General features: G+C 40.9%; 5 protein-coding genes across 7 annotated transcripts; 3 read left to right on the plus strand and 2 right to left on the minus strand.

Annotated features, from left to right (window-relative positions):
* Positions 1-12,707: 12,707 nt before the first annotated feature.
* On the plus strand, positions 12,708-87,653 carry DEPTOR (DEP domain containing MTOR interacting protein). Its single transcript, XM_084282195.1, has 9 exons — positions 12,708-12,915; positions 40,515-40,693; positions 42,739-42,862; positions 49,336-49,514; positions 62,986-63,171; positions 63,780-63,914; positions 67,218-67,288; positions 67,939-68,043; positions 86,235-87,653. Exons 1-9 carry the CDS (start codon positions 12,830-12,832, stop codon positions 86,361-86,363), a joined length of 1,194 nt encoding a protein of 397 aa, XP_084138321.1. The 5' UTR covers positions 12,708-12,829; the 3' UTR covers positions 86,364-87,653.
* Positions 87,654-110,078: 22,425 nt separating this feature from the next.
* COL14A1 (collagen type XIV alpha 1 chain) lies at positions 110,079-230,245 on the plus strand (the record flags this gene model as incomplete). Of its 2 annotated transcripts, none has more annotated exons than XM_084281298.1 (47): positions 110,079-110,160; positions 115,739-115,855; positions 119,148-119,291; positions 122,399-122,485; positions 144,068-144,223; positions 144,945-145,064; positions 146,082-146,246; positions 146,636-146,797; positions 148,278-148,429; positions 149,463-149,592; positions 153,325-153,470; positions 154,764-154,893; positions 158,231-158,370; positions 160,132-160,258; positions 160,629-160,768; positions 164,284-164,416; positions 166,189-166,260; positions 167,038-167,189; positions 170,567-170,696; positions 171,774-171,896; positions 173,274-173,423; positions 174,381-174,497; positions 176,395-176,541; positions 178,432-178,506; positions 179,823-179,962; positions 180,882-181,005; positions 182,150-182,293; positions 184,290-184,454; positions 185,918-185,956; positions 186,173-186,311; positions 188,745-188,887; positions 190,285-190,394; positions 192,019-192,177; positions 198,477-198,554; positions 198,855-198,941; positions 202,548-202,601; positions 203,027-203,122; positions 204,340-204,393; positions 205,625-205,678; positions 213,482-213,535; positions 216,274-216,345; positions 218,061-218,096; positions 218,522-218,588; positions 219,101-219,289; positions 227,161-227,238; positions 228,138-228,293; positions 229,616-230,245. In XM_084281298.1, the coding sequence occupies 47 exons, from the start codon at positions 110,079-110,081 to the stop codon at positions 229,939-229,941; spliced, it is 5,661 nt and encodes a 1,886-aa protein (XP_084137424.1). In that variant the 3' UTR covers positions 229,942-230,245. The 2 variants fall into 2 exon arrangements, with proteins under 2 accessions (XP_084137424.1, XP_084137425.1); XM_084281299.1 differs by having other exon boundaries at positions 167,038-167,180.
* A 3,174-nt stretch (positions 230,246-233,419) lies between these two features.
* On the minus strand, positions 233,420-267,351 carry MRPL13 (mitochondrial ribosomal protein L13; the record flags this gene model as incomplete). Of its 2 annotated transcripts, XM_084283114.1 has the most annotated exons (7): positions 267,280-267,351; positions 264,700-264,823; positions 260,784-260,877; positions 259,503-259,563; positions 250,333-250,419; positions 249,881-250,002; positions 233,420-233,705 (listed from the first exon to the last, which is right to left on the minus strand). In XM_084283114.1, the coding sequence occupies exons 1-7, from the start codon at positions 267,304-267,306 to the stop codon at positions 233,681-233,683; spliced, it is 540 nt and encodes a 179-aa protein (XP_084139240.1). In that variant the 5' UTR covers positions 267,307-267,351. The 2 variants fall into 2 exon arrangements, with proteins under 2 accessions (XP_084139240.1, XP_084139241.1); XM_084283115.1 differs by lacking the exon at positions 233,420-233,705 and having other exon boundaries at positions 249,877-250,002.
* A 59-nt stretch (positions 267,352-267,410) lies between these two features.
* On the plus strand, positions 267,411-297,964 carry MTBP (MDM2 binding protein). Its single transcript, XM_084281439.1, has 22 exons — positions 267,411-267,541; positions 268,898-268,978; positions 269,482-269,555; positions 269,649-269,794; positions 270,272-270,330; positions 271,241-271,385; positions 272,838-272,952; positions 273,531-273,665; positions 274,421-274,515; positions 275,748-275,820; positions 276,657-276,774; positions 279,193-279,366; positions 280,511-280,624; positions 281,964-282,128; positions 282,773-282,866; positions 284,098-284,253; positions 286,818-286,913; positions 290,715-290,981; positions 292,270-292,516; positions 293,764-293,877; positions 296,418-296,483; positions 297,785-297,964. Exons 1-22 carry the CDS (start codon positions 267,472-267,474, stop codon positions 297,818-297,820), a joined length of 2,640 nt encoding a protein of 879 aa, XP_084137565.1. The 5' UTR covers positions 267,411-267,471; the 3' UTR covers positions 297,821-297,964.
* Positions 297,965-302,681: 4,717 nt separating this feature from the next.
* Positions 302,682-418,351, minus strand: SNTB1 (syntrophin beta 1). The gene is made up of 7 exons (XM_084307005.1): positions 417,782-418,351; positions 359,972-360,188; positions 343,510-343,717; positions 316,346-316,485; positions 308,525-308,721; positions 306,897-307,087; positions 302,682-305,556 (listed from the first exon to the last, which is right to left on the minus strand). The coding sequence occupies exons 1-7, from the start codon at positions 418,341-418,343 to the stop codon at positions 305,464-305,466; spliced, it is 1,608 nt and encodes a 535-aa protein (XP_084163131.1). The 5' UTR covers positions 418,344-418,351; the 3' UTR covers positions 302,682-305,463.
* Between the last annotated feature and the right edge of the window lie 158,365 nt (positions 418,352-576,716).

Here is a 576,716-nt window from a genome sequence, read left to right on the forward strand (position 1 = left end):
AGGACCACCTGGTTCTTCTGTGCTGAGTGAGGTGTTACTGCAGGGCATGTTAATGCTGGGCCTGGCAGTGTGCCTCCGCCCTCTGGCACTGTGTCCATTAGCTAACTGACTGCTTTACGGAACCACAGAATGGCCGAGGTTGGCAGGGACCTCTGAAGATCTTCTGGTCCAACCCCCCTGCTGAGCAGGGTCACCTGGAGCATGTTGTGCAGGATGGCATCCAGGTGGGTTTGGGATATCTCCAGAGAAGGAGACTCCCCAGCCTCACTGGGCAGCCTGTTCCAGTGCTTTGTCACCCTCCCAGTGAAGAAGTGCCCCCTCATATCCAGCTGGAAATTGTACTCCTTTGTACTCCTTTGTACTCATGCTTCTGTCTGTGTAGCCTCACTGTACTCAGAATAAGCCTGAACCAAATGACCCGGACAATGGGACAGAGCCAATGGGTTGGGAACCCAGCTGACACATAGTGATGACTGTTACACATGGCAGAGTTGGACGCTGTCTGCCTTCAGAAGGTCCCGTGCTTGAGTGATGATAGGTGCAAGCTGGTATGTGTACAGTCTTAATTCAGTTTCATAGAATCACAGAATCACAGCATGGCTTGGGTTGGAAGGGACCTCAAAGACCGGTTTCAACCCCCCTGCCATGGGCAGGGACGCCACCCACTAGATCAGGTTGCTCAGGGTCTCATCCAACCTGGCCTTGAGCACCTCCAGGGATGGGGCATCCACAACCTCTCTGGGCAGCCTGCTCTGGTGCCTCTCCACCCTCAGAGTGAAGAATTTCCTCCAAACCTCTAATCTAAATCTCCCCTATTATATCTTGCTTCAATATAAGTCTGTTCTTACACACCTCTAAGCTAAACCAGAAAATCACTGTTCTATGAAGTAAATGCTCACACAGTTATTGCTTAAATAGCTGCTCAGTTAAGTTGGTTTTAATTTTTACCTTAATTTGTGTAACTTTTTTCAATTAACTTGCATGCTCATTTCTTCTTCTTTTTACTTTTCACTCTGTGGAATAAAATAATAATAATAATAATAATAATAATAATAATAATAATAATAATAATAATAATAATAATAATAATAATAATAATAATAATAATAATAATAATAATAATAATAATAAAAGATTCAAGAGAAATCAAGGAACTGAATCTAACATACAAATTTATGGAGTTTTCATATTTGAATTACAAACTTTTTTTTTTTTTTATGTTTGAACTCCTGAAGTTAATTTCTTGAAACAAAGACGAATCAGTTAATGAATGTGGATTGCAGAGAGAATGAGGAGACACTGAATAGTCAATGTTGCTGTCAATTTATAAGAAAATGCATGTTATGCTAAGGGAGTTTGGTAGGATCCTGAAATTATTTTATAACAGTCCTGTGGGATTATTTACTTGCTCTGGAGTTGCTGCAGCTTCAATGAGTGCTGTTTTCAGTTTGAGGTGCTATGGTGAGCTGAAATTGTCAAGGTTCAGGAGCATGTAAAATATGACCAGATGATCTTGAAGGTCTTTCCCAACCTTAATGATTTTATGATTCTATGATATTACAAGCAGAGGTGAGACTCACCTGTAGCAGAATGGAAGAGTTGAAGAAGCTATTAATTCACCTATCATCACTACCTTTACTTTACTGATCACCAGTTCGCACCAGTCCTCCACAGTGCACAGTTGAGGCTTTAAGTAACTGCTGTGTGTCTACAGCCAAGAGGTACACCTCTTGTGACAGGTCTCAGTGTAAGAGAGAAGTAGAACTGAAAAGCTGAACATCCTGCATCCTCAGCTGGGCTGGGGAGGGGAGGCAGGAATGTGTCCTGCCTGTAAGTCAAGTACCAAGCAACATTAGCTTTGGTGTACTTTTTCAACAGACTAATGTTAATGGAAATTAGTGTTAACAGAATCTGGTTGACTGGCATTGACTGAAGTTAGCAAAACATTAAATGGATTGTTGAAGATTATTACAGTCTTGCCTTTGAAGTTCTTGGCACTGTATAATGTTTCCCAGGGCTGAAACGTCAAGGATGTGAACAGCAAAATAAATCAAGGACAGCTGTGACAAAGCAAAGAAAATAAGTTCAAATAACTCCAAAGCTCCACAACTAAGATATAAAACAATGAACTGTGAGACAACATGACATCTGCTATAACACTACACATCACCAGTGTCAGACTATCAGGCACTGCATCGGGAGGATGGCATCCCAGGTGTGATTTCTTGGGAACTTGGAAACTACAATAAAATGTGTGAGAAAATTGGGCAACATATTAATGTGGTGTTTAAATGTCAAAGAAAGATGCACACAGTAGAAACTTCTGAGTGACCTTCAAAGTACAACATAGGTAGCTGTGATGATAGGATAACAGCCAGCACTGGAAAAGCTGGCACAGTGCTGAAGTTGAATACCATAACAAATTATCAGCCTGATGATAATTACACAATTCAGAATTACAGTTGCTAGGAATTACTCCACGAGAGGCACTGCTTTATTCAAGCCTCACAAAACTTAAATCAAGGATTTGTTTCTTCGGTTGAAATGCCATCTGCAATATTTTAAATTAGTGTGCATGTTACATTTTTGCCCATTAAGCAACAGTTTCTCATTGTTTGAAATATCTGTCAGTGGATGTGTCCATCATGTTTCAACACAGAAGGTGGTCGTGGGTGCTGGATCTGTAGGTGTGACTGGAGACCCCTGAATGCCATTTCAGCATCTGTCATAAACTTCCTTGAGACACTGGGAGAATAACCATTTACAGTGAGTGCACGAGATCTCCTTCTTAGGAAAATAAGAAAAGCAAGCAAACAAACAAAACCACACAAAATATAATTGTGCCATTGTATAAATCCATGGTGCACACCTATCTTGAATAAAGCATGTCTTCTGTAAGCCACTGCAGGAGATAAAGAAAAGAGCCTCCTAGTACATCAGAGGTACAGACAGGTTTTCGCAGAAAAAGAGATTAAATTGATTAGATCAGTTCAGCTTGACAAATATAGAGAAAGGAGATACAAGACATGTATAAGCAATTAAGAATGCAAATGAGAATGAATGAAAAAAATAATCTATCTATTCTGTCTCAAATGTAAGAACTGGGGAATACCACTGAAATGAACAAGTTATGGATAATAGGCAAAAAGACCTTTCTATAGAACACATCGTGGAACTTGTGGGATGTTATGAAGGTCAAAATGAGTGTGATCCACAAAAGAGTTGGACAAATTCACAAGGGCTGATTTTTGTGATGCTTGTCCCTACTAACCACAAGATTCTGTTTTTAGCTATAACTTGGGACCCTAAATAAACTCAGACCCCTTGAACCACTCTTCTCTCTCCGTTGTAGTTGGTTATTGAGTTACTTTTACTCCTTTTTTTTTTTTTTTTCATTTTTTTCCTTTTTAATTAATAAATAGCTAAAATTGCAGTGACTTGCATGTACTATGTTGTAGCATTGATTAATGTCTATTATCAACTCCCACTAAAACAGTCATAGATGGTGTCAGCCAGCAAAGCATCATGAAGCAAGAGAGAAGTCCAAGACTCTAGCGGAAAATTTCAGCCAATGAGTAGAGAAACCAGGTAGCTCATTGCTAACTCAGAGAAGCACTTTCTCATCCATCTTAACAAGCCACCAGGGAGATGCAAAACAGTTACATTCAAATTAGGAGAGAACAAACAGATGTAATCAAACCTAAATATTTGTGTAAACTACACCATGGCCTGGAGTATCTCACTGCCATAAAATTGATTCTGTGCTGGAAACACTGCAGAATAAACAGCCAAGCAGAAAGCCAGAGAGCACATGCGGAAATACCTGGGGAGTGAACACCATTGATACATTTAGAAAATCAGTTTGAGAGGTTCACTGTGCATAGCTGCAACAAGCATAAAACCCACATACCCCATGCTTACAAGACAGCTAGCGCTCACACACCTCTTTCCTTGCTATCCTATTTCTTCACCAGGCCAGCATAGCCCTATATAATTGCAAACAAAGAGGGTCAGTCATGCCACACTGATGTCATTCATGGTAAGGTGGGGTAAACCTGGGCAGGTTGGTACCCAACCAGCATTCACAGCTTCTCCTCAGTCTCAGCCAGCTAGCAAGGACATTCATAGTTACAGAGAGCATCCTCACAGTGTAAACACCGGTGCAAGGGGTGGCAAGGTGCTGTGATTTCTGCTAACATCGGCATGAAAGAACAGGATGGATTTTTTCATGAACATATTAATTATAGAGACAGAGTTTAAATCAAGAGTACATGTCATTTACTGTGTAAGTACACCATGAAAGCCTTTTGCTTCATCTATATTTTCTGGCTAGATCTTCAGAGAACATCTGCCACTGCAAAAATTGTTGTTCAGGGTCAACTGCTTGTTGGCAAAATTAAGAGCAATCCTTTTATCGTGTACCCTTTGAATTTAATCACATAATGAACTCACCTCTAGAATTATTTGGAACAGTGTTATCACTGGTATCTAGGAGGTCAGTATACCTCTTTATTTGGCATTCATAAACAGAAAAGTTGCTGCAAGCAATAACACTTAAAGTATAATGGATAAATGGAATTAAATGTTTTTTGTTTGTTAGTTTTTTGTTTTGTTTTGTTTTAAATACTGTATAGAGTGTTTTATGGCTAAATTTCAGTCTGGAGACCCTAGTAATTGTGACATAATAAACATAATTCTCTGTCATCTGGCAAGTTATTATATTGCTTTGCTTCTTGATTAACTGCTATCTGCATAGTAGTAATCTCAGAAAGTGGCTTTTTGCACTTAACGTGTTATTAGTTTTTGTGACGCTGCTAGGGCTGAGCATTACAGGTATATCCCAGCAAAATTTCTGCAGACAACAGGTCCGCTACATCTGTATGAGTCTAAAATTAAAAAGGAATATCAAATAATGTAAAAACCATAGTCAGGTGAAATACAGTGTATTATGCAAACTAATAATAAATAAATAAATCAGGAAGATGCATCCAATATTCCATTCATGGAAGAGTATGCAAGAGAAGCACATCGACACAGGAAAATAGCAGTGAAAAACAGCAGGATGGAAATTCAAAAATCAAAGGCTGAGAAGTTTGTTAACATCTTGTTTCATTACTTGGAAGCATTCTTGGAATTTAATCCAATGTAACCTTGGTTCTCATCTACCTTACAACGTTGTACGCAACATGTGGCTGTTTGATACGATAATCCCAACTCTCTAACATCACCGTCCGTGTGGTCTATCTGCTTCTGATGGTCCACTGAATATGTTGGCAGTGAGCTGCAGCACCTGCTGGAGCACTCCTCATCCTCAGTGGCCTCAAGGACCATAATGGTATTTTAGCATCACCCTCATACATGTTGAATAATTAAACTTCAGGGAGTAGCCTTCCAAAAACTACCAATTCTGTCATTTTCAGCTTTCTTCCTGGATCAGGCTATTCTCTTCCCATCCTGTGCCCCAAAATATTTAGGAGACCATCTAGTCCCTAGTCCTTGTTAGTCCCAAACCATCTGCTTGACTGCTTGACAAGAAACTGCAAAAACAAACAAACAAGCAAACAAAAAACCCTGCGGATATCTCTGCAATAAATATTTTATTCACAAAATTTGAACCATCTGCATTTTTTTTCTTCTGCTGCAAAATGCTAGAGATTGTCATGGGGCTATTTTTTTTTTCCATTTTAATCACTGTGCCAATGAGTAACTGGAATTTTCTTACAGCTCTGTGAGTAACGATTAGCACTGAATGTATCACAAGGGATGCCAGTGTCTTGAGATACTGAACAATTTGGCATCATGGGGTAAGCTGTAACTGTGCCAACAGAAGTAACTCTGTTTTTGTTCATCAGATGTGTTGGCCTCCCAGATCTGCAATAACTCTTGACTCAGAAAATAATTTCAGGGCCTATAGAGTGAGGAGGGATCCTTGTCATCACATCTTCTCCCATCTAGGTGTCGGAAGCTGTGTGACCACTTTTGGCATGGACCTTGCCTAACACGACTGCATTTCCTCAGGAAATTGGTAAGTGGATAATGAGGCTGCTCTCCTCTTGAACTGCTTGAGATGAGATGCTGTGTGAGGCTTGAGCTGAGATACTGACCTTCAAGCCCTCTTTGGAGGGCTAGAATCTTCCCCCCAGATTGAATGATTTGAATGACAGAAGTATCAAAGGAAATAAAGAAATTTGTTTCTCACCTCCCATCTCAGCCTGGCTCTGTTGCTACTTCCAGGTTCTTCTCCTCCCTGCCTGATTCTCTCCCCCTCTTTTCTTCAAGTCCCACTTATGCTTTTACTATCCCTCCTCCCCATTCCTTTCCACATCTATTTCCTATCTTTTTTTTTTCTTGTTTCACACCACTTTCCTAGTTGAACATAGCTTGGTGAAGTTTTTGTTCCAGACATAACAACTACAGACTGATTTTCTGATGCTTTGTGCCTTTTTTTTTTATTTTATTTTTCCTCCTGAGATGTTGAGAGCAGGACAATGCTCCTACTACAGCTCAGCTTTAGCAATATTGTCAACAGGTCCTGTATTTCAATAGGCCCAAAATTTGTTCTTATGAGAAAACCTTGGCATAGTTCTGCTTCACCACAGCTGTGTCTGTTTGTTCTCCTTCCACCAGTTCCTTTGGTACTGTTTCCCTGATGCAGAGCTGCAGCAAAACTATTTCTTTGTAAACGTTTCTGGTGCTCTGTAGCACCTTAAGTGCCTTCTTTTTAATGCAATAAAGGACTGGTCATATCTGGTCATTTTGAAATATCTCAGTACAATGCAGTATCTGATTTATTTTAGAGGCATGCTCTAGTGAGTTTATCTCATTGCTTCAGCACTCCAAGAGATCAGTAAATACTTTGAGAACACAGGACAAACACTTACTTGCAAGGCACAATTGTAAAAGAATATTAACTTATCTAGTATTTTACTGGCTTTAGTTTTTTTATTTTGACTACATTGGGTAGTTATTTCTCTCCAGTTCACTCTGGAAAGAAATAAATGATGGAGTCAAGGGCTTTTGTGTTTGCAATCCTATGCAAATATTGTATTGTCTAAAGATTTTTCCCTTTTACAATTGCTATTAGCTTCATGTAACAGTCCTTTTCCTTTGCCGAGCATCAATTCACGATTACTTGGGTGGCATTTTCGCAGTTAATTTCCTGAAAGGACCACTGGGTGGCAGAGTGATTATACACATACATGTACCTACTGGAAACGGTTTATTTCGCAGACATCGAGAGAACAGATTTACGCCTGCCAGAATAGCTGCTGGTGGTGACCAGCCCACAAAAGGCGAGGGCCACCACGGTTTTGTAGCGTTTTGGACATCTCGTGGTGGTGGTGGCATGAGGGCAGTGTGCTGTGCCTGTGCCTGAGGCCCACCAACCCGAGGAAGAGCTTCACTGGCGGACGCTCCCCAGCACCAGGCTGTCTGCGTGCTGCACGGCCTTACCTAACGGCAGGATGTGATGTGGTTAACGATGGAAACGGCGCTGAAACCTCTGCTGTGTGGAGTACTGCTCGACAAAGAGTGCTTGTCTTTATCAAATGCCTCACCACTCCGAGGGAGGTAGGAGCCTACCTCGTAGCAGCAGCTGTTTGGCAGCCCATCGGCCTGTCTGCATCTGTCCCAGCCACCAGAAAAATACCTCTACAGATGGGTGCACGCCGCCTGCTTGCAGCCACCACCTCCCCTAATCCCTGCAGTGCTCTCCCTCAGGCAGGGAGGAGCCAGGCTGCCTACAGAAGCGTGTGCTCCATCATGGGCACCCCGGGGATGGCAACAGTTAGCCAACAGCAACTGGGGCTGAGAAACAGAAAAAGGTAGAAAAGGTCTAGTAAGGAGCAATGTCGTAGACTGGATCTCAGCCCTTAGGTGTTGCCTCTCAAGGGAGAAAAAAACAAAGTGCCTGGGTTCAAGGGTGGTTACAGTGCAGAGTCAAACTGTCAGTTCAGGCCACGGTGGTTTAGGCAAACCTTATTGATCTTGCAGCCAGATATCAGAGCACACCAGCACAGATATAGCTGGGAGACAGCTTAAGAAGGTGTCTCTTACCATTTAGCTAGTAGGTGTTGTCTTCATGCCTGGGATGTGGTTTAGAAACAAGCTTCTTCTCAGCTGTTAGGCGCACTTGCCAGCTGAGTCACACCCCCAGCCCGTGCAATAACCTGGATACTGAAAAAGTTTTGTACTACAGCCTGGGCTACACATGTGATGTAGGCAAAGTGCAGGCTGAATGAGTTCACAATTACTGTCAGTTAAATGCAGAATAAAATAAGAGAGAGCAAAACAAAAACAATACAAGAACTAAAGGAAATGCATATGAAATCTTCAAAGATTTTAGATTTCCACCAGTTTTACGGGTGCTTTTTGACAGGGGAATATTCTGAAAATTAGAAAATTAGCTGAAAATTAGAAATTGTTACAAAACTACTAAACATGCAAAATAAGAGAAAATGGAAACAATTTCAGGTCTAACAGATACATAGAAGGACTCTAGTGTAAAAAAAAAAAAAACAAAAACAAACAAACAAACAAACAAATGGCATCACTGAGAGTGTAGAAAACAACTACACATTGGGTAACAAAAAAAAAAGCTAGTTTAGCAAAGTGTATTATCAACAGAGTTATCGAGTCTGCAGGTCTGACATAGATTTCTCTCTTTCTTTCTTTCCTTTTCTCAAAGCTGTTCATTTGCATAAAATATTTCTCTGTTGACAGGAGCAAGCACTAGAATGTGCATCCATCTCATGGCAGTGCTTTAGCCATCAGCCTGCACTGGGGTCTCACTGTCTTTGGCCCAGTCAGTACTTGCACATTTAACACAAAATTAAAAAACTGAGCAAGGGCAGGCTTGGAAAGCCCCTTACAGATCATCTCTGCATATCTCAGGATCAGAATGCCTTTTTCTGTGCACTTCAGCTTGTTATTATAACAATTGCACAGTCAGTGACACATGAAATGTAAGAATCTGAACAGATACAAGCCTCACTCTAGTGCGGAAATGTTAGATGGATTGTGATACAACCCTCCTGTTATCTCACCATGGTGGATTTTGCAGGAACTTGGATGTTATATTAGAAAAAGAGAAGTTTACAACATGCCTTTTTTTTTTTTTTTTTTTTTTCCTGAAAACTTACTAACTTTTCCTGTGGTTTATCACAAGACTAAAATTAGCTTGGACAGATGCATTCAGCCCTTTGAATCACACAAGCACTGATTCTTCTGACCAGTTTCTAGCAGACAAGTTAAATTGTTCGAACTTGGAGCAGCAAATGAACAGCACTGAATGTAATCTATGCACTGCCAAGAATGGGAAATACTATTGTACGTACCATGAAAAGAGGAGGGCAGGCTGGACAATACCTGGTAGTTCCTCTGGTTTCCCTTGCCAGGCCCCTGGTACTAAGGAAGTTAACCAATTGAAACACAAAGACAAGTGACTTCTCTTTGCAAATAAGCATGGGAATATAGAAAAAAGCCCCCACACTCATTTTCCAGGAGTGTTGCAAGAGCTACTTAATTAAAAGGTCTACTTAAAGGGCAAAACCCGATTTTGTACGTCTTCCTCAGTAAGAGAAGAACCAAGTATTTTTCAATTTGAGGTTTACATAATGCTGGCTCTTACACAAAAGATGTCAGGAAGAAAAAAACAACAAACTGTAAACCAATCGAACAGCTCACCTGCTAATGCCTTTTCTCCTTGAAATGGTTTAGTATCTTTTGCATGAGATAATCAATGCCTTAATGATTTGTCTGTTATTTTCCTGTTTCAAAAGCTCTACTCATCCCAGCAAGGAAAAGACAAACAATCTTATGCAAACAATGCTAGAGCAGGCATGAGAAGTGTGTATATGAATATTGGTAAATTTTTAATGTGAAGGTCTCGCTTTAAATTAAACTTGCAGAAAAATAATTAGTGGGACTAAAGAATTAGTTTATCGAATCTCAGATTAATTTATCAGGTCAAAAGTTAGGTCACAGATGCAATATTCTTTAAACAGTGTTCTGTATGCAATATTCTTATTTCGCTCTGTAAACATTTATGTTTCACCATTTGTACATTTACTCAATGAGATAAGAAAGTTGATACAAATGACTAGGATACTTTCTAAAATCAGGACTCGGATACAAAGTCCCTGTTCTACATCGTGTCCTGCAGAAAGCCATCATCTCCTTGTGCAGCCTAGGACCGTGCTGCCTTCCAGAGAGCCTCATGTCACTGGAAGACACCTGAGTTTCCCCTGATGTGTGTGGTGCCTACTCTCCACCAGACCTATGCAGGTCTTGTTACCCTTGATATTGTGGAGGGTGACTTTTAAAATGTCCCAGGGCTCCAGCTCAAAGCTTTGCCATGCTCCTGGGTGAGGAATGCCTCAGTGTTAGCTTGCTACCTTAACATCACTTAATTCCAGCTGTGCTGAGGTAAAATTCAAGTACGCGTTCATATCTAAAATAAACAGCGACTCCTGAAATTGTTCCCATGTTTATTAAGAAAATAAAACATAAAAATCAACCTGCTTCCCCGAGGTTCCCTCAGAGGGATGTCGCTTTCCCCTGCTCAGCACCTTTGCTGCCAGGATGTCAGACTCAGTGCATGCTGTTGTTTGGTGGCCATTCTGTCCTGGGAGGGAGGCTCGAGACAGTTTAATCTTTTGCTAATCTTATGTTTCTATAGCAGTCTGTACACTAAGAACATACAAGCTACAAACACCCAAACGGGTTATTTTATGTAGTTTATTACTGGGCCTTGACTGAACCACGACCCTTTGGGTTTATGTTAGTCAGCCATTTTGGAGTGACATCAGATTTGGGGTGACTGATTCTTAAGCACACTGTAGCTGCAAGAAATTTCAGTGTGAATGTGGAACAAATTACGAAGGGGACATCAGCGCGCAAAGGCAAACGTGGTAGTGTATAACCGTTAAATAATTCAGTACAGGAAATTGCACTGACCTGCAAGAATAATCCGAAATGCAAGGAGAGATACACATTTCAGGCTGCAGTTCCACACGCACCCTGAATCAAGCTGGTAGCTTGTCACTGCCTAAGGTCAGATCCTTCCCCTTCTTCCTCTCCTTCTTTCTCCTCTTTTGTTCCTGCTCCCAGCAGCCCAGGCCTACCCTGTCCCTGTGTCACCTCCAGCGCTCTTGGGATCCCACAGCACAGCTCTGCTCGCTAGCTCAGAAGGAGCAATCCACTTTCTGTGACTTTGCTGCCTGTTTAGTGAATTGAACTGCAGCAGAGGTCCTAAAAGTGTGAAAATTAGCCAAAGGCACCAGGCAAGGATGAGCAGGCAGAGCAGAGCAGGTGGCATTTCCCCCTTTTAGAGGTGGAGAGCGGCTCAATCAGCCAAACCCAGCTGATGGAGCCGAGGGCATACGTAGAAATGGTCTGCAATGTACAATACCATTCTCTTGAAATTTCTTCGCCTCAGTCATGTGATCAAGCGCTTGATAAAAATTACTCTGCAAATTCTTTTTCTTAAAGATAAGGTCAGATGAGATGGTTGTTTCAATTCCCTTTTGTCTCCAGCTCTGTGAATGTGTACTTTATATGTTTTAGATTGAGTGGAGTTAGGGGGAATTTGCAAGTATTCAGATTAAACTGATGTCTTCTGAATTCGCAGGAGGCAAGTTCAAGCTGTAGTGCTTACAACCCCAAGGTGTCCTCCCTCCCTGGCCCATCCCACAGATAGCACAAAGGCAGATTCAGGTTTGCTCCCTTTGCCATCCACAGATCACTGGGGTCTTTCAGAGATGATAAGACGTTCACTGAAATGACGACACGGGGTTGAACCAAAGGTCCATCTGGTCCAGTGCTCATCTCACAAGTGGCTTTAGCAGTTGTTAGGGAACAGCAGAAAAAGCATACATGAAACTTTGCCTAGCTTTCAATTATTTTTAGCACAGACAATTTCCTGAGCTGGATGTGGCTGCTGTCTGCTTACTAACCCTCTGTACATTTCTTTTCCAAGTACTTGTCCATTTTTTCCTTGACTCCAAGTCTGTTCTTGTATACCCAGAGCCTCCTTTGCTAATAAATGCTCCCAGTCTCCTGCGGGCTGTGCATAGAGCCACCTCCTCCTCTTTGTTTCCAGCCTGATTTGTACCAGGTCCATTTGGTTCCCTCCTAATTTTTGGTTCTGAAACTGTAGTCATGGTCTTGAAATGATGACAGTAATACGAACACATGCAAATTTTCCATTCACACGCAGTGTGTGAAGGCGTGCAGGCAGTGAGCGATCCAGGACTTTGGTCCATCCCGGCGTGCTTCATTTATTTATTTTTCTCTCAGAAATGTTGACCGGCGGTGCTCATGACCTGCCACTTGCCTTCCCACAGCCGGGACTGAATTCTGACAGCAAATTCTCCTCAGCCCCCTCAGGGCTTTTCCCCCTCCGCCGCCCGAGGGACAAAGAGGTGAGGCGAGCAGGAGGGGGGGGAGTCCTGTCAGCAACCCACATGGGGCTAATCCTGGGGGGCTGCATCGCCCCCTGAGGGGCCAAACCGGGCTCGGGGGCTCCCCGTGGGTGTGCTGGCAGCCCCCCGGTCCCGTCCCCTTTGCCGTGGGGACGAAGCCGCGGCTCCCCCGCCGTGTGACAGCCGGGGGGGGACGCTGCTGCCTTTGCGTTTTCTCTCCCCGCCCGTGACACAATAACACGGAAAGCGGGGCGGGCTGTATGTGTGTGTGTGTGTGTATAGGGACTGCCGGGGGGGGAGCCAGGCGAGACGGCGACCTGCCAGTCCCCTGCAGGTGGGGACAGGGGGCTGGGGGCTGTGGGGACCCGGCGCTGAAGCCCGGGTGCTGTGCCCTTAGGCCGGCGGCGATGGAGGAGGGCATGAGCAGCATGCAGCAGAAAGCGGCGGAGCTGGAGCACATGGCCGAGGTCCTGCTCACCGGCGAGCAGCTGCGGTAAGAGGCGCCCTGTCCCCTTCCCCGGTGCCGGGGGGGGCGTCCCCAAAAGGGGGGAGACGGGGGAGGTCCGGCAGCCCAGCACCTGTCCTGCTGCCTGCAGGATCCCGGGGGCCGCCCTGTCAGCGGAGGGGCTCGGGGGGCTGCTGCTGGACGCCCCCACCTCGGGGTCACCTTCTGCCGGCAGCCCAGCCTGGGAGAAATGGGGAGTGGGGAGGGGGGAAAACCCAAATCACGAGTCAAGTGCTGCCGCTGCACTTCTGCGGTGGTTCCGCATCACCCCTGTGTTTCTCCGGTGGTCCCGCACCGTCCCTATCCCTCTGCGGTGGTCCCGCACCATCCCTGCATTTCTCCGGTGGTCCCACACCACCCCTGCTTTTCTCTGGTGGTCCCATAACACCCATGCCCCACAGGGCTGCTCCCTGCTCCCCTGCTGCCCTGCACCCCAGAGGGTGCAAGGGGATCCCCGCCGGCACCGCCGGCAGCAGCGCTCGGTGCTGCACGCCCGGAGCTGTGCGCAGCACGGAAACTGTTAACAGAAATGCCTGACTCAGTTAATTTGTAATTTCTGTGGTGTGTTTAGTGTGCCATCTGTACCCATGCACTACGGAGGGGAAAAGAGATGTTCAGCCGTTAGGTTCGCTGGTGCAGCGTCTTGTGATTCAGGAGGAAAAAGCCCGTTGTTATCGTGTGCTGTGTGTGTCACTAGAAAGAGACTGTAAACATATTTTATCAGTAGCTTTTGCTTTACTTTCCTTTAAATGTTTTGCTCGGGTGCCAGACAAACACTGCAAAACGATAGAAACGCTGCGTGATTTGGAAGATGCCATCCTTGCTCCTAGTACAGACACTGATGTTGTTACTGGTGGCATCTCCATGGAAAGCACCACAGGCACCTTGTGGTGCACACCAGTGATACCCGTGGTCAGGCAGTAAGCATCTTTGTGGTCTGGCTCCAGTACACACCAGAGCCTCCTCCAAGCTTCAGATTTTTCATCAAAGTAGCTTGAAATGAAACCTTGGGTGAAAGGATGTATCGGCATGCTGGCTCTGCAGGGTGGACTTAGTGCTGAGTTGTTTGTCAAAGTGCCTGGTAAGAATCCCACTGTTTCTAGTTTATCTCATTAAATGCTGACTGTTCAGTTTTAATACAAAAAACCTGCTAGTAAGGTCAGTTTAAGTCTTTCTGTGTTTCTTGTAGTTAAATATAAAAGCAGAAGCTTTGCAATCTTCCCCTAAGGAGCAGACTGAGGAACTGCAACAAATCTGGCTCCTACAATCAGCTCATTAGCATCACAATCAGGGATGTCATTTGTCACTGTATTTATTAAAGTAATAAAACATGGGGCTATTTTTGGGCAGGATAATCGACAGACACAATTATTCCCCGACCCATGAAGTTACCTGTGGCCATTCCTTCAAAAATACGTAGGAAGTCTCCTTGGACTGTGGTTTCGTGAGCAGCTCATCCCACGCACTGCTGCCAAAAGGGGAGATCTGCTCTCCCCCTTTCCCTCTTCCTGCTGCCCACTCCTGGCTCTGCAGTGCCACCTCCCACACACCGCCAGCTTGCATACTTCTCACACCTTTCCAGGGGAGGATCTGATGTGGCCACCTGGCAGGCAGGCTAGTTTGCTGATCTGATGGCTGCCAACATCCACAGAAGATAGGTGGTGGGCATGTGGAGCCAGGAGGAAGGAGAGGAGGTGGTGGAGAAGGAGCAGGATCTCCCATTCTGGAAGGACCAAGCTGTAGGATGCACCCTACATCATCTCTCTTCCCCTAATTCTGGTTCTGTTCCTCTGTTGGGATGCTCTGTACAAAGGGTTGGTTTTCTTCAGTTTTCCAGACAATAAAAGCTGCAAAATATAAGAGAAAACTGGCTACTATGCAAGTCTTAGCTGACCATGTCTTAAAATTCCCCTTTTTCTGTCCAAAATAAGGCTGTAATTGTTAATGGCAAATGAAACCATGGGAGGTTTTCAGGATCAAAGACCAGCTATCTCAGAAGCCTCTGGGGCAGACGAACAGATGCTAGAAAACCAACACGCCCATGCACTCAAGGAAACGTACTGTGCTCTATTCTTAGTGATGCTTGCACGTGCTCGCTAAGCCCTGAGCGGGAGTGATGCGGGTGGACAGGTGATTGCGTGTGCATTTGGGTGAAAGTGCACACGGGCAAGTGTCCGTGCTGCAAGATGAACACAGCTTGGGAGGAAAAGTGTAAGATGAGACTGCGAGCACGGTGTTGCTTACACAAAACCAAGAAAATATCGGTATTGAAAGCTCTCTTGTAGTAGACCAAACAGCATGTGTCTAAACCCGGATGCTTAGGGTGGCTGCTTGATTAAAATTCCCTACAACGTTCCTATTGCCCCGGCCTCGTGTGCTGCCCCATTCCCGTGGCCTGTTTGCTGTGTGTCTGTGCCCCCCTGGCTGGGATCTCTTCATGCAGCATGGGCTGGAGGCATCGTAGCAGTGCCTGGTGCTGGCATGAGGCTTTCATGCACCAGCTTTGGTCATTAGCTGTTTGTGGGAGATGAGGCTGTGGTGTAAATCCTGGTGGCATTTTTTATGGGAAAATAAGCTGGACTCGGAGCTCTGTGTTAGCTAATACAATAAATTCTAATATCTAGCAGGGTCCTCTGCCTCTAAAGGCAGTATCTGGCTAAGCAAATACCTAACCAGCTCTTCCTTTTCGTTAATGGGAACATATTTTTAAAAGCAAGGACTTCTGAAGCTTGGCTCTTGGCAGGCCTTTTAATTGTTGGACAGATGGCTGTGAAACAAAGCTGAAGACTCCCTGATCTCAGCAGTGTGGCACTTCAGAAGGGATCCTCTGGGAGCTTCCACAGACCCAAATAAGTTTTTGTCCCTATTCTGCTGTGCTATTGTGTCCATATTATGCTGTGTTTTCGAAAACCCTTCAGCTATTCAGTGGTGATCTCGTCCTTTAGAGGATGGCTGTGATGCAGGTGTCCTCCAGAGGTTACAAGTGACCCGTAAGGACCTCTACACTGCAGAAACTTGTGCTCAGGAGGAGCATGGGGCTTGGAAGCCTCCACCCCACTGAGTCCTTGCCTTCAGACACCTGCCCAAGTGCAACCCCAGGGAGTGAACGCCCTGGAGATTCCCGATGGGTGTGCACTAAGGGAAGTGTCACAGCCCTGGTACTTTGACTGGTCACAGGTGTGTAACAGCTGGGACGTACAGCGGCACTACTGAAGTCAGGAGGAATTTTATCTGAAGCAGGGCAATTCCCCGTTCATTTCCCTCCCAGCAGAAGGCAACACGCTGTGCCCACTCCGGCACTGGTCGGCGGAAGGATTGAAGTCTCACTGTTGGAGTTTGAGCATAAACTTGGTTACAGCTGGCAACCAAGAGCAGTTTCAACAGGCATGTTTTGATATACTTGCTGGCTGCCTGTCTTACAAGTCATGGTTGTCTGATATCTCACTCATCTGCTAATTGCTTCTCGATGCCAGATTGTCACTGAAATCTGTTATGTCTTCCAAGAGTCCCTCGTTTCTCACAGAAAATGTGCGTAGTCATCCAGGGCGTCTTCAGGCTTCGGTTGACCAAACAGCACTATTAAAAGGGCACTTGTTTTTTATTTCTATTTATTTATTTAATTATTTATGTATACCAGAAATTGCCATTGGATGTATGATGCAGGTCTCAGAAGTAGGTTTATCTTCAATGACATTTAATGTTTCTTCTCTGCAGATTTTTGGATACCAGCCTGTATGAGAAGCAACACCTTTCCCAATTCACACTTCTGTTAAGTGCTTTAGTAAATAATTAGGAAACTTTTAAAAAGAGCCAATGACTTCCTGCAAGTAAGACTTATAGTTTCTCATCTCCTTTGCTTTTGGTTAGGGAAGTGTACAGTATACTCAGTATGCTTTAAAATCTTTTCTTCTTACATTCTTCCTGGAAAGACAAAATGTAAGATAAGGGTTTAACAGAAACTTGTTTGCCTTATTATCAGAATTTGTACAGGACTTCCATTTTACAAAAGAGGTTTTATGTGGTGAAGAGCTGTAGGTTTTGAAGCTGAGAAAAGCCAGAACCAGTTTTCACTGGTGTTCCAAGGGTCCCACTTCAGGAATATTATCGCTTTAAGAAAACTTCTTAATAAATCGGAGTGCATGACTTTCACAGTCATTAACTTCTCCAGTATGATAGCGCCTACAGGTCCATAATTTTTTTTCTTATTCTGAGCAGTAAATAGTCAACCTTTTTCACTGCAGAAGGGTTCAAAAGTTCATTGGCATTCCAAGATGCAAAACAGCCATGGTGCATAGCAGTAAGAGAAATGCAGTCAAGAGAACCATGCCTTTAATGTATTGCTATAACACAGAAGTTAATCATATCAGTATTAATCATATAGCTACACAATTTGTTTAATGCTGTCACTGTGCTTGAAACTACATGTATATCAACATCGTAGTGATGCACATCTGCAACTGTGTGGTCTTGTGCACTAAAAGGAACGTGAGGATTTAAGATGCAGAATTGCCTAGAGGTCACTTCCTCTGCAGTCAGGTCCAGACCAGTCTTCAGATATTAAACAAACTTATACGGTATTTTTAGACAGAATTCATTAAGATTAGATTCTGTGATCTGCCTAAGCCAATCCAATGTTGTATGTGCTTTTCTCCCACCTGCACCATGTTCCTGCAGCTACCTTAGCTCTCCACCAGTAGCTGCATTTCCATTAGCAAAGAGCTTAATGATTGGCCTCAAAACTAACCCTAACAAAATATTTCTCATTTGTCTCACTCGAGAAGGCTCATGTCTGCTGACTTGAGGGCAGATAGGACACAGGAGGTTATATCATCAGATCTTTGTGGAATGAAGTGCTTCAAAGCTTTCTGCCCAAATAATTTCACCTTCGTTAATTTGTTTTCCAAAAATCAAGCAAGCAAAAAATTGGCAGTCTTCTCTGTGAAATTCCACCAGAGCAATACGCTGAAAGAAAAGGTTTCAAAGCGAAGGTCAGGAAGGTCGTGAAATTAAGTGCTTTGACACCAAGAAGTTTCCTGCTATCTCTGTGCTATCACAACACTTTTAATTATGCGTTTTGCCTAATGTAAATTAATTGTAATTTTTTAAACAGCATGATATTTTTCAAATGGATATATATATATTTTTTTTTCTAGAATCTTTGATACCTGAAGCACCTTCTCATGTCTTTGAAATGTTGCCCATTTGTGCTAATTTTGATGATATCAGGCCCCATATTTATATATATCCCCATATATTCCTTATATTCCTTATATATATACATATATATTCCCATATATATATATATATATGTTTATATATATATATATATATATATATATAGTTTATATATTATATGGGAATATATATGTATATATATAAGGAATATAAGATATAATATAATATATACATAATATATATATAAGGAATATAAGGAATTTTAATCAAGCATGTGTGCATGCTTATATATGTATGTATATATATCTACATATGATATATATATATATGCATATGGTTCAAGTGCCAGGAATCTCCATTTCTCGTATTCTCCAGTAAAATTTTTGGTTATTCAGCATTTCTGGAAATCCAGGCATAAGGCTTCCGTTTGCTCAGGTCTTTCCCTTAAGCTCTGTTGCTAATTGAGCCACTCCAGTCAGCAGCTCTCCTGGAGCACAGCTCAGAGTTAAAGCAGTTAACGATGCATGTGCAAACAGCGATCTCTTGCTCTATGTCCACAGTAAGGCGGATGTTGTAAGAGTGGCTGCTGCTGTATATTTGATGTATTCCATTCCAGGGGGAGTGAATCATTAACTTTTGTCTTAGGTTAGCAGAGATCAGCAGGCAAGCCAAGGGTACTGTATTTGAACCATGTGCAAGAGCGGGTTTTATTTATTTTAGATTAGAGGAGCTGCCTATGAACAGGTGAAGGAAACTGCTCTGATATTGATGCAGCGAGGGCAGAATTAATATGCCCCAGGCAACCTGGCTTTGCCGTATCCTGCACTTACTACACAACCCCTGCTCCTGTGGGGGCAGTGGCCATAGGCTGGCAACGTGACAGAGAAATGCTCCTATCGCTTGGTGTTATTATTTACTATTTGTGTAGTGATAGCGCCTAGGAATTCAAGCTATTTATCAAGTCCCTGCAGGGGCAGGCACTGTGTGCTCAGAGGAAAGATAAAGCCCTTGCGACACAAATCTTGGCCACAGCTGGTTGGCAGTTTCTTGCAGCAGACATGGAACCCACGAGTGACATTCCCAAAGTGCAGAGAAAAATAATCTCTGGAGATGCAGAGGTTACACAGTGTGTGCTGGGATGGGATGGCAGGGAGCTCTGGGCATGGTGTTCAGGAAAACACATACTCTTTTCCCCCTCCAAAGTCCCACTGCTGGGTGAGAGCCCAGGCTGAAGCCAGGAGGGAGGTCAGCCGGCTTTCCCTCATGGAGAATTGGACAAGGAGCAGGCAGCAACCTGTGCATCTCGAGTTAACTGAGAGGTATTTCTTTTATCTGTAGCTGCCAGTACTTCCTGAATTGTAAGCATTTTTGAATTTCCGTGCCTTCTTTGATGTAAAATTAAAGAACTTGAAGGGTGCTGTCACAGCAGCACAAGTTACCTTCTTCACAGTCCAGCTGAGATCCTGGCATTGGCTTCTGTATCCCCATAGCCAAGCATCCAGGCACTGGCCTGGGTGGTACCAAAAGGTTAGGGTCTGCTCTGAGAAATGGATAGTCCCTTCTAAAAAGCTAGACCCTTCTTGCCACTTTTTTTTTTTTTTTTTTAATATTTGTAACCCTTGTATTGTGGTTAGCTCTTTTTGCCTCCTTCTTCCTGGCATCACATGTTTGCGTGAGCACTTCTGCTGACTAGAAGATAATTTTTTTTGTGTTGAAGGCAAGGCTTGAATACAGGGCTTGAATACTCAAACTTTTGTGGGGAGAGGTTAAACTGATGAAGAACTGGCAAAGGGAATGAAACTTGTCATAAGAAAAAAATGAGAAATAAGCAGGTTTGGTATTTGTACCTGGGCTTGAAAGAAGAATACTCTCCATAAAAATGCCACAGAAAACAAAGTACAGAAACAATCTCAAGAGAAACTGCACTGAGGTGCTAAAATAATGACAGGAGCTACAAAGCTGGAGATCTCAGCAGAACCATGGGCATTCACTGGGTGAAGCACACACTTCATGGTAGCCACGGCCTATTGTTTTTCTTCTTTAACCAAGAGCAGGACATGTAAACCACATATTTTAAATAATTTTGATGTGTAAACCATTGGATTTAAATACAGCTTAAACCTGTTCAGGCAAAATGTCACAAGGATCCTTACTTACAATGGTTTGACTAAGACTATTAGTACCGCAAAGATAATGGTGAGACAGTTTTATGAAGGCAGTTTGCCTCAGCCAGCCAGAAGAAGGACAGCTGAGAAGGAATTCTTAATCAGTTTTGTAAATATCAACATGTTTTTTTTTTTTTTTTTTTTTTGTAATGGTTTGGGGATTTGACCTTTGCCTTACATTTTTCTTGTGGCCTTAAGGAGAAATGACTGCATTGTGAATATGCCTTTGTTCCTTGCAGCAGGAAGAATAACAATGAGTTTTGGGTTAAAGAAAGCTAGAATATTTAAACCTGCACTGCCAGGAGAGTGCTCTACACTGGGAGTGGAAGTATAATATAACATATAGTGGAAGTGTATTTAGGGGCAATGGCCACAAAATGGATCACAGGAAGCTCCACACCAACATGCGAAAGAGCTTCTTCACGGTGAGGGTGACAGAGCACTGGGACAGGCTGCCCAGGGAGGTTGTGGAGTCTCCTTCTCTGGAGATATTCAAGGCCCATCTGGATGCCTACCTGGGCAGCCTTCTCTAGGGAACCTGCTCTGGCAGGGGGGTTGGACCCGATGATCTCTGGAGGTCCCTTCCAACCCCTACAGTTCTGTGATTCTGTGATAACAATGTACAGCTATGCTCCTTCATTTTTGGAAAATGCTGATGCGTAGAGAGAATAAGTTGCATGGGAGCTGAAAGAAAGGGACAAGATAACCCACAGGCTCACTCGGGCTCTGGCGAAACCTGTGAGGTCAGAGGAGCCTCCTCAGGCAGCAGTAATCTCATCTCTCCTACTGCTGACATCTATTTTTTCATTCCTTAGCTAGGCCCTGCTTCATGGTACAGCTCTGCAGCTACAGATGTGGAGAGAGGCAAATAATGAAGGCTAAAATTTCAAGCTGGTATTGCCAACGAAAGCAGGGGTCCCCACTATCTTATTTCTTTCTGCCTGCTGGTTCCCTGCTTGGTGCTTCCCTTCCTTTGGCTTAAGCATCTCTGAACCAACACCACAGGGTGGCCTGCACCAAGGCAGTGATCAGCAGGGCTTTCTGATGGGTGATATTTCAGTTGGGTCAGTTTTACAAACCGATTTACCACATGACCACAAAAAAGCCCTTTCTGGAGAAGTACGGGCGGAGGAACAGACTTACACCGTTTCACCCTGCTACGGTTTAAGGCTGTGGTTTTCTGATACAGCAGATCCAACTGCAGGCCGCTGCTGCCCTGCTCTTATCGCTTCCCTTGCACTTCTTGCTGGTGTTCACGGGATCAGAAGTTCAGGGAACTGCATCAGCTGAAGGCAGGGGAGAAAAGTTTAACTCTCTTAACAGACCCAGCCTGTGGTCAGGCCGGTGCCCGTGAGGGAGCCAGACAGAAATGCCTGGTCAGGGACGTGTGGCACAGGGCAGCAGCTGCTGCTGGTTTGCTTGGCCACCCTCTCAGTGCCTAATTTTCCTACACACAATGTGGGTCAGATATTTGCTTGATTCCCACCTCAAACTCCCAACTCCAATAGAAGACTGTAAAAATAAGGTTGGGTTTAAAGCCTGATGCATGTGTTACAGGGTAGGCCCAGCAACTACCTGTTTATTTCTTGTTCAAGGTTTTTACTTTTCCTTCTGTGTTCCTGTCAGTGTGTAGTGCACGAATAGGGGCAAACACTGATATGTGCATTTCATACGTTTTGAAATTTGGGCAGTGCAGTTTATATGGCCAGCACACCACAGTGCTACCTCTGACAGTGCTGCTGCAGAGTGCAACCTCCATCTTAATTACCAGCCCTGTAATTTTACAGTCTTCATCGTTTGTTTCTTATGAGTGCCTCAATCCAGTAAGTGCATTCAGATCTCAAAGGTGCATTTACAAATAATTAAAAAATATGCCTGATTGTGCTTGCTAATTCAGAGTAAACGTGGAAGCTGGTTTTTGCATAGTGAGGCTGTAATTCTTCATTTCCTTGCAGCAGTGTGGGTGATTACATGGGGTATCACAGCTATGGCACAGGGATTTGCAGGCAGAGGAGAGCTTTATGGCTTACATAGAGCACCAGGGGCTATCAGTCATGCTGTGGATCCTACAACAGCATTTGCTGGTGTGTCTGGCTGCTGCAGCAGAAAAGGGCAGGGGAGCTGTGCTTCTGCTTTGCTGGTGGACCTGCTTTAGTGCTTATCTCACCCCATGGTGAGCAGTCTGGGGAGCTCAGCCAGGTTACAGTGGTGTCACGCTAATGCCAATGACAGTGCAAAGAGAAAGCTGGCCTGTGGCCAGGGGTGAGGAGCTCCAAAGACCCCACAGTCCAATAGACTTCTCATGGGGTTGCACCATGATACAGCTGTGTCAGACCAGGGGACCCTTTTCACCCTTTTTGTCTTTTGTTCCCCAGCTATCTGTCTTCTATTTACCTTGTGCCATCTCCAGAACTCATCAAACCTCTCCCTGAGTGCATTTAACTTAATGGCTTGGCAGAAAAGTGACTGAACAAGGAGCAAAGATTGTTTCCTGCCTGGTTAGTGAGTTGAAATGATTTACAGAGAGGGCCAGAGCCAGCACAAGGGGGAGATTGGGACTGTACAATGGTGATAAATGGAGGAGAAAGAAAGAGCAAAGAGGAAGAAAAAAGGGGATTAAGGCCTTCTCCTTCTGGTGGTGGAGATGTTGGATGGATCCATCTGCCTGTTAGAGTATAGCTTCAGTTCTGTGCCCAGAGCTGGGATGCTGCTCTGGTAGGACTGGGAGCCCATGGGACACTCCTGTGGGTTATGGGGCAGGGTGAGCTTGCATCCCACCAACCTGAGAGGCTGCACAGAGCTTTCATTTCCAAAAGAACCTGGAGATGTACCTGAAATCACAGTGGGACTGTATTTTCCTATCTTTATACTGACAAAAGAAAAACAACAACTGTGCAGTCCCTGGTAGTAGCCCCCTCTTACAATTAAAACTTAATATACTTCAAGACTGTGTAGTCTCAGGTTCTCTAGCTGTTTTGTCATAACTTTTGTTGGACATGAGAGATTTCATACCTGATCCACATACTTTATACATAAGCCTGCAGCTGACAGACATCCCCTGGGCATGATATGCTGCTGGTTGGATGGACAATGTACCTTTTGGCCTGTCTCATCAGTGGGCTGCCCAAAGTCATGCTGCTGGTTTTCAGTAGTACAAAGAATAAAGAAGCCTTTTATAGCGGGGATCCCCAAGATCACATCCCAGAGCATTGCAAGGCACTATGCAGCAGATGGAAAGATGGCCTTGCTCCCAAATTCTCTATAGTCCAAGTGTAAAACAAAGAGATAGCAAATGAATACAGGCCCAGAAGACAACATGATTGTTTTGAATCAGTGCTGGTCATTGTGACAGAACTGCAGCTTCGGCACACCACCTGCTTAGTTGTCAAGGTTTTTGGTGGAGATGACAGCAATGCTGGGCAGGATTTGTGGGACTACATCCAGATAGCTCTGTGGATGGTTGGGTGAGAGTGTATTGAGGCAACAGGCACAAAGCTGCTTGGTTGAAGGTTTAAAACGTAGTGGCAAAGCTGGAGCTAGATGGCCAGTGAGAGCAAAAGCCAACAGTGCCTGAGAGATGGTGATAGCAAAGGTGGAAGCTTGAAAGTGAAGATAAGCACAGTAATATAATGTCTGATGTGACAGAAGAGGAGGAGGAGGCAGTGCAAGGAATCAGGGAAATGGGCAATGTGATTGAGATGAAGAGCTGAGGAAATTATCTTTCCAAGGGCATTCCAGCCAGATAAGAGCCAGACAAGACAATGTTTGTCGAGGGCAGAGCACAGAACAAGCCTTGAGGTATAAGATAATAGGGAAGGAGAACTCGGAAGAGAATTTGAACTTTCTGGGGGAGAGTTGTAGCTGTCCTAGAGATGCATTGCAGGAGAAATCTGCAGAGACCAAAGTTCTGCTTGTAAGCAGGACTAACACTATCATATTTATCTTTTATGGATCTTATAAAATCTACTTGATTCTCCCATCCTCGGTAGCACAGCTGCCATCTAGCACAGAGGTCTTTCACCTTGAGTCGTTGGGTTTTCTGTGTGTTTATTTCACCACTTCTCTTGCTACGAGCTACTGCCAAAACTGGTATATTGCCATAATGTTCCCATTATTTTTCAGCTGAATTGTTGTACAATCTGCTGGCTCTGTGTTTGCACCACTTTCTTGCATATTGGGCCAAATGCGTTTATTGGCAGCAGTTAAAAGAAGCCTTCCTCTGTCAGATCTGTTGGTCTTCACATTGTTACCCGTGTCTTCAAAGCACTGGGGCTGCTTACAGCAGGCCTGCGTATTCCTTTGTGTTTTCACAAACCGTTCTCAGCTCTGATGTAGCAGGCAAACCAAACTTGAGGCATAATTACAACATGGTTCATAAAAACAATGATTTTTAATTTAATTCAAATGAGTGCTGCGAGAATATTCACAGGAAGCTGACGTTGTGAGAGCTTGTCTGAGGAAAGAGAGTCCAACAATTACGCAGATCCACTTTGAGAAGAGAATCTGACAGCACGTGGCCAACACATCACTCAACGTTAGGATCGCAAATAAAGGAAATGACTTCTGAAAAGATACTAGCAAAGCATTATTTATAGTGTTGATTGTCTGCAGGAGAACAATTTCCTTTCCTTTCTTGCAGAAAAGATCCTTCTCTTGATAATCACACATCCTTTTCTGCAGAAGTGTAAAATTGTATAGCTTAGAAATCACAGTGATATAATAGAAAGCTGTTGATTGTTTCCTGATGCTCAGGAGGTAATTAACTTATACTTTCCTCTAGTTGAAATTAATCTATTTTTAGTAGGATGTGGAATGTGTAATTCCTTGCTTAAATTGCTATTTTGGTGCTCGGTCAGCGGAAACAGAGCAAGATTGTTGTGAAGAAGCTAAAAGTACTGTTATGATGCACAAATTCCAAAAGAAATTGTACAATTTGGAGAATTATTATATATTTACCTATATAAATGAATGAATGTAGGAAAGACAGGGAGAGTCCACCTCAAGGTGCACAGGGATAGGACAAGAGGCAGTGAGCCCAGTTTGCATGGGAATGTCTAATTAGACAACTGGAAAAAAATAATCACCATGAGGATAAGTCAAAAAATGGAATAGGGGCCTGGAGAAGCTCTGGAGTCTCCATTTTTAGAGATATTCAAGTCTTGACTCAACTTATTACTTGACCTAAGATTTACACATATGTAACTTACATACTAACCTGACTTGCTTTGAATGAAGGTTGGACCAGATGACCTCCAGACCTCCCTTCCAACCTGAATTATTCTCTATTTTGTGAAGGCATGGTGTCATGTCATACGATTTTAGCTGTGGTGACTGATACTATCAAGGTTTTGTTACTGGCTGATAACCAGCGGTCATTATCCACTCAGTTGTGCTGGTGGGAGGGCTTGTGAGAATAATTCCTAACCTTCTTCAGTGCAACATCAGCTAGGTTGGTTTGTACAACAGCTGTGGTGGTTGACAGTACCAATTCTTTCCCTGTGTCCAGCTTTTCAGGCAAATTTAAGGACTAGAAATATACCTATTTCCAAATGAATTGCCAAGAACCTTTGAAATCTGTTGATTTCCAAAACTGGATTTTAATGATGAATGTGAAGGTGAGAACGTGGTTCCATTGACCACGCTGTCTTAAGTCAGACCAGAACTTTTTCCTCAGATCACGTGAGATTAATGAGGGGCCAACATTGCAACTCACGCCACTGCCAAGAGAGCTTTCTGAAGTGAATACGAAAAATTTAGGAAGAACTCGGGGTTAGAAACTAGGATTAGAAACAAAATACATGTACTTAGGCTGTACTCAGGTTTTATATCAGTGCTCAAAGGATGAGAATAGAGAAAAGAATGGGGGTTGTGTACAGAGTAATACATGCTGGAAGGCTGGTCGATCACTTCAGTGCCAGAAATCACTCTGGCTATGTCATGTTGGCATTACGAGTGGAACAGTAATGCCAGGGCAAACCACCTGCTCCTCCTTTCTCACTGCCTGCATGGTGATGAGACAAGTAGATAGAGTGCTCTCAGGTCATCTCACATAGACGTGGTGCAAAGTGCCCAATTCGGCTGTTTATTTGTGTGCATAAATAGATCCCAATCTTTCCACAGTCCCATGGCTCCAGCTTTGCATGTGGAAAATAGAATTACAATCACTGTAAGGGAAGGAGGGAGGGTACTAGAGCTATTAACACTTTCTTCCCTTGGAGAGGCATGTCTCATCTGATAATCTGTTTGGAAGGTGAAGAGATGTATTCCTTTGCCCTTACAGATGTGGTGAAGGGTATACTAATAGATCAGTCATGTGCACTATCATTATCCTGATTTTTTTTTTTTTAATAATTACATTAAACATGCACAAAGCAATGAGATGTGATGCTTTCTCTTTGTACTGTTTTACTGTTTTGCTTTATCACAATGCTGCAAGGCCTGGATCCTTCAAAATATTTCATAATGGGGGGAAATCCAGTTATTTTGGCTTTCTATAAAGTAGTGGTTTTTCCAAATGCTATCCTGTGGACCTACTCTAATGAATCAGACAGTGGTGTTTGCAAGATAATTGCTTGCATTCACTCTGTTTGGCTGCAGAGGGGCTAGAGCTGCTCCAAACTAATATATTAAGAACTGCATATGATTTTTTTTCTCTTTTGTTAAATCTGTAAATCAACACCAGCTGAAACAGTGTATTCTACATAATTTCTCATGAAATATGTTTGTGCTTCATGTTGCTTCCTTTTCTGATGAATATGGAACATCTGAGTTTGTACGAGGCCAGGAACAGCAGTACTCTGGGGAAACACATTGCTGGAGCAAAGGAGGAAGAAAAGGGGATTGCGTAAACTGTTCAGGAGAAACACAATAAATATGGAAAGAAAAATTTCCTTAAACATATAGTGGCTGGGGAAGACATCCAGTGGACTGGTATTGTGACATTTCGTTGCAGTCTGAAGGCTGTACACAGCACATCTTTCCAGGCAAAAAATCATTATTTCACCTCAGAAAATGATAGACCTGTGGAACCCCCACCCAGAGGGGTGTTGGCCACCTGATCAGTGATTTCATGTTTTCAGTGCCCACAAACCTTCTGCAGTTTCAGCAGTTCATATATGCTCATATATGAGTCTACGTTCATATATAGTCTACGTACATGTGGACCAAAATCCTGTATTATTCTGCATTCAGAAAGCCCATTGTAATTACAGTCAAATGAAGACCTAATTGGCAGTGTTTGTGGTGTGCTTTAATAGCTGGGATGAGGAAAGGACTAAACCATGACAGGCTTGTTGGCATGCCTCCTTGTGTTGGGGTGGCTGTGGTGAGAGGTGCCCGTGGCCTACCTGCCCTGCTGTGGTTGTGCCTACAATCTGAGTAGGTACCATACTCTGGCTCCCCGCAGATCCGGCCTTTCTTCAGGACAGGAGATGCCAGTGCTTTTCATGAATAAACAAACTGGTTTTAGGAGTAACACACAGCACTGGACCATTTATGCTGATGAGAGGCGAATACCTAAGTCTGCATGAAGGCACAGTGCAGGCCTTGGCCTCTTGCCTGCTCTTCTCATGTTGCCCATGTGAAGCCTGTCCCGAACGATCAGCATGTCTTCTGGATTCACATTCAGGCCTGACCCAGAGTCTTGAAAATGAGGAGACATTTCTGCTCAAAAAGAGCAGTCAGGCACTGGGACGGGTTTCCCAGGGAGGTGGTGGAGTCCCCGTCCCTGGGGGTGTTCAAGAAGAGGCTGGACGTGGTGCTTGGGGACATGGGTTAGTGGGTGACATTGGTGGTAGGGAGATGGTTGGACCAGGTGATATTGGAGGGCTTTTCCAACCCTAACGATGCTGTGATTCTATAAACATGACCATATTGTTGTAATCTAATCCTACCAGCATTCGGCTATGGCTGATCTCGTATGTAAAGCCAGTGCTGTGATGTGGTGAATAAGGATCAGGATGCACATTCTGAGCTATTAAAGCAATAATAAGTCACGGCTTGAATTTACTGTCAGAGCGCATAAATACCTGTTCACTGAGCTTTCTGCATGTGTGAAGAGATAATTTTGCCTAGAATGAGAAGTGGTAAACACATGGTCCAGCAATGGGAGCAGGACGTTCAGTGGAGCAAGCAGGACTTCTCTGGGCTCCTTATTTATTTATTATTTTAAAGGAAAAATTTTCATTTCATTTTAAGAACAGGGGAAAAATGCTTCTGTAATATTTATCTTTTCAAAGCTCGTCTACTTGTGAACATTTAAGAAGGCTTAATCAAACATGACAAGTTCCTTGATAGCAGACTGACAGAAGGAACTGTTCGTGGAATGGTTATGCAGCAGCTGTGTATCTTTTCATATCATATATCAGATGTAGAAAACCGCTGAGCTCAACCAAAGAAACCATTCCCGGGATTTTTGTAAAAGTGAAATCCTTTGAATATAATTAGTCTTTAAATGTGTTTTTATTGATACATTTTCCTTAGCGATGAAGTTCTTCATTAGCGTGCCAGAATTTAAGGATGAGTAACTGCACGCCATTGACTAATCCACTTAAATTCCTGTAACATAATTGTTCACGTTACATGTCTGTATGGCCTATACAATGTAATGGATTTAAAGCAAATAGGATCTTTTTTTATAATTAAAACATTTGTGGCAGAGGGTGATCATTTCTCTGTTTAAAAAAATAGATGCAGTAATGTTATATTGCTGAATTGTTGAGTAAAACCATTGTTGCCATTTGGCAGAGATGCATTTGGAACTAATTTAATGTACTCTGGAGCAATTGATAGTTTTCCGAAACATTTTTCATTTTTCTCTGGAGAAGGAGATTAATTTCTTCTTCTTCATTTGTCACTTCCTGTTGAGCCTTAGTGGATGTTACAGGTTTCTCTTTAAGAAGAGCATATATAAATGAGCAGAATGTTAGTTAGGATTATACTGCTTTGTTGCCTCCAGCTGGCAGTGAAGGTCATACTGGCTTATATTTTACACTTAAAGCAATGTTTTTCTTAAGCAAACATGACAACTTAAGGGAACTGAAAAAGGCTGTAACATGAGTCTACTTAGGCTTCTGTCACGTTTTGATTTATTTATGTTAATAATTGCATACTTTATATTATTTCAGTAAATAAATTAAAATAAAAAATCATATGCCACTATATAAAATGAGACAAATTCCAGACTTAAATAGAGCCGGGTGAGAATGACTGTACAGGCAGGCAGTTTGTGGTAGCTTCTCGAGATCTCAGATGAGGGCTGGGAAGTTCCTGCAAACTAGAAAAGATTTGGGTCTCAGTGGGACGAGTGGGTGTTGTATGTGGAGACAGGAAAGCCAACAGTGTACAGACATGTAGAGACTTTATCCAAATGTAGGTTTGGGCTGGCAGAGTGATCCTCTGCCGTGGCTGTTCCTCCTGGCTTCTGTGCTTTGATTGAGCAAGGGTGCAGACCTGACCCCTGGCCTGTATATGTGCTGCTGGCCAACTGATGGGATTTTCTCACAGCAGACACCATTTTTTGAGACAGCTGTTTGTCACTAAGCTTGTAGGATTTCCCTCAGATGTTGTTGGAAAACATGCAATGAGTTTGGTGCTGACTATAAACTAGCGATGGGCCAGTTTAATAGCTGCCCTCCAGTCAGCCACATAAGGACCGGTGTATATTTGCACAGTAAAAATGAAAACCAAGTAGTATTGTGCTCCAAAAACAAGAAAACATGTTCACAGATGTGGACGCTTCTTGTCATACCGACAGCTCGTGTGCTTTGGCAAGCGGATGAAGAACGGCAGGTGTCACAGATTTATGGGGAAGCTCCCAAGCAAAACCCTCAAACATAACCTGTTTATTCTTTAAGAACAATAAAGAACATTTTTTGTGAGTCAAGTGTGATTACATACCTCAAAATATGCATTTCACAGAATCACAGAATGGCCAAGGTTGGCAGGGACCTCTGAAGATCATCTGGTCTGACCCCCCTGCCGAGCAGGGTCACCTAGAGCACATTGTGCAGGATGGCATCCAGGCCGGTTTGGGATATCTCCAGAGAAGAAGACCCCACACGTTCTCTGGACAGCCTGTCCCAGTGCTCTGTCACCTCTCAGTAAAGAAGTGCCCCCTCATATTGAGCCAGAACTTCCTGTGCTTTACATTCACGTATATGGATTCCTTAGTCTATTGAATAACGCTGCATTCACATCATTGTGCATCACCAAGAATGGAATTAAGATGACGTGATGCCTTATTAACATCTGACTTTGCAGTTACCTTACAGGGCTTGGTGTCGATAGAGCCTGTCTCCCCCACTGTCTCACAGATACTTCCCTGATGCACAAATACTCTTGGACCCTCCTGCATACACACTTCACATTACACACTTCGAAATTAATGTGCTACAAGGCTAATTGCATCTATCAGCCCATTAAGCAAAACCACATGCCCTTTCTTATGTGAAAGCCAGACCTCTATGATGGTATACCCTTGTCTCTCCTGGAAACTAATAAAAATGTTAGAGAGCCCTTTTAAGATGGTTTCTGTCTGCATAATCACTTCTGCTTAATTTAAACAAGGCAAGATTTTATTTGTATTTTTATTTTTTTCAGTTGAAAGAGGGCTTTGAAAAGTCGGTGAACCCTGGTATAGTGCATTTGAAAGCCAGCCTCTGATATTCTTTCTACCCATAGTGTTCCTAAGGTTGTTTACAGAAATCAGGGTAAGTCCTGTAATTATAAAATGCAGGAAGGTCTTCTGCAGACTGCTACAATACAGGAGCCTGTAATGTATTTATCACACTTCTCTAAAAGTTAGGTGAGTTCTTGCGTCAAGTAACAAACTGAAAATCTTGCTCAAAAACTTTGTCTAGTTTTAATCTTAGCATCCCTCAACATCAGTTAAGCCCTTGGCTTTTAACTGACCTGAAAGATTATAGGCACAGTTATATTCCTCTTACTCTTTGTTTAGGTAAGGCTAGACTCCCAGGCCAGTGTGGTGTTTTTTTTTCCAGCTTCTGAGACTTGTTCATCTTTTCTCATACCAGCACAGCACTGCTTCACTGTCTCTCTGGACTTATCATTCTTAAATGAGGATGACACAAATGATACACAGTGCTTAGATGGTTTCTTGCAGTATCACGTACATGTACGGTGACAGGAACAGCTTCCCATTATTCCTGGAAACGTCTCAGTTACTACAACCTATGAATGCCTTTGTTTTTTGCATGGTCTTAGGGCATCGATAGCTTGTATTTGGTGGTAGTTCATCCACTGCATACTCAACTGATTCTTATTCTGTCTTGCCTTCAGCTTCCAAGTTGACAGTTTTAGCTGAACTTTTTGCTGTTAGTTCATGACCTTGCATTTTATAGTCTTACCTGTACCTGCAACTTAATTTCTTGCACCATGAAGGTCATCCAGTTGCATTTTTAACCACTTTTGGGTGATCCACTCAAATGAATGTAAACACTTCTTGTGTTTAAAAATTTGCACCATTTGCAGCTTTATTTTATAATTTAGTGGTCAACCACCGGATTTCAACAGACTTCTGGGTGACAGTGGAAGAAAATCACCCAAATCATGTCTTGTGTCAGGGCTGCAACCTATATATTGCAGTATTTCAGAATTGCCAGACATAGGAGGTAAAAAAAGCATGAATCAGTAGCAAAATACGGTAAGATTATTTTTATTTAAAGCATTTTGGTATAGAGTGCCTCTTCTATTCAGTATTTTTTCAGTTAGTGCTTTCACAGCTTCCTTCAAAATAAAAATAAAGACTTGTTACACCAAACATGAAAAAGGAGGCTATTCATTTAGAACACGAAGAGACAAAGTGGGAAGTTTTTCATACAACATAGTGAAAGAGTATTGCTTCTATAATAATTTTAAGATGAACCTACTTCATATTTCTTGGAAGTGAATAAAAAGTCTTGAATCATAGCCCGAATATAACATTCTGATTGCTATCAGTGATACACAGCACTAAGTAGTTTATTACTCATTTTATTACCTGTCAGGTACTGGCTATTTATGCTTACTGACGTTCATGCTTACACAGCCCAGTAATTGGATACCTCGCCAGCTGCTAGTTGCAGTTTTGTGTAGAGAGGGAAGAAAAATTGCTAAAAGCAATTGAGATCTCACTGCAGCATTATTAATGATGAAGGCAAAAAATCTTTTATTTGCTTTCGGGGGGTTGCTGGTAACTGCTGGGAGGGGTGCAAACAGATGGTGCCCCTCTGAGGAGGGTAAAATTTAGGGGAGCCATCGCTGTGCCACTGTACCACCTGCAGATGTGTGGTGCTCAGGCTGAGAGCAGCCAGGCCTGCAAGGACTTTGGGATCGTGGGTACCCAAAGCAGTAAAACATCTTGGCAAAACTATTTGTCACTCTGACAGGGTGGGAGAAGTACCACAGCTGCACCTGAGATAAACCTAATTTCAGTTCTCCTGTGGATTTCTTGGGTTAAGTTTTCAGATAGCAATATGTCTGGCTGCAGTGCAGGCCTGTGCAGTGCTGCTGGGCTTTGAGGGTGTTACAGGTCTGCTGTTCCCTAGGGCAGTGGGAGATGGGTGGTGGGAAGGCCTAGTTTGTTCCTAAGGAGCTCTGAAACCTCCTGCACGCAGTCACACTCAGCTTTGCCCTGTGGTAAATGTAAAAGAGACCTCAGCCTTGGTGCTTAAGGGATGTCAGCCTGTTGTTTTTTTTTGGTTCCTTAGCCCTTAGGACACAACGTGCTTCCAAGAGAGAGGTTATGGCCCAGCCACGCTTTCTGGCACCCAGATCCCTTGTGTCCCTGCTGCAGCCTCTCCTACTGACTCCAGTGCCACAGCCCTGCAGTCCCACATCCTGATCCTCATTCTCCTGTCAGTCTCTCCAGGCTTCCAAGTGGCAGTGACAGCAGTAATAGCTGTAGGGCTTAGGCTTTTTAAACCATATTTGCCCTAGTCAGCATTTCAGAGGAACATTTGCTTCTGCTGGCCATGCTACTGAGATAACAAGTCCACATTCTCTGACAGATTTCAGTATTATTATTTTTTTTTTTAACTGACCTTCCAGGAGTCCTACACTGTTTCTTCCTCTGTTCTGCCTGTGAAATACTTCATTGAGAGTGATTTTTGGCAAAAGTCCAGGAGAGTTGTTAGGCTTTTGGTTACCGTGTTAATCCAGTGAAGGGATGTCTGTAACAAAACAGCTGTCCTGGGGTTCCTGGTCTGCACTTTGAAACTGCAGTGGGCTGGTTCTTTGGGGATCCACATAGCACTGACACACAGATTAGGGACATGGCTTAGTGGTGGGATTGGTGGTGTTAGGTGGTGGTTGGACTTGATCTTAAAGTCCTTTCCAACCTAAGCAATTCTGTGATTCTGTGATTCACACAACTATATTTGACCTGCTTGTGGAGGAGGAGAAGTGTGAGCTCCTGAGTTTTGAGAGCTTCCACCCCAGCTGGGGTGGAGTGGGCAGACTTTCACTTTCCTTATGACTGGGGCAGGTGAAATAAGAACTTGCCTGCAGTTCATGTTTTCTTCTTTGCAAAGCCCAGATTTATGCTTTCCAGTGAGGCAGAAGCACTGGAGGTTAAAGTGCATGGGCAGTTAGAAGTATTAGTCATGTTTGTATGTACATTTTAATTAAAAGTGAAATGAAAGTGGCTGACTTGGCAGGCAGGGAGATTAGCAGCTTTACAGCTTCATGTGGACAGAGGGGATAGTGTCATGTACTGTAGTCTTGTGAAATGCTGACTTTCCCGGCTTCTCTGAAGAGAGGAGACGAAATCTTGTTCAGATCTGGTGATACTGTTGGACTACCGTCAGGCATGGGTATATCACAGCATGAAGACAAGAGTGGAGGGCATCAGCAGTCCTCTGCACACATTCCTTTCCCTTACAGAGTCAAACCGTAGAAAAATGCCTACGTAGACATTCCAAAACTTGACGTAAATGTTGTCTAAAGATCCTGTTTGCATTCACTGTTTAAACAGATCGACAATGTTATGATGTGCTGTTTTTAAATGAAGACCAGATACAAGCTCAGATAATTGCACCTTTGAGTCTTAAGAATGCAACTTTGGTTTTGTAAGCAGTCTGTACTTTTGTGACAGATCAATGCAAACACACGGATCACATTTCCTCAACACACAGTCTGGAGTAATCACCACAGAGGCTATGGGTCTGAATTTCTGGATTGAATTTGTGAGTGGAAAGAGTCTCTCCAAGAGATGTCATTTTGATTTCATCCTAGACCCTACGCCATGCTTGGGTCTGCTCTCCAGAGCTTGCTTTGACCCCTGGCCAAGTCAGTAGGGCATTGTGAGTATTCAGGACTTCCCTGGGCACGCTCAGTGACCTCATTACCCTCCAAATTTATAAACAAGGACATAAAAGAGGCATCCCCGCTATCTTATTGGAAGTCACAGAAGCACTGTGGGATCGTCATTTCTTTGGAAGCTTTGGGCTTTCCTCCATGTGCCAAGAGGCGGTTTGACTGCAATCTCTCCATCTGGCTCAGTGCTCTGGCATCTCCTCATGTTGACGGCATGGCTGTGGGCAAAAAGAAACAGAGATAGACACAGTGATGAGAACTGATAACCGGAGATGCTGTGAAGACACCCTTTCGAGCCCTATTTCAGATGGTAGAGTTTCTTCTCCACCACAGACACCAAATCAGAAATATCTCCATCCTATTTCCAGTATGACCCTGTGTTGTAAAGGGTGTTTTAGCTCCTGTGAATATCAAGTAACAGAACTCAGCGATTGCAGAGCTGAAGCATAAATAGAAAGAGGAACAAGCAGCAGTGAACTGCTGACACTTCAGCTGAGACTTGGCAAGCCCATCTGGAAATGCTTGTCCCAGCAACACACTTCACATTTGCACAGTACCTTCGTGATTGCCTCTGTGTACAAAGTTTATATCATCACTGACCTACTTTTTTTTTTTTTTTTTTTAATGCTGGCAGTGAAAAGGCAGAAGTTTAACGTGAAGGGAATTACAATTCTTAAGTATTTCACGTCGTTCTATATTTTCCTATGTGTGTATATGTGCGCAAACATTGCCATATGCTCACTTAGTCTGTAATGAACTGAGCCTGCAGCTGACCTGTGTGTTAACTTCCAGAGGGAATTTGGCTCCTAATGCCATCTTTTGGTAAGGACCTACCTCGTGCTGTAGACAGGTCATGCAAACACATGGAGAAAACTCCTTTAGAAAAAAAACAACAAAGGTTGTGACCTCTGTGAGGATATAAAACTGCTCTGTTTTCAATAGAAAAGAGATATTCGACTTACTGGTGCAGCACTTCTGATGTCATCTGAGAAGAGGTGTGGAAACATCGTGAACTGTCATCAAATATCCTCATCTTTGGCAAGATGTTTTTTTTCTATCCACTTAGTCCAGAGGATGCTGTGACTTGCTTTGCTTGGAAATAAGTAAATCTCCTTTGACAGAAATTCCAGACATATGAAACCGGTGAATGAGCTTGAAGATGGCAGAAACCACCTTCCGTGCTTTTCCCTTCTGTGCATCACCATTAATTTCCAAGGGATCTGATGTGGCTCAGCTCAGAGTTCGCCTGGAGGTGGTAAAGCTGCAGAAGTGGAACACGTCCTGGCTGCCAGGGCCGGGGCTGGGCTGTACGGACACGGTCACTGCAGCCAACTGCCTGGGCTGGAGCAGGGTGTCCTGCAGCCGCACTGTGCCAGCGTGCTGGGACTCATCAGCTGTGGCTGCGGCAGGACGTGCCTCATGCCATGGCTAATTAGAGCATCAGCGTACATTGTTCGGTAATTAGTAAATTCTGCGAAGAATAGCCATTTTAAGTGGTCTCTTCACTGGTATTCTTTCATTAAAAAAAGAGTAGTTCTACAATTATGTGTTCTGTGATACGTATGAGGTATATATACACACAAATATATGTGCAAACATATATATATGATGTATGTATGCATATAGGTGTGCATGATTGAATGTGTGTGCATATGTATGTGTGTGATTGCTTCTTACTGATTAAAAGTAAATGAGCAGAGCACAATGTCAAAGCCGTATAGAATCATAGACTCATAGTGTCATTAAGGTTGGAAAAGCCCTCCAAGGTCACCTGGTCCAACCATCCCCTACCACCAATGTCACCACTAAACCATGTCCCCAAGCACCACGTCCAACCTCTCCTTGAACACCCCCAGGGACGGTGACTCCACCACCTCCCTGGGCAACCCGTCCCAGTGCCTGACTGCTCTTTCTGAGCAGAAATGTCTCCTCATTTCCAACCTGAACCTCCCCTGGCACAACTTGGGGCCATTCCCTCTAGTGCTATCACTGGTTACCTGTGAGAAGAGGCCGACCCCCAGCTCCCCACACCTTCCTTTCAGGCAGTTGTAGAGAGCAATGAGGTCTACCCTGAGCCTCCTCTTCATACCATGCTTCCCATTAAGTGTCAGGATCCAAACTACTCCCTACCCATTTTTACTGAGCTTTGCTACAATAAATATAGGGGCAGTATAGGATGTACCAGGGAATGGCAGATGAATTATTCAGAAAACCACCAAGAAGAGCAGTAGGCTTTTTGTCTGTTCATGTGTAGAAATCAGGACTGGATGGTGTTCTGCAAGGCAGATGTTAGCCAAGCACACACTACTAGACTGAACAGAGGGAAGTAGCTGGGTGAAAGATCTGAGCTGTGGTCCAGTCGGTGACATCAGTGCTGTCTTTAGCCAGCACATTGGCCTTCTGTGGGTTTTAAAAGCAAATTCAGACTCTTGTGCAGTCACTGCCTTTGCGAAATCCTTACCCATTGGTTCGGAGAAAGATGCAACAGACTTTAAAAAGCATTATTTTCCCTAGAGGAAAACAAAACACAAATTCCATATAGCTGTGAGAGCAGTTTCTTCCCAAATGAGGTCCTGATTCTTTGTTCCTTAAGCAAAAAATTTGATTTTTCCATTTTCATGATTTTCTGACAGTCGGTAAAGAAAATGCCTAATGGCTTCTCACCAAGTAACGTTGTTCCTGACTAGCCCTGAGCACATTCACTGCGAAACAGGGGCACAGTGCTCTGGGTTAGCCCTTTCCACACTCCACAGGAGGAAGGCACTTTTATCTGGGGCAAGAGTCCCCGCATATTATTCATTAGCACCAACTCCTGTTTAGACAAGGCCCCAAGAAAACTGTTCTGGCATGCACACATGCAAATACAGACTGCCTCTGTTTGTTGTAAGAACAAATATGAGCCAGAGATATCAAGGTGGAAATATTAAAGGGTTGTGTGTGCCTGTTCCAGTTCACAGAGAATGGCTCAGGTGCTTTAGTTCTCACATCGTATCCCGCAGGTAGCAGAGACCATGGTCCCAAGTGCAAAATTCAGCATTTTACCTTGAATAATGTAGGGAATGACATATGGATGATGTGCTGGTGTACACAAGATTGCTTTCTAGAGTTCAACTCCAGTCCAAGGGGTTGCTGAATCAAGGTTTCCCCCATGGCCCTTTGTCGTTCACCCTTTTTCTTCTGCCTCTTCTCCCCTCCGACTGCTCAGGTTTGGTAAGGGAGCTGATTTTCCTGAGCAGCTCTTGTGAGAAACATCTTGTAGCGAGAGAAATGTGCCTAGTGTCAAGGGATATCTATTCCAGTCGTAACGCGGACTAGCTGATGGAAAGTGAGTAACATTACTTTCAGGGAAAACATTGAGGTCTTTTGATGAAAAGCCCATTCCCAGATGCCAAGGGATAAAGAATTTACCACTTCACTTGATCCTTGGTTCCAGTGTATAATCGCATTCTGTTACATTTTCTCCCCTTTTTATCCCATTTGATTTGGCTCCTGATAAATATGGCTGAACACCGACACGTTTTTAGAGTTCTGGCCTAAACTTTTGATTTATGTACTGCATAAATTGTAGGCACAATTTCAGTTTATTAAGCTACTTTGCCTCCATAAAATCTGATTTTTAGCAGATTCGTAGAGGTGAGGGAGCCTGACGGAGAGGAGAGCATACACCACAGGGGAGAAAAAGCAAATTCTCTTTTTGTTCTTTATTTCAAATAAATTAGCTGGAAATAATTCAGTATGCACACGATGGCTATACACTGCAGAGTAAGTTCCCACTTTCATTTGGAAATTGTACTTAAAGATTTTTTTCTTTTTTTTTTTTTGAAGCTTTTATGTGATAATGTTCTGTTTGACTTGATGACTTTGTAACCTCTTAGCAAATTTGGATCCACTTTAGCCAGTGGGTGGAGACAGTTAAGATAATGAAATTTCTACGAGTTACATGAATATAAGCAAAAGGTTATTGAGAGAAACCCTATAATGCTCTGAGTAAGAAAGAAGGCTGTAGAAGGACCCCATATCTTTTGACAGGACAAATAACTTAAAATACGTGAGACTACCAAGTGCAGGGAAGCCTTCAGCCAGAATTTAAGACACAAGTACTCGGTTTTGGTGCTCTTGGCTCCTGGCCTGTTTACAGAATACCGTACCCCTCTTGGCACACCCCAGCATGGAGCTTGTACAAAGGATTTCATAGAACCGGGGTTCCCTTTTGTATCAGATGAACACCATTCAGTAAGACTTGACTGAGAGGTGGGTTGAGCTGTCTACCTATGTATTATATGCCCTTTCCATATCTTTGTTCTTCTAGAGCATTGTGCAGCATAAGACTTGATGAACATTAGCAAAACCCGAAATATGTTTTGAAAGTAAAGCACAGTCAGAAATACTGATAATTGCATGTTCTATAATTAGAGCTGTGTGGGCTTTTCTTTCGAAGTATGGCAACAGCTGCTAGAGCACATCTGGAAAATATGCTTTAAGCAAAGATATTTTAGCTCAGAGATTTTCACAATGCATGTGATATTTACCAGTATTTCTTTCCAGAATACTAATCTGATTTATTAATGTTTTTAATAAAAAAAGTATTCGTTTTTTAATGCTTCCAGAAGCTGGCTTTGAATTCGTATCACGGATTGGACATTCCAGTGTAGTTCAAGGCTGAACACTGCAAAACGAAAACATTGCTTTGCTGCTATTTTTAGGCAGAAGTTTGTCTACTGCCCTAATAACACTGTCTTCACCAGTTTCAGCCAACTCTTCTCCCTTTCTTTGATTCTAAAGAGAAATAATTGTTTCACACTGGAGTCACATTGAGAGGCCAATTGGTCTCATGGCTGGACTCCTACTCTGTGTTTCCCGTGGCCCTGGTTAACACCCTGCTGTGCCATAAAGAAAATAGAGTTGTTGCTCCTACAGTTATTGCAGCATCACTCAGAACTTCATTGAAGTCAGTGAGAGTATTTACATGGTAGGACCCAGGGCACTTGGAAATGAACGGCAATATTTTTGCTTGTGGTAGGAGCCCAAGAGTTGTGGCTTCAATGTTTTCTTCCTAGCTGCTGTGTACATACCTGGCACTGCAAAAATGGGATGAATGAATTTATTAATGAAAACCAAAAAGAAATAAACAAGAAAGCAGAAAGCTAAACAACTTCAAAAAAAAACAACTATCCATTAATTTATTGACACAGATGTTACTCATTATATTTGTTTGGAAAAAAATGACTGAAAACAAAGATGCGAAACCCAAAGGCCTTTACTAACCTAGCCAGGATTTTGCATTCTGACCTAAGTGTCTCAAAATCAGCTAGCCTCCTTGCTTGCATTATGATGAGAGAATTTTGCAGATTACATTTACCAAGAGTTTGCAGAGTGAGGAATAGGTTTCCTTTTCTTTAGAGTAGGGGGCAACTTTTTTGTGCTAGATAACATTACGTTGAAACAGCTGTGCGACTGAATTTTAAATCATAAATGCTGTACTTTTGCAGCTGGAGGCAAAATGGAGTTACCCAATTGATGAAGATACTGCATCTAAAAAAATGCATGAGGTTTAAAAAAGTCTATGGCGGTGGTAGTGAAAAACAAAAGAGTGACATGGAACAAATTAGCAGCAACATGGGAAAATTAATTCCAAATTATTGACAGTTTAATTGACAGACAGGAAGCCTTTTAATGTGCTTCATATGCTCTGCAGTTCTTCTTTTTTTGGTCTTTTCCACTGGACAGAAAGCCAGTTTTCCCAAGGGTGGGGTTTGAAATGGTACCAATCGGTTTGTGGGGGTTGCCAGCATGGGTGGAAGGCTCTTTGCCCCTTGTGTCCAACAGCTGCAGGGTGAGCCAGGCTTGGGCGCACTGGCTCAGCTCTTTTCCCAGTTTTGCTGGTAGCAGAGGTTCTTTGAGCAGCGGATTCATAGGGTGATTTTTGACCCACAGGCTCCGACTGCACGAGGAGAAGGTCATTAAGGACCGGCGGCACCACCTCAAGACGTATCCCAACTGCTTTGTTGCCAAAGAGCTGATTGACTGGCTGATTGACCATAAGGAGGCCTCAGACCGAGAGACAGCAATTAAACTTGTCCAGAAGTTACTGGATCACAGCATTATCCATCATGGTAAGTGCAATATCACTTCTAAGCTAAAGCTGTTGTAAGTCAAAGAAAAATCCCACTCCTGTTTCTCCACTCAGGAATAGGACAGGTAGGGTCCTTTCCTTGCCAGAAATGGGGTATTTGGCTTGAAGGGTGCTGCTCCACAAGTCCCTCTGTTTCCCCAGGGACATGGAGAGGCAGTCAGGATGTAGAGTTGTGTTCCCCATTTTGGCACCGGAGGGAAGTCCCTGCAGACCATGCTGATGCTTCCCTGCCTCCCTGGCATCCTCAGCTGGATCCTGCCCCCTCTGCTGCTACCATCAGGCGCTGTCTGCTGCTCCCCCTTCCCTGCTCTCCTCTTCATAGCCCTGTCCTCCTCTTTCAGCTGAAAATCCCATTTGAAAAATAAGCCAGCAAAAAAAAAAAAAAAAAAAAAAAAGGTTGTCTTTCTTGCAGGGATTTGTTCTCCAGCTCTGTTCCTCGCACCAGCTGCACAAACATTTGTGCTGCTACAGCTGCAAGAAAGTTAGATGTCCGACTGTGCCCTGATTAATTTTCTCCTAAACTCATTGTCTGTTTGAGACCTGTTCCATTTAGCGTCTTGAATAACAATTCACACTTATGAAAAGGAGGCTACCAAATCAGTGGTAGCATTTAGTTGCCTTTTAGTGTACAAAGAGGCTGGAAAGCACAAAAACAAAGAAGATTCAAGTCCTTTATTTGAAGTATCATTGCCTATTTCAAAAGCACTAAATGTACAATTTGTTTCTTTTTTAATAGGAAATAAAGCAGCTGCTAACAGATGACTGTTGACTTTATGCAAGGGTCATTGTGTGTGCAGGGATACTGCTGCTATCAGCAGTGCATTCACAACACCTTAATTAACGGAAGAAATGCACATTCTGAACGGGTGCCTCTTCTACAGCTTCTGCTTGGGTATTAAATTAAAATTCTGGGTTGTTATGGAAACTGGGACTCACGGTAGATAGTTAAAGAATAAAGTAATTACAGGGTATTCAAATCTGACTACTTAATCCTCTATTGAGAAAATGTCAGTGAAGAGTTGCATGGATGCCTGAGTGACTTAATTTAATTGAGCAATAGATATTTTATTTCTGAGTGCTTGTTTAAAACTTTAACAACCTTTAAATGTTTTCTACCTCAGAATCCAACAGCACACTGTAACTTTCATACAAATTATATACGTGTGTGTGCGTATCTATTACACATAAAGCAGGTGTCTATTGAAAATTTTCATGCATTATGCTTGAAGTTAATGAAATCGTTAGTGAAGTGAGAGAGGGCAAAGTCAGGTAGGTTTAATCGGGTTCTGCAGGGAGCCCAGAGCATCCATTCAATACCAGCATCAAGTGCAAGCAGTACTAGCTCCTGCTGTACGTGAGCCCATGTGGGTGGGCTGACAGCTCTGCTACAGCCCATTGTTTGGGGTTGCTTTCCCATTAATTTATGCCCTTGCTGCAGCTCTCTTCTGCCATTTGTAGGAACCTGTCATCAGCTGGTCTCTTATAAATTCTTATTTATTTTTTTTCAGTGTGCTCCTGTTGTACCTCCTATTTGCTAGCTGGCATGGCAGAGAGATTGAGACAATTTTAAGTGGGCAGAAGCCTTTGATTTTGACTGTTCCTGCAGTGAGACTCAGCTTTCCTACAGCATTGTTTAAATGATACAAGTAACATTAGGTTTGCCAATTGAAAGTTTGCCAATCCTTAAATCACTGGTTGCTCTGCACTGGTATCTTTTTAAACAAACTGTTTACATCAAAAGGTTTTCCAGGTATCTAACAGAAGGATGCTTTTTTTGCTATTCCTAGAAATAGTCATGAAACTGATGAACACCAGTCCCTCTCAGCTAGAAATTTTGTTACCTGTCTGAAAGTTTTCTACAGTCTTTTATCATTTATTAGAACTGTGTGTGGCTGTATGCTAAGAAATACAGGAGGCTAGGCTCCACTCATGCTTGCTTTGTAGTTCACCGGTGATACCTGCTAAATGGATTCTCAGCCCTTTAGCATCCCTATGAAGATTTTTTTTTTTCACTTTACATTTCAGTTTGTGACGAGCATAAAGAATTCAAGGATGTCAAACTCTTCTACCGCTTCAGAAAAGATGATGGGACATTTCCGCTGGATAATGAGGTGAAGGTGTTCATGAGAGGACAAAGGCTCTATGAAAAGTACGTTGCATTCAGCATCCATCATCTGTCAATAATAGTACCATGGGAGGCAAATGATACTTGTTCATCCATTTGAATAGTCAGAGACTTTCAAATCAAGCAGTAATGGGCCTGCATAATCCTGTGTCTTGACTTTGTAACCCTTCTCTCTTTCCCATTTCCCTTGTTCTTTCCTACCATGTTGACTTGTAGCATTTTGGGCTGAGGCCAACTGTAGGAGGTTCAACGAGGGTAAGTGCTGGTCCTGAACTTGGGGTACAACAACCCCAAGCAGTGCTACAGGGTGGAAAGCTGCCCAGCAGAAAGAAACCTGGGGGTATTGGTCGATAGCCAGCTGAATATGAGCCAGCAGTGTGCTCAGGTGGCCAGGAAGGCCAACAGCATCCTGACTTATATCAGAAATACTTTGGCCAACAGGACCAGGGAAGTGATTGTCCTCTTGTACTCGGCTCTGGTGAGGCCGCACTTCGAGTACTGTGTTCAGTTTTGGGTCCCTCACTACAGGAAGGACATCGAGGTGCTCAAGAGAGTCCAGAGAAGGGCAATGAAGATGGTGAAGGTTCTAGACAACAAATCTTATGAGGAACATCTCGGGAAGCTGGGGTCTTTTAGCTTAGAGAAAGAGAGGTTCAGGGGAGACCTTATTACACTCGACAATGACCTTTAGGGAGGCTATAGGGAGATGGGGATCAGTCTCTTCTCCCAAGCACTAAGTGATAGGATGAGGAAATGGCCTTAAGTTGCACCAGGGGAGGTTTAGGTTGGATATTAGGATTTTTTTTTTCACTGAAATGGTTGTGGAGCATTGGAACGGGCTGCCCAGGGAAATAGTTGAGTCACCATTCCTGGAGGTGTTCAAATGTAGATGTAGTGGTTAGTGACATGGTTTAATGGTGGACTTGGCAGTGCTAGGTTTAAAGGTAGGTAAAGATGATCTTAGAGGTCTTTTCCAACCTAAATGATTCTGTGTTTCTATGATTCTATGGCTTTGTTTAAAACAAAATTGCATTTGTTATGTTACGTTGTCTGTGGTTTGTAAACACATCCTGTGTGAGAACCCAATGTAAATTTTAGTCCTTTCACTCTATTTTATAAAAAAGAGCCACAGCCGGATGATTGGTCATCTAAAATTGTAATCTCAAGACCCAAAACCTTAGTACATCAAAATGTACTGAACAAGTGGCTACATATTTCTTGTAACTCCATCTCTACAGCTTCACCAGGACTTATGATTTTAAATAATGAGTGAAATTAATCTTCACTGTTCCAGTCTGCAAAGCTTCTGCATCAGAGAGCTTATACTAAAAGCAGTTGCAAAAATAAACCCCAGCCAAGAACATCTAATTAAGATTTGAAATTAATGATTGTGCTGAGATACTGAATATCCCACTGGATTACTTCCGTCAAATAACTAGGCAGCTTAACCGTACTTCCCGATCTATAATTAATGACATTTTATTCAGGATGTAGGGATTGTAACGTGGCACTTTCAAGCAGAGTGAACAAAATGCATGTTGGCTTGTGCTGCAAAGTAACACAAAAGTTGTGGTGTGTTATTTACCAAAAAGCTTCAAGTATTGCTCTGGGCTCAATCCTGCCCACACTCCCTCTTGGTGAGAGACGTTGAGTCCTCTGGCTGGAGTCATTTAGTTTCCCTCCTGTGATAAATCAGCAACTGCACAGAGGAAGATGTTAAGCTGAAGGCTAAAAACACAGTCATGACCCCCCGTTGAACAGCCCCTTATTGCTGGTGTGTCCCAGGGTTTTCCCGAAATGCTGTGCCATTGCCTATCCCTTTTGCTTCCCCTGCACAAGAGGGCAGATGCAAAAGATCAGCAAAACAAGGGAAGGCTGCCAACTGCTCTGCTCAGTGCTGCCAGGGGACGGGGTGTGTTGTTGGAAGCGCCTTTGGAACAACTCGCCAGCTCTACAGCTTTCCCCAAACCAGGGTTGTGGTGTCTTCACTTGAACTCTGTACCAGGTGTCAGGACAAAGCCAGGTTAAAAAGCTGGTGATAAATGCAGTCTTCAAGGTTAGGAGGCTTCAAAGGGCAATTTGCTGAAGCAGCAGTTAATCTGAAATATAAAAAATACAACTGTAAATGCCACTCCTTTTGTTGCACCTGCCGTGTAAAATTTAGGGTCACAGAATCACAGCATGGTTCGGGTTGGAAGGGACCTTAAAGATCACCCAGTTCCACCCCCCTGCCATGGGCAGGGACACCTCCCACTAAATCAGGTTGCTCATTTCTGTGGCTGTGACTAATTAAAGTAAAAATAAATCGGGTAAAACACGAGAAAATATGCCACTGGGCAAAATCCTTCACTGGATACACTGGGAAAGATAGTTGGACTGCCCATCTCTGAAATCTCCTGTGCTTTATGAAGCAGAGCATTTGCTCCTTTAGTCTCTAACACAGACTGCCCTCAGGCATAGCCCATGCTATAGGAAGTTGATTGGTGTGTCTAGACTGCAAACTTGTTTTCAGTTTTTAGCTTCTGTGAGCAAAATCATTTTTTTTTTTTTCTTGGTGAGGCTGATAACAGTCTCCTGCGTGAAATGAGCCATGGTAGGAAGAGCTCTGTCTGCCAGCGTGTCTGCTTCCATCCCCATTTCTCTGCTCGGAGAACCGTCCCCAAACCAAGCTCTAGTGTCCAGTTCGCCCTACACTACACCAGCAGAATGGTGTTTATAAAGGGAAAGGAGTTAATACCCAAAGCAGCACCTATATCTAAATATAACTCATCCTCATGAGGTGGTTGCTCCTAGGCAACGTATCTAACGGGTTCAGAAACTTTTAGAACCAGCCCCAAGTGCTAAATATAGTGTAGCTTAAAAATACATGGCATTTCAAAACCGGTCTGTGACAGTCAAAGCTAGTAAAAATTCTCCATGCATCATTGGAAATATTTTGTATTCACAGGAGATAAGACTGCATACCTTGGCTGTTTGGGTTTACTTGTTTTCAGTCTTAAGCTTTTTAGGTGTAGCTGGTCTTCACTAGGATTTGCTTGTTTAAGACATGCATTGTAATACTATTTCCTGCCCTTCCCCGCCCATCACATCAGGGCTGCAGTACGGTTACATTCAGGAGCTGGAGTAGTTTGTCCTTGCCAAACACTGCAGACATTATCCAACACCTTTCATGCAGATTTTTACCCTTGATGGGTAAAAGGAGCAAAATGATTCAGGAGGCTCAGCAGCCTGCTACATGGACAGAGGAGGGGATGCAGTAGGCAAGTTTCCAGCATTCAGACAGCAGAGAGGGGTAGGTGCCCATGGGCCATCAGGACTGTCCCCAAGCTGAGGAGCAACCTTTCCCTGTCCCCCTTCTGCATGACCACAGGGCTCCTTGTACCCTGTACTCTCCTCCCTGTGGCACTACCTCCCTCACCTATCATGAATGTCTTTGGTGGTTGAACATGCCTGATTAGCAGATTTAAAATCAGTCTCTGTCTCCTCCCTTTATTTGCACTGAAAATCATCAATCAGCTCAGATACCCTGCACATCAGTGCAAACTTTGGTAATCCTTCCTGTGAACGTGCTTTGAGTTTCAGGTTTATAACTAGAGATGAAACCTGATGGATTCCCTACTTCTTTAATTCATCCTGAAAGTTCTGGAACAGTTCACTAGACCCAGGGATGGTATCAGTTTTCATACTCTGCAGGACTGACCAAAGAGATTGGATAAGATAAGCATGTTTCCTGTTCAACAAAACCCTCCCTGCAAGTCTGACATAAATCCAACACAGACCTTTCATAGTTGGGTTTCTTTTTTTCTTTTCTTTTTTTTTTTTTTTTTTTTTTTTTTAAATTCAAGTTGTGCAGGCACCATATTTTTATTATGTTTGCAGTTCTCATAGGTTTAGGTCAGGTGTGCAGGATTGTTGTGTTTCTGGTGCAGTCAGTTTTAGGAGCTACGAGTCATCTCATGACATTGACTTCAACTTCAACTTTCAATTAGATTTCACAGTGAAAAGTGTGATTTTCTGGTTTTAATTTCAGGAAATCATTCAGATAATTTTGAGACTGCTTCCTTTGAACCACTTTCATTTTACCTCAGCAGTGGTTAATTTCAATTAATCCTTTGGTGCAGTTATTTAGATAAAACAAAGTAAAAAAAAAAAATCTTCTGAAATGTTTTGTGTTTGGCTAAATACGTTCCTTTGATGTGGGATAACACAAGTTGTAGCAAATAACAGGTTTTGACATTAATGGTCTCGTGTTTTTTGAAACACACAGAAAATGGAAGAGTGAGAGGCAGTTTCCAATTTTGGCTAATGACAGGCCAGGTTTTGGCTGGTGGAAATTGGTACACTTTTGTTGACAGCAGCGGCGTTACAGTGATTTACTTCAGTTAGCAGTGGATTGCTGTTTCTGGGTTTGTAAAACTGTCAATTTGCTGTGTGTGTTTGTTCACAAGTCCAAATCCTTTGCAGTGCTATTCTGGGCACATGCAGAAGGGTGTGAAATGTCAAGCTGAGTGTTTTTCCACTTGATATTTTTCCAGATTTCTTTTGTGGCTGTAGAAATGTAATGATTAGCATCACTTTTTCAAGGACCTCTCTATCTGGTGCTTCAGTGAGCTGGTCAACTAATTATAAGCTCATCAAAGAACAATTAACACAATCCTCAGGATTTTTTATTTGGTGCCCGCAGAGCCTGGGTAACCAGTTCTGGGTAACCATGCAGCAGATGGTATAAAAGACACGAGTTCTTGGTTTGCTTTTTATTTCTTAAGGGGAAAAAGCTTGGTGAACGAGAGACATATAAAGGTGGTCTCTTGGAGCTCTCTCCAAATCAGATGCGGTTAATGTGGGACAGAGAGCTAAACCTTCATGCACACGTAGGGAAATCAAAATATGAAAAAGCATAAAACCTTTGCAAGAGTTCTGGAGCCAGTATCTTGTCCCCCATGATACACGTTCTTGCTTTTGGCCCCATCCCTGAATTCAGCTAATTTTGACTTTCTTCATCCTTACTCAGCTCAGAGGTGTTGGTAATGGCACACCAACATGGACAGGAGCAGTTCGTTATAGCTGCCACTCAGCTGCAGCCGTGGCAGAGCAGCCTTTGACTGGTTTGATGATCTGCTGCCTGGAGTCAGATCCAGTCAGCCCTGGCTTCTGGTTAGCTCTCATTAAAGTCACTGGAATAAATCCTTCAGGTGAAATAACAAGGAGCAGGTCCCGTCAAACCTCTTCACTGGAATTTCAAATGAAACTTCTGTGTTCTCTATTGCTGATGCCCGACTTCAGAATTCAGAAGCCCCCAAAGGAGGTGATGTTATATATTTATTGCACTTTCCATGATCTCCATCAATTCTGGACATACTGGCAGTTTAAGAAAGAGATCACCTTTGTATGGGTTTATTTGAAATTCAATTTTCTGACAAGAAGGGGAAAGATTCAGAGCTTTTGGAATTTTTATGTTGTGGTCCAGTTGTGCCTTTAATTTCCCAATAGCTGCTGAGGCAGGAGACTTACAGTCTTAAAGGGAAAAAACTCAAACAAGCCATTCTTCAACTGTTATTCTGAAAATCTTACCTTTAGCCTATAGTAAATAATTATGAATAATAATGAAATTAATGAATAAAGAGGCTGTGTTTCTCAGTCTCCCAACAAAAAAGTGCAGTTCTGTATTAAAAAAGAGTGGTTCTCATTTCTTCTCCTCCAAAATGTCAACGTCATTCTTGCATTAACAAAATACTGAGGCTTTTTTTGTTTCCTTTTGTTTTTATATTGCATCATTTGTTTAGGCTCCTTGAATGGAGAAGAATTTTCCTAGTGTTTTTAAGTTGCACATCTGCCAATTGTGCAGAGATTTGGAGACACCTCCGAATGTTCTTAACTCTTGTGTCAGGGCAAACTGAGATAGAGATGATCTCCAATGTCAAAATGTGTCCAGGTGTACGATTTCACTGGCTGCAGCTGCATCACGGAGTGGTGGGAGCCAAATATTTACCCACCATCCAGACCACAGAACTGCCTTTTTTTCCTTCCCCTTGAATTTTTCTGCAGCTGTTTTAAACCTTACAGGGAGAGTTTTCAAAACCATCTAAATGACTTGGGGGCATAGTCCTGCTGACTGTAAAAATTAATTAGGAATTTTTGAACACACTAACTATAACCTGGCGCTTTTAGGCTGATTTTATTTTAAGGTCAATTATACATTAACTTTTAGGGAAGCTAAATAACTAAATATGGGAAATGCAAAGCTAAAAAACCTTGTTTTCTTTTAGGGAACAGGAGAAAGCTTTAACTTCATACAGGTATATAAAGCTTACATTTATTGACTGAGCTGCTGTAATTCCCATAGTAAGTTTAGATTGATAGCTTGAGAGAAGATTTAATAAGTTAGGTTCACATCTGTTTGCTTGGTATCAGTGAGACTTGCCAGAACAGATGTAGAGTTGTTTTTTTGAAGCATCATTTTCCCTATATATATATATTTTTTTTTTTTTCCCTACCAGGTTGATGAGTTCTGAAAATACTCTTCTGCAAGCCAGGGAAGAGGAAGGAGTCAAGTATGAGCGGACCTTTGTGGCATCAGAGTTCATTGACTGGCTCATCCAGGAAGGAGAGGCCACGACAAGGACCGAAGCTGAGCAGCTTGGCCGCAGACTTTTGGAGCATGGGATTATACAGCATGGTGAGACACTTACTGCTGGGTAGCAACAGATATGCTTTTTGTGGTGCCTTCTTCAGGTAAAGTTATGTTGTCTTTCTAGGCATTGTATGTCCACATTCTTGATAACTTTAGGTAGGAGTTGTTTGACAAAAGGGTGGCTTTTTCAAAACTTGTCTGAGTTCTGAAAATTCTGCCTCACATAGAGACAAAAACTAGAATTTGGGATTGTATAATGACTGTGTAAGGATATGGATGAAAAACAACGTTCTTATGTTTGGGGTAATTAACTTGTAGAACTTTTTATCAGCAGTAATTATAATTGAGGTAAATAGCTTTGTAAGGATCAGATAGGGCTTAGAAGCACAAATAAGCTACATTCTCTGAGGAAAAATGGCACCTTCTGTGTATCTTCCTACTCGTATCTCAAGAAGATACAGTATTTGAGGACAGGAGCAGAGCACAATCTGATGTCAGAAAACAAGCTTCCCTCCTGGTCCTGTTGTGTAATCACTCTGGTATGTTTGGGTAAGAAGGAGGGTATTGCTTTCAGCTCAAGTGTTGTGGTGTTGCTCCTGGAGGTTTGACTCCTCTGAGGCAGGAATCTGACACTTTGTCATGGCCCAGCTCTCTGTGGCTGCACCTTCACTAAGAAGATCCCTGTATTAAGGGTGGAGGAGACAGTTTTTTCTCTCTGTGGCCCCAAGAGTGCCAAAATGAACACCCCTGCATTAAAACCCACATTAAAACATAAAAATTCATGTGCTGACATCATCTATTCTCAGTGCAGGTTGAACTTCTTTGGCTGGGCGTTTTCCATCACAAAGGCAGCAGCAGCACCTGTAAGCGTGACAAACGAGGTGCTTGAAGGTGGCAGAACCTACTGGCAGAAGCTGCTGGCAGTGTTGCTCAATGCAAGCAGGAAAGTAATCAGATCCTTGTGATCAGAGTGTTGTCAAATCAACACTAATTCTGACAGAGAACAACATTCACAGTATTAACAGGCTGTTAATCTACAAGGTGCTAGATTGACTCTCTTGCTTGTTGCTTTGTGAGATAACCCAGTCTTTAGGAATAGAGAAAAAATTGGGGGCATAGTGACCTGCATGGTTCCTCCATGGTTGTGATCATGCTCGCATTATGTTTAGTTTCCACTCACTAGGAGCTACTTCTGAATGTTTGCAGTAATCAGCTTCCAGTTCTATAATTACCCCTGTGCTTCCTATGATTTATAGGGTGCCAACTGCTTGGGGCTTGACGAAGGGAAGATATTCCACTCCTCCTCTTTATAGCAGCAGTGATCTAATTCCTATTTTTACCTGAGCATCTTTTGTGTACTATACACATGGTAAATTTCCCTTTAAAAAAAAAAAAGAAAAAAAAAAAGACAGGTTTATGCTGATGTTGGCATTTTTGCAGAGAAGATAGTCACAACTTAATACATGGTGTGAAGCTGGATTTACTTTTCTATTGAAATCTCTGCAAAGCTAAGAAAGTCAGGTTTGATCATTGCAGATCAAACATTGTTCTCATTAAACTATGGCAAATGATCAGCAGTGCCATTGTCAGGGAAGTCGTTTTGCCCCTGTCAAGCAGGGTTTCTGGAAGTGTTCCTGAGCAATGCTGTCCCTGCTTACCATTTGGGGTTGCTCTGGCCAGTTTTATCCCCTGCCCATCCTCTTTGGATGTCAGCATCACATGCAAAACACTCTGTTAGATCTGAAACTCATGAAGTGACCACAAAAAGGGATTCTGAGAACTGACTGCTGAGTGAAGTGGCCTTTTCTCTGAGGTACCATCATCTTCCTCATTCTGCTTTTATATGGGCAGAGGCAGATCAGTGGGACCCGCTGGGGAAGCTGGAAGTACAATAAAACTGAATAATGTCCCTGACATTTATCTCTGCCAGTGAACATGCTTCGTGCACGCTTCTGAACAGATTTCATTCTCCTCTGGATTGCACAGAAGCAATTTGTCTAGGTGGCATTAGGAATACTGGAGACGGAGCAAGCTGAATTAACACAGCTGGTGAGGGATTCACCTGAGCATCTGGCTACGATCTGTGCGTTTTGAAGGTTTATACAATGTCACCTTCCTCTAACAGGCGACCTTGAAATGAGACTTTCCAGTACCAAACTGGGGATGTAAGCCATAAAATAGCAGGAGTAGCGTTCTCTTGTTCTCCCTCTCACTGAATCCTAGGTCCAATTACCAGAATAAAAGTGGTATTTTTGATCTCTTAGTACAGCAAGTCCATTTCCCCATACTATGTTCCCTTTGTTGTGCATTGCATCAGCAGTACCAAAATGTTACTTGACACTAATTGGCATCCTTGTTGGCAGAACCAGCAGAAAGGCTCTCGACCGAACAGGCATGGAGAATGAAACATTTCATTCTCCATGAAAGGCAATCTTTTGCTAGCAGTATTGTTTGATATGCACAATGTGGAATAAAATAAACCTTGCTCTACTATTCTTATTAAGTATTTATTGCCTTACCTAATGCAATAGAAAGTAATAGAAATAGTTGTATCAAGTTGCCAGTCTCAGTAGTAATTTTCCAGCCACAACCGAATTGCGCGATTTATTTTTACTGATACTGACTTTCATTTCAATTACTCAGAAAAGTTATATTTTGCAGCTGAGGTACTGTATTCAAAACAGTTTCCTGTCACATTTGTCTTCACTTTAATTGGTCAGACACAAACCAGGTTTCACACAGGAAACAAACACTGATGCTAATTTTAAAAAGGAAAACATTGGTTTAAGAGGAATTGTGTAAATGCTGTAAAAACATCAAAGGTTTCAGTTTAAAAATAATCCTCCTGATCTCTTCGGGCATGTATAACTATGCATATTTCCCCTGCCATAAATGAAAATGATGAAATGTGCTTAAGTTCTGAATTGCTTCCTTCAGAAATTCCACGGGCGCATACAAACCATAACCCACAAACCGCTGTTCTCACAAACAGGAGCCAGATGTCCTTTCCTAGGGGCTGGTGCCCCCAGGTACCGTGGAATAAAACCATTATAGGTAGCAGTGTATTGTGCACTGCGCATTTCTTCATGGCTTGCATTGGCAGGGTAATTGCCAGTAGTTATTATTCTACATTGTGAACGCTGATGGGCTTTGCCAGAATATAGGAATGATGACTGTGGGAGGAATTATAAACAGGGCTATGTGCATTCAAGAACAGCAAGGACAAAAGGGGCACGGAACACGTTTCTCAGCTGTGTGAAAGCCCATTTCTAGTACAGTGAGGTACACAGAGCTTTGTAGAATTAACAGGTAAGAATTTCCTCCATGGAGACCGGATCTTTCCTAGTTTTTCTTCCTAGGGAAAGAGTGGGACAGATTAACTACTGTGGTCAAAATTCACATGCAGCAAGAGGTGAAGAAAGCTGTCTGCCAGCACTGGGGTAGATCAGACCAAAGTGAGGGTGGGCTAGGGGTAGACAGAGGACAGCATGAGCAGCCACACACAGGCACAGCCCTTGCTCAGTCTGGAAATCAGAGATACCGAGATATCCAAGGAGGAATGAGAGTATGCACAGGGCTCTTTCTGGCATCGTTTTTGGCACATGCTAGTTGGTTATGGCATCTCCTGCAGCACCTACCCTGCACCTACAGCCCCAGCAGCAGAGAACCACTGACACATTAAGTCCTCTCATCCTCCTTCCAGGACTGTCTGGGTACAGAATCTGGGGGATGAAAACACATCTGCACGTCTTGCAGAAAAGTTTAAGGTCTGGAAAATCGAGGGATAAACACTTCCCATTTTAAAAATCTGGTTAATACCAGTAAGAGTAACTTATCCATTCTCAGCATCTTCTCAAGATGAGCATTTGCATTTCCTCTGTGGCAGCCACCACACATTTTGAAATCCTTTTCAGCATTTTGTGGTGTGCAGATACAGAGTGCTTGTCCTGCAGGGCACGCAGCGCAGTGTGTGCCTGCGAGAGGTGCGTGGCGGAGCAGCAGCAGTCGTCCTCTTGTGCCAAGTCACATTCTGTCTCTTTCACTGTTGCTATTTTCCAAGCTACTTCTTGCTCTTGAGCACATGTGCTTTGTGTTATTTCCTCTCCGACATGCTGGATCTGACATCTGCCCAGCACCTTCCCCAGACAGAGATTGCAGCACGATTCAGCGAGGGGTGCTTCACATCGCTGCCCGCTGCTCCCCACCTGCTGCATGAGTCAACAGCGGCTCCAGATGAAGCTTCCTAGCCCTAGACCAGCAGAGGAACATCTGTGATGGGTGTCGAAAATGACATGGACTTTGTTTTCCTGAATGACTGAGGGGTGGGAAAATCTCTCTGGCAAGTGACTGGCTAGCAGATACCTTGCTTGAAACATCTGATTAGTGCTAGGATTTTATAATGATAGAAAACATGTGTTAGGATGTCCCTGACATGATCTGTGTCCTTCCTCCTTCCCCTCTACCCAAACCTCCAGTTACAATATCTTTCAGCTTAAAAAAGTTTAATTGAGCTAATTGCTCTTGGCTAGACCTGGTGAGCCCAAGGCATGCGCATGTTCTGCTCAGCACAGAAGCAGGTGCTTGCCACCTCTCAAGCATCAATCCTTTATCAGCACAACTCCACTGTGCAAATTACTTCCAGAGATGAAAACAAACATTTTGTAGTGACTTAATGAGAACAGTAAATATTGACACATGCTATCTCCCTGTCTCTGCAGAGAAGTCTTAAAACATGTACTTAACTTTCCCTCTTCTCTGCAAAGACTGCATACCTGTATGAAGCAGAATTGCCCTGAACAGGATGATCACTGCATTTAATTTTAAACGAGACATACGATGCAGTTGAAAGTTCTTTAGATTGTGGAATTAGATTAGATATCTAACGATGTATTTATTTCTTTTGCTTTTATTGAAAAGTGTTCCTTTCTCACCTAAAATTTCTGTAAATTGTAATGAGGTGTTAAATTTACTTTATATACTCAATTCCTTATGATTAGTTGACATTTCTTCTTTCACGAGTGAAAATTTGCCATTTATGTGAAATATTGACTTCTTCCTTAATTTGAGATATCTCTTTGGAAACCCTTTTCTTGGAAACACTAACTTTGGTGAGCAATTTACAAGGGCCATTGAAGCATCCCCCTAAATCCTTGACTGAAGTGGTCATAGATTTCCTCCTCCAAAGTTAACACACAGATTTTTATATCATTTATATTGTTAATATAAAAATAACCTGGAGCATATCAGCTGTTGGAGATATTGAAGTATTCATTCTGTATAGTCCAAAAAGCATTCAGTCTATATAGTCCTATAGGCCATTCTATAGTACTAAAAACTGTAAAAGATTTTACTTTTACAGGTGGTGCCTTGATTTATGTCAGTAAAACACAAGCCTCTAGTTAGTCTTCAAAGTCCTCCAGCATAACTTTGTTTCTATTATTAACCAGGTTCCTCCTGCGATGATGCCAGGCAGTGTCACTGAGGTTTTTTTGTGTGTGGCAGTCTTTCCATGGTAGTCCCCATGAATATGGACAGCAACCTCACCTACAGTAATTCAGCTGCTTATGCTAAACCTGCAGACAACTTTGCATGTTTTTCATGATTTCACCTCAGTAGAAAAGTAAGAGAGCAAGAAATTTACACAAGACTGTATAATATTTCAGCTTCCTATTCTGTCAGCTCTTCATCGTGCTCTCCTTGTAATTGTCTTTGTCTAAAGCAGGAATTTATTTATTTTATTTATTTACTTATTTTGGAAAGAGCCACACATGTCTATACATTAGGGAAATAACACATGAACATGCCTTTTCATATTAACTACCGAATTCTATTTTTCTGTCAGAGAATGGGTTTCAGTTTTTAACAGCTGCAACATAAAAAAGATACCCAGATGGGCCTTTTCATCTTCTGCTTCCCTTGCCACAGACTGTACTTTCCATACTTTATTTGGAAGCAGAGAAAAGCAGTTGGCTGTGTTCTGTAAACTTGCTAAATTAAAGATGATAAATCCTCATATACAAACTGAAAAGGCTGCTGAAATGAGTGTGATTCAACACTGGCTTTTCATTCTAGAATAAGGAGTGTGTATTTGAAAATAGACTGCAAATAGATTGCAAACCTACTGGAAAGACAAAGTGTATTTAGAAACATTTTTCTGCATACCTATTTTAAGGCAGTGAAAATGAAATGCTAATGCACTGAGCAGAACACACTGCTTTAATAGGAGCAGGAGACTCGGTGTATTTCATTTCCCGAGGAACTTTTGACACCTGTGTATTGTGATCTTTATGCTTTGAAGGCAGAATAAAAGTTGTCTAGACTGTTTTTTCACTACACGAATATACTGCATTTCATTGCAATAGCTCAGGAGGCACGGTTCTCTCTATCCCAGTGTTTTCCTGGACACTTGTCACTTGTAGGACATGCTGACTGGCTTTGCCCTTTGCTGGGATGAGCTGGAACAGCTCTCTGGATTTCGTATTTCAGTGTCAGGATCTGCCTTACAGTTTTATACAAGAAGCTCAGTGGAAACTGGAGCAGTTCAAACTTAAATCCATTGTCTGCTCCGAGCAAACTCCTCGTAATCCAAATGTGAAAACAATCCCACATAGTACAGCTGCTGTGCCAAGAGTTTAAAATGCAGGGTGAGTGCATTCACAGGTGGGCTTATCTGCGGTCTACGCAGCACATACACATTCATAAAAGGTGGAAATGCAAGTGTCATGTTTATATGGTGCAAGGAGGCAGAGATGGAAGGCTCTCTGCTCACTGGGCATTGTAGTCCCTCTGCCTTGAAGGGAGGGAGCCCCAAGCAGGTGGAATTCATCAATGTGTAAAAGGAAACTAATTTGAATAGGTGCCATTATGAAAATGCATTTGCAGAAGCCAGATTAGCTTTAGAAAAACAGGAAGCCTTTGAGAGGAGTGGGAAAAGCATTGTCCAGTGCAGATTAAAGTGTCATTTATTCTTCCTAGGCTGCACGTGTGCTGGTGAAGGGCAGGAGAGCAGGAGTGGTGGGGCAGGAGTGGTAGTGCTGTGTGACCGGGGTGGCAGCGCTGAGCGGGGGCGAGGACATGCTGAAAGCGAGAAGCTCTGCAGGACGAGCAGCTCACCTTCTCCTCCAAGCCCACAGGCTTGTCCAAGCCCCACGTGAGCCAAAGTGGCCGCGCACTTCCACTGCTTTTCTGGCAAGAGGCAGAAACCAAGCTGGCAAACGGCCCGAGGTGCTGATCTCCTCAGTGCAGCAAGCTGTGTGCTATCCATGCAGAGAAGTTCTTTTTTTTTTTTTTTTTTTTTTTTTTTTTTTTTTTTTTAAGGAACTGTTGTTTTGCAGTGTTTTTTTTTTTTATTATTATTTTTTATTTTTTATTGTTTTTATTTCCTTCCCTTCTAAACACCAGTTCTGCTTAGGAGAGGGGAGTGAGGTAGCAAAGGCCGCGGGGCTGGAGCTGAGGCCATGCCAGGAGGAGCGGCAGAGCCCTACCGGCCTGGCCATGCCCTCCCTCAGGGCAACCAGCAGCCCCCGTCCCTCCCCACAGCTGGTCTGAGGGCTTCACATAGCACTGAAGGTGTTTCTCATCACCCTCCACTTGTTTTCAGTACAATGTCAACTCTTTTGAGGTAAATTTCTGTCACTTCAGAGGTCAAAACTGGTATGGTCTTCTGAGACGTGCTATGGGAAGGGGCAGACCTCTGCAGCCAGTAGTGGGGAAGGTCCAGAAGGGACCCGCAGCTTCGGGCTGGGCTTAACTCTATTTTGACAGAGCAAAGTACCTCAGTATGAAGATATAGTCTACTTAAGGATAAACTGGGATCGCTGTCTTACACTGAAGGGCTTGGAAATGTGCTGTGTGCTGCTGGGAAGGGTTCAGTGCTGCTTGGGTCTTCAAGTAGGAAAAGACCTGACAGCAGCACTGAGAATTCTGTGTACTTTGCTAATGCTTTTCTAACCTCACCTCTTAACCCCAGCACACGCACACACTTACCCAAACAAACAAGCACACACTTGATCTTGTCTTCTGCTGTCTTCAGGAGAACTGCTCATCGGCTCCTCAGGGAACTTCTGTCTCCTTCGCACCGCTCCCTGACACAAAGCAGCCATGCCATAGATAACCACGGGCTCGGCGAATGCTGGCTTCATGTTTCTGGGGACATGCAGATCAGCTGGGGTACATCACTGCCCAGTGTCTGCGGGGATCTGTAGCATTCGGCTGGTAGAAAACACTAATTACCACGCTGGAGATGTGCACAGATTATCAGCCCTAAAAATCACGGGGAACTGAGGTTGTGGGAGGGATTTGGGGAAAGAGCCAGTTATGAAAATGGCTCGATTTTTAAGGCATGAGTCACACCATTTATTAAAATAGGCTTTTGTACTTTCTAAAGCCTCCTCAGTTGCATGAAATCAATGTAAAGCTAATATTTTTATCTCTGCTGTGCATCAGTCTCCTTGCAGAAGAAAAGGCTGTTTGAGCCCTGTGCAGTTCCCAGGATTTTATGGCAGAATCGGAAGCTGAAAGAAGATTTGCGTGGACATTGCAGTTTATATTTCATACATTTGGACAGAAACTGTGAAGCAGCCAGGCGCAAGAACTGCCAAAGCTGCAACATTAGGTGTTCACAGTCTGGGAAATGCCAAAATAAATAGACCGAGTTTTCTCTTCTTAACAGTAAAGCAAATATGGAATGATCATCTAAAAGCTTTGCTGACGAAAAAGCTTTGCTGACGAAGTTTTCAAACTCTATGGATAAATGAGACAGTAAACAAATAATTGGACTGTATAAATTAACCTGTTGTTGTCGGTCGGTATCCAAAAAGAGGTATGTTTTCGTATAACTGAATAGACTGTAGCACACCTAGGAAATGGGAATACCAGCCCTGTTGGTTGGTATGATGCAATGCTGTGCAGGGGAAGAAGGACACCCAAGGCACCTACACAAATGGTTCCCAGCTGATGGTGTTAGCACAGTATGGTTGTAGTAACTATTACTGTAGGCTGAGGTGTACAAAAGGACAACTGTAAGTAAGAGAAGGGGAGTGAGGCTATAACGATGAGCATGTTCTGAGATCCAGATTTTAGGAAGGATAAAGAAGCTCTGAGGAGAACTGGAGGAAGTGTGAAGAATAAGCCTGAATTTATGGGGTATTATTTATTCAGCTGATCAAAGATATGTTTGAGAGTCGGCTCCATAACTTCACAGACTTCTATACAAAGGTTTCTGACAAGACCTTATGTAACTTTCCAACAAAGGTGTTATAAAGTCCACAGATTAGAAGCTAAACACATTCAACCTTAAGTTAAGCCTTTATTGCCTGGTAGGGAAAGTAATTGGGACAACTCGTGAGGGGAAGAGTAAAGCGGACATTACAGGCTGCTTCAGAGTAAAAGCAAACTGTATTTTTGTGAGATTAGAAGGTAATTTTTTAGTTCTGCTTCTGGGGGAAATTTTGTGCCCTGTGTATGTGGGAGATCAGACCGGTGGGTTGTGACTGTACCTGCAAACTTGACATCCATGACCTGGAGTTAATGTTCATGCCTTTCCCTCTTGGACCAGAACTTTCCTTGTGCATTTTTATGATTTTGGAGGTTGCCAGCCACCGTGTGCTCTTTGGTACAGTTTCTCCCTGTTTCATAAAGTGCACATCGTAACATGAACATGTTGCCACATGAGCACTGGTGAATTAAACTGGAATGAAAAACCCATAAAATCACCCCACCTTCCTCTTTACAACATCACCCTCATCATGTATAGAAACAGGTCCTGATACTTGCCAGCTGCAGCCTGACACTTTAAGACAAACCAAAATGGGTGCGGGTTTGCTTTTCTGTGCTGCATTGCGAAGGGCAGTGAGGTAACTGAGGAGTAAGTAGTTCAGTCAGTCCCCATCTGGAGAGAGCAGCTTCCACGAGGGGCACAGGAACCTGGAGCACGAGCCTTGTCAGCCACGACAAGTTTATCTGCTGCAGCTCTGAGTCAACACTCGAGGTAACAACCTCTCAATTACCTTTAAAGAAATCCCTCCTGAGCAAGTCTGTGCAGCCCTCTGAGCTTTCTGCTGTCAGCTTTGGAAATGTTTTCACTCCCACTTTTCTCTGCTGATTTCAGCAAAATGCTGGCTGTCGAAGCAGGTAAATGAACACCACTGCCTGCTCTGCTGCCTCTCGGCTGTCGTGCACAGAGTGTGACAACACCAACTTCTGTGTGTGCTTGATGTCCAGTAGTCACATACTTGTGCCTTGTGTCAGTTGCTTTCCTCAGGGACATCTCCATCTGAGGAGTGTGTCAGAGACAGACTGCACTGGTGCCTGTCTCCCCCTCCTCAACCGCTTCTCATCTGTAGTCTGGATATCCCTTTTTCCACAACATGCCAGATGCACTCCCAGAGTCCCAGCATGGACATTTTGACATTTCATCCTACATCATGAATAAGTCAGAAAGCTGATGATTCAAACAAACAAACAAAAAAAAAGACCATGGGTCACACCAATAAGTTTGGTGAGATATTTCATTTGATGATGTACGTACAATGAGGCAGTTTGAGCTACGTATGCCTGTTTGTTTTTTAAGCCTCTCCTTAAGTGCACATAAGTATTACCTTTTAATTAAGGAATATGCATAAACTTACATGATGCTACCAATACATTATTTGCTCAAACTGTGAATGTTGTTCTAACATTCCCACATAAAATGTGAACTATCAGGAGAAATGAAGAACTATGAAAATCATTGAACACTCCGAATTCTGCATTAATGCTACTTCTTATAAGCATTGGGGCTACAAGCCATTCATCACGCAAACCACGTACAAATACTCTACAACATACAGTAATTGTTCTTATCTTTTACACTTGTCTTCATTTATTGCATAAAAATTCACCCTTCCATGGAGTAAAATAGTTACTTCAATATAAGACCTAAGTTTCACTATTGTAAGCATGTAATGTTACAATATTTAGTCAAAACAAATATTATTATTCTAAAATGCTCCAGTATCATGGTATAAAGAGGTTATATTCTGTGGTTTCATGATCAATAATTAGTCCAGAATTTGAGTGCTTTATGGTGTCTGAAAATCAAGCATGTGTTGATCTCTGATTATCATAATTTCTGAAGGCTGTCAGGGCACTACAGTTAACGGCACAAACACAACAGAATTGTTTTTCTTAAGAGCTGCGGTGTCACAATATTTAAATTGAATCAGAAACCATGCTGATATTTCTTATATGGCAAACATTTAGTAATTCTGCTTCCGGGTGAGTATTTGTGGGGTCCCCTTTCATTTAAGATTATGAACCCCAATAGCATGCTGACTAAGTGGTGCTTTTCTTTTTAAGTTTCAGTGAACTCTTTTAAGATGTCATCACAAAAAAAAAAAAAAAAAAAAAAAAAAAAAGTATATTTATTTATTCATTTAAAATTAGTTTTTATTTGTATCGGGTTATTCTATAATCCTGTGGTATTCTATTATTAGAATACTTTTACTTGTGGCAGTGGTCTGAAAACGAGAGTGATGGCTGGGAACACCAACGTATTAATTCTGTCTCAGACAGCAAATCCTTTTGTGGATGTAGGCAAGGCTCCAGATCTCTCCTCCTCGATTTCCGTTCTTCAAAAATAGTGATCGTTAGCGAGTGCTGCTTAATAGCACCGCATGCTACATATGTCCGAAGCGATGAGCGCAGCAGCAGCGTGTGCCTCCAGTAATGAAGGTGTCAGGACACAGGGATGAATTGCTTGCGGTGCTAAATGGGACTTAGCAAAGCCATGTGGCTCGTGGAGGGTGCACAGGCACATGCAGTTCATGAAGCTCCTGTGCCCTGATTATTCCCTGTGTCCCAAAGGCAGAAGGTCCATCTGTGCAGTGTCCCATCTCTGGCAGTGGCCCAGGCAAGCAAGAGACAGGCTTCTCTAGGCTCCTCTGCAAGAGGGACTCACAGTCTGACCCCATATGGCAGCTTCTGTGCCCGTGTGGAGGGCTGAGCCCTGAGCGTCACGGCTAGGCTGGCCTCTTCTAAGGAAGTAAGTGTAAGTCACTTCACCTCCCTGGCATGAACATGGTCTCTGAGACCAGAAGCTGCTGCAGGAGATGACTGGGCTCTTTGAGGTTATTCCTTCCTCACTGGTGTCAAAAGACAGAGGAAGTGCATGCTTAAATCCAGCCTTTTTTGCAAGGCTATCACACAAGGCTCCTGCTACAAACTCCTAAGGTATTCAGAAGGGGTGAGAGGAAGAAGGAGCGTGTTGAGGGGTTTGAAAGAAGGGATGAGATCAAAGAGCATGTTGAGGGCTGCAGATTGGGCACAGCACCCTGGGTTCTGCTGCTTTTGGACCGCAGGTGCTGGGCAGAGCTGAGAGCGAGGCCCTGGTGCAGCGCCTGCAGCAGAGGCTGAGGCCGAGTGCCTGTCATGTTTGCCAAGCGTCAGGCTTGGCTGCTGTCTGAGCGCGTATCCGTGGTGTTGTTTATGCATTACTTGTAAATACATCCAGCCCGCCAGCCTTCGTGAGCCAATCTGGGAAGAAATGCAATTTCTAAACGGGGTAAATCCAGGAGGTAGATCCTTCACGGGAACGATCAGCTGCGGGAAGTCATTTCTGTGGAACATGATCAGAGCTGAGTGAGGACGGGGAGACCGCAGCCAAAACGTCTCCTGCAGCTATTTAGGATCCTGCAGTGCTGACGCAGGGGCTGCTCAGGAGAGCTTTCTGCAGTCCAGCCCTGCAGGAGTCAGAGCTCTTCAGGGACCTGGCACAGAGCTCGGGCCAACTGCTGCATTTTACATCACCACTGAGAAGCAGCAACAGCGGCCACGCAGATCCTGCGGCCAGGCTGCGGTCGGTGGGCATGCTCAGTCCCCCAGCAACCTGGGATCTGCTCTCAGCGTCCAAACAGGTTGTAATTAAGACTTCTGCTGGTTACGTTAGAAACGATTTTTGGCCAGGTGCCTGTTCCCAAACCTTGCGTATATGCGTGCAAAGGAGAGGAAGCGGGATGCAGGAAGTGGCTGGGACACCGTGTCTGTGGTGGATAAGACAGAGGAAACGCACAGGTCTCCCTTTTCTGCTGCCCCGTGGCTCTGACGGAGGCAGGCAGGGTGGCCAGCTTCTCGGGGCTGCCTGAGATCGAGGCACAAGGCTCAGGGAAGGGAGGGACATAAGTCTGGTGAGCACAGCTCCACGTGGCACCCAGCGTGCACCCAGAGGGGCGTCACGCAGCCTGTCGCACAGTGCTGGAGTGCTTCCACTTCCACTCGACAAAAAGGAGTGCTTGCCATTAATCAAGGTGCTCTGAAAGATGCCTTGCAGCTGTGGCTGCTGAGGTTCCTCCTGTGTTACCGACCCTATAAAAGCATTCATGCTGAAGCCACCCGTGCGAAGCCACCTTGCCCCATTTCTGAGTCTGCATCTGGGAGGAAAGAGGTGCAAGTGTTCCTGGTGGGAGGGCACATGTGGCAGATAGGTACACTCAGATTTCAGTCCCACCAAGCAATCACATCTATCTGTTTCTTTCTCCAGTGTCCAACAAGCACCATTTTATGGACAGCAACTTGCTCTACCAGTGCAGAATGAATTTCCGCCGGCGGCGGCGGCTGATGGAGCTGCTCACTGAGAAGTCTCGCCTGATGCCAGAAAGCCACGACAGCCCCTTTTGCCTGCGCAAGCAGAACCATGACAACAGAAAACACACCAGTTTTCTCTCAGGTGACTCATCAACTCTACTGCTGTCTGTAGAGTGACTCCATGGGATGCTAAATATCCTTAGCATCCTTTTTGTGAGAGGGATTTCAGTGTTTATCTGAAAAAAAACAGAGCATATCCCTGTTCACAGGGATTGTGCTTTCACTCAGTTTACCAAATCTTTAGCTCTCTGTGGTAGTTTTTGCTCCTGTATAAATAACAGCTCGCTTGCTGGTCAAAAATTAGTGTCCACGATCCAAAAGAATGGATTTAAATCCCCCTAAACCCAGAGTAATTTGCCATATACTCTATGCTGGTTTTGAGAAAAACGAGGGGAAGGGATCCTGCAGTGTTTGCTATACAGTGCTATCAAGCAGGAAATGAAAGAATAAATGGGAAGTAGGAAAGCTTATTTCTCTGTACTGAAATGCCTCCTAGAAAATCCTGCTATGGGAGCAGTTCAGCTGTTGTGTTAGCTGTGGTGTTATACTCACGCAGTGACCCTTCTGTGTACAACACGCTTACCCCTTAGGAAGGTGAAAGCATGGCTTCGTGTCTTAAAGAACCTGGAGAAATGCATTTAATAATGGACACCGGTTCCCTTTCTCCCTGTGTTTTCTCGGGGCGTGCAGTGAGTCCCACCAAGGAGATAAAGATCGTGTCGGCGGTGCGGAGGAGCAGCATGAGCAGCTGTGGCAGCAGCGGGTACTTCAGCAGCAGCCCAACGCTCAGCAGCAGCCCCCCCGTGCTCTGCAACCCCAAATCTGGTAAGCACCAGCGTCACTTCTGATGCACAGGCGACAGGAGCAGGCATTTGTCTGGGGACAAGGAGATATGAGGAATGCCTAACGTCACGTCTAGGTTTATCTTTTCAAGGATAGATTAAAAATTCACAGCACCGTGGTTTTTTAAGGCCGGGGGGGAACTTTTAGCATCACCCAGCCTGAAGTCCTGCTGAATGCAAGCCAGACGTCTGCCTCCCATAATCTCTGCACCAAGCCTATAATTGTGGTTGGAGCTGCAATTTATCTCTGAGGAGGACATGCAGTCAGAGACTCAGCTTTGCCTCTGCACTGCCAAGCCCTGGGCCGATACAAGCCTCCTCCTCGAGACATTCCTTCAGCGTAAGTCATGGGAGGGTTTAACTGTCCAGTGGCCACTGTGAAATAGCACAGCTCAGAAAACAGCAGCATCCAAAACCAGAGGAAGCATTGTTTGAGCCTCTCAAAGACCATTTCAATGTTTTCGTTTGTTTAGGTCTTGCACTGGTTTGTTTGGGAAGGTAAAAGCAGTGGTGAAGCTTATTTTCCTTTTGAAAGGATTTCCTATCCCATGCCGGAAGGTTAAACACACCCATTCTTCCACAGCTTGGTTAAAATTGTTTCTTATTGTACATCTGTGGAGGGGAAAACAGACTGGGATGGATGTTGTTTCAGCCTCTCTATTTCCCTCAGAAAAATCCCTGAAGTTCAAAGTCCATGTTGCCCTTTGTGCTCCTTATTATTTTGGATTTAGTACAAATTCCCAGTTCTGCTCTGGGTAGAGGGGTGTGTACAACTGATGGGCAGGAGGTCATTTTTGGGATTCTTGCTCGTTTGGAGGAGGGGAAACCTATAGCATTGTGCAAGGTATGCGAGGGGGTTGCTTTGCCCTGCACCAGCCTGCTAAAGGGAGGTGGGAAAGCAGTGATCTTGCACAGACATCAGCACACTGCAAGGAGCTCGCTGCTGCGTCCCTGCTGATGGTGTGGGCAGCATTGTACATCTGCGGAAGGCTTCAGTGGATGACTGTCAGCTTCTCCTTCAAAGGGATGCTGGCATTTCAAGTGACTGCTAGAAAGTGCGTCAAGCACTATGTGAGACTTGTTCAAAACGCTGACAATTCTCTCTGGAGATGAGTAAGTGCATTTCATCCCCGTTGTGCAGAGTGGCCATCAGAAACACAGGTGTAGTTACAGGGACATGCTCTTTCTGCTGTTAGCACATTTCCTTCCCTTTCTTTAGGCTCTGCTGGGAACTGAGGACGAGGGTCTAAATTAAAATCATCTGAAGGACTGAGGGTGGTTGCATGACCAGAAGCATAACCCCATACACCGGACCTGCTGTTCATTTTTTGGGAGTGCTCTCAGTGCTCTTGGTCATTGCACACTCAGAGTAAGCTGCTGCTGGGTGCTCAATGTCACCTTCCCGTGTTTGCCCCTCTATAAAAAGTGCCACAGCATCGTATCTTGGCAAAATATGTCTTAGGTATACTACCTAGAGACACTCTGATAGGTTTGGTGTGGTGAGCCCCTGGCCCCAGTACACCATAATTGCATCCTGGAAAATTTTCTGGGACAGATAAACCAGCATTCATGTGCTGTCCATAAATGTGTGCATTATCTGAAGTATGCCAGGTATTCCATTCATTTATGATTCTGATTATATATGAAGTGTCAACCCATGAGTAGTGAGAACAAGTTTATTTTAATGCAGCTGATTACACAACACTGGAAGAAAAAGGATAGGCTGATGTTGCCCTCCCATAAATTATTGTTGTTTTTTTTAAACACAACTTCCCCTAGGGTAATTTCTCCCGTAGCACAGCTACAGATCCACACACCACCTTGCAGAGATTAACATAAGGCGGTCAGATGTAAATGTTATGGAGGAATTCTTAAACCTCTGCTGGACTATAAAGCGATTTTTTCACCAACGGTTTCCTGCTATCCAGAACCAGAGCATGTTGCCGAATTTTGTGGTTATAAACAGGAGACAGGCATCTTGTCAGCTGAGTTCTGTTACAGGCAAGGACTTTTAAAACAAACAGGTCATGACTTGACCAGTCATGTAGGAAAAAAGTCATCAAACAAAATTTCTGAGGGTATAATGAAGGGTGGCATGCAACGGAGTCCTGTGTACATGGTTTATCTGATTCTCATTTGTTGACTGAGCATAATGATCCAGGTTTTTTAAGTTGAATGGGCATGCTCTGAAAAGTGTAACTCTGGCTAAATGACTGCTTGTCAAAATCCAAGGGAAAGAAAAAAAATACTTATTGGTTTGTGTGCTAGAATTCTTTCCGCTCCCAGGAGTGTCATTAAGAAATTCATGAATGTTTCAGAATACCATCTGGGAGAAATTTTGTATTCCACCTGTGACTTAAAAGGCAGACATCATGAAAATCATTTATCACTAAAGGAAAAGCAGTCATAATTTGAAAGGTGAAGCAGGGAAAAGTAGTGAAGAACATACAGCTTTACATTGCCCTCTGTATTGTAAAGCATTGACAGACAGAAAAACACAGTATGCAGAATGGTATCAATCTGATTTGACAGAACATTGCATTTACTTTGTTCAGGGGAAAATTAATTCATAATACAGAAAAGTAGCGGGGAACCTCTGGATATGAGGGCATTAGATATCTGTGCTTACAATTGCAGAAACCTCTTTGTTGGGATAATACCTGAACCAAACAGCAGCAATGTTGCATGACTACGCCAACATTCCCTGCCTTCTTGCAGGGAAAATCAGCTCCCATCTCCAAGCAAAAAAAAATAAAATAAAATAAATGGTGGAAGAGGTGGGGATTCAGAAATGACAAAGGCTCACTTCTTGGGTTGGGAAATGGAGGAAAGGTTACCAAGCTTTCCTGTACGTAATATAACCTTTCTTCAGAATTTTCTTCTTACTGAATTCTGGGATTCCAAACTAAGTCAGATGAAATAGCTGAAAGCACACAATGTACAGAGGGAACCTGCAAGAAAAGCTGCTTCCTGCCAGGGAGGTTGGCCACTTGCATTGGACACAGGAACAGCCATTTCTGAAGTTCGTGGTAGTGTTTAGGGGATGCCAATTGCAGACACTGAAGTCTGTTAGCTTAACACCCCATTTTTCTGAAGGTCTCATCGTTGGTGCTCAGAGTTACTCTGCAGTCTTTTCTTTGGCTCTTCTGCTACTTTCAAGCAAGACTTGAAAGACTATATGGGATTTGGGACCAAAAAGATACCGTATTCCAACATTTTGTCTCATTTATTAGGAAAAACTCCAGAGGAATGCTTATATTGAATATTCCTTTATGTACCCCTACAGTATTAAAGAGACCGGTGACTGCCGATGAGCTTTTGATGCCTGGAGCCCCATATGTCAGAAAAACTTTTACGGTATGTCTCTGGTATTTTTCTCTATTTCTGTGTGTTGCATGCATAAGGTAATCCAAACAGACATTTTCTGAAGGGATAATTAGAGCTTATTTGCATTTGTTAAGGGTTGTACTTTAAAATCCTGAAGTCCGTTATCAGTACTTCCACACATTTCAGGTCTGATTCTGCACTTGTTTATCCTGTCTTTCTGCCAGCGTAGTACTGCTGACTGAAATAGGGTGTGAAATTACATAAAGCCAGTAATATTTTTATTATACAAACTCATCTAAACTTTGTGCTCCTGGTACTGTGTTTGCTGTAGACATGGATTATATACCCAGACTTAAGTTTTCTACTCAGGCATACTTTTTCTTAGACTATGATGGGACAGAAATTTTGATTCAGTATTAGAGGAAGCCTTTCTAAAAAGAGTTTTGAACCTAGTCATTGAAAGCCTTGCTTTTTGCAACCTCCTAGTTCAACAAAAAATTAATTGAAACCAAAATACATAGCGCCTTTCCCACATGTGATACAGCAGCCTGTACACAGGCTTTGATAAAATATTATCACACAGAGTTCATTACTTCGTGTTGAAATTAAAAAAATAGTTTTCCTGAACCATTTAGATGTGTCTTGGTGCCAGTGCTCACCTCCTTCTTTTCTCCTTCAAGATCGTCGGTGACGCGGTTGGCTGGGGCTTCGTGGTGCGGGGCAGCAAGCCCTGCCACATCCAGGCTGTGGATCCCAGTGGGCCAGCAGCTGCAGCTGGCATGAAGGTGCGTGGTCAAACTGGGAAGCTATACTGGGATGTCTGGGCTTCTAATTGAAGGTCTTGGGCTGCCTGTAGTTGGGTAGTGAGAGGTGCTCTTCTTTCCTGGGCTGAATGTCTTTCAGTTTCAGGCATTTCTAATCACTGATTTCAGTTGCCTTTTGTCCTCTTTATGTTTCTTGTCTTCTGTCCTAGAGGTTCTCCATAGAATCAAAGAGTGGTTTGGGTTGGAAGGGACCTTAAAAATCACCCAGTTCCAACCCTATGCCATGGGCAGGGACACCTCCCACCGGACCAGGTTGCCCAAAGCCCCATCCAGCCTGGCCTTGAACAATTCCAGGGATGGGAAGTCTTCGAGTCCCTTTCCCATGCAAAACTAAGCTCTTCTTTCCAAGTTACTTTCATGATTATTTTGTCGTTGTTGTTATTTCCACTTCTTTCCAAGTCTGCACACATTCTAGCCTTCCACCTTCAGTTTATTCTGCAATTTATTTGTAATTTATTGCAGAATGGTCTGTATGCAGGTTCTGCACTTTGCCTATATATGAAGATGAAGCCAGGCATACCTATTCACAATGAAATTAGTGTAACCCATTGGTCACTGTAAAACAGTTAAAATTCAAGATGTTTTGGAAAGAAGAATGTGTGACACTCATATTTCATAAAGAGTTGAAATGCCTTCATACACGATTTAAAAATAAATAAATACAATTTCCACCTGAAGGCTCTTGTACTGCTAATGCAGGGCCCATTGACTTACCTGCTGTTTTGGATCATGTCCTGTATATATCTGTGAATTAGTCACTCTCTTTTAGAGTAAGAAAAATAAAAGCAAAGCATTATGCTAAGAGCGTATAAAAGCAAGAAAAGGAAACTAGCTGCTGCACCTATTCCAGTGTCCAGATTGAGCCAGATGCAAATGAGCAGCTTATGTCCTGTTTTCTTGTACCATAACAACACAAGTGAAGGTTTCAGGTTTATTCCATGAGCAGCCCAGTTTCCCATTAATATATTAATTCATTCATTTATTAATTTTATCCTGCTTTCTATAATCTGTCTGCCATTCCCAGTATGCTCACCGATGGATTCTCACCCACCCAGCATATGCCACCTGTCCCGCCCATTGCACGGTGCTGGTGGATATGCCATGGCTCTGTCTTTAATGAATATACAATAGGAGTTTCTCCCCTGTGGCTGCTGATTTTTTATGAAACTAGCAAGTACATTCTGTCTTTGAAACATTTACTTCCCTTGAGGAAGGGCAGCCAAAGCCCTAGAAGGCTGCAGAGCCTGTTGGTACAGGCAGCACCTGACACATCCTGCTGGCAAACAGCTCCATTCCAGAGGGAACTGGATTTCTTTCTATGTTTTATACAATACATCAATATAATATAATATAATATGCATTTATAATTTTTATAGGAAGAATATTGTTTCTGTAAAGTAATCCTGCCTAAAATATACAGGACTGAAATTTAAAAATAGTGAATTTATGCATGTGTACATTCTAGATTCTGAAACTGGGAGTTTAGTACCTTGCACTATCTTCTTCTCTCAGAATTTAGCAGCCAGCAGTAGAGTAGATCTATTCTGAAACTTGACTTGTAAAAATAACACTGTAGCGTCATACATAATCTTAGAGTTTTCACTTCTGAACTTCGAAGCTTAGAGCTGAATATAGTGGGCTTTGGTTTTGTTTTTACTTTTGCCTTTGTGTTGACAACTATGCAGTAAGACATTTGAGTTAAGCCTGTTTATTTTGTTTTTGTATTGCACCTCTGAAACTGGTTTTGTGTACCAAACCGTGTCCTTGTGTCTTCCATTCCTGCTCTTGGTACACTCACGTCCTCTGATGGGGTTACGCGAGTTTATCTGATCCACTCACAACATAAGAATGTCAGACTCCCTTGTCCTAGTGGGAGTAAATGGTATTTCAGCCAGTAAAACTGGGATATATTGCCCTGAATTTGCACAAAGGATGGATTTGATTGTTTGCAAGGGTCCTATCCTTACACAAAACCCCTTTTCAGAACAGAATTGTACATGAAACATTATGGCCATGTGTTACACCAAAGATGTGTTGACACCAAAATCAGTGCCCCGTTTTCAGAAATGCTGAGCACGTTTAGCCCCTGGTGAAGATATGCCACTTTCCTTTGAAAATAAGTTTTTTTTGTGTGTGTGTTGAGGTGTTCCCATGGCAATAGGTATGTAAATTCTAGTGCAGTATTTGAATTTTTTAAAAATCTATGTCACTTAATCCATCTGTTTACAGCACTCTTCAATCTGGCAGATTTCAAGGAATCGTATGACAGGCTTTGCCATGACAGCTCCTTGAAAATAAGCCTTCCCCCCTGTAGAAGCTGCAGGTGGAGCATTTTGAAAGTAGACCGTGGTGCGGTAACTTCTGGTGGCCTGGTGTAGGAGGCTTTTGTCTGCCAGTGCTGCTCGGAGTGCTACACCAAAGGAGCGCTAACAAGGAAAGTTGGCTATGATGAAAGGGCAAGAATTTGAAGAAGAGCCAAGGCTTGGCGTTGCAGTTTGTAGAAAAGTTCTTGGCAGTATCAGCAGGGTTTTTCCTCCCAAGGAGATGTATCCAGTGTAATCAGTTCTGGAAGTGTCTGTATTTGTAAAGCTTGTGATTTTGCACTTATCTCTCTTTGAGAGCATTATATTCCCGTCTTTGCATTATGCTGGACAAAGTGTTGCAAGAGGACTGCTTCCTACCGTCTCACTGTAGGATCTCACTTTGTGTAGTTAAAACCCCACTGCATATTACATAAAGCAGTAAATGTTACAGAATCAGTCTACCTGAAGGACTCTGTGGTGTCTCGTTTTCAGTTTGAACTTGGCTGGGTTCCCGGCCTTCTTCAAAGCTCCGTGAATGGAAAGCCTCAGGAGAAACTTCAATGAGCTTGCCATGGAGCACTTGACCACATTCAGTGGTTGTGTGGTCACCACAGCGTGGAGTGACTGGGATGCCCAGGTCTCCAAAATGCATACCCACCTCTGGCATGGCAGCACGCCCCACCTCATTACAGTAGCATCTTCCTCTGGGGTAATTTGAAGACAATTTAATTCTATTAAAATTATTAGCTCAGTCTGCTGAAGAGGTGCAAGAGAGTATTGTCTTTGTGGTTTTAAGTCTCGATTCCTCCTCTGGGCCTGGTAAATGGGATTACCCTTTACAGCTTGGGGTTCCAGGTTCGTAGCTGAACAAATAATTTAATAAGTATGTTGTCAATTAGCTTTATTAAAGTATTTTTAGACCTGGTTCGCTGAAGCGCAGTCGCCTGTGGCAGCGTTGGAGGATCGTTACGGCTGTAAGCGCATTAACAAGCAGAAGCTGGAGGCGACGCAGGGCTATGAAAGGAGCCAGTGTTGTGATGCGTACGTCCAAGTTATTTGTAGCTCTGTTTTGCTGTCTGCTGTCGTCAGCAGACTGAGAAGGGAAGACAGGAACAGCAGGGTTTAGAAGTTCTGAGGGTGCTTTAATATTCCAGACTGACTGGCTGCAAAATTCAGGCCTCTGCAAATGGCACCACTAAATACTGCCAGTTGTTGTCAGGAAAGATCTTGTCCCCCTTCTTCAGTGTTTTATTCTGTACATTGATTTCTGCTTTTAAGGTAAAAGTGTTTTTGCAAAGTTCCACAACTTGACTTTAAACTAGTTAGACCTTACACGTTATTATTTAGTGTGACATCACTGCAGCAGAGCGTGACAAATGTCGCAGACCAAGCTTGGTGTGAGGCCTAGGGAGGAGATAAATTAATAACTAATTTTGCTGATTATCTGTTCTTCCTTTTGGCTGGAGAAATCAGTGACCAGCTCTAACCTTTGCAGAAGTGAATTCAAGTGAACTCACTAGCAGGGTAAGAGCCAAATCTCATCCACTATTGAGTAGCCACTGTTTCGTGGTAAATAATTGTTGTCAGGGTCTGTCGAGGCCATCAATTCCAGTACACACTCAGATAGGCACTATCTGATCAGTCCACAGAGTCCAAATACAGCCACAATCACAAGATATTATAAGCCTGTGACATAAAGAACTAAAAGCTGCATGTAGTAAGGTGCCAGCCTTTGGGGAGGGAGGAGGGAGTCAAAACTATGTGGTATCAGAGGGATTGCCACTGTTTTCAATTCCTGCAATAGCAAGAAATTTGAACTGTGAAATTCTTGGGAGGTTGAATGTAGTACCCCATGCTGCAGAGAAATGCAAAACCCCTGGTCCTTGCCAATCTGACCTCAAACCTGGTGACTGCTGTTTAAGATAACCAGTCTGAAAACCCTCAAAGAACATTTATTCCCCCTGGAAAAAAAAAAAAAAAAAAAAAAAAAAAAAAAAAAAAAAAAAAAAAACATTTATGGCTGTGGCCAATGTCCAGTGTTCTACAGAATAGTGGGAAAAGTGGATCGTGGACATCACAAGTGAGAAAATTATAATTCCTGATGGCAGCCTAGTGGGAGCTTGAAGATAGGGACTTATACAAATAAGGTGCAATGAACATGCTGCCGTTTAAACCTCTCGATGAAGTGTAGGAAAGGGAAGATACTTTGGTGTTTGGTGCTGGGACTCTAACCCGTTAAAGCACTGGGCAGATGCTTCGGTGCTAGTTGAAGGTATTCAAAGGGTACTTTTATTATCTCATCTGACTGAGCTTTAAATGAGAAGATGAAGTAGGCCTGGATAAATATTTATACTGTGCACTAGCATATGGTGTTGTTGAAGCAGATGCAATTCAGTCTTAGAATTCTTATCTTATCCCAACATGTTACTGATTGTAGAAAAGCATAAATTACATGAGTTGCCATCTGTTTTCAATTACAGCATGAAAACACTGAGGCAGGTTGGTATTTTCCTTTAGCCATGTTATCAGCTAGCTGCTGAATTTGATAATTACATTAGAGTGAATTCAGAATGAGTGTATTTAGTAATGTGAACACTCAAAAAAAGTTGCTGACAAACTGCTTTCATAGCTTGTCCATAAATAGAGAAGCAGCAGAGCTAAATGTGCATGTGATGAATGCCACTAGTGTGGTGCTTGAAAATAGATGTATATATGTTTCAAACATGTCTCCCTAAGTGAGTGCCTATATTTTTGATCGTATTTAGTTATAAACTATAAAATAAAGGTCCATTCTCCTCCATGGAAATGTGGTAGCTGTATTCAAGCACCTAACTTTGACTCCAGAGAAATCTAATTTTAAAGAATCCGATTTATATTTTACTTTAAAATCTACTACCGTTTTGTGAAACCAAAGAAAATTTGAACAGGCTGTAGGTGTTCACTTTATGCAGCTGTAAACCTCAGATTTTATATGCCAATATTGAACACAGAGAGGGAGAGAGGATGGTACCCAGTAGCCTCGTATATCTCAGGAGTCATGCTCAAGAGGAGTGGTTTGTCCCATTAGTTGGGACATGGTAAGAACAAGGTAAGAACATAACGGTCAACATTTTAGGTGCTTTTCTTTCCTCCTAGTCTTTGGCAAAAACCTATTCTAAAAGACTAAAGAAAAGTATATTGAGACAGCTGTGTTAGTAATGTGATGATTCAACAGAAGTTGGAAGAGATCAAATATTTGAATACTCAACTCTGCCATTGATGTGAAAAATGGGTTGGTGGCTGGTTGTCCTTGACAACTGTTTAACAGCATGCTTTCCTGATCAAAGCATGAATCTGTGCTTGGATTTGCCTCCTCTGTGCCTTCCTTCTCATTTTGGTCTGCGGTCATCATTTATTTGCTCAAGGAGTTAGCTGCTTAGCTGAGGTGATGCATCTGTAGTTGTCCTAAAGTTCCCATCTCCTGTGGGTGCATTTCATGAACCTAAATGAGCAGTTCCTGAGTTTTTTATGACCTCTTTTAAGTAGGTTGGACGTACCCTAAAACCTTGGTAATTGAACTATACCATGATTATTGCCTTGCAAAAATATGATAGTAACACAGTTCTCTTCCTGAGGAGTACATCTGAGCACTGCAGTGTGTGTTCATGGAAATGGCGTGGGACTCAAGAGGTCTAATTGAGCCATCGTGGATCTTGGGATTCATTTGCACAAAGTGAATGCCTTTGAGTACCATTAATTGCAGTTAAATGCTGGACAGAGCATTTCAGGAGCAGCAAAATCTTTTTTTAAAATGAGTACTGGGCAGCAGGCTGTATCTCGCACATCTCCTTCTGTCTGAGAGTTTTGTGAATTCAGCCCTCTCACCAAGCTCAGGGCTTCTCTTAATGAAGGAAAATGTGATTTGGGGAGCTGCACTGTGTGTCACTGCCAGAACTTTGTCTGGTTGCCAAAAGGAGACAGGGTTTGGCAAATCTTTCCTTTGCTTTCACTGCAGAATGCTACAAGTGCAACAACGGAGTCCTTATGGCCTTGATCATCCTTTGCGTTAGCACAATGTTTTTAGGTTGATTGAAATCATGAGAGGTTTTCTCAGCAATCCCCCTTTTCCCTTGTCATTGGGAATCTCAGTGCAGGATTTGGTGAGCTGCTAATCAGTCTCTCTTCTGCCCCTTCACTGCACCAGCTATTTGGTGTTTTATTCCTCTTCTGTGGTGGGAGCCGTGTAACTTGTATACTTCTCAGAGAGGCAGGAGACTATTTTAGAGACACCCTGACACTGTCCTGCAGGTTGAACCTGCCCCATGGTGGCCACATTGAAGACAAACTGGGTTTGGATTCTCTTCTTTATGCTGTCACAAATCCTCTGTACAACTGCATCAACCATCTTCCTGCCAGAATCCAGAGATATTCTTGTACATGGGATCAGACACATGGACAATGCCAGCAAATCTGCAACAGTAGAAAAATCTGATGATTAGATCCATTATGGTACCAGTACAAATGAAAAACCCTCCAGGTCTGTTAAAGTCTCCTTTTGTTCCCTGGGGCTGTGATTAAGAGCGTATGGTCTAGGTTTCCCAGTCTCAGGGCCAAAATTTACAGATGAGATAGGGAGACTTCTGTGCAGCAGTGGTGAACCTGCACAGCTCCATGAGTTTCAAAATTCAGTTCCTCCAATTGCTCTCTTTCTAAGCCATCCTCCTCCTTTTGGTGATGAATTTGTGTTTGCATTAATACTTTCTTTAAGATACACAATCCTGCCATTGCTGCACATGTCATAACTGTTCTGGGGCTAGCTAAAGGCTTTCATTTTGCTCTGCTACCGCATTCTAGCCTCTTATAGTCTTTACCAAAATTCTCCTCTGCTTTACTTTGATTTCTGCTAATATATCATTAGACTTCAGATACAACATTCAGGTTCTTTTAAAGCCATGATAAAGCTCCTGCAGTCTTCAGACATGTCAAAATTGCAACCTGCACTCCTACTTGTCTTGGTGGAACTCCATTTTTTCTGCTCATTTCCTTGGTTTGCTTTGCTTCTTTCCCCCCTGCAGTTGTTTAAGGTTTTGAAGAACAGGAACCATGTTAGTCATTATGGAGAAACTGTTAATCTACTGAAAGAATTAAGGTGGTGGGAATTCCTGTGTAAAATACAAAAGAAGGAGTTGGTTTAGCTTTTTGAGTACAAAATTCACCTTTAACAGCGAATTACCTTTTCTTTCCGTAAACTTTTAGAATACAGTTTTAGCACTGGCTTACCCTAGATCTGAATTTTGGCCTACAGATGTCGTGAAATGGTATTATATTTCCAGTAACTCTGTGTGGTTTTTTTTCTAAAGACTCTTTTAAGACAGTGGGAGAGTTTTACTGGGCAATAAAATACGATTCTTTTTCTTTCCAACAGCTGAAATCTTATGCAAATGTGGCAAGTTTCGTGATATCTCAGAGCTCTTCCTTCTGCCCTCCCAAGGGTGGAATTACCATGAGAATTGACCTTGTCTGTAGGTTGGCCACTTAAAACGCTGTTGGGCAACAAGTGGCCTACTGTACTTGTGTTTGTGCATTGGCTCCTTTTCATCAACAGCAGAAACAATGCAGAAAAAAAAAAGCCTGCATGTTCATAATTGGAGGTCAGTGGATTTTTTAAAATTAGCCAAATTATTTTAATAAAAAGTACGTTGAAAACCCCTTTTTGAGTAAGTAGGGTTTTATGGAAGGATGAACCAGATATCTGAACGCCCTGTGCTTACGAAAGGGCTTTCTCGATTGTTTCTGAAGTCTTACAGCTGTACGCATTCAGAAGGAGAGAAAGCAGCCTTGGTTTCAGCTGCGCTGTGAAACAGTGCTGGGCTTGTGTTTTGATACAGCTTCCAAATTCCAGCAGGGTCTATAGCCTCTTTAATGGCGAGACTTAGTGCCAGCCAGAACAGCTGTGATCTTACCCTTGCTTGAGCTTTCTTAGGCTCTTGCAGGTCACTCCTAGGTAGCCAAAGCTCTCCGAAGGGTAGTCCCATCCAAAAAACTTAACCCACTACTGGATTTATGCAGCGGCTAAAATATGAAAAAAAAATCACAAATTTTGAAGTGCTCTTGCTATGGACTGAAAATGAAAACACACTTTGTTTTATGAGCTTTAGTGGCAATACCCGTTTCCCTTGAAGCCTTGAAGTCCTCAGGTGGTGCTTCAATGACAGCACTTTGGCCATGGCCCTGAGTGCTCTGGGGGACGCAGGCGCCTTCCCCACACTCCTAGCCACGCTTTCTTGTTGCTCTTCGGGACGTAAGTTGGCTTCCTTTCCTGCTCCAAGCGACTGATCGGGGAAACATGTTGCGTTGAAGCCAGAGCTCTGTTTAGCTAGTCAAACACATGGCGAAACAATCGCACTGTTGTCTGTGAAAACAGAGAGCAGCTGTTTGTCTCCAGCGGCGCAGACCGCTTGTGCTCCTTGCGCTCCTGATAGTGCAGGGTGCTCAGGAAGCCCTGCACAGCTCTGGCTGCCCTTACCTCTCCCTGGTCCAGGCTGGAATAGGGATTATTGCTGTTTAAGTAATTAAGGGACCTGAACTAATGACACGCAGCTAGTTTAGCCTAACTACATCTGACCTTGCAACTAAATTGACAAAATTTTAAAGTTCTTAATTCATGATGTGTGTTTGTCTTCTAGCTCTATAGTTCACCTCTGCTATACCTCTAGGATAGGTGTAGAGATATTGTGAAGAAAAAAAAAGGACACGGAAAGGTCAAGCAAAGCATAAAAAGAAGCTATGTCTCAGCTAAGACCTCCCATCCTGCTACCAGTGCAGCGTTTCACCCAGAGCCGCCTTCAGCAGTCTGAGTTATTTCACATTTCTATGGTTGTTCCGTGGTAGGTATCAGCTTACACCGTATAATAAAAATAATTGTAAAGTTAAGCATGCAGCCACTGGTCTGTTTTGCTGCTGTGGCTCAGGCCAGCTCGGCTTCACCCATGGGCATCTCCTGCTCGGGCTCAGGTGGGGTCAGTCACGTAACGCCACTGCCCAGGTAGGGCTACCAGAAGTAGAGACCTGTATCTCCCTGTTCCCTTGTACCTGATTTGTGGAATATTTACTTTTCAGGGTGTCAGGCCTTTCCTTTTATTGCCCTGCAGGTGTCTACAGGTAGCTTTAATTTACCTGCGTGGGCAATTCCCTTGGCGAGACCTTGCCCTGTTGGGGCACACACTGCCTCAGCTAGCAAAACTTGGCTCTGCGGGGCTGAGACTTGCATGGAGATTGAAAGCTGCCTGCTCTCAAACAAGAGTTGTTCTCCTGAGCTGTTTTCACCCTCTATTTTCTGTGCTGTATCTGAGAAATTTGTCCAGCAGTGGTTTCATTCTATTCCCAGTGAAAAAAAAAAGATTAAAATTCCTCTTGTTTCCATCGGTGGAGATGGAGGGAGGGAAAGGCCACCTGAACCAGTGATGAGACTCATTGACATCTAATGATGTCAATGAAAAACTAATTAATATATGTCTGAATTAGTCTTTATATTAATGTTGTTTAATTTCTGATTTTTTTGTGTGAGTTGGGAATACTATAAAAAATGCAGACCCTTAAAAAATATATTAAAAAGTTGTGCTTTCTGTAAACTTCTCACTAGAGAAATTCCTACTTAGGTACCCTGTAGTGAAGCTTTGCTCAAACCATCCATACCAGACTGCAGCCACAGATCAAGACGCAGAGCCAGAATTACATGAAATGACATGGTTATGTTTGCAGAGCTATAAATGTGGTCGGTTTTCTTTGCCGTGCACCATACCACACTCTGCTAGTAGCTGGTTTCTCACCCAGTGCTGGGACAGAAAGCCAGCTTAACACTGGTGTAAAGATTGAACAAGAAATGCATCCCTCTGGAGAGAAAATCCTGTGTTTATGCAAGACCTGGAGACTTGCCTACTCCCACCCCACCCCACTCCACAGCCAATTACACATTCGCCAGAGATATTTACAGAGCTGAACACGCAGCTGCAATTTATTCTGTTCCGTGCTGTAACCTCAGCTCTGCTGAAAAGGACCCTGCCTGATTCTTTAACCTTCCAGTGCCATGCAGTTAAAAAAAAAAAAAAAAAAAAAAAAGAAAGAAAAAATAAAAGAAAAGAAATTTAGGACCTCTGATTTCCATCTCTTTTCCTCATTCAAATGTGACAGTGGAAAGATCACACGAGTGGGAGCAAATACTTCAGTGCCGCCTGTGTTTGCTTTTATTCAGGATGTTAGTCGTATTCCCGGGCTCTTCTGTGGCAGCAAGTTCAGCATCTCTGTGGCCTGGGCTGTTTGCTGAGCACGGCGATTCCTGGGCTTTGTGGCTGTGGGTTGCTTATTCAAAAAGCAGAGCCCGTGTAGCAGCACAAACGCAGGCTGTGCGTGTGAGGCTGTAAGAAAAGTTCATCCCCACACCCTATCTCCTCCACCTTCTGCTCCACTTTCCTCCTTCTCCTCCACTTCTGCACCCTCAGATTTGCCTGGGGCTGTTCCTCCTGACCCAATATCCATCTTGCCATTGATTTCACTGGCACTTTCAGCTATCTGGAAACCCACTCTGCAGTGTGCACTTTGATCTAAATGCAGATCTAAGTGCACCCACAGAGGATCCCGTCTTCATCTTGGTGTCACCCCCCTCCTTCCGTCTGCCTCCAGCCAGATATGCATCTATTGCCTCCTTCCTCCAGCCATGTCAGGCATATCAGGGAACTTATTTTGCCTGGAGACAAGTCCTTTTGCTTATTTATTTTTGCTGGCACCAGCTTAAAACATAGCGGTGCCTTGTTTTGGCTCAGTGCTTTCAAGGCAGCACGAAGGATGGGCTGCAGCAGGGATGGGAGCGCCCTGGGGAGCACAGGCTTCACGCCGTGTCCTCCTCCCCTTGCTCTGGAGGAGGTTTGGTGTATCGGGATGTGGAGTCTTTGGACAGTACAGCCTCTAATAAACAACCCTTTTTTCCCCCCCATGTTTCTTCTAAAAGTAAGATTAGGTCTCTAATCCCTAAGGAAAGGAAACCTTTTCCTCTGGTAGTGTTACCAAATGTTTTGTGTACTAAACCCTGGCTCCTGGCATGTGAGCCAGGAGGTGATAATGTGGTAATTAGCTCAGGGGGGTTATTTCGGCCGTGTAACAACCGACAGGGCAAGCCTTCATGGTTGCTGCTTCTAAGTAGCTGCTTTTTTTAATGGCAACTGCAGTAAGAAGTGGAAGAGTTCTCGTTCCTCTATGACAAAAAAAAATTATGGCCTTAGATGGGAGTGTTTACTTTCCCTCATTTCGCAACTCCTTCATATTTCATACTAAAATCTGATTTTGAAAAGCACGTCTCGATTTCCATCTTTTCCATCTGTTTGCTCGGGAGCTCCGGCGTGCGCAGGAGGCAGGGATGGGAGCACAAGTTCCTGGAGTCCCGGAGGAGCAGGGGCAGTGTGAGGGAGGGAAACCGCATTTCAAGCATAGCTCTTCCTTTAAAATGTTGGAAGCCTGGAGGTCCCCTTCCTCCTTGCTGAAGGCTGGAAAGCTGAATTTCAGATGTTTGTAGCGCTGAAGTCCTCTTCCGCTGAAATCTGCCAGCAAAACAAGAAAAGCCAAAGCAGATGCATTGCTTTTTTAAACAAGTGACGGGAAAGAATATATATATATATATGTTTATATACATATATATATTTTTTTTTTTTTTTGCTTTGCTTTTTCCTTCTTAGCTTCAGCAGATTAATAATATTCACAGGCTGTAGCTGTGGACATACCACAGGAATAAACCAGGAAGGTTTCTGTCTTAGAATTGGGCCCAGAGCTTTTAAAAGCGGTTGACAAGTGTGAAGAGCCTGGCTTGGTGGGCCTGGCGCACTCAGGTCAGTGCTAATTGCAAAACCTTTGTGCTTCAGCCACAGTTTGCACAGGTGCCTGTAATGAGGGCTACATACTGACAGCATGGCCTGAGGTTTAAATGAAGCGAGGATCTTGCAGGTCTCTCCTGCAGATTACACATAGGAAATGCATGGTTTTCCAAATTACACCTGAAGAATTTTTCTTCTGGAAGATCACAGCGAGCTGCAGAACACCATCATGAAACAATCAGAAGCTTGAGCTACTCTAACGAGCCAGCTGATCCTTGCCCCTGTAGGATTAGCAGCACATGAAAAAGAACATTTAGTTGTAATTATTGAGGATATCTCTATAAAAGAAATTGAAGCTGGCTGTTTCTTTAATGGATATGATTTTAATTTTCTTTAGCAAGAAGAAAAGCAAAACCACCTACATTGGAATATTTTTTTTAATAGTTACATTGTAAATTTTATTCTGTAAAATTGTCAAAATACACTTTTCTTTCGGCAGGTCTGAAAGGAGTTATACTTAGAAGCTTTTATTTTAGTTCTTAGGAAAATTGCTTGAGAATTTTGCAGGCTTGAAAATGACTCCCATCTTTGCCTGAATTCAGAATTTCTATTTGACGCTGGTAAGGTTTCAAAAAAAATATATATATACAAAAATAAATTATATATATATACAAAAATAAATTATATATATATAAATATATTTATAAATATATTTATATATATAAATATATATATGTATTTATATATATAAATATATATATATATAAAAATAACACCAAGCAACAACAACAACAAAAACCCAACAATTTTCCATGTGTTTTGGGAATGGTTCATTTCAAAGGAAAAATGATCTGTGTAGCTTTGGTGTCACCTCGGATCACAAAAAAAAAATCAAGTGAACATGTCCTAAGCTATCCGATATGGAAATCCATGTGCTTGTGAGCAGAGCAGAGGGCCAGAGCTGTCCCTGACTAGCACACAGCTTGCCCAGGAGCTTCAGGTTTCTGTGCAAGGCGCTGATCCCTTCTGGAGCACCTTGGTCCTGAAGGGATCTGCGAGGGGTCTGTGCCAGGCCTGGGCAGGGCCCAGGGCAAAATCCTGGCTGCTCTGGAGCCTGAGATCAGAGCCAGGTTTCCCTCTTCTCTCTGTATGAAGAGTTTCAGCCGTGTGAAGGTTTCTGTTTGTGTGGTTGCCACACGTACAGGCCCAGTCACACCTGCGATGAAAATGAGCAGGCCGCCTGGTGCCAGGGCAGCTGTCGGTGTATGGCAGCCCTTAGACATTGCCCCTTGCTTCCCAAGGAAATGGGGAAACACGTGTGCTTGAAGGGCTTTCCTAAAATGCAGTCTTAGACCCTGCATTGTCCCCTCACTGCTTGGATGAGGGGGTAAATACCAGTGCTGCTGAAAAACAGCAGCTTTGCCACCACCTTTAAGGCGTCACTGCAAAATCTGGTGTTCATGGGGCAGCACCCAAGAGTGTGGATCCTCTGAGCCAAACCCTTTGTGCTGTGCTTTCCTTTTAGACTGATGTCCAGTTAATGTGACTGTGTAATCACAGTCTTATCTGACTGCTGTGAGATATGCTATCTGTGGGCTTCGTGTGGTTGCTGCCTGCAGCCCCACCAGTGATTTGCAGTCACACTCACTGCGTCTCTACATTTAAATGTTCTTTTTAGGACTTTTCACAAGAACTTTGCAATTTTCACTTAAGCCAAACACAGCAGTGGGAATTTCTAGTTCCTGGTTATCTTTCACAGTGCCCTCTAAAAAGGGTACCTCGAACAGTAAATCATTTCTGTAAGGATTTTTAAAAATATTCAATTGTAAAAGGCCCAGAAGTCAAGGCCTGGCTCCACAAGGACTGAAGCCTATACCACAGCCTCTAAATATCTGGGATCTAGCCTAACAGCCTATCCTAACATAATATTCCAGTAACATTTATAAATATAAATTCAATATAAATTAAAAATTAAATGTTTGTTAAATAAATATTAACCCTAAGGCAGGCAGCTAGGTAAGAATTACTGACGGCTATGCAATGTTTTTATTGCAAAATTTGTTTATTAAATATTTTAATTTAATAATTTATTTATTAAATAATTTGTCTTAACTTGTGTAATTCCATGCTCATGCCTGTTACTATTGTCCAAGCTGTGCTGTCAGGTCTCCGATATCCCCCTGGAGCATCTCACAGTCCTTCTCACCTTGCCTTGGCAAGACCAAGCATGAGCTGGCCGCCCAGGCTTGTCATGGAGCTAACCAGCCATGGGGGAAGGATTGTGCAGCCTCCAGTTGAGCAGACTCCTCATTCTGGCCATGAAACACTGTGGTAACAATAATTATAATTCCTCTTCTCACCACCTTCAGTTTGATGTGGAATGGCATGACACATCTTTGCTGACTTCTTTAAGCAGAAGGTTTCCAGATCCTTTCTGGTCAAATTGAAGTTCAATGCTGAAGTTTTTCTTTTCCTGGGAACACCTGGATTTGGTTAAATCTTCTGTACAAGCCAGTGAAAACCCACAGAAATATGGAGGCACACATACCTTTCCTCCTATCCATACTTCTGTGGGCTGTTGTCTGTCAGGGTGGGAAGGAGAAATAGTTAACAACAATGTAAAGCAGAAATAGTTAACAATAAATGTTTATTAACATAATTTTTTAAAAGTATTTAAGTATTTTCATTTCAGAGTTACTTAATTTAACTGTTACTGTTTACGTGTTTTTTTATATCACTACATCCTGCCCAACAAAATGGTTGGAATTTCTTCTGGGCTTTGTCATTTCTTGAAGTTTGAGGGATAAAAATGGATGGTTATCTCCTGTCAGGCTCCTTGGAGAGCTATGAGGAAATGAGCAATAAAAGGCTCTTTGAGACTCTTTTAACTTTGGTTTATTATCTATTATAGTTACTGATGTGTGGAAAGCTACAGAGAAATTGTGCATGTTTATAGTTACAAAGCCCTTAGCAGCTGTAGTTATAAGCCGAACACTTAGAGCTTTTTGAAATGTGTTTTTATAAATGCAGCATTAAATCATTGACATTTTGTAAACCAGCTGCCTTAAGAAAATTCCTGAGATAATAAGAGGGTTGACATACTCAGCTGGGCTGGTTTGTGGGTTCTGTCTCTCTCACACTCCTTTTGTGGCACCATCAAGAGAGCAGTGCACTGTTCTGGCTTCTTTGGGGCAGGATTCGTGGTAGCCGAAGTGCTGGCATGTTGTTGTCATCTCTCTCCTGTTCCTTACAGCTCTTTTCATGTAGTTTTAGAGCAGATGTTCTTTCTTCTATGCCTTGGCTGCCTCTCTCCATTTCTCACCTGGCTTGGGTGGAGTTTTTTTCATCTCATCCTATCCATTGAAAATGGTGAAACTAAAGTGCCAGTTGAATCCAGTGCAGAGGATGGTATGAAGAGGACCGTTCTCAGCCCCTACACACTGCTGCCATTCTACTGTCAGGAGCATACACTGAAACAAACACCTTGGGAATGCAGATGTGTCAGCTCTGGTCTTTGGCATGAGATGCTTGCTCTTTGGCATCTGGCTTGCTGTTGGCTGCTGTGGTGCCCATCCACATATACAGTTGTACCCTTGGTGCAAGTGGCTGGCCAGTCTGGAAGGTCTGTTCTTCTGCCAGGGACATTCCTTGGGGTCCCCGAGAGCCCCTCACACGATCCAGCATGCAGATTTCTCCATCACACGCCTGCGTGCCTGTCCCTGGCCAAAGACGAGTCCCATGCATCGGGATTCCAGTAACTCGAGAAGTCTGAGAACAGGCAGCAGCAAAACAAACGTCAGCCATTCAACTTCCAAAAATTGCATTAAGCCAGAAGAGACAATGCTATTTCTGCAGGTCTGTTTTAAATCAACTCAAATATTCTTCTGGAGCCAAAGCTATAATTCAGTAAAACTTGATACAATCTTGGAAAGCCCTAGAAAGCATTAGGAAATACCACTGGGAGTTGAGAGACCTATAGATACTGCAAAAATTTGCATTTTAAACTAAACATATCTCTTAAATGCTAATTGGGGCACTCTGAAGAGGATGATGGGCTACCTCTTCAATCAAAAGCCTTAACATTCAGGAAGCTTTGTCTGCATGCAAAAGCTGTACGGTGCTGTGTGCAGTTGAAATAGCGTATGAAGGCACAGGAAAGATAGAGCTGTGCTGCTATGGACATGGCCAAGAGCTGATTGCCATACTTGAGACCACCAACCACTAAGGCAGACTTCCAGGACCTCAAGCCCTGCACAGCAGTTCTTGAAGGGGTAAGGTACAAGAGAAGTTTGCCATCCCCTTAGGGGCTGCTGCTGTTCCTGTGCGTAGGCCCAAAGGAGCAGAGATTAAAAACATCAGTAGCATTTCTGATGAAATGTTTTATTTTTGGATTGGCTTTGCTTCCTCTGTAATTTTCCTTAAATGGAACATTGATAGCTGCATTCTGTACATTTTGCACAAGTACGAGTTGGGTTTCACCACACTGAATCCCTCTTTTACTTGGGAGGGAAGGTCGCTGACACACAGAAGTTGAATGGTTGGGCTTGTGAGAAAACCCGATCTAGGGGCAGCAATGTAAGACAGCAGAGCTGTTTCCCACCTCTGCTGCAAACATCTCTGTGTTGTGTTTCTGCATAAAGATAAAAGGTAAAAACATAAAGTTAGAGAATTTCTATAGTGATATTCTCTTCAGAGCTTCGTTTATACAGACTCAAGATCAGTTATGAGGAAGATAACCTTCTAGGGAATGCATTCTTTTCATTGAAACATCAGAAACACATTGAAACTGTTGCTTTAGGCTCCATATTTTTATCATTAAAAACAGATCTACACACAACACATTTCTGACATTTTTAACAAATACTATAATATGATTACAGCCAGAGAAGGCTTAATGTTTTCGAGGAATAAATGTTGATATCTTTTTTTCCTTGTCAGGTCTTTACAATGCTGATGTGACATTTTGCTCTGACTTTTCCTAACTTTTTTAAGATGCAGAATCACAGAATGGCTGAGGTAGGAAGGGCCTTCTTGAGACCATCTGGTCCCACCCCAGCTCAAGCAGGGACACCCAGAGCAGGGTGCCCAGGACCACGTCCAGGTGGCTTTTGAAGATCTCCTAGAAGGAGACCCCACAGCCTCTCTGGGCAACCTGTGTCAGGGCTCTGTCACCCACACAGCACAGAAATGCTTCTGGTGTTCAGGGGGGGCCTCCTGTGTGCCAGTTTGTGCCCATTGCCTCTTGTCCCAGCACTGGGCACCACTAAAATGCACGATGGAGTTGGTCTGAATATTTCTATCAAGACTTTTTGGACAGAGAATAACCTCTGATGATATAAAACTTTCAACATTAGAATTTTTTATGATATTTAGAAACAAAATATTAGCATATTTGAAATTAATTAATGATCCATACTTTCCAAAGAAAACCAAAAACCATTCATTCACAGAAGAAGTATAATGAGCTAAGTTTACATTGGAATATCTCCTGAAAATGACAGTGGCATTTTATTTTCCATGGTATTATTTCCTAGAATTTGGATCCTTTGGGTTCATTGTGTACTGGTGGAGGTTCTGGCACTGAATCTAGTGAGATCATCATCCAGGCTCTGCCTGGAAACATGATGCACATTTTTACTGTGGCTATCAAGAACTGTCTAAACCATTTCAGATGGAACAACGACCTGTTTGCAATGGCCAGAGCTGTCTTGTCCCATAGTGTTTGCAAGGCACACTATGATATGGTGTTGTAAGAAAAAATATTGATGTAGAACTTCAAAATGCCACAGGTTTCAAAGCTGTAGTGATATTTAAAAGTTAAAAAAAAAGAAAAAAAATTATTTATTATTATTGCCAAGTTAATTCTAAGGACTGTATCTTTCTTAAGAGCGCCGAATGAGATAACATGAAGAGTTCTGGAGGTTTTGCATGCCTGGGAGTTGATGCCTTTGTAGGTAACCTGACACAAAAAGTCTACTGCATAACTTTTGCTGCTTGTCTTTCTCCCCAGGTTTGCCAATTCGTCGTTTCTGTCAATGGCCTCAACGTTCTCCACGTGGATTACAGGACAGTGAGCAATCTCATCCTGACCGGCCCACGAACGATTGTCATGGAAGTGATGGAAGAAATAGAGTCCTGAGAAGAAAAGATCTCTTCCTGGACATTTCTGTGAGAGAAACAGTGGCAACCAAGAAGCAGCATGACACGAGGAGACAAAACTTGCTGTGTTGAAAGAAATGATTTTGCTTTTGGGGGAGGGGGGTTCTCTTTCATTTAACAATAATAGCACTGGTTATTATGCTGAGAAGTGAGTAATAGATACCAGCATATTTTCACTGAGGACTTTGCTTTGCTTGATGAAGACGAGGTAAAGGCCCTTAGGTCGTCTCTCCAGCCATGGCTGCATCCGTTAGAGCGGCTTCCCACCTAAGCGGCCGTGCAGATTTCCTCGCAGTCCACCACTGGATCAAAACACTTCAGGAGATGAAAGAACCACACACACTGTGGGGTCAGGATGTCACAGGCGGTTTGCGTGACTTATTTACGTGGGTAAACATCCTCCAGTCAGGGAAAGGGGACTAGACGCTGGCTTTATTGCAGTCAGACACAAAGGAACTGTGAATGCATCTCTGTGAAACAAATAAGTTAATTTTCTGTAGAGGATACCGTGCCGTGGATGTTCAGGCCTGATAGAGCACAATGAGTATTCTAAAAGAAAAATACAAAACCGTGCAAGTGCAAAAAGCATGTGCTACTTTGACAAAGTAAAACAATCTGCCCTTTGAAAATCAGGCGATTTGTTTAAATGCCTAAGCACAGATGTAGGTACTGAAGTATAAAGTGTTGATTTCTTTCTTTCTTTGTTTGTTTTCTTACGTGTGAAGGAAAGGTGTCTCGGTCTCATTGTTTGTCACTTTGGAGAATTTCTGGACACCTTTATTCCTAGAAGGAGAATAATATTTAGCGGGTTGAGGTGGGAAATTCGCAGTGTTAGCATTAGCAATGATACATCCAAGCGCTCCAGTAGAGGAAGTACACTTCAAATTGAAGCAATGTACTCGAATGTGCATTAAGCTCATTAGCACTTTCAAATCATCAAATGTTTTGCAAACTACAGACTTGCCACATAAGTTGCATTTGACACTATTACTAATAAAAAAATGTATTTAACTGACTCCTTACTCTTTTTCAAATGGTAAGATTTCTTTGTTGATGAATTTATGAAACAAATCTTTAAAAAAAAATATATATATAAAATACTATATTATTCTGAGCTGGTAACTTCTTAATCCTATGGTGATTGGACTTCATGGACATTCTTTGATCTTTGAACTGAATATATACATCCTTGTCCATAGAATTATAAGTATACCTTGCAGTCTTTCTCTGCTGTCTAAATTTTACAATTAAAGCTTGACCTTCTCTATGAGCATACCAAAAATCCTTTGTCTTTGGGGTGGGGAAAATATTTTTCCCTCAAATAATTTTGAAAAATATTTTATATTAAAAGCTGTTCTCACTAAATATATTGCTCTTGCAGTATGTTTTTCAGTCGCTTAAACACTTATACAGATTTCGTCAGAGATACAATAAACATTCATAATTATATATGCCTGCAGATTTGTAGGTAGAAGTCCAGGTATTCCTTCATTCTGATACATATAGCCATGGTTGACATTTAACCAAGAAAACTTCTATTCCTCTAATATGTACCCTTGCAGGAAGGTATAAGACTGAAACCACTAACTCGATACTAACATCCTCTAGGCACAAACATGTTTGGAAGATTGTTTCAAGCTGTCATGTAGTACAACAGTTGTTTTTCCTTGTTGTACCCCCCAAACTGCACACATTGAATAAGCCTCATCAGATGATTTTATACAGTTCATCTAAAATAAATAGTGCAGCACATAACGTTACATGAGATGGTAACAACTGTCGAGGGTATCCACTAAGAATAGATGGGGGAAATCCTGCTGTCCCAGAAATGTGTCAGTATGCTACAGGTTTTTGGTTTTGTGGATCCAGGAATGCTTCCCCAACTACTGCTTTATTTTCTTATTTGCCAGGGTTGTTTTGGTGGGCTGGCCGGTATAAATTCTTTAAAATATAAATTCTACATGTTAGATTAGGTTAAATATTAAAATGTGAAGGATTTTCTTAGCAAAATGTTAATGATTCTCTCTAATACCATTGTGGATTCTCCTGTCTTACATCTCTTGCCTTAGTTAATATTCTGCTACAAGTTCCCTGTAGCTTACAGATAATTAAGAAACTGGGTCAGAATTTAGCTTAATAATGCATTACAGAGTGCACTTTAGACTTGAGTAAAAAGAGTGGGAATGGGGGCAGGGAGAAATCTGTGCACATCATTATATTACAGATTGGATATGGCATTTTCATTTGCAAGACCCATTAGTCTCTATCACAATTTGAGCGCCATTACTTGCCTATTGTTTTATGGGGATTTCCATCTTGTCTTCTCAACTTGATTGGCAATCCAGGATTTAATTAATTCTTTCCCCCTTCAATATGACAAAGGTGTTCAAATGATCTGTGCAATGAAATTTCGTATTTTGTAAAAAAGGATGCGAATTTAACAAGTTGTGAAATGTATCATTTCCAATTAAATTGCAATTTGTCTGCACACAGTGATTACACGCCCTGTGAGACATCCCCCAGGAGCCAGTGTCAAACTCTCATGCACTTCAGAGGGCACAGGATTTTGAATATAATAGAGAAGCAGACTCCCTGCGAGGGACCAGGGGAAATGTAAGTCTGTTCGCAAAAGTAAGGAATTTCAAGGCATGATCAAGAATATCAAGCGTGGACTGAAGCAAGAAACCAGAAAGTCTTGTGAGATCCTTTCATAAATCTTTTAATAACATAGATTAGTGCCACTCCTCTGCATATGTACATTTGCAATTCATTTATGGAACATCTTCAAGCAATATAATAGTTAATTAAGTTCAAGTAGCATTTAAACTAATTGGAGCATTAACTCAATGCCATATTTCTCCTATTTTTCTTCTGTCTTATTTGCTACAAGATGCATAATTTTGGTTATCTAGATTAAATGCCATGTGTATACTATTGAACTCTACATCCCACTGCCAGTGCCCTTGAAGGCATCGGACTCCTGAAGTCATGCATCAACCCACTTCAGCTGTACCTGACTGCAATTGTCTGCTGTTTAGGTCTCGAGAGAAGCAGAGAATAAAATAGTCAGCATTGAAAAAATATAGTGGTGTCATAGCAGCATCTGCAATACCGGTGGATCTGTCATTCTACTGTCTCTTGTGAGATGACATTCATAAGGTTTGGGAGGAAGAAGTCATCTAGTAGGAGTGTTTCTCTTGGTATTTTCTTCATTTTGTGGTTAAATCCTCACTAATAGCTGCAGAGTGCTAGGGATGTGTCAAAGGCAGTCCCACAACTACTGATTTAATGGTTAGCACCTCTGAGAAAGTTGCTGGTGTGTAGGCAGAGAATAACAGAGCTCCAGATCAGAATTCATGCATGGAGGCTGGCTGTGTTGTGCCCTTTGGCCTTAGGACCAGAGAAGGATCCCTGTACCAACCTAATGGTGGTCCCTGTACCAATCTTCCATGGTTTAATAGTGGACTTGGCAGTGCTAGGTTAAAGGTTGGACTGGATGATCCTAAAGGTCTTTTCCAACCTAAATGATTCTAAGATTTTCTATGATTCTATGATTCATGGATACAGATGTAGCCAGAGAGAGTAAATGGAGGATTAGGAAAGAGGAATGAGTGACTGACTGCTTTCTTCAGCTGCACTGACAGCTACGTGCGCATGGAGGTTTCCTTTTCCCTGTGGATGAAGACAGGATGATCAGCTTGCGGGGTAATGCTCTAGTAATTTCAGATAAAACTAATTTCTAAAGATAATTGTGCTAAATTAGTATTCTTCTAAATTTAGAGAGAGGAAAAACTGAGGTAATATGGTTTGCCAAAATATTTGCCTAATCAAAGACAGAGTGAGAAATCAATTGTTGCCATTACAATTATTTTCTTCTCAGTGTATAATTAAAGCTAAACCACTTGTGTAAGTGAAAAAGCATGTGTATGTCACATGAATAAGTAACGCTAGACCACAGCACTCTTCGAACAGTGAGAGAACTTCTAACCTTTTACTATAAAACAGCCATTAAAATTTACATAAATCACCTCTTTTCTTTCTTTCTTTCTTTCTTTCTTTCTTTCTTTCTTTCTTTCTTTCTTTCTTTCTTTATCTGGTGAGTGAGGTGGTATTTTGTACTTGTCACTTGTGAAAAAGTAACTGTCAATGGAATAATTCCTTTTGTGTACACACAGAGCAGATAAAAATATCATTGATGTTACAGGGAAGCTGAGTGATTTTAAACCATTAGATTTCTCTAGGAACTTGTACAGAAATAAACATTTACATACACGTCTTTCAACTGAGCCATTAACACAAGAAACTATCTATGAACACCAATGTTCATAGGACTCGATACAATGAACTTACCACAGATGTGGTTTCATGTGTACTTAGTCTTTATATTCATAATTCCTAGTAAAATTTGAAAACATTCAGAAGGGAATAGCTATAGCTGTCAAACTGAATGTCCTCTAGAAGAATGTTCTTTGCAGTTAGATACCTGTACACTCGTCCATGGGGGCCGTGCATTTCCAGTAGTGCTGGAAGTCAAGTTGCCTTAGCACAGACTTACAGAATTAAACACTTGGCTTCAGGAGCATTTATTTGAAACAGACAAACGTGAGATAGAACAAATTGTTGTATTGCCTCCTACAGAGAAATGATGTCCTGAACACCGAGGGCTCCCATCCCACACCACTGTAGCTCTTGCTGAAGTTACAGAGCTGCCTCTGGCCTTTTGAATTGCCTTGTCAGACAGCAATTGCCACTTCTTTTCTGAATTTACACGTCTTCAAATTCAAACGTGCCAGCGGTGTGAAGGACAATCTGCGTCCACCCAGCTGCTTTGCTGCTACCGCTGCTGGATGGACACGTTTAATTTTCTTTCCTTTTCCTCCAGTCCTTTTGCCACATGGTTCAAATGGTGCTGCTTCCTGTCCCAGCTTAAAAAGTTGGTTCTTGATGGTGCTGTTGGCGCTAATAGTGCTGATGGTCCTGCTTTCTTTCTCACTCTTACTCATCCCCTGGACGAGCTAACACAGCCCCTTTGCTACCTTCCTCTGAGAAGCTCCTTTGCAGCTGAGCTATGGGTGGTTACCACATCCCAGCTAGAGAACGGCCTCACAGCCAGAACTGGGCTTCCAGCCACATAAACTCCTGTCCTAATCGCAAACAGTGGATGACTGAAGAATTTAATTGTTAGAACTTACGTTTTCCTATTCAGGTTTCACAATATCTTGCATTAAACAGTAAAATACATTTTTCTCCATATTTTCCATGCTTTTCCAATTAGTAAATGCTTCTTTTTCCTCCTTACTTTTCCAGTGGAATTTGCAATTAGCAGAAATGAGACTTCCCCAATTGTACCCATGAATAACTCATAGGATAATAGTTCTTACATACACGTTGTTGGGAAACCTTTATTGAGTCTACCTCAGAAAATTTTAACTGAGCAAAAGCTGTAATATGGTGCCCATTACTAGATTGTAGCTGGAAAATATGTAGTGCATATAAGCCGTGTCTTTTGCATAGCATCAAGTTAGCGTGTTTTAAAATTATTGTTGCTGGTTTTAAATTAAAAGCAAAGGGAACATCTTACTCAGAAGAGCAGTCATCAGACAGGTGTGGTGCCACTGCCCTGTCATGTACCTTAACAGCATCACAGGGCAGAAAAATACAGTATTTTATGGCTAAATTTACAATTTACATTCTTAACCCTATTTTTTTTTCAATAAAGTTGTAATTAATGCATTTGCATTTAAGAACATTCAGGCCTAAAAAAAAAGCTACCCGACACAAAATATCTCCTTATAAAAGCAATTTTCATTTATACTGTGAAGTAAGTAAAGTTTTTTTTATTTTCCTAAAGCTTAGATTTCTTTAAAAAATACATACACATAGTTATATATGTGCAAACACTGCATATATCAACTGAAAATAAATACACAAGCAGATAAGTGGGCTTGACTGAACAACGGCTCTGTCAATGGAGTCTAGCTATGGAGCCAAATTGAGCCCTTCATGTTTATTAGCAAAAGTTTAATTAAGCATGATGTTGAGCAAAGCCTGGGAAAGATTAAGTGATTCCATTGGAAGAAGTGCTCGGCAGTTTGTGGGATCAGGAATCCATTTAACTTGTGTTCTCAAAATCCTTGCTTTACCGGCAAAGTATTTCTGGAAACAAGATAAGATTTTCTTGAAACTCTTTTAAATATTGCACATGGAACCTATTGGATTCTGTGGGCTAACTTGGAAAGGAAGAAACATGAAAGTATTTAAGATCTTGATGTTACATTTTCCTGTTGCCTGTTTTGTTTTATAGGCATTGTTAGCTCAGCTGCTTTTTGAAGATAACTTAACACACACTTTTGTTACCGGGGACTGGGATGTGTGTGTGCTTTGTTTGTTTTTTCCAGAATCCACAAGATCCTCTTGAATATTTAAAAAATTCAATAATTCATTTTCCATTACAGTCCAGCAGACAAATCACCCACTGCAAAATACACTTAAAGGAAGCCTTTATAAAAGCATACTGAGTTACCCTCTTAAATATTCAATTTTGATTATGAAATCTGCATTACACTTTCTAAAAATGTTTCATTACCTGCTGTGCATGTATCCGAATGATTGTATTATTGTTCATTCTCCTAAGAGGTTATTTTCCAAGGGTTATTGATTTGCCTTTCTATAGCAGCATCAGTATTCCCTTCCAGAGACCATTTAGATACAAATCCTCTTGACCTCATAGTTACAGAAAAAATTGTTCTCTTCTGGTTCAGTCAAAAATTGTATCTGGGAGATGAAGGCACAGAAAACATCTTAACTCTCACTGATTGCTATTTCTTTTGAAAACAAAACCAAAAACAAGCCACACACAAAACCAAGCAATGAAGCATATAAACCAAAAAACAGGCAATGTTGTCTTAATGTGCAGAGCTTCAGGAAGCAACATAATACAGGAACAAAAATCATATAATTAGGGGCAAATTGTCCACATTTTAAAGGCTACTTGATGATACCTCTTTTCCAGCAGCTATCATGATTAACTCCTAACAATAGACTTGTAATTGCAAAGATGACCTTTGGCATGTGGTTTAATGCAGGGCTCTTTCCCTCCATCTGCAGATAATCTAAAAAAAGCATTGCAGTGGAGTGATGGCATCTACTAATCTCATTGGAATTAGAATCTAGGGGCTCAGTGCAGTTGCATACATTTAAATATTGAGTGACACTGAAGATGCTTTCGGGTATATAAGATGCTCTTATGGGGCAGAGAGGACCTATGGGGAAAGCCATGCCCCTCCAAATCACATCTGGAGATTAAGTCCATAAGGATGACTTAAATACAGTGCAAGACAACGAGGTGTGGACAACTGAATCACAGCCCTAAAAACCACCTCATAATATCAGCTAATTCAACCATCTTATTGTTGGTCATTTTGCTGGAGTTATCCAGCTGCATATTCAATTAGTGTTGCTTATGGGAAAGGACTTCCTGGCCATCTAGCCAGTTCTCTGAGAAATCATTGCATAACTGTATCATACAGAACTGACTGTAATGATGTACTATTATTAAATCTCCTGTGTAATGGGCCTTCTTTTCCTCTCCTCATGCCTTTTGTCAAGCTGCAAAGTGGCCTCTCACCCAAGAACAGTTTTCTCTCTGAATTGCCTATCAAGGAGACCAGAGCCATTTGTCAGCCGAGCTGTAATCTGTATACACAAATGATCGTACATAATCACTCCCTGCATGCTCCAGCAGACTCTTCCTGCTTTTTGGGTGGTACTGTTTTTAATCTGTCCTGAAAAGTGCTCGTTTCACCCACTGAGTCCCAGCAGGGCGGCAACCTACTGCCATCAGGGAACCGAGACTTATCAAAGAAAGTGGCAGCTACTGCGGCTGCAGCAGAGGAGAGCAGAGGAAGCACAGGTGGATACAAGCAGTTAAACCTGAGTTTTGTTCCACTGCTTGCAATTATGGCAGGTGTTGTGGCTCCCACATGTCCTGAAGCATTTATACTTGTCCCATATGTGCCGGTGATGGATCTCCCTGACATGTCCCATGCGACACCAGTAGTCAAATATCTCAGGGTTTAGCACCTCAGTCCTTGGTACATGGGGGGCTTCTGCTCCCCCTCTGTAACACAAGGAGGACAGAGACAGTGACCAAAAACAAATGAAGAAGTCAAAGTGAAATTTATGGAAAATTTAAGTGCTGACATTAAAAAAATAAATAAATAAAATAAAAATAAATCCATTAAAAGTACTTGATAACCCACATAGGTGTTAAGAGGGCCACCAGCATTTAAGGTTTCATCTGTAGCTACCTAAAGGCCCTGTGTATGTCCCACTAGATCACTCAGACATCTTCACGGTCAGTGGGTTTTACAACCAGCAGCCGGCCCGCAGGTCCCTCACTCCCACATCTGCCGCTCTCTGAGTGTCTCTGGGCGAGCTCCCAAACCCCTGGAAGGTTAAATCCCATGTGGGCAGCCTGGATACCAAAAGCCAGGAGGCCTGCAGAGGAGCAGAGCTGGAATTTACTCTGCCAAGTCCACATCCAGCCCCTAGCCCACTGGAGCACCCTTTATCCCACGGACTCCAGGCGGGAGCAAGGCCTCAAGCCTCCTGTCATGCAGAGGGACAGCAGGTCCCCCCATCAGCTGCAACCCATGGCTGTGGAAAAATATTACTCTTTATGAGTTTTGAATCTTCTCTAGCCATAAAGTTGTTCTTTGCAAGCCCATATGTTCAGTTTTGGCAGGCTCTGGTCCCGCTTTGCCAGATACCTGTCAGGCGGATCAACCTGCAGCCTCTGCAGCTTTGCAGCCCTCAGAGCTCCTCTCCCTCCCCTGCCTCCCATCTTCTCAAGCCAGAGGCTCCCTCTAGAGCAAGTGGCAGAGCCGAGCCCTGCTTGGAAGAAAATCAGGGGCAGTTTAACAAACAGCGTTGAAAACTCTTTGAGAATGCAGTTAGGCAAATGACAATAGCAAATATAAATATTTGTGGTGAGGTTCTCCTTTATTTACCCAGCTGAAAATCAGAGAGAATTGCATGAACTGTACAAAAATGGCACAAATATAAAAGCAGAAGCAAAATTATAATCTGACCAGTTACTGGCAGAAAGATAAGAGGCAAATACTTAGGAAATTGCTTTGTACATCTGAACTGGACTTGCCCACTGAATGCAGACTTACTAAGAAATATTATTCAATGTGGGAAGCACAGGTTTGACTACGGTGGTTCTCTAAATCACTCTAGCAGAAAGGATGACGAAAAAGAAAATGAGTGCTCATTGCACCTATTACCAATACAGAATTTTGCTGTTCCACTGATACACAAAAGCATCATTAAATCACCATCCTCGTTCAAACCCTTATTTTCAAATATTACCTTAAATGTGGCACACGAGGCTACAACCTGATATTGTGAACCCAAACATGAAGCACTGCACTGCACACTTGTGGTGTTCGTTTGCCCCTTAATTCAGAAAATTGTATATACCATGAAATATTTCATAAGTTTTATGAGGAAAGCTTTTGAAAAAGAACAGCATGTACTTGGTAATCTGAACTTATCTGCCCTGCCTTATGGTTGTGATACTTTCTGCACATGGCAAAAGGCCACAGGTGGATTTTTTTTTTTTTTTAAGATAAAGTATAGGAAAAATGTGGGACACTGGAGAAACAAAGAAACAAAGCTGTCCTTCACTTTTTTTTTTTTTTTTTTTTTTTTTTTTTGTCCTCTTCTGAAGGGGGGGATGCAGGTACTAACTACCCAAGTTTTTAAACTATCATCAGATACAATGAAAAAAATGTGAAGAAAATGAGCTTTAGACCACATGGAAGGGCAGAACATGATTCTGTGAAATGCACCTTTATGATTCACAGTTGATTTCAGTAACAAAATGCCTCTTTTTCCAACACAGTACAGAAACAGCTAATTGACAGACATGCAGACAGCTCTGTATGAACCAGTGGGGAAGTGCTGGAGAGAGCTGCTGTCTGTAGGAGCCGAGCCTGAAGCTTACTGAATTTCAAAGGTGCTTATGGCTCCCTTTGAAATGATCTGATCCTATCCTCCCTCTTCCTTACCAATGAGTTTTGCTCTTGAATTTAGCAGAATACTGTCAAATTCTAACTGAATTGCTTTTATCATTACACAGGTTCAAGTCCCATTTGTAGGCTCTGATGGTTTGCGGAGCTTAGGTGGATCTCTGCAGAATTATTTCACTGGGGAAGGCTCAGAGGTGAAAGACACAAAACTGTCCTCCTGTTGAGCTTCCCAGCCAGGCTTTCCAGGCTGTCAGTAGAGGAGGGCAGTGAGGATGAGAGGGAGAACTATCAAAAGACCGATGTCAGTCAAAGACCAGGCTGACTCTCGCAGAGGTTGGGACTGGTCATTTTTAAACATTACCTGTCTGGGATGGGAGACGAGGAGGGAAGTTATTCACCTGCCTGGCATCGGGAAAAAGAATTGAACAGGATAGAGTAAGATCGTGATGAATCTTGATTTAATTAAGCTGCTGACTCCTCAGTCTCTTACACACACTAATATTAGCTCTAACAAACCAGCATGTGCAGAAGCAATACAAACACATGGTTTGTTACTACAAGGACTGAAATGCTTGCTGTCGTTGCAGACATTGTATGCTCAAAACATTCAGAGCACATTTAAGAACTGATTGTCCGAGCCAAACCTTTCAAATATTTAACACGGCAGATGTTCCAAACAGCAGTAACTCCTTATGTGTGCGGAACTATTATTATTATCATCATCAACACTCTGAAGTTCACAGTGGCCTGAAGCAGGGCTTAGGCTCCAGGTACAACAGCTAGGACATTAAGAAGCATTTTTTTCCCCAAAATTCTTCCTCAAAGACAGCAGAACAACATAGCCTGTTCTTTCTCCTCCTGTTTCTGCGTTGGGTGGCAGAGATGAGTTGGAGATTTGTTCCAGCACCATCGCCCTGTGTTGTATCTCGCACCATGTTGCATGGAACAGCAGCAGCCAAACTGCACGCAGCAGTCCTGCAGAGCATCCTGTGTGTGTGTTATGGGGTACAGTGCGAACAGGGCAAGGAGAAATCTGTGATCCTGCCAGAGCTGTAGGAGACGGCCTGGGCTGATTTGAAGGCAAAGAATTATTTTAAAAAGCAAATCTGCTCTAAGTTAAAGCTCTGTTTTTTTCTCTGTTCATATTTCTGTGATACACAGAAATATGTTGCAACCTTGAGACATGATAAATTCTACAAAATGCTTGACTGTTGTAGAAAGGACTGAATTTTGCCTGAATGAGGGAAAATACTTGATTAGTGGCCAATGTTCCAAGTCTGCAAGCCTTGGGACAGAGGTTTTGTTTGTGCTTGTGAAGAACTTTTGCTATTCAAATAGTGCCTCTGACAATCACACTGTAAGAAACCTTGTGCTCTTCATGGCTTTATTTTCCTGCTAGCCCTGTTGCAAACTGTCTTACCTTAAGCACAGTGTTAATTTAAACAGGACAGGGACAAGCTTTTTTTCTGTGAACTCTAAGATAAAGAATATTACTGTGAGCAGCGCCAATATTACAAGAATGGTTAAACCAGTATTTATGAAGGATGCCATCAGTAAATTAAAGGTTGCAACCAGACCCCAATGGATGATCTAAAGAAAACAGGAAAGAAAAAAGAAAAAAGAAAAAAGAAAAAAGAAAAAAGAAAAAAGAAAAAAGAAAAAAGAAAAACAAACCACCAAGATCACATGCTGATTACAGTACTTTGTCAAAAAGCCTGACATGAAACGTCAGTCACTGCAGTTAAATGAGTGAATGAGCGAGTAGTGAAAAATGAAGTTGCAAGATTTGTGGAGTGTGGCTGAATGTCCTATTTACACCTTGTTTTTGTGTAGTACGTGGACTGAGGTGATGTTCAGCTTATCTAGTGAAAGATCCAGATGCTGCAAAACTTGCACGAGTGCACAAAATATGACCTCTGAGCATTCAAAGTGAGGGAAAAAAAAAAAAAAAAAAAAAAAAAAAAGGTTAACCCCAAATCTTTCAAGATGTTATCTGCTTTTTTGTGGTAGGAAACTACTGCCGCTCCTTTTTTTTTTTTTTTTTTTTTTTTTTCAGCTTTTACAATCTTTGTCACAATACCCTGTGATTCTTTAAGTCATCAGATCAATTGCTTTGGAGCACAATTACTCCTGGCTATTTGTTTAAGGCAAGTAACAGAAGCTTGCGTTCCTCCTGTGTAGTTTCCTCTTATTTTTGGTTTCATATTTAAGGCCCTTAGATCGTGTTCAATGGGCAGTGTCCAAACACTTCCTGAGTGCACACACAACACAGAGAATTAGTTCTGCTAGCACGTGCAGGGCAGAACCCAAACTGTGCCTAATTCTTGTCTTTATCCGAGCAATTCTCCACAAATCTTGAGACAACAAATGGTTACGGCAGCCTTAGGAGAGCTCACTGACAGCAGCTGCAGGGTGCAGGCACCTCTCAGCGATGCTGGCAGTAACCCTGAGCCTGTCGCGTGGTGCCACCTTCCAGACGGGGAGGAATCTGTCCTGCATCTTCCTTCTTAGATCTTGTCAAGAGTGTGGAAATCTCTGCTGCTTCCAGAGGGAGCTGAGGGTTGGGTTCAGCAGCTGCTGTTAGACAGGGCTCTGTGTACACAGGACTAAATTTTCAGTGATCAGATGATGCTTAGGCCTGAAAAGTTGTGCAATGGTTTTATTTTTTAATTTTTTTTTTTTTTTTTAATAGAAACCTTTTCCTGTGAGGGGAAGCATTCTACGAATTGCCTTCGGCTGAGTGGAGCCCTTTTGCTCTGAAGCTGAGTGATACAGGTCTTCACCACTAAATAAAGATCAAAAACGGAGGCTGTTGAAGTGGTCTCTTTTAACAGACACAGTGCCTGAATTTGGATGCTCAGAAGCTAGCAAGATAGAGGTTTGTAAATGCACAAAAGAGATTTTTGTCCAAGACTGCCCCCATCTGTTACTGCTTCATGACTGGAAAAAAAAAAAAAAAAAAAAAAAATGTTGAAACTGTCACCTCTTCATACCTGCTAAAGTGAGATTTCCAGTATACAGATATTGAGTGTTGACATTTATTGGACTAATTAACCGACAGTTATTTCAGCTGCTTAAATGCCCCTGACATATAAAAGTGGAAGGCATACTGAATCTCTTCAGTGAGTATTTGAGTGGGGGCAATTTCACTGAGCTGTTTTCAACAAGTTAAACTACTAAACAAGTTAAACTATTAATATTTCTCTTGGTTTCCTCCATTTTCTATAAAATTAATCTGAAACACAGGCTACATTTTTTTTTTTTTAAGTCTAATGGCTTTTTCTTCAGCAACTACAGAACAGTAGCACTGTGCTTTCATAAAATTTCTGTTAAGGTCAATTCAATATTTTATTTGTGGAAAGCTAACTTTTTATGTTTAGCATTCGCTTAAATAAATATGGGAAAACCAAGTTTGTTCTTGAATATTCCAGTTGTAATTCTTAAATATGTGTAGAGGAACAAAGCACTCAATTCTGATTCTTTTTTCATACACTTTAAATCCCTCAAAACAGAAGCAGCAGAAAAAAACAGAGACAATGGTTTACAATGGAACAAAATTTTTGGTGAATAAAATTTGTGAGCAACATAAACTTCTGCCTTAAAGGAGAGTTTTGTTCGGGTGTTTGCTTAGCTGCAAAACATAACAGTGTGCTATCACGTGATATTATTCTAGGAGACAACTCAGTAATTATTTTTTGGAGTCTTATGAACAGAGGTTTTTGTTTTTGTTTTTGTTTTTGTTTTTTCTAAAAATTGCAAATTAAAAAAAGAGAAAACTCGTAGTTTCAAATGAATTAAAATTATTAATGTTAATAATAACCAATTATACTAATATATCAACTAATCATCGTTAATAAATTAATTAATAAGCAAGATGGAAAACCAAAATCAGCAGCATTTAACAAATCTGTCTCTTGTTAAGAATTTTACTCTTGTGGATGCGTGTACCAGAGAAGTGCTTACAGCAGACGGAACCAGCCTGCAGAGGTGTAATTGTAGCATTCGGCAGTACACCGGGTAGGAGCTCAGGCAAGAGCTCAGCAGGGCATAGACGAGAAGCTCTGCTTCTTTCAGGTAATAGCTTATGATGCATGCCATTTGGAAAGGAATTCTTGTTGCAGACATCTCCTGTATTCATAACTCAAGGTATATATTACAGAGACCACAATGGTATTGCTTCCAGCTCCTACTGGGCTTAAATATCCATTCCAGCCTGGATTTCATTCCAAAGAAAATTACTTTTGGCACAGACAGCCAGAATCTGTAGGTCTTCTGCTTATTCATTAAGACACGGTGAACCCCTTGCTCACTGTGCCAGATTGTGCTGCTGGTGGGCTGCAACTTAATCTGCACCGCAGCATTGCCCAGTGGAAAGAAATCCATGCTTGCCTTTGCCAGCCATACTTGTGCTTTATTTCCAGCTGGTGGTAGATCCAAGGACCACAAAGTCTGCTCTGTCTTCTTCCCTCTTCATGCCCCTGCCTCGGTGCTGGCAGCATCCCAGGATCTGCCCATCTCAGGCTGGTTGATGATCAAGTCTCAGCATGCAGCCCAGGAGCAGATGGGAGCAGTGATTATGGATCTTGCATTTTGGCTGCAATGATGGTTACTTTTACTTTAGCTGTGCTTCTGACACATCTCCTGTAATGTCCTTGTAGACACATTGATGAAGTATGGGCTAGATATGTGGACAGGGATGTGAATTGAAACTGGCTGGACTGCTGGGCTCAGAGGGTTGTGAACAGCAGCATGAAGTCCAGGTGGAGGCCAGCCAGTAGTGATGTACCCCAGGGGCTGGTATTGGAGCTAATCTGTTTAAAATCTTTATTAATGAACTGGTTGACTGTGGAGAGCGCATCTTGAAGTTTGCAGAAGATACACAACAGGGAGAAATAGTTGGCATACCAGAGGGCTGTGTTGCCATTCAGAGGGACCTTGACAGGCTGGAGAAATGGCCAAACAGGAACTTCATGAAATTCAGCAAAGGGAGGCACAAAGTCCTGCCTCTGGGGAGGAATAAACTCAGGCACCAGCTTGTGCTGGTGGTCAAGTGTGTGGAAAGTAGCTTTGCCAGGGGTCCTGTTAGGCACCAAGCTGACCATGAGCCAGCAAATTCTACCTCAACACAAGTAAACACTTAAAAAAAAAAAAAAAAAAAACAAAAAAAAAAACAACCTATTTCAGTGATTAAACACTGAAATAGGTTGCTCAGAGATGCTATAAAGTCTCCATTCTTAGAGGTACTCAAAACTCAACTTGCTATAGCCCTGGTCAACCTGCTCTAGCTGACCGTGGTTGGACTAGATGATCTCAGGATCTTCCAGCTGCAAGGATTGTGTGATCCTGTGTAATGTTCACGGGTCCAGAGCATTGCTCAGCAGGACACTGGGAAACTCTTCCTTCAAACATCCTTCTCCTTGTGCTCTGAAGGAGAACAAACACACATGAACCCTCCCTATTCAGTGAGGTACAGCGGACTGCCGTTGTGTGAGCACATTCGTACGTCAGAGAGGATAATGTCACTTCTCCTGTTCTCTGTTGCTGTGAGGAAGCTATGGGTGCGGGAATTAGCAGGTGGGACTCTAGTTTCTCAACAGGCAGAACTCAGCCCCTCTGTTGCTCAGAGACTGTAATGTGTGGCTGAGCTCCTTTCCAGAATGGATCTGCACAAGCTGCACTTTTCAGGAAGCTTAGCTCCTGGCCGCATCTCCAGGCTAATACAGGTAATGTGGCTGTTCCTCAGCACTGGCCAGGCAACCTGGCTCAGATGTTGAAGTGTAACCCAGGACAGATGAATCTCACTGTATAAAACAAAAAAGATCTGATTTGATGCAGAATAAAAAACTAACATAACCAAACACTAAACTCTTCATGCTTCCCATTACTTTCTGGAATCCTCATACTGAGAGACAGACAGAAAAATGTATGACTGAAAAATATTTTTATTTTTCTGTACCTCTGTACTCATTTCTTCCCAGCTTTGCTCCCTTTCTTGCAGATTTGGAGGAACAGGACCACCATACACTTGAAAAGTTACACTTTAATGGCCATGTCATCAATCAGACTTCCTACATATCCCTTTCACTTACCTCATTATGTGTAATAAACTTCAGATGAATAAACCTAGAAGCTCACCAAAGTGCTGACAGCACTGAAATCTTCTAAAAAATATCAAGGAAATGAAAATGACTCATCAGATGTGCCAACCAATAATGAAGGAAAGCTGGACTTCTGTGACAGTTTCTGCCTGAAAACAGAGCTGTAAAATGCCACATTTGTGAGGTTGATAGCAGAGAAACAGCTGTTGTGTAAAAACAGTCAATGGAAAAAATATTTCACAAAACAGAGCTAGCCTTTTCAGAAGTCATTTCACTGCATATTTATATCACAAAATAGTGATGAAATTGTCTCAGCTACTAAAGACAAGAAACTTGAGGAAGCAAGCATGGCTAATATGGTAAGATAGTGTATCACAATTACATTTTTTATTACTTTTTTTTTTTTTTTTTTTTTTTTAATTTGGGAAGAATACAGTCCTGAGTCCTTTTCAGATCTCTCAGCATATGATTCCATAAATCACTTAATTATTTCAAGTGTTGACAGACTGATCTTGGCAAAAGCACCTTCCAAAGGGCATTGTATGTACCACCGTATTTAGTTAGAACTGCCAAAATTTAAAGGAAAATTCAACTGTGCTTTACTTCCAGTATTACCTCTGTCTTTGTGTTCTTTCGTCCTATTAACAGAAAAACAAAACTCTAGGAATTTTTGTTAGACCTAGAGAATGGCTCTAGTCACAAAAATACATGTTCTATAGTCAACACTGAGTGTGATGAGTTTTTGGTTAATGGAGGGGAGAGGACATCTAAGAATGAACATTTCTTTGTAAAATAGATGAGTTTAGGAGGTAAAAACACTACTCACCTTTTACAATGTCATTGTAATAAAAGAATACAAGACCTAATCAGGCTTCAATTATTTGCAATTTTAAAATGTCCTTGAAACTTGACATTCTCATTTTCTGAAAGTCTTCTGGAAAAAAAAAAAAAAAAGAAAAAAAAGAAAAAAAGAAAGCACTGCAATGAATATTGCATTCATTGCTATACTGGAAAAAAATCAGAGAAACATTCTAAGTAAATCCTAAAAAGCAGAATATATTCTAAAAAACAGAGGATCATTAATTAAAGTAATTCTTCCCTGCAGCCACCAAAGATATCTATTATATTGGTTTCTGTTTAGATCCCACAAATTCTGCTGACAGTGGTTCATTACTTGGTTCACTTGTACAATTACTCAGTCCAGTTCACTCTGAGCTCACCAGTCTGTGTTAATTATGATCTTTTTTACACTTGAGTTGGATTAGTGGAATTGTTTCCAGCTGTGTTTTCAATATAATTCCCAAGTAATCCTACTGATATAAATTTTGTGGAATCTATACTAGCCTAGCAAAGGATGGTCATTCTCTTGTTGGTTTGTATACTTTTAAAACACAGCAGCTATTAATTCTTGTTGCTCTTTTTGAAATCACAAAGGCTTGGCCAAGTCAAAACAGTGAAAAGTAAATCCATGGCACCGAGCCACGGGTAGTAAATTTCTTCTGAATTTTTTTTTTTTTTTTTTTCCAAAAAGAAGACAAGAAGGAAATATAGGTAAATCATTTGCACATTAATATTGTGCAAATGTCACCACTGTGATCTTACTGTATTTCTTAATATATTTCCAGATGTGCAGCATATATGAGCTCTTTCAAAGAAGCATTATACTTTAATGTTTAGCTTTAACTTTTGAAAAACATGAGCTCTTCCTTATAATTGTGCAAGGAGTTCTATGGTGCTTTCCAGAGCAAGCTGAGTAAAGCTCAATGGTAACAAGCAGGATATACTCTACAAGGTGAACAAGTGGTGTAAAAAATAATATTGTAAATCAGGAAAATTAAACTGATACAAGAAAAATCAGCAGAGTTACCCTTGAAAGCACATACTTTGCAAAAATGTAAAATATTAATTTAGTTCCTGATGCAAATTGCTGAGTCAAAATTAGATTATTAATTCATGTGAAGGCTGCAGTGTGTTCAGAATCTACTTGCTGGTCAGTGAAATCTAGGACTTTTCAGTGTAGCTCCCTGGCTAGATTGAGCCACAGGATGGTGCTCATGCACTTTGCATACTACAGTACAAATACATGGAAGGAAAAAAAAAAAAAAAAAAAAAGACAGAGAGGGAGCCAGACTCTCCCTTTGGCAGGCTGTTCCTTGTCATGCCCTGAAATACACGAGCCAGCACGCAGTCATGGATTAGGCTGATTTATCTGCCTGCTTTTACAAAGTCTTCAAGGGTATTGCAAACAGACTTATCCATCTACGTCCTTGTCTTCTGATGACTATTATTTAGCTAAGTACATAAATTAGGGACTGAAAAGGTATAAAATGTGTCACACTTAGCATCAATGAGCTGAACATTTTATGGCTTCAGAAGAATCATTGCCCTGTAAGCTACTCTCTTCTTGGCTGGTACAAAGCATTAGCCATTGCACACACCTGGCAGTACTGCAGAACAACATCTATGAATGCTTTTTAACATTTGCTATATGAAACAACAGGACTTAAAGTATCTTTAAAGCTTACACACTTCTGTAGTTTCCATAGAAAGATGCCTATGCAAGGTGACTTTGGACAAGAGTCTGCAGGACTGGGAACCCTACCCAGCCACAGATGGTCCTGCTTTATGGAGTTTAGACACAGTCGTCTCCCTGAGACTTACAGTGTTCCCCTTACTTCAAAAGGAGTCCTACTTATGTGAACAAAGCAATGCACGTCTCTCTTTTCACTTCTGCCTCTTGTTTCTTAGCTGCAGTCCTTCAGTGATTTCATTTGTAATTTTATACAGATGATCAGGCACATTGAAATGAGTATTTTCACTCTCCTCTTAAATTCTAGGGACTTACAAACTTCATGAGTAGTAGCCTTAATTGTAAATTCAGTAGGGTATACTGTGAGGTAAACCAAATTTGTGTATGAATACAGGTTCTGCAGTTCCTCTTCCCCATTGCTGTGTCTACATACATGGCAAAAATGCGCACGTGTACTACAGCGCTTTTAATCAAGGTTTATGCCAAGCCAGACAAGCACTGGAACACTTTATTATAAATATTTCCCCGATTAATCATCCATCAGCGCAATAACCAGCACTGGAGGAATAGCATTCCTAGCCACACTGTGGGGCAGGCACCTTCTAAATCATTGATAACGAAGCGAATGAGCAACTGTGGGAGGAGGAGAGGGAGTTAAGAGGGAGCAGGACCAGGAGAAGGGGGGTGCACCAGAGAAGTGGGGTGCACCAGGGTGCTGTCAGGAGAGTGGGGGTGCAGCAGAGAAGTAGGGTGCTGACAGGAGAAAGGGGGTGCTGACAGGAGAAGCGGGGTGCTTACAGGAGAAAGGGGGTGCTGACAGGAGAAGTGGGGTGCTGGTAGGTGAACTGGGGTGCCCCAGAAGAACCAAAGTGCACCAGAAAAATAGGGTGCAGCAGGAGAACTGGGGTGCTGACAGAAGTGGGGTGCACCAGGAGAACCAGGATGCTGAGGGGAGAACCGTGGTGCACCAGAGAGCTGGAGTGCTGATAGGAGAAGCGGGGTGCTGACAGGAGAAGTGGGGTGCACTAGAGGGTCATGATGCTGACAGGAGAAGTGGGGTACACCAGAGAACCGTGGCACTGAGGGGAGAAGCGGGGTGCTGTGAGGGGAGAAGCGGGGTGCCGTGAGGCGAGGCGAGGCGCAGCCCAGCCCAGCCCCTCCCGCACCTGGCCGCACCCTCCCGCCGCAGCGCAGGGGCCCGGGGGCGGGGGCTGGCCGGCGGGCCCGGTGCTCGCCTCTTTTCCCCCCTTCTTTCCACCTTCAGCTCTATAACTGCCCGCCTCCTCTCCCTGCCCTCCCTCCTCGTCGGATGCGGCGCTGCGAGGGGAAGAGCAGCCGGAGGGGAGCGGCGCGGCGCAGCAGCACCCCCAGCCCCGGCCGCCCGCCGCTGCCCGCCCAGGTCGGTGCTGCCCCGGGAGGGATGGGGAGAGGCGGGCAGGGGCTGGCTCCGAGGCCCCGGGGGGCTCTGAGCCCAGAACAGCTTCACCGGGCACAGGGTGGGGGTGTCCCACAGCCACCTGTGGGGACAGCCCCGGGGAAGGGTGGTGGGGACCGGAGTGGAGTCGCAGGGAGCGGGCGACGCTGTTGGGTGAAGGGGACAGAAGTGTCGAGCCTGAAGGGAAGCCCCTTAAAAACTGCAGAAGCCGTATTTTTAAGGATAATTAGAATTTATTAAAAGAAAACGCACTTAAAGTTGAGGGACCGGCTGGGCACATCCTCCCTCAGCGGCCCCAGGGAGGTCTCTCCCCCCGGTTCCCCCGTCCCGGTGGGCGCTGAAGGGACTTCGCCCGGGTCCCCTGGGGGTTCCCCCCCAAATCGGTGGGGATAACAGACATCCCCTGCTGCCCCCCTTTTTGAACCAAAAAGGGGAAATGTCGCCTTAAAACGGGGCGCTGGGTGGCACCACTGAGGGTGCTGTGAGAAGCGGGGTGTCCCCCGAGAGCCCTCTGCTGCCCTGGGTCTGCTCCCACTCCTCCTTGTGGGACGTCGATCCGAGAAACTTGGGTCACACTGCACCCTAATAAGCCACCACGATATGGGTTATAAATCCTTTGGTGCCTCACCGAGGCTGTGGTGTGGCAGGGTGGCTCTAAGCACTGCAGTGGGAGATGTTACAGCTGGCCAGGTGTGTGAAGGCGCTGCAGCTTTGGGCAGGTTTCCTCAGGGCTGAGCTCCTTGGTCCTCGAGATCTGTTCCTTGGCTGAGCCTCTTGGGCTCTGCTCCTTGGTTGAGTTTAACTGGCACCCAGAAACACGGCGCTCCTCTGGAGGGTCTTGCCTCGAGCAGGGTGGCCATATAACAAGTTTGGGGTGCCTCAAAGGCAGGTCCTTCCCCCAGGAGAAGGTGGCTTGTGTGGATGCTGCGGGCAGCCTACGGTGTGTAAATCTTCCCCTTCCTGGGACAGGAGACGAGGCCACCACAGCAGCGAGTGCCTGTGGAGCAGCAGGGGTCGGCTCATCGGCTGGGCTCTTGGTGTGGAAGGGGAGCCTGGAGTTGGGTCTCTGCTGCCAGAGATATTCAGTTGGAGAGCTGTTCCACCAGATAGTGGAGAAATACATAAAAAGCAGGGGGAATGGGATGGCTTTTCTGATTCCCTGATGGTGTCAGCCACAAGGTGGCTGCAGACTCGTGGTTGCCTCTGTGTGCCTTTCCTCCTGGAGCAAACCCTGAGGTGCTGGTCTTTGCAGAAGTCAGCTTGTGCCTAGGCTGTGTTTTATCCTGTATCAGTTATGTTTCTATCAATAAATCATACCTTCTTCGTGTGATTGCTGTTCTCTAAAATGAGTGGGAGAGAGTGTTCCTACACAGCATTGCGTGTCAGTATTTATAGCCCTTATCTGGGAGGAGGGTTTATATCAAAACTAGCAAATGGGGAGCTGAGCGACCACTGTGAGTGGCTATTTTAATATCTGGGTTATTATATGGAAAGAAACTCACACGTAGTGGTGACTGAATTGAAGAATGAGTCGTGTATTGTCCTTTGAAGAGTCAACATTTACATGCTTCAGGTTGTATTCCTGAGGTGAGGAGAAGCTTTGATACACGAAGTAAGTTGCACAAGGGGCGCTGTTCAGGACTTAGCTCTCTGTTTTCCCTGTTGCCTGTCACTAGGCAACTGCCTGCTGATGCTGGTTCATCTGGATCCAGTCCTTGGATGCTCGACTCCTTATGTTTGTGTATTAGAAAGCCTGGGCACTTGGCTTGGGTTTTTGAATTCTATCTGGAGGATGCACCCTAAGATCTGGGCATAGCTATACCTCAGTTTTGGATGCATGGTTTTGTTGTTAGATATTTCTCTCTGTCTTGAGAGATTCATGCTGTAAGAGGTGGATTCAAAATGTGTATCTGAGTAGAGTGAAACTTGTTGATAATTTGACTGAAACTTAGGTAACTTTCTGTGGGGATAGAACCTCAAATGATGAAGCCATCTGTATATTTTGAGGTGGAATACCAAATATCCATGACTGGGATTTGTGACATTAGAAACACCAAGGACTGGGATAACTATGGCAAATTGTAAATATCTTTTACAAAAAGAGAAGGAGATGTAGGGTTATCCTCTCATCTGTTCAATGAGGTACTTCAGTCTGCCTTTTCTATTATTAGATAGTGGCTGGACCATTCACGTTACGCCTTCCTCAGAAGACACTGAAAACAGGGAAGGTAAATTAAGTGTTGTTATCCTGTGTTTATTAGAGAAAATGACGTGGAAGGTAAAGGGGAGGGACTTGCAAAGCAGAAATGTGTAAACCAAAGTTGACCAAAGTAAACCTTCAAATGCTGTCTTTGACAAAATTAATTCTCCAGTAAAATACTAACAGGAGAGGGCAGCAAAAATTCTTCTTCCTAGCCCAGAAAATTGACCAAAACTAGTGCAGTAAAGTTGAGTGATAGGTAAACATTTAAAAGCATGATGTCATGAAGATGATGAGTCTTGAGAGGTGCTTCTATGTACGTTGAGTAACTCTACTGGCCAATATTAATAGCCAAGTCCAGATAAAGAATTTTGTACTGTTTTTAACCTAGTTTCTTGGGCAGATAAACTACCCCACCTGGAACTTGAACTTTGGCACCTGAGTTGCTTCTGGTAACCCTGTCAGCTCACCTAGAACTGCCTTCAGTGTTCATACAGTGCTGCACTCCGAAGTTCTGATGCTTCTAATGGATTAAGTTAGATGTTTTTGACCATGGAATTGCCCACAGATAAAATTAGTACTTAGCTGACACCCTGTATGCCTCTGACTTGTTTGCTTCGGTCACTGTGCCAGATAGTACAACAGAGAGCTCAGAATAAGCTCAATAAGATAAAAATAGGAAACAGAGGATGTTGATAGGAGGACTTGCATTTCCTCAGAACAAATTTTGCCTTTTTTGACAGCTGATGTGCAAAATTGCTCAGTTGAACTGACCAGTGAATGAGTTCACTGGGGAGATGAAGTATGCATATTTGATGTTTTATGGTAGGCTTGCAGGACACTTCTCATTTAATTTTAATTGCAGAGTCATGAAATAAATGACTTAATATCCCTTTTTGGATTCTTTCTAGATATAAAGTAGATAGCGGTTAAAGTCCTACTTTATCTAGAGATTCAGAATTCTCTACCACAGGTGCCTTGGTAAGGTGTTTGCAATGCTGGATTCTGTAGAGATACCCATTTTGCCTTGTTATGCATAGAAAACTCTACTTCCAATGCTAATGTATGCTATGCAATGATTAATACTCTTCTGGTTACATGGGACCAATTTCTAGAACTGTTCAGAGCCTTGAACGTGTTTCTTTGTCCTTCTCAACTAAAATATGGTTTGTTTATAAACTGCTTCCAGGATGAAATCTTAGCTCCACTGATGTCCATGGCAAACTCCTAGTAGTTTTTTTTTTTTTTTTTTTTTTTTTTTTTTTTTCCCAATGGAATCCAGATTTTGCTCACACTTTAATGAAAAGTGTTTACTTTAGATTTACAAATTTAATAAATATTTCTGTTCTGTGTGTTTTCAGGCTCACTGATACTGTGTTCATCAAGGGGAAAAAGATGCCTTGTTGGTATGAGGTACAGAGCTGCATCCTCTTGGCATTTTTAGCAGCTTACTCCATCAGTGACGCCCAGGGCCAAGGTAAGTGCTAAGTAAGAAGATGGAGTTTTTCACTAGATCACTCTGATGTGCAGAAATAGACTTATTCCAAATGCAAGTGTTACTTTCCTCGTACTAGGTTGCTGACCCAGTATTACTGAAATGATGCAGTTTTGTTGTTGATTTCTGGGAGCGAAGAACTACATGCTCATGTGTGCTTTTTGAACCATGTATTTCAAATAGCATAAATCATTCTTTTTGCAAGTTCAGGTGTCTCAAAATGAATTTTACAGGACATTTTTTACTTTTATTTACCTGAAAGTACTGATTAGAAATTGCTGTGATTGCCCCCTATGTAATCAAGGAAGTTTGAAGTACCAGCCTTGGTATTAACCTTGTAAGGAATATACTGTTTTTTCTTTGTTGGAACAGTAGCTCATGTAACACTTAGATCATACAGTATTACACAGTACTGGTAAATGTCACAGACTACTTCTGCAGGTTTTTTTTTTTCTTTTAATCTCCTTTGTGGATATTAAAAAATCCTGCTGAGATTGTTAAGCTTACATACTTGCTGGATCAGATGCACAGTGGTATGATTCTCGAGGAAATTTATCATACTGCTTGGGGAAGGAGGGAGGAAAAATGCCAGCAAGTTTTTATGATTCCTGAAGAAGGACATTTTTCTCAAAATTATGTTTATTTAATCCCTTTGATATGAGGTTGCCTAGGCATAACTGGGAGCAGAATGTGATCCTGGGGCTCTTCTAAAGGCTCTTGTGTAATGCATTATTCATGAGCACACTCAGACTGGTGTCAACGTGAGGCTTTCTGACTTGTAAAAGCGAGCAGCCGCGCTGTCCAGTCCGCGTGGCACTCAAGTGCTGGGGAAGCATCTTGGCTTGGACGTTTGGGCATCTGCAAGTGTTTCACAAGGCTCTCCCAGAACTTAGGGACACAAGTTAGCAGCAATACTTACTGTGGGTGATGTGAGGTGAACGAAGAAATACGTGTTCCCAATGTTCAACACATCAGTTCTGGTCAGAAACGAGGGCCAGAATGTTTGTGACTTAATGAGCCAATAAAGCAAAGCATATGGTCAGTCCCCTGTCTGTGCAGTTCAGTCCTACTACATATGGTTAAGATTTGCACAGCAGGACTGGGGAGAGAGGTTCATCCACAGTTGTATGCAATTCCATGCACTTGGAAAAGCGTACTCTTCCCCCCTACTTTTTTTTTTTTTTTAGCTTTGATTTAATCTGTCATTTGTAAGGGAGAAAACTCTCAAACTATTAATACAATGAGAAGAAGGTCAGAGAGAGTTTTTCCACAATACACCAGCAACAAGCTAGAGTTGGTGTACTTGCTGAATAAAGAACAATACTTCCCTTGTTCTTACACTCTTTCAGCAAGCATCAGCTACTGCATGCTGTCAGCAGCTAGATACTAAGCTAAGTGGACTGTTGCCTTGGCCTAACGTGACTGTGCTGTTACTGAAAGAGGTGATGTGAAGTCTAATCTCTTTTCACAGAATAAAAATATCTCTTGCTACACTTGAATTAGTAAGATGCTTCTCAAATACTTTCATAAGGTTGCCACCCCTTGCAGTAAACTCTTCATGCGGCTGGCCAACTGTCTACAATTTTATACAGCACTAACAAAATTTGTCTGTTTTACAAAGTTGTACACTCTGTCGAGGTGTAGGAAGAGCTGGATTTAGTTCCAGCTTGTGTTTCCTTCCTTTGGCAAAGATGCTCAGTTAAAGGTGTGCAATGTGACTTCTTGGAAAGGAGAAAATGTTTGGGAGACTGAAGTGAACATGCCTGAAGTTACAACTGATTTCTTTCAACCGAGGAGTTATCTGCGCCGAGCTACGTGGTTTTACCTTGTTTATTGCTCGAATGTCTTATAGACCAAAACACCATTCAGTTTTTACTCAACAACAGTTATTCTTTCCTCACTGCTGCTTATTCCTTATCCAACATAATGTCACTTAAACAACAGCAACAAAAAAATCCGGTTTTCATCTACTTCAGTTCCTACATAGCACACAAAAAAGTGCTGGGCAAGAAAACTACTGTAGAAATTTCCATTTGTTCATAAAGTGACTTATTTTTAAGTATTTTTCTTCTATATTTAAAGATGGAAACTTGTCCTCGTGTAGCAATACTTTCCATGTGTTACTAATGTAATTGCAATGCATATTAACTTGTTCAGTTCTTTTCTTAAGACAAAAGTACATTGGAAGCCACAAGGTTTAGTTAATATCCAATTTTAGAGTATTGGATGCCTTTGAGACAGCTGCAGGTATACAGTTTATCAGTATTTTTCCTTTCCATTAAAACACCAAACAGTTCAAAACACTCTTTCCCCATTTGTCCATGAGAATAATGTATTTGGAGTGCTGATCTATCTGGTTCCACAAACCGAAGCCTTGAAGTTGTCTTTACTGTTCTTTTGGGTGACTGCTCTAATGTTGCTGATGGCCATTCACTTTTGCATTCCTGTAGAACCACTTAACAAGCTTTAGCTACTGATTTTTATCAGTTAACTGACTCAGCTTGGATTAATTTTTTTCCCTTTCTGCAAGAAGTGAGATTTTGTTCCACAGCCAAAAAAGGTCCAAAGAAATAAAGATACCCTCTTCAGGTTGGTGAATGTGTAGTAATTCCCATCAATACTTTGTCTGTTCAAGTGTTAGATTTTTAACTTCCTTAGTTATTATATGTACTTTTCTATGCCAGAGCATTAGTCTTTGCACAACTAAGACACAGTTGAGTATCTGTCTGATGAAAAATTCTTTTTTTCCTTATGGTTAATTGCTGTGTAGGAATGTCCATTCCCCTGTGCTGTCACTTTTGATGCAAAAAGTACCCAGTGAAGATTGACTAGTTATGTAAAGACTATTCTGGCACAACTTTTCTAGTTTTTCACATTATAACTGTAGTAAAGAGAACAACTTCTGGTGACTGTGTCCTTCTTTGCTTGTAAGATCTGTGATTGTTTTTTAGGGGCTCCTGAAATTTACCTAGTTGGTGATGGTGATTAGGCCAGGACTATGCTTCTTTGTTAGAAAATGCTTTCATAAATTAAGTTTGAAGTCAGATGGAGTGACAGGGGAAGGAGGAAGATGGCAGAGAAAAACTCTGAAATTCTAAGATGTGATATTTTTTTTTTTTGTCAGTCCATGTTTTTTTGGTTACGATAGCTCTCAGTTCTGCCTCTTAATCCCTGTACAAATTTACCACTTAATCCCAGTGAAATGTGTAGCATTTTGAACAAGGACAGTATGCAAGCGTAAAAAGCTCATTTGCTCATTCTTAGGCAAAATAAATAACGATAGGAAGTGCATATTTTGCAAACCTCTAGGTATGATTTGTCACTCTTGTTCATTCAGCACCAAGTCATGATGATTTATGTGTAGCTCAAAGACAGATTGAATCTTGAGAATGAATTAAAAGCTGTAATCCATAACTACAGTCTGCTTGGCTTTCAAAACTTTTTGCCATAGTCTCTGTCATTTTATTACAATTATAGCATGCTGAATGCTCTTGCAGAAGCCTGCCCAGGGAAATATTTTTGCAGTACAGGGGCCAAATTTTCAAAGAACTGATCTTGGATTTGCAACGATTCCTGCACATGCTCTTACTTACAGCCTCTCATCTTCTGAACTTGAGGGAGGTGACAGGCAGGGTGAAGGCTCGATCTGACAGGATTGTGCCCAGCAAATGGGGAGATGCACTGTTTGGATGTGTGCCCAGTGCTGCAAACCAGAACCATGCTGAGTATGTGAAATTGGTGTGCCACCTGCTCTCTTCACCCCTTTGCCTCTCTCCTGAGCTTGTTCTCTCAAGTCTTTGAGAGCATAGAGGTGTTGCTAAGCTTTCTTGGTGCTTGTATCCTCTCTTTTTCTGTCCCTTGGGGATTGATAGGCTGCATACAGGGAAAAAATCTCTTCTATTAAACTTTACTTCTAAGCCTCAAAATATTTTTAATGTTAGATGGCATTAAAAACACCTTCAAATGTCAAAAAAAAAGAAAATACAGCTTGCCTCTTTCCTTCTTTCTTCAGCAAAGTCTCGGAAAAAGAAACAAGTAGGAAAAAGTAATCAATCGAGGACAGGTCTTTGGCTGCTGCTGTTGCCAGAGCTGCATTGACTGCAGCAGGGCAAATGGAGAGGCCAGAGACTCCTGGATAGCACGTTCTGCCTCTAGGCTCAGATGCTCCATATGCTGTAATCCTTAAATCTCAGAAATGCCATGAGTGCTATTGACTTATAATATGTAGTAGACCAAGAAAACATGGGCACGGGCCTAATCAACTACATTGGGCCCTGGAGCAAAGAAATTGCCACTCCTCCCACCCTCTTCAGATAACTTCCCTTCTTTCTTGGACATACCAAGAGAAACCTTAAGGCTGGTAGTGGCAGAGGCATCAAGGGACTTAAAAATTAAGGAAGTTCAGTGGGCTGTGAAGGTAGTGGGAAAAGGAGGGTTTAAGGTCAATGGAGGACTGTGCTAAGTTTTTTTTTTGTTGTTGTTGTTGTTTTTTTTTAACTCTCTTTATTTCTCAGCCTCTGGATAACTTCCTTGGCTGCCTTTCTCTCTAGGTCAGTTAGTTCTGTGTGGGCCAAAACCTACTGAAATGTATAAAGATTCCCCTTATTTGACAGCCTTGGATCCCACAGGCTGCACAACCAGCAGCAGTGCTTCAGTTGTTTGCTGTGAAGGGGGATGTGACTCCCTGGGGCAGAAGAAAAATGCCATCTAGGGTATAGTCTAGGGGAATTTGCCAGTTAATGTACATGGGCACAGCATTGCTGAGCTTGCAGTAACAACCTAGGGTTGTTATCTTTTGTTCCTCTGTGTGTTACTTCCCTGAAAAGTCACATCTTTCTTCATTTCATGCTTTTATTCATCTCACCTGCTGCTTCTGTTTGAAACCTAGTTGATGGCACAAGATAAGTAGAGGTCAAACTTACTGACTGCCTCCAGATTGCCCCCTGCCTAAATCTTGCCCAGCCTGTGCACATGTCCTGGTCTTGATGAGACCAAAGCAGTGCTTGCAGCTGGGAAAGTGGGCATCCCTGAGGCTAGGTTTGCAAATTGGGCAGCTGATGTTCCCTCTGCTCTGTGCATGTCTATTTTTCCTCTTGGTTACTGCATCTTCACAAGGCTTTGAAAATTTGGCCCCAAGTTACTTTAAATGTGGGGAAACACCCACTGTAATGAGAAGTAAGGGAGGCTAGGTAACACACATTGTCAGCATAAGCAAGGAGAGCAATTTTAATTCCCCTGTATTAACAAAGAGCATTTGTATTTCCAGCTTTGCCTGCTAAACTAGAATCTTAACATCTAACACTGTTTGTCTTTGTCCTCTGCTGTTAGGTTGTTAGTATCTTTTTGTAAAGAGATAAAAGGTATGTCTAAGGGAAGTAGTGCACCTGGGGTTGTCATTTTACAAACTAATAAACTGATATATGTGACATTTTGAATAACTTGCATCCTTTATCATTAAAAATGTGTGTTGTCTTCCTATATGTTTATTTTAATGTTTGTTTAAAATTGATGATTGCCTTTTATTTGAGTTTAAAATGTTGTTTTCTCTCCCCACTTGCAGTGTCCCCACCAACAAGACTAAGATATAATGTAGTCACTCCTGACAGTGTACAGATCTCTTGGAAAGCCCCCAAAGGGCAATTCACTGGATATAAGCTGCTTGTCACTCCAAGTTCAGGTAAACCAAAAGCCTGTATGTTCTCTTGGAAGGTGAAATGACTGTTGTCTTCTAGACCTGGGGCCAGGAAGCTTTCCTGAGGCTAAAGTCACCCTTCAGAACCAAGGAATTGTGAGCAGCCTGTGGATAAGAGTGTTGACTGGTCAACAAAAGAGAGAAATTGGACTTGCCACAGGATTGTCCTAGGCATGGGGCTTAAAGTAGAAGGAGGTGGATATTGGATAAGCTTCATACGTCGTCCTTGGGAATTGTCACTGACCATCTGTCTTGACCTTTCTTCCAGTTGGATGTAAGGAGGCCTAGGAAAGTATTCAAGGGAGAACACAGGAACACTGTTCCAGTCAAAGGTGGATCTCCTTGTGTCTTCTCTCATAGTGAGCTCTCCAGAAAAGATCAATAAGGTTTCAGAAAATAAATAAATAAATAAACAAAACAAACAATTTTGAATGATGAGGCCAGAACTGGCAGCCAACGACAGAGCAGTGTGCAAGTCCATGGGGTATGATGTACCACACTTGACAGCTCCCTGCCTTAAGAGGCCAGTCAAAACAGAACAGTGGCCCTGTGTGTTTAGTGGGAGGTACCTGCAGTACTTTTGGGCAAACCAGAAGGGTGGCTTGCCCTCCTAACCAGTCACAGGGTGTCAAGGAGCACGTGAGGGATGATGCTTTACAAAAAGGCAGCCCTCAGAAGTGAAAAGAAGCAGACTGAGAAACTGGGAACAGGAGAGGGACTTCTGGGGCACTTGTCTGCCCATGGTGGGGGGGGCTTCCACAAGGAACTGGGACACAGCACCTCTCACCTTGTACTCAGACTGCTGGCACTAACTTCTAATGGGTTGAGCAGCAGGCAACATGGATGGGCAGGAGAGAAAAGTATTTTCAGCAGTTTCAAGAGCTTGAAAGTAGATCTGTGGGAACAGGCAGCTCATGACATGAAGCTCAGGTAAATCCTTGTCAGTTGAAGCATGGGGCTTTTCAACAGCTGGTTAAGTACTTTCCTGGGGCCTAGAGTAGCAGTGGTGTGCAAGGAGGTACGCAATGAAATGCTGCGTGGCATTTATACTGCTGGGAGCTCTTTGGATCCATCTTGTTACTTCAGACCTTACACTTGTGCAGTCCATACACTCGTACAGTTTCCATACACTTGTCTTGTATATAGATAATTAAATGTATGGGGTATGGCAAATGTGCAATTGACTTAGTTTTCAATATATGTCTTTGGTACATTGCATACTGTAAAGGAAGTTGGCTAACACTACTTATGGTTTACTTACCTGGAAAAGTTTTGGGTTTCGGTTTGGGTGTCTAAAGATTTTTTCTTGCCCCAAACTTCATTCCTCTCTATTATGAAATACTGCCTCCATATTTAATCTGTTTCAGTTCATGTTTCTTGTTTCATCTCATAGATCAAAAGCTCTTAGGTCTGTGTGTTATGCTCCCTTTGCCTGTTGAATTAATTCTGCCTTTCATTTAAGGGACTGATCAGCCTTTCTGTCTCTTTTGTAACAAGCCTATAATTCCACTGTACAGTGAGTTCTCCATCTCCTGACTTTCTTGCTTAAATGATGTCTTCTGATGCTTCTTAAGCTGCTCTGTCAGCATGGTTGCCATGCTTTCTCTTTCCTTCATCCATGTTGTTGATCACCTACTTGATGTTGTGAGTTGCTCAAGTCAGGAGGAAAAACTATCAACACTATCAAATATTCTCTTGTAAATAAAAGAGTTATAAAGTTCTTTTGTCACATTGGGAAATATGGGCTGGAAACAGCAAGCATAACCGTGTTTCTGCTCAGAGTAGTAAGCCATCTTCTGTAGAAAGGATCTGGGGTCCCAGCAGGCAAGGATGCTCATGCAGTAAAGAAGTACAATGATAAAACAAGTTATACCAACAAAAACATAGCCACCTGATTCAGAGTTTTTCATTCCCTGTGTTTGGTGCCTGCTCGACTTGCACTTGTTTGTACTATGTCCTAATTCAGGTTCTGCATTGCCAGAAAGACACTGAGGTAGCAGAGCAGGCCAGTGGAGGACAGCCAAGGTAGAAGCTTGGAGCACACGGTTATACAAAGAGAATTGGGTTTGTTAGGTTTTAAGAAGAGAAATCTCAGGGTAGGTCTTACTGCTGTCTAAAGGGACAACGTAGAAAAGAAGATGACATACTCTTCTCAGATGTGTGTAGCAACAGCGACAGACAATAGACACAAACTGGAGCATGTGAATTCCAGTCACGTATTGAGAAAAGTTGGTGTTTTCCTCTACCATGAGGCTTGTCAGATATCAGGACAGGCAACCATGAGAAAGTTGGGGAATCTCCACCCTTGGGGATATTCAGAACTCTTTTGGACGTGGTCTTGAGTGACCTGTTCAAACTAGACCTGCTTTGAGAAGGAAGGTAGACTGGAGATACAGAGCTGCTGGAGAGAGTCAGCCAAGGGCTGCAAGGATGATGAAGGGACTGGAGCCTGAGGACAGGCTGAGAGAGCTGGGACTGTTCAGCATAGAAAGCTCAGGGAAGATCTTATCCATGTGTATAAATACCTGCAGGGAGGGAGGAAAAGGCAAAGCCAAGGCTCTGTTCAGTGGTGCCCAGTGCCAGGACAAGAGACAAAAGGCACAAACCGTAACACAGGAGGTGTTCCATTAGGAAACACTTTTTGTGAGGGTGACCAAACACTGCCACGGATTGTCCAGAAGGGTTATGGAGTCTCATCTCTTTAGACATTTAAAAGCTGTCTGGACATGGTCCTTGGCAAATGGCTGTAGGTGGCCCTGCCTGAGCAGGTGGGTTGAATAAAAAAAACACCCAGAGGTCCCTTCCAACCTTGACCATTTGGTGATTCTGAGAGACATTGAGCGGTTCCTTTCAACGTGGCTTGTTATTTTATCACTAATCTTTAGTCTGTACTTTTTGTTATAAGCAGTATTTCTCTGCTTTATGAGTTGGTTTTGTGCTTTCCATAAGCTGTTTCCTCTTATTGATAAATATTGATTTCCATCTGAATAGTTATGCTGGGTATGTTGAATATTCTGTGGGACCCAGGTACAAGGTCAGATTGATTCATTTTAGAGTGTTTATATCCAAAAATCTGGCCTCTGTCTTTGGTCGGGCTGCCTGACTTCTTGCTTTTCTGGGATGTTCTCTGGCCTGGCTGTCTGGATATTTCCAAAAGTGGTAATGGAAGACACTTGGGTCTTTGTAGAGCTCGAGGTAGTTCTAAGTCATTCCATTTACCTTACTGCAATAAAAGCAAAATTATGTATGTGTCTTTTTTTTGTCTTTTCTGTTACAGGTGGAAAAACCAATCAACTAATTCTTCAAAACACTGCTACCAAAGCGATTATTCAAGGTCTTATTCCAGACCAAAGCTATGCCCTGCAGATCATTGCATTCAGTGATGACAAGGAGAGTAAACCAGCCCAAGGCCAGTTCAGAAGTAGGTATCTTTTATACTTGATGTGCAGAGTATATCAGCTATTCAGTGTAACTTATGAAACCATAGCAAGCTCTGATATAAAGGCAGATAATAGAAAACCAGTTTCTTCTGTGATGTAAGGCTGATCAGAGTCACAGATTTTTACCTGATGCAGCTGGAAGTCTTGATTAATCCAGTTGCAATTGCACAGGAGATTCTTACTTTGGGCTATTTTTGTTTTTATTGGTTTGGGATTCCTGTGTTTCCTATTCCTCTATGAAATTTGCCAGTATCTCATGGAAGAGAAACTTCAGTGAGCAGAAATAAGAAGGGAAGTGCTATGTTCTGACGCATTAAAAAGTTTCCTTCCTTTCATTCAACTGTTTTTATTCAAAGATTCTTATAGCTGTGTCAAGTGGCTGTTAGTTGCTTGTTCCATGATACTATGAAAGGCCAAATCCTTACTGGTCTTCAGCTGTCAAATATGTTTACAGATTATGCCTAAGACTCTTATCTGACCTATATGTATTTTTAGTATGTGTATCATAGTGAAAAGGTGGTATTACAAGAAATTCACAGGTAAAACACTTGAGTTTCCATGATTTGCATTTTAAACAGCTCTATTAAGTATGGTGTCAACTTGGCCAATGAAGACAGATGTCTTCCCAGCTTTTTGTCACTGCAACTGTGTGTTGACGATTTTAAGTACCATCCCAGTTAGGAAACCCACAAAACCACAGATTACTTTAGCATTAAAGAGCAGCCCACAGAAAGTCGTACCAAGTTCTATAATATTAGGTGTGGTTGCTTTTTAAACTAGCTCTATTCCTAGAAAAAGGAAAAGCAGAGCTGGCAGCTTGAATTAACAACGTGGGGGTTGTGTTCTACTCAGTACTCTCTTCCCTTGCTGCCAAAGAAAACATGTAGCATCCAGTGAGACTGGAGTTTCTTTGACCATCTGATGCCTTGCATGAATAAAACCAGGTACAACATGTGTACAAAGACTTATTTCTCTGATCCTCTATTCCATGTTTTCTCTCCCCTTTCTCTGACAAGTAGTCACTGATTGTTGAGATGATAAAAGGTCAAACAAGTCCAAAGCTTGGAGAAAATGCTGCGTTCTAGTGCACTGGAAGTGTGTTTTTTAATGCTGTTGTGTTGTAATTGATACACAAAGCATTCTTCTCAAGTCTACCATAAGATTTTATTTTTAAAAGAGTATTCCTTTTATATAGTCAGGGGTTCTCTTTTATTCTGTCACTGCTTGTAAGCTATTATATATAGTACATAATTAACAAAGGGCACTGGGGAATTTCTTCCTTTAGGATCCAGCCATGAAGATGTAGTTAAGCTCACTGTGTAAATGAGTGGGTAAAACCGGTGTCTTCCTGTTTGTTTTTCTTATGTGGTTAGGATTTTGACAATTAGAAAGGGCTTTCCCCAAACCAAAACTCTCTATCAGCATGTGACTGGCCTGTCTCCTGTGAGCATTTTCAAACTTTTGAACCATTTCTCTGGAGATTTGCCCCTCCCCAGCACTAGCATTAGAGGAGGCCACTGGCATCTCCTTAGTGGTGGCTGCTCTTAGCCTTTATTCAAAGGAATGCTCTTAGTTGCTAAGCAATGGCATCCTTTCTGGCCTAGTAGTACTCTGCCAAATTTACTTCTTTTTTTATTTTAGTTGGAGACTTGTTTATGTAAGGATTAAACTCAGGCCTCTGAGTAAGACCTGATGTCGTCATGGCTTTTTCTGTAGCACAACTGATATCCAAGATGTGCTGTGGTAAAAGCTGATTCCTCAATAAGCTTGCAGACTTAACTTACTTCTGAATCAGTTTCACAACCATTCCCAAAAGACAGAGGTGAGGTACAGCTACACACAGTATGTTAGTTTGGAAAGGAGTAAAAACCTCAGTTACTTTTTTTCACCAGTATCCTTATTTCTATACCTGGAGTGTGAAGGCTGTAAATTCTGCAAGAGGCTTTCCACAGGGAGAGGTTTGGTGATGGTTTGTTGTCTTCATAAGACCTTAAGATGGTCAAGTAATTATATTTTGGGTTGGGACTTGAGAGAATGCTGTTCCAGATACTCCATGTACAGTAGGGTAAATCAATGAAATTCATTTGGCTTCGGTTTCACTTACGCAAAACAGAATATGTGTATTGTCCTTTTGATGTTGTATGTTTCAAGAGACAGATAACCTTTCACCCTCTCACAGTGTTTTGTGAGGGATGTAGCATGGAGAGACTCTCATCTGGGCTAGGATTCAGTGTCTACTTGAAAGAATGTTGGTCACAAGTCTGGGCTACATAAACTAAAGATTTTAATTGGAGTATAATTCTATCTTCTATGAAATATATTATTTTATTATTATTTTTTCAAGTTCTTCTTGGCCATTGTAGATAGGTGGGGTGTTGAAACCAATTACCATTCTAAAGAAATTCTGATATTTTTTTTTCTAGTATGTGACTTTAGCAGTGGTTCTGCCAGAATCTTTCAGACCATCATGGAGTAGATACTGGCTACTATTATAATATCAGGAATTGCTAATCAAGCTGGGTTCTGCTAGGCTGTTATGAGAAACCTGGGACATAATAAGTGAGGCATTCCACCCACTTGCAGGAGAAGGAACTGTTGAAGTCTGAGCTTTGGAGCAACTTTGCTTTCATGGGAATATTTGGTGCCCTGAGCACAGATTTGGGCATGGGATTTAAGCGGGTTCTTTAAAGAGGATAATGTAACAGCTGGCTTATGTGCTTTTGTGCTGGACGACTTGCAGTGGAACTCTGCAGTACTGGACTTTCCCCAGCTAGCTTTGCCAGCTTTCTGGGCTGTATTTCCAGTACTGGCTCTTGTCTTTGTGGGTTTAGATGCTGATGTCACTGTAGTTGGAGTCTCCTGAGTGAGGAGAGTCACTTTTCAGAACTTTAATGATGATGGGGATGGGGGCAGACTTGTAAAAATAATAAACCCAAAGGGAGGGAAAGAAAACCCAGTAACACTCACTTGTCACCTAAGCATATTGCAAGATATGCATGAAACGTCTCTATCTGGAAGAGCAAAATTACACGCTTCTGTCTGCACTGTTTCTGGTTTGACTGATTTATTTTTCCCCTTACTTTTCTAGTTAAAGATATAGAGAGAAGAAAAGAAACAAGTAAATCCAAGGTGAAGGATCCAGAAAAAACAAACGCGAGTAAACCAGCTCCAGAAGGTCAGATCATACCACATAGGACTTGTGTGATATTCTGATAGATATCAGTTTCTTTATTTAACTTGGCCACTGTATAGATTTTATTTAAATGATTACTTTAAATCTGTTTCCCAGGATTAAGTTAAACAGAAGGGAAGAATCAGTATTTTCAGGAATATTGGAGAGTTGCTACAACAGAGGGGTTGCTTTTAGTTCTGTGTTCTGTTTTATCACTTTATACAGTAAGCACTAAATACCACTATGAATAACATAAAAGCAGGTTCTGAACCTGCATTTAAAAAAAAAAAAAAAAAGGCAAAAAACACCATACTGCCTGTAGTTCTCCACTGGGTGCACTTTGAGTAGTAAAAAAAAAAAATCCTAGTGTGTGTAAGCATATTTATATGTATCTGTGTGTGTGGGGGTGTATATTTAAATACGGTTAAATAATCATAATGTATGAAAATCTTATATAAATCATGTTATTTATATATATATATATATATGTATGTATTCAGATGTATACAGGAAAAAAAAAAATGATTTCATGTTGTCTTGCCTGCAAGACAGACTTGCAGTATTAACTCTCACCTAAAGTCAAAGTGGTATAGTTTTACAATTACGCATGTGATAACTTGATACCTCTGTCCTAATATGGGTTTTTATATATGATGAAAGCATTTGGAATATTTTGAAAGGGAAAAAAAGAGTCTGCTTTGTACAGTTGCAAGGAGCCAATCTTCTGGTGAAATGCAATATTGCTTGTCAGAAGAAGCTCATCTGAAATGGGCAATAGTATTTTGAGCTTAATATGTTTGTTTCCCATTTCTCTAAAATTCAAATAGCATCTTCTTTATGAAGTAAACCCAACAGTAATTATTCCCTTCAGCAGTTATTTATGATGTACAGAACAAGCACAGAGAAAAGCTTGATATGACCTTATTCTCTCTGAATAAATTGGATGGTTTTGAGGCTCCCATTTCTCCAGTCCCTTTTTGTTCTGTGTCCTGGTAACAAAGTATCAGAGACCTCATCCAAAACTTCATGAAGTCCATGCAATTTTTTTTTCACTTGAGTGATTATTGTCTTCTTACCACATGTATTTGTGCCATGTTGAATTTATTTACAATATACAAGTTTGTTTCCATGCAGCATTTTTTCAAGCCAAAGTACCCTTAAGTTTATGACATTGGGTGCATTGGATAAAATGTTAATTGGCATTTAGTATAGAAGAAGAAAGTTATACCTGCAAGTGTATGATAGGGTAGCGATCTTTTTTTCATGTCTAGAACAAGATCGAGATGGAAGAAATGAGAGAAGCAAAGAAGGAAAATATGATTGTTTTCTTACCAAAGGACAAGTGATAAAAGTTGAAGGAGGGAAAAATGGGCCTGTAATAGGAAAATCTTGATTAAATGCAGACAGAGGAAAGTGTCTGCCAGACTGTGGGAGAGGATTTATGATTTTTTCATGCAGTAGGGGCAAAAATGCAGTTGGCAAGAGGAGACTGGATCTGCAGCCTCTTCCTCTTCAGGATTCTTGTTTACTTGCAAAGTCTTTAACTCTCCTCCACCCCCTCCAACTTCTTACTCATCTAAACCTCTTTAATTGTATCAGAGCAAAATAGACTTTCATCTATCACTTGTGAAAATTTATATTTACTGTAACATCTTTTACTAGAAAAATGGGCTATATGTTTGAAAGAAATGCAACATTTAAAAATTTCTCAATAAGCAAAATAGACGAGGAAAAACCCCAAGCCTATGCTAATTTGTATGAACTCTTGCTTTTGTTTAAACCCATTCCCAATCCAGCTATACTGAAATGTAAAGTAATAAGACTTCTTAGACTTCTTTTTTTTCCTACTGTCTAGCTATTGCATATTTCTTCCCTTTGCACAGTATAATGATTATTCAAAGTGATGGAGATTCCAACTGAGTGACTTCAGTGGGAGTAGAGTGAAAGTCCAAGCGAAAAAAAAAGTTGTGCAGAAATAACAGCATCAGCAAAAAATGCATAGCTGGAATAGAAGTGGATTCAAAATTGATACATAAAGAGAAATGGTATCAAAACTTTACTAGTTTAATTTGTAAAGACTGTTTTACCTCAAACTGAAATTGGATCAATGAATGAAAAAAGTTAATCAGGAAGAGTCTGTGAAATAAATGGAGTAAAGAAGTAAGAGCAAAATTTTATGGTAAAACCATGAAAAATAACTTGATCCTCTGCAGATGTTTGACAGGAAATGATCTGAGTATGACCAAATGAATTCAGGCCAGCAGTTAATTGGTTTCATAACAATTTAGTGTTATGGCTAAATTTGATGGATTTAATAGCAACTCTGATACACTCTATGGCTGTACTATATCCTTGATCAAGTTGGTGAGACTTTAGGAGTTAACACACAATGAAATAAATGGGTAGTATAATATATTATCTGAAAATGGAGCAATCTTTACCCACAAATTAATTTGAAAGCAATCATTGTCTGGACTGGTATTGTCAGGAAATGGCTATGGCTTCTATTTTTGCTTGACTGAACGGATGGCAAAAGCTTATTTAACCATTTCTGCAAGTATTTGTGCCAAGTTTTGAAGTAAGAAGGTGTCTTCTGTGAACATCTGCCCCAAATCTTACAGAGGGATCATTATATAAGAGGCTGGAGTGTCTTTGCAAGCCTTACAAAGGCGAAGGTCATCAGTCTGTCTTCTCCATGTGGAGAACTGTCTGGCAAAATTCTCCAGTGTGAATATTAGACCAATCTGGCATTTTAGTAGGCTAGATAATTTCATCTGCATGTTTTGGGGACAAAGCTATTAAGACACAGTAATAAACTTGTTAAAATTTATGGAAAAAGCATGTGGACTCTGTCAATAATACTGCAACTATTAAGGTGCAGTAATAAATTTATTAAAATATATGGAAAAAGCATGTGGATGCTGCCAATAATGGCAGGTCCAGGGTATGCGTTACAATAGCTCTTACTGTCTGATCTCTACGTATCCTGTTAATTTTCCTGAAAGGCATGAAAGGCACATCATCATTGAAATTTGTCATTTAGAAATACTTAGCTAATAACTCTCTTCATGATCACACAATATAAAACAGATCTCACTTTCAATTTCAGTGGAACAAAGATTTCACCGTAAGCCTTCTACTCACAGAAACCAGTTCTTCACTCAAAAATGCAAGATGGATATCTGTATTAACGATTCCAGATGGTTTCTCATTCTTCTTTTCTTCTGTGGTTTGGAGGACTGGTTCTGCAGTGCTGTCCCCTATTTGATTAGCAACTGCTTGAGGCTCTAGTTAGCTCTGGGAGGTGTGGGCATCTTCTCCTAACCTCCCAAATCTACCTTTTTTGTGCGTTTCTAAACGAGCTTGTATTCAGTTTATGAAATTGTCAGTGTCTTGTGTGGCTCATTATTAATTTTTCCAGCAGCTTTAGTAACCCAGATTAAATTTTCCATCTGTTGTGTACTGCCCGTTCAAGTAGTTTGAAAAGATTGACTCCTTTTTTTCCTGCTCTAAGTACTGTGCTCTTATCTCAAATAAACCTCCCATGTATATTCAGTAATGTCATTGTGCCAAATTAATTCACCTTTAATGTCTAGCACTCATACATCAAATGTTAACTTCATATTTGATTTCCAGAAACCTCCTCTAGCTCTTCTGAACAACCACTTTCAAGTGTTGAATCTTCTTTCTATATTTTTCAGAACCTGTCAGTTTTCAGCAAAGTGATTTATCGCTGCTCTACACTCAATCATGTCAGAAGCCTTTTCTCTTTCTCTCTGAGATAAAGTTCACAGATTCAGCTTCATTCAGCATGCACTGATATTTGGAGAGGTGCCAAGGTTCAAGTACTCAATTCCCTCAAGTACAAAGCTCCTTTCTGTACAGTGAAAGGAGTTAATACATTCTTTGCCTTCTCAGATGTTTTACAGTTTCTCAAAGAGCTTCTGCGAGTGATTCTCTAATCAAATCCCTTTCGGGAAGGGAGAATCAGAGTTTTGACTATACCCTGTGGCAAGTCTACGACTATATCCTTTCTTTTTAGATTGTTTCAGTGTGTCTGAAATGTTTTTAGCCAACCATTTCAATGAAAACAACAGAACAGTGAGGGCCAATTTTATTTTTTGTTTGCAAACTTCATTTGGGGGGGTTATTTGTGAGTTGCCATGGGTTAGCCTAGGCTAGCATCCAAACTCCAACCTACGTGCCTGATCGCTCCCCTCTCCACGAAGATGGGGAGAAAATAGGAAGAACAGGAATGAAAAAGCTCATGGGTTGAGATAAAGACAGGGAGATTGTTTACCAAGTACTATTGCAGACAAAATACACTTGACTTGTGAAAAAAATACTTAATTTATTGCCAATCAAAATAATAATAGTAAAAAACTTAGTGGGAAACACAACCCCAAATATTAAAACAACCACTTGCCTCAACCCTTTCCCTGTTTTCTCCATAATATTTTTTTTCCTTCTTCCACTGCTGTGCACATTATCAGACAATGCAAAAGGCATATCATTCCTCAAAATATCACGGCATATGTATCTGATGTTTGTCTTATAATAGCTTTTGCAGTGGGGTCACGCTGGTCTTTGGATAGTGATAGAAATAAGAGGAGCAGTAAACTTGAAAAATACTCTGATTTGCTTTCTTCTTCCAGTACCTCTATCACCTCTGATGCAGGTGAGCCTTGACATTCACTCTGTAGCTATTGAGTGTTAAAGAGTGTTGGAAAAAGTCCACAGAGAAGTATATTAACATGCTTCTTGGTAGAAAAGACTCATCATCTAATTTATTAACTTGTCTTAGTTAATGTCGGATGCTTCAGTAAGTATTACTAGACAGTGTGAAATTAGTGCCATGAGGTATTTGACGAAGCCACAGGAATGAATACCTTCTGAACTTCCGCTGCTCCATTGGCTGTTTCCAAGTTTTACTCACTTCATCTTGGCTAGCGTTGCTGCAAATGTTGGGTTTAGTTATGACACTTTTCTATTTTTTTTTTTTTATTGCTTACTGAACTCTGAGGCTACAGAACTCATTAACTGTCTTTGTGTAACCTGTAATTAATTGGCCATGTTAACAGTGTTTCCCTGAGCTTTTACAGAGGGCACTTCAGCTTTTGCATTATGACAAGCCAGAAGAAAGAGATCGTAACTGTTTTGTGTGGGTATATTTCCCCAGTGCCATTCTGTTCCTCTTATATAGTCTTTAGCAGCTTCTCAGTCTTGCACGCTAATCTGCTTCTGCAATCTGAGGCTAAAAGTAAGGTTTACTGGAAAGTACTTCTCTCTCCCACTTTCAATGTGAGATATTCTTGTGTCCTGTTAGGGCTCACGGGATCCAGCAGCCCAATATAGCCAAGCAGGGTTGCTGTAGCTCCATGTCCCCACATCCAACCAGCAGCAAAGCTGAGCAAGTAGTCCTGATAAGTACAGTAAAATGCATAAATACATGTTCGGCCACACAGGTCAGCATGAGCAAAAGCAGACAGGGTTCACACTGACAGAAACATCAGTGGCTTCTTCACCTCTCTGGCTGATCAGGATGAAAGCCTGTTAGTGGGAAATGTGATCCCTCTGGTAACTGACCCCTGGATCTCCATTTGTGTCAGCAGACAGACACACGCCCAGGCAGCTGGGTCTCAGTTGACCTTCAGGCCAAAATATCTCTAGACCTGGACTTCCTAGTCCCTCTGGTAGCCAGCTCCTCCAGTTGTCTCATACGGACACACAGATATCTGGCCCAGGCTTAGGGCTGCTTTGGTGCATGGCTTCTGAGCCACTTAGCCTGCTGACAGCTAGAAGAAGCACCCTTGCTTCTTCTGTTACTGGCACCATGGATGCACGAGAGCTTGTGGCCTGCCATGCCCGCTGCATTTGCTGGCATCTAGACCTCACTTGTTCCACTTGTTGGCATCACAGACCATAAGTCACCCAATTTCGTGTGCCTGACTTTGGTTGCTGGCATTTACACCTACAGCCGTGCACACAGAATAGAGCGTTCCTCACCTAGAACATTAATTACAAAAGGAGTTTAATGAGAAGATGGGACAGCCTGTGGCACAGGGCTTGGCTAGGCAAGAGTACTAACCAGCCACCTGCATAGGTAGAAGGGACCCCTTTTATTACTTTATCTTTTTATCTTTATCTTTTTTTTCCCATGGTAGTTACTTCCCAAATTACCTTGATCCCTCTCTTTCCCTCTTTGTTTTCTCCCCTACGTATATCAAACTAAGACTTGGACAATCCCCAAATACTATTTCCTGAATCTCATTACCACCTAGGCAGTAACCCCATCAGTCTGAACAGTGCTCTGAAAAGCCTTTCCTTCGGTCAACATTATGGGTTTCACCCCAGGACCATGGGCTGATGGCTCTTCTGTGATGGACTTGGGAATAATCCTGTAAGGGTGTTATTCAGGTTCTTCCAACTGGCATTGTACCTCTGCTCTCCTTCATGTGTGAAGGCAAGCACATAACCTCATACGCTGTAGGTTCACTTGTATTTTAGTGAATGCATTATATTTCTTTCCCTGGAACTGGATGAGAAGCCTGAACCAAGATGGCAAAAAATACGGATTTATTGTATAAGGGTAAATTAATACTCCAGAATGACCACAGCAGATGGAAGAAAGGGAATTCCATTTCTTCATTGCACAATAAAACTATTGTTCGTGGGCTGTGTTTCTTGTCTGTGGCTTTTAATGTGGATGACTTCTTTTCTGTCTTCTCTTTCCTGCCCCTTTACTCCTCTTTTTTTTTTTTTTTTTTTCCTCTCTTCTCTGCAGTCTTACAGCCTGTGAGAGGTTTGTCTTTCTCTGTGATTCCAGGATTAATGCTCTAATGGAATTTTCTTTAAATGTAAAATACAACCTCTCATCCTAGTTTAACCTGTTTTGACCTATTTACTGGTTCATTTTCAGTTTTTATTTCCAGGTCCCAAAATATATTCATCCAATTTTAAGACATGTGGCCAACTGCAATCAGAGCAATAGAGAAAAATATGATTTTTTAGAGTTTTTTTTTTTTTTTTTTAACCTATACCATGTGGGTGGTGTCCTCCTTTTTATGTGAGAGGTGTTAGCAGACCCAGAACTATGCTGGGAGACCATGTTTTCCTGTTTTTGAATGCCTACTCCAATATCTAGACCATGCTATGATGTAAGCACGAGTTATAAAAATATGTTGCTGATCATGGAAGGTACCAGCAAGATACCCCTGCAATTAATGTTTAGTTTCTGAGGCTGTGTTGGAATTGTACAAGAGGCAAATGCTGAACTACTTTGGCCTGAGCTTGCACAGTAGGTAAAGCCCAAGATCGCCAGAGAGGTATCTTGTAGCTTTTCATAGTTCTGTGATTAGTATTTCATAAGCCATGAGTTTTTGATCAAAGTTTCTACTTAACTATTATTATTATTGTTGTTCCAGTGGAGTGCAGTATAATATTGAAGGATTGCTTGAACTAGATGCAGCCAAATTTACAACAAAGCTGACAGCTGTGCAGTTGTATCATCCACAACACTGGTATATGTGCTAGCCTGCTCAAAACTAGCTAGCTCAACGATGTCTGCTATGTCCCCCAATACAAAGTGTATACATGGCCCTGGCTGTTAGTCTTTAGCATTAGTTTCTTAGATACTGCAGCATGTAGATGGATGCATTTCCTACGTGGGAGATGTGAAAAGTTCTTTAAACACTGTGTAGTACTTCAGCATGATAGGGTTCATTTTTGGCCATGTGTAAATTAAAGTTTGCATTGAAGAATAAAGTAAAGTTTAGAATTAGTGATTGCATTTGTCTAAATATTAGGCTACAGCCTGCATGTCCCTAAAGGATGTGTATACATCATACTGAGACTTGAACATTTCACCTTTGCAGCATCTGTAGGGGGAATGTGGATGCATCACCTTGTTGTGTATGAAGCAGGGTGCGTGTATGCTGCCATTTAGCTGCCTACAAACTGGGTACATGTTTTGTGTAGGCTGTTATAGTTACTTCAGGACTGCCTTTTTTTTTTTTTTTTTTTTTTTTTTTTCAGTTTACTTTTGAGTTTTGTGGTTAGCAACTAGTGGAATATTTTAGTAATTTAGTAGAAAAATTACTTTTCAGCACCGTCTTGCATGCAGTCAGATGAAGTCCCTTGGCTGACCTGATTGTGAATAGGTTTTGTGTGTGTGGTGTACACCTGCTTGTAACATTTGCTGCTCAATTAAAGGTAATATCAACATAAAAATGAATCTATTATCCATGTGCCTTTAGGGGGATGACCTCAGATCCCCATGCATCCCTTGAGAAGACTGGGAAGTGCTTGGATCATGCTGCCATACTCTTAGAACATTTTGGAGCACCACAAAACGTTGACAGGCATTTTTAATTGTGCTTCCCTCACCACACTCTTCTCAGTACTCCGAGACTGCTCAGCCACAGGAACAATATTATAATCCCATTTTGATCTTTCTCACTTTTACATTTGGATAATATCTAAGGCTTTTTTCTACTGAACCTTAGCTCAAGTGGAGGATCCATGATGCATTCATCTCAGCTCCTGCTAATGGAAACAGCACCTGCCCATCTGGTCTTTGCCAATAAGACTCTTGCTTGAACCTTGGTGTGTGAGTGACTTCACTGCTGGTCAGATCACCATCCTGAAGTAGTGCTAAAAGATCTCTGCTCCAGACTCCACTTAGAACCTGCCCAGCAGCTCTATCTGCAGTCCCCATCCTTGCTAGGTGGGCAAAGCATGGTGGCTGCTTTAGACAGTGATTGTGTTCTACTTCTACTATGCAAGAGATGGCTTCTTCCTCAACTTGATGATGCAAATACCTGGTTAAAAACAGGAGTTGAAGACTTACCAGAATATAACGCTGCTTTCTTTGACCTTTGAATTTAGGATATCCCATCCAAGCCAGGTGGAATTTGATGAGAGGCATCCTTTCAGTTTCCATGATAGTCTGTAAACCTATGAGCCACCATGAAGAGCTTTGTACACTTGGAACTCCTTCTGAGTCACTGGAGGACATCCAGAAGGACTCTCTTGCAGGGAAACTCTTGAATAAACTCCCTTTTACCTTCTGGAAAGTTTAGCTCACTGTGCTTTGGATGATCAGTGTTTATTCCAAGAGTTCATCCTATGAATATCTCTGGAGGACATAGCTAAGCCTTTTTATCCTTTGACTACTTGCAACTTGGATTTCCTTTTTCAATAGCAATGCTTTTATAGACCTGGCCACAATCCTTCAGCAGACTCTTGCTTCCTGCCTCCCACTACTGGAAAACCTGATAGGAAATATCAGTACTGAGATGGACATTGAGAGCAGCCCTGAGGAGAAGGACCTGGGGGTGTTGGTTGATGAGAAGCTCAACATGAGCCAGCAATGTGCGCTTGCAGCTCAGAAATCCAACTGTATCCTGGGATGCATCAAAAGCAACATTGCCAGCAGGGCGAAGGAGGGGATTCTCCTCCTTTGCTCTGCTCTCTTGAGACCCCACCTGGAGTGCTGTGTTCAGCTCTGGAGCCCCCAGCACAAGAAGGACATGGGAATGTTAGATTGAGTCCAGAGGAGGGCCACAAGGATGATCGAGGAGCTGGAGCACCTCTCCTATGAAGACAGGCTGAGGGAGTTGGGATTTTTCAGCCTGGAGAAGAGAAGGCTCCACGGAGACCTTACAGAGGCCTTCCAGTACCTAAAGGGGGCCTACAGAAAAGCTGGGGAGGAACTCTTTGTCAGGGAGTGTAGGGATAGGACAAGGGGAAATGGCTTTAAATGAAAGAACATAGGTTTAGATTAGATATTAGGAAGAAATTCTTTACTCTGAGAGCGGTGAGGCATTGGACCAGGTTGCCCAGAGAAGCTGTGGATGCCCCATCCCTGGAGGTGTTCAAGGCCAGGCTGGATGGGGCTTTGGGAAACCTGGGCTGGTGGGAGGTGTCCCTGCCCACGGCAGGGGGCTGGAACTGGGTTCAATCAAGCTAGGTGAACTCTGTTATTTCTGCATCTTAGATGTCTGCATGAATTATATTTCTTATAGTGTAGGCTTCTGCTGGCCACTTGAGAAGCAAGGTTATGGAAGAGGGCAGTTTTTGTTGTTCGTTGTGTCAAGGAGGAAAAATATGCAGATGAGTTTGAGAGATGACACCTTGCAGCATTTGTTTCTATGAGGGGTAAATGGCCATTAGTTTACTTGTAAATGTGTTGCAATCATCTGCATAAGAGAATTATGTTCTTGAGGGAAAGAAAGATGGAAAGTGAAGACCCAAAAGTAGCTGTAAAGGCTGGAACTGGGAAAGGGTTCGCTCTGAGAAATGCACTTTGACCATGGCAGAAGGAATCCCTGATTGAAGTGAGATAAGGAAAGAGAGGATCAGAGAGAAAGAGAAATATGTGTGTGTGTGTGTGTGTGTGTGTGTGTGTGTGTGTGTGTGTGTGAGGGGGGTTGATTTAACAGGGTCTCTCATATTTTGTAACTGCTTTGTCTATTTACACAACATCTGTAAAATTGTAAATTATTTCATTTATTTACCTTAGCCTGCTTTGAATTTGTGTATTAATACAGAGATTGCTGGATATATTCCTTAATTTGTGTATGTCAGGCAAATTCTTGCATTGTTCAGGAAAGTAAAAGCTTGGTGTTAACGGGTAAGGTCAGCCTCCATTCGTATGCAGGGATCCCACTTACCTCCTGGCTCCTCATCTTAGCTCTGCTGCTCTTCTTCTGTCAGTGCATTAAGTTCATATACACGGTCATAAACAAAAAACCAACACACCTTATAATTCTCTTTCCATTCTGTCGGAGTAGAAAAAGAGACACATCCTATCTTGGACCTAAAGTAAGTTTTGTTTTTGTCGTAAAATGATCTAGTTCGTAGTATCAGGGTGTTCAGGTTCATAACCCTTGAATTACAAGACGTGTATCCTCATATCTCAGCACAGGAAATCACATATTTCTAGGTAAGTCTGAATCATTACCAACCGAACACCCTCCCATCTGGGCTCTTTCTTTCTTTGGTAGCTTTCCTCAGGGCATTGGCTTCTTTGTGCAATCAATTCTTACCTGAAGCAGGAGACTGCAATTCCCATGCTTGAGTGACTGATAATTGAAGCTTTGGCTTTCCTTCTCTTCTCAGGCTGCTTTTCATCTCTTCAGGTCATTAGCTGTTGAGCATCCCTCCAATCCACAGAGTGTGCTGGCACGGTTGGATTGTGCTGGCAGCAAGAGACTGCTACCTTCAGCCAGGTTCGGGGCTGTGTTGACATGTTTCATTACTGAAATACTTGTGTTACTACTAAGCTGAGACACTCCTTAACAGTTCATCCTGTGGCAGCATGAATTCTCATAATGCCACAATTTGAAGTCTGTAGGCTTGCTCATGACTCTGTATATACTAGGTAAATATCTCTGTATATCATGAGTGATGATCGTCTTTGATGAAAGACACTACCTGGTCTTTGAAACTGAAGCTACATAGTAACGTGTTGAAACTCCGGATGTTTTTTTTTAATGTTGTGTGGCAATCTTGGAAGGGAGAGCCAAAAAAAATAAAAATAAAGGTTTGGAGAGGCAGTAGCAGACTGCACCAGCACCTTCTGCTTCTTTAACAAGTGCTGAAGTGCAAGATGAAGACTTGTAAGAAAGCTGCAATCCTAAGAGACTGAGGCATTCACCAACAGATTCCTGTATCGTGGATTTACGTTCCAGTTGCATTGAGTACCCTAATGAACAAGCTGCATCGCTCCCTGCTCTGGACAACAAGACAGGAGATTAAGGATAACATTTCGGTATCTGTTTTCAGGGACTATGATCCTTGAAATGGCCTTATCTTGAATACAATGAGGAGGTGCCAAGTCTTTTTCTTTTGAGCTGTTTGCTGTACAAGTTCCCTTTCAAGGCTGTTCCTTACCACTTTGAGAGGGGAGTCTTGTTTCACAGCCTGTCTCATTCATCTGATACCAATGCTGGTGATCAACGTGAAGCAGGAGAGATGAGTTCAGGGTCACTGCCACCCTCACTGTGTAATCAGAGGGTCTCCGTGTTCCTTCTCGATCCGGTGATGCAGGACTCTGATTCTGGCCTGTCTGTGTGTCAGCACCCTTTGCCTGGTGCCCTGTGCTCAGTGAGCCTTGGTGTTACAGCAGAGCCGTGCCCCTTGGTTTTAAAGGTGCTGGTTAGGAGCTGAAACAGAATTTATTAGTCCTTGTTTTCCCCGTCAAAGATGTTCTCACCCATCTCACCTGTCTGGTTATCTGTGCTGATTGTACTCGTCTGCCTGCTAAAATGAGGGAGTCCTTTTTCCTCATCCAGCTGCTGGGCTTTGTGTGTGTGTTTGGCTCATTATTCCCCAGTGAACAGAGCCGTGGTATTCTCACCTCACTCTCCTGGAGTCCTCCAGGGACCAGTGCTTGAGCATATTCTGCTTCCTTGCATCCAAGAAGTCAGCAGGTCTACACAGTGGTGCAAACAGCTGTTTTAGGCATAAATGTTAGCCTCAGGAGGGTTTTTGTTTGTTTATGTAGCACTGAAAATACACGTTAAACTTGCTTGTCTTTTGCACTGATCTAAAAAGAATGATGAAGGGAGGAAAGCTGCAAATTGTGAGCACAGGGATGGTAACTCCTTCAGAAAGACTGGCTGCGGCCTGTGAAATATCACCCGTATCTCGTCTCTTCTCTCCCTGCCCCCAACACCTTTCGCACTCGGCATGGAAATTTAGCTCCATACCTTGGGGGCAGGCAGGTGGTGTCAAACTGTGGCAGATGTTTCTGCCTTGAGAGTTTCGTAATGTTTAGTGTTTCTTTGTTCTCTTCAGAAGTAGTAATAACACATCACTTGGAAGCAATAATAATGTATCTGTTAGAGGTTGGTTGAGATATTTTTATGACTTTGGTGGGGCAGTTATGCTTGACGATATCTTAAAAAAAAAAAGGAGAATGACACTCAGAAGCTCATGTTTTGTCTCAGCTAAATCACAGGTCCTTTGCCAGCCTTGCAACTGTTACTGTTTTATTAATCTGGGAATGGAAAACAGATGGGGGGAGGGAAACCCTAAAGCTGACCTAATAGCTTGTAATTATATCTCTGTGATGCAATGATTATTATTTATTGGGAAAAAAACTGAGCAAGAACAACTGACCAATTATTTATTGAATATTGAACAATTATTGCTTGGAAACATTGGAAAAGATCCTCTATTGAGCTCCACTGAACTATTTAAATAAATAATATGCATTTTATACGGTTGCCCTCAGCCTGCTCTTCAGGCACCAGGGTGATGTAAGTGTGTGTGTGTGTACTTAAGTACGTGGTTTTAGGTTAGGGTCAGCAGTTTCATTTTGATTATGACTAAGTTACTAACAAGCTAATAGCCAAACCAAAAACAAACCCAGATGTCTAAGCATAATCTGTACCTTGTGATAGTTCAGACACTCTGGTTTTTATAGCTCTCATAGCAGTTGCATACTTTGGGTATCAACCACTGATTTGACTGAATGAATTAAAATAATTGTCTCTTTTTTTTTTTAGCATAAATTTTAAATTCACTCTTACAGTTTTTGATCGTTTAGGTTGTTTCTGGACAATGTTTTCAAAAAATACCATATGCAATGTAATCATTAGAGTCTGGAGTGAGAACAACTTATCTTTGGTGGAGGAGAATCAAGTTTGGGAACATTTAAACAACACTGACAGACAGAAGTTCATGGGATATGATGAGATGCCCCCAGGAGTAAAGGAGCTGGCCGATCTCATTGCAAATCCACTTTCAATTATCTCTGAAGGATTGTGGCAACTGGGAGAAGGTTTCTGACACCTGGAAGAGAGTAAATGTCACTCCTGTCCTCCAGAAGGACAAGGGAACTACTGGCCAGGCAGCATCACCCTGATCCATGGAAAAGTGATGATGCAAATTCTCCTGGGCACCATTTCCAAAGTAAAAAGGACAAGAAGGTGATTAAGAGTAATCAGCGTGGATTTATGAAGGTGAAATCATGCCTTACCAAGCTGATAGCCTTCTTCAATGACATGACTAATTTGGTGAATGAAGGGGAGGAGTGGATGCTGTTTACTTTGACTTCAGCAAGGTCTGCCTTCCATAACATCTTCACAGACAAACTGATGAGGTGTGAGGGAGGTGTGTGGATAGTGGGGTGGATGGAAAACTGGCTGAACTGCCAAGCCCTGCAAGTTGTGATCTCTGCCTGCATGATGGCCAGGTGGAGGCCAGTCACTAGTGATGTACCCCAGGGTACCTCCACAAGTATGTAGATGATGAAAAATGGGAGGAGTACTTGATCTACCAGCATGGTTGGGCTCCATCCTGAGTGCCCTCAGGCCATAGAAATAAGCCAGCAGGAACCTCACGCAGCTCAGTAAAAGGCACTACAAAATCCTGCCCTGGGTAGGACTGTTGGGTCCAGTGCTGGGATGGACAAGAAAGGCATGGATTTATGGGTGGGAATCCTGCAAAGGGAACCAAAATTCATTTTTTAATTGAAACAATTAAAAAGTGCTTGGAGCATGTTTCTGGTGAGAAGAGGCTGAGAGAGCTGGGACTTTTCAGGCTGGAGAGAAGGCAGTTCAGGGGGATGTAAAAATGTGTAAAAATACTCATTGTGTAAAAATACTCATTGGAAAGACAAAAAACGGTGCACAGAAACTGAAATAACTCTAAATTAAAATCTAAGAAAGCACATTTATACTGTGATGGTGGTCAAACTCTGGTTGCTCAAGAGGGATTGTGGGGTCTCCATCTTTGGAGACACCAAACCTGACCTCACAGGAGATCTCTTCCCACCTCCCCACACTGTGGTTCTGGGTGCCTGTGGTTTCTTTGCATAGGGTGTTCGCTCAGACACATTTGTAAAATAGGCAAAGGAGGAATTGTTACATTTGACAGGGCAGGAATTTCATCCAAGGCTTTTGTAGGTTGGCACATGACCTCCAAAATTACTGACACTTCTGAAGATCCCATGTATTTATTTATACAAACATAGACATGGGTTACGTTAATACCATTTCAAGAAATGCTTGAGGGTAATACAATGACTTGAATTTGAAAGTCTTCTGTACTGTAACTCTACTTCACCATCCCTTTTTTTTTTTCTCCTGGAACAAGCTGGCCACAACACACTGTGCACCTGGCTTTACAGAACTGGGCTGTAAAGTGAGTTCTGGGTTAATGACCTTCGTAGAGCTGCGGTTTGTTCTCTCAGGCAGGCTCTTTTCTGTCATTTTACCTGATACGTTAAAGCTGTATCTTAGTTACAAGCTCAGATACAGACCAGCTCTTTATCATGGTTTAGAGGGATTTGGACTTACAGCTTAATTAACCTTCAGGATTTCTGAGTGCCGGTTTTGTCCGCAGTCCCCTGATTCACTGCCTTCTAGATATAGCCAGAGAAAATGGTCTCAAGGATTTCACCCTTCACTAAATCAAAGGGAAAAATAACTCAAATGATGGAGTATTTAGACACAGGAGTGGTGGATACGTATGACCACAGTAATAAAAATATGTAGTTCTCTGCCTTGAAAAGTCATTTAGACTTTGAGACAGCTGTTTCATTTAAAACATTAATGCTCACAGATGCAGGACTGAGAGCAAAGAGAAGTGGGGAATTATCACTGTAATCTGCAGACGAGTGTCTTTAGCTTCATGTGTTTCATAGGAAGGCCTGTGGAACATCTCCATTGTAAATCATTATGGCTTAATGGTCATAATGTCTTGCCACGTTTACCTTCAGTTTCAGGAAAGATTTCAGCACTGTGTTTTGTTCTCTGTTGTCATGTTGCCTATTGGAAGAGAAATACAAATGTATTGCACTCTCAGTTAAAAGACAGGGTGATTTCTTAACTCATTTTTCTATCAAGATACACAAATAGAGTTTGGTTGGCAAGCTGCTGGAAACATAGGTACATCAGTGCTATCAGTCAGAAGTGGCACTTTGTTTCATAGTTATCTGCCTCTCTCCACATTTATTCTGCCTCTCAAGTAAATTAAAACATTGGGGTATAGGAAGAAAGTTCTACAATGCTGTGTAGGGAGAAAGCTCTGGTAATTTCTGTAAGATAGGGCTTGCTGCTGCAGACGTCCAGCTGTCATGCAGTGGGCACGGAAAGGTGCATAGAAAAGGGCTTTATGCTTCCTTTTCTCACAGTTGAGATTTTTTGCTATTTAATGTAGACAAATTAATTTTTATTTTTATTTTTTTATCAGCTACTGCTAATTAGCTTTGTCACTTTATTTTCAAAAGGTATACTTGAAATAATGACATGTATTTATGGCTGCATACTTCTTGAAAGAAGCAAATTGCTGTTAATCAGGTATTGAACTGCAGCATTAACAGACAAATGAAAAGAAAATATTCCAAACATGATTAGACACAACAGACCTTAAGATTCAAGCTCTCCAAAATAAGAAATTTGTAGGGCTGCCAATTGGGCAAGAGTCATTTTCTGGAACAGAGCAAGGTGCATGGGAAAGGGCTGGCTGCTTTTTTTTGTTGTTGTTTTGTGCGTTGATTTTTATTTTATTTTTAAGGGAGCAGGGATGAGCTTCTGACCTCATTGGGCTGCTCTTTCAACCTAACGATGTTCCAGCATTTGAGCTCTTCAGATTCAAGCTATGTTTGGATCCAGTTCAAAGAGAAGCATTTGTGCTGTATGCATTTGTCTGGTCCTTAGCCTGACATATGGGATGTGTTAAACTGAGGTCTAAGTGCAATGATGATATCACCAGCACAGTGCAATAATATCAGTGTCAGAAGCGTGAACTGGTGAGTTGCTGCATTTTGGAGCTGAACACTGCTCCACGTCCCTCTATGTTTTAACCCTTTTTAAAAATAGAAGTAACATTTTGCTGCTGTGGAATTATATTGCCCTTGTCCTCAGTGGTGCTGCTGCTCAGCTATGGTGCTGTCGGACACTACTGAGCTATTTTCCATTCACTTTTGTCAAGTGTCTTGCCTTTTGTGCTTTGTTACTCCGTGAAGGAGTCTCCCATTCGTTTTGTATTATTACTGACCTCCACTTGAACCATCTTCCTTAACATTATTTGCCTTTTCCACTGTGACAGGGAGCGAGAAAGGAAACGACTTATTGCAGACTCAGTAAGAATTATAGTCTTCACTTGTCCTAGCCGAAGTGTGTGTTTTGGCTCTTGAAAATGCGAACGGAGTTTCGGACCAAAGGGAGGAAAAATATCAAATGTATTTCTGCAAAATGTATCATAGCTGGATGCAAACTGAACAGGTTCTTCTAAGGCATGGAGTCCTCCTGTGTAGCAGTGCCTATATTTGCTGCTTCTTCCTTTGCCTTTCAAAGAACTTTCAAGGATTAATAGTATTAAGAGTCAAAGAGCCACTACTCCAGTCTAAAAATCATACTTTTTCTATCTGTTTCTTAGTAAGGCTTGTATTATTTTTTATTTAGGCTTCTTTTTTTGACATTGCTATCTCACTCACTGAGTGCATGTGTGAAGAAGGGAATAACAGTAGGTTGAAAACAGAGCCTCAGAGAGGCAGTGCCAGTGTTTTCAGAAGCTTGCAGACCCTGCTTTGTTCCGTGCATCCTCACTGCTGCCAGAGCCCCTCCCAGCCCTGACTCTGTTCTCCATTTCCTTCAACGGGTTGTCTCAGGGGTCACATTTTGCATGCTCCAGTAACTCTCCCTCTATCTCAGGAGGATCAAGCTGGATCATTTTCTCAGCATTGCTATCATTGGCTTTGCTGGCAGCCAAATTCTGACATAAGTCTTGGTAGTTCAATAGGCACTTGCACGTTGGAGATGCAGGCAAATGAATCATCTCCAACGTCTGGAGCCTGGAGAGATCAAAGGCAGGAAACTTCATTTGGTAGATGCAAAATTCCTTTACTGCTGGTTATTCTTTGAAAGATTGCCTTGAAATAAAGGCAGCAAGATCCATGTTTTCTGATGAAGGTAAGGCTGTTGGCATTACTGAAGCAGGTTTTGTGTGAATACCTTCTCCTAATACATTGCTGTGAGCCTCATAGTTGGTGTCTTCAGGGGAGAAATTCTAAGTACATTAAAGGTCTTCCCTTCATTCATGAGGAAATGAGCAGACCGAGCTCCTTCCTCCTCAGTGAACTGCCTGACAGAATGGCAAATTCCTTTTGCCAAGTGACACTAGGAAGACTGTAAATTTGTTATGGAAGGATCATGAATTTATTATTTTCTCCCCGAGAAACTCCTCCACCCATGGCAGGCAGATGCAGTGAAGACAGTTGCTGCTGTAAAATATGGAGCTTGCTTGACTTTACAATGTTTGTGTTTCTGTCATTTTCTCTAATCCAAAAATCACAGCCTCTGTTACTGTTTGTTGTGGAATGCAGCACTTGAATTAGAAGTAGAATGATGCTGAATCATAGGAAACATTTTACAAAATCAGGCAACAGGTTACCTCCCTGCTGCCCTACTCTTGGAGCTGGTGAGTATTCTGTACATCAGAGGAAAGCGGTGCCTTCTCTCTCACCACTATTTTCTTAATAAATGAGTGAAAGGAAAATATGCACAACCTGCTCACAGTGTTGAAGTTTGTAGTGGGCTAAAGTTCTGGAAGCATTTTCATATGAAATTATATGTTGTCATCCTCGTCCAAGAAATGTCTTTGAGAAAACTAACCATTAAAGTTTTGTTTAGATATTTGAAAAGTTCATAATTATCCTCCAGCACCATAGGAATCCATGACTCTGTATGGTGGTCTGAAGAGATTATTGAAAAAGACTTTTGCTGGAGCTGTTAATGGAAACCGGCTCTTCTCAGTGGGGTGTGTAAATTAGCTGCTACACACTGTGTCTTTTAGAATAACTTTATAAACCAGGATGATATATGGTGTTTGTGTTCCTAGCAGGTTTTAAAGATTTCTATACAGCATGTTATTCTATTTAATATCTCACTGTTGTTTATTCCATTTTAGGGACCTTTCTACAATTCTATTAAGTACAACAAGGAGAAAACATAAGCAAATAGTGGGTGTACAGAAGTAACAAAACCTAAAAGTTTTATGCAGAAAAGATTCAACAAGTATCTGCTATCTACGAAGAAAGAATCATATTCTCACATTCTGTGGCATTGCAGTACAGTCTTGGATTAAACCACACACGCTATTTTAACCAAAATAATTGAATGATGCTATTTGCACTGATCTGATGACGTGGAAATAAAGTATTGAAAGGAATGCTGTTACTGTTTTTTTTATTCTTCGGCCTTTGCTGCACTGAATGGGTTTACTAAAACCAATAAAAACGTTTATTCACAAAGATTTAAAAGTATTAAAACAGTATTAAAGAAGCCCTACAGTATTAAAGAAGCCCTATAGGCAAAACCTGTTGGTATGAAAAGAGTATGACCTAGGGTACTAACCGGGTTTCGTAGTAAGCCTAAGACTTTATTAGTTTTGAAGGGAAATACAGCCATGCAAATCCTGTTTTCCTCATTGGGCTATATGATTAAACTACCAGGATCATACTGAAAAGGTACATCTGTGCTACAGCGCAGCTGCTTGGATGTGACTCAGGGGTCCAGTTCTGTCATCCTTGCTGGTGTTGAGCAGCGCTTAACTTTGCCAATAGCTATTTTGAAGCTTAAGAAGCTAGTCGTGGCCAGTGTGAGAATGGCATGATTGAACTTTATGCTTAATAAAGACAAATGCTGCAAGTGATGAGGGCTGATTAGCAGGAAGTTCATTTGGCAAAGATAATTAAAACATGGATTTTGCCATGACCAGTAAGTTCCTATTAAATCACAAAAAGGCAGATCTCATTCCTGTTGAAATCAATGGATTTTTTCCTATTAAGTTCAATGATAGAAAGATTTGGACCTCCTTTGGATTTATCCTCCAATTTAAGATTTTTGTGATGCTTACTAAATGTTCCCCAGTGTTTACATTTTACAATGTGTTGCCAATTCAAATAGCGTTGTCTTGTACTGTAAAAACTAAAATAAAATATTTGTTTTGGCATCTCTGTAAGTGGAATTTTTGTCATGTGTTTAGAACTCATTCTACACTGCTAACTGCACGTAGGAAATGTTCCTGTCTCTTTTCAAGACATTTTTAGCACATGTGTAAGATATTAACTGTAAATTTATGGATTGGGTTTCCTGGTCAGTGGATTTACACTACAGTAAGAATCTAATAATTTTTAAGTCCTTCTGCACATCAGATTGTTTTTGTCTGTGAGATTATCATTTCATTTTTAATTATAAGATTGTCACTATAATTTGATGTTAAAGTTTTGAGTTGCTAACCATGTGGTTTATTCCCTCAAAGGAGCAAACAACTGGACACCTTATTGATAATTCTCAACAAATCTATTTGTTGAGCATCTGTGCTCAAGATCAGTTTGTTTCTAAGAATTCTTTACTCTGTTGGTCATTGCTGTCAGTATATCACCCTTGATGTTAATAGCCTTAGTCAGCTAATTTATGTAGTGGACCCTGAAGAGACTGATGATGGAAGTTGAGATGCAGCTTACCTCACTAATCAGCCTTGGTTTCTTTTTCTGTGTTCAGGGACATGTTTTTCCTGCCTAAACGGTTTGTCATGCACGAGACCTTTTCCACTAACATGCTTTGTTTTGACTTTTCTGCTTCCATCCTTATTCTGTAGTCAGTCTTGCAGGTGGTTTGCTATTTTTAGAGTTCAAACACAGGTTCTTGCTTGGTGTACCTGCATAACATCATTCATTTTCCCTCCATACACTACCTTACTGTTACAGTCACTCCTCTGGGTGGTGGCTATTCTATTTGAGGTTATGGAAACCTTTCCTTACACTCTTTCATGGTATACCTTCCACTTCCCTGCCTTCCAGTCATTTTCCCTAACTGAACATGGAACATTTTCTTAGACTTCTCAATTTATTAGGAATTTGTTTCCCTGAAAGCCTTCTTGTTGGCTTATATTGCAATTTGTGTCTGAACTCTACACCCATTTCCTCTGATTTCTTCATTGGTAAGCTAAACCCTGAAGCATCTCCGGTGATTCTCATCAGATCTTTTCTGTTAATTTCTTATTGTTCCTTTATTTTTGTTTGCTTCTTTTTCATACATTTAGAAGAGAGGCACTTGACTCAGTCTTTATATGGTGCTAGTTAACATAGAGATTGTGAATTTGAATCTCTATATTTTACCTTTGCTCTAGTGAGTGCATCCTACTTAGGTTTAATACAGCATATTTAATCGACTTTCAGTTTTACTCTTTGTGTTGTCTACACCTAAAGGTCATGAATTCTATACCATGTATAGAATTATTCATCTTGATAATGAAAATGAACTACTGGTTTGGTTGCATTATATGATGGTTAACTTATTCTTTCTGAAGAATCATATTTTTAGATTTTTTTTGTGGGTCTCCCAAAAGTAATTTTGAATAACCTAAAAAAAAAATCAAAGTAGATAATGGCCAAAGTGTTCTATTACCAGATTTGGGACAAATATATTCAGGGATTTTGTTTATTTTTCACTTTGCCCTTGGAAGAAAGCTTTAGGTATTAAGCTTACTGGGAGGAAGAAGTTTTAAATTTATTTAGTTGCAATTTTATTGTTGAATTAAAGATTATGTTTTCATTTTAATGATTTACAGGAAGCCTGTTTACATGCAAAACTCCAGCTATTGCAGATATTGTGATTCTAGTAGATGGTTCCTGGAGTATCGGCCGATTCAATTTCAGACTTGTTCGACTGTTCCTGGAAAATCTGGTTTCTGCTTTCAATGTGGGATCTGAGAAAACAAGAGTAGGTAAGGTATCATGGTTTTTCTTAGTACTTCCACAGCAATGTAAAAAACATTATGGTTTCAAGATCATTAACAGCTTAATGCTGCTTGTTTGTGCAAGATTTGTCCTAATTTTTCTCACTAATAGCAAACAACTAGAACTCCCACTTGTATCAATAGGAGTTATACTGCTAGAATATTTCCAACATTAATGAAGGTATTCTTCACAGTTTACTGTAGTACTCTGCTTAAGCAAACTCTAATGTGATGTCAGTGGAAAAAAAAAAAAAAAAGTGGAAAAAGCCATACTGACTTCAATCAGCATTAGATCAATTCCTTACAGTTTAATTTTGAAAGGAAGAACATGCCAGTGGATGACTTCTGGTGGTTTTAACTGGCTCAAATGTTACATTTCTGTTCTGCTACTTACATTTTAGTCTGTTCTAAAACATATTAAATAAAAATGTTCTTTTTCAAAAAAACATTTTTTTTCTGGAATCTTACTAACCTCTGAAAACGTTGCGTGATCCTTCTCAGTTACTTAGTTTAGCACTTGAAAGGAAGGCTTTGAAAATAAATGGAGGAGCTGCCACTAAGAACAACGTAATGCAGGTTTTTTGGCATCAAGCAGGACAGTTTTCCTGTTACAGTAGGAAGCTGTTAGTAACCAAGTATGTAAAGTACAGACACTCAGAAAAAAAATTCTTTGTTGTCTAATGGAGTACTTTATTTTCTGGTATATTAGGTCTTGCCCAGTACAGTGGTGATCCTCGCATTGAATGGCATTTGAATGCCTACGGCACAAAAGATGCGGTGTTGGATGCGGTCCGCAATCTACCATATAAAGGAGGGAATACGTTAACAGGTACAGTATAGCACAGTATATGTTTAAATTTTAGCCTTCTGTTAAAAAACACATCTTGCTGCACAAACTAAGAAGTTTTCTATCTTCTTGTGAAGGCTAAAAGGCATGTTTATTTTGCAGCTTGCTAATGGCTTTGTCTGATGTCTGTGAAGTCTTTCTGAAGTGTTTGTCTCATTGGCTTCACTGGGAATCTTTCTAGTCAGGACAGTCTAAACATAAAGCAAAGTGTACGTGGACTCTGTGTGCTTGAAGTAAAATCTTTAACCTGTTAGGAAAACATGCAAAATCCATTCGTATTGTTCTTGCACAAAGCTTTATTCTGGGGAAGGAAAGAATGCTGTTCTAATATCTGACAACTGGCAATAGTAACTGTTCAAATGATCACCTGGGGCTTTTAGATTTCCATTGACCTTTTGGTAGTTAGAGCATTAAAACCCAAGAAGATACTCAGTGATAGATAAATGGAGGATGCCCGTCACCCTGGGAAAAATACAGCCTCAGTGCAACTCCACTATCATCAAAGTAGTTATTAGTAACACTGGCTGTCTTGCCAGGAGAATGACATATTCAAATACCCAAGCATGCCCTTAAGTAAATTTTTGCCTTTTTTATTTGGTAGGGAAGAAAAGGGGAGAAAGGATCTGAAAGATTATCCTTCTCTTCTTCAACAGCCCTTATTTTGGTAGAAGTGATTGCAGTGGGACAAAGGACAGAGAGACTCTCGTATGATTGGAGGAATGCAAAAAGAAAAAATGACAAATTCATTGGAAGGTCAATTTAGGCTTCCATTGCCCATTTAAAATACATTGATTGATCAAAAGGCTGCTAAAAATGAAATGTCACCACGGCTGTTTAGTTTGCTTGTTGGAATATATTCTTTATTAAATAAGCTCTCTTTCCATAATCATTCTTTATTAAAAGGTTTCTCAGGGTTTTTAAATTGAGTGGAAATATAAACACTGTGATATCCAAAAAAATAATGGATGTTTTTCCCTTTTAAAATGTTTCCATTTTTAGGTCTTGCATTAACTTACATTTTGGAAAACAGCTTTAAGCCTGAAGCAGGTGCGAGGCCTGGTGTATCTAAAATTGGCATATTGATCACTGATGGGAAGTCCCAGGATGATGTTATCCCTCCTGCTAAAAACCTACGAGATGCTGGCATTGAGCTGTTCGCTATTGGTGGGTATTCTGCCATATCCACATACAGTGTCCCATTAAACTCTGGTATATTTGTATCTGTTACCCGGTGCATTAATTGTTATTTTTTTTTTATCTGCATGCCGTAAGTATAATCATTATTTTAAACCTTTAATATGTTTACCAATACATGAAACTATAACATGAATTTAGCATGATACATGCATGCTACATTATCAAGAGACAGCTGAAAAAATAGTGTACACTGGCAGAAATTTACTTCTTGAAGTAATATCTTAATGACAGAGCTGTATTTATAGTTGGTCATTAAAGAAATTGGAAAAAAAAATCACTTTTTATGAGTGCCTGTGCATGCGAGCATTTCTGTTGTTATTGTTGCAAATATTTTATTTTATTTTTTCTAATGAAAGGTGTGAAGAATGCAGACATAAATGAACTCAAAGAGATTGCCTCTGAACCTGACAGCACACATGTCTACAACGTTGCCGACTTCAACTTCATGCACACTATTGTTGAAGGTCTTACTAGAACAGTGTGCTCACGAGTAGAGGAACAGGAAAAGGAAATCAAAGGTGAATAAGAAATGAAATCTAACATAATTTAGTATGAATTTATAGCTCAAAATCCTATTCTGAATACCTGCAGTTCCAAGCTGGCTTCTGGCATTTATGTCAAGCTGTATATTATTTTACTTACAAGAAGGTATATTGTTAGGAAGTTATGCTTTGTTCTTGCTTTGATAGCTTTGAACTTTTGCTCTTTGTCTTTGATAGTGGTAAATATTATGATTTTTTGTAATACAAATATATATATACACACATATATATATTTACACATGTTCATTCTGCTATATCTATTTCCAAGTAGTGGGTAAGGGGAAAAAAATCATAACACACAGATTTGGGGATGAATTACTTTAACAGCTGCACATGGAATTGTTATGTCTGTGCTGTGCTTTCCATCTCCTAACTCACTGTTTTTATTGTCTCATAAGTTTTCAAAATTTTCAACTTTTAAGATTGCTTTGTCCCTTCCTGATGATATATATTTTTTCCTCTTTATTCTTTAACACATTTCTAAAATATATTTCAGAGCATAAGAAAAGTTGGTGGTGGAGAACACTGTTCTTATATATAAAAAAGTCTTCTCTGACTACAATAATTTTTTGTTTTTCTGAACTAAAGAAATATCTATGATAAAATACTGCAATTTGTCAGAGAAAGAGTCATACCAGAGGAAATTCTTTCTGAATGGCTTCACTGAAGTTTGTTCATATTGCTTCGTTTGTGATTCTGTAATATCACAGAAATGCTGAGTGACTTTTCAATATGCTTGTAATATATACCAGTAAGGAAAGTTGTCTTTCACACATATTCCTACCTGTGCAGTGAAAAATGTGTATTAGTCAGGTTTCACTGCATTTTTCACTCTTTAATTTACCTGAAAACTGGAATAAATACAAAATATTAACAGTGTCTTGCGGGGAGAATAAAAACTAAATGGGGAAATTGAGAGGGAAAGGATGGAAAAAACATACAGAGATGAGGCATCTTTGTGGAAGGGAATGATTGCCAGAGAAGATGGCTATTTAGTACATCTCTTCAATCTGCTGACAGGCAGCATATCAGTTTCCAACTTGCAAAGGTGCAAAGGAACACAAGAGATTAAAACTTGCATGTTTTTCATGACTGGCAAGAAGACAACCTTAAAAAAAAAAAAAAAAAAAAAAGGAAGAGAATGGGCTTGAAAGAGTGATGGGAGGAAGGGAAGGAAGGTTTAGTTTTGTATTTTTGTCTCTTTGATATAAGGTTTATGCAAGACCAGGGAGGCTTAGTCCCAGTGAAAACTCTATGTGCAGTATTCATTCATATTGTTAGTTCTTTGTTTCCACTGAGAATTAATAATATGAACGGGCAGTAGATTTTCTGATTGGCATTAGATTTGCTGATGAGGAGAGATCTTTGGAGCTTCAACAAATACAAGAGAACAAAAAAATATATATTTTGCAGAGAGGAATAAAAAAAAAAATAAACTATGTTGTTTCTAACCTAGGAACAATTGTTGCTTCGCTTGGGGCTCCTACGGATTTGGTCACATCTGAGGTAACAGCCAGAGGATTCCGTGTTAGCTGGACCCATGCACCAGGCAAAGTGGAAAAATACAGAGTTGTGTACTATCCCACTCGAGGAGGGCAACCAGAAGAGGTAATATGAGTAAAAGCTTCCCAGAAATTTATAATACAGCAGGAAGAACTAACCAGACAGAAAATCCCTGGTCTTACTTAAATCTACCACAAAATAGCCTGTGTGAACATGAAGCACACTGTAAAAAAGAGATATGGACGCATAAGATGCAGTGGAATGTTAGGTAGTGGCCAGGCTGCTTATCTGTCGTGCAATTTAAAGTAAATGTGCTATAAACATGGGAGTACTTTTGGGGAATGGTGTGAGTTGTACCTTCAGTTAAGTGCCTGCATTTTTGCTTACACATATGGTTACTTGAAACAAATCTATCAACTTCCCCTGTGCCGTTCTGTTTACAAGAACAGAAGAGGTAGGAACTGATGGTAAAACAAATTTTTGGTTCTAAGAAGAGAGATACATAAAAGGAAGAAAATATGGATGTATATTTTGGGATGTCTACAACTGATCGCTTAAAATGTCAAGGTATTTATTTGCATAGGACTTACAGGCATTTTGGAGATGTGCAAAAAATGCAGTAGAACAAGCTTTTGGCTTTGGCTGGTGAATGGAAAGTGAATGGAAATGCAAAAGAGCAAAAGGATTTTATTAAAGATATATTTTATTTCTTTTTGCACTAGAAACATTGCATTTAGCATGGATATGCAGTAATGTCAATTTGTAGTACAGTGTTTACATATATAGTCCCAAAGGAATACTTATGAGGGTGTAGTAATAATATTAAAAAGTGACCAATACACAGAGTTAAACTGCATTGCAAGCACTTTATTTGAATGGTTCCTGTATTCTGAATAGCTACTTATATATCAGCTAAACATTTGAATTATGTACATACTTGCTTTTTTTTTTTTTTTTTCCAGTTGCCTTACTGTTACATAAAGGTAGCAGAAGCAAATCCAAATGTGCTATAATTGAAATCTAGCACACTGATTCTTAGATTCTAGTTTAAAAACCACTTGAAAGAGAGATTTAATGATTAGATATCAATATTGTTAGTTTGCCATATGCATATTTAGCTGAACTTTCTTCTAAACAGGTTGTGGTGGATGGAACTGTGTCAACAACAGTTCTGAAAAACCTGATGTCTTTAACTGAATACCAGATAGCTGTATTTGCTATATACTCAAATGCTGCTAGCGAGGGCCTTCGTGGAACTGAAACTACACGTGAGTATCCTAACCATGTTTCTTAGGAAATTTATTTTCTGCATTTAATCACACTGTTTAAACATCAGCTTCTTTTAATGCATTTGTCTTAAATTATTCCTGTTTGAATTAATTCTGGGCCAAATTCCTAAGCCCAAATGCTCTGCAGATTTTTAAATGCCGAGATAAGTTTTATTTATCTCTGGGCTGAACTTTGAAGTCAGTTGTATTGAATGCTAAATTAGAACACTCCTCAGTTTTGGCTGGAGAGCCAAGCTTTATAAATAAGGTTTGTGGTTGAAGATGATCTAATAAGTAGAGTATTAGGTGGGACCAGAAATTACCTGCATGTGATTCCCACCAGTGCCAAGTATTTCAAAGTAACTTCTGTAAGTTGCTTTTTCAATGATTCAGTTGATTTTCTACCTGTCAGATGATGACGTGGGATATTTTTAGAATGAATGCATTTGCAGTTTGGGGTTCTGTAAGGAAAACCATGTTAGTACCTCAAACTAAGTGCTGTTATAGATCATAGGAATAGAAACTATATATTTGTATACAAAATACAGTTATTTTCTGTAGTAAACATTACACATATTAGGAAGGGAAATAAAGAATAAGGCTGATGTTAAAATTAGGAGCCAGAAAGTCAATATGAAATATATCAATAGCTGACATCTGTTGGCAGAAAAACAGCAGGGCTCAAGCAATCTAAAAGATTTGTAGAGTGCATTGACCTTCTGACTCAGATGATTGAGGAGCCAACAGAAGGTGTTCTGTTGAAGCTGATATTTGCAAACTAGGAAGAACTGATCAGGGATATTAAAGTCACAGGCAGCCTTGGCTGCAGTGACTGTGAAATGGTGGAGTTCAGGATTCTAAGAAGAGTTGGGAGAGCAAAAAGCAGGGTCACTGCTCTGGATTTCAGGAGTGCAGTGTTCAACTTCTTCAGAGATCTGCTGGGAAGAATCCAAATATTATGGCCCTGGTGAGAAGAGGGGTCTAGAAAAGCTGCTTGATACTCAAGGATCACCTCCTCCAAGCTCAAGAACAGTCCATCCTGACAAGTAGGAAATCAAACAAAGGTGGCAGGATACCTGCATGGGTAAGCAAGGAACTCCTAACTGAACTCTGACATAAAAAGGAAGTGGTAGAAGCAGGGGCAGGTGACCCAGGAAAAGTACAGAGTTGCTGTCTGATCTTGTAGGATAGGTTTAGGAAAGCCAAGGCCAATTTGGATCTTAATCTGACAAAGGATGTGAAGAGCAACAGCAAAGGACTCTGCAGGTGCATGAACAACAAAAGAAACACTGAGGAAAACATCATCTAACTCCTGAAGGGGACAGGGAACCTGGTGACAAACGACATGGTAAAAGCAAAGGCATTTGATACCTTCTCTGATGCAGTCTTTATCAGTAAAAATGGCCTTCATGAGTCCCAGGCTCTTGAGATCAGTGAGAAAGTCTGGAGCAAAGAATACCTACCCTCACCAGAGGAGGACCAGGATTAGGTAGCACTTAAGCAAACTAGACACAAGACCTGATGGGTTGCACCCGTAAGTGCTAAGGGAGCTGGTTTATGTCATTGTGAAGACTCTTTTGATTATCTTTGAAAGGTCATGGTGACTGGGAGAGGTTCCTGAAGACTGGAAGAAAGTGAATGTTATTTCTTTGTGAAGGGGATCCATGGAACTACAGGCTGGTCATCCTCATCTCAATGCCTGAGAAAATAATGGAGTAACTAATTCTTGAAACCCTGTTCAAATGCATGAAGGACAGGAAGGTAGTAGTCAGCATGGAATTATGAAAGGAGATTCAATTTTGACCTCAGAAAGTTCAAGAAAGGAAGTGCAAAGTCCTGCCCCTGGGGAAGCATAAACCCAGCCACTGGTACATGCTAGTGGCCAGCTGCCTGGAAAACAGCTCAGCAGTGAAGGACCTGAGGACCTTGGTAAACAACAATGTGAACATGAACCAGCAACACACCCTCACAGCAAAGAAGGTCAGCCACCTCTGAAGCTACAGTAGGCAAAGCATTGCCAGCCAGGTGATCCTTTCCCTCAGCTCAACACTGGTGAGGCCACATGTGAAATGCTACATCCACTGCTGGACTCCCCAGTACATGAGAGACATGGATTTACTGGAGTCCAGTGAAGTACCACAAAGGTAATTAGTGATTGGAGCATCTTTCATAAGAGGAGAGACAGCTATGGCTGTTCAGCTTGGAGAATAGAAGGCTCCGGTGGATCTTATAAATGTGCTAAAATCCCTGATGGGAAGGAATGAAGAAGAGGAAGCCAGATTCTTTTCAGTAGTGCCCACTGACAAGACAAAAGTAAATGGGCACAAATTAAAAATAAAATAAAATCTAAACAAAAGAAAGCACTTTTTTACTGTCATGGTCAAACACTGGAGTGAGTTGTCCTAAGAGACTGGAGTCTGCATCTGTAGAGATATCTAAAACCCTACTGGACGTGATCCTCATCAACTTGCTGTAGCTGATCCTAACTGAACAGCAAAAATAATACTCGGTGATCTCAAGGTGCCTTCCATCCTCAACAATTCTTTGATTCTCTGTCAAGCTAATCTTTCCAATACGAAAATAAAATAGGATCATATAAAATTATTTGAGCCTGTATTTTTGTCTTAGCCTCCCAAAATGTCATCTCCAGCTGTGTTTTAGCCCATGACACAGTGCTGGGAATGGTTTAATTTATTGAGGCAGAGAGAAGAGAGACGCGTACTGCGCCAACGGGATCATTTCCTATTGCACCTGGTGTTCCTTTGAAGTCACCTAGTCAAGTTCTGACTGAGCCCAGCCCTGATGACTTTGTGAGATCTGCTCAGATCACACCCCAAGGTCATGCAGCACAGAGTACTGATCTGATTGTGTGTTAGAAGTGACAGCCTGACATGTGCAAGTATCAATCACTCCAGATGATAAAATATGGGCAGTTTAAAAGTTTTTGTTTGTTTGTTTGTTTGTTTTACCATCCTAGTGGAGAACTATGGAAAAATGTAGCTTAAATTCTTGCCTTTATGTGAGATACTGACAGATTAAAATTTGCCACCACAATGAAGAAGGGCACATTTGCTTATATAGTCACATTAGCATCCACTGTGATTTGCGATAGGTGATCTTGCTTGTATTTGCATAATCCCACTGACACAGGCCCAGGAGTCAGTTTGGACACTCAAGGTTCTAAACACAACAGCTTGTAGTCAAAATATTTTGCTGTGTGTAATCTACTTATTCAGGGTTTCCTCCATGATGTCCTACATCAAGGCCGTCCTTCCCACACACAGGCTTGGCAATTATTGCTGTAAAAAAGCTACCTCTGGGGACTTGTTCTGTGTAGCAACCTTGCCCATTCTTCAATAGCAAGTGGTTATCTTTGTGCAGATCAGGGAGAAGGGAGGGTGGGATTGAACAGAGCGATTTGCTGCTTAAAGAACTGAAATCCTCCCACCTGAAAAGTTCAAAGCTATTAAGACAAAGAGCTGCAATGCTTTGTAGGGACAAACTTTGCCCTGGCATAACCTGGCATGGTTAGATCATAATTTCCTCGTTTCTGTAATTCTGCAGTCTTTTGTGTATTAACCAGCTCTTCATAGTTGTGTCACACAAACAGCACTTCCATGCCTGGAGATAGCTATTTTCCTTTGTGTTTCCTGCAGTAAAATAAACGGCTTGTAAAATAGCTGGTTATTCATGTGAGACGACTGAAGTGCCTGTCTCTTTTTTCTACTGTAGTTGCCTTGCCAATGGCATCAGATCTGCAGTTGTACGATGTGTCGCACAGCAGCATGAGAGCTAAGTGGAATGGAGTAGCGGGTGCCACAGGTTACATGATCCTGTACGCTCCTCTGACAGAAGGATTGGCTGCAGATGAAAAGGAGGTGATGTACTGAGCTTTCATTTGCAAAACAAGTATTAAAGAAATAATTATTTAAAGAATAAAATAGTAGTTGGCCTTTAACATTCAACTTTATCAACAAATACTTTTTTTTTTTTCCATGACTGTCTTAAGTATTTCATGTTAGACTTTAAGAACAGAGGGCAAGTACCAGTTGATTATTTTTATATGTCATTGTCAAAAAATGCAACAATTTCAGCTGAGTTAAAGTGACTCTTTTGAAATGGTAAGAGGTGATACTGTGTCATCATATAAAGCAAACACTCATAAAAAGCCCAAAACATCTAAATTACTTCCTAAGTGTGATATCACAAGAACTTTAAGTTAAGCTTTTGTACTCCCCAGGACCTTTGAAAGTAAATCAAATTAGGAAATATTCTAATTCTGTTCTAATTCTGTTCAACTTTTACTTTTTTTTTTTTTTAATTTAAAAATAATGCCTTCCATCAAAAGTGTTTTTAATAAATATCTTTAGAAAAAAAAATGGGACTAGGTAAACTGCAGTCTTCTACTGTAAGTAAAATACTAAAAGCAGTAGACTAAAAATAGTTTCTAGCATGGTTCCAGTGAAACTTTTGGGGCAGGATTTAAAAAGTTTTTAAGTTCAAGTTTCTATATGTATAATTCAGATTATGTATAGCATCTCTGTTCAAGCAAGAACATTTAAAAGCATGCTAGGGCATGCACACTTGTGTGTGAAAGAGTGTAGGAAGCTACCAAAAGCTCGCATAGACTTGTGTTCTCTGCTAAATAAGTCTCTCCCTGAAACCTAGCTGAATCTGTAGATCTGAGCTGAACCCTGAAGAAGGACTTTTTTTTTCCAGTAAATAAGTCAGTTCCTGTTGCTGTGGCTCTCATTGAAGAGGTGGAAATGAAAAGTGATACACGCCTGAATTAGCAAGCAGAAAAACTGAGCCTTGCTGTGCATAGAAATGAATTTCTCCTGTAAAAGACTGAAGATGAAAGAAGATGTAGCTGGGAATGGAAAGGGCACAGGAGATGCACCTTCTAGAGAGGTCTCTTATGTCATTGCTAATGTGACTAGTTACCTTCAAAGTTTTCTTACCTGCGAGCTGGCTTTTGGCCTTTTGACAATTTTGTTCTTTTCATAATTGTGCAAAATCCCCAAATCTTGGGACAAGATCAGGCACAATATCAGAAAAATGCTCAGCAAAGTATTTGATCACAAGTTTAATTCCAAGTGTGTAATTAGTATTCTTCCCCATCATGAGCTAATTGAGAAATAATGTGTCTTTTTTATTCTTGGTGTTTCTAGATAAAAATTGGGGAGGCTTCCACAGAACTTGAACTGGATGGACTATTGCCAAATACAGAATATACAGTCACAGTTTATGCCATGTTTGGAGAAGAAGCTAGTGATCCCCTTACAGGACAAGAAACTACACGTGGGTAGCATGTACCTATATTCACTTCAGTATTAACAGAACTTCACAACAGTCTTTGCACATATTAGAAAAGACATCTCCTTTTAAAATCTGATTTGAACTCTTTTCTCTTGTCAGTAGCAATACTATGGGTATCCCTGTTGATTTCAGTGGAACTAGTGGTAGTTTTTTGAACGTGCTGAAGGTGAATGAAGGTCACAATGTAGAACTAAACTGAGACTGCTGTTTAGTCTCCTATAGCCAGCGTACCAGGTGTGTGTGGGGGAAAGTCTGCTCAGCTGGAGAAGTTCGTTCCTCTGGCTCAGTAGGAGTCAGGACAGATGGAAAAGAAGCAAGGGAAGATTTCTGTCCAACCCCCACTGCTTAACATCTGGTAAACGAGGGGTTGGAAAGCGCCTGTGCATTCATGATAGATGATGTGTTTTTAATAAGCAGCAAGAGTTTGGCCAGCTAAATTCTGTCCTTTACTAACTGTACACAGCACTGTATGTCGGCTCTCTAAATAGCCTCAGCAATTTGGAAGACAAAGGAATTGAAAATAAGCAATTGTGCTGCAGGGATATTTCTGGCACTGCATTCAGTGATACCTCTACTGCTTCCAGCAGCGGAGTGAATGCTTCCCCTTGTTTTGTGCTCCTGGCTTGAGTGGGCCAGTGTGAAAGTGGCTTACATTTAATAGGTGAGAAAAGTTCAGGCATGTGAGTGCTAAGAAATAGAAGGGCCAGAGCAATGACCTGTAAAGTGAGTACTGGTAGGAGAAGTTGTACAAGTGCTATTGAACAGTTCAAGACAGACAAGCACAGACAGGCAATTAATGCAACTTGGGAATGTTTGTGGACTTTAAAAGTGTGGAAGATTCTTAACACTTGGAGAATCAAGTCTTTGACTTTTCTCTCTGTGTCATTCTCTCTCCTATTGTGTGTCTCTCATTCCTTTTTTTATTTTTTTTCCCCCTCCTTTTGGTCAATATCTGTTTTTCATTTTTCCTAGTAGTTTATGTAGTTTATGACTGTGCCAGCCTGAATTCACTTCATGTCATATGATCTTGGAGGTTGCACAGCTCTAAACCTTGCTAACACATTGGATGGAAGATCACATGCAAATTCCAGATACATTGGCACAAGCTGAGGAATCATGACCTCAGTGTTTGATTGCAGAAGCTAGTAACATATGTTAGTCAGACCAGCATCATTGCTATTACCAGACCAGAATAATAAAAAGAAAACTAACCCTGCAACCTTCATCTATTTTTAAGGTGACAGTGCAGCCAACTCTGACTAGTCTTTAGCATTGTAATTAGAAAGAGGATTAATTCTAACCTTCCGTATCCAGCTATTCAAATAAGCCTCTTCTAAGAGGCTTTGATTGATCAGGCATTGGGGCAGTCTGGGAGGAGAGAAAGCTCTTGGTGAGCATACCCGTCACACACAGTCAGTGTTCAGTAATGTCTTCCCTGTCTGGATTCAGATTTAATTTTTTTTAATTATTTTTATTTTTCTTTCAATGTGATTATTTCTATCTCTCAACTAAAGAACAGGCTGCCTAGTATTTCTTCCTGTACCATGCATCTGCCTGGAGAGGGATCTGCCTAATTTGCAGTAGCATTACATGTAGCATCAGATAGTCTGTATTTATTAAAAATTATGCTACACACACAGTCATCTTAATCACTCTAGCAAAATCTGTCTTGTACCACGACGTGACATGATCAATGAGCCCATTCTGAGTTAGCATTTGGGGGGGAGGGAGGGGGAGGGGGCAGGATTTACCCAAGTCTCACTGTAAATATCATATAACTTTGGCAGCAAGGCTGCCTGTCTGGTCATGAGCAATGTTGTCAGGAGATTATGTTCCAAAAGGAAAGAGCTGAGACTGAAGCATTTTGTGGTATGGCCAGGTTGGTGAAATGAAGTGAATTCCACGACTGACAGAAAGTAGAAAGGAAAGCCAGCACGTGATACTCCCTTTACTTGACTCAGAGGAATATATCGCATGCCAGAAAGTGTGGCAAAGCCATTTAGTATAATTCCAATCTGTTCTCATCTTCTCTTTCCTCATAGCCAAATTGACTTGACTGTTCCTAATCTGGTTAGGCATTTGCTTGCAGATTCTGAGTCACTATATGACCTGAATAAAGAACCCATATATCGTTTTTATCTTTCTTTCTTTCTTTCTTTCTTTCTTTCTTTCTTTCTTTCTTTCTTTCTTTCTTTCTTTCTTTCTTTCTTTCTTTCTTTCTTTCTTTCTTTCTTTCTTTCTTTCTTTCCTTCTTTCCTTCTTTCCTTCTTTCCTTCTTTCCTTCTTTCCTTCTTTCCTTCTTTCCTTCTTTCTTTCTTTCTTTCTTTCTTTCTTTCTTTCTTTCTTTCTTTCTTTCTTTCTTTCTTTCTTTCTTTCTTTCTTTCTTTCTTTCTTTCTTTCTTTCTTTTCTCCCATATGCTCTTGTGTGAGGGAAACAACTTCTAAAGTGTTGATATTTTTCTGTCCATGTGGATTGGTGAGGAGTGTGTGCATGAAGGCAAGATGGAGAGAGAGAAGTTTCACAACTTGGAGAAAATAAGCAGATGTTGGGGTAACACAGAACCTACTGCTCAGAGTAACAGAGATAGCACAAATTGCTTCCTCTTGGGTGATAGAAAAGTGGAAGCAATCTGCAACTTTTGCATGACCTAACTTTCCTCCAGCTCATGGCAGTCAAGGATTGTATAGTATATAAATATGTCTTTAACTGGGGTTGCTGTTAGGAAGCAGCTTCAGTCAAATGTGGCCTTTACACAGAGAATAATTCCTTTCTGTAAGAAAAGGGAAAGGTTAAGCAGAGATAAAACAGTAAAAATAAAAAATTCAACTTCTGAAATAGTTATACTTTTGGACAAACTTTCCCTTATGTCAGGGACTTTTATATTCAGAAAATGTTTTGCCAAAATATTCCTGTCAGGAAATCTTTTTGATAGAATACTTATGGAAAAAAAAACAAATCAAAAACAAGTATGAGGTACAGATCTAGTTGAATTACATTAATTTACAAATACAAACACTAATTTATAATTTATTATAACTATTGTGTAAGTTAGCTCCTTCTATAATATCTAGTATGAGCAGGAGCATTATTTCTTTTTCAGTATTAGGTGAGACACACTGACCAAGACTGAAAGTTCTGCTTCAGCAAGGAGCTAAACCTTATTACCCGTCTTTAAGTACATGTGTAGCCCCGTTGATGAAGGGTTTTTTAAATATAAATATCAGTCATTTGGGTTTTTAAATGGAAATGCGCTGCTTATTTTCAAGGCATGAAAAGATTCACAGCTAAACCCATGATTGTATCTCTTTCCTTTTCAAGTGCCTCTGAGTCCCCCAGCGAATTTGAGATTTTCAGATGTAGGACACAATAGTGCTAAACTAACATGGGATCCTGCTTCCAAAAATGTGAAAGGCTATCGCATCATGTATGTTAAAACAGATGGAACGGAAACCAATGAGGTAAATCATTAGCTCCTTCTTTCCCTTAACCAATCTCAGACCTCCACAGACTTCTATAATTATCAAATGTAACCTTTGTAAATAAATCTACCTTGCAAGCTACAACAAAAGCTTTGCTGACATACAGAAATCCAAACAAATATAGAAAAAAATCTTTTATAAAATCATGGTAAGTTGGTGTGATTATTAAAATAGTCCAGGTTCCATAAAAAATAAGTTGTCATATGCAACATAAACCTCAAAAAAAATGTTTATATATAATTATATGTGATCATGTGATTTTGTTTTTTTTTTTTTAAGTTTTATTATTATTATTATTATTTATTTTCTGGGGCATATCTGTCCTATTTTACATATTAGATGAAATATTTATATTCCTGAGTTTAGAAGATAGCATTCCTGTGCAATGTGTTACATCTTTTCCTTCTGCCAGGTCCCTTAAGATTTCAGTCAGAAATTGCTTGACCTCTTCCTATTGATTGCGTTTAATATAGATAAGGTGGCTGTCTGTTAGACACTACAAGTATGTCAGCACAGGAGCTTGCCTGTTGCGGGAAGTGACTGTTCCACTGTGTGCTGATGTGGCCTCACCTAGAGTGCTGTGTGCAGTCTTGGGTGCCACAATAGAAGAAGGAAGTAAAACCATTAGAGCATGTTCAAACGTGGGCTATGAAGTTGGTGAAGGGTCTAGAGGGCAATATGTATGAGGAGTGGCTGAAGTCACCTGGATTGTTCAGCCTCGAGCAGAGCAGGCTGAGGGAGAGGCCTCATGGCGGCCTGCGGCTCCCTCACGAGGGGAGCGGAGGGGCAGGCGCTGAGCTCTGCTCTCTGGGGACAGCGACAGGACCCGAGGGAACGGCATGGAGCTGGGACAGGGGAGGGTCAGGCTGGGGGTTAGGGAAAGGTTCTGCACCCAGAGGTGGTCGGGCACTGGGATGGGCTCCCCAGGGCAGTGGTCACAGCACTGCGTCTGCCAGAGTTCAAGAAGCGTTTGGACAATGCTCTCTCTCAGAAATATGGTTTGATTTTGTGGGTGGTCCTGTGTGCAGCCAGAAGCTAGACTGGATGATCCTTGTGGGTCCTTTCCAAGTCAGGATATTCTGTGATTCTGTGAGAATGGTTTTGAACATCTCAGGCTTGTGGTAATATAATTTATAATGTGAGTGAATGTTCAGTAGGTTTTTACCTACCTCTTAACTATTCCTTTGTGTCTGTTCAAAGAGCGGGCGGCATTTTTTCTGTTAGCTTCGCACTGGTAACATTTCCCCTGTGGTGCTGAGCTACCATGACACTGAATAGTTGGACTGACAAACTGTCAGCTTATACAGCTTTGAGTGATCCATTCACTGCAAAGTCGCGTTAACTGCTTCCTCAACAGAGACCATATAAAACTGTCATCTTTTCTCATGACAAAAGTTGTACATGCTGGTTTATGCAAAAATTACCCAAAATACTAAAAGACTGGATTCAATAGCCCAAAATTTCCTTACAGTTCTGTATTCCTGTGTTCCCGAGTTGGGTTTACTATGGCTGAATTCTGCTTTCCTCTAGTTTGTCACAAGCTAGGATATTTAATTAATTTTGTCAGCTTTGGTGCCTTGAAATTATCATTCTTCATAGTTCAACATAATTTATTTGCTAATTATATGACATTCTCTTTCTGTGTCATTATTACCCAGAAAATTTTCAGAATATAAAGCAACTTTGCTTCTTTATTTCTAGTGTTTGTTCAATATCGCCTGCAAATTATGCTTTCTCTAGGTGGAAGTTGATCGTGTTTCAACACATACCTTAACAAGTCTGACATCCCTTACGGAATATACAGTTGCTATTTTCTCCCTGTATGATGAAGGACAATCTGAACCACTTACTGGCAGCTTTACCACAAGTATGTATGTCTTAACTTTTGAAGGCTTTCCAAGAAAGACTTTCTAAACTTTTTTACTTCACTGGAAAGTAAGACCAGTGATAGAAACTGTTTCTGATGGTGGATGCATGGAGGTCCTTCAGTGGAGAGAGGATTACAAGGCCTGTACAGTTAGAGTAGATAAATAGCTCGTACTGTGTGTATGTCCCTCCTCAATCACAAAAACACTTTCCCAAATACGTGTGCAAAGAATCTCATGTGCCTTTTTTATCCACCTTCCATGTTATACTCCTTATAACAAGCTGCAGGTAAAGTGGTGTCTCCTTGCTGTTGCCATCTAAGTTTTAGAGAATAATTGAATTTCACATTTCTTTTGCATAATATTTTGCAGAAAAAGTTCCACCTCCCCAGCATTTGGAAGTTGATGAAGCATCAACAGATAGTTTTAGGGTCAGCTGGAAACCCACATCCTCAGATATTGCGTTTTACAGATTGGCATGGATTCCTTTGGATGGGGGAGAGTCTGAAGAGGTGAGTTGCCTTGATTCTCTGAGGGTGTGAAATAGAGGAGGGAATTCTATTCTGAGGTCACCTTTGCTTCAACTTTTGCCAATCAATTATGGCCAGTTGACTATGAGAAAGATCTGCCCTGCTGCAAAGCTCTCTAAACCTTAATCAAACCAATATTCTGGTTTCTTTTTGAAGAGGAAGTGAAAACAGAAGACATATTTTGTGAAAAATCAGTCTAGTCTGTAATGTGCCAACTGCATAGAACTAGCTTTGCTGTTTGATGCTACTTTGGTTTTCAAATGTTCATATTCTTCATTTTGCTTTGAAGATGGTAACTGAGCCAGAGCTGTGATATCCTCACATAAGGCTCCACATTTGTCTAATAATCTGGCCTCATTAAAATTGCCCATGAATCCTTAGTTATGAAATGTTTGAAAGTTAAAAGTTTACATATAGTTAATTTATTAGACTGTCCCCCTTTTTTCCCTCATAATGGCTCTTTCTCTTTTTCTTCCCCACGCTCTATTTTTTTTCTCTAATCCCTTGTGCATCTTCTCCATAATGCCATTTTCATCAGTTCGAATTTTCAAATTATTTTTGCTGCCATTGGGCTTTTTCTGTTTTATCCAATTTTTCCAAGTATTTCTCAACAGACACTTTATCTTCCTTTCCCAAATCTTTCTTGTTCATAGTCTCTCATTTCCTCTCCTCCATTATTTATTCACTCACAGTTTTTGCTTCTTTTGTATTCCTCAGTCTTTTATACTTTCTCATACATCTTGCTCAGTTGGTATCAGCATTGCAAAGAGAGGACATGTCTGCAAACTGTTGATCGGGGTAGAAAACATGATGGGGAAAGATGACCTTTCCTACCTCTGCCTAGATTTCTTGCATTGTTTTTTTCATGCATTAAGGCAGAAAGCAGTCTTTTCAGATTAGGTTATATGGCATTTTCTGTAAATTTAGTTGATTCTTTCACCTGACAAGAGGTAGTCCTTCAAACTGTTGGAAGAAATTACAGGAATGAGCAAGGAAAAGAAGGAACTGACAGGTGAGTGAGTGGGCACAGGTCATCCCCTAGCATTCTCCTGCAGTAGGTGAACTGCTTCATTTCTCTTTTAAGTTCCAGTGAGTAGCTGTCACTGAACCCCTTTAAGCAATATGATTTTTATTTTTGTGAGATGGTATCCGCAGTGTCCTTAGAGCGTGAGAATTAGTGATCAAGAAATATTTGAACTTCTAAGGTTCTTCTTGTTTGTTGCCTTCATTAAGAACTGCTGGAGGCCCTAATATTTTCTGTATGTTGAAATATTAAAAATACCCAAGCTGCTTTCTTGTTCTCCTTGCATGACCTCTCTAATGGGGTCAGGCCTAGGATGGCACAATACCTCCAGGCTGTTGCCTCTTTAAGCTTCTTTCCCAGCTAAGTGATCAGTCATGCAGAGAAACAACATGCCCTCCCTCTCTTTCTCCCAAGACCCAACTTGCCAATTAGCTGAGTGGGGTCACAGAGTGGTGTTGAGAATTACACACCTCTCAGCTCACTTCACTCACACTACTAACGTGCGAGGAGAGTTCAGGGAGGTGTTAATACGAAAAAGCCAGAATAAATTTAAGAGTGTGCTTTTATTTGTAGGCAGAAGTAGGAAATGCGTGCTGTTATACTCCTGTGTTTGTTGCTATTTTTGCTTCTTTTATTTCTCCTCTCCACTTGAAAGTTCAGGGCTTTTTGTTGTTTTTGTGTGTGTGTTGTTCTTTGTGGGCCAAATTAGCAGGGGGTGGTGGGTGGTAGAAGTTATGCTTCAGAAAGTTTGCCAAATTTACATGTAGGATGGTAACTATAGAAATTTCATGATGGCACACATGACTAGAGACTCCGGAGAATTGGAAAGGAAGATATTAATTGTACCTGCTTAGAGTAAAGCTAGATTCTCTCAAGCTCATTTCTGAATTTTTCCCAAAAAAGTCTGTGCCAGAGTACACAGTGTGGGCTGCCTATTTCATTATTCGATAATTGTAGAGTACATGGGCCCAACTAATTTTTCTCCTTTTGTTTTCTTTATCTTAATTCAAAAAGTCTGTGGTTATTTGATGGGTCCCTCTTCCCCACGGTATTCTTTTTTTTTTTCTTTTTTTTTTTCTTTTTTTTTCTTTTTTTTTTTTCTTTTTTTTTTCTTTTTTTTTTTCCTGGACCGTGCCTATCTGTCAACTCAGGAAATCTGTGGCCATGAAAAGAATAAAGTGTGGTTCACTATTAATAGCTGTTGTAGTAGACTTTATGCTGCAAATGTATATTATTTGATTTCCATTTTAAGTCTTATTTGTATTCCAGTTATACAGTGGCCACCTTTAAAAACTTGCCAGCGTTACTTCAAAGACAGATTATTTTATGATAATATTGATCTGCATAAACTAATAACTATTCCCCAGACCAGTCTGTCCATTTCACTGAAATTACTGCTCGGGCTCCTGCCCATCTTTTGACCCCTTCCAAAAAAATCAATGAAACACAAAAAAAAGTCCAAAGTAATACCTTCTGCTTACAGTTAACATTGTAAAAGTTAATTTACAATGTTGTGAATCTTCTGCTATTGTCGTAGATAGAAAGAAGAAAAATAAAGAAAATTACTGTTTAAAATACCATGACATATAGCCAACTTCTCAGTGAGACATCTTCTACCACCCCCAGGGTCTGCTGCAAATGGTTTTTTTGTTACAGCATACAATCTATTTGATTTCTTTGTCTGTGGACACCCTTTTTTGGATCCGGCTTTGTTAGCAGGATAAATTATGCTTTCCAGTTTTTTGCCACCCATATCCTGCCCAGATCAGCATTTCATGCGTACAGTCATCAAATCTGCCAGTGACAATGATTGTATGAGTGCTCCCTGACCATGTTCAATCACAATGAAACAGACCTAGCAAAAATGGCAAAGAACCTCTGTTTGAACTCTCAGAGGTAAACATGTTTGTTCTTATGAGTGGTTACCCCAGATGAGCTGATGTGGCAGAAGGTGTGTAGTAACTTATGGTAACTAGGGCTTGGTGGAGTTAGTAGTAACCTTTTACATTTATTGCAATTGTTTGTAGAGTGCGTTTATCTGTATACCTCACGTTGCATTCAAAAGTGTGTGATCATAACTCAGATTATAAATACAGTATAGAAACAGTGTTATTGGATGGTAGAAATATGAATGGAAGTTCATCTACATTGTTACATAGCCTTCACTGATGTTTTGAATTGTAGTGATTTTTAAAGGTAATGCTTATGTTCAGCTTTAGGAATTTATTAATTCTGGGTGAAAGTATAAGATTGCACATGAGAATAATCAAACCTGCCATGAAATAAAAAATATTTTTTTAATTTTCTTAACAGTGTTTTTATTTCCACATACCTAATAAATGATTTGCGCATATCTGAATGTAGATTTCTTTTATTTTAAAGGAAAATCTAATTTCTTTCCTTGACTGCAGTCACTTCATATAGATTAATCAAATGTAGAACTGATTGTCTTTATTCTTGCTTTGTTATTTAGGTTGTCTTAAATGGAGATGCAGACAGTTATGTTATTGAAGGTTTGTTGCCCAACACGGAATATGAAGTTTCTTTGCTGGCAGTTTTTGATGATGAAAGTGAGAGCGAAGTTGTTGCTGTTCTTGGAGCTACATGTAAGGCAAAGTCTTGATTACAATTTTTAGAGATGTTTAAGTGGTTTAAATTTAAAGTATAAATCTAATATTTAAAATATAGTCCGTCTTTGGATAGCTCTAATACTGAAGAATGTGGTGGTTTAGCAGCAGGGCTTTGCTGACTGTGTTTTGTGCTATTCTTATTTAATATTATGTTGTAGATGGCATTGAATCAAAATGATGGTTTGGCTCCCTCTCTGAGCAGTGGTATTAATAACCAATTGATCTGGAAAGACATTCTTCATTTCATTATTTAGTCTCAGAATAGTGTTCCCCATTAGAAGATATATTAGACTGTGGGCAGGAGGATGGCAATAAGTGTTTTAAAGTAATTATTTTACAGGAATTTCATTGAAGATGTTTGCAATTTACAGTATGTCTTTTTCTTTCTTATTTGTGTAATTTATACTCACTCACAGGAGTTGTGTTCACTTTTGGCTAAAATATTGGTCCAGAAAGTTTACACACGTAGCCTGTGAAATTAATATAACAAAGATAAAACTTGTAAATCATATACAGTGTAATTTATAGTCATAACTGAAACAGTGGCAAGCAGTTTCAGTTAGATTGCTCAGTAATATTATTGTGACACACTGAATGACATGGGCGTATAGATGCATCATTTGTATTTGATAAATCTGTTATGTGATTTTTGTCTCTCTCATTCTCTGTCAAGTAACTCATGCTTCCCATGCCCATCTCTAAAACTAAAACTTGAATCTAAAAGTGTATTAATTTTTCAAGTCTATTTCTGGAGTACTGTACTATTTGTGGAAATTAGCATTAATCAAGCTCATGCATAAATGTTTTCAACTTAATAAAAAAAGAAGAATGTCTTTTCTCTTTACATTAAGCACTGTCAGACATGAAAGATAACTTGCCCTTGGCTGCTGACATTATTTTTCTCTAAAAAATTAAATTTTTGGAGTTTACTGGAAGCATATCTTTTTGTGTGTGTATGTAAAAGAATGCTTTTTGTAAGATTATGTGAAAGCACCAATTCAAAATTATTTTTTTTTTTAGTTTCTGGCATACAAAGGGAGCTTTAATGGGGAAAGAAGTTTGTTTTTCTTATCTAGTCTATTAAAGTACCAGTAAATTGCTGTTGAAGTGCAGGTTAGGATACTTGTTGGCATGATGTAAACTCATATGGATCATTTCTGTTTTCCTTTTCAATGAGGAAGAAACGTTTCTTCAAAATTTCATGTGCACATTCGCTTTTGGTGGATAGTTAACATCTATATTTAAGGTGTAAATTCAAAAATACATGTATATTTGATTCTTATAAATCACAAGCTTAATTTTCAATATTCTCTTAAGACGAGAACTTACTGTCCATCCAAGTGATGCTGGCGTAGTGCTGAGTGTACTGTCAGTTTTTCCTTGGACACTAGTGTAGCATCCTCACAAAGTCCTTGTTTCAGTTAATATGACAACCTTAACAAATGGTCTAAGTGGAAGTCATGGAAGTCATGGAAGCTCAGCCAGAAATGTAGACTATGTATATTCTTATTTAATGGTACAGTTTATAATTATGCCTTATCTGCAGATCTATGTGCTAATCCTGCAAATATATGTGCCTAAAGTAAGTTAAATGAATAGTTCCCTTGTAATCTCTGAAAGGCCTGAAGTGTGTGGGATGCTCGTAGGTGTGAGCACATAGTTTTCGTTGTCATGGTTAGAAATCCAAGATAAATACTGTGACTTCCATATCTTGTTGAATTGTTTGTGAGCTGAATACTGTTTTTCAGTTGCAGGGACTACCACGATACCTACCACTGTGACTACTCCCAGTACCACGACTCCTAAGCCCACCATAGCAGGTAAATGGAATAAATATCAACGGTTCAAATGCTGAAGGCAAAGAGCTGAGGCTTCCTGCAGCCTAGCACACCCAGATATAGGGGCAGAGAGCTGTGATAATACTGAGGGGCTGGTAACCCCAGTTCCTTGTGGTTTGTGTGGTTGGCACACTGCTATGGAAGATCTTGTTGAGGTATAGACCCCAGGTGAGGAAAATCACCATGGAAAGGTGCACGCTGTTGCTTTCCTCCACCACCCTGCTGTGTGTAGCCAGCTTCCAGCATCTGCCACATGTGGGTGAGGAGCCAACATGGTGTAGGGACTCTGAATGCTTCCAGAAATATTACATTGCAATGCTGAGACCGAGACTAATTTGGAAAATCCAGTTCTCTTTTCACTGTTCCCTCATAAATATGAGCATGAATGCTCTTTAGAATTTTGCTTAGCTTTGAAGATTATATTTGTCTTCTTGGGAGTTTAGAAAACTTAATTTTCATGGATCAAAAGTTCTACATTTCTCTTCTGTAACATTCTGTCTGCAGTGAGCTTTTGATTCTTAGAAAGCTTCATAAGCAGAGTAATATAAATAAAGCAAATGGGGTCATATGCATTGATGGCAGTATAGGATAACTGGTATTTTATTAAATTGTTAGAGTTTTTATGTGGTTCAGCTGAAGTAGGACTGAACTGAGTGGGTCTGCCCTAGGATGGACTTGGTGATAACTAGGACAATTTTAAATCTAAAACTAGAATTGATAAAATATTAATTAAATTATTATTATTATTATTTCAAACAGTTTTTCGTACAGGAGTCAGAAACCTTGTTATAGATGATGAAACAACCTCAAGTCTGAGAGTGGTATGGGACATTTCAGATTACAATGTTCAGCAGTTCAGAGTGACCTATCTCACTGCGGATGGTGACCGTGCCGAGGAAGCGGTAAGAACGGTCTGTATGGCTTTTTATGAATTGACTTCATAAGCTTGAAAAGTTTGTTTAATGATTGCTTAATAATTGCTAAGGCATGGTCTCTCCTTACATGACATTCCAGGTGCAACTAGTAAATGATTCATGCTTGGCATTACTGTAAGATAGAACTTCAAAGTTTCAGTCCCAACAGCACCTGATGCACAGCAGCCATAGGCAGTCCAAGGCATGATCTAGGCCCAGTCACGCACATTTGAAGGACTCAGTTAAATGACTTGCTGCCTGCCCCTTCTTCCTGTATTTTTTAAATTTGTGTAAGGTTTTTGACTGTTTTGTTTGTATTTTTAACTCGTAGGCCTTTTTGCTATCCTCAGATTGTGTTTTAACAATCCTTAAAGTTTTGCTCAGGGCAATCTTAAGTAATTCTTTTGACTTCAACAATTTTGTTCCTTTCTTAACATTCTCATTTTATTCCAAATCAGTGAAATTTAAGTTCAAATACAGACCTTCCGTACTGCTTACATACTCTGAATATGCCAAAACAGCAACAGCAGTTTTTAATCTAAGTGCCTAAGAATATTTGTTACTTTTCTAATACTATGTGATGATCAAAATTAACATTGTCTTACTGAAAAAAATGTTTGTGGTGATCAAGATTTTGGAAAATATCTGAAAGATTGAAGAATATTACGTGTACTCTTTTGTGCATATATCAAATAATAAAAAATGAAGCCCTAAGCTATAGCTGTATTATTTTAGGATTTTAGACTTGTTGAGATAATCTCCGAATGCTGGGAGGCCATATGCTTTTTTTTTTCCCCTTGGGGAAATCTTAATATTTCAGCTCTTGGCTTCCACAAACACCAGGTTATAGAATTTTGAGATAGCTGTGTGTAGATGTATTAAACAGATTAAATTGTACAGTTCAGGGTTATTTTCTAAGTCAATAGCTCAGAATGCAAAAATATTCCCTATATCAGCCTCCTTCATTAGAGTTCCAGTAGTGTCTGTTGTGTGACTCACTTCTGTTTGTAGTACAGTAGTAATGAAATGATGTGATATTATTTTTGAAGTCTATCAGACTGTATCAATTAAAAATATTAAAAGAATGAGTTAATTGAATATCTTTTTTATTTTTTCTAGAAAAATGTGTCAGTCTTTTTTCAATTTGCTTTCATTTACCTTTTATGCGAACTTGGTAGAAAAATACTTCTAGCCATCTTTCATCTATAATCTGAAAATGAACTCAATGCAGTGGTTTCCTTTTGGACTGGAAAAAATGCTTAGTATATAATACAGTGGCAAAGTTGCAATGTTCATCTAAAATTTCTGAAATTTAGATCCTAGAAATACGATTTCAGCTTTGGAAAGCCAAATCAAATTCATTATATAAATAGCTCTGTTTTAATCATAGAATCATAATATGCACTTACTACGATTTTAAAAGGAAATTAAAACCACAAGAATGAAGTTTAAATTCTGGTTATTGAAACTGTGAATTGACTCAAAACCTCATTGAAGAAAATCATAAAATCTTAAGATTAGGTAGGTATCTTAGCTCTAATTCTGCAAACGATTTAATTTTAAGTACACACTCAAGTGATAGCTTTGGTCACAAGCAAACAGATTAACCATGGGTTTCATCTCTGAAATCTATCGTGTGTACAAATACTGTATGGAATAAGGAACTATTTAAGATCATGCTTAAAAGTAAGAATATTTTAAACTGAAGGAAGGTAATTTGTCATTTGGCTTCAAGTACCTGAGAGGTGCAACACGGATGTTAAAAAAGTACTGTTCATAAGTTTAACTGTATTTCTCAGACAGAACCCAAAAGTTTTGTGGAGTTTGGTCTTAAATATACTGTAGCGTGTAGTAGATGTGTAGGTTTTTTGGCTCAGGTTTCTGTCATTTAAATTTCAGTTACTCCTCCCTTTCCATAAAAGTATTAACAAGCTTTTTAATTCTTTACACAATTTGCTGAAAATCAAAGACTAAAAAATGAATACTTTTCACTGTAAAAGGGTTAAGCCCTAAATTACATGTTCTTTAATGGGTGTGCTGTACATGCTGGAAGGACCACTTTTTTTTTTCTTCCTTAAAGCCAAGAATGTTTCTCATTGTTGAAAACCGTATTGTGCTTTGGAAGACCACTGATGTGCAGATGTGGAAAGAGAGACTTCTTAATGGTTGCATCCCCTCTTTTAAAAACCTGAACACTTGGTGGTTTTCAGAAACGTGTGTTTTGAGTATGTGTATAGAGGAGTTTAGCACAGGAATCTGTCATGCGCTAATCATCCTGTCCTAATATAATTTCCATTTTTGAAAAACAAATGAAATATTTCTTTGACAAGTCTCAACACCTGGGTGTACTAGATTAATGTCTTTCTGTGCATCACTTGACAAACTTAGAAGTAGTTTGAATGTGTCCTGGAGCATTAGATCTGGTGAGAGCTTTCTTCTTTTCTAGAAAATTTTGTTGTGCCATCATCACATGCATCCTCTTTTAACCACCAAAACTCCTTGAGGCTCACTGACTGCTTTTCCCCCTTGAGTTAAAACGGCTCATTAGAGGTCTTTCAATTTCTTGCCAAATGTATGAGGTTCCTAGCTCAGGTGAAAGGTTCACACGGTGGACATGGGACAGGGAGGGTCCAAAATAAGAGTTTCAACTTTGGGACTGCTGCCTCCAATAATACTAATTCAGAAAACAGGTTTGGTGCAGGAAATAGAGGGTGGTATTTTCCCTTTTACTGTGTCCTCTTCCTGTGGCAGGTAGCTCCCGTTCAGGTTTCTGAGGCTCACTGAGATTAAAATTTTACTGACAAATTAAAAGATTTCCAGGCTTTTCTTGGGCACTTCTACTATTCTAGTTGTTGTGGCTCCCGTCAATATACAGTCATTCATTGTAGATTTTCAGGATTAGCTGCTTTGAGGAAACCTTGCACTGTGTTAAAATGCTTAATTTGCTCTAGAACAGGGAAGGAAGATTTTCTGTCCCCAAAGAAAGAAAGTAACAATCAGCCTTTGTTAATGGCTTTAGCTTTGGGCAATCACTTTCATGTCAAGAAGAAATAAAATAAGAGGCTTTATTTTGTCTGTACAATTGTTTAAGTACTAATCATGAATATGACACCAGTGGTCTATGGAGCTTTTAATGCAAAGCTGTGGTGGGTGTTTCATAGGCACATTCTTTTTTATTCTGCTCAGGTATAATCAGTAGATCTGCTAAAAGAGGTGACGATTTCATTGTTTTATTTTACCATACAGTGCCAGAAATATTTGAAAATGCAAGCTCCACAGCTGTAGCAGTGAAAAATAGTGTCACATGTATGATATTAAAAGGTTTTGGCTCTAAACATTAACCTTGGTTTGTTTCTGGTATTCTGACAATGCAGGTAATGGTGCCTGGGAGACAAAACACTCTTCTACTTCAGCCTCTGCTGTCTGATACAGAATACAAAGTCACAATTACTCCCATCTATGCAGATGGAGAAGGAGTCAGCGTCTCAGCTCCTGGCAAAACATGTAAGTACAAACTTTCTGCTGATCTTTGGCCAGGATGTGTATGAAGAAAGGCTTATTCTTTTGGCCTTTCATTCTTGACTGCAGCAATATATTTTAATATAAATGTGGGCTTACTTTGCGTGATATATGTGACACAAGAGCTTTATATTAACCTCAGTTCATCGGTTTATAAGCAATGGATTGCTTCTAATTGACAGATTGTATTTTATGTTCAAATACAGTGAATACGCAGAAACTTATTGAGTAATAAAACTGGTAAGTCTTTTATAGATAACCCACCAAGGATAACCCAGCTAATACAGAAAATAATGTAAATTGTGCCTGCTGGGATAGTATCAAGCCAGCCATTGTACTGTTAGATGTTCTTTTGTGTGACCAAAAGGTCATTAGAAATACTGCTGAGCTTTTTATAAAAGTAGTTGCATTATCTCCAGAGTTCTGAACAAGTACCAAAAGATTACTCAGCTCTAACTTAAGTTGCCTCTCTAAGTATATTGGTAGAAAAACATCTCATTGCTTACTGCTAGTCATGGTAGTATAATTTCATTGAATTATTCTCCTAATTTACATAGTTTATGCCTAAATTGAAATGATGTTTGTGCAGATACGTAAATCACTTGTAAATCATTCAATTTGAAAGTGTAAGTGTTCATTTATACTTCAAAAACTTCAAGCACTTGGCTTTAAAGAAACTATATAAATGAAAATTAATTATCTCTGATATTAAAAAAAGCAAACAACAAAACAAACAAAAACTAACCAAACAAAAAACTAGGGACAAAGTTGGAAACTAATCTGGAAATTCATTGTTTGTTGAATTTGTTTCAAAGATTGAAATTAGCCCTTAGAGTAAATTGATATAATTTTCTTAAATACATCATCATTAATCCACTGGCATAATTCCAAGGATAAATTTGATTCAAAGGTTGATTCAAATGTTGATTTGATTCTTCCTGGTAATTTTGCCCATAAATTTGAGAGTACTGGGTATCTCGTGATTTTCATGTACACGTCTGAGTTCTGTGCATGTGCTTGTATGTGTTACACTTGTAAAGGCTCACTGTGGTTTCTTTTTAGTACCCTTGTCTGCTCCCAGAAATTTACGTGTCTCAGATGAATGGTACAACAGATTACGTATTAGTTGGGATGCCCCACCATCACCAACAATGGGTTACAGAATTGTCTACAAACCTATAAACAGTGAGTTTTTAAACTGATTTTATGTTGTTTGTCTTTGACTGTACAATGTTTTATGTTATAACATCATCTTTTGCTGAGTTATGTACTTAAATCTAACAGTTGCAGTTACAACTTTAAAAGTGCTATTAACTTAGATGTCTCAGTTTTTGAATATGAGAGTTTTGCAGAGTTAGAGAATGATACAGGTTGGAAGGGATCTCTGGGGATCATCTTTTCCAGCTCCCAGATCAAAACAGGGCTAGCTTGGAACAGTTTTCACTGGACCTTGGACAATCAAGTTTGTAACATCTCCAAAAATGGAGATTTCAAAACCTCCCTAGGCATCTGTTCCATTTTTGACTGCCCTTACTGTAAAATTTTTTCCTAATATCTAATCAAAATTTCCCACATTACAAATTTTGCTTATTTCTTCTTGTCATCTTCCTGTTTGCCTCAGAGTCTGGCTCTGTTTTCTCTTCTCCCTCTCATTACGTAGTTGTAGGCAGCAGTAAAATTCCCCCTAAGATTTCCCTTCCTAAGGCTGATCAAACTCAACTCTCTCAGTCCGTCCTTGTATGTCATTTTACCCTGACTCCTATTTATTTCAGAGGCCACCTTTCCTTTTCCTGTACCTCTCTTCTGTGGTCCTCCTTTCCTTCGAGTTCCTTCTCCTTACAACACAAATAAAGCTTTTGTTTCTTGACTTTTACTTCTGCCCTACTCCTGCCTTACAGACAATTGCCTTTTTATTCATGGACCATTTTGTCTATGCTGCATCTACTCACCAGCACCTTGCAGCTAGACAAAATACCACCCAAAGACAATGCTATTGTTTCTTAAGTCTATCCAGAACAGCTAGGAGAGGTGAGAAGGGAACTGTTTGTACTTCTGTTTTGGTACAATCTTATGCTTTTCTATTTTCATTATCATTTTTGCACAGTGTTAAAAGATGTTTTTGTATAAGAACCCCTTAGGGACTGTTCTGCTGGCTGGCATCTGCTGTCCCCTGTTGGTCCTGGCACACCATCAAACTGAGGAGATCTTTGGCATCCTATTTAGGGCAGTAGTAAGTCACTGAAGCAGAACAAAAGAGTTTTAACAGATGCCAGTGTCTAGCCCTGCCCTAATGAATCCCACTGCTGAATTTCCCAAGTGGTTTGGGTCTTCTGTCCATACAAGGACTGTACACTGTTCTGAGCAGAGTGTCTGTCTTTGTGCATGTTAAAAAGAAAAAAGAGAAAAGAAAAAAGAAAAAAAAAAAAAAGAAAAAAGAAAAAAGAAAAAGCAGTAACTTTAGGATTGAATGTAATGTTGGATAAGTCTTAAGATTTATTTTTATTCCTGCTAATTTGGTGGATGGGCAAATTCTTTTCTAATTTTTTATTTCATTTTTTGCAGTCCCTGGTCCTGCGTTGGAGACCTTTGTAGGGGATGATATAAATACCATTCTTATTCTAAATCTCTTCAGTGGAACAGAGTACAGTGTGAAAGTATTTGCTTCATACTCAACAGGCTTCAGTGATGCCCTAACAGGCGTAGCCAAAACCTGTAAGAATGATTTCATGCTGTTCAGATCTCTACAGGCTGCTTTTCACTGTAACTGTAGCTTTGTGCAGCTCCCTGAATAAAATTTCTCATGGAATTGTTTTTCAGTTATGTGCAAATTGTTTTCCTGAAATGGAAGTCTCTTTTTAATCAAAGTTTGTCATGCTTTACAATCTACTGGATATTAGCAAAACAGGGATCATAAACCAGATGACACTATTTACCAGCCAAACATTTCATAAAATCATAGAATGGCTCGTGTTGGAAGGGACCTTGAAGATCATCCAGTTCCAACCCTCCTGTCATGGGCAGGGACACCTCCCACCAGCCCAGGTTGCCCAAAGCCCCATCCAGCCTGGCCTTGAGCACCTCCAGGGTTGGGGCATCCAGAGCTTCTCTGGGCAGCCTGTGTCAGGGCCTCACCACCCTCTGAGCAAAGAAGAACATTTGCTTAACAATAGATACAAACCTCTGTAATGGAAAATCTGTTCACTCTTTTTTTTTTATTCTCTAACTCCATATATAAAAATATAATTAATATTTATATTAATTATACCAATATTTATATTGGGATATATATTGGTATATATTTCTGCCAATATTTATAGTGGTTTATAGTACAGAAGTAGTGCTTTTATAATATTTTTATACTGATTTGTAGTGACTGACTTTTTAGCAACGTTTGTTATTTAGTCTTAACTACATTGACTGAAGTTCCAAAATTCAGATCTGAAAATTCACATTTTCCCCCCCCTTTTTTTTTTTCCTCCTTTTTTTTTCCTCCCTTTTTTGGTTTTATTGATGACTTTTTTTTGTAAGCAGTTATTTTTTTTAAAGTTATTTTAAAGTTATATTAATTAAAGTTATTTGTTAAAAATGACTTTTCTAATTCTGTTGTCACTTTTTCTTGTGTGTCATATTAGACGAATAAATCTATTTTTTTTAATACTTAATTTTCAGTGTACCTGGGTGTGACAGATCTGGATGCATATCAAGTCCGCATGACTAGTCTCTGTGCTCAGTGGCAGCTTCACAGACATGCTACTGCATACAGAGTAGTTTTAGAATCACTTGTGGGTAAGTTACTAAATCGTTTCATGTACATTTTCAGCCCAACCCAGAGAACTGAATTGCATGAGTTAAGAAATTGTACTTGGTTGGACCTGTAGACTAGCTCTGGGAAGACTGGAAATGATGGACAGAAGGAAGAGTTATCTACACATTGAAAGTTTCAGGACATCTCTGTCCTTTTATATCAAATAGATGTGAACTTGACCTTTTTATTAGTTTGAGTTTTATCTGTCAGTAGAAGATAGGTGCTTATGTGAGCTCTTCACTGGTGTAAGGGACAGAAGATGGATAAAAATTGAAGTGAATGCATTTAAAATTGTAAATAAGCCCATCAGGGATCGCTATGTAGGATTAGGGGAGGGCAGAAGGGAAGGGAAAACTCTGATTGAATCCAGACCATGCTCACAGACAGAAGAGGGTCCAGTTGTCTGTTCTCCTGCAGTTGATTGTTAACTGCAGATTGCAGTAATGTTAATCTAGATAAGCACGAGATGTTTTTTATGTGGCAACACGTGGTGTCTTGATGCTTTTAGCAAAGGCTATATGGAAAGTGAAATACACTTTCTTCTGTTTCACTGTGATTCTAAGGTATAGCCAGAAGAAGTTATGGAGACGTCACTGTTTGTGCAGAGTAATTTTCTTAGCCCCAGTAGACATGAATGATCTTTTGAATGGTGACAAATCAGAAGCTTGGATAACTTGAGAGAAGTGTAGTTAATAACATTTAATGGCATCTATCAAAGTTATCAGGAAAAGTACTACTAATTTGATTACAAAAGAATAATGACATTGCTGTGCTATGGCAAAGAGGTGGTGATATGGTTTATTTGAAGGCCTGAAATACAGACAAGCTGTTCTGAAAGCAGAGGTCTTTGCTGACTCAAGAGAGCACAGATTTTCTTCTCAGCTGGGAGCTAGACAGTATTCTGTTTTCTTGGTACCTCATTCCTCATCTATATAACTGCCAGAACTGTTTCAACTGAGCCAGAATTGTTTTAACGGAGCCAAGAGAGCCTAAATATGAGCAAAATGAGCTGAAGTGTGAACAATTGCCTCTTAATAACATCTATCATGAAGAATTTTGATTGTCAGATAGGGTATGTGTCTCATCCAGGCAGTGATCATTTATTTTTATACTAATCTAATGCATCCTGATAAGCATCAGATGTTTTTTTTTTCACTTGGCAGTGAATGACTGGCATTTTGTGTTTATATTCTGTAGAAAGTGAGAGTGGTTGCTTGTATATTTCACTGTAATACTTCTTGCTGCTACGAGATTATGAATTGTGCTGAAGGTTTTCTTATTATTATTAAAATATGCCTGAAGCTATTTCCAGCATCTAGGCATTTTCCATTGTCAACATGTTTTCCAGTTCAGAATGTAACGGAATTGATCTGAAAACCCTATAAAACCCTATTCCTTAACCAACATATTTAATGGTTACTAGTGGAAACTTGAGTACAATATGTAGTTCAGTCTCTTTTGCAATTACTAAGCAGATTACAGACTCTGAGAACCAGAGGCATAGACAAAAGATGCTGTGGAATTGCATAATGCAACAATTCCTCATTAGACTCTGATAATTTAGGACCAGATCCAAAGGCCATTGATGACAGCGTTAGTGTTTTTATTAGCTTCAGTGCAAGGGGTGAAATTCATCTCTTTTCCTGCAGATATCTGACACATCCCTCAGCTCCTACTTAATATGAAGGATGGAATGTCACAGGGACCTCTGCACAGAGATGAATTTCAAGAAATAAGGCAACATGTGGTTTATAGATTTATGTCAACCACTTGTCCTTCATCTGCTGTCATGTTCCCTTCTAATTTCAGACTTACATTGCACTATTCAATAAAACAGCAAAGGAAACTATGTTTTAATGATTTCTTTTTTGATTCCAGATGGGAAAAAGCAAGAAGTAAATCTTGGTGGAGGGACGCCTAGACATTGTTTCTTTGAGCTAATGCCTGGAACTGAATATAGAATCAGTGTCCACACACAGCTTCAGGAGATAGAGGGCCCTGCTGTAAGCATCATGGAGACAACATGTGAGTAAAGCAGATCAGAGTTCAGCTAGCAACAATAATGATTGATTGCTTCTGCTTTTTTTTCCGCTTCTTGCCTACAAATGTGCTGTTCCTACACAGTTTCATTTAGCTGAGATTTTAATTTTTTGGCTACAATGTGACTCCTCTGCAGAAGTGCACAAAAGGCTGCTTTCTCCAGAGGATTCTTACTCCGCTGCTTTGTATTATTTGTGAAGTCACATTCAGCAACTGCACTGCACTTCTTAATGAGAATGAAACAGGGACAGTGGATTAGATCCTTTCATAAAATGGCCTTCTGGGGGATACTCAGAAAGTCTGTGACTTTATAAAAAGAAAAAGAAAAATACAGAAAAACAAAGCAAACAGAAACAGAAGTAGAGATTGTTTTATATGCTGCAGTTCTTGTCATTTAGAAAAAAAATCATGTGTGTTGTCTGAGTAACACACAGTTAAATGGGACTTTGAAACCCAGTCTACTCATATATATCAAAAGAAGAAAAAGCAATCTTTTTAGTATTATTCTCAGTACCATGAGACAGGCAAAAAAACAACCAAACAAAATCAACCAAACAAACAAACAAACACAACCCTTTCAGCTGTTTATGAAGGCAGGACCCTGCTGTCATGAGTTCAGAATATTGTAAAAGAAAATATGGGATGAACAGAATGAAATAAACATACTCAAATGTTATCATCGTCAAGCCTGCTTTCAGTCTAGGTGATCCACTTCTCATACTTCATTACTGTGTACCACAGTGCTGTTACCCTTCTCTCAGGGTAGAAAACATTTATCACTTTACTCTCCAACTTCACCTCTCCATACTTACAGAGTTGGAGAGTAAAGTGATAAATGTTTTCTTACAGGACTTATATAAGGACTTATATACAAATATAGCAAACACCAAGTAGTTGTACTAGAAGCAATGAAGTTATGTCACCTGTTGCTTCTTATGACAATTGCATTGACAAAACTTGAAAAAAATGCTGTTGAACCAAAGTGGAAACTTTTCCTTAGCTATAGACGTGGAAGTCAACATGTGTGCATGTTATCTCTGAGAATTCAGCCAAGGCTGAATTAAAAAAGACTGAACAGAACTTTTGCATGCAGCAAAGCTGTCAGTCAGTGGTCATGTAGTCAATGAGGTTTCTGGGGAGTCGTCATTCCAAAGCTTATTTTTAGGAGAAGGAAGAGACAGATTAACCACTCTTCAGAAACTCTCTATGGCAGTCTTCGTAAAAGTTGCATCAAACAAGGAAGCTACAGTCTTGTGGAGTTGTGCTAGGAGCTGCATTTCTAGCTGGAAGCGTAACTAGACATGTATAAGCAAAACATAACATGACTTTCACAGAATTCAGGAAAATTTTAATCAGGACAGGCTGTGGTTTGCTCTGGATTGCAGGCACTGGCTTGCACTTGCCCTATCTCTCCAAGTTTTGGATTGCAGGACTAATCTCTTCTTCCTCCCAGTGTGGGTAGAGACTTACTTTCTGTAATGAAGGATTGGTTGTGGTCAGAAAGGAAAAGGATTCTGACCTTTTATAAGATGAATTAAGAATACCGTGTCAAGAATGGTGCCACCACATGGTCTGCTACACTGGGAAACACAGAAACGGACAATTCCTGTAGTAGTTCAGCAACACATCGTATCATTCAGAATGAAATGCACCCACTAATTGCTTTATAATAGTACCATCCTTTTTCAGGTGCTCATTAGATGAAGACATTGCATGCATGCACTCATCTGCCTTTTTCTCCAGTTGCATAACTAGTTAGTTAGAGATCATGAATTTAAAATGTGGGGATGAGTAGAAAATACTGTGTTCAATATAGATAAAACATATTGGGATTTTCTTTCAAGCATTTTTATATTTCTTCCTTTTATTCTCAAGTACCATTTCCAACTCAGCCACCAACTTCTCCTTCAACAACATCTCCACCACCTACAATCCCTCCTGCAAAAGAGGGTAAGTGCTGCCTGTGGGGGTTTATAATAATTTTAAGGTGTTGATGCAATATTAGCTGCTTCTGACACTATTTTTAGAGCTTTGGGGATCAGTTTTCAAAATGCATTTGCTGCGACTACACTGTTAAGGCAGCTGGCTTAAACTTAATGAGCCAGAAGTCTGCAATGGTTATTGTATTGTTGAAATTTGCAGAAAAGAGGGTTAATGTCTGTGGGATTTTCTTTTTACACAACTCCTAAACCATACATGTTTTGCAACTGAAGCAGATATCCTAGGGGTAATTAAACTTCTGAAACAGCTTGATTTTAAAAAATATGTCTACTTTAGTTAATGACAAAATTGTTGGCTGTGTTCAGGCTCTCCTCTTTAAATGTAGACTTCCTTTTATTTATCAACTGAACGTGTAGTGTTTTGTACAGTCTCATAAATATTTCTGTGAGGGAAGCATTATTGTTGGAGACTGAGGGCCAAATCCATCAGCTTGAAGTGGCTTGCAGCACTTGAGAATTTAATCCCTGAGTACAGGAAAAAAAAAGACCTTGTGTGTGTGTGTTTTAGAACTGCATAGCATCATTTTTCTTTTTTTTTAATCCAAGTAGTAATCAGCAGAAAACTAGAAATGCAGGTATGTATCTTCCTGTCCCAGTCTCTGGATGTAGATGAATGTTTTTCTTCAAGATGAAATATGTTTTAAAACCAACCCTGCTTTGAGACTGTTTGATTCTGACCCTAAGCAATAGACTTGGATTCTGTAGTGTGTCGGAGTTTCCCAGTTTCCAGGAAAGAGTGAGCAACTTGTGTGGGCATGTGTACAGCTCTGCAGACTATTTTGCACAAGAGCATGCTGAAATAAAACTATATGGGGGATGCCTGCATGGCTCCTTAATATTGCAGTTATAAAGGGGTGAGCACTAGGCCCTACAGAGGAATTTCCACAGGGAGCCTCTATAGTGGAGTACAGATTCTCTCCTATTGCTTACTGTGTCATGGAAAGAATCTGGGACTGTATAAGTGCATGTGTGACTTTATTTAACAACCTAAATTAAAATGGTCACCCAGATTTTAAATAACTGTTAGGGCCTGAAAGTGTATTCTGTGATAGGATCTGTCAGTGCACATCATTCACCCCTTGTGGAGCTCAGCTGGTTCTACACCTGCACTGAAATCAGTGCCAGCAGGTCTGTGTGCTAAAGCATCATTAACTAACATTTAAAAAGGGCTTTTCATCACCGTAATATTTTCTTAAGTAATTTATGAGATTTCCCGAGGAGTTGAGGTGTTGCTCTAATTCTAGAACACTTGCTTTTCCTTCCCAGTGTGCAAAGCAGCCAAAGCTGACCTCGCGTTCCTGGTGGATGGGTCATGGAGTATTGGAGATGACAATTTCAATAAAATAATTAGCTTTCTCTATAGCACTGTTGGAGCCTTGGATAAGATTGGCCCTGATGGAACACAGGTAATCGATGTAGAGGGACAGGGAGAGCATGTACACTAGACAGGGCAGTTTACATTAGCACCAGAAAAAAGTTATTGACATAATTTCACAATTCTTTTGAAAACATAAACTGCCTTATGATGGTATTCGTTTAGTATCTTATTTATACATCCCATATGGTAAAATTCATGACATGAATTTTGCTAGCATGAAGACTAAGTATCACTTTAGTCACCTCTGAATTGGTCATGTTTATGCCTAAATAAGCTAAAAATGGCATGGATAACAAAAACTAAAGGTTAATTTAGTTCATTTATCACTCACAGTGCTTCAGAAGCTTATGTGCATCATGCATGCTTAGTTTAAGCATGTGAGTATCTCCTTTCAACTTGTGAACACAACTTACAGACTACGAACTTTAATAAATTTTGTGCATTGTAGAGATTCAGTATATAATATTGAAGTGCACTGTCTGGACTCAAATAGCACCGTGTTTGGGAGAGGCAGTATTTCAGAATACGTTCTTGCATATTTCTATTACTTGCTTCAGTGTTGCTCCCTAACTGTAAGTTGCTATTCATTCATGGAGACTGAATAAAGTCCCTGCAGTTGTGTGTGTGAGTAACTGTACACATGTACTGTAACTAGGATTTTGGTTTTTGGCTGGATTGGGAGTATTTTTGCCAAAGTGGGTATTACTTTTCTCATCCTGCTTGCTGCAAAAATGAAACCAGAAAGTATCAGGTGGCTGCCAAAGCTGCAGAGAGTAAAACTAAGTTTTATTTAGTGAAAGCTTTTTAAACAGAAAAAAGTTCTGCCTTCAATTTAAGGATAAAGCAAAGTTATGAGATAAATCCTTGTTTTAAACGCTCTGATCTCTTACTTTTTGCTGATGCACTGGGTGGTGCTCTAATAATGAACACATCTTCTGTATGCACAGGTGGCAATAATTCAATTCAGTGATGATCCCAGGACAGAATTTAAATTGAATGCATACCAAACAAAAGAGACTCTTCTTGAGGCGATTCAGAAAATAGCCTACAAAGGAGGAAATACAAAAACAGGTGAGAAAGGTCATGGTTATGATGCAGATTTTCTTCCTGCTGCTCTCTGTACAGCATTTTGATTCCATTTGTGAAGTAGTTCAAGCTATCAGTGAAAAACCGGTGAGAATGTCGTATCTCCAGCCTGGAGATGAAAAGTGGTGCTTTGGCATTAGAAAGTCTTTGGAATTTGTGGCTTACATCCCTCCCCACCTACTGCTGGGCACTCACCCCTCTGACCAACAGTGAGTTCAAGAATGAGGGAGGGAGGACGGGAGAGCGAGTTAGGCAGAAGTGAGTGACTTTGGGGATTGTGGAAGTTGAAATGGGGAGTAATCTGAAATCAACTTGGCAAGAGCAAAAGTGAGAGGAGGGAGAAGATGGGAGGGAGCTTGCAAAGTGTGTAGGAAAATAGTGGACAGAGTGGAGGGTCTGTTGGTTAAATGCCAGGACAGTTAAACCTCAGTGGTATGTTTAAGACTGGGCTGGGTGAAGAGGTCTGTTAACTGAAGGTAGTTACATTTTAATTAATCCCTTAGGATAGCACTCTGATGTGAGGAAATTAAAGATGAGAACTGAAAGAGTTAAAGTCTGAGTTGGAAACCATATGTTTTATTATTCTGAGGCTGCACAGAAATTTCTAGCAGCTGTTGCATTGCATCAAATCTCAGTAGTATCAAAATGACATGTTTTCGATTTTCTCAAGAAAATGCTATGATGGCACTTTCAGTTGCTACCTGGACGTGCCCTACAATGCAGAAAGAGACTATTTTGTTGTCTCTAACCTGCAGAGTACCCTTTTCCAACCGTGTCATGTTCTTGAACTTCATCTTCTGGATTAAAGAAACTGATGGCTGAAGCCATTATATTTTCAAAGGTTAAGGTCAAAATTAAGCTTCTGAATCTCTGACACACACTGAATGCACTAACTTATAGATTGCTGAGGACACAACAGCTCCTCATGAAAACCATTTATAGCTAGGTCCTCAGCTTTCTTCAGTCCCATGATAAATACTTCAGGTCTTAAATCATACTTCTGGGTAGATATTTTTGAGACAGTATGTGGAGATTTCTCCTTTTATTGATATCTGACATCGTATGAAAAGCCAACAGAAATCAAATAGATGTCACAGTGAAAGTACATTGTCATTTTTTTCTTTTTCAGGCAAAGCCATTAAACATGCGAGAGAAATCTTGTTCACTGGAGAGGCAGGCATGAGAAGGGGCATTCCAAAGGTTTTGGTTGTCATTACTGATGGGCGATCACAGGACGATGTGAACAAAGTCTCCAGAGAAATGCAACTAGATGGTAAAATGTGTAGATTTAAGAACTATTCTCATTTTCATTTTTTTCCCATTACACATAACTACGGAAGTTTAGACAAAATAAAAGGCTAATTTTTGCTTCCAAATAATTTCCAAGTTTAAATAAAACAGCAAATGTTGAGATTCTCAGAATATCATAAGGATATGGTTAGATTCTGGATATATTTTTGTGATTAATATTACTGTTTTTCATTTTGGAAGCAGTTCTAAAATCATATAGCAGTTAATGGAATTGTTCCCATAATGAAGTATTTAGAGGGCATGATCCTAAGAAACTGTGCTGTTGTCTATGAAATGTAGTCTCATGGTTCCAGCAAATTGAACTGTTTTGTTTTCTATACAAAAGGTCCTTTGAAGTTCTTCTGCATGTTCTTTTGCTGGTTCTAATCTGATCTCATCTTACAATAATTGCCTGTAGGATTTTTTTATTTTTTATTTTTATATGAATTTGATTGGTTATGTAAAGTTGGTTAAGTAGAAATGACTGATACTAAGGTTTGTATCAAAACCCTAAGGACACAGTGCACCACACAGAATGAAACTTAAGGACAGGGAAAAAAAAAGCCACAATCATTCTTTTTGGAGGAGATCTAAGAAGAAATTAGATTTGTGCTTTTTAAGTTGCTTTTAGATGTGGGCAGCTATGAAGGTACCAGGGCATATTACTGATTACTGAAATCCAACGTAGTTGTTGAGCTTCATTGCCTGCTTGTATCATTGTTAGATGTTGAGTTCAGTGCCTTTGCAAATAACATGTTGCAAAATAGTAGAGCATGGAAAACTTGTTTTAAACAGCAATCAAGAAAACAACCTCCGCATTTGTCATTAAACTGGAATCTGTCCCTAAACAAATAAACATGAAAACATGTTTAACTGTCAGGTAAGTTTTGCGGTTGCCTTAGTATCTGTTAGACTTGGAATGACCTTGAGAGGAGAAGGCGTATCATGGGGATTCAGTTGCTGACTGGGACATGTCATCCTAGTTACCCTAGACAAATAACTTTCTGCCTCCCATTTCCTTTTGTGCATGTTGCCCGCTCAGGCTGCAGCTAGGTTGGAGCAGGTACTGACTTGTGTCTGTGATAGAGACTAGCATGAAGAGATGCTGATGTTGGATGAGACATGAAGTTGTTGTTATAATACATTAAATCAAAGTTTTGTTATGCTAAAAGCTCTGCAGAAGGTAATAAAGGCCCCTGGGCCTCATTCGAACTTAAAGAAAATACTCTTTGACTCTAGTAAATTTGGGTCTGGGCCATACATGTCCATTAACAATATTCAGGCTGAGGCAGACAGGGTTTTTCTTTACGTTTTATGGGAAGGAAAATGTAGAAAAAACTTTTGGTTAGTTTGCTGATCATCAAACATACAGGATATGATTCCCATTTCCTTTCATTTCATTCATTTAAGTCTTTTAAGTCAGGCTCAAATTTGAAAATACGTTCATGTCGAATACATAGAACAGATTTGACCAGTGCAGTTAAATTGTTGATGAAATGAGAACGCATTTCAGTGTTCACTCATGAGACAGCAGTAGCTTCAATATTCTGATTAATATATGGCACAGAACAGAATTTGTGAAAAACCTACAGGAAATTAATGTCTGTGCTTTGTATTTATGATATACTCAATGCATGGAGATTTTTACTTGTAATACAGCACAACATTAAATTAGAAAAGCATTTAAACATATGCTGAAACTTTAAACAACTGAGTAATCTTATATGTCTTCAAAAAAAAACACTTGAATATTAATTTTAATTAACTGATTAAGCACAAGTAGCCAAAAGAAATACCTCACAGATAATATGTTACCTTTCTTTTTGATCGCATGCGTGCATTTTCTTGTGTGATAGGGTAATAATAAAATTTCCATCATTGTATTTAATCAGGAAAAGAGCCAATGCAAATACAGTTGTGTTCATATTTTATTTCCACTCCTCAAATGACTCACTAGAGTGTTCTTTTTTGCTTTACAGGCTTTACCTTTTTTGCTATTGGAGTAGCCGATGCTGACTATTCAGAGCTAGTTAATATTGGCAGCAAGCCCAGCGGAAGACATGTCTTCTTTGTGGATGACTTTGATGCCTTCACAAAGATCGAAGATGAGCTGATCACTTTTGTTTGTGAAACTGCATCAGCAAGTTAGCCATTTGATTTATACTTGCTTCTAAAATAAATGCTAAATACTGTGGGGGAGTTTGTAACTATTTCTTATTAAGAGGCATTCTTGAAGATAGATCTTTAGAGCATAAGTTAATACAGATATTGTAACTCTAATGCTATTTCCATAGAAGATTAATGAGATGAAATTGTTATGACTTCAAAATAATTAATGGTTGTTTGCCATAAATCTAGAATAGATCCACTGGCTGTAAGAAAGTTTCTTCACATTCAAAACATTGTTAATGGTTCAGAATTTAGTCATAAAAAGTTAATTGCATTTGTATTTTGTGTGCTTTAACCATCTGTAGGAGCAGAGTTAGCTACATTCATATTTATTCCTATCACAAAGTTAATTTATTACTGGAGACCCAAAAGTTAATATTATCATGGAAACTAGGAGTTGTGGCCTATGGAAAAGAGTGGAAGAGGCCCAAACTCTGAAATCTGTGAAAATGCCACAATTCAGACTTTGTATGAAAAGGAAGGGGAAGACATTCTGGAAAAACACCTAATGGTTAGGGGTCAATAATTCACATGGTTTTAGCTGTATGCCCCCAAAATGTGTAAGCCAGGAAGTAGGCAGTGTATAGCTGATGTTAATCACTTGTGATTGTACAGAGTCCTTGTGCATGGGACTGGGAATTGTCAGAGCCGGTGAACACAAGACTGTTGCTTGTATCCCAGCAATTCTTTGTTTATGACCATAGTCTCTACTTTCAATTGTAGGGATAACTTTGAATGTTGCAAATATTCAATGGTAGCATTTATTTGTCTTTTAAGCTTGTATTCCAAAAGTGATCTCCAAAGATAAGTGCCCTAGGGTGCCGTATTTGACACCCTGCATCTAGGCTTATTGATTTCCCAAGCTGCCTTTCCTGGAAGAGATTAGTGTGCTTTCTTACCTGCCAGAAGAGAGATAAAAACCAGACTTACAGCTAAATGAGTGCACACATCTTAAGGACTGTGTTCACCACTGGTCTGTCTCTCATGAAGGAGTTCAAAAAAGTACAGAGGATTCCAGCTGAAGGAATTGAGCTGGAGCTGAAGTTAGGTTGAAATGCACAGATAAAGAACAGGGGGCATTTGGTTAAAACCTAATATAAGAAATACTTTTTTACACAGTGGGCAGTGAATTTGTTGCCACAAGAGGTTTTGAAGACAGGTTTGTAGAATCATTAAACTTTCATGGACAACAGATAGGGATGTTATATGGAACATGCAGAGATATGCCCTTTGACAACTTTGATACCACCATTGTGGATCCTGAGGAGCAAAACTGAATGGAGTGGAAAGTGGCCAGACTTGCATGTATTTCCTTAGCAGCATCTCCTTTTGCCACGGTTGGGGATAGTGTATTGAGCTGAGTAGAATATTGTTTTGACTTAGTAGAACATCGTTTATATCCTGAAATGTCTCTCCTCTTTTTTTTTTTTTTTTTCAGCCTGTCCACTGGTAACTAAAGATGGCAACAATTTTGCAGGTACACTATTTTTGTGTTTGTTTTTGTTCTGGATTTATGGATTTTTTATTACGTTATTTTCTCAGTATTAGGCAATAAAATTCCCTTTATGTTAACAGCTGTTACACAGATGGTGATAAGAAACTGATGCAATCGATTTTGTCCTTTTTTTTCTTTCCTGTAATGCGGTATTAATTTAATTTAAATTAATAGAATGTATATTTTGGTGCCTTCCAGGATTTAAAATGATGGAAATGTTTGGCTTGGTTGAAAAGGAGTTTTCAGGTGTTGAAGGGGTTTCAATGGAACCTGGCACATTTAACGTTTACCCATGCTACAGACTGCACAAGGATGCCCTGGTGTCCCAACCTACCAAGTATGTCTTTATATGTAAATATTTGTAAAATACACAAAGATGCTTGTCCAGTGTAGGCAATTACTCATTTTAAGGGTTGGTATTTTCACATTAGAAGAGCAGAGAGGATGGTTCATATCTACCTTATAAATAGAAAGAGCATTTGGTGTCCCAAGTCCTCAACCAGTTTTCTTCAAAAATAACAGTTCTGGGTAAAAGTAGGTAAACTCACTAGCTCTTTGGAGTTTCCTCTATGAGCCAATTTCAGGCATGTGCAAGTTTGGCACCTAGCAATTCGACACATGCATATATCAGTAGTGCTTTGTGAAAGACTTAAAAGAAAGACATAACTTATGGAAACTGGGTTGAGGTCTCAGAGTGCAGAATGGCCTATTTTTAGGAAGGGTATCACTATAAATTATCCTGGAAGCTGTTGGTAGTCTATTAAGGTTTACCTTCACCTGAAGTGAGTAGAAAGGGAGAGAAAGAGAAAGAATGGAAGTCTGAGTTGGAGTAGGAAGCTGCTTTAGGTCCCCAACTGAATCAATCTATATCCATCCTTGAATACAGAAGAAGGTTATGCTCTTAATGCTAAAGTGAGTGTGTGTGAACATTTCCCAGTACCTTCCTGAGAGCCAGGATGTAGTTCAGTATCAAGGACTATGTACTGGCAGAGATGTGGAGAAGGCAGTGAGGGAACCTCCTAGGGAACTTGTACATTTGTTCCTCAGAGGGGAAGTGATGGGAAAATCTCTATTTCTTCTCTGAGCAGTGTGCACGTTATGTTTGATTCCACCTTGTCCAGTCTCCCCAGTTTGTGTTAAGTGGCACCAGAGAAAAGTAGTGGCCCTACTGGATTAAACATGGGAAGTGGTAACAGGATTAAGGATTTCTTAGCTGAGGTAAATAAGAAAGAACAACAGTGGGAAATGTTTTTTTAATTTTGTATTTGAAGGCATGTTAGTCTTTGTGTGTGATTATCCTGTTATGTCACAGTTGCATCCATGCTTCTTGGAGCTGTGTCGTATTCTCCCTGTTTAGTTTCCTTTTGAGTCTAGATGGAGTGGAATTTCTAGGGATTAGCATTTCTCACCTCTTTTTCCTTTTCTGCTTCTTCCTGATCGGATCTGCTGCATTTATATACTCTTACCTAGCTGCCACCTCAGCCCAATACTGCTTCATTAGGCATTCAGTCTCTTTCGTGGTTCAGAATACCTTTTTCTTGACAATCTACAGGTACGTCTGAATAATACCACTTCTTTTTTCTCATCTCATCTGTGCACTCAATGCCATTAATGCTCTTTGTTAATTCATTAATTTTCCTATTCTGTATTCCCAAACATCGTGCTTTCCCCACCCTGCTTTTTGAATTTTGTTTTGTTATCTCTTTTTAGAATGGGCATACTTTAAGGCTTTGTTCTCACAACTGTTGAATTCCATCTCTCTTTTCTCTCTGAGAAGTGTACAGTGCAATATTGCCTTTGGTCATCTATAGACCATTGTGTGGAATAGAATGATCATATATCACATCTTTTCCCAGCATGACACATATCTCTACATATTAAAAGTGCCAGAAGACTTTTTGTGAAAAGGATCATATTTTGGGAAAAGAAATGTATTATATAAACTTTTCAGGCTTCTTTCAAATCCCTTTACCATGATTTAAGGAATTAGGCTAATGAACATTTTCAATATACAGACAGTCATTTCAGACTGTCTGTATATTGAATATGTATATTGAATATATGTATATTGTCATAGTCCCATCTTGGGATTTGACAATGAAAGGAAAAATTAAATTGGAAGTACTAAATAACAAGCTTCAGGAAATGAAACAACATGCTTCTTTTATATCATAAACTTCCTATATCTTCCACAATAATTCTAGGAGACTGGGTTGTATATTGGTATTTATGGTCTGTTTTGACTGCACAGTGTTATATTTTGGTTTTGAAATGTATAAACTGTATTCCCTATAATTTATAAAGCATCCTGAAATATTGTCTGTTGTTCCTAATTTCTATCCATTATTTAATGACAAAGGACACTTCTATTGATACAGGTCTTCCAAGCAACTTCTGTTTTCATTGTCTGTTAATTCCAAAAATGGTGAAGGTCTTGCACATGGCTACTATGTTTTAAAAGCCTTTAATATAATAAATTTCAACTTTATTTCAAACTGACCTCTGATTTGATCTCCAAATTTACTAAAAAAAACTTCAGGGCAACTTTTTAAACTTCAAGATAAAGAAAAGATAAATTCCTCATTTTCCCTGAGTATTCTTTTGATAGTTATCTAGTTGGTTAGATTTTGCAAACACTCATATTGCTTCTCATTCTTGATTTCCAAACACAAATGTAGAGTGATACAAAATGCACTAAGTGAACATCTGATGAGTTAAATCACCAGATTTAATGCTTGTTTCAGTTTAAAAAACATTACTTCTTTTACAGGTATTTGCATCCTGAAGGTCTCCCTTCTGATTACACCATTACATTTCTCTTTCGCATACTTCCTGATACGCCTCAAGAACCATTTGCTCTTTGGGAGATTTTAAATGAACAATATGAACCACTGGTTGGAGTTATTTTAGACAGTATGTATTTTAGACAGCATCTTATCTGTGATTTTTTTCTTTAACTATATGAATGGTTCATTCTGTGTCTAGAATTATTACTGCCAATGTTTTAATCTGCTGTTAGAACAACTACCTGAATTTTGAAGGTCATGGTCATGGTGGATGTTTTTTGTGTTGAATGTAACTGAGCTTAATTTGGAGTTGAAGTCAAATTTTGAGTACACTGCTGTAAATTGTAAGTAATGATACTGAAAACCATAGAGTTGCACCTATTGAAAATGGATGTAAATGAGATCTGATTCCTACTCATTTGCTTTAAAGTTTCCACTGCTCCTAATCTAACAGAATCTGTCTTGATATATAACAGTGGTACTGATGGCAGGGTGTATGTACAGGCAATATAATCTGGTCTAGAGCTAGAGAAATGAACTCCTGATGACTCTTCATTTCTTCTTGATTGGAATTGCATGGCTATAAACAGCTATATATAATTTATAATTTAGAATGATTCAATATTTACTTTTGAAAAGATGCAGGTACTGTGATAGCTGTGCTTTATAGCTGCTAATTTTTCTTTAAAGCATGATTTATTAGTACTGATCCTTCCATCTTTCCTAGAATTTTTTGGTTATGTCGTATTGACATAGGTGAGAATTAGGCATTTATCTAGGTTGAGGATCTGTGCCTCAGTTTCTTGTGCAAATCCTACAGAGAGCTAGTGGGAGCGTAGGATCAGGTAGACATATGAGGTGGACTCCCAAATATTGACCTATCCTTCCTGTCAAACCAGGAAAGAGCATTTTGACAACTCATTACTTTTGAATCACTATATCACTTAAGAACATGTTTTACTAACATTTGATTGATCGTGAACCAATCAATTGTCAAGTCTAACAGCTTATAGTTACACGTTTATATTCAGCAAACAATCCAACTCTTAGATTTAACTAGATAATTAAATATTTTTGCAGTCACTTAGAACACATGACAATTTAGGTAAATGTCCTTGGCCCACAAAGTTGTACTTCTGGCCTTTCTCTTAAGCTAGGGACATTTGAGTTTGAATTATTAAAGTGCTATTAAGACATTTTGGGTTATGTTTATCTCTAAATTTGAATTAAAATAGTGAATTCAACCAAAACATAACCCATTGCTATTAACATGATTATTTTTCCACACAAAATTTTGATTTTCTTATTCATTCATAAGATAATCAAAATTCAAAATGTTAAGCAAAATGGAATTCCTTTTCTTAAATAGTTCTACAACATATGTTTTATTTTTTGATATCTTTTCTTAGAAAAGACAACTGACAACTCTGGTTTTCTTTGTTAAACATAAATTTGACCTTTTCAAATAATTTATCAGGCCTTTTCTTCCTCTAACGCAGAGCCCTTATTTTTATTTTCTCACAGATGGTGGTAAAACACTGACTTTCTTTAACTATGACTACAAAGGAGACTTTCAAACTGTGACTTTTGAAGGTCCTGAAATAAGGAAGATATTTTATGGGAGTTTTCATAAGGTTAGTAATGGTAATAGGAAAAAAAAGGCAGTCTAAATGAGAGCTTTTTGTGTTTTGAATTCTTCTTTCATATGATCATACACTGCAAAAAGAAATATATTTTGTATGTTCAGAATCATCTACTAAACTTAAGTCTCTTTGCAATATTGAATTAACGTTAAACTAATACTTGTTTTCATGATGAAGCTGATGTGACCAATTTTCATCTCATGCTTTATGCCTCTATTTTAGAGTTGATTAAAAATACTGCCTTGAAAAGTAATTTAGAACGAAATTGGCTTTTCCTTTTTAAGTTTGCATTGGAAATGTTACCTAAAATGCATAGAAAAACTCCTGCAAAGAAGTTATCCTTCAGAGTTGTTATTTTTAAACACATTTTAAGGGAGTATGACAGGAGTATGACATGTTGAACTTATCTTGGCTATAAGAGATCCTTTAACATTCTTTCCAAAAGCAGATGAGGTAATGCTGAGATTGTAGCACATATTTGTTGTGGAAGGCGCTTTGGTTCACTTTTATTCCTGATATTTATGTCCTTAAAAATAAACAAACAAACAAACAAACAAATAAAGAAGAAAGGAGACTGTGAATTGAGGGATAATATTCACAGAGCTTAACTTCTCTAGACTTCCTTTTTGGTTGAAGGAGCAAGAAAGGGAAGGCAGGTCAGAACAGGAGTTTAATACTGACTCTTTTAAGTTGTGCTTTGGAAAAACATGTGAGGCCATAGCAAATTCTCCTTTTAAATATTTTTCTGCATTTTGAATGATGATCCTAGCTACAAGAGATCAAATTCAAAACTCCAGCTGAGCCCAGAACAAAGCAGCTACGGGAGTTCTTCGTGGCCTTTTCTTATACACACCTTGGGCTCTGATCTACACTCAGGATACTGATATAGAGCAGATGATGCATTTCTACCAGTTCTTCATCTGGCCTGTCCCTGGCAAAATAAAAAAATAATATTTAAAACAAACAAACAAACAAGAAAAATCATGATAGTTGATACACGCCTTTCTGCTGGGAATGGCTCTGCTGCATCAGCAATGGACAACAGAGTGATTTCAAGGCAGAAAGAAAAATCTTTGTTGCTGTACTCTTCTTTTCTATGCTGCATTTGATGTGATTTGATATTTTTTCAGTGTAAAAACTTCATTGTGAAGGGTTTTCCTGTGTGGTAATGTATAATTTACAGAATAACTTTTGCTGCTTAGTTTTGGCTTTACAAGCAGCTATAAAGGTGAAATCCAGTGCTATGCAGCAGGATTGTACAAGGCCCAGGAAATATTACTGACCACACAAATCAAAGGTTCTGTGAGATCTGTGTGGTATATGAACCTTATGTAGACCTTTTTTTGAGGAATAAATTATTTTTTCCCTGAAAATTGCCACTTTTTATGCAGATGTTCCATAAGTAGAGAAATAAGCCATATTGATTAAACAGATTAGAATCACAGAGTAATTCAGGTTGGAAGGGACCTCTAGAGGCCATCAACATTATTTTTTGTGGATCAGTCTCAGTTTTGATAGCAAGCATGAAATTAGGAACTGATTTCAAAAAATGCCCAGCAAATTAATATATCCTATGTGTTTTTTTGTATGTTAATGCATCTTTTCTTTTACTTAGTTGCATGTTGTTATCAGCAAGACTACGGCCAAAATAGTTATTGACTGCAAGGAAGTGGGTGAGAAGACCATTAATGCAGCAGGGAATATTAGTTCTGATGGCATAGAAGTGCTGGGAAGAATGGTCAGATCAAGAGGACCAAGAGACAACTCTGTGCCAGTGAGTAGAACAAGAATACTTTTAAACAGTTTGAAAATCCTAAAAACAAGCATTTGGGATCTTTGCAGTTTATTTTTAAATTAACTTTCTTTGAAATAGAAAAGCTCCATCATTTCAGAAATTCTGCAAAAACCTGCAACAGTTCTCAACTTAAGCAAAATCTATTTTAAATATTTTAATACACTATGTCATTGTTCAGATGTTATTCTCAAAGACATATACAAACACAGTGTGTTCAAAACTGTATTACACAGTGTAGTAATACAATGTATAGCTCACTTGCCTGGAATGATTTTGTTTGTAGTGATAATTGTTCCTCGTGTCTCCTATTCCTTCTTACACTTTGCCCCCATGCACACTGTCCGTTCATTAAATAATTTAACTGATTTGATGCAGATTGCCCTCAAAAAAAACTGGTTTAGTATATCTCTTTCTTATTGAACCATTAATGAGTTCAGTATCTAAATATTAAGATATTTGAAAATGAGAAAGATCCTCCCCAAGATAGGTACTCTTTAATTCCTCTGAAATTATTCTCCTAGCAGCAGTAACTGATCATTCAATTTGCATGGCAGCCTGTAGGTCATTTTGCCTCAGATGTCTTTAAGAAGATTTGTTTCTGTTTTTCAAGGTACATTTAGTTGCTGCGGGAGACTTGCCAGTCTGGTGAGGATCTTGGAAAGGCTTTGCTTTGCAGCATTGTTTGCTGGTTTTCTCTGAACTTTTTTGACCCTAGAAAGAGGTTAGCATAGAATGTGAACCTTGAACTCAAGGCTTGATTTGAATAGGAATGAGGTTTCAAAAATGTATTTACTTGTTATTATATGGAGATACTCTGTTTAGTCAAAAATAAGCCCTCAGAGTATATCTCTGTGTACAAAAATGAGCCTTTAGGGCTTAAACTTACGAATAATAATTATACCAAGCCTGTAAAGACAATTACACAGAGAAACCTTTGTAGTCACTTTCCAATAGAAACAGAAAAAGGCAAATGTAGAAGAACTTGAAATTAAAGGAGGCTTTGTAAAGAGAAGTGGAAAGAAATGGTGTCTTTTGTTAGAACCAAGGAATCTATAAGAGATAAATCAGATTACCCACCCACTGAAAAATCTGGTTTTGTTCAAATGAACTGTAAAGCTTATATAAGACAACAAATGTGTAGCTGAAAAAATAACTTCTTTAATCCATATGACTGTTTAGTTGCCATCAAATTTTACCACATATACCAAATTACAAGCAGGTCAAGAAAGCATGCAAATACCATGCCTTAATGTCTCCATTTTGCACGTTTTATTCATAATGAGAAGAATTTGTGTGAATAGTCACAAGTTTTGAATGAAAGGAGGTGGTTTCTTATATTTTACAAAAGTTAAAGGTCATCAAGGGAAGCTGGTAGGAGGCAGGATAGTGGTTCTTCACACAACAGGTAGTAATGAGTAATGATAATTTTGTGGAAGGCAAGTGTGTAAGATTCTAGGGATGTCTTGACAAATTAATGGAAGGGAAATAGTTGGTGTTACTAACCGTGGAGAAAGAAATCTGGGGTAAGAAATCCCTGATCTGAATGTCATGAAACACTAGTAGACTGTAAGGGAGAAGTATGACTTGTATCTTTGTGCTTCCTTAGATTTCAGTCGTGCCATTGTTGAAAATGGGGAATTTACATGACCATTGAAATTTTTGGATTGCTCAGAAATTTTCCGTTTTCACCAGCTATGTTTTCATGAAATGCTTTTATTTTAGTTTTAGGGATGTTTGTTACTTAAAATACAGGCAACGTGTTACTTTGGAATAATATTGTAGACATTTGCTTCTGACCATGCTTACATGGAAAAGTCTAACATTGTCAGAAGGCTTTCAGCGTATTTTAAATAAATAAAGCAATTTAATCACTTGAATTTCAAAGCTTTTGATATTGTCTCACAGTATCCTTCTGGACAAAATGTTCAGCATAGAGCTAGATAAAACCACAATGCAATAGGTGAACAAGTGACTGATAAGTTTGGGTTGAAGGTTAATAGTAAATGTGGTTGTATCAGGCTGGTGTCCTGTTGCTAGTGGGGTTCCCCTGGGCTCTATTTCAGGATCAGTTCTCTTTAATGTTTTCATAAATGACCTGGACACAGGACTCAAACATATACTAAATCAGTTTGCAGACAACACTAAATTGGGAGGAGTTGTTGACACTCTCAAGGATAGGGCAGCCTTGCAGAGAGATCCTGACAAATTAGGGGGCTGGGCAATCACCTGCTGCATGATGTTTAACAAGCACAAGTGGTGGATTCTGCACCTGGGATGGGACAACCCTGGTTATATGTCCCGACTGGGGGATGGGAGGCTAGAGAGCAGCCCCGTGGAAAAGAATTGTGGAAAAGTTCTGGTTGTTGTTAGGTTGAATATGAGTTCACCAGCGTGCTCTGGCAGCCCCAAGGGCCAGCACTATCGTGGTTGTATCAAGCACAGCGCTCCTAACTGGTCAGGGGAGGTGATCCACTCTGCTCTGTGCTGGGGTGGCCTCAGATCGAGTGCTCTGTGCACATTTGGGTTCCACAATATAAAAAGGACATAAAACTGTTAGAGAATGTCCAAAGGAAGGCAAAGATGGTGAATGATCTAGAGGGCAAGATGTGTGAGGAGCACTGAAATCCCTTGGTTTGCTCAGCCCAGAGCAGAGCAGGCTGAGGGGAGGCCTCATGGCGGCCTGCAGACTTCTGTAATTATCAAAGGTAACCTTTGTAAATAAAAGCTACCTTGCAAGCTACAACATAAGCTTTGCTGACATACAGAAAGCCAAACAAATATAGAAAAAGTCTTTTATAAAATCATGGTAAGTGGGTGTGATTATTAAAATAGTCCAGATTCTGTACAAAAGGTTGTCATATGCAACATAAACCTCAAAAAATTGTTTATATATAATTACATGTGATCATGTGATTTTGTTGTTGTTGTAGTTGTTATTATTATTATTATTATTACTATTTTCTGGGGCATATCTGTCCTTTCTTACACATTAGATGAAATATGTAATGTTATAATGCTATAATGTTATATTCCTGAGTTTAGAAGATAACATACCTGTGCAATGTGTTATGTCTTTTCTTTCTGCTAGGTCCCTTAAGATTTCAGTCAGAAATTACTTGACCTCTTCCTATTGATTACTTTTAATATATATAAGGTGGCTGTCTGTTAGACAGCTTAAATACATACATACTACTACATACATACATACATACTACAAGTATGTCAGCACAGGAGCTTGCCCGTTGCGAGAAGTGACTGTTCCACTGTGTGCTGATGTGGCCTCACCTAGAGTGCTGTGTGCAGTCTTGGGTGCCACAATAGAAGAAGGAAGTAAAGCCATTAGAGCGTGTTCAAATGTGGGCTATGAAGTTGGTGAAGGGTCTAGAGGGCAATATGTATGAGGAGTGGCTGAAGTCACTTGGATTGTTCAGCCTGGAGAAGAGGAGACTGAGGGGAGGCTTCATGGCGGCCTGCAGCTCCCTCACGAGGGGAGCGGAGGGGCAGGTGCTGAGCTCTGCTCTCTGGGGACAGCGACAGGACCCGAGGGAACGGCATGGAGCTGGGACAGGGGAGGATCAGGCTGGGGGTTAGGGAAAGGTTCTGCACCCAGAGGTGGTCGGGCACTGGGACAGGGTCCCCAGGGCAGTGGTCACAGCACTGAGCCGGCTGGAGTTCAAGAAGTGTTTGGACAACGCTCTCAGACACATGGTCTGAATTTTTGGGTGGTCCTGTGTGGAACCAGGAGTTGGACTCGATGATCCACGTGGGTCCCTTCCAAGTCAGGATATTTTATGATTCTAGGATTTACAAAACAATTTTGAGGGAGTATCTCCCAAATCAATATTTTTTCCCACCAATGCATACAGTGTTCTACAGTTTAATGAATGGACAGAAATTTATCTGAGATAGATAGAATAAAAAGAGTATTAAGCTAAAAGTTCATAACACTTTTAACAATCCTTATTAAGAGGGCATCTCCAGGTTAGAAAGTCCAGACAGCTAGAGCAGGGAAACTTGTCCCTGACAAGCAGCAAGTAATGATCTTTATTCCTTCAGTGAGACTGAATGAAAAGTCAAGGTTTAAAACATTGTTTATATACAATTCACAAACTTTGTCTTTATTAATATTTAATTTTCATTGAAATTTAACTTTTTTTTTTTTTTTTTTTTTTTTTTTTTACCTCCATGTGTGTACTGTCAAAAGAAGTAAGATGTGATGTAGTTGGCTGTTGGAAAAGTTTTGCAAAACCATGCCTGATTAGATAAGGATGGGCAGACTTTTCTGAATTACTGGCTCTGCTTGCAATATTGGATATCTAGAAAGCAAAATCATTATGAATACACAGACTTATGAATAAATGCCTAATAGTAGCAAAGAAAGCTTTGTTTAGTTATTTAGCTTGAGTCAGAGCAACCCACATAATATTTTAAAATAAGAATACTGACTCATTCAACATTTGGATGGTGAATACAGCAATTCAGAGAAAGTCTATTTGGTCTTTATTTTACACCAACATGTTTTGTTACTATGGATCTCTAGATTGTCAAATCCAGTATATGAATGCATATACACGCCTATGTAGGGCTGCATAAAATTAGCCAATAATGTCAGCCTTCCATTATACAGCATAAGAAAACATCTTGGGATGGACTGGGTCATGGAAAAAATGGCAATACTAATTACGTCTGACCCTGAACTGATTTCTGTACAACCAGCTGAGGTGTTTCTAAATTCCTTGTTGGGGATATCTTACTTGCTCGAGTGTGGTACCATGCAAATGCCCAGCATCATTTTGCGTCCCAGGGCAGTATGCTCATGTGACACCCTGCTCAAGTAGTGAGTGCTCCTGGAACTAGCCCAGAGATGTGTAGTGGCAAGGCATCTAAGAAGCTCTACATGGAGCCAGCTTGTATTTGGCATAGGTTGGGAAACGGGTTTATTTGACTCGGGATAGGACTTTGTGGAGCCAACCCAAATGTCCAAAAGCTGCCTTCATGCTGCACTTCAGCTGCCCAAGTTGTTGAACATGGAGCCAGCTCAGATGTGTCTGTATCTGTAGTATAGTATGTCTACAAAACAGCTGTCAGATAAGGAGAAAATCTATGTATATGAAAGTATCCCTTTGTTTAAAACAAAACCATTGACTTCTGTAAGAAAAAAAATGAAGCAAAACCAAAGGTGCACATTTGTATTTCATTTTAATACCTCTAGAAGCAATGAAGTTTTAAGAAAATCTTTAATTTCCTCCCTCTGTTCTAGCATTAACATAATACCCCTTAAAATAGTCATTTGCAATTGCTTAAATGAATATAGGAGCAAAACTCCTATCTCTAGATCTAGAGATCATTCTTCTATCTCTACCCATTCCGCAATATTTTTAACATGTGGGGTTAATTTAATGGGGTGTTCTGTTCCATTCCCTTCTCTACTCAGTATGCACATAAATGAGGCATGGAAAAAGAATAGAAATAGAAACTGCATAAAGCTTCATCTCTCTAGACCCCTTTGTTCAGTTCAATGCTGTAATGGAGACAATTGGTTTTGCCATTGAGTTCTATTTAGTATATTGTTTCTGAGTACCTCATGGCTGTTATTTTTACCAAATGTGTGTTCTCTAGATTAAATTCTTGTCCAAACCATGTTCCCAGACGTGAGGTAGGAATTTTTCTTTCTAACCAAAGTTGTCGTGTTGAGAAAGCTTTTCACCATGCTTAAACATTCATTGCCTGGGGATAATATGGGTAAGAGAGGGCACATTCTAAAATAAAATAGAACTGGAGACGATGATAAATATTATTTGTGGCTCAGCTCCAGTGTATGCAATAGGCTAGAGGAGACCTTGTCCCAGATAAAATCTGAGCACCAGACCAATGGGATAAGATAAATTACTCAATTTTGAGAAGCTAAACTCTCTTAAGCCTGTTTCTTGGTGCCTCTTTTGCTGAAAAAAAAAAATACCGAGAAGCACCATTGGATGAAACCAGGAATTGAGTCAAGGAGGCAGAGTTAATCAAACAAATGTCTATAACATTTAACCTTGAGTAGTTTGGTCGTCATCATGGCTGATAGTTTGGACAAGCTGGTTAGAACACAAAGCTTTTACCATTTAAGTTAGTGTATTTGTGGCTAGCTGCTCTAACTTGTGAACAAGTTTGGTAGCCTTTCCTCTGCCTAGACTGAGTGCTTGAATGAAGGTTGCTTTTCTTTCTGATGGTTCTGTTTTGCACTGATCTTGAAACTAACAGTCATCTTTTAAATCCTCCTTGTTTTAAAACAGTTGCAGTTACAGATGTTTGACATTGTTTGTGCTACCTCATGGGCCAATCGAGACAAATGCTGTGAGCTTCCTGGCTTGGTAAGAAACCTTTTTCAATAACTGTAGAATTTACTTTTTTTCTCTCTTTTTTTTTTTTTCTTTTTTTCTTTTTTTTTCTTCTATTGAGACATTATTTTAATGAAATAGATGGTTAAGAGTTTTCAAAAAAAAGCCCAAGTGTACTTGAATTACTTGTCCTACTGGTAGTTAATGTGATGTATGTTTCTAAATCAAGTGGGTGCTTTTAAGGCACCCATGCAGTATTATGTCTTAGATTCATAAAATTCTTAACTTCTGAATCAAGGACATCAATCTCATCCTATCTTGATCTTTCCTTAGAGAGATGAGGAAAATTGCCCTGCCCTTCCTCATGCTTGTTCCTGTTCAGAAGCTAATAAGGGTCCTCTTGGGCCTCCTGGACCACCGGTAAGGTTTTCTTCTGGTTTTACTCAACTGTACCAAATTGTGCAGTGGCCACCTTTATCCAAGACATGTGAACATACTGCCATTGTATAACTAATAAGATTGAGTTAGGGTTTCAAGCATTGGCAAAGGGATAAAAATGACATTCCATTTATAGCAAAGAAGTCAAGTAATATGCTGTAAAAAAACTTCAGTCACCCAGTAAGTGGAACTAGACAGTCTCCTCTAGAAAACAGTTGTTTAACTTTTTCTTCCATCTCAGTGTAGTATCTTAGGGGATAAATTCCCTTTCTCTATGTTGGCTTTTGGAAGGTGTCAGGTAATGGATCGAACCAGACAACTGAGATATGGCAGATAAAGGTCAGATAACTCGATCTCACATCACAAGACTGATTCCTGGCAGTTTAAAAAAGTTGTAGGCTCCGTTTACAGTGGTGTATTACTGGTTTAGTTTAAGAGATTCCTAACTAGAATATATGTAGAATGGTCATGTGTTTTTTTCTTTTACAAATAGATTGAGAACTCTGATTGCCATTTTAGGGCTGCTTGCTAGGCAAGGTTGACATAAGGCCACTTTGTGAACTAGTTAGAACTTTATGTTTCTCTGCTCTTACTGTGTTCTGGATGCTACAAGAGCATGTTTTGAAGGTAAAGAGCCAGTGAAGAACGTGAAGGAAAACAAGTTTCTGAAAGTACTCAAATTACATGAGATACATGTTCAACAATAAAATTAACTTGCACATAAAATATTCACATGTTAGATCCCAGCAGATGCTTATCCTAGCAACAACTCAGAGGTTAGTCTTTTTGCAAGAACTGTTCTTCAGCCTCTGGGTACAAAAACTTGAAAAGCAACTCAGGAGACATTTCATTGAAGAAGTGTATCTTGAACAGGGAAAAAAATATTCTGTTCTGTTCTCCTATTTGAATGTAGGTTATGAATCAAGTATGGATTAAGGTTTTAATTCCCATGTACTGGTGTCCAGATTTTTTCTGTGAAAAAAGCAGTGAGATGATTCAAGAGTCCTTTAACCACATCTCACAGTAAAATAAAACATGTTAAAAATTATGTGATCGGAAAGATGTGTGTTGCTACAGTTCAAAATGCATGCAGATCAAGAAATGCCAAAGCTCAATCCAGGAATAAAATAATGTACTGTTATTTATTATGTTTAGGATTAAGAGTATTTTGAGTAGGATAGTTCTATGCAAGAGTAAATTTAAAATCAAGTAGAAAAATCATTGCCTGGTCAGGGGAGCATGTGATTCTGGAACTCAGCCTCTTATGAGTGATATTTTATTTTGCCAGGGAATTAAACGGCATAGCTCAGGAAAGAAAAAAAAAAAAAAAAAAGTAAGAGGTCTAGGAAAAAGCAGAGCAAAAAAATAAATAATTAACAGGGTATGTCTCTGAGCCAACCAAGAGTCAGAAAGTCACATAGTCACATGTGCTATGTCTGGTCAATACTGCTCCAAGCTGTTAAAATATCATGTGACTTTTCTCTAAGCCAAGGATTTTTCTGTTTTAGGGATCAGAATTCTTCCATGTAGCCAGTTTTAAACATTATACTAAAAAAGACTCACAATAAAAGGCTTCCATTTGTTTGGGACTGTATCTCTGGAATACATTATTTAAGATCTTTTAGAAAGTGGGTCATTTTGGGTAAGACAAAGTATTGTTTAGAGTTAAGATTATCTGGCAGTTTTCATTATGGGTTACTGTTTTTATGGCTTAATCTGCCAGAATTTGATCATGCTGTTTGAAATCCCCCATGTAAAACTAAGATAGCACACAAACCTGATTCTTTCATTGTGAGAGGAGTGCTACAGAACTGGAGAAGATGAGGAAGGAGACAAAAAACAGTATTGGAGGACTGGAGAAGTTTAATTGCAATGAAAACTTTCAGTACTTCATAGGTTTTAACCACTAAAAAAAGAAGGATGTGAATTGATCAGAGTTGATTAAGAACTGTTTCTGGGGGAAAGTACCGTCTATAAAGAAGTTATTTAAAAATAACAGAAAAAGACATAACAGGAATTCTTGGCTAAAACTTGAAGTCAAAGTAATGAAAAATGTGAAATTAGTCACACAAGTTTAGTAGTGCTGGGGCTTAACTACCAAAATAAGTTTATGAGAAAAATAAGGGAGGCTTTTGTGATGTTTTCAACTGAAATCAAGGCTCTTCTGGAACTCAGGATTTTACGATGCAAAGGTTACCGGGTTCAAAACATGGCTAAGTGAAACTTGTTGTGAATCTTAAAACATATGATTTAATGGGTCATCATCATATGATTTAATGGGTCATCATCAGGCTATTTTTAAATATATATCCTTACTGAGTAAAAAAAAAAAAAAAAAGTTAATGTTTTGGAGAACAAAATGGGAGAAAACTGTGATTATGTTAAATAGTTGTCATTATTCTGATCAGCATTTGCGTAGGAATTTTTTATCTGATAGAGAGGTAGGAGAAAGGCAAAGGTAGAAGAAAGGGCAGAGGGAAGCTACTGGACTGGAATGCAGAAATGTGAGGACCTGGAATTTGGGAACTAGCAACTGGAACATGATTCTGTTAAAAGCATGGGATAAGATTTTATGTTGGAGCTGAGACTTGACAGCAACAGAATGGGTTGTGGTTATTATGGAGCTGTGGAATGGAAGTGAGAAGGCTGAAGGAACGGGGACAATGAGTAGAAAACTCACTGAGATCACACAAAGACTGTATTGTGATACCTTCACTGAAGAGCAGGAGTACTCTGGTACAACCAAGCATTTCTGTAGTTGACATTCCTATTTAAAATAACACTGTTCACTTATGGTGCTGTACATGGTCCTTTTTGAATACAAAGAAGGGCAAAGTCCCTGCAATACTTATATCCCAAGAGACTGAGCAATACACTCAAGTGGGGGAAGACGGAAATTGATCTGAAAAAAAGTGAAAAACAATCTTTATTTATACTGTCCTAGAGGACAAAGCACATCCAACATGTATATGCAAAACACATTCATGGCAGCCATCCATAGGTATATACAACTCCAGTGTTTCAGATGATACTAATAAAAAAGTCAACAGTTGGTTAATAAATGATTAACAGATGTAGGCACCACTAAAAAAAAAAAAAGTAAAAAAAAGAGAAACATGGGCAACGATTATTTTACCTAAGTGTAGCTCTAAATTTAATCATGGAAGATCGACTAGATCATGGAGTTGTCCTTGGTGAAAAATATTCCTAAGTAATTGGAAACTTGGCCTTTAACAATGTGGTGATCCTGGGGAGGGCAGACAGATGTGCAGGAGGTTTCGGCATCTGGAGGGGAACCCATGACCACATGTATGCACTTCCATCCCTATGGCAGCTTTCAGTGTTATTGTGATGCTTACATGGTGTGCATTCTTGGCTCTGGAAAGTAGTTACATACGTGTTTAAATCCACTCCTGTGTATGACCACACTTCAATATGTTCTCAGTTTAATTACTCCACTGGAAGAATCTGGACAGGATATTCACTATGATTCAAGAACAAGAATGAACTCTTTGGGCTGTTCTGGATTTCATTTCTGTTTATTTGAGGGTTTTGGTTTTCAGCAAATCCTGTGCTTGTGCTTTACAGGGTGGCCCAGGTGTCAGAGGTGCCAAAGGTCATCGTGGAGATCCAGGTCCAAAGGTACTTTGCACAGCACTTTACTGTTGTCAGATGCACAGGTTCTCATTTTTTCCCTGCTGCACATAAACTGTGAAATAAATCCCAGATTGCCTCTGCTGTTGTTGGGGAAAATGCATAGAGAATTGCCATTGGAGTTTGGTGCATCTATCTCTTTTCATAACAATTGCTTGTCATGCTTGTTTCTTGATGAAATAAATAAATTTCAGAATGCTGCTATCACAGCATAAATCTCCCCCTTTTTTTTTCTTTTTTTTTTTTTTGTATTTATAAAGGAACCAGTCCTTTTTCAAATGGAACCCTAACTGTTCACTCAAGTGTTAACTCCTATTTCAGATGTTTTTGAGTCTACTGGCACTGAATTCTTTAAACAGAAGCTGCCTTTGTCCATGCGATGAGAATTTATCTTATGTTCTGTACAACTTTAGGGACCAGATGGACCTCGAGGTGAAATTGGTGTTCCTGGACCTCAGGGACCTCCAGGACCACAAGGACCCAGCGGACTTTCTATTCAAGGACTTCCAGTGAGACTCACTAAAGCAATAGGGTTCTTTTCTGTAATGTTTGGAACAGGGCTTTATCTTAGATTGGAGAGAAATACCTTTTGGAGTCCTGACCAGAATCTGAATATTAATATTTGAGTTGCACTCACAGATCTGGGTTTAACCTACAGTGGAAGTGCATGCAGTGCCAGCATTTCTGTTTGTATTTGGATAGGAACTTCTAGGTGGTTGGAGGGATTTGATCAACCTTAGAATATGACCCAGGTATGAGCATCCAGGCCTTGGGACATGGAAAAAGAGTCGTGGTGAGGGTTGTAACATGGCCCCAAACCAAAATACTGATCTTTTATGATATCTTCAAGTTCTGGTATTGCTCATTGCAGATGAGTTTTGACTTGAAAGGTATATCCAAGCAAGAACACCATATCTGCTGCCAAAATTAAACAATAGTATTCACTGCATTTAAGGAGTCTGTCATCACAGGAGATGATTAGAGTTTGCAATGCTGTTGTGAAATAAGTCTCAGAATATTGTCATAAGGACCCACTGGTAGAATAATGTACCAGCAGGATTAATTTATTTTATATACCTTTCCAGTAGATGGGTACACACAAATCTTGAGAAGTACCAGATCCATATATTTTTCTGCTAGACTTTTTTTTTCCAAATTTACTATGGTATAATGCTCTTTCTTCTTTTTATAATACTGCTGTAATAATATAATGAAATGATTTCTCAAAACAGCATATTCTTGATGCTCTCATCAGAAAATAATACAGAATACATTAATTATACGATTGGTTCTTTTGTAGAGGAATGGTGTTGCTGCATAAAGTTAATTAGAATTAGTTTGTTATCTGGAAAAGTTTATCATACATATATTCCATAGAAATCCAGAGGATTCATCATTATAGGAAATATTCCCGAGGGCTGAAGTGGATTCCTTTGAGCAGAACAGAAAACAGCTACCTTTTTTGTAACACAATGGGTATAGTTTTGCCAGGTTAATTCCGAAGTCTTTTAAAATGAGTTTTATTTTATTTATTTTCTGGATTCGCTAATCTTCACTTACAGGTTTGCAAACTGAGGTTTGATTTCAAAATGAAAAAGTCTTTTTTGCTTATTTGTTTGTATGGTTGTTGGTTGGTTTTTCTTTTCCTAAAGATGCTGAAAAGAACTATTGCAAATAGGAAAATAACCATATATTTGTTTTACAATGTGTGATTCTTAATCGGCAGGGGCCACCAGGTGAAAAGGGAGAGAAGGGAGATCTTGGTTTTCCTGGCCTGCAGGTATTCCCTAAGTTATTCCTCAACCTGTCACTTACTATGTTTGAATGTTGAATTTGCATAATTTTGAATTTAAGGCACATATCCAAAGCTGCCGAGAAGTGTGTTGCTGTGCTAAATTTGAGTGGAGGTTCAGGAGCAGGAATCTAGGTGTCCTGGTATGCAGTGACCAAATCATTCAGGACCTGAAGAACCAGTTGTTTGCTGTTGTTTGCTTGACCTTGTTAAAAACAGGGACTTTATGGACTCAGAAACTATGGACTCTTAGATTTCTGCTTATGTAGTGAATAATCGGTAGCATCTGCTTGGTTTGCCTTTAAACTCAGCAAATTCCTCCTGAAATTATGTAGGAGGATGGATCAGTCACTCAATTGTTCTTTATGATATCTTTCACAAGATCAGCATCTTAGAAAGCTGTAAATTTCAGCTAATCTTATTCAATTTGGTGTCTGCCATTTGGTCTGGAGTTTGCGTTCCAACTTAGCGCCACTTCCTGGGGTCATTTGTTCTTCCCTTTTCAAATACTTTTCTTCTGATTATATCCCTCCAGTATTTGTTGGTTGTTCCCAGGTTCCCCCCTCTTGTTCATATGTTCTCGGGATAGTAAACTCATACAGTCCTTCCTCATAAATCAGTTTTGTCAGTCTTCTGGACCACTACAGTAATGGTCCCAGACTGCTGCTCTGCAGCCTTCATGAGCCAGAGTGAGATTTCATCTGAACAACGTGGAGCTCTGCTGGATGTAATTTGAAATCATACTCAAGCAGATATTTCCCCTTTGATATGGCTGCGCTGATTTCAAACAAAATGGTAGCAGACTCCATTCTAGAAAAAAAAAAAAAAAAAAAAAAAAAAAAAAGAGAGTAAAATATCAATTCAATTTTTAGGTTAAGACACTGATTCCTGCAGTGGAGTTATATTGACACAGCACTGCATTGACGTAGATTTCTTTACAACTTAGTGGCACTGGAAGCCTGATGTGACTAAATTGTCAATGTTACTAACAGAGGATTGCACTAGGGAATGTGAAGCCTGTGGTTTTTAATAATGTGTGTTTAACCATCTCTCATTTCACAGAAATACCTTCTTTACTAAATCTCCTCTATGGCCCCACCCATTATCAAACTCCCTAGTTCCTCCCATTTATCCAAGAACATGCCATACAGTATCATTGGAAAGTGATTTTGTTGTATTCTGTTGATCTCATCATTTGCCCTCCCTTTATAATGCTCAGGGTGTCCCAGGAGCCTCAGGTTCACCTGGAAGAGATGGAGCTCAAGGCCAAAGGGTAAGGTAAAATGAACAATTTTGCATTTGTTTTAAGAGTTTCCATTCCATGATGAATGTGTTTCCCAGTGGGGTTGATTTATTATGGTTTATGTCACATAAATTCTGTTGTATCTGGAGACCTATAACTCTGTGCCAGTCATCAGAAAAGGCAGAGATAGGGTGGAGACTCCTTTCTACTAAATCAAGATTGGGAAATACTAGGTGAGTAATGGGGAGCCACGCACTGTGTTTGTATTTAACACACTTCATAGGAATAGAGGTCACTTGTGCCCAGCGCTGTCAATTAGTTCATTTACTTATACATTTAAAATTAGATGGTGGGAAAATGTTGCATAATTAGCATACAATGTAGTGCAATGATCTAAATTTACTTTCTAGCTAATTAATGAATAATAAAGATGATTGCAAGGGAATTTAATATGGAACATAAAACAACACCTGTAGAAACTACCGAAGTAAGGAAAATTTGAATGACAATATGGAAATTGTCAACCTAATTCTGCTTCTGGTAGAGCAGATGAAGATACATATAGTCTGTGTAGAAATGAGTAAAAAAAATAAATCATCATATTCATATGTGCAGTTCAAACTTCCTCCATGGAAGGCCTTTCACTTCACTGTTAGCCAGGTGCTGGCAGGTGATTGGTATAAGAGTACGATAGCATTGTTACTGTATACAGCAGAAGTTCTCTATTAAGTATGACTTTTCAGCTTCCCTTCAACAAGATTTCCATGTTTATGATAATGGTTTGGATATTTTGATGTAACTTTAATTTCTGAGAAATCTGGACCTTCCTTAGATTTCTGGCATTATCCTGTAAACTTGTTATAAAAAAAAACAAAAACCTATAGTGATAAATGTATTGAGCTCACTGCTATGAGTTTAAAGGTATGCCTAAATACTTCCACTATTGTGAATTTAAGCACATGCTTTAAGCATGTAAGTTATTCTGCTGAATTTACTGTAGAATTTAGGCAATGCATAGATGCTTTTATCTCAAAGAAAGAAATTTCCCCCTAAATTCCCCAAACTTGGCATCACCTGTTCATCCCCAGGTTAATAAAGACCCAGAGCCCGATGGACATTTGGCTTTTTGCCACCATGCTTGTCTAATCTTGATTGTAGCCAGGTTGAAGTGGTTTGTTTTTAAAAACTGTATATGTGAGTGGTATGTGCTTCCTCTTCCTGCATTTCTGGTCGCTAGTGAAAAGAAACATTCTGCAATTCAGGGCAAAGAGCATCCAGAATTTTTGTTTTATGCTGTAGCCAGTATTGTCTTTAGCAGTGGAGGCACTCAGCCTCCACGTCTTTCTGTTAGCCAGCAGCTCAGAAGTGATCTGGTTTTCTCCTACATGTGGAACTCAACAGGTTGATGCAGAGAGATGATATTTCTCAGAAAAGCTGGGGGTCAGGACTAGGGCAGCAAAAGCTTTTGATACAACCTGGAAAGGGCATGCAGTGCTTATTTTATAGAAGACCCCAGTGTTGTCTATAATGAGGCAGAGCAATTAAAGAAATTGCCGTTTTTTACAGATAGAGTAATCATGCTTGATTCATGTGTTCGCTTTCTTCTGGCATTAATCAAAGGAACTGGATAAACAGCCTAGATCACATAGAAGGAGGTCTGTTAGCCTGCTAATGTCTTAGTGTGACCCTTATGCAACATTGTCCAGCAGCAATTATTTCTATGGCAACAAACAATGATGTGAGACTAATTTTATGGTGTTTTAACTCATTTAATTCCCATGAAGTTATGACAACATAAAATTGCTTTTAATGGGTGAAGATTCAAACCAATGATTTCACCACAGTCTCTTTGAAGGCCAAGCACTGGAGAAAAGCATAATTATGAAAGACGTAACTGCAGCAGCAGCAAAGGGGAACTGGAAAATTCCTTAGAAGTAAATTGCCTTTTTTTTTTTTTTTAAATACTGTTTCCTTTGTTGGGCTTCCGCCCATTTGCCAAGATGCCGAACTGTTTTGCAGCTATTTTACTACCAGAACTGAGATTTTTTTCTTATTCTAAGCTTAGCCATCATTTCCCTGTTAGTATTTGTTATTCATTGAAATATTTTACTTATAGTATGGAACCAGTGCCATAAAGCACTTAAACAGATGGCTAAATCACACCAGTTTAAATGGGAGATAAGCTTGGGACTGTTATTTATTGGAAGATTTCTGAGAGCTTCACTAAACTGGGGATAATGTGATATTAGACTCAAGAAGTCCTGGAATCAAGCTTTTTTTCCTCCAGTTGCTGGTGCTTGGGATCAGTTCACTTTTACAATTCTTTTTCCTTCCTTTTTGCTTTGATTTCTAGCATTCATCAATTCTATTCGTATTGTTGAAATCAGTTGAGAAAGTATTTTAGTATTTTAATTCAGCCATTAATATAGAAAAAAGTCTTTCTGCTTTTTAATCCCTATTTTATTTTGCTTGTCTTGGATTTTAATAGCTCATTGGAAAACTACAGCATCTCCCGTCAGTGGTGTGAATTCATACAAAGATCGTTTTCATAATGAAACACCCTCCCAACGAAAAAAAGTGTGATGTAACAAAAATACGGTGTGAAAGTTGAATCAGAGGAAGAAATGTATTTTGTGATAACAAAGCAAACTTTCTGACTATCCCTGATATTTTTAAGCCTGTCTGGTCAATGGTTTCAATCTACATTTCAGAATCTGTACTAGGAACATTCTCCTGCCCTCTCATCAGATCCTGGTTATAAAAGAGTGTCATAAAAATTTTATAAAGTAGAAAAAGGTTTCTTTTTATTTTATAGCTGGGGTGTGGTTGTTTGGTGTCCACTCTTACTGTACCATATTTGTAGCTGGCAACATAGAGAGGTTTTACTAAAGAGAACAGATTGTGTTTCTCTACCAACTCTCCCAAGGATATCCTGTTGAAAGATACAGTTTGAATTGCACATGCTAGAGAATCCAAACTGATGTCATGCTCCTGGTGAGTACATAGGCTGTAATTAGACTCTCTTGTGCATTTGGTTCATCTTTTTCAGCCAAGAATATAAAGTTTGGAAGCAGACTGAGACTGACCTTTGTTTATATGTGTAGGTAGAGAGGGGAAAAGTCTTCCCTTTCCCATATCTCCATGGCTACTATCCAAAGTTAGGTCACAACTGCAATCCCTGTTCTTTCTTGTAAAATGCAGGCCACTCGAGAGGACAGATCTACACAGCTGCAGCAAGAGAAACCTAATCATAGAATCACAGAATGGTTGAGGTAGGAAGGGCCCTCTGGGGTCCATCTGGTCCAACCCCTGCTTCAGCAGGGACACCCAGAGCAGGGTGCCCAGGACCATGTCCAGGTGGCTTTTGATGTCTCTGAGGAGGGAGACTCCACCACCTCTCTGGACAACCTGTGCTAGTGCTCAGTCACCTACATGGTAAAGAAGTACTTCCTGATGTTCAGATGGATCCTGTCCTCTTCCAGTTTGTACACATTTCTTCTTGTCCTGGCACTGGACACCACCAAAACAAGCCTGGCTCTGTCTTCTTTGCACTCTGCCTTTAGGTCTTCATACACATTGATGAGACCCTCCCTGGGCCTCCTCTTCTCCAAGCTGAACAGTCCCAGCTCTCTCAGCCTCTCCTTATGGGAGAGATGCTCCAGTCCTTTGACCATCTTGGTAGCCCTCCGTTGGACTCTTCCCAGTGTGTCCCTGTCTCTCTTGGACTGGGACCCCCAGAACTGGACACAGCACTCCAGGTGCAGCCTCTCCAGTGCTGAGTAAAGGGGAAGGATCACCCCTATTGACCTGCTGGCAAAACTTTGCCTAACACAGCCAAGGATGCTGCAAGCCTTCTTAGTGGCAAGGGCACACTGCTGGCTCATGTTCAGCTCGGTGTCTTTCAGCCTGTCTTCATATGCCCTGTGCTCCAACTCCAGGCCAGTTTGGTGGCTCTCAATTGTACATTTTCCGGTACGTTGATCTTTCTCGTACTGGAAAGACCAAAACTGTACACAGAACTCCAGAGGTAGTCTTAAATATGCTGAACAGAGGGGAAGGATGGCTTTGCTGAACCTGCTGCTGAACCTGCTGGCTGTGCTCCTGCAGCCAGAATGTGGTTGGTCCTGTTTGTTACAGAGTAATGCTGGTGACTCACATTCAATCCGCTGTCCCCTAGGAACCACAGACTCTTTTCCAGGAAGGCGCGGAAGTGCAGCTATGCATGTCAATAGGAGCTGTGCCACGTCTTTTGCTCTAGGGATCTGTTTAATTTATAAGCAAAAACATAGTCAGAGGGATGCAGATACAGAAGGAAAGGAATCTTGTCTTCCAGGTTTTCATTTTAGTAGCACACTGCAAACACTGAAGTTAAAACATGAGTAATTAACAAAAATATGCAAAAAATATGTTTTAAATTATGAAGAATTAATAAGGAATTGATTTCAGACTATCAGCTCACAGACAGCACTGGTAGTTTCACAAGGAAGAGAGGAAATGCTCAGTCAACATTTTGATTGTGTGCTGAGACAGAACTAGCCTTTTGTGATTGAATAAAAGGTCTGTGTTCTAAGCAAAGCTTCCCAAAAGCCACATTTCTGCTCTTTTTCTGTGTTAGCTTTAATTGAAAATAGCTCATGTTGGTTCAAAATCTTTTGGGAGCTACACCTCAGATTAATACACTGAAAATGTTTAGTAACATTTCTGTGATGGTCACGGGGTGTTGTTTTGAGAGGAGGAGCATTACTTTTTGAAATTTTCATCAGAAAAAGAAGAAAAGAAAGGTGAAGCAGTCATGGGTCCCAGCTTGCACTCATTTTTTTTTTTTAGACATATTCAAAAGCTGTACGTGGAGGTCCTTCAAGCCTGAACTCGGTAGCTTCAGTTGAGGTTTTGCCAGTGTCTAGTCCTACTTGAACAATTGTTTCTCCACAAACAAAGTTTGAGCTACCGAAAGCTGAAGAGCTTCTAGTGAAGTCATCGTCAGTCTCCACTGTCTTCGATAGGGTTGAGGTTTTATAGGGATTTAGGTGGTGCCTGTATTCCGTGATGCCATTTTTATTCCAGATAATAATAATATTTCTAAAAATAAAAAATAAAAATAAATCATTGCAGCTATATTTTTTCTCCACAACTGTTTTTCATGCTGTTAGCAAAATATGCTCCAGTTCAAGTTGACCTTGCAAAATAATACTCATCTTGAGTCTAAACTGCCCTGCATTTGAGGTCACACATCTAAATCTCTCCCATCCTGCTCTTGCTCATGCAGTGGCCCATTGGTTGTCGTTGTAGACAGTCATTCCTATCCTGCCTATGACCCCATCAGAGATAAAGTGCTGTCGTGCTGTGCAGTCCCTCCAGGCATTCTAGAGATAGCTAAGCAAAGAAGAAATTTCAGCAAATGGAAGAGCGAATAACATCTTTAAGGCTTCAGTGCTCTGAATACAGCTTGTGAATTCTCACAGTGCTGTATTTCCTCTGTGTTACACGGACCAAAAATAATGGGAGAAAGAGCCAGAAGAAATACATTCACAGTCTGTCTGCCAGTTTCCTGTTACCTTCTAATCTCCTCTGCTCGCTGCTCACAAGTTGAGAACGAGTATCAGATCCTTTCTGGCCATCAGGTGATCTGAGTAACATCAGAGCAGCATAAAGAAAGAGGTTTGGCCTTTAACCTGACCAAACAGATATCTCCATGCTCTCCCGTGATTCAAACCTCTCTTTGACTTCATTTATAAATAGCCAATTTCACGATTAACAAGTACAGTAGGAGGTGATTCTATGTGGCCAAGAAATACAGACACAGTGCCAAGAGAAATGAATCCTAGGAGAGTAGACGGGAGATGATTCCTGAGCAGCCAAAAGTAAGAACAGTGCTTAGAAGAAAGAAATTTTGAATTATATTAAAAGAAAACGTGATATTTGTGATTGTTCTGTTAGCTCTACTCTTTAACTTGGATGGGAGAAGGGATGGACGTACAATGTTATTTTTATGCTAGATCTTAGTAGTCAATGGAAGGCTTTCCATTTCCTTCCCCACTAGGAAAATTAAGCACTTAGGAGGGTCCAACCAATTTTCATCCTGCATTAGCACTGATCAAAAATAAATGGAGATTTAAAATTTTGCTTTGAAAATGAAATATACATGTAAATGTGAAGGTGTCAATTTTTCTGAAGGTGATACAGATTACAAAAACATGTCAATAGTGTAATTTGTGTTATCTTATAGGGGCTTCAATGTTACTATAAAGTTGCTGGCAGCTGTCATTGAATTTTTTCAACTAAATGCTTCTTTCTGAGAGCATCTGAAAACCTATTTCATCGTTTGCAATGCACTTCAAAGTTTCTTATGCCATTCCTTGGTTTCCTCTAGAAATACCAATTTTGAAGTCTAAACGTGCTTTCCTTACTGTGAAAATTTATTTGGGTTGAGCTGGGCTTGCAGCCGTTTCTCTGTATATGTCCTATAACTGCTGTGCTACGGTATCTTTATTTCAGTGCCACTGTGGTGATATGTTTGCTTTTGTTCTTATTGTTATGGAGGTCCTGCTATGTACCTTGAAGCTTCAGAAATCATTGGCTATGCTATGAAATAGGAAAGTATTTCTTTATCAAGCCAAAGGATGCATAGCTGACATAACATGAATTGATTATATGGCTTATTTTACCATTGAAACACCTGTCTGGTGGAATTTAAAATAATCCTTCCCAGGTACATGAGAGATAATATCCCCAAATCATTTATTTATGCCACATGATAGCAGTTTTGATTCAGTTTCTAGATTACGTAAAGCATACTAATTCTAGTTCATGCCATATTAATTACTAAAATAGTGTAAGAGAAAAAAAAAAAAACAGAAAAAAAGTATAAAACAAAAAAGAAACTTTTTTTCTGAAGCTCTACAGGATACCAAGAACTAGAATGTTCTTTACTCTGTGTGTGAGCACAAACACTTTCAAAGCCTCATTTTCCTTCTACTTATATGTCTAGATTCTGGTCTTGAGCCAGTAATAAGGTCATATTTCTCCTTTTTGCTTTGTATATTAATTAAGTAATTAACTTATCACTAGGCTGCTCAGAAACCCATGCTTTATAGCATGTGGACACAAAGTGTGTACTTTGGTTAATTTGCAAGAATACTTTACTGATAGTGTATTTTCTTCTACATCTGGTCAGTCTTTCTTCTCTGATTTGCTTGCTTTCCAGTCTCCAAGTTATCTTTAGTTTCTGGCTCTCATTTCTGGAAGCTCTGAAGCATGTTCATAATGTAAACCACATGAGTGTTCCTATCGAATTCTCATTATGCTGCTTCCTGAGTCAGGACCTCTGTGATAGCTTGTACATGTGTACAGTATTGCTGGGCAGAGAGATATACTCGCAGTTACCATCTTTCAGCACTTAATCCATGGGACTGCGAACAGTTGCAAGCAGTGAGAACAGGATGCATCTTGTCGGAGAGAAGTTTGCCAGTGTACCCTCTCATCTGCCACGTTACGGCAGCTTTATAAGAGAAATTCACCCAGAGGTGAAAAGTGCCATTACAAAAGGATTTTGTATTACTACTTCTTACTTCAAAAATACAGTGAGACTATAGCTGGATTTTTTTTAAAGTATTGGCTATGCTATAGCTCCTTTCCAGAAACAAACTCTCCCCAGGGCAAATAAGAGGATTTTCTTCTAAAAAAACACTACCACCAGTTCTTAATTTAAGAAGAAAAAAAAAAAAAAAAGATTAAAAAAAAAAAAAGAGAAATACCCTTCTAAATGAAATGGAACAGATTAACAAATTATTTATAAAAAGCTGATAATATTATATACATTTTTTTCTTTCCTAGGGCCTTCCTGGCAAAGATGGACCCACAGGCCCACAAGGACCTCCTGGCCCAGTGGTGAGTATTGCCCATGGAATTTGTTACTGTACAAGTAAGCAGGACTTTGGGGGATTATGGGGTCACTCTGTTATCTGGGCATCAGTGGATAGGCCAAGGCCAAGGGTTCTCCTTGGAAGCTGAAATTCTCATGACTCACAGGGCTGGCAGAGAGCTGCTTGTCCAGTGTCATTGCTTTCCGTTCTCACTCAGCTCGAGAAAAAAATGTTTCCCGTGGGATGGAGAGAGAGTTGTTCCACCAAGAGATTGGTAGTTTGTTCTTGAGCTAAATAATGGCACTATATAAGGGAAATTAATGCTGTTAACATTGAGGGCAAGAATTTCTTTTTTGTAAGAAATTCCAGTTAGGGTTGTTAGTTGAAGTGAATTGCTCAGATTTGCTGTGGCTGGAGGTGTGTGCAGGTATTCAAATAATCTAATAAAGTAATCAAGAAAGACAGCAGAAGCCACATTCTGCCTTCCGAGCAAGATATATGTTGCCTCTGGAATCAGTCTCATTCTTCTCAGTGGGGGTGGTTAGACAAGGTTAATACATTTTTGGCAGATTTAACTTAGGTAAAACTGCTGATGGTGTTGAGTATTCTCAATGCATAGAATCATAGAGAATCATAGAATATCCCAAGTTGGAGGGGTTCAACAAGGATCATGGAATCCAACTCCTGGCTCCACACAGGACTACCTACAAATCAAACCCTATGTCTGAGAACATTGACCAAATGTTTCTTGAACTCTGGCAAGCTTGCTGCCATGACCACTTCCCTGAGGAGCCTGTTCCAGTGCCTGACCACCCTCTCAAATCAGTTTTTCTCAAGTACTTTTCTCAGGGCTGTGCTCTTGGTGCTCTTTTTCCTGCAACACGTGCGTCTTAGTTCTCTTTTCTACCATCTTTGGTCTTCAACTGGCAGAACTTTCTGTGTCTAGATGTACCTACCGTGTTTGCTCCCTGGAAATGCCTTTCTCACTCCATCCTCATGCTATTTACTTAGCTCATACTCAATTAAGTCAAGGGAGAAGGTTTCTATATTATGCTCCTGTAATCTGAAGGGAAATTATCTGTCAGCCCAACAATTGTTGGGTTGCCCAGTCCGTGGTAACCTGTTGGTCAGGAACAGTTCAAATATACCAGGAAGATGTGGAGTACTGCAGATATATTGAAGCACAACCTATTTTATTTGTGATATGACATATGTAAAACCAACGCCCAGATTTCTGCTGACTCTGAGCACAGTCTCCTTCTCTGCAAGTAGATCAAATGAAATCCACGATCATCTGGATCAGGGTGTCAAAATCCAGACCTAAAATTTTGTTATTAATGTGTAAATATCATCTGTGTTTGTGTTTACTATTTTAAAGGATTTTATCATACAAATAATATACACTGTAACTTGGCAGTATTAAGTTGTTTTGTTACAGTTGGCCAGATCAGGAAACATAAGAGCTTGTACTGATTGAAATAAATAGATATTAAAAAATTAAAATCCCATGGGCAGTCTCCTGATTTTTGCTTTTCTTCTTCTGAATACTGAACTAATAAATTGAAGCAGTAATAAGCTCCTAAATTTAAAAATAACAGAAGAAAAGAGTTCAGTAATTGTAAAAGACTCACTTATTTTTTGAGCTCTGAATGGAAACCATTGTTTTGTAGTAATTCACAGTACCTCACTGAATTTATTTTATTAAGTAGTATCAGAAATGAGAAAATTCTATTGCATGGGATTTTCCCCTGTTCATCTAGAAACAGATGATAAGAACAGGTTACATGGTATGAGCAACTTGGCAGCCTGTGAATCTGTGGTGTATATATAAATTAAACAAAAACACCGGCAATTTAGGACTCATTTGTGATTCTGTGACCACAGAAAGACCATTTGTAGCATTTCTCCTTTTGTGTGGAGAAGGTATAAAAGAACCTGATCAAGATCAAATTCAGCACTGTTGTAGAATCTCACACTCCCTGCGTTCCCTGCTTTTGTTGTCTTCATTTCCACACTAGATCTCTGTCTGAACAACAGGCTGGATTAGGTCACTGCTGCTTCTCGTCAGCAGCTACCTTGATTGCTATCGGGACAGGACTAAAAAATTTTCCGTGTCCATAATTTTGGTAAGGAGCAGTCGATGAAGTTTTTTTCTGCTGCAGTTAAATTACATTCATTTCTGGCACTGCAAAAATTAAATTAATACTTAGTGCTTTTAAAAAATGTTTTACCTATTTAACGTACTTTCCAAATCTTTTCTGTCATTCCATTAATGACATGTGTTGCTAATCACATAGAATAAATAGAACTCTATGCCTAACGTTTGGTTCATAATATTTGGCTCCTCTGTAGAGCAGGAGGTAGAGGTCAGCAAGCAGATTTAATAATTTTTCTGAAATTCAGAAATGGAACTTTTAATCTTTTTTTTTGGGGGGGGGGGGGGGGGTGAGGATAATTTTTATTTATTTCAATTTCAGTAATGTTTAAAAAAAGAAAAATGGTCTGCTTCTTATTTGAATCTACCTCTTATTTGAATCATTGGCCATAGGATTTTGTAAAGGATCACACTTTGCCACAAAAGGTGTGACCGTCTTCTTTCAATATGTACCTGTGCTTAACATTGCATCTCTAAATGATCCCTAAATTCTAAGTGAAAGAATATTGCTCTGTGGACATTCTCTCCATCACAGTATTTCTCTTAGTGGGCCTCATGGATGTTAATTGCCATCACCAATAAGTATTTTCTTTCTCTCTTCCTTGCAGGGCATACCTGGTGCTCCAGGTGTTCCAGGTGTTACAGGAAGCCAGGGGCCACAAGGTGATGTTGGAGCTCCTGTGAGTAAAATACATTAATATGAATATATTCGCTCTTGTGCATTCATTGGTTTCTGATTCTGGCTTCACTGTTTTCAGAACTCCTCAGGATTTATAGCTTACAATCTTTTTGCAGCTAGTTAATCAGAATGTCATATTGGTCTTTCTTGGTTCATTTTTCATACCTAATTTATTTGTTGATTTTACATACAGTGTTTGGAATACAGGTATGAGAGAGTCAAAAGAAAAGATTAAATCACGGAAGTAAAAACATAATGGTATATGAATTTGTAGTCACTGTGTCATTGCTTTCTCCTTTTATTCCTTTGCTTTACAAGTTAAAGTGTGCCTTTTGATTAACCTGAATATTTCCATAATAACTTTATTCTGACTTTCAAACTGTGAAAATATTGTATGAATAAAAAAGTGTCTTTAGTGATTACTTTGTGTTTACGTCAGGGCAACTGACTAATGATCAGGGCTTTTTCTGTAATAGTATTCTAAATTTCAGCTGCGGGAAATTTGACCAGCAATTCCATTCAGAATTACACCCTCTACACCTAAAGTCTGTATTAAGAACCTCTAACACTAAGTTCTTCTTTCAAATATTATTTCATTTATTATCAAATAAAACAGTTTAACTAGAAGAAAAGAATCCAATTATAAAATGAGTGTATAAATTACATAAAAGACAGAGCTAGAAGATTTACAGTGGACCTCTAAAACAGATTTTATTTTTTTCAAAATCCGTTTTGCTTTGGAGACCTAGTCCAATGCAAGCATATTTATTTGGTTAAGTGGGAGTGAAATGACTAATAATGTGTAAGCAAAGGTAATAACCTCATGCCCAATTTTGCATAGTTTCTAAGTGCAATCATGAAATCTAGTAAGATTTGATGAGCTATGGAACTTATTACTATCAATGTATAACATGTTGCCTGTTCAATTCATATCCAAACACATGTTGCAGATAATTCAACTAAATCTCCTAGAGTGTAGATATTCCTGTGAGCCATGTAAGACCTTTACCGCAAATGTTTAGCAGTTCTACAAAAACAGCTAGGTAGGTGAAAACTAATTGAATTTCAATCACTATCTTTCCCCAAAATAGAGCAATATAAAATAGGCCTAAAAATAATCTTGCAGTCTTCATAGGTCCCTATCTCCCTCCCAGGGTAGGATAAAAACTATGTTTTAAGCATGTATCAGTCAGCTGGTTAACTCTTCATGCAGACTTTTCCTTGCTTCGGGAGCTCCTGAGGGATATTTAGCCTACCCCCAAAGTCTCCGTTGGTGAGGTTGTAACTGCCCCATGTATCTTGTCCCAATGCATAATGATCTTTGCCAGCATGACAGTATTATCTTGACTGTCATACTAAATTTTCTACAAATGCTACAAACTTTTGTCTCCCATCAGCCTTTCATATTCAATGCTAATGTTAGACCCATTTGAGCCATGAAAGTATATCTCCTGGTGGCCTGTCCTTGCTGCCATTTTAAAAAAGAGAATTCAGTGTGTGACAAACCCCTGAGAAAGTCATATACTCTCCATGTAATTGGCAAAGGTGAACATTTTTATGAGTACTGAAATGGAAAAAGTATATTCATTATTGGTACATAGCTTCCTGAAACCTTTATTAGTTTTTGTTCATGTTGCAAGGGACAAAATATTTAAGGGTTAAAAGTTTTAAGATGGATCAAAACGAGAATTAATTTTGTATTGAATCTTTCCATAGGGTGCTCCTGGACCTAAGGGAGAAAGGGGTGAGCGGGTAAGTGTGCTCACTTGTTAGCTGCCATGTTTTTTCTGTTCTGGCCTTGTATTTTGTAAAATGCTTTCTGCGATGATTTATTGTTCTCTGTGTTTACAGGCACAATAGTTTTCTCCTGTGCAATCAGGCAAACTTCCTTCTATTCCAGTCACTGCCTTATATATAGCCATATTAATATTTTGAAGGTGAGAAATATATGGCATTAAGCACATTCCCAAATCTCTCACTAGGGTTATCTTCTCAGACCTCTGTTTGCTGGCTAAAAACAGCAATGGCAACCAGGGAAATCCCTAAACTTCTTAGGCTTTTTTTCTCATCTGCAAGGATATAATCTCTCAGGGGTAATAAATGTTTTTAATTGCACTGAGCATTTTCAAGACAGAAATGATGTAAAACTGTATTACACTGCTGCTTTTGTTATCCAGGGTGATCTCCAGTCCCAAGCAATGGTGCGTGCTGTTGCTCGTCAAGTGTGTGAACAACTTATCCAGGGTAAGTACAGTGATAGTTCATGTGCTCCTATCTCTAGGATACATCTCTTCCTGCCACAATTGCTTATAAATATGATGCTTTTCAGAGCATTCATGGGGATCTGTCCATTTTAGGCTAGGCTGTCAGTATTTATAGTCCAATTAGATTTATGTTCAACTGAATTTGTGTCCAACTACAGCTCATTACCATCAGATATCTAAAAAAAGACCTTGAATTGTCTCCAAGTTATTAGAGTATACAGAAGCTTTTGTGGTAACAATTTTAAAATTTTACAGACAAAATACCAAAAACCCCATCAAAGCAAGGAAATGAGATTCTAGACAATAGTTCTTCGCCTTTTCTATATATTCCCTAAACCACAGTTTCTCCATCAACAACACACAACTTCACATTATTGAAGTTCCCCAGCACGACAGGCCACAGCCTTGAGGACCTGCCAGTGCTCTTTTCAAATTTCACTGAACCAGATTCTCCACTGCAAATTGAAAACGATGACATTTTTCTCTTGACAGGTCATATGGCCAGATATAACTCAATCCTGAACCAGATTCCAAGCCAGTCTGTCTCAACACGAACCATTGCAGGACCTCCTGGGGAGCCAGGTCGGCCAGGGGCTCCAGGGCCCCAGGGTGAGCAAGGATCACCAGGCATGCAAGGGTTTCCAGGAACTCCTGGTCAACCAGGAAGACCAGGAGAAAGAGGTAGGCTTCGTGCTTCATGTATACAAAAATATACCTCTCTTTCCTGATACATTGTGGTGGCTTTTGTCTCCTGGATAAATATTTTCTGAGGACAAAGTTTTCTCTCTAGCTGATTGTTGAGCTCAATACAGACCATAATGAAAGCTCTTAGTCATGAAGGTAATGTGTGATTTGATAGGATCAGACAAGTTTAATAACTTGTGTTGAATATTGGTGGTATCTAATTGTGCACGTCACATTTGCATCGTAGTAGGACTCTGCAGTAAGCGGGAGGTTTCTAAGTGTAAGCAAAGGAGCTATTGGAGAAGGTCAGCTGCAAAACTGATAGGTTTGTGTTGCAGAAAGATTGAGCTTTTCTGCTGAACTTGGGACGTGTCCATCAGAAGATTTCTGAGTTATGGTCATTTGAAAGGAGCAAGTTTGTCAGAAGAGGGAAAAAATCATAGTTTATAAGGGATTAGGGGGATCAAGGACAGGAAATGGTGAGATCACAGAGAAATAATATAATGAACTGTTCACGTACAAGAATTCTCTATATTCTTACTTGTAGGCTCTGTCCCTTTCTCCTTTCCTCCTCCAGCGTCGTATAATAAAGAAACAAGTTCCATGTTTTGGTTTACTCTCTATGCAATCCTGGCAATCTTCATAGCACAAACCTCACAGAGGTAGCACTGAGTCTGTGTTTGTAAAAGTGCTTTGAAGACCCTCACACAAGGAAGTGACCAAAAGCCCAAGAGACAAATGTGGTGTTCAAGAGCAATGAACTGGTGTTGCTGTTACAAAATCTGCCAACTGGAATTTAAAAAGCAAATTATTTTGAAGGCGTTTCAGTTCGGGAACTCAGTAGTTCTAGTTCTCAGTAGCCATGACGGCCAGCGTTAAAGCATTGATTTGAAGATAAAGTCTTTGTGTGGACCTGTGAGTTTTTTGGTCTTTTCTTCTCCTCAAGACCATAATTCTAATTCTGTAAAAAAGAGGCATGATTTTGGGTCCTGGCCTTTCAGTTGTGGTGCTGCCTGCTCCAGTTGAGAGAAGACATTGTCCAGAAAGAATTATGAAGGAGAGGGCAGAGGAAAGGATGAAAGAAAACTGGAAGAGGCAGCAAGTTAGGAACTGTTTTCAAAAGTGGTGACCCAGAGAATGAATGCAGATCTCACGGTAGTTGCTTCCATAGTCATACTCATGTATTTTAAATGGCCTCTCAGGCAGGAATTGTTTAAGCACACAAAATATTTTACTGTAGAATGGAGAAACCAAAAGCATGGGCTATAAAAAGGGAAACCCATCCAGTATTTAGCGTGCATTGCCCATTGTGTTTGTTGTGCCGAGCCCCAGACCTGCATGTTGTAGTGCCGTGAAGTCACAGAGTGATTAGATACAGTCACGTCAATGGAACATTGTGGGGGCTAACTTTCTGTTGGTAGTGTTCATCTTCAGGAATCAACATTGGCAAGAGAGTGAGTACTGAAACAGTAAAAGCATGTTAAAAAAAGAGTATGAGGTGGTTATAACAAAATAATGCACTTCAATGTGGCTTTTATGTTCCTTTTACTGTCTAAATAGATAATTGACGTTAGAAGGGACTGATTTTGGCAGGTTGTGCTTGTGGAGAGTTTCATACTTGGTAGAGAGCAAGCTCTTATCGAGCATACTTCAAGAAATATAATCAGTCAGCCAGAACGCTGCAGATTTTCCTGAAGTGTGATGCCAAAAACTGAGAGTCTTTTACTGTATTTATAGCTTAGAAGAAGATTGTTTTAAGAATGAAGAACCTATGTGTAAACTTAAATACTAAGTAATTAGCTAGTTCATTTGGAGTGAGGATGGTTTTTAGGACATTCACATAACTACAACCTTGAACAGAACCTGGAAGGAAGGGGAAGGAGCTAGTTCAGAACCTAGGGAAAAATAAGCATTCATTGATTAGTCTTGAGGATTTAATTTCTTCAGACACAACTGAAATTGTAGATTGATGCATGATGGATATAGCAGCAGTTTATTTAACAGAAAGATACATTTTGATTTGACATTTTCATAGTCTTCTTCTAAGGGATTGCTCTAAGCTAACTCCAAACCACAGCAGCAAAAAGTAGAAATTATTTTTACCAGCTTCGTGTTTGAGCAGATTGATCGGATTTTTCTTGTGCATTCCCAATTCTCGCTTCATTCTTAGTTACATATACAGTGAATTAACAAATAAAAATTGCTCTGCTTCTGGACGGAAGCTTTTTTAGCTCCCAGTGACTACAGACAGGAGGGTAAATGGACTCGAAACCCATCACCCCCTGCTGTCTTCTGAAGCACTGTTTGCATTTTACTTGTTCTGCAAGTCCCGATTTACAGTCCTGTCATGAAGATCTCCAGCCAGCCACTTGGAGTCTTTGGGAACAATGTGTTTCTTTTCACTGATGTCACCACCTTTTGGCTCTATGTGAGGTTAATTTAATGTTAAGAGCAGTGCCAGATTAGCAACTCTGAGAAGTCAGCCTCTGTCCTTAATACAGAAAATGCACTGGAACAGTGACAGCAGTGTCAGCAGGGCACGCTAAAGACTAATAGGCATTGGAAGGGAAAAAAGACCCACCTGTTTATCTAGTAGGGTGTTGTTTGTATTTTCTCTGAGTTTGAGCTGTTGGAATTGCTGCAAGAACCTGTTACAGGCCCTGAACTGAACGGAAAGGTGCTACAGCAGGAAGAAAAAAAGAGGAGGGAGGCTCGCCGGTTCCTCTCCCTCCCCTCTCCTGCCCACCACCCATCCAGTCCAGGCCCGTGACAAATGGGGACCTCGGAAGCAGCGCATGGAACTGCTTCAAAATTAGGCACCGAAGAGAGCTTTACTGGAAAATGTCAGCAGTGGAAGATCTCGAAACCAGTGAACTTCCCTGCTAATTTGCCCGGCCAATAGCTTCTTCCCCTTTGTTTACCTTGTCAGCCTGCCAGGCTTTAATCAGATTTTTTTGGAAGGAGACTTGGATCGAGAGAGTGGCTTCGAGTTCTGTTAGAAACCTCCACTTGAACTTCTAGGTCCAGGCTGTCCCATTCCTGAATGTGGTCTCTCACTAGGACTACACAGAGCTAGTCATTCCAAGAAGGACCACCTCGGCGAGAAGTCATTCTCTTGACAGATTCAGTTCACAGAGTCTTTTGTGTTGACGTCAGTGAAAGAATCGGGATCACAGTAACATGTTTGTTACTCAGTTTTCTAATAACGTGAGCAGAAACATCTCTGGAAACCCCTGTATGCTTGTTAGCAGTATTAACATCTTAGTGGTGGCCCAACAGACCATCAAACCAGTCATAAAGATCAAGGAAGCCCCACTGTCTTATGTGTTATGATATCTAATCCCAGATTAACTACTAGGACTTTGCTGTTTTACATATTTGCATAAACATAGGAGCTGGAAAAAAAAATACATCCAAACTGATTATTCACAGCACTGATCTCTGTTATTTTAACTAGTTCGCAGCACTGGTTTCTATTTTTATTTCAGCTCACTCCAACAGCTTTTGTTTTGATTTTGTGTGCATGAACTGGGACTTAAATAGCTGGTGTCTGGCTTCTGGGTGCTCAGGAAGTAGTTCAGCTTCTGCAAAACAATATAAAAAGGCAAAGATTCAGTACAATTTCTTTCTATGTATCTTTTTTTCAGGTATTTTTATAATACTTCTGTGGTTTTCTGAATAACGTAAAATCCATAGTAAAGGTTACACTGATCCAATTCTAGCTTCCAAATGCTGTGAAAAAGCAGTTGTTGTCCTGCCACTGGGTGGAATTTGGCCCTTATCACGTGTCCTGAAGCGATGCACAAAACTTGTGGCCACTCACTCCATCTCACTGTTACTAAAATACAACAAATACCCAGGCTCTCAAGTGGAATGTCAGTGTACTCAAGTACAGCTTCATCTGTGTTTGCTGTCTGGCTTTATAGGAATGGGTTAGTTTAACATGTTATCAAATGCCCCATGTTTGTGGTTCTGATGGCAATGTTCTAATGGAATTAAAAGGAACTTTTGCCAGTTGAGTCAAATATTTTTATTTCCAATTTTAGCTTCATCTAGATAAAAAAAAATATAAATCACCTAGTGTTATAATATATTATGGTTACAACTGAGCATCTGTAAAAGAGGAGGATTTTAGGTCCTGTTTTAATTTTTCTCAGTTGCTGTATATGCACTTCTTCCCAAATGACAATATTCTCTTAAAGAACAATACCTTGGGTTTTTCTTTGTGGAGAAGCCATGCACATTTAATTTTCTTTGCTAGGAATGTGTTCACAATCTTGCTTTTTGTTTTTAATAACTGATGCTATCAGAGAGATCTTTAGCAGAGAGTTGGAAATAATTGATTTCAGTTGCTTGTGATCTCCGTGGGCTGAACCCAAGCCATTGCTTATTTTGGCTAGGGACGAGACATAAAAACAGTAAACTTGAAGGGGGAGAGATGGATGGTGTAGCTGAAGTATGTCCAGGCATGAACCTGTAAACAGTTACTAGGATTCGAAGCCACCCTAACCCAAATGTCAATTTTTGATGCATACCTTTTATCCCTACCAGGGATTAACCACTGGAGTAACCAACACAGGAGTGAGGTCGTTTCTGGGTGATGTAAAGAGCAATGGGTGAAGTCTGAATGTTGTTGAGAGGAGGGAGCTGCTAACCATGGCCATGTGAATCTGCTTACGCTTAGTAAAGCCCTTTGGTGGGAAGCCCGTTAGTGGAGCTCACAGAGTGCTTGATTTTAGCTCGTGTGAGGTTTGCCGTAGGACTAGGTTATTCTTGCTTCAGTGTTTATGTTGTCTTCCACTTGGGTACACTTTTCTGGAAAGCAGACTGCGAGAAACCTGAAGCAAACCTGTCTTTTGGCCTCCAGTGTGTTTGCTCTAGGAACTGGATATCCACGTGATTTCAAAGAAAGTTTGCCCCATGCAAGAGCTTCATAGCGTGTCCCAGGGCAAGTGTCTTATTATTAGCCCGAGTAGATTTGTTCTGTTTTTATCGCTGCTTACTGGAATTTCTCCTGGGAACATCGTGTATGGCTGCGTGTACTTGTGTGTGTAAAGAATATCCGAGTGCATGGAAGGCAGCAATTTGAAAATATTGTGGCAATTGTTTTTGAGGTCACCATTTAATGTTATCATAACGTCGGATAAACAATCACACTAAATATCTGTGTAGTTATCGTGGGCCAGTCTGGTTATGAACAAAGCAATCCACACACACACACACACACACTGTGCCTTTTGCAAACAGCCAGTGTTTCCTTACAGGGCACGTATGGAAAGGGACAGTCTCGACGAATTCCTCTTGTTTAAAAAGCCTGCAGCAAAAGTAGAGAACTGCAGAGGAGACTCTCCACGTGTTTGAAGGGGCTAAGCAAATTTTAGATGTCTGGAAACTGCATTTGGAATGCAGGACAGGAGGTTTGCATGAGAAAGTCATCTTTAAAATGTGTGGAATTCACAGAAGATGTGTTTTTTTGGCAGGTTCCCCCTGTGCTATAAAAATGGATTAGAGCATCTCCCTGCCACCTAGGACTGCTTCCTGCCATGGGCTGTGCAGTGCAGTCATTCATCAAAGGTGAACAGCACTGCAGCTTGAAACTGCAGTCTGTGCTCTAACTAAATGCTAGATTGCAAACAGGAGGCCCGTACTGGAGTGGGAGGCCACTCTCGGAGAACAGGAATCCCAAGAGTTACATCACTAAGAATCCCAGAAGAAAAGATGTTGGCAAATTTCAGGATGCTTGAGTAACTTAAACACTTAAGACTCCTTCACTTTCACTTAAGTTTTAGTAATCTTGCAGTTTGGCCAGAGCTTTCTCATTATCTGCCTGTAAAAAGCCAGGTGGGAACTGATTTAGTTGAAAAAGAAAGCAGTTGTGTACAAACAAGATGGAAAATTGGAAGATGAGATTTGAGGGATGCTTGAGAGAAGGGAGGGGGGTGCTAGTTCTTCTCCAGCTTTGCTCTCATGACCGGATGGTTAGAGCACCGTTTCAGGAGATGGGAGGCTGTATTCTCCCTGACACAGAGTCCCTCCCCAGCTTTCCTGTAGCCCCTTTAGGTACTGGCAGGCCGCTGTAAGGTCTGCCCGGAGCCTTCTCCAAGCTGAACAACCCCAGCTCCCTCAGCCTGTCTTCATAGGAGAGGTGCTCCAGCTCTCTGGTCATCCTCATGGCCCTCCTCTGGTCTTGTTCTAACAGGTCCATGTCCTTGTGCCGAGGGCCTCAGTGCTCCATGTGGCCACATGCTCAGCAGCAGACCCAGAACTCTCCAGGGGATCCTGAATCCCCTCCCTGCTGTGATTTCTGATTGTCCAGTCCCCGAGGGTGCTGCGTGGGAGACCTTGGTGCTTCTCAAGTCTTCAGCTGGGGAAGAGAATGCAGGAAACAGGGGTTTCCCTGCCTCCCTTTCTGTTTCAGGTCTTGGTATCAGCCCCCAGGGAACCAAGAGAGCTCCTTTTCCTGGGGCCACATGGGGACCCACCCCCCCTTTGCTTATACCTCCATCGAAAGCCCAATAACCAACGTGAGACAAACACGCACCCACCGGATTGCTTTCCTGTACACCCTTATTTTACAAACTCAAGGAGAGCAATGCATTGTCAGTGCTGGGTTTAATTGCAAAATCTTTCACCGTTAAAGCTTGTTCCTACTTGCATCCATCAGAAATTGGCTTAGAAAGGAAAAAAAAATCTTCTGTGGCTCCTTGTAAAAACGAGAGTCTGGACGCAGTCACCCGGGAGGTGCCTCGTAGGTGTTTTTCCTTCGATGCAGCAGTTACCTGAGCAGAAGGGACGGCAGCAGGCCAGTCAGCTGAAATCGGAGAGCGTGCCTCAGCGAGGCTAGCAGCACTTCTTTCTGTCTGCTCTGTTTTCACGAAGGTGCTCTATGCTGGCTTTCATTCTGAAAGCGTGGAAGCAGTGAGAGCAATTACCAGCGTTGGGAGGTCTGGAAAATGGGGGGACGGTCCCACAACCAGCCCGGGTTTTGTGTCTCTGAACCATCCAAATCAAACACAGACTTTATGAGAGTTTCCAAGTCGCCGGTGGAAACTCAGGGTCTGGAATTTGTAGTTTTGACACCTACTTCAGTTCGACACCGCTCATTGTGATCGCTGCATGCAGAAGTGTTTTTATAGGATGCCATAGTGGTAGAGGAGCAGGAGATGGAAAGCTGGAAGGATGTTGTACTGTTTCTGGATTCCTAGATCCTTCACGGATCAGCCCCAATGATAGAAATTCAGGGCCATGAGCAAGTGCAGGAACATAACCGTATGGCAGAGTGTGTTGGAAAATAAAGTTTTGTAACTGTGAAGCTCTTAGACTGGGCTTCAACTGGGGGATGAATTCTGGCTGTGGTGAGACTTTTCTTGCATTTCAGCAGCTTAAGGCCTTCTGATGATAACTTTCAGTTTTCTTCTGGAACCATCTTGTGATGAACCACTGGTTGGTGGGTGAACGCTTGAAGGAAAATTGGCTGCAGCGTTAAAAAGCTGGGTCCCACAGTTTACAGACAGCTTTGTGAGGCTCTGACAGTTCTTCTGACTTACTGTAGTTGGACCTTGGCATAGTCCAGAAGCAGCCTTCCAGCAGGAAGCACAGTTGGAAACTGGTCTGTGCCCTGGTAAACCACCCTGATGAATCCACCCTGGCAGCAGGAATGGTTAAGACCCCAGGGACACCGTGATTCCCTTGAGAGGCTACTGAAGAAGGGAGGAAAAAGGAACCGAATAGTTCTCTATTTCACCTCCTTTCTCCTCTCCCCTCTGTTTTTAAGTGAAAAGTAATGGATGGAACCATAGCCCTGGTTAAATCATAACCACTGCACGGCGCTGTGCGGGATGTGGCTCTGATGAGTGCCGTTTCCTTAGGTTTACCAGGCGAGAAGGGAGAAAAAGGCAACCCGGGTGTTGGAACTCAAGGACCCCGAGGCCCACCAGGATCTACAGGTAAGGTCATTACGGCTGGGGCAGCTGGGTTACGCTGCTCTCACCCCTTTGAAAGGCACCTAGGAATTTTGTGGCTGTGTCCTCCACTTTTAGGGCTCATGCAGCGAAGAAGGTGGCATTTAGGCACCCCACTGTTGTAAGGCTTTTACTATGATGCACAATGGTGTCATCAGTCACACAAGAATTTTCCTTTTCCCTGTGATATATTGCTTCTCCAAACCCCTCCTTTCTAATGTTTAAAGTTTTTGGTTTTTTTTTTCAGCGACGGTGTCTGGTAGGTAAAAATTAATCTGGATTGATTGCGTTTGTTTCCTATTTGACCCAAGGCCATACCTAACTGTAACCTGAGAGGGAAATGTACGTGAATTCAGCACATTAATCAAAGGGATTTAGATTTAGCTCCTGAAAAAACAGACCAATACTCAAATCCTGTTGAAAGCAGCATAAAATTGCACTGACTTTGTCAGGATATTCTTTCATTAGAGGATTGCTATCAAGGCACAGCACTAGTGGGTGGACAGGAGAGCCATGCTGGCATCCAGGGCTGTCCTCCCCCATGAAGCCGCCTTCCCAAACGTCTGGCACTTGGTGAAACGTGCTCAGTAGAAACACTAGTATAAATTTCTGGCTAGAAGCTGCCTCTGGCACGGAAGACAAAGTACCAGCCAGCGCGGCGGCTTCTCAGGAACAGGGAAGAGGCTGGAGCCTTTCCCTCGGCGTGCCTGGGGGAGCTGGAGCAGGGAGCTGCAGCCCCCGTGCTCAAGCTGCCTCCTGGATGTAGTCACAGTGCTCTTGGTGCCGTCTCCTCCTAGCACGAGGCCTGCAGCACTGCCAAGGCAGCCTGGACCTGCTGCTGTTACGAGATGCCAGTCACACATTTATCTCCCCGTTTCACGCAGGGCCTCCAGGAGAAAGCCGAACTGGCAGCCCAGGACCTCCCGGCTCCCCGGGCCCGCGGGGTCCCGCCGGCCACACGGGGCCCCCCGGCTCGCAGGGCCCCTCCGGCCCCCCGGGGTACTGCGACCCTTCCTCCTGCGCGGGGTACGGCATGGGAGGTGAGTAGGCTGCGGTCGGAGCCGCCTGGTTTCAGAGGTGGGGTGGTAAGGAAAAGGAGCGCGTCCTTCTAACAGCCAAAGTAAGCTGGAGGCTACTGGCAAAATGCAGCTGGCTCCCTACACGCACGCATGTCCAACGCCGCTGCTCTTTGTGGGGCCACGCAGCGAGCAGAGTCCACCATCTGATTCAGGCCTGTGAAACGGATGAAGCATACTGGGTTTTTTGTCCTGTACCTCTTTGTGTTAGTCCACGAGCCTGCTCCACCTCAACTGAACGCTCTGTGTGTTGAGTCCCCCCTCTCCTCATGTTCGTGATGGCGGAGCTGAACATCTATAGTTTTTACAACGTGTCGCTCCACTTCCTCTTCATGGCATGACAGCATGAACGTTACTAAACCTGTAATAGTGTAACCTGAAACAGGGGTGCACGTGTCCGTGATTAACAAGTGAAACAATCTGGAGAAAGTGGTTCTTTCTAAGTCTTCTGTACATCTTACTTTCCTTTTCATTAGAGCACGGTAAAGCCATGGGAGGAAGTTAACACAATTACCAAAAGTGGTGTTGCCCAACCTAAAATTGAAATTTGTTTTAGCAAATTACTAGTTACTACAAATGTTATGCATAAGGCGTATTTGTTTGATGTTTACATTTTAATCTGCCCGTGAACTGATTCGTACGTTTTACTCACGTGAATGTTTTTGTTGTCGTCTCTTCCTCTCCTTTCCTCCTCGTTTCCCTTCCCTGTTGTTCATCTCCTGTTCGAAGGCCCCATCCCTTACAATGGCTACCAATCCAGAAGGTGAAAGACTCATTCTGGTTCAGTTCTCATTTGGCTGAAGGTCAGATATGGATGCTGAACTTCTCTGTGCTTTCCATCAATGATGTTGACTACCACTAATGAACTTACTGGCAGCTGTACATGCACCTAGCTTCCCTGCACTGCTAAAAGTTATTGCCTGACCCATTTTGCCCATTAATCATATATTTTAGCCCGTAATTGGAATAAGCTAAAGCAGGCAGATTGTGCAGTGTATAATAAGCACCGTATTACAACTGGACATGAGACAAATTTTGGTGGTGGTTTCCAACTAACTTGGCTGTCTGTTGGTGGGTTTCCAATTGCTCCAGCTTATTAATTTTATTAAATGTTTTCACTGTTCCTTTATGTGAATAAAAATGTGTATTTAAAGATGATATCTATGCACACATGCGCTATATATATATATATAAAATACGTGTCAATTTCCTAATGAATGCTTTAATTTTCTACTCCCCTTCTCCTGTGTTAACCATATGAATACTCTTGGTGGTGGTGGGTTAAGGTGGATACGGTGAGCCAACCGATCAAGACATCCCTGTAGTGCAGTTGCCACATAACTCCTACCAAATCTATGACCCCGAGGACCTTTATGATGGTGAGCAACAGCCGTATGTAGTTCACGGGTCCTACCCCCTCCCGTCCCCATACTCCCAGTCCTCCTATCCATCACCTCATCTTGCTCAACCAGAGTTTACTCCCGTTCGAGAAGAGATGGAAGCTGTTGAACTGAGATCCCCGGGAATTACTCGCTTCACACGGAAGATAGCCAAGAGAAGCGTCAAGGCTCCAGTGCACAAAAGGGCAAACGGAAAAAAGCCCTCTCAATGAACTGTTCAGAAAGGGAAATGTTTTATGTGCATCTATATTTGGCCCTTTGTTCGGGTACCTGACCTGTCATGGAAGATGTTTACAAGCTCTTATGTTAAAGGAAAATAAATGTACGTGACCAGCTGACACACAAAATAAAGGTGATTATCTTGCATGCCAGAAACTTAGTATGTTAGTGGGTTGGTGCTAGATGATGGGGAAGGATCACTTGTAGATCTTTTTCCAGAGTACTGTTCGAGACAGTACTCAACCTGCATCTAAAAAATCTTCATCTGGTTAAGTTGCTGTACAGAACCATTCGGGAAGGTCCATGTTTGTTATCCAGCTGACTCTGTTCTCTTAGTTTTGGATGAGTTGCTTTTACTAGCAGAGTAACCCTACTAAATTCACCGAAGAACAATGCATTATCAGGTTTCCTTAAACCCAGCTATTACCCCTTTGCAAAGCCTTATGTTTATGCAATTCTTTTTCACCCACATTATATAAATACACAAGAATGTTCTGTGGGAGTACACTGATAATTTATTGTGAACCTCTTTCATTTCAGTTTTGTATGCAAATAAAAGTGGCAAGCTTTTATATTGTTAATTCTACAATTGATTGATTTTTAACTTTGAACGGTTGTCTAGATCTTCAAGGGGACAGAACCTAAAGAGAAGAAAATGCATTTCCCTTTTTCAACAGTTGTGCAACAGTTTTACTTTAAAGGTTACAGGCACTTAGTTGAAACAATATTAGCCTTATTTTTTAAATATATGGTGAGAATAAATATGAGATAAGGATGTTGTACCATCTGTGGAGCTGAGATTTTTGCATATTAACATGCCAAAGTCAAAAGACTGGCAGGAACAGTGGTAGAGGCAACTTGGACCATCTGATGAAGAGAGAAAGAAAAAAAAAACAAGCAACCCAATTGCTTGAGGATAACAAAGCAATTAATGTTAAAGCCAATAAATAAATCTTAAAGCGAGTCACTGAACAGCTTTGAACAACACTACTGAGCCTAAGCAACAAAGAAGGTTTTAAAGTAGAAGCTCAAAACCATAGATACATCTAAGTATCTATACATAGATACATCTAAGTCACAGATTTTGAGTACCTGTAATCCAGCCCTACAGTGACATGGCCAGGCTGACCTGTGGCTCCCAGGACTGTGTTCCTGCTTGCCCCAATGAGCTTCGGGTTCACCTCTGCAGGGAAAGACATGTCAGCTTTTGCCACTGGCCACTGCCAGAAGCCTTAGCTTATGGGGAAAATGAGACAGCTGAGACAGCTGCATACCTTTACTGTGTTAATCCAGATCCCTTTCTAACCTGTTTCTTTTTTTCCCATTAGTTTGCTCACCTCTATCTCCCACCGCTTTCTTGCAGAAGGTGAAAAGTGTACGATAACTTGGTGATGACCCCCCCGTACAGAGTACTGTGGCATCAAGGAAATGGGTGTAGCTAAGGGTACACACATGCGTTTACCAGAGGCTGTGCTGGCACCCAAGTACAAAACTTTCACTGCATTATACACAGTGGTCAGAGTGCACTGCATGGTTTTGATAGGCTCAAACTCTGTCTGGGTACAAATGTAAGTATCTGTGTATGGATATAAAACAATCCAATTCTTTTTTTCCTGAGAAGTTTAATACTGCAAAGCAGGTGTTCCTTCCACTGCACTCCCCGCAGCTCCTGCAGCCACCCTGTCACCTGGGCTGGGAATTGGGGCAGCTCTGGCCCAGGGAGCGCCTGCTCCACAGACATGCACCTGACCAGGGCAGGCACAGCCAGCCTCCATCCCTGCCTACGGGCAGTACCTGCAATGAATTAAGCAAATGAAGGGGCTGTCTGGGGGTTACCAGAACGCTCCATGTAGCATTGGGCCTGCGTTAACTTGTTTCGTATGCACTGGTAATAAAAAGTAACTGTTTGGTGGGTACTACCAAGATATAAAAATATTATTCAGGATTTGTATTATTTGCCAAAAAAAGTAAGAGGCACACATATGGTCACCATTTTCTCCAGAATTCAGTCACTGTATAATCAGCAGTGTCTCATATTTTTCCAGAGAGCCGAAGAAAAGGAAGTTGCTGACTGAAGTTTGTAACACACAGATAGTTGATGCCACCCAGATATTAACTACAAAATATGTACTATGTCCTTACACAAAAAAGTGTTTATTTTATCTTTTACTTTTAAAAATGCTTTTAGTATTTAACTGAGTTTGGTTACCGAACTGGAAATTGAGTAAGGCAAGTTCACTGGGTAGAAGTATTTCCCAGGATAAGCCCATTCGAATACTAAAGAAATACTTATATGAAAAATAGGTCATAAATAAAGCAGTGGTTTTCTTCCTACACAATCCTTGTACAAAATGGACATAGTAAACACAAATTTTCCTCACTAAACATTGTAAAATTTGGAAGATAACGTATCAGCATCTTCTACTACATAAGTAGTAGAAAAATAAGTGATTCATTTATTTACACAATGACTTGGTTAAAGAATTACCTGCAGAAAGGCAACTGTGATCTGGAAACATCTGGAAGAGAGAAACTTGTTCTCGGTGTAGCAGACAGTGTCGCCTGTGAAATGCATGCTGGCCTTGTTGAGCTGCTGTACTCCAGCAACACGTTCTGCTGGTACTGAAACGTCAATCTCCTGACAACTGAGAAACTCCTGACATTGTAAAGCGTTGCAACTTCTTTCCCTAGAGCAAACAGGTCTTGTGGAAGCACAGACTGATTTCCCGTTGCCTTTATTTCCAGTGCTGTAAGCACGCTGTATGGCACACCTTATCAAGAGATGGCCAGAGCTACAGGATGAGAGATCATGGTCAGTGACCAATGCTTTTTTTTTTTTTGATCGTAAGGCAGAGACTAAGCTATAGGCATGCTGAGCAGAAAAACTCTTTCTAGAACACTGCTGAAGGCCAAGAAACTCCTACAGGACCTACAAAATGACCACCACAAATCACACCACCCTCTCATCCCAAGATGCGTATTTTAATATATTTCTTACATCTAACAGGACTACAATGTGCACACACGTTTGAGTATGTGCTCTGTTTTCTTTGAAGACTAGTGTTTTATTTTTTTATTATTATTTTATTTTTCAATTTAGTTTGGCTCCAGAAGAAGTTTATGCTCACCACCACCACAATATTTTCAGTGGGCACATTCACCTAAAAAGGTACGGAAACTGCAGGCCTGCACAGATGCACATTCAGCAAAATCTCACCATTAATTTCATACTACGTGCACACTCCAGGGTCTAGAAAAAGCTTTCAGAAAAAACATGCAAGATCACACAGCTACAGCAATAATAGGTTAAACAGGTCAAGCCACTGGTTTTCAATCCATAATTCACTGTCCTTACTGGGTGAAAATCAAGTTTTTCAACTTCTAGAGTGAGAAACCTAATTTCAAGAAACAAGGTGGCGTTTTCCCTGAGATGTGAATTTAAAAAAAAAAAAAAAAGAGCAATTCTTTAAGAACCGTAATAAAACCCATTTAATTAACAAATAACAGAACGTACAACACAATGTACAGGTGATATTAACAGTGTAATACCCATTCTTAGCTGTTTCAAATACAATAATATTTATAAGCTTTCCTAATAGATTTTGCCAGTACCTGACAAAAATATTTTGTATAGAAGAGATGTCTGAGATGCACAGATGTGTCTTTTTCCACATTAGAAGATTTCTTTTTCAAGGAGAAGACACATTCCTGATAGCAATTCTTCTTCCTTTATTACTTCCTTCGAAAATCTTTAGGTCTGGAAAAAGAAAAGTGCTTTGTTAAGAAAATATATGGAAGCTACAGTGGGTTTGCTTTAGGGATGTAGTAATAGCCATATCTATTTTTATTTCTGTATTCTTGTGCTCGAAGTTTTAGTGCTGCTGAGTATTTTCCAGATTACATAAAAAAAAAGACTGAACAGATCAAGAAGTTTTTACTAATACCTCTATGAATGTACAGATGACATGGCTAGTGAGTTGGTCAAGGTGTTTCTTACAACCCACTGCTACTTCCCTATGCAAAGCAAAGAGCAATTTTGGCTGAATGCAGCCTCAAAATAACTTTAAACACTTATACTAATTTGTCTCCGCTTACATATGTATATATATATAAAGTATATATATAATGCATATACTATATACATCTATTATACATATATAATCTTTGCACAAGATTTCGAGTTTTAAGGTAACAGCCCAACCACAACACCAGCAGAATAATTAAAGTTGACGACAAAGAAAAATCTACTTTGGATCTTAAAGATTCTGCAATCCTTCCTTCTTAAATAAAAAATGTGGAAAACATCCGAGCAACAGACTAGACTGCTCCTTGTAATCCTCTGCTATTTCCTCTCCAAGTGTGTGTCCCCCACTCTGCCTGCCATACATCCCCTAGCCGTAGAAACCACGTTGTGCCTACAAGGCATGGGATCAGGCCAGATTATTATTTTTGTAAGAATACTGAGTTTAGGGGCAGGCTGGGAGTCCCTACACCTCACAGATCCTGGAGAAAAGCTGGGGCTCTGCCCTAACCCAGTAGCTTCCAACAGAGACCGGTGCAGGCTGATGGCCTCTGACGTGCCCTGGATGCGCTCCGCAGGTGCACAGCACCAAGAAGCTGCTCATCGCAGCACACACACAGCCTGCAGCGATACAATCTGCTGTAATACGGCAGCCGTGTGCTCTCGGCTCTTCGGATCGCTTCTCTCGGACACAAATTAAAAAAGGCAGATATGAACGGTGCCTCGCTGGAGCTATAAGAGATGCAATAGCAAGCTCTGTAGACATGTAATGGGATACTGCATTGGTGGCTTCTCTGTGAAGTTGAATGAAAACAAAGTCTGGACTACAGGAGAAACTGCCATCTGCATCAGGGATCCAAACTAACTTGACACTGGTAATAAATTTTATTACTAATTTTGTTGATCGATGCAAATTAAAACCAGATAGCAATGGAATTTGGGAGCTCCTTCTGGAGACAGAGTTCAGACTGCCACAGCGAAGCCATACAAAAATCTCCTAATACTTAGTGAGTAATTAAAATCCTGCGCTGCAGATGTAGTATTCTTCAAACAACTGAATGATAGAATATCCTGAGTTGGAAGGGACCTACAGGGATCATCGAATCCAGCTCCTGGCTCCACACAGGACTACCTACGAAATTAAACCACACGTCTGAGAGCATTGTCCGAAGGCTTCTTGAACTCCAGCAGGCTCAGTGCTGTGACCACTGCCCTGGGGAGTCTGTCCCAGTGCCTGACCACCTCTGGGTGCAGAACCTTTCCCTAACCCCCAGCCTGACCCTCCCCTGTCCCAGCTCCATGCCGTTCCCTCGGGTCCTGTCGCTGTCCCCAGAGAGCAGAGCTCAGCGCCTGCCCCTCCGCTCCCCTCCTGAGGGAGCTGCAGGCCGCCATGAGGCCTCCCCTCGGCCTCCTGCATTCCAGTACCCTCTGCTGCTCCTCACAGGCCATTCCCTCTGGTCCTTTCACCATCTTTGGTGTCCTACTTTGGAGGCATACTAGTATTTTTTTTATCCTTCTGTGGAAGCCCCAAAATACACATGCTACGATACTACACATTCACAGGCCGCAACAACACTGAGCACACAGGGACAAGCACTCCTGTCAGCTGGCTAGCAATGCCGTGTTTAATGCACCCCACAGAACCATTCAGGTTGGAGAGGGCCTTCAAGACCACCAAGTCCAACCATCGCCCAACCTATGAGTCCACCACTAAACACGTCCCGATGTCTCTCAGGTACCTCCAGAGACGACAACTCCACAACCTCCCCAGGCAGTCCGCTGCGACGCTTGGCCACCCTCTCCATGAAGAAATTCTTCCCAATATCTGATCAAAACCCCTCCCGCTATTTCAAGTGCCTCACAGGAAATCTGACGATTATATGAATTTTAAAGTGAAAAAAAATAGAACAACTTTGCAGTATGAAAACCACCTTATCTTTAAAGAATCATAAAATGTCCCTATCTCCTAGAATCCTGGATGTCTGTCCACGAAAATACTCCACCTTTCGTTAATCCCTGCATGCCAGAATATACATTTCACTACATAACACACATGTTAGTAGTCTATTAGGAGAGGGGGATTTTGAAAAATTCTCAGCAGTGACTTAAAAGTTTTATCACCGCATCCACCCTAGACAGGTGAGCCAATGCTGAAGGATTTTAGAGATCCTGCATGGTAAAGACATCATTGTCTTGCAGCTCATATTTATTACTCTGATTTAGAGTCCTCCTATTTATAATTTTTCTTTGACTGGCACATCTAAAGCTTTAATCTGGAGTTACACTGGAGTGCTGCAGAGCTAGGGATCTCACAGTACTTTTTTTTCTGGGGTGAAAATCCTTTTTCTCTTGCTCGCAATCTGTATTTCAACCCTAATGCTTGCCTTAAAGTTAAACGCAGAGAACACTGGCCTCAGTTTGCAGCCTTACAAAGTTAATGAAGCTTAAAGGCTGAATTCTCTACACTGAAACACTTGTGTGAACAAATATAAGAGTTTTTAAAGCCTTTTCTAACGTCACAGTAGGCTTTTATGCCAACTGGTACTTGGCATTTGGAGGCCACAATCTCTGTGTTTAGAGTCCTTGGCACTAGGAGAGCTAAGCCCTGAAAAACACCGCGTTTGGTAAAAGTGTTATAAATACTGTCAAAGGAAGAATATGAACCCACAAAAACCTTGTCTACTCCGAGAGAATTATGAACCACTTGTGATAAACAACGGGTAACTGCTCATTGATAAAGTGCATAAATCTATGCAAGTGCTGTTCTTGGACGGTCGTACTCTCGTGCTTCCTCAGCAAAGCACTGAAATCATGCATCTGGGACAAAGGAAATGGCATCTCCTTGAAGACATGGCTTGGAAATTCACCCATACTCCAGCCTTCACTCGTAGCATTCTTGGAAAAAATTGCTTGCTGTACATTGAGAGCAGACTCCAAAGAAAGGGGGATAACCGGAGGGAGTGTGTCTGGAGTAGCATCTCTGAAATCAATGCTGAAAGGCAAAGTATTATGGGTTCACTGAAAATATGCAACAGTAGGCTGTGCATTGGATGCCTGCCAGTGAAACATCAAAAAGATCTGTCCCACTAACATCTTATACTGCACATAAACATCCAGACAGGCCAAAAAATTCTAGGCAAAATAGCAAATAACGTCCAATAATGCCATGCATCTCAGCGCTTCCCACACAAATACTTTACAGGTTAGAAAATGAAAACCTGTCCCCAAGGTCTGATTACAGATCTTAAATCTCTTATACTACCCAATCATTTTTCCATTCTCACAGCTAACAGAAGAGAAATATAGTTGATGTAAAACTCTGACTATCCAGTCACTGAGCCTTATAAAATAGGTAAACCTGTCTATTTGTGTAATTCAGAGGCTCACATTTTGCTACAGAAAACAGAAGGTTCCCAGGGGTCCCCACTGTAACAGCACTTGCTTCTTCCCAAAACTCTTCAGAGTTGAGGTAAGCCACATAAACCTTATCTTTTCATATGCACGTCAGCCCTACGCTCTTGAACATTGAAGAAATCAAATATACCAAGAAAGGTTTCCCATTTACAAGGAAACTGCTCTGTTCTGTAACCCACTTCAAGTCATAACTCAAGCAAAATCGTAGATCACAAGCTAAGGTTTTCATGAGGAGCACTCAGTCTGGTTCAGTCTATTTTATAATCTGATTTCTCTTACACACACATATATACCACACGTCTTTGTAAACCAACGGTCTACGAAGCTTCTCAACCCCAATAAGTCAATTTTTAGAGTCTTGCATTCACCTTTATTTTGAAAAAGACTTGTTATTCCTATCTTTTAATCAATGATAGGTGTTAATGATAATAGCTTCAGCAAGAGTTAATCCATTCTACAATATTCAGAGACAGTGCAATATCAAGAGTCTTTTTCCATGAATTAAAAAAAAATATCTGAAAATAAGTCTAATTGTTTACCGAAATAAGCCAAATGTCTCCTTAAAACATTAAAATGAAAGCTACATGCACCTACAATTTGTGTCTTTTCAGCCTCCACCATAACTCTTGCATTAGAGAAGCTCTATCACTGACAGCAGGATGCGGCTGTTGTATATGCTACATAAATCATCTAAGTTAAAAAAAAAAAAAAAAAAAAAAAAAAGGCACAATGCCACATCACGTTTCTCTAATTCATCCACTAGACTGTGGCCTTGTAACACTGCAAATTCATGGTTCTGTAGGAAGCACACTAAAACTTAGGTTGAATTAAGAATTTAAATTATTTAACCCTAGATTATATAAGGATTTAATTATTTAAACTTTCAGAAATAACATGTCATATATAAGGGATTCTGAAGACACCTTATACATCAAGGTTATTTCTAGTGATAAGAAACAATAGAACAATTAGAAAAACCTCACAAGCCCAAAACTGACTTATTGTCTCTCAAAAGGTGAGTTGGAAGGGGTAATTCAGATGTGCAAATGCTTCAGATACCATTCACCTACATACATAGCTTTAGTCTGGTCTGCCCTAATACAGTAAGAATTGCTTTTCAGACAAAAACCTAACAGTGTGTGAAATCTCCCTGGACACCGAAGAGAGAATTCCCACTGGCAAGCTTTAGCCTAAGGAGGTGAGCCGCTTCAAGTCATCTCGAAAGTCAGTGAAGAGAGGCAGGACCCATTTCTTTTTCCCAAAGGGAGCTTAAACTACCTGTGCTAAAGCAATACTGGATTTTGGTGACCATACCGTGGAAGAGCAACCTAAGTGCTTCCCTAAGAACTCCAACGTAGGCCTGTCCATGGGCTGCACAAAACAAGGCTAGCGTTATCGAGGCCAGTTCCTTGGTGTTCTTTATACCATTGCTGCACAAGCAGAATGGGAAGGCAGAAGTAATGGATGATACTTAACAACAGCCTTTTTGCCCGAAGAAATGCCCATGAAGCTGTAAGCCCAGGCTCTTAATATGGCAAGCTAACCAGCAGTACAAAGAAACCTGTTTGCTGCAACTCTGATGAGATCCCTCCTCCCCCCCCCCAACAACAACAAAAATTCAATATTCTTCAACAAGATGTGGTATTTTTCTTGTCAAAAGGGACAAAACAAAGACCCTTTCCAAAAGTGAAATGTGTTCAACTTCCAACTCCCGTAGCGAACATTTATTTCCATCGAGCCCGAGCAGACTGGTCACACAGTTCCATCTTTATTAAATCCTTGTCAGCACATTCCAGGGAAGAGGTTTCCCTTTGCCTAGCAATGTTTTGAGGAGCTAAAACATACTCAGAAAAAATAAAGGGGGTGGGGGGAGTGCGCGTTGTTGCTCTGTTTGTGAAAGCCAGATCTAAGTACTCACCGGTCTGTGTAATACTGGAACTGTCTCGATTCCAAAAATATACAGGCAGCCAACTTAATAGCCCAAAATCTAGCTGAAAACTTTGTAAGGCCGTCCTCACAGCAGACAGATGAAAAATAGCATTACTCGCCTTAGAGAAATAAGGTTAAGGCTCTGCTGTAATACACAGTGTTACCTGCTTTATACGTAAACTGGTTATTTTATAATCCTTTACAGTATTTCGATTTTCAGAAAATTAAAAAAAAAAATCTCAATTTTTAATAATTTAGAATACTTCTTCAAAATTATGTATTTCAACCCAAATTATTATGTTTCTTTGAGCTTTTAAATGCATTGATAACACTTTGTAATAGATGATGCTTTTCCTTTTGGGAGAAAATGCAGTTAACCTGCCTGCTTTTTCAACCACATGCCGATGATAAAATATCTTCTGACAACATAACATGTTTTTTTTCAATCTCAAAAAAAAAAAAAAAGGATGCTCACCTCTCCATAAACAATCTCAATTCCGAAACAGTTCTATGTTGTATTTCAAAAAAGTTTTACAAAGCCAAATTTCACAGAGTCTTTACAGTCATTCATGCAATTGCAAGCATGTATTTGTGATTCCTAATTAGTATTTTCAAGGCAGCCTCTGCTAAGGAATAAGGTTGTCAATACTGCAGGAGTGTCCTGCCAATACCTGCTCTTGACTCAGCAACAACGCACACCTGGCTGGGAAGCTTTGAAGATCTCAAATTGCATTTTTCTCTTCACCTGCAGGCGATTATCTCAACACTGGGGAACGTGACCCAGAGAGACTGTGCTCACTGTGCTTTCCTGCAACCTCGCCAACAACAAGGATGACTGTTCAGAAAGGACTGAACCTCGCACCAGCCCTGTAAAAGGTCAGTGCCTCACAGCCAACTAATGCTGCACGCTAATAAATTGTCACTAAGATGAAAGCAGTGGTGTGAAAGCAGAGGTTGAAAAGGTTAGTTGTAGGTTTGAATTGTGGTAAGGCTCCATTGCTTCTATGAATGAGAAAAAGCACTCCAGGTGTCTTGAAAAACAACGTAAAAACTAATAACCATCCTGTACTGAAGTACCTTTATCTCTTCCATTTACAGTCTATGCAATGCTCAGTATTACTTATAACTTGAAAAATCCCATGTCTGGTAGGATTCCCCATTTATACCAATTGTCTACCAAAAAACAAAGAATCAGTTGTAACTCAAAGTTATCAAAATGTGGTAAGATTTACTGTTGCCAGAGGATTACGGGTCTCTAGCTTCTATGATAGGTTTTTCCACTGGCTTGTTTCCTTTCTCTCTCTCTTTTTTTTTTGTTGTTACTAAAATCTAGCTGCTTCCTGCAAAGAAGTGGAAAGCTCCCCAGCCAGCTAAGTGTGCTACCCCTCAGGATGGCTGCAGTTTTACAGCAGCTCTGCGCCATTTTCCTATACAGATGACAAGAACTGTAAGAACAGGAATAAAGTCTCTCCAAACTTGTGAGTTTTACAGTTTTTCAGCCAAAGAAATGTAGTTTAAATAGTGTTGAAGGTAACCAAAAATGGCTCATACACACAGGGTCTAAGAGTTTATAAGCACGGTGTTTTCTAACAGCTTAGGGGAAGACCAATTAGTGAAAGGATCTGGTGGGTAGATCACCCCACTTAGTGTCTAGTCTTCAGCCAGCCTTTGATCCACTCACTCAGACAACAGACACCTGTGAAGTCCTTCTCTGTATTTAGGGAATCAGTCCCAGGAACGTGGCATTAGTGCTAGCTGACGACAGGCAGCTGCACACCCTAGAGAATTTCTGCCTTACCTCTCGTGTCCCTTAATAATGGCAATTCTGCACAGGTGTTTCTTTAGCTTCCTCTGGTGCTAAAAGGCTACAATTAATTTGGTTTTGAATACAATTGCTACACAGTAAACACAGAAGAAAATTTGTGGCCTATCTGGCATACTTCTAAAGATTATTTTGCAAATATAATTATAAAGTTTTCAGTATCTTAAGATTCACTTTTTTTTTTATAGACAACCTTAAAGGACAAACCTCAACACAGAGCCAAAATTTACTCGAAAACAAGAGGAATATGTAGTTTTCAGGTACTCTTAGCAAGTTGTGCCAAAGCAAATAGCTATAAGGTAAGTGCACAACTGCTGAAGGGAATTTCTGCACACATTTCATCTGTTTGGCTAATCACACTAGTAAATCAAACCCCACGGATTAGATGTGGCTTTCATTCTCTCAAAATAAATTATGTAGTTACACTCAAACATCAACTGAGTGTGCAGCTGGGGGGGAGTGGAATTGTTTGCCTGCTCAAGATGTACCTACCAGCCCAGAGTTGCTCTATGCCTCTGGTAAAATAATCAGGGAAACCACCAATGGTATTTGAACTATCCTTACATTTCCAATAGGCACTTTGACCTATTCTGAACTCTGAACTTCATGCTCCGTTTGGGGTCAAAATAACCTTTTCCATATTGGCGTAGTCCTCCCGCAGACTATGAGCTGAGTTAATAAGCATTTTTACAAATATAGCTTATTTTACTTAGAGATCTGGTAATAAGCTACCATAACAGAGGCTGCATTTAAAAACAAAGTAAAGGTGGCTTTTTTGGTACTCTAACATCACCTACAGTGACTAACTCCTCCGTGCGTATACAAAGCTTTAGATAAATCTTTTGTGCTCCTCAACTTCAGCTCAGGATTTTTCTATGTAGAACTTGCATTTGTTTTGATTTTTAAGAGGTCTACGTAAATCGAGTTATTTGACCCAATGCTAATATGTACTTAGGTAATCTTAGTGAGATGAGGAATGGTTTAATTAAAATTAAAAATAAGCTGCTTACAATCCCAGTTTCCCTAAAAACAAATTAAGCAGAACTCGAACGAAGCTACCTAAATGCCACTGATCCCAGATTTTGACCTGGATGATAGGAATTCTGTTTGCAAGATGATATGAATTCAATCCATGCAGTGTACACGTAAACTTCATCTTAGCAAGATGATGCTTTTTGCAAGTGGAAGTGTTTTCTTTAAAAATATATTCTGCTATAAACTGTAGGGCTGTAGAAGGAACAGCACTGTACACTTGGCTTTGTCCAGAGAATTACGTTATTCTTCAAATAAACAGAGAAGTGGGTAAAGGAACGGTGAAACGCTTTCCAGACTTTCTGTCACCACCAGAAGCGAAAAAAGCAAATACATTTAGACATCTATAAAAGAGTAATTAAAAAAATTCTAATTCCATTTTCATCTGGGCAAGTAGTTCAACAGTATCATATACAGCTGTTCTCATACTGCTTGTCAAATTTCCATTAATTTAGTTTCTCTTTTTTTTTTTTTTCATATATGAGATCAACAGATTTCAGGGGAAAGGGGAAAGCAGCTTTAGCATTTTCTTTCTGAAAGCCTCTTCAGGCAGCTGAAGTGAAACTTCAGTTACTCACTTATTAAATCTTTTACATTCAGCTCTACTTCTAGCTACAATGTAAGCTGCTCTCAGGTAAAGGGTAAGAGAATCAGTAGTATCAGCTATTTTATACATGCTAGAGAAAAGCCAGTAATTAATTTTAACAGGCTGAACACTCTAAATATGGACTTATCAGATTTGTAGGATGATTACGCTACTGACCCTTCTCAATCAGTATTGAGTTGCCTCCTGCAGTTAAAACCTATTGTAAAAGGGAGCAATTTTCTTCTTAAGTATCCAAGTGTGTGGCTTTTTGTCCATGGGAATTTAGATCCAGCTCTGGTAGCCTGAAATATGAGATATGGTTACCTTCAGCCTTCTGCTAAGCAACACGAAATTGTGGGATATTTTTATGCTCTTACTATAAAAAAAAGTTACCAGTGATAATTCTCAAATTTTAATGGGGGTTAATGATTTACAGCTAGTTACTGGAATTCCTACCGAGAACCAAAAAAGCCACAGAAAATGAACTTCCAGAGGGATTCCTCCAAGAGTACATTGGAACAGGACTGGGCTATATTGGCAGGAGAGCTTTTTCCTCGTCTATCCAGTTTGTGTTTTTAGGAAAAACTAAGCCTGGCTCAGCTCAAGTCTTTCACAGAAGTTTGTGTTGGCCATCGCAGCTCTGATCACTGATACTTGCCAACCCTGCTCTTTGAGAGATGGGCACTCAAGCCGAAGGGGCAGTACTTGTTCCTGTTACACAAACACCCAAGGTGAGAAGAAAAGCACGAGCACGGGAGGCACTGCACACACCAACCGCAGGCACTGCAGTTTGGACGAACTACAAAAATAGCTGGAAGAACACATTTATATACCGGAGAGGGTCCTTACAAAAGTAGCTCAAGACCTCACCATCTTTGGTGGAGGTCTTCACTGAGCTTCTTCAGATACTTGGAGTAACAACCCCCCCATTCTTTTTCATATACCGTACCTTATATTTATTTCACCGTAGAACAAAAAATATTTTACAGATATTAAATTAATTTAAATAAATTAATTATTGGTATTAAATGCAAGTTACGAAGTGTGTGACACAGTCCACCACTGGAGATACTCCAACTATCATTTGTGTATCTAAAATAACGAAATTAACAGACAAAAAACTTCATGAAGTAAAACTGCAAGCACTATATGACTTTCATAACATCATTTCAGACACATAGCCAGGATATCTCAGGCTTCCTTTCCAGATCTTATTACCCATATAATATCTTAGATGTAGAGACTACAAATAGAAACTTTGACCAGATATTGTACAATTGGGCGAACCATATAACTGTTGTTGCAGTTACTTTGTAAGACAGCAAACAGAAGGGGCAACTGTGGCTGAGAAGATCTCTTAATGTGAGAGCCTTTCTGTCTACCAATGCCTACAAAGCTACTCACTAGAAACATCAGCAGTAGACTTCAGGTTCCTAGGGTTGGCAAGGCTGGCTTTGAGGAAGACAAAGCCAGGGAAGAACTGCAGAAGGGAGTTATGACCATGATATCATTGGCACAGAATGTGTAACAGGGTTCTCAGAGACATCCACCATTCCTAGGTGTCCCAACATGCTCGTGTTTCATCATCTAGAAACATTTCTTCCCCAGAACATGGCATTTTTCTGCTTCCAAAGGCACGGAGTGCTGCTAATGAATGAACAGGAACCTGTGTGCCATGCCACACGGATCAGCATATGGGTGACAGTGTCAGAACTGGGACTGTGCCCAGCCCACACTGCTCTGCTGAAACGAATTTATGGCTTCACATCAGGCTCTGCAACCCCCTACCTAGAAGGGGGCCAGGAATCAGGCAAGTTACTCAAACATAAACATTAAGAAGGTGTTTGGTTTTCTTAAACCAAGTTTCAGAGTTTACAATACCTCAAGTTTTAAAAATGTCAAAAGCCTGCAAGGACTTCTTTTCCAGAAAGACAAGTGAGAGGCTGTCTGGCCCGGAGCGAGGTCCACGGAGAGCTCCTATAAAGCCTGGCAGGAGAACAGGCACTCACTATGCACACCAGCAACAGCCTGAGAGCTCTCCTGGAAGTCAGCATGCTCTGCTTCCTCAAGGGAAACTCTTAGGAGTGTATCCATCTAGCTAGAACAACACAGAGGTCTTCTATGTATTTGGTAACATTTTTGTCCGAGTGATTTTAAAAGGCTTCTTCAAAACTAAATTTCCTGCCTTTAGAAGTTTACTGTCTGAAAACATATCTATGCAGTCAGCTAAACAATTTTTAGATGGCATTTAACGGGAAAATTTACACATAAATCTGATATATTCCTGCCTTTAGAAGACAGGTATGAAATGTAACTGTTTGTTTAGTCATACACGATTGGTGAATTTTGTGATGGTTTCTGTTTGAAGCCCATTAAAAACCATCTGATCTGAAACCTCAAACACCCTTGCAATAATGGTTCATTCATGGTAAGAACCTGTGGAAAAAAAACTCAGACTTGGTCAAAGGAACTGGTTTTTGATCTTTCTCCCCTTTAAATCTTCCTGGAAAGACACAGTTTCACTTCCCCGCACCTACAAGGTTTTTCACCACTGTTATTTCAGACCTCTCTCCATCAAAGATCTAAGAGGGCAGCTCTGCACCATTTGGGAAGCCGACTGGTTCAGGTTAAGGCTAAAAGGAAAGAATGCTCAAATAAAATCCCTCTCACTGGAAATATTCAGAAATTCCCTGTTTTCACAGAGCAGAAGCCAGCCTGCTGTCCCATCATGAACCATGTGGCACTGGAAGGAGGAGCGATGGGAAGGCTGTCCCCTCCAAAAAACATGAACTGTTGGCTAGCTTTCCACACTGGACCTCTGCTTTCCTTAAAAAACATTTCTCCATTTTAGTGCTCAGCTTGGATATTGTATATTTGTCTACAGCATCAGTCTCCAATTACAGAAAAATACCCTTTAAAAACCATCCGTAGCAAGACATTGTAATAAAAACACAGGTAGAAAGTCCAATGAAAATGTGAGTAACACTGAGCATGTTCTCCTCACATTCAGAACAAAAATTATTTACGTGTCACTTCAAATTAAATAGAAAAAGGCTCCTTTCTTCCTAATGCTAGCAACTTCTTCCCATGCACTGAATTTGTATTTGTTTCCTATTATCTGTCTTATGACTTTTATATTCAGTAAGGTACATTTTTGGGGTTTAAATTTTAACATAAAACCTTAAATATTGATTTTCTTGTCATAATTGTACTTTCCTTTATGTCCTTAAATACTTTTTATCTAGCTATGGTTTTAATTTGGTCTTTTCCACTGAAGGATACAACTATTTTTAAAGGGATAGTATCAACTAAATCTTTTTCTTCAAGGAAAAAAAAAAGAAGGCATGACACAAAGAATCTCCCTCTCCTTATTTTTTAATCACTTTTCATTCTAATGAACCTCTGTCTTTTGTCAAACAGTGGCCAGTAGCTGGGTCAGAACTTCATGAAGGATAGAAACAAAAATCACTTAAGGCAGAGAGACTTACTAAAACCATCTGAAAAAAAGAAAAGTACAGTTTTTATGAACCCTTGATATTCTGGTTAATCGCAAGTTCTGCTCTCACTGATTGGAAGCTATCAGTGAGCTCTGCAGAAGCTCACAGACCGAAGCACACAGCAGCAAATGTACAGCCCCTACGTATCCCAAATGCAGTTCAAGTACAGGACACAGAGAACAAGGGCAGGCTAGTTGTTCATCTTTGTGCTTTGTGCTCACACCCACACTTGTAAGACTCTGTTAGAGAGTAACAAATGAAAAGCTGAATAGGCCTAACACTCCTGGTAACCCACACTTTGTTTTATTTTAAACACAGATTATTAAAATATTACTCTACTATCTGTGCTTGTATAATTCATAAAAGATAGAGAACCATATAACAACTTGCATCGGAAGGGACCACAAGTCCCCCACTCAAAGCAGGACTAACTTCAGCATCGTATCAGTTTGCTCAGAAGCTGCACAGCCAAGTTGTGAGCATCTCCAAGGCTGGAGATTCCCCATTCTCTCTGGGCAGCCCGTCAGCTGGGAAAGAATAAAATCACTCAGAACTTGAAGAGAAAGTCAGTTTTGCAATCCAAGATACAGATGTGTTAGTGCAACGTTTGGATTTTAAGTCCTGTCAGTTTGAGAACAGCTGTTTAAAAAAAAAAAACAACACAAACAAACCAATGTTCCCTTTTAAAACCCTTCTGAAACAATTTTGATGTTGTTTTTCAGTACACCACAAACTGCAGATTATCCCATTTATACAGCCTTATTCCATCTTCTCTTTTGTTTCTTGTACAAAGCTGCCTACAGTAACTTGTCCATTTTTTGACTCATTTAAAAAAAAAAACAACATTCTCTTTGCTATATGACTTTAAAAAAGCTGACACCATTAAAAACAAACAAACACACAAATACTTCTATTCCTTTCAAAGACTGTAGAAGCAACAAAGATAAAGCGCACACGACTTCTTCCATGGGCTCCCACTGGCAAAGTTCAGAGCAGAGTTTCGTACAGCTGGGTATTTATACAGCCTTCCTTTTAGTGCCTTCACTGTAAAGCTGTCTATTCTAAGATCCTCCAGCTGGCACTTTAACGAGAGAACAGTGACTGCTACGATTCACAGTAAGTCCCCCTTTACAGACTTCTGTGTTTTACTTACCAAATCAGAAAGTTATTTCACCAAATTTGCTCAATCCTCTTATTTCACAACGAGAGTCAGATCCCACTGCACTGTCAGTGCTGCAGAATGACCGTGATACTTCTATTCCCTCAGTCAGGAAGAAAAACATGATTGTTTTTCTCATTAGTCCAGATTGGAAACTCTGCCCAATATCAAAGTGAGCTGGAGGTTAAATTTGAGCTCATCTGTTTGACACCAGTATCCGACATCTATTATGGGCTGGTTGCAGGCCAGGACAAGAAGCCAGAATTGCAGCAGTGGCAACACCGATGCACCCTGAGGCTAGTGGAGAGATGGGAGATAACCACTTCCATTCTTCATCTCTCTGCTTGGACTTGGCAGTTCCTTAGAGCAGAAAAGAAGGTACTAGGAGCACAAAAGCCACACAGGGCGAAGGAACAGCAGCAGGGTTAGCTATGTCCTCTTGCCTTTTGAACAGGCCCTAGCTAGTGCAGCTGGCTGAAGGGGAACCCACTGCTCTGACACACTCTTGTTCCAGAGCTCTTTGTTTCCCCTCTAGGTCCTCCTATTCCCTGGTTCTTCTCACCACAAATACCCACTGAAGTCACCCATTCATCCCACAGAAGCAGCACTATGATCACACTTGAAAAACTTCAAACCTGAGGCAGTTGGAGGGCTTCTGTGGCACCAGCACTGCCTGACCTCCGTAACTGGCATGGAGGAAAAGACTTGTACAGAGAGCACTTCCCCAAAACTGATCAGGATGAGACCGCAGAGCAAAGAAATGGGGGGAGAGGGAAGCCTCCTCAACGCTGACATGAAATTATTAGGAGACTTAATTTGACAGGAATTACTAAACTAGAAGGCATCAGGTTCTCAGCCACATACAGCTATAAATCAACTCAATAAGGGTGGCCCAGCGCTGAGAAGATGAACTCATGCAGATTACAGCAGTGTGTGGGAACAAAGAAAAGCATTTCCAACGCTCTGGTAGCGTGTTTTCTCTGATGGAAGGGACACTCCCAATTAGCTAGTTCAATTTAAGTGCCAAATTCTTATTCACTGCTAAGTTATCATGTAATTATCTGTGTCAGCCTAAGTACTAAAGACAGTTCCATGAGAGTACAGTACACCACACCGCGCGAGCAGTTCCTCAGCTGTACTCTAACGCAGTGCAGAATTCTGCTCATTTGAGCAGAGTTGGAATTTCTTCAGGGTGAATCCAATGAGATCTCATAGGAACCATGAGATAGATCTCTGTGTTTTCAACTGCATCCAGTCGTTGTAATAAAACCAATACAGCAATGTGCATGCTGACATAATTGGAAAGAAAATCAAGATCAGTCTACCTATGTCCACCCAGAAGAGGTCTTAAATCATTACTGGACTTCATCCCATTAGAGCAGAGGCTGCAATACCGAGGAGCCTCAGTCTGAACTGATGCACAGGCTTTATTTCAGCATCTTCTGGAACCAGGAGCCTAATTACAATGTTTTTTTTTTTGTTTATTTTAATTACATTTTTGAAAGTATTACCCAGGAAAAGTACCACAAGATGTAACTAATTTCCAAAATCATCTTCAGCTGTCAATGTCCTTCCTTAAAAGACTTAAGCCAACCCACATTAAGCAAACACTATCACAAATGAATGCCTAGAGACCTGCAGACCACACTTACTTTAGGTGTCTTCCATATAACAGTTGGCAGATGTTTAAGCTTTCCTTACCAAAAATCCTATCAAATTCTACATGCTGAAAACAAGCAGAAGAGCACAAGTCGGCCCTGCTTGTTTGGAAGACAACTCTAGTCCATTTGCTTCATTCCCACTCTCTGGCTTTGACATTTAAAGGGAGCCCAGTATTAGGGCTCTCAGAATGACCACAAGAAAAAGATCACACTAGTACCAAGCAGAAAATGTCCCAGCTATAATGCATTATTTTCATTATTTTCAGGTTGACTCATGCGGTGGTATAAAACAAACCACAAACACTCAATATGCCACACAACTACTGTGGAACTGGTTTTGTGCACTGAAAATAAATTATTTATCAAAATAAACATGTGGTATGATCCCTGCCAAAGACCCATTCTCCAAGGTTTAGTTCAGCAGAATTCTTTCCTTTCCTCTAGAGAAAATCTGAAAATTCTTTAATAATTTTTTTTAATTAAAATGAATCACTCCCTCACAGTGTTTCCTTTGGCTATGACTACCAGTTGACAACTCAAGTAGGATAACTGAGTAAGCATTTACTCAACTATATTTTCATGAAGATCAGAAAAGCTTTACTTAAAATAATTTTTTTAGATTTTAAAAAAGGCAAGAAATATGAAAAAATTGGCACCGCCCCCCAGTATGAACATTCTTTGCTTGACTGATCTCCTCCCACCAAAAAAACGTGGCATGAAGAAAAAAAATTCCTTTTTTGTTACTCAATGTAAGAGCCAACACAGATTTTTAAAATGGACGCTTGGACTGAATAAATACTAAGATACTTACGGAGTCCAAACCCTTGGAAAGGCAGCGATTTCTTCTGGTGTATATTCATCTAACCTCCTGGGGACTGCACGTGGCTGAGGAATCTCTTGGAGAAGATTCTTCTCTATATCTTCTGGGATAACCTGTGGTGAGCAAGAACAGTCTTAGCTGCCTGATGGTTTAGAAAACACCTTGCTCCTTCCCAAATCCAGACCAAAATTTATCAACCCTATTGCATTCTTCATGTCACATGAAGCCTAAACACATAAAACTATCTCATGCGTGTCTTAGATCTCACAGTTTTGTGTCATAAAGAAAAGAGCATCAACATATACAAGTATTTGTAGATACATAAATAAAAAGCGGCTTGATTTTTCTTAATTTACCTTATGAATAAAGTTTTGCTGTTGATAATGATCCCTCTTTACCTCCAAAGGAAAAAGGAATGAACATGTAACTGTGTGACTACTTACATCTTCTGGGAAGAGGTGCAACCTCTGCATCATAGTTCTTCTCTGGAGGTTTTTTGGAAGCATTCTATAAACAGCTAGCTTGACGATCTGAGGAAAGAGAACACAGTAACAAAAAATCAGACCACCTACAAATAACATGAAAAAGGCAAGCTGTGTTGCCCATTCTGCTAGTTTCTCAACCTCTTTTTAGTCAACTTCTTCCACGCTGAGAAACTCTGGCACTACATTAAGAAAGCATTACAGGCTTACTGTTTTGGAAGAAGGAACACTTACTCTCAGTTGTAAAAACTCTTACTCTAACAGTCATATTGAAAATTTCTGCTTAGAAATTAGAGCTGTATTTTGCATTGTGGATGACTGCACATAATCGTGCAACTTGAAAAGAATTAAGAGGCTTCTATTAACTCCTTATTTTAGTATTGGATTATACATTTATATAAAAAATCTCTCCTGGTTTTGTCTGGGATTGAGTTAATTTTCTTCCGAGTAGCTGGTATGGTGCTGTATTTTGGATTTAAAATGAGAACAATGCTATAGCACGCTGCTGTTTCAGTTGTTGCAGAGCAGTGCTCACCCGGGGCCAAGGACTTCCTAGCTCCTCGTGCTGCCCTGCCAGCGAGGGGCTGGGGGTGCCACAGGAGCTGGAGGGGACACAGCCAGGACAGCTGGCCCCAAATGCCCAAAGGGACATCCCACAGCACAGGGCATTGTGCTCAGCAGTGACAGCTGGGGGGACTGGTGGGGTGCCATGGTCTGACTGGGCATCAGTCAGTGGGTGGTGAGCAACTGCATTGTGCATCGCTTACTTTGTACACTGCTTTATCATAATAATTATTTTCCCTTATTTTTCTGTCCTATTAAACTGTCTTTATCTCAATGCACAAGCTTTACTTCCCCCCCTCTCCCCTATCCCACTGTGGGGAAGGAGAGATGGAGCAAGCAGCTCTGTGGTGCTTAGCTGCCTGACAGGCTAAACCACAACACCATTGCTGAAAAAAAAAAAAAAAAAAAAAAAAAAAAAAAAGGAATTAGGCTCTAACAAATTTACCAAGTGGCCTCAGCATTTAGTTTAAACGCTGTTATTTGCTGTGTTAGACGTTTCTGTAAGAGATGATATAACAAGATGCGGCATCATGATCACGTTGTACATATGTATAATTTATTCCCGTGCTATTAGTTCCAGATGAACAAACCCACTTTTGAGCATCAGGAAAGAACAGAATTTGTGCATCTACGCTAGATGATGCTTGTAGAAAAGTAACATAATTCTTTATGATTTCTCTTGGACTCCAATATCGATGGCTGTAATTTAAACACGAAACACAGTGTTTAGGACTCCAGCCAGAAGGGGAACATTTTTGTACATAAAACAAGGCACACAAAGGTAGGAGACAGAAGGGGCTTTAGGAAGGGTAGCACGTCATTTAGGAGTAGACCAACATACAATTTTTCAAGCAGAAGTAAACCCACTCTGCCTGTTTTGGATTCCAAAATTAGTGAACACTCCAATATTTGGCCCCAATATTTTTTTCATTTTGTTATTTGTAGGTTGGGGACAGAACTTAAGAGAAAAGCATGTTGTCTTAAGATCCTCACAAACATACACTATATGCCTTGACAAACTCTGAGGTCTCAACATCATGAAGATTTTTGGATGTTATGCTGCCAATACCACAGATCTGTGGACAAGCAGAATGAACTGAGATAACAGAAGCAATACATCAGGTCAGGCAGGGTAATCTATAGCGTTGATACATTCTCTAATAAAAACTAATAACAACTATTAAAAAATGTAAGATGAAAGCTAATGTTTTAAAGATAAAAACCATTCATGTTTTCACAGCAAACCACAGTTTGTTGTCAACACATCATGTGACAAAGGTAAGATAGAAAATAAACCTTCACTGCATACGGAAATATGAGGTGAGACAAAGGAACGCTGCAAGAATACACATGGATATTACCAACAGCTCATTTTGAGCAGCCCTTTTGCCATAGTAATTCTCATTTTGTACACTTATTTGGCTAAAAAGAAAAAAGAAAAAAAAACAACAACAAAAAACAGAAAGCAAAATTCAAAATATATTAGATCTAAAACAATGGGTACAGAAGCTTCATAAGATGTTGCCTAACAGTAGGGATTTTTTTCTTTATCTAAAAATTACTTGAGATTGTGACAGAACCAGTGTTAGTTCATTAAATAACTATCTCCACGTATCTGCAACTCACATATTGCACATTTGACCCTGTGCATGATTTCACTCCAGTAAAGAGACTTCAAAATACTTCATTGAAGGTTATTAAATATTTAACTTCTTCAAGCAACCAATGTTTGTGCCAGATTTTTCATCTTCCTTGCAGCATGTGGCACAGACACCTGCTGGAACAAGTCACTGAACTAGACGAGCTGCTGGTCTACTCTGGTTGTAGACACACCTGCTTGATAAATCTGATCCGATTGGTTTTCTGTTAAGAAACATTATAAAAAGAACAATCCAGTTGTAACAAGGTGTCTACTAAAAAGTCACTCTGGAAAAGAATGACTGATTTTTTTTTTCCCAAGTTAAACAACCAAGAAATATTTTTAATGTGTAGTCACTGCAGAACTGACAACCTCAGGGGGCAACAGGCTAACATGGAAGTGTTTTCACTTTTTTTTCCACTGCTAAGCAGATGATACCAGCCTGCTTGATACCCAGCAGGAAACTGGACTTCACTGGCATAGTCTCTCCCACTTCCCAACTTATATTTAACTGAGCTTAATTACTGTCAGAGGAAACAAACTTACAACTTATTAACTAGACATTGCAAAGAGTTTTCTTTTTTTTTTTTAAATTTCATCTTTTTATGGTAGTCTTTACCATCTGAGCCACTTGAAAACATTGCCATTTGTATGTTGCATCAGTGAAAAAGAACAAGAGAGGGACAATGTGGTGGTTTTACCCAGCTGGGCAGCAGAGCTCAACCACAACCACTCTCTCACTCCCCCTCCTCAAAGGGAAACGGGAAGAAAATATGATGGAAAGGGCTCAGGGTTGAGAGAAATACAGGGAGATCACTCAACAATTATCATCACAGGCAAAACAGGTTCAGTGCAGAGAGATTAAATAAACTTATTGCCTATTACTAACAGCCTAGAGCAGTGAGAAACTAAGAACAAACTAAAAACACCTTCCACCAAATTCACCCTCTTCCACCTCCTCCCCCCAAGCAGCACAGGGGAATGGGGAATGGGGGCTGCAGTCAGTCTCTGACGCCCTCATGGTCCCTCTCTGCCCCTGCTCCCCATGGGGTCCCTCCCACGGGATGCCGTCCTTCCCGAACTGAGCCTGTGGGGGTTTTATACATTCCACCCTTAAAATCCAGTTGATTTCAGCGTAACTTCAAATTGGCAAAGAGGCCTCCTCACGGTTCTCACTACAACCTTGATGTTTAAAACTAATGCGTAAAGTTTTGCAGTTTATTCAGTTCTTTGTGGATTCCTGCTCCCTTCTCTCCCCACTCCTTTATCTTCAGCACTTGTAACGTGCAATATAGCATGTCTTCCTAAATATTCCCTCATACAGGCCACAACGCATTCTCCATCAGGTAAAGGCATTTGCCAGTTGGCAAATATCTTTATCCACCATCCAGCAGACGTATAACTCCTTAACAAACACCAGAGCTTTAAGATTTGGGGTTTAAAGTACTGGGATGCTGTCTGCCCGAACTTCTTTTGAATTACAAAATTTCTACTGGTTGTACTTCAAATTATCGTCTTGAATATCACAATACTTTTTTTCCCTAAGTTGGATAATTTATATATATACACAGCACAGACATGCTTTTAATCACACACCACAATGTCACGTAATACTGTTTCCAATTTAAAGGGCTAATATAGCAGGAAAAGAATGTGGTGTCACCTCCAGTAAAGCACTTGCACTTTCAGTCTCTTCTTTACCGTGCTCTTTAACATTGCATGAGTATGAAGAAATCAAAGAACACATTTATCTGAAACACTGAATGAGGCTCCAACGTTCAATGTCTGTGCTAGGCTTTAGCTCCCAAGCAAACTGCAGACTATACCTGGTGGAGACCAACTTCTGGGGAAGATTCTTTGCCAGATAAAACATGCTTTAAAGAAGGAAATCAATAGAGCTAGCCTGCTCCTGGTCCTGAGAAGTACAAAATAATTGGCCAAAGTTCTAGAATAAAATCTGCCCCGACAACTGAAGTACAATAACCACCAGGAAGCATCTCTATATAGAACATGGAAAGGACAAGGCCACTCCAGAGAATGATACAGTGTGATTATTGACAGGCCCTAGTGAAAAAAAACACTAGAACAATTTCAGGTATGAAGTTCTCCAGAGATACAGTTTGACGTTGTATCTTCCTCCTACCAGTTCTTTGTCTTCTGGTCTGTAGAGGATATTGTTCTTTTTCACTACGTGTATTATAAAAGAATAAGGAAGAATAAGGAGAACTTCACCTATCCACTTCTACAGAGTCACATGAGTAGTATGGCAAAAGTGATTGCCCTTAATACTGCCATAGGAATAATTGGGTCATAGGTGAACTGAACTTCCACTGCATGTCATCCTGTCTTCCACCTGCAGCACCTAAAAACATAGAAGTTTCATTTGTTCTTTAAATTAATATCTATACCTTACAAATTCATGTAAGAAATGGATTAAGATTTATTTTTTTTAAACAAGGAAGTATTTATATTTGAAGTCAAAGACCCACCCAGCTGTAAGTCTTACTTAGATATTTTAAGATACTGGCTTCCATACAACAGCCCCCCTCTGTGCCAGACTAACTTCAAAGTCTGGATTAGTAAGCATATGCAAGTTTTGCTCTACTTAATTAAAAAATAAACATATTTATTTAGTGCAAGAAAACGCACTACGCAGTGTTTCAGTAACAGGCTTTATGTATGTACATACCATTGTATCCATGATGTTTTACTTTCCTCTATGGAAAGAAAGCAGGCTTTCAAACAGCAGCAGCAAGATTTAAACATATTTTCTGTCCAAGTTTTTCTTCAGAACATTATTATGCAGATGTAACGGCAAGCCTATACATGTTAGTGGTTGCTAAAGAGCACTCAAGAGGAGAATGGGAATGTTTTAAGCCCCTTCAGACCAGGGCAAGCAGCTGAACAAACCCAAACCCTGACACCCCCGGAGGCTTCCTCACAGCGTGCATCTGCAGAGCGACCCTGGCTTCACAATCTGCCTTAGCAGGTGCCGCTCCTCCCGAGTAATTATTGCTCATTATTTCTTTGTCAGAGGCAACACAGCTTCTGAATGCTGCAGAGGTCAGTCCTCTCACCAAGTATTTGGTATTAGCCAAACGTGATCTTTCTTTTTTGAGGGAGTTTCTGGCGCAACTAAATAAGAAAAAAAAATAAAGCCAAGTTTTGATCATTTTTAAAACTTGAAATAGAGTAAAAATTGGTTGGAAATTTTATCCTGACTGGACTATTAACCGGTTCTGCATATTAAAACTGTCAACATATTCTGCAGGCATTTTAACTAAAAATCTTATGATTTTTCCAGATATTTTTTCCCCAATATTTTGTTCCCTCTCATATCTGTGACAGTGAAAAAAAAAAAAAAGTACACATGATCTCTTAGCTTCCCATACAACTACTTTGAAGCTTAATTTTGAAAATGCTGGTCTTGTACCTATTAGCATTTTCCCAGCTAAACAAAACTGCTTCAAGTTCTATTAAAAACAACAATGAAAACACAAAACGTCTATGCGTTCCAGACACCCGTGCCTCAAATAAAGGAGTTTAACTGTTTCCTTTATTTTTGGGACTCCTTGGAAGAGGCACACTAAACCTTTCAGATGAGATTTCAGCAACTTAACAATGGAAATTAATGCTGTACCTACCTACCACGTATCCTAAAGGAGTGGCTGTACCATACAGGTATTAACATTGTATTACTCCGATGAAGAGAGGGACTATTTTGTATGGCCACAAGCTGCTCTGCTGCACCTAGAGAACAAGTTTAATACCTTAGTCTATGGGTTGTCTGAGAATTGACACTGTATCTAAGAGAGAGAAAGAAAATGCTGAAACATGAAGCTGTTTTTTCTTTATTAAACACTTCCTGGAGCAGCCTGGCCAAGTCTAAGAGAGGAGAGCTCTTCTCGGGTATTCTCCAGAAGAGCAGACAACTGAAACCAGTGGAACTTTTATAGAAATTCACAGACATCCCCTTCCCCACACCTCCCAAAGGGATTCAAAGGTGTTAAAGGCAAAAATGTGCTAGAATATTTGCTTTTGATATCTTTTTGGCAAGAATTGTAACTTCTACCTTTCCATAAAAACAAAAGTTTCCAAATTGCTGAAAAAATTGGCACAGTCCACACAGAACCGAATGGAACATCAACTACACAGACCTCTTTTTTTTTTTCCTTTATTCTTTTCAACTTAAAAGTTGAGCAATTGGAGAAGGCAGCTCAGAGAGGCTGTCCTTGGAGGCTTCCAAGCCCAGTCTAGGTAAGCTCTCATCAGCCCTACCTGACCTGGAAGGCAATAGTGCAGCAGGTTGGACTAGGGATCTCCAGAGGTTCCCTCCATCCTATTTAAGAAACCAACATGTACACACACGTTCAAAATTCAGTAGAAATCCTTCTCAAGCACTAACTACCATGCATGAGGGGAAAAAAAAGTAAGGTCCAAAGTTAATGAGATAAATGCAATGAGGTCGAACTACATTAAGTGAGATTATCAGGTGATCATCATGTTTGTCTTCCTCCTTATGAAAAAACAAGAATTGATCAAGGATGATTATTTAACAATACTGCCATAAACATGTCTATATTCCAACAACTTTACTTGAGATTTTCGTCCCCCCTGCAAATAAATTACATCATTTTGTATCAAATTATTCATTACAGCCATTTTAATTTGCTCCCAATAATTTAATGGCTTAATTTTTGTAACGGCACTTTTTCCAAAATTAATGTTGACTCCTGTAATGAAGAGCCATCAGGATGAGCTAGCAGGAGATAACAGAACCAAGGGCAGAAAAGAAGTACTAGCCTCCAGGATGAAAACAATGCTTTAAAGTATGAAGACCGATTCCAAAAAAAGATGTATTCAACTTCCTACAACCTATACAGTTCTACTGCCTCTCAGCAATTGGATCTAACACAATTTAAAAAAAAAAAAAAAGTTTGTTTTTTTAATTCAAAAAAGTGAAAACAATGTAGTTTATCTAAGTCTCCATGGTATTTTGAAGAACCAAATGATGCTTCAGCTAGACATTGGCCTTCTGCATGGTAATTATTTTTCAGTACTGAGTTATATAGATAGGTCTTTAAAAGGGAATGAGTGCAGTGATAGGACAAGGAGTAATGGCTTTAATCTAAAAGAGGGGAGATTTAGATTAGATGTTAGGAAGAATTCCTCACTCAGAGGGTGGTGAGGCACTAACACAGGCTGCCCAGAGAAGCTGTGGATGCCCCATCCCTGGAGATGTTTAAGGCCAGGCTGGATGGGGCTTTGAGCAACCTGGTCTGGTGGGAGGTGTCCCTGCCCATGGCAGGGGAGTGGAACCGGCTGGTCATTAAGGTCTTTCCCTTCTATTTCCAAACTATTCCGTGATTCCCAAAATAAAACATGTTAATAAATCACTATCCTAATTTCCATCTTTATTGCATCCCAGTAGATTTCACACCAAAACAGTAAACAAATGTTTCTAGCCATAAAAACCTTTGGTAGTCAAAAACTGTGACCGCTGCATATATAGAACATATCCTGCCAAATTACCACCCACTACTTTTTAATAGGGACATTCAAGCACTTTGACGGAATTAAGGAGTTAATTGCTGAGAGCTATCCAGAATTGCTTTTTTATTTAAAAAGTTTCTCTTGCTAAATTAGACCAAGTCCTGAGCCACATCACCATTTGCCGAATCTCTGTCCAACATGTTTTAGTTATTGGCAATGCATTTAATCCTCCTCGGTTTCCACAGAAATTCATCTAGGAGTCTGGCAAGAAAAGAGGTATTTCAGAACAAATGCCAGTAGGTAATTTATAGAACGTCTAATTCTCAGGCCCTAACAAACAAGTTGTGTTACACTGCCTCCCAGTGCATAGCTTTTGTCTGAAGCTCAAATGGAAAAAGTTGGAGAATGTTTCAGACGTGGAACTACCCAAAGGAATTACAACTGTGTTAGAGCCGTTTCTTAAAAGCATTTAAGCACTTTGTAAAAATTCTAGGTAGAAAGTATAATTGAACTGCAAGATTTAATTATTTCACCATTTCATTTTAAATAAATAAAATATATATAAAAAAAAAGTAGATAAATTCTTGTGGCAGACTTTTTTTTAAATTAAAGTCTTGGGATAAACGAATTTATCCCAACAAATTTATCTGAATCACAGATTAAAAACATCAGTGACAAAATCCAATAATTTTGCAGCAGACAATCTCACTAGGAAAAGGAAGAAGTATTTTAATATTTTACATATAAGGTGACTCAAGGCAAAGTATTTGAAGTAAAAACTTCAAAAACTATTTTTTTTTTAATTAGTAACAACAACACTGTTGTTCAGCAGAATTAATAATGGTCCAATACAGACATTTACTAAAGAGGCTGAAGCTCAATGTAGTCACCACTTCAAACCCTCTCATAGACCATGAATACATAGCATTGTAGACAAGATCTCAATAAATAAATAAATCATTTAACAAAACCTACAGTTGAATTCTAACGGGAGAAGGAGGCAGGTGTACTCTCTAACACTTTTTAATATTATCCTTAATATTTTTAATATTACCCTTACTCTTGCTGGCTCTTAATCTGCTAGGGTTGTTAAACTGAAGCACTGCTTAGCTAAGTCTAAGCTGAGTCACTTTGACAACGACAAAGGTCAGACCTTTGAAACTAAAAGCAAGTGAATCAGTCAAAAATGGGCAAAGCAAATGAACCTGATTTGCTCATTTGGACAGCATGCATGAAACACAAAAATTCACGACCTACAATCTGACCCTCAAAACATGCTGTGTCCAAGAACACAGTCAACAAGCCAAGCCCCATTAATAAAATGTTCACAATCACATTTAACACAGATAAGAGTAACCCATTCTGCGTAGGGGAACAAATTAAATGAAAACACACCTACTTTCCAAATGAAAAAGAAAAAACACAAACCACTTACAGCAGTTGGGTCTTTCAAATGGAGCTGAGCTGCTGTCACCTGTTTGAAACCACCAGGATAACTAGAGAAACAGAAGAAACATACAGGCTTAGTGCTATATGCTCAAGCATGATGTTAACACAAATATCAGAGTATCTTAGCATCACAGAATCATCTGGGTTGGAAGAGACCTTCAAGATCATCAAGTCCACCATCAACCTGACCTACTTAGTCTTAGTGAAATGGTGTAGTTGCACTAATTTACATTTAAGCATATACTTTAAATGGTGCAAGAAATCAAACAGATGTCAGGTAAAACAGATTCCTTTCATTTAATTATGTTATTAGGAATCAGCCTAACTGAAATGAAAATAAACCCAACATCATTAGAACTGTCCACTTAGGGAGCTGTACAGATTTAAGTATTTCTTTAATTGCACAACTGCTTTCGCTTTCTTATTGAAAAATTTAAAGAAGTCATTAAGAGCAGGGGAGAAAAAAAAAACTTGATTTCCATTAACTCTGACAAGAACTTCTCAGCAACTCAAAAAAGGAACTTCAAAGGACAAAGGACTGAAACATCAATACCAGCAAAATTAGCTTTCTCAACTTGATTTAATAATCTCCCAACTGGATACATTTTAACACTTTGGGAATAATTATCTAGTGTTGCCACAGCATAAAATAGGAGTGACTGTTCTTATTTGACTGAACTGATCCATGCTGTAATTGTTTATTATACTTCCATCTATAAAGAAGCTGTATCTGACAAAATAATATCCTACACACTATTGTATACATCGGTACGTCTTCAGTATCTCATTTTTTACCAGTTTTTCCAGTTATTTTGGAGAAATTTAAATCTGATATCCAACACGAAGCACATATTCCTTTTTCTTTGGTTCCTTGAACATATCAATCTTGGTATCAAGTGTTAAATAGGATAATGTAATTGTAGTTGGCATCTGTATACATCTTACACATATAAATAGGAAAGCTTTCTACTGCTTAATAGATACAGTAGTCATGATCTTTGCTTAATCTCCACACAAAATAATGTGGTCTACCCAATCTGTTAGTTTATTCCATTGTCATGGCTAAAACAGACTAAATCAGATTATTTCCCTAACAATATACACTTCAAAAAAACCTCTTGCATAATTTTAAACATTGTAACAGATGCAAGCACAAAACAAACACGTAAGTTGCAATTCCCTTTTGAAGCAACATGCTAAAAAGACTGCAACTCTTAAGAAAATGACATTAAATTTACCACCAGCTCATCACTACAAAGTGCCTTACCCAGTATGTGAAGAGTATACTTTTTGCTCCCATTTGTTACCAGAAAAAGCAATGTGTCTTGTATTTATTATGACAACGTGATCTCCACAGTCACCTACAAGGTAGAAAGCAGTAGAAAATATTAAGAGAACCCAGGAATAATCAACCAAAATAACAGCTACAAAGGGTGTATATATGTTCACCTAAGATCCAGTTGCCTAGCCTAGGAGCAAGTATTTTATTTTAGTCAACACAACACATGCTGCATATGAACCTGTTCTAAATATTCAGGAAAAAAAGTTAAGCTCTAAACAACAATCCTAAATGTTTTAGTTTTCTTATGAAACACTACCAATGTTTATCACAGGACCGAACACTTTGGGTAAGTAAAATAGTTCTACTAAAGAACTACAGCCTAGGGCTCAATGTATCTAAGATGCAAAGAGATTTCAAATAAAAATCAACTCTGTTGCGGAAAAAAAAAAAAAAAAATCAACCCCCCCAACACATTCTCATCAGTCAAGCAAAAGTGAATGTTACAGCAGACAGATGTATTTACTGGTTCCTGTAGTAACAGCAACTTCCATATCAACTGTTTGTTGTAATTTTTTTTTTTTAATTGCAAAGCCTTATGTTCTGTCAGCAATACCTTGCCAGGAATAGTTACTTTACTGATCTTATTTACTCATGAAGTACTAATATAACCCTTACTGTCTAAAAAAATACGATGAAAATATGAAAAAATTGAGTTTTTCATTTTAGAGGTAATTGTGATCAGCTGTACAAGCTATAACCAACCACCCACTGAATCAACTGCAAAATGACTTGTCCAAAGTTCACCTTCTTAGGCATCACAATATTAGAATAAAAGCATTTGAAAACTCCTTTGATTACAGCATTCCTTAGTAGGTTACAAAGCAGCTACACAAAGAAGGAACTGAATAGAATATTCATGTTTTGCATGAGCATATAATAAATAAGGTGTGAAACTTCGATTGGTTAAAGTTTTCTACCATTTTCTAATCTTCTGTTCCTTTACTGCTCTATTTTCAACTACAGCTGAAGCTCAAACACAATTTCAGTATCTTCTCTGATATTTATCGTCTTCCACTGACAGATCTGTTCTAAAACACTGTATCTAAATGCATTTGCCAGGAAGCTGACATTGGTTTTGTGCCTTTTTTGTTGCTGTTGTTGTTATTGCTGTTTTTTGTTTGTTTGTTTTTGTTTTGTTGGGAAAAGAAAAGAATAAGTTCATCTATGGAAATTTTTGCCCAAAGTTCTCCACCTGAATAATACTGAATTAACAATTCTATACACTGATAAATCCATTGCAAACAACATGAAGCAGCCAAGTTAAAAACTAACCTATCCAAATAATGACTGCAACCCGTTCTTTTATAGTAGACCAAATTGATGAATAGAATTCAGAATTTCAAATTAATACATTAGTCTCAACTTGTCTTTTAACAGCATTGCTTCCATCACCTCAGGGACACCCACTCTCAATAGGAAGACAGCAAAAATACTTACCAGCTGCACAAACACAAATTGCATCCTACTTTTGAAAAAGATTACTCAAGAAAACTCTTCCTTCAGGTTATGATGTCATATCCAAAATTTCTCTTTTATAGTTTTCTCCAGAAATGCACAAAACCAAGGCCATAGTATTCTCTCACACTATAGCATATGCTACTTGTTAAATACAATGTAAATGTTACACCTCTTCAGATGAAGCTAACCTGCTCAGGGGTTCCATTCTGTGTCACTGAATGCTTGTAACTTCTCAGCAATTCCTACCTCACAATAAAAACACAGGCTTCACATAGGTACATTTTTCCTCCTACATTTCAATTATGGACTAAATGCTGTTTGAAGGCACCATCAACTGTTAGCTCACAAGACTGACAACCTACTTGCCAATTCTTTCATTACAAGACAAGTTTGAGCTGCTGCTTCAAGCCATTTGAAGCTAACATTGCAAGCAAGAGTAGTACCTGGGCCAGATCTGGCTTGCGGAGCATTTCCATCTAACCTAGTCTTCTCTGAGGATGCAGAGAACAGCCGCTCGTGTAGAAAATCCTGCCCAAATACCACAAGTGGTTTGCCTATGCTTGCTTGTGATTCAATACAAAGAACCAGACTACACAATTTTTGAAAAACGTAGCTCACTATTTTTGGTTCCTTACTGTGAAGCTGTTAGCAAAGACAGGATGTAAGGGAAAGAGAATAGAGGGAAGGGAAGGTACAGAAGAAAGCAAAAAAAAATCCAGATTTAAATCTCACGAACAAAACTTGTATCACCTTTTAAGGCATATGGTCTGACAGCATCTAAAAAGTCTAATGCTTTGGAGAATAAATAAAGATTATCCCTAAAACAGACAATAAACGTACATAACATCATATTTATTTCTTTTCCCTACCCACAGCTTAATTTCAGTTCCAGATATTTTTCAAAACAATAAATAAATAACAATTTTATGGAAAGGTGTCTGTCAACCCAGAAAACCAAAATGCTTCACGATCTTATTCTGCCTAAGGAACTCTTATCTCACAGATGCTAAAATATTTCTTGTTAGTTTAGGTAAAAAGAAAGACATGCTGAGCACACCAACCATAAATTCATCCATCCTTTGCTTCCTTAAAGAGTATCAAATGTCTCCCACTGGTAGTAATCTATCAATCTCAGGTGTAATGCATTTGGTACTGATTTATAGAATAGTTTAGACCGAATGAAGTTATCCTTGAAATGGCTTTCCAGGATTTTTATAACTTCATGAACATAAAACCATCAAAGATCTTTCCCATGGGACAGCCAAAAGAATTTTCCCTCCATCTGCTTTATTTTTTTTAAGATATCCTTAGACTCCAGTGACATCTTGTGGATACAGCAAGTTTTGCAATAGCAGTATTTGGGTATTTTAAATATCTTCCAAAAACTACAAATACTACCTTTTATTATGACAATCAGATCAAGTATAATTTTAGTGTTTACATTAGACATGTATGAGCAAACCTTAATGCTTCTTTATGTATGCTTCAGTAAAGTCTCTTGAACAGGGATCATCATTTATTATCTATAAAATGCTCATCACAGTGAGACAAGCACTATGGTATTACCAATAACGAGCAAGGTGTCTTTAGTGCTGAATCTTCTAAACAGTAGATAAGCAAGGTTTTTTTTCATTGGATCAAGAAAATATCTTTCATCAATAATTGTGTCTCCTATTTCAAAATCAGACAGGTTCTAGTCTCATCGTCACAAAGTGGCTGATGTTGGAAGCCATATGGTCCAAGCCCTGCTCCAGCAGGGACACCTACAGCCAGCTGCCCAAGACCATGTCCAGATGGCTTTTGAGTATCTCCAATGAAGGAGGCCCCAAAACCTTTCTGGGCAACCTGTGCCAGTGCTCTGTCACCTGCACAGCACAGAAGTGCTTCCCGATGTTCGAAGGGAACCTCCTGTGTGCCAGTTTGTGTCTCCTGGCTCATACACACAGGACTTTTTCGCACGTTGTTCAGAATGAAGAACTGCTCCAAGGTGCTGTGGTGCTGTACAACTACTGAACAGTAGCGTTCAGAAAAATCTAATCAAGAATCATGTCAGTGTTTCATTACATGCACTGTGAATTAGTTTTTTGTTTAAAAACAGTGCAACAAAACACATTTTGAACTTAAAAAAATAACTGAGGCAACTGAATCCCATCATAATTTTGCTACTAAAATTGAATAACGAATTAGTAACAAGCTTTGTATGGATTGGTAAAGACAATGGCCTAAACCTCTGGAGAGGTATGAAGGGAAAACACGGGAAATGAAATTGAACCCTTTATAATTTACAAACTGAAAAATGCAACCTTGTAAAAAGCACTGTTTTTTAAGAATGAAATTAAAAGAAAAATACATTAAAAATGCTTCTGTGTACTGCAATACTCACTTAGTGCATGATAAATAGGTTTATGCCTGCCTTCAAGTCTGATTACAGTCGCAGCTGCTATTTTTCCTGGTGGTTGCATCTTTGCATCTAGGAGATACCACGCTCTGGCAAAAGTAGCCCATTGCTAAACAGAAAGAGAAGTGGTACTTAATATAGGAAAAGAATACACTACCATAAATGAATCTAGCTTCTCTGATTTGATCAATGCATTCTTTTACATTTCAAGCACCATAAGAAATACTAATATTCAAAAACACCCCCTGTCACGTAGCATTAGGGTAGAGCACAGTGCTAGACATTGTATCATAGAATCATCAGGGTTGGGAAAGCCCTCCAAAATCATCTGGTCCAACCATCCCCCTACTGCCAATGTCACCCACTAAACCATGTCCCCAAGCACCACATCCAACTTTCCTTGAACACCCCCAGGGACGGTGACTCCACCACCTCCCTTGGCAATCCGTCCCAGTGCCTGACCGCTCTTTCTGAGAAATGTCTCCTCATTTCCAACCTGAACCTCCCCTGGCACAACTCGAGGCCATTCCCTCTGGTCCTATCACTGGTTACCTGTGAGAAAAGGCCGACCCCCAGCTCCCCACACCTTCCTTTCACGTAGCTGTAGAGAGCAATGAGGCCTCCCCTGAGCCTCCTCTTCCCCACACCAACCAGCCCCAGCTCTCTCAGCCGCTCCTCACAGGACTTGTGCCCCAGGCCCTTCCTCAGCTTCGTAGCCCTGCTCTGGGCACGCTCCAGGGCCTCGGTGTCCTTCTGGTACTGAGGGGCCCAAAGCTGAACACAGCACTCGAGGTGCGGTCTCACCAGAGAAGAGTATAGGGGCATAATCACCTTCCTGGTCCTGCTGGCTGCACTATTCCTGATACAAGCCAGGATGCTCTTGGCCTTCTTGGCAACCTGGGCACACAGCCGGCTCATGTTCAGGATGCAACTTACTGAGGGTGCACTCAATTCCCTCATTCAAGTCATCCATAAAGGTATTAAAGAGAATGGGCCCCAACACTGACCCCTGGGGAACACCAGAGGTGGCTATTTGACAGCTGGATTTCACTCTGTTCATCACTACTCTCTGGGCCCAGCCATCCAGCCAGTTTTTAATCCAGCAAAGCATGTACCTGTCCAAGCCATGGGCTGCCAGCTTCTCCAGGAGAATACTATGGGAGACTGCGTCAAAGGCCTTGCTGAAGTCTAGATAGACTATGTCAACAGCCTTCCCTCATCCACCAGGTGGGTCACCCGGTCATAGAAGGAGGTGAGGTTGGTCAGGCAGGACTTGCCTTTCATGAACCCATGCTGACTGGGCCTGATCCCCCGGTGGTCCCGCATACATTGTGTGATTACACTCCAGATGAGCTGTTCCATCACCTTTCCTAGCACTGAGGTCAGGCCGACAGGTCTGTAGTTCCCCAGGTCCCTATGACCCTTCTTATAGATGGGCGTCACATTAGCAAGTCTCCAGTCATCTAGGACCTCTCTGGATGACCACGACTGCTGATAGATGATGGAAAGCAACTCGGTAATCACATCTGCCAACTCCCTCAGCACCCTCAGGTGGATCCCATCTGGTCTCATGGACTTGTGACAGTCCAGATGGAGCAGCAGGTCTCTAACTGTTTCCACCTGAACTGTGTGTGTGTGTGGGGGGTGTTCTATTCCTCATCCCAGACTTTCAGGTCAGGAGGCTGAGTACCCTGAGGATAAATGCTCTGGCTAGTAAAGACACATGCAAAGAAGACATTAAGAACCTCAGCCTTTAACTTATCCTCAGTAGTCACGTTCCCCTCCTGCATCCAGTAAAGGATGGAGATTCTCCTTGGTCCTCCTCTTGCCATTAATATATTTATAAAAACATTTTTTGTTATCTTTAAGCACAGTGGCCAGGTTGAGCTTGTACAGTGGTTTGGCCTTCCTGATTTTTTCTCTGCACATGCTGGCAATTTTCTTGTACTCTCCCTGTGTTGCCTGCCCCTTCTTCCACCAGACACAAACTCTCTTTTTCTCCTGGACACTCAGCAGAAGTTCCCTGTTCAGCCACACCGATCTTCTTCCCCACTGACTCATCTTACGGCGCACAGGGACAGCCTGCTCCTGCACCTTTAAGACCTCCTGTGCTGCATTTGCTGCTTGGAGTGGTTCATTGAATGGTTTGGGTTGGAAGGGACCTTAAAGCCCACCCAGTTCCACCCCCCTGCCATGGGCAGGGACACCTCCCACCACACAGGCTGCCCAAAGCCCCATCCAGCTTCGCCTTGAACACCTCCAGAGATGGGGCATCCACAGCCTCTCTGGGCTGCCTGAGCAACACCTAAACACACTTCTGTGCCTACTAACAACCCTATGCGCCTTCAGCGGGCAGCCTTGTCCCTCTCAGCTCCCTTCCCTTCCCCAGCAGCCCCACAGCGGGCATTGCCTGCTCCTTCCAGCAGCGCCCACGCCAGCCGAGCAGTGCCCGGCCATGGCACCCGCTCATCCCCACAAAATGGCGGCCGCCAGCAGCCCGCCGCCACACGGAGGGCAGCGGCCACCGCGGTGTCCCCTCGCCTGAGGGGCCAGCCCCGCACTCACCTGGGCAGCCTTGGTGTAACTGGCCATGGCCGCTGCGGCTCAAGGGGAAGGGAAACGGAGCCCATCGGCCCCGGGAAGCGGAAACGTCGCCCTGCGAGGGGCGGTGCAGGGGCGGGCAGCGCGGGCTGCTCGGAGCCCTGATGGTGGCGGCGGCTCCTCCGTCTCCTTCTCCCTGCCCGTCCTCGGCCGGCCATGGACCGCTACGTGCTGCTCCTCAGCTGGGGGGAGCGCAGGGCTGAGGGCGGTGCGGAGCCCGCTGCAGGTATCGCTGCGTCAAGGGGGCGATGCTGAACGGGGGCTGCCGCCGAGGAGGGGGGGACGCGGGACAGGGCACGGAGCGGGAGCCTCCATCGTGAGAGCTGGAGAGGGGGAATTAGCCTCGGTACGGCTTTCCTAGGGCTTGTAAGGTGTGTGTCCTAGAGATATGTTCCTTAAGTTCTTGTGCTTTCACCCGGTTAATCGATGCCCCTGCCTCAAACGCCTCGGGGGTTGTTCTCTAAGACTTTTTCTTTATGCTTTCTGGTCTAGGGTCTGTGCGCAAGTCTGTTTTCATGATTATTACCTTGATAAAAATCATTTCCTTTCAGAATAGAAGGCTTTAACGACTTTAGCCTTAAGAAGTTTAGGTTATTTGAGTTTTGTTACAACACTGATGTTAGCTAACTGGAAGATTTCAGAGATATCACAGGATGGTTGAGGCTGGCAGGGCTCTCTGGGGTCCACCTGGTCCCACCCCAGCTCAGGCAGAGACACCCAGAGCAGTGTGCCCAGGACCACGACCAGGTGGCTTTTGAAGATCACTAAGGTGGAGACACCACAGCCTCTCTGAGCAACATGTGCCAGTGCTTGATCACCTGCACAGCACAGAAGTGCTTCCTGATGTTCAGGGGAACCTCCTGTGTGCCACTTTGTGCCCATTGCCTCTTGTCCTGCCACTGGGCACCACTGAAAAGAGCTGGGCTCTGTCTTCTTTGCACCCTCCTTCCAGATACTGATATATAGTGATAAGATCTTCCCATAGCCTTTTCTTGTCAAGGTTGAATGGTCCCAACTATCTCAGCCTTTCCTTGTAGAAGAGGTGCTCCAGCCCCCTCATCATCTTTGTGCCCCTCCACTGGACTTTTCCTAGGACCTCCAGGTCTCTCTCATACCAGTTAGCACAGGTCTGGTCACAGCAGTCCTGGTGCAACCTCCCCAATGCTGATCACCTCCCTTGGCCTGCTGATGGTGCTTGCCTAGTGCAGCCAAGAATACCATTAGCCTTCCTAGCTGCAAGGGCACGCTGCTGGCTCATACAGTGTCCACCAAGACCCCCAGGTCCTTTTCTGCCTCCCAGCATGTCCTGGTGCCCAGGGTTGGATCTTCCTGGGTGCGGTTCTTTGCACTTCTTGCTGAACTTCATGAGGTTCTTATCAGCCCATTTCTTCAGCTTGTAAATCTATATATCCAGTAGTTTAACTAGAACTTTATATTAGTCTTTTTAGACTCCTGCAAATCTGTACTTGACACTTCTTTTAAACAAAACTTTTAATGTTAAACTGAACTTTAAATTGCATTTGCAATAAGCGAGATTTACCTTCTGGAAGTCAGAGGATTTAAGAAAATCTTCTTTTTCCAGCTGTGACTGCTGCAAATGTTTATAAACTTCTGAAAGAAAACTGTAATTCATCTACAAACACAGATGCAAGGACATTCCCAGGTAAGCATAGTAATACATGCCAAATGTTGTCAAGGAATTGGCCTAGGCAAATCTATTATTTACATGAAACAAATCAGAAACTTGAGGAAATCCAGTTTCTCTTGCTCTTGCTGCTACCATTTCTATGAAGAACTGATTTTCCTTTAGCAGCTCAGCTGTTAGCAGACGATTAAATATACCAGGCACTGGAAATGAAAGACAAGTGTCTTGAAAGGCTGACAAATTTCAATCTATTTTAAGACTGACTGAGAGTAGAAAAGGGCTTGTTTCTCATGTCAGCGTGCAGCTTGATATTTTCATGCCTATGATTTTTGTTACTCCTGTGATCTATGTTTTTTTCAGTAGAAGCATTATTTGTCTGTTGGATAGCAATTCAGAACCCCACACTATGAGAATTTATTAAATCATTTTATCGTCTTAAAATGGAGTTCTGAAGATCTGCTTTAGTACATTTAGTTTGTAGTGGATTGATTATTTTAAATCCTTGTTGTGTCTCTTTTCAGCATGTTCATTGGCTGGTATCCCAGGCATAAGGAAATGGTATTTTGCAAGTCATGTTATATGTGGTTATTATCAGGTAAGAAATATTTTTTTCATAATTTAAGTTCCACAGTTCTCTGTCCAGTGCAATTTAAAACTGTAGTGATCCAAATTCTTCTTGCTTTATTAGTTCTGCAGTTCTGACTGGGAGGAAATAAATTCCGACGCACAGAATAATGAAGACTCTCTCCAAACAAGTATTGATGAATGTCTGGGAGCCATACAGAATTTTGAGGAAGAAGACAATAACAGTAGGGAGTCACTGTCTATGACTGAGTATGCATATTGTTATCTTTATTGCAAGTATAGTGAGCTGACATTTAACAGTAATAACCCAAGGGAATTGAGAAAATTCAACCAGTAAAAGTTATTACCAAGCATATAGTTAACTATGAACAATCCCCTCCTACTACTGAAGATATTTCTTTGTTTAACATAGCTTTAATTGTTGCTTCTTTTTAGCTACAGATGATTTTTATAGAATAACAGAACAATTATTCTAACATCTGATAGTTTTCTCTTGCTAAGGGAAAGCAGGCTGTCTGAAATCCTACTTCAAATTTTACTGCAGATTGTTTTGAATTTATTTCTGCCTCAGTAAAAGGGGAGATAAATATAGTTCATTGCCTAGTATTAAGTCTGTGCTGAATTTTAAAGATAAGTTATTTACATCAGTTAGCATTCGTTACTTTTAACTTCTTTCTAAATGACTGTTTATATTTAGTTTCCAACTATGTTGTTCTTCATTTTCAGCATTTATGATGAAGCTGCAGAAAGCCTGCATCAGTTAGCTGACAAGCTGCCTGCCCCAGGTAACCTTTCTTAAAAGAGCAATCTAATTTGGAATTTATCTTGTTAGTTGTTTGTCTAAAAACTCAGCTGGTAAAGTCATGGTCAAATGGAAAAACAAAACAAAAAAACACACACACACAAGAAAAAACAGAGCATATTAGTTTGGTTGAATTAACTTGTTTGCAGATCTTGCAAGTAGTTTAAGGAACTTGAGCGTGATTGGCCTTGCAGGTCAGTTTAGGAAGTAGTTTGCTGATTCTTTTTTTTGGAAGACTGCATTTCAATCGTGATTAAGGTAGTTATTTATGTAATGTTTTTTTCCATATGAAATGGCACTAAAGTAGTAATAGACAATAAGCAAAATTCAACGGGCAACCATCAGAAGTTTTTTATCTAAAGAAATAAAATAAAATTGAAAGTGTAGATGTTACAGCTGATTGTTAGCAGATGAGAGCCAAGAAGTTGTGAAGGAAAATAGATGAGAAACATTAGATTCAGATTTTGTAAACTGGAGATGGGTATCACCTTTTGTGTTTGGGTTAAATAATGTTGCAGTAGTTGAGTTAGAATAGCAAAGAAACTGAACGTGGAAAGAATGAGAAATAAGCTATTTAGAAGTGTTGAAAGGAGGTAAACAGCACAACTGTACTGGAGACAGGACTGCAATCAGTACAGTTTTCAGTAAGAACGGAAAGAAGGAACTGCTGTGAGTGAGTGGCAAAATATTTAATTTTATTTTGTGTTAATTCAGGAGGAACAAAGATGAGCTAAAATGTGTGAAAAGTGTTTTAAATATTGCCAAAAGTATTTGAAGTTGATCTTTAAACCCATTTCATTTCAGTCAATGATAATCATTATTTTTCTATCTTCTAATGACTGAATCGTTTACTGAATAATGGTACTTTAAGTTATAAATAACTGTTTTTACAGGAAGAGCAATGGTTGATGTGATACTACAGGCAGTAGAGCGAGATGCACCCAAGTTAAAAGACTGCTTACCTGCTATTGGTGCCCTGAAACACCTGAAAGAATGGCACTCTGCGCAAATCACCATTGCAGCAAATGACTCTAAAGGGTATGCTGTTCATTTTAGGTCTACAAACAAGGTCACTCTTGTTTTGTGTTTGGGTATTTTAAAAGAAAACACTGAAACGTATTTAGTACTTCACATATATTCTTTGCAAATACATAGATTTGTCTTCTATTATTGTTTGAGGAGAGGAATTGCCCATGCTGATTTATTGTAAATGCATGTCCTAACAGCAGAGGCAGGCATAAAACCCAAGCTTTCTGAAGTACCTGCTCTGATGAGAGCAGAAAATAAAATGTCTGTCACTTTCCTTTACATCACTAACATCTTTAGTGTGTGTACCCTGTTTTGAAGGTTTGATGTACTGTGCTATGCATTAACTTGCATTGGTTGTAGTTTTCCAATTTTTGTAAAACCAACTATGTAAATCCGCTGATCTGACTTTAAAAATAGTAACCTTCATCATTACGTTTAATGGAGGAAAAAAAAAATGGTTCCTGGCATGTCTCTTCTTGAAAAATGATATATAAATGTTCAATTACTTCCTATATGCTTCTGAAGAGCTTTAACCCCAAAACTATTTAACTTGAAATTAAGTCACATAGAAGTTTATCTCTTACTGTCCTCTCCTGATTGATAGAAGTAGGCCATGATGTGTCTGATATAAACCACGGTTGTTTTTGCTTTCTCCTGTGCAGTAAAGCATTGTGTGGGTGTTTAATAACTTGGCAAGGCCTTGTCCACCTTTTTTTCTTCCACCCAAAAGATTCAAGTCTGCTTCACAGATTATGTGGTAGAGCTTAATCTTAAATTAACAAAATTGATTAAATGAAACAATTGAATGCTTGGTCCTTGGTAAGAATCAGTAGTATACCACCCACACAGTGCTTCCTAATATATGTGGAGGAAGATAAAGTGATTGCAGTGACTTCCATAAATGCTTCACCTCAGTGCTCAGAGATGTCTTTCTGTGCAGCCAGCTTTTGACTGAACTTTTTTTTTTTTTCCTGCTGCCTTTTATGTAAAATGAGGTTATTTGAGCGTTCGGTTTCTCTGATGAAAAATTGTACTTTCTTTTCCTGCTATGTTGCTGGTGCTGACATTTCTCACAAAAGATAAAGCTAAGGGGACCTATGGATGCTGGCTATTTTCTCTCCCTCCTTCTCTCAGCATTTGGCTAATAATTATACTGCAGGCACCTCTTTACTTATAAGGCTAACTAAAAACCACCTAGATGGACCAGTACTAGCCCCAGTGATGGCGACCTAACTCTGCTTCAGCTTCTGGCAGCCAGCCTTATTCTGTCATGCCTACAGCTTGCCATTGCTAGAGGTTTTAGTTGTCTGACAAAGTTCTTTGCTGCCACATTCATGGAGGATACGAACAATTCACTTACAGTCTGAACCAGGATTCCATCAAATTGCACTGCATGATAATATGTAATGCTGAATTCAGAAAGATTAATTCTTTTTTTTTTTTTTTTTTTTTTTCCAATAGCTGGCAAAAGATTGCAGACTACCTATCGGCAGACTTTGTATCTTCAGATAATGTCATGAATAGTATTGATTTCAAAGAGCTCTGGAGGGGAAAGATTCAGATATGGGAAAGAAAGGTGAAAAAAACTTTTTTTTAAAGCATCTTTGTATATCATTTAAAGCATGTGTAGTACACTGCATTTTATATGTTAATTCAAATTTGGTTTTGCAAATTTAATTCAAAGAGATTACGTTTGTAAATACTTGGTTCAATGTATCTGAGTAGTGGGAGGAAAAATATGCTTTTTTGCTTGGTAAAAGGATAAACGATATTAAGGCATCTAAATGTGAACTTCAGGCATTCTCGTCTGAAATATTTGCCTTAAAACTTCTTGTTATTAGATTTAAAATTAGATATAAAATTAGATTTTATTTTTATTTTTTGTTTCTATCACAAATCATTATCATATAGCTCCATAAGTCATTGTTGAAAGAACATATCTAGTGTTTCTGCAAAAGCAGAAGGCTTGTGATTCTGAAAGACGTTGTTTACACTTCTAGTGTTGAGGTTTTGGATATAGTAGTTGGTTACCTAAATCCTTTTTTTTTTTTTTTTTTTTTTTTTATACCTAATTTTGCAGTTATGGTGAAAAGAAATCTAATAGTAGTTGTTTAATAATATAAGTAACTGGCTAAATTTTATTGTCTTTTTCAGTTTGCATCAGAAGTCAGGTTTCCAGAATTTTGTATGAAGAGCACTTCAGTAAAGCCATTCAGCACTTCACATTTAAATTCTTGCTTTGCTCTTGAAAAAGAGCAGCAAGATAGGAATACTGATGCTTTGCCAGAGGTATGTCTTATTCTTGATGGCTCTCTGTGCCACCAGAATTCATTTGATTTACCTTCCCGAGAAAATTAGTAACTGAAAATTAAACGTGAAAGTAGGGATTGCATAAGGTTGAGGAATACTTTTGTGAACGCGTGCTCATAAAATGGGTCCTTAAAAATATGTTTGCTCTTAAGTAATGTGATACCAAAATTACTTTAAAGTAGAAATTTAAACTTTATTCAATCTTAATGCTTAAAATATGTAATTAACATTTGAATTCTGTATTTATTTAAACTTTGGAATTTCATTTTGGAACTACATGATTTTTGGAAACTACTGTTACTACTTCATATTTTCCCCTGGAAGTAGAAATATAATGGGAACTCTGCATTTGTTGATGAAAACAAAAATTCTTGTTTATGGAAACTGACATCAGTTAACAGACTATTATTTTCACTGTTAAAATATGCGCATTTGGGATTGCATTTAACTGGTCCTGGTAGATTTTGTTTTTCTTTGGATTTGGGTAAGAGTAACAACCTGTGTGATGCACAGGGTTGGAATTCTAAGAAGCAAGTATTATTAAGCAGAATTAAATACCTTCCCTGTTTTTATATAATTATTTAGCATGGTATTGTGAACTATTTCTCTTTTTATTCCTTTACGTGTTTTTCAGATGTACCTGTAAGACATATGTCCAGCAAAACATATGAGGAAGTTTTACTGAGATCATGTCACGTATACTGTTACAGATTCTGTATTTGATCTCTTTTCAGGTTTTTCATTACTATGGTCCTGCGTTAGAATTTCTGCAGATGGTTGTCCTCTCTGAACTACCGTCCTTTTTTGTATCAGATCTGGAATATGAGCTGTATCCTTTTTTTTTTTTTTTTTTTTTTTTTTTTTTTTTTTTAAAGGTTCTAACCTACTAATGATAATGGTTTATAGCAAAAAGAATACAATCACTATCTATCTAAACAACACATGAGGAGTAGCAAGGATTCATTTCATACCAGCCTGCTGAAATAGTCATATATTGTGTCTTCATAAGTGGATTTCTTTATGTTGAAATGTAAAGTACACAAACAATAACCAGCTTTTGTTTTTATATTATTGCACATATAATTTGTCTATTGATGGATATGCTATTTGTGGGGAAGAACAGAAATATTTATTGGTGTGTAAGTTTAAAAAACCTTAAGCAGAATCTGCAGAATCTGAGGCGAGGTATGGCAGAGGAATTTTGGTTTGAGTTGTGTATACTGCAGGGATTTCAAACTGTATTCATATTGGTTTAAAATTTCGGGTACTAGTCTTGATGTTACAATAGTAGCTTAGCTTGTATGACCCTGCCAATATATAACTTGAATATATCACAGAATTGTAGGGGTTGGAAGGGACCTCAAGAGATCAACAGGTCCAACCCAAAGCAGGCTCCCTGGAGCAGATTGTCCAGGTAGGTGTCCAGACGGGCCTTGAATATCTCCAGAGAAGGAGACTCCACAACCTCCCTGGGCAGCCTGTCCCAGTGCTCCGTCACCCTCACTGTGAAGAAGTTCTTTTGCATGTTGGTGCGGAGCTTCCTGTGCTCCATTTTGTGGCCGTTGCCCCTTGTCCTGTCCCCACAAACCACTGAAAAGGTTGGCCAAATCCTTTCATCTCCCACACTTAAGATATTTGTAAACATTGATAAGATCCCCTCTCAGTCTTCTTTTCTCAAGGCTGACCTCTCAGCCTTGAGAGGCTGGTCTCTCAGCCTTTCCTCATAGGGGAAATGATTGAGGCCCCCATATCATCTTTGTTGCCCTCTAGACTCTTTCCAGGAGATCCCTGTCTTTTTTGTACTGGAAAACAAATACAACTATTTGTTAATGTCTGCTTATATGAGAGGTGTCACTGGTATATTTCATCATATATTTCAAGCATCTCCAAGTGTACTGTTTTGTCTGGAAGGGTGAGCTTAATATATTTTTTGGTACTAAGTATTAAATATTAGACTTTTACAGTCCTTACTTGAAATAAGATGGGAACGTGGTTTATAAAATACAAATGCGTACAGTTCTTTTGAAGGTAAGCTTCCTTCCTTAACCTATTCTGTTCAAGGAGCCTGTCAAGAAAGAATGTCAAGAAGACATCCGCATTGCTTTTAGATCAGATTTCTTCTCTATCTGGGAAGGTAAAGTTTTGTTTTATGTAAGTTTAGCAGGAAAACAAAGACTTACGTATTACTCGTAAAAGATACAGAAATAATATATTAATACCTTGTCTCTAAGTGGGCTCTTTCAGTATACTAAAAGCAAATGACTTAAAAGTACGTGCTGTACAGGTCCTGACAATTTGTAAGTCCATTGAATGGTTTCTCTTTACCTCGGCGAAGTTTCAATCTTCCAAAATATGTTGTTAGTTTTATTCATACTATGACAGATATTTCCATATTATAATAATTCAATTGCTCTTTAGCAAAAGACAGTTCTTCACGCAGCTTATAAAATGAAAAAAGCAGACTGAAATAGGAAGATTTCTCATTTTGTATGTGCATTCTGCATTTCTACTCTCATTTTGTATAAGAACTCTTGAAACATTTACAAGCCTACCATTTTCTTCCAGATATTAGAGTATTATTCATAGCTACAATACTAGTTTTAAAATGTTCTTCCTGAATGCTTCTAACAATGTAAAGAAAATTTTGTAATGTTTATAAAATAAATCTGTGCTAATCAAAACTGCTTGCAATGTGAAAATACTGATACAAATGTCATAAATAGCATTTTTATATATAAAATAAGTGATTCAACAGTTTTTCTCTCAATTGGAGCAAAACCAAGCAGTTTTTACAGCTTACGTGTCAGATGGTATTCCATCTCCATTGACGTGAATAAAAGAAGCATTTAATAAACAGGCTTCCCTTTTAATTGAAGTACAATTGAAACAGTGCCAAATTAGTGGCTCAAAATGAAATATGAAGTAGGCTTTAGTAATATTGCATGTCTTATATTTGCTGTCATTATTTAGGTGGGAGCTTTATTTGCATTGCCGTGTAATGTAAGCAGTATAGTGATCCCATCCCCTGCCCAGCTGAGTACAAAGAAATGGAAGGAATATATGGCTAGGAAACCTAAGAACATTACTGGTGAGTGAAATAAAGACAGCTACAAGTATATTTTATGTGTATATGCGTTTAAAATGTATATATTCTATAAAGTTGGGTTTCCTTTTTTTCCTCCAATGAAATTAAGTCCGTGATTGTGATCTTTGCCCAAAAATTTTTGGTGAGTGTGTGTTGGCCTATGCAGACCAGTTGCAGAGGAAAATTGAAAATAACATTGGTGAGCTGTAGGGAATCAATGCATTTCCTTTAAACCATCTCTGTGTCTCATCCATCAGTTAAGATCCTGCTTCCACATGCTTTTTCTGAGGTGATTGTACAACCTGTGGGCACAGATGGTGCTTCTGCAGGTGGAAATCCAACGCACTTCATTTAAGTGCTTCTCATCTCAGTTCCAGAGGTTCTTAAGTGCACCTGCATTTAATTTCAGTCTCTTCCAGGGAAAATACAGAACATCAGGAAAAGCTGGATGCCTCCATTCAACCTGAGACCCAATGTGTCTAATATAGTGCTTTGAGAATCTGAGGCTGCTTCTTCCTCAGTGGGGTATAATGAGGGAAGCCAACTCCTATTACACAACATGCTAGTGGTTAGAAATTTCATTCAGGAAGTGAGAGAACAGAATCAGTGCAGATCAAGGTTGGATGGAGTTTCTTAATCATCCAGTATTTTAGGTGAGAATCTACTGCATGCTGCACTGCAAGTGGAGACATTGTACAAGTAGTGATTTAGGTTCATCAGGCTGAAAAGAAGCTTGGTGATAGCCCAATGCTTAAAGTACTTATCTAAGACAGGATAAGTTGTAGCATTCTGCCTTCTTACGTGGTTTTGTGGTCTTCTAATACATAATTCACATTTTCCAAGCAGCTGTGACCTCTTCTATAGGCAACCAAAGGTAGAATTTGCAACAAATAGATGTGGATGGCTGGCAAAGGCTGATTTTCTTGGAGGTTTGGGGACAGGAAACAAATTGAGAGGAATTAGGAAGAGCAGAATAATAAAGCAAGGAATTAAATTCTATGGATTGGGTGCTGGCAGTTTATAGATCAAACTAATCTCTGCACGTTAAGCTTCTAGAGCAAAATTTTAGGTAGGAGGAAAAACATGGACATTTAAACATATTCATTCGGTAAGTTGAAAACTCTTTTCTAGTGGTTGCCACTAATCTGACTATATTAAGGATTTGTGAACAGTAATCTTTCCAATCTGTGGGAGGTGTAATTCTTCATGTTTTTAGTTCTCAAATATCCATTAAGATTAAAATGAGGAATAAAAAAAAACTTTCCCATGAGGAATCAGCTTTTCAGATGCCAAGACAAACTGGAAAGAGAAATATTTAAATGACTAGGGGAGTGAAGAACAGGACTATCGTGAAGTTCTTTTTTTGTTTTTCTTTTCTTCCCATGACTTATATATTCTGGTAGAGGGACTTCTCTCTTCCATTCCCTCTCCAGCTTACATAGTGGAATTTGCTGTTGTAGCAAATTACATTTGCTATTAACAGAAATATATAAGAATAAGCTTCAACCTCTTCTTTAGTTATTTGTTGAGACAGTACTGCAGATATTTTAGGAATTTGTTTTGAACTTTAAAACTTAGTACACTGAGAAGTTTCCATTCTTTCAATCTCTACATTACTAATGTGCCATCATTTTTTTCATCAAAAGATCACAAAAGCATCCTTTTAATGTTGTCAAGTCGTACATGAATTTATTTTAAAAAGTAATTAGTGTATGCCTGTGTATAAAAATAAAATGTGTTTATTTCTCATCCAGTCTATGCACAAATGTAAAGCAGTGGGTGAAACTTACAAATGAGTAACTGTTTTGGGAAGAAGGTGTACATTATTTCCTTTCTTCTACATACATCTCCCAGAGAATGTGTACTGTCATTTCAATCTGCATATGCAGAAATCCACATTTTACTCTACTCTATCATTGCGTACATGGCACACTGTTTCCCCAACACCACATTGTTCCGAAGTATAAATGTATCTTTGCAGGGGAGTTGCCTTTTACTAAGCTCTGTTAAAAACCTTATTTTGGTTGATGGTTTCAGTTGCCAGATGTACTTTGTAGCCTCCCGTAGGAAGCTGGCCGATGTTGCATTTAAAGAAGTTCCATGCAGGTAATGTGCTTAAAGCCAGCAATGTAATCTAACTCATCTCTGCTTCTGTAGCTTGTTTAATTTGCATTCTGTCCCCAAAAAAAAACATTATTTTTTTTTTTTAAAGGTAAGTATAGTCTATGCTTAGTGTGTCTTCTAAAAAGCTTAGAGAGATTTAGTTAGTGAGATTTCTCACAAAAGAGAGCAAGCTAAAGAATTTCGATGAGGTGTTATGGCTTGTTTTAAACTGTGGAACACCCGTAAGAAGGCATCTTATGTCCTGGTTGTGTGTTGTGTTTCTTTTTTCTTTTAATTTAATTTAAGTTATTTTTTAAGTTCCAGAAATTGAACTGAAAGGAGAATCTTGCCGATATTATTTCTTGCTACAAGGCAATGGCTCTGGAGGATGTAAAGCAACCTTGATTCATTCTGCTACTCAAATCAATGGTATGGCCACTCTTGCTGCAGTAAATGGAAAGCTAAAGACAAATACAGAAGAAACAGAGTCAAGTAAGTATTTAATTATTTAAGAAAGCCTGAAGACAGGCAAATGCTACTGAAATATATATGTTCCCTTTATTTGTTCCAATGTGCCTTAAAAGGAAGAAAATCTTACATTTTGATGAACGTACCTGTATTCTTTCAGAAATATTTTTTCAAATTGATTTAAAAAAAAAAAAAAGTAAGATCCATTTATTCACAGTATTTACTATTACTGGATTTTGTAAATCAACTGCTTAAAGTTGTAGTCAGTCATTTCAACCAACTGTCAGTGATTGCAGCAATGTAAATGTTTATTGTACAGGGAAGTCAAGGTAATATGAATGGCAATCAAATATACAAAACCTTTAAGCTTAAAAGGTATGCATTGTTGGTGTAAAGACTGACCAGCCCACGCCTAAAATCTAATCGATTATCTATTGACAAACCTACTTCATTGATTTAAAATAAAAGCTACAAAGCAAGCAGACAAGCTGAGTTTTGTGAGCGTGTCTTCAGATAATTGGCAGATATTACCACAGAGTGATTAGGATATGAGCTAGCAGATGATCAGAAGCTCCACTAGATAAGAACAAGTACGTGAACAGTTATCTTCGAGTAGCTGTCCTGTTAGTATTATATGTATAAAAAAGCTCTGCAAATTCATGCATTTGCTCTCAGTAACTGACAAAGAAAAGAACACAATAACCTGTATCCTCTTACATCCTTATTATTGAAATAAATCAGTATGTGATATGACTGACTGCTTACTATTTGTCCTAATTAAAATCTCTTTAATACTATGTCAGAAGACTGCAAGTCCTTGGTTATATGGTGGGAGAAAATTTCTCTTTCCTAATATCAGCTGATGATCTTTTTACCTTCCTTAGAAGTGTCAGTCATGTTAACTGTATTATCATTACATTGGTTTTGTACAGAAATTCAAAACCGATGCTCAATCAAATATTTCAAGTTATCTTCATAGTGTCTTAATTGAATTTTCTTTTTCTATAAAACTTGACATATTTGAAAATCTAGTTATTTCTCTGGATTATGAAATGTGTATAGCTGGTGTGTTTGTGTCCTCCTGCAAACTTTCTTGAGAGGTAATGACCTGGTGTCTCCAAAGTCTTATGAGACACTCTTAATAATAGATTTCTCCTAATTTGCACAGGCTTTCCTATTGCTGACTTTATTGAGTCTCTGCCACGTTTTTGTGGAAAGCAGATTGTACAGAGGGAAAAGAAACTGTCTTGTCTCCAAGCATCTGCCTTAAAGGAGTATCTAAGTAAGTAATGGAGAGTGCACTGAAAGTTCTCAAACAAGTATTTAAAACAAAGTCTCTTTCAAATTGAATGTGATAGCTCTCCTTACAAAACTGAGGTAAGCTGGTCAGTTTGTGAAGAAAAAATGAAGCTTTAAAGAAACTTTTTTCAGCATATCTATGGTTGTGTGTCAGATAATGCCTTTTAAATATTGGGGAAAAGAGAAAGCTGAACTTTATTTTCATTTACTGGCTCTTTGTTACACTGATACTCCAAAAGTTTGAGCATAGTTTCAGAATAATTCTGTGGTTGTTAAATATTTCAGAATAATTCTCTGGTTTTCTATGCTTTTTTTTTTTTTTTTTAATGCTTTCTCTTCCACAAAAAAAAAACCTTACTGCTGGATGTGCCTTTTTACAAAAATGATTATTACGGGTTTTGTTGTTGTTGATTTATTCTTTCTTGCAAAAGTCTTGACTAACAGAGGGGAAGAATGCACTGGGGATTTGTTATTATTATGAATGATGGATCATGATAAACCCGACCAAAAGGTCATCTTTTGTTGATTTTCATGACTTTGCAGAGAAGTAATTTGAATGTCCTGACTTTTTCCATCTAAAGCCATTACTCAGAAATGCAATTAAAACAAAAAAAAAAAATCTAAGAGATTGTTGAAAATGGCATGTTATGAAGATAACCTAATTGTGTTATCATTAACAGAACACCAGCTTAAGGAAAATAAGATTTGTGCTTATTGTCTGCTCCTACCACGCCCCCCTCAGTCATTCTAGGTTTCCTTTATACTATAACCCTGAGCTTGGGGCTGCCTCAGAGCTTATGTTTTAGTTTGTAATGAGTGGGTCACCTGTTTCCATTAGAATGAAGACAGGATAGCAGCAGCTGGCATTTGGTAGTCATCCTAAATCATATCAGAATGACCTGACTCTTAACATTCTGACCAAAGAGCCTGGAAAAAGCAATCAGTTTGTCACAGGAGCCACACAGGAGCAGTACAAATAGCTATACGGTGGGTGTGAGCCTCCTGTAGGAGGCTCTGCAGGCTGGAGTTTTTCATATTTAAGATCAGCAAATCCAGATGTTTATCTCTGTAGGATTCAGAACTGGGTACTGAGAAATACACATATACAGAAGTTAAGACCTTTAAAAGGGTGATTCACGTGTAGTTTCAGCAATTCTACTTGTCTATGGAATAAACCATCTGCACCTTGCTAAAGGAAACAATGTTGTTAATGTCAAGTAAATGTTTTTTTTCATTTGTTTATTTGTTTTAAGCAGGCGACAGTTACTCTTTGTTACTGAACAAATGCAGCAGCTTTCCTCTCTTCCTTTTTGCTTTTATAGAGAGAAAGGAATTGACCAAGCAACCTCCAGTTATTTCAGCTGGTGAGCTCAAAAACTTGTTAGAACTTACAAGAAAATGTTTTTTGGACCTGTGCGACACTAGTCTTCCTAAACCTGTTCGACAGAAGGTTGCCAATAAAACTAAGCCATATACTGTGACTTCTGGTATGTATCGTTCTTTAAAAAGATCTCTGATGTGTTTTCAAACCTGCTTTCAATTTTTTTTTATCAGAAGAATGAAAGTCTTATAACAGAAGGGGGTGGGGAAGGGAATGAGAACTAAAATAGCCTTCAAGGCTTTTTTTTTCAAACTAAAATTACCCTTGTGTGAACTATTTCCTTTCTTTTTCTTGACCAAAAAAATACTCAGAAAATACTTCTGACCACAGCACAAAGCTGATTTTCTTTATGCCATTATTATTTAGTCCTGTTACGGGTTACCCACGTTCTGGTACAGGTGTTTAAATATCTTAAGAAAGTATGCATCTTTTCTTTTTTGACTCTCCTGTATTTCAAGGAAAATGTTGGTATTTTGTCTTTTTTTTTTTTTTTTTTTTTTTTTTTTTTTTTTGTATGACCAGTTCCTCTCTGTCTCATTTTTGTAGAGTTAGATCCTGTAAAGTTTATGTGCGTGGTTGTAGGATCATAGCTGGTGACAAGGCTGCTGGGCAGAAAAAAACAGTCTTGAGAGCCACAAATCTAGAATTTCTGTGGTTGATGGTATAAATTACATTTGGAGACAAATTGCATCCTGATTCTTATGAGCAAACTGTAATGGTTTTCCTTTTATGGTGGGTGTTTTCTTGCAGAATCTGATTTAATGGAGTTGAATCCATTGGACTGGCCAGAAAGGCATGTTCTTCAGAATTTGGAAAACTTTGAAAAAATCAAGCAGAAAATGAGGTACTAATTAAATACTGGAGACTTTCTCTGTAATGCGCGTTGAATATCACTCTAAATGAACCATGTATGTTGAAGGCTATTTTGTAAACTGTTTTCAAATACATAGACAATCTTTCAGTGGAAACTTTGTTTAAGGATAAAACTAAGTTTCTTTACACTGTCAATTTCCAAGTTTGTTTTGGGGTAATTTCTTGGTATTTGTAGTAGTATTGCTTTTTGTTTTCATTGACAAAACACAGCTGAAAGTTAGTTACAAGTAGCATAGTTCCAAAGCTGAGTTATCAAAATGATACCTCTAGGCTTCAGCTGTACAAGAAAAACATACAAAGGCTTTTTTTCTCCCAGCAAACACAGCAGTATAAATAAATCGTAAAGATTGTAAAACAGTTTTTATCAGCATGTACAATGTGGTTCTAATCTCATATTTCCTAAATAGTCAAGAGTAATATCAGGTCTCATATAATTTTAAATTTATATATATATATATATATATTTTCCCTTGGCTATGTAAATGAAACCTGTAGACTTCTGTGTCACTTAATGCAACATAATGAGCTTTAGACTCAGATGTCCAACTACTTTTTTTCAGTAATTTCCACCCTATTCCTGTCTTTTAAATACCATAGATGTCCATGGCCTAGATTAGAGTCCTGTATATCACAAATTAGATCTGTGCTTTATCATAGCTTTTGTTGTTGTTGTTGTTAAATTTTGGCTTTTGTTTCTCAAACAGGTAATTTTCTTCCTTCTCACTAACTTGTCTTAAACATGTGGCTTAGCAGTAGAAAAGAGAGAACTTTGCTGAACTTGGTTGAGGACTTGAAAAAAGAGAGAGGAAAGTTATATGCAGTAGTGTCTTTATGGTTCCTTTGGTGTGTGTTATAAGTTTCTGTTTTATGGAAACTCATTTTTTATCTTAGAATCCATAAATGGAAAAAGGGGATGAATAACATGCTTCCCATGTTGTACTTCAAGTTATAAAAACTTGAAGAAATTACTTCTTTTATTCAGTAGGAATTTCCATCAAATATATTTTATTGTGAAGGTTTGTACAAATGTTCTCAAGAAACAATCTTGTTTATTTTACTTGGGAAATAAGCTACATTTAATTGCTCCAGAGCAGCAGTTATTTTGTCCTTTTAAAAAAAAAAATAATAATAATAACTGGGGAAAAAAAACCACAACACTATTTTCTTAGATTAGTATTTACTTTTTTTTTTTGTTCCCCCAGGGCTTCTGTGTTTGCACATTCATCTGAACAACTGCTGGGGCATAAAGATAGCCAGCGGGAGTCGCTGACATTGCTCGATGCTAAAGAATTACTGAAGTACTTCACACCAGAAGGGCTGCCAGTTGGTGATCTTCAGCCACTACAGATTCCCAAACGGTATGATTTCAGCATATTAAAACCACTGAAGACCATATTCAGGAGTGATGTAGGAGAATGGGAGTAATGACCAAATAACAGAATCAAAATTTGGGTTTGTAACTTGCAACATCTTGCATCACGTGCCTGCCAGTGCAATCAACTGCTATGGTTAGTCTTGCTATTTATTTATTACTTTGAGTCTGAAATGGCCAGAGATGATGATGTTGGTTGTATGCATTTAAATAAAAAAAAAAACCAACAAATGCCTGATGTGCAAAAGTGTGGCACCAGACTTTGCCATGGCTATTCTACAAACTACTGCCACCACACATCCGTTTCCAAAAGAGTATTTCTAGCACAGCAGAACCTCAGTTTCATTGGTGTGATTTCCTTCATTTAGTGAGAAGGATATTAAGTAGGAAGAATATTAATAAAAATTTTAAAAGTACAGTAGCTGAACCTATTTAGCTATGTGTGTCTCTTGTCATGCTGGCCCAGCATTCCTATCAATATTCTTAAGTGCTGAGGTGCTTCTGACAGGAAGCTTGTCTGCTCTGCTTGGTGAGAATTCATTCTTAGTGTGTTTGCTGGTATTACTGCATTGACCACTCCCTTTTCAGCAGCGAGATTGATATTACTTAAAGGAATAATTTTCAGAGTTTAAACATCTGTTAGAGTAAGGCCAACCTACACAACAGTCAGATGGTGTCTGTAGAGTCAGAGCCTGTATTATTCATGCAGTGTGTCAAAAAACTGCTAGATAAGCAGAAGATGTTTGCAGTCACCAGAGTTATTTGTTGACCTTCTTAATGTTGAATACTGGAATGTCTAATGGAATTATTGTACAGCCCCTACAGTTTTTTTTATAAAACTCATTATATGTAATAAATTAAAAGGGCAAGGGAGAAGGGCAAGTTCTGTATGACTTAGGAGACTTCTGTTAAAGTACTTACTGAAGTTTTGAAACTAACTAAAAGGTGTTCTGGGCAGATAACTCAAGTAAGGTAGAAAATCTGCAGTGAAGGTTGAGTCTCCTACAGAGCTGTTAGTTAATGAGTGCAAATGATTTAGGATTTTGTCTATAATATTAAATATTTTCATTCCATTTAGCAGTCTGGGAAAGAAGTTAATAATTTGTTCACTACAAAAATGCTTTTTAATCCTTGATTTTTCAAAAACCCCCAGAGAAGATTTACTGTGTAGAATATTTTGATTGTTTTGAATGACTTGCTTTGAGCCATAGCTAAGTGAAGTCTGAATTTGAGAGGCTTGGGCCCAATTTGCTTGGATTTCTGTCAATTATCAGAAGAAAGGATGATTAGAAAAACTTTGCTTTGAAGTTCTTTACTGTAACACAAATCGCTTGCTTAATAGTTCAAGAGATCTTAAAGATCTGAGGGAAGTAAAAAGCCAAAATCAAGATATTAGATAAAAAATAAACTACATGTTTTTACATGAAGGCTGTAGGGTCTGGCAGTGACTTATACTCTGTGTATGTGTTTTGCTTGGTTCAAAAAAACAAACAACAACAGAAAACCTGTGAAAATCCATAATGAGATTGTTGGCTGGAAGATAGTGGACAGTTCCCTTTGACATACCATGTTGCCATTACTGTTGTGTCCAGCAGAACTCTACTTTGAGCTGCCCAACCTCCTAGCAGGCTCTCTGGCTAGATTCTCTTGAATAACCAGCAGCTTTGCAATAGTAAATGTTTGAGCACAGTGTCTCAAACAGGCACAAAATTTTATAGACAAACACAAGTGTTTTTTTTTTTGTTTGTTTTGTTTTTTTTTTGAGAGAGACTGTTGAATTAAAGGAGTTTGTTTTCCATATCTGAGCTTAAAATACAGGTTGGAGTTCTGGCTGATAGTCTTTTTAAATAGTCATCTTGCTAGATTCACCAACCTGGGTTTCATGGATGTTTTTCCCAGATAACTTTTCCAGTGGTAATTGTGTAGAGACAATCTATGAGAATGACAAAACCTGAATCAATATATAGGTTCCAGATACTGCTGCATCTTTTGTCTTCATTTCTTCCCTACTTCAGAGTTAATTGGGATGTGACTTTTCAGCATGTGCTAGGATCTGGCAGTGAGTTCTCTCCATCTTGTTACAGCTTGTTTCATTGAAATACTTTCAAACACATTCATGTGAAGCATGGGAAAGGTGACTGTTAGGAGAGACAACAACTTGAAGCTCAAATAAAGGAATTTGCTGATTATAGCACTGGATTGAGAAATGGGAGCTACTGGTTCCTCTGTTTGTTCAGGTGCCCTGTTGTGAAATGTGATAGTTGCCTGGTTTTATCAATAAATTATTTGGAGCAGTGACCTCTAAACTGGTTGAAACATCAAAGAGGTTCTGTAATAATAACAGCTCGGTAGATAGTAATTAGTTGAGCAGAAATTCTTATTTCAATAAAGATTTAATTTCCCAATGATGCTCTGTCTCAGGGCCTTCATGAGCTACAGGACATGCTGTTTTGGTCTTCCCATGTCAAGGCATTTGTTTTTGACTTCTGTAAAGCATACTTTATCCTGACTACAACTATTTAAAATAAATCTATACTTCTTTCCTTTCAGTGAAAATGCATTCCTTTTGACACCAGAGCTTACTCCTCGGAAACTTAGAGGCTTGCCTTTTGAAAAAGCAGCTGGGTGCCATTATCACGGACTCGAGTAAGTTTTCTTATATCTTTTCCCAAAAACTATTTTTCAAAAGGTAGAAGAAGAAACATTTCAAGCAATATGAATATTAATTATGGAAAACTTTGATTCACTGGGTTAATTGCAACACTCCTGCCTTGATGGTAATGTAGAGAGGTAGAGGTTGTTTTTTTTTTTCCCTAAGTTGTACTGCGGTATATTAACAATGTCTCTGAAAACCTGAGTTCAGAATTGGAAATGGCAAGAGCATGAGGATTCATTAGTACGTATCAAGTCACTGGAGTAGTACATGAGAAAACTATTCTGTGATAGGATATCCACTAAGAAATGCATTGGGTACAAAGCGTACGCAGTCTGGTCTTCATGCAAATCTCTGCCTTCTTCTAAAATTGCATTTTGAAATTATTAGCATGTGGCTAATGATACTACTGGTATTTTTTCCTATCAACTTTACACAGTTTGTTTAAGCCTGTGTTGAAAATGTGGTATCTTCAGCCATGTTCTCTGGAGAAATGAAGCAGTCATTCTCTGTTCAGCTATCTGTTTCTTCTCTTTTTCTAAGTGGTTACTTATGAGCCTGTTAGCCTTCCTGAATTAAATCTAACAAAGAACACAAGGAGACAACTGGGTAGATAGGAGAAATTCATCTTCCCAGCTGTAGGAGAAAAGCAATTGGACATTGGCTTGGAATATGGTAGCTTGATGACCTGTCTGACCTCAGCAAGGAGTACATGTGAGAGTTTAAATTAGGTACAGGGCAGCTTGTATTACCTCTAGTCATAGCAAAAAAAAAAATAAAAAATAAAATAAAGACAGGTAGAGACAGCAATAAGAGCTGGATGTGGTGGGGAGGTGGGAGACCCTGGCATATTAAGGTGATGAGGGGAATGCCCTAGGAATAAGGGAAGGAAGAAGTAGAATGAGGTGGTGGAAACTTGTGTAAAAAGGAAAGAATCTTGATTTTTATGACTGGAATATATTCTTGTGGGAGTATCGGAGGGAGCACGTGGTCTTTTGGAAGCAGTTGCTTTTCGGACCATGCAGTTGTGATTTTTTCCATCTGCATAGCTGCTGTATTTATACGTGGCAGTAGAGTTTTGTCAACAAAACCAGACGTAGCAGTTATTTAAGAAAATTTCTGGTGTAATGAACCTGTGCCAAACACGCAGATCCTGTGTTGCAAAGAGAAAGTAATTGCAGGTAAAGAAGAGTGAGTAATAACTACTAAAGATGAAAACATTTTTATCTTTGTAGGGGATGTGATTACAAAAGCGACTGAGAATATAAATAAGGAAAGTTAAGTACCTTGAAATTTGTAAGTTAACAGAACTTACTCTTATCAGATAATGTATTTATTTCCAGTGGAAAGTCTTAATCAGCTGTAGAAATGGATTCAGTGGTATGTTATTAGAAAAGTGAATTTCAGAATATGAAAACACGGCAGGGGTGGGGGGGGGAAGAGGAGAAATCAGATCTAGTAATTTAATGTAACTCTTTGTGAGGAGATAAAAGTAAAGAATGTGTCTACGGTTTCCAAGAATAGGAAACAAGTAAGTAGTTTGTAGGGTGGGTTGAGAGAGAGATCACTTTTCTCAGAATGCTTGCTTGTTTGAGTAATGGATAGAATAATTTTGGATGATAATGTTTTGTTCTGCAGTAGAGAGGTAATGTAAGTTACCTACTTAAAATGAAATTTTGGGCTCTTGCAGGGAATCCTGCAAATCGTTTATACAAGAAAAGAGTTAATATGCATTTTGTATTGTAATTTCCTGAGTATCTTTGTTTCACTGAATTAGATTTCAGTTTCACTGAATTAGTGCTGTTCTTTTGTCCTCTTTCAAATTCAAATGTGAAATTATATAAAACTGTGGGGTTGCTTTAAAAAAATGTTGCAGTTATAGATCTGTTTGCAGTCCCACCAGTCTTAATACAGTTTCTTCTTTTCACTTGATTGATTAAACCACTTAATCCTCCTAATCAATAGAAAGATGAAAAGCTGGGGTATATTTTGCTTGTTCAGTGATACTTTTGTAGTTAGCACTTTTAAAAATGTGTATCTCTCATATAGTGGTGCTTAGCTGGGACAAAGCTAAATGTGCACTTCCAAAGAGTGCAGTTAGCAAAGAATTTGTACTAAATAGCACCTAAAACACTTGCTGTGCCTGATTTTCCTCATATTTACACTCACTTAGTGAAATCTCACAGCAATCTAGCTTTTGGCAGAACCTGGCTCTTCCTAAAATTATGTCAGTGTCCTTGCATTTTGGTATTCGTTAAGTGCTTAAAACCTGCAAATTATATATGTTTTACTTTGGGATGTTTTCTTTAGCTATTTCCTATACAATTCTCTTATGATATATGCACTGAAGAAATCACGTTGTGGTGGTTTTTGTTTGCTTTGAATAGGAAAGTTGCATTTTTCCTCTTACAGAAGATAGAATAAATGAGGAGAAATCATCTAAGTTTCAATATTTGTTTCAAGTATCGTGGATGTCACCGGGGTAAACTGAGGCATATTCCATGATCATGCTATTATATCAGTGTATAATTTTATATAAAATATCCTATTTTTATCTGGGTCTTGAAGTTTTGATGAATGCTTGCAAGCCCTGAGTTCTGGAAGATATTATATCCATTATGGTGTGCTGGGTTCTTCATACATTTGGTTTTAGAGCTTTCCTCTTCAGTGTTTTACTGGAGTGTCACACTGTTTAGTATATTAATAGAGGTAACATCTGTTAAGTACAGACTGAATACAAAAGGCAGTAACGTCTGAATTAAAGAGGTTGGTGCCATGACCACTGCCCTGGGGAGCCTGTCCCAGTGCCCGACCACCTCTGTGTGCAGAACCTTTCCCTAACCCCCAGCCTGACCCTCCCCTGTCCCAGCTCCATGCCGTGCCCTCGGGTCCTGTCGCTGTCCCCAGAGAGCAGAGCTCAGCGCCTGCCCCTCCGCTCCCCTCGTGAGGGAGCTGCAGGCCGCCATGAGGCCTCCCCTCCGCCTGCTCTGCTCGGGGCTGAGTAAACCAAGGGACTTCAGTGCTCCTCATACATCTTGTCCTCCTTCACCATTTTTTGCATCCCTGCTTTGGACTTTCTCTAATAGTTTTGCGTCTTTCCTATATTGTGGCTTAATAATTACTATTATGCTTTGAGTCCAACCCTTCAGCCAATTGTTCACCCATCACATTACGTACTTATTTAGCTGCATGCTGGACATCTTGTCCAGAAGGCTAATGTGAGAAACAATCAAAAACTTTGCTGAAATCCAAAAGGATTAATTACAGCTACTAGATTCCCTTGGTCAACTAAATGGATAACCTTGTCATAAAGGAAATTAAGTTCATTAAACAGGACTTTCCACTTATGAACCCCTGTTGGCTGTGACCAATGACTGCATTGTCTTTCAGGTGTTGTTCAATAAATCCCAGAATAATCTTCTCTGTAATTTTATCAGGCACCGAAGTGAGACTGACAGGCCTATAATTACCAGGGTCTTCTTTCTTGCCCTTCTTGAAAACTGGAACATTTGCCAGCTTCCAGTCAAGGAAAAGACTTACAAATAGTACAAAATTTAAATTATATGTCGCAGTTCGACTTAACACACACCTGATGTATTTAACTATATTTAATTTGTGGGGCTGTTTTAAGGTATCTTTCAGAACAATGTATCAAACAAAGAAGTGCTGGAGATTATATTACAGTCAAAAGTAAATTGTTCAATTGTTCTTTTTTTTTTTTTTTTTTTTTTTTTCTCCTTTGGACTGTAATAAAGCAGAGATTCTCACAGATTTCTCTCCAATTTCTATTTTAGATACTGTCTAGATAACAGAAAAGCCCTAGAGAGAGATGTGGGATATGCTGAACTTCAAACTCGTCTTATTCGCTATGAAACCCAGACTACTTGCACCAAAGAGTGCTGCCCTGTGCCAGTTGTCCTGAGCCCTCTCCCATCTCCTGCAGTCTTGTCAGAGCCTGGAAGCGTCCCCGATGGAGAGTCTTTACAAAGTGAATTCAGAACAGAGGCATCAAGGCTCAAACGCAGATCAAAAGACTTGGACTGCTTTTATCCCAAGAAGAGGTAATGCACTGAATAAAATAAATCTTTGGTATGAAATATTTCAGTAGTCTCTTTTGAAACGCATCTTTTCTTTCATCTTGAAATGCTTTTAGTGAAGCTATCTAGACAAATGTTTTAGTTGTTTAATCCTCTTCTGTTAGTTCAGTTTTTCTCAAGTGTGTCCTCCCATTGATAGCATTAGATTAATCAAAACCATGCAGCACAGGCACCTTTTATTTAAGAGATTTGTGAGTGCATCTTGCAAAGTCTAAAGTGCATCTGTAAAGGTGATGGCCTCATTTAGGACTGAAATAACTAAAGGTTTAGAAAGTCAAGCACTGTACAAACAGAATGACTGAATTCCTAATCCAAAGGACTTCTAGTATAAGATGACCCACAAAAATCTAAACTTGTTGACAGCCTTGTTTATTAAAATATTTACTGAAAATTCACTTTTTAAGACTTCCGTTTGTACCTTGACCTCACTCTGAAAATGCTAAGTCCTTGCATCAATAAAAATAAAACAAAACAAAACAAAAAAACTGCCACGTAACACTATTTCTGAATTCACTTTATACCTTTATACTGTAACGCTTCACTTTGCTTTCACTCCAGTTTAATGTCCCCTTGCAACAGAGGTATGGTTTTGGAAATAGCTGCATCTCTTACAGCTTCCTGAATAGTTAGAAAAGATGTGATTATGCTTAGTGTGTCATATAACTGGCGTTTCAGAATAGCGCTCTTAGTCTTGGAAGGATCAAACATTCTGCTGTTCCAGTGGCACTGTAATGCCCAGTTTCCAGTAGATCAATTGTGACATTCCTGTAAGGCCAAAAGAAATTTGGCAGTTTCAAGATGTTTCATTTTATCCTGAGACTGAAGGCCAGAAACTCAGCTCTTCTGGCTCTCTAGACAAAGCGTCTGTATGCAAAACTAGTCCTCCTTGCAAAGAGTTTCTCTTCTTAATTGTCTTAGTTCTTCAATTTGTTTATAGTTTTATTTTTTTTAATCAGAGATGCAATGGGTCTCTAAGTATCAGAAACCAAATCAGTAAGTGTTCTTCTAATACACAATTTTTTTGGGGTAATACTAGAATGCTATGTGCTGTTTTGAGATGCTCTTTGCAGTAGGGTGGTGGTTGGACCAGATGATCTTGGAGGCCTTTTCCAACCTTTATGATTCTATGTATAGTCTGCTAGGCAATTATGCAGCAGCCTCTACAGCAGTAACAATACTACCAGAAGAATCAGTACAAAATCTGTAAGTTTTTCTCCTCTTTTTTTTTTTTTTTTTTTTTTCCCCTCTCTAGACTAACCAAATCTGAGAGTACAGACTCTCTCCTCTCCCAGGCAAGCGGAGGTAGTGGAAGTCACAGTACAGTGGTGGTAACAAGGAAACGCTCTGAAAGATCAGTTTCTTTAACTTCAGTGCAACTGAAACAATCTGGTCAGCTTCCCAAAGTAACCTCTAAGGTTGGCTCCGCAAGTCACAGAAGTGCAACAGAATCTGAGACGTCAAAGCCAGTTAAGGAATCGAGATCTCAGAAACATACAAGGGTAAAGGTTTATTTTGTTTGCTTGGGGGTGTGTGTGGGGGGAAGGTCTGCCTAATTTCTTTCTTTGCATATTTTTTTTTTTTTATTATTATTTTAATATCTTTTAACTCAAATGTGGACTGTGTCTTCATCTTCAAATTTCATTCTATTAACTTCTTGTAAGTGAATCTTGAAGGCACTGAGGAGAGTGCTCCAGAAGCAGTGAGTGAAAAAATCTGTAAGGATTATTATTACGTCACGTCCAGGGAATTAAGGCTGAAAGAAATAACAAATAGGAATAAAAAAACGTGGCAATGGATATCAGTGAATAGGAGTTATGAAATTCAGAAAATGAATATAAAACCTAAAACCACCAGAGAAATCTGTGCTGGAAAGATGAAAGCCGTTGTGAAAGAATGGACTACTCTGGGGATAAAGAGGTGTTCTAGTAGCTGTACAAGTCCATTAACAGAGATAATATTTAAATACATTACTGCTATTAATTTAACATTATTGCATCATATAGTGTATATATATACTAGTATATATATTAGTATATAATTTCACTTTTAAAATACAGTACAGAAAACAGTTTCTGTTTTCTGTATTGGTGATAATTTTAAATTAATCCCCGCATACTAGAGAAGACAATGCTTGGATGTAAATGTTGTAGTGTCAAAGGCATGTCAGGAAGACCTTAGTAAGGTCTTAGTAAGGTTGCAGTCATAAACTGCAACTCATTCAGACCTACAGCAGAGTTTAAGTGCCTTTGATATAAAGAATGACAAAGTAATTTTTCTAATTTGACTGTAGTACCTGGATTTTATTTTTGCATGCGTGCGTGAAACGGGAAAATATTGATATAAAGCAAAGCAATACATATTGTATTTCAGAGAAGAGAAAACCCATGTTATTATCAATTTAGTTTTCTTGTCTTTGAAGTCCCGTGTGGATAGTTACTGCTTCTCTACATGGCTTTGACATGTAAGCATTTTGTTAATTTTTCTGGTGAAGGAAATGGAAATAGAGCGTTAAATAACTCTGCCTAACTTTGGTCAGTGAGTCGATGGCATTTAGCCAATGGATTAATGACAGGCAACATCAAAATTGATCAGGATTTTTTGTCTTTCAGTCTTCTCAATATATTAAGACTCTTGTGTTGTGATCTTTGTTGGGAAGATATAAAGAAGGGTGACTTGTTTTTCCTTGGACAGTTTTTCATGCCAGTAATTGGGATGAAGCTTTGAGTGTGTTTCTATTGTTTCCCAGATGCTGAAGGAGGTGGTAGCCAAGACTCTTCAAAAACATGGAATTCCAGAGGATCACAAGTGCTTTGAATCGTGCAGCCAACGTCTATTTGAGATATCGAAGTTTTACTTAAAGGTAACTAGAAGACATGCTTTTACAGTTCTTTGTGCTTAACTGAATGAATTTATTCCTGAATGCAATTTGAGATTGGGTGTATTTAGACCTGATGGTGCTAGTATTTCCTAGTGGCATGTCACTAGTATGTGTAGAATGTGGAGAAACCTGTGGTCTTGTCAAGTGCAGAAGCTAGTTTTACAGTATATTTTGGTGTTTTACTGTTTGTTTTCAAACCTTATAAAGCACTAGTCTTTTATGTGTGTTAGATAACATGTAAAAGCAATGTTCAGGTAGGTAAGGTTGTGTTTATACTATATAGCTTTCCGTACTGCTGTAGATAGCTTAGGGCCATAGATTTCTGTTTATATTCTACTGAAAAAAAATGTTCATGACATCAGGTTCTCCTAATTTATCTTCCTTCAGCGAGACTAGAGTATGAGATCATCTGTGGGCTGTTGTAAGCTATAGCTGTTTTCAAGGTGTAAATAAAGTTCATTTTCATAGAATCTGGGGTGATTCACATGATAAGCAGAATTGCTCTCAACTGTGTGGGAACTTAGCAAATCCTGGGGGCACTAGATGAGATGCCAAAGGGAAAAAAAAAGAAAAAGTAACCAGTAAGGCAACTGCTTTCTTTTTGTAATTGTAATTGTTTTATGGCCGTCACATCTCACTTTCTTGTTTATCCTTGCTTTGCAAGTCCCTTGGGAATGAGCATCAGATGAATGCAAATTAACTTATGTACATATAGTTGTGTGGAACTGTAGTGTAGGCTGGTTTACATTCACCTGTGTGTGTTACTTTTTAAAAGTACAGATGTAGTCATGTCAGTGTCCTGTGTTGTCCTACATTTTGTTTTGTATTTAGTACTGCCTTTGTCTCTGCTTGTAACAGGATAATTTTGTCTCCAAATTGATGATCAACTTAGTTTTGTCATAAATACTGTTATAATGAGCTATGTAAATGTAGCTTTACATATACATATTTGCCCTTATATATATTTCACAATTTGTGGTTGCAGCTGTTGGAAACAAATTCTTTGCTCATATAAAACTGTAGAATACGACCACATTTCTTTTGTCAGAACGGAGGCTGTGTATGTTGGTCAGTTGGTCATTGATTACAAATGAAGAAAGATTTCAGTAAAAAAAAAACTTCATGCCAAGTAATCTTTGTCCTTCACTGTGACAGCTCAGCTTCTCCCTTGTTCTAGGCTATTGGGTAAATAGCTCATGGTACCTGAAATTCCAGGGCCATGACGTGGTCACAGAAATTCTTGTAAATACATTGCCAATCTATCTGACAAATGCTGACTTGGCAGCACCGTGCTGAATTGCATCAACCCAATTTTTAGGAGATAATGAGGAACATCTCTTTCCACAATACATAGGGGACTTTGTAAGTTAATGCTCGAGCCTATGTTACTTAGCCTGAGCACAAAAATGAGTGCAATTACAGTATTTGGGTTAACAAGCTATTTTTCACAAGTTGAGCTGCTGTTTTGTTCATCTGCATGCATTTAGCCTACCACCATTTGTGAACAAACTCAGTTTCGCTTGAGCTTCGGGGAAGATGATTTAAGCTAAATGAAGTTGCTCTGCAATTGAAGAGGGCTACAAGCTGACACAGACCATTATAACATCTTGCTGATGAGCAGCAGCTTCTTAAATAATTAGAGGACAGTTGTTCGCTCGTTCTGTAAGCACTCCCAAGATCCACCCAAAATAGGCCCTGAAGGAAGATCTCATCTGAAGTCAGAGCCCGTGTGTAGGGATGAGGAAGCGAATTCAGATGGGTTAATGGTTCCATTGCAAATGAAGAGTAAAAGAAGATGAGACAATGATCCTTTTCTTCAGAAAGCTGCTCTAGAGAGTTGTGGCAGGATTTTGTTCTCTTGAACTGTACTCTGGGTCTGTAGGACTTTACTGTGCTGCATGGATCAGAAGCATGATATAGATACAGTTTTCCTTTGGAGACTAGTAGTAGATTCATGTTTCTAGTTTCTCTTCAGACAGTGGTGTTATATGCTTCCTATACAAACAATCTGGCTCTTGGATTACCCAGGGAAAATTGAACGGCAAAGCAGACAAACCACTCTAGATTTTTCCTGCCCTGCATTTATTCTTTTCCTCCAAGTCCTCTTTTCTGTTCTTTGCCAGAACTCTGTATTGTGGTCTAAACAGACGGTTGATTTCCATGTTCGTGGAAGATTTCAATTCAGACTGTAAGAACTTCTGGTGTTTAAAAAAAAAACAAAGAAGCAACAACAAAATTGCATTTCTAGAAGTTTGAAAGTAAGGAAAGGTCCGGCTTAGTCACACTTCAGTACTAGGGCTGGACTGTTGTAGGAAAAGTTACGGCCCTTGGAGTGAATTTAGATTTACTTAATCTGTAGAAAAAGTGAATTCAAATAATCTGATTTTCTGTAGTTCTGGAAAAAAAAATCATGAAAGGATTAAGTTCCCCAAGATAACTAGGGCTCTCATCATCCCCTCATCATCCACCTATAATGAGGATATGAGTATACTAATCTCAGTGGCTTTGTGCTTTGTATTTAGGATCTTAAAACTTCTAGAGGACTTCTTGATGAAATGAAGAAAACAGCAAATAACAATGCTAAACAGGTAAGAGCATTTGTTTGATTTGTGGATGTTTTTCTATTCACTAGCCTAGGCTGAGTCCAACCGCCGCTGCTTGGCTGTAGGATGGTTTGGTCCACAGATTTAGATGAAGAGAAGCATTCCTTAGGCTGTGGGTCATTTTGCATTCTGATCTCACAAAAACTCTCTCTAAAGCAAAGTTTTCCATTCCATATGATCATGGTTTTGGCAGTTCTAGCTAGAATACAGTCTATCTGTTATGCCACTGTGATAAATGTAGATGAAGAAAATTTTTCCACAACTCAAAAAAAAAAAAAAAAAAAAAAATCATGAGATTTTTCTTCCTTGGAGAGAAGACAAAATTGTTAGGAATTCTTCTTTCTTTGTGTTCAAGGAAGTAACATTTGTCTTCAAAGTTTAGGTACCAATAGAGGGATCTATCAAAGGAAATAAATTTTGTTTAAGAAAAAAAACACAGTAATTTTAAGCTTAGAAATAACTATAAACAGAAATGACATCAAATGAGTTTTCTTGTGTGTAAATGGGTGCTTCTGTGAACACTAGCACAGAGCAAACAACAGGAGTAAGCACTCCTGTCCTCCAGAAAGTAAGTAAATATTTGATTTAAATTCTGGATAACACGATCTTGCATTTTTATAGGGCAGTTTTCAAAACTATAAATGAAACATAAGGATTTGAACAGAGTTAGTTAAATAGTCTCCCCTCAAAACTCTTAAGTGAAACTGCTAGATCCCTACAGAATTTTATCCTGCCAGGACAGTATTGTGTTCTGCGCTGTTTTGCCTTGTGAACTGATTCCTACAGATCATAAGGTTTCAAAAACTACACGGGTTGTGCTGTTTGATCCCGGACCGGGATATTGTGCTGATGCACTGTTTCCCACTGCAGTCTTTGTCTGGGGAAACTGGTCAGTAGTTTTATATATGAACATTAATATCTCTTTGTCAACAGCAGTGAAATTGGGCATCTTGTAAATTGGTCACCTCTCCCTGTAATAAAGAATACTTTGAAACTACCTTATAAAAAAAACTGTATAGTGTGGGGTGAGGTAGCTCAGTTCAGGGGATCTAAAAATGCCTTTTTCTAAAGACAAGTGTTCTGTTCAATTAAATACCATTCTTGGGAGGTAACATTATCTTCTCAGTTTATTAAAAACTCTCTCCTTTGAATGGATTGCCTTTTAAATCTCGTTTAGTAACAACAGGTCTTCAGGTCAAGAAAGAATTGACAATATGTCTCAGATGTTCTTAAGTTGCTTTCAATAGGAAGAGTTATGCGAATAATTTTCTCATGTATTTTCCCAGGTGATTGAATGGGTTTTGGAAAAATCTGGCAAGTAGATTACCTGCTATCCACACCTTCCTAGAAACTGGAGAGAGAGCACTTCTGATTGCAAGAAGAACATTACACTGGATAACACATGCATACACATATGCAAGCATCAGAAGAACTTTGGTCAGTGTAATTATATAGACTTCCTTTTCAAGCACAGTAGCATGCTTTGAAACTTTTTATACTGAAAGTTTTAATTTTTTAAAACATTTCAAATGAAAAAGGTTTTATTTTATTTGCATATTTATTATCTTTCATTGTTAGAAGGAGTATAGCTTGGTATAAAGCTTTGTATCTTTTTCAATGAGTGTATTTTTAATATGAATTTAAAAAAATGCCAATTTAATTTTAATAATGGGACTTTGTTATACTTTTTTGCACAAAGACCTCTGTTTATTACTACTTGCTGTTGTATAAGCTGAATAAAACTGCTTACAGCGTGGACCTTTGACATTTTTATATTGTAGCTGACAACAGTTCCTATTCTGCGCCTGGAAACAAAATATAATTAGAATTTGAATCACAATTATCTCTCAGTTCTGTAATAGAAGAAAATCACCATCTTTTCAAAGCTAATGAAAGGTCCCATGAAAGGATATTTTAAGGGGAGAGCTACAGCCTGGATTTCTGTGTAATCTTCCTAGCAATCCTTAGAAACAATTCACAACAGAGGTCTGAGGGTTTTTTTCATGGAGGGGGAAGAGAAAATCAAGATGCTAGTAGTAGTGATGATTGAGAGAGCTGTGAAACAGTGGGCAAACTGATGAAATGTAATACAAGAATTTCTACCTGAGTTGCAAACTCAGGAAACTACTCAATCAGCCTCAGCTTGCTTAAGTTTTGGGCACGTATCAGGTTTGTACTGGTAATTATTCCATTTAGTAGTGTGTTGTTTTGGTAGGATCTCCTCAACTCAAACATTTTATAGCTTTCAGTGCAAGGATTTCCTATTTCTCATATAGTCTAACATGATTTCACTTGACAGAGATGCAGTGTTACTGTTTGCTATATTCTTCTAGAAGGAAAATGGATTAAGCAATACTAATATATGTAAAATTTAATATTACAAGAAAATATGATTGAACTAAACCATGTGTAGATTAGAGTTAATACTATAATATCTACCTGTTCTCTGAGGAGTCTTTATAATTTTGTGATTTTATTCTTTGCTAAATTCTATTTTGTGTACAGCCAAGCTCTAAGGAGCTGTGTTTGTTGTTTGCTTTGGGGTGTGTATGCACGTGTGCATGTCTAACAGGATCTTGCATTCTACTCTTCTTTTCCTTTGTTCCAATGTGCATTGTTCTCCTGAACTCTACATGAACTTTTATACATATATATGGGTGTGTACTTGTTTGAACTGTACTCTCTGCTTTACTGTGACCGTAAGCTGGAGTGAGTACAATCATAGAGTGACAGAATATCCTGAGTTGGAAGGGATCCACAGGGATCATTGAATCCAGCTCCTGGCTCCACATAGGACTACCATGTGTCTGAGAGAATTGTCCAAATACTTGAACTCTGTCAGGCTTGGTGCTGTGACCACTGCCCTGGGGAGCCTGTCCCAGTGCCCGACCACCTCTGGGTGCAGACCCTTTCCCTAACCCCCAGCCTGACCCTCCCCTGTCCCAGCTCCATGCCGTTCCCTCGGGTCCTGTCGCTGTCCCCAGAGAGCAGAGCTCAGCGCCTGCCCCTCCGCTCCCCTCGTGAGGGAGCTGCAGGCCGCCATGAGGCCTCCCCTCATCAGTGCACATCTTGGCTCTGGCCAGGCACAACTGCTTTGGAGAGTGCTTGCAACACATCCATAGTATCCAGGTCAATAACTTAAAAGGTTTTTACTCATATCAATGATGAGTGTATGCACAAAATTGCTCCACTGTATTAACCGATGTTCATGGTTCCCTTCTCTCTGCATTTAAGACAAGCTGTTTTTCTATGTAATTGTGTACGCATTCTTACAGTCACTTTAAAATACATGAACACAGACACTTCTTGTGTTAAATATAAAATACTTTGCCCATACAACAAGAAACTTAGGAATAAGATGTCGCTTTCTTAACATCCAGTATTGAAGTCTTTACTTCCCAAGAGAGAAGTCTTAAGTTCTAGTCATACATTCAGCCTGAGTGCTGATACTATTGTGTGGATATTTATGCAAGCTACTGAAATTTGCATTTTCTGCATGATTTTTTTGTTTTGTATAGTTGTAATCTGCTACAGCAGATTGGAAAAAAAAATATGGTTAATAAATTTTCTGTTCACACATAAGTTGACAAGCAAAAGTATAAAAACTACGTTTCATAAAATATGTGGCTTACTGCCATGAGCAGAGAAAATGCCTTTCATGGAAGTAATTCATAATCTTTAACTGGCTTTTGTGATGAAAAACTATCTGCATGTATCTGTAGAATGGCTTTTATATAAAAGTGCTTTTCTTAAAAAAAATAAAACAGGAACACACCTCATTCTTCCCTTACCTTTCTGTGCTGTACATAGTGAGCCCTGGATTTAAATACCATCTCGCTTCATGAGTAAGTAGAAGCCAATGGTTATTGTTTTAATTAATTCTGTAGACTCAAAGGCTGGCCTGAAATAATCAGCAGGAAAGCAGTCAGGGAAACATAAGCAGTTTGATGTATCATTTGTTTGCATGATTCCCAATACTGAGCTAATACAGTGCTGCCCGCATCTCATTTGCACTTCATTATTATGATGTTGTTGTATTGTGGTTTTTTGTTTGTTTGCTTTTTATGGTAAATGACAGCTAGTTTGTAATCATGGCTTAATAACTTACTGTGCCCCATCTGAGCTGTGATAACTCTCCCCGTGCATCCTCTTAACCTAGCAAAAAGCATGCAAAATAATTTGACCTGGCCTACAGTAACAGCATTAAACCAAAACATTTTGCACCTGTCATACTTTTAAAACCCCACAGTTAAGGGCTCCCACAGCCCAGCTAACACACAGTAACCTTTGTGATGCAGGACGTAATGTCACTCTGTGCCTCTGAACTTCAAATGTTTTGTTTCTGGGCAATGAATCCCACTCTAGTCTGCCCTGTGCATGTTTACTGTAGAAGCTTTGGGTGCTTGCTTTCATGTTTTTGCACTTCAGGATGTGTCACGTTCATCAGCGTACATTGGGGTCTACCCCTGTGCTTACACAAGCCTGGGGTAAGACAATGCTAATACGGTCATGATTACCTGGTGAGGTGAGTACTTACCGTATTACAGCAATTGCATTATGAATATCACTTAAATTGGTTAAAATCCTTTTCCTAATTAACAAACTCACCAGTTCTTCCTAAGGAGTCATTTTGTAATGCCACTGAATATTTACACAAGTACAAAAATTTTAATGAAGGAAACAAACTGAATCCTACATGGACAATGGAGCTGATATATTCATGAAAGGTTGTTTTTCCCCTTGTGGTTTTAAATTAAACTTTGCCTTGGTTAATCTAGAGGTTCCCTCCTATCAAGCAAGTTGATTTGTTTCTTGAAATTTTGCTAGTTTGTTATTAACCTCTCCTGTTATAAATCATAAGGTCACTGAATTCAAAGTGTCCATTTTAGATACAATTTCCAATTACTTTGTAGATTGTTTTTTTGTTTTCTTCTGATAGAATAGTCCCAGTAACAGCCAGTTAGAAACCTGCCTCTTTGACTTCTACGAAAAAGATGAACTTACAAAGCTCTAAATACCCTAAAAATCTGGAGGCTTGGCATGAAATCAAAGCAGTGCCAGTTAACTTCTAAATGTGGCCAAGGGGACACTGAGAAGTCTCCTGGTGGATGGAAATTTGATCAAGCTGTACTTGAAATCAGCTGCGCTTCAGGATGTGAAGGCTGGGATGGAGTGTGCTCCCAGGGCCTGGGGGAAGAAGGAGCACTTACCTTTCACAAAAAGGGGAAATGCTTGTTTATGGGGCAAAGACAGCCTTTAGTGACATTTGTGGTAGTGATTTACTTGGGAGTGCCTAAGGAGTTGTGTTCTGATTTATTAAGTACCTTAAGAGAAACGCTAGTTCTACTTAAAAAGCAAGACTCTTAGGAACCACCAGTATGCTTCCCCGAACACAGGCAGATCAGATTTATTTTAATTTTTTTTATTATTTTTTAACAAACACCTTATATCACATTTTTTTCAGTAACATACGTTCCGATATGTATCCAAGTCTTTCTAACGGTGAAGCTTCTATACAGACCTGATCCGCATGTCCAATCTACAACTGGTATCTTGTGAAGAGTGAAACTCTACAACTATCCCGTTTTAGGATTTCCACGAGGCTGGTCTGCCACACCTCGGTAACACTGACAGAACAGACTTTACAACCCCACAGGTAGCTATTTGGGCCACTAGGTTAAGAATTATAGAGGGAAAGCAAATGGTCTTGTTTTCCTTAACTGTTCATAACAACTAAAACTAACCAAGGCACATGTTGGCCCCACTTCTTGGACTCGGATGCTCGAGCAGAAGTTTTTTATAACTGCTGGAACTGCCAAGTTAAGTATAAGCAACAGAGAAAGCATCGTAACTTCAGCAGGTGAGTCTGAACAGCCTTGCCCAGAACACCCCTTTGGCCTCTCAGTAAACGCCAGCAGCAAAAAAATATGCTATTTAATATGCTTTCAGACTGTCATAGAAATAATGTTTATATACTAGAAAGCACCAACGTGCCACTGACAGTACATTAATACTTTATTATTATTATTTTTAAAAGTCATTCTGTCGATATGATGGGTGGCTCTTTCAAGTAACTGAACTACAGAATGACTGAGGTTTAGAACATGCGTTCCCCAGCCCCAAACCAAAGGACAGCCTGCTAAACACCTCGTTTGGGTACAAAGTAAGCTCACCTCACAAAAATCCAATAAATGACTTTATTAAATATATTCTTTTCCTCTAAAATATAAATATTCACTATACTCTTATAAATGTGGAGTAGGTCCATATTTCATTTGTCTATCCCATCCAAATATGAATCAGTCCAAAATCTGAAAATGAAGAAATAGCATCTGTAATTATCATTATTTTTTTTCTATAAATATATATAATATGAACTTTCTTTGCAAACTGTTTAGTTATTCACTTATACTTCATATAGTACTGAGCACCTTAGATTACATGTTGTGTAATTTACTCGTTGGTACTAATATAGGAATTTGTACTATTTACAATGCACATACAGGTTAAGTATAACATTCCAGTGATCTGTAAGTGTTAAAAGGATAAGGAAACAGTGCAGTACAGTTACATATGTATTTAACCTACCCCACAATATGCAAGTTCTCACTTTAACCTCGGGAACTTTTACAGGAGCCTGGGTCCAAACTTTTAAGTTACACTTTGGAACATCAATAAAACACTTTGCACACAGTGTCCTCGATCACTTTTTAAAAACGTCACACGTTTTACTTGACAATATGATCCGAGATCATGTTCAGAGCCCTAGTCCCCCAGCGTACCGACTGCTCTCAGCCTCTCAGAAGACATTACGTCCTAGAAGACGTCCTAGAAGCTTCCAAGCCAAAGGAGACCTAAATAACTGCTACAGAAAGACACGTGAGTGGCAGTGGAAGCAAAGCAAGAAATGTACATTTGGAAATTATCGGTAAGTTATGTAACATAGCTCCTAACTTGTGATCTTACACAAGGAATTAAGTTGTAAGTGCAAGTACCATGACAGTAAAAACAACATTCACAGACAGATCACCTTCCAGACTTCTCACTGGAGAGAGGTGCTGGCAGTGGGGCAGGTGTCCCAAATGTCAGCTTATCTAATGGGCTAAAATAATTGTTTTCTGTATTTTCACATTCGGCCTATCTTAATTTTTAAATTAGTTTTGATGATTAGGATACCTATGGAAACCACAACAACCTAATTCCTACGCTGAAAAAAACTGCATGACTTACTCTTAACTCTCAAGACTTAGTTTAACAGCAACATAGGACCAAACTGTTTTTAATTTTCTTCTTTGCTAGTCAAGTGATGTTACATTGAAACATACTGGCTTTCTGAAGAATAAAACAAATGTTGTAGTATGAAAAGTGAATTTCTACAAACTTCTCATTTATCATTTCCTATACAGTTCCTGTCCTTCAAAGTGGGAATTTAGGGCAAAACTCTAAAAGCAAACAACCCTACCTAAAGCAGTTCTATTTAAAATTTAAGAGCAATATAAATGCAACCCCTGTTCCGTTTCTTTCTATTCCCACCCAACCATGTTGTGCCAATTCAGTAGCTCCAGCTGCAAGTTGTATCATCCCGCAATGAAGAGCACCTTGCCCACCCTTCTGCCCTCAACTTCGCTGTGAACAAGGCTTGAGCTGACCTGTGAATGTTTTGACTTAGAGCAGTAAGATGCATTGCAGAACAGGAAACCATAAAATATGTGTACAGAGGCAAGTTTTACCAGCAAGGAATAAATTCTGGACTTGCACCCCAATGCACTGAATATTAACTTAGGCTAAAGATGACAAATTCTTTCTTCACTAGCTCTTAATGTAGCTGATTTAGCAGCAGGAAAGAAGTCTGAGCTCCAAGTCACTCTCACAGGGACAGTTCCTTATTAAGGCTTTTCTGACATGTTCCTGCCCCCTGTGCATTTCCTCAGAGGTGAGGAGCTGCTCTTGATCAAATCAAGAAAATAAAAATAAAAAAGAAGTCTTCCTCCTTGCCCAGATTTGCAAAATGAAGCCCATACAACCAGACTCAGTAGAGCTGAGGGGTTAATACATTTGGGGTAGGAGGACAGGAAGCTCTTGGCACGGCTCAGCCTTTCAGTTGGAGAACGCTGAGATGGCAGCATGCTGACAGAAGCTTAGGTCACCTTTCAAAATGGATCCAGCTCTCCTCTACCTGAAGCTCAAGGTCATTTGAACCGCTTTGAAAGTCACTATGAAAACACATCCTGTGTGTTCGGTAACAGGAGGTTCCTGCCTATGCCTCGGTGCCAGCCAGCACCCAGTGCACCCCCCAGCTAGTGCTGCACTGCATCCATCATGAGGAATGCACACGAGGTGGCCCTACCATTTAATCTGAAAGTGGCCCTCAGCCCGGACCTTGCAGCTGGTATTCCTTGCAGCTCTGTATGGCTTCAGAGCACCCCACTCAAAGATGTGTAGCTGCTGGCTCTGCTGGGTATTCGAGCAGCACGGTCTGGTGGCTCCCCATGAGAAATCTGTCAGTGGTGCATGGGTTAGAACAGAAAAACCACTTGATTTGTAGGCGGTGGGACCATCTTTTATAGAACTTGTACTCAAACAACCTTGAGCTTGCATCATAACCAACGCCCAATCCTTTCTGCTTAGCCCTTTACTGATTCTATATAAACAAGTACATTGAAATAGGCACAACTTATGAGTCTGAACAATTACACGCATGGTACAACACTCGGTCACTGTCTGAGACGGGATCTCAAAATCCCACTATTTACAATGAAATCCATCGTTTTCCTTGTCATGCCACCTCTTCAGCTGATCAAAATCAAAACCTGGCCTTGAAAGGCTGCCAGAAATGACCGAGGCCTGGTGCTGAACCCCAGTCTGGTGCAGGCTGTTATCCGTTGCAGGTCGCTAATGTTGGGTGTACTTCTGCTTAGCAGGGTTGCTCCGCTTGTCTTTGAAGAACCAGATGTGTGTACCCTATTTATGCCACCAAACCAAGTCTTGTGATCTTAGCCGACAGGAAGGAATGGATGATGAACACCACTGGTTTTGGACAGGAATGAAGGTCCAGTTGCTGAAATTACAGGAAGAAATCAAGTTGAGCATAATTAGATTAGATTACAGCTCAAATAAGCAGTCCTTTATGCAGTGTTTACTAGATTAACTGCTGCCTGGTATTTTCAACAGGCTTCTATTAATAACCACCCTGTATTACAACACATTGTTATTTCTTTGCATGCAGCTGCAAATATTTAGGTCACTAAAAGTGAGTAAGAAGCATCTTGAAAGCAGATGAGATCCTTGTGCCCCTGGGCTTATGTCTGCCTGGGAGAGCAGCATAAAACGGACTCGGAGGCTGCAAGCCCTTTTCCAGGATTTTCAACCCCTCCATCTTTTCAGCCTGTTTCTGACCAGGGATGGTGGTTTGACTGCTGTGTCTGATACCTTGTCCTTGCACTTTTCCATATGTACCTGCTCTCGGTCACTGCTGAAGCCAAAACACTGCCCCTCGAGTTGCATGGTTGCTTCTCTCTTCATGCAGCTGGCAGTGAAACTGAACTGAGGTTTGTTTTTTTTTTTCCCATGGTAACAGCTCAGATCACCTCACCAGGTGCTTGCTAAGCATGACAGCACGACAGCTCTATCCGTGTGGACAGCAGGTTGAGCACTAAGTTCACACCAGAACAAAACAGACTGGTCTTTCCACCAGTCACACATCAACTTTATTGAGAGCTTGTAACAAATTTTATTGAGAGCTGGTAACAAATTCCTTTCTGAAGTACGTTTACAGCCTGACAATAAAGGCTTCACAGAGCATGTTATCAAAGGTGGTATCAAGAACTAAGCACACAATATACTCAGGAACTGCTGAAAAGCTTGACAGGAGAGATCATGTTTGCATAATTTATGGTATCTACACTTTTTGTAGGAACATGCACATTATTTTTAGGCCTTGTGACAGCTAACTTTAAGGCTTAAGCAGACAGTTTGCTCTACATCTGTAGTCCTCAATTTTTTCAGCAAGTAGGTGTTCAAAAGTGTCTAGAACTGTTGTCACACCAGATAAAGTAGATATGTGCACGTTGGGATTATTAGTAATGTCTCATTCGTAAGTTCTTCTACCTACAGTCATTTTAAAATTGAAAAGAAAACCTACGAACATTCTAACATCTGGCTACACAGAGAGTTTTTCTTAAACATAAGAAATCTTTCATCTCTCCTTGCATGCTTTTACCTTTTTTACCTCTTATTTATTCCTAAAGCCAGATCATCATGCTGCATTGGAAAGCATGGCATCTATATCCTGGTACTGGAACCACACTGGTCAGCTGCTATCAGCACTTTTTCACTCCCACAGCCATAAGGACCACCACAGAGATGGTAATGTATCCCTCTGCTAAATGCAGTACTTACAATTTCTCCATCTTTTCCTCCGAAGTCTAAATAGAGCATCCTTATCCCATCATCAGAGGACATTTTCAGTTTTTCGTAGGGGTATTGTGCAATTGTCTTAGAGAAGGCACCGTCTTGTGGTTCAGTTGTAAGAGAGAATCCATGTTCATAATGGATGGTCAAACGGCACTCCTGGCTTTTATATGTGCAAGCTAAACACGGAAACAAAATGCAGACTGTAATGTTCTTAAAAGCAACGACCTCCATTTGGCTGCAGATTTTACAGTCGATCTCAGCAACGCCTTGTGGAAACCAACCTTTCCTACAACTGGTTAATCGTGCTCTAATGGTAAACCTGCAGGTTTGGAAAACCAACCCAAGTCATTCTGCTGTGCAAGGCCCGAGCACCATTTGTTAGTTAGGGTCTATATACAGGGACTAAGCTCCTGCTCGGTGGTAACAGCACCGATGTCAGTCCTTCTGCTCACTCGCTGCATTCCTCTTCCTGTAGTGTACATCTATGTGCTGCCACTAAAGCAATCTAACGAAGTTTAGGCTGACCCAGGCTGGCATTTCCTCCTTCCAAACCTCAACAAAGTCACAGCTCCTCTTCTGATGTGTGACAGAGCCCAAATCAATAAACGTGTCGCACAATGCGTGGCAAAATTAGAAGCTGTAAAGGGTATCCCTGAAGAATTTTGACAAAGATGAAGATGCTCTGGAGTCCTCATTAGTGTCACAGTAATTGAAAAAGGGCCCAGATAATTGTATCTAACAGCAACTGCAGCAGAAAGTCTGCATCTTTCTCTCTGCTCTGAAACATATCACGATCCAAATTAAAAACCAGAGTTTTAAGTGTCTGCATCCCAAATTCTCTCTCCCTTCATCTTCCTGTGAAATTCTTTGATGACCAAGGCTTTTTAACAGTTTCCCAGAAAGCTGAGGTATTCCATGCACCTGCCGCAGCACCTTTCCTCCAGCAGAGCTGAGCAGGCTGGGATTGTCACACACCTGAGCCGAGGGAACAGAAATGGGCCGTGTGTTACCTGATCTCCTCTGAGGGACTCCCATTCACAGCCTGACAGCCCTCACTGCCTGCCTGCTGCACAAAGCACAGCACCAGCTGCCTCTTTCTCCCATTCCAAGGAGGAGGCAATGATGGAGAGGGGGCTCAAATAATGAATTTACACTGCTCCAGTTCTGGTTCCTGTTCAAGATAAAATTCCTAAGAACCTTTTAGGGAGATGCATGTCAAGAGCAACACAGCTGGGTGTTTCAAGCACACTGCAAGTGACTTCTGGTCCCTCATTCACTCTTTGTGGCCTTCTGGACAAACCTCTGACATTTACTTCTCTGTGACACGCAGCCCACCATGGTTGACGACAGACTTGTGTCTGAACAGTGTCAGGAAAACAGGATGAGAAGTCAGAATGGCAGTGACTGTGTTCTTTTATCGTACTGGCCATGGGTACCATGCCAGCTAGGGCTGGGTAGGAAAGCAAAGAGATTATGTTTTAAACACACAGACCCCTAAGTATGTGTTTATTTTTTTAAAATGAATCAACTGTAGCAGAAAGGGCTTGAACTGACAGCCATCAGGCTGTAAAACAGAGTAAAAAGGGTGAAGAAGCAATGCTGCATCTACTCACATGTTGTGATTTCTGTGATGAGCTCTGCAGAATTATGACAGCCCTGCACTATGCTCCGTGTCCACAGTGAGAGGTCTCTGCTCGTCTCCGTCCTGAACAGATGGGTTTCGATCCCTTGCCTTGTACCGGTGCGGGTTGCAAAAGACAAATCCATCCCAGACTGCGGCGAGCCTTTTCCTGGGCCAGAATGGACCAACCTGGAATTGGATTTGAATATACATTAGTGGTGACAGCACAGACAAAGCTGGAGGCTGGTAGCTGAATGCTGGTTTTCTGTATGACTGTTGAAGGACATTTAGTGCTGGTCATAATGTCCACTGTGAATTAAGGTCCCCCTTTATCTGTACAAGGGGAAGAACAAGCAGCAGCACAAGCACCCTCGGGGCTGTCGCATCCTGATGCCATGACAGGCAACTCGATGCCATGACATAATGGGACATGCCACCAAGCAGGGCAGCACACAGTGCTGTTCCCTTTAGCACTGTGGCTGTGTCTTCCCACCAGACAGGAGAACCCTGAACTGCTTCCACAGAGGCCACAGGACCACCACGGCTGAGCACTGCACCAAAATCCCTACCCGAATAAAACTCTGCTTTGCACATTCCTAAATGCACGAGGTTGGGGGCATAAAAACTTGCATCTCCTCCGTATTTAAGCCTAAAGTGACGGACAGTGGCACTCAGAAAGTGAAGGTCCATGGCAGTACAACAAATTGTACAAAACACCCCTGAGGCTGAGAAGGCTGAGGGAACTCATTCACTGCTGTGTGCTGTTGGGGTTTGGTCGACAGATGGAAATGCTCGCTCAGACAACGCAGCTGAATCCAGCTTTCACTGTCAAGCTGCATTTGCCATAAAGCTCAAACATCTGCAGACAAACTCTATAATAAATGCTGCTGGATAAAGTACCAATTCCCATAAAGTCTGAAGTTCTGTAAAATACGGAGATGCCAAGTGCTGTCTTGTGTATACTTTTCCCATAAGGTACCTGTAAAACGCAAAATGCTGCAGCTATTTGTAATCCTGAAATGCTCTCGCATTTTGCTGCAATTAAAATTTCTTTGCCTGGCATGAGCAGTTGTTCTCCCGAGAGTAGGAAAGGTTTGTTCATGTCGGCCAACATTAATTGCAGGATTTTTTTTGAGAGAAAAATCAACACTTTACAATATTTCATTCCTATTAAAGACCGTCCTCTCTTTTTTTCTCCTGCAGAAGCGTGGGACAGTGAACACAGCATCACCCAGGGTCATGGCATCAATTCAGCTGGGAGGAATAAAACAGAGGAGCTTGTCGCACTGTGAGGTCTGGGCACTAACCCTCAAAGGGAATCACAAAGTGAAACCAGGCAAATTCTTCTGAAAATCTGATTTCTGTCTTGTGTCTCCTGTCTGCCTTTCTGTAGGCAAACAATATACTTTGTACGAAACTATGAAATAAATACATAACATGGTAGTAAGAACACACGCTAAAGTATGAAGCCTCAGACTTTACATATGATCTACAGAATACTAGTTTGCCCTCAAATTATTGTTTAACACCTGGAAGGTTAGCTGACATCACAGAAGTAAATGTTTTAATAGGAAAAAAAAGAAGGCAAAAAGGAAAGGGAAAAAAAAAAAAAAAAAAAGAACATCATCTTTACAGTTACTGAAACACTAGCCATAAGGAATCTGATTTTCCCAATTCCCTAGTGGTTCATGCTGGGATATGCTTTGTGCTGAACAGACGTACCCCTCTTTCATAGCCTGCTGTAAGGTTTGCTGGGTTTGCTCATGCTCAAGTTTCTGGTAGCTTTCTGTGAATTTTGAGCATCCTCCTTGATCTTGCATCACCAGAAGGGCTGGGAAACCAGGTGCAGAGGGCCTGTGAGGACCTGCCCCTATATCTGGGCAGGAAAACCTCTCCCATAACAGCACCACCACCTCCCTGCCTGCTTTTTGGCCTCCAGAAGGGCCGTGGAAACTTCTTGCTTCACTTTGATACACCAGCACTCCTAAGAGCACTCCGAGCAGATTTTGTAGTAAGGGACTAGTAATAAGTGGCGAACAAGTAGCCCCACAACTTCAGTTCATGGGCTGTGGTGTGATGAGGTGCAAACCTGTGGTGGAGCTGCATCTTGGTTATTAAGGCAGGAGAGCAGGAGCTGAACGGCCAGTTGATTGGGTGCAGGCAGGGCAGTTGCTCTACCTCTGCCTTCTGCTGCTGGAGGGAAAGCAGTCTGAAAAATCACATCAAGTTTGATATTAAAGGTAAAGCTCCTTTATATAGTGTTCAAGAGCTGCACTAAAAATTATGCTCTAATACTTATGATACCAACTATGTGACAGATGGTTGAAAGGTTTTATTTCCTTTCAAAAAAGAACACCAAAAACACACATGCAAAAGACACCCAGGTCTTCATGCATCATCCACTGTACTGGCTTTTTAGGCTTTTCATCATATGAGTAAAATGGAGATGCAATTTACAAATTAAAGTGTGTTGAATGCATCCAACATGAGCCTTTTACTTTCCTGCCTTCTCATTCACGTTATCCCCCCAGTATCAAAAATTCAGTCTCACCATTTAAAAATCCTTTTCGATCATACAACTGCAGGTCATGCTTTGGAAGATCGTGCAGCTAAACACAAACTAGACAAATAGGCAGGGGAACATCTGACAGCATGTATGTATCAGCACTGATATATTTGGGTACAAGACCAAGGATTTCCAAGCTTTGGTAAATTCAGACTAGTTTAATTTACAGAAAAAATACTTTATCCCGAAAAACCCAAAAACACCTCAAAACGCAAAAATTTAATCTTGCAAACTTCACAGGTGGCTCTGAAGAAGGCAGAGGAGGTTGCACCCTGCCAGAGGTATCCCCGAGAGCTCTGCCCAGAGCCGCAAGAGGGCAGGAGAGGTTGGTCTGTGCTGTGTGTAGGGAAATGCGACTTTTCACGTGCTCCAGGGAGCCAGGAAGCCCCTGCTCATCTCTAATTTCTCCCTCGGGTGTCTGTGCTCTGGGGACCCTTACGGCATTGTTCTCTGCAGGTGTGCGACAGCGAGATGCGTGGGGTACAGCGTGACGTGCGGGTGCCAGGTGAGGCTCTCCAGGAGCTGCTTCTCATTGCAGTGCTCTGAAAAGTTTCAAACACCACAACGCAGCAAAATCTAATGGTCTCTTCAGTGAAAACCAGCACTGACATTCAAAGCAGGTGTTCAGCTGCTCACTTGAGATTTATCTCAGAGGAGGCCGTGATACAAGTGCATCAAGAGTCATGCAGCTCTGCCCAGCAGAAGGCCACTACAATCTGACCTTTCTTATGTTGAAACCACTTCTTAACCCTTGACTTAACATTTGAAACCTGCTCTGGAGCAGCCGTACTCTTTGGAAACCTACGTGCAGGCCCTCCTTCATCCAAGATCTGCCTTAAAGGGAGACACAGCCACCCAGGACACCAAGCAGAGACCTTGCACAGCTTGCACACTGCTTCATGCTCCTTCCCCGAGGTGCTCAGGCACCCTTGTAGTAGCCACCTGCCCCCCTGCCCACTTGCACAGACAGTTAATCAGTGCCCAAAGATGATTAATCAGTGCCCAAACTCCTTTCCCAACTTCCCACCTGGAGCCCTTGCCACTACCTTGCAGCACACTGTGGCAGGACAGCTGGCAGGGTTTCAAGCAGCTCTTCTTGGGGGTGCTCTGCTGCATGTTAAGAAAGCCACACAACAGAAGTAAGTGGATGTAACAATGCAGTGTTCTTGAAAAAAAAATAGGATTTATCTAGATAAGCAGCCCTGTGCTTACAATCACCAAACGTTTGCAATTCGTATCTGCATCATGTATCAAAGTGCTTTAATACTTTCTGGTCACAAAACGCAGCTTTGCCCCAAAGCTACTTAGAGATCCCTGATCTTAATCAGGGTGCAACATGTGGCTGTTTGTTTTTTTTTTTTTTTCCCCATATCTGGTCTGATAGATAATGCAACTTGATTGCAAGCATTTAAGATGAAATTGCTTAAGCCCCATTCCCATGCCATAGGGAGGCACTGTTATTCCTATTTCGGGCATAAGGAAACACTGAAAGACAAAAAGGTCCTTGGAGTCAGGGCTATGAGCCAGTTGCTGTGCCTCCCAGTGCAGAGACTTAAAGGAACAACCTAAATCTCCTGATCTCAGGTTTATTTGAGCTGTCACTTATGTTCCACACAAACCTGGGAAAGACTGCCCAGAAAATATTTTTAGATCTTAACAGCATCCATAGTTTGAAGGCAAACTTATCAACAAACAGAAAGGATGTGTTGAAATTCTGCTTTTAAAATTCTGTCAGAAGATCGTAATCCTTCTACCACTTCCCAATTTTCTCTGCTCATTATGTCCTGGGTAGATTAAGCATGACTCTGTGCAGTATCTGGCACTGAAGTTTTCCAGTTTCAGCAGCTTTTCAAATATGCATTAGCTAAGCAAAAACGTTTTCTCAAGGACTCGTAAAAATCTGAAAGATGGGAGCAGCCAAGATTACAACATGTGGTCTGCAAACTTTCCAGGTGAAAAGTTCTCAATTGCACTGATCAATGCGCAGAGGGATTAAAAAAATGTGTCATGAGGAGGGTAATCACTGGCTGAGCATGAACACAGCAGTCGATAACAACAGCAGAGACCGTGTTTATTTGGCTGCTGTAACTACTCAGTGTGACAGAACATCAAATCAGAATCCTGTAGGGTTTTAGTCGAAAACAGACACAACAGTAGGTGTACTGATTTAGGAAATTTGTCAATTCAGGCAATCTGTTAACCTTGGGGATTCAACAATTCAAATGTATTTATCAGGTGCTGCGTCTGGGCCGGGGCAATCCCGAACATTAACACAGGCTGGGCAGAGGATGGACGGAGAGCAGCCCTGAGGAGAAGGGCCTGGGGGTGTTGGTTGATGAGAAAATCAACATGAGGCAGAAATGTGTGCTTGCAGGCTAGAAAGTCAACCGTATCCTGGGATGCATCAAAAGTAGCGTGGCTAGCAGGGCGAGGGAGGTGACCAGCAGGGTGAGGGAGGTGATTCTCCCCCTTTGCTCTGCTCTTGTGAGACCCCACCTGGAGCACTGCGTTCACCTCTGTGGCCCCAGCACAAGAAGGACGTGGAAATGTTGGATCAAGTCCAGAGGAGGGCCACAAAGATGATCAAGGGGCTGGAGCACCTCTCCTATGAGGACAGGCTGAGGGAGTTGGGGTTGTTCAGCCTGGAGAAGGGAAGGCTCTGGGGAGACCTCACAGCAGCCTGCCAGTACCTAAAGGAGGCCTGAAGGAAGGGTGGGGAGGGACTCTGTCAGGAGTGTAGGGATAGGACAAGGGTAGAGGTTTCAAACTAAAAGAGGGTAGGTTTAACTAAGATATTAGGAAGAAATTCTTTACTCTGAGGATGGTGAGGCACTGGAACAGGCTGTCCAGAGAAGCTGTGGATGCCCCATCCCTGGAGGTGGTCAAATGTTCATGAAGATGTGTGGGCAGGAAGGGTGCACTGGCTGGCAACCCTAAGCCAAACTGGGGCTGAGAAGGAGAATAAGCCATCTGAGCAAGACACAGGTGTTTCCCAACAAAGTGGGGAACAGGCCTGTCCTACAACAAAGCTGTAGGACAGGTGTGCATGGGCTCCTCATGGGCAGCACTCACTAAAGGGAAATGCTGAAGGAACGTGAGCTTTGTGCAGCCCCCTGAGTGTGTGGAGGGCGGGGGGCCATGGACTTCCAGCCCTCATTTCCTGAAGGTGAGCAACCCCCTGCTCCTGTCAGGAGGGTGATCCACCACAGTAAAGTGACTTTGTTAAATCGGTTAAAATGTAGAGATTAGTGATTGCCTCACACCTGAGACAGGCTAAGGGACTTGCTCAGGCCGTTATCAGCAGCCAACAGGAAGGTCTGGATGTCAGGATGTGGCAACCTCAGCATTCCTGAGCTGTGTTTACCACAGGATCTCCAGTCACTTCAACGGCAGATTACATTCACTGTCCACTGACAGATGACTCCCCGAAACGGAGGGGAGGAGCCGCATCACCTTCTGCTGCGGGTTTTCCACGAAAGGCAGCAAAGTTTGTTTTGGGGCGGAAGGAATGTGGTCAGATAACCGACACTCTATAAAACAGGGCGGGGAACTCCTAAAGGAACAGGCCCAGCTGAACAACCTCATGCTCCACACAGCCCACAGCAGGCACCACCACGTGCTGGAAGTAACCATGAACCACTTCCTTGGGAATTCCCAGTGTTTCTTCCTCTTGTGCAAGAAAAATCATCCAAATGGTGAGTCTCCAGCAGCTCAAAGAGCAGATGAGTCAGGGAGGTTGAGGGTAGGTTCTGCAAAAGCTTGGTGTGCAGGTGAGGGGCTGGATTAGGTTCTCTAGAAAAAATGCACAATCCTCATCACTGGGGACTTCTATTTATAACTCTGTTTACAAACTCTGTCAGCTCCTTCCACCTTGCACTGATGCTATCCGGAGCTCCAACCCTGCTGGGTCGAGCCTTCCTTCATGCAGGATGTTGCAATAGGAGGAGCAATAAATCCCTGACGACACTGGCACACTGACACGGGGACACAATTACCATGTGGTAAACCAACATCATGTGCCATTTATCTTGGGGCAGCAACACATCAAAATCTAGTGACACACCCAGACACAATCTCCTGCCCCAACACCTTACCTAGTTTCCACTGTCAGTTGGAATTGATGAATTTCACTGAAATTGTCAGCTTGCACTGCCACCACACACAGCAGGCTGCAACTGCAGAGCATGGGACCTTAACCTCATTTTATGGTGACACATCTCATTTCACATTAACAGGGTAAATCAGAATCCGTCTTCCCAAAGTCTTGAAAGCTCCATCATGGATAGGTTGATTGGGACAAAGCAACCATTAGCATAGTTTGTTATTTTTTTTATTTAATATAATGATTTAGCAGTAAAGTCTCAGCTCATTTGGGGAGAGAATGAAGAGACTGAGAACAAAAATTAACTAATGAGAGTGCAGTAAGAGACCCACTGCTTTTGGCCATGTACTACTGGCCATTCTGAAAGAGAACACATTGAAAATAGTATAATAGAGGCCTGTAGCAAGGCCAAAACAATGAAGCAGCAGCTCTTTCTCAAGCCCTTTGACCATACTGGCAGAGAAATGTGATTAAGATTCACATCAAGAAGCACGGACAGTTTCCACTGTATAAAGACAACCATGGGAAAGCTCTCTATGAATTAGAGTTGATGGATACCTCTGAAATAATGCAGATGGTTATTTCCAACTTAGATTCAAGAATGTGTCTTCCAACCTCACATTTTAAGCTAAAAACACCAGGATTTCACTTCCTAGAGCAGGAACACAAGCCATACTGAAATGAAGTGTCTCTGTCATATGTGCAAGACTCCAGAAGCCCCAAACCACTGGCACAGTACTCCCACACCAGCACATTCAAACCAGGGCAACAATTCCCCATTTTTCAGCTTGGAGAAGTAGCTGGAAATACGAACGCATCTTCCGAGTCCTCAGGTCTGTGTGCTGAGATAGAGATCTCAGGAGATCAAATTCAACTTTTTCAGCACTCCTGTATCTGGGCCAAAGTACTGCATTTGTAATCTTTCTGGTGTGATTCTGGCAATTAGCCTTGGCCAAAACTTGAAACGGAGGAGAAGTGAAGAGGAACTGTTAAGCTGAACACATTGGCCCGTTTAGGAAGAATTGGCTTCTCAAACTACGGCATTTCAAATGTGATCTATAGCTGTGCACCACCTATACCTGACCTTGGCTGATTCAGCCATTCCCTGTGCTCTTGAAGAGGCTGAAATAAAAAAGCACAAGTACCTGGTGGCTAGGAGGGGATATGTATGCAGAGGGCTGAACCAAGCTTCCTTCATCCGTGGCATGCTCTCGTATATTAAGAGGTCTTTCTCTGTCAAGACCACTAATACTGGTTTCCAGTGCTTCTCGTTGTCTCCTGGCACCTGAAAAGGAGGAAATATTTGGTGAAACAAGAGGTAAAGCTACCATGGTGCAAAGCCTGACGATACAAACATCTTGAGTCCTGGTCAACATAAGGAACGAAATAGTTTTCCTTCGCTGTTTTTTTGACATCTCCCACATGAACTTATAACCAGACGCAGCAGAAATGGAGTAAGGCACAATGAAATCTGCTGCTCTCATTAGCACTACTGTTTCCAACCCTCCTAGCAGCCTTCACTCACTACAGGCTACTCCATAAATGCAGTAGTGGAAGCCCACAGAGACAGAGCTGGCTGTTATTGAGCTGTGGTACGCATGAAAGGACCTAAGATGTATTTTTATGTGCACCATTCATGTGTAGCTGTCACGTTAACCTGAGCGCTGGACACTGCTGCTGTTGTTTCTAGGTTCAAAACTAAAAAACCTGCAACATCATCGCTATTAAAGAAAGTCAGGTAGCAAAAAATACTGGTTTGGGAGCAGATGGGTTTGCATCTTTCCTCTGTAGTTCACTTCATCATTGCTTCTCTGTCCTTCATACCTTGCTTCTCAACAATTTAATGAGTGACAGTTTATAAAGAGATCCAACCTAAACATGGGGTTGATCTGAAGCATTGACTCAGAGATAGATCTGTGTCTATATTTCAAACCAACTGTAGAAGATATCTAACAACCGGGACATCAAAGCCCCTCACTGGCTGCAGAATCCAGGTGCAGAATTATATTTTGCAGTTTGGGCACGCAGCTGTCCACATGGCCCCACAATTACTGTTACGAGCACTAAGTATAGTCCCTAGATTTTACTTATTCTAATCTGGCAGCATTTATGTGTCTTAAAAGAGATGGGAAAATAAAAGGGTCTTGGCTTTCACAGACACATTCACCTTTTTTCTTTTGGTTCACATAAAGGAAAAGACACCACATTATGCAGAAACAACCTCACAGCCACACTTTCAAACCCAAACACCTTGGTATTAAAAGAGGACTGAACAAATTCTGAGATTCACCAGACAATCTGGTTGTCTACTTGACTCCTTCATTAAAATCCTCTCCAGAAAAGAGAAGCAGCTGTCTGTGTATGTTTTATGGTAGATGCCAACCAATTTGCCATGGATGTGTGTCCCTGGGCATGTCACTGGGTAGAGAAACATACATATGAAAGGGATAAGTCATAGATTGGCCAGGCTGGGAATGGCACACCAGGAATGGTAGTTCAGATCCATAAATTCAATGTGCTTCAAATGATGAATTCAGACTGAAAAGCGTGTTTGAAACACCCATGTTTTATATGAAGACAGGGTCCAATAAATTTCTGAACTTTTAGGGGATTTCAAACCAGTTGTAGAAAAGCTTCATACAAGAACACCAACACCCAAAGCAGATCTTAAGCTTAAGCCAAATATTCTTGGCTTATATCATTTTCTTCTCAGAAAGAGCAGTCAGGCACTGGGACAGGTTGCCCAGGGAGGTGGTGGTGTCCCCGTCCCTGGGGGTGTTAAAGGAAAGGCTGGACGTGGTGCTTGGGGACATGGTTTAGTGGGTGACATTGGTGGTAGGGGGATGGTTGGACCAGATGATCTTGGAGGTCTCTTCCAACCTTCATGATTCTGTGATTGTGTGATTTTTAAAAGATATTTTTCCTTCCAAATTAAGCTTTTCCAATAATCATATTCCTGTTTACAGCATTACTTTCTCACTGGCTGTTCATGTCTGTATACTAATCAACCTAATCTCATAAAAGTTCATCTTTTTAATTTCTTGAGGAGCCTTAATCCTTATTTACAATTTTCTTACGGTGACAGTTTCTTGAAATGCAACCTTTCATTTTCAAATGGGCTTGGGTAGAACAGACACATAATTAACGTACTTATTAATACACTCCCGCAAGAATGTAACACCCAAAGTTTTCACAGCCCAGGTACCACAGAAACACTCACAGAAACAGAAAACATCCTTAGCTACTTAACACTGCAGCTATTAGCTATGGTTAACACCCTGACTTCTAGCACGGAAAAACAAATAAATGTTACAGTTAATGTTAACATGCAGTTTTTGAGCATCTGCCTGTGTTCCTTAAATAGAAAGATTTTAGTACAGACTTTTACGATTTCAAGAAATGAAAAGGGAAGATGAATATGAAGTCTATTAAGGGATGAAAAAGCAAGATCTTCAGACGCATAATCCATGGGAGTAAGCAGACGCTATACTGGGCTGTAACTTCTTTTTTATTTACTTATTTATTCCATGACCACAAACAATCCAAAGACTATGGGAAGCTGCTTACTGCTTTTCCACAGAACTATCCTTCCTGTGCAGTATTTTCAATCACAAGCTTTGTTATTAGGTGGCTGCTCAGCCAACTGTGACTCCAGAAATTCTGGGAAACGCAGCTCCAGTAAACCAACCACAAGAAAGGGAACAAAACTCATTTTGCCCGGTGTTCACACACCTATTTGCAGGACAGCTGTAAACATCAGGAGCCAGAATTTCCATCTCAGAACTGAGTGGATGCTGTGGCCACAACCTGCAGAGCAAAGCCCTCAGCTTGGCCCCTGCCCTTCCCAATAGCATGGTGACTACAGAAAAAAAATGGCTTTGTATTAAGGTATTAAAGGCTTTTTCTCAGCTCTGCCTGAAGTGACCTTAACCTTGTGGGATGCATCCCCTATTTGTAAGGTGTACACTAGGAAGGGGTATGGAGGAGAGAGGAGAATGATGTTTTACCCACATCCTGCTAGGAAGCCTTACCCTACGCCTGCCCAAGAGAAAGGCCCCTGGGACACACACCCTTTTAACCACATTTTTTAAACCTTGCTGAGCCTCTAGCTGCCTGACAGGTAAGGAATGCTGGTGTAAGCAACACCGCTGCTATTTCAAACCTGAAAAAGGATTTGTGTGCCTGAAAGCGTGTCTGCTTTTTTCCAGCTCCAACAGCTGATCTAATAAAAGGTATTGCCTTTACCTAAAAATCTTGAATTGCACTACTGATTTCAGTGGGGTTTGGATCAGGCTTTAGCAGCTGATACCGTGCTGTTCGACAGGCAGGCGGCACTTCTGTAAGGTGTCAAAGGGAACATTTTGTCCTGCAGATGGTAAGAGGGAATTTTTGCAAGGGAAGAACAGAGTCTGCAACTCCGTTAGCTTGCAGGGCACATTCAGAACAAATCAGCGTGGGAAATTAATCCCGATCAAGCACCAGGGTCACGCCAGGCATGAGTAAAATATTAAACTACAAAACAACAGCGAAGAGCACACTGCTCATTGGCAGCTAAGCGAAGGATTTGCTCAAATTGTAAAGGGCTTAAAATCTGACATATCATAAAGACAACATGAAATACTTCTCCAAGAGTATATTTAAGTGTCATTGGAGACATGTTTTAGAGGCAACATTTCAGATGATAGCCAGGGCAGGCTTCTTAGCCAGAACATGGCAGAAATCTGGCATTTGCAGTACAGTTTCTTCACTCCAGTTCCCACTTGCCCACGTACAATTCAAAGTACATTTATCCGTGTTGCAGACCAATAAAGTGGCCATCCACTCTAAAAAAAAATTCACACTCGAACCTTTTTCAAAGTCAGAATGTTAGATCCAATCTTGATGAACAAAGAAAATTCAAGAAAATGGCAAAAAAATCAGTAGTCTTCAAACCTCCCACCACAATAAAATGCTTCAGTGCATTTTTTGTTGTTGTTTTTTTTTTTTTTCTTTCCTAGAGCAAAGTATTGAAGTAAAAACCTGCAAAGGAAGAACATATTCTAACCAAAAACACCCCAAGTACAGTGAAACATCCGTTCTGCTACTCACAAACCCAGGCCTCTTTGCTCTTCGTATACTCCCCCCCAGAAGTGGAAACCCCAATTTTTACATATGCACCTTCCTGTTTTGTCTTTCCAGAGTCAGAAAATATTTGACAGGGATGAAACCTAATTTTTCTGTGTGCAGCAACATGGCTAGACCTGGAGTCACGCCAGAGCAGACCTGTGTTCATGTCTACCTCTGCAACAGGCTTCCAGCAGTCAAAGTGCTCAGTGCTTCTCTGTCAGGGTGGCAAATGCTGGTAACGCACACAATGATCCCAGACGTGGATGTGAAGGCAGACAAGAAGGATGTCAACCAGTATTTCAAAGAGGAGCCAGCTGGCTTTTCCCATAGGAGATGGGAACCTCTGGGCCCTCTAATGGGTATCGCAGCCTCCAAATCTTTAATAGTTTTCACATATAATTAGTTGCCATAATGGCAACAGGCAACCCAGTGGAGATACAGCCTTTTGGAAATGGTTTGGCCCTTCGCTCTTTCATCTCCCAGGTCTCCCTTTTGTAAGGATTTTCTTTGAATTTCAGTTATTCATCTACTTCAGGCTGTCAGGAATGGATGAAAGAATACTTTTAATCTATGAGGCTCACAGGTAATTAAATTAGAGGACTTGGTCTATTCTGGAAAGCTGTTTTATATTTTCATTAACTCAGAAGGGACATTTCAATTACATTCCCTGTTTAGTAAACAAATTATATATTGCCAGCAGACTACAGCAGAAGGTATTCAAAACGTGGCCTTTCAGAGGTAAGGCTGCAAGTTCAGGCTCACAGTAAGTGATTTAATCCTGCTTTCCTTCACCTGCTGCCCCAAATCCAGAAGTTACAATACCCCTTCACATAGTGCACAGGAGGAACAATCCAGAAAGAATTTTCTGAAAGTTTTTTTCATGCTGTTTTCCCCTTTCCCCTTACTTAAAATCTCTCCGTGCTGCCAAGAGACAGCTTTGACACAGGCTGGGATGTGTTCTGCTATGTTTTTCTTGCCTTTTCTTTGTCTTTTGATGAAGGACTACGTCCATGTTCAGAATAAATTTGATTCATTTACAGAAACCTACTTGTCAGTTCTTGAAAATAACATCTGGGACTGAAAAGTATTTTTCCAAGACGAACAGCAGCACTGCAGAAATACATCACGCAAACACCAGCATATGCAACAACGCTCACATTTCTGCAAGCTCATTTGACGGGAGGCAATTTTCAGTGCAAGGGTGGGTGTAAGTGACAGCAAGAGGCAGGGGACATCGACACCTCCCACGCCACACACACAGACAAGATGTGTTTTGCTGCTAAACTTTGTAGTTTTAAGCAGGAAATGATATGCGCATTGTTGAGAAGAAAAAAAAAAAAAAGCTAATAAAAATGCGGCTGGTTTTGTTCTTTTTTGTCTCTGACCTTGGTGACAACTCAGAGGTGGCTTGTGCCATTTTAGGATTTGAAGCATAGGCAGTGCACACAAACAAATCCCCCAAAGGGTCCAATATTGCTTTCTGGGAGCACCGAGCAGTGAAGGAGTGACATGAATGCTTGGCCCTGGTGCTGCTGCATGTGTAGCAGCCGCAGTGGGCACCATGCAGGCTGGGGTGCACTGACAGCTACAGGCCCTGATGAACATGAACAGGACATCTGTTCTTGAGACAGATTTGTTCAAGTCTCAACTCCTTCTAGACAACCTTTAAAATGACTAGACACAGCCAGCTTTAGCCAAAAGTAACAGTCAACCACAACAGTACAGCAATAGGTTCAACCAGATGTCCCAGCTCTGGGCTAATATTCCACACGGCTCTGCCTCATACCCACATAGCAGTAACCATCCACAGAAGCATCTCAGTCCTCTCTGTGCTCACTAACCCAGCAATGGTAGGTGAGCTCCTCAGACAACTCCTACAGCTAAACAATGCCCAATGTGTTTTGTAGCAGAGGTTTGCTCCAGAGCTCAGTGAAGTCAGCTGGAGTTTTTCAAATGAACAAGCCTGGAGGGCTGCACATCTCCTAGAGCTTCAGAGAAGATGGAGCCAAATTCTCCTCAGAGGCTCACACTGACAGGATGGGATGCTTCACCCACAAGGTGAAACAAGGGAAATTCTGGTTTGATACTAGGCAAAACCTTTTTGCAATGTGATGGCGGTCAAATATGGGAACACGCTGTGAAATGTCCACCCTTGGATGGGACTGGACAAGGCCCTGAGCAAGGTGCTTTAGTTGGCTCTGCTTAGAGCAGGGGGATTGAACCACACAAACTCCCTCCCAACCTGTATTACTCCACGGGTCTATGAAACACTGCAAAAATGAAGGTAGAAGCCCAAACTTGAATCAGAAAGTCATGATTTAGGTTTCCATAGTTGAAGGCTATGTAATTATTCCGCACACACGCAGCTTTTCATGCACGTGTTGCATAAATACCGAGTGAACATGAACACAGTAGTTACACAAAATGGTCATTGCAGCCTAAAGGCTTGCACGATTTGCAGTTAGCTTGCACCTTAAATCATTTACTGCTGTATAAAATATGTATCCTTGATTCTTCTGATTTGGTAGAGTTTAACACTCTGGATTTCCTTTGCAGTACATTTCTGGCAGAAGATAAGGAATATAAGATAGTGGGAATCCCAACATCACATGAGCCTTTTTCACTGTATAATACACCTTAAATAAAGCATGTGAAATGGTTAAAATCACGATGTGCTCTTTTTCTTCTCCTGATCCATGAGTCTACAGAAAGCGGCTAACTAAATGCTCAGAAATACAACTATTGGAATCAGAGAGTTAGGAAAACAAACAAACAAAAAGATGATTCATGCCTTTTAGAAATCTCTGCCCTGACCTAGGATCACTTTGCTATGCATGAAGCTGAGATTTGAAGGTCCATAAGAACTCTTTTGCAATAAGATACAAGACTCCAACTTTCTGATAGTATTAAGAATACACCCAGGGAAGGGCAAACAGGCAGAGAGCACAGAGATGGTAAATGCACCATCATCTGTTCAAGACACTGATTGCTTTTCATCTCAGCCAAGGAGAAAGAAACTGCACTGCATTTTAAAAGTATTCTTTTACTTTCTGAATAAAATACGTTTTGTCCTATAGCAACTTCTTCAGACCACAAGACTGCTGTCCGAAATTAAGTAGTGACAATTTACCAGGGATATGACAGCAAGGCTTCACAAACAGCAAAGGTCTATGCCTGAAAAGATAGCGTTGAACTAAATGACTTCTGAAGAAAAATCTGCACTTTCCTACTTATCTTCTCCATTTTATTGCTTCTCAGAAATTGGTGGGGGAGAATGGGGAAGGGAAGAGGACACTCCATCACCCAAGGGCTGGGGCAAGGGAGATCTGCCCCAAGGACAGAATAAAGCAGCAAGGCAGACAGTGGGAAGGTCAGAACAGGCCCAGCTAGTACTGGGAACTGTGGCTGATCAAGTGATAGAGGACAGGCTAGCTACAGTTTTACAGACCTTCAGAGCCAGTCTGACGGGGAACAAACCTGTTCTGGAAGAGGTCACATATTAAATCCTGTTTATAAAGGACATAGGGGAAGGAAAAAAAAAAGGGGAAGGCACCACTAACTCTGGGTTTTCTAATCAGTTATACCCACTGAACAAGTGAATAGCAAATCTGAAGAGTGGATGTGAGCACTAAGCTGCTACATTAAAGCAAACCCCTGTGCAATAGGCAGTAACAAGTACTTACATCCCTGGCCTGCTAGCACCTGTGTTTCACCCAGCAAAAAAGGATAAAATGTGAAAAAATATCCTGGATATAAAAAGTGAAGATAAAAATGAAGATGCTACTAGTAGACACCTCTGCATCTGGTGTGTGTTCACGCATCTTGAGTACACAACTTAAATTTGGGATGCCTGGACTCTTCAGACTGCAACAGAGGGTGCCTGAAAACTTACCTTCTGAAACACCCCTTGCGAAAGTATCATTGAAAGGTTGGTGATAGCAGCTGCTTGCAGTTTCATAAATATTTAAATAAAAATTATAGATTAATATGTGGGATAGACTGTACCTCTAAGACACAGATCAAGTCTGGGACATATGAGCAGCTGTTTTGTCTCCAAAATAAACACTGGACCTCACAGCACAACAATCCTAGTACTGGGGAAAAACACTACTTCCCTCCCTTCAGTAAGCCAGGCTTGCCCTAGGAAACCCAAGGAAGGGACCACAGCAAGGTCCTGTATCTTCCTCTTCAGTCCATGGAGCCATTGTGCACATCAGGGTCAGCCACAGGGGAAAGGAATCGTACTGGTGAATGGCTTTCTATTACAGGCAAGAAAAAAGATGGGGAGATTTGGAGGCTCTACCACACCTCCTGTGTAACTGCTCGAGAATGGATGCTGTTACTCAGTAGTGGAGAAAAGCAGTTTCCTTCACATGTGGTCCAAGGTATCAACAGCAACCTCTGTTCTCTGCTATGTTACACAGGTTGCTATACCCTGGAGCTTTGCTGTGGGCAGGTTTTTCTGTTCAAGTCAAGGTGAAGTGTTTTATGAAGTAGTTCATCCTCATCAGTGGGCTATAATGATAATTGTACAGGAGCACAATCAATGTGAAGACATCACAGTTTCGAGTCACTGTCTCTCGAGATCGTTAATTTACAATTGAGTCTGCCTTCAGCTGATCAAGTGGGTGCTAGATTAGGATAATGTAGTAATAACACCCATTACCTCAAAAGATACGTACATTTTACCTTTCAATTCTATAAAAGAGCACAGATTTCTAATGATCAACTCAAGAACACTTGTCAACAGCGCTGAATCAGCTGTGACTGCTGGAGGTGGAGTTTTGATTTGGAAGCAGCTTGCAGTTTTTAATGATGGCTCAAACATGTAAAATGCTATTTGAAATGATTGCAGTGTCTGTTTGGTGAAGGACAGGTAATCATCAATGTCTACATTAAAACTGTAGTGACTGAAATCTGTCCCAGAAGATGTTCTCTGCCTTTCTCTATCACATTGTCTCTCCTAACGCTCAGGCTCAGAAATGACAGCCCTTCGTGACTGATACCTCTTCAAGACTGACAGCTTTTCTACTTCACCCAAGGGTCATTACAAATCAGAAGTGCTGGAACAAAAAAATAGTAGGACAGCAAGACAGAGAGAACAAGATGTTTCTTTGTCATTGTTACGATATTGTCTGAAGGACAGTCCTGAATACTGTGTCATTTCAGTCTATTGTGTCATTGATCAATATTCAGTGATACTGATGGACTGCATTGCAATTATTGACCTCAAGCACATGAGTGAATTCGCTGCATGCCTGGCACAAAAATGTACTCTCTTCAAAAAAAAAAAAAAAAAAAACAACAACAAAAAAACACAAAATCTATGCTGTGTTTCTTCAACCGAAATTTTGAACATGATGAGAAACATTTGGAAGCTTTCTTTTAAAAGCAAAAATAAATAGGATCCTTTGTAATTTTATTTATGCTGAGAGGCCACAAGTTTCTGAAAAGTATGGTGAAAATTACTTACAATTTGGAATCCAAACCTAGTTATTTAGATGCCTATGTAAAGATCTAGTTCATATATTTGTGTTTTTTTATGAATTACTTATTAACCTGGTTGTCATTTTCAAAGCAATTCAATTATTTCAGTCCATATCTTTTTATTTTATTTTATTTTAATGGACAGAAACAAAAAGCCTGTATTTCCACCAGCATAATCAGACCTCCACAAACTATTTAAGATCCTCATGGAATATAGGATCATTACAGTTACACCATTTAATATCCAATTTAACATCCAATTTGATTTCTTTCATTCACTAACCAGGACAGAGCTGAATTTTAGCCACTCAATTGTAGGGCTCGACTGGTTTCAATTGTAGGGTTTGACAGGTTTCACCACTAGGAACTTGTCACGCATGCTGAAGCTCGTGCCGTTGTGATCCTGGGGATATTGTATGTACTGGCATTACTACGTGATTGTACAACTAACAGAAAACTTTTATTTGTTTTTCAGCAAAACGTGTTTTTAAGATGGTCATTGCTCTAACCCAAAGTAATTTCAGGGGAGTGGTGGCCACAGAGGAAATGGCTAAGTGGTAGGAATGCAGGAGAGAAATTTCAGAGCTAGAGGATAAGTGCAGTTTGTCACTGGGTCACTGTGATTTACTCAATAGCTGTCATCACCATGTGTCTGGTACATGAAGAAACACACACACGTCCCTAATGCTGCAAAAATAAATGACAAGACAGCTTTAAACCAGTATTACTGACTTTAGTCAGCCAACGTTCCCATAGGGATATTAAATGTGGCTTGAAAGTCAGCCTGAGATTTGCTTGGTATTTAAAATACATTTTCAATTTTATTTTATTTTATTTTTTTTAATTTTTGCTGATCCATCAAGCCTTTTTGTTTTGCTGACATCCCATACTTTCGAGCTTTGCAGTGTGGCCAGGAACCAACAATAAAAAATGAGAGCTCAGCTTTCATAAAATCTATTTTCAAATGATGGTCATAGAAAACATATCCCTAAAGCAAAAGGATTCAAGCTATGAGGCCCAGAGCTATGGTCAGGACATGAGCTGCCCCTTCCCATTCAAACAGCAAGCTCTCCAGCAAGATGTTTTGGGATCTGGCTGGGCATACAGTTGGACTGAAACAATACCATAAGCACCTGAAGCCCCTTTTTGTTTCTTTTGTTTTTTGACCAGGGGCATCACTTTTCCAGACCTGACACTGTGTATATTACAAGACCTGACAAGATCACAGCCCAGAGGTTTATGGCAACAACTTGCTTAATTAATCTACTATCTATGACAAAAATGTAGCAAATATTGAAGGGCATGTGTTAATAGGAGCTATGAATGTTCAGCAGAGCCATATAAGCAAGACGGACATAAAGAACCTTCTACTTGGCAATTATCGATGCTGAGCTTTAAATTAGCCACACAGGCCAAATGGATTTAGTGCTGTGCCATGTTATTTCATCGAGATTACTAAAAGATACACAATTAGGGCCATCAATCTGCAGACCCAAATCCTACAAATATCAGCAAATTACATGCTATAAGCTATGCAATTTTGAAAGCTAATGCTCTTTATCTGCTTTTAATTCTCAGTGTTTCATAATTTTTTCTATAACTGTAGCATTTAATTACTCATTGGACAATTCTACGGAGAACTGAACATTTCTCTAGAAGAAATACTTTGGAGGAACAGAATTAGTTTCCAAAGCTAGTATAAACCGATAGTGTGCTACAGGTTATCTCCCTGGGGCCAAGATGTAGAACGAAGGATTTACGAATTATTCCTGAAATAGATAATTTAATAAAATAAAGAACTTCCTGGTAACTGTGTTAGCCTTTTTTATCTCTTTACAAACACATCACATATCTGAAGAGAAATGCTTTTTGGCATGAGAGATACACAATCTCATGATCCAACTGATTTCATCAATGGAAGAATCTTTCCTGCTGCAGCCTAATAAATCACCCCAGCTGGCAAGTGCCAGCCATTTACAGTAAGAACTGGCTGAGGGGAACACAAACAGCATAGACCTAGGATTACTTTTGCAGCTACAACAAAATGAAGAGCCCAAGAGTACAAACAGGTATGAATATTATCAACATCACTACCCCTGATTTTAGCTTCAGCGTTAGAAATGTATTTGCACTGAAGTCACTGAGAGATTTTGTAAAATTACTAATGCCGTTTATATTCCTACTAAGAGAAGATATATATTCGTCTTTTAACTGAGATCTCTTTTTCAGTTTGTGTTGGCTTAAACATATCCTTACGTATATTCGTAGAAAAAAGTAACTTGGTTGAATAACACCAGTACAAAAGTGTGCAAAAGAAAACTGGAACCTACGTACTTCAGTGACATTCTCATATGCTAATATTCACATAACCCTTTTTAGAAGTACAGCAAATAGGATTGGATATCATACCAGTGGTTTCATACGAAAATTTCTGGATTTATAACTGCCATGCCCTCATTGGCTTATTTCCTTAGCCATATGGAAAATAGTCAGGCACAATTAACTATTTGTCAGAAAACAATCTATTAATTAACACCATTCTGTGAGAATGAGCTGAAAATCATGTTCGTGGCTTGCCAAAAAGCTTTCATTTCTGCTTCATGTTTGTGTTCAGAACTAAACATAGCTGCAGATACGCTGCTTGACATAACTGACCAAGGGAAAAAAAAAGAACAACTGCTGCTGAGCTTTTTCAGAAACAGCAGCCAAGGAAATTTTCTAAAGATAGGTGGGGGGGTCAGGAGGGCTTCACCTTTTCATCTCGTAAAAATTCTTTACTGACAGATCTTTGATTAAACCAGGCAGAAATAGACTAAGTCCCAATTAAGACATTCATATTTGTGGCAGGGCTTGAAAGGGAAAAGAGAGTGAGGAGGGAGAGCGAGTCGCAGCATTTTCTAGGCTTAACCTTAAAAATATAGGACCTGACTTCAATTATATTTACATCCGTTCAATTCTACTGACGTCAATGGATTTACTCCTAAGTTATGCCAGATGGAAATCAGGCTAGCTATTACCACAGCTTCATGCATATAACCAGCACCTCTTTAAAAGTAGTGTTTATTCAAATGTACAACAATGTGCCTCCTCAGCTAACCCAGACAAAATCAGAAGGGGTGATCGTGATGGGGAGTTTTAGGAGAGAAGAGCAGATGGGTAAAAGAGAAAGGAGAAGAGGAGATCAGGAGGAAACTCCCTCTGTTGTTATCTGCACGTGCACATAACCTTCACTGTGCTGAACCCTGGGCCTTGAACTGATAACCCTGAGGCTGACACATGACAGCATGGTGGCTATTGGCGTCTCTAGTAGAGAAGCAGTCTGTGATCCACATTACCTCTGGGACTGGCATTCTTGTATTTCATTTTCTTGTAGCAGAGCAACCTGCAATGCTTCTGCTGCCACAACTTCAGCACCAAACCCCTCTGCAGGCCCCTGCAGGCCCACAGGTGTGCACCAGTTACCGGTTAGTGGTCAGCTCCTCTGAACTGTTTTTTTTTCAGAATTGTTCATTTGTTTGGATGCGATCCTATAACCGCAACCCGTTCCTTCTGCTTGTAACTATCCAAGCAGCTGTTTAAAATTATTTGAAGCGGGCGGAGACTGAAGTTGTACTCGATGGTGTCCAGGCCAATGGAAACTGATGATGTACATGACCTTTGATGAGCGCAAACAAAACAAGCCCTGTAGCCAATCTGAAGTGAAAGAACCCAGAGAAACTCAAATTCCTTTCTTTGAGGTCTCCTCGCAGCTGCAAAGAATTCATCTTCTAAGGTCATAAAAGGTTCGGAGGAGGCTGATCTTATCCTTTCCAACAGGGGACTTTTCAACACCTTTCAGACCACTCAAGGACCGGTACACCTGTGTGTGCCCAGCAGTTTCAGCTGCACATTGGTGGCTGCTCCTTCCACTGTCGCCATCCCGAAGGATCCCATTAGCTCAGCTTCATCTCCCAACTGCCCTCACACTCATCTGAAGCTGTCCCTCTGTTTCCCACCCCAATCTGCATACAGGTTTGGCTAGTCCTTAGGCCTCACATTAAACTGGTCAATCTCCACCAAATTTTTTGGCAATGGCCACAAAATAGATCACAGGAAGTTCTGCACCAACATGCAAAAGGACTTCTTCATGGTGAGGGTGACGGAGCACTGGGACAGGCTGCCCAGGGAGGCTGTGGGGTCTCCTTCTCTGGAGATATCCAAGGCCCGTCTGGACGCCTACCTGGACAGCCTGCTCTAGGGAGCCTGCTTTGGCAGGGGGGTTGGACCCGATGATCTCTGGAGGTCCATTCCAATCTCTACAATTCTGTGAAAATCATTGCTGCTGTCTTTTTTACTCCATCCTCTGGCAATGTCCAAGCGAGAACCCAAGAGTTTGTCATCTCATCCTCTATAACCAACCATCACACCAAAGACAGACGGAGGGGGCCTGCAGACACAATGTCACACGGAAGGCTCTCAGCTCACCTCGTGCAGCTGTGCAGCAGTACACCACCAGCTCCTGCCACCTCTGCCAGTTCCCTTGGCCTTGCTAAGATGTGACTGCAGTTCAGGGCATGCAAATTTAAACCTCCATTTTGTAATTACAGGTGGGAGAACGTTAAGGTATTTTTTAACCCGATGATTCCAGGATCCAAGCATAAATCCAAACATGATAAAGCATTTTTAAGGGGAATGAACACGTGTGCATTTAAACCTAAAGTTTTAATGTGTTTCCTTCCTAAAAGGCCGTGCAGAATGCCTTGCACATGGGATGACAGGAGGTAAGGCCAGAGAGAACACCACAAAATGCTTCCCATAGTGATGTACAAGCTTTTCGTTCCATAAACAAATGGGAAAGCTTCTATTTCCATAGCAGGCTTCTCCTCAAAGTGAACTTTGTAGAGATGCTTCCATAAACATCCCTGACATTTCTAGCATAAAGCAGCTATATGCGTATTACGCATGGGCAGCCCGCTACGGCCAATGTCTGCAGCTATTTTCAGTACCAGATCGGTGCGTGAATGTTTGCACAGCAGCATCTGCTCAGCAGAAACGTATAAATAAAAAAAGCCCCAACAATAACACGATGTGTGCACATGGAGTTTCAGCAGTCCTCCCAGCGGCTGGCAGTTGTTAGCGTCTGGTGATTAAAACCCAGGTGTTTCCTTGCAGTAGGGCTACTGTTACTGTACGAGAACCTGAACTTCGGGGAATCCAAATAACATCAGAGGAAATGTTTGTTAAGTCCATTTGTCTTCAGCAGCAACATCACTGCACTGGGAACAGCTGCTCTGAGCACACACACGTGCTTTCTTTTCAATGTGCACGCAAAAAAACAGCCTCTGCCTCAAGAGTGCCTCCTCATACCCTGAATTTATTAAACAGGCACACTGCACAAGCAGATGAATCCTTTCAAAGGAGAGGGGGAAACCCTGTACTTAAAAATATATATATATTCCGAGGTGTCTATCCAGATCTCTGAGATGATCCTTGGCAGGCTTAGAATCGAAGCTTGTAAGAATGTGTGCGCTTTTGCTGAAGTTGTTGGAGTTAAAGCACCCTATTCCCCGCTGATGAGATGACTCACTCCTTAGCAGCATGCCATTTAAGTCCTGTCATTTTTCACCAACTTCTTCTGACTCTTCTCGTCCTCATCTCCCACAAGTTTAATTGCTACTGCTTGTTATACCTGTGACACTACAGCTGCCGCCTGTCTTAACTGAAATCAGACTAAGCTGTGCATTAATACAGCCAATAACACAGCCAGGTGAGAAGAGGAAAATGCCTAACATCACTATTACAGCAGAAAAAGCCACAATTCCATGTGATATTTCAGCAAGAGAAACTGTAAAATGGACTGTGGACTTTTCCATGAATCCCATTTTGTGGCTATTTCTCAAATTTCTCAACATCTCTGATAAAACTGTATTACTTCTGCGAGCTGTGCTGCTGCCAAAAAAAACAACAATGTCATTCCAATAGGTTCAGCCACGGGGTCAGGGTGTTATACCAGCATCTAATTTCTCTACACCTGTGGTATATCTGACAGGGAACGATCCCACTGCATCACGTTGAGTGCAAGGCCACTCACCTCCCTCATGCTCACTGTCTCCAGGACTCGGTAATGCTGCATGTGGACTCCTGGCAGGGTGCTCTACAAGGAACGATGCACAACGGGGCAATTCCTCCTACATCTAGAGAACTTCACACTTCCAGAAGATCCTGTTTTGGATTCTCTTACCTACTGACCCCCTTTTCAGGCTGCCCTGTTACCTGTCAGGCTGTTTTTTCTATCTTGCATCCAAAGGCTAACATGAAGACCAAAAATTACATGTCTATGTACTTTGTTTTTTTCCATTCAATGTCATTTGATTTTCTGTTTTAAGCAGTAACGTTCCTTCAGTTTAATTGACCAGTTTTCTTTGCATAAATAGGGATCCGTAAAACTGTGTGTGACCTCTGGAAATCACGTTTATTCTGTCTGTTTCCCTGTCCCCTCCAGCTGGTTGTTTAGGACTTACATTAAAACTGAAAATGTTGCTTTCTTATATAGCCATTGTGCAATTCTTCCTTCCCTTCCTAATCCTTAAAGGAAAACAGCCAGGAGAGAAGGATATTGTGCATGTTGGGATTTTTGTCTCTCTCTCCATGGGGCTGATTAGCAAAGTACTGCCTCTCCCTAGATTTACAATTGTAAAATGAGATCAAAATCTGGCCCTTTGAGGGAAATGTTACTTTTGTAAGTGATCAGAAACAGCTGCTTTCAAAACCAGTGATGCTGTCTGTTCCTGGGAATCCAACAATTGGTCTTAGGAGCTTTCACTCGTGGGGACAGAAGAACTTCGCTGAAGTATTGCTGAATGAGGTACCATGCAGTTATTAATCAAAAAGCTATAGCACTGAGCTCAAATTCCTTGAAATGCCATGATAATCATTACATGGTAATCTCTGACAAGGTTAAATCTAGAGCTTTTCAATGGCTGTTCCCCCAAGTAGATTCCCTTTTGGTAGTAAAATCATTACCTTGCTGCTTACACATTCAGGCTTTCCTCTCTATTTCACAGTTCATAAAGCACCTTTATGATGTTGAGATTATTTTTTTTTTTTTCCGAACAGACAGAAGACGGTTTGTTTTTCCTGCTTTGATTAAATCCTGTATCCCACAAGCAGTGAACCTGCGATACGATACTGCTCTACTGTTTTTAGTTGTCTGCTCCTATTAAGATGCCAGCACTGTATGTCTTTTCCGAAGCCCCAGCGTGATTTTGCTACGTGCTTGGCATTGGCACTGTCAGGCCCGAGGTTAATATGTACACCGCACAACTCATTAGCTGTGCATTACTATCAGAGCCAAAAATCAACATGATTGATCCAACAATATGTTTGGGCTTGGGATTGAGACTCAAATGAGGTCTTACCGAAAGCAAAGGTCAGCAACTTGGCACAAATTCTGCTGCGCACAAAGAAAAGCTTTTCTTTCAAACTATTCATCAGGGAAGGTACAAATGACAACTAATATGGGTCTCATTAAAAATGAGAAGAGGAAACCCCTTGGAGAGGGCAAAGAGGCTCCCTCGCTATCAATTTTATTTTATTTTTTCTATCCTTTGCTAAAGCTTTTATTTATGTTGCAGTAAAGACAATGTGGAGGTTAAAGGTAGATGTGGGCTTGGGGGTTTAGGAGACTACTTAGCCTAATTATCTTGGCGTGCACTATCAATCACTGCCCAGTTAAACAGGGAGCATAATTCTGCAGCTGGTGATAAATCTTCAGAATTGAAGGATCTGGGGGAAGGGAATGAAATGATTTTTTTTTTTTTTTATCAGCACTATGATTTCTTTTAGTTAAAACTCCAGTGTCAAAACATTTCCTGTCTTAAAATAACTAAAATAAAACAGACACTGGCAGAAGAGTGGGAGAGAAGAGGAATGATAGAAGAAACCTTTTCAACCATGGATTTGTTTCAAGTACAGTTCTTAGGAGGATTTCACTCATAACTCAAGCATTCTTGCCACAGTCAGACCCCGCAATCAATACTTCCAAATACACTTTTTTACATACGGTATCATCATGTTCCTTTCTTCCTCAGCAACCAAGAGTGTTGAAAACGCCATTGATACAACAATTAAGCTGTAAGAGAAATACTTCCCCGCAGTTCCCGGAGTTGCTGTGTTGCAATATAATTGTCTAATGGCACATTTTTGTAAGGGCTGTCACGGTATTATGGGTATAATTTTATTTTTACAGAATACAATAATAAGGTAAGAGGCTGGCGTTAATAGCCTTAGGAGCCTATTTCATAAACAGAGGGTGAAGATTGAAATTGGACTGGATTTGTAGAGTCTGCATTGAGTAAATGTCTTGCCACACTGAAAATTATAATGCATGTAACTTTTCCCTCACCACTGTTTTTTTTTAACTCCCCTATTCTTCTAAAGGTCAATCCCTCTTTCCAACAGAGAACACAGCTTCTTCTCAAGGTATTTTTAGAAAATCTGTTTATTTTTCCCTGTTAGCAGTTGTTTGGCAAAACAGGATAGGAGACGTATTGCTTCTGCTTTTACCAGCAGCGCTGCTCTGCTGTTCTGCACCATCCCTCAAACATTAACCAGCTAATCTGTCCTAAAAGCACTTGTGGGGAGAGGCAGCACACCTTTGATTGGAAGCTGAATTGAAAGATCAGGATGGGGCAACACTACAGAATAACACAACGAAAAAAGCAAATGTTTTCCTCCAAATGAGGGCGTTTTTACTAAGATCAGCTCTGCATTTGCCAGCTTTCTCAGTGAGCATTAGCTGAGGGTTTTGGTGGGGCTGCAGAGCAGAGAGAATAGTTCATTTTTTCATGGCCTGTTTTGCTGCTTTCTAATCTATTTATTCATGTCATTAATAAAAAAAAAAAAAAGCTGAAATGGGAGTATTGTTGTGTTAGAAAAAAAACTGATGACTGGGGTGAGAGGAATTCATATTGGGCAGAGCCTGAAGGTCAAAGCACCCGTAATGGACCTCTCCATTTCCCTGGAGGTGATTTTTAACTTCAGAAGACAAAACAGCAAATGAGAATAAGTGTTTGACAGCAAATACTGCTCATGGGGAGGCAAGAGAGCTTTCCTTAGCCCTGCAGCTCTGTTTCTGGTGTTTTGCAGTCAGGCCCCAGGAAAACTCATCCCCTCCAGAGCCAGGGGAGGTGGCTGCGGGGCTGTCCCCAACTACCTTTGTACAACATCACCCGGACAAACAACAAGAGCAATACGAGCTGAAAAAATGTTAAATCCCCAGTGATGTGCCTCAGAGTTCCCAGTGAAAATCTGGGATTTTCCAAGATGATCCCTTCTCTTTCGAGCTTCTTCACTGCGTATACCCAGAGCTGTGTAAGAACAGGAGCTCCCCTTTTCTGCCCATCCACTGCTGACTCCCTGCTTGCACCAGAAGCTCACCAGTGGTCCAAATGAAAAAATCAACACAGATGTCAGGTCTCCTTGGTCCCATTCAAAGCAAGCTTGCTCCATCTCTGCCCCTGAGCCAGTACCTGCAGGAACTGGGGGCAGAAAACCAGTGGGGCAGGAGGAGACCAGTCAGGTAGGCTCTTAAGTGGTTAAAATCATTGGGAATTGCACCCTCTGCTCCCCACTGGCAAGGCTGCATATGTGTTCAGGAGATGTCTCTGCTTCCCTACGGAATGTGGTTTATTTGTTGCATTTAAATCACATTGGAGAACCAAGGAGCATCACTGTCCCCAATTCTTTCACTGTCTTTCTTGCAATATTTACTGACAGAAAGTAAAAGAAAAAAGGAGGCCTTTCACCTGCTTTTAGAGGAAAGAGATCAAAGCTTTTCTACTTATCATACCTGCATCTCTCCTGCTTTTTTCCAACTGAACTTGAATGAATATACGTTCAAACACGGGCTCTCAAAGCTGTGAAGCCCCATAAGGTGAGCTGACCTGGCACCTGCCCGAGAGGAGGTGGATCCTCTTAGAGAGATGCACCTGCAGCTGCCAAGGCAAAAGATGGAGAGCACAACATTCTAAAAATCAAGCAAAATCTTGGAAGAATTTCCTTTTTTTGGGAAATCCTGCCCAGCCCAGCCAACAGTGGTTCAGGGCTGGGTTACGTACAACAAGGAATTAAGGTCCTGTGCCACAGCTGCCTGTGCTGAGGACCACGCTGGGATATACTCCCACTGCCCTACCATGACGGGGAACCCAAAGTAACAGCTCCTATACCCTGGGAGGCAGCAAACTCGCCCCCATTTCTTTTTGGCATCCTCTCCTCCTTCTGTTTCAAGCCCTGGTCTGGGTCTGTCGGTGGGACATCCACCCCAGCACCAGGGGTCACCACATGGATTCCCACCAGTGCTTCGTGTCCCCTCCAGCCCACGCTGGAGCAGGTTTTACACCTCTGGGCTCACCATTTCTCCTGATGTAGGAAATGAGAAGTTAAATAAATAAAACTTCACGGCAGAACATCATTAAAAAGAAACTTTTGCAACCTTCCTGGGGTTTATATGAATAGCAGTAGCAATATTTCATTTAAAAAATAAATCAGAATAATCATCGTTAAGACAGTTAGATCGAAACTTGGGAGGGAGAACCGGCAAAGTGTAATTGCTTCCACTGGAATCCAGCCAGAACTAATGCAACCCTCGTGGAAAGGGCGAGGGGACATGCAGGGCCCAATTTTACACTTCATCTCAAATTCTGCAAGAATAATTTTACATCTGAAGGCTAACACGGGCACAACAGCATTCACTCACTGTGTAACTGTGCTCCATAATTATCTGATTAAAGGTTTGGGGGGGTTTTGCACTATAAAAAACAAGCTGTGCTACAGAAATAGAGGCTAACTTTCAAGCTCGGATCTTTCACTCGCATATCTTCCATTTACTATCGTAATTTTTCATGATTTATCAGCCCAGTCTTTACACTTATTCTTCTTTCCAATCCCCTCGTACTGAGCACTTGTGCCTGGCTTAGATTTATCCTTTGCTCAGCTCTTGTTGGCATGAGAAGAAATAGCCTATGTGTTGCAGATAAAGACTGGCGAAGTCCTAAGAGTGTGGTGAATGAAATGGCTGTTTTTAGCCAGAATTTTTCTTAATATATCCATTTATTGAAGGCACCTAAAGCAACAAGAGAACAATGTTCTGCTGATGAATTGGCCTGTGGAGGAACCTCACCGAATCTGGGAGAGGAAATTACTCTTCATGCTACTTCAGGTTTACGTCTTTCCTTAGTACAGGCTGATCGTTAGCCCAGATAATGAAGACTGTTAATGTAATTAAGTGCTCTGTTGTGGTGTTTCACAAAGCAAACAAATAAATTCTAGAGCTAATAAGCTACGAGGTTAAGCGACACAGGGCAAAAGCAGGACGCTTCATTTGTATCTAAGTGCTCCGCAGCAAGCAATTAGCCAGAACGCAACCTCGAATTTAGGCCACACAGAAGAGTACAAAAATACAATTTTGAATTGAGGCCACATAATGGATTTTCTGATTTGAGGTATGTGTAATCTCCAAAAGGCCAGATCAGTGTTAAGATTATAACCACCTGTATGGTATTAATTTGACAAATCAGCTCCTTCTTTAGCCATTCAAAACAGGAGGCCAGGACCAAACTGGCTACTCTTCTTCCTGGGCATTATAGATGGGTAGCACTTCCAAACATGCATAGATAATTACTAAAGAAAACAGGCAACGAAAGTAGAAAAAGAAAGCTGTAAAGACTTGGAATCGCAAAGGAGACCAGACTACATGGATGTAGTGTGTTTTTGTGATGTTTTGTAATGAATGTAATGTTTTTTCCTTGGGAAAAAGAAAGAAAGAAAGAGAGAGAGAGAGAGAGAGAGAGAGAGAAAGAAAGGAAGGAAGGAAGGAAGGAAGGAAGGAAGGAAGGAAGGAAGGAAGGAAGGAAGGAAGGAAGGAAGGAAGGAAGGAAGGAAGGAAGGAAGAAAAAGGAAGAAAAAGGAAGAAAAAGAAAGAAAGAAAAAGAAAGAAAGAAAAAGAAAGAAAGAAAAAGAAAGAAAGGAAGGAAAAGAAAACATTGGAATAATAGTTTTCTTAGCAAACAACAATGTCTCTAGCGGGTTATTTATCTGGTTAAAGTATACACTGATTTGCAACAGGGGTTAAGATTCAGTACAACTCAAAGTTCACTGCTGTTTCAGACTGAACGTGCACAGCTATTTTCCCAATTCAGAAAGAAGACCTGGGGATCAACACAACCCAGATTTTATTCCTAAACAAGCTGCTGGTTCTGTTTGTGCAGCCTGACACCAGCAAAGAGGTGCAAGCAGCCCACAGCAGCAGCCCCATCTCCCAGTCCCTATACCTCTGCCACTTGCTTGTGCACTGGAATTTGTATTTGTCAAAAAACCTGGAGTGAGCTGGTTCAGGGACCTAAACCTGCAGAAAGCTAATGTTCCACCCCAAAAAGTAATGAGTTTTCTGCCAGCGTAACTTTCTGATCTGGCTCATTACAGGGTCAGGTGAGCGCTGCCACCACTGTGATGGAAGAACTGGGGGAGCCAAGGGGTAGGGGGCAGCTCCAAGCCACTGCTGTCCAAGAGGCCACATCACAGCATGAAAGGCACTGCAGCCCTGGACATGGCCGTGCCAGGGTTTTTTTAAATGTTGTCTAGCAGCTGCCGTGCTTTTTATACCATGTCGCAGGAAGGTGGTTAAAATCAGATCCGCGTGCTGTTAAAGAAAGTCAAAATGTTTGAACTGCTTGACAGGCTGGTGGCTTTCTCGCACAAAGACATTTTAAGGTCACCATTAAAAGGCTGCTCTAGAAATTCGGAAATTATATAAAATTTTAAAACTGAAGCTTCGCTTCTGTTCTTTGAAAACTCACAGGTCTGTGATGAGAATAACAATGTGGCTCCGTTGCCGTCTACTTGTTTTGCTAACCAATGAGCATAGGTGCAAAGGAAATGGGAAAAGAGAAACGTTTTCATTTCATCCTGGAAAAACACCCTCAAATACACTCTCATGTCATTTGCCTAAATCTTGTTTGGACAGCTTGAGCGTCTCACGATCTTACTGCTATCGCTCCCCCTGCAGAATTAGGCAGAGAGCAGGAATATAAATACAATGCTGCAATACACAGCTTGACACCGAAGATCACCCTGCGATGACACATCCTACACTTCAGCTCTAAAACAATGATATGGTTATCGAAGGTCTGAGCAGACTGTACAGCCTGTGACGTATGAACACACTTCTCGTTTCAGAGGCAGCACCACGAACTGAAAACCAACTCTAATACACCATGCTGTGTGGCTGCTTCCCCTCCAACAGCAGGTATTTTCTCCACTCTGAGCTACCCATCGGATTTCTGGGAGCCCGTACACATTTGCTCTGAGCACGTGGAGCTACATTAACGCGAGCAAAATGCTGGAGTTAGTGAAAAAAAAACAAAACAGAAAGGAATTTTTCAGCCGCTTCTAATATTACCATTATAAAAGACAACTTGCAGCTACCCCTATTTTCAAGTTTCTCAAAGGAACCTTGAGACTATTTTAACAACCCCATTGTCTGCTAAGACATTTGACATTCAGAAAGGACAACGCTCTCCAGCCAGAGGAGTGCTTTTTCTTTTCGCCAAGTCTACATTTAAAGCATCCCTGGCACTGCAAGAACACTGAGAGACACAGAAGTGGGGGGTTCACTTCTGTTCTTGGTGTGTTTCTTTTTTTTTTTTGTGTGTGTGTGTGTGTGTATTTTTTTTTGTATTTTTTTTAATGACCTAGCTAGAACACTGGCACCTCATTCCAGCTTCAGTGCTTGTGTGGCTGATTGCTGAATTGGAAAAAGCAGCCTTTGCAAAAACACTTCTGCCAGAACAGCCTTGCTGTGCTCGCATTAAAGAAGCAAAAACGGACATAAAACTTGCCATTAGCATCTCAGTCTATTGGAGCTGACATTACAAATTAATAAAATAAACTAACATTTCCTTGATATTTTGACTCGATATTTTGACAGTAGGTGGATAAGTGTGACAAGAAAAGCAATGATGCTTGTTTCAGCCCCCCTATAATCCACAGGATGTGCAGAACTATTAAAAAATGGGGAAAAAAGAGGTGGAAAAGACATTTCTAAGAGGATCAAAAGGATTGCTGGAAAGAAGAGGGACAATTAACATGTACATGGAAAAGCTCCTCAGTTAGGATTACATTACTTCTTTTTTGTGTCTGGTCACTGGAAGTGTCTTTACAGGGAACCTTAAAAAAAAAGAGCCTGGAAAGATTAAAAGCCACAGGCAGCTGTTCCCCCCCATTTGTATATTAGTTAATCCCACAGGTCTTGCTGAATTTCCAAAGAAATACAAGAAATAAAAGATTGTGGAGAGCACATGCACTTCATTATAAACTGGCACTTGACATTTCTGTTAGTCGCAGGCAAGTTTTAGGATGCTGGTAACTAACCTAACTCCCTAATCCTTGGCTGGCTTCAGAAACCCTTCCCATGAGGTCAAGGATAGGACAAGGTGAGCGTCTTAATAAAACAGGGCATTTGGCATCTCTAATGATTGCTTCTGGCTGTTTTTCTCCTTCCCTACGATAAAGCAACAGTGAAGGTTTGCTTTCTTAATGTGATCCGTGGCTTTTTGCTTTACCTGCTGACGGACTCATTGTGTGCACCCTGGGGAAAAGCCAGGGAGCTCTGAAGGTGGACCTGCAGGACAGAGGTTTCATGCTGAAGACTGCAAATTTAGGGCAGTCTTCACAGGGAAGTTCACTGAAGGCAGAAGAAGCCTGTTAGCATGCGATCGCATAGTACCTTAGATAACCTACTATTTATTTCAATGTTACCCACCTGAGGGAGGCTCAGCTAATGAATCTATTTTTGTAGTAACGTAAAGGTTGAAGTTCAGAGCTAAGTTTAGAGCGGAGACATATAAAAAATGTCAAACCAGGAAATAGTTTAATGAAAGCAGAGACTAATCACAGCAAATTACGGTGAAATTTCTATGGGATTGCATTTTGCATTCCCCAAACAGCCAAAGGAATTCATCTCTGTCAGCGTCACTCCATTTTGCTGCGGATTCACTGTACAGATAAGCTATGGAAGTAACATAATGCGATGCCATAAAAGCTGCCTTAAAAGTTACAGCCTAAGATGTTTTCCAAAGTGGAGTTCAGATTTCTTCCCACTGCAGTCCGTGGAAAAATGGCAAGATATGCCACAAAATACCATACAAAAATAATTAATGATGGCATTAGGAGGAATACAAGGCACATGTGGCTGCTAATACTGAGGTCCCTTTCCCCCAGGGCTTTGCTTTCTAAGCTCCAACATTTAAAAACCAACCAGGAGTGCCTGTAGTAGGAAAGTTCACTCCGGGAGAAGAAAGCTGGTATTCCTGGTCTGCTTCCAACAGTCCCCGGAGAATTTAATCTCTCCTCACTGGCTATCCCAGGTTTTGCACAGGGAGTGTCTAGGAAATGCCCTGTGGTCAGCACCTAGCCTGGCTGACTCCAACACCTCCTCTGAAACAGCATCTACAGAGCTTTCACCCTCCTCTTCCACCCTGCAGGTTATCTGCCTTAAATCCAGCATTTACAGAAACAAAATAAAAAGTAACAAAATAAAAGCCATTTAACTTAGCTTTTACCATATGTAGTGATTTTCTCTGCTTTTTAACTGGTCTCCCAAATAAGAAGAAGCTGGGAACTTTTGACCTCACTGCGTTACTATTGCAAAGCCCTGGATGGTTAGTATGGTTAAAAAAACATGTTGACATTTGGTTACAATGCTGTTAGAGATCTCCCAAGGCTAATGCTTGATGACAGCCATTGTAAATACTCTGGAATGCGCACAGAACCACAACTTGGTCCTATTAAAGGCAACATGCGTTTCACCGCTAATTCAGCAGGATCTTGAACTGGCCCATGCCCAATAACATGAACTATGACTGCAGTCCGCAAGGCAAAAAGAAGAGGGGAAAGATGCGTGTGAATGGGATAATGTGTAGTAACTGCCATGAAGAAAACAGGTTAAGGGTACATCCCTCTTTGCATGAAGAAACATTACTTTCAGCATTATGAGAATAGAAATCTTGCATAGGTTTAAAACACTGCGATGCATTTCTACATTTTCAGCCAAAAGACTTTTCATGCCAAAGAACGGATTCAGCATTAACTGGAGGCATCACCGACCCATCAGTGGAAGAGGTGGCACACAGCAGCTGTTTCGTGCCCTGTGCCATGCACAGCACTCACTTCTATTTCCAATCCAGGGGTCCCATTTGTGGCCCTGCTGCTAAGCTTCCACAGCTCCCTGACCCCACAACCAAGCGCTGTCGATCACACTTCATAACAGGGAAATTCACAAACAAGAAGCATGCTGTGCATCTGCTTAAATGATCTGTTGATCACTTGATGATGATTAGTTTATTAAGTATAAAGTATATCTGATCTGCTACGCAGCAGTCAGTGTTTCAGAAAAGAGGATTTGGAAACAGAAAAGGACTCGTACATTCAACTTTTCATAACTTTATAGAAAGTACACAATATGAAAGCAAGTTTAAACATCCCATAGCTGCCTAGTTTACTACTACGAAAATTTACTTATGGAGCCTTCTGTGTTTTAACAAAGATTTCATGCTCCCTACAACACTAAGCCACAGCGTTGTGCTGTTTTCCACACAGCAAGCTTGTCTGGGGGGACAGGAAAATGTAAAAAATCTGTCTGCAAAGTTCTGTGATCTTTACCTTGTTACATGTAGTATGGATTGACTCACCTTTCCCTAAAAAAAAAGGGTGTCCTCTTAAAGGATACTATTTGGTAGCTGTGCCTGTGGCTCCTTTATTTCCACCTACAAAATTCCAGGTAACGCTAATGGGTACAATGTTTTTTTCAGCTTTCTGCACCTGTGTTAGAAGCATAGGTTGCAAGGACAGTTTGTAGCAGTGACTTTTTTTGCATGTACCCCAGCTGGAGAGAATTAGATGCTCTGAAGGGCCACCCAAGTAACATCTGGATGGGAGGCATGTCTGGGCACAATGTGAATGCTGTTACAGGAGCACCACACGTATCAGTTGGTGCAGTGCCAAAGACAATTCCTGATTTAAAAGTACTGATTTAAAACCAGATGATCTCATCCTGATACCATCCCTGTGCTTTTATGGGTCTGCGTTCCACAGGTCACTAAATGCCAAGCTACTCTCAAACCGGGCACCAGCTCTCCTCTGTGGGCAAAAAATATTTTGAGACTCAAACTGTGCAAGACGTGGGGACAGAGCTGCAGCCTCCAGCTCTGCCTTCCAGATCAGCCACCTCATGCTCCAGACCATGGCTAACTCTTGCAAGCCAGGAAGAGCAGAGGGATGACAGACCAAGTATCTGGCTACTTCCCAGGCCAGGAGTAGAAAGGAGACTAAGGCAGACTGTATCGTATACAGGAGACATAGTGGCAGCAGGGAGTTTGAGGCTGGTGTCAGTTTTTGTGACTCACGTCCCACACTTGAACTTGAGAGGTCATGAGACTTTTGATAACCCAGGAAAGCCTTTGCTACTTGGTATACTGAAGTGAAGACTCAGGGGACCTTCCAGTCACATTAAAAAAAAAAAAAAAGAAAGAAAGAAATTTGACACATTAGGAAAAGAAAGGTCTTCAAGGAAAGCTATATAAGAAATAAAAATAATAATAATTAAAAGGAAAAAAAAAAGAACAGAATCTCAGACAGCAAGAAAGAGAAAGCTTAGAAATAAAAACAAGAATGTTTGCATTACCTTTTCTGCAAGCCAGCCTAGATGCCTAATCTCTCGACTTCCAGCAATCCCTGTTTTACCCAGCTGGTCTCTGACCTCTGCAATCACCCTGGGGATGAGATCATTGACACTGGAGTGGATGGCATTGAACCAGGCCTGGGCTGTAGCTGAATCCTTACTCCTGAGAACCACGGTGTGCTTGGCATCAGGTGAATGAACTTCAATAAGTCTAGAAAAATGGGGGGGGAAAAACATTACGTTCACTCATGTACAGTTAGGTGACTGAAGTTATTACCTCACTTACTGTTAGCTATCAGTTACACAGAAGGATACTAGTATCAAGACCTGGCACTAAAGACTTACCTTTGCAACACCCAGATCTAGTGAGATCCACCTAACCGGAGCCAGGTCTGAACTGTAAATTACTGATCTTTGAGAAGGGGCTGATCTGACCCCACATCTAACATGTCAATAGGAGTTTCAAATATAAAGGCAAGAGGAGCGTTCACCCATAACTTTAAAAGATAACAAGGAAGTTTTCCCCTGGGGCTGCCCCTTCCTTCTCAGCATGACCCGAGGCTTTGCACCCTGGCAGGGCAACCACCAAGAACCACAAGGACGATGACTGCAGAGAAGCTGGGGATAAGCTGCTACCTTCTTTGGCTGTATGTCACAGCACGCCCAGAGTTTCTCAATCTGCTTACTTCATACATACAGAGCTAAGTGAAGAAAAAAAATCCCTAACCCTAAATGAAGGCATTTTCTTAGGACTGCCCTGTGGTTTCAGTGACACCATAAAGCAGAACCAGAAGCCTGGTATAATTGGCCTTCCCCAGGAGCAACAAATTTCCCAAACGCTCCATTTAGGTCCTGCTAACAGCAGTGGCAAGAAAGTGCTAACCCCAACCGTGTGATTACTGCTGACAAGCATCTTTTACGGTTTTCCAAACTCCTGTAGGGAGGTGTTTTTTCCCCAAAAAACACATTTACTAGACCATCTCATGGGCTTTTACCCCACAACTGTGTGTTTGAAAGCTCATCTGAACACAGCTTCCAGAAAAACGAATCCTGTCCATCATGGTCATGGGAACCATGCCAGCACCTTCGCTAACAACAAAAATGCTTTGAGAGACAGCTGCTGCTATTTCAGCACTGCTCTCAGAGAGGTTATTAGTTATTAGCGGGGCTTTGTGTGCTCTTTGTAGCTTTGTGGATCACTGTTACTTGAACGTTTGCTAAATAACTAAATAATAGTCTGGTTTATCATTAGGTAGTGATTATAAAACCAAGCTCTGGTCAATGCCCATCACTCAACTCCACATCACACTGGTGTTTTTTCATTGTAAACGCACAGTGGCTTCCCCTGAACGTTACCCACATGAATTCAACCTCAGATTTGAGCCTCAGTCTCTACTTCTGTCTCATGTACTGCTGCCTGATCTCTGAGACACATGTCTCCTTTCTGTATCAGAAAAGTAATTAGTTCAGTGGGATTTATTCAGGTTGAGGTTCAAGACAGTGCTGTAATCCAACTATTTGTTATGCAATTACAAAATCCTGCAATTTGGAGCTTAACAAACAATTAAAGAGTTTTTAATTAATTGATTAAGAGAGAGCAGAATCCAGAACAGAAGGCGACTCAATCTGTGTAGCTCTCTGGGGCTACGAGGATGAGGGCTGCTGGTCTCTTGTTTGTCCATTTTCGGAAGGGGAGGTCTCCAAGTAGACACCGCTCTAAAGATAGAAAAGGTCATGATTTTCCAAACTAAGCAGCTGAACTGTTGAGGGTTCTAAATCACTGCTTACATAGTTCAAAAAGTGGGCTGATTTTTCAGAAAGCACTGAGCCAACACAACAGTGCACTTTGCTCGGTAAAGTCATCGGAACTCAGCACTTTCTGAAAATAAAGGCTCTTATGTAGCCGCTCCAGCAGGCACTGAAGAGTCAACCTCAGGTACCAAAAGGAAAATGCCTTGTTGGATGATGCAGATCTGGCGAATAAAAAAATTATGTTTGCAGATTAGCATTTTCCTAATCAATTTTTCTTTTTTCCTTTCCTTTCCTTTCCTTTCCTTTCCTTTCCTTTCCTTTCCTTTCCTTTCCTTTCCTTTCCTTTCCTTTCCTTTCCTTTCCTTTCCTTTCCTTTCCTTTCCTTTCCTTTCCTTTCCTTTCCTTTCCTTTCCTTTCCTTTCCTTTCCTTTCCTTTCCTTTCCTTTCCTTTCCTTTCCTTTCCTTTCCTTTCCTTTCCTTTCCTTTCCTTTTGAAACTGTATGAAAAAACATCTCCCCGACAGTTATGTCTGATGGTTGTTGAGATCTCAGCCACCACACCTTGGTTTTTCTGCTCATCAGAAACACCGTTGGCCCAGGAAACCCTAGGAACTTGGGTTTGAGCTTGCACTTGCAGGCAGCTCAGCAATGGCAACAAACTACATAGACCTGCACATTGTGGTAATTGTTGCTTACTACTTATGGAGAACTTTTTGGCACAAGATCTCAAAACATTTCACAAATGCCAGTGACAGCGTCCCTGTTTCACCACAGGAAAAGCACCCAGAAAAGCATCCAGAGGAGGCAGGGAACAGCACTCGTTTTTTTCTACACTCTGCCTCTCGTTTTAATGCTTCTTTTAAAGAGAAAAAAATACCTGGTATGTATTGTGGCAGTCCTGGAAAATGTTAGTGCACTGTCTGGATTTTGTGAAACAATGCTTTTTACAAAGCTTGTGGTTCCTGTAAGAAAATTCCCACCTCTAAGTCACCGCCTATCATACTGGAAACAGAGCAGCGAACAAGTACTATAAAGACAGAAGAATGTGCCTCTTCTGCAGCTGCAAAAGAATAGCAAGCTTGTGCCATTTCTTTTTAAGTTAGATTTTTAAACCTTTGTTTTTTTAACCTTTGGTTTAAAAATAAAATTATTGAGAGCTGTAAGAGCTTCCAAATGGCAACTTGCTCCCCTACAATTTGGAATACACTAAAGTCTTACTTACAGCAAGTGGATGCAAACAAGTATTTTGCTACTTGGGCTTTCATCAGTGTATTTCCCTTGATAGTGACTATTCAGGTATTTCTGCGATAGTTCTGTCCCCTAAAATAATGAACATTTAGACAGCTCTTCACACTTCTTTAATTGAGTCAAAACTATGAAGTGCTATTTCAGTTTGAGAACCCATAATGTATTGTAATCTATATATGTTGTATTGATATCAATTTATATATTCTAATACAGACACACACACACACATACAGCATCATGCTTGCAAGAATACTTGAACTATCGTCTGTCAGTGACTTCACGTGGGGTTATTTTGGGCACTGCTTGCCAGTGATCAAGGTTTGATGCTGATACACTACCAGCTTCAGACAAACTACCTTGTTGCCTTAGCTGAGAGACAGGAAGATGGGACAACACGTGCTGCACTTACCCAAAGTGACTGCAGACAGGAATAAACGCTGTACTGACAGCACTGAAACTCAATCTTTTTATCTTCCACAGTGGTCCATTCCCCAGAAATATGTCTGCAAGTGTCATTTGTGTGCAGGTTGTTAGACAGGGTGTCTTGTTTTATTCATTCAGTAAGGGTGAAAGTCTAAACCCTCAGCTGCCTGAACTCTGCTACTACTTGCTATGAGATCTAAACTACCTTTAAGAAGCCGTCCTTACAGATTTCCCCTAAAAATCCAGAACTCCCATCTCTGCACCCACTTGATGGAGATCCTAGCAGAAACTTCTCTTACCATCTTCCTGGAAACCCAGGGGATCCTACTGCAATCACACGCCAAAAGCACTACGTCCCTATAAACTCTTCTATTTTCTGCCTTTCGGTCTATTCTGCTTTGATTCACCAGTCCATTTGGATGATGCTTTTCATTTAACAGCTGACTGATGGCATTTCCATATTTTGTGAAAAGCAAAAAAATACCATTGACCTTAGTAAACTCCAACTCTAAAGTACTTAAATGTTTCCAAGCAGTCCAGCCATTGTGGCTTTGATTTGTTCCTTGGCTAAACTGACCACCTCTTACTGACTTCTGTTTATCTGCAGTTCAGTGATAAAGTTCCCTTAATTCCCCGCTGAATTGAAATATTTAGGGCAATGCCACAGCTGTGTTTATTCTCACACTCCACCACAGTTATGTAAATACTGCATATGGAGCTGTTTCTGATAAAGCCCATACCAACCCAAAGGAATTATATGTTAGCTCTAGATGGCTGCCAAGATGCGCGGCATCTCTCCAGCTTGGCAATGCATATGAATGATATCACATTTTCTCAGAGATCATTTGGCAAACCTCGTAATAAAAGAGTAATTTTCTCTCTCCTTCTCAAAGAGTTTCTCTGAGCGGAGGAGCATTTCCAGCATCCCATTTTCCACCCACAGAACATGGGGGTGACACAAAACTCAGTGCCTCCAAACGCTGTAACCTTGCAAGTATGAGCCCAAACCTCTCTCTGCCTCACTGCATCCAGAGCTTTTACTTTCCCGTGGATCAGAAGAAGTTGAAAGCAAATGTTTGATAGCCCATATTCATTCCACATTTGATAAGGCCTCTGTGTAGGAGCATTCATTATCTCAGAAATACCTTTTATCAAATCTCTTGAAAGCACTTCTCCCACCACCGTTGGCTCAGGACCAACCCAGGCACTGCTTTACACTTTGTGCCTTTTCCTGGGTCAGATTATGTATTCGGTGACTGATTAAAGTGTGGAGTAAATCCCTTGAAGTTAATGATAAGCTGGAGCCAGAGTTATTCAAGTCCATCATGCTACTTTGATTTTGTCCCAGCATAGCCAGGAACAAAACACTCTGCCATGGACTTTGCAAACTTAAAAAGAGATTGAGGGCAAAACTGCTCACGCCATTTCCCCTTCATTGTCTACACATGAAATGGTAGCAAGTAATTATGTTCGTTTCTGAGTGTATAAACATGGGAGGCTTTCCAGAATAAGGGGGGATTTAGTGAACACAATCAGAAATGACATTTAAATAACTGTAGCTTTTTATAAAATAATAATAAAAAAAACACAAACCATTAAGGTTTTTGTTTAATGCTACATGCAGCATCAAGAGACAAACCAGGAATAAAGTATGTAAAAATAAAGCAGTGGAAATATTGGGCCCAGTCTCCAAGGAAAATATTACACAGAGATAACATTAGGCGGTGCAATAAATTCCCCAGCCTACACTGAAGAAACCTGTGTTTGAGGCACCTAAATGTAGGTGAAAGTGATTTTACAAAGCAAGCACTATTTGGCAATGCAGCAGAAGTTTTCTGTGTGACAGTCTTTAGGTCCCCTCGCTGTCACGATTGTACTCACTGTCTCGAGAGCTACTTGCTGACTTTCACCTTAGTGCAGTTACTTTAAGTGTTGTTACTCATTCCTTGGGAGCTGGATTAGACTGAGGTCCATGCAGAGGGTGTGTATATCACTAACGAGCTGTCACAGTTGATTTCATTTCTTTTTGTTGCCAGCTGGGCTTTAATAAAAGGGCTTTCGATGGAGTTGTGCAGTATGCAAGTGAGGAAAGGACCTGCTGACATCACTGACATGCAGAGCACATCATGGGCTGCCTTCTCTACCCAGAACAAGTCTTTTAATATCTTTTAAATATATATGGACATTAAGAAGCAGAATTCTTTCCCTGCGTTGCATGAAAGACCTCTTATCTTTTTCCTTCTATTTTTTTTTCATATTCTTGTTACAATAGTACTGGTAATGCAGAAATGCCCAGTCCAGCCCTCTTCACAGAGGATTCTGCACCAAACAATGGCAAAAGTGCTGTTTCAAGGAGCAGTGGGGTCAGTTATTTGAAAAGAAAATAAATAAATAAATAAAATTAATAAAATAAAAGGGAATTAATAAAATAAGAAGGAATTATTTCAGAGGGACAGTAGGAGTTTGAGTTAACCTCAGAAAGATGCTGCTTAAAACTAAAGACCAGAAGGTGCTGTGATTGGTGGGGTAAATACACTGACCGCAGATCACTGAAGCATCTCTTTGATAGAAAAAGGGAAAAAATTGCTAGAAAAAAAAATTGTCTCAGTTGCAAACACTGCACCTCTAGTAAAGCCACAGCCAACCTCAAAGCTTGCTGCTTCTGCAGTTTGAGCTGAATCTGGTCAGAGTAAAGAGCAAGTGACGGTAGCTGATAATAGCGGTGAATGACCTGCAGGTTGAAACAGTTCAGGGGTGAAGGCAGACGGTCTCACTTTGCTGCCTAAGTAAGATATCAGGGACTTGGAGAAGAATTAGATGTCTTTTGAGAAAGAACAAAACTGTAATAGGACCCAGGGGAAGGAGTGGGACACGATCCACAAGGAGAGACGAAAACTACTACAGAGAGGGGAGGAATGAGCAGGGCTGCTGATGGATCTGCTCTGCCTTGCTGATGAGCTATCACGGGAGAAAAGTCTCGCTGGAAGAGACAAAGAGCAGGTGCACCCCAATCTAGCAGTATCTGCCTGAGTGTTTCATTCATTTATATGCCCACTTCTCAGCTTATATGAAAGAAACCTCGGGAATCACTGATTAGTTGCCAAGCGAAACAAAACAGTAGCCAGTCTGTTCAACAGCCATGATGACAAAACCCCAAATTCTCTCCCGAGAGCTGGGGAGAGAGCAACATCTGGGAGGCAGCATCCCTGTGATGCTGCTGGTCCCTTCCATGATGGCAGGCGGTGTCACCTCCTGGCACTCTCCCTGTGGCAGCACAGAGTTACTGAACTCATCTTCCCATTTAACAGACTCAGAGATCAGTGATGAGAAGAAGTAACAACTTCAGTGTAACTCTCTCTGATTCCTGCTACAGGGAAAAAAGGATTTTCAACAAGCAGAAACGTGTGTTAAAGCAGGAGTTGACAATAGGGCATTAAAATAGCTATGTCTGCGTGTACAACTTAAGCACTAAATCCCAGCCTCAGCACCTACTGACGCTGAGCTGGAGCACCTAAGCTAGCAGCCCATCATCAGAGGCTCCCAGTGCGGCTGTAATTTGCAATTTGCTGAGATACAAATGACTGCAGAAGGTGAGGGAGAGAGCAGTTGTGAATACACAAGCTGAAAATCCTGCTCGTTGGCTAACAGCGGGTCAGGCAAGACTGGGCTGTAAGACTGAAATGCACTTTGCCAACCCACTGATAAGGGGGCTGGGAAGGCCCAGCGCAGAGCACAGGGTAACAGCCAGGCAGGAAAAGGGGGCTCGATGTTTCTACCTGGCTACAAGCAGTACCACAAAGATGTCCTTGCGGGGACAAGGAGCATCGCAGGAAATCGAAACCCTCGTATATCAACTTCCTTTGTTTAGCAGATCTCGGGGCGTTAAAATTGCTCTCCAACATTATTTAGCTGCAGCTTGGATGTCAGCACTTACACACCTTACATACAGACACACACAGAACACGATTAACTGCTTGCCTTCTGCTGTCCTGCCCTGCAGCACTCACAAAGCTCTTCCTTTTCCTTTAGTTTGTGACATATTTCATTTGTGATTTGATTTTTCTCTTTTTTCCAACAGCGTTCACTAAGTCTACTGCAGTTTTCACTTTCTTGTTCATTGCTTCACCTTGCTAGTTAGCTACTTTCTCTATCACCTTTTCTAAATTTGTTCTCCTCCCATCCCACTACGTATTTCTCAAGGCAGTTTGCTCTCATTGTTCCCGCTCCCCTGATTCATTTCAGTGACTTTCCTCTTATTTCTGTTCCTCAGCTCAATCCTCTGCAGTGGAAGCTCATTGGAAAAACTCTTTTGACTTCTTCAAAATTACTCTCACTGAAACAGTGGCTGAAAAAAAAATAACATAAAACTCACCAGAATTGCTTTTTTTTTCTTTTTTTTTTTTTTTTTTCTCCACTATCTTCTCATCTAAGCATTTTCATGGAAAAGGAATATTTGGGTTAAAAGTTTATTAATCAAAATCTGTCTGAAAATCTTCTACCAGCTTCAGTTACTGCCACCTCCATACCACACACATCCTTTCCTGCCACCCACTCACCATGACACATTTTATTCCTGTCTTCAGGTCACATTCGGTCCCTCGCACAAAGACAGACACACTAAGTTTATCATGAACTTATAGATATTTTTTTCAGTAACATGTGCAAGAGTCTCTCACCCATTCCATTTGTGCTGGAGATGAGAATGACACCAGGATCTTGTCTGTCCAACAGAGAAGGATGGGAATAGAATAAAGCCCCATGTCATTATCTCAGGGGAAAAAACACGACTTGTTTTTTCATGAAAACAAGAGATGACTAATCCCAGACCTAAAGATTCACCAGGACCTGCAAACACTGAAAGTCTCTCACAACATACTGTACTGAGTTCTTCACTGATTTCTCAAACATACCACAGGGAAACTCATTGTGTGCCTAAATCCTGGCACGTACCCCCAGTAATTCAGTCCCTAGGACATCAGAAGGCTATTTTAACTATTTTAACAGAACAAAAATTAAACACAATTTGCAGGAAAACAACCCCAAACTACAGTAACTAAAAGTAAATGAACATCTGAAGTTCAAGTTGAACTGTCAATTTGGTTGTGTAAATGAATACCCTTGTGGTTGCCCTCCTGAAAATGGTCTTTGTCTTTCATTATTTTTTGTCAAAAAATTTAGCTGGTGATTGAACTCAAAAGCGACTGAAACTATATAGACTTCTATAGAAGGAGCACTCCTACAGAAGTGACTGGTGTAGATTTTCACAAATGATGGAAAATAACCGTTTGTAATAATGAAAAATAAAAATTAAAAAAATTACCCCTTCTGCCTAAAGACTTCAGAGCTCCAGCTCCGTTAGAAAATTGTCCCTAAGCAAGACAGATGACCACAGCTTTCAAAATACACCAGCAATTGCAGAACTGCCCAAAGAACAATGCAGATGATTGCAGGACCATCAGACAGCCCAGCCTGAAATAATTATTAAATCTAGCAGTTAATGACGTGCCACAAAATTCTGTAAGAAAAGAAGAACTACGCTCTTGGGTCTCTCATCTGAGATCCCTAACCCTGAATGCATTACCTCGGTACCAAGGAGGGTCCCACAGATGTGCAGCTCTCAGAGAGGACACTTTAATGTATTAAGGAGAAGTCCTTCCCTCACTCACTACCCAGCTACTCATCTGTCCCACCACTGCACTCTTATCACCCCTCTGCCCACACCCCAAACTCTTCTCTCACCTGTCCTCACAGTATAAAATGGGATGTTGTAAATGCATTTTAACTAAATCACCTAACTTCCCCCCATTTGAGAAGAGGGAACACTGGGTAAATCCCACGTACCTCCTACTTACTTGTCCCTTCCAGTAAACAGCAATTTGAGGGACAGATTGGCAGTATTATAAGGAAACCATAACATAACAAGAAACATCCAGCTTTACACAAAACGAGGATTTGGATCTGTAAGAGTAAAATAGTTTGGAGGTAAGGTTAAAAAACCAGGTTCACCTTGATCTGAAATTCCCTACCCTTTGTGGGCGACACTGTAAAGGGCCTCGCAGTGGCAGATTATCCTTCTGTAACGCACCGTGCACGCTGTGATTGCCTACTACAGCAGCGTGGCTTAAGCTTGAGGGCAGAGTCGACCAGAATTTCACCCTGATTATAGTCATTTTTTGTTCTTCTCTGGATTTGAATTAGATCCTTTCAAGTTGCTTTACTTTAATGTTGGATTGTTGATTTCTTCCCTAGCTTAACATTAATCTAAACAGATGATAAACACGGCCCACCAAGGAAAAAATAAAACAGTTACAAAAATTCTTGATATAAATCACGACTTGGACTCTTGCAGGCTCAATGACTTCTTCAAAGGACTTATTGATATTCAAATAGCAAAACATGTCTGTACCAATAATGATAATTAAGTGCTACATGCCTTTCATCCAACGATCTCAAGCTGTAGCTCTCAACAACACTGTGAATTGAGTATGCTCTCTCAATTTCACAGAGTTTTTGTCTGAAGTCAGAGAGCAGCTCAGTAAGAGCATAAGGAGCTACACCCAAATTACTTGCAGGGTGGGGGTGGATTTTTTATACTGGTTATGTGCCCATTACGGTATCTGTACCTTTCTCTCTCCCCCACACATATTAAGGTCCTTTCACTTTCCTTTGCCCACCTGGAACACATGGTAACAGCAAGAGGAAAAGGAGCCAAGTTTCCTAAACTAGAGGCCAATCCTGTTAAATATGTACTATCCATTAGGAAGGGAAGATTTCCACCTCCACAGGAAGCCCTGCAGAACCTCTGGTGTCTGCCTAGGGCTGAAGCAGCTCCCACAAGCTGCAGTGGTGTCGGCATGGTCATGAGAATTATAGGATCATTAGGGATGGGAAAAACCTCCAAGACCATCTGGCCCAACCACCCCCCTACCACCAATGTCACCACTGAACCATGTCCCTAAGCACCAGGCCCAACCTTTCCTTGAACACCCCCAGGGACGGTGACTCCACCACCTCCCTGGGCAACCCATCCCAGAGCCTGACTGCTCTTTCTGAGCAGAAATGTCTCCCCATTTCCAACCTGTCATTCATTTCCAACTAGTCCTATTGCTAGCTATCCGCGAGAAGAGGCAGAAATGGTTCAACACCTCCTTAGTCCTGGGTCCAGGACAGAGCACCTCACCCTTCTGCCAGTAACCAGCAGTCCCGTGTAGCGTTAGCCGTCCCTCGTTGAGTCCAGTGCTACCAAACTACCTCTTTGAGAGGGGGAGACAGAAAATAAAGTAAGATAAATGGGAACTGTGCTCCAGAAGAGCAGTAACTCAGAGCTACAGGCTGGGAGAGGAATGGTTGGAGAGCTGCCAGGCAGAGAAGGACCTGGGAGTGATGGTGGATAGTCGGCTGAATATGAGCCAGCAGTGTGCTCAGGTGGCCAAGAAGGCCAACGGCATCCTGGCTTGTATCAGGAACAGCGTGACCAGCAGGGCTAGGGAGGTGATCGTCCCCCTGTACTCAGCTCTGGTGAGGCCGCACCTCAAGTACTGTGTTCAGTTTTGGGCCCCTCGCTACAAGAAGGACATCGAGGTGCTTGAGCGGGTGCAGAGAAGGGCGACGAAGCTGGTGAGGGGCCTGGAGAACAAGTCCTACGAGGAGCGGCTGAGGGAGCTGGGCTTGTTCAGCCTGGAGAAGAGGAGGCTCAGGGGCGACCTTATCGCTCTTTTTAGGTACCTCAAGGGAGGCTGTAGCGAGGTGGGGGTTGGCCTGTTCTCCCACGTGCCTGGTGACAGGACGAGGGGGAATGGGCTTAAGTTGAGCCAGGGGAGTTTTAGGTTAGATGTTAGGAAGAACTTCTTCACTGAAAGGGTTGTTAGACATTGGAACAGGCTGCCCAGGGAAGTGGTGGAGTCACCATCCCTGGAAGTCTTCAAAAGATGTTTAGATGTAGAGCTTAGGGATATGGTTTAGTGGAGGGCTGTTAGCGTTAGGTTGGAGGTTGGACTCGATGACCTTGAGGTCTCTTCCAACCTAGAAAATTCTGTGATTCTGTGAACTCACTCCCTGTACCATGCTCACTCTTCCTGGTCACTCTGACTTGGGGCATCGACTCCTTTGTTAGCAGGAAGCAAACACAGGCTGCAAAGCTGCACACCTCCATCACACTGCTCTTCAAAGAGAAGCCAGCCTTATTTTGCACGCTGGTGGCTGCATGTGCCTGACAACACCAAAGCATGGTCGTGTTTCTCAGGCAGGAGGCAGGCAGGGTGGAGACACGAGCCACCCCATGTCCTGACTCTTCTGTGCTGCCTCCCCGCCCTACCTGGCTGCCTGCAAATCGTACAGGCACAGTCTTGAAGAGCTGCTGGAATTAAAAAGTTCAAGGTCTTTTAGTTCCTTCCTGTAACCCTGCTGAAGTACTATAGCTGTACTTTAGATCAGCAGTGAAATTGAGTCCTGGAAGTGTGGCAGGTCCCAAACTATTCACACTCATCTTCTGCAGTTTTACTGAACAGGCACGGAATTTCTGCTTGTATTCCAGACACCACGAGTATAAATAACCATTCAGCCTCACAGCTAAAAATGCATTGGAAAAACATTCAAGAAATCCATTTTTAGACAGTTCTGTCCTATGCTAGTGCCACAGCTCCCTGACTTCTACTTCAAGATGCTTGTATCTTTATTTCATTTTTGCATTCTCCTGCTTATGTTTGTAAGCAGCATTTGTGATTCAAGCTTTTGGTGCAAGGACTGGTTTTTACTATGTCATATTAAATCTGGTTGAAACTAAGTTTTTATTTTTAAAAAAATCACCTTTTGTTTTCATTCCTTACTGCAACAACAGTAAATATGTCCAAATTCACCAGAATTTGTTTTATATTTAAGATTTTGAAATTTCAGAATCACTCAGGGATACTTCTGCTCATGTTTACTTAACTCCTCCATAAATGTCACACCCAGTACAATTCAAAAGATCAAGTCTCACCGACTCCGATGCTGTGCAATACTGACAAGTTATTAAATAAAGTAAGAAAAGGGTTTTAAAAAGAACTTGTGCAAAAGGAACCAATTTGGGGAGCGCCATTTTTGCAAGAAATCTTGCAAACCCTTCAGTGAATCAGTACTTCACAATGCAAAAAAATAAAATAAAATAATAATAATCAAAGCAATGAAGCAAATTAAGTCTACAGCTGCATTTACAGTAACCAGGTCTCAGTCTGTCTCACACCTCCCAGTCAGCCTGGGAAGCTCTGGTCATTCCCAGAAGAAGCTCAGTGCCCAGGATGAATGGATTCCAGCCCAATCTACCACCTTTAAATGTACCTGCTGGATTTTATCTTCTGATTATAATTCTCAGGCCAACCTTGAATGGGCACCAGATAAGAATACTTCCTCATCGGTTTCTCTGAGTGTCCTCGGTGTCATTCTGCTGGCTGAAGTCTCTGAACTGCATCTGTGCTTGCCCAAGTGCTGCCACACACCGCAGGGTGAGCCTGGCAGCCCGTGTCGTACTGCTGCAGGACTGTCCTGTGCTCACTCCTCCTACCTTCAAAACCAGACCGACCTTCTCCCATCAAAGGGCTAAATCTTGCTGGTGGGTAAGACGATGAAAAATTCAATCCTAAGACTGGATCCCTGCTGAAGTTCTCTTTTGGGATCACACTGCTTCGGATTCCCATTGAATGTCATGGCTCTTTCATGGCAGTACTTTTGCACCAGGTCCCAAGCACAAATCGAACAGATTTCACCTCAGAAACTTAATTCGTGTTGTTTCCTCCTATTCCTTACCATCATCACCAAAAACTGCTGAAAAGCTTTGTGTCCTGCAGTAACATTTACAGCTTATTGGCGCTAGTAGCTGTGACCATTGCTGTATGTCCCTTCACCGGGGGGACACTCCCCTGTGCGTCCTGACATCAGCCATTAGTGCTGCCACCAAGGACACTTATCGGTGGAAACATGGGCAAACAACAGATATAAGAAGTAATTATTTTAACCGAGTTTATTCCAGCCTAAAATATAACCACAGTTCCTGTGGCTAGATGAGAATGGCACAGATGCAACTAAAATGTTCTGCATCTCTTCTCCTGTTGCCGTGTTTGTGCTGTTAAAAATATTTTCCTACACACTTGGGCTTGGCATTGGTTTGTACTACACAGTGCTTTCTCCTTGGTATCTTACAGCATTTTTAATCAGGTAACAGGGAAAACAATCCCTTATCTCACTGAGCCTGAGCTCTCACAGGCAGGTTAGGTGAAGGAGACATCAGAGAACTGCTGGCTCTAAAAGCACCAAATTTCACTCCTGCTCTGAAATAACAAGCTCACCAAACTGTTTGGGGGTCAACACAGACTTAGGATGCTCTTAACTGGGTTCAGTCTTAAGGGTGAAGAAATCCTACACAAGACTACCAGATCTAGTGGGAAAACCAGACATTTAACTTTCTCCATGCCTGTTCAACCCACATTTCTCCCCAGCTTTCTAAGAGCTGGAGATGATTCAGTGTCAAACAGGTATTTCCTTCCAAGTCTTTTAAAACCGGTGTCTTCTTATGCTGAAAGTTAAACCAGCTGAGCCTGGTCCCAAAATGCTGCTGTGCCTTGATTTCAGCTTTAACCTGTTCTGGAGAAACATCTGCACTAGAAAACTCGTGCTTTGACATGCTTTCTACGTCCATGTTTGGTCTCAGCCACCACTGTAAATGAGTTCAGATAGAGCCCAGGGAAGCCTTTTCATGGCCAGCATATGCTTTGGCAGCCTGCCAGTGGTGGTCTCCTAAAACCATTCAGCAAAGTGACACCATCTGTTGTTATAAGATCTGTGTGTGTCAGCTCACTGGGTTATAAAACAGAAGTGTCATAAGCATGTAAGGACACGGTTTGGTCTTTGCTGCGAACAAAGATCCAATTATTTTGGGGGGAATCGGATTACTATCCTGGGATATATTTCAGTGGGAAAGGTTCACTGCTTTACACAAGCTTTTCCACCGGGAAATACCAGTTCCAGTATTCAGAATTGTTCAAAACCCTGCTATCAGTAAAGACATGAATCAATGGGATACTCCTACCGTTTCACCGCAGCTAGGGTGATGGTGAAGTGCTGTTTGCTTGGATGGAAAAACCAGCTTAGACTGTACCCTGTGTTGGACTACAGTAAAAATCAGAAGTCACTCTTTCCACAGGAAATGACAGCAACACAAAATGAAAACCATGATAATAAGCAATATGACTCCCACGCGTTACTTCCTAGTTACACCTAAGAATGTACACGTTTGTAGCACGCTTTGAAAGAGCTAGCCCCATCACAGAATTACCATCAGCGTCTGCCCCTCTGAATCAGTCCTCCTGTCACTTAAATGACATTGAGGGTCCCAAGAGTGATAAAAGCTGAGAACTATGATACGGTCAAAAAAAGAGGAGAAAGATGCTAAAAGAATTATGTCAACATGTATAAAAGCACTGTAACATTGTGCTGATTCAAATAATATAATTTCCCTGTTATTTATCAGATACACTCCATGAAATGGAGAACCACAAACTCTCAGGCTAGTGATACAGCTGTCAAACCCTGACATCTTAAACTATATGTGAAAAAAGCTGCAGCGATCAACAAGCATCTTGGTACAAAACTGAGAAAGACTGCTAGTGGTAATCGCTGTTTCCAAATTGCACTTCTGTGGCGGTCAGTAACCACTTGGTGAGATGAAGAGTAGAAGCAAAGTAAACCAGTACTAAATAATAAAGCTGGGGGTAGCACAGAGAGAACCAAAAACCCTAAGAAGGTTTGAAAATATAAAAAAGAAAGGAAGGAAATTACACAGATACTGGTAAAGTTTCTGGATTGCAGTATAAGATAATACAGGGGAACCCATCCCTCCAAACCCCCTCCTGCTCACCCCTCTTCTCATTATTCTTGTCTGCAAAAGAAAATGTAATTTGTGCTCAGGCCTAAAGGTAAGGGCTGAGAATCAAAGGCATTCCACACAGCTTCCTGATAAGCCAGCGCACTGGAGAAAAACAAAAAGGCCATTATTTGGATGGAAGAATCAGTGTGTTTCTGACTTGACTGGTCCCTTTTCTATTAGCAGCTGTTAGAGCAGGGATCAGACAGTGCAGTGTGCTGGTGTGGTGCAGCTGTTCCACATATGTTATAAATAAGGGCTGGTAAGCTCATCCTATTTTTAACATTATGAAAAATAAAAAAAAAAAAAGAACAAGTCACAGAAATTCCCCATTAATGTCCTGAAAGTGGAACTTTTCTCCTATTCTTGACTTTAATATCCAGAACTGAATGGACAAAACAGGCCATTCTTAAAATAATATTTATTAAAAAAATAAAAGAAAATGCAGTTTAGTGGGATTACATGAGGCCAGTCTGGAATATGTAGACAATCAGTGTGTACAGTTCCCTTTCCTCCAAAAGAAGACATTCAGTCAGGGAACAAACAGAATCCTGAGCTTTTACTTCTAACAGAAATGTTGAATTTCCACTCTGAAGAGTTCATAGAATCACAGAACCACTAAGGCTGGGAAAGCCCTCCAAGATCATCTGGTCCAACCACCCCCCTACCACCAATGTCACCCACTAAACCATGTCCCCAAGCACCACGTCCAACCTCTCCTTGAACACCCCCAGGGACGGGGACTCCACCACCTCCCTGGGCAACCCATCCCAGTGCCTGACTGCTCTTTCTGAGCAGAAATGTCTCCTCATTTCCAGCCTGAACCTCCCCTGGCTCAATATGAAGCCATTCCCTCTAGTTCTATCACTGGTTACCTGTGAGAAGAGGCCGACCCCCAGCTCCCCACACCTTCCTTTCAGGTAGTCTAGCACAACCCAAAAGCTGACGTATCTCTATTTATCCAGAGCTGGGCACTCAATCCAGTGCCACGTGGCTCAGGCACAAGGACATGCCCTTCCCAAAGCAGTGCTCACTTGCCCCTTGCTGGCACCCCGTGTGTGACTATAGCCCATCACCAGCTCCTGCTCACTGACCCCACAAATGAAGAGGCCAACAACTATTCAACACAAAGTCCCAGCCCCAAGCTCACCTGTTTTCGGGGTCTGACACCATCATGTTGCGTGTCACGTAGCACATCTTGAGTGGTATCGTTTTCCTGTCCCGGTGGATGGAGAGCGAAAGCTGCGACAGGGGGTCAGCAGATGCACAACCCAACCGGGGAGACTCTGGGGGAGGCGTCTCCCACCCGATCTCCGAAACAGGGGAGCCTTTCTTCACATAGGGCGTTGCTTCCCTCATGTATTTCACTATAAAAAAATAAGGAAAAAGGAAAAAGAAAAGCAACAAGTAAGTGGACATTCAGTAGTTCCATCCGCTGTGAGCTCTTTGATCTGGCACCAACCCTCGGCACTGTTTGTTATTTCTACGTGTAGCATCACAGCATCGGAAGCTGTGCAAATACAGAAGGTCAAGATTTGACTGCAGCCCAACTCAGTACGGTACAATGAGCAAAATGGGGAAAAAAAAATCAGAATAGCAGAAATAAGAACATAAGGATACGTGGAGTTTAAGGCCAGGAGAGCCATCCGACCTCTGCTCAGAAGGCTATAACCCCCACGGAGCAATTCTCATGTACAGAAGCTGTGGGCTGGATGAGCTACAGGGAAGTTTTTTTTAGAAAGATACTCAATGAAGTGACAGTGAACCTATTATTCCCTTATCTAAACTGCTCCAGTGATACTCCCAGTGCATCTCACTCCTGGTTCACGCTTGTCAGCATCCTGCCACTGATCTCAGCAGCTGCTTCTGCTCGCTGGGAATCAGCTTCAGCTGATCTACTTGTACATACATTTGCGGAGTAAACACGAACCAATTCACCTATTAGCCTTCTCTTGAGGAAATAAAATTGAGTTCAAGCCTTTTGTGGTACTAGAGGGATCAGATTAGATCTGTTCTCAGCTTATTTTAAACTTTTTTTTTCAGTATGGGTAGGAAAAGTGAATGTAGTATTCCCTAACAAGCTTACTTGTGTTGTATATAATAATTAATACCTCTTTTATATTCAATATTCCCCTTGTTATGCAAGCTAATACTGTACAGTTTTTCCTATTTTTGAATTCTTTGGGGAGTTCCCGACCACTTTTGCTATCTGCTCACTCCAAAGCCCTTCTCAGTCCACACATGTCCCCTTTCTCAGTCCACTCATGTCCCCTTTCTCAGTGGTGACCCACACACCTGAGCCCACACCAGCTCTCTCGTTCAGAGCCTGGCAGAGCTCAACCAAGACCAGAGCTCACATCCAAGTGCCTTTTTTAAATGCATGCAGCCAACTTACACAGATGTGGCTGCCAAACCGACTGCTGTCATTTCATTATCCTCACAGCTCAAAGAGCAACGGGATGGGCTCAAAGGGCAGGAGCACCAGGAACTTATTTGTGGACCTGATAAAAATGCCTCGAGAGAGGATTTCAAGGGGATAGTGTAAATCATCATGTCAGCTCGTTTGAAGAGTGAATGATTTAATAACAAGAAGATGGGTGAATGACACAAGGGCATCGTGATGAGGGAGGTTGAATTAGGGAAAGCAGACTGAACTGTTTGGAGTTCAAAGTGAAAGCAGCGGAAATATTCAGAGTGGAGAAGAAGACTGGTGTTTCTGTCAAAACCACAGATAAGGTGGGTGTTTTCAACAGCAGTGTTTTTACGGCACTTCATAACAGCTTTACCAAGAGAGATGCCTGGGCAAAACTAGAGTGCGAGTCCTGGGAGCATCCTTCCTCTAAATCACCTCAGGGTACATCTTGTCACGGTGCACTCCCTCCTTCCTTTAAAGTCTGTTACCTTCAACGATACAGAACTCTGTGTTTAGCCGTTTTATCAGATATTCCTCTCTGACAAGGATCGTTTGTGATTTATCAGAAATGCTGTCCTACCTGGTTTGATTTCTTTGTCCCATACTATCCTGGTTTGAATGTCCTTTCTTTAATGCTCATAGAAACACTGTCATCAGATTCCATGGGGCTTCCAGAAACTTACTAAGGCAAAAGGGGTTGAGACTGATTTTTTATCCTTTTCTAGGTACCTAATTGGATTTTACTATTGAAAAACCTGTGCCACCCAACTTTCAAGACCAGCACTTATCCTTGGGTACTCCATAAATCATCTGATTTTCAAAGGTGTTGAAAATGGGCAGTTTTTGTCAGTGTTGTGCCAGTTTGGTTCTTGCAGTTGACATCTCACTTTCACATGTACCCATAGCCTTTGGAAATCAGAGAGACTGAACACATACGGATGTGGTGAAACTATGCTTGTTTCCTCTGAAGTAGTATCATCTTGTCATTAACTTAGATGGAAGGACAGCTCAAGCTCTAAAAATGTTCTGCCAATAAAATCTGGTTTCCTTTAAGATTAAGGATTATCAATTAACCTGTTGAAAAAAGATATCTAATGTGCTTTTGAACTGCGTTACAGCGTCATCACAGAATCACAGAACCAGAATTGTAGGGGTTGGAAGGGACCTCGAGATATCATCGGGTCCAACCCCCCTGCCAAGGCAGGTTCTCTAGAGCAGGCTGCCCAGGTAGGCATCGAGATGGGCCTTGAATATCTCCAGAGGAGACTCCACAGCCTCCCTGGGCAGCCTGTTCCTGTGTAATGCTAGCAGATGTGATGCTATAAAAAGGTCCAGGTCCCAACAGTGTAGCTATTTCACATGTGCTACTGTCATTTTCTTTCATCTGCAGCTATATGCAGTAGACCTGAGCATCTTTTAATTAAAGACAGGAGAGAGGGGCAGGGGAAGGAAGGAAATCGAAAAGAACTATTTGGCTCTAAACCTAAGCTATAAGCAGGAACACAAAATGTGAATTTAATTCCCAAGATGCGGGGACAGAAAAGAGTTGTCCCTTTCCTGTGCCAAGAAGCCAAGTTTCCATGCGATGTGCCAGTGAGTTCGTGGCAGGCAGCTGAGCTATTTCAGAAACTCCTGCGAAAGGGGAAGCATGAGCAGGAGGAGAGAGGAGAAACATAATCCTCTTTCCACAAACTGAGTCCCAAACACAGCAAAAGCCAAGTAAATTACCTGGAGGAAAAGTATCTTACAAAGACTCCAGCCATGTCCAGACTCTGAACTCCCTGACATTTGGTTTCTACCGACTTTCAACATGAGACGGACACTGGGCCCTAAACTTATATGACTAAAGAGCCACTAAAATACTGGTAAAATATTTTGGTATATATAAATATATATATATATAAATTTATTGGTAAAATGTTGAAGACCATCTAGCTACAAAACTCTAGAGGAGAATTAAAATGAAGTGAACGTATGTTTTCTGTCTAAAAAAGTAGATTTCAGTATATTTCTACTAATTACTTCCTAACTCCCACCAAGGCATAGCTCTTCAGATTTGTTGCTGAATTCCCCAGTTTTACAAAACAGACCCTAAGGCTCTCGCATATTCAAATGTGTTTCATCTTTTAAAAGCCCCCTGAATGGCTACATGTAAATGTCCAAATGGAACATGGAATGGAACAGGTGGTGGAACTTGACCCAATTATCTTTTTTGGGGGTATTATTTGCATTTCAGAGCCATTCCTTTCCATTTGGCCCCGCAAATGCCCATAATTATATGTCCACAACGGAAGTCCATTTCATGAATTTATCGCAAATAAGGCACATGCTGTTCAGATGATACACGTTTTATCAGCAAGTGTTTCCTATTTACCTCAGACTCTGGATGCAAATACTGCAGAACACTGTGTTTTATGCCTCCTATAAATAAAAATGCATGGTGACCCCATGTCTCCATTCTGCAATCTGTCCGTTAACAGGTTCTTAACCCACTTAGCAGAAAAAATGTCGATACAGCACAAATGTTGATACCAGCATATTCCTGCTCCACTCTGAACTGTCTGGGAATCTTGAACGCAGCAGTCCCTTCCACCATCAAATTTTAAAATTAAAAAAATATAATACAGACTATTGGACATTAAAGTAATGATGTTGATAAGATTCAGTTTTCAGACCATTACACTCAAGCACTACATTTCCCTTCGGATACAGTAGCATAAATCCAGGTCCTGACTGAAAGAGAAAGCAGCTACAGAGAATACTGATTTTTAAAACTGCCAATGAAGCTACCTAATAGATTAAAAGCCCCAAATGTTAGATAAAATGAAATAAGGCATGTGATTGAACAATAATTCTGAATGATGTGTAACTACACTTTAGGCATGTTCACATATATCTAGAGGATAGGTATATATGTATAATATAGCCACAATTATCTAATACGTACTTGTATAAGGATCTCTTAAGACCATCAGAACACACTCTCCAAGCACAGAAAGCAACTTGCAGGGACTGGAAAAAAAATCTAATGCTTTCATTATTGTAACTCAATTTACTGATATGCTGTGAATCCTGTAAAGACTTGTCTAAATTCATCCATTTGATGCTATCCTTCAACCTCAGAGATCCTTATATTCAGTACTAATTAATGATCTGTGCCCTTTTGGTACACCACAAATTAGAAAGTGCGGTCAAGCAATTAAAATTCCCATCTCCAGAGCAGCCCTCCCCACGAGGAGAAGCCCAGCGGAAGTGGCAATGAAATGAATTAATCCACTGATACGCATTGAAATAATTCACATTGATTTTTTTTGATCTGCGAGACAGGCAATGCAGCTTCCAAAAACCCACTTCATTTATATGCAGGTCCACCAAGTCCCAAGTCGCCACAATTAATCCTTTGTTACACTTCACAGATGACTTTTTTTTTTTTATTTAAGAGAAAGAAGCAAGCTTTTAATGAGACAAATGCTACAGACGGACGTGGTCAGGTTCTTGGCCAAACCGTTCTGAGGAACTGGGACTCCCCTGACACATTCAAACTGTTTCCTAGGAGGGAAAAAAAAAGACTGCTGAAGAGGAGCCAGTGCTCCAGAGCAAAGCTCTTTCATTACTATAGCAATGAGGACAGGAAGAGTAGGTTTACAATACGAAAGTAAAAGGAACAACATGCCTGAATCTGCTCAAAGGAAGATAATCCAGGACCTCTCTTTTGCAGGGAAAAGCACTATCTTCCCTTTACGCATTCGTTTTCTCTAAATTAAGTAGAGTAAGTAGAACACATCACCCAGAAGCCTCGTAAAGCTATTTTCAAAGGCTGTGCTCACGTCACAGATACCTACACCCCAAACACATAGGGTGTTTGAAGTTCCCATAAATCCATATTCATCTGGTCTGATTTCTGGGCCTGGGTGAAAGCCAGTGCGGAGAAGAGCAGCTAGGCAAGTCCTCCACCATACTTAAGCCATATTAAGACTGCATTAAGGGATCAGCCCCTGGAGTCACTCGAACCCATGGAATTGAACGTGATTAGATCAATTGCTTTTATCGGCTTATTCAGCAGGGAGGGGCTGTTTGACTCCTGTGCTGAAGCGAGTACGCCAGAACATCTGCCAATGTCTTGTGGGCAGCATGGCGTGGAAAAACTTCCCTTGCAGAAATTATTCCTGGTTAGTTTGAAAGGATTTGCTAATGCAGAAGTACAGGAGGCCCATCCTGCAGGGACACAGCTCCAGCATGGAAAGGAGGAGACAAACGAAGACAAACACCTCTGATCTTCTGGACAGCACCACTGCAGGTCTGAGTGAACAAATAAGAGCCAACCAACAGCTGCTGAACTGATACTGTAAAAAGAAAAAAAAAATAAAGTGGGCAGAAGCAAAACCTACAAGAAAACACTGCGGGTATTTGGGCTTCAGAAGAGCAGACTGCCTGAGCAAGTCAATCAGTCCTTCAGCATCACGATGCCATTTTGCCTGACGAAACGTTAAAACATGGTGTGGCAGGCTTGGTAAGGCACAACACAACATCCCCAAATAGTTTCCCAGCTAGTTGTAATTGAAAGGAAAAGACGTGCCAAAAAATTATAAGCTATGGCAACATAAATGCAGAGTACTTTACACTGCTGTCAACTGAACTGAGATTCATAGAGCTGCAGAAAAAGCCACTGTATTAAAATCAATTCAGTATCATGATGATAACCAAATTTACCTGCTGCCTTTCATGCTAAAGAACTAATTTCCATGCACACAAAGTGCACTCACTACAGCAGAGGCACATGTATAAAAACGAGATGAGAATCTGTCCAGCTTCTGGTGCTGGAATCAAAAACTAAGACCCAAATGCTCGAAGAAAAGAGCTTATGAAGATATATGACCCTTTCAACAGCTTTAATGTGGGCATAAACTCAAAACCAGTCAACAATACTGTTTGTGAGTGCTTCCACTCAATTTCCTACAGAAACATCTGTTACTACGTTCAGACAAGCAATATCCAGTAACATCACCGCCCTTCTCCACGCTGGAAGGGATGGGAAGTAGCAAACCTCTTGGTCTGCCAAGAGCATTCAATCTACACCTCCGGGAGGTGACACAAATTAGTTAAAACAACACCTTGAGAGAAGAGAAATCCCCTTCACATTTTGGCCACTTCTCACCCTGAAGTGAGACAAAGTTCAACATACCACTTTCTCCTGGTTTTACATGAATTCAGCTGAATTCAGCATATGTTGCTTCATTCCTTACAGAGACAGGCTTGGATCAGGATTCAGGAGACAAACACACCTTTAGATAAGGTTCACCAGAAGGGAAAGCATCAGAAATGTGTGCCAAAAGGCTGGTGGTAAGCAACCAGGCTTCAGGTTCAAGATTTCAGTGGGCTACAAAAGGGGTGGTTGAAAATCACAGAATCACAGAATCACAGAATTTCTAGGTTGGAAGAGACCTCAAGATCATCGAGTCCAACCTCTGACCTAACACTAGCAGTCCCCACTAAACCATATCCCTAAGCTCTACATCTAAACGTCTTTTGAAGACTTCCAGGGATAGTGACTCCACCACTTCCCTGGGCAGCCTGTTCCAATGCCTCACAACCCTTTCAGTAAAGAAGTTCTTCCTAACATCTAACCTAAAACTCCCCTGGCACAACTTAAGCCCATTCCCCCTCGTCCTGTCACCAGACACGTGGGAGAACAGACCAACCCCCACCTCGCTACAGCCTCCTTTAAGGTACCTGTAGAGAGCGATAAGGTCGCCCCTGAGCCTCCTTTTCTCCAGGCTGAACAAGCCCAGCTCCCTCAGCCGCTCCTCGTAGGACTTGTTCTCCAGGCCCCTCACCAGCTTTGTCGCCCTTCTCTGCACCCGCTCAAGCACCTCAATGTCCTTCTTAAAATGATCAGCAATTGCATTTTACAACCTCTAGTCTTTCACTGTGCTCCTTTAAATTATTGTATACTCATACAGAATAGGTAGAGCAATGTTAAGCAGTGGTGGTAAGTATCATCACATTCTAGCACCCAAAAAATGAAGGTAGTTCTTGTTTCAAGCACCTTGCAGTCAGCAATTGTGTGTGGTTAAAATAACTTTGTCAACGTGGTAGGAGACCTTCAGTCCAAACAGAGGACTGAGGTGTCAGTGTGTCCAGGCCCCCACCAAACTGCTTATTATACAAGTGTGCTAAGGTTAGGCTTGTGCTGTTAAAAATAGAAAACCCAGTGACATCCTTATTTCTTCTGAAAAGTAGTAGCATTAAGTGATAAACAGAAGGTGTATTTCCTTTCTGAATCACCACAGAGGAAGAAAGAATCAAACGGTGTGGACAAGGTTCTGCTGGCACACATGGGAGGGGGAGAACCAAGATGCTGTCAGGAATTTTTGAAGATTTGTGAAACCTCAAGGTTTTCACAACCTGAGTGGGGCACAGGGACCAGCCAGCCACCCTGAAGTATCCATAGAAGATCCCAAAAAGCTGTATCTTGCCACCAAAGCTGTCACAGAAGCAGAGAAGCTGCAAGAGCAAACTCAGCAGCAGATCTTGTCTGGGCAGCCCCTTGGGATGCGTTCTCCTTCCCACCTGCACCAGGGACCTTCATTTTCCTCTGTGATTTCCCAGCACTTGTGGAGCTGGAGAGTGCCTTCATGGACCTTCCCATGCTTCTGTGTCAGAGTTGAGTCTTCCAAGAGTTATTTTTCCTCTGTTTCCTTTCCTACAACCTAGGATGTGGGCTGATTCAGCCACTGAACTGTTTGTGAGTTCAATTACCAAGTTCAATTAACAAAGTTCATCTTCCAGGCCAAAAGCATGTGCACTCAAGGAATGCCAAGTTTCAAGGCCATGGTGAGATTTTCATGTTCCTGTTCAAAACAGCTGAATGGAAACTGAGCAAACGTTGCGTTTTGTCATAGTGAATCACAATGAAACCAAAGATGGGATCGTTGCCTTGATCCGCAGCTCTAAATACAAGACTCTGATAGCACTTGAATTGATGATGTGATATAAAGCAGCCACAGGTTGTCAGTAATCTGCTACAGAAAACTTCAAACTGACAAATTAATAATGAACTACAGACAGACTACAGCTGATGTTGCTCAATACTTTCCACTATAATTCCCACTACTCGTACCTACCACAATGAATTTGTTAAGGTTTTTCTCCCAATCCTTCAACAGATGATGTTTCTCCTACGTTTCAAAGTTCCTGTTTCAATAAATTGGATCTGTTTGGTTCTGTTTTAGGAAATGTCACTAGTGGTAAATGCATGAATTCTAGTGATAGGTGATTGTAGTGATCATAGGGTCCATAGGCTATTCTTCTGTCTTCCAAAATGTTATGCTACTTCCCCCAAATAAATGCAGAGATATCTACCCCTTCATGATCCAAAAAACAAATTTTAGCTGGTAAATATTCTGTAAACCCCAGTAGTACAATGTTTGATTAAAAACAAGATGTCTACAACTTGATCTAGAAGGAGACATCTGGAACTAGGTGACATTTAAGGTCCCTTTCAACCCAAATCATTATTTTATTCTATGATGGTAGGAGATAGTGGTGCTATCTTGAAGAAACCTTACTCAGTGGAGATCAGGAAGCAGTTACATATGATATATGGTAAATGAAAAAAATAAAAAAGACCACTGTCAAAACCCTCAAGCAGCAGCTAAATAACTTACCACATTTTTATGTAAAATGCGACATAGCTCATTTGCCACACTGTTATGTGACATTATGAACTCTACAATTAGAGCTATGCAAATCTTTCATAATGGAGGAGGAAAACATCTGAAACAAGCAATTAGGGAGCTGAACGTGGAAATTAGCAGTAACATTTCGAGAAAAATCATCGCAGGACCTGTGAGTCACTCCCTGAAAATGAAACTGGAGCTTCTGATTGTCTCCAAGGCAGAATGCTTCATGATTTCAAAAGAAAATTTGAGGGTTTAGTCACATGATACTAGGACTAGGTTGTCATACTCCTTGTCACTCTACTCAGAATCACAGAATCATCTAGGTTGGAAGAGACCTCCAAGATCACCGAGTCCAACCTCTGACCTAACACTAACCAGCCCTCCACTAAACCATATCACTGAGCTCTACATCTAAATGTCTTTTAAAGACCTCCAGGGATTGTCAAAGTACTCCACAAAAATGTGGCTTCATGTAAAGCAGGGAAAGGCACATCCATTTCTCCAGTCTACTGTTGCAGCACTCGGATTTTTAAGGACTGTCTCAGCTCTAATATTGATATAAGTGAGACCAGCATTTTAAAATCTTTTATCTAAACCTCAGGAATCAGTCGACTCAGAATTTTTCATGTGCCACTCATGCTTGCTGCTTACCCTCCCTGTTAGTATTTATAGATCCTTCTCCAATCACCCACACACTCAGATGGAATTCAAGGTGTCTGGCATTGCCAGTATGCTGTAATTTTTCTATTTACATGAGTAATCTCAAGTGTCAGAACAAATATTTCAACCACTAGTGATTATGTGAAAAATACATAAGGATATTACAGTTTTAGAGCATGCTGTTATTTCAGCAGTCACACAAATCATTAAGTAGCACAAGATAGACTGAAAATGGCACTCACTGAGGGAAATTATTATGCTGTGTATGATTATACCTGCTTTACAGATGGCTAGGCTGACAGAGGCAAGTTAAAATGCCTTCCTCAAAGTCATGCAGTAAGTCAGTGACAGAGTTCTTCGCAGTCAATTTAATTTCCACCCCTTTGTGACTTTTCATTTTTAAACATCCCAAAGCGATCACAGTCCTAGTGAAAACTGGATCCACAATACCTATAATCTTCTCACTATGGGAAGACCTTAAAAAGCTTCCAAGGTCCCTGGGATTTATTTTGTAGAACAGAGCTGTAAGCTCTTTCAAATTTTCCAAATTTATTTTTTTAATTTGTCAACAGACAACACCAAAAACTTCCAAAATGAACAAATTCAGGAGAATCATTCACCTAAAACTCGTCCTACCTTCACTAGCTGGGATATCCATCAAAAGGCATCAGATCACCAGACAAGTTCTTATTTTTGGGAATCTTTTAGTTTGCAAGCATTCCAACTGGACAGACCAATGGCCATACCCAGAATACACAAGTGCCAGAGTTATAAATATGTATATCTGTATGTATATATGAATATAAATACACATAGACAACTCTAATGTGAACACTACTGAAGTTTAGTGACTTGGACTGCACCGAGTGCTCAAGTGGCTGCCTACCTCCTTCTCCCTTTCTCCTTTAAACTGGGAATAACAAATTTTGTTAAGTTTGGGGAAGCAGCCAGTCAGTGCTACAACGTCAGCCCACAGGAATCGCTCCTCTGCATCAAACGCAACCACATCCAGGCTGCTGCGTCATAGCAGTTCAACAAGGACAAGCACAATGGCTCCTTTAATGAGAAACAATAAAATCTGTACAATTTTTTTGAGACTTCTATATAACTAAGGGAAAAATGAAACATAAATCCAAGGAGGTGCCTAAATTAATCATGGGGAACTGGGATGACTTTTTTTGATCAGAGGTGAGGATAAGTTAGGAGCTACATTTTCAGTTTTTTTCTGTTTCAGTGTAGCATGATGATCGCTCAACCTCTTCTTTGCCTGGTTCTGAAGTCTAAGTACAGTCTCAAACTGCCTCTTCTTCACCTGAAGATATTTGCAGGGTGTCCTAGCAGGTGAGTGGCAGACCTGGAGCTTGGTTTGGCTCCACACCTACATCCTTGCTGGTCTACAGACTTAGACAAAGCCCATAGCAAGAAACCTGCAGCAGACAGACTGCTGGTTGAGGCACCCAAAGGAAGATGAGATCGTACACCGCATACTTGTACTTCAAGGAGAGAAGGAGGCAGGACTGTACATCCAGCAAGGGCACTGAAAAGATCCAGAAAAGAGCAGGACGATAAAAAATTAGACTATGCGCTCATACTTGATTGCTTGGGCTACCATTTGAATAGACTTCTTTCCTCCCAGTGATTATGGTTTTCCCTGGAATAGACCACCAGGAAAGCCTTAACAACACGCTATAATTACAGAATAAACCCACAGTCATTAGCACCGGCTGAAAGGTATTCAGAAAACACTCAGCGTTTTGAAGACAGGAAATTCTCAGAAGTGCAGCAACCAAAGAGACCACGACTAAAACCCAACGGTGCTGCCACAGGACCATGGTGTCCCGTGCTGTTCAACACAGCTCAAAGTCTTATAGCTCTCCAATTCTCATCGCTGAGGAGCTGTAGCCACTGTATCTCAAAAAAATGTCAATGATCCCTGGTGGCACACGATCTTCTTGAAACTCCAGTGCACAACTGAGTTTAGGGGTGAAAAGCTAGACTTTTGTGTTTTGGCAGGTTTATTATTTTTACACAGTATCACTTAAAACTGCTCAGCAAAATGGCTCTCAGAAACAAATTAGGGAACACAGCAAGCAAGGAAAACAGTGAAAATCCTAATAAAAATCCTAAAGATCACAATACAGAAGCTGCATTTTTTTCTATGAAATGGTTTTGGGGGTGCTCTGAAAAATATGTTCTTACTGAAATTCATTTTCTTCTCCACAAACAAAATAGCTCTTTGAATTGACATGTTGATTTAAAATGTCCCTTTAAGATCAAACTCGTTTTCAAATAAATATTGCATGGAGTGTCCCCTGGCATCCATTTTGTTAGATGGAAAATTCATACAGTTATGATTCCATTAGGTTTCTTGCAGTGGACTGGGCATTTAATCAATGAGAGCAAAGAGCATCTAAATAGGGTTAGGCTTCAAATTCCTTTCAGTGAGAAGTTAAATCCCCATTAGCTTTGAGCCATAAGCCCCCGTGGTTTTAGCATGCAGCTTAAAAGATAACTCAGTGAGGGGTCACGGCTCTTTACTGTAGTACAGAAAGCCTATTTCACAGATGGCCCTGCAATAATAATGTAAACATAATCCTGTTTCACTGGACACTTTATCCTTCCAGAAAACAGGCGATGTTTTCTGGCCCAGAAAAAAAAAAAAAAAAAGAAAACCAACACACATTCATCTTCAATTTAAGGGCGAAGTAATTCCCTGCTTCATTCAGGCCCTGTTGCAGAGAATTACCTCGACTTGCCTGGTACCGTGGTGATGCTGCGACCTGTGTGGTGCCCCCACCTCTCCACTGGACAAGGCAGACATGGGTTGCTCACAGCAGCTGCTGACCAGCAAGCCCAGCTGACCCAGTACATCAAAATACATTTCCTCCCTACCCCAAATACTAGTTCGGACTGTTCCAGGTTAGGTCAAAGCCAGGTTAAAATAGGGCAACCTATTGTTTTTTGGAGTCTGCAAACTGCCTGCCAAGTCCTTTTTGGGTCAACTTTGGTATAGGAGGCTGGTAACAGAGGTTGGAAAAGAAACTGGCAATTCCCAGCTGAGCTGCAAAGGACTATAATGAAATGCGACTCCATTTTGAATTGTCACAGAGAAAAATGTTTGTTTAATCGGTGAGAAGAATGTTAATTTGTTTGTATCTCAAATGTATTTGCCATTTGTACTGCTGGAGCACTTACCAGGATTAGTGAAGAACCAGGGCATGACAGCCTCAGATGCTGTGAAAACACAGAACAAAGAGATGGTCCCCTCCCAAGGAGTGTAAAACTCAAGTACAAGATAAGAGACAATAGGGACATGACAAGGAAATAAGCAGGCAGGAAAGCCTCCCTTAAAAAATCATGCTCGGATCTCCCACTGTTGTTACAGTTGCATTGTATTCCCCTGTAACACAGACAGCTGTACCAGGTGCTGTTTGCAAAAAACACAGGAAAAACAGGGGGAAGAAAAGGAAATACGAGGAGGGTGATACAGTTGCTAGGATGCACTTGTAATTAGCAGTGGCAAGAAATTTCTCTGTGTTGGTATCAATAGCGTTTCCCATGCAGAGACTCCATCAAGACACAAACTTTCAGCACCATCTCAGGGATAAGAGGTCTATTGCACTGGAGTCTTTGCTTGAATTCTGGTGATACTTACACTGGTTTGCCTGGAGCAAGGGCAGCTCAAGCAAATGAGAGCAACGAGCCAATTCCCACAAAAGGAAAAAAAAAAAAAAAGCTTCATATAAGTCGTGTAAGTCTTGAGAATAATTCCATTGCAAACGTAAACAGGTTTGGCAAAGACAGAATAAAAGCAAAGGATGGTGTAGGTGCATGCTCACCATTAGCAGAACTGGTTTTCTTTATGCACCAGTGCAGGAGCACCTTTTAAAACAGGAGCTGAAAGAATAGCTTTCCCACCCAGTTCTTCTATGCTGTTACAAAGGCTTGGGAACACATAACAAGGAAAAATATCTGCTTGAGGCTTCTTTGCTTTATTTAGTTCAAGGGCAGGTCTCTCTTGCTTCTTGCACACAGCACAATCAGATGCTATCAGTTCTTTAATTTTTATTATTTTTTTTTACTGCAGCACAGATGGGCACAGCAATATATATATGTGTGTAAATATATATATATATAAAGGTATGTGTATATATATAAAAACTGTTCAAGAACATAATTTCTGCCTCAAACAGCTTCCAGTCCCAGGACAACTTCAATTTCTGCCAGTCTGTGAGTTCATCTTCAATGGGAATTAGATCAAGTTAAATTGTTAAAGCTGAAGAGCTGAAAAGGCAGCAGGGAAAGAATGGGAAGAGAGAGAGAAATTAACACTGACAAGTTACTGCCTGAACAGCTGTTGAACCCCAGTTTACCAAGAGATATCCCAAACGTAATCAGTGGGAAAAGGTTTTCCTATCAGTCATACAGGACCTGAGCTCAGTGCAGATCATAAACACCAGCCTGTCTGTGTCCCTACCAGCCTGTTTGTGTCCCCAGAGTCAGGGGTGACTCTTTTCTCATCTTGCACACCAAAGGCCATCAGAATATTATCAACGTATCTCTCAAGAGATCACTCACGTAAGTAAGCTGACCTTTGGGCTTATTGCCATAGTAGGTTTGTGCTCCAGTTTTTAAAGGACAGCTTTGAAACTCTAGATTTCAGCAAATGTCAGAAACTGATAAACAATTCAATATTTATACCATGCTTATCTGCAGCATTTGAAAGACCACTTCTGCAGTTGCTCCCCTTGCAGAGGCTGTAAGAGACTGAAGTAAAATTGGTGGCAGACTGAAAGTCTAAAGTAAAACTTTTTAGTAGTTCGAAGACCGATTTGCCTGGATGGTTACTGCATATAAGAAAAGAAGACAGGGAGGTGGAAGAAGATTTTAAGCTTGCTGATGGTAGAGGTATGCCTGTGATATTTATACCTCTTCAACCATAGGAAGTGCCAGAAACTTATTCCTTTGGTGAGTAAATAATGGTCCACTAGTTAGCAGAAGTTAGGGGCTGAGAATACTGTACTGCTGTACATACTCTTTGTTTGACCAAGTGTTACTCTGAAACTGTTTTATTAAATGAACAATAGATTAGAGAGTAAACAATCCTATTAACCTGAAAGAAGTTTGTGCCAGTAAATGCAGTGCTTCTAGGTCACTTCAGCTTCCTCTAGACTCTTTTACACACAATTTATATTGCACTGCCTTGCTTCAGCCAACCAAAGGGACAAATCAGAGTGTCCTTCAGAGGAAGGACTGGAAGACTCATGGGATATGGGATTCCTCCGTGTTCAGAGCGTAATCTCTGTACCTCAGTTTTAACTTACATCCTCCAGATCTAATGCACATTTTGTGGCTTACAGGTTTGTGCCTTGCAAGCATTATCGACCAATGACCAGAAAAACTTATTCAACTTAAGTGTTAAAGAGGAAATTTATTAGCAACAGACCAAATACATACACACACGACGAGGTAATCGTATAGAGACCTGTGCAAATATATATACATACACATACCTCCCCTCAGCACTTGCCATGTCCTCGGATACTGTTTAAGTAGCAAGTTCAATTGATCACAATGTCCTATTTCCTCAGCCACTGGGACCAAATCTGGATTTGTTCCTCTGCCACAAACTTATCAGCAAGCATCTATGCTTGCTAATGATCCGATCTATCCCAGTGAGTGCCAGTTACCCCCTCTTTGACCAATACATCTCACCTTCCCTTTTACTCTTGCCTTCCACAGCAGCAGCCTCTAAACTCTGCTACAAAGTAGAGGAAGGAGGGAAATGAGAAGTCATGGAGATAACCACTGCTGTTGGGACATGCTTTCCTCACCCACTCCCCCTTCAGTTCCTGCACAAGGGCCCCTGCACCTGTCCCACCCTAGAAGTACCTTGGGGCTGAATTCAGCACTGGGGCTGAATTTTACCACTTGTACAGCTATGCCCTGTCCCCAGGACAAAGCACAACAGCAAAGCCAGAAGCATCCTATGAGCCATGTGTTGAGCTATGGTGAGTGACGCCAACACGCTCATGCCAGAAATTCTAACAATCTACCATTACACAGAAATACTGCCTCCCTGACAAAATCTCTTTAGAGCATTCGGAGCATTCACTACACGTTGGTATTTGCAGATCACTTCCCAGCCCTTCGGCACCCACCATGGTGAGATCAAGTTGCGGCAGCAGGCCATGCAGAGGGACGCCTCTGATAAAACGGTGACAAGGTGCCCGTGCTGGACCATGGCATGGCCCACCACCGTGCCTCTGTCACGTGCAAAGAACTAGGAGAAAGTAGAAAACAAAATATATTTAACAATATAAGGTAAAGTTAAGTGTTGTGAAAAGGATTGTGGATTTAATGGAAAAGGAAAGCATTATCAAATGAAGGACACAGTATCCTAAAAAAAAAAAAAAAAAAAAAAAGAAGAACAGAACGGTTATTGGGGCTGTTACTGAGATGTTGCCTAACAGGATGAGCAAACTCATTACAGTCTGGCTGCATGCTTGATATTCTCCACTTTCTTACAGCCTACAGTGCACTTCCAGAGCGTTAGCTGCAATGGTGAATGCTAGCTATATTCAATACAGGCAGTAATTAAATGGTTATAAAAACGCGAAGCCGGAATGCTGACAAGCTCCACGAACGGCATTATCAGCAGTGACGGTCGGGGAGTCAATCTGCTACACTCCTCTAACGCTTTAAATAATGTTTGCCAGGATCCCCCAGTCAACGCTTTCTCCCCCCTCTTTTTGCATCGTGCCGCAGTAATCGCACAGGCGCCTGCTGTGCTCAAAAGATGGAAAGCTCAAGAGGTTTTCAGGAGAAAAAAAAAATAACAACAAGAAAACTCATGTAATTAAATAAGGTTTCACCTTCCAGCAAGACTAACCCACATGGCCACCCATGGCTCCTCTCCCTGCTACGCATCCCCCCAAGCCCCTGTGGTGGCTTACTATTTCCTTCTTGTGATCGCAAATATTCATTTTTAAAAATACACAGCAGAACTGTGTGACTACCCTTTAGGCTCAAAAATGAGCAGCTATATTTACCCAGAAGTTTGTGACCTGGGTTTTCTTGGGAGATGAGCTCCTCCCGAATGACATGGCTGAGGGGGAAATGGGTTGGGTTACCATCATCTTGGGCTCACCTCTACTCTTCTGACTAGAAAACAATTCCTAAATCTCCTAAAATGTAGCACCAGGGTCTCCTTTTCCCCCAGAGAAAGGCCAGGAAGGCAGGCCCAAGGACACAGGGCCTGAGCTGTGCCTCCCCACTATCCCCATTCCCCTTGCACCTGTGCTGGTCCCCTGGGCACTATTGTGCCCACAGGCCATGCAAACACCCAACTGTTGGTGCTTACCGGAACAAGGCCTTAAAACTGCAGCTTTTGCTGGTCAGAAAACGCATCTTTCATTGTTCTGCAAACAGAACAGATAACCCAATAATAAAAACAATCCCTTTACTGTTATCTTCCTCCCTCATCTCAATTGCTGCTCCCCTTCCTGGCTCATCGCTGTGCTTGCTGTCACCTACGTAGGAGGCAGTTTTACAGCATGTGACAAACTGATGTGCAGGCTAAGATGTTTTGCTCTTTCTGGTGCAAAGGAAATCTCAGAGAGTTTGGGCTGTCTGCCACTTGCTCCCAGCACAGGGCAGAGAGTTCATTCAGGGCCCCGCAGGCCACAGAGATGCACCAGTGGATCCCCTCCGGCCCACCAGGCCCCACAGCCCCTCTGGGACAAACCACTGCTGTAATTACAGCTGAACAAATTGAAGCATCTGAACCCATATTGTGATGAAGAGCACACTCCTTTGAAGTGGGAGATCACATTCAGATGCACCACTGCTTTTCTTTAAACTTAATAGTTGTTCCTGATGTGGGAGGACATGGTGTTTACACCCACACACCCCTTGTGCCAGGTGCCCTCATGCCTTCATATTTAGCATGCTGGCCATGGATAGCAAAATGCCCAGACTATTCACACAGAAATAACGCATTCATTAATGCTGCCTATTGCAGTCATTTATCAGATACAGAAATATCAGATCAGAAATACAAACATTGATTTTTTTCCTATTTATTTTCCTACAGTGTATTGTTTACTACTCTACGGTTCTTCAGCAGCCTCAAACAAGTATTTGATTTAAATGATTTTTTCGTACTGGCCTCTGCCTGTGACACCCTGACTATATTCCTTTTTAAGTGCACCCCTTTGTGCTTTTTCTCTGCTTCTGCTGCAAAAAACCTACAAGGCTTCACACCTGATAATAGCCAAGGAGGGAAAGAGCAGAGATTAACTCCGTTTTATTACTCTCTGATTTGTTTCCTCTGATCAACCAATTAGGTAGGTCAAGGCTGAGTAATTCCACAGGACTAAGTCCATGTAATTGCTCACTCATTTTCTTTCACTATTATTCTCACCTTTCATCCCTATTTTATTCTGATCAACAGTTACACACACTTGTCACATCTCATCTTTCAATTCTGATCTCCTCAAGCAAGGCTCTGTCTCTTCTGGCTTGTTTCTGTGTTGCCCAGCATTGCAGAGATACGAACCTCATGTTTGCTGGGATGAAGAAAATGTCTTTTTTGGGGTTACATTAAACGCACACATGACCCGTGCTAGCACTACAGCAGTCCAAGCAACCCCTGCCAAAAACGGAGAGGCAGGAGGAAGAAAAACACACCTCAAGGCTCGCACAGTATTTCCACATCCTTGGAAACAGAGACTGGGAGTCCTGATTCAGTTGCAGTGCACTGGACAACAAACTCAGCAGAGTCTCTGAACACAATCCTCACACTAAGTTTTTCCTCTAGCATAACAAATACGGCATGATCTGGCCTCTAACACAGGTAATTTGAAGACTGACACAGTTTCCTTCATGCCCCTCCCTGAGCATTTCTATGGGATACCACGTGTATTCCGGGTAGCTGGTTAAAATAAAAATATACAAGAACAAGCAGGAGCTAGAATAGTATGACATTAAATTTCAATTTCTACAACATAAAGTCAACTGACAGATGGCCCATCACAAATTTTAGACTGTAAATTTTAGATTAGCCAATCTTCCTGTGATAAATATCAGAGGATAATGTTTGCTCCTGGTGAATGGGTCTGAGTCCCACTACAGTCAATGAACCTGATAAAACAGAACAAATTCCAGCGTAAGTCTTATGAAAGTAAATTTGGAAGAAGCAGTGGGAGAGGTGAATGACAGCTGGAGGAGTTTTGTAAGATTTTTATGGGTTTGACTCAATGAGGAAAAAACAAATATTTGAATTCTTTGCAATATTAATGACAAAACCTATTTCTCTTAGAAGAGTCCAATAGGCACACAGAGGCTCCTAATATTTTACAGCAGAAAACGTTTAGATCGCTTCTTCGCAATGTGTCAGAGAAAAAATCTACTAGAAAATTCTGCCAGCATATTCCTGCATGTGTATTTCTACTCATCATCAAAAGTAACAGATATATCCATAATATTTAAAGATCACAGAGGCAGTTTATAAACCTGAAATATCAGTCCTATAAAACATGTTCTTCTGCTTTTACCCTGAGAATAACCAGATCAAAAAATTGAAGTCTATATAAAAATAGCACTTTCTTGTAAATGCACACCCTTTTAGAAATAAGCTATTTCTAAGTGTAGGTTCTTGAAGATGAGAAACAACCTCTATGCTACGCTGTGTGCTCCAACACACACAGCAAAGCAAACATTAAATTAAGAAAGCAACAGAACCATGGCACACTATGAGATAGTGCAGACAAGATTTCGTTTACTATCTTGAAAAGTGAGACCTTTATCTCCATCTGAAAAAGTTATTGTCCGTTTATGAGATAAGAAATGAAGCATATCCTACACAGGGTATGCTGATACGTGCAACATCTTATTGCTGTGGAAAGTTAGGAATTTCCAGGTTTTAGGAAATGCCTGGAGTTCTTCCCTTCACATAATTTAGCATACTAATTATTTTGTTCCTTTCTAGTAACTGAATGAAGTAAAGCAGAAAACTGCCACAGTGCTAAGGCATATACTTTAATTCTCATTTTCCATGCGTGTTAACTGCTACAGACTGCTCAAAGAAGTATATCTGTATTACTCAGAATACTTTGTCAAGGAATCTTAATCCAATATTCAAAATAATATCAACTCTGTGCTTACAATTCAGATAGAGCTGTAGACTTTTAGGAACATTTTGGGATTCATTCCTAAACTGCACTTGTGTTTTCCACAAAAACATTCAGATTGAAAAACAAACAAACAAAAAAACCTGTTATGTAGTTTTAAAACAGTATCACCAGGTTTAAAACAGAATAAGTGTTGTAACTTGTTTTCACTAAAAAGAAAGCAGCACAAACCTATACGGTCACTTAAAGTATGACTTACAGTAAAGGAGGAAGTCATGGCAAACAGCATGAAGTGAAGTCACAGCATAACACAAAGGCTTTTTTTAAGCTCAGCATCAATGTCTTTTAACCCACGCCTCGCTGTACAGTGCTTCTACGTCACTGACTACATCAGGGTAAATCTTGTGGGATGGTGGGAATCACAGCTTGGAAATCAAAGTCACTCCACTTCAGCCAGCTAGTAAGAGCAAATTCATATACCATGTACAAACAAGTACTAACCTCTGATTTTTAAGAGTTAAAGACAAGACAGCTTGATATAACATTTGTGACAGTGACAGCAAAAGAGAAATTGTAATTGTAGCTGGAGACAAGCCTTACGAGCTGATGCAACTGAAACACTGAATCATGCGAGGCAACTCAGGCACTGCTCTAAAATCATTACTGAAATTGAGTCATGCCTTGGGTACTCAGCACGTTGAAAAGTCTTAGTTGTACAACACAAAATCCAGTCAAAGTTTAAAAAAAAAGTGTAACTGCGATACAACGTGCTGCTGACAATGATTTCCAAGCCTGGGGTAAGAACTGAAAGAGAAGCTGTAGTAGTTTTAAAATATACTCTCTCGGGAAAATAGTTGCCAGTAGGAGGATTGAATAAATCCCCTAAAACCACCTACTTTTGCAAGAAGTCGTGAGTTTTGTCTCACCAGAAGAAACCAGGTGAGATGCTAAAGCAGCGATAATAAGCTGGAAATCTTCATATTCTGGCAAAGTGCACCCTGGCAACAGCAACTGCCTGGTCCCCTACCATCATATAGCAGCTAGACATGTGGCTACACTGGGTGATGCTGAGCTCACCATGGTCTTCTTCTGTCCTTTTTAATTTCTGGACTATCCTGTGCATAAACAGTAGGTTTGCTGATTTGGCAGAGGACAGATACAGGATAGCCACTGGGCACCCTGTTTCTTGTCAAAGAGAGCAAGAAAAAGCAGCAAGAAAAAGCAGTCATTACATAGCAAGAAAGGTCTGTGGCAGGAAATTTCTCTTTATTTCAGCAGGTATTGTGTGGTAGGAGGGTTTGTGTGGTCACACTGTATCATCTCCCTCCTAATAACGGAGTTTGCTGATCAACTTTTATCCAGGTTGACAGACTGGCAAATAAACTGTCATATGAAACAGGGTGGAAAGACCTGTTAAAGGATGTAATGTAAGGCAAGCCCTCCTTAGGCACCAGGAGCTCTACAGAAGGGAAATGGTATGAAATACTTTCTCCCCTGTGCAGTCTTTGGTAAGGAGGTGTAAAAGCTCAGCAAAACTTTTGCTGCACTAGGACATTATGAATATTGCTCTTGCCTCTGGACTCTCTGATGTTTACAAGGCATGAGTTCCCACTGCAGTCTTATAACATTTCTGGCTGATTAATTAGATTAAGAAGTCAATCAACCACAAAACAAGATTCTCTGGAAACTAGTCTCCATTAATTCTGAGGCTGTCAGACTTCGTTTTTCTTACAAATAACCAGGAAGCCCAATTACAAGAATAGCAAAACAAAACAAAACAACATAAACCAAGAACACTGGATTCCTCAAAGAATTAGTGGAGAGAGCCCAAGCCCCAGGTAAGAGTTTAAGTAGGAACCTGCTCCCTCGCAATGGAAAGTGACTGCCTTGTGTAAAGCATGTGGCTGCTTTCAGCCTGTGTCAAGTCCTTGCCAGAAGTACCCAAAAACAGAGTCACCCCTACTTAGCAGTGCTCCAGACTGGGCCAGATGGAGCCCTTGATGGAAGCTGAGAAGATAACTGAGACCCAAAGAGCTGTAAAAGCCCTTCTGCCTACAAATGCCCTCCAGTTCAGAGGCAGAGCTATAGCAGGGTGACAAACAGCCAGACCAGCAGCTGGCCCTACCACGCCACAAGATTCGAGTCACCACCATCATTAACCCCCACGCTTAACCAGGCATGGTGACATAGTTTTTTTAAGGCCAAACAGACAAGAAAGCCTTCTTGTAGAACAGAAACCAGGCACTGGCTGAGTTCCTGAGACTTCAGGAGATGATTTAATTGTTGCTTTGGCACAGTTAGCCTCTGGTAGACACATGCTGTAGCTATTCCCTCAGAGACCATGTTGGCAAAATCAAATGGATAAAAATGAGAAGTCCAGGAGGAGTGTAGGGAGGAGAAGGAGGCCTTTAATATGATCTAACACAACTTAAAATCTAAAGGGAAGAGAACAGCCAACAATGTGGCATAAAGGGAAAGATCCACTCAGTTCAAATAACTAGCTTAGAAACTGGCAACCTCTACAGTTCACAGGGATAAATTGACCTCTCAGGAGGGCAATTCATCCAGCAGTTATTGTAAAGTGGGAAGAAATCTGCTTTTGGAGCTGCCAGTTTTTCTCTTTTTCTCTGTTAACAACAGGGAAGTCGCTATCTTGTCTCAGCTAGCTGTCAAGCACTTAGCTAAAGTTCAGAGGGATGAACTGCACCCAGAAGACCGAGAGACTTGAGCAACCTGCATTTGATTTTGCATCGAATCCAGTATTTAAAACCCAAGGTCAAATCAGCCAACTACAATTTGTAAAGGCTGAAGTAATGCTGCACAGACTCGGGAGACAGGAAAGTAAGGGTAAATTAAATGCTGGAGTTTCCACAGGTGTGTTTTGTTGGTGTTTGTTTGTTTATTACATTACCATACCCAAATCTATGCAAATGCATTATTCTTTTGAGCGCAAAGCATAACCCGAGATGGCAAGGCAGTTCATTAAGTTTTGCAAATCCCAGTTAGTGGATCTTAAAAAAAGAAAATTGAACCCTCTCTCCTTTTCCCATCCCTCCCTAAACCTATTCCAAATAAAAGATGCGGATTATGCTGTTTCCAGCATGGAGGTTGTATAGGCAGAGATAGGACAAAGACACCCAGGGTTTCGTCTGAGTAAGTTTTTTTTTTTTTTTCTTTGATGGCATCTTGCACAAATGATGAAGGATGGATGATAAAAAAACAGACTTATTTCTCTCAGCAGGTGTGAAATTGAATAACCTGTTAATGTAACTACCTGTGTGAGGCAAAACTAAACGGAGAGATAAATTTTAAAGATTATAAGCATCAAAGTATAAACTACGTATTTTCCTCTTTAATACAGAGTTACGTAATGCTATAGCTCTATCACTAAGCAAATATACTACTCCACTCAAGGGATGTCTAGGAACCACCATGACACACACATCCCCTAGAGCAAGGCCTTCCTTTCCTTGGACACCTCTCCTGGAAGCCTGAGTGTTGTCAAATATTCTGCTTTTTGTCGTCACAAATCAAAGATCACAAGGGAGGTACCAACAACGCACTGTTTACCCGTGATAACCTGAGAGCTGAACAGGCAGAACACAACTGCTGTGGTCCAGGGGTGGGTGCTGGACTTGGTGAGTCTCACTGCCTTCTCAGCTTTGCTCAGTGGTACTTCCTAACAAAATTACCAAGAAATAAAACTAAAGATTGGGCTGTCAAAACACAGTATAGTCAAACTCTGTTCTGCAAAGTTTACCAAGTTAGTTTATTGTTTGCCACCAATTTATTTAATATATTAATTTAATTTATTGCAAAGAGCTTTACTGTTGAAACCAAAGAACTTATGCATTTGGACTGAACAGTGAGGATTCTCCTCAGTAAAGAATTAAATCCACAATCTAACTATAAAATAATAATGGTAAGTCATTAATAAGGATTAGATAGTATAGCCTGTGTTTTAATTGGCATTTTCTTCTGTTTAAAAGCATAAAGAGACTTTACTTATATAACTAAAATGTGAACTGTACTCAAACCCTCCTCTATCACTGAATCAGCTATCACCTTATTCTGTTTCTTAATGGCAAAATGACAATAATTAGTTTTAACTGGACAGGAGAAGCTAAATGGTTGTATTCCCTATTCAAAAATACTTCAGCTTTATAAATTAATTTTTTCTACTTCAAGCACTAGTCTGGAACAAAATTAATTCAGAATTTACTCTAAATTGGTACTCAAGCATAACGACTTGTACCCACAAACCAAAGTCAGCTCACTTTCCCTCTGAAAAATTGAAGTGTCCACATGGGAGGCCTGTTCCGAACAGCTATATTAGACAACTGGCACCTATGCCCAAGGCTTTCATCACATTAATTGTCCAGGTTTGCATTGCAGAAACGTTTTCTAGTCCCACATGCACAATTTCAAGGCTCAAGTTAGAAGTTAAAGCTACGAGTTAAGGTCGTTCAGGAGTTGTTTTTGTGGGCAGGTCACATTCATCTTGGTTGTCAACCAATAGTTACTGTAAGGCTCTTCAATTTTCAATGCTAAACTGTGTATGTAGAAAGTGAGGGCACAGAACTTGACTTTTTAGAAGTCAAATGGGTGTCCAATAATCAAAAAGAAAATTAAGTTACAAGAAAAATATATAGGAAATTTATGTTTAATCCAGGTAAGGCACAAATCAAACCAAAGTGAATTCCAAGATTATCCAGCCCTATACCCTACAGCATGTCGAAGCTGACCACAGCATACTTTGGTTTGCACAGAAAACCTTTTTTATTTCCTGGCAATAACAAGAGGACACTGATGTCTCCAACACAACTTCAGTCAAGGATGGGTGGTAAAAATAATGGTTAGAGAAATAAAGCTCCAAGGAATTTTTTTTAGTAGCTGCACGGGAGATGCTCAGGGGCCAAAAGTTGTTCTAACAATGAAGCAAATCCTCTCTGTGCCCAGACAGCCCTTCTATTGAGACAGTCTCTTGGTTACAATAGAAACAAGATCACAGTTAATCTCCAACAGAGAGCTACATGCCTTGGCTAAATCAAAACGTACACCCCTTCCCGGCGCTGTCCAAAAGCCCTGCTGACAACAGCAGAGCTGACAAAGTGTTAGCTATGAGGACGCAGTGGGGCTGCTGAGGTCGAACCCAATTTACTTCATCATCTCCGTTTTCTTTAGCCTTGCTGCTCACGGATGCAGTGTGATTTTCTAGAGATATGTTTATTTTCACAGCAGCTATTAGGAGCTGGTTATGGACTGCCTGTGCCTTGCTCCTGGGTTCCCTCCCACCTTATTCTAACTCCTACAGCCACCCAGACTTACACAGCAAATTACTGCAGTCATTCAACCTATCATTGTTTATTGGTTTGTCATTTGGCTACTGATCTGTCAGCAGATGACCAAATTTTGCCCACTCCTCAGTTTTAGGAGTGAAAGAGAGAAGGAAAATTAGTCCCAGAGTTAGCAGGGAAGACTTTATCACTTTTTCCAAGTGGAAGAAAGTAGGTGGTACTTTGGCAAAAGGTATTAGAAGCTACAGCTTCAATGTAACCTGCTTTTGGCTCCTTTCTTAAATATTCTGGATTAAGAAAATCATCCTGAATCTATGCAAAGGCAATACATGAACCTCGTGTACATGGATACAAAATCAATAATTCCGGAAACAGTCACAAAATGCTTCTAATATGATGCACCTTGTAGTAGCCTGAACTAAAAGGAAAACTCAGCTGAGCTTTCACTAGCAAACGAGTCTGCAGGGAAACACTGCCAGTTTATGCAGGAATCCTTGGGCATGTATTTGTACACTACTTCTTTACAAGATTAGAGACTTCAAATATCCTTTGATACAGGCTTTGCCAGCACATACAATATGCAGGCTGCTGCCAGGCATGGGTTTGCTTACAAAAATCAGAGACCTTAAGAAAGGTCTGGACATACAGAATACAATTAAAAAAAAAATCAATTAACAAGAAAAAATAAAAATAAAAGCATCAAATACAAGTTCCTTTAGGAAGACAGTAAGTCTCTTTCCCCATCTGTACACTATTTGCACTATTATGTGGTTAATGGAAGATTTCCAAAAGCAAAACTTTGCCTTTTACTAACTTCTGCTATGACCACCTTCTTCACACCTCACACCTACTTATTCAGAACCGTCTTCTCTGACTGGTAGTAAGATGCTTGGCTTTTTATAAAAATACGGATAAAATAATCCAAAGAATCTACATTTACCTTCCTTATCCTGGACTCATTTAGACATCCTTCAGAAGATCTTAATTAATCATTGAGCAAAGTGTCACAAGACCGTAGGGTGGAAGAGACCTGCAGAGGTTATCTGGTCCAGCCCCCTGCTCAGAGGAGGGCCAACTTCAAAGTTGGAGCCAGCTGCTCAAGACCTTGTGCGGACAAGTTCTGAATTCCTCCAGGGTGGCAATTACACAGACTCTCCAGGCAATTTGTCCTGTTGCTTGACCCCACATTCTGAAGATTTTCTGCCTTATATTTAATTGGAATTTCCCTTGTTTCAACTTGCAAAATTAAAAAAAAATATGTATATCAACTATAGGTAATTTGATGCCTTAAGACCTGCAGGTGTTTGCAAACCCCAACTCCTCAGCACAGAGAGTAGAACTGGGAAAAGAAATAGGATTGGAGTGAGGTCTGTCTGCACCACCTGGTAAGGAAAGCCAGGAACCACATGCCTGTGGTCATTCCCATTTTTCCCACAGCCAATTTGGATATTTCATCTTTTGACCACTGCTCCAACCTAGGATTCTCAGCTCAGGTCAGTGCTGTGAGGAGCATGTGTTTTGTTTGTGTTTGTACCAAATCCTACTGCTAATCCACACTTACGGGAATTTTCAAGTTTCACACGCTGTGGATTTTGAAGATTAAAGACTCAAAACATGTTGCCTGGATACCATTGGTTAGATAAGATTTACCAGAGCAAAGATTATGCAAAGAACTAACAGACGCAATGGAAATACTTTCGCATTGTTTGTGTCATTAAATTTGTCCCTGATGTTTCTCCTTTCATGTGCAGAACTATTTTTTTTTTTTTAAGCCAAATTTAACAGGAAAGCAAACTTTTCTCAACAGCACAACAGATAAACAAAGTGTTTCAGTTGGTCTGAACATTTTCAAAAGTTTTCTTGAATTATTCAGGCTGTAAGCCAAGGGTTTCCTGGAGTGTTTCCTGGATATCAGAAGGTCTACAGATTGCTGGTAATTTCTAATGTAATGCTGACCCAAGTAAAATATGCAAGTGTATTTTTATCTCAAGACGAGGTCAGTTGACAATTCTGCTTCCTCAAAAATTAAAAGACTTTGTCTTCAATGCAATAAAGACAAAAAGAAGAAAGATAACATTAAAAGCTAGTTCACAAAGCAAGAAGACATTAGATAGATAAAGTATGGGTACCAGTTTGTATAAATCAGATGTAGAAAGTTTGTTCTTTTCCTCATTTCCATCAGGAAGGTTTAATACAAGTCTTGTATTAAGGTTGTACATGACAGGGTGTGTTTTTTTTTGGTTTGTTTCTTCATTCATTTGTCTCTGTTACAGATCACAGCCAGACCAGCCAGTCATTTTTAGAATAAACTTTGAACAGATCAGCCAGCTCAGTCATACTATCTGCTTACCAAAGCAAGAATGACAACTGCATTCATCTATCAAACAAAAATCAAAACCAAAAGCCTTCTATGCAGTACTTACTCAATTCAGTCTCATCAGGTTATTCTGGCAGCTCAGTGGTGGCCACAGTCTCCATTTCATAACAACATAAGGATGTTGTAATGAAATGAATAATTGATGAATAAATAGACATACTGAACATCTTCCTTGAAACATGTGCAGATAAGACATGAAAGTTTTCCAGAAAACTTTCAAGTTTTTGATATAAAGCAAATGTGAACAGCAGAAGATGGATGGAAAACATGTCAAATGTTGACTTTTGGTGGTGGATTACAAGGCCATCTGAATAATTCACAAGACAAGACTGTGGGAGAACAGAAACCATGGATTTGGGACTTGCTGTTTTAATCCTTAGAAAAAGTCACCTTGGGATCTTAGATTCTTGAGTTACCCACAGTACAAAAAGGTTATGGTAGACCTACAGCAACTGTTAGGCGATATGACAAAAGGGATGGATTTTATCAGCATTAAATTGCCGGAGCACTATCTAGTTAAGATAAACTTCTCTCTGAATCTACATCTCATTATCATGAACAGAGAAGCAAGAAGGAGGGAGTAACAAGCATGCCTAAGTAATACAGGCAAAATGCAACCTCCATGCAGGACACGACTCCTGGATTTCTTTGTCCCTCAGTCACATTGAGGACTCCATTTCGTCATCCACTAGGACCCAGAAAGCTGCAGGGCACAGCTGTGATTTTGAAAATCTATGGCCACCACAGACACTTTGACTTCCTGATTATTGTTCATCATACCCATCTGGCTTCGTATTGTCGACAAAATGACGCCTGCATTGCAGCCTGCAGGAACCGAACCATTTTGACAGATAGCTTGATACTCTCTTGCTACTACTGGCTCACAGAAAAACCCTTAGGACTATACATGAAACAGTGACAGAAGTCCCCAGAATCCAAGGCAGTTTAATTTGCAGCCAAGGCGTGAGGAGAATCACCTGCTACTTGAGAAAGGAAGACCATGCATAAGAAATGAATAAAACATTAAATACACAGCAGGTAATCAAATGACTAAAGCAGTTTTGAAGGGCTTTTTTATTATTATTATTATTTTTGGCAGGTGGTACTAAAGTAGTCTATCTGTTCATAAACTCGTGTCTCTCAGTTGGAAACACAACATGCAGTTCTTGCGCCGCAAGGCGGAATTAAACTACATTTTAAATTCTATACCCAGGTAGAAAACTTCCTACTAAACTTTATGGGTGAAAGAAAAAAAAAAGAAAAAAAAGCTATCTTTTTAATTTTTATGTCTCTGGTTCTGTCTCAGTAAAGAAATTCTAGAAAGCCTGTGATCTGTCAATCTGTTGCAGATCTAAGTCTGATCACAGGTTCACGCCGAAGTTTCCCAGTAGCACTAATGGGGCTGCTCTCTGTTTTTTTTTTTTTTATATGAAACCACTGATCAACACAGCAGAAAGAGTATGGCCACTCACCTTTTGGGAGAGCAGAACATAATGTTACCAGGGATCCTACCTTTTTGTACATGAAAGGCCCTGGCAGAAAAACCCAGCAAGCCTGTAATTTTTTTTTAAACACTTGAAAGACTTTAAATGCTAGAGGGTGTACTTTCAAAATCCTTACATAACCTGTTACGCTTCGACAACAGGGATTTTCTGTGCTCTGAATAACCCAGCAAGAAGTCTGTGTGCGGGGAGCTGGTGAGGGCAGCAAACAGGCTGCAAGCAGAGCTGGAAGAGGAACCCCACATCTGGTTGCCTCCAGGGTTATAAAAGATAGGAAAAAAAGCCTGTAACCAGCAGGAAAAGGGCATCAGAATCAAATATTCAATGTGATCCGATCAAAAAGAAGAAAAAAGAAGTCCTATTTGCTACTTTCCATCTGACACTGCCCCCTGAGCTGCCTCAGTGCCAGTGCAGCATATTTGAACTTAACTTTAATTAAATTCTCCTTAGACTAAGACTTGTTTTTTTGGTACTGTCCTGCACCCCTCCTGTGCTCAGCAGGATGATATTCTTGCATTAGCTGTCCCATCTTTAATAAATACTTGCTCCTTCCCACTAATTTAGCCAGCACTCTGGCAATCCCTCACGATGGCTCAGCATGTATGGAGTGGCCATTCCTAAAAGCCGGTTCAATGCTCATTTCCCTCCAGAAGTACAGAGCAGGTAAAATCCCTCAGGGAGAAAAGAGAAAACCAAAACACATCCCCAAATACCTTGGGACAATCAGAAGAGTTTCATAAATGTGCAGCTCCAGCAACGGAGGTATTAATCTATGGAGAATTGCAAGGAAACCAAACGAGCTGTTCATTTTGTGAAGGTCACTGAACAACCATCAGATAACAAGATTCAGTCATTACTGACACAGGCTGAATTTCAAACACCACTGGAAGGCTTTATTTCCTATTCTTAATTTTACGACCAAACCTCCAAACGCTCTCAAGGTTGCTGGTGCTCCAAGAAGTGAGCAGGGAGACATTTCGGGTTAGGGCACAGGAGGTCTGCAGTGCATTAAAGGAAAAGTCTAAAGATGGTACCATAATAACATACCATTTCTTGGGGTAAAAGTTTCCATGTTCTGGGACTGTCAAATTAGCACTGTTTGCAAGCATAGGTACCCAAGGACCTTTTAGTCCGAGTCTTCCACTGACCCAGACTCTGCATTCACCCTTGCAAGTCTCCTGGAAATGAGGTCGGGGCAATGAACCCTCCTCCCAACACCCACAATTCTTTTTTGAGGGACCCTCCCCAAACAGCCATGGTTACCAGCACTGTAAGTTTCCACTGAAATAAAAACAAATTGACAGTTTCGAGTAGAAGCGAGGTTAGATGGATTAACGTGGAAAGAAATTGAAGTGCAATAGAGCTGCGAGTATTTTCCTTTTCCAGTGCTCAAGAGTGCATTTGAAGAGTGTATTTACCTGCTGCAATTGCATAAAGTTCTGGGAGCAGGGATTTAAGAGCTTACTTACAAGTTTCTCTCTTCAGCATTTTTACAAGAAAAAGGGCCGCTTTCAGAAGAGGCAATTTTCAAACTATTACCATGTAATCACTAAAAAGGGAAAAAGGAGAAAAAGCCCCAAGGATAATTCCATCACCATCAGCGTTTGGTCTGCCCTGTAAAGGACCCACGTGCCTTGAACAGAAAAGGAAGCACCTGGTTCTTCTGCCAAGTCCCAGACACTGCAAGGGGAGAGGTGCTGCAGTCTGCTACCTCAAGGGTAAAGCCATAAAATGAGGGTTAAAAAAATAATTGTTATGGAGCTAACACAATGTTAGGACATACTGCTTCACTCATGCACTCACACTGTGTTTCTTCTTCCTCTCCCGATCCTGTTTATTTAGACTACGGATGCTTTGAGGAAGGGACACTCCTCCTGCCTGTACTGGGATGCCAGCACCCCAACCTCCAGTGTTTTTTCAGGCACATACCTTAACACAAACAGGTCAAAGCGCTCTAACAAACAGCGACAGAAGTCAGGCAGCAGTAAGCTGGTGGCTCTCTCCACAGGGCTAACTCATTAACTAAGGGATGCCATGAAACAACAAAACCAAACCACTCCACGACAGTGAGAGTTTAGAAATAAATAACACAGTTTGTTTAATAACCTGCAGATTACAAGATCCAACTGCCTGAGAGGACAGGAAGAGATCACCATAGGTGCTGGTACAACTAGGGCAGTGGGACTGAAAAGTGACGTATATTTTCCCTTCCAAAACTCCAGCTACCCCACAAGCCCCTCTGTGGCTGCCTTACCTGTATATTATAAGGCTGCAAAGCAAATCGGCGCTGCTGGGAAGCATGGATGCTCAGGCACCTTTTAGATTTCATCTTCCTTGTTCCAGGCCTGACGGTACTACCACCTTCCCAGTCACTTCCTAACATATCCTTAAAGCCCCTCTCCACAGGGGTAGATGATTTTAATTTACACAAAAGCTACTCTGTGATGTTTGTCGTGATTTAAGTCCACAGACAGGAAGCCTTGATTTCAACGTTCATCACGTTTGTATCCTATTTGCATTTTTTTTTTCTTTCAAGTTATTTCTTAAAGAAAGTTATCTGACAGTGAGGATTGCATTACCAAAATGCACTGACATGCAACTACGTACTGTGACATTACATTTGGTACATTTCTGCTTGTAAGAAGATAAACATAGGATAAATAGGCTCATTGCTGATTTTTTAAATTCACGGCTTGTGGTCCTCTTTGCTTGGATGGGAATGAGGACCCAATTACAAATGGAAAAGTAGGGTTTTATATAGTGCAGCCACCCTAAACGTAACATGCTCTCAGCATCTGATTAATGTATGGCTTTTAAGCCAGCAACAACCTCCACTGCAGAAGCTGAGTTTCCTTAAAACTTCTGCAAAGGCATACAATGCCATTTTTGGTAAGGCCTATTTTGATCCTGCATTTTCCCCAAAAAAAAGCTTATTTAAAATAATAAAAAAATAAAAATCTGATCACACAAAGAGCAGCTTCAAGCAACCAGCCTCAGCACACACCTCACCTCCACAAAGGTGACCCTGCTCCTCCTGGCCGTGCAACTCTCTTCTGTCCCTCAGGTAGATCAAGCAATTAAGTTCAAAACTTAAAGTCATGAAGCAAACCACCTTAAAATCACTGAACTCTGGGCTACAATGGAAATTAATCAGACAACTCCTGGAGGGAACACAGCTGCTGTGGGTCTCCAGAGATAAAACCTTGCCCCTCTCCCCACTGCAAGCTGCCAAGGGGTGGCTGTAGCCATCACAGTGAAGAGTGGACACAGAGCAAAGCTTCAGGGAAAAATCTGCATCTTCTCAGCTTGCCACAGCTGACTGAAGCCCCTGGAAGCTGCTGGAGGTGCAACCACTTCTCCAGGTGCTGGAGCACTGAAAGCCAGGCTGTGTTTCCAAGAAGTGCTGTCTGCTGAAGGATTTCACTTTACCTCATCTCAGATCACTGCAACTCCATGCTTATCTCCTGTGAAATTCCGACACAGAGGGTGAAATTGTGCCCTGTCATCCCCTGAATTCAAAAGCAGTTTTTTTCCCAGTGTAATTTAGATGTAGTGACCCAATATAGCTGAAGGACAAATGCGCTGCCACATCAACAGGCTGTGGGGCTGTGTCAAGATTTAAGGATTTGGTAAGAGACAGAAGGGCTGAGCGGGGCAGTCACTAACAGAAGTAAATCAAAGAGGCACAGAAGTCTACTAAAACCCTCCCCATGTGCCTTACGCTACGGCCACTGAAGTTATTCCTCAGTTGAAGTGAAAAAAAATGTATTCTTTCTCATGTTTCTATTAAACTGAGCTGTCAGTAGTTCTTCACAGCACAAATTCACTCAGGCACGCTTTGACACTTAATCCCCCCTGCTGCTTTCTCTCCGCCAAAGCCTCTGATGTTGTAGCTCTTGGTGGAGATGCTATCTGCCTCCCAGTCTGATGCTGGACAAAAAGTCTTTTAAGGTTATTTCAACCCAATCTGGACGGCCATCAGGATAGTCCCACAAGGGATTAGTGATGAGATTAACATGAGCTGTTACAATTCAGTGGCGAAACCTATGTGTGATAGTGGAAAGGGATCCGAGAACATCATCTCAGCACTCACGGACTGTGAAAGAAAAAAAACCACATTGATAGTATGGTCACATCTCCAAAACTGCTCTCACTGCTGGTCACCCCATCCGAAGAAGGATTTGGAAAAACAAGAAAAGGCACTGAGAAACATAAAAGGGATTCCTGCATGTACCAGCTCCCAGACATAGCAGGAGACTAAATATAGTACGTGTTAAAAAAATGCTTGATGATAGGCACGACAGAGAAAACAATGAGTACTCATTATTTCTCCTACCAGAGAACTAATGAGCACGCTGTGAAATTATCAGCTAGTAGGCTTAAAAAAAAAAAAAAAAAAGAAAGAAATCTTTTTCCACATAATACCTTTGCTTGCCATGTGGTATCACAGACATAGTTTGGGGTATTCCTGGGCTTAAAAAGGGCTTCAAACAAACCCATGGCAGTTGGTTCATGGTGGCGGTGAAGGAGACACAAAGGGAAGGAGCACCTTGTAACCACATGTGTATTTTAATACTTTTTTCCCTAAATATCAGCTTAGTGGACAGCCTAAGTGCCATTCCCCAGGGATGCTCACCAGCTGCTGTCTCTCCCCTGACAGACATGATGCCAACAGCAGACAAAGCAGGAGGAGTCTCCCTTCCTACGAGGACCTATGCTTTGGTGGTGGCCTGACCCAGTACCATGTTCTGGATTCACACCAGGTGAGGTCCTTCTTCTCACCCGGCCTCCATCCTCCAGCTCCACGTGGCACAGCAGCAGAGACAGCCTGGCACACAGCGCTCCAGTTCTCCTCCTTCCAAGCCAAGTGGGAAAAAAAAGAGTTAAAGGCAGACAGAAGGGCATGGTGAGAGGAGCCACTCAGGAAGTCAAGGCTGGAAAAAGAGTGCAGACTTGTTGTGATAACTTGGGGAAACAGGATGTCACAAGGAGGCCGATGCCCACGCTGTTCCCACACCCCGATGTGATACTGTCCAGACCCCCGCGCCCCCCTGAGGTTCGTCTTTATTTTTAACAAGAGCAAAAAAAAATAATCCCTACAGCAACAAATGCTGACAAATATAAGTGACTCAGCTGGAGATAAGACTGCCTGAGTAAGCCCCAAGACTAATTTTCCCTCCGGTTCTTCCTTTCTCAGAGGTAATCTCATACCTTCACCATAACGAGATCAAGACAAAATACAGCTCTGGTCTGTCTGCTGGGCTGGGTCTGTAAAGCACTATGAATCTCTCAGCAACATCAAAAACTACTGGAAGGCAGGACATTTTTCTCTTGGTCTACCTTGCTATTTCAATTTCTGAAAAAGTACTGGAGAAATGAATCAAACCAGCCCCACAATTAGTGGTCTTTTTGTCCCCATAAAGATGATTGAAACATCCCTACCCTTCGTAGCCTCACAGAAAGATGGGCTACTTTCCCCAAAAAGATTCTTGAGTAAATACAGGAAGTTTACAGAGGCCCAGCTACTCAAAACTTACATCAATGTAAGAGCCACACCACTAAGAAGGAGTATCACAAGGTCTTCCATTCAGAGCACTAAACCTTCCAAGGAATTTCAGTGTCACGTTCCCAAAAGCACATCAGAAGGCCACAAGAGAAAAAAATTACCAAATCCTAATCACCAGTGAGGTCAGATAGGACTCAGGCTTTTGCTCCCAATTAAAATGTTTGTCTACCAACCATCCAAATAAAAACAACAACAACAAAACTTTAAAAATGTATATACTTAAATCCAAATCTGTACATTGCTTATGTTTGCAGGTATGTAGCATGAATAAAATTGCCCAAATGTTTTTTATTATTATTATTATTTTCTGAAGTTTCATCCAAAGAATCCTGAAGAAAAGAATTCTTTCTACTTTATCACGTTATAAAGGCTTTGGATTAAGTTCCAATGCCTGACTGAGACTCAAGAAAACACATACACATTTTTATTTTTAAAGTCCTACAGTCTTAGTGGATTCAGAGGAATGTAATTGAAAAAAAAAAATCACTCTTACAGCAGACAAAGCATGTTAGTACTCATCGTATTAAAGATCCAATTGAACTGAATCATACTGTTTGCTCTCCTGCAATTTAAGAAGGAATCATTTAATTATTAAAAATCCAGTGGTTGCAAGGCTTCACTGGAATAATTTCTGCAGGCCTCATTTTTCAATTGTATTTTCCACCAGAGAACACCAATGTGCTTTACTGTCATTAAAATCAACATCTTTGAAAGTGACTGCTGATTTTGAAAGGGGCCAAATTCACATTCCTTAGCTTCAAAGATGTTAAACTGTGCACAGAAATGCACAAACACCTGCATGCGTGACTTTGGCCTTCAATTAATATTGCCCTTGTAACATGCTGCTTTGACAGAGATATTCTCCCACATTTTTTTTCAGTAACTGAGATAACCGGGGAAAAAATGAGCAGAAGATACCACTGCTCTATGAGGAATATGAGGACAGCTTTCTCAGCCAGCCTGTAACAGACCCAATACTGGAAGAAGAATGTATTCCCTTAAATTGCCCTTTTTGCAGGATTGTACAGGCACAGATTTAGTGTAAAGCAAATATTGAACAGAAATGGCAAGAAAAGTCATGACTTAAAGTGTGGGGCTAAAACAGCTGGTGTTTTAAGCAGTTCAACTTCTGACCACTTAAAAAAACAACAACAAAACAAACAAAAACTGCTCTAAGGCATCTGCACAAGCCACTTGCCCAGGCTCCAGAGGCTGCCTGATCACGCCTGCACGCTGAAGCAGCAATGAGGGCTCGCTGTGATGAGGACGCTGCACTAGGCGTCATGTCAGAGAGGGAACCAGAAAAAAACACGCGAGCAACGGTGACCCAGAAGACATGAAAGCAGAGAGAAAAGGAAAACTGAGAATCAGTGGGCTCCTCTTGCATATGGATGAAGACTCACTTCAGAGAACGTTTCGCAGATGCAGACAGACCAAATGAAGAAAGCGCTAGGCTAGTCTGATTGCACGCCCTTACTGCCAAACTCTCCAGGCATCGACCTCATACATTTTGCAAAGAACATGCTCCAGTTCCTTTTTTTTTTCTACAGTGCTTCCTGTTCACCCTCACTGTACTTCAGCTTGTGAAGCCAAAACCTCTGATCGAGCACCAGATTAAGAGAGCGCGCATTAGAAAAGCATTCTTTATTCCTGCATTCGAACAAAGCTGACATTTCACATACATTCATAATACAGATCAGCTAAAAGGGTTTACAGGGCAGATATCTCCCCCCAGGCTATCTGTACCCTTAATGGTTTCTGTGCTAAATCTATAAACCAGAACAGGATGAATTGCAGGTATTTAAACAGCAAAACTAATTAACTAAACATAACTACTTCCTTTGAAGCTTTGGTAGATGGCAACAATTTCCATTTATCTATTTTTATGTGTGAATTGGAAACAATAGCGAAACTCAGCATTATTCTGTCATGGAAATTAAGAATTGTATTTTCAAGCAGAAATGATCAGAAATCCTGAGAAGAAATGAAGGTGGCTAGCTTCACAATTTTGCTCTGGCAGGTCTCCTGGATCAGATGGCATATGACTCCTCGTCTCTAATTTCTATTGGTTTTGGAGAGGATTTTTACCTTCTCAGAGATGCTTCTCTGCATAAAGAACACATTTACCACCTCTCCCACTGCACCTTCATGGGGACATGCCTAGGTTTATCAGCTGTAATGTATTTTAATACTTACAAAGGTTTCAATATTGGGCACATTTATTAGCATATCTGCTAAATTTGCTCTCCACAGAACTGAAGGACTCAAATTGCTATTGCACAAGAAATCATACTTTTTGATATCCATGCTGTTCCTTCAGGACCATTACTGCAGTAAAGAGAACTTACACTCTTGCCAATATAATTCAGGACAGACTAATGCCTAAATTCCTTTCCAGATTCAGCTTGCTTAATTTCAAGGTGAATTAAAAAAAAGCATTCTGAGTCTCAAACTCCTATTTTACACCTCTTGCTGCCTTCATTGTCACAAAAAATAAAAATAAAAAAATGCCAAATCCTCCCCACTCCTCTGTCCTGTGCCAAATTGGTAAGCTCCAAAGTTTTGAACTTCCAGTGGCTTTATCCTTTCTGCAGAGTTCAGAAATGTGTAGCTGAGAATTGGGCTTGTCCCCACCACTAAAATTCATTGAGGAGTTTCTGTAAATAATGCACCAAATTTCACAGGTCAAGAAAGGCTTTGCCAGGGAGCTCCTCCTGCTCCTGCTCCTGCAAAGTGCACAGGCTCCAAGTCAGCCCAACTGGCTTTTCAAGGTACAATTTCAGCTCACGTAGAAAAGAAAAAGAACAAAATATTCTTACGGGTGCATCAAGCACAATAACACAGCCTGGTCCTCTGCCTTCATCCTATACCATGCTGTCCATCCCAGTGGCACCAGCACCATCCCACCACATCTCTGAACAAAAAGGAGAAGGTGAGGAGAGAAAAGAGAGAAAACCACAGTAATTTTATTTTATCAAGTGTTAAGGTGTGACACAGTGCTACCATTCACCTGCTCCACATCCACACGTCCCTGAATGTTTTCTGACTGCCTCCACTGTGTACTTTCTCACGGGCATGCAGCCCAACACCATTTAGGGCTATTTAAAAGGCAACCTGAAGGCCAGCAATCCATGCAGCTGTGGTGATCTCCAGGCCTGCTGCCTTCATGGTGTGCTGCATCTCCACAGAAAACCTCAGAAAAAGGCCCAGTTCCTCGCTGAGGCCCTCTCTGAAAAGTGCTGATGCACTTCAGACCTCTCACGGATGGGAAACTTTTGTGCTTGTAACTCACAAACCATGAAAACCCAGCACGTAAAGGGACACGTGAGGTATCCCAGTCTGTCGTCCACACAATGAGCTGTTGGTGAGCAGCCACTTGAGCTACTGTCAGTGAGGGTTTTCCACGGTCTCCCCACTGCAGTGCTTTTTAGTCACTTCAGTTCATTTAAATAACGAAAAAAAAATGAGTTAGTCACTGTTTCAGACACAGCAGTTCTTACTTCTTATATTTTCCCAGACCTTAGAAGTTTCAGACGAATTGTTACTACGCTAAAAAATACCAATTAAGGGGAAAGAAAGAAAAAAAAAAGGAAAAAGAAAAAAAAAAAAAAAAGAAAGAAACAGAACGATGTATTAGTAAGTAAGGGATGCTGCTGCCCACAATAAGCAATGGGTCGGTGACTTCGCACAGGCCACGTTTTCACACTGCTGGCTGAAACCTGTAAATTTTTCTAGCAATATTCCAGGTTTGAGAAGTGCCAGGTCACCCTCTCAGACCTACCTAGCTGTGATTTTGCCACTATACTGGGAGAGAACAGATAAAATGGATCACACGAACCGGACCAAGCTTTGTTAACCCAGCCAGGTGCCTTTCACTCACCGCCCACAAACCGATGCAGCAGAGGAAGAGGGGCAGGAGCCAGCAAAGGGATCAGAAGAGAAGCTCAGATCGGGAACCTTTTTCATCCTGTTGATGAAACATCATGAAAACACACTCCTTGCTTTCAGCTGAATGAACCAACTGCCTGCTTGACAGCAAAAGCTCTGGTGTTCATGGCAGGGGCTGGTCAGGCTGCAAGGCCGGCTGCAGGTCACGGAGCAACAGTCCCAAATTATTGCTGGTTTAATTCTGCAGAACGGACCCCATTCAAACACCTGGCAGTCTGAGAAGCACTGCAAGATTAATTCATATGTTAATTCAAAATGCTGGTAGAGGTACAAAGAACCAACCCATGGAGGCTGAGGTCACTGAGAGATGGAAGGGAGGAGGAATAAGCACCAGAGCTGATAAGCAATCAGATAAAAATTTTAAATTGGGTACTAATAGGACAGGGACCAGATACATAAGGGAATAATATATTGAAAAAAAACTTACATAAAAATGAAATTAGAGCTTTTGGAAAGGTTGGAGAGCTTAGAAAGCTAGTCAAACAGCTATCACGCTGTGAAACAGGGAGAAAAGTCAATGTAATTAAATGGCCTCAAGGCAGAGTAAATATGGAGTGGCCAGGTTTGGCACACAACAAGTCATCTAGATCTGAGACCCACTACAAAAATCACAGGGGTCATCTACCAGTGCTCAGTATGGCCCAAATTTAGCATGTTTAAGAACATAGTGAACTTGAAGCTTCACTTCATTCACTACATGCATGGCTAGCGAGAGCATGAACTAAGGGATTATTTGTACATACATCCATTCATGAATAAAATGCATTTATTCCCTAAGCAAGTTGGACACAAATAAAGCTGCTGCACTTCAAACTCCATTCTCCCTTAATCCAAACCAGCATTTCAACATGCACAAACAACTCTACAGCCTCAGCTGAGCCCGTGCTTTGCTCCTGGGCACCACAAAACCAGGATGTCCATTTTTCCTGGCCATCCAAGGTAGTTGGGGGATGTCCAATTCTCTGGGGTTTCCAATTTTTTCTCCTCACTTCAACTGTAAGACCATCCCTCCTGCTAGCAAAGCAACCCAACCTTTGTTCAGGACAGGCACTTTTGAGTTTTGCAGAATTTCCCACTCCCACACACAATCCAGGAGACAGCCTGTATGAAAGATTTATATCAATCCTTTATGCAGCAACACGCGGTTATATAAAAGCCAGGCTATGCAGAATACAAAGCAGACAAGAAGCACACTTGAACTTGTAGGTGACACAATTAACACTGGAAATTCAAGATTGTCACGTAAAAGTCTAGCGCCTTCCAAAAAAAAAGAAAAAGGTTTCTATCAACAGTGACACAATTTGCAGTACTAAGAGAGATCCTGGCCCAGCTCCATCACCGAGTGTTTGAAGTTGGTTTTGCTGGGGCCAGATTTCATCCACTGCATATTGACAATAACAGGGCAAGCCCCAGCATGATGAGTGCAGTTTCACAACAGCTTTAGACAGATCTTGATCACAAGCTGTCCCCAAAAAGGGACCTAAAGTGACTCAAGCTTCCCCTGACCTTGCTGCCATGCAGGTAGCCAACCTGGGGACCTGGCCAGATAAGAGCAGTTGTCAAAGCTGGGGTGTGGAGGCAGGAATGTACTGCTGAGGCCAGGAGGAAGGCAGGAAAGTCCTGCTCAGCCCAGGCTGTGGTTTCACAATGAGTTGGCTTCAGCAAGAAAACCATCTTACTGGGTTCCTCCTCCAACCACTTCTGCCTCATGCTGGAGTCCACTGCTCCCTTTTGCCAGCTTTTGAGGCTGCTCTGTAAACTCCAACTCTGAAATAAAAGCAAGCTTTAGAGGTGACATCTTTTTTGGAGCGTTCCTTTATTCTGTGTTGCTTTAAAATATCTCCTCCTGGCATGGCACTGTGTGCACTGAAATCAGGGCAGCCATAAAGAGGTGCACTGCAACACAGGGATGGGCTTTTCTTACGCAAGCTTTCTGGCCAAGGCCAATATAATGCAATCACATGCTAATATCCTCAAACGGCACGTATGCTTCTTTATACTACTTTTACATAAAGGTATGTAGCACTTTCTGCTTTGGGGACTGCATCCTGCTCTGCACAAATTCTGTTTCTCTCCAAATGCTACATCTGGAGAGCCATGCCAACTGAGAAATAAAGAGCTGTCCTCAGGTTACCAAGAAAAAGCTTCAAAACCATAAGTGGGGATTTATCTCACATGACATTAATCACCCAAAAGGTGTAGCTGGAAGCTGATCCTGCCTCTGTGTAGCTGATGAAGAGGGAGAGTGGCATCTCCTGAGGACCACTCATCCTGTTTCCATCTCTGCTGCCCTACCTGAGAGCTGAGATGCTCAGCCTAGCCTCAATGCCTAACACAATCCTCTCTAAAAACACCCTTGAGAAAGGAGGAAAGAAAAGCAAAATCACACATATCTACACCTATTACTTTCCAATGGTGAGAATTAGAAATTAAGATTTTAGGGGTGCGAAAGGTCACTACACAATCAGTAACAAAGCACAGCATAAAGCCAGCAAAATGAAGCATTCAAGGATACAAGCAACTGCTTTATTTAAGAATAAAATTAAAAAGGACGGAAAAGAGGAATGATTTCTTCTTTCAACCAAAAGCCCAAACCATTTTGATGATACTCCTTTAAGAACAAAGACCGCATCCCACAGATTATCCCTCAAAACAAAGTCAAATGCCTTTTTACAGCTTGACGGGAGCCTAGATTAAAATTTCATTTTGCATGGTCCCTAGCTCTGCACCCTTATTAAAACACACTCCCTGATGGCGTGTCTCACAATTAATTTCTCAAGAACTTCACAAATTTAGGAGGTAAATGGCTCTTTTCTGCACTGAGTCCTAAAACAATGACACCCCCTCCACAGCTCCTTTAAAAATAATTAAGTTGTTAAAATTATAGCTGTTTATAGCAAATTTAAGTCTATCTAGAAAGCCAGGCTGGGGTTGCCAGATGTGCAGGATGTGCAGCAGGAACCCTAGGGAGCCCAGCAAGGTCTGAGACTGCCAAGGAGGCAGATTTCTCTGGCAATTTTGGTATGAGGATGGCATCAGCAGGGCATTTCCCTCCTGCCCCATGAGATACAACACATATTGGTAGGTGATGACAGCATCGCAGCAACAACCCAGTGTCACACTGTGAATGCTCAGCCTTCCTCCACCCCAAAAAGAAAAGCATGCTGAGGCTTCACACACCGAGGTGTCATGGGGGTGATTCCCCTCTGTTGGCACCTCCACAGCATGAAAGTCAAAAACCATGACCCAAATGCTAAACTGACAGCTAACCCGGCCTGAAAAGACATGTCTCACCTGGTTTTATTTGCTGAAGCCCAGCCCACAAACACAGAGCAAAGGATCAGTCTCTAACAAGTGAGCAAAGAAAACAAGAAGAATGGACTTTGCACAAAGTTCCTTAAATGCTCAGTCTCTAATCGGTGTTACTGGACATTAACTGATCTGCCTATCCTGGCAGCCAACTGCTGGGCTCACCTCTCACAGCCGATTACCATCACCCGTGCTGCAAATAAAAGGAGAGAGAACATGGGAAGGGGCCCACACATCTCCTGTAGGCTCCAGCTTCTGATCTGCCTTTGCCCCAAGCCCCACTCCATGTCATGGGGTGGAAGGGCGTGGAGCACAAGTAGCAAACAGAAATCATACAAGGCTACCTACACAGTGGGTAGGGTGTGAAAAGCACTGGCTCTGATGATGGAAACACTCTGTGCTTCGCTACAGACAGCTTAACCTCGGCAGCTCACGAGGTGCCAGCTGGGCAGTGAGGACAGGCAGTGCCAGGGATGGTTCTGGTGGGGCAGAGCTGTTCAGCAGTGCTATGAACAGCGACTGCTTCTCGATGTCTTCTCCTCTTCTCATAAGGAATTCAGATAGAAGAAAAACAAGCCACACCAACAACCCTGACAAAGACCTCAAACATCTCCTTTCTCTGTCGCTGAGGATGGGAGGTGCTGCAAACTGCGCCACGCTTGGTAAAAATTGTGAGCTGTGAATGGGAGAGGAAAAACAGCAAAGGGAGGCTCCTTGTGCAGTCCTGTGACACAGCTGAAACAGCCCCTGGCCGATGTTAAACCCAGGCTAATAAAGCCCAACTGTTTAGCTGCCTGCTTGGTGGCTGGTTTTAGCAGCGACACAGAGCAGGCACTTGTCTGGCGCTCGCTGACGGACAAGCCACAAACAGCCGGTGGCTCTGGGTCAGATCCCCTTTTGCCCGTTCCCTCGGAAAGAAGAGGGGTGTTTGTGCTCAGGACACAAAGCCCAGTCTGTTGCAGATTTGGACGTGGGCCTCCCCGCCTGGCTCCGACCGCTGGCTGTGCATGGGCTGGAGCCTAAGGGGGAAAAGGGGAAAAAGACCACGGGAGCTGTCCCACCTCCCCAGAGACTCCTCATCTCAAACTCAATCATTTTTAAATGTTGTGCTTCGAGAGCACTTACATGAAGTGCTCGTGAAAGTCTCAAAATGTGTAAATTGGGAGTTTAATTTGTATATTTGCCACTGCTACTCTTTAAAAAGACCTTAACCAGGCTTACATTTTTTCCAGCGGAAAAAGCTACACACGGCATTTCTCCCTTTGGCAATCGCTACCATTTGCTTGCTTGCTTTGGTGTGGCTTAGGTTGGGAGGGGGCGAATAATAAAAATGTTAACACTTCTTCTCACCTTTAGTTTGGACAGGCTCAATAGCAAGCAGCTATTTTACATATTTACATAGCTGTGTCAGCACTCATATGCCCACAGAAGAGGAAACACAAAATCATGGGTCCTCTTCTTGCCTAGCCTTACCCAAAGCTAGCTTCAGTGAAATCAGTTCAAGCATTCAGTCTTTGCAGAGGTCACCTGAATCCAAGTGGTTACAGGACCAGGATGTGTAGAGAAGAGCAAACATCAGCCGTGGTGCACGTGCCATAGGAAGGGGTCACGGTGTTCTGGCTGTCCTCACCCCCAGCCACCCTGCTCCAGCCTGGGAAGCAGAATATTTGCATATATACTTCATATCCAACCTTAATTTCAAGGGTGAAGAGGCAGCAGTCTCCTTTGCTGCTGTGATTCACACGAGCCTACAGCAGGGCTATTCAGAGCCGGCATCTAGTCCGAGCTGAACCCCACAGAGCCGATGCCTGGGGGCACTGCAGTTCAAGAGCCTTTTGAATCAGACCCGCATGATCCTTTCGCTGCCATTTATAAAGGAAATAAATGTTCAAAAAGCATGGTGTTATCATTGCAGAACTGTGTCTTGCTGGACTTTTCTGAATCGCTTCTTATATTTAACTGGGCGTTCTTCATGTAATACAGTAAAAGCTTTCTTTGCTACGCTCCTCCAGAGCTGTGATTACAGGTTTAAAATTAGCAGTTAGTTTCAACTCACTGTATTTTCTAATGATGCCTACATCTAAAAAAGTAAAAAAAAAAAAAATCCAAGGTAATTGGGTTCCCTTCCAGGACTGGAAACCACAGAGCTCCCGAGCTAAGCCATGCTCTCCCAAGAGCACAGGCATAAAAATACAGTGTGGCTGCAGTTTATGGAGTGTCCGCCACAATCCCATGTCTGTCACCTTTCAATCACTCTTAAACTGCACTTGCAGCTTTGCACATCCTCGGAGATAAAGCAAACCATCAGGCCTGGCTGCCAGGCAGAAGGCCAGCAGCAGCTGATGGAGCCTGCCTGGACCCAGGGAAGTGGTGGAGTCACCATCCCTGGAGGTCTTTAAAAGACGTTTAGATGTAGAGCTTAGGGATATGGTCTAGTGGAGGACTGTTAGTGTTAGGTTAGAGGTTGGACTCGAAGATCTTGGAGGTCTCTTCCAACCTAGATGATTCTGTGATTCTGTGACCCTGCCTTCAGCCCCAGCAGGAATCTGCCAGTGTTCGTGGGGGGGGAATCAAGGCAGCAAGCGAACATTTTGCTTATGCAATTACTTATCCAGCCACAACCGTGGATTTTCCTGCATGATCGGGCTGATAAGCATCAAACTTTTACGAACGTTGCCTTGCATCCTAAATGATGCAGTCAGAAGCCAGAAAGGAGGTGAATGATGTGCAGAAAATTGCTGGGAGGTTGGGGAGAAGATGCACAGAGGCTCTGGGCTTGGTGTGCTCTGCAAACCTAGAATATCTCCAAGGACTGCCACCATCCTGCATTATATACACTGCAATGGCACTAAGAGGGATCAGCAGCAAACTGGAGTTTCTCCTGGAGAAGTATTCATACAGTGACAGTGCTACAGAGAAGGCGGGTAGGCATTTACCATCATCCTGCTCAACTGGAGAAATGCCACGTTTCTGCTGGGTGCAGCTTTTTGGAGAAAAATGTAACTCCCTACAAACCTACTTTCACATGAAACTACATTTGTTGTCTCCAAAACCACACAGTGCTTCCTGCTCCCCATTAAATATTATTTTCAAAGCTTATCTGCTGTTGCAGAGCTCAGAGCCATGCTCTGAAGAAAGGAAAGGAAAGGAAAGGAAAGGAAAGGAAAGGAAAGGAAAGGAAAGGAAAGGAAAGGAAAGGAAAGGAAAGGAAAGGAAAGGAAAGGAAAGGAAAGGAAAGGAAAGGAAAGGAAAGGAAAGGAAAGGAAAGGAAAGGAAAGGAAAGGAAAGGAAAGGAAAGGAAAGGAAAGGAAAGGAAAGGAGAGGACTAAGGAAGAAAAAGACTAAGAAAATATGAATCATCCTTTGGAAAGCTGTTGATACACAATCTCCTGTCACCCTGTATTTTTTTAAAAGAAACCTTAGTTTTTGCAAATCATGGAAGTTTGAAGAAGTAGCTTTTCAATGCTTTTCTAATTTGCAACAAGGATCCAAAGCTCTAGCCCAGATTTGGCTGTGCTGAATTACTCAACCTTTGTGAGCAGCACTACATTAAGAAATTGCAATTGTTTAATCAATTATTATTGCGTAAAATGACCACGCTCAGAGACTGAACTGCTGCTGGGTCAACTTTACAAAGCTTTTTTATTCATCAGGCATTAGGGAGGAGGAAGGATACAAAGGAGGAGGTGAACAGGTTGCTGAGGGGCAGTGTGGAGCAAGGTTTGCTAAGCCCAGGAAGGCAGCACATTCGCACAGGGTCTCATCTGAACCACTTGTGAGCAGCTCCTTTTAGCTATGTAGGAAGACAAAAGTGAATCAACACCCAGTAAGGACCAAAGACTTCCCCATGTTGTTTTAAAGATGAATTAATGCAATAGGTATGAGAGACAGGATAAAATCGCATCAGGACTTTTTTCCCATCAGTGACTTATATCAATATTGCCTACTAATATAAAAAAAATAAAGAAAGAAAGAAAAAACACCCAAGGTTGATAACTTACTCCCACTGAAATCAACGGGAAAATTCATGCCAACCTGAACAGAAGGCAGCTTTTGCTCTCTCACCTTTCCCTCCCCTGTCTCGGCACACTCCGGCAGACGGCAGGGTGTCCCTGGCAGCCTGGCTCTCGCCTGTTCAGCTGCAGAGAGCCAGACCCAGATATGCAGCTGGGTGGGGAACACAGCCCCAAACAAAATAAAATTGCAAGTGCAGCCTCCCGTGAAGTGCTCCAGCTTCAGGCAGATATATCAACCCTGAGATTCCTTCGGCACGGCTATAATCAAGACTCTATTTTATTTTCATAGAACAATTAACGTAATCTGTATAGCACTGGCAACAAACAAATTGTGCCTTGCATACACGCCAATGCATGTACAACATGCAAGCAATTTCAAAGCATACACTTTATATGTGTATCCACTTATACCTTGTGCCAGTGCAATACAGGTGATGGACAACTAGTAGCTGTGCCTGAACGAAGGCTAGCTGAGCTCTGGAATTAAGCAGCAACATTTAAGTATCTTCTTTAACCAGCATCACACAAACAAACAGAAATAAACAAAGAGAAAATCAAGAAAGAAAATTATGCATCTCACATTCCCCCACAGAAATCATTCTTCACCCTTTTGGGTTTTATCATTGGGTTTTTATTTTTTCTTTTTCATTTCTTTTTTCATTTAGACACACAGAGCTACATGTAAGTCTTCAACTGAGTGAAGTGGTGCACCTGCAGGCAATGTCTAATTTAATTTACAGCTACATTGAGGAGATATTATTAAAGGTACACCTAGAAGAGCTATTTTAGGCAAGTTTTAGAGACTTGAGAAATTTCTTCTTCATTTCCCTCTGTATTCAAGGTTTCTACTGTAAGCTTCACAGAAATAAAGCAGCATCCCCCCATAACCATGAGTAATTGAAAAGATCAAACACAAACAGATTATAGGAATTCACGTAGTACATCACTTGTGACTTCTCCACTAGAAGCGTATCTGTCTTGGCTCATACAAATATATGTCCTTATCCACTTCTTACCATGTGTGTATTGATTGAAAAGCAAGAGAACAAAGTGATTTAGGAGAACAGCACGTCTCAAGTCTCCAAAGAACAGAATAAATACATTCAACATATTTTAACGAGACGAGAAAAAAATACTGCATTGAGTTGGTCAAAACTTTTTAGCTACGAAAATTTCCTGTTGATCAACGTGACATGATTACAGAGATTCTGCAAGTGGAGAATGTACATTGGTGATTGCCTGCTACTCTATACAGAAACTTTCAGTTGGAAAAGTTTTTAATTGCAAGTTCAAATCAACCTTTTGAAAGCAAACTGCTTTCTTTCGAAATATAAAATGTCATTTCAAGTTAAAACGTCATAAAGATTCCTGCAGAAACTAGTGGGTTTTCTTTCCAGGACAACCCTCCCTTTCCTCCCTCAAAAACCAAAAGGTATTCGTTCCTCAATACTATTTTAAGAGTGTGAGCCTTGAAACCCTTCTAAGGTCTTAATACTACTTCTGCACATAGACGGAAAGCTCTGGCAGCACTTGAATGAAAAGTCAGGTATTTAATACCAACATTTCAAGGTATGCCCAGCAGAAAACTTCAATATATATAAAATAAGATCAACACAGCATAGCAGTCCTTATACATGCAAACCCCAGAATCAATTTAAGTTTATTTTTATTGGGTGAAATTTACAATATGCCCTAACTCAGTATTTATTTCCTCAAGGCTTCACAGACAAAGTGCTCCTCTTTTGCTAGTCTATCCCACATGTTTATTAAAATAGATACAGCACAGTGAAAGGCAAACATAAAACTGACAGAGGATCATTTTCAGTTTCAGGGATATTTTATAAGCTATCTCTCAGAACTTCAATTTATGGCTTCCCTTAATGGAGCCTTTCAGGGCTGATTTTAATGCGTTAAGTGGAAATTCCTCTAGTTTGTTACTGCAATGTTTTCTTTACGACCTGCCCTCATATATCATGTAGGTCTGGTTTATTTATACCAACAGCCGCTCATTCAATGGGTTGGGAAATTCTAAAAACTAGCTGCTTTCACTTGCATTCTTCCTGAATTAAAACGCTGTTTTCTTTTATTACTGTTTTGGCTGGACACTCCTCCAGTGTTCCACAAACATAAAGAAGACTGAAGTTGCTCTGAGCTTTTTTTTTATAACCTTTTTTAAGGCAGGAATACAGATTTCCTCCCTGGAGCCAGACAAGAGCCCTCTGTCTGTAAGCATCTTGGTACCAGCCTGCAATCTGACAGCTACCACTACAAAGAAGAGGCCTCCAAAAGCCATGAGAGCAGCAGGGGCTTTGAATGGATCAGCTGCAGCATCTTGCACCTTGAGGTTTGTCTGCAGGTTTACGTGCTGCTCATGTCTCTCCCTGCCGGCACGCTCAGGACTTCCTCAGCTGTTTGTAGACTTTGAGGTATGTGAGTACTTTGACAGGCTATTTACCTGAGCAGTATCTAATTTCTAGATGGGTTTAATTTAGGCAAAGCATAGTAATAACACCTGGAGCTCTTCACAAAGAACTTGCTGTCATCACTTGATTCTTTCCAGCCTGAAGCTCACTCCCTTTCCCTTGCACTAAGTATAGCTTCCTGAATTCATCCAACAGAGCTCGCAACCAGACACATCCCCGGCTCTGGAAGAGGTTTTCCAGCAGTGCAATACATAGGGCCTGCTAATGCAGTGCTGAATCGGTACAGCCCACAATGCTGACCTCGCAGAGACCCAGTGGGTACCAGGGGCACCGGATTAGCCCTTCCATGCCAAAGGGGTGCAACCACACTGGCCTCAATCCATGTGGTCCTCAACCACGTACAATCACAAAATCGTAACATATCCCAAGTTGGAAGGGGTCCACAAGTATTATTAAGTCCAACTCATGGCTCCATACAAGACCGCCCAAAAAACAGGCCCTGTGTCCAAGAGCATTGTCCAAATGCTCCTTGAACTCCAGCAGGCTCGGTGCCATGACCACTGCCCTGGGGAGCCTGTCCCAGTGCCTGACCACCTCTGGGTGCAGAACCTTTCCCTAACCCCCAGCCTGACCCTCCCCTGTCCCAGCTCCATGCCGTTCCCTCAGGTCCTGTCGCTGTCCCCAGAGAGCAGAGCTCAGCGCCTGCCCCTCCGCTCCCATCGTGAGGGAGCTGCAGGCCGCCATGAGGCCTCCTCTCGGCCTGCTCTGCTCGGGACTGAACTAAGAAACTTCAGTGCCTCCTCACACATCTTGCCCTCTAGACCATTCACTATCTTTGTAGCCTTCCTTTGGACACTCTCTAATAGTTTTATGTTCTTCTTTATACTGTGGTGCCCAAAACTGCACACAGGACTCAAGGTTGCTCTTGAGTCCACACCAGCACAGGGCATATTGGGACAATCCCTTCCACCAACCGACTAGCAGTGCCGTGCTTGATGCACCCCAGGGTAGGGTTGGCCCTCCCGGCTGCCAAAGCACACTGCTGGCTCATACTCAGCCTGCTGTGACCCAAAACCCCCAGATCCCATTCCACAGGGCTGCACTCCAGCCTCTCATCTGTAGATATATCCAGGGCTGCCCCACACCAGGTGCAGTATCCACCACTTCCTCTTGACATTGCAAGGTCGAGGCCAAAATGAGGCATGCCTACTGATGGGGCTGTTCATTACAGAGGCGTGTAAATAAATATATCGTACAGTATGTGTGCACAAATACATAATTACATTACACATAATCCTACAAGAATCTTGCTGGTTCTCTGGAGACACCTTTCCATCCCAACCAACATTCCCTGATGGAAATCATGTACCAGAGAAGTCTGCCACTGCATGAAACAGGGCAAATAGGTCAAAAGGGGCAGAGAATCACCATGGATAATGTGTTCCTTAGCAAACAATGGTAATTTAGAAACCTTTATTTTTATTTTTTTTTTAATGTCCAGAGCATTCCCAATAAACTGTAAAGACATTCATAACAAATAAATAAATAAATGAGCAGCAAGCACTGAAGGCAAATCCTGCTCATCTCATTCCTGGAAAATACTCCTGAACGTCCAATACTTAAATCCCTCCTTTGGCTTCAAGTCCGTGAGAGAAGGCTCCTGCTGGCTCCTGCCCGGCAAGAGTAAGACCAACGGGAAGCTGCCCGCTAGGAGGGCACTCACGTCATCCTCTGCCTTCCTGCCAGCCCCACCGCGGGCTCAGCCCTCCTGCCAGGCAGTTTTGCAGTGACTAAAGCCTGAACTCCAGGATAAACAGATAAACTCTCGCTGCCTGAGTTAAAACTATTAGCTTACACGCGATCTCATAAGCCACACGCTGCACAACACTAAACCTCTCCAGCACCTTCACCTTCATGCAGCTGTTTCTTGCTCCCCTTGCAGAATCAGAGCCAGTGACAGTCAAAACACAAGTGATAATACAGTAAATCATCCTGGAAATGGCTATTATTGAAATAACTATCATCTGACAAGAGCGGAGATATGTTATTTCCATGGTATATCTTTCATTACTCCCTTGCAACTACTCGATTATGTCAAAAGCCAAAATCTTTATTACACCATCAGAATATGCCTATGGCAAATGGAACATAAAGCATAACTAATGGCCATATTTCCCTGAAAGGGCACACGAGGCTGACAAATAGTCACATGAGGTCATATTATCTCTTGGAGCAAATCAGCTAAGTTGTGCCTCCTTTGCCAAAAGGGTATTTATATCCTGATACTGTTCCTTTTTATTCTTTTTCATTTATTTTTATGTTAGGATATATCCCTAACTTTCACATACTGGGGAAAAGGATCCCGGTTCTCAGATATTTACACCATCATGTGAATTTACACTAATTCATGCTGTTAAAGTGACCAGAAGCTATCCACAGACATCACTCACCTTCATGATGCCTGGAGCAGACTCGGTGCTCCAACACATCTGAAGATTTCAACTGAAACATCCCTGAGAACAGTGAGGAAATAAACAGAGCTGAATTTATACGATGACTTTTAGAGCTGCGCCAACAAGCATGACTTCCAGCAGTTCAGCAAAAAGCTGCATAACATTTTTAGAAGGAGCATGCCATATGTTAATCACTTCTAATCAGAGACAGTTTCTCCACGTCTACCGTTCTGGCTCATTTCCTTACAATTAAGAACTCCATTTTCCCCAATTGCTACAATACAGATGTGCTACTTTGGCAGTGACCTACTGTGTCGTGCCCTTAGCATAGGCGCAGCGAGAGCTATAACCAGTTCAGTAGTTCATGTTCTAGACAGACAAAATTAAAGCCAGACCATAACAGAAGTGTACAGTAGCAGCAGTCAGAAGTCCAAGTCTGCCAAACAGTTATTCAGAAATTATGTCCCTTAATTTAATTTGCATGATGGAACAAACCTAACCCAACAGCAAGGCAGTATCTAGCAGTGAAGCAATCGGAAGGACAATTCACAGTTGGTTAAACTTTTTGTAAGCAAGTTTGTTAACTTACAATCTGGAAAAAAGTACATTTTGATAGCTGAGTGGATGGTGCACAGACCAACTTTGTTTTTTCTCTCTGCAAGCAGAGCTAGCTAACAAACTTTTGCATCCTACTTTGTTACCCAGTGGTGCTGTACTCTCAGAATTTGCAGGATGCTGGATGCCATAATTTCAGTGAATCCTCTTTCTTCTAATATTGCAAGGCACAGAGGGTAAGGAATGTATTAACTAACTTTTAAAGCATGGAGACCAAGCCTCACAGCGCAGTTTTCTTGGTCCTGCAAAATAGCAACTGACAGCAGCCTATTTAAGAGCATGAAGCAGGCTCATAACCCTCCTTCCAACATGTAGCATGTGTTACATGCTGCACTCTGATTTCTAGAGCCCCCACAGTTTCTCACAAACTTCTCTAGCTCAAATTAAGCATGCATCATCCCAAACACATCTAACCCACTCCTTGCGGTGATGTTTCTCGAGGCATGTACTGAACTTTGCCACTCGCCGATGTTCCTTCCAATCTCTACAAAAAACTTTGTGCCTGTACCAAAACAGACTATTTATTCCTAATATTTCTAGCTGTTTCCCAATCTGCCCCAACACTGTCTTTCTCTCCCTGCTTGCCATTAAGTACAGATGTGCTGGCAAAGACCCTTAGCCCCAACAGCTTACGCTGACAGCGGGATTTCTTTCTGCTCGGCACAGTTTAAAGTTTGCTGAGGTGACACAGCTGAGCAAAAAGAGCAAAGCTCACTTCACACCAGCCAGAAGTGCTGGTGTCAAGGTGGGGGTCAGGAGGCAGTTAGGGAGATGAATCTCACTCACCTCCACCCATCATATCAACACCAACAAAACTGTGTTCTGTAGTACTCACTAAACCCTTTTGCAGCCTGTAATATGACAATGTAGTTAAAAGACTTCCTATGTTCCCATGAATCACAGCTACCATCCCTTCTTAACCAACTATTTTTCGGAGGTGCCTGAAGAATTATTTCGGACTTGAAAAGCCAGAGTCTCCTGTGCATTACCAGGACACCTTTGTTCCCATCATATTTTGTTCATTTACGTATGCTATTGCTCTCTTGAACTGCTGCTTCCTCCAATTTCCCCTCTACTGAAGTAGCTGTACCGATTCTAACAAGTAGCCATGGCAACATAATCTTGCAGAATAAAGTACAAAATAATCCTATGATCAGAAATCTAAATTAGAAAAACGGAATGGAAATAACATGTTCTTAAACCCTGGAAGTAAGTGACCACGGGAACAGATTACAAATAGATACGGTAAATTCTCCAACACTCAGGAACTCTGATGCACACAAATGAATGCTATACTTCAAGTCAAATTTACACATAAGTTATTACCACGAGAAGCTCCACACCATGTGTTATGAAGACAGTGAGATTAAGGAAGTTAAAAACAAACAAACAAACAAACAACCTTCCAACCCTACCAAACCTCTATCTGAAACTATCAGCCTGTTGGGATCAGCACCTGTCATCATGCTGCAAAGCCTGCTACGTAAAATTTCACAGCAAAGTTGCCTCGATTGGCCTGTCCCAAAATCAGACTCCAGTTTGTATTATGGGGATGCCCTGCCAGATCCCTTGAGGTGGACACACAGTGAGCACTTCCCATCCAAACCCAGCAGGACAGGGATGGGGACAGTACCATTCGTGATCCCATATCATTATCCACATTCCTGGGAGGGTGAGACTGCCCTTCAGCGAAAATTTTTACCCTGGCAAAATTAAAGTACAAATACTGTTTTATTAACTATAGTGAAAGCTTCCACTTTTTTTTATTTCATTCTGTCTAATGGTTTAAAGATTCTTCACAGAGTTATACCAAGTTTTTGGTTCAATCTTCCACAAAGGAATTAACGCTAGGATTTTAGAAAATGCTTCTTTTCTAGTGATGCTTAACAGGTACCCAGACTTTGTATGTGCAATCGAATCCCAACCCCCTCGATATATTTAATCTTCTAAGCACCTTGAAGGAGACAATACTAAGCCGTAAGGAAGACTGATTTCCAAGCTGGGGGGTGAGGGGAGAACCCTGCACCCGGTCCAAATAAATCCCCTACTGCCTTATTTTCTTTACAGTAACTGAGAAAGAGGGCTTGAACCAGATTTACTGCAAAGAGGATGTACTGATTCTTATCTGTGAAAGGTGATACGGACTGTCTGGACTGCTAAATTAGTCTGTAATCTAATCTAATCAATGAAAGACACATCGAGTGTTCCCACTCAAGCTTCCCCATCAGCTGCAGGCAGCTGAAACAATCCAAACTGAGATTCACAGGCACTGCTCAGCTCTGGTATGGTCGGGAACAAGATTACCTCCTCCTTTACCTTTCAATTTCACTTTCAAGCAGATGCGTGCCAAGGGCAGCTACATCGTCTATGAAATATGACACAGCCCCGAAGTACAAAGCATTTCCCTACCTGCGTATCTGCTGGAACAATACAAGCAAGCAAACAAACAAACAAACAGAGCGTTTTCCCCATACATTTACTGGAACTGTAAGGAGTAGCTATGCATACAAATTGCAATCACTGAGATTTACAGCTCTGATTGTACAAAGCAGTTGCATGAGGTAGGCACTTACGAAGCGTCCCGTGTCTCATTTTCCCTCTATACTTGCAAGGGACACATTTCCTTGGTTAAATAATGTATTTTAACCCCCCCAAATCTCTCGTTGTCAGTACTTTACTGAAAATAAAAAAGGACTGAAAGGCGGGCAGAATCACTTTTGTTTTGTCAAGAAAACATTTCAAAGGGATAGGAAGTATTGTTACAATTCTTACAGAGATATTGCTTGGAGAATAACACGTGTTACTGCAGTATACAGTACACCACGCTTTTCTTAGACTGCTTTAGATCTGTGGATTACATCCAAGAGGCCCGCGGAAGATAACTATATTTGTCCATATGCTAAAATTCACCATGCCAGTGGCTGCAGCTCCGTGGGCAATTTCTGCAAACCCAGGGAGACCGCAAGAGCCTCGTCTCACGGGAGCTGTAGCCGCTGCCTTGCAATTGTATTAGTTTAATTGAGAATTGCTCAAAGCCATGAAGAACTCTAGCAATGCCAAGAAGATGCTCTTCTCCTGCTGCACACCTGACACCACCATCCTCAGAAGCTTGTCTGCACACTTTTGGCAAGTCAGGAAAAGATACAATATCCAGCATACAAGGAGGCTGTCTTGTCTCTCACGTAGAAAAATTCTTTGCTTTATTGAATGCTGGTGAGAAGTTAAATCCTGTGTGTCCCAAACACCCAAAATCAAAGCCAGGACTACAAGCTGGACACTGGTGCTTGCCCTGCCCTTGCTCCCCTGCAGCCATGCCCAGGCTGTGATGGAAAGCCAGCAGGAAATTAAACCCTGGAGGCAGAAGAGGTCCACCCCTACAGATGAGGAGAGAGCAGTATTTCTTAGAGTGTAACTGCATCGTCATCACCACCTCTTGAACCTTCTGCCTCCCAGCTCCTCCTCTGGCAGAGCTGCCTGCTGCCTGATTTCCCTTCCACTTACCAAGTGTCACCTGCTCGCAAGGCACCTTGGCCAGTCAGCCCTGGAAGAAGGAACTGATTTATATGACTTTAGCTCAGTAGCTGGAGTGTACATGAAGGCTGTGACAGACCCATGTCCTTCAGGGGCGGAAAATGAGAGGACAGAACAACCCAGGATGGCCAATATCTGTTAGAGCAGGACCTCTCCCACGGAGCTCTGCAGCTGGGCCACCCTGTACCAGCACAGCTACTGCACCCATGCCACCCCCAGCCCTTCAGCAAACAATTTCCATTTCCACCAGCTCAGAGCCGGCAATCAAGGAGGCAAAAGGGGCAAGTGTTAAAATCTCGCGCTGCCCTGTGTGCAGACCGTCCTGTGCCCGTCCCCTCCAGTGCCAGCCCTGCCTCCCACGCAGGGGCACTGCCGAGGGATTTTCTGCTCCCTTCCTCCCCGCAGAGGAATGCAGGAGAGATGGCAGCTTAGTGCTGAGCTGGTCAATGCCTCGTTTCACTGAGCAAGCAGTTTTAGGAAGGACGCCGTATAACAGGGCTCCAGTGCTCTGACATGGGGTGCGCTGAGCCACGCTGACCGCATCTTCACTGCTGACAACCTCCAGCAAACGCACAACCCTAGGAGCCTTCCCAGGAGCACACAAAGCCCTAGACAATGCCAGGAGCCCTCTGTCTCCATCTCATACCCTTAAATCTGCCTCTCGTGCTTAGCACCTTGCCGTGCTTCTTCAATTGCTTTGAACCAAATTCAGCCTTTTGGCTCTGCAAGGCACGAGCACAAGTCTCAGAAACTCCCTAAAAATGCAAATGTCACATTTTGGCACTGGAAATGAGCGCTGGCAATGCACTGCTAACTGGAGGAATATCTCAGGGAGGAACTGTGCATGTGCTTTCCCCAGCCCCAGCACACAGAGCTTTTTGTAACGCAGAACTCCCCAAGAAGTCAGGAAACAGCAAATTCCTATAGTCCAGAAGGCAAGGAAAACCAAGGTTCTCCCTCTGATACTTTTAAAGAAAAAAGAACTTTTGGATATTCCTTCCTCTAGTAATAAAAAGACCATTTTAGACTGTGCTACGGAAGAAAGAGCTCATAAGTGAGAAACTGAATCTGAGAGAGTTGTTTCCAACTGCCTGCTTACACAAAGCACTCATGCAGAGAGGCTCCTGCACCTCCTGGGGCAACACTGGGGACAGTCCTGAGTTTGGATCCTCTGCTAAAACAGCGAGAGAAAGCCAGGACAAAATACTGATGTCAGTGCCTGAATATTTTAACGACACACAGGGATGACTACTGACACAGGCTCTCGATTTACAAATCACAAATTCCATTGCAGAGACAACCACTGAAACACATCAGCCTACACCTCCACGGAGCAAAGAAATGCAAGGAAACCGCTGCAGTGGCCAAAGGAGTGGAGAGAAGGAGGGTGTGAAGCATCCCTGCTGAAACAGCTTCATCTTCACTCTTTCTGGGAGCAAACCTGGGTTTTTGTAACAGGCTCGTGCAGCAGCAGTGCGTTCAGGTGCTGTTATTGCAGGCACTACACGGAGGGAGAGCCCTGCAAGCCCGATACGCACTGCATTCCTCGTTAGATCACACCACAGGTCAGCTGCTGTCTGGCCTGCACCCCAGGGAGCCCTTGTGCTGTGTAAACAAACCAGTGGCAGAATTTAGACGTAACAGCTCCATTCAGACCCCAGCGAGGAGTTCACATGAAGGCTTCGCGGCTGTCTCTGTACGTGGTTCAGCCAGCAGGGAAATGACAGAGTTTGGCCATGCAAGCACAAGGCGCACAGAGGGGGGATGCAGCAGCCCTCGGCTTGTTAAACCCTCACCGGGCAGGGATTCAGCCCCAAGTTTTCCCTGCAACATGGACAACACCAGTTTCTCAGCAGACGCTGCTGCAGATGAAATTTGCTCGCCTGCCCTCTTTACTGCACAGACCCAATTCTCAAGCTTTTCCTGTAACTTTCTGCCAGAGTTGGTTGGCTGCAGCTGATGCTCAAGCGCATCCCCTAACCAGCAGCAGTGCTTCCCTCCGCTGCTCCGAATAAAAAAAGAGACACACGTGAAACAACGTGTGGTGCCTAAAGGCATGGGGACACTGAGGCAGGAGCACCCAGGGGCTGGAGGAAGGCGATGGCAGAAGGGACGGTGCAGCAGCACACTGCAATGCCACTGACCTGCAGTTAAATGAACTTGTGGGCAAATATGGGATCACTTTATCAAACCCGTGCCAAGGGCACTGCTGAAGCTGCTCATTCTCTCAGGTCCAGCAACTACGTGAACCCCGGGGAGAAGACAAGGATAAGAGCATTTGTGAACACCTCACCCCTCATGAGCTGGGTGTCCTGGGGAGCTCTGTCCTGTTTCTGCTCAGCCCCTCGCCAACAGAGGTCCCGTTTTGGGGTCACCAACCCTGCACTCCTCCCTCTCGTGCTCCTCACTCCACAGGCGACTTTGAAGCTGTTTGTAAGAACAAAACCACCTCGGTCCCCCTTGAGAAATGAAAGCCCGCGCTTTTTGGGGCCAGTTCATGCAGGGCACTGCCGGCCCCATCCGAGCCTGCTGCCCCCAGCCCTGCAGCCAGCAGTGGGGCAGTGGCAGGGGGTGAGGAGGAAAGCGGGCTCAGGAGAAGCCCCCTCAACCCCTTGCCTTTGGGGCTGGGGGTCTCCTTCACCTCTTCAGCCTCCCCCTCCTCCTTTTTGGGCTGAAAAGAAGCGAGGACAGGCCAAGTGTGCATTTGGGGTGGGAAGGGGGATGCGGACAGGCTCAGAGATGCCACGACGTGATGGAGCCCCCACAGTGGGATCAGAAACTGATGGGGTCTGGAGCTCCTCTGCCCAATCCTTGGATGGGAAGAGGATGCAGGGCTGAGACCCCAAAAACCTGCCGTCGAGGGGGGAGCCCTGCGAGGCTCGGGGGGAGATGGAAACAGGCTGGAAGCAGCCTGGACGTGCAGGGTGCACGGAGCCATCCCCCCCATCCCTCCTCCACCTCTAGGGCGGCCGAGCCGAGCCGAACTGACCCTTGGCATACCGGGGGACCCCATCCAAGCCCCTTTCGTCCCCTACCTTCCAGCAGCACCTCCTTGCCGGCCCTCTTGAGCGCCTGCACCGCCTCGTCGTGGGTGGCATCCCGCAGGTCGGTGCCGTTGACGGCCAGGATGGCATCCCCCACGTAGAGCGCCTGGGTCTGGTCGGCCGCCAGCCCCTTGAAGATCTTGCTGATGAGGATGGGCATCTTGTTCTCCTTGCCCCCCTTGATGCTGATGCCCAGCCCGCCCAGCTCCTGCTTCAGCACCTTCACGCACCTCTTCTTGTTGGACACAGCCTCGGGCACCTGCTCGGGGGGGTCGGTGAACGCGGTGCGCACCGCCGCCGGCCCCCCCCCTCCGCCACCACCGCCACCACCACCGCCGCCACCGCCGCCCCCTTCTGCCCCTCGGCTCGCCGCCCCATCGCCTCCCAAGCCGTTGGGGGCCGCTCCGTCGGGCCGCTCCTCGCCGCTCAGCACCAGCGCCTCGCCGCCCAAGTTGGCCAGCACTTTGTGCCAGCGCTCCCGCACCAAAACTTCCAGCCAGCCGCTGCGCTGCGCCCGGCCGCCCCCGCCGCCGCCCGCCGCCGCTACCGCCATCTTAGGAGCATGCTGGAAACGCCGAGTGAATGCAACCCGGTTAACCCCCCCCGGTTAACCAACCCCCCCCTCCCCTACTCTCCGGCACGGCTCGGCTCGGCACGGAACGGGAGCCACCGGACTTGAGCCGGGGGGCGGTGAGAGCCCGGGGTGGGGCGAGGAGCCGCGGCCGCCCCCCCGGGGCCGCGACGGGGCGGGCGCACCTGGCGGCACCGCCCGCAGCTGGGGAGAGGGGGAGAGGCTAAAAACGCGAAAAACGCGAAAAACGGGGGCTGTGGGGGTCGTGGGGGGGTCTCTTCGTCCCGTCGAGGGGGCGGTGGACACGCGTGGAAGGCGCCGTGCTGCGAGCCCGGTTGCTCGCTGCAGCCGTCTGAAGGCGGGGGGGTGGCGGGGTCCCAGCCGCGGATGGGCTCGGTGCTGCTGCTGAGGGAAAAGGAGGCTCGGAGGCGGCTGGGGGATCTGCCGCCAGGCTCGTTGGTCCTTGTAGGGTGGCGTTTGGGGCCGTGGGGACACGCTGGGAGCGGTGGTGGCCGCCCCGCACAGCGCGACTTCGGCGCGCCGTGGCGGTGAGGGGAAGGAGGGCGGTGGGAGGGGTGGGGGTAAGGGGCTTCTGGCAGAGGGGTTGCGGATGAAGTGCAAGTTTTTCCTCCGCTTTTTCTCTATTCTTTGCATAAATAAATGGATTAAAGCAAATAGGTGGCTCAGAGGTAGTCTGTTTTAGTCATAGAGTCGAAGTTACTTCACTGCTCTGTAGGATGAAGACAGTAAATGATTTTCATGGATCCTTTCGCATGTGTTGAAACTCTTTTCCTTGCCCCTCAGTTACCAAGTTTTAATCCCATGCAGTCTATGTGTCCCGTTTTTTTGCCTTTCCCGTGCTCACTTCCCTCCTAGGATGCAATAGTGTGACCGATGTGGGGCTTGGGTCCCCAACCCAGGCGTGAGAGAGGACCAGACCATCACACCAGCAGTTTGGAGGTGCCACCAAGCAATTTGGGGCTGCTGCTGTGCCACGGTGGGACACTACAGCCACCAAGACCACCTCAGTTTCCCCTCCATACAGCCTGGCTCCAGCTCCTCCATCAGCTGGACTGAAAACTGCAGCAATTCAGGAGCACTCAGCACATGCAGGAGCAACACTTTGGGGGGCTGAGGCTACACAAAATGCTTTCCCTTCCCTCCAAAAGACAGCAGAAGGAGGCCTCGCTCAACCCTCCTCTGTCTGCAGCCTCACCAAGGCTGCTCAGGCACCTCCTCCCCAGAGGAATGCAAACCTGTGCCCAAGGAGAGCTGTAACCCACCGGGATGGGTTATTCGAGGATAACGGGTGGGCGGGGAGAGAGCAGACAGAGGAGAGGTGTCTTCATTTCTCATGTTAATTAATGCGAGGTGAAAAACTGTAATTAAGTTTTCAGGGCTGTGGATCTAGAGTAAAAAGAAGCGTGTCCCGCTGAACCTGAACAGGGCACCCAAGCCCGAGAAAGGACTTGGCTGTAGCACTCCCTTTTCTCCAGCATTTCTCGCTGCCTAATTTAGGTTACAATACCCTGTTGCTTATTTCGTCCAAGTGACCAGGCTGAGTTATCAAATCAGGCATTTCTGTTTCCCGAGGGATCAGCTCTTTACAATTTTTTCATGTATTTTCTTCATGAATTACTAAAGAATCAGCACTGCTGCTAATGGAAATGTATCCCTTAGTATTTTTTAAGTAATTTAAGAAAATCTACCAGAAAAAAAAAAAAGAAGAGTCAGATGTTTTCTGTCATGTTATAAAATGTAATTGTGGAAGGAAAGGAAACGTTTAGTGCCTCACCATTCTCTTTCAGCACACCGTGCGCTTTGCCCTGGTTTCTGAGGGTGTCTGGTCGTCCTGTGGGGTTCCTGTGCATCCACAACTGCACCGCCTGTGGCTGAGAGCTGTGCTTGTTCCAGCTGTTTTCCTTTCCCATTCCAGCAGAGGTAAATATAAAATTTCCCAGGGCCAGCATCCAGTGTATGGTTCCCTGGTATGAAAGAGGCTTTATGGCAGCATTCACTGCCTCCTCCTCCCCCTCCTATGCCCACCTTGGAGCTGTAAGAAAACAGACGTGCCATTTGAATTTCGGAAATAAAAGTGGAAAGGAGATGGTGTAAGGGATGCTATGGTACAGGCCCAAGGCAAACAGTCTCCCAGGTTGTCTCCCAGCCTGGGACAGCAGGGCTGATACCTGATGTATTGCTTCCCTGTCCTAAGAGGTGCAGGCTCCCAATTGTCTTTGTGTACCCAAGACTTTGTGTACCCCAAGAGCTGTGAAATGTGGGTAGGGTTGGGGGGGAAGGAGGAGAAAAGATGCCTTGAGACTTCTCTGCTGGCAACCCAGCCAACATTTGTGTCCTCAGCCATCTCAGGTCTGTAAATCACGCCTGCAAGAGTCGCTCCTGAAATACAGGTTTATGCAGCAGGAAGAGGAATGGAGGATAAAAGCGGGTATTTAGTCAGGTGTGCAGCTCTTTAATGCTAACGTTTGCAAGAGAGAAACCTGTTAGTGCAAGGTCAGCTGCTGATCCCTAGTGGTTTTCAGCATGTGACTGAGTGCAAACTCTTAATTTCAGCTTCTGAGAGTGACATTTCTGACATGACCTGTGACTACCAACCCTGCAGTCGCAGTGTGTGGTACGGTTGTGCCTATTTGTAGGATGCACGGCGGGGGGAGCAGAGCACTCAGCACTTCAGGCTGTCCTCCTTCCTCGCTAGAAAGGCTTCCAGTTGGACGTGGCTTAGCAAAATCTCTGTAGATAACTTGCCCCTTTGAAAGGGACTGCTGTGAAAAGCAGACGTTTTCAAACAAGTCAAACAATCGCCTTTTACCATTTGTGTTTTAGCAGCAAGTAAAAGCCTGAACTAGATTAGGGCCCCTTTCACTCCCGCTGTATAAACAAATTGCTGGGCGAGATAATGCTAATAGCTGCAGCTGAATGGGGCTTTGCTCTGCGGGCAACTGTGGGCTCAGTTAAAGCCGATGGGCTACGTGGGAGAAGCAGCTCAGTGAACTGGAAGAAGCGGGGTGGTTGGAAACACAGAAACTCTGAAAATGCTGAAACCCCTGGGACAAAGAGCACTGAGGCCAGTGCAGGCCTGAAAAGCAGCAATGAGGGCTGAAGTGCTCCCTGTGTAGGGAAGGGAAGAGGCTTGTGGTTTGTGCTTGCATGTGGGAAGAAAAAAATCCAGGAAAGCAATGCTGATGTGGTTGTGACTATGGCACTGAGGAGGTTTCTTCAGACTCAGCTTTGACTAAAGGGGCACGCCACAGGCTGAATGATCTTGGTGGTGGTGGTGTTTTCCTCCTGTTTTCAGGCAAAGAGGTCAGAATTCACTTTTTGTGTAAATAAACTGGCCTCCTGACAGCAAAAACATCACAAGGCCACGTATACAGGCTCACCACTCAGACAGCAGGGCAGGGAACACAGCTCCCACCCCACTTCCAGGCAGAGAAGATAAGGACAGGGGAGAGCCTGTCTATAGCTGTGGCTTTGTGTCTGTCTGTGCCAGTCTGTAGCGGAGGTAGTTTTCCAAGGATTTTGGGGGAGACACTCAAATCCATCCAATACTGCTGTTCTTCCCTTTAACGTTGCCATTGTAGCAGCAATTGTTCAATCTGAAAATCGTTTAATCTGAAATTCCTTTAAATCAGAAACAGGGCTGTGCTCCTTGAGCACATTTCAGATGACGGAGATTGGATGAAGCCAGGTCTGGCTGATGACGTTTCCATCTTGTTACCCTGACACCGAGCAGCCCAGCAGACGGATCTGGACGGGAAGGAAGGCCGGCGTCGGAAGTCCAGTGCTGGAAACCCGACAAGTAATGAGAGCTGGAAGGGAGTCCAGTTCCTCCGGTGATCCCAAGCATTGCAGCAGCCAAGTTTAAGTCTTTCTGAGGAGAGTGCCTAAACTAACCCTATGTGTTCCTCCACGGCAGCCCCTCCTACGCATACTAGGATGCATCAGGGCACTCCAGCCCTGGTCCAGATGTCCCCATCGCACAAAGGAGGCACCTCTCACTTGACTGTATCATGCCTTGCAAAAATCATAGCTAATGGGGGCTGGCAACCCCTTGCCTAGCCCCTCCTGAGCAATCCACCCCTTCTTCAGCATTGAGGGAGCCTTGCCTTTAAAGCCAGCAGCCAGCAATCATTTCTCACTGACGCTGGCGGGGTAATGAAGATGTTTAGAATGCCTGAAGATCTCCATAATCTGGAGGTTGCATTATGGCTTATTTTCAAAACTATGAAAGCATTGTTTCCCTTTTCCTAGTCTGAAGCTCTCCAGGTTTTTACGCACATCACAGCGTTTAAAAATAAAATGAGTGCGTCGCTGTTTGCCAGCAAGCACTTTATGGAGTCAGTGTTTCAAAGCAGGAGCCTACTTGTGCGTACATGAAAGAAGTATGTGTGTGAAATCTGCATGTGCACCTACCTGAGTCACATGTCAGTGAGGCGAACTGAGAAAATGTTCCCACAGCTGGGGAGTGATGGGGCAGGCTGTAAACGAGCACGTTTCCATTTGGCATGTACAGCCCTGGCACAAGGGAGCACAGAAGCAGGTGCCAGGAAGCATTCAGGTTTTGTGTGCACACAGATCTGGGGCTAGCTCTTGCTCCTGTGAAAATAACTTTAAAAGGGGCAGTATCAAGCCCAGAAACGTAAAAATGTTTGCCTTGGCTTTGAGCAATTTTGTGAAAGAACTAAAACCAACAAACAAAAAATAAAGGTTCGTAACTACAGTGTTGACACTGTAGCACAGCAGAGGTTTTCCTTTCTTCGTGTCCTGCACTTGCTCTGCAGATCTCCATCCATGCATTAGTTTCTTAACACTTTTTGCTCCAAGTTTCTTTCATTCCATCACTTTGCAGTTTCTTCATTTAGTTGTTACAGCTTGCATACCAATCTCCCCCTACTCCTAAAGCTGAGCCCGAGATGTTTTAAATGCCAGGATCAGAGGTTTGCATTGCAGTTAGTTCATGAACGTGTAATAAAAAATGGGGACAAGAGGTGATGGAGCTCCAGATCTCATCCGACACGTCTCGGCTACATTTTGGTTTTCATCAGAAACAGGTTAATCTGGTTGGGTGTCAAAGCAAACAAAGCATTTTTACCACCTTGTTCTTTCCTGTTCTTAACCTATTTTTTGAACGTGGCTGGGGTTTAACACGCTGGGTGTTACATCCACATGGCTCTGACCCCACAGCCCAAAGGCTTTGTGCTCATGCTGTACAGTTGCCAAACCCCGTGCACTGCTGTGAGGCTCACTCAGAGGCTCTCTGCCTTTCACCCCACTCATGCTATGCCCCCTGCGAAGCACACAGTCCATGAGGTCGTCCTGTCCTGGGATCTCCTGTGGGATCTTCTGCTCATCTGTCCCCAAAAGTCTACACCTGCAGCCTGCTGCCCTTTGTGCCAATGAGCTCAGCTAGAAAAGTTTGTTTGCCCCTGCTGTAGGGCAATATATCCTCACCTCAGGGCCATATATCAGTCTGCTAGAGTGGTAGGAAACAGAGATGGTCTGCTAGGGCAGAAGGCAAAATGAAGAGAGGGATTTATGATTTGGAAATGGGCAGTTCTCCAAAACTGTCCTGCAAAGATGAGTTTTAGCTCAGGCTATGTCCTCAGCACAAATTTGTGCCCCAGGAGCAGCCCCAGGACCAAGAGAAGGAAGCAGCATGGTCCTGGGAGCCTTCTGGAACTTCTTCAGGACCTTAGCAGGACTCCCCTACCTATCTGTGTGGGAGCAACATCTTGATACTCCAGAACCCAAGCGGGATGGATGTCCCATGTCTTCAGAAGAACCTTGTTCCCTCTTCTCCATTACAGGAAGGGCAAAGAGGTCAGGCAGCCTCTTTGACCTCTGCACCATTGCAATGAGTACAAGCCTCAACCAGGAACAGGACCTTGCTCCCAGCCATCACAGGGCAGAACCACGTTGGAGGGGAAGTTGTGGCTTTCCCAACAAATGCCTTGTACTGCACAGCTACTCGTGAACAAGCAGAAAACATGTTCAGCTGAGGAATGGGGTAGTACAATGGTATCACTGGAGCACTGGGAATAATGCTGTTCACCTTCAGGCCTTGTAAAATGCTGTTGTATTGCATACGTGTGTATCGTGTGTATGTGGCACTGCCATATCCTTTTTTTTTTTTTTTTTTTTTTTGGTCTCACTTTTGACCTCTGCAAAGATTCAGTTCCTCCTCTTGCTTCAGATGGTGTCTGCGCTCATTCTCTTCCTGAAGCATTGTAAATCAGGTGTAAGTCCACGAAGGGCAATGGAAGACTCGCAGAGAAAAGAGAATCACCTTCACTGTATTTTTGTTTCTTGGATGTTTCTCATGTGCTCCAGAAATAAGACACAGAGCTACAGTGCCTACAGTTAGCAAAGACAGGAACTATCACATTCAGGGGGAATTACAGCAATGTGCTTATTTGCCCAGATCAGTTTATAAGACAAGCCTGGGAAAGAATCATTGAACACGTCTTTTATTGTAGTGTGATCAGTCTGAGTTATCTTTTCATGGGCAAGAATCATCTGAAAGAAATCTAGGGCGAGACCCAAGCAAGCCTGGGGAGGTGTTTGAGTCAGGGTAGGAGCAGATCCTTTAGACACAACAGATCTGTTCACCACTAAGGTTTTAGCATGGACCTGTCCTACCTGATCCTATCTCTTAAATCAGAGATTTGTATTGGAAGTAAAGATAAAATCACACTTACAAATCAGTGACAAAGTAATTTTAAATGCCATTTTGGAAAACTGAAGGTATTTGACAGTGAAATCTAAGTGACATTGGCTGCGTGACATTAAAACATGTTTTTTTAATCATACCTGTTGCATGATGGGTCCTAGGAGAAATATTTTAGTACTTTTCCCATCTGCCTGGAAGATTCCTCAGGGAAATTCCCTAATTAGAAAGGTGTTGCTAGGGGTTTTCATTGGTGGTAGTTTTGCTGTTTCGTTGTTGTTGCTTTTTAATATCAGCATTCCCATGTGTCTGAGCCCTTGCCTGCAGGATCTGAAAGTCACTGTCCAACTGTGTGGCCATGGACAAATCACTTTTTGTCCTGGGTCCCTATCCATCAGTGGACACAATAACACTGACTTTCTTTATAAAGTACTTTGACTTTTGTTAATGGAAGCTATCAAATGAGCTAGACAGTGACATTTCACAATATTCAGAGTGGAATTAAAAGGTGGGAAAGTCACAGAGGATGTAAGAACCTCGAGATGCAACCTCTTCCTACCACCCTGCTCTGCCAAACCACATCCCTTTTAGCCTTTCCTCATGGTGCACACTCTTGGTTATGGGATGAGGGAACAGACTTTCTGTTCTGTCCTGTCCTGTCCTATCCTACCCTATCTTATCCTATTGATCTGACCTTATCCTCTCCTATGCTACCTATCCTGTGTACCCCCAGCTGTCGCTGGCTCTGCATCTACATCTACCTCTTCCTCCTCGTAGATCTGAAGTTCTTGACGTTAAGAGCTTCCAGTTCTGTGTTTGCTGTGTTTTGTGGAGCCGGGCCCTGGTACACGACTAATAAATGTAACATACTAACCAGGCACATGTACATTTACATGTGCATATATATGTATTTTATATACTTAATTCCCCCCTTCACTGGATAAAATAATATTTAACCTGGAGTATATTGAATCGTTTTTGGGCAGGATGGAATAGAATGAGTACTTTTTAAAATTAGAGGCATAGCAAAGTCATTTTTTTTTGTGTCTCTCTTAAAGTTCAGTCTTTCGGTAGGTGATATTAGTTGGGCTGTGCTGCGATGCACAGTTAATGGAAAACACTGTTTTGAGGTTGCTCTTTCAGAATTGGCTATTTATACAGTATAATTCAGAATTTGGTTTTAAAAATGAGAGTAGTATTAGAAACTGCACAATGTTTTTTAACTGGTGAGATAGTCACCGCAGTTTTTAGCCAAGAACACTTCCTCTGGGAATCTGATTCCACCATATGTAATGAGACAAAACACATGAGGGAGAAGGGGGGAATTTATCAGAATATGCTCCCTCGTGCTAATGCAAATACAGAATAACTTTCTTTAGTAGATTTGAACTGAGACAAACAAGCATGAGCCTCTCAAATCCCACACCAAGAACACACAGGAGGGTAGCCCTGGACAGGTTCCCAGTTGCCTACAGCAGTGTTTCTCATTTTTTTTCTGGGTGGCAATCCATTATTAAAACATAAACAATAAAAGCACAATTGCTGTGCATTTACTATAAGAGTAAAAATGCTCTCATGATAGCAGCGATAAGCCTGCATAATTGGAGTGCATGTTTGGCTAGAGAATACAAAATTCTTAAAGATAGTGGTGTTTGAACCTAGGGGAATTAGGTGTTGCTGGGTTTTGATCCAGGCTCTTTAATGTTGTTTTCAGGCTGAGATAGAAGAAAAGTAGGGGAGTGGGGCCAGCAGAGCTGGGAGCAGCCTGGCAGAACATCTCGAGCCCCATGGGGGTGCCCACATGCTGCCTGGTACCACTGATCCTGGTGATGAATCCTGGAGATGGTCTTGCATGGGGACATGTACCACATGCTGCTGAGTGAACAGCTCTCCCCTGCCCTACGTGAGGGAGCAGCTACAGCTCCCCAAAAAACAGCATTGTATGTTAGCAGGATTTTTTTTATATCTTTTTTTTTTTTTTTTTTTCCACACAGAATTTGTGTTCAAATTTATAGGTCTTGATGGAGATAACTGGAGAGATCTAAGGCTTCAGATCTTGTACATCTGCACAACAAATGTGCAACATCTGTTGTCTCTTGGATGTTAGTTGTTTCTTTAAAAGAAAATCCCTCATTTAGTGGGGTCTTGGCATAGGGTACTGCTTGTGTGGGAAATTAAGTCCCTTGAACAGAAAATTTGGTCACTATCCATGTGGCAACGAGAGTCTCTGTTATAAGGGTCCTTTCACAGTGTTGTCTGCTGGACCAGGAGTGACTCCAAACTGCCACCCCGCTCAGTTCTTTCAGTCCTCTGTGTCCTACATGACTACTCCTTACCTGGATGATCGATTGCTACAGATCATCTTAAACTATAAACATCACATCTCCTAGCTATCTTAACTGTGTGCAAAAGGCTGTTCTGTTCTACATGACTGTTTCTGCATCTGCAGGTACAGTTTCTACAGATTATTTAGGAGTGGCTCATCAGTGTACAGGCTGGTCAATGCTTTAGCAGCCTATGGTAGCCCCTGGCATGACCAGATTCTCTATTCTAGGTGCTAGCACAAACAGCACCTAAAACAGTCGAGGCACAGCAGGAGCCCCCTGGGGAAATCTCTGGGATTTCCGCAGATTTCCATAGAGAGAGCTCTTGCAGAGGTTAGGCCAAGGCTTAGCTGTGAAGGTGGCTGGGAGCTCAGGCAACCACCTCATCTTCATAGAATCATAGAGTCATTAGGCTTGGAAGAAGATTTCAAAATCATCTGGTCCAACCATCCCCCTACCATCAATGTCACCCACTAAACCATGTCCCCAAGCACCACGTCCAACCTTTCCTTGAACACCCCCAGGGACGGTGACTCCACCACCTCCCTGGGCAACCCGTCCCAGTGCCTGACTGCTCTTTCTGAGAAATGTCTCCTCATTTCCAACCTGAACCTCCTCTGGCACAACTTTGTGCAGTCCCTTGTGTGGCTCTGTAGAGACCAGCAGGGAGTTCTGGGACCATTCAGGGAACTAATGCCAAAATGCACTGGGTTTGCATCCAGGCACAACCCTGGCACCCAGCTGTACCACAGCTACAACCGTAGGACAGCCATGAGTTTCTGTATCTTAAATTCCATAGCTCTTGCTACACAAGGCTTCTAGCTCCATTGCAGGTGGCGTGTAAGTCCTGGCATGGTGAACTGTCTCAGAATCACAGATGAGGCTCTGGGATCAGAGACAAAGACCCTGGAAGCAAGGCACCACCTCCATGCTGTCTTGTAGATCAGTTTTAGTTGCAAGCAGGAGACATGATTTTCCATCTGCATCATTTTCCTGCAGGAGCTCCTTGGGGATCGTTCTTCAGACAACCCATTCAGTGTGTGCAGAGGATGATTAGGGAGGGGAGGCAGGCTCTGAATGCATCTGTTAATCTCACTTTCCTTCAGCATGATGAGCCTTGTCATGTTGTGCCTATTTCCATTTGCTTAGCCGCCCTTGCAGCAATACCAAGATGGCACAAAGTTCTCCCTAGGAGGGTTCAAGCATTGCCTATTACAGACGGTAAATACTTGCAGGTGATCTGAGTTCAGATTTTAAGCCTGTTTAAAGGCTGCAAATTTAATCTATGTCCTGGTCCCTGTACTACTTTCAGATTCTGTTTGAAACACAGCTTTGGATGTGGTAAACTGCTGTTGGATTTGGGCTCAGGGGATGGATGTGTTTGGAGAAAACGTGCCAGATTCATTGAGACTCATCATTTGAGAAACACACAGGACTCATGCTTCTCTTCTAATCTGCTTGGAATTTGTCTCAGAAGGTTTTCCAGAATAGAAGTCAGTTCAAGGTTCATATTCATTTTCCTGAAACAATACTCTAACTTCCTAGTAAGCTTTGGAGGGAACACCACTGTCCAGCTGATGGGTCCAGCAGAAGGGAATCTAGGATCATAAATAAAGCAAATTCCCTTTCTGTGCTCTTCTAGCCCATTCATCAGTTTCTCCCATACATCTTTGCAAACAGCAGTTTTCCCTGTGTTACCCATTATCACATTATCACTAAAATTGCCAAAGGCATGAGATACAGACTAGATGACAAGGGGGTAGAAAATTAGCTTGTTAGCGATCCGTGGCCTGGAGTAACTGGCAGCGAGTGGTGTATCTCAGGGACTGATATTGGGGCCAATTCTGCTTAATGTCTTTATTAATGATGAAGATGATGGGATCGAGTGCACTCTCAGCGAGTCTGTGGGCAAGCAGTTGACATCCTGGCAGGCAGGACTGCTCTTCAGAGAGACCAGGATAGGCAGGAGACATGAGCAGGCAGGTACTTAGGAAATTCAGCAAATGTTCATACAAATTCTTGCAATTGGACCAGAAGAGGCACTGCACCAGCAGCAACAACAATAATGGGCCATAATACAACCCTTCCTCCCCCCCCCCAAAAAAAAAAATTATAGTAGCTAGCAGGAGGGAAGTGATTGTCCTCTTGTCCTCCCTTTATTTAGCATCTGTAGGACTGCATCTGGAGCAGTGTGATAAGTTTTGGGGATCCCACAGCAAAAAGACATTAATGAATCAGCACAAGTCTCCCGGCGGGTCTCTGAGATGGTCAGGGGCTGGAGCACATGTTGTATGGGGAGAGTCTGAGAGATCTGGGCTTCTTTGGCCTGGAAGAGGGTTAGGTGATCTTAATATTGCTTACAGCTAGGTAATAGGAGGGGAAGGTAGGATCAGAAAGGATCTGTGCTGTCCTAGCCACAGCAGGTCACAGCAGAGACACACTCCACTGCCCGTATCAATTGTGCCTTCCCTATTTTTAGCGAATACCAGAAAACGAGTAAGAGATAGATGCAGCCATATAGACTGTTCATCAACACTGTTTAGTGGCCTGGATCTAATCCACCTCCCACTGAAGCCCATTGTAAGCTTCCTGTCCATATAATGGGATTTGATGTAGGTCCCATGAAGACAGGAGGATTTTAAAAAGCTGCAGCATTAGAGGTGGGAGTCACAGCAGCTCAGTTCAGAATTATCCGCCTGCCCTCCCCCTGCTCTGTATCACAGGCACACACACTCACCCTCACACATGTGCAGCCTCCTTTGTGGTAGCTGCCATTCTGGACTGTAAATCCTACAGTGCTCAGATTAATTAAAAGAGAGATGCATGTTTACTGTCAATAAGAGCATGATGCTCTGTTCATTACAGATAAAACTGCTTTAAGTCTGCAAGGACGCTGCAGGAAAACAGGAAGGTTGAGGCTATAAAAGAAATGAAGTGATCAAAGAATATTGGTTTCAGCAACTTATGTTGTTTCATGATACTCATAATTCAGGACACACTGTAGCTAGTCAAGTGTGATTAACTTCTTCTGGGATCTGACATCTTATTCTCTTTTGTAGCAAGAACTGGAGTACGCAGTGTTCACAGGAGAAAACTGATCAATGGAAGCATGCCATTACCTGAAAGAATATGGTCTTTTGATTCTCCTCTGTACCCGAACAAGTGTCTTTTGTCCCCCAAGGAGAGCAGTGACATAAAAGGCTTTGCATGGAATAATATACAGAAGGAATAGGCGTTATATAACATACTCAGCAGGGAAATTACAGTTTGGGAGGGGTTTTGTTCATGCCCAAATCCTTGCTAGAAGCTCAGCAGGGAGGAAGGGAAGAGCAGCGAGTACAAACAATCAGACATTTGTTAGGTGATACAGGACCTACAGGAACATGAGAGGCTGCACGTTCATTCAAATAGCACAGTAAAATAAACAGAGTGTGACAGTGGAAGATGAATGGGAAGTTAATTCCTTTAGCATTTACAATATTTCAATGGCAATATTTCCTGAACAATGGTCCCTATTGATGCTCCAAGTGCTTGCACACTGTGCCTGCTCCTTGCTGAACAGACTTGACACTATTTGAGCAGCTGTATTCTCTAATTGGAGAAGGGAGCTTTCCAAAACTGGTGAAAGACAGCATCTCATCCATGCCGAAACTATTTGGAACCTAACTCACTTTGGTGCCTGATTCGTTGCTGTCATTTTTTATTATTATTTTTTTTTTCTTTCTAATTAGGATCTCTGGGAAGATTTGTTCTCTTAAGTGGCCAAGTAACTAGAGGTCAAAGCTTAATAATTTCAAATCTAATACTTCTCCAGCATTTTATCACAAATTAGTGCTTATTAGAATAACAAAATAAACAGTAGTTTTGTCTGCATTAGAAGGAGTTTGCTATTATGAGTAGGCTATTTAGATATATATCTCCTCTGCCATTATAAAATTTGTCTCCGGTAAGAGGATTTGCTGGTTTGCCTCCATGGTTTAACGCTACTTGCAGACTTCCTCTGGTGCATACAAGGTCCCTGTATACTTCCTTATTCTAGGAAAGCACTTAGCTGTAATAAAATACATGGGAATTAAGGGGCTAAAAAATAAAATAAAATAAAAAATAGCTTATTATTCCTGTAATTAGAGGACTTTCTATATATAGTTATGTTGATTAGTGGTATGAATTCTTCATACTCTCAAACAACATAGTTATGCCAGTAAAACCTTTGATTTAAACAAGAAAAATCTCTGTCCTGGACTCTGGGCCAAGTTTAACACCATCTGTCTGCCTGAAAGACCACTTTTTGCACCATTTGGCTACAGTAATAAATTTACATTAATGCTGCAGAACCTACACATTTGCTTTTAGCTGTCTGTACACAAAGCTGCCTGATTTTCTCAATGTCTTGTGCTAGGAACTGGCCCCCATCCCTGGCCACAGGGACAGCAGGCTGCTGGAAACAGGCCCAGATGCCGGGTCCTCAGTGCTGTTGAACCAGCTGCATCTGGAGAAAGCCTAGGTCACGTCTAGTTTGGGACCTAAAAACTGCCAACCAAAGCTCCAACATCTTCCCTCATCCCTTCCTTTCGATGCAGCCCAGCCCTCCTTGGTTTTGAAACCGTTTGCCTCCCGATTTCTCAGGTCCCCAGAGGCTTACACAAACTCCCTGGAATTCAGCCCCATCTGCAGGAGCTGAGCTAGTGGCTTAACCCTTGAGGGACACAAGAGGAATCGGCATAAAATCTTAGTAATGGTTTTCTTAACTATAGGAACATCATTTCTGAATTACTCCAAAGCAGTAGAAAACCCTGCCACCATCCCTTCCACCTGGTCATATGAACTTCTGTTCTCTCTTAACATCTTTATTGCCTCATCGTGATGGTCCATAGCTTGCTCAAAACAACACTTTGAATAATTTTAAATTAAAAGAGGATTGATTTAGATTAGATGTTAGGAGGAAATTCTTCACTCAGAGGGTGGTGAGGCACTGGCACAGGCTGCCCAGAGAAGCTGTGGCTGCCCCATCCCTGGAGGTGCTCAAGGCCAAGCTGGATGGGGCTTTGGGCAGCCTGGTGTGGTGGGAGGTGTCCCTGCCCATGGCAGGGGGTTGGAACTAGGTGGTCTTTGAGGTCCCTCTAACCCATGATTCAGTGATTTCTTGAGCAGTGTCTGCATATCTCCTCTGGAAAAGCACCATAGCAATAAAAGAGTGTGGGCCAAGGCTCCAGGAGAGATTTCATGTTACCACAGATGAAAATCTGAAAATTAAGAGGAATAACTGTCATTTTCCACATGCCCTATGACTTTATCACCATCTTTAATCAGTAATGTATTTTATACAGCTTTATATTTTCAACACAATGGATGGCAGATTCTCACAACAACCACAGGGATTAGTTACAGAGATATTATTATCTCTGGACTAGACGGAAAGAAATGATCTTGCAGTGAGAGGATAGCTCTACAACTCAAAAAGATATTGCTTTGATTCAGAGAGGTCTGAGACTGTGGACTGGTAATTTAATTTCCACACTTCAATTTCTCCATCTTATTGAAACAGGAACCCCAATACCCCTCTGCTGTGGCGGGGCATCCTGATGAGAACGAGCAGAGCGCGAGGCTTTGGCAGCAGGAAGCACGGGCACTGAATAAAATGAAAATCCGAGATGTGAAGAGAAATGGCAGGTGCAGAAAGCCCGAGCAGCGTGGAGGCCTGTGCAGCGAGCCATCTGTGGAGGCTGGGTCGGAAAGCCAGAGCTGCCAGCTGCCGCCCCCATTGCGAGCAGCTCCTGGCTGAAACCACAGGCTCCGGGCAGCCACTGGAGAATAAAAGTATGGTTTATTTTCACCCCGTTCTGTTATTTTTGCGGCATGGCTGTTATTATGGATTGTGCCCTACCCAGCAGTGCAGCCCTTGGTCGCACGGCTTGTGACATTTCCCAGTTGGGGATGCCATGGTTAGCAACATGCCTTTTAGTGAAGTGAAAGAAATATCGCTGGTTGACCTTTTGGTTGAGACTTCTGTCCCAGACTGCTGCATATACTAGTCAAAAGACAGTCACATGCTTCTTTTCCATTCTCTCCTACTTTTACAGGCCAGAAAATCCTGCAGCCTCAGAGTGATTGAGTTAAACGCTTTGATGGCGTTGTTTCTTGAATTATTAAACCAGAACCAGGAAAGACCCTAACCCTTCCAAGAAGTCAATCACATGGGAAAGAGACTAAGAGACTGACACAGGTGTTAGCGTTGTCCCCCAAGCAAGTGTCCCAAGGGATTGCCAGGGCCAGGCGCTGTGCCTCTGAAGGCTCCCGTCATGATGACAGGCCTGAAGCTTTTTTTGTGACTGGTTGTCTGGCTTCAGTGTTGACTCTGGTCAAAACCAACCACGTCCTCAGATCCTGCAGGCAACAGCCTGTTCTGCTGCTTGCAATAGATGAAACTTTTGGAGGAAACTTCCTTTTTTCCTCTTTTCTTTTTTTTTTTTTTTTTTTTTTTTTTGGTTACAGTTTCAAGCCAGAAGTCACTAAGGTTCAGCCACACTCCCTTTTCTTTCTCTTAAAAAAAGATAAAGTCACTGGGCTTGTGTATCTTCTGTCATGAATCGAGGGGGTTGAACATTGTCTTGGCAGCAGTTTTGCACAGAGGTTGCTGCAGTTTGGGCTCCAACAGCCCTCAGCTGCTTGGGCACCTGTGTTGGAGATGGGCTCGCTTTTTGGTTGTCTGTACAGGGATCCAAATCCAATCACTGGCTCTTTTTGGTGGACTCTAGGCAGGCTTTTGGAGCACACCTTCAGCTGGGCTTAATCAGGACTGCAGGGGCCTGCTCTGGCTCAGGCAGTACTCTTTCCACAGCTGTCTGTGAAATAGGACTTTTCTGTGTGGAGAATGACTACAGTCCAAGGTGATGGACATGAGCTGTTTAATCACAGCTCTGGGTCACACTGGTGACAAAATCAATCCCTTTTTGACTAAAAAGAGCAAAGGTTTGCAGAGGTTCATTTTCCCAATTAGGAACAGAATCAGTGTCACATATCTCAGGTGACTAAAGGCAGAGCTTGAATACCCAAAATAAATGGTCAGTCTGCAAGCAACTCCCAGGCTCAAATGTGCTCAGACAAATTTGATTACACGACGTATTTAAACAGCCTTTGGTAGACAACAAACATAAACACTGCTGCCTTTTACAGAAAAGTACTTACATTTCCTTGCTATTTTTCACCATGAGGTTTTCACCAGGAGCTATTCTTCCTTCATTTCCATGTTATTTTTTAATATTTTTTTTTTAATAAAAAATATATATTCTGTGTGGTCACTTCAAATATACCTCTGACCAGAGATTGTTCAAATGATCTTATAAATGCTTCTAAATGATATTATAAAGATATAATATGACAGCTAAGGAAGATCACATGGGAAATAAATTCATTTTTCTCCCAGACTGACGCAAAGCTGAGGCTGACTTTTCAAGGGTTTGTTCTGAACTTGTCTGAACTGTTTTTTCAGACTGAAGAGTAGAAAAACAGTAATAGGAATGAAGTGACATTAATAATGTAACGTCAGCTTTTCTTCTTTTTCTTCACCTCGATATGCGAAGCCTGATAGTTGCTGAAATATATTCATTTCTGAAGGACGAAATGGGGAGCTGGAAAAACACCAAGGATGCCAAGTGGCTGAATTAGGAATATTGACAGTGGCTGTGAATTTCTTAAACTGTTTCACACCTCAGAGTTTTCCATTTCAAAGTGAAGACAAATTATTCTCTGCATCACAGGCATATCAATAGATCATTTCATTGATGAGAAGATATGCAACTAACTCATGCTAAAGCACTCATTAGCCATACAACTATAGCTCCTTAATTATGGGGATGGAACATGTCAATCGACTGTAGGAGTTAATCATTAAAAACTGCTTGGCATTAATTCCTCCCTCAGGAATTTGGGAGCTCAGGCTTGCAGGGTGAAAACCTGCAGTCTTTACCAAGGCAAAAGCCTGTGTGAGGACAGTGTGGACTTTGCCAGATGGGGTGCAGTAGAAGTGAATGGGAGTTTTGCCCAAGTTAAGAAATGAATGCATTTTGTCTTGGTTCAAACCTTCCGCTTCTCCTTACCTCTGTACTAAGCCCATCAGTCAGACCTGGCTGCTGCAGTTTTGGAGTGTGGCCATCCAAATTGAACAGAACGGCTGCTTGCTGCCCGGCTGCTTGAGTATTAAATACGTGTGAATTCAGTATCAATTCAAGGTTTTGTTTCTGAAATGGCTAAGCTCTGTGCCAGTCAGTATCGAGGAGATTTCCCTTTGCCACATGATCCACACACTTTCTTTTGCATCTGAGCCTCTGTTCTCCTAACAGTCCTGCCCCACAGTTTTGTCAAAATGTGAGCTGATTTTGTGGCACAGGCAAATATTTATAAAGAACAGGACTGGGAACTGAGATAATTTTTTCCATTTACCTAAACTAGTTTTTGAATCTTAAATTGCCAAGAATAAAAGAAGCTCATGCAATTAAAGAAAAACAAAAAGCGGGGTAGAAGAAGTAAATTAGAACAGCAACAATTATCCTATAATAGTAAGAAAAAGACCATAAAAAATCTGTAAGCTTGGATTTGATTTGATTTTTTTTTTCATTAGCATTACTCACCGGTTCTTTGTTCATTGCAGGTGTTATTTGCATTTGTATTCTGTACTGAAATCAGATTTTGTATAGTTTTGTGTGTTGCTTTTTTTCTTCTTCTTCTTTTTTTCTTTTTTTCTTTTTTTTTTTTCTTTTCATTAACAAAGTTTGGGATAAGTGATATCCCAAAGTACTGACAGCGTCCTTACATGAAGGAGGTAACAGTTTTCTTTAAAAAGGGATGGAAGGCCAAAGACAAGATGAGAATCAAAGTCTTACTGTACCTGAGAGGTCAGCATTGCAAGGTGATGACTGAACTGTCTCTGGCCCAAAAGAGCAAAGCAAGTGCAGGTCTGTCACCACTCGAGGAGCTCTGACATCGGTTGGGTTGGTTCTCTGCTGAGAGCTGAGCAGACCTGGATCACGTTTTGTGGTGGGCCAGAGCAAGGCAGGGAACTGGACCTGTTGGCTGAGTCACTGCATTACCTCTACTTTTGGCATTTTAGGACTTCATTTTTGTGTTTCCTTTTATACAAAATTAGCCCCATGACTGGCCTGAACAGCCTGTTGGGCTGGAGCTGCAACATCCCATCCAGGTGGGGCTGAGCCCTCTTCTCCTCCTCTGATATTGCACAGAGTTGATATTTTGCATGTTGGACTTGCTCAGGTCAGGGCAACTTAACCTGAGTTTCTGCAGGCACCAATTCTCAGTTTTAGATAATAAAATGATTGCCTAATTTGACATGTCTTTGGCCCAGAGCTGTAAGGGCTGCATTAATACACAAGTGAACATTCACCTTCAGCCTTATTCTTCCTTCGTGTGGCCTGGTAGTGTCCTCAGGAGACCCCCTTCATCTCCTCCTTCAGTGATATTGGCTGGTTGTTTCTCCACACCAGGGACTTATTACAGCTCCAGCAACCACAAATGGGGTTCCTAAAGGTAAGGGCAGCAAGCCAAGACAGAAACTCAAAGAAGAAGGAGCTGAGGCAGAGCTGGAGCAGAGCATGAGACCTGGCGGGTGGTTGGAGCAGCAGCATTGAGCTGACCTGCCAAGTCTGGAGGAGAGGACAGTAGTGAAAGCAGAGTTAAAGACAACAGCATCTCTGGCTCATAGAGAGGGACAAATCCTGAAGACGCACCTTGCTGCAGTCAGGATTGTGCTTAGCAAGCTTGTGGGTATCCTGGCTCCTGACCAGGCCTGAACACAGAGTCTCCTTGGTGGATGCAGGAGATGCAGGAGATGCCTTGATGATGACATGACTGCCACCAGCCGAAATGGTGGTGGAAGGCCCTGGTGTGGCTGCTCCCAAATTCAACCACCCTGACGAAACTACCAAAATTAATGGTAGGTTGGTTTCTTTTTTATTTATTTGGATGGTTGGTTTGGTTTCATAACTTCAGCAGGTCTGGAGTCAGATTATTATTTTCTAGCTCCTTCATGAAAGCATGACGTGAGGACAGAGTAGTATTGCTGCCGGATAAAGCTACTGTGGCTGTTCATTCCTTTCTCACTCATTCAGGACAGGGCCATCATTATCTAGTTTAAAGCAAACACAGCAGACATGGGTATTATCACATCAGTGAATGGTTCGGTTATTATTGTTTGTATTGCAGGAGTGCCTGGAGGCCCAAACGGTGTCGAAACACCTATTTGCTATGCACAGGACAACCTTTTGGGAGACTGTCCCCACCTGGAACAGTGGCTTCTGCACACACATAGCATGAGGAAGAAGAAGGGGACTGATCACACTGCACTGGACCAGAGAAAACGCTGAGTTTACCAAAAGTTGCAACTAGGAAAGTCCTTGATGGAGCTGTAAGGACAGTCTCATTGCTCAAGCAAGGTGGAGACAGCAGATCTGATCAGCTGATGTTTGGCTTTTGCACCTAGAAAGAAAAAATGGTGCATGCCTTGAACTACGTGCACTAAACATGGTGATATGTGTCAATTCTACTCGCTAGAAGGCAGCCTGATCATGGGAGGCTTAGGGATTTTTGTGCATATCTTTGCTAATGATCCCTTTAATTACTTGCTATAAATCATCTGGAATGAAAACATCACCATACTCATTTAAAGAAGAAAGGTTTTGTAATGCTTTCTCTCTGTGCAAAATGTATGGATTTAGGGCTCTGTGGATTAAATTTGGCAGTTTCAGGCATGCAAGGTTACTAATCCACACTTTGTCTACAAAAAATAGAAGGAAGAAGTAAGGCAGACTCATGCCCTGGGGATGGCTGAGGCATTCCACACATGCCTGTCTTCTGTAACTCCTGTCACGGAAGAAAACATTGACATCAGTGTTGTAATAGTCACAGGCAAACCAAAAGGACACACTTGCTGCAAAGCTTAGGTGGCTTCATTAAGCAATTCTCTGTTTTCACCTCACGGTTATTTTTTTGACATTTCTGTTCTTCCAGTTTCCCGATGTTTTAAAGTATGTATTTGTCACATTTAATTCTATTTTCCTGTAATAGCTTCATCCGCAGAGACTTCTCTTGGAGAACAGCCCAGAGATTTTTCTGTTTCTTCTTACACTTTTATTTTCCATGCATCTGCTATTACATCATTTATATGGGTTATATCCACATAATTTTAGTTTTTATGTCAGACTTATAATTCCACAGTCAGGCTGTCAAAGTGGCTAAGTCCTGAGGATTTTATTTAGGCAGAATTTGCACTGAATTGTCTGTGATTGCTTCAATAAGTTGAACGTTGTAATATTTCTGGTAGGTATGACAAAATAATATAGGTATAAGAATAGGACATTAGAAAAAAGCCCAGTAGAGTGAATTACATTGTGCAGCTTTCGCAAGGTCAACGATGAACTGGGAGACAGCAAAGAATCTTGACTTTGGCTTCAGTTTAAAATCATTGACCACAATTTGTTGTTTCATGCTTAAACCATTTATTGTTAAATTTTGTTTAATATTAAATGGAATATGTACTGTATTTACTGAATTTAATAAACTCTGTAATTCTTTTCCTGTATCTCAGTGACGGATCCTGGAATCTTGTATCAAATATTTAGCTGGTTTAAGCTTCCTGTTCATAATTTTATTTTAAAGATCGCTGGATGTCACCCACCTGTACTTCTGTCTTTCTGTCCCTCTCTGCTCCCCATTCATCACCTGTGGTTTGCGTAGCCCTAAATCCCACCTGGAACTCTGTGCTTGAGATTTGCTACATTTGTGTAGCAAAGCACAAGAAGAGGCGGGAAGATCACCCCAGACTCACAGAACCCTGCAGTTGTAATTGATGTTGCGTATTTGCAGATCCTGCCATTGAGTAGGAGCTGCTCAAGGAGGAGATCCTGAAGTGCCTGAAGGTAACAATTCACCTACCAGAGCTGGAAACTCTTTTTCTTAAATAGTGAATTGTTTCTTAAAACTGTGGTTTTTATTATTTTTTTTTCCTCTGCCCTCCCCCTGTCTTTCTCCACCTCCTCCTTCCCCTTTCTGAATCTCTTTCTCAGTGGGAATTGTTTTGCTTAATTCAGCAAGTTGAGAGCAGATTAGGGATTCTTATACCCCTACACCCCAAAAGTAATTAATTGGAATAAAGGCAATTACAGATTTCATTTTTCTTGCTCAGTCTCTTCCTATCCCCCCAATTTCATGTGTGATTAATTTAACAAATATTTCAATTTCTTTCTCAGCTCTGCCCCACCCTTAACTTAACCAGAGCTATTAGTAGCAGTGTGGAGCCAGAAGATGAGTTACATCAGCAGTGCTGCCAGACTATTCACACTACAGAATCACAAAATCACAGAATCACAGGCTGATTGAGGCTGGCAGGGCCCTCTGGGATCCATCAGGTTCCACCCCTGCTCAAGCAGGGACACCCAGAGCAGGTGGATCCAACCACTGAATTTCTCCTTATGTCTCATTCCTGCAGCCTGAGTTAGTTATTGAGCATGGTCCTAGCAAGTGCCTAAGAGGACGGGTTGTTTGTAGAAGGTAATGAGGGCAGTTGCAAATTACAGGGGATTAGAAAAGGCTTATGAACTCTGCTGGGCAAGTGTGTCACACAAATAGTGTTTGGTGGATGAAGAAATGAACTTAACTACTCTGCATTAATTGGTTTCTTTTTCAATTTCCCTACTGAAGTAAGTGCTAGTGACAACATTAAAAGAGCCCGGCTGCATCACAGGCCTGAGGGACTAGCAAGTCTGACAGACTTTAAGATTTAGGGTCAAGTGCTTAAGTGTGCAAGGTCTGCACACCAGGTGATCCCGCAGAAGTCCTCAAAACATCAATGATGTGTACCAGTTGGATTTCATCATAACATATCTCAGCATTGCTTGTTTCCAGAGGATATGTGTCATCAAATACCTTCTGGGAGGTACTCACTCCTAAAGAGAGATGAGCTGCAGAGGGCTCCAAATTAGATTTGTCCATCAGTACCAACATCTCATTAAACACAGTAAGCAAACAATCAAACAAGCAAAAGTGGGAGCTACTGGTGTGGTGCGGTTCTAGTGGCTCCTTGGACAAAGAAAAGGAGCAGAAAAAGACAAAAAGAAATAACAAAAGAAGACAGAAGTGGGCTTGCTGGCACACCTTTTTCAGTCTTCCTTGGAGAGGAATTGCAATGTGATAGACAAGGTTCAAAAGGAAAAGAAGACTGTTGCCTGCAGCGTCATTGCTCTTGGGACATAAGCGCGTGATCCCCTGCAGCTACATGGCACTTCCCTGCTGGGCAGGGGACGAGTTGCAGAACAGGGCTAAGTGCTGCAAAGAGCTTGTCTGTCTGGCACTGCAATTAGTTGTGTAATTTGTGGCTGTTTGCAAAGGCACACTCTATGCACTGCTCTCTGCGCGTTCATTTGCTAATGGGGATCATCGGGCAGGGTTATTTCCCATTACGTGTCATCTTGGCTATCTCTCTGACTCATATTTCTTCCGCTCTGTCTGCAGCCACTCTGTAACACCACAACACCAAGGACAGTCGTTTGCTTTGGTACAGCAGGAGCCCACTCCAGCCAGCAGCTCTTCAGCCATCAGTCTGAAGAGCTTCAAATGGATCGTAATCAAGCCTTCAGAGTCCAGGGGCCTCATTTCCCTGCCAGTTAGGCTGTTCTGACACTCATTCGGATGGTCATTTTCAGAGGGACACATCTGATCATTTGAGTTACTTCCATTTTATGCCAGTATATAAAATCCTCCGTCAGTAGGTGAATGAGTTAAAGAAGCATATGATTAAATCCATGCCATTCCTCTCCATATATGAGAGTGAGGCTTTAACTTAAAATGATGACCCTTTAAAATACATTGCTGGCTTGGCCTCTAAGATTTTTGGTTGTGATATTTTGTTTTCTTTCCACTGGAAAGCAAAATGAGGCCCAGGCTATGTTAAGCTGGGATAGACTTCAGACCTTATCAAGTTCCCAAGTTCAGGTGCTGCTCCACGTTTACATACAGAAAATATCATTCTATGCTTCTTAAAGGGTTGTGTTTATGATTCCCACTACATTTATTGGTGATAAAATACAATAAAAATAGCCTATACACTTCTACTTAATTACTTCTCTTTAGCTAGGCCAAATTTCCCCGTGGCAAGTTGCTTTATTTGGCCATGATATTTCCCGCAAGGCCCTTCCCTCGTGCTTTCCCAGCAGTTACACTTTCTTACTTCTAACAGGAAAGGAAAGAGTTAAAATCTCCTCTATGTAAAGCAGGCCATAACGAGAAATAATTTGAATATTCACTTCAGTTTTCCTGGAAAAGAACAGGAAAGAGTAATGAGTTCTTCTTTAGCTGCAAGTGACTTGTTGCCTTTTTTGCTCTTAGAGCCCAACGTGCATAAGAGCATGAATCTTAGAGCAACATATATAACCAGGAGGAGAACATGATGCCAGTGGGTGCTTATGTTTTGGCACCCGGTTAATAGCCAGGGAAACTGAGGAAGGGCTGGGGCAGAAAGAAGTCTGGCACCCAAATTTCCTAACTCCATTCTCCACCACTAGCTTATGTCAGTGTTTTCATTGCGAAAAAGGAATTTATTTTCCACTTGAGGTACTTCATGCAGCAGAGGATAAACATATTAAGGAGGAAAAATTAAAGGACATTTAAGGATGCAGACTGATTTTAAATAGTACTCACAAAAATTCCACAAATCTTTTTTCTCATTTTGAATTTTTCATATCTTTGGGCACGTTACTAAAATGCCTGCAAAACCAAGTTTTTAAATTAGGGGGCACAGGCTCCTAGAAAGTCTTTTACTGCTAAATTTTAGAAAGAAAAGCGTCCTGCAGTATTCCTGCTGAGTATAATGTTTGCCTGCTGCATAGCTGAGAAGAGATTGGTGCTGACAGCGCAGAAGTGGCAGCACACGGGTACCTGCTCCAGATGCTGTTCCCTCGTCATTCAGCCCCCCAAGCCGTATGCACAGTGTCATTTTCATTTGAGTGGCCCTAAAACAGAGAACAACTGACATAACCAGCTGGATAACTGCAGCAAAGACGTTGGTGTGAAGTTAAATTTGCAAAGATGAAGTTGAATCTTGGTCTCGGACTCGTGTCTTTCAAACAGACTGAGCTGTGATTCCTCCCGTGGAAGCGAGCTGTGGAGTGGCTCCTTGGGCTGGGTGGATTTATGGCCAGGAGCCTCCTGAAGGTGCTCAGGGAGGGCAGGCTCTGAGTGCTTGGACACGCTGGGCTAATTTTTGCTCGCTGTAAATCAATGGGCTGGCACTGCTGCAGCTATAGGGAAGGACCTTTGAATCCTGATTTTATTTCCTTTGCTGACAGCACCCGGCACTCCGATTTTTCTGGCTGCCTCAGCAAATGCCTATGCAGTAGCCGACAAGTGGGCTTTACAGTGAATGGGTGCTGCTTCCCTGCCTCTGAGATCGGCGAGCTTCAAGTGGCCAATTGCCCCAAGCGCTATAGTTTTCATCCGGATCGCTTGTCCCTGCAAGAGATTTATTGGAATTAATTTCATCCAGCTGCTGGAATACATCAAAGTGCAGTGAGAGGGAATTGAGCAACCTTGGCCCCCACGGTGCCGTCAGGAGGGGGGCTGCCATCTGTCTCCCTGACGAGCTGCATTAAGTTTTTTTCACCCAAGAAATCTGCAGGATTATTTTTTTTTTTTTGTCTCAGTCACTGTTACTTGGAGATGCTCTCTTTAGGTAGCTGGTGGCCACCGAGAGTGGGCCCCGGGGTGATCAGTGCTGGTAAAAATACAGTGAAGTGGCAGCTCTGATTTAAAGCTCACCTCTACAGTAATGTGGAAAGAAAGCTGCTGGAGCTGACGGCGGATAGCAGGTGGCAAGCTGGGATCATGTGGATGCTTTAAAGGCTTCACACACACTCCGCTGGGGTCAGGTCTCTGCTGAACATTATACAGTCATTTTCTCCAGGGCAAGGTGGGATATAACATTACCGGAGGGGAAAAAGACGGTCCCCACCCATACCGCAGGAATGAAGGCCGCTCTGTGAGACACAAGCCACCAGAGAATTTCCCTTCCAGTGGTACCTTCACCCCTTTGTCTCAGTGTTTGAGTATTTGTTGACAATTTTGTCTCAAACTGCCAGCTTCAAGGGTGGGAATCAGGTACAGCACTTCACTGTAGGAGCACAGGTGACTGCTTGGCTGCACCACAGTGAAATAGAAATGTATTTCTATTTTTACAGCTGCAGAGCTGTTTGCAGTGATTGGACTTTAACTGGTGCAATGTAATGGATGGACAGTCCTACAGGCTTTAAATATTTTTGGGGGAGGGGGAAAAGAATTGTCACTCATGTATTTGTGTAGAGCTCAGCACACTGAGCCCTGAAATAATGGGGACATCAAGATACCACTGCCATGCAAGTAATAACTAACAGAAATATGATGTCCTTCTACGAGTAATAGTAATGAGATAGAAAGAAAAATGACTACTTCAATGATATGATATCACTTCATGACATACAGGCATTATAACCCAATGGGCAGGTAGCCAGTTGTAAAACAGAGTAATCAGGAGTCAAAGTGCTTGTTCTAGGATGTTTTACAGCGGGGTCCAATTGCCTAATGTGTGCTGTGCTCCAGCCAGCTGGAGGAAGAGCTCCAGCACATCCTCAGGCAGCGACAGTGCTTCTCCCCTTTCCTTGCTGAGATGCAAGTCCCTTTCTGTGTGTTTCAGGTCTGGTATGGTTTACCTCAAGATAAAAAAGTTAAGAGTGTTATGTATTTGGTTTTCCCTTCAAGCTGCCATCAAGAGCTTAGCAAGGGGAGGGAACGTGTATACTTCTGGGTCCGGTACACTCCAGCTGCCAACTTTCATTTTAGATAGTCCGCTGCTTAGTGAATCAAACCCTTTCTTGGGATTTTTCTCTCTGTCATCCCTTTTTGGGATTGTTTTGGATACCCACTTCCTTAACAAGAAGAATACTCCATCCAATTTCCAGCTTAAATTTATTCATGGTCAGACAGTTCATAACCATTTGCTCTTCTGCCAACATATTCTTCTAATTTAATAGCTCTTTCCCTCCACTGGTGATTAACCTCCTGATGTATTTATACGGAGCAATCATATAATCTCTCTATCTCCATTTGGCCAAGCATTTTCTAGGTCCCCTGGTACTGCAGGCACCAAATGTGTGAAGCAGATCCAGGCTCTGTGGGGGAAGATGCTGCCCAGCTGTGGCATGGGAAGGAGGACGCAGCTCACATACCCATCTACTGAGCCTCCACTTAAAAATGTGCCCAATTACGGGGTTCTGGGTTGAAGAAAATTCATGTTTAACATTTAAAATTCATGTTTATCCAATGCCAGTGACTGGAAAGCAACTTCCACCCACTGGAGGAACCAGGGCTTTTGCAAAGCTCTCCCAAACTGGGTAGATGTCCTCCTAGATGATCCCTTCCTGGAAATTTTGTTTCCTTCGTATCTGCAGGTTTGTGTTTGTCACTGCGGAGCCTGTCTGAGGGAAGATATTGTTTGAGGCATCCTGCCTTCCTGAGTCCGCGCTCACCATGCCAAGACTTATTAAATGGGTATTTCTTGGATGATGGCTTTTCCTGGATTGTGTGGTTGGCTGGTGCACACAGATAAGGTAATCACCGCTGCCATTGCACAGGAAAACAAAACTGCTGTAAAGCAGGAAGACTGGAAATCTACTTTCTATTCTTGCTCATTTGTGTTAGGACAGCAGCTGATTCACTTTCTGCTAACTGCTTTTGGGATACAGCTCAGTGCTGGAGCCTCTTGCTCCAAATCTCTCAGAGTTATGGACTGCCTATCTGATTTGGCCCAAATGCTGGCACCAAAAGAAGAGCAAAGATAATACCCAGCTGAGCAGGTTCTGCACAAGTAAATCCATCCACCGTTCCTTTTTCATTATCCCTTTCCTACCTGTAATCCATTATTTTTCAGCAGTGAAACTGGTTGTTTGCTGGGTTGTTTGAGGACAGGGCTTTGCAGAGGAAGGTCAGCTAAGCATGAAGAGGTGGTACTACCTACCAGAGTGTGCTCTAGGGAGTGTGCAGGATGGATGTCCTGCACATTCCACTGTCCTGAAACACAGGAACAAAAGTTGCTGGTGCCTCGGGGTCTTCAGATTCCCAACTGCATGGATGGAAAAGGGATAAAGGGATGAGCACTACAGGACAGTGAAGCAATAGAAAAGTGCCTCTATTCTGAACTTTTCTCTCTCATTAAGGGTGCAGCACCCAACAAATCATCGCAGTATGGTCATGTTGTTTGTCTCTGTTGCTGTGCTGACTGAGTCACACCATCACTCAGTTTTCTTCCCAAAAGCTCCCATATACAGTCTTTCTGTGCCGCACCCACGAGGCATGACTTTTTCTGGCTAAGATTAGCTGTTGCTTTCCTACAACAAATGCTGTGCAGACTCATCTAAGAAAACAAATGTTGAAAACTGTGTGACCCTGACAAGTTTGCAGTTGTAGCTGTCTCTGTCTTCAAACCATTCCCTTTCTGTCTCTCTCTTGCACAAGAAGCACCTGAGAAAATATTGGGAGAGTCGGTCAGCAGCCTTGATACCAATGTCCAGTGATTTTGGCCATAGAGGGAGATAATTTTGCATGGGGTGTTTATGGCATTATATTAGGGATGTATCCATTGCACACTGTAGGTAATGCAGTTTGGGATGCTCTGTGAGGGAGCGAGGCATGGCAATGAGCACACCAAGGCACTATGCAGTCAAAATACAGGGTATGTGCTCCTGTGAGCAGGTGCTCTTACATCACTCTGAATTCTGCTGTGAAACACTTTGCTTGGCTCTTGGTGGGGCTTTACCCAGGATCAGTTCAGTCTTCAGTGAAGAATGCATGACCAAGAGGGACAGTGGTAGCATGACAATGGGAGGCAGTGGGGGTCAACTCCTGATGGAGGGTCTGGATGAAGGAGGAGCAAGGAAGGATGGGAGATTGCTTATCACAGTGGGCAACAGAAACATCTCCAGCTCTTCAATACCCAGCAGAGGGACCTCCTGCACAGCCTCTTTTTCCCTTCACAGTCTGGGAATCAGCTCTGCTGTCATGATAAATATTGGGATTCTCTCAAAGATGGTAAGAACAGCATATCTTTATGCTTATTTCTAGGAGAAGTCAACTATTACTACCTGGCTGCAAAGCCTTAAGACAGCTTTGAGTGTCCCAGCACAGCTAGGAACAGGGTTTACCATGGGATATTCTTTAAGAAAATGTGGGACTCCTAGGAAAGGAGGAAAAAATGATGTATTGTTGCAACGATGTATCTTTGCAATGAACGTGACATGGCTTTTCTGTTTAATTTCTCTCAGCCAAATCAGCCAAATATCAGCATTTGCATGACCAGCTTGTCCCAAGAGCAGCAGAACTAATGGAGAATCATTATCCAAGTGCTTGTGTTTTGAAGCTGTGGGAATGGCCCAGTTTCTGAAAGCAGCTAAGGTCACAGCACAGTCATCTAAGTGAGGGGATTAACGAGGTCTCTCCCCTCTCTCTGATTGCTCAGTATTTCTCCAGAACTTGCCAGGAGCTTAACAATGATGAGACCTTTCCCCCTCTTTCAAATTTGGCTGCTGTGAGCCAAAAGACTCAAAAATTATTTGGGAGGAGATGAGAGTTAAACAAACACAAAACAATGACACAATTCAGCTGGAAATTGGGCCAAAAAAGCACTGAGGTATAATTGGGAAATAAGCCAGCTCGGCAATGATGTTCATCATCACGGTTGGTCCAGCACAGAAAAACACAGGTGTGATCTTTTGCAGGCAAATTGCCCCAACAAGGGAGAAAATACTTGAAAAATCTGTGCCTAAGTGTAGAAACTGTTTGCCACTGTTCCTGAAACTCTTTCCCTCACTGTGTCAATTTGCCTTCCCCAGTTGGTGCCTGCTTCTCTGTCCAGGTCAGGATGTCTCCTGGGCAGGAGCTGTCTCTTGCTGTGTACAACAGCCCTGATAATGAGAACTCCTTTTTGGTTCAAGCTGTTACACATTCCCACAAAGCCACTATTATATGTTAAATAATAAAAACAGGAGCAAAGAACCTATTGAGAGATGAAACTTCTTTACCTATAGATAGTGTTAGAACAAGGGGAATGGTTATAAACTAAAAGTGGAGATTTATATGAAACGTTAGGAGGAAATTCTTCACTCAGAGGGTGGTGAGGCACTGGCACAGGCTGCCCAGAGAAGCTGTGGATGCCCCATTCCTGGAGGTGCTCAAGACCAGGCTGGATGGGGCTTTGGGCAACCTGGGCTGGTGGGAGGTGTCCCTGCCCATGGCAGGTGGGTTGGAACTAGGTGATCTTTAAGGTCTTTTCCTTCCCAAACCATTCTATGATTCCATGATTACCTGGATGAATGGTGTTTGACTTCACTTCTAAACACTTTTTGAAAATGAACTAAAATTTTAATTGCTTGCTGAGATCTGTGTTGTGCCCATCACTAACACCTAAACACCTAATGCAGAGCTTACTTCCAAAGCCTGTGTAGCTACCTCAGCCACTCTAATGAAGATATCATCTATTACGATAGACAACCTTGGGTCTTAATCTATGATCATGATGGAAAAGCAAAGGAAAAAGTGATCTGAAATAAGTTCATTTTAAAATACACTGATTCCTGCTGGGCTTTGTTAGTCTTTGTATGCTGTATAGGATCAAGGAAGTTAGCATAAATTCTCCTTGCTTGTGAAGATTATTTCTCCAATTTTGCCTTTTTTTTTTTTTTGACTACCATAGCTTTATAATACAAGGTGACAAGTGGTCCTACTACTCCTTCCAGAAAATATTTTTCTGTGCATTCATCTGCCTGCCTTTCTTTTACTCTATTCTAAAACTATCTTTCCTTTTTTTTTTTTTTTTTTCTTTTTTTTGATCATGACATCTCAGATGTATCTTCTGTGGATTCCTGCCACTATTGGAAATTCTGTCATGCAATACGGATAAGGATTTATATTTGTGGCGGTGTGTGGTGAGGGAATATATATGGCATGGCACAAAGCCAGGTTCGTTGGACTGAAGTCCATAAGAGCTACATGAAAGGCAGGGATTGCTTTTCCCACACTGAACTTCGTGTCCCTGATCAGAGCAATAGGAGCTCCAACTGAATTAAGGATTTTCATGCAGCTATAATATTGCCTGCTTTTAAATAGCTGCAACTTTGCAAATCTTTTTCACAAAAAGATTTCTGTGAGCACCTGCTGGACCCTCACACTAGCCCCCCTGGAGAGACTGTCTTCATCTTCATCATTTCAACCTGGAGCATATTGAGCAGGACCAGCTGAAGCCATTGCAAGTCTCACTGGGGAGCAGGGGCTGGTGATGAAGTATTGGTTTGTTATTTCATCTTCCTCTCCTGAGAGCAACCCTGCAGGGGGTTGTCCCCTACACATTGGATAGACAGCATGACCCATTGATAATTCATATCAAGTAGAGGTATAATTTGCATCTGGATATCCAAATACAGATTAGTTCTTCCCCGTAGTTTAAGACTTCTGCCTTCATGATGAACTATGCTGTTTTACACCGTTGCTTTACTAATGGGGTAGTGAATTTTGCTTTTCCAAACACATATCTCATTCTCAATGTATGCAACTACAGCTATATGTCATTCTGTTTTATATGGAAAATGGTCCCAGCGGACATATACATACAGTTTGCTACAGAATTTTAAAGCTTGCAAGTTGATGTCAAAACTTTCTTTGCAGTTTCCATCCAAACAGCATGAGCCCTCAGAAGGAGAAGGGAGCAGAAAACTCTAAGCCTCCTGCAGTGCTTCTCAGCACTGGGCATATCCATCCCTGGATATGTCATACAAAAAAAAGGGCCATGGTGTGCAGACGTGAGCCTCTGTTTTCACAGGAAACTCTACATTTTCTGGTTATCCTTTTGTCTATGTCTCTGAATGCTGTTTACCTATCACTACTGTGGGCAAAGTAACATTCTCTTCCATGTCTCAGAGATACCAGGAGGCCAGCTAAATATTTACACACATGCTTTGGGATCTGTGGTTCACGTGTTCTCTCTATGGGCTGAAGCCTTCAACAGGTCTATGAGGGCAGGGTATGGATCAGGTGGGCCTCCAGGAGGACATGGAGCTGCTCTCTGCCCGTATGGACCTCCCTGCACCGAGCTCCATGCCAGAACAGAGCTGCTTTGTCTTCTCTTTCCTATTATTATAACTGCTGATTTCACACCTTATATATTTAAAACGTTCGTTACACAGGCTTGTCTTCAGAAGTGAATTTCTCTTGGTGCAAAATATTCCAGCGAGTTGTCTGATCATCATGACGAGACCATAATTGGCACATTTCTGCTTCAGGTGGGGCAATTAAGAAAATTTGGTGTTGAGTGCAGACACTGTTTTGACAGAGAGGAGTAGCTAAGACGGTGCAAGTCTGGAGAAAGAAAGAAAGAAAAAAAGACAGTTGTTAAATTATGTAACTTCTGAAGATGGAAAAGAAGTCTTTTGTTTGCCTAGTTGTTGCTCTAGCTTTAAAGTCAATAGAGCTGAAGCACAGTAATGAAAAAGCTCATGTTGAAAATACCTTGTCTCATTCAATTCTCTTGCCTTGTCTTTCCAGCTTTTACTGAATAAAAATGTTCTTCACTTCTGGACAGATTATCAAATTTAAAGTGTATTAGCAAGCACCAGCTGTGTGCTGTAATTATTTGGCTGAATCTTCTGACGTTAGAGGAGAAAATCTGAGTTAATGGCTCAGATGCTCTCCTGCTTGGTTCCCTAATATCCCCCACCTTGCACCTGGTACATCTGCACAGAGCGGGGATAAAGCAGCAGGAGGGCAGAAGGGGACTGTAAGGGACATACAGCACAGAGGGACAGATGCTGCAAGAAGTTTGTAGCAAAATATTAACCATTCTCCCTTAATGCATCCAAGTAAGACAGGAAGGATTCAGTTGTATTTCTTTCCAGATGGCCCCAATGTCACAATAGCCAGACAGGGCTGGATTTAGTTGTTTAAAGAGGGTTATCTAAAGTCTTAGGAGATGCCCAAGGGGAGCAATGGGTTTGCCAAGTGCAGTAGAAGAGGACCAGTAGGTAACGCATGGGTGTTGAGGCCTTATGACTGCACTTTGTGAGGTTCTAAGGTTTTGTTTGGGACTGGCCTGAGTGTCCCGCTGTGCATGGGGCTTGAAGCTGTCTGCAGAGCCAGTCACATCCCAACCCCACCTGAGGGGCTGGAGGATGTGGTGAGGGCATAGGTTAACTTCTGAAAGGAATCTTGTTCACATGCATCAAAACTGCTCTGTGAACTGAGCCAACATGCAGAAAATGGGTGTGATTGGAGAATTTGCTGTAAAACTGTATGAATGCCCTAAATCAAAATACTTATATAATTTCAGGAGAAAGACAGAGAACAGTGTAAAGGGATGTAGAACAGTGTAGAGGTATGGGCTGTCTGGAGAAAATTCCTTATTCATCTCCAATAACTTGAATGGATTGAAAATTTTAAAAGAAGTTACATGATAATTTAGATAACCTGTTTATCCCCATAAATACAGAGGCAGATGTTTATTGTTGAAGAGCACTGCATGGACACCTCTGGACTGTTCATATTTTGAGGTGCACTATCTGACTGGAAGATGTCAAATGGGCAAACCCAGATTGGCAGAATCAAGCCATTCTTTTATGATAGCATATTCTGAATTCTGGTTTTAGTTGCCAGCCTGGGCCCATCCCTTAGTGGCATCTGCTTTTCATCTTCAGGCTTTTTTTTCTCTAATCATGGGAGGTGGAAACCTACCTTAGAAATGAAAGCTGAACCACTGTGGAAGATCTTGCTTCTACTTTTGCTTCTACCAGCAGGGTCTTCATAGAATCACAGAATGGTTTGGGTTGGAAGGGACCTTAAAGACCACCCAGTTCCAGCCCCCCTGCCATGGGCAGGGACACCTCCCACCACACCAGGTTGCCCAAAGCCCCATCCAGCCTGGCCTTGAGCACCTCCAGGAATGGGGCATCCACAGCTTCTCTGGGCAGCCTGTGCCAGTGCCTCACAACCTTCTGAGTGAAGAATTTCCTCCTAACGTCTAATCTAAACCTCCTCTCTTTTAGTTTAAAACCATTCCCCCTTGTCCTATCATTATCGGCCCAAGCAAAGGGGCAGGAAACTACAGAGAAACTACAGAGACTGGAGATAGAATTGCAACAGTTGGCAGCCTTTGCTTGTATATGTTACAGGGATACCAGAGCAATGTTTGCTGGTATTGAAAAAGCCAAAAGGTTTTGACATAGCAGCTCGTGACCTTTGCAAGCCTTTAGGAGCAAGCAACTTGCTTAGGGTACAACATGTACACATGCAGTGCTTTAAATAATAACTTCCTTTTTTGTGATGGTCCACCTCTGTCTCATTCCTATTTCAGTAGTAACCATTAGAAAAGCAATAGCTCCTCTGGTGCTCTAAAAGGCAAGAAAATACTGAAAACCATATAGAGTACTATGTGGTTCAAGTTATTACACGCGAAACCTTGCGCAAGCACTACTTGCAGTCAGTTGTTCCTGGCAACAATATTACTACAGTTAATAATGTAAACAGTGGGCAAAATAGAAATCTGATATGAAAATTATTTGTTCTGCTATAACATTTGGAAAAGGGCCAGAATGTTAAGTTGGGAATGCTGGTATAATTTACCATCATACATCCATTTTGAACATATGTAAATATCCTCTGGTTAGTTAAAAGAATGGAGCTTTACATCACAAGAGAGGGGGAATCTGGAAATTCCAAGGTAAGTTACATATGAAGAAAGCAAAAGAAGACTTTAAAATGTTCTACGGATGTCAAATTGATAAAAATCATACAGAAAACACAATCTGATCTTCTTGTTCCACATTCATCATTAGTAATGATTGTGCAAAAAGGATGTAAAATATCTTTGTCCAGCAAACACAGAATTCTTGTTTATAAGCCTTCTGCATCAAAGACATGCACAAACACATTTTTGAATAGGTTGTGAAACTGGTAATAAGAACCCTTCTTGCACTGGCATTAAAATCAGACTTGCTAGTCCATATTCACATTCTTTAATTCAGGAGGGCTCTGGAATTTTGTCCCAGATGTTACAGTGTAGGTACATATCCACACTTGCTGTATCTGGGGAAAAAAAAATATCTCGTATCCTCTCTCAGTCAGACGGCATATTTTCTGATAGTATTAACTACATGCCAGAATAGCACTGTAAAGTAAACACTGGTCAACCCAATTTAAAAATGTCAATTAGTTATTAGGAAATAAAGTGATTCCTAGAGGGGTTTATTTCATTAAGAACATCTTAAGAGCATGGAATTTAAGTGTTGTTTTTATTTTTATTTTTTTTTCCTGCACAGTTGTCATGAGCCACAGTCATGATGAAAATCAGGAAGCATTCACAGGAAAATGTCTTGTAAAGCAGGGACATAATTAAAGGCTTTTTTTTTTTTTTTTTTCCAATTTGCAATGTAATAAATTGGGAGAGAAAATGCAACCCTTACGTCTAGTACAAGGTGCTGAATGGTAGGATGCTTATATTTATTCATGGGTCTGGCATCCTCTCTTTTGCTTCTGGGCTAATAATTGCTTTACTTTGCTTTTGTATGAGATGGCAACGATAAATATGTATATATATATTAATACCCAAAAGGAGCAGTAATTTCACAAGGTTTAAAGCTGCTTTTAAAACATGTTCTGAAGTACTCTGAAAAATATTGCAATGAGATTCTGCTGTGTTTCCTAGACAGCACTACAAGAGTCATAGTTTAAAAAACTGTACCTGTACTTTAATCTGCAAAGTGATTCAGCCCTTGTGAAAAATAAGCATTTTAGCTACAAATCACCAGTCTGTTTCTAAGAGACTTTAGATACATTTTACTGTACAGCAGTATGTAAATTTTATGGCATTTTGAAATTACTTTTGAGATATTAGAGGAATGAAGGTGGCACCAGGTTTTTCAAGGGTCTAAAGTAATCTGCTGAGATTACAGAGCATTAAATCTGATATCTAGCCACAAATTGGTGGAGGAATAACATAAATGACCAGAACTACTAGACATACATAAAAGCTATAAAATGAGCAGGAGTCCAATTGGATTTTTGTAAAGGAAAATTGTATACCTCCTATTTACTAGATTTCTCTGAAGAACTCACCAGGTATGAGATTGGTACTTCTCAACTGGTTTCCCAAAAAGCTTTTGACTAGGTCTTTTACTAAAGACTTTTAGAGAAACTAAGTCATCCCAGGACAAAATGAAACACCATTTCATGGGTCATTAATATCTGGTTAAATTGTAGTTGTCGGAATTACTGGTCACTTTTGCAAGGCAGTAGATTACCAGTGGTCACCCCTAGGGAAACTTGCTGAATCTGCTGACAGGCACAACCCTTACATGATCCACAACAAAAGGAGTGAGGGTGCAAGGTGGCAAAGCTTAAAGAAAATATGAAATGCTTAAGAATAATTGAAAAGGTCTTTGAAGTCATGAAATCCTTCTGATTTTTTGATACAGAGTGTTTTGGTAGTAAAATTGCACATGAAATTCATGTCAGTAAATACAAAATCATACGTGTAGGTGGGGAAAAAGAAACAACCCCTAGATGAAATGCACAGTGATGAACTTTGTTTTACCTGTCTTGGAATCATGGTATGTAAAGATGTTGCCTTAAGTTCATCAGTGATCAAAAAAAAAAAAAAAAAAAAAAAAAAAAAAGCAAATGAAATTTAGAAATGGTTAGCAAAGCAGCAGAAGAGCAAAAAAGAGTATATAATTATGTCACTGCTTAGATCCAAGGTATGACTGTTTCTGTTTCTTGGCCAGTACATTCAGTAGGTGCTATATTAAAAGAAAAAAAAAAAATGAAGACATTGAAGATGGATCCTAACTGATCCTCATCCCCCAGGGATAAGTCTTCCTTGCTGTGGACTTTTGCACTGGTCTCAGGGGCCTGCAATTCCTGAAGGCCTTACCAATGAATTCTGAGGCAAAGAAAGCATCCAATGCCTTGGCCTTTTCTGTGTTCTTTGCCACTGGGTCCCCCGCTCCATTCAGTAGTGGCCTGTCTTCCCCAGTCTTCCTTTCACAGCCCGTTTACCTTTGTGGCCTTCATACCCCTCAGTCAGGTACATGGGTTAAAGTCCAGGAAGGCTTTGGCTTTCCTAACCCCATCACTCAGTGTCTCATGTTCCTTCTGAATTACCTAGCCTTCTTTCCACCTCTTGTACACTTATTTTTTGTTAGAGCTTTGTCAGGAGCTATTTGTCTGGAGCTTGGAGGAAATAATGCTTTAAAATCAACCAGCTCTCCTGAACCATTCTTCTCTCCAGGACCATATCCTGTGGAATTCCTCCTCACACTTTCCTGAATGGAACAAAGTTGGCTCTCTTAAATTCCAGGTCATGATCCTGCCATGTAATTTGTTCCTTCTCTTGAGATCTTGAAGTTCTTCACCTTGTGTTCATTGCAGCCAAGTCTGCTTCTAACCTTCACCTCCCCACCAGTTCTTCCTTGTTTGTATCTGCCAGGGAGTGCTTCCATCCATCAGTTCCTCAATGACCTCTGCCAGGAAGTTATCCTCAACGCACTCTGGAAACCTCGTGGACTGCCTGTGCCCTGAACTTCTGTGTTGCCCTTCCAGCAGATAGATATTGGGCTGGTTCAAGTCCTAAAGTCATAAAGACCAGGACCTGCAATGTAAGGCTTCTTCCAGCTGTCGGAAGAAGACCTCCATCTACTTCTTTGTCTTGATCAGGTGGTCTGCAGCAGACACTCAGTGCAGTGTCACCCACAGTGGTCTGCCCTCTAATCCTGACCCATAAGCTCTCAGTTGGCTCATCCTCTATAGTCCAAAAAGCTAAATAGGTTGCTTCTATTCAGTTTGGAAGAAATTACAAAGGGAAAGAGGAATATAACAGATTTTTTATAATTTAGATGATGAAAAGAAGGTGAATGGACAAAGGAGCTTCACTGTTCTCACTGTTTCTCACAGTACAAGAACTAGAAGACAATCTGCAGCTTAAAAATACCAAGAGGAATATACCTTCACACATTGCATGGCCGAATTATGAGCTACTTTGCCACATGGCTTTCTATAGGCCAGACATTTGTACAATCTGAAGAAGGAAAAAGAAAAAAAAAATAGGGAGGATTAAACACTGTTACTAAACACTAGTCTTTAGTTACTAAAAATACTGGTTACTAAAAATAATGCTTTAGGAACCACCCTCCTGAATGTTGGAAGCTATAAGACAGAGCAGGCAATATTTATATTTGCCATGTTTTCTAGTGTGCTTTCATATTCTGCTCACTGCTGGCTGCTGCACTAGGTGGACCTATTGTGTGACTAAGGGGGAGCTCTCCCTAGTATTTATTTATGTCCTTATAGTGAACAAAGCTCATGTTAATATAGTACATCTATTGCTGTCTTTGGATCATATATTCTTTGCAGGCAAGGTAGCAACTTGTTAACAAGAGGTGAGATAACTGAAAAATGGTGTTTATACTGTGGTATGATACATACATCTTAATTTAAGGAGACTGTGGGCTACAATACCCACATGAAAATATTCTGAATACCACCTTAGGGGTTCCTTGTTTGGATGTTTCAGACCATTACCTCTAACTGGGAGCTAGCCACTGAAACCAAGTCACAGTTTCTGTCTTCTTTTCCCTGATCCCTGGTGCTATTAAAAGACTTGGCTAGAAAACATTCAAGTACAGAGACAAAATAGGCCTGAATTAAATTAGAAGAAAAGGGAAAGGAAAAGGGAAAGGGAAAAGAAAAAGAAAAAGAAGAAGAAGAAGAAGAAGAAGAAAAAGAAGAAGAAGAAGAAAAAGAAGAAGAAGAAAAAGAAAAAGAAAAAGAAAAAAAAAGAAAAAGAAAAAGAAAAAGAAAAAGAAAAAGAAAAAGAAAAAGAAAAAGAAAAAGAAAAAGAAAAAGAAAAAGAAAAAGAAAAAGAAAAAGAAAAAGCTACAGTAGTGTTATGGCAGTTTTTAGAACCTATTTGTTCATAATGCCATTCTGGAGACAGCCAGGGAGGGACTACCTTGAAGCTCTGTATTGCACAATACTTTCCATATGATGTATACGACTCTGGAATGGGAAGGACTCATAAATCTTCAGCAAATTGAATCCTGCACAAGATTCGCAGGATGTTTGAAAGAAACACGGAATGAGACTAGCTTATAAACCTGACCTTAATAACCAACTGTGAATCTTAAAGCAGACAGAAAGTGTCTAGGGGTAATAAAATAGGCAGAAGTGCTTGCAAACTTATTCTAAATACCAATTGATTCCACCTCTTCTAATAGCTCTCAGAATCTGTCAAGCACAGACCAGGCAAATATCTATAACACAGTTATTCCAGGAAGCTTCTGAACCTTAGTCAAAGAAGTAGGAGCTGAAGAGAAAATTGGGAAAAAAAAAGTACTGGAAGTAAATTCAGAATTAAAGTCATGGCCCCCAAAAGCAACCCGTTACATTTCCTGATCAGTACTGCTAAGTGCCATATAATTTGTACCGTGTCCTTTCTATAAAAAGCTAATAAAGGAGAGCTGGAAGTGGCTGTGGAGAGAAGCCTGCCTATATGGAAATGACCCCCTGCCAAATACCAGAGGATATTGAGAGCGGCACAATTTAGCATGCACATCCCCTTTGACATTTTCACTAAACAAGATGCTACTTCTGATTTGTTTTGCTTTTGTTTGTTTGTTTCTTTTTAATGCATGTTTCCTCTGTTTTGTTACAGAAGCCATGTACAGCCATTGGGTAGGGACATGTCTTTCTGTGAGTGACTTTCTGGTGTAATGCCAAGGTGGACATGTTAGAGATGTTCATGACATTTCTCGAGCTTTCATAACATGCAGCTCCACTTGGTTGTAATGAACCCATGCTTTATCTGATGCCTCTCTAGCTTTATACTGCTTCAAGCATTACTTCTATAATGGAAGCCAGAAAGGATTTTGTGCAGATACTGAGGACAGTCATAGACTGAGCATGACTTTATTAGCATAAAGGTATCTTTGACTCCAAAAGCCCCTTCTGCTGACAAGCAGATATTGCAAAGCACCTTGAGAGGAAGCATATAGCAATCATAAATGAAGTGTCATGAAGTCTTTCCCCCCTAAATAGAATATCACTTTTATTTGAACACCAATAATTAGCCCCCCTCTCTTAGGCTCTCAAGGTGGCTTCATCACTGACTTTCAGTGTGCAATGAGGGGATGAGGTAGCATCCTAGACCCAGTGACACCAATCACTTGTTAAAGACCTAAAGAGCAAGTGGTGTGTCTCTTCTCTTGTCTCACTTTCTAACCAGTGAGGAAAAAGGCACTTTGAAAATTGGAAATACACCTGTTCTAAAGGAAGTCTCAAGCTAACCAAATCAACAGCCCTCAGCAGCACCTGCTTCTCCTGAAAGTACCCCTGGTGACACTCAGAAATATCACCTACATAGGAGACAATGGCTGGGAGAGGTGAGAGCCTCAGTTTGGCTGTCCCTCTGCCACCCTGAGGACAAGTGGGCATATCCAGGGAGCCCTCAGCCTGTCTGGTGTAGGACTCTCAGACAGGTTGGGTGAGTAGCCGCAGGAACAGACTTATGTCTTTCCCTCATGGTTGGGGGAATCTCTAATCTAAATTAGCTGATTGTATTTTAAATGGCCAAACCCCACTATAGCAATATAGACAATCTACTTCCATGCATAAGCATATATTTTACATTTATTTCATTGGAACATTATTAAGTGTAGAGTCAAATGCTGTCTTAAATTATTTGCTGACTAGAGGTAAGTTCAGACATGATTTCCTAAATTTGGACCACAGTGCAAAGAAGGAACCACAACTTTCTATAATTCTCTCTCTCTCTCTCTCTCTCTCTCTCTGAATTTGTCTTCATAAACACTTTTAAGTCTGTCTAAAGGAATTTTATAAAAACAGTAACCTGAACCTGAAGAAAATGGTGTATTAAAATGGCATCACCATGAGCTTTTGTTATCCCACTTCCCTCCACAATGTGTCTCCAGATTTATATTATTACATTGTTAAACAAAGCAAAAATGTGCATTTTTTAGAACTACTTGAAATGCAGCAGTGCTATAGAAAGTGGTTGGCAAATGCACTGTACATGCACTGTAAAATTCTGGCAACAGCATTACCTCTGCAAGCTTTGAACAAACTATTAATTGGGAAACGTTTTCAACCAGGCTTAAATGAGCCCCCAGTTGTTTTGAGTTAACCAGGTGATTGTCCTTGCACCTAGAAGCGAACCCAAGCAAAAAAATGTTTGGAATTAGTCAATATATGAAACACATGATGAAAAAAACTCCAGGTGACCACACTGGTAGTGCAGCTTTGTACAAACATTTATTTTTCCCCAGGAATGATGTGTATTGAGTGAAGCTGGCTGCTCCACTTGCTTTCTTGTTTTGCCCTTTAAGACTCTATTGTTCATATGTTCTGCAAACACTGCAAGGATCTGTTCTGGTCTGCGCTTGTAAGAGTCACTGCAAATCTCCCTTCATCTTTCTTGTAATTGTTGTGACAACAAGAGAAATTTTACATAATGATCAAGGTTGTGCTATCACTTTGGTTTGCTAGAGGGGTGTTTCTGAGGCTCAAGAGTGCATGTTGACTTAATATTGTGTGTGTGATTGGTGTTTTATAGTGGGTGATTGCAAATGACTATCATTTAAAATATTTTAATGGTTTATTGAAGTTAAGTAAGAAAGAAAAAAAAAATCAGTAGGGGAATTTGAAATACAAAGTATGGAAAAAGGCTTTGGCATTAAGTTTCTCTCCAGCACTGAGAAAGCTATAGTAGGAAAATTGCCTCAGTTGGTTATTTTTCAAGTTTGATCCAGTTTCCTTTCAGAACAAAGCAAGACAAACACACACTAATGAGAAGAAATGACAGAGGTGAAAATGCCTCTCATGTTGATTTTCACTCATTCTTGTGCGTCACTTGTTTCACATTCTTGTGCATCAAGCACAGCATTGCTAGCCAGTTAAAGGATATGGTTGTCCCACTGTACTCTGCACTGGTGTGGTCTCACCTCGAGCACTGTGTGCAGTTTTGGGTTCCACAATATAAGAAGGACATAAAACTATTAGAGAGTATCCAAAGGAGGGATACAAAGATGGTGAAGGGTCTAGAGGGCAAGATCTATGAGGAGCAGCTGAGGTCCCTTGGTTTGTTCACCCCAGAGCAGAGCAGGCTGAGAGGAGGCCTCATGGCGGCCTGCAGCTCCCTCACGAGGGGAGCGGAGGGGCAGGCGCTGAGCTCTGCTCCCTGGGGACAGCGACAGGACCCGAGGGCACGGCATGGAGCTGGGACAGGGGAGGGTCAGGCTGGGGGTTAGGGAAAGGGTCTGTACCCAGAGGTGGTCGGGCACTGGGACAGGCTCCCCAGGGCAGTGGTCACGGCACCGAGCCTGCTGGAGTTCAAGAAGTGTTTGGACAACGCTCTTGGACACATGGTCTGATTTTTGGGTGGTCTTGTGTGGGGTCAGGTGTTGGACTCAGTGATCCTTGTGGGTCCCTTTCAACTTGGATATTCTATGATTCACTTACATCTTATTGTGGAAAAGTGTTGGCTCAGCTCTTGGTGTGAAAATCCACTTGGACAAATGGAAAGCTTTTACCAGCATTGCACTATTTAAGGTATTTCTCCTATCTGGCCTCTCTAGGGTCTGTAGCACAATTCAAGTTCACTGCCTATATTAATTGATGGTGGAACTGCATTTTTCTAGGCTACTGATGTCCTCTGGGTGTTCTCCGCAAACTCAGGCAGGAGTCCTCGCAGTCTGCTTGGTGAAGGACTTCCCCAAGGAGCCCCAGGAGATGGTGAGGGAAGGACCAGTCAGGGTTACAGCTTGCTTCTTCCAGTCATTTTTCATCTAGTGACCACATGTCAGCACACCCAGCCAAGGAAACATGCCGATGGGCCTGGCTGTGATATTCTGTCTCATGTCTCAAACATTTCTGCTCGTTATCCTGCCAGTGGATAGTGTTACTGAAAAACTCCTTGTTGAAATCAATCCTGTTTATATACCACATTTTATCTCCAACCTGGTGTTGCTTTTGTTTGCTGCTTTACATAACAAGCTGAAACAGGTTCCTCCCACATCGGAGCATTTAGAAGATGGGTCCCATCTAATAGCACCACTTCACTATAAACTGGGGTTGCTGAAAACTTCTTCTTTCTCTTTCAGAGAGGCTTATTCTCCCGATATTGCTCAAATCTTCTGGCCCTGTGGAGTCACAAGGAGGGCTGACTCATTTGTGGCAGGCTGGGCTGTTTCCTTGCTGAATATGTGACAACATAGACCCCTCCATGGCTGCATGTAAGAGCAAAAGCGGAATTACAGTTATTCACAAGTCGTATTTCAAATGTCAGATTCCGTATTCTGGAGAGTGAAGCTCTAGGGCCCTCTTGTGGGAAGAAAGTAGCAGTCCTGCATGTCGTGAAATGCCTATATATACTGCAGTGAACTTGGGCTGTTGTTGGTCAAAGCACATGAGACATGTTGTGTGGCACCCCTGGTATTGGGGCTCAAATCTGGTTCTTATTTGGAAACACAGAATTGAGAAAGGGGAATATTTATAAGGTCAGCATAAAAACCAGTCCTGTATATGGATATTCCTGATTGTTCAGAGTGTATTTTCCACAGACATAGTGGTGGCTGTAAATTCCTGCTCCATTCAGCCAGTCTCAGTGGTGGTGACACTTCATCCATGTATCTACGCCATGGTCATGCCATGATCTGGGGACCTACCATGTCTGTTTCTCTTCTCTAGCTGTTGACTGGTTCCTCATGCCCCAATTCAACCACACTTCCACTGAGGAGGACTGCAGCCATATCCCCTTTCAATGTGTCAGTGAGAGGAGCAGCTTCTGGTTTTGCTCAGGGCAGGCAATAGCAGGCATTGAATGTTGGAAGTTTTGTACCAAAGCCCACTAAGGTGTTTGATGGAGTGGTAACATGCAAAGCATGACTGCCATTCAGAAATCTTTGTCCCAGACCTTACATAGTTCACCCACACAAAATATGTCATATTGTGTGTCATGAAGATCCCAGGCATGTCTGGGTATCTAACTGTGCATCTTTTAATCACATCCAGAAGCTTTGGGCCTTTCCTATAAACAAAGAGCGATGAAACACTCTTCTTTGAGCAAGGATGATGCCTTAGTACTCTGTCTGATAGCCATGTAGTGCAAAAACAAAGAAAAAATATGCCATCAACCAACCCCTCTAAAGCTCAATTTAGGAGAAAACTCATTTTCATTATTAGGTAATTTTTATTACTCCACTGATAGATGCTTGCATATTTTAACCTCCTGTTCTGATCTTGTTCCACATCTACCTCTTTTTTGACTGCTTCCTGCCTTCAGGCAACACATCTATTTAGCTGCAGTAAATAATCTCCTAAATTACAACCCAATTGCACTCTTTCATTAATATATACAGTTACAACTTTCTTAAAAAAAATCTCAAATATTAAGGTTAATAATATATAAATCAGTTGAGGAAAGTCTTGAAAATATTTTTTTATTGCAAATTCTAAGAATTCTAACTGCACTGTGTGTGCTGCTGACATGGAATCTGTACTGTACAATCTGGAAGAAGAGACCAAAAGTTAGAGAAAATTCTCCATCACCTCCAGCAACAAAAAAATACAGATCACAAGACATGGAGCTAGTATAGGACCTCAGTAAACACCTAGCAATATTACACCAAAACCTCTTGCACACCTGGCTGCAACTCTACATTGCCTCATTCATGGTATTACTGCAAACTGAATAAAAAAAAAAAGAGAATATTTAGTTTCTTACATGATCTGCTAAACACAAGATCTTGGATTCTAGGAAAAGCACCACGACTCAGACACTAGTGTTATGTGAATTAGCAGAAAATCCTAGAAAGGAGGATCAGGAAGCTTATTGTTCTGCCCCAGGGGCAAACATTTATATTATTGCTAAATCCCAAATCTTTATAGCTTTGGTACAGCTTTACATTTATTTTGTGAAGTGTGTAGGTATCAGAAGAAGCAGCTCAATTCACCTTAATTCACTTGTCTCCCTCCGGCACAAAAGACCCTTAGAAAAAATAAATTCCATTTGATTTCCATACCATGCTTTGACCAAAATACTATGTGAAGTCTAATGACTTAAACTGTTGCAGAAATTGTACTTACAGAACTAACATAACAGTTTGTTATTTCTTTATGCAACAGCACTTCACCGTGCCTGCCTTATATCTGACAGGCTGTGGTTTTATTCCACCTTACGCCCTGCTGGAATGGTCCCTGGTTTTCCAGGCCATGGAGAGTTGTTCCCTTTGTGTGCCCTTTTCAGCCATCCCAAGTGTTTAGAGTTGCATACCAAATCTGTGGTCGTAATGGAGAACCTGAGCGTGGAGCTGTTCCACAAGTATATTTTTAGGCCTAGTTCAGCAAAGGTCTGAAAACGTGTCTAAATCACAGTCTGACAAGGCAGGACCATCCCAAGATACCTTAGCTATCTCGGAGCACGCTAATGCCGTGCTGGAAACAGTACAGCCATGGTGCTGTAATGGTTTCCTGGGGACGTTTTAGCCCTGTTGGAACCATGTGTCTAAGCCTTGGTAGAGTGTTTTTGGAAATTTGGCATGTTCCCTGAGTACTCCCCACTAATGTGTTTGGATCAGGTCTAGGTAGTTCTATATGGCATTGCAGGAATGATTTATGTGGCTGTATTCCCCATCCTCTTCCCTATAGCTATACACTGTATCATTGGGCTGACCTGAGATATTAGTCTGATTTTTCAGTGTTGTGGTTCAAAACATTTTAGTGGGAAATGTGGTGCTGAAAACAGGGATGATAGGGGACAAACCTGTACCATTCAAATCAGTTGGGTTTTCACCATTGATTTCCACTGGGGAAAACTCAGGAATGGTAGCAGCTGTGACTTCCATATTACTGTAAGATAGTGGTAGGTAGCTGCAGGCAATGTTATTTGGAAGAACAAATTGGATCAGGCAGGGGTTAGATCAATATCTGAAGGATGATTATCTTGGTCAGCACAGTATTTTTCCGTAGCCTAATCCAATCTAAACAATCTCTAAATATATCACAGACCGTGAAATTTCAATCCCTGTCCTGTCAGCCTGTTCATGTGAAGACAGATGATATGCCTGATGAAGTCAAAGGGCCTGATCCTGCTACTGCTGAAGTAACTAATAAATATCCCATCAACTTCAGAGAAGCCCTGAAGGAGCCACTTGGTCAAATTGCTCAATTAAACAGAGGTAGGAGGTCCTTTCCAGGTGTAATGAGTTCACAGCAGTTACATGTGCACAGGCCTTCTCCCTGAAGGAAAAGTTCACCTCTGTAAGCTTTTGGAAATGAAAAACAAGTCAGAAAGAAATGGAGATGGTGTTCAGAATGGGAGGCTGTTATTTTAGGCAGCTCTTGACCAGAACAGGCAGCACAGGGACTCAATGAAAGCCACTTATTGTAATTATTTATTGTGGGGGCCAGGTGCTTTCAGATGCCTGCACATGTGCACATGTGCTCCACTTCAACCCCTTGCCTAGGGCCAGGCATGCTGGCCAGCAAAATCTTCAGCTGGGATGACATATGTTAAAAAAATGAGAAAAATGGAGAAAAGAGGTCTGCCTGGGATTCAGCTGGTTGTGTTTTGTGGTTTCTTTTTTCCAGACAAAGTAGCCATCGCGGGTGTTTTGGAGACAGAGAGCCAGGCAGCCCCTGCAGCAGGACAACAGACCAAGGAGGGTGCAGACTGGGAAGACATCTGTCCCCTGGGGTGCCTGGAGGAAACCTTGCAGACCAACTGAAAAAGAGGTGACACGTATCTACAGACTCATTACAGATCAAAGGCCATATACAATTAATTGCTGTTGCAGTAATGAACTTCTACATGGATTTATAATTAATTGCTTAAATCTTGATTTAACTGCTGAGTGATATTTAGAACTTACGAGCTACAATTAATTTTGGATGTCTGTAAGACTGTAGCACACATTTTGTTCTTTTTATTTATTTATTTATTTATTTCTCCCTTCTGAAATATTAAAAAATATTGTCAACTTGTGAAAAATTCCCTGCAAAATAAAGTTGAGTGATTGGTAGGCACTGGATCTGAATAGTACCAGGAAAAAATCTGTTAGCATTGGTCTTTTGGGGTGTACGCTCCAGTTACAAAGTAATGGATTTTTAAAACAATCATGTCAAAATGGACATCCTCTGTGGACGAAGGCTTTGTTTCTGTGTTTGAAATCTCATATACTTCAGTGCTATTTCCACTGTATTACAACCCAAACTGCAAGATTGTTTCTTCTTGGAGACTCAAAATAGGCATGGAGAGAATAAAAGCAGGAGTATGCAACTGAAAGTATTTTCAAATGCAGTTTGCATTGAAGTCTTTAGTTTGTTTATTTGAATTTCTTTATATTTAATATATATATATATTTGAATGCAGAACAGAAGATTCCCCTATTTAAAGTCACCCTTTTTGAGTTATTCCCATGGCGTTTCAGCATATGGTCCTGACAGAGCAGAACTGCATTTGCTGCTCACATGACAGTAAGAACTCTGGATCTGGAGTGAAGACCCTGTTAACAGAAACTTCTCTGAGTCCTCTGATGGACACTGAATCCATCAGAAACTGTCCCATGTCGGTTTTCTTCTCAGGTCTCACACTAGTTTTCATTATATTCTTATAGAGCATTTTCCTTGAAAAAGGAAAATGAAAAAATAACTTTTCCTTGCTGGCAGCGTGGTTGTAATTCTAGCTGGAAATGGGTAGGTCTCTTTTTGATTGTATTCATTGCAAAAAGCAAAGATTAATAAAATGGTGAAGGTTACTGGCTTCTCCTCTGTACTCATTTTCTTCTTGTTATTCCTTCATTATTTATTTAGTGGCACTGCTGCTGACAGTCCTGTTCACAAAATCCAGCTCTGTCTTCCCTTTCAATCAAACTGTTATGAATTGTGTATGTTGGCCAGGTGAGTTAGAAATGGTGAAAACTAAGCTCAGCAACACTAGGATGCTTCTTACTGAAGAGGAATAACTCTAACTCACAAGTTCCAAGAGAGCTCAGGGCTGTAGCCAGTCTGTCTGTTGTCACTTGGTGTGGAGGTGAAGCCGATGTCTGCTGAGGGACCCTGAGCACTGCCAACCTGAGTAGCTCACATCCATGATATTAAAAACAGAGATTGCTTAATGTCTCTGGAAGGAGCCAGGCTGGCTACCAGGACCAGTTATCACCTTGAAATAATATTTTTTTTCTGGATATACTTTTTTTTTTTTTTTTTTTTTTTTGTGGGTTCATTTGAGTCACTGTGTCCAGCTGAAGCACAGCAGTCAGGGTTTTTCTTTTGTGATAAAACCCAGCTTGACATGATCATGGATAGTATAAAGTTAGTTCTATTCACCTGACATAGATGAGGATATTAGGAGTCATTTGAAGCTGAACTTTTGACCAAATAATGTATGTTTATATTAATTTCAAAATAAGACACTGAAAAATGCCCAAATGCTCCTCAGTATTTTTTAGGCACAGCAGTGACAATTCATCTTCCATAGCTATAGCATTTGTAAGTAAAACACACCAGATAAGTTGACTAACTCATCCATTAAAATAGGAATAAATGCACTTGAAGAGAAATACAGGCCAATAACTGCATCATTCCTTTGTAATTTACAACACAGTGATTACTCAGGCCAAGTCCTGCATTAGTGAATTCAATAGAAACTTTGCCCTTGAAAAAAAAAAAAGAAAAAACCTGCCTGGACTACCCTAAAATTCTAAGATAAGGCTAATGTGGTGCAGAAAATTATTTTTATTCCTCATAGCAATAGCTGAAGCATTTTTCCAGTTTCAGATAGAAACAGTTGCAGGGTGAGCCAACTATTGGGCTCTCCAAAGTGCACTGCAATTATTTAGAGACTTTTCTTTCTAATCCTCTTTCATTTTTAACATCCATTGGCAAAAGTATCTAAATGGACGCAGAAACCAAATAATGTGCCAGAGTGTCCAGAGCTTAGTAGTACCTATGCTGGGTTCAGCTTGCTCCTCAGGAAAAGTGGATCCATCCACTGATTACATGGTGGGGGCAAAATATAAAGAGCAGCTGGAGGTTAGTAGTAGAGGGTGCTCACGGTGGTCCCATGACTTCTAGGCACAACCAGTTTGCTCTGCTGCTAGTTGGGAGGCTGAGGCAGTGCTACTTGGTGGAAAAGGGGTTGCTGCATCTACTGATGCTGGGCAAGATCAGCATCCTGGTTTGAAATGAACTGGTTTTATTTGGAATATTGAAACTCACTTTTTAGAAGGAATTTTGATTTGTGCTGTTGTTTAAGAATGGACCCCATGCACTGATGGATGAATTGACTATTTAACTACACTTTGCGTTAATTTTGCTTTGGTTTTACAAAGAGATTAAGTCAAATGGTCCGTATCTGCCACGTGTTGGATTATGCTACATGCAAGCTGTTATTTTTGCAATGACAATTAGGTGATGTCATGTCTACTCTTTTCCTTTGGGCATTCTTCCCAACATCTGGTATTTTGGGAAGAACTTAACATTTAGTAAACTAACAACAGATTAATCTAACATCTAATTCTTCTTGTAGAAATTAAGGCTCTGATCCTGTCAAGACTTATTCACGTGCTTGCTTTCACACAAAATGGGCTGTCCCAATGAACTTGCATAGCGAATGAAGTTATACTTATGCAAAAGTGCTAGAAAGATTCATGCCTAAATAATGAAAGTGAACACTGGCAGTACATAATTATCTGTCAGTTTCAGCTATAAACGCAGCAGAATCCAACTCCAAGATAAATACAGGAAATGGAATGAAGTGGAGGTGAAGTCTATGAGTATTTTTACTTTGCCTCGTTCACAACAGCTTTGTATTTTTTAGTAAGAACCAAACTGATAATTTAAATTGCTTGCTTTCTGTGCTGTATATGAACTCTGGAACATTATTTGGTTTCTGTGTCCATTTAGATATTTTTGCCAATGGATGTTAAAAGTGAAAGAGGATTGGAAAGAAAGGTCTCTAAATAATTGCAGTGCACTTTGGAGAGCCCAATTTATGTTAACAGCCATCCATTACTTTAAAAAAAAAAAAAAAAAAAAAAAAAAGAGAGACATGATTATCACCAAACACACAGTCCACTGCCTTCAAAATGAGTCCAATATTGTGAGTCTTGGTATACTTTGCCACTTACGTGTCTTTAGTCCTCAGGTTTTAAATCAGTTCAGGTTTTATTTAATATTGGCTGAAATACAGAATTTCCAGTTGGCAGACAATAACAATTGTTTCTCAAAAATATCTAATGTAGTGGCGCATTGAAAACAAAAATTGCTTGCAGAGGCTCCATGGTGTGATAGAAAATGGCACTGATGTTTCTTTCACTGCAGCTGGGAGAGGAGCATCTGTCCGATGCATGAACTCTGAAGGTCTCCAGGAGGACTGTCCCACCACATGCCCTGGGCTTTGTACAACACTCCCATTCTCCTGGACCACCCCCTTGTGATTTGAGGGCTAGTGTGGTAGGCTTAGAAATTTCTGAGGTTGAGCAGTTGATTGTATTTCATGGAAAAGACCTGGAGGGCTTGTGCAGTTACTTCCAGCTTCATCGTCCTGGTTGTATGGTTGGGAACTGGGGTGTCCCTGCGGCTGGAGTCAGGACCCCCCGTCTTTCAGGCAGCCAGCACAGCACTGTCAAATCTCTCATCTGAGAGGCACCATTTGAATGATCTGCTCTGCTCCCCGAGGTTGCCAATGTCAAACAGGGCTAGGACTTAACTCTGGAGAACTGCAAGGAGCCTGGTTCTCACCAGCTTCTTGTAGAAATATTGAGTCCTCATCATTACTTTCTGAAGCCAAGCATGTTTCTGTTGGAGAGATGCCTATGGTGTACCAAGAGCTCAAGAAACTTGAGATGTTTCAGTTAAAAGATTTCCATTCAAAATCTAGGTCTTTCAGTGAATTTCATCAAAACTTTTCTGACTTGTTCTAGCTAGCACATGTGATTCAAGGCTAGCCTGGACTTCAGAAAATGTATTATGAAAACAAAGCAAAACAAAACCCCATGATTCTTCTTATTATTTTAAGTTATACTAAGTGCACTGAATGAAGTGTTGAGGATTTTTGTTTGTTTGTATTGGAGTTTAGTAGGATCTGGGGACAGGGAGCCAAACGCTTTCTGTGTAAGAAGAACATCAACAAAGACCAAGAATATCTAAACAATAATAATAATTAAAAAAAAAAAAAAAAAAACACATCTTGATGGTTAATGCAAATGACTTGAAGACAACTTTTCTAGAGTGCATGTAGTAGAGTAAATAGTTTACTAACCCTTTAGACATTGAAGATATTTAAAGATATTTGGTATTTCAGTTACTCACAGGTTACTGAGACAGTAGCAAGGAGCTGGAATGATTTTAAAATGTCCTTTACAAACAGCAGCCCTTTGTGTGTCTTTAAAACATTTTAATTTCTTATTTTCAAAAAGACCTCTGGGAGCAAGACGGAGTTGCAATTACCAACAAATGCTGCCAGAACTTTCCTTAGCCCATTCGTTAGCCCATCAGTCTGCCTCAGAGCAAACAACAATGGTTCCTGGGACACCAGCAGACAACCTTTACGATGCCACAGCTACCATTTCTAGATATACAGGTGGCAGCTAAAAAATTTCTGTGGAATATGGGTGAAGGAGAAAGGATATCATCTCTAAATCACTACCACCTCCCTGCTCCATGGTGCAGCTCAGCACTGGTGCTCTCCTCAAGATCTAAGCCCTAGTTTCCCAAAGAGTTTGAAATCTTCATAAATTGTCTTTGATGGCTGGTGATGTAATGTAAATCTGTATCTTGTGCAAAAGGATTGAGGTTGGGTGCAGACATGTGGCATGCCTCTCCAGCAGTCCTGTGTGAAGAGAATAACAAAAAGCAGCAGAGGTTTTTGTCTGCTGCACTGATTTTGTAGAAATATCACAGCTCACTTCAGAATGCTACTTTAATAACAGTTTAAGAAACCTGGATTTCCCCTTGGGTCCCCATCCTTTTCTGTGCAATACTCTCAGATTCAACACTTTTTCCCATTTTGCTTATAGGTGCAGAACAACCTTCATTTCTCCTTACCCTGGCAAGGACTGGAGTTTGACAGCATACCGATGAAAAAAAGACATTATGTGAATGTTAGAAAAGACATACAGTAGCAAGGTGATCCTACTACATATGGATATGTACAGAGAGATATCTCAGAACATCTTCATTTAATTTTCTCTTCTGCAAAAGAGATGGAACAAGGAGGTTTTCATTTCAAGATAAATGCTAATTAACACTCTGCCTCCCAGGAAAACATCACATGAAGAAAATGCAGCCTTCCCTGCAGAACAGAGAAGACTGCAAAATGCTGTTCTGAATTCCTGAGCTTCATGGCTTCGAGTTTTAAATTTTCATGTCTCCAGGTTTTCAATATTTACTTTCATTTCCTTATCAAGTTGTAAAAAGGATGATAATTTCATTACTTGTGACTTATTCTGGGGACTTTGGAAGTACCAGTATCAGTCACTAGTATTAGAAAAAACAGTACCGACCCCTGTATCAGGGAAGGAAAAATCCAAACATGGACAGATTTGTTTCTTTCCTCTTTGTGTGAAAATGATAGTACTCCCTAACACAACCCAAATAGTGAAGAACAATACTCATTCAATTTTGCTTCAATGTTATATTCTGCTTTACTTTATAGAATATATGGAAAAATTCAGAATCTATATTTTTTTTCTTTCCAAAAAGATACTGAAGGGAATTTCTTATTCTTCTAATCTTAATTAAACATTGGTATGTGTAAAATGTTTTGTGGCTACACATTCCTTCAAGCTTCCACTTCAAGATGAAATGTTTGTTTAATGTTTTCCACAAAATGCACACCTCAAGATTTCATAGATAACACAATTCTGAAATTCTAAGTTATTATACACACTGGAAATGTAAGGATATCACACCTGTGCTTTCATTCTGAACTGTTTCTGATTCTACTGAAAGATTCTGGGTTGAATTGCAGCTATCTTTTGTCATGTTGACTGGATCTTTCCAGCTATGTCTACCATTTATTGAACTATTAATATAATCCACATGGAATGTTACATGAGGCAGCAGTCCTGCAGCTAGGATTGTAGGCAATCATGTAATTAAAGATTGTATCATGATACATCAGCACAGGGAGGCCAATTTAATAAGAACAAGAGCAATCTGAAGTCTGGCACTTTCTTTGTTTAGGACTTGCCTTTATAAATGTCTAATGATCTAATCTGATCTGATAATTGCATGTCTTTTTTGTACTAGAGGATATAGTCAGGGGATACATTTCTAGAATAATTGAAGCATAATACCTTTAGCAAAGAAAAAAAAGAGCTCAAATTCTAGTTCATCACTTTTCTTAAAGCATTTCTTCTGCTCAATATTTGGCCTTCATATTTACTGGTGTGGAAAGTAGGATTTGATAGGCTGGATGGTTTTATTTGGCAGAGGAAGAAGTTTGTTGCTTACATTTGCTTAGCTGGTAGAACAGCATGCTCAGGTGTTTCCTAGTAACTTAAACAGCTACCCCTAATACTTTTAAAATAAAATTAAAAATATGAAATGCATGTATTAATTGAAGTAGTAGGTAGGAGAAAAAAAAAAAAAAAAGAAAGAAAAGAAAAAGCTTTTTGCTGTGTTTGACATAAGCTGAAGCTACCTGAAAGCTACTATTCATCCTGAATAGAAAAAATATCTGTATTAGATAAATATCTCTGGCCTTACGATTTCTAACAGGATTTGACCTGTACAAACACCTTGTATTAGGCCAAGATGGTGGCTGAAAGGAGTGCTTGGAGCATTGCAGATCTTTCTGAAGCAAAGCTATCTGAACAGATAATGAAACTTATTGGTAATTCCACAATGTTGAAAAACATATGGAAATTATCTAGTTATGCTGTCTCTGTCTGGGGTTTCTAAACACAGCTTGCCTTTGGATTTCTGAACCATGGTAGCACTAACTGTGGTGGTTTTACCCAGCTGGGCAGCTGAGCTCCACCACAAACGCTCTTTCACTCCCCCTCCCCAAGGAGAAAGGGGGAGAAAATATGATGAAAAGGACTCAAGGGTTGAGATAAGGGCAGGGAGATCACTCAACAACTGGTGTCATGGGCAAAACAGACTGAGCATAGGGAGATTAATAACATTTATTACCTCTTACAAACAAGACAGAGCAGATTGAAACAAAAATCCAACCAACCAACCAAACAAACAAACAAAAAAAAACACTAAAAACACCTTCCCCTCATCCACCTTCTTCTACCTTCTTCCCCCAAGCAGCACAGAGAAACAGGCAATGGGGGCTGCGGTCAGTCCCTGATGCTTCATTTCTGCCATTCCTTCATGGTCCCTCTCTGCCCCTGCTCCACTTGGAGCCCCTTCAGCATGGAGATCTGCTCCATGTGGGACCCATGGGCTGCAGGGGGACAGCCTGCTCCACCAGGGGCCTCTCCCTGCACAGGCCACAGGGGAACTGCTGCTGCCTGCCTGGAGCACCTCCTGCCCTCCTGCTGCACTCACCTGGGGGGCTGCAGGGCTGCTTCTTACTCCTCAATCTCCTAGCTGTCATTGTGCAGCATTTTTTATTACCTTTCTTAAATCTGCTCTCACAGAGGCACAAACAACATCAGGTATTTGTTCAGCTCTGGCCAGCAGCAGGTCCCTTTGGAGCCATCTGTAACTGGCCTTTATCTAACATGGGGTTGCTTCTGGAGTCTTCTCACAGAGGCTATCCCTGCAGCCCCCTGCTGCCAAAACCTTGCCATGTACACCCAATACACTAACCAGTACAGATGTACTTCCACTTTTCCTCTGGGGTAATTGATAAGAAGAAGTATGAGGGTTGATGTATGTTTCAGGCTTGGGTTTGGGCTCACACCAAGCCAATCAATCCACATAGCCTCTGAGACCGCAGCTGCTACATGATGGGCCAGCTCAGGGCACAGATGAGGCTGATGTGTGCTCCTTCCTAATCACCCAATACTTATGTGGGCCTAATTTGTCGAAGTATGCTCCAATTATCCGAGTAATCTCTGATTTGTTCTTTCCTTAATATACCATCGTATCGGTTGCAGTGGTTGAGTTGTCTGGCAAGAGCCAGATGTTCTAGCAAAGCCAGAAAGATATCCAGTGTTTCTTAACATTTTCCATTCCTGGTTTTCCCTTTTTACTAAGAGTAGAAAGAGCATTTTTGTGATCTTCTTCTGACTATCTAATACATTTATTAAATATTTCCTTTTTTTTTTATTTTTTTTATTTTTTTTTTTTTTATTTCTTATGTTTCTTGCTAATTGCATCTCCCTTTGTGTTGATTTTCATGTCAGTTTTGTACACTTTTGCTTAGCTTTAATTCTTACCCTTAGGTATTTGAGCTGTACTTTGCTGTCTTTGCTAGTTCTTCTTTATATTTCAGGTTATTGAAGACCTCTCATTTAGCTATATGGCTCTTTTGTTTCTTCTGTTTTCTCTGCCTTTTTTTTTTTTTTTTTTCTTTGCCTCGAGATGCTTTATTCTAAATCTTCTATTGTTTTAATTTTTAATGTTAATGCAACTGCCAGCTTGCTTGATCCTTTTCCTTTAGACATATTTCTACAGGAGGATAACTGCCAGCTCCCTAAATTTATTGTGCTTAGCTTTCTTGAAGGCTTTTATTCTGCACTTCTGTTTCCTCTTTAAAAGAAGAAAACCCCAAACCCTTCCTAGTCACTCAAAGCCCCTTCCTGCCACTTTCATGATTTTGAATGCTATTTCAATGCTGGTGAAAAGCAGATCCAGAAAAGCCTGTCTTCCAGATGCTTCTTCTAAAATTTACCCGCAACACCTGCTGGGAAGGCTAGGAGAAATTCCTTAACCCCAGCAGAGATGTACGTGAGTAAATGAATGCAAGTACAGGCCTGAGATCACTGTCTGATTTTCTTTACAGACAGTTTTAAATAGCAATCTGCAATTTGTCGTGAGTAGTAGCGAATAGTGATATTTTATTTTGAACAGTGTCATTCATCTAATGCTAAGTAAATAACTGAACTGATGACAGATGCCCTAAAAGGGCCCAGTTCTCACCACTGAATATGAGGAGAACCTTGGCTTGCTAGGTCAGACATAGACTTCAACACCACAGATCACCCAGATCCCAGCTTCTGCCACTTAGGAGCAGATACTTGGGAAAAATGTTCAGTTAAGTGTTCAGCCTTGTGCTTTACATGTCTCTGCTAGCTGTAGAGAAAGAAAAACTTCAACCATTCAGTACAAGGTTTGGTGGACAATACTTTTTATTTATTTATTTATTTATTTATTTTTCTTACCCCCCTTTATCCAGGCACTTCACAGAAGTCCACTTAGCTCTCCATGTGTTACTCCAGTGGTTGCAGTCCATTTCTCATTGGCAAGATGCTGGTCACAGAGGTCTCCCTAATGTTTTCATAGTCCTATTGCAGTATAAAATGACAGAGCTAACAGAGCATGGCAGGTACCTGCAGATATTGCCTTCTCAGCTTTGCTGTCCATCGGCCAGAGAAAGTTAAAACCTCACCAGATAAGTTGCATTATACTACTTTGATTTATTCATTTACATTTGATTCATTTCAAAGCCAGCTTAACGTACTGGACTGCCTTGTGTTTAACATGGTCTTTGAGCTTACACAAGCCACGTTCAAGGGAAGTGAGAGCCAAAAGCCATTACAGCATTGATCCCAGGGCTGTTGTCAGTGTTGGAACACGTCCCGGCTGGATGTAATTTCTTCTTAGCACAAAGACTCACATCTCAGGAACACAACCAAATGCTGTCATACTGTAAGACAATTGACTTTTCTGCTTACAAAGTAATTAATACTATTTAAGTCACAGAAAAGAAAGCAAAGAAACAACCTAAGTTTCCAGTTTGTGACTAAGCACCTTTCTTTCACTACCTGTCTCAAGGGAAGTGAATCCATTAGAAATATGGTTCCAGATGCCAAAAGCAAGAGAGAAAAAAAAAAAAAAAGAAAGGAAAAAAAAAACTTTATGGTCTAGCCAAATTGTGGTTAAAGTTATTTCTCTGTGGAACATGCTCACCCATTAATTTTAAGACTGGACATTCTCCAAACCATGTGGCTGCTTTGCAACGAGGGGTAAGATCCCAGTGAGTAGATGCCTTACATATCACCATTTCTTCTAATGCATCCACTTGAATGAATGTTGGGATTTCAGAAGCCTGATGCTTCCTGAAGGAAAGCTAAAGGAATAATATAAACCTGTTGAAAGTGAACACAAGAATTCTAAATACAACAAAGCAATTTAGATAATGTAAATCAATATGGCTCAATGGTTTGGATCATGTCTGTGCATTGTGGTCTTCTCGGATTTTCATTTAGTAGTAGAAAAGTGCTGTGGTCAGATGTTTTCAACATAATTAAATTTATAGCAAATCATTTAATTTCAATATGGACTGTCAGGAAAAGATGGTTCTTTTGGAGAACAGAGGGAAGGAAGCACATTAACGACTTGCAGTCTTCGTATAAATCTTTGCAAAGCGCCCTATTCTTCAGAGGCATTTGCATAGAAAAATCAATAAACAAGCTAGAAGAACAGTGTGCTTCCAAAGCAAAAATAATCCTTTAAGAAATCCATCCATGAAATTAAACTCTTATATTAAAAGACCCTACTGAAAAGCATAAGACTTCTAGTTACTTTGAAAATAGATTTTGTTGTTGTTGTTAATACTGACCCAGAAGAAGCAATTTGTATTTTAGACTTCAAAGGAATACAGTGAATACAAGTATAGGCCTTTCTGCTGAGAAGCATAGCAATTTTAGAGCAAGCTTCTTTTAAGATATTCTTTGTTAGGTAAGACCCAAATTATATTAAGCTTATATGTAAAAGCCTGAGATACTTTGCTTAGTTTTTTTTTGTTTTTTTTTTTTTTTCTCTGCAATATTCTTTGACTTCTGCTTGCTGTCTTTGTATTGCATGAGCAAATGCCCTCTCAGGTAATTCAAAGATATTCAGTCACATTCAAATATCTTAAGCAAAACCTTTTTACATTAGATGAAGGTTTAGCTCTGAAAATTGGTCACTGCAATGTAGCGAGTATTGTTATAACTAACTTTCTTCTCAAACTCCTAAGCTTTTTTACTCTTACATGCTAATCTCAACACGTGCTGATGGCCACTACAACGGAAAAAAAACACTAGGCAAAATAAATTCTGATCTGACTGGTGTGGATTTCTGCACAAGAGACATGCTGGTCCTGCTGAGGTCAGTGCTGTAATTCCCACACTGAGCAGGCGAGCCCCCAGGTAATCTGGGGTTGCTTTCTTGGTTCTTTGTGCATTAAGGATATGACAAAGAGCTGAATGCTACTGGCACCACAAGCAAGCAGCAGTGTAACACACTGTCCACCATCCTTGGACAAGGGAAGGATTGCCTTCTCCTCTTCCACTTGAAAGAAAATTCAGATGCATCTCCTTTCCTTGCAAAATCACCTCTGATCTCACAGATTGGCGTAAACCTCACAGATTCCACTAGGCTAAGACTGGTGTGACTCCGCTGCTGGCCTCTCCCAGTCACAGAACCATCTGGTTTGTCCACCATCCCCTGTCCTCACTCTGGTGCTTGGTCAGCAGCTCCACAACATTTCCATGTTGTGGATACTTGATAGCTGTGTTGCTAGCTCCAGTGGAGGCTAGCCCAGAAGCCTCTCTTGCACACCCCATCACTTCTGTTGCCATTAAAATGACTTTAACTCAAAAGGTATGAATTAAATTTGGATTCTCAGACTCAGCCTTGAACAGCCAGACTGTAGTTGGTTTAAGGAAGACTTTTTATATTATTTTCCTGGATCTCTCTTTTTATTTTAATTTTTTTTTTTTTTAGTTCCACAGTTATGGAAAAATTTGAAGAAAAAGTCATAACCATCATTGCACATATTAAAATATTACACATATTACATATTATTACAAATAATATGCAAAGTATCCTCCATAGAGCTGTGCAAATAATTTTGTATATTAGTCAAAGGCTTGATTGCTCCTTAGGAACTGTTACAGCCTGTGAAATAATGGCTGCATATTTCAGAATCTTTTATTCATGTGATAGTCTAGGAAGCATTTTGATGTAAATCCACTCCACAGAGTTATTTTACTGGCAATATAGACTAAAAAAAAAATACGTTAAAATTAAATTGAACTTAATTATTTTAAACATAAAAATGGGCAGTGGGCTTTAAGCTCCAGAGGGAGGCTTTAGAGATCCCAAGTGGATGCCAATGCACCGAGGTTTGTTGAAGTTACAGGACCACAACAAACTCCCTATGTGGCTGGTCTGCAGGTGCTTTGACTGGTATTTTACTTCCATTTTCCAGGTGGCTGAACCACAACTCTTTTATGAAAATGGGAAGTCTTAAACATGTAATTAGAACAAGGCTTTCTAAAGAAACTAATCATTTAGGTTAAACCATTCAGGTTGGCAAGCAGCACTTGCTATGATATCCATTAACATGCAGCACGGGCTGTAGACAATGCTTAGTGCTAAAAAATCATGCACAGGAATGTATGGACCTAGAAGTGCTTAAAGTATTGTTTTTTGTCTGTTTGTTTGTTTCAGCTCTGCCTATGCCATCCTATGCATGTGCTTAATTTTAAGCATACAAATAATTCTACTAATGTCAATATACAAAGTATGAGTTTAATAACTAAAACTGGTATCAGGCTTTTTTGGTTTTAGCTCTCCATTACAGAGCAGATCATAAGACCCAGTTGCCACTGGGTCATTTTTTCCTACGCTCTTTCTTATTTTGCTAGTTGGAACAGTGAGACTGCAGGATGGAAAGTTGAACATCTCTGTACTACAGACTTGGGCTGGATGATTTATGAGCGATGTGTGGGGTAAGATTTTAGAGAAATATAAATTATACCTGTTCATCATGTTGACTTCTTTTAATGTTTCCCACATGTTACTATGACAACATTCATGGGGTATATATTTTAATTTCTGTTGCACAGAGGAAGTGTGTCAAGACTGCACATTTCACTTGATTTTATGGCCGAGTGCTGTGTCTAATGTAGGTTGTAAATCTTCTTGGAAAAACATATAAGAGGGTTTTCATCACTGTAGCACTCCTGGCAATTCTACAATTCTTAATAAACATTAATTTAAAATTTAAAAGAACTTTTATGCCCCTTGTATTGTGGAGACTTCTAAAGTGAGGGCAACAAATATTGTTCAGAAGAGCAGAAGCTACATGATTAAAATTGCTGGACGTGTTACACGGTTAAGCACATTGTTAAAATCCTTACATCAATAAATATTGGAAAGAAAACCTTGGCCAATATTTAATTTCCTATTTTATTTATAATGTGCACAGGATAGATTTAAAACTTTTTTTTTTTTTTTTTCTTTGTGGAAAAAAATGGCTTGAAAAGTTCTTTGTGGTTCTGTAAACACGTTTTCACTGGAATCTGAAGGGTTTTCATGAAAGCAAGATTTTTCTTCAGAAAACAGATGGAAAAGCTAGATGGAACTTTCTGAGCTGGGTTAGATGGCCTCAGTTTCTGCACTCTAAGCTGTGGTTCTACATGCAATTACTTTACATATGTGTCTGAAACCAATGCTGAGAAAAGTGACAGCAAATTGTGCTGATAAGTTGTTGAATGGAATTATTCAGCAAGGCAGGAGCCATTAATCACAAGGCACATTCTTCCTGTGGTACTTCAGCATGTAGTTAAATGAGTTTCCATTTATTTATTTAATTTTCAGTGTAATTTTTTTAATCAGAGTGGGAACATTAATTGCAAAGATCAACCCCACCAAAAGTAAAATCTCTTCCAAATCACGGAGTTAGGACTAAAACATAATTACTCATAAAGACTGACGAGTTTTAGTCATTTCCTGTCATTTCCCACCAAATTAATTTTTTGCCTTAGAAAACTGCTGTACAAAACCACTGGTGCCGTCTCATGTAAAGTCCACTGACTAGTGGAGCACCTTATATAAAGGCTTTCACTCACTTCTTTTCCTGTTCTAACACACCTATCTTCATAAAGGAAGGGAGATAATCCACATCCCATTACTCTTCTTCTTTCAAGCTATTTTTTGACATCACTCTCATCTCATCCTTGTAGCTGCTATAGCTTTTGTACTTGGACACTTGATACAGCAGTGGAATATCAGCTTGTTTAGTATAAATGCCTGCAGCTGTTTATTTATATTCACATATGCTATTGACATATGCTATATTCACATATGTTATCTTGGTATGGTATATTTGTATTAAGTATTTAGTCTCTATTGCCTGCAGCTCACAGTGCACTACACCTCTGGGCATACCATTCCAGCTCAGTTTTGTTCTCCTATAACTTTATTTCTTCTCCTAAAGTTGTAGCATTAAAAAAAAAAAAATCTACAGGGGAATTTACACTGGAGAAACACCTGACAGATGCAGTTAGCAGAGGGCTTTCTGACTCTCCCTCCCAGTAGTCCTCACCTGACCTTCATCCAGTGGGAAGTAACATGGCTTGAACATCAGCAGCTGTTTCATCACTCTGAGGGCCACCTCGGAATTACCAGTGACCTCCCACATGCTGCCCACCACTGCTTTGAGACTGGCTGCTATAAACAGGATAACAAATTTGGAGTCCAGCTAACTCACTGCCCAGCTTTAGCAGAGCATTTATAAAAGGCAGTGCCGCCTTTGTGATTCCTAAAAGTGCTGCTAAGCTTTTGTCTTGGAATCTGTGATCTCCGGTCTGTTAGCAAAGTCCCTTCCCAGAGCAAACCAGGATAAAAGCACAGACCTGTGGCCCTCTTTCCTCATGAAGCTGGTTGCTGGGCCATGTTTTCTTCATCTTCTGTAGCAATCATGTGGCAGTCCCTGAGATTTTGACCTTTTCCTCATTTGGAAAGTCATACAAACTCCTTGCAGAAGTGACTTGTTTCATTTGGCAACACCAGACAAACTGACAGAGCAGGAGGAGAATAAGCTTTGCACAGAACTTCACAATTTCACAACATACATGCTGCTTTCCCATGTGATTTTCAGACTTTACATATAATATCATATTTCTGGCCATGCCAGCATCATTTAAAGAGCCAGAATATGTAGAGCCTTTTCATCTGGCAGACTTAGACCAAAATTGCAAGCGTATGCCAAAGCTCAGAGGGCAAATTTATGGGGGGAAACTTGAATCTCTTCTGCTAATCCAGTCTGTAGAGAACTTTTATAGACATCAGCTGGAAAACAAACAGAATTTTGACAAGATCAAGTTTTGCCACCTGAGGGGAAACTCTGATGGTATGTCTGTATATGTTCTATTGGAGATATTACAAAAACAATGGTGCTTTTACATGGGTTAAATGGTGTAGTAAGAAAGTGAAGTACAATGAATAAACACATTGATGTGTATTTTTTTTTTTGAAGAATATGCTGGAAATTATAAAGGGGTGTAGTACACAATACATTTGTATTTGTTCAAAGGGATTATCGTAACACATGATAATATAGCTAAGCATTTCTCAGATGGACTCAGTGCCTATCACACAGCTGAGTTTGGCAGAGGAAGAGGAGCGGGGAGAAGGAAAGTTCAGCCTGTTGTTGTAATGTCTGTGGTGAAAATTTCCAAAGCATGTAAGGGATTTAGGTACATCAGTCCACTGTAAATCTGTTGCTAAAAATGAACTGTCCCTCATTTATCACAGAAATACAAAGGTAGGCTTAGAAATGTTAATTACTGATACTTCAAAAGGTTTATGTTCCTTTACAGCAAGGTGGTAGGAAAACAATGACTCAATTTTAGCAGAGATAATTGCTTTGATGAGGAGCCAGGTATTAGTGTAGACCATTGGCAGATATCTTAAATTAGCTGTCATACTGAGCACTATAGGTAAATATATGTTGACCTTTCCTAATTCTGCAATCTCAGCAGCCCTAGGTGTCTCTGCTACTTGGATAGGAAGCCAGCTGGAAAAGCAAGACACAAAACTCGTAGGCACAAAGCAAGGATACTTCTTCAGACCATGCTTTATCTTGAAAATGAATAAGTAAAATACCTATTTAATCATGATACTGAAGATGGTCTGAAACGTAGGAAAATGAGAAGGATTTGATTCCAGGATCAGGAGCAAATGGATTAGGTGTTTTCTGTACACAATGTTAAAAGATGATCCTTACCCAGACAGTTCCTCACCTTTGTGAACAGTGTACAAATAGCAATGGGAGATGATAGGTAGGTACTGCAAAGAGTCTGAAATAGAATAGATAACAGTGAACCAACTGTAGTGAGATACCCCGTCACAACCCTACTGCTGCTGAAATATGATTAGGGATGCAGTTTCAACTTTAAAAAGTTTAAATATGCATATACCACCTAAGTTGAAATGAGCATTTTAGGTCTTCATACTTTGGTCGAAGATAGATCACGGTGCTACCATGAGCATGAGATTCATGTGTTCAAAGAGACATCTTGGTTCCAGTCACTGCTTCTTGGAAAATTTTATGAATTTCACATTGAAAACAGAACAGAAACTACTAAAAAAAATCTAAAGTGCTTCAGGAAAGCTCAAGACCAAGCTTATATCAGTGCCTTCATTGCTGGTCTCACAGATTTGTATTCACCTGCAAAAGAAATGGAAAATACTCTGTCTTTGTCATCTTTATCATTTTGTAAATCAGGCTGTTCTTGAGGTTCTAATAGTGCTCAGAGATCCTAATATCTTATTAGGATCTTTCATTCCCTAACAGACAGTGGGAGTAAGTCACTGTGTGGCCATTAATACCAGTGCCTCCTTTCAAGAAAACCAAGCTGTTCAGTTATCCTTCCAGTAAAGGGGACCTACAAAAAGGCAGGAGAGGGACTCTTTATGAGTGAATGTAGTGATAGTACAAGAAGTAATGGCTTTAAACTAAATGAAAGGAGATTTGGATTAGATATAAGGAAGAAATTATTGACTATGAGGGTGGTGAGGCACTGGCACAGGTTGCCCATAGAAGCTGTGGATCATCCCTGGAGGTGTTCAAGGCCAGGCTGGATGGGACTTTGGGCAGCCTGGTGTGGTGGGAGGTGACCCTGATCATGGCAGGGGTCTGGAACTGGGTGAGCTTTAAGGTCCCTTCCAACCCAAACCATTCTGTGATTCTGTGATTCTGTGATTCTATGATTTTATGATCTAAAATGGTACTTGCACAGCAGGCTGCAAAACAGCACATGAAACAGCTACAGCAAACCTAACAATATCTTCTTTCTAATAGTATCTTCATGTCACTTTAAAATTCAGTATTGTCAGACACTTCAGTGGCAGCTGAAGAACTACTCTCCCCTAGTTCAGTACCAAAACTGGCATCAGTAGTGTTCTGTGGTTCTCTGATTCTATGAAAACTGTGAAAATACACAGAGATTGGACTCATAATGAGACTTAAATGCATGCTATTGAATTATTTCATGCTCTGATCTTCCTTTTTGTTGAGAAACTCTAGATGGCAGGATAGAGATTTTGAGTGTTTCTACTAAACTTAGTTAAGACTGCTCAGCTAATATTAAATATCATGTCTGCCAATGAGAAGTCATTAATCAGCTGTTCGTCAGGTGATAGAGTACTTTAGTTCATCTATATGCTATAATTCCTAAAGTATGCTGAGATACCATTGTGATAGATACTTCAGAAACTTCTGTGAAAGATTTATTTCATGTGGTTGAAACTTTGAGAAAGTGAGTAATTTATTCTTCTGCCATATGCACATCAGAATTTTCTTGATGTTGTGTATTAAAATTGCCCAAATAACAGAAAAAAATGTATTACCACAAGTCAACATTTATTTTCAAAGGTATCTTGTTGCCTATCCAAAATAGCAAAGCAGAAATGTAACTGTAAATGTCAACTAGATCAGATATGACATGTATTATTGTTTAGGCAAGTGACTGGGGCAGCCATGACACAGAGAATTGATGGGTCCTGCCTCGGGCAGAGGGGAAATGTTGACACACCTGGATAGTCACATATTATCAAGGAGTCAAACCTGCAGTTTCATGCTTTGGTAGAAAGTGGCATTTCTCGTCTGAAAAATATTTGACTCATCAAAGACTAGGACCTAGGGTAGAGGTAGATTACACCTGAGATTTAGTATATGCTTCTTTGTACTCAAAATCTTCTGAAAAGAAAGCATACTGGGCATTTAAGAATATTTGCTCACTTTCGTATTGACAAATGAAAACAAAGGAAAGTCAGCAATAATATTATCAAGTACCAACATTCTTGAAGTTCATCTATTCTCTCCCTCATGGCTCTCAGTAGTGCAGATATAATTGTCTTGTGTTATACAGTTAAAATATGATTATCAACAGTTTATCCAGACTTTGGTTTAATTTGCTGCAGAGGAGGAGACACATAAATTGGCTTTGTACAGAATCACGTGTGACCTGCAGGACTTATGTACTCACGTGAAATGCCATGAAATGCAGGTGATCTGTCCAGTAACATTTTATATTCTGGTACAATGCCAGAGCAAAATAATTACAAACAAACAACAAAACAAAACAAAAACAAGCCAACCAAAACCACACACAGGCGCGCGCACACACACACACACACACACAAAACAAAAACAAAACAAACAAAAAAAAACACTAAGAAATGACTGCAAGAAACTTCCAGCTGGTTCTCTACAGGCAGCTTGGGCCCAGCTTGATTTATTTGCTTTGGCTAAGTGTGGGTATAGCATTCAACTGAACTAAAAAGCCAGTGAAAAGCCTGGAGCACTGGGGACCACAGTACAGAAATGAATACAACTCTGCAATGTGATTCCCAGTTCGTGTTTTTTGGGTATGATATTCTGGGTCCTTCCATGACTTGGACATCACAAATCCTTTTACATATAACGGAGTTAAAAGTACAGCTAGACATAGTACATAGTACTTACAGAAACATATCAGATGCATAAAGAAATACCTCCTTATTTCTATTCCTGGTGATGTACTGACTATTGTCTGGCATTGTTTCTGTGCAGCAAATTCAAGGTTGTGACCATTTCTCTTTTTCTTTTTATTACATTTGTTATCCTATACTTCCTCACCTCATTTTATTTATTTATTGTCAAGGGGACGCAGAAGCTCCTTCTCCAAGATGCTGCTAAGTTAAAAGAGATAACTTTTTTTTTTTTTTTTAAACTTCAGCAATAAGTTCTTTATGTATTTTGCCTGAAATTCCAGGTCACCTTTGGAACAGTAGCTAAGGAAGTGTGAACTCACATCTGGGCTGTTACATGAATGGGATTGTACAGCACGTTAGTACTGACACTGGAGAGGCATTACAGAGAGCCACTGAACGACACCTTCTTTCCCCCAGCTGCCATTGCTGAGCACAACACTCCATGGTGTGGGATGTCCCTTTGGGCATTTGGGGCCGGCTGTCCTAGCTGTGTCCCCTCCAACTCCTGGGGCACCCCAAGCCCCTCGCTAGCAGGGCAGCATAAGGAGCTGGGGAGTCCTTGGTTCTGGGTAAGCACTGCTCTGCAACAACTGAAACATCGGTGTGTTATCAGCATTGTTCTTATCCTAAATCCAAAGCTCAGCAGCATATGAGCCTCTACAAAGAAAATTAAATGTATTCCAGCCAAAACCATGATAAACATCTAACAGAAAACCTGTCAAATAGGATTTGAGCAGTATTCCTTCATGGTTTCTGTTGTTCTTAATCCTTTGTATCCACTAAGCAAAGATAAACTATTAGGAATGAAGTACAGCTTGAGAGCCTGGACAGTAGATTCCACTGGGATGAGGTAGAGTTAAAGCAGCTGGTCCAGGAAGACTTCAGTGGTAAGACTGTAGATGCATGATTGACCATGCTCTTTATCAGTTCAGAATTACATCAGCTTAGGAGGGATTTTTGCTGCTCCTATATGGAAAGTGCTAGACCTTAAGAAATACTTGCCCACTGATTGTTATCCCTGCTAAGTGATAGTCTTGAAAGTGAATTTTGAAGGGACATTGTCTTTCCATGTGGTATGATATGCCTTTTTTTTTTTTTTCATTAAATACAATTTCACAACCCAGAGGTCCAAGTCTGCTTCTTCAGGTTCAACCAGGCCCCAAGAATCACTTCAGTTAGAACAAACAACCATGCAAAATTGCTGAAGGGACCACTTCAGAAATGTATATTCGGTGTGACCAGTAAAGTATTTCATGCTACTTCTCATTGCAATACTATATTCCTTAGAGTGGTTTCAGTTACATATAGTGAGTCAGGGCTTGTCTATGGGGAGAACGAAGCTGGCTTCAGACTCCTGAATTTTACAAGAACGGGGGGCTGGGCCTCAGTAACTCCTGCTGGGGGGAGGGTAAGTGGCTGATAGCTGTTGCTGTTCCCACTGTTGTTGTGTGGGTGACAGAAATGATGGCACTGCCTCTAGAGTACCACCTGCCCTTTCTGCCTGCAAAAATAGCCTCTGTCCTTTGCAACCCATTTCTCACTTGGTGATAGCAGCAAGCCTGGCTTTCCTAGGGCTGCTCTCATCTGCCCCAGCCTAATGACTGATGACTCCAGCTGTGTCTAGGATGGGTGCTGATAAAAACGTCAGGGGGAAATCAAATCTCTGAGTTTAAAGGTAATTGCACTCTCTGAGAGGACACTGCCAATATGCCTTTGAACAAGGAGGCGTGGATTAAAGAGAAATGGATTAAAATACTTGTGCATTGATAATGCCTAGCCCAATCCACTTAGTGCAGTACACAGTGTGCTAAGTCATGCTGTACTGTATTGCAAACTGATCAGTGTACAAACCTGAGGGAAAAGGTGAGGTCACAGTCACACACACATCTCCAAACAAAAAGTGCTACGAGAACATTACTGTTCATAGGTGGTCAGGACTGTGCTTGTCTGACAATTGAGCTCTATCTCAGCTGGATGAGATCTGATGGGGTCAGTACAAACTTTGAGGAAATGGGTTTCTTGCTGCTGTTTCCATCTTATGCAGTACCGAATATCCCTCCTGACCACTGAAGGCAGCAGGACATCTAGTATTAAGGCTTTTTCATGCTTGATTCTGAAATAACTAGCAACAAATCCTTATAACTTGAGTTTTCAATTTATGTTCCCGGAGAGGTCTGCAGAAAGGCTTTGACTGTTCAAAGCCATGCATTCTGAAAAATGCGGTCTGGTATAGCATCTTAATCTAACTTACATAAATACTATCACATAGACTACTTAATGTTTTAAAATATCCTGTCACACATAAACTATTGAAAAACAAGGTTGTTCCATTCATGGGCCTGTTAAGAATTACGAGCCAGTATGGCCAATGCATTCATTCACTCTGAGGTTTTGCTACCATAATCCATCATTATCAGGCCCCGAAGTGGAAAGCTAGCATGACATTTAATGGCATATAGAGACATAAAATCTAGAAACTGCTTCAACTTCTTACAAGCCAAGTAGAATAAAACATTAATCAAGAAGGTCATAAAGTGCAAATGATAAATGGTAATGCAAGAAAGCAAACCACATGCGTCACTACTACTCCCTTCACTCTTCTACTCCTCTGGCAAAGAAAAACCTCTCCAATCACTGCAGTTAGCATAACTTCTATCAGGATTGTTACAACTTCATAGGTCTACATGTAAAAAGACTGAAGTCTTTGACTGAAGCAAGGGAGGTGTGAGGTGAGCAGTATCTGGGACCTTTGATTTTCTTTGTTAATGGGTAAATAACAGCAAGAACCATTCACTATACTTTACACTTACACTATATATAAATTGCACTCTCAATGCTTGATAGTAGGATTCCTTATGGTAGGTTTTGGCCTGTCCCAAAGCCTGAACTCAGTGTGGAACCACACTATACAAATGTGTGCTCGAGGCAAGTTGTGCTGCAGGAGCAAGACCCCCTTTCATCACAGGTGCAAATACATCCTTACTTGCAGCGTGGATGGCCATGGCAGAAGATGACCTGTTTGCTGCAGTATACTATTCAATATCCTGCAGCCTCTCCTGGAAGTCCTGGAAAGGCAAAGTGTTCCCTTGCTCCTAGGACCACAGAGAATGGAAGCCAGCCTGAGTCAAAATTCCCTTTTATAATATGTATTTCGCCCATTTCACATACTAGCTGATTCCTGGTATCCTAATGCTATAAACTGGATTTTAGTCTCACTGAAAGGCTGGAACTCAGCCTGTAACAGTTGTACTGTGAGTTTCGGTACATCCATGGATCCCACTATAATTAGACAGGTTAGAGGGTATCTTTTTGGGAGCAAAGTCTTGCATTTACATGCTTCGTCTGAACTCCTGCATCAACATGTTTTTGTGCTCTGAGAATTTACTTGTCTACAAGGAAACATATAGAAACATAGAAATCATATTGACTCAGTTCTGATGGGTGGCACGAATAACACTGCATTAAGTTTATCGTGGTTTTGCCTAATCATTGCCTTTTGAGAATGTATTTTGAGACAAAGGAAAGGTACTGCCTGGCAACATAATTAAGTATTAAAATCAACCTATGCCTCAAAGAAAGATGGTACAGTTCTTTTTTGTTTGTGTCTATTCCTACTACTGCATTTCACATTCTTGTGTTTCTTGAGTGACAGCAAAGGGCAGGATTTATCACAGCTTGATTTGGCTAGCTAACTGTAACATCATAAAAAGAGAGGATTCCCAGGCTACCTTCCTAGTGGAGATAAGATGGTATCTGGTGATATTGCAGTAATTGCCATACACAGCTGTACAACTTTTCACTGTAGCTCTTTGGTTGTCTCCAGACCCAACATTAACATAAGGCAACTTGGACAGGACAAGGAGCCAGGGGTTCCTCTAAAGGACCTATATATGGTCCTTGGGGCAATCTGTTAAAAAAAAAAAAAAAGCTATTTGTTCATTGTGCAATGGGAAGTCTGCTGGTTCTGCTTCCCTTATATTCATCAAAGAGGAGATGCAAGTAAACTTAGAAGGTTTATTTTTTATTTTATTTTATTTTATTTTATTTTATTTTATTTTATTTTATTTTATTTTATTTTATTTTTTTTTTTTTTTTGTATGTCTTATCATAACAGCAGGAAACAAAATATCTAGTGAAAACTGGGCAAGGCATAACAGCCCTATCTCTGTATCAGATGTGTGATCTAGCTTCTGTGTCATTGAGAACTTATCTAGGAAATTCCTTGCGAGGAATAATAATATACTGTAAATATGAAATACATTGGCTGTTCTCCTAAAAGAACAATAGCCAGGGACTTCACACTCAGGCAATCTGAAACTATTTAGGGAACAACCTAAATAACACTTCAGATATCACCTTGGAATTACTACTATAGAAAACATTTGAACAGATTCCCTACTCATTTTCTGCATGTCATGAAACTGCTGAGGTTTCTACTGGTAATATAAGGACCAATAACTTGCTGTATAAAATGGCATAATAATTTATGTTCTAAATAAAAATGGAATTAACTTGCCTATAAGCAACAATATGATGTGCCTGGTAATTTAGAAAGTTACATATCCCTAAGTGGATTTCAAAGCTAAAGCAGTGAAATGAATTTAGGGGAAAACAAAAACAAACAAACAAAATACTTAGTGCTTAAAAGCCACTTGAAAAGCAAGGCCTAGAAAGAAGTGCAGTTTAATTCTGTTTTATTACTGAACACTGAGGCTATGCTCCTAAAACTTGTTTTCCTTTACTTTGTAGCTGCAGTCTTATTTTCCCCTTGATATCAATGACTTAGTTAGTTCGTTCAAATTCATTTGAAAGAACGCAATATTGAATCAGGAAAACTCTTATCTAATGTACAGCTATATTGCAGATAATTTTAACTTCATGTGTTAAGAGTATAGAAGACTGAAGAGCAAATTTACAGTTTGTCCAGGAGATGTCTCTCTCTTCCTAAAATATGCCAAAGCCATTTGTATTTCAGGGGATCTCTGTTGTATTACAGCTGTTGGCTCCCTCACTCTGCAGTTATGACCTCACAAGAAAGCAATACACAGTCTGACTACTACGTATGTTGTATTCTGTTGTGGCATTTGGCTTTTGTTTCCAGTGCAAACGCCTCATTTTTAGGTCAATGTTTTTAAAAACCATGGGAGCTGAACAAATATTTGTGCTGCAGCTTTATTTTTTCTCATGCACTTCAAACTTAAGCGGTAGGCTAGCTTGCTTGATCTCTTAACCAAATATTCTGTTGTGCAGATCTGCCACTACGACCAAAGAAACAGTGATATCTATAGATTTTATGGATAAATACAGCATGTGGGAGCCTGAATATGTGCTATTTTTGTTAACAACATAAAGAATATGTTATTAATGTAGCATGAACAAAGAGTTCATACGTAAATCACAAATAAATTTAATTCAGAGTGGGGTATTTTGAAGTATTTTCACTTTTACTGCACAGAATATGCAGAATAGCAGATAGTCATGTCACTGTCACTAATGTTTAGTTTTGATAATCATAGATTCACAGAATGGTTTGGTTTGAAAGGGACCTTTAATGGTCATCTTGTTCTAACCCCCTGACATGGGCCAGGACATCTTTCACTAAATCATTTTTCTCAAAGCCCCATTCAACTTACCTTGAACATTTCCAGGGTTGGGGTAAGTCTGTAACTTCTCAGTGTCTCACCACCCTCAACATAAAAAAAAATATAATAATAATTCTTTATATATAATCTATATACAGTCTTATATACAATCTGCTCCCTGTGTATGACAGGGGGGTTGGAGTTAGTTGATCTTTAAGTTTCCTTCCAACCCAAGACATTGTGTGATTCTATTCTAAACCTACCCTCTTTGTTTAAAACCATTGCCCCTTATCCAATCACCACAGCACCTAGCAAAAAGTCTATCTTTCTCTTTCAACTTTCTTGAAAGGCTGCAATAAGATCTCCTTCCAGTCTTCTTTCCTCTAGGCAGAACAATCCCAACTCTGTCAATCTATTTTTCATTAAAGAAGTGTTCCGGCTCTCTAATAATTTCATCAACCTTCATGCCTCTCTTACACTGGGTGTCCCAGAGAAGGATGCAAGACTCCAGGTGGGGTCTTACAACAGTGGAGCAGAGGGCAAGAATCACCTCCCTTAGCCTGATGGCCTTTCTTCTTTTAATGCAGCCCAGGATACAACCGACTTTCTGGGCTGCAAGTTCACATTGCCAACTCATCCACAATTTTTTCACCAACCTATATCCCCAAGTCCTTCTCTACAGGGCTGCTCTCAATCAATTCAGCACCCAGTCTGAATAGATACTGGGGGTTGCCCTGATGCATATGCAGAACCTTGCACTTGGCCTTGTACAACTTCATGACACTCACATGGGCCAACTTCTGAAGCCTGTCCAGGTCCCATCCATGGTGTCCCTTTCCACTAGCATATCAGATGCACCGCTCAGCTTGGTGTCATCTGCAAACCTGGTGATGTTGCACTCAGTCCCACTATCTATTTCATTAATGAAGGTTTGAAATAGTACTGGTCCCAGTGTGTACTCTTGTGGGATAGCACTCGTTACTGGTTTCCATTTGGATACCAAGCCATTGACTGTAACTATCTGGATGTGACCATCCAGACAAATTCTTATCCATTTAATAGTTCACCCATCAAATCCATGCCTTTCCCGTTTAGAGGCAAGAATGTTATGGGGGCTGTGTCAAAGGCCTTACAGAAGTGTAGGTAGATGGCAAAAGTCGATCTTCATTTGTCCACTGATGCAGTCACTCTGATGTAGAAGGCCACCAGATTAGTCAGGCATGATTTGCCATTGGTGAAGCCATATTGGCTGTGTCTAATCACCTCCTCGTGTGCCATATGCTTTACATATGGCACACATAGTTTAATATAACTTACAGGAGTATCTTTTCCATGATGTTACCGGGTACTAAGGTGAGGCCGATTTTTTTTTTTTTTAATGGGTGTAATATTCTCTTTTCTCCAGTCACAGGGGACTATGCATGACTGCCATGACTTTTCAAATATGATGGAGGGTGTCACAGTAAAGGAATTTATGCTTTAGGAAAAATGCTTTGTTTTTAGCAATACACAGGAGAGTCAAAATACTTGCAATCCTAAGTCCTTTGGAACTACTGCTTTTGATTCTCATCATTCCAGTGACTTTACCATGTACTTTATGGTGTCAGATCAGGAGATTCAAACTTCTTTAGTGGTGAGAGAAACAGAAATCTCTCTCTTTTTTTTCTTTTTTTTTTTTTTTTCTTTTTTTTTTTTTTTTCTTTTTTCTCTTCTCTGGACAGAGTCAGCCAACTTCCTGGTTAGTCCAATACTTTTATTAATAAGTATTTATTCATGAGTTTGACTGACTTACTGATGGCACTCATTGTGAAGAACAGGAATTAAGAAATCCATAACAGTACTTTGGGGTCAATGCTCTCATAGGAAAAATGCTGAAATACAATATGAAATATTTGCATTTTAAACAATGGGGCTTTTGGATGCTTTAAATGAAAAGCAATTGGATTTACATGAGCATTTACTGACCTCTGCCATGGCAGACAGAAGTACTGGTAGATGCAGTGGGTCCCAGGTGAATTAGTGTACTTGGAGATTGGTTCCTGGTCGGTCTAGAAACAAGAAGGAAGGAGAGGACGATGCCTTAGAGGACTTGTTCTGTTTCTGGAAAGAAGCAGGCTGCTGAGCATACATATTTGCCCCCCAAATTCCACAAGAAAAGAAAAGGAGCATTAAGAAGCCCCCAGCAAGAAATAGAGACAATGAATCAACATTGAGCCTTTGTCTGAAAAACAGCCTATTCATTATTGGATTTCATTTGGAGGGACTTGTAGGTCTGATCTGAGGTCTCTGGGGACAGAAGCAGTCCTGTTGCAAGCCAGTGTCTCTCTTGGCAATAGTACTTCTGCTCACAAGTGGAGTAGCATCACTTGGGATTTTCACCTAAGCTTCACCTGCTCAAGCCATCAAATGCAAATGCTGCTCACTTGCATAGATCTTTATGAGATAATTCCCCTCAGGGACTGAAAACTTCGTTAAGGAGTTGTGGAGGTATCTTAGTGTAGTGGGTTTACGTGGCAAGTTTCTGATAGCAGGGGGCCATAGGGGTGGCTTCTCTGAGAAGGATCTAGAAGCTGCCCCATGTTTGGTAAGGGCCCCACTGCTGACCAGAGCCAAGCCAATAAGTATTGTTGTTTTGCGCCTCTGTGAGAGCATATTTAAGACGGGGGAAAAAAATATGCACCACACGGCAGCTGGGAGAGTGAGAGGAGTGAGGAACAGCCTTGCAGGCACTAAGGTCAATGAAGAAGGTGGGGGAGAGGTGCTCCAGGTGCCGGAGTAGAAGTCCCCTGTGGCCTGTGGTAAGGACCATGGTGAAGCAGGATGTCCCCCTGCACCCCATGGAGTACCACAGTGGAGCAGGGTTCCACGCTGCAGCCTGTGGAGGAGACCATGGTGGAGCCTGTGGAAAATCTCTTCTGGAGCAGATTCTGGGCCAGAGCTGCAGCCCGTGGAGAGGAGACCATGCAGGAGCAGGTGACCTGGCAGGAGCTGCTGCCTGTGGAGGATCCAGGTTGGAGCAGTTTTCTCCTGAGGGATGGACCCCGTGGTACGGACCCATATCTGGAGCAGTTCTTGAAGAGCTGCTGCCTGTGGGAAGCCAACGTCGGATCAGTTCACCAAGGACTGCATCCCGTGGGAGGGACTCCACAGCACAGGGGATGAGAGTGAATGAGAAGGAGCAGCAGAGAAGAAGCACTATATATTGACCATAACCCCCATTCCCCCGTCCCCCTGCGCTACTCAGGGGGAGGAGGTAGAAGAGGGTGGATATGGGGGGAAGGTGCTTTTGGTTTCTTTCCTTTGTTTCTCACTTCTCCAGCTTGTTAGTAATAGGCAATAAATCTTACTATCTCCCTATGCTGAGTCTGTTTTGCACGTCACGATAATTACTGTGTGATCTCCTTGTTCTTATCTCAACCCTTGAGGCCTTTTAATCATATTTTCTCCCTGTTCCTCTTTGAGGAGGGGGAGTGAGAGAGCGGCTGTGGTGGAGCTCGGCTGCCCACCTGAGTAAAACCACCACACTGAGTTTAAGATTAAGAGACAAAAGAATCTGCTTGCGTCTTTCAGAAGTTGATTTTCAGGGTGTCTGCAAAATCAGAGGAAAAGACACAGCCTTCCCATGCATTTAAGGACTTCTTTTTAATTTTAACAGAAAAATCTTACTCATTCATCCTTAAAACACCAAACAGTAAAGGTTATAGTAGTTATGGAGACCTGTTGAATATCACATTTCTTGGACACCCTAAATGAGGGCAGAGTGTCCTGTGTGCTGTGGAAATGTTCCTATTACTCAGCTGGCTAACATGGAAGCTGTTATTGTTGGTGTTTTTGTTTTTATATTCTGCTTTGCAGCTGCACTCCCCCCAGGAACAAACACGGGTGCTTCTGCTGACTCAATCCTAGCTGTAGTCCCCTTAACACATTTGAACCACCTGATTCTTGGAGAGCCTGGAAGTCATTTCCAGCCTAGCGTGTTTCCTTTTGAAATATAGTCAGGCAACATGAACAGATGGAGCAGTACGTGGTCCTGGAGAAAAGAAATTTTGAAGTGAACCTTAAATAAAAAAAGGAGAAGTAGAACTAGGAGGGGAGGGAAGGAGGCTAACTTTGTGATGTCTCTAGGAAAGAAAAAAAGTTCTCTGAAATACCAGAGAGATGTCAGCAGCTGGCAGGACAGGATCAAAAGGCTGAATGTGTCAGTGGAGATCAGGGGGTCAAGAGAAAATTTCTGCAAGCTACTACACCTGTCAACAACCAGACTGAACCCACCTACCTTCCTACTGGGAGTGCCTTGAAAATTTCACTTCAGCCTTTTCTAGGAGGGAATAGAATAGAACAGAACAGAACAGAACAGAACAGAACAGAATAGAATAGAATAGAATAGAATAGAATAGAATAGAATAGAATAGAATAGAATAGAATAGAATAGGAGTAGAATAGAATAGGAGTAGTTCAGTTGGAAGAGACCTTCAAAGATCACCTAGTCCCACTGCATGAGCACTTCAGGGCTAAACAAAAGTCAAGGCATACTAACAAGGGCATTATCCAGATGCCTCTTGAACGCTGGCAGGCCTGGGGCATCAGCCACTTCTCTCAGAAGCCTCTTCCAATGCCTGACCACCTTCACAGTACAGAAATTGTTCCGAATGTCCAGCCTGAAGCTACCCTGGTGCAGCTTTGTGCCATTGCCATGTGTCCTGCCCTCACCAGCACCTCTCTCCCCACTGCCCCTCCTCAGGGAGCTGCAGGGAGCAACGAGATCACCTCTGAGCCTCCTTTTCTCCAGACTGGACAACATGAGTGTCCTCAGGCTCTCCTCATAAGGCATGCCCTTCAGCCATTTTACCGGCTTTGTTGCCCTCCTCTGGATGCTTTCTGTAACCCTAACATCCTTTTTGCATTGTGGAGCCCAGAATGATGCACAATATTCAAAGTGAGGCAGCACCAATGCTAAACAGTGTTGGAGAATCACCTCTTTTGACCACTGGCTATTCTGTGTTTAACACATCCCAAAATGAGGCTTGCCCTCTTGGCTGCAGGACATGGTGCTGGCTCACATTGAGCCTGTTGTCAGCTAGCACCCCCAGATCCCTTTCTGCGGGTCTGCTCTCCAGCACTTATCTCACGGTCTGTACCTGTGACCAGCGTTACTCCAATCCAGGTGCAGAACAAGGCCTTTTCCTTTGTTGAACTTCATGCTGTTGCTGATTGCCTAGTGTTCCAGATTATCTAGATCCCTCTGCAAGGCCTCTCATGCCTCCAGGGAGTCAACAACACCTCCCAGTTTAGTGTCATCAGCACACCTCTATTTATGCTCTTCTGATACCACACTCGGGCCACAATCTTGGAACTTGTGCCATCACTGCATCATGGAGCCTCCTGGATTTGATGGCCATGAAGACACACAGTGACTGTGTACTCTCCTAGCCAGGGTCCAGGCCCACTTTCTGATTGAATCCTCCTTTGAAATATTGCCTAAACTTTACAAAATCTTAGATTTTTTTTATTTTTATTTTTTTATTTTTTTTTAACTGGGGAGGATATTCCAGTTGTATATTGTATTAATACAAGTACTGATTACTTTGTTGTTAGTATGTCCATTCTATTTCATATCTTGGCTGTAAATAGTTTTAATCATGTCCCAAGCAGAAATGCGTTTCAGAGTTGAAGAAAGGAGCCTACCTAAAAGGTGGCAACATTTTCCTACCTCCATGTCAACTTCTGTGCTTTTAACACTTTCTCCCAGCCTTGTTCAGGCAGAAAGGTCATTTGAGATGGGGATGGACCTACATCCTTAGGTGTACTGTATCATCTGCATGATGTAGCCCAAGGCAATGTCCCACATAAGTGCTCCAAAAAATTTGGATTTACTTACCAGTGCATTTATCAGGGGCAGTATTTTTCTACTCAGGCAGCACTACCTCCACCTAAGCTTCCTTCCCGTGATGTTTGCTGTAGAAATACTGGGTCCCAAGGGTAAGCCAGGCAGGGGCAGAGCACGAGGAGGTACCTGTGGTGTTGCTCACAGCGGCTGCACACGAGATGAACTACAGACCGTGACTGTTGCTGCTGCGTGTGCCAGAAGGAGCAGTCAGAGGAACATCTGGAAAGCGGTAGGAACCGAGAAACAAATGGGATCCATTGTAGGACACGGCACACTGCTCACACTGACAGCATTCAGATAACTTCCAAAATGGGCATATTTTCAGCTCTGCAGAGCCCGTCTGAGTGAATAGTGTGTGTTTTGTGTTTTTTTTTTCCCCTATTCGTTTTTATCTTGTGTAAGTAGATTTTTAACTAGTTTTAAATATATCTGTTTACTTAAGCACGACTTCTAAAATAATAATTTATCTGTTTGAAACTTCCTCAAGTACTTAACCAATGGATCTAATTTGGCTACATATATTTGCAGACTCTCTCAGTGTTTATTTTACAGAGCTATATGTTTGCAGATCCTATTTTACTGTCTAATAGCACTGGATCTTATCCATCTCTCTCGTCATCTCATTTTTTTCCCCAAGAAATTCACTGTATGATTTCCAAAATCCTAATTTCATCCTGATGTATTCATTGCAAGGCTCCTGCTTGAGGAACAATGGGATAGTGAATAAAATTTCAGTATATCTCCTGAATGTTTGTATTAATGACTTCTGTAGCTTTCTCCTGCTTTTATACAAGCAAGTATTACAAGCTTTTGCATACTTTTTATGCCGTGTAAAGACTTAGACATATGATCAAATTACCATGGTCTAAACAAGTTAATACAGGTCAGCTGAGAAGTAGTACTTATCTGTATACATAGTACAAACTAATGTGAAATTATGTGGCTTAGGTCCCTCTCTTTCCTTAAATGCAAGCTTAAGTCAAATTAGTTTGTAGTTGCCAAGCCTGAAAATGCACATCTAGCTGGTGCCCATTGGTGCCTGGAGACTTCTAAATCCCTGCAAATGGGCAACATATCTGAACTTCTGGATGGCTGTTAATAAGGTCTCCCCAGAGCCTTCTGCAAGCTAACCAACCCCAACGACCTCAGCCTGTCTTCACAGGAGAGGTGCTCCAGCCCTCTGATCATCCTCATGGCCTTCTCTTCATGGACTTAATCCAACAGGTCCATATCCTTCTTATGTTGGGGGCCCCAGAGCTGAATGCAGTACTCTGTATGCTCTGATGAAGATGTTGTGGCCAGCAGCAGTGGGGTTTCCCATTTTCTATTTGCCTTAACCAGGCTGGAATAGGGGAAACCCTTCAGGAGAAAGGGGAATCTTTGGGGCCAAGTGGATTGGGAGCAGATAATTTTCTTAGGGATGCATGACTTATTCAAGTCAGAAGAGTGTTGAAATCTGATGGGGTGCAGAGCATATATGAGGAAAGAATTCACCACACAGGGACACACTGAGCAAGAGAGACTGGATTTCACATCCTTTGTTTAGCATCTTATCTTGAACTTTTCTCAAGTTATTTTTTCCTTGTTTTAGTAAAACCTCATGCAAGGAGCTGGGAATGTTTGAGTCTTTGGTGTCCATCACTTACTCTCTTCTTAAGCAATGTATACTAACACTGTTGGTACTCCCTCCCTAACTTTAATAGCACCACATTGCAAACAAAAAGGACTTTGGTCACAGTACCTTGTCCTGTATTGGGAATTAAGGTAAGAGTTGATGGAATGCCTGATGAGCTTCAAGATGGGATCCCAAGAGCTGCTCATTTTGCAGTTACTACATGGAGAAAGAATAGCCCCATAATGCCCTTAAGGGATACACACTCAAGCATGTCTGACTGATAATGCTTTCTTGGCCAATACTTCTGAGCCTTCAATTGCAATAAACTGAAGCACGGAGACTGAAGGCGTGGCATGCACCTTTAAAAAGGAGCTGCATACCCTTGGTCTGGAGAAGCAGGAAGTAGTGGGCCATGCAAGGACATCTGGCCATCGGAGCCCGAATGACACTGAATTGCAGAATAAACAGGGTTGTCCGTGTATCAAGGTCATTACTGTATTGTCATATTCTGTTACAAGTGCCAGAATGATGGTGGCACCACTCTGGCCTGGAGGTGACCATCAATGATGAGACGATGTCCTAGTGCACAGATCAGGAGGAAGTCCTTGCCTGCCCTACCCCTATCTCTATATCCATGGTACAATCTGACTCTTGTAAATAGTCACATGATTTCCAGCTGGACAACAGTAATGAGGTTAAGGTAGAGTCCATATCAGCTCCCTTACCTGCTGTATGCTACAGCATGCTGTACGCTACTTTACTGATTTATTATTAGATGTATAATTTACCCCACATTTACTGATGTCTTTCCTATCAGGTTGTTCCTTATTCCAGTACTCTGATGCCCCCATCAGCTAGCTGAAACAACCAGTTACACCAGTGTAATACTGTTGTAAAGTCAGAGAGTCACACAGTGTATGTTACATGTAGAATATCCATGCTCCTTCTTTCTCTAGTAATACAAAACTGCTATTTCTTCAGAGCAATAGCTAGTTTCTATGATCAGCTGTAAACAATTACTAAGCTGCCTGCCTTGATGATTTATAGCTTAGTTATAAAAGCGTGTACTTTATTCCAGGCTGCTTGCTAAGCCCAGAGGAAGACCCTGAGTTTGTGGTGATGATGCTATTTTATCACCTGCTGCGAACTAATTCTAGGAACCAGTCAGATTTTTTTCCAAGAAAAACGCTTTGCAATGTGAAATCAATAAAGTCAATACCCTCTTCCTTTTCTCCCCTCTGTGTGTGGGAATAAACCAATGCGAAGAAGTGACTTCTGGGGAAAAGGTGCTTATTTTCAAGATGAAATTTCTAGTTCAAACCAGAGATGGCAGTAACATAAGGACAATAGAACAGACCATGGTCCAGTGTAGATAGCACCCATGGGGAAAATATGAGAATTTGAGCTGAGTTCATGTTTTGAAACTGCTGCTAGTCTAAGTCCAGTGTGAGTTTCTTTGTAACCTGCTATTTGTGCAGAGGCTTACATTTTCATGAAACACTGTGAAAGATCCTGTTTTTATCATGTTGCAGAATGCATAATTTTTTTCATTAAAGCTTTGACTAGTTCTTCAAGATAGGAAACTTACTTCCTGCAGAGAAGCAATAAGAAAAATCAGGTGACCATTTTCTGCAAGTTTTATTTCAGCCATTATAATTTGTATATTTTAAGGGACAAAAAAATTCATTGGTGAACAAATTGTGGCATGTTAATAGTTACTCTGAAGTTTCTTTTTAAGCTACATGTATTAATCACCCTGGAGTTTTTGGTTGTTTGTGATAGTCATTTTGTGTGATCATCTGTTACTAATTACCATATTGTTGGTCAACTAGCAGACCAGTGATTAGTGGTATTGTTATAAAAGTATGTACACTCCCTCAGTATGTGGGTGGCGGTGGCAGTTGTGTTGATAGCGCTCCTGTCATTTTCATGGGACAGAGCTTTAGGTCTTGTTTGGTTACTTCATTTCTAGCAAATCTCAACACTTTTCACTTTCCTTTCTGAACTGTTTGTCATGTTATACCAACTGATATAGAAATGTGTCTTCTAATGGTACATGGACTTCCTACCTCTTATAATAGATGCACAGGAAGATATATATGCTATCTAGAGATACCAGAAAACACTATCTGGCATTGTCATTTGTTGCCAGTTTTATTTTTGTATGACTACATTCTAAAATGTAAAACAAAACAATGAGAAATGGATTTTAAAGTAGACAATGGTTTCTAAGAGGAAATAACAAGCCAGGAATTTTGGTGTCAGATGGTAATTAAAGGTTACGTGAACCTTATTTCAGAAGGAATTCAACCCACCAGTGTACTATTTCTGTGATATTTATGCCATATTCATGCACTGTGTTTTCACATGCTTGTTTGGAAAGATTAGAATTAGAGAAACTAGCTACTTTCTTAAAGACACTAGCACTAAAAATGTTGGTGACTCCTTATGCTGGACAGTGTAACACATAGACTGAACCACTGAGCTACTTCTGAGAGTTGCCATCGTAACGGGCACACAGCTGTTAACAGTGAATCTAGCACTGCAATTAACAAGTGTGAAGGCCAAAAGATATTTCTGGGAAATCTTTACATTCTGCAGGCTCTGAGGTCTAGGGAAAGTTAAGGAGAAGGAGAGATTTTGGACTGGGAGCTTTTAATAATGAAATGGAGAAGAATGTGGTGAACCTAATCCTCACATGCAAAGGCGAGTTCACAAAATAATTATTATTTTTTTTACCTGTTTCTTTAGAAGCAAATTCCACAGGCAAACTGTCCCTTATTGCATTTTTTTGGCTGAAATACGGCTTTGGGCAGCCATGTCCTAAACAATGCAGTCAATGAATTTCATCTGTACCAAACCTGAATAACAATCCATAATGATACTAATGTTTATAACAAACACCTTGAGTATCTTCCAGCTAAAGCTGCCAATGAAATTCAGGAGTACTCATTCATTTTTAAACCTGATGAATTATTCTTTGTCTAACAGAAGAATACAGTGATGTAAACCAGTAGAAAGTTAGTTGGACTTTAGGAAACAAGTTCTGTATTGAGTTTTTAATTGAATTTCTATGATGGAGCTGTATGAAACTGGCTTAACAGTACCATAACTCTTTACTTGGGCTGAATATAGAAAGTAGATAAACACCTTCATCAAATATCAGTAAAAGCAATAATCACTGTCATCCAAAACTCAGACCAGATTCAGAAGTAGAGCTGAAAGTTCAGCTGAATGCTATATATATCTTTCTGTGGCTCTTAGCAAGCTTAAGGTCAGTGAGTTGATCAGGTGGCAGTTTGTATGTGTGAAATGTTGTAGAAGGAGCAAAACCAGAAGTTCCTAGGCACATAGAAAAAGAAAGAAACCTCACATTTTTCCCCCTTAAGTAGAGATTTCTTGTAGCCCTGTTGCAAAAATGCCTCATAAAGCCTGCCTGTGCAGATGGCCAGGAAAAGCAGCTCTTATTGTTAATCAGTGGAGCTGCCAGAATGTGAGTGGCCACAGCCAGAATGACATTGAGCTGCTGCACAGATATTTATGGACAAACTATTTGCTAAACTAATTTGTTGGAATCTTTGTACAGGATAAAACTCATTTGAAAAATTAAATCTCTCAAACAGGATGGAGAGTCACTGGCTAGAGGGGGACGAGTCTCTGCTGTGAGGGTCCCTGTGATGGCACCTTCAGCTGAAAAAGGAGCCCCTGAACCTCTCTTCTGCTCTACTCAGGATACTTCTGAGCTGTGCTCCTACAAGATCACTCCATGATAGGCATGATCCAGCACTGTAAATGACTACTTACAAATTCTGTCTTAGCTAAGTACAAAAAGCTTTCCTACATGACCATTTATTCACCTACAGGAATAATTTCTATTGACTATTTAGAAATATCCATACACAGTCTGGTTATTTTTACTGCAGGAATTGCCTAGGGGAGTAGCCAGCATGGCCACATTCTCTATCCCAGATACTAACACACTGAAGCATGAAAATAATGCCTGTCAAATGGTCTAGACACAGCAGAATCTGCCTGAGGATGTATCTGGAACTGCCTGAATTTCCCACCTGGAGAGCTCCTGCAGGAATTAGGCAAAGGCTTTGATGTGAGGGTGTCTGGGAGCTCAAGCAACCAACCTCATCTTGGTGGGGTCCCTTGTGCCACCTCTGCAGAGACCATCTGGGAGCCCTGGGACTACACTACTGCCTAAGTGCACTGGGTGTGCCCCCAGGCACAGCTCTGACACCCAGCTGCACTGCAGCTATAACTATAGAACAAAGTGAATTTCATCCTTATCTCAAAAATTGAATGCAAAATGCAAAAATGTGAAGGAAAAATCAAGCCAACAAATCAGATGTGTAAGGGCTGATGATCTACTTCTGTAAGTATAAGAGGTTGGCCATATATATTGTTTGGATTCAAAGTTGGGAATGAACATACTTCCTCTTGGCACTGTCTGGCCATTTGAAAAATGTTTCCTGTGTTGAATGTTCACAGGATAATATGGTTCTTATTCTCTGAAGTGCACTGCAAATAAAAAATGCTCTACCAAGTAAGGTGTTTTGCACTTACAGTCCTGATTCTTGCTTGCACTAAGGCTCTGTAGCGTCAGTCCAGACATACACTGAGCAGTTGAAGCAGGTGCTCGATTCACTGAAGGTATTCTTAGGTCAGGGTGAAGATCTGTGAGTTTAAGGCTGATTCAGTCACTAGTGGAAACCCAAACTATTTCCGTGTCATCAGAGTTCTTGTTTTCCCTTGATCAGAGAGTAGGACACGCTCCCATCTGGGCAGGAGAAGACAGCTTGCCAGTGTGTCCTCACATATGCGCACTGTGTAGAAAGCAGTAAAAGTAAATGGAACAGCTGGTGCATTAAATTCCTGCCTTCTAAATCACTTCACCGTGGTGATAACGGCTCTGTCAATATCCTCTTTCACTTGCCGGCCACATAGTCATTTTTGTTTGAGTATTCACAGGTCCCTTTATATCACAAGATGACTCCAGCTGAAAGCAGCATTGTCCATGTATTTCAAGTGAAAAGGGGCATTTCTATTTTTATTTTAGGATTATGCTTCCATTCTTAATATGGAATATGTGTGGTAATGGAAGTGTTAAAGGGGACATTTGCATCTCTGAAGTGATTCTGGATAGAGGAAGGAATTGTTATCACATGCCAAAGGTTTGTGCCTTACCCTTAGTTCAGGTCATGCAGAACTTGGTTAGCATTTTGGGTGTAGTGTTGGTTTTGTTTTTCTTTTCTTTCTTTCTTTCTTTTTTTCTTTATTTTTTTTTCTTTTTCTTTTTCTTTTTCTAACTTTGTACAATGTACATCCATCTAGACTATTGCTGCAAAAAACATTTTCCTAAATGATAGTTTTGACATCTCTTTCTATCCTCTTCTATTTATGTCACACAAAGCAAAATTTTGTCTTTTTTCTCAAGTTTTTATTGGCTTACTCTCTGTCACCTATCTCTAATCTAGCACTGAGAATGTGAGTTATCTCTGATGAGGCCAGTTGGACTCTTGTCGCACTGTCACTGGTCTGTCTGTCTCCATCTAATACTATGCCTCCTATTTAACTCATTAGAAGCTCCCTGGGGAGCAGTTCTTTGTTGTTCTGTGTCAGCAGCTAATGCATGCAAACCATGGGATATCAGTGGAGATCCTAGGTTCTTTTATATATATATATATATATATATATATATATATATATATATATATAAACTAATGAAGTATGAATTAGTAAAAACTGTGCCATGCAGAGGGATGAGGGAGTGGGAGGAACTGTAGTCATACCTTGGAACTTTATATTAGCCTAACAGGTGCTGATGAGCAGAGAAATGGTACTGAGGATCCACTGTACAAAGTGTGTATGTTGTGCTGGGGAGTTGTTTCCAGCTAGCTCTTGCCTGGTCCCCGAGCTGGATGCTCATTAACAGCCAGAGCAAACCTTCTGGTTTAGTTTCATCTAAGGGGAACACAGTGTGTTCTCTCTGTGACTGCTCTGTGACGTGAATCAAAACAAGCAAATGGGGGTTATGATGATGTGCTCTTCAGGGTTGTCCTTCTGAGCCAAACGAAAGTGCTAATGTAGGCACACCCTCATTGTTTTCATATCTTTAGTATAATTTGTCATTATGACATCAAATGAGCGAAATGCAAGAATATTATTCCAAAGTAGTATTTTTTTTTTCTGAGTGAGATCCCAGTTATAATTTATGTTTATCACCCTAGAGGGATTTTTCAGAAAAGACAAATTATTTGCTTCTATATACATGTTTGCACAAACAGGGGTAGGTTTATCGAGACCAGTGGATCACAGAATCACAGAATCACAGAATTTTCTAGGTTGGAAGAGACCTCAAGGTCATCGAGTCCAACCTAACGCTAACAGCCCTCCACTAAACCATATCCCTAAGCTCTACATCTAAACGTCTTTTGAAGACTTCCAGGGATGGTGACTCCACCACTTCCCTGGGCAGCCTGTTCCAGTGATGGAGCATTATGAAAAATCTCGTAGAGTAACAGCAGAGACAGAGGTTCAGTCTAAACTTCCAGTAGAAAATGCTAAAGCGTGCCATCCAAGAGCACCTGGACACAGCTTTCAGCTTTACAGCTTTCAAAAATTTGCCTCATCTTTTCTCTTTGAATCACAGGGCATTTTGCAACAACTAGTACTGCAATATCTTCTTTTATAATTTCACCATACTTCTGACCTAGCTGAATTCTGCCACATCTGAAGGGCAGTGAAACTGCAAAGAACAAAGGAAAAAATGTGACATATATGTATGCGTCATCAAGAATTTGTACATATTACTAACTTCATCTTTTGATTTATGATCACATATAAATGATAATTATTCATGCTGCCATTTAATTTTGACTTTTTTTTTGACATTTTTGACAAATTTCATGCTGTATCTTTATCTTTTTAAACATGACTTAACATGCCACACTGAAAACTTAAAATTCTCTATTTTTCAGTAGATTGCTCTCATTTCTCTCTCTCTCTTTTTTTTTTTTTTTTTCAAAAGTGATTTTATTTCTTTCTTCTGCTAAGAAGGTTTACCAAGATCAGCAAAGTAACATAAGCCTTAAATATCTGCTTTGTGTGTTCCTTCTGCTAGTTATATCATTGATTTCCATTTCTTCTTACAGATTCTAATTGCACAGAAGGGTGTGGGGATACACATGTGCATGTGTGTGTATGTAATATCTTGCTTCCTCTTTTCAAAGCATTGTCCAAACACCAGCTAATTGATTTGACATGCTAAAAGAGAAACTCAGAGCGACCAAGTCATTCTGGTATGAAAGACATTTCCAGTCATCTCCGTTCAATAATCGCAACCACAACTTCAAAGATGATACAGATGCAAATTGAAATGTGTGATTTTGTTCTATCTGGATTTGATTTCTTTCCCCTTTTGCTCTGAAATAATCATCCTCCCCTTCCTGCTGGGATCAATGATGGCTGGAACTGGCACGTACAATGAAGCTATACAAGTCCAGAGAGATTGAATTTTACTCCAGGGATATAACTCCCGTTGCCTCTTCCCCTCCTTCAATGGAATTGCCCCTAATTTTATGCATATTCTGTGAGTTTTATCCAAAATGTGGGTCTGAATAACATCTTCTAGAAGGAGGAGGGGAGATCACGATCTTTATCTTCTAATAGGCCCCATTCTGAGATCATCCTTCTCTTATCTCTTTCCAAATTCTATTCTTCCATATGGTAGTACAATAAATTGCTGTTGACTAGTGAATACCCTTGCAGACGATAAATCACACCATGCATCCTGAAATTCCTAAGCATTTTCCACCAGTGAAAGATAGTGAGCATCAGGTTCATACAGATGGAAGTTTTTTAGTACCTTAACTAGTCCAAACGTTTTGCTGACTATGTGAAGTCCACCAAAAACTTTGAAATTACTACTGATTTTATGTGAAAGACTCTCAGATGCTACTGAAAAAATCCAGAAGACCTATGTGACTTTGTGTCCTCATAGCTGGGCATAGTATTCTGTATCATGCTAGAGAGATTCAGCAATACTTTCTTTTGAGCTTGTGGAACACAAACTCATGACAGTTCCTCATTATCTGCACAGAAGATAATGACTTGGGGCCAGCTGTAAGCACCATCTTGCCTACTTGTCTGGCCCATTAGAAATGGGCCTCTGTGAGTATGACCAGGCATGGCAGTATATGACACCACAGGTCTACTTCAGTACATGACATGAGGGTAGAAGCTAATCCTTAGCACATGGATGCTGGAGGGGGTCATAAAGAGCACAATATGAGGGAAATGGGAAGAGTTAAGTTTTGGAGTGGGTTTGGAGCTTAAGAAGTAGTGATGATATAACCAAAATAGGCAAGAAATGACTTTGTGAAAGTGCTCACAATTTCTGGTGTTCCTCCAAATATCACAGCATTAGAAAACAAAAGCTTCCCAGGAGCAGATTTCCTGGTATTTTCTTCTTCCAGCTAGGTCAAAGTCAGAAATGTCATTCAAATATCACTTTATTTTTATTTTATTTTTTTTTTATTTGTCTGGAACTCAGACCTAACAACATGGCAAATATGGCAAAATAGCATCTCAGGTAGAAACTCTAAATCCATTTGCATCCCTGTAAGTGCTAGGACTCCATGGGAAGAGACAGCACAGTTGTGGCTGGCTGGAGCAGCCCAGATGCCTTGGCTAGTCGAACAAGGCTAGAAGAAGAAATACTGAAGCCAGATTCATGTTTTCCCAGTAAGATATCTTTGCATCATTATGTTCAAGTGGCCACAGACAAGGCATAAGAGCAGAAAAGCCATGACGTCAGTACTTCCATGATTCTGTCATTTTTCCATAGGTGAGTGTTATTTTTTAATGCTTCGGTATTTCAGTCATATGAAAGTTCTCAGCAGGAAACAACTGTTGAATAACCTCCTAAAATTTCTTAAACACAGTATAGTCTTTGTTTCTATAGATACTAATTCCCCCAAAAAAGGAAAAGTGAGGAAGATAGAAGATGGAATGGAAGAAGAAGGGAAGGCAAGGCAAGGCAAGGCAAGGAAAAGAAAGGAAAAGAAAAAAATATATATTATTTATCTGAAAGAAAATATGCCTTGCCGTTCCTTTTCCATGCAATCTTTCAACTGAATTTTTATTCAAAAAACGTGGCTAGCCATATGTCTCCTTTACGCAAAAGAAGACCTATTTGTCTGTCAAAATTTTACTTAACAGTCCTTTTCTTTGTTAACTAAAAAGAGGACTTCATTAACTTTGCTGTTAGGAAAATATGAAACAAAAAACATAGTAGAGGAAGCAAAATATTACAAATGGAAAGAAAAAGCTTCCTCTTCTCAACAGTTTCACTGATTTGCAACAGATAAATTTCCACAAAGTATGCTTGCAAATTTCCCCTCAGCATCCAAGCATAGTTGTGGGGCACGTTTCACAAACAACAGCTTGCTTCCAGGTTTTAGCTTCACCCCACCATTATAAGACCCAGGGATGGGGGTGTCAGATGCCCTGGCCTCATCATTCTGTGGTACAGCAGCAGTAGCTCAGTGTCTGCCATCCAGTTTGGATCAGGAGCACAGGTCTGAAAGGCAGCTCCTGCTTGCCCTGACACATCAAGCTCTATTTTGTGGTCTCAGGGTGCAAGATGATGGAGGATGCACCCAGAGTGCTTTAGTTGTTACAGGCAGCCCGAAGCAAGTCAGAAAGAAATTCCATGAAATATATTCAGCATCAATGTCCTCATCATCATTTCCATGAACACCCTCTATCCCTTCCAAAATTACCTGTCAATCAAAATGCTTTTGCTTCCTTCCTGGAATTGCCCATCACTGGTTATTTCCAGAGGAAGAGGAGAATAATTCCTGGAGTCCTTTGTGAGGCAAGGGGAAGCATCCAGAACATTTCTTTTCCACACTTGTAAATGAGCTATAATGTCATAATTCAGCCTGTTTTTAAATCTGAAAGGCTAACAACCAGCTTTCCGTTGCTGCTCCCTGGCTGGCTGGAAAGTACACCACAGGGATACTTGGATACTTGGCAGATTGCTTTTAGTTGTGTCTTTTTTTTTTTTTTTTTTTAACCTTTCTTAGGTAAAGATTACATTGGAAAGGACTTGCTTTCGTTGTTTCAGCAAGCAGAGCCAACTGGCAGACAGCTTGGTGTTTATATTGCAGTTGTTTCTTCTCCAGGGCACAAATTTTAGCATTGCGCAAAACTGCATTGTTATGTTCAGATCAGGAAAAATACTTCTCTCTCCATTACTGAGATAAAAATGACAGCCTATGGGAACAGAGATCTGTCTCAGGTGTGTGTTGCTGTCGGAAACACCTGGACACTGTAGACATAGTTTAACATTGACAATGGTTTAAGAAGGAGAAAAATAAGTAGGGAGAAGAGTCATTATTCCTTTTGCAATATGTAAGCAGAATTTGCAGAGTTTTTGCTGATGTTCCAAAGAAAATGTACAAAATAAAAACTGAAAAATAAAACCTCCAGTGAAAAAAAATCTGAATAACTTCACCCTGTCTATGAAAAAACTAATGTGGGAGACCCAGCCAGTTTCAACTTCTTTACTCCATGGATGGGTCCATGAGATAAAGCTTATGAAACACCTGTAACTCAGTGCATCGACTGAGTATATGGGCAAACTCCTTCTCTTGGCATTGCTATTCATCCCATCTCCGTCTTATGGATTCTCCTCCAGACATTTCCATAGGTTAATATGTAGAGCAACAGCCCTGACAACTGTGCTTCTGTCTTCTCATTGACAGATTCCTATACCACCTTTTCCACTCCTTTGTCTTGGACACCTGAAGATGGGTTAGGCTGTGTTGTCAACATCTATTAGGTTCTTCTATCCTTTTCAGGCAAAAGGATTTTGTGCGGAGTATTGTGGTCTGGTATGGCAGGACTGTTTTCTCTGGTCTCAAACCCTACTACAGTTTTGTGGCAGCAAATGCATAGGCACAAATTTACATGCTGCGATTAGAATAAAGGTGATAAGGATTGTGAATGGCCTTATTCCTGTGGGCATTTATCCCATAAACATGGACCAGCTCCTGTGAAATATCCCATTCTTCATAGATAAACTTACTGTAGAGCAAAAAGTCTGATGTGATGGTATTGGTTATGATCTAGAATAATGACTCATTTAACCAAGTTAAGTAGTACATAAGCAGGTTATGGGGAATCTTGGTGAGGGTTAAGATCTTAAATTTAACATGATACTACAAAAAAGGCTGTATACGGAGGGGAATATAAATTAATGTGGTTTTGGTTGCCCATCATGCTGATGCAGCACTCTGAAATGTTCTTTAGTTATATTTTTAAGAGTTTCTGGCTTCAGGCCCAGGTGTTCAAACTAATTATTATATTTTTATAAGAAAATAATAATGAATTTAAGCTAATTTGAAGCATATAAAACAAAATCTTTCACCCCAGTGATCTCAGTGAGGCCACAATGCAGTGGCTATAAATTGGCACAGGTCCATGAAGCCTCACCCAACTTTGCTGCTGTGTAAGAGCAAGCTAAATGATGCTTTCAGTTTGTTAACTGACTAGCGTAGATTGTGTATCCATCCCGGGAACATGATGTGCAAAAGTCGCATCTTGGCTCTGGATGAATAACTGTGCTTTGTGACTCATTGCTGAATCCCATGTACTCATGAGCCAAGTGGGCCTGGGAAAAGCCAGGTCAGTTTTGCTTATTCCATGTTTCCAAGGTGTTTTTGGAATGTGGAAGTTTCTGCTCTTTTTGGACTCTACAGCTCTAAAGTCAGTGCTAAGTTCGGTATTTCCCTGTTCTTCATTAACATTTTCAGTAGTAGTTGTGTGACAAATACATGAGGTAGACAGTAATATCAGAAGAGTTTCTCAACACATTCACTTTTATTAAAAAAAAAAATAAAAAAGTGCTAGAGAAGTTACAGACCCCTTTCCTAGACTCCCCACTCCCTGCTCCAATTCTGACCTCATTCTTCCTGAGAGTCCTTCCTTGGAGAGTATCCTAGGCCTGACAGGTTCGTTTCTCTTTTTTCTTCCTCCAGGTTGGTCCTCTGGTATGTGGTCTGGATGCTCTCTTTTGTCAGTCAGATTTCCTTATTTTATATTACTCTTTCACTGATCTTTTTGCCAGACATTTACAGAGATGAATTTCAGCCACCAGATGGACCCACCCCAGCAAGTCATTGGCCCAGTTACTGAGTTATTCAAGTGGCCTTGATAGGACTCATGTTGATAATCCACAATTAGATATTTCCCTCAGTTATATTCCCCCTTGGTTAAATAGAAGTGACTGTTATTACTGAGCTCAAGCAATTGCTGCACAAAATGGGGTTCACAATGCAAGCAAACCAGCACAGTTTTATGCGGAGATGCTGTGTTCTACCACATGCTTTTCTTAATTACAAGTGAGTGACAGATATGTCTGTTTTCATGTACAGAAAAGCAGAGCCTTATTTTTTTAAACTTAGACATAATTTCAAATCATATGAGCTTAAGGGTAGAGAATATTAAAGTGGAACAGCTAACTTTGGGCCTAGAATAATACAGGGCTGTCTTGACTGAATGGTTTTTTTCACCATCCGAAAAAAAAAAAAAAAAAAAAAAAAAAAGGAGATTGTCTTTCCAGGAAAATGTTGAAAAGTATGCATGTCCCATTATAGTAAAAATTTATAATTTCAAGCAGAATATACTAGTTCAGATTTATTCATGCAGGTGAAATTAAAACTAAATTGTTCTTGAAAGTAAATGATAAAAAGATGTTTTGGAATATGTTGCATTAACAGCATATAAGCTGTTACTTTATGATATGATCTTGCTGTCTCCTTTAACTGAACAGCAAAACTCTTACAGACTTTGGTGACTGTAACACAGCTGGTAACAAACAAAATGTAATCTTACAGTATTCCACACTTCAATCAGGAATAGCAAAGCTCTCATGTAATATTCATTCTATCACCTTCCATGATACGTAAAGATGTGTTTTGGCACAAGGTACCTGTAGCCACTAAATATCTGGCTTTTTGCCCAGAGAAGTAATATTTTTGGCCAGATGTGTTATACACTTTTGTCTGTAACTGAATCATGAGGGTCATTGCTTGAAACTGCTTCTGCCTGTGCTCAAGCACCTTGGAGCTACAAGTCAAGGCTTAATCATATCTAGGGACCCCAACCACATTGGAAGATTCAATGAAAATATTCCCATTTTCCTCACTAGGTTTTGGATCTTGCCTTGAGTTACCATGGTGAAGTCTCACAGCATATTTTGAATCAGTAACAGGAGAGTGTGCCAATTCACTGTCATCACCAACCTGGACAGTGACGGCTCCTTAGCAAATCTGTGGCAGTATTAACTAAGGGGAGTGACTAAAATGACCCCTTATTCCAGTGACATCGGTAAAGTTGGTTGCACCAGTAAAACACCTATGAAGCTCAAGAAGGAAAAAAATGTGTATCTAAAGGAATAACCCTCTGCTTTGGCATAGTCTGGTAAGTGACTGGCTCAGTGATCAAGGTGGTGGATACCAGGCTGAGCACAAACCACCACTGCACTCTCATCTCAGAAAAGGCAAACTTTGTACTGGGATACACTACAATGAACTTGGTCTGCAGATCAAGGGAAGCTACCGTCATCTTCTACTGAGCACTGGTGAGCCTTCAGCTGGGATACTGCACCTAGTTTTTGGTGTATTCCCCGTCCAACATGTTCATGAGTGATGTGAAGCAACTGGAGAGAGTCCAGTTGATGGTTACTTAGATGGTCAAAGTTTGTAGCATGTTCTATGAAAAGAAGTTGCAGGAACTGTACTTGGAATGAGGAAGTTTAGGGCAATAGCTAATAGCTTCCTGCAACTATTTAAAGGACAATTACAAGGGTGACTCTTCTCAGTAATGAGGTGCAATGGTGAATAATTGTGGTTTGGGAGGTTCAGAGTTGACATTAAAAACAAACAAACAACAACAAAAACCCAGTCAGTGGGAGGGTAGTGCAGAAATGGAACAGGGTGCCCAGGGTGGTGGTGAAGTCTTCCTTGGGGGTTTTCAACACTGCACTAGGCAAAATTGCAGCTGACCTCATCTACTTGGTGATACTTCTGGTGTGGCTGGGAAGTTGGGCCACAGACTTCAGAGGGATCTTCCAACCAGCACTGCTATGATTCTGTGATCTCAACTGTCATATCTATAATTACGTATCACAAAGTACTAGATAATAAGACCACATTAAAAAAACACGTTAAATGATAAACTGTCAGACCAAATACACAACAAAACAGAGCAGAATAAAACTAACACTGGGAAATTCATCCATACTGGAAGCATATCGACCCTCTGGCTACTGATGGGAAAGGCAAAAGAAGATAAAATGCAAGGAAGAGAGGGATAAAGTTCAATGAAACAAGAGGAAGGTTTATAATAAGTTGAAGTTAATTAAGAACATCAATATCATTGTAGCAAACATTTGTCTCATGAAGATCCCCAGCATCCTGCTAGATTGAACAGCAGCTCTGGAAATGAAAGGTAGAAGCCTGTAAGGTAGATGAATGCAGAAAGTGAGGTTTCTCTCTGAAATCAACGTGGTTTGGCAACCCTCATGCACTTAAAGTTACCCAGGTAAACATGACAATGCCTGTCCTGGCATAGCCTGCTTAGATCTGCACAGTGAAAAGATGGATGGGTAACATTTTCAAAAATGCCAGATTTGGAATGACTATGAGTCTAGTAAAAATGTAAATGATTACCCAGTCAGGTTTTCAAAAGCAGCTAAGGATATTTAGCTGTGCTCTTCAGTTCTTAACGGTATCTTTATTGTATTTAAGATCTCAACATTATTTTCAAAACTGTGCTGGAACTCAGGCCTAGTTGCATGAAAGGGTGCGGACTTTGGAGAACCGAGCTCCCACACACTTCCTACCCAACTGAAGTCAGAGTCCTAGCTTAAAGCTATGCATGTTCAGTTGCACAGCAAACCATTTGTTTATTGGGCCTGAGAATAAATGGGTGATTTAGAAATGGCTCAGAACCTCATGGCTCTGGGAAATGGTAACCCCTAGGTCAGGGGGCTGTCCTGGTGTCTTGACAGAGGAGGCTTGGGTCAGCTGACAAGAGTATTTCATATCCTCTGATGGTCTGCAGTTTATCAGAACATTCTTAGGTTTTACAGGATTAAGGATTTGTGTTGCACTGTTGAGTCAGATGTGGGCTCGTGAACGGGGTGGCAATTCAGCTCTTAACAGCGTCATGTATTACAGAAGCAAGTACGCTGTACTGGGTGGTGCTAATACCACAGGGACTTTTTTTGCAGAGGAGGTAAAATTACTGTTCCTCTAGCTCTGATGATAAATGTCCACGTACCTTAGCTGAGTGAGCTGACTGCTGTGGGGTCAAGCAGAAGAAGGGGTGTAGCACCTTCTTATCTCTCCTTGTTTTATGTGAGGCACTGTCTGGCAATGTGCACTCAGAAAACCCAGTGTCTCTGCCTGTGCTGCTAGACATGGAGGAAAAACTTAGATTATAAGGTCTGACAGAATTTAGCCATGAATTCAGTGCCTGGTTTCTCAGCACTGTCAAGAATTAAGCAATTCTGGGTGTGTCCAGCAAAAGACAGTTGGGTATCTGGGGAATTTTACTGGGAGAAGCATCTGAAATGTTAGGTAATTACAGGCTGGGGAGCTGCTGAGGAAGTGGAGTAGGGGGCTGGAAATCTAAATTTTGTATGGAGTCTTAGATAATAGGACACAGAGGTCTTGTGAATTTGCTGCTTGAGACTTGAAAAGTCACAGGGAGCTTGTAAGTTCCTCAGAAAGCATTCCTCTGCTATCTTCAGATGTGTCCTGCCAAAAGAATATGAACCTGCCCTGAGGAGGGGCCGGGTGAAGTGAGGCATGGCTAGGGGTGGTGGGGCTCACCACGCTGTGGGACATGAGGTGGGCAAGATCCTCCCTTTTGGAAGCAAGGGGCAAACCATGGAGCAAGACAGACCTGGGAGAGGAAGAGCAAGAGCCTTCTCCTTAGCTGAACGCAGCAGTGTTCATTGAGAACAGAGAGGGCAGGAAGCTGCAGGCCACCACCCTGTTTTTTAACAACCAGTCTAGCAACTGAGTTAACTTCAGCAGTTAGTTTTCCAGGGTGCAGAACACCTTGTCTTCCTATATAAGATAAGAGATATGAAGAAGGCACAGACAGGACTATGACTCCACCAGTTTGTGTTCTTTGTAGGTTCTGAGCTCTTTTTTTAAGCCTGTGTTGTAAATATTAAATGATTTGGGCACATGTGTTTGTGTCTTTTTTTTTTTCTTTTTTTTTTTTTTTTAAATGAACGTTTCCAAAAATCATTTGGTGAGAAAAAAAAAATAGACAAAAGCAGTTGACTAAAAATGCTTTTTCTGGCAGCTTTTTTTTGTGCTGAACAATTCTGCACAAATGATAGTCTCTTGTTATGAAGTGAATAAGTATTTCAGCAAGCGTTATACCTAGAGTATTTTCCCCAATTAAACTGATATAATTTTCTTGTCAACTTGCTGTTACCTGACTCTGTTATGTTTTTTTAAAGGAAGTTTGATTAAAGTCCATTTGTTCACCACATATTATTTAAAACTGCCAGCCTAAATAGGTGGTAACTGAAAAATATCCCCAAAACAAATTACATCACCTCCTCTGAGTTGCTAGCTGAGCTTTAAAATTCCTCCTTTCTCCAAATGAGGTTCAAGGAAAGTGCATGCCAGTCCGTGCTCATTGTGAAGCAAGCTCTGCGCTTGATATTCTCCTCCATCCTGTATAGATACTATTTGTGTAGAAATCTGCATGGAACAAAAAGTTCAACTTGTTCTAGATCCATTAAAGATGTTTGTCTGGAAGGAGAAGGGTTTTCATGGACAGATGAGGAAAAGACAGGTGGACTGGGAAATCTCTCTAATCTCACAGAAACTAACCAGAATGGATCATAACAGCTTCTCCAATTGACTCTCAACTTGCAGTTCTCAGAAATAAAGTCTCTCTGTGGACTAAATTGGAGTTGCAATGCCAGGGAGACAAAGATGGACTTCATGGTCATTAGTGGATGATGTCCCACAGTTAGCTCATTCAGAATGAGGAAAAAAGATACAAAAACTTCAAACAAACATATGATACTTTATAATAAACAGGGATGGTCTATGTTGTTATAGAAGTTGCTTTCTGAGCTTCTAGGAGAAATTATGGCCATAGTTGATAACCAAATTAACAAGGCAATATTTTAACCAAATTAACAAGGCGATATTTTACATATTGTACTTACTTGAGTGTAGTTTGGCATTGGATATCCACTGAACTATGTTTCACATGAAAATACTGTCAGGATAGTATATTCCTCTATATACATAAACATCATCTGTCTGGAACATTAGGGTAAAGATAGGGTCTGTTACATAGGAGGAGAACATATCACTTTTCTTTTACCCTCTTGAATGTAAATTTTTTAACTATTTTTTGTTTACACTTTTACTCCTAAAGAACAGTTGCAATAAAGCAATAGAAAACTCCTTTCTTAGCAATATAATGTAGCACCTATTCAGCAATTAATATAATGAAAAGCAGTCAGACATAATTAACTGAAGGAGAAAAGAAAAGCAGTTATATAAAGTAAGCAAATGATGAAACATCAGATGTAACAGAATTTAAAAATGGCTATTATGCAGCAATTTGAGTTATAGGTCTGGCTTTTAGGCTACTCCTACATCTCAGTGATGTTCGTTTGCTATGAATGCCAAATCCTGCTTGTCTCACGCAGCGTGGCAGCTCTTTCCATTCATTTTTATTTTTATAATTACACAAATGTTTTAGGAAGTGGGTCAGGACTGTCAAACCTAAAGCTAAGTGTAAAAAGCTGCAGAATGATTTTACAATTGCAACTGTCTGCAAGCAGAGGAAATGTCAAAGTAAAGTAACCCTCATTTAGAAAAATACCACTGATGTTCAAAGATGGGATCATTGAATAATACTTGGCAAAGAAGTAGAAAAGGCATTGTTGATCATTTTATGAAATCGTAAGAAACTGTGAAAGCAAATAGACTTCAGAAAACAAGTAAGAATGGATTGCAAAAGAACTGAAGTTGTGCCATTCTGCAAAGCCAAAATAGCCCATGATTTTGTATCCAGGACACGGTTCTAACTTTTCTGTCCCCAGGAAAGACAGAGAGGTTGAACAGAAAGGTAGCAAAGACAGGCAGACATATAAACTGTTTCCCATCCTGGGAAATTTGAAACAAAAAAATAAGCTGAATTCTTTAGCTTAGAAAAGAAATGAGGGAGACGGTTTTAATACAAGCCCCTAAAAATCCTGTGTTCTAGGGAGAGATAGAATCAAGAATCACAGAATTTACAATATCCTGAGTTGGAAGGGACCCACAGGATCATCGAGTGCAACTCCTGGCTCTGCACAGGACCACCCACTGTTATTGTAGTGCAAAAACTTATTCACTCACTTGATATCAAGGACTTCATTGGTTTCTTATTAAAAGCATCAGAGTATTTAAGAAGATGGAAAAGAAAAAAAGAAAAAAATATATATTTAAATGGTTAAATAGTTAAATAGAGTTGCAGTCCTCCTCAAAATCTGAGAAAAAGTCACTGGTACGTGAAAGGAAGACACCACTACAATTTACATGTAAAACATGTAAGCAAAAGGTTATAAAATTAAAATAAAATAAAATAAAATAAAATAAAATAAAATAAAATAAAATAAAATAAAATAAAATAAAATAAAATAAAATAAAATATTGGGTGTGAAAGAAGTGTGGAAGACCTTCCAGAAATTTGGAGGATTCAATCTAGAACCAGATGTAGAACAGCAAGAGGTCAAGTGTGCCTTAAAACTGATACTTTGTGTTGGTTTTGGCTGGGATAGAGTTAATTTTCTTTGCAGAGGCTCATATGATGATGTACTTTGGATTTAGGATGAGAATAACTCTGATAACACACCAGTTTCAGTTGTTGCAGAGCAGCGCTCACCCAGAGCCAAGGACTCCCCAGCTCCTTGTGCTGCCCTGCAAGGGGTTAGGGGTGCCCCAGGAACTGGAGGGGACACAGCCAGGACAGCTGGCCCCAAATGCCCAAAGGGACATCCCACACCATGGGGATGCTCAGTGATGGCAGCTGGGGGAAAGAAGGAGGCAGGGGGGCACTGGGAGCAGTGGCATTTGTCTTCCCAAGGCACCGCTACGTGGGGAGCCCTGCTGGCCTGGGGTAGCTGGCACCTGCCTGCTGGTGGGATGGGGTGAAGGGATTCCTTGCTTTGCTTTGCTTTGCTCTGCCTGGTGAACTTCGTCTCATCCCATCAGTCCTTGCACTTTTACCTCTCTGATTCTCTCTCCCATCCCACCTGGGGAGAGTAAGCAAGCGGCTGGGTGGTGCCCAGCTGCATGCCAGGTTAAACCACAACGGTCTTTTAGATCTACTGGAGCACAAAAACATCTTGGCAAACTTCAGTTACCAGAAGACACGCTCCGTCTGGCTGCTGAAAAGAGGGAAGCGAGCATCAGAGCAAATGGTGATGATTCAACTGATGTAACTGAACGATCACGTGTAAAAAAAAAAAAAAAAAAAAATTGAATCTGCTGGAGAAAACATGTTCAGAAGGTTGACACATGTGGAGAAGATCAACAATGATGACAACACCCAGGTAAAAAAAAGCCTTACAAATCTGAGTAAAACCCTCTGTTATCTTCCTTAAGAGATCCAAAAGACAGATTAGGTTTCTATTTGAGGAGCAAGATGCTTTGTAGAAGACAGAGATGCTGCAGAAGATATTAAGAAATACTGCAGATGCAACCAAGTCACGGAAGTCAAGGGAAACATTTAAATTTTGTTGTCAGCTTCTGAGGGGGGCTCACTTCCTACTGAAACATTTGATGTTTTATTGTGCAAAGTTGAAATCCCCATGCAAATGTTTTAAATATAAATTTTAATTTCACTGATAAAGTTTGTTGTCCTAAGTTGTCTCATATCAGGAGGAATTTCCTTGTCAAGGGAAGATAAGCATTAAAGAAGCACTGTGAACATCCAAACATCCCTATCCACTTACTTTTTTTGGAGTGCACTTGTCACTTTTTTGGAGTGCTCTGAAGTAATGGCTTATCTCCCAAGTACTTGAGGGTCCCTTCACTTCCTTCTCTGGAACTGACCTTTCAAGGTCCTCGATTGAGATCTCTCCCCTTGCCAGTGTTTAGAGCCCTCTGTCATTTCATCGGCTGAGTAGGATGTCCTCTGCTGAAGTGTTCCCAGGAAGGATGTCTCTAACAGACACATTCCTCATGCTGAGCATCAAACAGGAAGACTCTTGTGTATATATAGAAATGTGTTCACAGGTCATAGCATCAGGAGAGTGCAGCTAAATTCCATTAATGTTCCTTTTTGGGTCAGAGACCTGACTGATGTACTTGGCTACACGGACTCATGGTAACAGGGTTTTCAACCAGATCTGCATGGTCTTGGGTAGAATTCTACCTGGCTTCCCACCTGCTCACTCATGTAATCTTCTCCTGTCATGGGGAAAAGAAGACCTGAAGAACTGAGAAATGGGAAAGTCCCACAAAGGTCCAACAGTGCAGCTAGGAGTTTTTGTATTGTGCCACCCTATCCATCTCACACTTATCCATCTGGGTGCGGAGGCAAAGCACCATGTAGATACACCATAAACCTGCTGAGAGAAGCATCAGACTGCCTTACGCAAGACAAATATGAGGTTTAAAAGTAGAATTAATTCTGCTTTCATGCAGTTATTGCCTTTAGGCAGAGCACCCATCAGAAGGAACATTTGCAGCTTTGCTGCAAAGCTGTGGAGCTGATTTTGCAGGCATAGTGCACCTGAAGGCACCAGAGCTGCTCCATACAATCAGCTGCAGCTTCCCTCCCCATGGTGAAGCATGGCTGACATAGTCTGAGGTGCGTGGGGACACCCCTGCACTGGCACCCCTGCGCTGTCAGAGATGCCAGAGCTGGCATGGCCCATGCCTAGTGCTTTTTTAAGTGCCATACTTTCAAAGTTATCCGGCATGATTTATTTCTGCTCTGTTTATTTCTATTAACTTTGATGTTGAAGTACTTTTTATCTGAATTGACTTTTTTTTTTTTTTAAAAAAAAAAAAAAAAAAAAAAGACTTTAACCTAATGGGGGGAACAGGGGGAGTTATAGTGCTATGGTAAACAATGAAAATTCCATTCAAGTCAATGCCAGCTTACACTGCATCTAAATGAGCTCTTCTGCCTGGAATTCAGGACAGAGGTTGTTTGCCTAAACACATGAAAGTTGTATTATTTATCCAAGAAGATTTTGTTTTAATAAATGCAAGATCTGAATTCAGAACAGACCACTCCTATGCTCACTGGCACGTGCCTGAGTCAAAAATGTATTTCTTTTCAAGCTGGAAACTCTTCTGGTTTTTGTGTGTTCATGTGTTGTTGGTAGCATTTTTTTTAATTTTAATTTTAATTTTTATTTTTGTAATAATGATACTATATAATCTTTTCTGATCTGAGCTTTTTTCTAGTCAGCTCTCCATTTTCATTAGATTTTTAGTGTCTGTGTCATCAAGAATCACTAAAAAGACAGTTAATCTTCTATTTGAATTTTGAAATATATATGTATTCTGCTTTAACTGCTATTTGTAGCTAATAGCTGCCCTTGTTTGACAAACTTAAAGATGTTTCCAACATATGGTCGTGAGACTGGCTACATATATTGAGACAGTTGTTTTTTCTCTTTAGTCTTCTTTTGATGGTATTTCTGTTGACCAGCATAGCTACCCAGAACTGGGATGGATATCTGGATTGCCATGTCCAGGCCACAGTGGCACCATGTCATACAAACCCTGTGAGATTACCATGTTGTGTGTCACAGATGAGAGATAAAATCTATAGGAACAGTGGGAAACTTCAGAAAAGGTGTGAAACTGAACTTTTTACTGCCAGCTGGCCTGATTCTGATTTGTCCTGGTACATCAGTAATTATTTCATGGAGTGAGGTGGAGTTGCTTCAGTGTGACTCCAGTTTAAGTGAGAAGAACAGATTTTGAAAGGAGACTTTGCTTCCTTTCTCCTGAAAGCCTCTGCAGCCTTACATGTTTTTAGCATTAAGGATGATCACAGGAGAGAAAATTCCCTCCATAACAATCAGTGAGCACTCAACATTGAAACAAATCACCCAGAGCCAGATATCATAAAACAAGAGGGATGTGAGTTCATCGGGACACGTCCCTTGTGGTCCCACAACCTGCATTTTGCGCTTGTTTGAGGCAGCTGCTTTCTCGCCACTCTCCCAGCATGTGAGGTTTCCCTCCCTGGAAGACAAATTCCCTAAACAAATCCTGCCTGTGGAGTCTGGTGAGTGGGAGGGGAGCACTTCTGCTGCTCCTGCAGACGCACTGACTGCTATGTGACATGGAGGACCCCGAGGAGACGGACACGCTGCTTAGAGATCACTTTCCACGTGCATTCTCCTCTTTGCTGATTACCACAATATCTGTGTATAAATAGTAGCTCTCCCTTTTTATATCCTTCTCCTGCCTGATTCATTCGGTGATGCAGCATTAGTGACATTTGATTTGCTACCATGGTGATTGCAAAACGAAGATTTCATAAACATTGGATTGGGACATCTCCTGAATGAATCAGGCAGGAGGAGGAGGATGGGCAAGCCCTGTGAGAGCTGCACCTGAGCCAGGCTTGGCTCCCGTTCCCAGTTGAAGAAAGCCAGCACAGGGATATGACTTTAAAAAGGAGCAAGAAAAGAGTAAACCCACTAGGAATAGTAGAAAAGTTTGTGTGGGAGCAGGTCTGTTAGGAAAAACTTCTATGTCAGGGGTGTGAGTCAAGGATAAAGTTGGGAGGTTTGCTAATAAAGCCTGAGAAATATTTCAAATATTAATTTTACTTTCTCAAGTGAAGAAAGATGGAATGGAAGCCCGAGTAGTACTGGGAGTCAGACTAAGCATGAGCTTCTGTCAGGGAAGGCAAATAGAGGGAACCAGAGAAATCAGAAAGAAAAGGAGAATGTACAAGGCTGACCTCCAGGATGGAAGCATTTTTGATGCTGTTACGAGCACACTTCTGCACAGAGTCTGATTACATCAATTTTAGCCACCTAATTGCAATGTGAAAATCCAGAACTGTGGCCAGACAGTATAGGGGTGGGCATGGGGCATCTGGAGTGTGACCCACAAAACATGGCATGGCCAGCAGAGAGCACAGTTGCTGCCCAGTAGTTACAGGAAGTCCAGGGACAAGAAAAAGGATTCAATCCCTCCTCCCTGCTAGATTTGGAGCACTCAGAATAGCCCACACCTTGCTCTAGTTTTGCACCACAGCCCATGGCTTTTCTTTTAAAACTTGCTATAAAAAGATGGGGACACTTCACTTCTAACAAATGATAGAAAAAGTGTGGTGATAAGTGTGTTGAAATTTAGTGGTTGGGATATTCAATCACAGGGTGTAATTACCTTGGCTGTTTTTCACCCTAAGGCACAGATGAAGGGAGTAATATTCAGAAAAGAGAGGAGTAAGAAAATAACATGTTGCATTGATTTAGTCTTCAGAGGGCTCCTGTTCTATTTGTAATGAGCATTTGGAGTCATAGTCAGCCTTAGCACAACAAGCTCCAGACTGAATTTTGTTTCTATTACAAAGTATACTTAAAAAATGGTTGGAAGCGGTCTCTGTGCCATTTTTGGACACCATTAAGAACTTGTGATAGCTGGGAAAGGTACCAGAAAGCTGGGGAAAAAAAAAAAAGAAGAAAAAAAAATCTATTTTTTAAAAGGGAACTTAAAAACAAAAAGAAAAGACAACAGGGAACCCATCAGTCTCACTTCATTTCTTTGAGGAAGAATTTCATAAATAGTCAAACAAGCTGAGAACCCTTGAAAAAGCTGAAGAAGTGATAAATATCAGAGATGAGTGTTCAAATACTCAGAGATGACTATTAGCTAGCATATCTTTGTCCATAATGATTCATGTCATAACAATCACATTTTTAATGCGGTACGATAGACTATGAGCAGGGGAAAAACATAACTGTCATATAAGCAGTGAGACGCTTTTCAAATTTCAAATGTCACACTTACTGATAAATAAGACGTCCCATCTTTATGGGACTTGTATGAGATGTGTACAACAGTTTGGAAAATGTATTCACAGTGCTGTTATCAATGGTTCACAAAGAAGCCCACATTCAATATTCAGCTATTTATTTATTTATTTATTTATTTATTTATTTATTTATTTATTTTTCCCTGACTCTTGTTCTGTTCCATATTTTTTGTTCTTCTGTCTGTAATTAAAATTAAGGGTGCTTATAATTTTTTTGCAGATGACATGAAGTCAGGGAGAAACTTCGAGCACACTGGAGGTAAGATTTGAAATTCAAAATGATCTTGACAAACTGCAAAAGTAATCAGGAAAATTACAGGACAAAACTCGAGAGGGATGATAGAGAGGTAATTCTCTTCAGCAGAATTGTTCAACTGTACAAATAGAGAACAGGAAACAGTGACAAACTAGTAAATTGGGGAAGGATCTGCATTCCATGTATGCATCACAAAATTGGTATGTCCTGCAGAAAAGAAGAAACTGAAATAGGGAGTTAGAAGTAAAACCATGAATTGATCTTTCCATTTCACTTCATGATGATGAGCTGTTATCCTCAGTCTTAGCAGTGCATTTCAACTGCAGTGCATTTCAGAATGACACAAGCCAGCTAGAAGGAAACACCAACAGCAATGAAAGGCCCTGACTGCATAGCCTATGAGGGAAGATAAACAGAACCAAGGTTATCAAGCTGAAAAAGAGAAGCTTGGGGGCAGGAAGGACAAGTATGACAGCAGTCTTAAAATCCTGTTTCCAAGAGAAAGGGACCGATCTGTTTCTCATGACTGTGAAGGATACAAAAATATATAAGGGGCTTAAAATACACAAGATTCTGGTCACATTGTAGGAAACATTTTTTAATGGTAAGAAAAGTCTAACAGTGGAGGCTTGTCTAGGAAGGATGTTGAATCTTCATAATTAGAGGTTTTAACAACTGGTGGGATGACAGAATAATTGCCATATATATAGTTGGTTCTCCCTTTAGGGAAGATGAATCCTGGAAGATTTCCATCCTCTGTGATCCTATGTTAATTATGATGCAGATTTTTGGGCCTGTTTTTCCTCATTACAAAGCCATTTCAAAAAAGAGCAGATAAAGAATTTCCTGGGAGAAACCTGAGTGAATAGAAAACTATTTTAGGCAACTTTTCATTAGTTTCTTTGCTTCTGTCCAGCATGCAAGGGAATGTCCAGTCTTTTAGACAGTGCGAAGGGTGGAGGGGCATTCTAGTAGCTAGGGAGGATGAGACTTTCTGACAGTCTTTTGAGTTAAGATCAAAATATAACCCTTGTCTAATTATCTGCATGCAGAGTTAAAATACAACCATATTACACAGGCACAAGGGTAGCTGGAACTGAAGTGATTAATGTGAGCCAACTGACTGTAAAACTACATGGAAGTAGGAGGACTGCAAGTCAAAATATATGTTCTGCCATCTTGTAAGTGTGTTTAAGAGTCATATAAGATAACATATAGAATCATAGAGTTATCAGGGTTGGGAAAGACCTACAAGATCACCTGGTTCAACCATACCCCTACCACTGATGTCACCCTGTCACCCACTAAACCACATCCCTAAGCACCACATCCAACTTGTCCTTGAACACCCCCAGGGACGGGGACTCCACCACCTCCCTGTGCAACCCATCCCAGTGCCTGACTGCTCTTTCTGAGCAGAAATGTCTCCTCATTTCCAACCTGAACCTCCCCTGGTACAACTTGAGGCTATTCCCTCTAGTCCTATCACTAGTTACCTGTGAGAAGAGGCTGACCCCCAGCTCCCCACACCTTCCTTTCAGGTAGTTGCAGAAAGCAATAAGGTCTCCCCTGAGCCTCCTCTTCTCCAGACTGAACAACCCCAGTTCCCTCAGCTGCTCCTCATAGGACTTGTGTCCCAGGCCCTTCACCAGCTTCACAGCCTTCTCTGGACATGTTCCAGGGCCTTGAGGTGCAGCCTCACCAGAGCAGAGTACAGGGGAACGATCACTTCTCTGGTCCTGCTGGTTACATTATTCCTTTTACAATATAAATTGTTGTCAGAAACACTGAAGTTCTATTTTTCTGGAACTTCTTCGGTGGTTGCTAAATCTTTCATATGTACCCATTCAACACTTGCTGGGCATATGGATGTTATCCTAAAACAAAACACAGAAGCTCTGCTCTTTTACCCCTCTGAACACAAAAGTGGAGTCCAACTTTCTGTATGTAATATCCTCCTGTAAACAAGAGCTAGGCCATGGCCAAAGCCCAAAATTTAGATTTCTCTGTTATTTATGATTGTTTGAATTTTGCAAATGGTCCCTTGACTCATAACAAATTAACTATGAATATACACTCCCTTGTCCACCTCCCCAGTGATATTCACAATCAAGTCATAATCAATAAAAAAGTATGGCTGGTCAGACCAGACATCCATGCTAGATCAACCCCCAGAATAAAATCTGATAGAGTAAACAGAGTAGTTATTGAGGAGACTGTCACTGACTAAAAAAGGTTTTCTTTCCCACCCTCATGATTTTCAAAAAGCAAGTCCTGTTCCATATGTTACATTTCACATGTTTCATCTGTTTCCATTTGTAGGAGAAATATATTATGTAAATTAGGAAGTAGCCTTTGAAAATATCCTCCATGCATGCTTATCTTATTCATGCTTGCTTATTTAGCATTGTGGGAGAAATTGTTGAACTGTCAATAAAATTGCTTTCTGCTTTCTCTTTGTAGATTCTTGCTTGTATGAATGCAGCAAGAACATGGATTGTTTTTAAATTTGAAATTTACATTACATGGCCTTTGTTTATACACTGACAGTGCTGCAGCAGGTGTGAAGAGATTATAGGCATACTGTTGTAGGGTATGGGAAAGTATTTGACATTAAATGTCATGTTTTAATAGCAAATCCTACCTAAGGTACTCACCTACTCTTGCTGGGCTGTCAGAGGAGTTTTTCCAAGTTTTTCTGTTACATGAGGCCTTCTGAGTGTCAGGCTACTTTCCTAAAAACACCACAGTATTTCCTTCAATATTGGTTATTCAATGTGGTCAACGAAAAGCAACACAGAAACCCACCACTTCAAGAGGTGAGTTATGTGCTTTGCTGTTCAAAGTCTATGACTTAGACTTTCTCAACACTGGGATTCACTACAGCTAGTGCTGGGAATTTCTGCTAATTGCTTACAGTCACCCATGAGCACGTATTAATTTTTTATTTTAATTCCAAGAAAAGTTAAGCTTTTCAGTCCTTCAGCATGGGATTAAAGAGTTTATGATTACTAACATTGCGTCAATGTCCTGACACTTCTTTTTATTGGACTGAGGCTGATTTAATCCCTAGACCTCATATACTACTCCCCTACGAAGACTGCTTGGATTAGTTTACCATTAGAAAGACAAGCTGGGAACAAAACTATGAAATAAGAAAATAGACAAATTGGAAACACAGTTCTTAAGGTGAAGTGCTTCATGTTTTAGCATGCGTCACTGCTGCAGATGATGGCAGAAGTTGAGATTCATAGGAATGGATGAAAAGAGAGCAAACAAAGCTATGTTTGGTGCTATTGCCTTTGTGTACAGTGTACCAGCTGGGGACTCAGACTCACAGAAGCCAGGGCAGCCAGACAGTGTCCATCTCTGGCCTGTAATGTCACCTAAAAAAAGGCAACTGTATCGTCTCACAATCTCTTTGAATGTGATGAAGGAAAAAGAAAGTGATCCTTAAATGTTGCATAATAAGAAAAAGCTGAGGTGAAGTGCTCAAGATAGCCTAGCAGAAGTAACACAGCTTTCTTTGAAAAACTTAGCATACTGCTTCCAGGAAAAACAGAGATTATACAACAATACAGTCTTGCTTTGTTATGGTGGCCTAAGAATTCAGATGAAGAAGATTTGTACAGAGAGCTGGTATATTTCATCACAGCATTGGATATGGCTGGAAAATAGAAAAGCTTTTTTATGCACAGGCCCTTCTTCAGATCTGAAGTACAAGACAGATAGAGCATATAAATCTTCTGTGTTTGCCTTGTCATGCAGAGGGGTAGCGTGAGCCTTATCAGTTGGAGCTATGAGCCTGGAGTTGTTTTTAGTTCATAGAAATTTTACCTTGAAGAAAATATTATCTTTTCCTGAGAGAAGAAGGCAGTTCTGCGTATGTGCAGCTACTGTTGGAGACAGGAAGATGCAATTTTTATATCCATTACAAGAAGTAGGAAAAAAAAAGAACAGCTGATGAACAAAAAATTACTGTAAAGGCTGGCATGTAGGATAGTATGCTGGATTTTACTTTGGAAGCATTTCACAAATTGGGCAAAGCTTCACTGTGCCTGTATACAGAGGAGAAACCCAGTGCAGCAGTTTGTGAATTGAGCCTAAGCAACCTTTCTCAGGCAAAATTAACCTGTTGCAGAGCTGGGAAATGACTTAGGTTGTATTCACATGGTCCATTTGCTTTGCCAAGTGAGAACTTGATAATACTTACGTGGGACTGGCGAACTGAATTAAGAAACATAGCTAGCAACATCTATGTGTCTGCAAGTTTTATAAACTGGTTTCAATATCAGACTTTTTTGAGAAATTTAGGTGATGCAGCTTGATTCTGGTGCTTTATGAAGACCAGACATCCTCAGGAGAAGCATGGACCTTGGATTTATTTATTTATTTTTGGATCACCACTGCTTTCTTGTAAGTGAGATGAAGACCATTCCAAGTTTCTGATCACCAGACCTGTTTCTGACTAGACCTGCTTCTGATCACCTCCACACCTGGTCATGAACCCCACCACTCTGGCTCACCAGCCAAACATCAGATTAATGGATTTCTGCCAGTCATACCACTCCTTGGGGACTGTCCGCCCAGCTGGAGGCTCGCACCCTCATTTGAGCACATCTGGGTTACAGTAACTGGATCATAACCAGAAGATTCAGTCTCCAAATTCATTCTGGGTGCCAGCCAAAACTTCAAAAGTTATAGGTATTTGGCTAGATTCTTGCTTGCCTTCATGTCCCTTTATTCCACTTTCATTTCAATTTATAGTGTTGGGTGATGTAAATGAGAATCAGGCCCTTGGCCATTATAAATCTACTGTATACATCAAAACATGGAGAATGGTAACCGGAGGCCTTGGCAATTAGTGTTGTGAGTCTGTAATCTGTTTCTTTGTTCATACATCACAGTGTGTGATTCTTCAGATCCTATCCAACCAACACCTCAGCCAAGCATTTTGCTTGACACAAGTTTGTTTTCAAGATACAAAATCTGTGAGGAAGCTGCTGAGCTTCAGTGTGACTCTTCTGCAGACACCCTTTAATCTCAATTCCATTCTTTCTTCCAAAAATATCTAAAGCTGGAATATGTCCATATAAGAATATGCATTTACATATATTGTGCTTAACTCCCCACTCCTCTCTCCCAAAACCTTGAATGCACAAGTCCGACTTAACACCTGGCATGGTTCAAAATTCTTGCTTTAATTACCCTAACCTTGCAAGCATGCAATGTGGCATCTTTCCATTTTATTTTTTTCCTTTTTTTTTTGTTTAAGTGATATATTTTTATTTTCAATACTTTCACAGACATAAGTGTTCATGGGATAGTACCAGAAATCTGTTTACTACAGTTAGAAAAAGTAGCATTTTTTCACCCTTGGAAAGATAGATATCTGGGTCACAATGTCATCAGATCCAAAGGGAATGAAGTATAATTTAAACTGAAGTTGTATTAGTCTGTTAACTGTACATCATGAAAATATCTGACATTTATTAGCATTTTATTTCAGTTCAATATTATCTTAATTTTATACTTGTTCTTGCCCTACATAGTTGTTTGTTTTTTTTTTTTTCCCTGAAAATTAGAAGCCATGTACTTTGGTACCTTCAAAACCTCTACATAGTCAACTAAAGAGGGTGCTGTATGATTTTCTAGTGATATTTGTGCCTAAGCACAATGCAGAGCCACTGACGGGCTGTTCTAGCTGTTCTCAGGAGGTCTGCTGGTGCCTGTAGTGGTCTCACAGCTCATCTTGGTCCCTCTCCTTGCCACTCAAATGACTCAATGGAATGACAAGGAACAATGCAAGAATGAACTAAGACACTTTTATATTTATTGTGGTCTTTTTGCAACAAGAAAGATAACCCTTGTGTTTTTGTACACCCTGGAAAGGGGCAGGAAATCTTCCAAAGTAGAAAGATTTCAATGTTTTGGACTTAATGCCAAATACACCCATGTTAGCAGCCATCTGTAGGTCCTTTTTTGGCCTGGCCCAGCTCTGTTTTTCTTGGGTCACCTGGGATGTGCTAGTTCAGTAAAATTCTCTTACTTCTGCAACTGGTCTTTTTGGAGTCCTAAATTGTGGATTCCTGCCTATCCAAATATGAAGACTGCACAGTGGCGACTAACTTATGATGCAGGGCTGCACACACTTATCTCATGCTTGGAACCACTGACTCCTTCCAGGACACTGTTCTGACCTCCTGAGAGCGATTTCCCCTTGTGCCTATTCCCACTGTGGATATATTGCCATTCCTGAGCAGTTGCAGGGTGCATTGAGTTTACATGGAAAGGTTCTGGTAACAAGGGGGGTGCAAGGGTGCCCTGTGTTGAGAAGAGTCCAGGAGCTGCCCCATGTTTGAAGGCAGTTCCAGCTGGCTCCAAAAAGGACCAGCTGCTGGCCAGAGCCAAGACATGAACAATGCTGGTTGGGCCTCTGCAAGAACAGAGTTAAGAAAAGGAATAAAAACTGCTGCACGACAGCATCTGGGAGAGAGGGGGGAGAAAATGTGAGAGAAGCAGTCCTGCAGCCCCCAAGGTGAGTGCAGCAGGAGGGCAGGAGGTGCTCCAGGCAGGCAGCAGCAGTTCCCCTGCTGCCTGTGGAGAGGCCCCTGATGGAGCAGGTTGTCCCCCTGCAGCCCATGGGTCCCACATGGAGCAGATCTCCACACTGCAGCCCATGGAGGAGCCCCTGCTGGAGCAGGTGGATGTGGCCTGGAGGAGGCTGTGGCCCATGGAGAACCCCCGCAGGAGCAGGGGGTCTGGGGGGAGCTGCCGCCCACCCGTGGGGGACCCATGCTGAAGCAGTTTACTCCTGGGGGATGGACCCTGTGGGACAGAGCCGTGTGGGAGCAGTTCCTGAAGAGCTGCTGCCTGTGGGCAGCCCCCGCAGGCTCAGTTTGGGATGGACGGCATCCCATGGGAGGGACCCCACGGGAATCAGGGGCAGAGAGGGACTGCGAGGGAGCGGCACATAGCAAAGTGTTATGAATGCCCATTCTCCATTCCTGTGCACTGCTCAGGGGGAGGAGGTAGAAGAGTATGGGTGGGAAGAAAGTGTTTTTAGTTGGCTTTTAGTTCCTCAGTGCTCTAGTCTGTTAGTAATAGGCAATAAATTTCATGAATTTCCCTACACTGTTTTGCCCATCATGGTAATTGTTGAGTAATCTCCCTGTCCTTATCTCAACCTGTAAGGCCTTTTCCATCATATTTTCTCCCCCTCTTCCTTTGAATAGGCGGAGTGAGAGAGTGGTGTGGTAGGGTTCAGCTGTCCATCTGTGTGAAACCACCATGCAGGGCAAAGTACAATCTGGAGTCTCTCATTTATTTGCTGGAGAAGGTTTTCTCCTGGACAATTTTAATGCTGTGTTTCACTGAGGTGGGGACATGGGACAGCATGCACTCTACTGGCACTCCCTCATCATAAGTTTCCTAGCACACAGCTGTCCCTGAATCAGTGGGAGTTTGGGTCTTGTAAGGCTTCATACCTGCTGCTGGTGAATATCTGATCATGAGTCAAACTGCTATTGCTCCTGGATGAAGGGTTGAACACTCCAAGGAGGAAAGAACATACTAAAAACAGGGTAAACTGTTGGAAGAAAGCTTTCAGCAGCTCACACGTGCAGTGCATGCGAATGAAGCCTTCTCCAGAGCTCAGGTAGAAGCACCAAGCCCTACGGGGGTGGAGTTCCATAGCATTAGGAAGCTGGGCTGAGGCCCACTGGAGTCAATAGCAATATTTGCTGTGTTTTGTTTTTTAAGGAGTGTTTGGATTGCTTCCCTGAGTTAACACTTATGCAGGAGCAACCTTCCCATCTCCTCAAAGAGCGAAAGTTTGTTTTTTTTTTCAGCTCCTCTTTGTTGCCAGATGAAAACAAATTGGATTTATGGCTCTCACTAAAGGTGGCAGAGAAGCCAAGTGATTTGAAAGGGAAAAGCAGAATAATTTGTACAAAGAAATGCTTTTAATTAAAAAAAATGTTTTGAAGTATTGCATAAAGAGTCATTAATTGTTGGCTCAGCAATTATATGATATTATATCTGTATGGAACTTATTTGCTGTCACTTCAAGTCTATGGTAGGTAGTTTGCTCTAGGCTCTTTCTCTTTTCTTTTTTCTCTTTCTGAAAAGGAGTAAATTAAACAAGCTCAAGAAGAGGAATTTTGCTATTTCCTGTTAATTTTCTTCTTCCTTTTCTCTCTCTCTCTTTTTTTTTTTTTTTTTTTTTTTTTGGACAGAGGTTTCCAATGATCACGTTTGGCTTCTTTCCACCTGTTCCCTTACAAAGCTCCTGCCAAAAAAATGCTTTGTAACACCTAGTAGTAACTCATCATGAATTAGGTCAGAGAATATGTCTCAGTGCCTCTATCTATCCTGATCTGGGCTGTGTTTTCCTAAGTATAACACTTTTTCTCCTACAGGATGCAGCAGCACCTCATGCTGCTCTAGGGAGAGCAAACTTCTCTGTGCTGCAGCTGCAGGGATGTGCAAAACAGTGATGCATGGCAAAATCGTGATTCTTTGTCTCCATTCAGAGACTAAAATAGATAAATGTCACATCTATAACCCCTGTTTGTCCCAGGAGAAAAATTCCTAAGGTAATTTACAGATCTTTATGTTCCACATTGTACAAGTAGGGCTAACCTCAGGGTTTTTATCCTTACTAGACAAAAAACAACTTTCAAAACTAAGTTGAGAATCCCAAGGGCAGTAACACCTAGTCAAAGAAATGGGTGGGTTTGCTAGTATGTTGATTGGCCTTTAAGCTTTGAAGATTCCTCTAAAAAACTCACATTTATTTTTGATCTACAGATGGATTCACATATGGAGAATGCTATAAGGGAACAGGGGGAGCAGATACTTGAGAAAAACATCCAGTTTCTTTTAAATACTGGAAACTGAAAATTGACTGATAGATTAGATATTAAGAAGAAATTCTTTACTATATATATGGTAAGGCATTGGAGCAGGTTTCCCAGATAAGCTGTGGATGCCCCATCCCTGAAAGTGTTCAAGGCCAGATTGGATGGGGATTTGTGCAACCTGGTCTGGTGGAAGGTGTCTCTGCCTTTTTTTTTTTTTTGGGGGGGGTGGGGGCAGAGGGACAATTAGATTATCTTTAAGGTCACTTCCAACACAAATCACAAATTTCTGTGATTCTATGATTCTATGTGACATCCGCAATTTCTCTGGGCATCCTATTCCAGTAATTACCAATGTTGTAGTAAAGAGGATGCATTGGATTTGTGCCTAGGATTGCCCAGGCCCAGGTGCAGTGTCTTGCACTTAACCGTGATGAACTTCATGAGGTTTGCACAGGCCCACCTCCCAGGCCATCCCTGGAAGTGCTCAAGGCCAAGTTGGGTGGGGCTTTAAGCATTCTGGTCTAGGGAAGGTGTTCCTGACAATGTCGGAGGGGGGGTTAGAATTAGATGAATTAAATTAATTAGATGATCTTTAAGGTCACTTCCAACCCAAACCATTCAATGATTCTGTGAACAAACAGAACAAAAACAAACAAAGTGAAATATAACTATTCTTTCAAGGTACTAAACTTGGGGTTTGGACTACTGGAGCTGCATTTTCTAATTAATTCTAATTTGCTGGGAAATTCTGATTTATTTATCAGGCTACGTTATAAAGATTATCTCAAGTATAAAGAAGATTCCTGTTCCCGACAGCTTCCCTTGCTTCAAACAGTTGAGCCATTGTCAAGATGAAGATGAGTGTACGGCACTCATCACAAAACAGCCACTCCAGAACACAAGTTTGAGTGTTTTCAGCACAGGTTGACAGTGCAAATCTTTCTGAGTCCTAAGTACACATTTGATCCTAACTGACTAAAGATAAGTAAACATGGTACTTGTCTACAAAAAGGAAGGGAAGGGATACTTACTTTCAACATAGATTTGTCAAACTGTCACAAATGAATTAAGGTTGGTTTGATAGCAGGATTCATGGGGGAAAAAAAGCTGTGAATAACAAGCATCTTGCCTTTTTTTTTTTTTTTTTTTTTTTTTTTTAGTTAAGCTATGCTGTATTACGTACTGACAAGCTAGAGAAATGCAGTCTTGGCAAAAACAAGGAATGTCTTTAAATTGAAAATCTATACTCAGAAAATGATTGTCAATAGTTTGCTGTCAATGTGCATTCAGTGTGGGTTGGACTTTTGTTTGTCACAGATCTGGTGCTATTCATGGTGCTATTCAACATTTTCTTAGACTATTGTACTCTGTGTGGAAGTCACCTACTGAATTATAATTTATTAATAATAAGTGTATTGTTGCACAGACAGCTGTTAACCACCAAACAGCTGTGTTGCTGGCTAGGAAACAAATCTGTTGTGTTGAAGAGTCTGTCCTGCATATGCTGGTGTAGATATAGAGAAGTTCCTGAGATGCAAACTCTCTCTGTCGAAGGTGTGGCAGCAGAAAGCTCTGTGAAAATGGCTTACAAGTTCAGTGATCTGGGAATATTTTCAATCTTACTCTCTCTTACTGCTCCTATCTTATTTTTCTCTTCAAAAGAAACTTTATGCTGTTGGCAGGAATTATGTCAATTCTCCAGCACTCTGGTGCCCTGTGACTTCTCATCTTGGACCTTTTGACCTTCCAAAGAGATCCTCCCACTTCCTTTTGCTTCCATCATTTATTTTTCCCTTCCATCAGAATATCAGTCTTCTTCCACTTTGTCACTCCTTGTCTTAAGGAGTATCCAAATTACACAGTTATTTTGGCTTTCTTTTTTTTTTTTTTTTTTAATTTTATTATTATTATTCTCACTATTACATGTTGCTTTTTGTTCTGACCACTGAAATAGCTAACAGAAGACTTCTCCGTGTAGGCTTTTCAGGCTAGCATAAGGCAGAAAAATCTAGTTAGAACCAGCCTACCTTACAAGAGGTGACAGCTTTGTGCTAATTTTTACGACTTACAAGCAGAAGTTTTAATGAGATAGGAGTAAATACTCAAGAGGATTTAGGCATTGCAATTCAATAACATTTTATTTTAGTCACCCCATTGCATGTAAGGCAGGTGATACACAGTCAAGGTGGTATCAGTGATTTCTATGTATGCATGGGGAGATTTCTGAGCCCCAAAATTGAGAAGGTTCCTCTATTCTCATTTAGGATATTTTTAGAAGGGCTAACATGGAACATGCTCAGCCAATTGAAATAAATTACCTTGGAGGCCTCTCCCTTTCTATTAGATTTATTTGAGATTGGTAATGGGATCAAAATTGGTGAGAGACAGATAGGGAGTGTGATAGTATCATCAATCTTATTCCCTTAAGTAACTGCACTTAGAAGCAATAAAGCCAATGGAAACAGTGGGAAGCCATCTGACTTTTTTCCTAGTACTGGTCCAGTTGCAGACAGCTGGCAGTGGTTGCATATTGATTCAGAAGTCTCTTATTTGATAAAATACATATTATTTGTTTGGTGAACAAAATTATGTGTTAACATACTTGTGTGTCATTTTCTGTTTCCTTTGAAATTCACAAAAAATAGTGTACATTTAAAATTATTGAATTAAAATTAAAAATAAAATAAAAAAGAAAGAAAAGTGCATGAGAGACCAGGTAAAAACCAACATAAAGAAAATTTAATGAAAAGCTTATAATTTTTATAGGGTTTTCTAATAAATAGGAAGGCAGGAAATAACTCTAGATAGAGCCTTCTCCTTTTGTGCCTGACTCCTCCCAGGGTTTGAATCCCTCATAACATCTCTGGAGCTTACCCATATGAGAAACAGCTGCAGTTTAACTGTGCAAGTGCTGTACTCTCTCTAACTGGGAAGTGGATTTTGATTAACTGCTGGGGGAAAAAAGAGACAGAAAATTCACCATTTCAACTACTGTTATTAAAAGCCAATATGGGGAAAATATTATAGCAGAATAGCTTAACTCATGGAAATAGGTGGAAGTATGTCAAATTTCATGTATAATTGCTTTTTGTGCTGATTATAGGAAAGGTACAATCTTACAGTTTTTTAAATGTTCAGTATAAAGAATTTTAATGGGCAAGTATGAGCAGGCTGTGCCTTGCTTAAGATATTTAGGAATGCAGAAGATGGTAATGAAAAACAATTTCACAAATCTTAGGGTTTTACAGCTCGCCTGTAAGTAACACTTGAACAAAGTAAGGGGCATTTTAACAACACTTGTCCAGAAAAAGCTTTATTATTCATGAAAGATAGTTCTACAATATGGGTGATAATAATTTCCCACAAGGAAGACTGAAAGAAATACAAGGTGTCTAAAAATGTATGTAATCTTAAAAGCAGAGATATCATATCTACAGTATTTTTAGTGATATAAAAAGTGTGCATTATCTTCATATGAGCTCTGTAAAACACACTTGTTGGGGTTTGTTGTACAACAGTAGTTCTTTGCGGAGATTCAGCCAATTTTAACTTTATATAGGTAGGGATTTAGAGGGCCAGATGCTTTGATAGGATTTAGTTGGGCTCCCTCAACAGTTTTAAAAGCATATCCCTATAATATTTCAGCTTAAGGAAGTTGTCAGAAATGAGATATTATTGAAATGTTGAAAGATTTCCCTGAAATACATCATTTTAATAGACTGACCAATGAACGAGCTACCAGCAAGCTCATGTGAAATGACTATACCAATGATATTTTTGTGGAAGAGTTGTAAAACAGGCAGCTGAAGAGCATGGGAATTGGACCACTTTTTAAAAAATGAGAAGATCAAGATTGGAAATTTTATGTACTAGATGCCCTTTCTAGGGACACAAGGGTCTTTTTTGTTTGTTTGTTCGTTTGTCTAGAATCCAATTGAAATATACAGTCATTTCCACTGATTTTATTAAGAATAAGAAAATTTTCCAATTCCCATGTTTATTTCTATACTTACTGTTTTAGTTAAACATATTTGTGATATACAGCAAGAAATGTACCCCAAAATTTACAATAAGCCTTGTAAGTCTTTTCTTTTACAGTGAGAGACTTGGTGACTCACAAAATTTGCAAATACATTTTTTTATATTCTCATCCATTTGATATGTTTTTCTCTGTCCCCGAGGTCTTGATTCTGCACCCATTTCAAGAGTCAGCTTGCCACAGGCAGAAGGCTCCATCTCTATCCTTCAATGCAGTGGGACAACACCCTTCTTCTGAGCAGTTCAGCAGCTCCCTGAGGAAAAGTGTGATACTGATTTTGGGTTATTTGAGCCAGCTAATTGCTGTGGTTTGGTTCTTCCCCTGCATGTGTCATCCAAAGGTTTCTGGGCTTGTGTGCAGCCTGGAAGGCTGTGGGTAATTGCACTTAGGTAGTGCCACCAGATCGTTAGAAACCAAATTATTACCAAGCCTCTTAGATTGGCCAAGATTTAGACCCTGGAAACATTTGAAAATGTTGTTGAGGTTTGTGCCTGCCTTTGACGGTTTGTAGGGTGTTCCAGGCTAATACGAGATACCAGCAGCTTACATTTCCGTATCTTGAAACCATTTTTTCAGAGGGGAACTAGTTGTTCAACTGAATGATAGAGAAGAAGTGACTGAATTGTTTCTTCAATAAATGAAAGGAGAGTGGAAAACTCCTGCCAGCAAGGAGTTCTAATTGTTTTCCAGCTGGGAAAGGGGAAATCAACAGGCTGAAAGTTCCCTAATTAAACTTGGCAAAAATAGGTATGGCAAAGAATACATGAAAAGATAATGATAGCTAACTGAATCTGTCATAACAAGGCCCCAGATGAGAGGTTGCATTCAAAAGAGAAACAGGGATTAGAGAAAAAAATTAAATAGTAGCAACTAAAAGACTGTTAATTTTTTTTCCATTATTGGCAGTAATTCACCAGAGAAGGACATAAACACAAACCATCCAAAAGTGGAAGGAGGATCGCAAGCTTATTATGAGACCAACTTGCCTAAATCGTGAGATCTTTGTTGACCTCAATTACAAGACAGAAGCATACAAAAAAAAAAAAAGATTGAGAGACAAAACCAGAAAGGCACAAAACTGACATGCAACCAGCAAGGGACATGAAAGAATCATTCTGTCTGCCCACTGGGAGCAGAAGACAAGGAAGGGCAAATTTCATGTTTTACAGAGGAAAATAAAGAGGCAGCTCAGACATTTGTTGCCTCATGGTCTCAGACACCACTGAAAGATCTGCTGCAAGCAGACAGCTGGGACAACAACAAATAATAACTAATGTTGGATCTTACAGCAAAGCAGCAGAAGGAGAGAAAATTCCAGGCCTAGATATTATTGGAAATAATACCAGAGTTGTTAAAAAAAAATCTGAGGAAAAAAAAAAAAGGCCCAAAACATGGAGCCAATTATGCAGCTTCTTTAAAACAGAAAAGAAAGAAAACTATGGAATTGTGGACCAGTCAACTGAAGTTACATTTCTAAAAAAAAAAAAAACAACTTGAGAAAAGGATACAGCCATTTGTAAAAACTTAGTCTGAAAAAAAAAAATTGAAGATAGCACAGATTTTTCAGGAGCAAAACCATATTCAGCACAGCATTTCACTTTTCTTTCCTCAAAAAACAGGCCTAGCAAAAAAAGAGAAGCTGACAATCCCATGTCTTGGCTTTAGTAAAGTTTTGACAAGTCTTGTATGGCTTTTGCAAAAGGCAGGTGAAAAATGTGTTCATGGGGAAACAGCTATAGAATGGATGTCAAATTATTTGGAAAACTGTACTATAGGAAAAATTACAAATTGTTCATTATTAAGATGTAAGATTTTTATCTAATAGTACCTGCAGGAATCTGTCCTGTGTCTATTTCTCTTCAGTATTTTCATTAATAACATAGATGGTAGGATAGAGGTTAATCTTAATCTGCAGAGGACATAATACTGCTATTATGCAAGAAAACTAAAAATCAAAAAAGTGAGGGGCATTTTCCACACAGTATACTTATTTTGAAATTATCAGTTGAACAAAAAGCGTATGGGAACAACTGGTGGCTCTTCAGAAGAGGATCTGAGGTTATAGACGGTCACATACCTACTATAATTTAAAAATGTCACGCTATTGCAAAGCCCTCCAAACAACACACTGAGATACACAAACAGCATAAACAGCCTGTAGACACATGAAGTAATCCTTCCGCTGTACTCAACATTGGTAAGGCCTTGGCCAGAACGTTGTGTTCAGTTTGGGGCTTTTCACTTTACTAATTAGAGCAGTCCAGAGTCATTAAAGGTCTAAAGAGCATAATTTACAAGGAAAATGGGGGAGAAAAAAAAAAGCGTATCGTTTAGCCTAAAGATTATAGGGGAACATCCTAATGTTTTCAAATATGTAAGGAAATGAAAAATCCAGGCTTCTGAGATAAAGATAATTAAACAGAGAGATAACTTACCTAGAGAGATAGTTCCATCACAAAATGAATTTAAGTATGGATAAACAAATGGTGAAAGCCAAATAGATAACTGATGCAGCTAATAGAGGGAATCAACTAGATGGCCTACTGGGATCCCTGCCACAATGACATTTCAGGTACACTTGGAAACTTTCTGATGATGTCCCACGTATTCTTTCTATTTTATAAATCTGGAAATTGTTACAAGGATAAAATCTTTCTCATAGAGATTGATATCAGGAGAAAGCAACCTGGCTTTTGGATATGTTGATAGCTCACATCAGCCTGTCATGTTAAATGAGACGTATTCAGTAGCTGGTGTTCACATCGGTGGTCATTTGCGTAGCAGAGACTGAGTGGATGAGGGAGCTAATTTGGGGGTTTGCTGTTCTGCTCTTCTAAATTCTTCTGTCTTTATTGTTGTCTAATTCTCTGGGATTTGTAATATTTCTTTTTAATTTAATTAAAATGAGTTTTTCAATATTTATGAGCAATTTTATTTTATTTTATTTTTTTTTAATTCTTGAATGGATAATATTGGGTTGAAAAAGTTACCCAAATAATGTAATGAAACAGTAATTCCATTATGTCTTTTCATGCACGTAAAAATCTAATTTAGAAAATGATTACACAGAGATCACATTTATGTTGGCCAAATTGTCCTACTTCTATTCCCTCCCTTACAAAACTTCCTGGCCAGTTTACTTTCATTTTGGAGTCTACAAAAATGGCAGGTAAAAAGACTCCAATACTGCATGGGTCAGCAAATCCAGCCCCTTGCTCCAACACCCTTTATATTTCTGAAAGGATATGGTATGGGGACCACTGCAACCTTGTCCAGCTTTTCTGTCTCTTTGACAGAAAACACAAACACAGGAAATTTGTGGTCATATTTCTAGGCTTCCCAGGTGTGCTCTTTTATGAACAGAACATCCTTAGAGTGAGTCCAGATCTAGCTAATTCACAAGTAAATGAAGTGAAATTCTAGCTTTATTGAAAGCGAAGGCAGTTTTTGTCTTGACACTTATGGAATCATGATAAAATAATTCTTTTTTTTTTTTTTTCTTTATATATATATATATATATAGTTGAAATACCCTATTTGATGGTGTTACTACAGAGAAAAACAACCTTTTTTATTTTTTTTTCCATTTCTTTTCTTTCTTTTTTTATTTTTATTTTTATTTTTATTTTTATTTTTTTTTTTTTATTTTTATTTTTTTTTTAATAAAATCCTGTGGAATTATTCCTCTACTATACCTAAGGGTTTCTGTCAGAATTAAAAGATGGCGTCTTTCCCAAAGGACAGTAACAAGTGACAGAAATATGCAAGTGGGGAGAGAAAGATGAGCAGAAAAAAATGAGTCAATCAAAAGGAAAAGAATGAGAGCAGTGGCAGGCAAACATCTAACTGATTGTTTCTCTTTAATTGTTAATTAATTCTCTAATTGCATTTAACATGCTACTATTCCTGTTTTATTTTGCCTCATTTGTGCTAGAACAAGATTCATTGAGTTTGCCTATTTAATTCCTGAAATCTTGATTCACCCTGATTTTATCAGTCCTACTTTGCTATTTCTGTTTAATATGTCAAATCACCAAAGGTTAGGCTCTTTTGCTTCTTATCTACTTCCCCTGGGGACTTTTCCTTACTAGCCATGAAGGCATTTCCATTATCACAACTTCTCTATTACCATGAAGTCATCCTTAATCCAAAGCAATTTGCAGTAAAATAAAATGGAAAATGTATTTACAAATTCAAATAGAAACAGCATTGTTGAAAACATCTTGGGAGGAGTGAAAGTAAATGAAAAGAAAACAGTGTACCCTACACACCCTAACACTTAGGATAGCTTAGAAGTCTCTTTTTGTGGTGTTAGCTGAAAACTAGTAAAATATCTATTTGCCTTTTAGCTGAGAATTTACTTGACTAAGTCCTCACATCCTTTCTTTGCTCGTTATTTCTTCTTGATGCAGTTGGGAAATGCTGAAGCAGTGTCTCCCACCTTCAGAACTGAAAACAAAATGTCCCTTTGGCTAAGGATTGCTCCTGTTGTCTACAACCTAAATAACTTGTTAATTGGTTGTTAGGTGGGGCAATATTAACATCCCAAGTCTGTATATTGTTTTCAGAAAGAATGAACTCTAGATTGCATTTAAAGGCAGAACTTGCTAATCGTGCTTTGTGAAATGATAGAAAGGAGATCACAGACTGTGGAACATTCTTGGCTCTTGTTTTAGACCAGCCATCATGTCAAGATCAGTTTGGATCAATGATAATTTCAGCATGATTAGCCTTTAGCCAAAATCTGTCTGTGATATGTTTGCTCCCTGTCCTTTTTCTTTAACTGCTATATTTGATGGCAGAACACCTCCCCAGCCCTTTCTTTTTGAAAGCATCTGTCCTCCTTCCTCTTCTATGGAGTGCTCCAAAAATGAGTTCTTTTGGCCCTGAGACACGTGGCTTCCTCTGTGCCTGGCATATCTTTATAAACTGCCACAGAATCAGATATATTTGGAAGTGACTTAAGCATATGGGAAAATATATCAAAGGTGGAGTGACAGGTAATGGAGCTGTCTGGCTAAAATCCCTCCTATGACAACATCCATGAGCATTAGTGTATCTCATTGGGAGTTTTTCCAAAGTATTTGCATCAAATCTTGTGAGCACAGAGAAGATGCAGAGAACTCAATGCATTCTCTATAATTCACCCTCTGTCATTATTCCAAGGTCTGTTGAATGCTGTTTAATGTCTGTAGCTTTATCAGACAGAACCAATTCAAACCTAAATCTTCCACCTTTCTGTGGATTATGTTTTGTTAAAACACCCATTGGAAAAGAATCATATTCCTGGGGAAAAAATCCAGTCCCTTTTGTGCACGGGCATACCTTTAAGAGAAGGGATGGGACTTGCCTTTCTCAGGTCTTACCTTCAGTACACTTTTCAGAGAGAGGGAAGCAGTGAACGCTGAACCCCAAAAGATCCTATCACTGAGGGGTCATGGCACTTAAATAAGATTGGTGCCTGAAAAGTGAGCAAAATGCACACAGCAAAAAGAGCTGTCTGTGTCTGCTGGGTTTTGCGATGAGTATTCTAAATGCCTACGTAACTTTGGAGACAAAATTTTAGATGCTTCTTGGTTTTCAATTTCTTATAATATGTTAGGCCTTTGTGCATTATACTCCTGGGTGTCAGTGCCTGAATCCCCTTTACATCACACTTTATGTTCTTCAGGAAACAGATTTTCCTTTGGCTGTGAAAATAATTTTCCGAGCTGTCCCGTGATAACTCAGAATGCTCTGGGTTGTCTGCAACAATTTGGTCCTTGTGTTCATTATACACCTGCATACTCAATTTGCTGGAGAAATATTGTCTTAATAAGGCAGGAGCAGAGGATATGATTTGTTTGGTTCAAACTATTGAAACGAAAATATTTTAGCTGCCACAACTAACCATAATTATACCTACTACTAAATTACATGTAATGAATTGGCCCTTGACTAATCACTTCAGAGGAACAAGCTTAATAGCACTTTCAAGTTATTGTATGCACATTTATTTCTATTACATTTTATTCTTCCATTATACAGATCCATTATTTGAGTGTTGGCTGGCTGACAAAACTACATTTTTCAGAAAGTGCACAAATTTTTACATTTCCTTCCACATTATATATATGAGTTTAATCACACACATTCCATGCTTTCTCTACAGCTTTTTGACACAGCAGCCCACTAATAATTACCTGAGCCAAATCAATCTTAGCAACATAGCTCCAAACCCACCAAAGGTGCTCAGGGGAGCTGCAAAGAACTGTATTATCAAGTGGAGAAGTACATTGCAACAGTTCCACCATTAGCCATTTACAGTGTTACTAGTGATCTCTATTGTAAAGTATTTAACCTTTGGAAAGAACAGTGATAACAGTGAGGAAAAAGGTCTCAAGAGGATGCATCACTAAATTGGAAAGCATGTGTTTGCAAGCATATATACCTATGCTGTGCTAGTGTTATTTATTAGTTGTATAAAGACTTACAGAGGTGACACAGACTTATCCTATTTGCAGTCCACAATCTAATGGCAGAATTTGATTATTTTTTATCACATAACATTAAAAAAAATCACAGTACCCTACTTTAAATAATGGGTATGTCATAATGATATACAAACTGTAATATAGATTGCAGTATTGAGTAGGATTGCAGAATGAGATAAATTGGGAATCAGAAACAAACATCCGGAGATGTCTGTGTCTACATAAAATAGATTTAGACATTACCTGAGCAATAATGTATAAATCTCCAAGACACCTCCACAGCCATCTCAATGACTACCTGAGAAAAGACAACCACCAGGGTCTACACTTACTCTATTGCACTTTTTCATGTGGTGTATTTTGTCCAGGCTATCCAATGGCGTCATCGAAACAACATGGCTAGAACTGAGCATCCACAGTGCCCCAGAATGGTGCCAGCCAGACAACTGAAAAAGGCTAGAAATACTTATATGAAAGTGGGGAAATATTTCTTCGCCTAATCTGTCTCTGATATCTGAATCCTTATCTTCACAAGAGATCCCATAAAACAAGATGAAGGACAAATTTCCAAGGAAGATTTCATAACCAAACTGTGTACCAAAATCATGGACTTAGCAAAGGTTTATTGCATGCCATTTTTCCTGACTATCAAGTTGTAACCCTTTGTGTTGCATAGGCAGCTCTGATGCTCTCTCTTTCTCTCCCATAAGAGGAATACCCCTTCTTTATATCTTCTTGCCTTTCTTTTGCTCCACAGAAACCAAGTATTCCAACTGTCCTAAGCTTTGACTGATTGATAGGTTTAATCAGCCTCAGAAAAAAACGCGTTTTCTAATTGGAATATTGCTTCTTCCCTTCAGACCTGACAGTCTGTACATCAAAAACACATATCTTCAGCTATAGCAGTTGGTCTAATGGATTTCCCTTTATAAACCCTGCAATTCTCAAACTTCCAGTCCTCCTACATCATGTCATTTTGCATGATTCTGTCTTCCTTTTGATAATAATTTTGTTCAAGTTTGAATTTTCACAGAGGTGGATCATTCATGCCTGCACATAATACTCTTCTGATGTCTTTCAAGATCATCTGCTTCATGTAGAGAAACAACATGGCAAGTTAATAAGGTTGTCTGTTCCTACTAGCATGAGCTAAGTATAAAGCCCTAGTAAACCAGAAGTAATAATAGAACACAGACAACAGAAAACATCTTTGTTTGGAATCTGGCAGATACAATATGATTTTATTTATTTTATGTGTTGTAAAATAGTAGGAAAAAAAATTACCTTTTATCTTTTCTCCAGTCTAGGTATGTATTAATAGCTAATAAGTATGTTCTCCTTGACAGAGAGAACTAATACCATTTTAAATAACAGAAGATGTCCAAGTTTATAAGACTGGTTTAAATTGCTTTATTTATTAACCAATCTATTTGATTCCCCTTTAATAGAAGAACAATAAGCACGAGGAACAAAAAATTGGTAACAGCAGCTTTTCCAAAAACTCTGCTGAAGCTGTAGCAGTACTGAGTTTTTGCAGCATGGAAAAAAAAAATAAATAAATAAAAGAAAAAGAAGAAGGGGAAAAGTAATCTTAGGTCATGATTAAAGGTTGTGTTCTTGGTGCTCCTCCAGGACTCCTTAGTTCTAACTCAGATAGGGAGATTAATGCTCCCCAAGCTGTGATACAGAGTTCCAGTTCTGTGATTGCACATTCATGATTTATAATGTCTGCTGACTGTAAAATTGTCTCTGGGGGATTTTTTTGTGATAAGAAGGAAACTCACATCAAAATTTATTGTTGTATTTCCTCCCTCCCTCCCTCCCTCCCTCCCTCCCTTCCTTCCTTCCTTCCTTCCTTCCTTCCTTCCTTCCTTCCTTCCTTCCTTCCTTCCTTCCTTCCTTCCTTCCTTCCTTCCTTCCTTCTTTCCTTTCCATTTTTAAAGTGCCATGTGCATATATTATACTATGTGAATGTTTTTCTATGGTCATCGTTTATTATTATATAATAAAATCATTATAAAAATGTGTCCTCTATTAAAAAAAGATTTTGCCATGTGGTAGCTTAGATGCATTTGATTTTCCTTTATAAATTGATAATCATGGTTTAAAATGATAAATGGTAACCTCTGAATTGATCTGATGTAGAAAATGACTATTTTTACTTAATTATGAATCAATTATGGTTTTCCTCTTTGGATGGTGAAACATCCCTATCTGTTTAACGGGTGGACTTGATGATGGTTGATAGTCGGCTGAATATGAGCCAGCAGTGTGCTCAGGTGGCCAAGAAGGCCAACAGCATCCTGGCTTGCATAAGAAGCATTGTGACCAGCAGGGCTAGGGAGGTGATCGTCCCCCTGTACTCAGCTCTGGTGAGGCTGCACCTCGAGTACTGTGTTCAGTTTTGGGCCCCTCGCTACAAGAAGGACATCGAGGTGCTTGAGCGGGTGCAGAGAAGGGCGACGAAGCTGGTGAGGGGCCTGGAGAACAAGTCCTACGAGGAGCGGCTGAGGGAGCTGGGCTTGTTCAGCCTGGAGAAGAGGAGGTTCAGGGGCGACCTTATTGCTCTCTACAGGTACCTTAAAGGAGGCTGTAGTGAGGTGGGGGTTGGTCTGCTCTCCCACGTGCCTGGTGACAGGACGAGGGGGAATGGGCTTAAGTTGTGCCAGGGGAGTTTTAGGTTGGATCTTAGGAAGAACTTCTTTACCAAAAGGGTTGTTAGACATTGGAACTGGCTGCCCAGGGAAGTGGTGGAGTCACCATCCCTGGAAGTCTTTAAAAGACTTTTAGATGTAGAGCTTAGGGATATGGTTTAGTGGGGACTGTTAGCGTTAGGTCAGAGGTTGGACTTGATGATCTTGAGGTCTCTTCCAACCTAGAAATTCTGTAACTTGAAAGCTCAGACTTCTCTCCCTTTTACTGAAGAATGGTCTGTTTTATTATTTTTGACAAATTTTCGACACACAGATTCATAAAGGGATTTGGACATAATAACAGCAATACTACATTAACTTCGCTTTGGTGATGGAATTTGCAATCCCACACTAAAAACATGCATTCTCTGGTGCAGTCTTTTTTTCCAGCTTTTGAAAGCATTGCCCTCTTTTGGCATGTGTCTTCATACAATTTCACCTACATTCTCAGGTTTAAATTAAAAGTCAGCTCAGGCCAGGAATAATGAGTGGAAAACCTTTCCTCTAAGGTAGCAGAGAGCAAAAAGCAGCTACAATTACTAACTTTTAATGTAAATTTAGGTGACTCCCCCCCCCCCAGAGTGAGCTGCTGCTGCCAGTTAAAGGTAATTAGCAGTTCCCTCACTAGTATAAACACTTGCTGCCGGTAATTATGGCTGCTTTTTAAATTCTTATGCTGGAAGAACTGGTGCTGTCTCATGAGAATAGAAAAATCAACGTAGCAGCACGGCAAAGCTTTTCCTAGGACTTCCTGATGCCCTTTAAAACTTCTTGGGTGCAAAGGTGAACACCTTGGTGGTCAGACTCAGGACTCAGAGTCTGAAAAACATGCTTGGCTTAATACACAGGAACCGTCTGATAGTTAGTCATTTGTGTCACTAAGGACATCCTCTGAATAAATAAGTGAAATGTTAAGAAATACTTAGAAGTGGTGTATATCTGAATTTAAGTACTGAAGTGAAGCTCTGAATTTTGGAGCTATGTGAGCCCGTGGTTCAGAACTAAGAAGGGTTGACTGCTAAGGTGCATGGATGACACTGTGTCAAGTCACTCCTGACTCTCCCAGAAGCATGGAGGTTTGCCTGGGAATTGGAAGACTTTAACTCAATCCCATGTTTCATGTTTTGATGTGAATGGGAGTAAGGCTACAGTGTCATGTGTTGGGGTCAGTGTTGTCAAGGGTTCTCAGGTGTACCCTGTCTATTGATGAAGGATGGAGGCCTGGCAGGGTTTCTTTGGAGTCTGTTGAGTCTGTGTATCCCAAATATCCCTGGAGAGAATCTATCCACCAAGACAATGGCATCTCTGGGAATAGCCCACAGTATAACTTTTATCACCAGAAATCTTCCCAGTGAAGATTTAAGGTCCTAACTGGCAGGCAGAACCCCTGGATTACTCCTTGCACTGCAGTTGTGCCTCAGCCCCACTGTGGGCACTGAAGTACCTTGGATCTTGTACAGATTGCTTTTCAGAGATGCTGGGCTTAGGTTATGGAACAAAACTGGTATTCAAGTGTTAAACTTGCCGTTTTCCTGAATAGATGTTTTTTACGGTTGCTTAAAGTACTATCTTCAGCAGAGCAGTGCAGGCTCTATTTGTGATGTGCTAGCATGTCCTCAGACTGCGGGAAGCACCAGTTCTCAAAGAAATCTTTGCCCTCTCTCTCATCATTTGCGGTCACTTATCCACCCCAGGAGAGGTTTCTAAGGGAATCACCAGCAGCCCTTCTTGCCAGAGATCACAGGCATTTGAGTGATGATTCAGACCACGTTTGTGTGATTGCGCTGAAGGGAACTAAATCTGCAGGGTCAGTGAGAGCTTTCAGCACCACGAAAGGAGAATCATAGAGCAGAATGAGTGAGCCAATTCATGGTGATGTGCTCCACTCGGTGATTTAGGATTTTGCTCTCTGGAAATAGTGCACTAAAAGTAGCAGGATGCAAACATTTGTCTTGTCTATGCTACAATATTTTGTCATTTTAATGATACTGCTGACATTTTACCAACAGTAAAAATTCCCTATATGATTTGAGATATACCTGGAGCTAACTTGTGATCATTTATGTGTTGTGCCCACTGCCCTGACGCTTATTGGGATAATTCTGTCTGAACATATTTGTTCAACAAAGGAGAGACTGTCTAGAACAGAGTCAGGCAGGAAAATAAATGGTTTAAATGGGGTGCCCTAATAACCTAATAACCCTAATAGACCTAATAAGGTCTAGCAGCTTTCTGGAAAAACAAGTCTAAGATTTGAGAATAATTTATTATTTTATTGTTATTGCTATGTATTATTTCATTATTGTAAACTGATCATTAAAATATAAATTCATCAAAAAATTGCCACAAACCTCACATACATCATAAAAAAAAAAAAAAAAAAAAAAGTTCTACGTCAAGGGAAATTATTACTTTTACCACATCAGAGACATACACAAATAGGTATCATGATATGACATGCAATATCTTGTGCTATGTTTTTTTGAAAATTTGTTCAGTGAACTGGAAAAGCCATCTATTTGTGCTTAGAACCATCTGTTCCTGCACACATTTGAAATTATAGTTCACTGTTTTTTATTAATATTTGTTTCTCTCTCTCTCTCTTTTTTTTTTTCTTTTTCCATTGGAGTTTAGGACTGTGAAGTCCTCATAGGATCAAATCCAGCTTGCCACCAGGCCTGCCCATGAAATATTGGTATCTTCAGGGGAAGTTTCTTATATTTGACACTAATCTCTTTGTGCTATGTATTTGAGACTAGTCCATGATTTCTCAGTCAAGTCACGTGAGAATTAACACTGAAGGTGTTTAAACTAGGCAATCTTGAAATTTCAAAACCTCTTTAACTTGCACCTTCTGCACCTTCTTCTTTTCTCCACTTTTTTTTTTTTTTTTTTTTTTTTAAAAAACTTTTGGGGCTAATTCACTTTTTACTGAATGGGGCAACTACTTGCCATTTAAATACAAAATTTTAAAACAGCATAACGAAATGGCAGTGCTACATGAACACACAGCTCTGGTGAGAGAAATGAAATGAAAAGGCAGTAGTACTACTAGAACTAAGAGTTTTTTGAGAAACAAGGTTTTTAGGGTGATTGGCCAGAAACATTGATTCTAAGACAAAAATCACGTCCTACAAATACAATAATTCTCCTCATTTTATCAAATGTCTAGCTAAAAGGCTGGATGATGTAATAGGATGCTAAAGACTTCCACAAGTCCCTACCAGACTGTGCAGACTACAGAATATGTGAGACCATATAACAAAGGCTCTTTAAATTTACAGCTTTAGTTAAGTATTACCTTAGAAAACAGAACTCCAATTACTAGAAATAACTGATCTTAATTAAAAGAACTATGACCCCCAAATCCCTTTAAAGAAAAGTAGAAACATATCATTCCATCTTGTAGGATTGCAACTCAGAGTCTGCCAAAAGTGTTAACTGGAAGGTGAGAGTTGAAACACTTTCTGTGAATCAAGCTGTTCTACTTCAAACATATCTGTAACTTCTGTTTTCAGAGGCTGAAACAAAGTTCTTTTTTTCAGTGAGCATTATGTGAACAAAACCACAAATGTTAATGGAAAATGCACCTTTCAATGTGCAGTAATAGGACACCAGTCCTCTGAAGTGAGAGGATGTCTCCAAACCCCATCATTCCCATTCCTTGTGTTTTGGAAGGACACAAAATGGCAAAAACCTGCTTGTCTGGGGAGAGCCTTTGAAGAGAAAATGTCAGCCTTGGGAAAGAACAAATTATTTCCAGGGAAAAAAGATATTTCAGAAGAAGAAGAAACCCTGTGCTCCTTTAATACCTCTGGAAAAGAAGCCTTGCAAAATGCTACCCTCTCCTGTTCTGGTCCAAAGTAGTTTGGTGGTGAGAACTAGCTCACATAGGACAGATTAAGGGTGTTGAGTGGATGGATGTTTCTCCAGGAGAAACTTGGCATGGTCTGAGAGCCACTGAGGGGAAAATTCCTGTCAGTATACAAGTCTCTGGGGTAGGACTGAGAAGCTCCTTATCTTTGGTGATGGGGTTAAAAGATGGAGAGGTGAGGACCGGAAATGTTCAGCTAAAGTGGGAGGACGATGGAGACCTCAAGGTAGACAACTCAGAAGGGTAATTGTATGGCTTGAGGAAAAAGCTATAAAAACCTTGCAAGGAAGCCAAATATAATGTAAGAATTTAATGGCTTTGAAGATAAGATGATAGTGAAATATTTCCCAGAGCAGAGAAGGAGCTCTGGCAAGAAGCTGGAACACATGGGTGGGATCCTCTGAGTCTTCTCCTGTCCCCACCATCCTCAATTCCATTTGATAAATGTATTAAATTATATCTTAAAAACAGATAAGATATATCTATTACTTTTAATTTATTTCTTCATTTTTTTTTTACCAATATCCCCTGAACTACTAAACTTGCTAAAAATCCCCTTCTAACTGTTGGAAATCACCTTCTAGCTTCTAACTGTTCTCATTTCTAAAATCAGATTTTTCTCTCTGCTAGTTCTCTATTAGTTTGTATGCACTTGTCCTTGTTCTGAAACTGCTTCTAATACAAGTAGTTCTTTTAATGCATGGGGAAAAACGTTGTAGCCCAAGGTTGTTGTATTTTTACACCTTTCATATACAAAAGCAAATTCGCTAACCTCCTTAGCTGCTGCTTGCCTTGCAAGCTGTATGTTCCCTATATCACTCAAGCTTGTTTCTGCTTTTTTTTCCCTCTCCCTCTCTCTATATATGTATTTTTTTTCTTTTTCTTATTATTATTTTTAATAAGAAGATGACAATTACCTCTAGTCTCCTAAATGAGATGCCATAAGCAATTTATTGGTAAGCGCTGTCAAACATAGATTTTTTTCAATCAGTAACAGAAGACATACTATAAAAGGAGACATATTATGAGTGACATTCTAACTCATTTGCCATTATGTGCCTACTTACTGATTGAAAAAAATCTACGACTTATCATTTGTTACTGAAAATTTTCCTTAAAAGCTCCACTCAGTTTTGCACTGTTCCTTGTAGTAGCCTAATAGCTGCAAACACTCTTTCTAGGAGAGCTCACAGGCGAGACTGACTTAATGAGGGAGGATTAGGACTTGCTGTACACACAGAAAAGGTCAACGACAGAGTCAGGAGTTGAACTCTTGAATCCCTGTTGTGTGCTCTTTCTCCTCAAGTTTGTTGTGTATCAGGGGAAATATCAGTCACACCTGTACAGAGACACTGAGACATCTGGCCTGAACAAGGCGTCTTTCTTTCCAATTTCTTTTGCCAGTCTACCCCCAGATTGACTTCTTCAATGTGATTCTGGCTTTTCTGACACTTGATCCTCCCTTCTTCCTTTTGGCATTGCTTCAGTCACAATCCCTTGTACATTAGTTCAGCACTGGATTTACCAAGCTTTTAAGTTGTGCAAGGAAACATTCCCTATAGAGTTCTTACTCTTCAGCTACACCCTTCCCTATCATTTCATCTCTCTTTTTCCATCAAAAACTGCATGAAAAGTTTCTTTTTTTGTAAAGGTCTCTGTTTTGTCTGCTCAATCCCTTCATATAAATTTAACTCTACAATGCAACTAATCCAAAAACAATAAGCATCTTGTGAAAGTGCACAGACAGAAAACAAATCTAGCACTGACTGCATTGATCATTGTTGGGCCAAGAAGCATATGTTTCTTCTCCAGTCAATAATGTTTTATATATAAACTTATTTCAGAGTAATTAGAACAATAAAATGTTTACTTAAACTCATAATATGTCTCCTTTCCTGCTTGCATTTTAGGAAAAAAAAAAGAATACTTTTCTGTTGTCGTTAAAACATTATAATAAAAAAATAATAGGAAGGAAAATTGTATTCAACATCTGGCTTTCAGTGAGGTCTTGCTCCTATTTTTTCCAGCTGTGTTGGCTCTTTACTTTGACGGATCCTCGCTCAAGCATCCCTGAAGATCATTTTCCTACTGACTGGATGTCCCCTGGCCATCTTCCCATTTTGGGAAGAGAAAGTAGGAGTGGATACCACACATGAACTTGGCTTAAATGGGACTAAACTGTCCCCTCCACTTTCAGGCACAGCTGGAATGAAGAACTTGCAAATACCACCAAAAAAAAAAAAAAAAATGCAAACAAAAACCCAGTTAAATAGCTATATCCACTTACTCTGGAGAATCATGGCTGTCTGAGTATCTTCACCCAGTTTTTAGAGCTCTACACTCCCTCTCCTGATTGGGGTCAGCCAGGAGGAAATGAAGCCAGGTTAAAGACTCACCAATAAATTGATTAAGAGAAACATGGTCTGCGTGTGTTTCTTAAGGACTGCAAACTAAGGTGGTTTTTTTTTTTTTTTTTTTTTTTTTTTTTTTTTTAGCCTATTGAGTGTTATTTCATTTCCCTGCTTTATGCTTATACAAATGACATAATCATACTGTCCTTCAAATTTCTACTAAGCTCATGGAATATCTCCTAATATTCTCCCAGCCATGGCCAACACTTTTGCAGTAGCAGGCAAGTTTTTCATCAAAGGGTAGGACTGAATTGAAAATGTCAGAAACCATAAGGTGAGAATAGCTGTTTTATATATATATACATATATATATATTATTATTATTATTATTATTTTTATTATTTTTTTTCCCTAATTTTGGTTGGTATTTCCCAGGAAAAATTATACACTCTATGGCATATTTGCACATATACAGTGAGAATGACACATCTGGGAAGGGCTGTATCAAAAAGTATTGCTGACTGGAGGTTACACTGTCAGACTTCAATAGGGCCTATTAGGTTTATGTGGCATTAACAAGTCATCAGCACAGCATGCATTCAGTCCTCTGCATTTGTGCAGTTGGGACTTTGAGAAACATGATCCAAATCCTTTAATTCCAAACAGGAGTTTATTTAAATTCTAGGTGCAAAATATCACATATTCAGAAAGTATAGAAATGTAGTAACTGTATTTACTGTCTTCTAATAGGACTTCTGTAAAATAGGTGAAGAAAAATTGCTTCTTTGTTTATGATAACTTTTATTTGGCCTAGGCACCTTTAGTAGGTAACTTGTTCTAATGGTTATTCCTGTTAGAAACATCCATATACATCTAAAACTACATCTGCTGCATTAAATCTCAGTAGTTTTATTCTGACATCAGTTTCTGGCTGAGCTTATCTTAGAGAGCAAGTGACAGAAAATGCAAGTGACAGCAACAGTCTTAGGTTTAGTAGTGTACTTAGATGTATATAGAATCACAAAATGGCTTGGTTTGGAAGGTATCTTAAAGCCCATCCACTTCCAACCCCTTGCCATGGGCTGGGACACCTCCCATGAGACCAGACTGCTGAAAGCCCCATCCAGCCTGGCCTTGAGCACCTCCAGGGATGGGGCATCCACAGCTTCTCTGGGCAGCCTGTGCCAGTGCCTCACCACCCTCTGAGTGAAGAATCTTTTCCTAATATCTAATCTAAATCTACTCTCTTTTAGTTTAAAGCCACTACTCCTTGCCCTATCACTACACCCCCTGACAAAGATTTCCTCTCCAGCTTTCCTGTAGACACTCTTTAGGTACTGGAAGGCCACTGTAAGGTTTCACCAGAGCCTCCTCTTGTCCAGGCTAAACAACCCCAACTGTCTGAACTTTCCTTCATAGGAGAGGTGCCCCCTCCGATCATCTTCATGGCCATTAAAAAAGGGCTACTGGCCAAAGAAGTCCAGGCTGGGTTGGGCTTTGAGCAACCTGGTCTAGTGGAAGGTGTCACAGCTGTTGGTAGGGGGTTGGAATTAGATATCTTGAAGATTGCTTCCAACCCAAACCATTCTGTGATTCTATGACTCAAAGGCTGCTCCAGCCCTCCACAGTACTGTGCTTGAAGCACAGGGCACAGAGCACACCACAATGCCAGGAGTTGTGAGTGCTTTCCTGGATTTTTTTCTATGGGAAAACACAAAAAGGGCAAATCTGAAACAGAGAAGGCTGAATCACTTTCCAGCTCCCTTCTTTTTTTTCTTTTTTAATTCCTGTTTCTGTTCTGTTTCTGTTCTAAATATTTACTAATACTTTTGAGGCACTGTAGCCTAGCCAAAAGTTTTGGGAGATCAGCATGTTGGTCCTGCAGCCTTGCCCTCTTAAAAGCTGTAGAATAAACCGCATGTATGACTGATTCTGAATGTCATGTGGAACTCAAAACCAGAATAAGCATAACTCATTTGAAACTCCCCTGTCTTTTCAGATTAGTTCCCAGTAACACAGGAAGTCGGGCTTCTTTCATTTCCTAACCCTGTTTACCCCCTTCTAGTGGCAAAACATTTCAAAAGCATGTTCACATCATGTCTAAAGCAGACTGATGAATGCTGTTTTCTCATAGAAAGCTTATGGATATGCTTGTACCCTGTTTAGAGAAGACTTATCATAGCATTCAGGGCTACACTGTCACAGTCTGCAATGGGATCCACATGCAGCAATATAGCTGAGTAATGAACACTGTACAATGCTACTGTACAGTTAAAGTAATGAAGTAAAAAAAAAATCAAATCAGGTAAAATCAGTGTTCAACTTGGCTATGGACCAAGAACAAAGCAGAATTAATTCAAACCCAGCTAAACAAAAATGAGAGTGGAAAATGTAATTTCTTTATTCCACATGGATTACCTCTGTATTTTCTCCTAGTGTTGCATGATGCAAATTAATGATGGTTAAACTTCATCATGTTTGACATTTCCAGCCTTATAAGCATCACAAAATTTGGATGTGTTTCCATATTCCATTATCTTGGCTTTGCACAGGATATCACTTTCCTGTTTCAGCAATTTTGGCTTTAGCTGAGCTGGAAACACCGTACAGAGGTACGCTTGAAAAAGTGGTGAAGGAAATCTCATTTCTTGTTCCTTACATGAAAAGACTGCTCTAAGACAACATTTCTCCAAGAAAGTAACTTTTTTGGCCATTATTCTAATAGCGCCTTTTTGTCTATAAAAAGCCCCTACCAGCCTGCTAAAGATGCCTGTTCTAAATTTATATTTAAAATGCACTATTTAAGCAATAAAAAAAAGCTCAGAAAACTGAGCTCTGCCTTTACATCCTTTCTTCCTCTCCCTGCCACAAAGATCCAAATGAAACAGTTATCAGTTTTTCTTGAAACGTACTTAGTTTATTGTTTATCTCACTTGGATTCATGCTCTGGAAGAGGACGTTCCCTTACAAAGTGCCAGTTGCAAATAAAGGGATTTGCATAATAACCTGATAATTGAAAAATCTAGGCATATGGATACATCCACATTACTTAGGTCCAAATCCTAAAAGATGCCACTAGGATCCTTTTGAGGATCTGGGCAAGTACGTTCTCCATGGCTATGAGATAATGAAATAAAAGAACAAGTTGACACGTACCTTCTTCACAGGCACTACACATTTAGGCAACACCCCATTCTGCCATTCCTGCTTTTGCTTTCACCTCCAGAGATAACACTGTGCATCAAACAGCGTCCTGTTCTGTGTACCAGATGGTCAGGTCCCACAGAGGGATTTGGGCTTGTGACCAATAATGACATTTCAGTACAGCAGCAGCAGTGTGTGTGTTGTACTATTCAATGCTGTGTGATATGGAGCAGTTGTTTGTTATTAACTGAGGTCCGCGATGCTTTTTTTCTTGTGACTGTCCAGGAGGGAAGGTTAAAGATCTCATGTGTTCCTTGTCTACCCTGAGCCTCCACAATGTAAGAATAGATTTTTTTTAGTCCTTGCTCTTTTTCTCAGGGGTGCAGCCTTGTTGGACAGTATAATCTATTTTTCTATAACAGGACCAATCTTGAAGTTTCCTTTGTAAATTGCACAATGCAAGTTAGTCAGCAAACACAACTCTTAAATATTCCCTCCTAAAAACCCAAGTGAAAATTATCTTATCAGTTTTGCATGAAGTGCGTTTAAGTATACTGTTTCCTCACTTGGCCTGGAGGTTTTGGGGTGAGGTTTGGGAGAGCATGTGCCTAAATGAATCAAATCTAACTGAAGTGCAGATGGCAGAGGTTTAAATGCACAAATTACACTTGCTTTAGACCAGGAACTGGTACCCCAGTACCCCTGGGGTCAGTGAACAGGCTTTAGATAATGCTCTGAGGTCACATATGCCTGGACTGAATATGACCTTGAATGTTTATATGCTACAAACTGGTCAGTGAGTTGCACATGCAATAAGCAGCTTGACTGTTTTCTTGCAGAGGGTGCTCCACCCTCTCTCCTGCTCTGTTAGAACAAAAACCTGGTGAGAACATGGGAAAGTATTAAGTACAATAAAGGGAAGGAAAAGAGAAGCCAGTGAAAAGGAAAATCACTAATTGATATTTTGGCATGTAATGAAGATCTTCAACACAGATTTCACATCTGTACAAAACAAAAACTTCATTAATCCCTCTGAACTGTGTTCTCTATTGTTCTTGTCTGTAGCTAAAATCGTTGCCTTTAGGAATTAGTCCAAAAGATCAGAAGATTATTGTTGTATTATAGACAACAGATTGTGTGTGTAGACTGATATGTTAAAATTGCCAAATTAATAGACGTATTATTATTTTTTTCAATCTTAAATCTGATGTTTGGCCTATGGCTTGGCATAATATCATGAGGTCCCTAAACACAAAAGAGAATGCTTAGAATGCAAAGTGCCTGAGTACTGATGTCAGGCTGTCATGTCTCAGGTTGCAAACCAATATATCTTTTCAAATTGACTTGCATTTGAAAAAGAATTGTTCAGAACTTTAGTGACCTTTAAATAAGTTTCTGCAAATGACAGTTTCAGTACAGAAATTTCACAAGTCCACACTGAAATAGTCAAAATCAACAAAGATAAACTTTTTAATGTCTACATAACACAGCAACACTGCAGACATTAATGTACTGAAAACAAACAATGATTTTGTTGTTTCTTATCATATCTTGTTAGGGTACTTGGGAAATAGACCTCAATCATTCTGCTCTTCTGGTTGTAAACAGAATGACTGCTTAGATTAAAGTTTGTAGTTGTGACATCCCTTAGCAACGCGTTATGAAAATACAAGCATGTTGTTTTAGTAACTATTCCACCTTAACTATGTTTTAACTGCATTTGGAGGATGTATTCTCAGATAATTATAAAAGGGCAGATGCAGGTGACCACACCTGACTGTGAGAAGCATGCTGCTGGAAACTGCCCTGTTGACATCAGAGTTAAAAATTAGGAAGAATTTGGGCAGCACAGAAACTACTTGCCTAATAGATTCAGCTGATTTGTGTAGCATTCAACATAAAACAGAAAACTGCTGGCAATTTATCACAGTGATAAGTGACTTGTGAGCTGGTCCTGGAAAATTTTGTGTGGAGTGCCAGGTAGCACAGATTGTGTGCTGGCAAATATGGGCAGATAATGGCCTTTGACCAAAAGGTCAGGTAGTGGCCCCCAGTTTGTGGGCTCCCTGAGAAACCAATATCTGAACCCAAGCTGCAGAGTTGATGGAAAGCCGGGCAAAATTCACTTTCAGTTTTACTGGTGACTTCATTCTACTTTTCACAAAGAGCAACCCTGATAGTAATAAACAGTGGTTTTGTTGTAAATTGATATGGAACAGCTGCACAGTGAATGTGGGAAGTTGACATTAAGGGTTTCGAGACAGTACATTTTACACTCAATTCATTTATGGACAAAAAGTCGAGGAATTAATAGGTTGCTGGTGTGTAAAGACAAATATTAATGTTTTCTAATGCTGGCCTACTTCCTCTAATTCTTTGTAAGGAGTAAATGACACACACTAAGGGAAATATTAAACTTTTTTTTTTTTTCCCTAGAAAAATAGAAAACGTGATTCACACCAAGTAGGCCTGTTCATAATTCTTTTTAGAATGCAAATCTTAAGATAGTACACAGATATATTTAAAAGTCATTATTTTAGGCACAACTTTCAATGCAACAAACAGTGCAGGTATTTAGAATGAATTGAGATCCATATTGTTGTGGCTATTTTGCTATCATCACTTATTGATGTGGCATACCTGCAGAGTCACCAGTTTTCTATGTCTTGATTTTCTTGATTTACTAAATCTACTGATTTTTTTTCCAGCTTCTGATATTTATCAAGTATCTAGCTACAGTAATATAAACACTAAGATATATTTGTTTGCTCATTTGTCTTTACTTGAGATGCAGTAATAAGGTATCATTTTGACTTTCAGAACATCAGCTTTTATTCTTTTTAATAATTGTTTTCCTGTTCACCAGTGACAGCATTGATTAGTCTTTGTTATTTTTCAGCATTCATTTCCTTATTACCTCCTTAGTATCTCATATATGAGGCAGGGTATGAAGACAACATTTCATTGACCAATATATGACTATGGACTACCATTATTCTTTGCCAAATGCTGAAAGGTCTTTACAAATAGCTCAAGATCCTTGGATGACAGATGCTATATACGGTAAGCGTGAAGAGTTTTAATTGAAGAAATGTGAGCTGTAAAGTACATGACTTAACCATGCATCAGTCACAAGAATGTCTTCTTCCCCACCAAATGCACCTGTATTGTTAGGATAGTTTTCTCTTTGCCTAGGTCAATTTGTTTTAAACCTTTAACTTCACTTTGCACCTTTATTTTATTTTTTTCTTTTTAACTCCTTTTCTCACACCACACACCACACTGACGATGCATACAACTAAGGAAATATTGCAAATGTTTCCGTTATTTGTCAAGAGATCCCTTTCCAGACTGCCTCTGTTTTATGATAGTAGCCAATTTTCAGGTGAAGGACTTAACAAATAAGAGTCAATAGTATCTAATTCCAGGTCAGTATGTTAAAATACTTTTTGTCTAGATGACAGTGCTTGCACGGAGATCTTTAAAGGATTATGCAGGACCAGGGCCAGACAGACTGCTGGCTCTTTTGGCCTACCCACTATAGTCTCATTCTCCCCCACAGTACATAATAAAGGCAATGCTGGTAGAGTTGCTGTCCTGGTTTTGGCTGGGACAGAGTTTATTTTCTTCCTGGTAGCTGGTATGATGCTGCAGTTTGGATTTAGAATGAAAATAGGGTTGATAACACTCAGATGTTTTAGTTATTGCAGAGCAACGCTCACCCAGAGCCAAGGACTTCCCAGCTCCTCATGCTGCCCTGCCAGCGAGGGGCTGGGTTGCCTTAGGAGCTGGAGGGGATACAGCCAGGAGGGGATACATGCCCCAAGGGACATCCCACACCACAGGGCATCATGCTCAGCAATGAGAGCTGGGGGTGTTGGCCAGGGCTGGGAGGGCAGAAGCTGGCACTGCTTGGGGTCTGGCTGGGCACTGGTAAGCTCGTGGTGACCATTGTGCATCACTTGCTTTGTATATTCTTTTATTACTGATATTGTTGTTATCATTTTCCCTTCATTTTCTGTCCTATTTAACTGTCGTTATCTCATCCTATGAATTTTTACCTTTTTTTTTTTTTTTTTTTTCCCCAGTTCTCTCCCCAGTCCCACCGGAAGAGACCAATGGGGGTGAGCAAATGGCAATGTGATGCTTAGTTGCCTTCTGAGTTAAACCACAACAGGTTTACAAAAAGAAGAGGCAGAGACAGTAATTTTTGTTCTATGGCAATTAAAAATGTCTATACTTAGGTCCACTAAAAAAAATAGATAAAGAAGCCATCATAACTTCTGTTTGAAGAAAACCATTATTTCATTCTGATTTATAGCATTTTTAAGTGGAACATGTCAATTATTTGCATAATCAAAGACAGTGTGGTAAAAAAAAGTCAATCCTAGAAGGGAAGCACCAGGGCATTCCCTGAGGAAGGCACATGTTGGAGAAATGCCCTTCCCAGATGGAGGAAGCTGTACCTCATGTGAGTTCCCACCCAATGGTCCCTCTCCTGGAACAGGAACAGCCAGCCCTGGACTGCTTTTCCTGAGAGAGCATGAATTAATTTTGCCTGCACTCAGGAAAGTATCTCAGTGCCCCAGAACTAAGTTCTGTTCACTACCATGTACACAATAAGGTAATGGAGAAGGTAGTTTTGGAAGGTCCTTTTCACTCCTAAGCTTGCCCTGTGTCCCCTTGCCTTTGGTCTCTCTGCTCCAAGGATAGGATACAACTGGTGAAAGCAGTCTTGAATCACAACTTTCAATGGCAAAGTTTTATCTACAACTAAATATATCAGTATTTCTCCTATTTTACTGTCTAAAACATATCCACCTAGTAGTTATTTCTGCCTCAGACCTGTGTACCCACCTTTACCAATGTGTCAGACCTGTCCCATGTTGTGATTTTCTGTAAGTGGACACTCGTAGGGAACAGTTAATGGCCATGATGCCATGTTTTGAGAGTCAGCCTTTGGATCACTTCCTGAAGAGAGCATGTACAGAGAACATGGCCAGGTTTGACAAGAACTGTTTTTTCTTCTAAAAAAGCTAAACACAGGAAAGATTTGTTTTGATCTTTCAATAATTGTTTTTGGACTGAAATCACAAAGGATATTGTACTTTCTTGTGTGCAAGAGATTAAGTTCTCATTGTATTGTTTATAGAAAGAATTGGTTATACAAAGCATTGATATATTACAGACTGTCTAGTAATACTGGCTGGATTTCTCAGGGAGACACAGACCAGGATTTTCTAGAAGCTGTAGTACTTGCCCAAAATTTTAACTCTACAATCCTATTCATGTAAATCTTGAACTGAGAAACCGTATTTTATTTTCAAGGATACAGACATACAGGGTGGAATTAATCTCACCTTGTTCTGGATACCTACAAAGTACCTTTCCACACCTCACTTGTCTTTGGGGGACGTGTGCAGTCCCTAAGTGACCACACTCTCTTAGGGAGTGTTTCATCTGACCAGTTGTGGTGTCTTCTTTAGAATGAAATGTTCTCACTGTTAAATGAAATGAATTTGGCAGAGTAGTGTGGGTGTAGCCATCAATTTTTGTTCAGACAAATTCTGGTGCTAATATTTAGCAACAATCCTGTTCTTATTTGTTTAGAGCAAACGTCACTGGACTCCATCAATGCCTCTTCCATTAGTAAACACTAACTGTAGCCACCTCTTAAGCCTGCTTATGAAGGTGTTTCTGTCTTGCCAGGCTTCAGGCACAGCATTCCTAGCCAGTCAAGGGAAGTGATTGTCCTGCTCTACTTGGTGCTGGTGTGGCATCACCTCGAGTACTGTGTGCCGTTTTGGGGTACTCAGTATAAGGAAGATATAAAACTGTTCGAGAGTGTCCAAAGAAGGGCAACAAAGATGTTGAAGATGTTAAAAAGGGCAAGATGTATGAGGAGCAGCTGAGATCCCTTGGTTTGTTCAGCCCAGAGCAGAGCAGGCGGAGGGGAGGCCTCATGGCGGCCTGTAGCTCCCTCATGAGGGGAGTGGAGGGGCAGGTGCTGAGCTCTGCTCTCTGGGGACAGCGACAGGACCCGAGGGAACGGCATGGAGCTGGGACAGGGGAGGGTCAGGCTGGGGGTTAGGGAAAGGTTCTGCACCCAGAGGTGGTCGGGCACTGGGACAGGCTCCCCAGGGCAGTGGTCATGGCACCGAGCCTGCTGGAGTTCAAGTGTTTGGAAAATGCTCTCGGACATTTGGTCTGATTTTTTGGGTTGGACTCAGTGATGCTTGCGTGTCCCTTCCAACTTGGAGTATTGTATGATTCTATTGCATAAAGAAACCTAGCTTGATGACATTTCCAAAATGCTTCAAACTTCCGCTCTCTTGTCTTTTCAATCTGTCTGCACTAATCTCCCTTTAGACAACATTATAGGTAGGCACACAGCACTCAGCTTCATTTCTGCCTGTGACAGCAGAGAGCTTTTTGACAGTTCAGGAAACAAATGATTGCCATTACTAGTGCTGATGACTCTTCAAGGGTAACTTTAGAAATGGGTTGAACTTAAATGTTGGGCTTCAAAGAGTGGGAGGGATGAGATAGCTGAAAAAAAAAAATACAGCAAATTTCTTTGTTTTTTTCATTTGTATCTGTGTAGAATGAAAGACGTTAGTGACAACCTGTGGTTTCATTACTATTGTCAAGTGCTCTGAGGAGAACAATAAATAAAAGCAACAGGAAGGAGATAAAATAAAACTGCTTTTTAATTCTAATAATCTATGCATATGCATATGGTGTATCTATGCATATGGTGTATTTTTTTGGGGACTATTATAGAAGAGGAGCTATGTTCTCAGATGGTGATCTCAGGCACTTTTTCATCTTTATTACATGTTTTGTAATTAATTCACTGCAATTGCTAACATTGGAGGGAAAGCTGCATAGCATGATAATGCACTCATCTATTCAGCGTCTATAAATGCACTTTACGAGTTTTGTCTGCACACAGAAAAGATAGCAAACGTCAAAGACAACATGAACATGTTGGAGAAATAAGAAAATTTATTGCTGTATACATATGTTCAGATAAAGGAGGTGAAATTCATCTAATCCAAGATTTGCAGAAGTTGTTTTTCTTGCTTACATAGCTTGTGAGTGTTTTATCTGACTCTTTCCCCCTCCCCACAACAGATATATACACATACATGCATGCATTGCCCCATGAGAATGGATGTTCTTGCCATCTCCCCAGGACAGATGAATTGCACCCAAAGTAGTGGGTGCCTGGTTTTGGCCAGGTGAATTGCAGATTGCTGCAAGAATGGGTTGCAACATTATTATTATTTATCTTTTTTTTTTTTCTCATCCATGTAGCAAATGAGGCTTTGGAAGCTCTGGTTGTAGACAGTCTGAATCTGTCTACAAATAGTAGCATTCTATTTGTAGCATGCTATGCTATGCTATTTGTAGCTATGCTATACCTGCTGTAGACAGGTATAGTGACTGTCTGGGGAGCTATTTTGTCTCTGATCAGCCAAGTTTTGTCATCTCTTCACTCTGCAGGTACAAACACTTGCATTGGTGACAGAAGTCACATTCACAAAACCATCAATGAATGTCTACAGCTCCTGTCTTACTCTCTTTTCTGGTCAGCAGAACTGTCGTGCCAGTGCAACAGTGGCAACCTCATGCTAACATCAACATAAAAGTGATTCATTGGGTCAGTCTTGGAGTTCTCTACAATGCAATGTCTTTAGTGACCTAACCAATGTGAACAAGTCCATCATTGATTGTGTAAAACTGCAAGAAAAATTGTTTAAAGAAGAGTTGTAAAGTTATTTCTACAGGGCTAGCTCTTGCTCTAGTTTTAGTACAGATGTTTATTTATTTCCAGCACAAAGGTAACTGGAGCTTGTCCTTACTTGTAAACCATGATTAAAGAAAACCTAAATGTAACACATCTCCTAGACTGAGTTTCTTGATATTGTGTTTTTTTAACCCATTATATAACTATTTCTACAGCTACTGTGTAGCACACAACATTATTGCAGGGTAAACGAGGGTAAACTTGGGCTTATTTGTTAATCAGATAATTATTTCATACTTGTCCCAAATGTAACTGTTGCAGATATTGACAGCCTGTATTTGAAATATATATATATTTAATTTTTATTGTCTTTTTTTTTTTCATAATAAGATACATCTAAATCACTGTTTTTCTCATATAAACCATCTAGACATGATTTCAACTTTATGCCTGCCAATTTGAAAATGTACAAGAGATTTCTTGGAATGTGAAAAAATGTTTGTTCCTTACGAGCAAGAAACTGTTTCTTTATTTTAGGGTGATTGCTTTTTATTGACTTCAAGCATATTCATTTAAAAGGGACTCCTAAATGGAGAAGCAGCCAATGGTGATGAATTATCTGCAACGTGTTAAGTAATAAACATAAAAAGAAATAAATTTTAGACAGTCTGCCAAGAAAACAAACCACTGAGAGCATTCACATCATAGGCTTAGCTATCTATCCATATTTTAGCCCTCTATACGTCTATACCTGATGGTGTTATCCACACGTGTCTCTGACTCGCTATTCTGTGTTCTTCCAATATCTTTTTGAATGCAGTCATTCTTGCACAGCCCATGAAGAGAGACTGACTCCATGGTCCATGGTCTCTTTTGCTTTTTTTTTTTTTTTTTTATTATTTTTATTTCCTGAGCTCATTACAGATGATGCATTAGCAAATCCCACAGCTGCAAGTTTTGGCTAGCCTTAATACTTTTGACACCTTGGTCAAAAAGAGATATGATATTTACAGAAGGACTACACTCTTTACCATGTAGCAGTCAGAAAACAGAACCTGAAGAGAATTTCTGAGGTTATGGCTTACTTCTGCAGCCTGACCGAAGACAGCCAGGGTCTCCACAGATACATTCATGATGGACAGGGTCTGGAAACTCTTCTTGAAGCTATTTAATGGTTGTCTTTATGGGGAAATTGGCTGACAAATGCAGAATAGTACAAGCTTCATTATTTGTATAACAAATACATCAAAGTACTCCCTGCGTTCTGCGTATCTACAAAAACCTTGGAATAAAAGTTCTGTGCTGTGTTTTGTACTTCCCTTGCCAAAGGTGGAAGCTTTGCTTCTTCCCATGCCAATGGCAAATTACAGAACAGATATTTCATCACATACATACTTCTCTGTCTTTGTTATCCCATTTCATCCTTCACTTTTCATAAAGGGGAAAGAGGAATTAGCAACAAAGTAATTGTTGACTTTCATGGGAGCAATGTCTCCAAATAAATCATTGCTTCAGAAACTACAGGAAAAGCACTTATTTCCAGTCACTGAGGATTTATGTGTATCAGTAAATATTCAGTGTTATTTTGGGTTTGTTAGTGACTGAGTATTTATAAGACCCCTGCAACAATTTCCTTCTGAATTTCAACAATCTCTAACCATTTTAAAGTGCTGCCTGCAAACATTTTATCAGATCTTTCAGGAATTGATCAGACCAGTGGTATTAAACTGTGCACAGATTCCAGTGTAAGCAAAGAATCATCAAAACACTTCTTGAAACTCTTCGATATCAGCTTATTACAAACACAGGTAAAAGGAAGAGTGTCAGTTCTTCAGCTGGCATCCCTACTCTAACCTCAAATGAGCATTTCAGTGCATCACTGATATTATTAATCATTTCTGTGTAATGATTTAATTCATATAAATAGTGGGTTTGACCCTCAATTTCACTAATAAGCAGGGAAAGACAGGGACTTCCCTTCCCTCCTCATGGCTTTGGATGATTTTATTTTGGGTTTGGATAGCTTGTCAAAATACACCTTCAGCCAATGCATAACAGTTTCAAAGCTTAATGAATATGGAATGAATACAGCAATATCAACCCAACTACCCTCCTGTAGGTAAGATTTTTTTGAAAGTATTCAGCGATTTTAGTTCTCAATGGAAGCAAATGTTACCTCTAATTTAAGAGCTGTGACTGTAGATGATAAAATTGTGAACAATATGTCCTAAGCTTCATAAACTGAGCTGAGAATCATCATTTTCAGCAGACGGTAAAAGAAAATGAATGTTTCCTTTCTCCCAGATTTGTACTCCCAAAGCTACATATTACAATTTGTGTTTGGCCCATCTTCATTCCCATGTAGAGTTTGATCTGGGGAAGGATTTAAATACCCTGAAGGACATTTATGTGCAGCAGATTAATTAATTTCCTCTTGTATCTTTGCTCCACTGATCAGAGAAGCCAATTTAACAGAGGAATAAGGGGCAGATTTGTAACAAATGTGGTTTGTATCAATGTAAATGATTAGCAAGGAAAGGCAGGTCTGAGCCTGAATGTTCAGATCTGAGTCCAGAACTGCCCTGTGGTTTGGAGAGTGTTCAGACCCCATACAGCCTTTCCAATAAGGAAATGGAGAACTCCTGTAAATTTAATGTTTTGGTGAACGTATCTTCTCTCATACATATTCTTTTGACCAAATGCTCTTTCTAAAAAGTCCACAGCTTCTACATAACAGGGTAGTGGAAAGGTATCTCAGATATGTCATGAGCTGAAGAGATCATGGTGACCTGACTGTGGACAAGTATAGAGGTTTCCCTATATATGTTTTGCTGACTTAATACAGTTTTGGAGGAAAGCTCAGTTCATGTTCTGAGGTAAGAAGGAAGCTTTTTGCTGCTTTGGATTACTAGCCAGTTAAGATGAAGTGTGCGTTTCTATATTGAATGTTATGTGTTTACTGGGTTTACCAGCTAGCAATGACTGTATTGTTCAGACGACTCAGGATGTTTAGAGAGGTTTTTGGCTTATTTTATTTATTTATTTATTTATTTATTTATTTTGTAGTCTCATACTTGCTCAGTACAAATATTTTTGGGCATAAAACAAGACTTGTCATGTTCTGTTTTGATATTCTATTCACTGCCCACTCTCTGTGGAAAGCTTCTGTGAATTTCCTAAAACCATGCTTCTTCTTAGAGCACCTGTTTTTTAGGTTTTGTTTTAATATGGTTTAAAATTAAGCCATCTGACGCACAGCAAGCAGATTGAGAAGTTTCATGCCTAATATCATTCAGTAGCTAATCCTGTGGAAAAGAAGACTGCAACAGGTATATTGGAAGAGATGATAAAAGCTCAAGAAACTGAAGCAGAGAATTAGATTCTTACTTGAAGAGTGGTAGGAGTATAGGAGTACTCTAAAAAATCCTCAGCCAAGCCATCGTTTACCTGGACTGCACAGTAGACCCATAGGGCAGGTGTCAACATAGCACAATGCATGACAGATGTCCTCTTCTGAAGTCAGAGGTCCTGGATCCTGGATGCTCATCACCATCCTCCTCCAATCGGTCCTGCATACGTAAGACTTGTGAAGGTACCGATAGTCTGAGTACTCTCTCAGATGAGAAAGTGTCGGGGTTTTTAAAGCCTCCATCATGTACAACTGCAGCTAAAAAGAGCAATGGCCAGTGCTTACGGAGGAGCTTGCTAGTGCTTGAAGTTAAGCTGTGTGAATTTCCTTACCTCTAGCATATATTCTGCCCAAATTTATACCGTAGGTTTATGAATCATGGAATTAAGTCTTAGTTCTTCATTGATCTTGGTTCAACATCCAGCTCTGTCTTTTCTGGCTCTATCTATACATCATGATGCTATTTGTAATGTGCAGGAACACCTGAGCTTGGGCTGAACTAACTGGACTGCATTAGCCCTGCTGAAAATCTGGTTATGCCAGACAGAGATAAATGTTGTTCTAAGGAGATAAAGTTAAAATAGCTTTTAATACTTGGGTTTGATATCTCTGTGCTGTGTTTTGCCTACACATCTTGCTTGGATTTTCACATTTTCCTCTTCCTGAACAGATCCCCACTGCTTTCATCTTCAGCAGATTTCTATTTATTTAAATTGGTGTTTCTAGGTTTTCCCAGTACCTACAACAGCTAAGAAGATATCCTGCTTCCTGCAAGCTGTTAAAAGGGGTGAAATCACACTTTATTCCAAACTGTGGAGTTATCACAGACAACCTTAAAGGGGAGGAAAAAGGTTAATAGGGAGTCATTACCTATAGTAGAAAAATATTATAACAGTATTTCAGACATTTTGGTAGTTTATCTACTTCATTTACAATGACAGAGAGTGTCTACATTATAATAAATCACATAAATATCACCTCTAGACAGGTGGACCTCACGGATGAGGATCACTAAGGAAGAAAATCAGTTTATATAAATGCTCTGCTGTGGTGCAGTTTTTTGCTTTTTTGAGAACAAGAACTTTGGGAATATTCATGGCTGTCTCATCTGACCACAAAGTCAGATACTAGAGAGAAAAGCTGGTGTTTATATTTGTATCCTGCACAGACTTGTAGCTAAGAACAGATGACTGTTCTTCCAAGTGGTAGAGAGAGAGTAATCAGGCGAACTGTGAGCCTGTTAAATTGGCTATTACTGTAGCTGTGACATGCTATTTTTTTAAAGGATTTCTAAAACCTAGTGCTATTGAAGTAGTGCTGAAATCCAATAATTTTCTTAGATTCTGTTGAGACTATCATTAAAATGCAGAAGACAAATAAATGCCTGCCTTCAAGCTAAAAGGTCTGGATTGCTGTCCGCCTGCATTCTCTTTAAGTCTGAAAGGAATTACCATACTTGAACTTCTATTTGATTTGATTATTCATAGGGTGTTTTTATTTGGTTGATTTTGTTTCAGTAAACTGCTGCAGAAATTTTCTGAGCGTGCTTGAGGGAGGTTTTGGACCAAATTCAGACTTTGTGTAAGTGGACACTTCACTTGGGTCTGACCCTGGTTTGGGCAGCACTGTCAATCCTTGTCAGGCATGAAGAGATGTTCATGTCATAGCCTTTTGGAGAGGTCTCTCCTTAATTACACATAGAGCACACAAATACAGAGGCCAATGTCCCCAGTGCATTGGCTTCATTATACATTTACCGGAACTGCAATTTAGCTGTTGAAGGGCTTCTTACAAAATATTCTTAATATTTAGGATATCAGAAACAGACCTTCATTATAAACAGACACTTCACTGTAAGGAGAAGGAACCATGCTGATGGCAGATGGGACTTTATTTCTGAAGGTTTTTCATCGCAGCACTTCCTGAGAACATGCATGATCCCTGCTGATCATGTTTAAGCTTCTAAATGTATAAATGCTGATAGAAAAGCTACTTGTTCTGACCAGAAATATAATCACATGGGATGGTGAATGTGATGGCTAATTTTGTCTTTTGCAAATGTTCCGTTGATTCAGCAACTTAGTGTAGTAGAGAGTCAAATATCAGTGTGGGGTATTTTAGACTTGTCCCACAGAGATGATTTCTATGGTAAGGTTTAAGAATGATAACATGGGTATCGTGTTCATATGGGTCCTGGCTGACTTGGCAATGTCATGCACACTATATTTTTGGAAGTGTTCAGATAAAATTGACCCTAAAATTGTGTATATTTAAAATGGGGATATCAACTTGGTAGAAAAGGGGCTTAGAAAGGGGCTCTTTCTCTTTATGTTGTAACTGCCCACTTAAAGAATGAAGATTGCACTTTTCCACCTCTCTCTGTATAAAACCAATTTAGGAAGACCTTACTTGCTATTGTCAAAGAAGCTGAGGGATTACATAGTTTGTAATTTCAAAAGACACCCTGGTGTATCAATAGCATAAACACACAGATTCACCTAGACAGATTGTATTGGCTTCTGATGTGCCTGTGATTTCTGTAATGATTAATCGTTAGTTTATTTTAATACTGTGTATTAAACTATGAAGAAAAATATTTTTAAATATAATTTGCTTCTTACAATTTATGCAACTCATTTATTTTTTCTTCCTAATTAACAGAATCAGAAAAAAAAAAAAGAGACAATGTTGAGCCATCTATATCTCTGTTAGGAGTGCTTCAGATGTTGTGGATCAGCTTAGGGAAGAAAGGTGACCTCTGATGACAGCTCTATGTCTCCTACAGCACTATTTTTTGTCATTTTGTGGATACGGTAACATGAAGCTTAACTCGTTTTCAGTTTAACGTGACTATTAACTAATATGAAAAGTTTTATCTGTAGTTTTCATTTACTTCCTTTTTTAAAAAATAAAATAAAATAAAATATGTTGGGCCTATAGAAAACTATGTCTTTAGATGATTAAAAATTTATATCCTAGTGTGACAGAGATGATTTATTGTCTTGTCTTTAGAGTCAAAAATAGGCAACTATCCCTTGTTAGCCTCTTCCCAAGCTGCTTTGCTTTGGTATAAAAAGTAAGGTCTGGTCTTCTAGTACAGAGCACAGAAGCAACTTGTTTTTTACTTTGGCAGGAAACACATCTGCAGTGCTTGGATTGCCAACACACATTATAATCACAGAAATTATAAATTATCTTGAAACAGACACAAGCCAGACACTAATACTGTCTTTTTGGAAGTCTCTATGTTGAAGAGCGCTCATTTCTTTTGTAACCTATCTGTAGGATACAAATATGCATCTCTCATTTCTTTTTGTAACCCGGTAGCCTATCTGCAGCCCTGAGTTTCTTATGAATGTTACACTTGGCATGTGGAATATGCAAGTGGTCTATGAGACTTGATAACATGGTCCACCCCAATAACAGAGTCACTTTTGATAAGATATAGAGAATACTAAAGAATTGATTTGATCTCATTTGATCACTAAATATTAATTTACTTTTGTTATTTTTATATATTTTTATTTTTTTGTTGTTTTGTTATTTGTGATAGCATCTGACAATGAAAAACAATAGTTGATCTTCTTGCCCAAGGTTAATGTTTGCAAATTATCCTAGAGATTAATCTCAACCAAAAAATTATTACCATCACTTCGTTATTCAGTATTACTTCTTTATATAAGAGGAAAAAATATTTTATCGATAAAGCTAACACATGAAGTAGAAAATAGCTTTATTTAGTGATACATCTTTCTAGCTTACCTTAGACAAAGTCTTTTCATTCTTACTTTAAAAAAATATTTTATTGACTAAAGCTTTTGTTTCATCTAGCTCAAAAGTCTGTCTTCAGCAATGACAAATATCAAGTAATCTGTAGTGGTAATTGCAAATAAAGAAACATTGTCTTCTAGTAAAGTTCCTCTCCACCCCAGCACTAATTTGGCTGGGGAGGAGAAAGTCTTTTACCAGGCTGGGACCTTAAACAGCTCCAGCTGAAGTCCCTGGAAATAGTTTCAATGAATTAAATGATGATTTTATTCAGCCACTTAGTTTATGCCCTAAAGCAGAAGGTTTGCTGAGCGTTATAAAAATTACTATGGCTATCAAAACTGCAGGTACTGGCCTCAGTCATGCAAACATATTATCTTTGCCTGGATTTCACTCAAAAGAACCCTTTTCTACTAAAACAGTGTCAGAACATTTGTAGATTTTCATTATCCCAGTGGAGTCTAGAAGAAAAATGAAACCCTCCAAAAGAAGAATACAGGGAAGTTTACATGTCTATAATCTCTTGGTTCTTCTAAGGCAAGATAAAAGGTTTAACAAGTGAATGCATGCCTAGTACATGCCAGACTCCCAGGATTCACACATATAACCCAATTACTTTCTGAAAAGAGCTATTAAAAATAATTAAACTCATCTAAGAAGACCCTTAGGAACCTTACAAGTGACTGTGTAAAGAGAAACACTTTTTAAATATTAACTGTTACATGACAACCCAAGCACTTGTTTGCTCACTTTTTTATGCGTGTGTGCTAATAAGTCCTCCTCTGACTCTGTGATAACACAAGTTGTGCCGGCACTTCTCTGATAATGAGCTGTGCACGGAAGCTGCGGTTGCCTACAGATGAAAGGAAGTTGAAAGGGAAATTGCACAATGTGGCTCTTTAGTCAAGAATAGTACAATTTCTACTGAAAATCCTTCCAGGTACAAAGGCCTGGCTTGGCTGCCCCTTTGTCTACAGCTCCCAGTGTACACAGGTGTCTCCAACTTAATTGCTTGACACAGGACTTATTAATAATGGTTGGAAACTTGTATTTGAAAGATGAATAGTCTCTCAAAAGCAGAGTGTCAGTACTGATGAGCACCAGACCATTATGGTTACTAGTTCTAGTGAACTCATTAATAAAGGACTTGAAGTGCTTTGCCTGCTAAGTGCCCCACATTGTAGTTGAGAATATTTCCCTCTTTACTTCCACAAGACCTAGAGAACTATTTTGATTTCAGAAACACTTACTCATTGCTTCATCTACCTCTCTACAATTTTCACCTGGGGATGGACTAAAGCAGTATGATGGCAACTCTGGATGATTTTTAGACATGCATCCCCCCAGCTATTCACTGGGGGGACTTCCAGCAGGACATATTTATGTGGTGGAGATCAGCACAGACCTAATGCTTTCAGGTTGGTCAAGAAAGAACTGATGCAGCAGCTAACCCACTAATTGAGAAGGGATTTTGGAAGTCTACCTAGCTCCTGTTTTAGACACTCAAGTCTCACTTCAAACGTGTCCCTAAATTTCTTTTATATTTAGAAGCAGAACGTAAAAAACATGCTGCTGGCTCAGGAATCAATTCTTTTAAACATTTGGTTGTGTCATGTCTACCCCTGCAGAATCTGATTTACGCTCTGGTGATTTTCATTCTGCCATTATAAGTAAAAGGCAGCCTAAACCTTAGAATTTAACCTGGAACCTTTTAGAAAAGGAAGTTGGATTTATTCCATTGGAATTAGGACAAAAACAGATATTGAGATCAGTTGAACTGCAAAACCAGCCAAAGTTAGGGTGTGTTAAGAACTGTGGTTTGGGCTCAAAGTTTCTTATCATGAATTATTCATGCAACCAGACTTCTAAGAAGATACGGATTCTTTTCTTTAGGACATGTAATATTAAGGGTGAAATTTCCAAAACTTTCAGTGTTTACAGGTTCTCACTATCCTTAAGCCCAGATTTTTTCTTTTCTTTTAAAGCTTAAGTTACTTAAGTCTTTTGAGAATCTGGTGGCTTTTAGTGGCGCTTAAATAGAAGTGGATGCTTTTGTAAAAGATCTTTTATGGTGAGGTAAAACATAAAGGACATGGAGCAGGCAATGGAATAGGATCTGTTTTAAACCATACCCTAAGATGTATGAACTCTCTGGGCTGTGCTAAAATGAAACTGGAAATCTAGAATGAGATTTGGCCCTGCTGTACATGATTTGGGACACCTAAGTTTGGCAGCCAGGACCTCCCTTTGGAGGCTGGCAGCTGTTTCTTCCTTACTCACTTCAGGCATTTACTTCAGGCCTAATTTTTAGATAGCCAAGTGAGGCAGATTTCTTGTTAATTTACAACAACAGACCATGAAACCTTCCAGATACTGACTTTATGACTTCCCAATTATTTTTTTGATCTGCAAGCAGATAAATATATGAGAAATATGTATGGAAGAAAACCTGTTCTGTCCAGAGGCATGTTTCCTGTGTCAGACACAATGCCAGCCCTGCAACAGAGCATTTGAAGATTAATGAGTCAATGGTATAAACCTCAAATGGATTTGCATTCCTGACCTCACTGGTAGGAAGCCTCATGTCACTGGCGACCAGGCTGTGGAAATTTCAGTCTGAAGGAGGGGAAGAAGAACAGACATTGTTATTTTTTGACACCCCACTCTTCCACCCCCCCAAAAGGGTGGGGGAAAGTACTGATCGTGCATAAAAGACTTCTTCTGCAAGGGTTAATGTTGACTCTGAGTACTTACAAATTTCTGTCCTGTATTTTGGAGAGCCCTGTGCTGAAGGAGTTACCAGATGCTCATGCATGTAAACTTTACATTTTATAGGCTTTTTTTCTATACAGTCTTTGTCCTAAGCAAATAGTCTGCTTTGTGAAAAGTAAATGGTGAGCGGTTAAATTTCTCATTACCTTTGAAAGAGAGCAGATCTGCTGAATTAAACTCAGACCCGCTGAGATAATCACATTGAACGGGAAGGGGACTGTACCCTTAAAAGCCCTCCTGCAGCTCAAGGAACAGTTTCCTGCCCTTGAGTGAGGTGGTGGCTGGAAACCAAAGTGGGGGGTGCCCTTAGGAGACCAGGAAGGCATTCGTTGTGGAGAAATTGCATTATGCTTAGATGGCCTGTAACTTACTCCTGCAGCATGCAACAGATGCATACAATATTCCCCTGTAATAACACACAGCACTGTGGGCTGCTCACACAGGCACCACATCAGCACATACTGTGGATACATGCAATCAGTGAGTGGATCATATCACTAATTTCAAGATTGCTCATCCACTCTGCTTTTTTTTTATTATTATTATTTTTTATTTATTTATTATTATTATTTTTTTTAATCAAGCATTACATTTCTGGACCTGACTCCTGGGGGAATTTACTTTCTGATTTAGACCTCTAGCTCTAGTAGCTTCATGTAAGGATCATTTCACTGGAGAAAGAAGTATTGAGTTTCAGTGTAAGCTATTATGAATTGGCTTTATTTGAAGCTTTGAGAGGAATATGGAAAATACAGGCTGTAGAAGCTGATTCCCTTGTGATAGTGAAGAGGTGATAACAACAGATAAAAACTGATCCAGAAACAATGAGCAATGAACTGGGAGGTGCCTTTAGAACTGGAGAGCAAACAGCTGCTTGTTTAATTTCACTGCACTCATGTTTTTGTATCCCTTTTCTGTGCAGCAAAACCCAAGTTATTGGTATAGATCTCCTGCAAACTACCAAGATGGGCTGGGATCTACCTTTCCACATGTGCCTGGTGAATACCCCTCTGCAGGGAAAAAAAGCGGGGATGAAATGGCCTCCTCCTCTAGTTGTGAATCGCTGAGAACCTACTATGATACCTGAAGTATGTTCCCTCAGTCAACAGAAATATGGCCATAGGATGTGAGAGCAGGAGACAGATCTTACCAAAATCAAAACTGACTAGGACATGTGTATTTGTGCTCAGTTCTTCAGGGGTTCCTCTATAAAAGCCACTCAAAGGAACTGTTAGTTTAAATTAATACCCTTTCAGTTCTTGACATTTCAAGAATACCCAATGGGAGCATATGAACTGTTCTGGCCACCTCTCTGGCTCAACCACACATTGCCTTGGTAGTAGTTCCCCTATTGATTAAGATGGTAAAAGGCAGCCTGCACCACCAAACCTTCTGAGGGTTTTTCTCCTGAATGGTCCTCAGAGGTTCCCCATGACAGCCATTGTACAGAAGCCACAAGTACACTCCATTTTTATCACTGTTAAGGGCAAATTCCCTTGAATGTGTGCTTGGCAGGGTGCCATCCATTGACTCAATACCACTGTTTTAGCAAGTAGTTCTGCTTCTACTTCTTTATAATGTATATGGGCAGTATATACATTTGGATCCTTTGTGTCTTTCCACTTCTTTGCTTTTATTCATATAAATCATAATTTTATACTTGTTGAGATTTCTATGTTCCATCAGTAATTGCAGTGATATAATTAAATAACTGATAGCTAGAAGTCTTTTGTTTTAACTCAAATTTTTGGCCACTTATCCTCATTTTTCTCAATTCCTTTTAGATACAAACCTGCTTGCTTAGGTTTGGGCCAAAAGACAATCAAAAGAAATAAATTTCTCACTTTATAAAAAGGTATCAATTTTTTTTGTGATAGCTTTTTTAGATTCTGATGATCTTTGAAAGGATAATCTTTATTCAACCTAATTTCATACCCAGCTATTGCTATTCTTTGTACACCTACTTGTTTATTCAGTTTCAAAAGTTTTTATTGTAAGGAAATGTATTTCTGGAACATAATTATATGTTAATTTATGCTTTTTATTTACAAATGAATGCTTCAAAAAATATGGGAGTTTTCTTGACTTTTTCCTCTTTTCTCTTCTTCATGTTTTCTTACCGGGGAAAAAAAAAATGGTATTTTTAATTTTAAAATTTTGCTACACCAGAGAAAAACTGGGAGAAGAGGAGATAGCAGATATTTTTTTTTTTTTTGGTAAGAATTCAAAATATTTTTTAATAATCAAATTTTAATTCAGCTTCAGCCCCTGCAGAAACCTTGACCAAATTCCCATATAAAATATTTGGATCAGATTTTAAAATTCCCCCTAAGAATATAGCTTTTACATATCAATACTCAGGTTTCAAGAAACATCAGTTTGTCTACCTCATTACAAAACAGAAAGTTGTATGCAGGCACCTGGAAGCTATTATTTTCAAAATGACACAGAACTGGAAAAACTTATCATTCGGTACTCAGAGAATTTCTTTTTTGTCTTAAGTGGACAACAAATTTTGTTCCCATTATCATTAAATCATGTCTGCGTGATGAGCAAACCTAATTATCCCAAAATAAATTAGCAGAATAAAAGGGGAGGTTAGAACCGTAGCTAACAAGACAGCTGCAACCTTACAAAAGAAATCTGTTTTTTATCTCCTGTAATGTTTCTCTTTTTCATTCCTGTCATACACCATTGTATGCTGTCATCGTTTACCACATTGTGTCTTTTTCGAATTGTGTAAAACATAGGACTGGGACCTTTAAAATTTTGCATGCTACCATGGATATCCGTGGCTCTCTATTTGGCAATGTATTTAAATATGGGAATGTATAAATATGGCAATGTATCTGTGGCTGCTTGTACCTTCACTGTTGTTACCGTGGTACACCAAGGCTATCTGCATATACCTGGTGACGATAACAGCACAGTGTCTAACAGTAACAGCTCAGGAAAATAGTCTCTATTCACTCACCTGACAGCACTGACCATGCTGGCTCAACAATTCCACTTCCACCCAACAGGGGTATTTATACACCCATAGCAGTTACTAAAATACTACACAGTAAATACAAGTACTATTATAAACTCGGATATGTACATGTATGTATATATAGTAGCCATTCCATTCAGTGAAAATACAAAACGGACAATTTCAGGTCATGAAGAAAAAAAATAAAAGATAGTAGTGCTAACTGCATGAAAGTGAACTCCAAGGCCTGGGAGTGTAACCTAATAAATGAATACTAAAACAGCCAGACAGATAAGAAATGCTTTTTTCTTCAGAGTTCTGCAATTCACACAACTTAATCTTTGTAAGGGAGGGAAGTGTTGCAAATGCTGCCTAATATTTTTCTGAAGCTCATGTCCTCTGCAAAAAACCTAGTAACCATGCTGAAATGATTAGAGTGATTGTACCATGAAATGGCTTGGATTTGCTCATCTGGCTTCAAGTTCAGAGGAATGACCAACAAGCTGACTTATGTTCTTAACAGTGTAGACCCAGAAGGGTTCGAGCAGATGTTGCAGGCTTACTCCAGGCAAATACATGAGGTTTTGTGGTTTCTCTTAAGTGTTTGCTAATATCTACCACATTGCAAAGTCAAATGTCCTTTCTCAACAGAGCTGACTATTCATAATACAATACAGATGATTTAATCTGTGGTTAGGACTTTCCATTTCTACTAGAGCTGTATAAAGTCTGAACTGCTCAAACCCATATTAAATTGACAAGAAAAAAAAAAAAAAAGGCCAAAAATCCCAATGAGTTCCAACCTCTCAAACTCTAACAGTTCACACCTCTGGCTGGGTTATGTTATGATGCTGTCTATGACCCTGTGCACGTCTGTATGCTACCATGACATTTCTCCTTCAAGTCCATAACTGGATAAGTTGGGAAGATTTTTTTAAGAAAGTTTTTGAAACAAATAGAAATGAGTCTATTTTCAGAGCTAAAGACACCAGGATTTTGACTGCAGTTTATTCTACATTTGCATTAAAATATTGGTCCACACTTCTATCCTGTTTGTGACTTATCTACAAAAAAAAAAAAATAAAGCTAACATTCCATGTTGAAGATATTAGACAAATCTCTCTATAAGTTGAACTAGCTTTAATATGATCATTATTTCTTTCAAAGCTAATCTAAATTCTCCTTGAAATCTTGATCACATTAATATCCTGAAGAGATGTGTTATTTTTTGTTTTTGTTGTTCTTGTCCCCAGAAAATAGTTTTATTCCAAAAACGTGAAGTTCCTGAAGAATTAATATTACTCCCTTTTGAGTCTGGTGAGTGCTTTTGGACAAAAGCACTGGGGAACAGAAGATTTAGAAAACCCTGAACAATTTGTTTTGACATCTTTAAACAAAGACATTTAATTGTTTTTGTTTGAAAAACTGTTTTCATTGATAAATGAAGACAGAAGCCTTAGAGATTCAAGACTCACAAACAATACACTATGTGTCAGAAGAAATACCTCTGCTGACAAAAAAAGTATTATGAGTTTTCGTTTTTTTAGCAAAACAAACAATGGGTTTTGGTCGACTGGAGAAGATTTTGCCCCTCTCTCCCTTCCCATCCTCCCTCGTCATTTTGGACAGAAAACAAACAAAAAAAACAACAACAACAACAAAACAAAAAAAAACACTATGCAGCAATATGCCTGAGTAACTCTCAGATCAAGGTAAAATTAAATAAAGTTTATATCTTGGTTGAGATGCTGGCCTCTTTGAAATCAATGGCAGAATTCCCATTAATTTCAGTGGGGTCAGGGTTTCACCTTCATCTTTAACTTACAGCTCAGTTTTCCTTCATTATACATTGCAGAAGTGAAGGAGGCTTCTTTTTGGTCAAATCACTGCTAGTGAATCTGTCCCAAGAGAAACATGCAATACACATTTCTTATTTCTGTCCTAAAAGAGCACTGGAAAAAGCACATTTCTCCAAATTTTATAATGTATATGGGCGTTTTCAAATGTATCGTAATGGCTTTGTCTATAGTAACCCCCGTTTAAGATGCTAATAATTTTTGACAAGCACTTCCCTTGTGTCTGGATTTTGAAAGGAAAACCTAGAGCATAAAATGGCCTTGTTCTAGTCATGCAGTGGATTGAAACCAGCAGAAGCTGATAGCAAACAGCTTTTCTCAAAATGTAAGTTCAGTTTTCTTTCCCATGGATTTATATTTTCCTTTTTGCTGCAAATTGGCAACACTATTTAAAAAGACAAAAACAAAATCAAACTCAGAAAACTCCCTTAAATACCAATGTGTTGTCCAATTTTATCAGCTGTACTTTCTCCCTGCATCCAAAGAGTAAGGAAATACAATTTATCTTTTTAAAAAAAGTCTTTGGATAACTTTGTTTCAAGCGGAGAGCAAAACAGAGGACTCCCACAGGGGAAGTTTGTGCCCTGGAGAGTCAAACCAGTGAATTCCGTGGCAGGGCAGCCGAGCATCATGTACCTCCAACTCTTTCTGTTTACTGTGCTAATGGCAAGTCATAGGAAATATTCAGTTTTCACCTATGTCAGAGAATAAAGCATCATTAAGTGGATCAGAGCCTTATTTATATGCAGCTTCAAGGATGTGATAAAAGTTTTTGAAAAATCAGATATTTTTGTGACAGGTACGGATGCAATGCATTTCCTAGGACTAAAAGGTCATCACATATTGGCAAGATGGGGTGGCTGAGCACGTGCTCTGTCACTGACCCTTGAGTGTTTACCTGAGTTTAGTTTCTTTATCCTCAGATGCCTAAAAATAAGTCTTGGTGCTGTGTTTTTTTCTATCTTACAAAAACCTGTTGTTGTGAGACAGCAAAACATTTCAGATTCACCTGATTAAGAAAGAGCATTTTTCTTTAACATAGGCAAGTACATCTGAGAGAGTCACTTTAGTCTCTTGTAAATAGAAGAGCTAGTCAGTGCACTCAATGGGTAGTAGAGTGGGATTCATTTCATCACATCCTAAACACCTGTACAAAGTCTCTGGAAGGTGCAAGGCTCTTCCTGGTCTGCAGAGACAATACTGCTGAGATTTCTATCAATAGTGATGGAAACCAAGTCTCCTCTTCAAGAGCCTACCCCTAAATAATCTCCAATCTTTCCTCCCTTTCATTTTGCCTGTGGGCATTCTCCAAGGTAAAACTTAAATGAGGTCTAGAGAGCTATTTTACTTTGAATTTGTTATCCATGTAATGATGATTTTACCAATTTTCTACTGCTGTTATATGTAAATCACACACATCTTGCCTGTAGAGAATTTGTTTATCATTTACTCATGGTAATATGCATTTAAGCTTTTAAGTAAAATCTCTTGCTGTTTGTGACTGGAGACTCCCTAGGGAGGCAAAGCTGATAACAGTTCTCACCTTAAAACAAATTAGGAGCATAAGTTTCTAAAATGTTGTTAAAAACAACAACAACCAAACAGAACCCAAGGGAAAAAAAAAATGAAGAAGTGAAATTTAACTGTTGAATAAAAAAGAATTACAAATTTATTGAAGAAAATGCAGGGTCATATGCAAGCTTCCTGCTATAAATGCTAAGAGGGCACATATCCTACAATAAGAGATAAAATACTTACAAGGCTAAGCAGAATGCTTCTTTAGTGTGGTGTACAATTTTAGCTTTGTTAGAAATCACAAATTAAAATGTACATGTACGTCCTCTACTGCATATTTCCTCCTCCCTTCCTGCTGGACCAGCCTAGTACTTCTTCC

This window comes from Netta rufina, assembly GCF_964035555.1.
Source record: "Netta rufina genome assembly, chromosome: 2".
In the NCBI taxonomy this organism is placed as follows: Eukaryota; Metazoa; Chordata; class Aves; order Anseriformes; family Anatidae; genus Netta; species Netta rufina.

Excerpts from the sequence above, each read along its gene's own strand:
- DEPTOR (XM_084282195.1), top strand. The coding sequence starts at position 12,830 with ATGGAGGAGGGCATGAGCAGCATGCAGCAGAAAGCGGCGGAGCTGGAG. Across the intron at positions 42,863-49,335 it reads GGACAAAGGCTCTATGAAAA|GTTGATGAGTTCTGAAAATA; the intron begins GTACGTTGCATT and ends TTTCCCTACCAG. Across the intron at positions 67,289-67,938 it reads ATGTCAGAAAAACTTTTACG|ATCGTCGGTGACGCGGTTGG; the intron begins GTATGTCTCTGG and ends TTCTCCTTCAAG.
- MTBP (XM_084281439.1), top strand. The coding sequence starts at position 267,472 with ATGGACCGCTACGTGCTGCTCCTCAGCTGGGGGGAGCGCAGGGCTGAG. Across the intron at positions 272,953-273,530 it reads TTCAGATATGGGAAAGAAAG|TTTGCATCAGAAGTCAGGTT; the intron begins GTGAAAAAAACT and ends TGTCTTTTTCAG. Across the intron at positions 286,914-290,714 it reads TGCCATTATCACGGACTCGA|ATACTGTCTAGATAACAGAA; the intron begins GTAAGTTTTCTT and ends TTTCTATTTTAG.
- SNTB1 (XM_084307005.1), bottom strand. The coding sequence starts at position 418,343 with ATGGCGGTAGCGGCGGCGGGCGGCGGCGGGGGCGGCCGGGCGCAGCGC. Across the intron at positions 343,718-359,971 it reads GTGTCAGACCCCGAAAACAG|ACTTATTGAAGTTCATTCAC; the intron begins GTGAGCTTGGGG and ends CCATTTTTCTAG. Across the intron at positions 307,088-308,524 it reads CATCACAGAAATCACAACAT|CTTGCACATATAAAAGCCAG; the intron begins GTGAGTAGATGC and ends TTCCGTGTTTAG.